We start from the raw sequence: 576,716 nt of genomic DNA, 5'->3' as shown, positions 1-576,716 counted from the left end.
CCTACAGCAAGCTGCAAAGGAGTTATTAAAAAAATATTTTGAAGTGAAACATTGATTAAGAAATCCTTGGGAAATAAAGTCATAACTTGAGGGAGCAAAATCCACTTATGGAAGCTCTGAAGAGCTGGCAGTCATCAGATTTGTTAAAATCTGAATCAAATTCCACAGACCTTTCAGAAAATGAATGCACCTGTTCTGGAGCAGCTGAGTGCCCACAGAAAACTTTGAAAAACATTCAGTTTAGAAGGAGTTCTGCCAAATGGCCTGTATTTTCCCATTTTGACACATTGATATAAAAAAGCAACACTTTTGCTTTTCAGAAGTTCATCTGTCTCGTGTGCTGCTGATTACCCAGATGAAGTCATACTTCTCTGTGATGACAATCATGTTACTAGAACTACAGTTGATGCTGTAAATAACAGGGAACTAGTCATAGAAGCTGAGGAATTCTTAAAAACCAAAGTGTTTTCATTCAGATGCTCCCCTGGGATGAAAGAACAACAGTAAAAGATGATAGATATACAGAACTGTCCTGATGTGAAGAAAACTATTTTGTGACATTTTCCTGGAGGCATCCGTTTTCCATCCAGTAAGTCATACATGATTGAAAAATTGATTAGAATGTTTTCAGAATAATACATAAGAAAGTATAAGGAAATATGTTCCTAAGAAAAATCAACTTACAAAAATATGGTTTTGATCCAGTCGTGCAACATATAAAATACATGAGAAATAAATGATAGAAGAAAGAGATATTAAAATATTATTTTTCAGATAACAATGTGCTTCATTTGCACTAAGAACAGAGAAATCTCAATCCATTCTTTCAAACCACATGTTAAGAACTTTTTCCCTTAAAAGGTAGAGGAGGTGATTAAAAAGCCTGAACACCTGCCCCTCAGGAAGGCAACATTTGGTGGCAATCCAGTGGCATCTTAGCACCCCTCCCTGTCCCAGCCATGTGAGGATGTTTTCCCTCCTCGCCGTGCAGGACACCAGTCTTTGCTCAGAAAGTAAATGCAACGCAAGTCTAGTACCTACCAAACCAACCAGCCTGCAACTTGCTTCCCCTTACCAGAAATTCACAGGTTGCTTCCCCTTACCAGAAATTCACCTCTTCCCTGACAAACCAGGGGAGCAGTTTCCTAAAGGGAATTCCTCTGCTTCAGCCACAATTAGAGGACTTCCCCTGATACCTCCTTCCCCTCTGCAGGCTGACTACCGCAGACTTTCTCAGCACAACCATCCGGTGACTGGATCTCGCTGCTGGGAGCATCTCACTGCCGGGATGCTTTCTAATCCTTTCTGAATGGATGGTGTCAGGGAGTCTGCCTCATCAAAATGTCACTCCCAACTACCTGTCTTCTCATCTAGTTCAACTTAAAGGCAAATGCATCTCCCACATGAATAAACGTTGCATGATCAGACCAAAGCTTGATACAGCAAAAAGCGAAAATATTGGCACCGCATCAGGGCTAGAATCCTTCTCAGAAAAAATAATAACCACTTTACAGAGAAACAGATGCTTTACCTCCCTACTTCAGGCAGTAAATAACCTCTACAGAAGTCAAAGCAGTAAATATGTTTTGAAATTTTGATAAGTACTTTCACAGAAAGTTTTACAAATCGATCTCATTTTCTAAAGCACTGTAGACTGTTGCTTTCATTGCCATTGAGCTATAAGAGTTAAGTGCAGCAGTACTACAGAGCCCCCATTATAAACCGAAAACGATGTTTCGCATTCAGTACTCTCTTCATACTTTGGATAGATACTGAGTTATCTGCCTGTCTGTTCTGTGCTAAAAGTGCGTCTGAGGTTTGCAAATACAGAGGGTCTAAACCCACTCCAAGCGAAATCTCCTTTGACTTCCACAGGTGCAAGAGGATCCTTTATAAAAAGACCTTATAAGAAGGCATAAAAACCCCCTCATTCTGCAACCTCTTCTACAGTCTTGAAAGCTATCCAGTTATTCCACAATCCAAATCTGTCTAACAACAGGAGTAAGAGCTATCTCATCTTACAAAACAGCTCCGCTCTTCAATTTTTTAAGTGCAGAGCTAAGTACCAAATAGTATCTCTGATGATAAATGGCAAACTGAATCTGGATTTTGACCAGCAGGATGTACTCATTTTACAACTACAGGCCTCTTTTGGAGACTTTTTCTCATCTGAACAGTCAGACGTGGTCCGTTAGAAACTAAATTTAGACCAGAAAATTCACGTATGACCTGAAATACAGAGAGAGATCACTTAACCGCTGCAGATGGGTGGGAGCATTAGCACACTGATCGAATTATCCCTTTTTTTGTATTTTTTATTAAATAGTTTCTAATTCAGTCTGATACAGAGAGATGTCTTCCCTTAATAAATATTAAGCAAAGTGCTTTCCTCCTGCCACGTGCCCTGCTGACCCAAATGAAGTCAGGGATCGCCACACTCCTGACTCAGTGCAGCTCCAAAGTGTTACATGAGAGACGACTTTCTCGGTGAGCGATCGTGCCCATGATGGGGAGATCCCTGCCCATCCAGTGAGAGCCACAACGCTGGGCTACTTTACTATTGCCCCTCCCCTTTCTATAGTAGAAAAATCTCACCCTGAATTTTAGTTATCCCACTATCACCACTAGCAACAAGAGCATATTTGGTCTGCTTATACATTTCTGAAGAGTTGCTGTGAAGTAGCCATGGGAGGCAATTGTAAGCACATCACTACCAGTTTGCCTGACCGTGTTACAGCAGAAATCAATTGTTCCTCTTACAGAAGAGGTCTCAGAGGACAAAATAATGCAAGATCTAAATGGCATCCTAGTTAGTTTAACTGTCTTCATATCTTTGACAGCTGACAGGGAAATTGAAAATTCCTTTTAAAGAAAGAAGGGACCCACTCAGATCACCCAAAGACAGTTATGGTTTTTTGCCTATCCACCTCACAGGAATGAGAACACCATTGCAAGGTTCTTTAACTTTTCCAGACAGTATGGCATGCAACTCAAAAAAACGAAATTGTGCTGTGCCAAAGGACTGTGAGCACAAGGAGGTTTTATAATTAATTTTCCCACCCATTTTTGTTATCTCAAAGTCCACTTCAGTTGTTCTTCAACTTCTGGACAGCTGGAATTTGCAAGAAAGCAGGAGTAACAAGACAGCTTGTGGAAGATGCTGGGAGGAATCAGGGGCCCCAAAGGGGAGCACAGCAGAGCTTCCTAAGGAGAGAGGGTGGATCTGAGGATCCTCTTAGTTGAGCTAAATCACATCAGCAACATGTAGTCATACTTGCTGCCAGCTCCACTGAGAAGATACAAACATAAAAGACAAGCCCAAATTACCTTTTATCAGGTTATGTTGTAAAGTTGTGGGAGGGTATTATGATGATGGGAGGCTTCTGAGAATACTGCAACCCAGTGCTAAAGTAGAACATTGCAAATGCAGCAAGCAGAATATTTCTCTCAACTGAATCTAATGAATTCACTAATCACGTTGCTGTAATTTTCTTTCAAGCTATTGGTAGAATAAGTGGGTACCTGGGGAGCCAGCACTGCCAGTGGAACCGAGAACTTGTGCTGTTTATTGGTATGCGTGGGAAAGTAGTTTTCCTGGATGCATTTATTTGCTGGCTTTAAATACTTATATTTACTTGGGGACTGTAAATATTTTTATAAATGGTAAATTGTCATTAGCCCATCTTTCTGATGCATCCCAGATTAAAGCTAATGTCTTTCAGGTGGGTGCTATTAAATTAGCCTCCTGAAACCTGACAGGTATCCTCTAATCAAAAACGTATTGCCTTCTCTGCTTAGCGCAACTTTCGCTGCTTCTAGGTAGAAAGATAATCCCATGAGTAGTCCAACTGTTTTCAGATGTGTGGGTTTGTGTGGACCAGAAACAAGCAGGAAATGGCTTGTCCCCCTTAATTAGTACTACAATTTGTATTTCAGTAGGACTTGTATTAGGTGGTGAAACACAGAGTGCTGGATTAGAAGAGTCTACTATCTCTACAGGCAAATAGAGAGGGACAAAAATATTAACATTACCGATAGGTCTTGCAGGATAAAGAATTATTCTGCCATTAATGAGAAAACAAGAGAAAAACGTGGCCAAATTGGGACAAATTCTGGCTCTGGGACTTTCTAATCTTAAGTACAGATAAGGCCTTTGCACTTTGCGCTTTTTCTTTACATGCATAAAATTTAACTTGCCAGGTTTGATGCTGCAGCAGAACAAGTGGTGCCAATCTTCAAGGCCTTTTGGGGGTTAAAAACCTTCTTTAGGAATGCCAACAATTATGTTCCTAAAAATGCTAAATTCCCTCCAAAGCCCAAATAACTGCCTGCTCGAGAACTCCAGAATGCTTCAGGACTGCATAGACAGGACCTCAGAGTCACAGATTTTGCACCTACAGTTTACCACAATGACAACTGAAATGGCTTGAAAAATGTGAGCTGGCCATAGTTTCTTTTTATTTTTTTTATGGAGTTGTGATATTTCTTTGTGTTAGAAGACACTTAAATGTGTTTTAAGTGTACTTTCTTCACAACCCATTATGCATGTGATGGGGTCCATGGGTTTGTGCAGAATAAAGGAATCTCTGTATTTCCATTTCTAGTTGTTGGTAACAATAGCTTCTTGTTTCTGTAATTTAGACTTATTTACCAAACACTGCCAAAGAACAATTACATTTTATAATATGAGGTGTTCCTCATCTGTAGTAAGCAGACAAATATTCTGACTTTCTTTCACTAGAATTGTCTAACCTAGGCAAGTCAGATAGGAGTATTTTAGTATTGCACACTCTTCAGAAAAAAAGAAACAAACATCTAGAGAATTGGTTAGTTGCTAGATGTGGATTTTAAACAAGATTATCACAATTTATATTAAGAAATTGAAATTATTACAGAAATGGCATTCAGAACCCAGATCAGTTCTCTAAAGAAAAAGAAAGGAGTTACAAGCAGCTGAAAAGGAAATGGAGGATCCATAAAGGCAATATAACTGATCTTCCATCCTTTGAAACAGACCAGACATACCACTCCAGAACAACATTAGTAAAACCACCTCATAAGCGCTCTTTGTTCAAACAACTATTTTCTGAAGAGTACAACAAATAAAAAGAAATTCAATCATTATTTGAGCTGACACCAAGTTTTTCACAGAATTCATGCACAAGTGTGTCTCCAATCATATAAAAAAACTGATTTTTATATAAGTATAAAATATATACACTTATGCACTCACATTCCTACGGCTCTGGACAGTCCAAGTGTGTGCAAGTACATGCATAAAGCAGATTGATCAAAATTTTTTACCTGTCAAGTGTGTGAAGGATATCAACCCATGTTCAAGATGAAGTGCCCATTTGCTAGTCAATGTTCCCATTAATTTATTTTTACTCAGAGAAAAGTGGTTATTTCATTGAAAGTGAGGGATTTTTTCTTCAGCTTTGCTTGATGTGGCCCATCAAACTTTGCTGGTAACCCATACCATTAAGCTACTTCTGTTGTGTTCTTAGTGTGATTAATAATAAAGTATCTTGGAGACATCTAGGTAAAGGTAATGGTAGGTTTTGTCTCTGAATATTTTAGCAAACAAATAATGCAACAGCCTTACCTTGCTGATTTGAGCTAATGAAAACTGGAAGGCCTTCTGGGAATTACTACATTTTGCAAATTGCTAAGTGAACACGCAAAAGAAGCCATGCTAATGCTTCGTAAAGTCCACCATGCTCATTTATTTTTGATGAATATACATTAAATTATGTGCAAACATTTCATAAAAAATTAGTGGAATCCGTAAAAAACATTAAGGTAAGCACGAAGGCAAATTAGGAGCCTTACACACATATGTTCTTACTGTAACTTCTCACCAAGAAAATGACACCAAAGAAAAAGAAAACAGCAAAGAGATCACAGTTGTTATCAACATACTAAGTAAGAAACAACAAAATGTAAAGTGGTCATGCAGCACCTCAGCCTCCAAGTAATCACAACATGAACCGAACACAGAGCCAGACCCTTCTTGCACAGTGCACAGTGAAAGGGCAAGAGGAAACAGTCACAAGTTGTAGCAAGGAAAAGTCCAGATGGACATCCGTAAAAAAAATAATTGCACAATGAGTGATCAAGTGCTGGAACATATTTTCAAGGAAGATTGCAGAATTTCCATTGCTGACATTTGCAAGGCTCACATGGAAAAGGCCCTGGTCTGAATTCCACGTTTACCCTGGTTTAACTAGGCTAGACGACCTACACAGAGCTCATCTAATCTAAATTACTTTGTGAGTTTATGAAAAAGTAAAATCTATAGGTCAATAAGGGACTTTTCACCTTGGAAAGGGAGACTGGGCACAATGGCATCACTGCTGGATTATTTTCAGGTAGATTTCAGAAAACTGAATGATTTATGTGATCCCTAAAACACTTCTATGTAGAGCAAAATATCTAGTGTTACAAAGAGACATTGCTGGACTTAATAAATCACTTCTGTATGGAAACAAAAATAGGATTAATCAGCTAAAAATCAATGTTTCCGTGAATAAAAGATTCATTCAGAGAAATTACCCACATCTGTGAGGTTATTCTGACTGAAAATTGTCTGTCCACATATCACTGTTTGTAATGGAAACAAAAACCCCCAGTAAGGCCCATTTCTCTGTTAGACGGGAATATAAAAGAGCTTACAAGAGGTGCCTTAGTAATGCAAATATGAAAGTCTATACAAATTCTAGTCTTAACTGGCTATGCAAAGTCTATTCCTGAAGATGCTCTAAATTGCATCATCTACTGACATCCACCAAATGTGCATATTTCAGCCATGTCTGTCTTTCTGCCTTCAAGGTCTAGACAAAAGGGAGATCAGCTGTGGGCTGGTAGCACACCTAATGCTTCACCTGCATAAAGAGCATTCTTGTGTAGCCCTGTGAACTGGCAAGGGGTTAGCTGCTACTGCAGTGTAAAAAGTCCAGTCACCAGAATCTTGCAGTTATTTTTTTCAAGGACGAGGGTTAACTGCTTGAATGAAAAAGAATTATGATCACGTTAATAAATATTTCTCAGAGCAGTCTATGGACAATTGGCAGTTTATAAGACATCAGAAAGTGGTCTTCAAAAGAAATTGGAAACAAAGCAAAATTCCTCTGCACCATCCCCAAACATGTGAGCAGGTAAAGAAAACAGTTAATATTGGGAGTTATAAATGAACATTTAAAATAGCTCTTTTAAACTCAAATGAAAATGAAATATCTTGCAGTAATGCTGCACAAGGTCATGCAGTTTTTCCTCTCCCTAGATGGCACAGGTGGCCCTGGGATAAAAACACTGAGAAGCTTTGATTAAGGTAGTCGTCCGAAGGCATGCAGTAGGATTTCACATTGGGATTTCTGAAGTGAGATCAGTGGCTCAGTTACTCCACAGCAGAGATTTTGCAAACTGAGGCAGATGAGCTTCTTCCAAGAGGCATCCCAACACTGTCCAGACCACTGGCCTTCTCCTCCTCTGCATTTTTAGAATCTAGCACAGAGAAAAGAGAAGCTGCTGATGATATATTTGGAAATTTCATTGACTGAAGAAAGCATAGACTTTCCCCTTTCTTGCTTCCAGTTCAGACAGTTGGCAACAGGAAAATAGCTGTCTCGTTTCTTCAAGGTCCCTCAGAAACCAGTCCACCATGAAACAAAAGTGAAAGGCCCCATTATTCTAAGGGGGCATAATTTTAAAAATACCAGGGATGCTTTTCTTAGTCAGTAATTGCAAATTCAATTTTAGTACTCAGAATGGCAACAGGCTTCGAGGAGCAAGCATATTGCAAGCTGGAGTTTGCCAAGTATAAGGCAATCACAAGTGCTCTTTATTTCTCTGGTCACTCAATGATATTAGACTTCATTAAAGAGGAGAGATTGCTTTGCAGAAATTTAGCCCTAGAGACGGCACCCACTTACAAATAAACAGAAAAAATAACACTGCAACATACCGTGTCAGATTATAGACTGCCACCAAATCCAGAAAACCCAATATTCTCATTTAATATGGCCTTTCTACTGCGCTTTTTACAGGATATTGAACACACAGACAGAAAGAGTAAAATCAGCAATCAAAGGAAGGATTGTAAAATTAGATTTTGCAATAATGCTCCTGTCTTACCTCTAAAAGAATAGTATTAGCTTTATTTCATTTTTGCACAGGATCGAGATTTTCACCTTAGCGTCTCAGGGCACTTTATAAGAAACTCCACCCCACAGCAGTTGAAATGCTGCTATGAACCCATTCTGATATCAAGCACACCAGCGCTCTCTGGTATAACTAAAATAAAACCAAATGCGCAGCAAAAGCTCATAACCTGGTGCTGCACCTGAGGCATGATGCCACCTTCAATGCTTGCTAACGAGCCATGCCTGCCACACCAGAGACTTATAATACAGTCACTGATCTTGTGTTTCTAAACATGCATGTTAATTAATATGTAAAGCCTCCAGTTACTCAGAAGCCATTTCCCCTTTTTTACCTTCTTTAAATCCAGACAAGTGGCCGTATTTCATACCTTTTTATTCAAGTGACAGACCTGCCATTAATTTATAAAGCATTTACGTGTCCACTGACTTTAGTGAAAACAAAAACATATCATGCACCTGAAATGGACAAAAAATCAAGACTAAAGATGATTAACTATTCATCTTTGTCTCTGCCTTTTGAATAGACATCCCAAGAGACTGAGGATCAGCCACTACTTAGATATTTAGTCCTTGGCTTCGGCATTCAAACATTCCCCATCAAGCACTGTCTTAGTAGCGTTCTTTCTGTTTCAAGGAATAAACATAACAATGAAACAAATGATTAGACACGTTGTATATAGCATTTAGCTATGGGAAAGAATGAAATGGTAAAAAAGATATATTTATATTACTTTCTTATGCTTATTTTCTTGTTCCAAGAATGAGATGCTTTCTCTTTTATATTCTGATTGAGTTTTGTGACAATCGTTATTCATGGAATGAAGCATTTTAATGACTTAAACATTAATTTGGTGGTCTCAGTCTAGCTCCCAGTGAACACATGTCCGCATCAAAAAAAAAAAAAAAAGCACACTAATTGGCAGACTCATTGACATTCACAGCACAGAAGCCAGGAACTCCATAGATTTTAAAGCCAGAAGTGACCACTGTGATCATCTAGTCTGACAGGTTATGGGACTTCCCTGAATTAATTACTGCTTCAAATCTCAATAGCTGTAACAGACCTGAAGCATTTTTTTTAGAAAAACATCCAACATCAATTTTAAGATTTCCAGTAAAGAGATACCCACTACAATCTTGTTTAGTTATTCTAGGGGTCGATTGTGCTCACTGTTAAAAAAAGCAGTGAATTTGATTTGTACTCTGAAACAACAAGCTTTAAACTTTGTTAACATCTTACACCTTTGTTTGCTAGAGTGGATCTGAGGAATATGCAGCCCACAGTTCCAGTTTCCTAAGAGAACATCCCAATTGCTAGACCAACCGCTGCTGGAAAGTGAGACTTGACTCAGGAATACCATTTACCCTTCTTTTTGAAGCTGGGTCATTACACTGGCCAAGAACACAGTGTTTCTGAGGGCAAAGAGAGGACGCCAAGAAGCAGGGCACTTAGCCTGATGTGCGAGGCCCTTAGTTCAGAAAGAGTACATTATACTACAATACGTCATATATATTATATAATATTAAACACAATATTTGGATAATGAAATAACTCATAGGAAAGACTAAAACTCCAGCCACACTTCTCTGCCCTCCTTTACCTGAAGAGTGCCATGGGGTTTTTTTACTTTTAATTCAGTTGTCATACTCCCTCATCACACCACCCCTAGACAAAGACTTGCCACTGCGAGGATGAAGCACAGCGTGCGAAGGGCCATGTTATATTGCCTGTGCCATACCTATTTTCTCAGTACTACTTCCTGGATTTTACCTCACAGATCTGGCAGTCTAACATATTCCATTGCCAACTAGTTTTTTTGTTAAATTTTTAATGTTAGATTGTTAGTTGTTCAAGGTTAAAATATCACCAGCTAACTACTGGCACTATAGTACAGAAAAGCAACTCCATATTTTCAAGGAGTATAATTAGAGGTAGCTAGGCATTGCATATGCAACCAATAAAACAACCACATTTTCCAACAAATCGAGTTAATAGAGATTCACCCTAATTAAAAGCTTGAAGTTTTCATGAAAATATAAAGCCTTTCTTGGGAAAGATCTCTGCTTTGATTCGCATTCAAGTCACAGTGGCAGCACGGTTCTTAAGAGACCACCAGCAGAAGTGAGGCCGTTCAACACTCCGGGAGCCCTCAAGAGGACCAAGGTATGAAGCTTATAATAGGCAGACATAGTAGTGGGTCAAGGTCTCTCAGTGAATACATGGTGCATTTGCGCTCTAATTAAAGCACCGCCCTTTCTTTCACTCTTGTTTGGTTATTAGAGTTTTGTGTGTACCTTGTATACCTGCAATATATTAGGGTAGAAACCCTGACCTCTTCAGCACTGTTTACAGACAGTTTACTCTATTTGCTTAACCAAAATCTGGGAGATTTTTTTTTTTTTTATGCATAAGCTCCTCTTCCCTACAAGTTCAAAGAGAAGAAAAATTACATTGAACGGCTGGTTACAAACATACACACTTCCTTAGTGTTAAGAGACTCTTTTTAATAGGTGCTTTAATTACTTATTAGCCTGGAATAAAGTTATAACCTTTAGGTTACTGTTATGATTACTGACAACTAAAAGATACAGCTCTGACAAAGTAGATCCCTCTCCAGAAAAGAAAGCCTCTGCCTCTGATACTACCCAACACTCTGCTTAATTATGTTATCCTTGATTTAGATGGTGATTCTGTTGCAACATCTAGCAAGGAGAAGATATTGTACAGCAATAGTGAGTGGCTAGGACAGCTGCTTGATCAAGACGTTATTGAATTACACAATGAGGATGCGGCTGGATAGTGAAAACTGATGCTTTCACTAGGTGATGAAATTCTGCTCTGTAGTCTTTTAATACAGAGTGTATCCAAATAAAGATTAAAGGAATAAGGATCATAACAGATTAAATGCACTGAGGCATTTCTACCCTGGTATTTTTATTCAGAACAATATTGTCTCTCTTATTATCTTCATGTCACTTTATGACCACTTAATTGGGCCAGCTACAGATCTACCAGTTCTTCCAATTAGGTGAAATCTTCAGTACAACAGATACCAAGTGGAGCTATTCAAATCTCCTGCAAAGCCATTACATACTCAACACAAGCAGTACAGGACCAGCTATAAATGCTAACCTTTTATAGCCAAGTGCCTCTTTCTAACAAGAAAGCCGTAACACAGGTTTTCGTAAGGAACATGGCTCTCTGGCAGCACCTTTGCAGTGCACGGCTGGGAGCCAGCTAGCTGCGCTGGAGAGGTGGCTGCGGGTGAGGAGCTGGCAGCACCCCATTATGGAGCTGGGCCCTGCCGATCCCCGATCCCCAATCCCCGGCCCCACGGCTGCCGCGGGTTGCCAGAGCAGCAGCCTTTCCTCGCTGCCAAGCCTGCTGTCAGCCCATGTCTGGCATATGGGCTGCCCACAGAGCAGCACCCCAGGGACCCACCAACACGGTGCGGCACGTGGATGATATTTGGGGTCCAACAGCAATTTCAGAAGGCCTTTGGGACTCTCTATTTTAATCACAAAATTAAGCCTGAATGGCTGGTGAAGCCAAGGGATAATCCTGCACCAAAGCCAGGACAGACAACTGGACCAGCCCAATACAGGCAATCAACACAACCAACATTGTAATTATTTTAGAATAACATGGCTCAGCAAATAGAGGTGGATTTGAGTTCAGGGACTCCTATGCTCAACCTCTAGTTGGCAGCTATGCAAAAGACTTTTTCTGCAGCACAAACCATGCTGTCCCACCTCTGGCTCCATTGTCCCTTGCCATTCAAGACAGCATTTCCATATCCCAACATGCTTTACTGTCAAAGAAAGCCTCAAACATCCTGGTCTCAGCTGGAAGAAGAACGGTAATACATTCTGAAGCAATCAGAAAAGCTCCCCTCAGAAGGTACGGGGAGGAAGAAAGGAAGGAAGAGCATTACATTTTATGAACAAAGGGGAGAAGATAACAGAGAAATAAACTCCGGAGAGAGCACTTGAGCCTTCTTCTGACTGAAACACTTCTCAATACTTGATTTTGATCCCAGTAGCTTCATTTTTAAACTTTTGAAGGGAAAACATGTAAATGCTTTAGAATAATACGAGTTAAGACAAGCTGTTCCACAGATTAAAGATGTGTTTCACTTGCCTGCCTTACTCTCAGTTCAAGAAAAGTAAAAAAAGTCTCTATGTGTATTTGGTACCTTTATTCAGTTACACATTTATGTATGTATATACTTATACATACATACACATACACACACACAAAGGTTCTGTGATCATCACTACCAAAAGCTTTTAAATACCCACCGCACCACCTTCTGGAAGCCCCACCTGGTTACCCAGGGGAAGACACACAGCAGGGTTTGTTTTAATGCACTTAGGACAAGCCTTCAGATGTGACCTCTGAATTTCATCCAGACAACAGCTTACGCACACACTCCAATGACCAGCTAATTGACCAAATGAAGCAACAAAGTCTAATTCCCCAATTTGCGCAGGACAGGACAATATATGGAAGCGTAGGAACAACTGCCGAAGTCTTGCTTTGAGAGACATATGGCAACCCAGCCCAAATACATTGTAACTGTCAGAAAAATTGTGTTTCCACCTTAAGCTCAAATCCTGCTTCGTCACTGTCTTTGTCCCCATGTAGTCATTTACACCTGTGCAAAGTGAATGGAAAACACTACCAAGTGAGAATGAGGACAATTTATCATTCCTTTCTGCAGCAACTGCTAAGCAGGGAAGCAGGCACTGAATTTATCAGGTTCAAGAAAGACTGCAGATTCAAACAAATTCATTTATACTACTCATTTTCAAAGGTAATTAAACACACAATTGTAGCCTAACACAACATTAGCATTCTGAATATACCCTGGACCAGGAAATACGTAATTATGGTACCCTTAGTTGCCACAGCATGGTTACATTTTGGACATATGAATAAATGCTCTGAAATGCACTGAAGTTCAATAAAGTCATGCATACACTAAATTGGCTTAAATAACAAGAAAATATCATTGTCCGAATCTATGTATTTATACAGATATAGATTATATGTATATATTCTTCACTTAAGTTGGCAAAAAATATTAAATACAGAGGAATGGCATTTGAATTACAGTTTCAGCAGCATTAAAAAAATCAGAGCAACAATATCAGAAGGCACTGACTTGTGCATAAATTCACATGTTATTCCATATTAATACAACTGTTGCAGCAGACTTTATTTTCATACACTTTCTGTGACAACTAGGCTGACCTAAAGCTAAATTATATCTTTGAATACAGTGATACAGAGCATGGGCTTTTAAATGATAATATAAATCACTAAAAAACAAGACCTTTGATATCACATACATGATTTCACAAGAACAAAAATTGCATTTACATGAATAGGTAATAATATTTCAGGTAGGGATGTTTCACTTCAAGTATGTGAACCTCTGTTTAAATACATTAAAAAAAAAAGATTTTACAAGCTGCTAAGCACATTCGCATCAGATCTGCCAACTGTTTCACAAATGCTCATCTACATCAGGTACAAGATAACTGGAAAAGAAGTATTACAATAATAGCATAGCATAACTATTTAGTTCAGGTATTAAATGTGCATACAATTATTTGCAGTTTTAATTAAGTTTTCACTTTCTGTGGAGCACTTTCCACACGTCAGAGAACGTAAAGCAGCAAAACTTGATTTTTTTCTCGAAAAATACACCATTATGTCAGGACTGAGAAGAATGGCAATAATATAACAAGATTTAAATCTGCCTTTCATCTTTTTTTCAAAACAGAAGAAAAAATAAAAGCCTCCCACAAATCACCTCTTATAGATTACAGCAAATTATTTCTACTTAATTTGAATGGCCAGATCCCAGAGAGAAGGATGCTGGTAAAAGACCAACTCAACAGTTAACAAAATAAAATAAAATAAAATAAAATAAAATAAAATAAAATAAAATAAAATAAAATAAAATAAAATAAAATAAAATAAAATAAAATAAAATAAAATAAAATGTTTGCTAGCACAAATTATTCTTCATTTCTGTATTATTCTGATAGGCAGATTTTTAAAATGCTATTATCTTATTCTGTCAAGCCTTGTCCATGAATAATAAAAAGTCTGGGTTTGGTTGGCCCACAGAACTGCCTAAGTGTTTATGTATTTGCAGTTGATTTACTGTAGAGGTTGTACCAACAGTGGCATTTTCCTGTACTTATAGCAAAGGGGTCATCAAATTCATCTGTCTTGTATTCAAGAAAAAAAGTCTCTCATCACCTAAGAAAACCTTATTTTCAGAAGATTGCAAATGCCCTGTAAAGCTGTATTTAGAGCTTCTTTCCCACAGACTGCCAAGCTTAGCTAGAGGTATCCCATACAGGAAAGCATTAAAGGTTCATTAAAGAAGGGAATTAACTGATTAAAGGGTCACGATAGTAGCATAGATATATAGGTACATTAATAACCCAAATTTTTTACTTTCATTTTAACAAAGGTTCTATTCCTGGTCTATTTCATTGTGGAATTTCTAAGGAAATAAATCTACTAAGCAGCTATTAAACAATAAAAATTTATCCTGGAGATTTTCACTTACAGGTTTTTAAATAGTGTTCAACCTGAGCTAATCCTGACAAGAAAAGAACTTGATTTCATATCTAAGTTATAGAAATTATTAGTCACCAAAAAAAAGTTTTCAAAATGGAGTTTCTTTCATATTAAGTACATAGCCCATTTACTCATTCGAACAACAGTGCAAGGAAATTAGTTACTGACAAGTAAAGCCAGTATCCTCTCCGTCTCTGCATTGGGAGTGTTATTTGACTCCCCTTAGTTTTACCTTCAGGAGAAGATCTGCCTGTCTTCTCAAAAGTTCTAGTAGAGATGGAGAGTGATAGCCGGTCCCAGGGAAATAAAACTACAAAGCCAGCAGATTTGCCCTTGGAGAAGCCAAGGGAGCAGGCAGGAAGGTGGCAGCCTGACATCCTAAAATTGCAGGGAGACAGAAGAGAAGTTTATGTGTTCAGCAGTTCTGTTGAAGAGGGTGGTGAGGTCTGCTGGGAGGAACGGGGAAGGGGAGCTGGGGAAGAAAAGGAACTTGGCTTCAGTCAGCCCAAGATGGCTTTCTCTGAAGTTGAACCTAGAAGTCCTGGTGCTGGCTGGCACCGTGCAGTCATACTCCAGAGGAAAGGCTAACAGGACAAAACATACAGAACTCTCTCCAAGACAGCTATACATTGCAGTAAGTGAGAGTAGAAATCAATTATTTAGGAACGTATCAGCAGCATGAACAACAGTCATGGAGCAGAATTGAAGGGAAGCTACAAGGAGGCAGAGCGTGATGAATTTATTGGAAACTCCAGGCTCCATCAGACACTGTTCTTTAGTGGAAATGGAGCAGGACTCATAAGTTGAGCTTTAATTAGCATTTTCACATCATTTTCAAACTTTACAAATTAGTATTTTGCAAGTACAATTTTAATTACAATTGAAGAATTACAGTTGTTCAACTGCATTTAAAGGATACACAGGGGGGAACAACTATATATTGACTGTTAGTACTCTCTTAATGTGAAATCCCAAAAGTTCATGCTCTTCCAGAAAATTATCAAACATACAAAATTCTTTCATACAAACACAGAACACCTTGTTCTACGTTCCTAACATATGGCAGAATTGTCTAAATTAGGTGCTTTTTAGGTTACTGTAAATAAAAATCTAAAGGGCAACTACTGAAGAAAACATTTCGTATATGACAGTCAGGTATATGACACCACAGAAGCCTGCTGAATAAATCAATGTGAAATGATTTTTCATACACCACATGAAAAAAAAGCCTTTTCTTTGCCTTGGATTTTTGGGTTGGATTGTTTAATAATTTCCTTAGCAAAAATGCAATACTAAATGCAACTAGAGCTTAGCAGACAGCAAAGGAAAGAAAGTTCATGAAGTGAAAGTGACAAAATTCTTTCTTTACACACGTGTGAGAGAATATGCGAACACATTTTAAAACTTTAGATTTAAAAAAACAGCATGGCCTGGCTGCCTCTCTGGATTCTTCTACATCCACCTACACTGCAGTACCTGTCCATCAAATATATGGAGAGAGTGTGTGTGTGTACACAATCTGATTTCACAATTTTTCTATGAAGTAGGGGAGCACAATCCAGTTCTTAGAGGTCTCTGAGGTGCAGAGAAATGATGTGAAATACTGAAGGTCAGAAAGTTTTTATGTGGGGAAGTTCAGATATCAGCCAAAATCCAGTTTTACCAATCTCAGAACTCACAGAGTAGGGACACCAGACTCATTTTAATTTAACAGCTCCAACCATTTCATATTTTTGTTATATAAAACTATCTATTTGTCTTCTACTTTGGAAATTTCAAGATTCTTCTGCATTGCACTTTCCTTGCTCTAATGCAGAGCTTAGAAACAGCGTTTTTTAAAAAATTAATAGTGTACACTTTTTACCAACCATATGAATATTTATATTTCCGATTACAATTTCAGCAGTTGAAGCATTAAAGAAAAACACCAACAACTACTTTAAAGTCAAAATATCAGAGGTAATGTTGGTACTGCTTCTCATAATTTATCTTTTCTTTTATTTTACTTCTTTAAAATGTTTTCTCGTTTAGTTGTCAGCTACCGAAAGACCCATTTTTAATCACCATTTTTGGCACAATTCTTTACAGTGCAACCCTGCTTTATTTTGGAGTGTTGTGTTTGCCACCAGGAAATCCTCAGGATTGCATATTTACTAGAGATGAAAACAATAACCATCTTTTTCCTCCCAAAACCTATAAAATGGAAAATTCTGAGGCATAACAACTGGTTGCACAAATGAAATTTGTGCCAGTCACTGATAGGTGCTTCTTCATCACAGGTTGACGTGTTCAAGCTACTTTTCTCAGGTGAAATTTAACACTTGGTAAACAGAAGGATGTATAGTCCTGCGAGTTTTACTGGACAATCCCCAGCCCAACACCACCACAGTCCACAACAGGAGAACCGCAGAGCTTAGCTCCAAGAAACTAGAAAAGAGGTCTGTAGAAACAGCCTCACTTCAAGTCAGGTGATGGTCTGACCCCCTTAAATATCTCCTTTGTTAGAACTAGCAACAAATCTTTTTTCCTGAAGATGGGGAGCACAAGTAGCTGCAGGAGCACGTGTGCCCGTGCCTGAGCAGTCGCGCATTACATTTTCTTGGCTGCTCCACCTCTTGCATCTACTCATCTTGCCCATCCCTGGCATGTGGTCCAGACATAACACTTGAATCACTAGGAATTGCACGTGTCTTGCTGTATTACTAGAAAGAGATTCGCTGTGGGATTTCAAACCCTTATACTTGCCCCCTGTGGAAACAACCTCTCACCTTAAACAGAGACAAGCTGCTTTGCTTTAAACTTAATATGATGTGTGCAAGGGAGCAGGTTTAGGTCTCTTGCTTTATTTTCAAACATTCATTTGTGCCCAGGGCGATTTTCAACACATATTGCAAGTTTCCTGTTCCACTTAGAAACAAAACACTGGTTAGCTTTCCCTTCATACAGCAGAATATACTTGTCAGGTACAACTCTTCAGCTGTAGGTTGTGGTAAGGCTCGCACTTCCTCAACAAGCAGAGATGTTTGCTCTGGTAAGGAGCACCCTTAGGAAACCTCATTCTTTGGATATAAATGATATATGGTCTCTGCTCTACATGTGAATACGGTGGAGTGGGCTGATCAATGCATAAACAGGATCCTGCAGAGAACAGGAACAGCAGAGACTAAGAAAACAGAGGCAGAAAGACAAAAGTGGTGTGAGGAAAGGAATAAAAATTTTCTAAGGTTTTTAGTCCCATTCTGAGATTGCTTTCTCTAAGCTTTTAATTAGTCATGAAGAATACAAAAACACAGTGTAACAAGAATCACTGAAATGGCTGAAAGAGATGAGTTATCTCTACAGTATTTCGAATTTCTTCAGGAGCCTTATGGACGAAATGTCAAAGATTTGCCACTTTTTTTATTTATGTTTTATTATTTGCTCTAATAAAAAATATTATTTCTTCCCATACTGTATACCATATGGACAATAGTAAAGGCAATGTAAAGTTCAAAAATATTGCAATATTGAGCAATCTTCCACCTCAAAGTACCTTACTATCAGGTGAAAATTAGTATACATACCTTCTTTTCCTTCTATGTGCAAATAAACTGAAGACTTGTTTGTTGTTTGTTTGCAAAAAATAACACAAGTTTGTGCTAGAGAAATCCATACTGGTTTTCCCCTGTCTCCAGGTGAAAAAATTCATTTATTTTGCTGTGTGTTCTCCATAACCTGAATATTAATGCTTAGAAATCAGAGGCATATCAGAGAGGGATCCCATGTTGTCACTGAACTGATAAAGGCTCTGAGCAGAGTTGACTGGTGTTACAATTCTGTAGCAATGGCACAGAGTAAACCTGCACTCAAGACATTCAAATACATATATCAGAGTCAAACAGAGAGTGAGACTCTGACAAAGCTGTGCAGATCCTTGGTGCATAGTCCTAGGTCTGGCAAAGGGAACCATTGACTCCAACAGAGAATATTTCTCTAGCAAGGAAGCAGCAGGATATGGTTTTATCTTCTTAATGTGTCTTCAGCTGCTCTCGTTTTCAAGCAGAAGTAACAATGAATAAATTGTTACACAACTTTTGGACTGTATTGGACTTAATGACATTTTCATTGCATTGTTTACATTTTATTTTTAGAGATGCCGGTCACCACTGAACTGGCAGAACGGCTGCTCTGGAAAAATTAAAACAGTATATTTTCAATGAAAAGGGAATAAATTGTCTTCCCCACCATTTAGCATCTACTTCTGTAGGAAGCAATGCTGTTCCTATTCTCTCCAGCAGTAAGAGGGCCACTTAGGATGCTGGACTAGGAGCTGGAAAGGGAACTATACCTTACAAATAGCTGGCAAGTATGTTGATTTGTTTCGTGAACTATATTGCTTGCACGCAGAGGGTATATAGCACCCTCACAGTCTGTCAAAGGTAAAGGAAATAGTTCCCCTGGTTGGAAAGGTTCAACTTGAAACTGCATAGAGTGGAGGGGAGAGAGAGTGCTGAATAATGCATTTCATTAAAAACACATTAATATGCTTCCTTTGAAAAGGACAGGAAGGAGACAGCCACATCCCTGCCTAACCCCCATAGGGCTATATGCAATGGTTTCTATGCATAACTTTTAGGAATTTTGTGCAATCTTGGCAAGGTCAAAAATGATCTGAATTTCCTTTTTAAAATAATTCAAACCACTACAATCCTGCAAGAGGTTCTTTTTCTCATTGCTAAAAATTATTACTAGTATTGGTATTACCACTACCACCACCACCACTACTACACAATTGTATTACTATTAAAAGTAGTAATGCATTATTGTTGCTGTCTTTATTAGTTTGATGAGATTCTTCTGGCCCAGGCTCTTCAGCTCAGGATTTAGAGACGAGCTTTCTACCACAATGAGAAAGCGACACACATTGCTGGTGCTTTCTAGGAAATGCAGTAGGCAGCTCTAAGTGGGACCCCACCAGGACTGAAACCGATAGGTGCCTCTGGCACAGAGCATGCTCTGCGCTACTGAGGCTGCATCCCGGATCGGCTGACAAGCCATTGATGTTTGTTGCCTCATAGGAAGTTACAGCGTAACTGCTGTTACATCTGCTTTGGATTGAGGTAAGCATGGTACTTCGCCCGGGTGACTTTCTGCAGATTCAGGGGTTTGGCTCTAAAAGATCCAGTTTCGGTCCATGACATCTGCTAAATGCTGTGGAGGAAAAAAACAGCAGTTTTCTTGTTCTCCAGCTTCTCCTTATGCTCCTTCAAAACTTCTTTTCTTTTTAAAAAGGGCCTGGGAACAAGAGAGAGATGCACTAGTTGGAAGGTGAGAATTTAAAGAGATGTCATACATTTAGTTCTGAAAGTTATGCGTAATTTTTGCACTCATAGGTTTCCCTACAACTTAGAAGGTGTGAAATATAAATACCATACATCTCCCCCATAAAGAGGGCAAATTTAAATAGATGAGTCTCATGTTTTTTTCCATAAAATATTTTGAAAAACTGGAAGTTTCCTTCTGATTTTTTCATCATTTTCTGTTTGTTTTCCACAAGAAAGAAAACAGAAGGAATGTATGACAAACTTGCAGGTCCCTGTTTCTCTGATTTCTTTTTTGCATATTGCATAACCTCTCCACGTAGATCCATAAATAGCCTGATTAGAGGTAATTATTTTTCCTAATTTAGAGACTTAAGGGCCTAAGGATCAGCTCTTGAGATAAAGAGCAATGATTTCCCACGCCTACTACAGAAGAAAAATATTTCTTCATTTTGTCCTTGTATCTTCCTCTCCTCTTCCCTTACCCCCTTCAAAATTTATAATCCTACAGAGGTCTTAACTGTTTTGTTACGGATTTTTTAGTGTCAGCCCTACAGTTTTCTCTTTCTGCAGCTAGCAGCAACAGGTTGTAGGCACAGCAAGAGCTGGATGATCACCCATCAGAATTTGGACAACTCTGCTATTTTGTTGAAGGGATGAATTTCAGAAGCCCATTAGAGTGCTCTTACATAAAAGTGCATTTTACTGAACATGTAAAATGGGCCAAAATATGAATATAAGCTGACGTTTTTCTTCCCATGAAGATGACATCCCTCATTCAACTTACGTTTTATGCAAAAAGAAAACACTGGAAATTTCCACTATTTGTTTATCTTCACTGCTTCAATGTGCACTTTAAAGTATGCGCACACAGTGTGCTAAACTGCTGAACCCATCCTTTTGATGGCACAAATAAAAAGCAACACTTTGCTTTATGAAACTTTATAGCTTTTGGTCAGCTTTCTGGTATTATTTAGGGCAAACAGATTGTACACAAAGCCACTAGAGGCAGTTTTTACCTTCCTCTCATGCCCTTCCACTCTGTTCTTGACATCATACAGAATAGAGGAAGCTGTTTATAGCACAAAACTGCGGTAACAAAAACCAGACACTGAGTATCTGGGATACAATCTACATGTGAGGAAGTAAGAGCTCCAAGCTAAATTTAAGCAGAGGCACCACTGCAGTGGCTGATTAGATATTTCCTGAGTAATGCTTAGCAAGACGTCCAGTGGAATATAGGCATTGTTTTGGTTTCGGCTGCCGCCGGCAACAAAAGCGCCACGCGGCCGCCCCTCCCCCCGCCGGCGTGCGGAGGAGAAATGGAAAGAAAGAGGCAGAAACTGGTGGGTCGGGATAAGGGCAGTTTAACAGAACAGCAAACAGAGGGAAAACAGGAACAAGAACGATACAAATAAGGAGAAAACACAACCACGAACCGTACAACAGCCGCTCTGCCGAAACCAGACCGGCGCTGCGCCTGCCCAAGCCGCGAGTGCCTTCCCGCCGCACCGCCCCCCCCCCACCGGAACCCCGCGTGACGGCACATGGTATGGAATACCGGGCTCTGTTTGGCCAGGTGGGGTCAGCCCCCACCCCCCGGCTGTGCCCCTTCCTGGAGTCCGGTGAAAATTAACCCTGTCCTGGCCAAACCCAGGACATTATCCACCCCTTATTCCATACCATCTACGTCATGCCCAGGTCCCCTATTGTCCAGTTGATCACCACCACTTCTCCTGTCTCCAGATATCATTCCCTTAGTCTATGGATCATCACTCTAAAGTGTCCGTTGAGTTCATTTAATCCATGACTTCGGGCTCCATCTGTCGTAATGGTCTTCCATGGCAGGAGAGGTGATGTGTGGTGATGGGCGGTCACTTGCTGCATCTGGAGCTTACGGCTGATGTATCTGGTGCGGCCCGTGCCCACAGTCTGCAGGAGATGTTGATCTTGATGAAGTTGCTGGATGCCAATTGTTGAAAAACCAGGTCCAGTTCCATCATCGCTGTGCTCTGCTAGGTTTTCATCGAAAAAGTCCATCCTTCTTTAATCTGGACGATTCTTACTATGCTACTACTGGTACAAAATATAACAATTATAACAGTGATAACAGACAGTGACAGGGTTATTTAACAATTAACTTTATACAATTTATTTATGGACTATTCTCGCCCAAAATTAAATCCCCATGAGGTACACATCGGACTTCCCCATCCTTCTGCATTACCCACCAGGTACACCCAGGTCCTTGAGCAAAAGCAATCCCACGGACGGGCATGCCTTTGCCCGAGGCAGGACTAACCCAAACCGTCTTCCCTAACATGTTCCGCATGTGCACTACAGGGACTTTATCCCCTTCTACGGGGCGCTGAGGTTTTGACTGGGCAGGACCAGCCCGGTTGGTGGACCCTCTGGTGTTAACCAACCAGGTGGCCTTTGCTAAATGGGTATCCCAATTTTTGAAAGTCCCACCTCCCATTGCCCTCAAAGTGGTTTTTAGCAGCCCATTGTAACGTTCAATCTTTCCAGAGGCTGGTGCATGGTAGGGGATGTGATACACCCACTCAATACCGTGTTCTTTGGTCCAGGTGTCTATGAGGCTGTTGCGAAAGTGAGTCCCGTTGTCCGACTCGATTCTTTCGGGAGTGCCATGTCGCCACAGGACTTGTTTTTCCAGGCCCAGGATGGTATTCCGGGCGGTGGCATGGGGCACAGGGTAGGTTTCCAGCCATCCGGTTGTGGCCTCCACCATTGTGAGCACATAGCGCTTGCCTTGGCGGGTCTGTGGCAGTGTGATATAGTCAATCTGCCAAGCCTCCCCATATTTATATTTTAGCCATCGTCCTCCATACCACTGAGGCTTTACCCGCTTGGCTTGCTTGATTGCAGCGCATGTCTCACATTCATGGATAACCTGTGCGATAGTGTCCATAGTCAAGTCCACCCCTCGGTCACGAGCCCATCTGTATGTCGCGTCTCTTCCTTGGTGGCCCGAGGTGTCATGGGCCCACCGAGCTATAAACAGTTCACTCTTATGTTGCCAGTCCAGATCCACCTGAGCCACTTCAATCTTAGCAGCCTGATCTACCTGGTGGTTGTTTTGATGTTCTTCAGTGGCCCGACTCTTAGGGACGTGGGCATCCACGTGACGGACTTTTACAGCCAACTGCTCCAGCCGGGCAGCAATATCTTGCCACAATGGGGCAGCCCAGATAGGTTTGCCTCTGCGCTGCCAGTTGTTCTTCTTCCATTGCTGCAGCCACCCCCACAAGGCATTGGCCACCATCCAAGAGTCAGTGTAAAGATAGAGCACTGGCCACTTCTCTCGACTGGCAATGTCTAAAGCCAGCTGGATGGCTTTCACCTCTGCAAACTGGCTGGACTCACCTTCTCCCTCGGCAGTTTCCGCGACTTGTCGTGTAGGGCTCCATACAGCAGCCTTCCACCTCCGCTGCTTCCCCACAATGCGACAGGACCCATCTGTGAACAAGGCATACTGTTTCTTATCTTCTGGCAGCTGGTTATACAGTGGGGCCTCTTCAGCACGTGTCACCTCCTCCTCTGGCGATGCTCCAAAATCTTTGCCTTCTGGCCAGTCCATGATTACCTCCAGAATTCCTGGGCGACTGGGGTTTCCCATTCGGGCACGCTGGGTGATCAGAGCGACCCACTTACTCCACGTAGCATCGGTGGCATGATGCGTAGAGGGGACCCTCTCTTTGAACATCCAGCCCAGGACCGGCAATTGTGGTGCTAGGAGGAGCTGTGCTTCAGTGCCGACCACTTCTGAAGCAGCTCGAACGCCTTCATATGCTGCCAGAATCTCTTTTTCAGTGGGAGTATAGCAGGCCTCGGATCCTTTGTATCCCCGGCTCCAGAACCCCAGGGGTCGACCTCGAGTCTCCCCTGGTGCTTTCTGCCAGAGACTCCAGGTTGGGCCATTCTCCCCGGCTGCAGTGTAGAGCACGTTTTTAACATCTTGCCCTGACCGGACTGGACCAAGGGCTACGGCATGAACTATCTCCCGTTTAATCTGTTCAAATGCCTGTCGTTGCTCAGGGTCCCATTCAAAATCATTCTTCTTCCAGGTCACGTGGTACAGAGGACTTACAATCTGGCTGTAATTTGGGATGTGCATCCTCCAAAAACCCACAACACCCAGGAAGACCTGTGCTTCCTTTTTGCTGGTTGGTGGAGACATAGCTGCTATTTTGTTGATGACATCCATTGGGATTTGACGGCGCCCATCCTGCCATTTTATTCCCAAAAACTGGATCTCTTGCGCAGGTCCCTTGACTTTACTTCGCTTAATGGCGAAACCGGCTTTCAGAAGGATTTGAACTATTTTCTCCCCTTTCTCAAAAACTTCCTCCGCTGTGTCGCCCCATATAATGATGTCATCGATGTACTGCAGATGTTCTGGGGCTTCACCCTTTTCCAGTGCAGTCTGGATTAGTCCATGGCAAATGGTGGGACTGTGTTTCCACCCCTGGGGCAGTCGATTCCAGGTGTACTGGACACCCCTCCAGGTGAAAGCAAACTGTGGCCTGCACTCTGCTGCCAAAGGGATGGAGAAGAATGCATTAGCGATGTCAATTGTCGCATACCACTTGGCTGCCTTTGACTCCAGCTGATATTGAAGTTCTAGCATGTCTGGCACGGCAGCACTTAGCGGTGGTGTGACTTCAAACAGGCCACGGTAGTCTATTGTCAGTCTCCACTCTCCAGTAGATTTTCTTACTGGCCATATGGGACTATTAAAGGGTGAGCGAGTTTTGGTGATCACTCCTTGACTCTCCAGCTGGCGGATCAGCTGATGAATGGGGAGAAGGGAGTCTCGGTTGGTACGATACTGTCGCCGGTGCACCGTTGTGGTCGCAATTGGCACCTGTTGTTCTTCAACCCTCAGCAACCCCACAACGGAAGGATCCTCCGAGAGACCAGGCAAAATGGACAGCTGTTTAATTTCTTCCCTCTCCACAGCAGCTATGCCAAAAGCCCACCGATACCCCTTTGGGTCCTTGAAATAGCCTCTCCTAAGATAGTCTATCCCAAGGATGCACGGAGCCTCGGGGCCAGTTACAATGGGGTGCTTCTGCCAGTCCTGCCCAGTGAGGCTCACTTCAGCCTCCAATACACTCAGCTCTTGGGACCCCCCTGTCACTCCTGAAATGCAAATGGACTCTGACCCTTTGAACTCTGATGGCATTAAAGTACACTGTGCACCAGTGTCCACTAGAGCTTTATACTCTTGTGGATCTGACGTGCCAGGCTACCGAATCCACACCGTCCAATAGACACGGTTGTCCCTTTCCTCCACCTGGCTGGAGGCAGGGCCCCTCTAATCCTCGTCAGAGAATTTGCTGCTCACCTGCTGTAAGAATGACTTGGAGGTCCCCTCCAGAGGATCGGAATCAAGGTCAAACTGTCTACCTGGTCTGGAGAGCTGGCTTCTGGAAACTGGAGCGGCACTTTTCCTAACAGAATCCCCTTTGGTGATTGTTTTACCTCGCAACTCACGTACTCGTGCCTCTAGACTTGAGGTGGGTTTTCCATCCCACTTCCTCATGTCCTCTCCGTGGTCACGCAGGTAGAACCACAGGGTGCCCCGGGGTGTATAGCCTCTGTATTCCCTCTCCTGAGCAGAGAAACGCTTGCCCCTAATAGCTGAGACACTGGCCCGTACAGGTGGTGAGTAGGACATACTCTGTTCGAGTCGCTGGACCTTCTGGGACAATTTATTTACAGCTGAGACAAGGGAGGAAGAGAGACTTTCCTCATATTGGCGGAGTCTGACAGCCACCTCGTCCACTGTTGGTGCGTCTTTACCTTTCCAGTTTACAACTGCCAGTGAGTTGGCATGCGAGGAGGGTGCGCTCCGCACAAACTTCCTCCACATGGATTGTGAGCACTCGAGTTCATCTGGGTCTGTGGGTACCTGCTCATCGTCTGTGTCACAGTAAACCAGCTCCCGCACAGCTAATTCCCTCAAGTACTGAATACCCCTTTCCATATTGGTCCACTTGCCAGGATAGCATACAAAATCGTCACTGAAGGGGTACCTCTCCCTCACGCCTGACAGAAGTCTCCTCCAGAGGCTGAGGATTTGTTCCTTTTTCCCAATGGCCTTGTCAATGCCCCCATCCCTGGCCAGGGATCCCAGCTGCTTGGCTTCCTTGCCCTCTAACTCCAAGCTGCTGGCCCCATTATCCCAGCACGGTAGCAGCCAGGTGGCAATGTGCTCGCCTGGGTGGCGGCTGAAATCTTTCCGCATGTCTCTCAGCTCGCCCAGGGACAGGGACCGGGTGATGATCTCTGTCTCTATCTCCCGTGATGACCCTGGCTCATCATCATCCCTCCCGGAGCGATCTGCTCTCTTTGCATCTTTCTTTAGTTTTACGGGGGCGACTGCTACCTGCACAGGTTGGTTATTGGGCTCAGTCACTGTGCCTGTGGCTGGGGCTGGAGCAGCTGCTGTGTCCGCTGGGGAAACCGAGGCAGACCCTGCAGCTGTGGCTGCAGCAGCCGTGGTGCCAGTCGGGGGGGCTGGGACTGCCTGCTGGGCTGGAGGGGCTGCAGGGCCGGCTGGGGGGGCAGCGCCAGCCGCAGTGCCTGCTGCTTCGTTTCCCCCCCTTTCCCCCTTAAGGCACTGAACAGTGTTGAACAGGGCTCGGTAGGCGTGGGCCAGACCCCAGCACGTTGCTGTGATCTGTGTCTCTCTGGAGTTCCCAGGGTGGCAGCACACTTTTTGCAGATACTTTACTAGTTTGTCCGGATCCTGTACTTCCTCAGGGGTGAGTTTAAAAAACACCGGAAGTGCCCACTGCCCTAGGTACTTGCCCATGCTGTCCCACACACCGAGCCACTCACAGCTATCCAGCCCCGGGGCAGGTCTCTGCAGGATGTTCTTAACGACTTGCTTAACCCTAAACAAAACCCAGAACCCGTTCAGGAGGCATAACAAAAGGAGAGTGCTGCCCTGAGCATCCCACGGGTACTCGAAATTCTCAAAAGCAGTTAGGACCAGCCTGAGGAAGAGAGGGGGGGCGAAAGAGTGGGGGAAGGTATCCCCTTCGGTTTTCCCCACAGACTGGGTTTGATTATTAACAAAATCTAAGACATAGGATCCGAGGTACGGAAATGACCGCAGTGCCGCATGCAAATACAAGACTAATTTCATGCACAGTGATGTTATCATATCATAAGTCGAAATCGTAAGGTAGAGCAAAATTATCATCCTGATCTTTTTCCCAGCGATGATGAACAGCACGGCATTAAATACATACTGCAAATAAGGATTCAGAAACCACAGCCATCTGATCAAAGACAGAAACATTTTTACCGGCGACTATTTAACACAGAAAAATGCGTATAACAAAATTTAACAAAATCTAAGAAAGCAGTTTTAACACCCGCTGCTCAGCCCTGCCGTTATCCCCGCTCCACGTCTGGGCGCCAATTGAATGTTTTGGTTTCGGCTGCCGCCGGCAACAAAAGCGCCACGCGGCCGCCCCTCCCCCCGCCGGCGTGCGGAGGAGAATGGAAAGAAAGAGGCAGAAACTGGTGGGTCGGGATAAGGGCAGTTTAACAGAACAGCAAACAGAGGGAAAACAGGAACAAGAACGATACAAATAAGGAGAAAACACAACCACGAACCGTACAACAGCCGCTCTCCCGAAACCAGACCGGTGCTGCGCCCACCCAAGCCGCGAGTGCCTTCCCGCCGCACCGCCCCCCCCCCACCGGAACCCCGCGTGACGGCACATGGTATGGAATACCGGGCTCTGTTTGGCCAGGTGGGGTCAGCCCCCACCCCCCAGCTGTGCCCCTTCCTGGAGTCCGGTGAAAATTAACCCTGTCCTGGCCAAACCCAGGACAGGCATCCAGTCGTAGCAAAGCATATAGCTGCAAAAGTGCAAACAACTCATCAGATACTGGCAATTAAACCCAAATGAGGAGTAAGACCTGAGACCCACCACCCTGTCCATAACTGCAGTCTGGATTACAAGCAAGTCAGCAGAGCTGGCTGTATTGCTGCTCCCACAAAGCCGACACATGCAAGTTGGAGACTCAGAGAGGTCCATATGTGCCCTAGGTACACAAATAGATACATCCAAAAGTCTCATGTGGACTGCTTTTAAAGTAGTCACTCACTCCATAAAGACCACTGTGTTTTTACTAATAGGAAAATGAGTGACAACACTTTAAATGTGTTGTATAAAGGCCATATAGTACTAGTTTCCTAAATAGATCCTAAAACAACCTGGATGCCTCAGTTGTAACCCTTTTGTAAAAGCAAAGTGGCCTTTGATATGAAACTCTGATCATGAATAGAGTAGAAAAAATTCTGGGATCTACCAGCATGTAGTCTTTCAAAGTATTAGAACATTAACCTCTCTAATATTCATTAAATCCCAACTACAGGTAATGTCTAGAGAAAACTCCAGGGAAAACTAATGTCTGTCAGGCGACTTACGAGCAGTGCTGACTCACTTCTGCACAGAATTTCATAATTTTCATCCATAGGGAGATGCTTATGTGTATTTCTGTTCAGTCACTCCGTGAAAAGCATATTGGTAAGTCTATGGGTTTTCTGGTCTTTCAAGCATGTGCAGAACAGAGATTTTAGATTTCCCATGAAGTGGGAGGAGAGCATTTTGGCTTACTTGTGTCATACTTACTTATGTCAACGAACACAGGACACTGGGGTTTTTTTGTAAGTACTTACTAAAAGTATTTCCTTTTACAAATGTGTGCAGATAAAGTATTTATGACTTTTTCTACAGGCTACATTGCTAGAAATCCTCCAGAGAGACTGGTACTGCCCGGAAAGTAAAGACCGAAAGAGGTCCAGAGAACCTGACTGGAAACCCCTCTTTTCACTATCTGGCCCTATACCATGTCCCACCCTGTTCAATGAAAGTGGTTATGTTCTGACTATGGAACAGAAAGACTGGCAAAAAGACCAAAGCCCAGGCACTCAATTTCAAACATTTTCTTGGAAATGACAGAAGAAATTTTGAGTGAACCAATGACTGTTGAAGGATCTATTATGTTATTCAACATTTTATTTGTTTTGACCAGTGGATATCCTTTTATCAGTATCTCTGTGCCGACCTTAATCTCTTCTCTGTGGATTTTTAGATGTATTTGGGCACTTTTCAAACAAAGCTGGTCTCTAAAGGAAAATTCTGGAATTTCTAAGAACAGGAACTCATTAGTCTGACAAACAATACCAAGAAAAAGGTGTTGTAGGACTATTTGTTTCAATCATTCAAGAGTACACAACCTTCCAGCACTTCTCAGATCAGATAGATCTACAAGCCCCAGAGAAGTCATACTCATGTCCATAAAACCAGTGTGTACTACCACAAATCTGAACAAAAGCATCTTGGGAAGGGATGAAGGAGTACTTCTTAAACCGGCAAAGCATATTGTGGAAAATGGTTGCTTGTGGAAAAATTCTCTGTTTGCAGTTTTCAGCATTTAGAAATTGTCAGAATAGTGGACTTTATTACAGAATTTCTAGTCTGAAGAAACTTCTTGAGATATTTGAATTCCACCAGGAAAACATCTTTGTTATTACTAGTGTAAGTCTTCTGAAAAGGTCAAGATTCAAATGAAATGTTTCAAAATTCTAAATGAGGGGGTTTATTGAAGAGAAAATCCTTTTTTCTTCTGGGGCAGGGACAGTCAATTTTGGTAGTCTTTTGTTTGGGTTTTTGAGGACTTATATTTTTGTCCTGACTTCAGATCTCCAGCTCTTGTGACCAAAACAAATGAAATCAAAATCTGACCTCTAATTCCAGAAAAGCTCTCCTGGCAGCTGCCAAGTTAGACCAGATATCTACTGTTTTCCACTTAAAAATAGAAAGCAGATCTCTGAAATGTTCACTGTGGTGTAGGCATATGTCCAAAAAGCAAGGAGCTGCATGGATTAAAAACACTGCAAGTGGAAGTGTGCCCTCTGAGCCGCCAGTGTGCAAAGCTGTTCTAGTTGGGCATTTTGACACCATGACTGCACAAGGCAATTTATTATCATTCATACTGAAACCTCACCAGCACCTTTCCCTCATTGAATGAGATGGAGGCTAAGTTTATTGGTGGCCCTGTTCTCCAAATATCTCCGCCCAGGTGACAATGTCTTCAAAATTGCAATCACCGTGCAGAAGGAATTTCACAGTTAGACCCTCAGTTTGAAACGGGGAGACAGATAGCAGAACAAGAACTTGAAATAAAAGCAGGTGAAAGAGAAACACTCAGAGTTTCAGCCGTTTTTAGCAAGTCTATTTATACCTCACCGTATCCTTTGAAAATATAAAATTCTAGTCCTAATTTATTAATGGAATGTGCCAGCACCAAGTTATTTTTAAATTTAGAATATAAATGGCCTTCATGAACTAGAGCGAGCAGGCAGCATCTGACATGAGTCTCAGAGCTAGTGTGAAATTTACTTTTAAATTGCTGCTGCCTTTCCAAAAATTATGCACCGTGAGCATGTGGCTTCACTCGTGTTAGCTTTTTCTTTAATTAGAAAACAGAACCGCAGGAAGCAGCACATAGAAAGGAACTTGCCCTTGCTTGGATGTAAATAAACCTCTCAGTTTGTTTCAGCCATTTATTCCCAGTTAAGTTCAAGTCGTCAAAGCAATGTGATCCGGAAAAAGAATCAGAAATTTCCAGCCATTTATGAACATGAAAGGCAAATATTATTTCTCTTCTCTTTTTTTTTTCATTTCTTACCCTTTTCCTTTTTTTAAGCAAACAGGAAGTGGGGGCTGAAGGAAACTGAAACAAGAAAAATAGAGGATTTCTTTAGCTCCTGGGGATTTTTATTCCCAATATTAAACGCAAGGAAAAAGGGTATTCTTCTGCAGAAGTGTTCCTCAGAAGAGCCTTGAAACTCTGTCTTCAGCCAGGCTAAATCTTTTGCCCTTTTAGCCATACACTGTTGACTTTTTTCCAATGGCTGTCCTCATCACAGCTTTATAAACCCATTAGAGACACGCATTTGAGTGTTTTAGGGAATGACTAGACACAGCAAATTATTTCCCATAAATAATTTATTTGATGACTTCAAAATTCTCGGCGTTCCTGTAAGAAGTGCCTGTCACGGAGGAATGCTGGTAAGAGACAGCAGCTCTCTTCCCCAGTCCCACCGCCTGACCCAGGGCCCTCTCCACAACTCACGGAGAAGCTGCTGCATTTTCTTCTGGGATTTGTTCCTCTGTGGTCTGAGTTAGCAGGTATTTTCCTAACAACTTGAACAGAAACTGAACAAGGTCCAGAGCCTTTCTGATCTTCATTGTCTTCTGAGAATAAAAAAGAAAACTGCATTGCTTTGCAAGCAGACTTCCTTAAGCAGAAGTCAACTTTGGGACAAACAGTGTGGCAGAAAAGAGTCTGGTCTCACAAACTCCTCAAAGCAGCAGTGCTATTATAAAGAACAAAGATTTACAAAACTGAACCATTGAAGGTTTTGCAAAGGTTCAGTAAGTGCTCTTTATACTGGGCTTATCTCTATCCTCATATTTCCAGAATTTAGTGTATGTAAAAGTGATTTTGGAGTTCCTCTAGACTAGCTGAAAAGATTTTTAGAGGCTTTCATTATCTTTAGATTAAAAGAACCCTAAACTTTAAATACTTGTTTATGTGAAATACCAAAGTTCTTCCAAGACTTTGACAAGAGAAAAAGTATATGCATTTTAATACATAAAATGTGTATTTGAAAAGTGACTGCATATGGGGACATATACTGAGAAAGTATTTTATATATGGAACACATTAGATTTCCATATACAGTCTGTAACTTCTAAAAGAACGACTTCCTACTATATTAGCTTTCCTGGATCTGTCAGTGAAGCATCTGTAGGGTCCTTGAGTTAGTTTTGAGGTAAGAATCTTGGATAGGTCTAATAAGTTAAATTATTAATTAAGATTTAAGGTAGTAGCTGCATACTAATGTGTTGGTAATTTATCTATCACTTTTAACAGTCAGCATGTTTAAATTATTTCACCTCAGTACCTGATAAACAATCAATGGAGTTTATTTAATGGCTTCATCTCCAGTGCTAATTGTATCCATTTAAATGAAATTATTCTGATTGTTATTCCATGTAGTGATTTGGCGATATGAGACTTCTGAAGAGATATTATTGATTTGGGGCAATGAAGCATCATCCATTACAGCTGCGAAGACAGGAATTAAATACAAAGAGTGGTCTATTATTTTCTGGATGTCTTTGTGGACAAATAGGGTAGCGGAAGCAGGATAATTACAAATTTGAACTAACTTGTCTTCTTGATTTATATGTGTATGATTCCTGAAAATAAAATGAGGGCTACAAAGTAATCAAGTGAAGCTGGCAATAGATATAACCTTGTGACTCCTTTAGCAGAAAGGACAAACAATTCATATGCTGCCAGATTTTAAAAGGTATTTAGACAGCTAAAAAGAACCAGTTTGGCACCTGATGAGATTTACAGCAGTGCCTAAAATGATTTTTAGACAGTTAGACAGAACTTAGGAAGCAGACAAAACAAACAAAAAAAAATTTCATCGTCCCAGATTACAGCTACTGTGCTGAAAGGAACCATAAAAAAAAAATATTTAGCATTTTGAAAGATATGGTACAAAGATAACTTTTGTGCAATGTTCCTGAGGTTGTACAGATAGTGTAACCACAACTAAAGTTCTACAGCACAGTCAAAGTCACAAGTGAGCTGAATAGAATCAGTGGGAGGTGTGTGGGACTGGAAATCCAAGAACCAATAAATAATCTGGCAAGTGAGAAATTAGTTAAAAGTTGATGTAATAACAGAGAAAGTGCTCCTTGTCTTGAGCCTTGGTGACATCAGGCTAGATGGAGATAGTTCAGAAGATACAGGAAGAAGGGAATGCAAAGAGAGGGTTGTTTGCAGTGGTCATGACAAAGCCCTAACTGCACAGAAGAAATTCATTATGCATAGCACCCATGAGCCCATACGATCTCTGATGAGGGAGGAAAATGGAGAAGAAAAGGAGGTCCTGACCTAGCATCATCAACAACCAGCACCAGCACTTGAGAAGCAGAACCCAAACCTGGGTTAGTCTATGGCAACACATATGATCTGATCAAATCTCGCTTTCCTTTAGATGCAGAGCTAATTTGACATATGCTGTAGTTGTTGGAAGTAATATCACACCTTGATGACTGATGTAGTGTGTGCTTTGAAGTGATTTGGGAAGTTGCAATAGCTACTCACCCTCTCTGGCCCAACTCCTTCATAGTGTCAGCTGTTCCCAAGCTGGATATCCCTTAGCTGGATGGTGCATAACAGCTGGATGGGTTGTAGCAATTACAAGAGATGTTTCCATTTCTGTACTGACTGTCAAGAAGGACCAGCCAGCCTGCTTCTCAGAACTGAGTCATCATGTGCTGCTCCAGTTCACTATTTTTCTTTAAGTTGCTCTGCAACAGGAAAAGATACAGCCTTCACAGGACCAGAAATACACACAGGACAGACAAGCATTCTAGTGTCTCACTCTGTGTTCCCAGGCAGTTTCCATAATTTGTGTTAAACAGCCACTGAGCAAAATGCTTAATAGTACTACAAACAGGATGTGAACTTAAGAGTCACTTTAGGCTGGATGTTATCAGTTCTGATTTTCTGGAGTTTCCCAGGGTAGATGGCATATGGGTGCATTCTGATTTTGATCCCAAATGTCTAGGGAAAAATGGAATAACAGTGAAATTTAGATGTCAGCACTCCAAGGTAAATACTTGTTGCAGTCATCAATTGTGTTTCATGCCCAATATATCTCAACACAGGCATCCATGCATTTCTCCAAGTGTCCTGTGGGCTGCTTAGCAGAGAAGTCACTGCTGTAGAAGCAAAGGTGCTTTCTAAGCAGTAAAACAAAGCATTTCAACAGACTGTGTGTGGACCCCAAGAGATGAGTCTGAAACTTGACAAAATTCAAGTATAAGAAGTGGCTGGAATCTGTCCAATAATGATGAGACCAACAGGTTTCTCAGCGCAACCAGAGGCAAAGCCGATGTTATCCACAGAAATCTAACTTTCAGACAGAACAATGATCTCTGGGAACATCTTGGATAGGTGGCAGTTGATAAGAGTTTCGAGAATCTAAATTTCAGACTAAGATACTTTTGTGTATTTGCCATCGTGCAGACCACCTGAGGTTTTGTTTGTATCTCTGTAACTCCACCTTCAAGGCCAGGCTGATGGGTCCTGAAGACAGTGAGTCTACAAGAACAGCTCAGGCATAACTCCGGTTTTGCACGGGTATGCAAGCCTGGATATACACAGTCTGTTAATATATCAAAAGGTTTATCTAGGTTGGTTATTCATGGGTAGTGTGCAAGCTGCCTGTAAGGACAGTACCTGGTTGAGAAACAGGAGGCAGGCAGAACTTGCTGTGCTTATAGACATCTGGGAGTCTTTTCTTTCAAAATCAAAGTTAGTGACAGCAGAAAATTCATGAAAGTAGCTATCATGCTACATCTTTTAGAGCTTCATGAAAATTAACCCTATGTAAAGTTGTGGCAATATAAGAATCAGCTAAAACCTCTTTTCAGCACCAAAGAGAAAACACTTGTTGGGGCAAACCCCCATGGAACTTCCTATCTTTACAGTAATTAATCTCACATGAATTACCTTTGACTAGTATTAATTGCATAGTCAGACTGTCAACCAAAACACAAAACTCTTATGAAATTCACTAGAGTTTTTAAAATGGAACCGATGAAGGAATTTGACATTAAACTACAGTTTGTCTCACAAAAATGAAGATATTCCCAGTGGTAAAAGACAAAGCCTATTAACTAGGATTACTTTACTAGTAATCAGATGCCAGCATTGCAGATCTCTGAGTATCATAGGCAACCAATAAACAGAGGTACTGAAATACCACTGCAAGATAAAATTAGTCTAAGAATGAAAAAAAATCGTTTCAACATTGTCTTTAGCTTAAATATAGCAGCTTTCGATTATTGGATGCATTTCAAGCCTGTTCTAAAAAGAAAAAAGGCACCTAACATGGCTTTCCTAGCTGCATATCTTTCCATTTTTAGCGATAAAAATGCCCGGCTAAGATCAATGAATGTTTATACAGAATCAGGAAGAGTACAAACAGAAGGCACAATCCAGTTATTCTTCTGAAGGCAAAGTTCTCTTATTTACTCTGCATATTGAGGCACATAAAAACCTTGTGTAGAATATAGTGACAAAGTAGCTATTATACAGCAGCTACTCACTGCATAAAACTTGCTCTGTCTGATGCCCAGTTCTGCTTCCCCTTAATGCTGATGTCATATTTTGGCACCAAATTACAAGAATCAAGATCAGCTTGATCTTGACAGTTTCCAAGGAAGTCAGGGAAACTGCTACACACCATTTGAGTGGGAGAGAATAAGGACAGTGGATAGAAAGGAACTGAAGCTTTATTTTTTGTGACTGCTTATTGCAGATCAAGAAGAATAAATCAATTTCTGATCTGTCTGAAGAGCAGATGCAGTTCTTACACAGTGGAGCCAACACCATTCCTCCAAGATAGCGAATGAGGAGCATGAGCTCAAACAGTGATATTTACAACATCCAGAGAGAAAGATGAACTCTATGGCAGAACCTTGCATAGTTAGGATTGCAGGAGGGCTTTGGATGAGGAATGCTGAAATGAACCTACGGAGCTCAGCCCAGTTGTTATCTTCTGAAGGATGGACTTAATTCAAAGGCAGAACACCGGGGTCATAAGGGACAAGAAATGAGACATTTGTGGGATGTTTCTTGCTGGGGTAGGAGCAGAAAACAGCTCTGAGACTCCAGAGGTGGAGGTCCACGGTCACTTCTGGAACTGAAGGTGCTTCTGCTGAAAGAAGGCAGGAGAGCAATACAGAAAGTGTACATGAGAGGTGTATCTGCTAATAGCACTGATTTTGTATACGTGACTTCATTACAGCACTGAACTGCCACTGCAGAGCCTGGGGGAGAAGGATCCATCACAGAGCTCCTCACCGCACAGCTGGTACTGTGCAGGGAGAAGAGCTTCCACCAAAGTTATCATCCAGAAACTTTAGCACTGATTGGAACCAGCACACATCTGCAATTGTTCCAGCTAAGCTTTGCTTTTAATAAAGAAATTAAATACTAAATGCTCGTCTCCTGGATCGAGAACTCTGCCAAGCATCAGCTTAGTGAGAACTTTTGTAACAAAAATTTACTCATTTCTAAGAGTTGGAGTTTTATAATGGGTAGAATGAGTCACTCTTTACTAGTGCAGTAATACAGAGCTGCACTCTAATCACAGATTCCCATCTGGACCATGTATTTGTGACTTTATCTTAAAATACGAAGCCATTTCAGCCACGATTTGTTTTTTTTCCTGCAACATTTTACCCTTGTTCCCTCTCTTTTCTTTTGCCAACAAACATATTCACACACACACACACACATACTTTTTCACCCAGCCAGACAATCTCTGCATTTTTCTTATGCTCTAACATTTTTCCAGCAGCAAACAAAAGATTAAGTGCATTCATGAATCACTGGAAAACCCAGACGTATCTCCTTTCTTTAGCCATTAGTGTTGTCTATCTTAAATTTACTTTTTATTAGCAAGTGAAACCTAGCATATAAATTCATTGCTTCAAGTCTAAATTAAGAAGGTTCAACCATGTAGTTCCAAGAAAAATCAGAAAGAAACTGTAAATTAGAAAACAAATTTCTATCTTTTCTCTAATGTAAGTTTGGTTGGCAGATTTCAGCAAGTGCTGGAATTTGTTTAGTTAGAGTCTAATAGGGACACTAATTGTGTTCAGATTATAATTTAAAATTAATATAGAATCACAAGGGTAACATTTAAAGCTAAACTAACCCCATGCTTACCCACTAATGATCTATTATAAAAGTGACGACAGTATTATGGCAACTCAAACACAAGTGTTGGTGTGAACTTAGACTGCAAATAAAATACAGTTTATCCAAAAAGCTGCTCATCTGCCTAGTGTTTCAGTTAGATCAGACTAATGCAGAAAAACATGAGTTCTAGCAATATCAGTATTCATGTCGTTAAAGGTGCTTTTGTAATCTGTGAGTTTTGAACAAGAACAAATACAGCGGATGGATGAATAAACTCAAATGGATGGTGGTCTATGAATTATAAGCCTCAGCCGGAGATAGTGTCAGAATTTAGCTAACATTAACTGTCTCATGCTATCAATACTACTGTCATTATCTTCAAGACCAGAAAAGGCCGTGAATTTAGCTATCGAACAGCTAAATAATTAAAGATGAGCTATTAAGAAGTCATTTATCCAATTAAATAACTCAATTATTAACCAGTCAGAACACCAAGAACTTATGTCATTGTTTTGGTTTGGCCTGGATGAATGCCAGGTGCCCACCTAAACCGCTCTGTCAGTCCCCCTCCTCAGCTGGACAGGGGAGAGGAAATATGATGAAAGGCTCCAGGGTCGAGATAAGGACAGGGAGAGATCACTCACCAGTTACTGCCATGGACAAAACAGACTGAACATGGGGAGAAAAGGTAGTTTAATTTACCACCAATGAAATCAGAGTAGGACAATGAGAAATAAAACTAGATTTTAAACACCTTCCCCCCACCCCTTCCTTCTTCCCAGGCTCAACTTCATTCCTGTTTCTCTATGTCATCCCCCTCGAATGGCACAGGGGGAAGGGGAATGAGGGTTATGGGCGGCTCATCACATGTTGGAGGACTCCTCACACTCTTCCCCTGCTCCAGAGTGAGGTCCCTCTCACAGGAGACAGTTCTCCACAAATTTCTCCAACAAGAGTCCTTCCCATGGGCTACAGCTCTTCACAAACTGCCCCAGCATGGGTCCCTTCCCACGGAGTGCAGTCCTTCAGGAACAGGTTGCTCCAGCGTGGGTCCCCCACGGGGCCACAAGCCCTGCCAGTAAACCTGCTTCAACATGGGCTCATCTCACCACAGGTCCACAGGTCCTAGCAGGAGCCTGCTCCAGCACGGGCTCCCCACGGGGTCACGGCCTCCTTCAGGCATCCACCTGCTCCGACATGGGGTCCCTTCCACGGGCTGTAGGTGGATAACTGCTCCACTGTGGACCTCCATGTACTGCAGGGGGACAACCTGCCTCACCATGGTCTTCATCTGAATGGCTTGGCCTTGGCCAGCGGTGGGTCCATCTTAAAGCTGACTGGCACTGGCTTTATCAGACGTGGGGGAAGCTTCTCACAGCTTCTCACAGGAGCCACCCCTATAGCCCTCCTGCTATCAAAACCTTGCCACACAAACCCATAACAGTCATGCAAGGAAAAAGCAGTCAATTTTACAGAAAAAGAGGTAAAGCAGAGGTCTCTTTATTTTTTGTTGTTGAGGCAGTTTATTTCCACAGACTCTTCAACAGCCCTGTGCACCATCTTGAACATCTCATACATTGGTAGCTGATAATCACAGCAGTGGGTTAATCTATTTCTTATTCATTTCTACAGGAGTAAGAAAGTTTTGGGAAGGAAAAGATTTGATTTTTCAATTGCATAATTACTTGGTGTTTGGCCGTCACACAAAGTTATCAAATGGACAGCTCGCAGAACTAGAGGCAAGTGGCATAGCTCCAAGGTAGCAAGCTAAACCCTTGCACTGCAAGTGAAGATGATCCGAATCCATTTCAAAACGATGTGCTGTGAAGGCGAGTGTACTGCTGAGGTTGTATAGTCAGATGACTTGATAACAAGAGATTTATAGGCATGAACAAATGCAGGTGAAGTACCAACTTGCACTGGTAACAGCACTTAACTCCTGAATATTTCCTTTTACTTGCATTGCTCTGGGGATTAAGGAGGTAAAAACAGTAATAAAGACTAGCACTAGTGATCACATGGACAAATATGATAGAGAGAAAGAGTCAAGTTTGATAGAAAAAACCTCATGCTGAACAAATCTGTAAGAAATCTTGAAACACTTGCATGTGCCCAGGGTGGTCCCATTGAGAGAATATTCTCAGTTTATGAAGAAGCTCCTAACAGCATCCCTTTTCCTAGGTATATATACACTATCAGAGGAAAGGTCTCTCGTAGGTTCACAACCAGTTAGAAGTTAGGAACACAAAAGCTGAACTAGAAAGTCATCTTTCACCAGAGACAAGCTACACCTAGATCCTTTGAAGGTCTGTGCTGGGAACTCTTCTCTTAGGGGCTTGTAAATGGAAAGGATAAGAAGAGTGAAAGAACTACATTTCCAAATGAAGCAAGTTTTTTTTCAAGATAGTCAAAAACTAACACAATGTAGAAAATGATCTCACGATACTGGGTGACTTGGCAATAAAATGGCAAATCAAATTCACTGCCAATTAATGCAGACTAATGCACATAGGAGAAAGAAAAATCTGTGCATAAAAGCAATGAGGGACTCTAAACTAGCTATTATGACTTGGGGAAGGATATTGGAGTCGTTTTGGACAGTTCTCGGAAAATACTGACTTAGTGCTCAACAGGAAAATTGGATAATAGCAATTATCAGGAAGGGTGGAGAGCAAAGCTGAAAACATAATTTTGCTACCGTGTAAATCCATGACACAGGGACACAGGTGGACATGACATACAGATGTAGCTGTTCCTTTTTTAAGAAGATGTAGCCAACTCAGAAAAGACACACAGATGATGACAAAGACAACTACACTGGCACAGAAGGAGAATCTAAATAGACAAGGCCTGATCACAGTACGAGAGCTGATGGGTGCATGACAAGATTGCCATGCACTGGAGGTCAGGGAGCTGCATGGGCAGATGCTCCTGAGGGGAGACGAATACAGGAGCCACTCATGACAGGGCAGGAAAATGGCCGCTCCAGCAAGGGTGCAGTCCCTCAACACCAAAACAAGGCAAACAGAACAGGTCCAGGGGCAGTCCATGGTTCAGCCCCCAGTCACCATCAGGCACATCCCCTGTCACAAAGGCATGTCCAAGGGCAAGCAAGGAAGTCAAGTCAACAAAGCCAGGCACACCATACCCACATACAATGTACTTCCTGCAAGGACCAAGCACCAAGTCTTGGACTTAAATGGGGCTCCTGGGCCAGTGGGTGTGGGTGGGTCAGTCATTCAGATAGTGGCTTTTCATTTTGTCTCTTGCTACTGATGGAGAAAAAGAGCATTCAGCCATGAGGCACCTTAGACTGGGCATCTGTGCAGCCTTGGATCTTATTAGGAATGGACCAGCTTTAATGAACGTTGTCAATGAATCAGAAAAATGGAATGCACAATTTTATATTCTGAACTTGTGTTTGTGATTTGTGATTCATTCCTGTCCCGCTTTATGTGAGCAAAGGATAAAAATAAGCTGCCACTATTTAGCCTTCTTTGCAAAACTAGAATCAATATTTTTAACTAAGAAAAAGCTAATGAGGCTAAATGAAAAATAAAAGGACCAAAATTTAAACAGGGAATTCTAATAGCTCACTTCTTTAAAACAAAAAACTGTCGTAAAAATTTATTTTATAACTGTGACTTAGCCATCAGTTCTATGAAACCATAAGAGTTGGAAAATGCATTCCCCTTTCTGCACATGCCGTTGACCCAGTCGAAGGTCTTGCTTACAGTGACTTGAAAAGATGTTCCATTTGAGAAAAGAGATGTTATTGTTTTCAAATTTATAGACATACCTAGAGGTAACTGAAAACCATATGAGTGACTGCTGTAAGCTACCCTGAAATGACTGGCAGCCTATCATAACAGTTGCTCAAAAAGAAGTTATAGTCCCAGCATGAGCAGACGAACAATTATGGGAATACCAGAAGATGTTTGGAACAGATTTTTGTCTGAAATTTTTCTAGCAGATATTATCTGGAATGTAGCACTGGAGGCGACCTCCTGAGTTACCGAATCCAATTTCCTATTATCACCGCTAACAAAGTCAGAAACACCATGGATGTGGCAAGAGCTCTGCGATGGTAAACTGCCAGTGTCCCTGGCTTGGCTTCCAGAGGGAAAAGCATTAGCAGGTAGCCAGCCACGGCTGAATTTACTGAAAATTGCTACTGAAAGGTAACAGTTTCTCAGAGTCTGGCAGGAAACTGGAGTTTGCAGGGATGAGCACTAAGATAGAGATTACAGAGCAGAATTACAGTGGAGTCTGCCCAGGGGAGGGCTGAGGATGGCTGGGTGTCCCAGGGCTTGGAAGCCAGAAGGTAAGAAGAACCTAAGAGCTCCAGGACAGAGGCTTAAGGGATAAGAAATATCTGATTGATCGTAAATTAATCATGTTCCACCTTAAAACAAATGAACTGGTGAAAACAGCTCCTGAAGAGCCCCACCTGTGCAACTTCCCAATCTTTAGGGCAGTTTCTGTCAACAGTCTTGTCTCCTGAGCCAGCCTTGCAGACCTAGGCACTGATTTTTAGTCTCTTACCTCTCAGATCTCAGAGCAAGACTGGAATTAGCTGAATCTTAAATGAAGCTTGAGGTAAATTCTTATCTAACCACCTTTGGGGAAAAATCAAGTGAAATAGCTTTGAGGATGGTAAGCACATTTAAATCAATAGGTAAAAGCCTAAAGTTAGGAGGAGTTTCTTGTGAAATGCTGGACCATAAGGACTTGTTTTGGAGCAGCAGGGCAATGAAATGTCTCTCATCATCAAGTGGGGTTCCCAAGAGCAGCAGGGTTGCCTGAAGCTCTCCAGCTGCCAGGCAATGGGAGGGAGCAAGGGAGGGAGGGATTGAGGGAACGAGGGAGAGATGGAGGGAGGGAACGAGGGAGGGAAAGAGAAGGGAAGAAGGGAAGGAGGGAGGGGAGGAAAGCTTCCTCCATCCAAAGGCACTCACCAGAATCTCTTTTAGTGATCCTTGGCAGCTTGTGACAGGCTTACTAGATTTTCCAAGGCCAAGTACATGCAGCAGACAGGATCAAACTATGTAACAGGTTGTTGGAGGCTAAGAAGAGGTGGATCATTTTCATGCTGCCCACTGTCTTGTGTACCAAATTAGTGAGCCTGACTCAGTCAAGGCTGTGGATGCTGCTGCATGTGGAAGTAACGGACAGGTACTCCATGCACTCCTTCCCTTGGGGGTGATTATTTGAAATGCCAAGTCCTACCCCAAGGAGGGAAATAACCCCAGGCAACAATCCATGCTGGACACCAACCAGAGGGATGGCAGCTTTGTAGAAAAAACCTGGGAGTCCTGGTGGACAAGAAGGTAAACATGAACCAGCAATGTGCTCTTGCTGCAAAGAAGGCTACTGGTATCGTTGGCTGGATTAGAGAAAATATTGCCAGCAGGTCAATGGAGGCGATCCTTTCCCTCTACTCAGCACTGGTGAGGCCACACTTGGAGTACTGTGTCCCATTCTGGGCTCCCCAGAACAAAAGGGACGTGGACTCACGGAAGAGAGTCCATTGAACACCTGTGAAGGTGATTAAGGGACTGGACATACGAGGAGAGGCTGAGAGAACTGGGACTATTCAGCCTCGAAAAGAGAAGGCTTCGGGGGAGGATCTTATCCACATGTATGAGTACGGATAGGGACATAATGAAGATGGAGTCAGGCTCCTCTCCGTAGTGTCCAGTGACAGGACAAGAAGCACTAGACACAAATTGCAATACAATAAATTCCATTTAAACATAAGAAAATACTTTATAGTTATGCAGGTGGTTGAACACTGGAAGAGGTAGCCCAGAGAGCCGTGGTTTGGATGGGTGTATGCTTCGCTGGGTAAAAAAATGGCTGAATGGACGAGTACAGAGAGTGGTAGTGAATGGAGCTAAATTCAGCTGGTGGTTGGTCATGAGTGGTGTTCCCCAGGGCTCAGTTTTGGGGCCCATCTTGTTTAATATCTTTATCAATGATCTGAGTGGAGTGATTCAGTGCTCCCTCAGTAAGTTTGCAGATGACACCAAGTTTGGTGGGAGTGTCGATCTGCTCAAGGGTAGGAAGGCTCTGCAGAGGGATCTGGACAGACTGGACCTATGGGCAAGTATTGGTCTCTTCTCCCAAGCAACTAGTGATAGGAGGAGAGGAAATGGCCTCAAGTTCCATCAACCTTAATGATTCTATGAGAGGTTGTGGAGTCTCAAAATTTGACCGGACATGGCCCTGAGAAACCTGCTCCTACTGACATTGCTTTGAGCACATGGTTGGACTAGACAATCTCCAGAGGTGTCTTCCAGACTCAGTTATTCTGCAATTCTGTAATTCTATGTTTCTAGGATTTTTACTTTTTTATAACAACTGTCTGAAAACCTAGTGATTCTTTGTGTAGAATATAGCAGTGATTTGCACAGCACTACTTGGAACAGAAGAATAACCACTTGTAAGCAACACTGGCCAATTTTTAGTATGCGTTAGCACCTGTTAGGAAATGGGATTTTCCTGCCCACAGTGAGGCAGGGAAGCACTGTGATCCTTACTGTACAGGCATGAGGTGATGAGGATTTATCCACAGCTGGACCTTACAATCAGAAGTTTTATTTGCAAACATAAAACAGAACTCTTCTGGTTCTCCCCTTGTGCAGAAGATAGATACAAGTTTCAGAAGACAGTCTCAGGACAGGAATTTGCCCAGTTAACTTGACACTTAGGAACACACCCAGTAATTTTATGGTTATTTCACCAAAAAGGGCTCAAAAAATACAAGCTATTCAAGTGATCCATGGCTACCTCAGAATCCTCTCCCACTTCACGTATATACTTCCCTCCTTTCCTCTGACCCTGACCACACTATCAGTGGTCGTCTCCAGCTGCCTCAAGGCTTTCTGTCTCTCCATGAAAGGCGGCAATCCTTTCTGGGTCTCCAGTGCTCCTCCTGACAAGGTCCAGGTGGAATTAACCCCATGCATTTCTTCCTGTGCAGTGCAGCACCGTGCTGGGGGCAGCAAAGCTGAGAAGGCCACCACACTTGTGCGTCTTGTGGCCCTTATCCCCAAAGGGGTCAGCAGCACCTGCGAAGGGGAATCTCACAGGACCACTTTATCCTCTGACTCTGCTGTCCTACTGCCAAAGAGAAATGACAGCCTGGCCTTTTGTCAGCAGGATGCATTTTAATGGACTGTTGTCCTTCCCCTGAGAAGTTCACCCGGTGAGCCCTTCAAAACTGAGGAAACACTGAGTAGAGCAGGGTTTGCTGGGCAGCAATATGTTTGAAAACCTTCTGAACACACGAGTAACACTTTCTCCAACACCTCTTGACAGGCAAATTCCCTTCCTGAGGAAGGACCCAGTGATTTCACCACTCTGCAGTGCCCCTGCCCTCCAGGCATAAAGAGACTGTCCTGGAAAAGGCATCCCCTCTCTCCATCCCCTCAGTACAGTCTGGATCCAGAGCAGCCCCTGAGCCTTGCTGTCTCAGAGCCACACTGGCACTGTGGGGAAGAGGGGAAGCTATCGAAACCTGATAAATGGCCATCTTCAGTTACTTTCTCCTTTCAGCTCAGAGCACCAGGTGGGGAGTTACTAATTGCTGGGAGCAGAGCCGAGTGCCAGCAGGCATTCAGGCAAGAGGTCTAGTCTCGCTCTTGCCTCCTACGAATAAGGGAAAGAAAAAAGGAGAAATGTTATTACACTTTATAAAACTCTTCAAAAGTGAAAAAAGTGTGATCTTCTTTTGACATTGTCTGTCACTTTCCCTCTCTGAACCATCAGGAGTCAAAATCTGATCTCCACAGTAAGTCAAAAGGCCATCCCAAAGTATCCAGCAGATCTAATTTGTTTGATGGTAGAGTCGTCTCAGCTGGTTTTTAATTAGCGGTTGATTTTCTTTGAATGCAAAAAGCAAAGGGTGTGTGCCCTGCAACACAGAAAGGAGATTTGCAGTACATCTTGAGAGCTTCATTGATTTTTCTGTTTTCCTCAAGCACTGTCACATTCTTCTGTTTTCATGTGGAAAAAATGGAAGTGTGTCTTATGAACTGAGGAGGAAAAAGATAACAAAAAAGTTCAGAACAAGCACTTAAGAACACTATTATTTCTGCAGCAAAACAATCTTGACATCAAAACATGATCAATTATCATTTGGCACAAATTGTCCTGTTACTTCACTAAACAACATATTTGCTAATAGTTATGGCTAAATAATGCAAAAAAAATTCCATATTGTAAACAATGCATTGATCCACTGACAGACAGCAAGCATCTAATACATTGTTAGATAATGTGTCATCCAGCCACATAAATGGTAGACTAATGAATACGATAGTTCACATATAATTCACTCAAAGAAATATGCCTAATTTCCCAGATTTAACTAAATAATTCATCTAGATGTATTTGTTAGCAAAGAACTATTTGTTAGCTAATAAGAATATTTTCTTAAGGTCTCTTCACTGCATTTGAACAGAGGCTCTTTAGAAAGTTTATAACATACCTACCAAGTCCCTTTTTTATGGGAAAAAAATGACCACAGATTACAAATGTACCTACACACTTGTGTGTTTCTATAAATTCAAGCAAAAATAATCAGCTTGGTATTTTTCCTGACAAAAAGCCTCTAAAGAGTCAGCTCCATAACAAACTCCAATGTCTGTGGATAAGTGCCTGAATTCAAATGAACTATTGCAAATCTGTATATGAGCTCATTAGTACATTTGCAAATAATTTCGCTATAAAGATAAGCTTCAGCTTTTTGGCAAATGCATCTGACCCAAGTAGAGACCAGAGCAGAATACAGTGTTGTGTAAAACTAGAGAGCTGAGCTGAGCAAGGTGGACATTGCAGTGACAACTGGAAGATCTGACGGGACTCAGGGAGGATCAAGGTCTTCTGGAGCTGAGGCCTCCTAAATTGGCTGGAAGGAGCATTTGATTTGGTTAACTACAGGTTTGCAGGTACAAGTGATGAGACCAGGTCCATTGCTTTCTCCTGCTGCTGTTCTTTTTCTTCTCAAGAGCTTGCACAGGAGATCTCAGACACTAAACGCCAGGGACTCATGCTTTAGCGTGGGGTCACAGGGCCGTATGAGGGACCATCCTGAGCTTAGTGCAGAGGTCCACAGTGTCTTCTGCCTTCTTTGCTTTATGACAAGTTTAGCATGAAGGACACAAATCTCACCAACTCTTCTTCACCAGATCTTCAAACCTTGAAAAGAACAGCCATCGTTTGTGGTTAGTTACTTTACGTAAGAAAAGACTTCGGCACATAACAGAGAAGCTATCCATACATATTTCATACATAAAAGAATTCCTAAAAGTACAATATTTTACTTGCAAATAGTGCTGATGGAGTATTAGTGGCAATATATTGCACTGTCCTTTTAAAAACAGTTGAGAATAAGTGAGCTCAAACCTGATCCTGCTGAAAGCGATACCAAACTAGGAAAGTGAATTCGTCCCTGTAATTGCTTACATGTATCGTACAAAGTCCGACCCATGCTTCAATTTCACACAAAAAGTTTTAAGAAGGAGAATTAGGAATTTAGAAACAGTCAAAGGTCTGGAAACCAGCATTATCTTTAATTTTAAAATACCACATTTAAAAACAAATCTGCGCTCTTCTATCTAAGGATTTTGTTTCCTTCATACCTGAGTGGGTATTCATGGGAACAGTAAAAGTCATTTGACCATAGGTGTATTCCTTCGGAAAAAAATCTACTGCTGTTTCACATCATAAAGGAGCAAATTGTAAAAAATTTGAATTATCCTTTTTTCACTTAATCTCACTCACTAAATGTCTAAAACATTTTCAATAACATTGTAACACATCAATCTGAAGTAATCATCTACTATGGAAAATTTCCATGTGACATGTAAAATTGTGGTAAGGTTATTAGTAAGTGAAATAAACTATAAATAGGTTTACGGAAAAGCAGATTAGGCACTTTTAAAGCTAAATTTCACACTGCTCAGTACACTTTGCCTAAGACAAAACACATGCTACAATCCCAAAGCAGTGGTCATTGCAAATTGATGCACATTTTAACTAGAACAAGGCACTGGGTACCCATTAACTCATTTTATTTTAATTTAGCAGTAAAAGCTTTCATTATAGCCATTAGACAAGAGAGAAACCTTTGGCATTAAAGTAAGAGAGAAAGCATATATAGAAATAAAATAAAAATTTAATTTACAGCATGGGGACTGGTAAGTTTATATTAACAGAACTTAAAGACCTAGTTCTAAATAATTAAATCGGATTAATACAAATGGGAAATACATCAAAACCATAAAAAAATCTGGAGAGAATTCAGTTTAGAGCTCTGTAGATGGAGACTAATCCATATTTTAATATATATTTTTCCAGTTATGGCTTGAGGAAATAAAAGCACGTTACTTTCACAGTTGTTTGTAGTATATTTGTAGCAACTATAATTTTCCACACTTTCTTGTAATACTTGGTTGGCAAATAGGGCAGAGAAATTTATATGTTTACAGGCACAATATTCCACTTGTTCTTTGCCTCTGTTTTGGGAATACTTGTTTTCCTATCTTTACTCAGATCTTAGCTTTAAAAAATACATATTTTGGAGCAAACCTGGCCGTCACCTTCCATTTACTATTCACAGTGTGTATTTAGAAGAATTTTGAATTCATTACATGAGGTAATAAGAATAAAGAAAAAAAAATTAAGCATCCTATCCATATTAGAAAGGAAAATAATCCTTCTGAAGCCTGGGACAGAGCAAGCTGGGACTTTTTTTAATGTGTTGCTTCTCCTGGATGATCTATACAGCCTTAACACAAACAGACTTTGGATAACAGTACTTGATAACAGCCTTGGGTGCCATGTCTGATTTGCTGTCCGCGTGGTTTCCGCTGACCCTGGGAGACAGAAGAGGGACATGTCAAGAGACAGAAGTGGCTGTGCCTCTAACCTGCTGTTTCTTGTCCAACCCAAATGCTGTCCTATGGGAAGTGGGGTGCCAGGGATCAGCATCCTCATAGGCTTCACACCGCCCCTGAGCTCACCAGGCTGTCCAAAGCCTGGGGATTCCAGTGCTTACCCAGACTCCAACATGCAGCCAAACACTGACGTGGACCCAAAAGCCAGATGACAGAGTCAAGCTCTGTTTCTGTCTTTCTCGGACATGTTAGTTTTAACAAACCGAAAGCCAGCCTCAGTACAGCTTTTAATTCTCCTTTCTGTGTCCACGTGTTGCTAAGTAGCGCACAGGGCTCCTGACCCGTGGTGCAGGCTCCCCAAACACACAGACAATTTATTCTGCTTGTAGAAATAGAAACTGTATGGAAGACATACAGAGCTCTGCTCATCTTGCCAATTTAAGCTTTTCCTATCAAGCAGGACACACATACTTTGTGATTCTGACATGGCAGAATGTGCTAAGAAATTCATCTTTCCATCACATCCCTCCTTGCATTCCAGCTTGCAATGTAAATATGTAAAAAATGCATATTCTAGCTCTGCAGAGATGCCTTTTTTAAAAGACCGTCAAATCAAGTCCCTGTAGCAATAACTCTATTTGCATGCAAGTGGGCTGAGCTGTTCTTCAGAGGGATCCGAATCCCATTTTCCAAGCAATGAGGGATTTATCAGGTTCCTGCTGTGGAATTCTCTGTTCTGCTGTAGTCAACAAAGTCACCGGGACTCTGCGAAGTGCTGAGGTCCACCCGCACAGAACAGCTTGCGAGACTGGGGCCTGGGCGCAAACAATAGCAGTTTTCTTGGCAAGCTTGAAAGACCTTCTTGTTGGCAGATTGAGGAAGCCTACGCTTCTCCTACAGCACTGCCGCTGATCAGTATCAGAGAAGAGTATTAATCAAACATGCAATACCATTATATTTCCAAATTGAGGTCTCAGGTCTGTGATAAGCACTGCTCTTCACACAACATTGCACAAATATTATGCAACCACACTTCAAAACTGCTGCGTTGAGAAGTTTCAATAATAATGAGTACTTTTTGGAAATATTGCTCCAGTCTTGCCTCTCTCTAGGCAGGGAGGGCTGATCATGGGCAGAGTGCTACATACTGCAGGAGTAAATTTCTCTTTTTATGTGCATTTGGCTCATAGCTCACTTACAACTTTGTGAAAAATGACAGAGTGTCAACATCTTGCCATTAATGGGCCATTTGACAGACGCCCAGCACAGCAGGCTGAAGAGAAGCATCTGAGTCCTGCAAACTCTCCTTACTGCTAGATTTACTGATGGATGACAGAGCTCCACGGTGCTGACAAAGATGCTGCTGACCTTACTTCCAGACTTGCTAGATGGTTTGCAGTTTACAGCGGTACATCCGGGACACAAGATACAAAAACCAAGCATGTTTTCAGCCGGGGGAAGGGTTGATTTTTAAATACGGAAATTGGTTCAGAAGCAGTGAAATCTCTAAAAAAAAATCTTGTTCCAGAAATATTTCTGTGATCTACAGAAAGAGCAGATCTCTTTAGAAAGTGAATCCATAAAATAGTAGATAATTTCCATCTTTTTCCCCTTGTACCGCCTGTCATCTACGGGAAATTTTATTACTAACCTGTGACAATACTTGAACAGGCCAGATCATGTTAAATATTTGGAAAGAGGATACTTCTACAGAGGGAACTTTCCCAGTGCGACAAAGCACTTCTTATGACTTTTCTTGCTAACTCCTGTTTCGTTGTTAAACAATTCTTGTTTTCCTCCACAGAGCAAGCACTCAACTATTTCCAGGCTTTAAAAAAGGAACAAAAATTAAGATAACATGTGCATTGCTTTTCAGCCCGCATTGTATCTGAGAAGCAAATAAATACAGCCTTCCTGCCTGTGACAATGAGTATCAGAAAAGTAAATGTAGGACATACAGAATAAAAGCACCACTGCATCATAGCCACTTATGTGGCAAAACCAAAAGCTCATTACGACAACTTAGGGGAGTTGTTCATATACAGCCTATGATGCATTTGCATCAGTGTTTTAGTTCAAGCCAGGAACTGCTCAAAGGTCGCTGCTCTCCACACAGTGACGCAGCAGCAGAGCACTCAAACTAGATTCCTTTGAGGTGAGGTACCCCCAGAGACAACGTCCAGAAGGACATCTAAAGTTCTCCAGCCACTAATGGGCACTCAAGCTGCAGGACCAGGCTCAAGCCAGCCAAAAGGAAAATCTTTGAAAAGCACATGATGTGGACGCGTGATTCTCAGAATCATTTCTCACCACAGATCCCGTTCCATTGCTCCTCACTGAACTTAACATAACCAATGAGTGCTGAGGAGGTCAGGGAAAAGCTTCTGGTTGTGTGAAGCTGTGGTCAGGTCAGACACAACTTGCCCCCATTCTGCCCATCAATGGGGTGCAGTGATGGCCTGTCAGGATTTATGGTTGTTCCAGTCAAGGAACTGAGGTAACGTCAGACCCCAAATCTCGAGACTGAGGGGCAGAGTTTGGAAACAGAGTAATATTAGCTTACCAGGTCTTAATATTAGCTCATACAACCATAAGGTCTAAGGGGATCCAATGAGGCTCCAAAAGCTGTACGGACAAATAGAGTGTTTCTGTAGTAAGAGGGGTCCTGTGTGAGTATTGCAGCAGGCTCTCTGACCTGAAGAGCAGACAGGGAGAGGAGCTCTTTGGTTTGGGAAGAAGTTATGAGCTACAGGAGAGAGATCCGTGAAACACTCCCCAAGACACTGAGTAAACAGAAAAGTGGACTTACTGCCCCATGCAGGTAGTGATGTAATACTAAGAAAAGGGTGACTTTCTGTTCCCACAAGCACGAGCTGCAGTAAAGGGTGGTGTCTCACCTCTGCTCAAGCCCACAGAAGACGAATTCCCACCGACGTGTCGGATGCCCCATGGTGCTCACATGGTGAGCATCCAGGCAGGGATAGACTGCAAGGCTTCACCAACCAGCAACACCAACCAACTCCGCCACTGAGGAGCTGGTGCAGGGTCCTTACAGAGATGAGTGCTGGGGAAAGCAGGCTTCCCTCATTAAAACTCATATACCTCAGAGACGCATTTTACCTATGTATTGTTAATGATTGCCTTTACAGCTACATCATTATTGCAGTAAATAATGGGTGGATTTCTGTCCCACGTAGAAGAGCTTTGATCCTAGACAAGCTTGGAAATGTGCCTCTCCTTGTTTGGAGACAAGAGTTTTCTTTTTCCTTCTGTTTTCTATTCCTGCATGTATTTAAATCGTAAGTACATCTCAGGATGATAGCTAGGCAAAGAAGAGAGGAAACATCCATGAATTCAGCTTTGCCAAAAAATAATGATTCAGGCTTTAAAATGAAGGGGCTGGGGCGGGGGGGGAGGTAAAACAAATAAAGGCCAATTCAAATAAATTATGGATCATACGTGTCCAGATGTGGTGGGTTAGCTGGCCAGCAGCCAAATACCCACCCAGCCACTCGCTCACTCTCCCTTCTCAACAGCACTGCAGGAAAAAATGAGATTAAAAAGCTCATGGGTCGAGATAAAGACAGGGAGATCACTTGTCTGCTACTGTCATTGGCAAAACAGACTTGGCCTGGGAAGAATTAATTTAATTTATTGACAATTAAAACATATATTGGTAATGAAAAATAGTGACAATAAAAGGTCCTGAGGTGCCACCAGTTAGGCTGATGGGCTCGGCTGTGCCCTGTGATGGGTCAGCTGGAGCTGGCTGGCATGGGCCATGGCTGGCACTGGGCGGCCATGGCTGCTCCTCACAGAGGCCACCCCTGCAGCCCCCTCACTGCCAGCACCTACACCCAACACACCATGTAATACTTTGCAGAGCATGAAGACGCCCTTCCAACAGGCTGTAAACAGTACAGGGATAATGAGACATCAGTTACAAAAACAAAAAGTTAGTGCCACAGCTTTCATTCCAGAATATGCAGTTACATATATCATTTCCTGATAACCAGAAACTCAATACAAATTACCATAGACATCTCTTTTATCCATATTCAGGGCTAAATCCTTTGAATGTGATGTTTCCAGCTAAAGGTCTATTTTCTGCAAGGATGTTATGTTGTTTTTGCAGGTTTCATTCCTGCGTATCAAATCTAAGTATCTATGTTTTCCGTCTGGATGCCAGAGCATTTCCATATTTCATAACACAAGATTTAGAAGTTTTATCAAAGAAAGTGCACCTTCTCAGTGGTTGTGAGACTTTTGTTGTACGTGAAGTGTTGGGATCAAAATACTTCTGCAAAAGTCAGGAGAATCCACATGATATTTTTATTCAGTCCAGGCAGAAAGCACCTACTTTACGAATAGATATCCTTCAAATAACTCAGTAGAAGTTATTTCCTGGAAGCAAATCCAGGAAATAAGTAAAGGAAATCAGAAACTTAAAAATAATATATTAGCACGCCTCAGAGAAGGAAAAGACCAGTGAGGTCTGACTCAAGCAAAATCAAACTTCGCATTAAACAAATTGCATCACTGATTTAGCCCAAAGTCTTGACTTTTTCTGGTGAAAGAACATGACAATAAGCTGATCTTGTACATCTGTTAGAATGAGCCTTTCATGTAATGCATCAGAAGCTGTTTTTCAGCACATCCCATTCTAACAACATTAATCGGCAAAGCCCTATCAAGACAGAAAATTTATAGAATAGAATTGCAAGATTATTATTAAGCCAGAGGCCCTGGCACAGGGAGAGCCTACCTATGGGGACTAAGTACAAGCTATGTAAGGTGTTTTTCTGGGAGGCTGTGATTTTTTCCAGTACAATGAAACAAAGAAAACTTCTCTGGAGCTGTGGAGGACTGCACCTCAGCTAAAACTAGGGGACTTCAAGTCAGAATTGGAGGCCCTCAAAATACTATTTCACTAACATGGATTGTCAAGGAATCACTCAGTTTAAGATACCTATATTAAAATCCAATACAATTACAAATTTTGTGCCAATGAGAAACAAAAAAAAAGTAGACAGATAAACGATACAAGCTTTGAGATGGGCCGAGTATATACCTCTTCACAGTTACAGGACTTTTCAATGCTAAACCTCTTCTCTGGCTTGTAACCTTGACTTGATGAACCCTAACCAACTGGTAAACCCAAACCAGTGTGAGATATCCGTAGGGAGCCAGTCTCCATTTCCAAAGGGCTGTGGAGGTGCCAGGGCAGTGTCACCCAGGTGCACTGGTGAGGGACAAGGTCACCACGTGCTTCAGGCTGCCTTGTGCTGCCTGCTCCTGGATGCAGCTGGCAGGCTGGACAAGCCAAGGGACTATTATTTATTCTATTCAACAAAATGATCTTTGGGAGTATAGAGCATGAACTCTGTTCAAGTATGTTTAGAGGATTTCCAAGAAGTTATCATTAAACACCTTCTTGTAATAGTCCCAATGAGGATTACTCTGTCATACATGTTGGGAGAGAGACAGAAATAACCAAATTTGAAATGAAGTCTACAGTGTAATTTTGTATATATAGCAACTACAAAATGGCTGGACTGCCTTAGTGTTTCGAAGTTGTTGTTTTCCTTTGCTTTAAAGAAAATGCTATCAAATAAAAAATACCATTGTCAAATTCTTTTTGGTCAAAAGTAAGTTCTGGAGGACCAATAATCCCTTAAAATATGTATACAGAATTGTTGTACTTTAACCCAGCTGCCGGCAAATAAGCACCAGACAGCAGCTCACTCACCCCTCCCCTTCCGCCCACCACCCCCCAGTGTGATGGCAAGGAAAAATGGAGAAAAGGGAAAAACTCATGGGTTGAGATAAAGACAGTTTAATAAGACAACAAAGTAAATATTAATACTACTAATAACGAATATGCGAAACAAGCTATATACAAGCCATTCTCCATCATCTGTCAGCAGTCCTGACTAACAGGGGAGGTCCCAGATGACTGGAGGATCGCCAGCATAACACCCATCTACAAGAAGTGCCGGAAGGAGGATGTCAGGAACTACAGGCCTGTCAGCCTGAACTCTGTGTCCAGGAAGATTATGGAGCTATACATCCTGAGTGCACTCACTGGGCGTGTGAAGGACAACCAGGGGATCAGGCCCAGCCAGCATGGGTTCATGAAAGGCAGGTCCTGCTTGACCAACCTGATCTCCTGCTATGACCAGGTGACCCACCTAGTGGATGAAGGAAAGGCTGTGGATGTTGTCTACCTGGACTTTAGTAAGGCCTTTGACGCTGTTCCCCACAGCATCCTCCTGGAGAAACTAGCTGCCCATGGTTTGGATGGGTGTGCTCTTTGCTGGATAAAGAACTGGCTGAATGGCCAAGCGCAGAGAGTGGTGTTGAATAGAGTTAAATCCAGCTGGCAGCCGGTCACAAGTGGTGTTCGCCAGGGCTCAGTTTTGGGCCTGGTCTTGTTTAACATCTTTATCAACAATCTGGATGAGGGGATTGAGCACTCCCTCAGTAAGCTGGCAAATGACACCAAGCTGGGTCATGGGAGTGTTGATCTGCTCGAGGGTAGGCAGGCCCTGGAGAGAGATCTGGACAGATTGGATCAATGGGCTGAGGCCAACTGTATGAGTTTCAACAAGGCCAAATGCCAGGTCTTGCTCTTCGGTCACAACCACCCCATGCAACACTACAGACTTGGGGAGCAGGGGCTGGAAAGCTGCCCGGCAGAAAAGGATCTTGGGGTGTTGGTTAACAGGCGGTTGAACATGAGCCAGCATTGTGCCCAGGTGGCCAAGAAGGCCATCGGCATCCTGGCTTGTATCAGGAACAGTGTGGCCAGCAGGAGTAGGGAGGTGACTGTGCCCTTATGCTCGGCACTAGTGAGGCCTCACCTTGAATATTGTGTTCAGTTTTGGGCCCCTTACTACAAGAAGGACGTTGAGAAGGGCAACAAGGTTGATGAGAGGTCTAGAGAACAAGTCTTACAAGGACCGGCTGACGGAACTGGGGCTGTTTAGTCTGGAGAAGAGGAGGCTGAGGGGGGACCTTCTTGCTCTCTACGACTACCTGAAAGGAGGTTGTAGTGAGGCAGGTGTTGGTCTCTTTTTCCCAGGTAACTAGCAATAGAACAAGAGGAAATGGCCTCAGGTAGCGTCAGGGGAGGTTTAGATTAGATATTAGGAAAAATTTCTTTACTGAAAGAGTGGTCAGGCACTGGAATAGGCTGCACAGGGAGGTGATTGAATCAACATCCCTGCAGGTGTTCAAAAAACTTGTAGGTATGGCACTTCGGATTCTGGTTTAGTAGGCATGGTGGTGTTGGGTGGATGGTTGGACTTGACGATCTTAGAGGTCTTTTCCGACCTATGATTCTATGATTCAGTTTTCCCACTGCCCCATCACTGATTCACAGTCAATCTCCAACCAGCAATTGAGAAGCCTAGAAATCAGGAATTTCGCAAAATTACTGAAAAATTTGAACTCCAGACAAGAGAGGATTAGAACCCATGGAAAAGAGAAAAGCAAATTCCTGCCCCCAGCCAACCCCCATTCATAAACTGAGCATGACGTCCATGGTGTGGAACATTTCCCTTGGCCAGCTTGGGCTGGCTGCCTGGCTGTGCTCCCTTCCAGCTCCTGCACACCTGCTCATTAGCCAAATATGGGAGACTGGAAAAAGTCCTTGATTTTACAGCAACAGCTAAAAGCATCAGCTTTATCAACATTATTCTGATGCTAAATCAAAAACACAGCAGCTACTGAGAGGAAAATTAACCCTATCTCAGCTGAAACCAGAATTCATGTCAGTGATCTTAATTTGCAATGCTTAAGAATTCAGCTTTCCTCCCCACATTAGGCTTAAGCACCTTCATGTGGCATGGTGTGGTGAGGGGGAGGAGGAGGAGGATTTTGGAAAGATTCAGTGATGTTAGCTTGGGACATACTGAAGTGCAAGTCCCCAGCCCCTGCTTGTCCAGAGAAGCTTAGGACATGCAGTAATACCAAATCTATGTTCTGCCTGGTCAAATGTCCTCAGATCTTTTCTTTCCAGACATATTTCCACATCCTCTCAGCCACAGGATACCAGTCCCCTCTTGGGCTGCTCCTCAGAGAAGCCAAGCACCAACCTGGCACAAATCCTAACTTGTAGGGAATTCTCTAATAAAGAACTAGAACATCTTAATGGGCTAAAGCGAGGGAAGACTGCACAGTTACAGCTCATGTTCAGTTGACTGAATGAGTACAAGCCTTCAGTTCCCAGAGCTGTCAATCTGATCTTTTTCACAGATCACTTTTTTTCTGTCTTAAGAATACACATGTCCATGCTAGACCAAGTTGTAGCATCTCTTTTCAAGTAAAATGGGATCAAATGCATCAGTAAAATCAACCATAAACAGACTTTGTTATCCTTTCCATTTGATTTCAAATTGTGTATGTGAAAAATAATACGTCCAGAGAAACAGAAATAGAGGCAAGGACAAATAGCTGACAACTCAGACTCCTTCTTTTTAGATCTTCTGTCAGCAACACCAATGTTCCAAAAGTAGGTCTCATAATCTGACTCCTTCTGAAAAGTAGAGAGCAAACAGCACAGTCAAAAGAAGTTTTTTACTAAAAGATCTTTCACATGGCTGGTTTTACTACGTAAATAAACACACAAAGTATTAATTTGCATTTTCACAATTCTTTCTCCAGTCTATAGGAAGAACTAATACTATGTGCAGACAGAATCAATCATCATCGGGAGAATTAGATCTCTACGTGTGAATGAACAACCATTGCTGTCAAATATTGAAAAATGAACTAACATCTCAGAATATGAATGAATGAACTAACCTTTGCAGCACAATCTCGTAGAGAAGTCTATGCATAACAGAGGATGATACAAAAAAACACTTCATTATCACTTCTAAGGAAAATATTTTTGAAAATCTTAAAATCTGCTTTCTTAATTCTATAAACTAATAAGTGGTGCAAACATGCAAATCTGCAGCATACCATCTGCTGTTCGCTTTCTTGAGATAGATGATTATGCCATTCTCCTGAGACACAGTGAATAATGAAGTCGCCTAGTGTTGCTTTGTATTGTTTGGGAGGTCATACCTGAGGCCCACTTTTTCTATGTAAGAAGGAAAACTGTAGTCACAGCAGCAGATTTCCAGACAAGGTTTAGATGCAACAACACTAACTCATTTGGAGCTCACTGTATCATTTGCTTCTTTTACATTCCATTGGTTGTGAAAAAGAGCAAAAGATGTAACCAGGGTTGACCAAGGTGAGGAAAATTCACATGTACCCTTTGAAATAAATTGAAGAAAGAGATTCTTTTTCATTTGACTGCTTATTTATGGTATGATTTTTTAAAAGAATATAACTTTCTAGAAATCCAGGCCTCACCTAGCCCAAACAAGGGAGATGCTGGGGGGGGGATGCGAGAAGACAGAGCTCCATCACAGAATCACAGAATCAAAGAATCACAGAATAGTAGGGGTTGGAAGGGACCTCTGTGGGTCATCTAGTCCAACCCTCCTGCCGAAGCAGGGTCACCTACAGCAAGCCGCACAGAACCTTGTCCAGGCGGGTCTTGAATATCTCCAGAGAAGGAGACTCCACAACCTCCCTGGGCAGCCTGTTCCAGTGCTCCATCACCCTCAGAGGGAAGAAGTTCTTCCTCATGTTCAGACGGAACTTCCTGTGCCTCAGTTTGTGCCCATTGCCCCTTGTCCTGTCACTGGGCACCACTGAAAAGAGCTTGGCCCCATCCTCCTGACACCCACCCTTCAGATATTTTTTAGCATTTATAAGGTCCCCTCGCAGCCTTCTCTTCCTCAGGCTGAACAAGCCCAGTTCCCTCAACCTCTCCTCGTAGGGGAGAGTTCCTAACCATAATGAAAGTCATTCCATGGCCTCCTGTGAGCCTGAGGTCAGGACCTGAAAGTAGAGTAACAAAGAGGGGAAAGGAAATTTTGACAGACAGGTTAAACATTCTTGGACTTTTAACCATCAAAATTTTAATTCTGCAAATGAATGTGCAGTGTTGAGAACCACAGAGTAAAGTGAATGGTGAAAATAGGGAAAGTGGGGTTTTTTCTTCTAGTAGAGAAGTATGAGTAGTTTGAGGGCTTTTGTCATATAAAATCTGTAGCCTTTTGAAGTGTGCTGAGCTGAAGCTGTAGTCAGAAGCCGGGTGAGCTGGTTTAGATGAGAAGTGCTTAGTACAGTCAGTACAGCCATGTTGGTCTATACCTCCTGTAGGTCTGGACCATTACCTCTTTGTCATTGAAAGAGGTTTGGGTTAGCAGATAGTATCTGCTGACTAGAAAAAGATTATTGATAGTAACTACTCAGAGCAATGCTCATGGCCTGAAGTAGGAAAAACAGCGAGCTGCAGCAGAAAACATTCATCTGACCAGAATAAGAATTCAGCAAGACACTCTGTCATCCATATCCATTTATTCTTAATACTATTTTAAACTAAAATAACTTTTCCAAGTATAAAGACTGGGAAAATGCAGTAGAAATTTCTTTGTTAGGGAAGCATTTCTTCCTCTGTCATGTTACCTTCAAGTGGGTGAATAACTTGTGCCTGCGCCTATTTCAGCCCTTAAAGGTCTAGCTAAAGCTTTTTTTTTATTTTTCCCAGAAAAAAAAGAGCATTTGAATACACCACTTACTTCTTAGGCACTAGCAATTCAGCCTAAAACTGTAGAAATGTTAATCATAAGACACTACCAAGGAAAAGCAACCAAAAATTTCCAATCTTGCCATCAAATTTGGCGTCAAAATCATTGTGCTCCCTCCTGGAACTCCCACCTCCAATGAGACAATTAGGAGAAAACAACATGCAAGGAAAATGTTTTTATTACTGCAGAATTAATTTTAATTAATGGAAAGAGGTGGTTTTTTTCTCCAGACTGCCTTACCAGCCAGAATATACATATAAAATTGTACCACTAGTGACTTTCATTTAAGCTTTTATAGTGACTGAGTTTGAGCATTTTTGCTCTCTCTCTCAAGCGAGAATTATAGCTGAGATTTTACCCGGGACATTTAAAGGAGTTAAGCACTGCAATCCTATTAGGCAGCAGCAGGGTGTGAATGTCTGCATTCTCCAGGTAACTCTGAAAGTCCCATCAATTGCTGCTGACTGTACCATCCTGATGCTGGAGCCTCAGAAGAGGGCACCTCTTGATGGCCACCCACTAGTTAGCACAAAGGTTGAATACTCATATATGTCTCTGTGTCTGTACTTGTCCCAATCCCTTTTATGATATTCTTTTATAGGGCTGATTTTCTGCAGCGAAGTGGAAAAATGCCTGTAATGGGACAAAACTTTGTGAGGGCAGGTAGCTTCTACGTACACAGATAGGAGCTTCCCTTAGAGACCTTCACATGAATATTTGCCACAGACAATACAGGAAACCCGTCTCTTTCTCCAGGATTGCCTCACTCTGCACCTGGCATTTCAAAACACTTTCAGTGCTCAGGTTCAACAGACTAGTTCCCACTCAACATTGCTTTGGTTTAGTTGTTTTCTTTTCCTCTTATTTTGGGCAGTGTTGCAGAGAAACCTCTTTGGGGACCAGCTTTCCTAAGTTAGGCATGATTCCAGTCATGGGACATCCTGGGCTCAATGAAATAAACAGATGTTTCAAGCTTTGGAAGGAATGTAGCAGTGGAAACAGAGAGTGATAATTCTGACGAGATCCAGCTTAATCTAAAAATTACTAGCCAGCTTTTTCTACTATACAGTACCAGATTCATTTTTCTCAAAGTCTAATTGTAAGATCTAATTCTTAAAGTTGTCTGTTTTATTTCTCAGATTCCAAAGTGATGCATGTGAGGAAGAGGAAACTACCATCTTTAGGGTACATCTGTATTTAGCTTTTTGCCCAAAATTGACACTTTGCCTAGCACAGTGTACATGTCAGTTAAGATCACAATGTTTAAGGGTAAAATACTTCTTTTCACTTTTGCTTTGTCCAATGCCCAACAAAATTAAGTGAGTTATTTTTAGGTGTTTCATAAGTGCAAGTAATTAGGTAAAGAAAATAAGGGGATTTAAGAAAGCCAAACTTCATTAGGACATTCATTCTGGTTATATTGTTGACTTTGGAGGCCATACATCTTGAAGTATAAATATGTCTAACATTGCTACCCCTCCAGTGAGGCTTCTGTGAAGGAAGTCCTTGGACCGCACCGGCGGCTAGTGGTAGTTCTGGCAGAGCCCAAGAACAGTGTCCTTGTCAGTCCGACCAGCTACAAGACATAACACCAGTGAAAATAATTTGTCACAGGTTTATTATTACAAAAAGACCATCAAAGTTGGAGAAGAAAACATTATATACTTGGGAAACCCTCTCATTTGCATACGTAATCAAATGTTCAGTGGGGCTTGCACAAGTCTCCATTTTGAGTGATGGACCTTTGAAATAGCACTAATGAAAACACTTCTGTTCTATATTTCCTGTGTGTACTTTAATTTTATTTATGAAATGAAGGCTTGATTGTGTATTTTCCTCTGCCATTTGGTAGCCTGCCATCAAAACTCTAAGTGACATGACACACAATAGATTTATGCACCATGAAGCAGACACAGTAGGGGTTTGGGGTATTTGTGTTTTATTTCCAGTCAAACAATACACAGGGGGCTGTCACACTAACAAGCTATATAATGATTGACTTGCTCAGCCACTCTGAGACCTTTACTCTGATACCACTGAAATCTCAATAAACAGGAAATTTATATTTGAACAGCTGCTTGTTTTGAAATGCTGTGTTTTATCTGTTTCCTTTTCTGAACAGTACATATGGTTCATTCCTATTTAATTGAAAAAATATTTCATTTGTTCAAGCTGAGACATATTTGTACATATTAAAGCTCTTATAGTGAGGTTTTGCTTTGTTCTTTTCACACTTATCTTTATTTAACATGTCATTTGGTCTTTTGATATACACAGTATGCACACTATCCTTTGCACTGTAACTCTGAACTCTCTAATGCTGCAACTCTCTTCTGTTGGAGGCATCATAATACAACAACATCAATATGACCATCTTATTGTGTGCAGTCCATGGAATAATTTATCTGTCGTATTACTTACAGGCTCATTAAACATCAGACTCACAGCCTTGTACTGGTGTCTATGGTTCTTTATCTCATACAACAATCAGAATCAGATAAAGTCTCTGGAAAGCAATGATGTCATCCCTGAAGCTCAGTTGTGTGAGTTTCAAGTGCGAGGATGCTGCCTGGAGCCCTCTCCAAAGCACTCTAGAACAGATTCAGGGACATGTAAGCTAGGGCTCTCCCACTCTTATTCGGTGAATTAACAACCACCGGTAAAAACTAACATTAAGCAATTATACATCTAAAGTAAGGCAGAAATTTCATCTTTTCACTGTGAGGAGGGTTTGATCCAGCTTTTAAATTCACTTTTGTCCTCAAATTCTGAGGCATAAAGTCCTACCTTGTAAGTATTAAGTTTTGCACAGTACAGTTTTAACTCCTTACACAGCAGAGATAGACTTCTTGCTATTGGATCACACAACAGTTCAGCTGAGTTTGGAAGGCACCAAAGGTGTCATTTGTTCTTTATTGAGTGCTTCAGTCCATCTTAAATCTAAACTCCTGGTCTAGAAATGATGAAGGACATCAGCTGTGATGGTTACTATAATCATTGCAACAGGCAGGTTATGCAACTTCATCACACAGGGCAGGAGCTAGTGCCTCCACCACAAAAGATTTGACCCAGTCTATGCATGCATTCTTTGTGGTTTCAGTAAGTATAGAGTTTTCAAACTTGAAAGTTCTCCTGTCATTCTTCTGTGTCCACACATTTCAGCCAAACAACGGGACTCAGCCATGATAAATCAATACACCCTGATTCATGTTAGCTGAAGTTCTGGCAGTACAACTCTCTCAGTAAACCAGCCATGCTAGATGAGGTGAGGAGGCGTGTGCCACTCTTTCACCGTAAAAGAAGGCCCAGTAGTCAGCTTCTCTTCTCCTAAAATCATTTTATATGAATCAAAACAGGCTCCTGCACAAAGAGTTCAGGTTAGTTTGTCGCTGAGCAGTGATCTATCTCATGTGCCTTTTAATTTACATAAGAATACATGGCTAATACATAATTTCTGTCATGTGAGATGTACAACAATCGTTGAAATTCACTGGCAGCCACTGAAGAAAACATACCTGCAACAGGCAACTAGGCTAAGCCTTGTAGGTTAGCTCTTCTGGCTCTAGATGTGTAGACCTGTATCACCCAACTTTCAGCTAAAAAAGATTGGCCACCATCTGGTTTTATTTCAACAAAGACTGGAGAAAACAACATATGGAAAAAATTGAAAAAGGTAGAACTAAGCACATATCATTTCCTCTTTTGAACCTGTTGAGCTTCAGTCTGTTGATCTTCTTCCTAGCACTGGATATTTTCTTTAAAGAAAAGACTCTCAGCATAGGTAAAATTCACTAACAGCAGAAGTTTTTTGTACTGGACAGCACTGACCATGCCTGTGTGTTGTTTTTTTCCTTACTTAACTCTTTATCTTACTATAACCTTGTTTATATTTGACTTTGATAACAATACAGAAGTGCGTAGCTTAAAAGGCAGGGCTTAATATCTCATTGTCTATGTTAAACAGATGACACATCATATGCTTCTTCAGACAGGCTGCAGATAAACAACGTGCTTCTCCTTAAATGCTGTTTACCTCACTTGAGCAATCTGTAAACAACCTACAACTGTTGCTAACGAAGCATAAGAAGTCCCTTCACATTTTGCCAGGAGAGCAACCTTCTCGTCTCCTCTAATTTTTTTTGCAGTTGTTCTGTTTCAATGCTTCCCTGTCTTTCAAGGTAGCCGGTGGAGGGAGTTGGCAGCACGTTCCCCCTTTGGCTTCTCAGGCTGCCCTTTCCATGCTCTCAGTCCCTAACAGAGGTTGTAATATTCTGCGACATTCTGCACTGGCAGCTTTGCCGCCTGAGGCACAAAATTAGGTTTGTTTTGTCTTGCAGTGCAGCATATATTTGTGATCCACAATTCACCTCAAAGACTATAGCCAAAGTAGCAAAGGCAGATTTAGGAGCTGCTGTGATTTAATCAGCTGCAAAGACAAAAGAAACCAGAAATGAGCTTGTTGCTTGCCAGAGGAGCAACAAGACATAACTAGCAGTAATTGGGATGTCCCACAGCCTCTGTGTCTATACTGATAGTGGTAAATAAAACCGTGACCTAGTGCTTGCTCCTTTCACCTACCCTTCTTCCCCTCAAGCAAGGCAGCTTTACACAGGTGCACCCTCCTGCCTGTGCTCCTGCCCATCCCTCCCTCGGCACCTCTGACCACCCCTCTCCCATCCCCACAGCCCTCCTGGTACACGTTCCAACAGGGCCCAGAGATTGTGGGAAGCCCTGCCCCTGGGGGGAGAGCTGCGGGGAGGCTGAACACAGGCTCCCCATAGGCTCCCATGATGGGAGCCACCATGATGGGGACAGCTTGCTAAGCCGGAGCCTGCAGGGATGGCCAGGGTACGGGGCGATGCTACTCGGTGTTTTCAGGCTCCGCATCCGTGTTCGCAGCGAACAGCCATGCTGCATTTCACAGGTATGCTGAAGGCTTTAGCCCACAGAGAGAGGCCCTCTAGGCTTCAGAGTTGCTTTTCCTGCTATCTGCACAAAAAGCCAAACCAGAGCTACTTTCTTTCTTTATAACACTGATAGTAGGGCTTGAAAAAATTGCCTGGAAGCCTGTACTCGGGTTTGTCAGCTGAATGAAGTATTCACTCTCATCAAAACTCAGAAATACTCAGACACAGCTTTGGATCCTCACCTTCCTTAAAACACAAATGTGCTGATGTGACCTCCTGGGTTAAAACTAAGAAAAAAAACCCTTGCAGACTTCTTCCAGAGATTTGGGGAAGAAGGATTCTTTTCTTCTTTTTCTGTACTTGCATTGCCAAAGATAACATCAAGGAAAATGTTTTTGTGTGACTGCAATTTCTTTGGACAGATATATGAAGTCTAACTTGCCTTTCAGTTCTGAACAAATTTTTCCCTATGTCGCTTTTCACTATGAATATCTTGGGATGTTTGTTTGGTTTCTCCCTAGCTTGCAAATTTAAAAAATAATTTAAAAGGAAAAGTATACTTTCTTGTTTAAGCCATCTTTTAATCAACACCGCACAAAAATTGCTTCCCTGGGTAATTTAAATAGCAGCAGTGCAGTTCTTATATACCTTTAGATATTGAATTTAATCAAATGAAATCTAGTTAATGTAGAAAAATATTCCCAAAATAGACTTTAATGACCGAGGACCCAACAGATAATCTTTGGAAACACACAAATGCAAAGAAGCACATTAGATTTCAAGAAACCTAATCTTAAGAGAGCCACCCAAACTCAGAGTTTGCTCATATACCAGAGAATGCTACATCATCTTGCTATCTTCAAGGAAAATCAGCCTTCAAGTTCTACTCTGACCAACATCCCTGCTCAAGTAGGGTGCAGCCACAAACACTCAGATCCCACTGAAGTCAACAGCACTTAAATAGTCCTGGCCTGTGGATATGTGACTCAGTGCTTTCCTGAACAGGTGTGGGTTTTATCTGGGCTTAAAAGCATCACCTGACAGAGGGTTTAGATGAACGCTGTCAGCTCAGTCAGCAGCCACTGTGAAAAAAACTGCAGCATCAGTTTTTAAAAAGAATGCGCTGTTCCTCAATACTCATCATAAAGGCTAAAGAAATAAAGATGTGGTACTTTACTCTTTGCTGACACAAAGCCTTGCCTTTATGTTATACTCTGGGAGAGCATAAACCTTGCCTTTCATCCAAGGCCTCCATTGATTCACCTTCAAATATTCTTAGTTCCATAATTATTAATTTTCCTTGTTACTTTAATACTTGTGTCATGTTGAATTCCAAATGTCGAAATCAATACATTTTTATCTTGCAAGCAGCTGACAGAACAGGCATGTGTTGGAGCAGAGGTCATGCCACTAAAACTTTCTCTGCATGCCGAGGCAACTGCTAGACTCTCACATTACTGCTATAGTGGCTAAAACGTTTCTAGTCATCAAACTGATTCAGACATCTTTGAGCTGTTCATGTTCAGTAATTAAGCATCATTACTCTACATTCCAAATGGGAAGTGAAGGCCAAAGGTCCCATCCAACAAGTTTTGAGGCTGGATGTCTCGATTTACTCCAGCCTCCACAGAAAATCAGTGCAGAGCAGGGATTTACACTCATATTTCTGGCAGGAGTCTAACCCCTTCTCATCAACTGCTTAGGGAAGTGAGCAGTATGTGTATATTTAGTCCACACTAATCTAAATTTACCTCACAGCCTCCTAACGCTGTGAACCTACATATAGCTTAAGAGTCTGTCACAAAGGTTATCTGAAACCGCATTCGCTTTTTCATAGATAAAGTTCTCCTAGCAGATGCAGCTTTGACATAAAGCAGGCAAGAATTTCAGATATCCTCTCCTGAGTGTTAACAAAAGGGGCTTGAATCTTTGCTACCAGGAGGGAGGAAGGCTTGCAATTGCTTCAGTGTTGCAAATCTAGAGCAATCTTATTACCACTGGTTACACTGGTCTCATTGGTGTTGATGGGATGGCAAAGGTACAAAACCAAGGTGAGTCCAGCCACAGACCCATCCTTTTCGCTAGTAACCATCAGAAATGGATTGCACTGCAGCTGAGCTCTTTTCTGATTCAATACATACCTAGAGTATAAAGCCAAGAAGTTTTACAGGCTGAAAAAATTACATGAAGGCTCAATTTCTCAACAGAATTTGGGAGTTTTAATGTTTTGTCCAGACTGATATGTCTCCAGAGGTCCAGAGCTCCTGAGAATTATGAGCTCCTGTCTTATGAATAAAAATCTCTGTTTTGAAATTCACAGATGCAAGTTCCCAAAATCAAAGTCATTTTCAAATGTCTTGGTCACAATATATCTTCTTACTCTGTTCTTTTCTTAAGCCTGAGAACCATATTTCTGTGTGTGTGCATCTACAGATTTGTGTATGGATGTAGCACTCAATCCTGTACTCTCTAGTCAACATATAACAAGAATTAATTGCATCAGAACTGTTGGAACAACTTGTCCCTTTGTTTTTTAGAAATTTTTTTTCTCCTGTATGTAGACAGATGGCCACTTTGCTTCAAGTCATTGCTTGAGGGTCTTTTTTGTACCATGAGGCTGTCGATCAACATGCAGTGATGGTATTGGCCATGCTAAAGCACTTAGCAAGGAGGATCATGTAAAAGTTCCTTTCTTACAACCTATTCAAACAGCAGAAGAATTAAATACAAACCTAATTTTTTAAGGCTCCATTAAAGGTTTGCCCAAGTTTGAGGAGAAAATTCAGGTCATTTCACCTATCCCTCAAGCACTTAGAGTTCACTGAAATTAAAAAAGAAAAAAAAAAAGGCAGTGTAAACTTCTAACCATTATAAACATCACTTAGAAAGGATGAAAGGGTCCTTATCAAATAATAAGTCGGTAAAATATCACATGGGGAATCACAGACCCTGTGCTTCTCTGAGCTTGTTTCCTAGAGATGGCTAGCCATAGGAAATAAATAGAAAAATGGCATTAATGTGTTGTTATATTTTACCCACAAGCCTATTTGCTTAATATTTTCTTACTGCAGGAGCTGTAAAATGAAGAAGTTTATAGCTTGTATGAAGCTCAATAAGGATGATGATTCATCTCTAGAACAAATGTTCGGATATAAAAAAAGGAAGTTTCAAGAAATGACGTCTGCCCTAATATAGATCCCTTTGTGAAGAGTACCATCCTTACCTCCACCACCGACTGACTCAGCTCACCTTTTCACTGGTGAGCAACTAACAGACCAGTTACTCCTCTTCTAGATTTTCCTGACACAGGTAATGTATAGTGCTGTAAGACTTCTTCACATCACATTAGATAATTAAATTTGCCTCAGCCTACACTCTGTCACTGAGACCTACAGGCACAGACTAGCCCTGTCCGTGCCTTTGAACTCTCTTACCCTCCAGGAGGCCAAACTGCCTTTTGGGAGTTGCTAACCCCTGAATCACTCCATGAGTTGGCTGCAAGCTGTTATTTTCTGTGGGTCACAAGCGTGCCGTTCATGGGCTGTTGCAGCAAGAATAATACAGATGATCAGGTGCTTGTGCCCTGGAGCCTTCTCTGGCACCACTTAATTTCCTTGCGGAAAGGTAACCATTTGCTCAGTCCAGTTTTGTCCAGATTCATCAGCTTTTCTTTTTTCGCACCTCTTAAAAGCAAAGAAGGTTTCCATCAGCTTCCTCACTGTGATCACCTTCATAACAGTAAGGGCAAATCTCTCCTACATGGTGAATAAGGGCATTACATTTAGGCAGGAGCAACAAGATGCCTGGTTTGGGGGCTGGAATTGTCACTTATTTGATCTTCTAACAGCTGCAAGAGTTTTAAAGCAAGACATGATGAGGGACTACCCAAAGAAACTGTCAGTGAGCATGGGCCCTTCAGGTCTGCACCACTGGACTAAACCCAGGAGAAGAGAGACCCAGCAGCATTCATTTCAACTACATCAGCAGCAAAAGGAAGGCTAGGGACAATGTGGGGCCGCTGCTGAATGAGGCGGGTGTCCTGGTGACGGAGGATGCAGAGAAGGCAGAGTTACTGAATGCCTTCTTTGCTTCAGTCTTCAGTGCTAAGACTGGCCCTCAGGAATCCCAGGCCACGGAGGTAAGAGAAGAAGCCTACAAAGAGGACGACTTTCCCTTGGTCGAGGACGACTGTGTGAGGGATTGCTTAAGTGATCTGGACGTCCACAAATCCATGGGCCCCGATGGAATGCACCCACGAGTGCTGAGAGAGCTGGCAGATGTCGTTGCTGAACCACTCTCCATCATCTTTGAGAGGTCCTGGAGGACAGGAGAGGTGCCCGAGGACTGGAGAAAGGCCAGTGTCACTCCAATCTTCAAAAAGGGCAAGAAGGAGGATCCAGGGAACTACAGGCCGGTCAGCCTCACCTCCATCCCGGGAAAGGTGGTGGAGCAGCTTATCCTGGAGGCCATCATCAAGCAAGTGGAAGAAAAGAAGGTTATCAGGAGCAGTCAGCATGGATTCACCAAGGGGAAATCATGCCTGACCAATCTGATAGCTTTCTACGATGACATGACTGGCTGGGTAGACGAAGGGAGAGCCGTGGATGTTGTCTACCTCAACTTCAGCAAGGTTTTCAGCACTGTCTCCCATGATATCCTCCTAGGGAAGCTGAGGAAGTGTGGGCTGGATGAGTGGTCGGTGAAGTGGATAGAGAACTGGCTGAATGGCAGAACTCAGAGGGTTGTCATCAGCGGCGCTGAGTCTAGTTGGAGGCTGGTAACTAGTGGTGTCCCTCAGGGGTCAGTACTAGGCCCAGTCTTGTTTAACTTCTTCATCAACGACCTGGATGAAGAGTTAGAATGTACCCTCTGCAAATTTGCTGATGACACCAACCTGGGAGGTGTGGTAGACACACCAGAAGGCTGTGCTGCCATTCAGCATCACCTGGATAGGCTGGAAAGTTGGGCAGAGAGGAACCTGATGAGGTTCAACAAAGGCAAATGCAGGGTCCTGCACCTGGGGAGGAACAACCCCATGCATCAGTACAGGCTTGGGGCGGACCTGCTGGAGAGCAGCTCTGTGGAGAGGGACCTGGGTGTCCTGGTGGACGACAGGTTGACCATGAGCCAGCAGTGTGCCCTGGCTGCCAAGAAAGCCAATGGGATCCTGGGGTGCATCAAGAAGAGTGTGGCCAGCAGGACGAGGGAAGTTCTCCTTCCCCTCTACACTGCCCTGGTGAGGCCTCATCTGGAGTACTCTGTCCAGTTCTTGGCTTCCCAGTTCAAGAAAGATGAGGAGCTACTGGAGAGAGTCCAGCGGAGGGCTACAAGGATGATGAGGGTACTGGAACATCTCCCGTACGAGGAGAGGCTGAGGGAACTGGGCTTGTTTAGCCTGAAGAAGAGAAGGCTGCGAGGGGACCTTATAAATGCTTATAAATATCTGAAGGGTGGGTGTCAGGAGGATGGGGCCAAGCTCTTTTCAGTGGTGCCCAGTGACAGGACAAGGGGCAATGGGCACAAACTGAGGCACAGGAAGTTCCGTCTGAACAAGAGGAAGAACTTCTTCCCTCTGAGGGTGACGGAGCACTGGAACAGGCTGCCCAGGGAGGTTGTGGAGTCTCCTTCTCTGGAGATATTCAAGATCTGCCTGGACAAGTTCCTGTGCAGCCTGCTGTAGGTGACCCTGCTTCGGCAGGAGGGTTGGACTAGATGACCCACAGAGGTCCCTTCCAACCCCTACTACTCTGTGATTCTGTGATTCTGTGATTGATGTGCTGTGGCTATGGTGTTACACATGACTACAGGAGACCAGTTTACCACCAGTTAATGGCTAGCGCTTGTCAGGTGACCTGCAAAAACCGGCTCTGGGATTCCCTCTAGCCTTTGTCAAGCACAAAACAAAACACAACAGCTGAATACATGCAGAAGTTAAAGCCTTCTAATTCAGTGGTGGGGAGGACTAAATGCTTTCATGAGGTGTGCAAATGCGACTCAGCTGACAAGTGTTAACTCTCTAATCTACAGAAACTCCATCTATTTGTGTTTCTGTTGACATTCCCTAAGATGCAAAGATCTTTAGGATCTTTTGAGTAAGAACAATATTGAAAAGCAGAAAAAGAGAGACATCACAGCTCATCAAGTTGACACCGTGGTTTGAATTCTCATCTACAATCAAGCCAGTGTACACAGTTTTCTGCCCATGAAGAAAGGGCTAGCAGTACTATACATGAGATTTATTTCTCAGTTGCAGCGATCTAGCATTAGCAAACAATCCCTCTGTAAATAAGGATCACATTCACAAGAAGACTTAACAACTGCCCATGAGAAATCCAGAAGAGCAAACATCAAAGTAAGGCACTTTAATTAAACCTCTAATATAGCTGAAAGCCGGTTTTGGAAAGAAATGGCTGGATTACGAGAACACATTATATGACTAAGGGAATTCATTCTAGCAGAATTGAAATCTTGGGGTTTTAATGGAGAAAAAAACCCTCTTAAATGGAAAATGACAGTCACACTTGTCATACACAAAGCGTCTGTCTTAGCAAGTGCTTTGTTGATCTCAGCTACATCGTCAGATCAGTGAAGATTTTACCACCTTTCCTTACCTATGGTCTATTTCTTCAGGTACCATGCTGATAACACACCTAATTCCTTTTGCCACAGATCAGCTTTGCTTTTCCATTTGACTTGCTGGCCTGGTTTGAAAATTCCTCACCCTGTCTTGACAAATGAGCATCAATCTTCTGTCTCCTCAGTTTACCTTGTTCCTGTGCCCAGATCACAGGCATAGATAATTCTCCTTCTGCTCTTTGGAGTCTTCTGCTCCCCCGTTTTTCTTCCTGCTGTTATCACATGCTCGTGAAGTTCTCCAGACCCTGCCCCTCCTCACTCTCACTTCTTTTTTCCTGCTTTCCCATCGCAAGATCTGTCCCCCTGACCCACAGCACACCCCCACCACCTGTTTCCCCTGTTCCTGCTCTTCCCAGCCTGGGCAACACCCTCCACTGAATTCATTCCCTTCTCCTCCCTCTCTCCTTCAGTTCTGCTACATCCTCAGCCAGAAAAAAACTGTATACTTCTGTACTGTATCTGAATCCTACATTTCTACAGCTGACAGCTTTTTACCGACTTTGATTCACTTCTTCAGCCATTTTTCCTTTTCCTCCTTTTCCTCCTTTTCCTCCTTTTCCTCCTTTTCCTCCTTTTCCTCCTTTTCCTCCTTTTCCTTTTCCTTCTCCTTTTTCTTTTTCTTTTCTTCCTTTTCCTTTTACATTTCACCCTTCCCAACCATACACTTCTTCTGCCGCACAGAATTTCACCAACTTATTTTGAATGAAAATCATCAAGTTTTTCAAAACTCCTTCCCTTCCAAGACTTTTCTTCTCCTTCTGCAGGCCGTGCAGGACATATAATCTGTAATATTCATTCTAAGCAGACAAGTGTCTCATTAGTTTCTTCCAAGCTTGTCTTTTAATCAAGCTGGCATTCTTTCACTCCCTCTTTATTATTTCTATTTCTCAGTTTCCTCAGGATTCTTCATCTCCCAATATAAGTGTCTTTTTAAAAATAAACCTTCTTTGACTCCACTCACCTCTCTACCAGCCATCCCACCCACCTTTTTTGTATTCTGGAGATTTTCGAATCAAGTTGAGTCTTAACCTTCTGTTTTCTGACTTCTTTCTTTTGCGCTCCAGTGAAGAAGCCACATCTTCGCCAAAGTCCCTCAAGAATCACTTATCTTAAAAGCCAGAACTAACATCCTTTGTCACCATTTCCAACACACCTGCGAGACTCTTCCTCTTGGAAAGCTGCTTTCCTTGGACTTGTTTGACTCATCTAGGTCTTGATTCTCCTCTATTCCCTCTAACTGCACTTTCAGCACACCTTTCAAAGGATTTTCCTCATTCTTCCCTCCAGTTTTCTGCAGAAGCCTGCTACACCTGGGCTCTGTCTCTGTTTCTTTTCATGTTGTCTATAGATGATTCATTTACAGATAAATATACAGATAATCATACAGATAATCAAATTCCAGGTAATTTCATCTGCAAAATAAATAAAGTACCTGCTCCATGTTTCAGCCATCTGCTTAAGAGTGGCAAGGTCAGAGTAGGGATCTACATCTTTCCCTCTGACATTTCTCCCTTGTCTCTGTCACTATGTAAATACCACTGTCCTGCCCCTTCTCCAGCTCCTCACGTCCAGAGTCCTGGTACAGCCTTTAGTTTAATCTCCATCTGATTCTCCCTCTTTTTATGTTACGGTTATAAATTACACGCTTTTATTCTCATTCATAACCTAAAACACTCCTCCAGGCTCTCACCATCTCCCGTCTTGCCTAACATCATCTTCTACGAATTTGTCAAATGTAACATTGCTACCAATTTCCATTCATAACATTGCAGTGAAGAAAACTTTCCTAGCCTTTTGCTCTGAGCATGTGATTTCACTTTTCACAGCCTTCCCCCTTATCATTCACACCAAACATCAGCTTCTTGTCTTCGTTCTTCACAGCTTGTCTCCACAGTATTTATCATCTTTCGTATACTATAAGTGACAGTAACATTTAACACCCATTTGCACAGCACACTTGGCAGGAACAGGCATTCGGGGCCAAAAACAGAAAAAAGGTGAATTAACATCCCTTGCATGAAGCCGACGAGGTGTGCTCAAGCACCAACAGAGCCTCTTATCCTGTCTTTGCTGGTAAGGAAGGGAATTTGCTCATCTGTAGCCTGGGGAGCGAAAGAAAGCTTAATTAGTGTAAGATAAACTCAGAAGAGGCATCCCTTCTGAATCAGCCCCTCAGCAGGCAGTAATGTACAGGAAAGACAGAATCCAGGAGCCAGAGGCAGAGAGCCACTGGGCTGACGTTGGCAGCATTGGGCTGTGCCCAGTTACAAAATATCTGTCAGCCGTTGGAAGTAGCCCTAAAAAGCTAATGATGGAAATGACTGAAAATCAAAGATGTGTTGATAGCAGAGAGCTCAGGTACAGGGCTCTGTAACAACGTAAGACAAACAATCTCCAAATACTCAAACATAACAGCTCAGTACATCCAGAAGGCAATTTCTTTCCTGAATCAGAGCAGAGTCAATGCCTACAACCAAAAGGGTCTAACAAAAATGTTCTCCAAAGCTGTTAGTATGTCAGCCCTCTAGTCTTTATTTTGAACTGTTCCTCCTGAGAATAATCACAAAAGGCAGTCACCAGGCATAGATTCATAAGGTAGGTGAAAGAAAAGAAAGTATGTTCATCCCACCTTGTTAGAGCTGAGCTGTGCGGTGCGCATAGCCTGTTCACTCATTTGTCCCTCCTTACTCAGGTCAGTGTTATTCACCTGCCTTGAATTTGATCTTTGCTGTGTATTTCGGGAAACATTAGGGTCCAGTTTTGAAGGCACTTTCCCCTCATCCTCTAGGCTGAATGTGAAACTTGTTTCGTGATAAACAACAGCATTTGAGACTTCAGCTACCTAAACTGTAGATACATGCAGATACAAAATTCTGATAGCTAAACAGAATTACAGAATCATCACATGGTTTGGATTGGAAGGGATTTTCAAAGACCATCGAGTTCCAAACCCCCTGCCATGGGCAGGGACACCTTCCACTAGACCAGGCTGCTCAAAACCCCATCCAGCCTGGCCTTGGACACTTCCAGGGAGGGGGCATCTACCACCTTTCTAGGCAACCTGTTCCAGTGTTTCATTACTCTCTTAGTGAAAAATGTCATCCTTATATCTAGTCTAAATCTACTCTTCGTTAGTTTAAAACCATTACCCCTCGTCCTATTGCAACAGGCCCTGCTAAAAAGTTTGTCCCCATAAATATCGTCATTTGATCTTGAAAATTTTCTAGCATCAGATCTGAATTAATTTCCCATTGGTTTGCCTGTTAATAGCAAACCAGTCATTTGGCTTGCAAAGCCTTACACACAGAGACAGGCATTTCGTCCAAAAAGAGACTGAACAAATCTCAAAGTTTTGCCTTCCTTCAGTAATGTTTTTCATTAACTTTCTTTCTTTCTGGTAGGTATATTTTTACCATAGAACAAAATGGACAAAAACTAGGATTGCCCTTATGGTATCTGGACGGCCTTGCTTTTGAAGCAGAGGAGCCCAATCTGTTTCTGTAAGCCCTATGTCCGTTCAGCTGCTTATAAATCCGTACTTCTTAAAAAGGAGAAGAAAATGAGCAAGTCCCCCTGACTACGTTTTCACAGAAAGCTTAGGCCCCTCTCCAGCTTCAAAAAGTGCTTTTAACAGGCTTGTACCCTGTAGAGACGGCTCCCGGAAGCCTGGGTGCAGCCGGCAGCGCTGGCCAGCTGTGCCCGTGAACAAAGCCAAGCTCCAGGCTCTGCAGCTCACGCGGGGTGGATGAGAAAAGCCCCTGCCTTCCCATTTCTGCCAGGTGACAAGTGAAACTGCGTGCAAACAGCAGGACTTCACGCCAGCTGAAGCCCCCTTCTGCAACAATATTGCAGACATTCCTGTTTTCGAAAGGTCTTGTTGGTTTGAAACACTACATTCTTAGTGATCTCTTCTACTTTACAGGGTGACTGAGAAGAGTTATCGGCAATTTAGTGCACAGGGAAAAGGGGCAGGGGCAGTGGGCTGTCAGCATTAGACTATCAGACAAGAACACATCCCCCACGAGCGTAATGCCGTCAGAAAAAAATGGAGGGCCTCCCTGCAAAGATCCTTGCAGCAATTGAGTCTGAAGAAATATGCCTCCCTCAGGACTCTTCCTACGGCTGCCAGAGTTATGAGGGCCACACGCTGCCACGGTACTAATATGGTGTGGTTAATTAGCATATACATGTCGTATCATATTAATTTTGAAATCATACAGAATTACATGCATCGTGCAAACTTAAAATGACAATATAAATTGTGCCTTCATTCAGGCAGAAAGTTGTGACGGTAACATATTGCAGAAAAAAGGTTGAAAACAAGAAAGAAAAAAACAAACAGGAAACTAAAATAAAGAGATAGTGAAGGAGTTAATCGGTGTCCTCTTAGGATACCAAAAATTGAAGGAAGATTTCAAGGCATTAGCAGAGCTAGCACTTCTGGAATGCAAAGTAGCATTCGTATTACACAGCTCAATACTGTGCTGGGAATCGATATTCTCTGAAATGCAGGAGAATTTAAGAAGGTTGTTGCTTTGAGTAATCATGGTCCTTTCGGCAGCGCCTCCCCATGGGATTCACAGGCTGATAGTTCCTTATGGAGCACTGACAATTTTTCTTCTTAACGAATATGAAGCTTCTCTCAGGTCAATGGCAAGATAATGGGGAAAGGAATATTTCCGGATCCCAGGTTCATTGAAGCTGGAAATCTGTACCAAAGAGTGTTGCATAGCTTTCCTCACATGAGGAGATGGTGCTCAGCCGGATCAGCAGAGATGTTCCCACTAACCATCCACCCAGTAAATACAGAGGTGCTGCGGCTTGAGGTCCTTGGCTGGCCCTTCCTTCTTGGCTTAATATAGCCCAAATTTCTTTCCTTAAGGGCAAGGTTCAAGGTCTGCTGATAATGTCAGCATTTCTCCGAGGAGTATCAGCGGACAGCAAAGTTATCACTGAGGGCCTGATTGTGGTTTTATTTATCTGTTTATATTGGAGTTTGCTTTACATTTATTGTCAGCAGCTGCATACGTGACCTCAGAGACCTTTGAAAATTAAGAACACTTTATTAATGCGAAGATGAGCTCCTCATCTGTTTTTCTTGTTTGTGCAGTTCCTAGCAGGGTGGGGGTTTCATCTGTGGCTGAGCTCCTAGTTGCTATGGCAATACAAGTAATAAATAAATAGTAAAAATAATACATTGGAATAAAATATTCTGATTTTGTGAGCATGTTCTGCAGAATAGTAATAATAGCAATAGTATCACTGCCTATAGTTTAGTGTTTCTAAGTACTAGTTCCGTACTGGGGTGGCCCAAAACACTTTTTAACAATGCAATGCCTTATACACACTATGAAATGGTAGTATGGCTCTACCACGTATCGCTGCAGATTTTTGGCAGTACTGGTCATGGCTCCCATTCTCTGTCATGGGAGGTGTGCCAGGGAGAAGGTATGTTTGCAAGTGTGTGTGTGCAGGCTCTTGCACATGCTAGAGCCAGGCATGTCCAAACTGGTGAGTTTGCACATATGAAGGACAAACAGTAACTTCACGGGCTTCTCTCTCTCTACAATACCATAATGTGCAATGTTTCATTCAAATTCAAGCACGTTTCACTGACTGTGCAAGAAGGGCACAGAATAGTTTTAATTTGCATTTATGCTCACTTTAAAGAATATTTTTATTTATCATATGAAGAAGAATTAAGCTTATCCGGCCAAGATATGATTTTGCAACATAAAGCTGTAGATCAAGAGTCACATTTAAAGCACTGCAGAAATGATTCTTCCTGAACAATCTCAAAATTACAAGATTTCTCTCTCTGTTTTTTCTGAATATGTACAAGCATGCATTTCCATTATACGTGGACAGAGTTCTAGAAATTGAACTCTGTTCAAAAACTCTGTTACAGAGTTCTAGAAATTGAAATCACGCAGAAAAATAGCAGGTTTTCTTCCTGTTTTGCAGGAAAAATAACAAAAATTTCTGGATTCTGAAGTGTCTTCAGATTTATTTCTTTATTGAAACAAAGTTATATTTACACCTCTAAGAATAATTCATAAGTACATGTAGAGATAAATACATGTAAATACATGGTAAACACATGCATGTGCGTTTACCACACAGAAACTGCTGTTAGGCATATTTATAAAATAAGGAAGTATAAACCTTCATGACAGATATGCCTGATAACATCCAGCAACTGTGCTGATCATCGAAATGCTTAAGCGCATTTTTGCCTGTTGATATGTTTCTAAGCTCGGTGAAAAAATAAATGTTAAAAACAGAAAGTATAAACATTGCTGGCTTGCAAACAAAAAGGAAGGTTAAATCCACACGACTCAGAGATAGTAGAAAGACCTGATGATACTGTGCAGACGTAAAAGAAGCTCATATTTCTGAAGACAAACCTTGAAAAATTAAGTTGATAACTCTGCATCTTCATTGCAATACATTTAACTACACAGGACTAGGGACCAGCAGCAACACAGCCGAGAGCATACGGGAATTGCAGTTGCTTACTACTGCAAGTTTTAGAATAAGGTGACTTCTGAAATAGTTATTAGTTACAGAAAGCATTTGTGAAGAATTAAAGTACAGCACTAGTAACAATATCATAATAAATAGCTCTTTTTCAGCTTTCTGCAAATTTCTTTTGTTTCTCATAGCAGGCCTCAGCAGGGCAAAATGGGAAATTAAAAAGAAAACCACAACATATATTTTTCCTACCTTTTTCCAAATCCTCTGGTTACAGAAGATGCTTTCCTCCAACTCGCTTCTCCAGACAAGTAGAGCGCAATATGACTTTACAATCTAACAAACATCCTTTGAAATACGACTTTACATGAGAAAAAGGTTAACTTGCAGTTCATCCACAGCCAAAGTGAGGTCCTGCTGCTTTGGGGACAGCAGGTTATTAAAGATCACTCTGGCTTTCTCATGGGAGAGCAAGTGGCCAAACACGTGAAGCAGGGGGGAGCAGTAGGATGTGACTCCCATTTCCCCAGCTCACAGCTTAATCACTGGCTTCTGCCTGATGCTGTGTCCTGCAGGGCTGACATCCCTCCTAAGCATGCCTAGCAGATGACACCCTGAACAATAAGTAGGTGAGCCAAACTTTTGGTTATATGTCAGGACTTTCGGCAATCAAGTGGATGTCTGCCCATAGAAAACTGATGTATGTTGCCAGGACGAAGAGAGATGCCAGTGAACTTCAAACACTGTACTGCTGGGTGGGAGGTACATGAACACAGTGCTGCCTCAGGCACCAGGTCGTCTTCCTCCTGGTGGCTCGAGCCCTTAATGTCAAGCCCTAGGGTACACCTACCACCAACCTGCAAAGCAAATTCACCACGACAATCACAATGATCCAGAAGCAACAACTGCCTGGAAACTTGTCCCTGCTTTCACTCAGATCAAAGAGACAAGCTGCTTGTTAACAGCAATAACCTGACGGACACTTTTAACACCAACTTTTACCCAAAAATGAGAGTCCTCTAGTGTATTCCAAATCCAAAATCCAGGGGAAGAAATGAAGGAATAAGGTCTAGTAAAAGACAAGCCTGATACTTCTTCTCCAGATCTTTATCCTCCAAAGGTGGAAAGATTCAGTGCTGTTGGTTAGGGAGCCAACTTTTGCAATGGTAAGTAATGGTAAGCTGAATGTACAATAGCAAACCTGTGCCATTTATACTTTTTAAACCTAAAAATCAAGACCTAAAATAGGATCTGCACAGTCTGTACAGAGTTAGAATAATCAAGATAAGTGGGTTCTGGACTGGCTTTCTGTAAAGCATAACCTGAATTATAAGGCTAAGTTTGGTTACCCTTTGTCTTTCCTGCTGAGCGAAGCATAGCTTACCAAAGGGCTGCTCACTCTCCCTCTATGCCTTTGGCAAAGGCTTCAGGCCACCCCTGAGGCACCAATCCATCAAGAAAGTTTCCAGGTTTCCCTGTTGACACTTCATTAAACAGAATAGCATTCACGGTTTATATCATTCTACATCGATGTCCACACAGAAGTACTGCCCGCAGGTGGTCATCTGCTGCATATCCACCTGGCTTCCAGTCCCCATGAGCCAGCAGCATGGCAGGGAAGCCCCAGTGAGCTCTCCCCTCTCTTCCACCAGCTACAAAGACTGAGCTGTGTAAAACTGAGGGTTTGGCAAAAGGATTGTTGAAAATGTTCGCTGCAGCTGCGAGAGGTTTATTTCACAAACTGTTCCACACACAGACTGAGAAGGAGGGGCCTGGTCACTGCAAGAATGGTTAGGGTGTAAGTAACAACGGGAGCTGGGGAGAGGCACCTGGTTTGGAGCTCATGAACATTGCTACAATGACTCCTAGCAGAACTGGAACTCATAATTCCCTCCTTTCTCTGCTGAAACTCTTGAGAAAATGCTCCCCAGCTCCTTAAAAAAACAAGATGCTGGCTTTCTGCTGGCTTGGAAACCTAACAAAACCCTAGCACCCAATCTAACCTCGATGCATATGTCCCTTTTGATTCTTCTGTTATGAATTCAAGTTTCTTCTCCACCTAGGATTATATACTCATTACAGAAGGAAGTCTATTCTTGGCCAGCTTGGCTTTTCCCATGATGGTTGGTATAAGGTACTCAACAAAGCGATGGATCTGTTGACACAAGACGATTTGATTTGCAGAATGGACCTCAGTGCTGAAGCACAGCTCCTTGCCAGTCCAAACCACTACCAGAAATTATCCCTGGCCATGTTGCCTGTGTGTTGGCATCGACGGATTTTGCTGGTTGGGTTAAGCCCTCTTTTCTGGAGGTATCTTCTTATAACACAGCACAGTTTCCCTCTTTGAGCCACAGCACAGAGCTGCTGCTGGATTCATGGAGTCCCATTCACCTTCACTCGTGATCATTAGAGACTCTTTGCTGTGGAGCGTACCCCAGCGGCAGAGCAGGTGGTATGTTGCGGGAGCACCACCAACGTGGAATTACTTCTCATCTTAGGGGGTGGACACAGCCTGTTATTTTTATCTTTATAAATCCATCTGGACATCTTCAGCTCACCAGATTTTTTTTCTGATTAGGGCAGCCAGACTCTAATAACAAAATCCTGCTGACTCATGGGGATGCTTGTGGAGCATCTCAGTTCCAAGTGGTCAGAGAAAGGAAGCAGCATTTCCCTGCACCTTTCATATTCCTAGGGCAATGAGCCTGGGATGATTGCTCTGCGTGCAGAAAGTCATTGTAAGCCAGAGGGAATTCTGTATTTGAAAGAGTTTCAGCCACAAACTGCAGCAAGCACCAGTAGCAGCTCTCAGTGAGCTTCAAAGGAATAACGGGTGCATAGCATATTTGACGAAAAAATGACATAGTGCCTATGACATTCTTTGGGTATTCTGAATCTTGGTAGGTATTTTTGCAGTATGTCTTTTTGCCTAGGTGGTTATGCTACAGTTTCTGTACAACTAGGTGTGTATACATATGAAAAAGGGAACAGTTCAAAACAAACACAATTCCAGTTTTTGACCAAGCTGGTGAAAGTCTCAGACTGGGTGAAAAAATATGTGATTTCTTTAATGTTTTCATGTAATCACTGCAAGTTCCTAGGTAAGTTGCTGAACCAGCTGAAGTTGGGATTCAAATGTATGGCTTTGTATTGCATAAGTATACTGAAATACTGCTTGATTTACTTGTGGTTTAGTTGCAAAAAATCACTCCTAAATATCAAACTCAGGCATTGAAGCAATATGGAGAGCACAACCAAGTTATCATACAACACTTTCTCATGGTGCTTGTTCTAGAGGCACTGTTATGGAAACAGAAGTCAGAATTGTCCTGGTACATAAAACGTAGCTGAATTTGGTACAAACACAAAGTGAAATAACTTGTAAGTTGCAACAAGAAATTTTAAAAAGCTCTAAACTCTAAACAAAACAGAAAGAATGGACAGGAAACCATAGCTCAGGTAAGATTTGGGGTTTTTAATGAACTGTGACGTTTCCATAACCTCCAACAACTGTCAGCATGTATTCTGCCTGGGAATATACAAGAACTGATACTTTGACTATAGATACGCAGAGTCTTGAGGAGCAGTTATGCATGTAACCATGTAATTTATCAAATAACAAGAGCATATAGTGCATAATTAAAACGGGATATTCATTGCCAACAAAAAGTTTAAAAAGAAAGTGAAAAAGGGAGCCACCATATCTATGCAGGTCCACTTGGTCTGTTAAACAGTTATTTAAAGGCAGCTTACAGAGTAACAAGTCCTTAACTTGCTTATGGCCAGATGCTCATTTCAGCAAATACGGTCCTCCCACGCACCCTAATTTGTAGACTTTTCTTAAGCTATTGGTGGCCATCAAAAACAGGCTGCTGGGCTAGCCTTTGGCCCGGTCCATAGAGATGCTCTTAAGCTCTAGCTGTTATAGCTGAGCAGGAAACTAGTCAGTCCCTATTTCTCACAATTCAAATGTGGAGGAACCAAGTTCTTCCCCTTTGGTGCCTTCTCAAGGTCTCTGCGTGGTGGGTGCAGCAGAGCCTCCGGACACCCTCTGCTCCTGCCTTGCACTCGCAGGTTGTGCCCACCTGGTCCCCAAGCAGGTGCACAGGCAAGGCATTTGTTGCAATTTAAAGGCTGTTTTTCCTCTTGGCGTGTACCTATAGCAGGGGAATCTAACTCCTGCTTGTTTGTGTCTTCACTGTGTTATCACGCATCCCAATTCCAGGCAGAAGCATTTTGCTGCAGAGTCAGAGAAGACATTATACCCCTTTTATCAGTACACAACCCCAGTCATATGTATGCCCACAGGAAGAAACGTTTCCCGTGCAGAGAATGACTCAGACTAGGTCAAAGCAGAGATGTAAGGAGAGAGGAGAAAAGTGAACAGTAACTGCAGTTTATGAAAGGCGGCATTTATCTTACCAGAGTGACAGCTGCTCACTGTGAAGTTACAAGGAGGTATTGTGATATTCTGACTCTGAAGCCCACCCTTTAGGAACCACTGATCTGGAATATGAAAAGACTACACATGCTGAAAAAGCCATCTTTAATAAGACAGGGTCAGATTGCGATGAAGTTCACTCACATTGAGTGGCATTTTCCTTCTGCTTGCGGCCCCATTGACATTAACACCATCATTATTGGTAAAATCAGGCTGATGAAAGCATGGGCCAAGAGTGACTGCAGTTGCACTCCCACTGGGTGCTGATAATTGATAATTAATAGATTTCAACAGTTTCAGTAGATTTCAATATTTTTATTTTTTCTGGGTGTCCAGCTCTACTGTGCAGTAACAACCGTACGGGCTTCCCCCATAGGACTCTTACAATCACCAAGTTGTCTAATTGATTTTACGTCCCTGTCCCATGGTACCTCCAGCTGTGTTAGGGCTCAGGAGCGTGAGCTGCAACAACTCTCCGGCATGAAGCTGACTCTTTCTTTATAAGATTAAACAATGACTAAGCTTAGCAAAAGGCATAAACAGTGGTGTAATAAGGCTGTCATTGCAGTATAACTAGCATGAAATGAAACTGTTATAAAACATAACTGCATTTTATTATGGCAAAGTCAAACACGATCAGAAAACTGCTTCCTTTCAGTAGAAATGTTCCACCTGTATGTCTGCATACAGCATGCTGCACAAAGTCCCTGGTTTAATCACCCCTTAGCTGTGTCATGACTCTTTCCTGATGCAAAAAACAGCAATGCACCCAACCAGTTAGGGAAACCAGAAATCATTATACAACCAGAGACCGAAAGAGTCCGGCCAGTCTGCCTCTGTTTTTGTGTATTTATTGGCCCAGGGGAAAAACAGATAAAACCTGTAAAAGCTGTACAAAAGCAGATTAACCATTCCATTTGTATCAGAGGTGGGTTGTGCCTTGCAATACCTATCTATCAGACCCTGCTGGAGAAAGGCTCCAACCCATGTTCCACAAGCAGAGCATCTCAGTCCTGGTGCGGAAGAGATGGGCTCATAACCTGGCCACAGCCTGCTCATGGAGAAAGTGTACTGGTGTTCCCTCATTCCAGCCAGGAGTTTGCTTTCAGAGGCCCCTCTCAGAGGAGGAAAGAGCTGGATTTCACACAGACTATGGTGCCCCATAACCTGCATGATTCCCTCAGTCTGGCAGGAAAGTCACTGACGCACAGGAAGTCTTGTGAGGCAAGAGAGCTGAAGAGCATGTCTACGTAGTTTTGTAGGGGGCAGGTAGCAACGGAGGTTGGGCTGGGTGGACTGGGTTGGGCTGGCCTCCCTCAGCTTTGCTTGGTTTGGTTCCTTGCAACTGGGGAACACGTCTTTGCTCAGGTATTGCTTGAACAGACCTCACGTTTTTCTGTTATGCGTTTTAATCTTAGCTCTCCTGAAGCAGACGTGTCACAAGCTAATATTTGCAAGGTCATGAGGTAACCTGATTTTAAAAACTCAGATCAGCTCATTAAATTAAACTTGCTTATTTACCATACAAGACCAGAGAATCAAGGATGCATAAAAAATCAAGTCAGAAAAGAAAAGAAAACAAAGAAACTGTGAAGAAAGTTTGCTCTTTTTTTTTCTGAAGCACCGAGAATGTTTGAGAATCGCAGAGATGTAAAGGGAAAAACTTGGAGCCAGAAGATCCAAACTTCCCCTTGATTCTAAACTTAGCTCAGCCACTGGCCCACCGTGCAGATGACTCACTGCACTTCCTTGAACTTAAATCATTCCTCTTACAAAACTTGTTAAAGAAAGACGTCAGTGTAAATTAGATGTTGTGTCTAAGTTTAGCTATGGCCAATACATAAATATTGGAACTTTAATGTGTTATCATTTATGTCTGATTTAGAAATATGTGTATATACATACACATATGCGTATATATATACATAGCAAGGGAGAGAAAGATTTCTTTGCGCTATTTTTGCAATTTCATTTACATATATTGCTATTTTGCTGGTGACATAAGAGCTCACAACTGATTAAAAGTTTAACCATTTTCAGAACAGCCTGAATCCCACACCGCCCAAGCACTCTTCATTCTCGCAAACTGTCAGGGAAGTTTCAATCCCATCCAAGCAGTGGGAGCTGAGAGTACACATTTGGCATGTAACATACATGACGGCTGATATTTTGTGACACTAATCTTCACTCCTGAGGGAAAGGCAGTCATTTATTCATCACTCTACCACTCAAAAGTAACCATTCTTCTCACCATGGAGATAAATGTCAAAACAGAGATCAGCATAGGCTGAGTCTAATCTAATCTGTCCAAAATGAATATATATTTAGATCTGTTGTCAAACCTTGAATGGTAAACCCTTTAGCCTGGGCAACTATTTTCTCAGTCTGCCCTCTCCACCTATAAATACACATACCACATTGGATATACACTATCACAGGAGCATACCAAGCCCTGCAAAAAAGGGCAGGATATGAGGCTGACCAACCTTTCCGATAAGAGCAAAGAGTCAGAGGACAAAGCCTAAGACTTTCAGAAACGTGGAACAAAGAGGAAAAACCACATTTTTTTTTGTTTGTTAAAGTATCTCTGCTCTTTAACACCCATCTGAAACCAATGGGCCCTTCACTCTCACATGCTTGATCCAACAAATGAGAAAAACAGGCTCCAACCCGGATGCTTGTTTTGAGGGATGTATGGAAGATGGCAATGGAAATTCCCCTTCTTGCAAAACTGTTGATTCTCAACGTCCCTCTCCTTCCTCCAGTTCACATTTCCATGTTGGGGATGTCAGCTGGGAGGTCTTTATTCATGCTAGGTCCTTTCCCATCCAATTATACCTATGCAGTTCCTTATATCCTTGTATTGAGACGCTGGAGGACACCACAGCAGAACCAGAAGTGACTGCCATTTTTCTGTCCAGCTTCCCTACTTCTTACTGCCATAAATCTCCACAAGGTTCTTTCTTTTTGAAGTGGAATATCTAAAACTCATCTCAGAGCCTGAAGAGAAAGATACCTTCTCTCTGTGATCCACGCAAAGAAATTATGCTCTTTCAGAGATCTATATATCTATCTATCTTAGATAGTTCTCTGTCAAAGTTGTAAAACAAACACTCTTGTATAAATGGCAAATAGGGGGCTTTTCTCTACTGCTTGTAAACTGACACATTTCTGGTTCTTAAACATCCTTGTTCAAAACTAATTCCCATTTTGAGTCTTGGATAAACCCCATCAACAACCAGTGAATTAATTATTGCAAAAGATACATTAGGTTTTACACTTCTACCGAAGCAGTTCAACCGCATTACCTCTAATGCATCACGCACTACTTCTCTTCTCTGAGGATTCCAGGTAAGTAACTGAGCCATCATCAGTTTTAGCAAAAAGCACTTCCAGACATCCCATGCACCGTTACAGTGAACAGACCCTCAGCTATGCCAGGATGGGATTGCTCCTAGGAACCAAAGTGCAGAAGAAGGACATTTGGCCAGCAGCCTGCTATGAGTCACTATGACTTGCTCTGTCCCAGGATTTGCACTTAAGACTCGGCCAAACCTTTCTTTGGCATGATTAGACTGATATGCACCAGAAAGGGGTTGAGCCCGTGTATCACAGTGCACAAATACACAAATGACATTGCTGGAATGGATCTACTCTTTCTAAAGGTGACAGGAATGCGTGCCAGGTGACAGCTGAGATGACAAAACATGGTAATTGTGCAGGAAAAAAAATTAATGTCTCCCAGAGTCAGCTCAGTAATTAAAACTCTCTTGAAAAAGTGCTTTGACAAAACGTAACATAAAGCAGTACAAAACAGAAACCAAGGAGGATGGTGTCACTTCCAGGCCAGGGCCTCTGTGCATGTGAAGTAATCACGCAGAAAAGAAGCTAAGTGTGGGAAAGGATTATGAACATATCACAATCTCCCAGCATGATGAAATGGCCGAGGGAGCAAATGCAACCCTTGCAAACAACGAGCAGCACCTGAGGAAGAAGAGGGACGCTACTACTTTTTGCTACAACCTCGAGGTGGGCATTGCGAGGTCCTGTGACCATTTCTTGTCTCAACACGTTAGCAAAGATGTTAATGAATACAAGTGGTTCAGAAATAATGCCATCTGTGGAAAACCACCCTCATGGTGAGCGCTTAAAGATCAGCCTTGCTGCCTCAAAGATAGGGCACAGAGGAGAATAACTCTCTGCCTGAGACTACCTGCATGGAGAGGAATATCTACAGGCATTAGAGATTCTCCAGGAGGCTACAAATCTCTTGGACTCAGAAATGACGCAACTCAAACAAGGAACAGAGTGCTAAACAGGCACATTTGGAACAACTTATCCAGCACATTTGCCATTCCTGCAAGTCTTGCAATCAATACTGCTATCATACAGAATAGCTCACTCAGAAATTAAATGCTAAATGAAGGACTCCATGAAATCCTATGCCCTGTATTATTTAAGATGGAGCAGATGATCATAAGAGTCCCCTCGGGTCTTAAAAACCTGTAAGTGTAGTCGAGAGGACATGCACTTCTAGAGGCTAAGCATGAGGTCCTTAAAATTTTCAGGGATGTGCTTTCCCTAAAGGTTTTTCCTGAAGAAAGACTAAATCATTTAGCCTAGAACTGGAAATTAAGCTGCAAAAGTATCAACTAACAGGTCCGCAAAAGATCAAACTTCCTCCATGTTCTCTATTTTTCTTAACTCTAAGTGAAAATGTATACAGCCAACAGATGAACTTTGTTCTTCGAAGGAGAATGAAAGGCTCCAGAGGTACACGGAGAGGAGGTCAACACCCTCACAAGCAAATGTTGTGAATGGCAGATGGTGGCCACAGCTGGGTTTACACCAGGGCTCTACAGAAATTGTTTTTTTCAGGCTCTGCTGTTTTTGATGACCTGTGTAGCTCTGCAACAGATGTGGTGTTGCACCACGTTTCTGAGGGCTGGAATCTCGAGCAGGCTGTCCTGCTCTGTTCAGCCTCCTTTACTAACTAACTGGAGTTTGTCGCTTTGGCTGAATGTCAGGAGGGTTTTACATTGTGGGGCTCCAAAATCGTGTCTAGCCATTGTTGTTTCCTCAGCCGGTTTTCTCCATTTCTGCTGCCAGTCATATAGCAGCGTACAGAACATGAGCAATCCCCGCAAAACTCACGCTGTAAGACTTGGTATTGCACGTTTTCCAAGTTTATCATTTCAGATGTCAGTCTAAGTCATTGGGAATTGAGCTGAGCTTCTTCATGAAATCATATCTGATCTGATAAGGAGGAATTGTAGTAGAGTGAGGCAAGGACAATCTCTATGTCTTTTACAGCAAAATTTCCGTCTTCTGCACATCTTCAACAAGTACCAGGACTTGATGGAGAAGACTTCATTTTTCAGGTGGACCAGTCCCAAGTTTCATCCTCTAGCTACCAATACCAAGCAGGTCTTTAGCCTGGATCTCTTAAGCACTGTTTTGGTTTAGATGGGCAGGAAATGTAGTGTGATTGTATGTAAGAGCACTGCATAATTACGGAATTAACCTAACAGCGGTTATTCGCTGCCTTTGGGAAACAGTGACTTGATTTTCTTATGCTATCAGCCTAAGAAATCATTGTACTCTCCCCCTCCCCCCAATAAGTATTTTCTTGTGTTCTTCTCTGACCCAGTCCACATTGAACTTCTACTTCACCTAGCACTGGTTCCTGACACACACCACTGATACCACCAGCTTTCTAAGTTTGCTCCATGTTTTCCAGTTAGTCAGTAAAATGCTGCTGTAGAAACTAGCCTGGAAGGTGAATTCATGGCAGAGAGGAGATGACCGGTCTGTTTCGAATCCTGGACTTAGAGTTTCGAAAAATAAATTGCTAGGAAATTGTCATTTAATTCCTGTGCTTTGTTTTTTAACTGTATGCTCTTAGAAGGAAAGAGAGTTTAGTTTAAGCTAAACTGCTGTTACTTTCCAACATACTTGAGCAAAGTCCCTGAGCCACAACAAAAATAATAGATGTGAGCAGCTGTTGCTGAAGTCAAGTGAAGACGAAAGGTTGGGTATACTGACCTCCACATCCTGCCGACAAACTACCCTGCCTGTGTTTTTTCGTTGTAGCCACCTGTTAACCCTGCAAAACCTGAGTAACTCTTTGCTGTGTTTTTTAGGACAACCCAGTACAATTTTAATCCTAAGAAGATGCTGCTGTCACCCAAGCCGGCTGACTCTGGGAAGCACATTGCCACATGCAGAACGTTCATTAGAAGCGGATTAGGTGAAGATCTCACCAGACATACCGATTCCACTTCAAATAAACGACATCTAAGCACAGGAATTGTTAGAGGAGTGGACAACAGGCACCGACTGGTTTGGTTTGCATATTTTAGAGAGTGTTACTGAGCTGGTGTGTGTGGAACTAGGCTCTTTACTTCATTGGTCTGTTTAGTTTACCGGAACAGAGGAGGAACCATCTGTAAAAAGGTTAGAGGTTATTTGACGGTAAAATGTGGAGACTTAGTAAAAAGATATCCCAGGCATGAAAAGTTAGAACATAACTTAAAAATGAACTAATTAAAAAAAAAAATGAAATGCAGCTTTTGCTGTTAGGTTCTAGATTTCTCTCCCCCAAACATTAGACGAAATTGCATTGTTTACAAAAATTTATTAATACAAACTTTACACACTTTATATAACAGTTATCAAAGTCCTAGTTATAGATATCATGTGTGTAATAATATAATTTCTTTTTATATTCATTTGCACACAAAATAAGTTCTCCAAGACTAACATCTACCTAAACTACGACTGTATCTCAAATCTGCTCAACTTTTGGTAAGGCTGTTGGCGCTTCTGGAAAAAAAAAATAACAAACCAAACAAAAGAACACATAAAGGATAATAACCCAGGTGATCACTTCATAAAGCTCGCGACTAGCCACTGGACTCTAACGGACAAGGTCATAAACAAAGCGTCGAGAGAGCCCTATCGCCGTTACACCACAGCCGAGACGAACACAGCCAACTCTGCCCACTGCCAGAGAACAGAAGCAGCACGACCACAAGGCAAGCCGATGTGTTGCAGCATCGTAGGGCCACTGAAGAGCCGTCCGTCAACTCGTGGCGGTTTAACAAGGTGAAGGAGAAGGCACCAAAGCTGCAAACTGCTCCCCGCGTCCCCCCCGTCCCGTGTCCCCCGTCCCCCCGTCCCCCGCGCCCCGGGAGCCCGCAGCGGGCAGCGCGGTCGGGCGGGCGGTACTGGCAGCTCCCGCCCGCTCCGCCGGGGAGCGGGGAGAGGCGAGGGCAGAGCCCGGCGGGGCGGCCGGGGAAGGGGGGGAGGGGTCGCACCCGCGGCGTCTGGTTTGATTTTTGGGGAGGGGAAGGGAGGGGAAGGGGGCGGGGGGGGGTCGTCGCTTTCCGACGTCTTGAGCGCGGGGCTGGTTTAGCGCCTGTGGAAAGACTCCCGTGGGGTTCGCGTGGCGAGCTGGAAGGCAGCCGGTACCCACGCGTGCTCCTCGGCCGCCGGCCCGGGCGGAGGGACGGGGCCGGCCTCCGGCCGGGTGCGCTGCCGCTTTGCGGTCCCCCGGGCGGAAGGTAAGATAGGAGTCCGTACATAGAGAGATGAGGTGAAAATGGTTTATCTCGTTAGAAACCGGACCACAGGTGAACACTACACATTCTTTTTTTTATGACAAAAGTTTGTTTTATGAAATAAATTTTACTAAGCAATAAGCCAGAATGTAGAAAAATACATTTTACCTCCAAACTCAATAAACAAGGAACAAAAACTTTCGTAGTAGTGCATAATTCTTTAGTGGTAGCTACAACAGGGGTTCCTAAACTTGTACAATAAGAGCTTGCATAAAACAGAACAAAGGAGTGAGAGAGCGTTCACAATCTTTTTTTTTTTCTTTTTTTTTTTTTTTCCCCAAAAAAACATAACCCAAAAAGGTGACTCAGGTGGGTTAAACAGAGCTCGGAAAAGTGCGAAGAGAGGATGAGAGGCGGGAGGGTCTACGAGAAGAAAAAAAAAAAAAAGGAAACAAAAAACAAAACAAAACAAAAACAATCAAAGAAAAGAGCAACTCCGACCGAAAAACGCAAAGGCGAGAACCCTGCTCGTTACACATGATGAGAAGCATGGACAGCACTGGAGAGTAACACACTGTACTTTGCATCCAGGTCCAGTACCGAGCTGCCCGGGGCAGTTGGGTAGCGGATCGGAGGTGGGATCGCCTTGTCTTCTCTGGGCCCCGCGGCACCGGCACCGGCACCGGGGGCCGCCCCCGCTCACTTCCCCACTCTTTCCAAACGGGTCCTGTCTCCGCTTTCGCTTTGTTCTGCAACTCTGCCCAGACAGCCAGAAGAGCAGTGCACGGGGCTTAATGCTCACTGTCCTTGCTGCTGGGTCGGGATTTAGGGGTTGGGGGTTCCGGGTTTGGCTTTTTTGGTTTGAATTTTGGTTGTTGCAGTTTTAAACTATTTCTCCCTCCAAAAGGCAACAGAGGTGCGTAATTTGGATCGAGCTGTTGTTTTTACAAGAGAATTACGCTTTAAGCTCATTGTTCGAGGAGACACTAATACAGATATACGATTGGAATCAAAGAAAGCCGGAGGGAAAAAAAAAAAAATTGAAATCTAGAGGAAAGGGGACGCTGCCCCTTCGGAGAGGCTAGTGGCAAAGGAGCCTGCCTTGAGACTCACCGGGGGAAGAATCTGCTTCACCAATTCTCCCAAATCATTTTCCTCATAATCCCCTGGGAGCAGGGCATCCTTCTCTATGTACAGTAGCAAATGGTGAAAATTAATGTCTTCGACCCTGTCGCGGATAAAAATACTATCCTTTTAATTTCCATTACAAAAATAGGAGTAATATTCAAAACAATGATTGTCTTTTTTTTCTATTGATTTTATATAAAAACATAAACAGCTCAGGCGAATTCTTGTTCTTGTGCAGGCTTTATATGAAGAATTGTTCTTTAGTATTCGTAGTAGTATTTATATATATATATTTATATATTATATATAACTTAATGATTGGTCCACAAAGTAGATCTGTGCGTTTCTCTAGTGCTTTTGTACAAAAGAAAAACAATATTATTATCAAAATATTCATTTAATGTCTTTACTTCATACATAAATACATGTTTAGATAACACAGGAGCAGTGATCGTTCAGTCAGTTTGGAAATTACTTTTGTTTTTGTTTAGATTTTTTGTTGTTGTTGTTGGGTTTCTCTCTCTCTCTTTCTCTCTCTCTCTCTCTCTCTCAGGACTTTGTATACACGGGAGTGGCTGGTTACTCATCGCTACAAATACGCTACTCGGCGTCCTTTGTTTTTAACCCTTTGTTTATACCTTTTCCCCAGGACGGCTGCTAAGTATTTCTTGACAGCCATTTGTTTCCGGTAGCGGCTGTAGCTGTCGGTGAAGATGCCGTCTATGTGCCGCTTGGTCAGCGGTTCCGCCTCCTCACCCGGGCCGCCGCCGGCACCGCTGCAAGCACCGAGAAGCACAGCTGTGTCAGGGGGGCCCCTCCGCGCCCCCCCGCGCCCCCCCGCGCCCCTCCGCCCCGCCCGGACCCTACCCCGCGGCGCAACACGTTGCGCGGGAGATGCGCGGGGGGAGACAAAGGCCGCGCCGCCGACGCCCGCTCCCGACGCCCTGCGCGCAAGCGGCGGCGGCGGGGAGGGACGGCATCTCCCCGCCATGAATTATTCATCTCGGCGGGGAGAGCTGCGCTCCCCGGGGCTTTGCGAGCGGCTTTGCCGCCTGCCGGAGGGGCGGCGGGAGGCACCGGCATCGCACCGACCCCGCCGGCCGCGGGGAGCCCCGCCCGGCGCAGGGGGTGCGCAGGGCTGCACCGAGCCCTGCCCCCCGCCCGCTGCAGCCGAGCCCTCCGTCACCTCCTCCGACAGACTGCTCCCCCCTACCCCCCGCACCCTCCGCACCCCAGGCCGGGGGGGCTGCCCAACTTCTCAGTTTCTAATCAGCCGGTTGCAACAAAAACATAGAGACATATATAGAGATATATAGAGATATATATATGTGTGTGTATATAGAGATATATAGACATACACATAGACGCACACATATATACACACATATACATATACATATACATATACATATACATATACATATACATATACATATACATATACATATACATATACATATACATATACATATACATGACCGAGCTTATTTAGCCAAACCAACCCCCGCGACCGCTGGCGCTGACAGCCGCGGGAGCGGGCTGGGAGCGGCTGCCGCGGGCGGCCTGGGTTTGGGGAGCCGGACACCACCCCCCAGCCCCAGCCCCACGGCCGGTGCAGCAAATTCCCAGCCCCGGGCGGGGCAGCTTTGTTCCCCCCGGCCGCGGCCTTCCGAGCGCCGCCGCTCCAGCGGCACCGACGCCCGCGGCGGAGAAAACCAAAGAAAAAAAACAAACAAAACAGCGAAGAGCGGCCACCCTTACCCGACCCGCTTGGCCATCAGGGAGTGGAGATATTTCCTGGCGGACAGCTGGCCCAGGAGTCTCCTGTAGGCTTTGTTGAAGATCCCGTCGGCGTGCCTGGGCGGGGGGAAGAGCCGGCGGGTGAGCGGCGAGGCCCGGCAGCAGGCGGGGTGCGGGGTGCGGGGGCCCGGGCGGCCGCGGGGGCCCGCGGCCGTCCCTCCCCGCCGGCGAGCGGAGGGCGGCACAGCTCCCCGCGTCCCCCGGGACCCCCCGTCCCCACCCAGACCCCTCCCCGCCGCTCTCGCTCGGCTCCGCGCCCGCCGGGCGTTGCTGCTCCGTCCGCGGAAGCATGGCCAGCCTTCCCCCGCTCCCTCCCCGCGCTGCTGGAGGTAAGGCGGCTTTGCCGTATCTCCGGGGCTTGGAACCGGGCGCCGGGACCCAGGCAGCGCCGTGGTTTGCTTGGGCTCGGGATATATATTTATTTTCCTTCTGGCTGCTGTTGGCTTTTCATTCCGCCCTCCCCCCTCCGTTCTGCTCGCGACTCGGAACTCCCGCCGGACGCCCCGCGAGTCGGAGTCACCTCTTTTCGGGTGAGTAGTACAAGCTGTACACCTCGCCGATCACCGAGGACGGGTTCGCGATACCGAGGGGCTCGTGGTCGTAGGCGAAGTCCTGCAGCGTGTTCCCGTCCTCGTCGTAGGCTTCGTCCTCCAGCCTGGCAACGAGAGCGGCGAGGGGAAGGAGTCGGGCGGGATCCCCGGGCAGCTCCGCTCCAGCCCGCCCGGCTGCCCCGGCGGAGCCCACCCGCGCGCCCCGGGAGCCCGGTCCGTCCGCCCCCGTCCCCTCCCCGCCCCCCGCCTCCTCTGCGGGGCAGGACCGCGGGGTAGGGAACACCCCCGCCGCCAGACCCGCTCCGAGGAGACCCCAGAGCACCCCCCCACCCCACCCCCGTCCCGAGAAACAACCCCTCTCTGCCGCGCCCGCGGCTGGGGCGCGGGGACGCGCGGGCACGCGGGCTGCCGCGCGCGCACACACGCGTGTCCGAGGGCCGGGGGATGGGCGGGGGCCACGCAGCCCCCCCGGAGAGGACGGGGCCGCGCCCCGCTCCTCCCCTCCCCGCAGCGCCCGCCCGGGGAGGGGGGGGGCTTCGCCCGCCGTTGTTTTTCGTTGAGCGGTGCCGCTGCCCGGCGAGAGCTCGCCAGTTTCGGTGTCCCCGTCCCCGTCCCCTGCCCCCCGTCCCCCCCCCCGCTCCCCGCCTCCCTCGCTGCGGTACGATGTAGGTCATTGTACGTTACAGGCAGCTATTTTTGTCCGCGAGCTTTAGCGGAGGCATTAATAATAGATGCCGCTAAAGTGTTCCGCTCCTGCCAATTCAGTCGCTTGAATGGAGAGCGCCGGGGCTGCTGCCGGCTGGCGGCCCCGCAGCCCACCGAGCCTGCAGCCCCTCCGCTCGGGGAGGGGTCAGCCAGCCCCCGACCGGCTCCCGGTTTTTGCAAGGACACCTCGGAGCCCCGAAACGGGGACCCCCTCCTGGGACAGCCTTGCCCGCCCGGCACCGCTCCCCCCCCCGCTCACGGCTGGGCCGCGCGGCCGTGGACCCCGCAGGGCACCCCGCAAGAGGTCGAGCGCCGGTGGGGCGGGACGGCAGCACCGAGCCCAAAACTCCCCCCAAGCCAAGCACCACCGGTCGCCCAAGCAGGCTGCAAGCGGGGTGGGACCAGGCCGCCCCTGGTCGGGTACCCCGAGCCCCCAGCCACGGCCCAGGGTGCGAAACTCGCTTGTGCCAAGGCCTCCGGGGGTCCCGCGCTCCTGCCCCGAAGGCGGCGGGGTCCAGACGTCCCCGGCCCTTGGCTGGAAAGGGGACAGCACAGGCGCCAGCCCGGCGGGACAACTCCGAACAGGGACACGGACAACAGAACCACCTTGCGCCAGCCGCCCCCTCCTCACCCGGGAGGAGCGGCCCTCAGACAGGCGACCGGGGAAGAGACCGAATCCGCTCCGGCTCCGACGCCGCGACACGAACCGTGACCGCTCTCGCACGCTTGCGGCCAAGGTCGCACCCCTATGTCCCCCTCCCCGGTCCGGGCAGGCGACGCTCGCCCTTCACCGCGGGCAACCGAAAGCGGCCGGGGCCTGCGCAGGGCAGGGGGCGGGGGGGGGGGGGGGGGGGGGGTGCTGGGCCCCGCCGAGATGCGGCCCGGGACCTCGGCCCGCTCCGCCGAGACGCGGCAGAACCGGTCCCCCTCTCCCCGGGGACAAGCGGTGTCGGGATCCCGGGGAGCGGCCCTGGGGGACGCCAGCGCCGCAGCCGGGGGTGGACCCCCGGGGGATCCCCCCTCCCCGCCCGACCCTCTCCCGGGGGGTGGGCACTCAGCCGAAGGGGAACGGGGATCGTTTGGTGACTCCCCCACACACACACCCCCCCTTACGCTTTCCTCCCCGGTGAGATACCCCTGCCCTTAGCAAAGCCAGGGCAGCGGGGGCCCGGGGCGGGGGGGGGGACGGACAGACGGACGGACCTACCTGAGCGCCGGGTACTGAAGTCCGGCGGCGGGTGAGCAGTAGACGCTGCAGTGCATGATTATGCCATAGAGCAGGAGTGCTAGGATCGCTTTGCTACACATCGCCACTCTGTGCGGGAGGGAAAGGAAAACCGCCGTCAAAATTAAAAAAAAAAAAAACAAACAAAAAAAAAACAAAAACAAAAAAAAAAAAAAAAAAAAACAAACAAAAACAAAACACCCCACCCCACGACCCACCAAGCCCCCGGCCGAGCCTGCGGGGGAGGGGAGGCAGCGTGGCCCCTGGGGACAAGCCCCCCGGGCAGCCGGGTGCCGGCGCGGAGAGGCGCGGAGCGGAGCCCGGAGCGGAGTGCTGCCGCCGCCCGCCCCGTCGGTGCCCGCCGGCCCGCCCGCCCCGGGAGCGCTGCGGGAAGGCCCGGAGAGCCGCCTCGTGTCCTTACCATTAAACTCTAAACACCCGGCACTGAGAGCGTTTGGCTGCGAAACTAAAAGGGCAGGTCTTTTGAAAAAAAAAAAAAAAATACTGACCCAAAATGGGGGAAAAAAAAATAGAGCTGTCCCTCAAGTTGCGGCCGAAAGGAGCTAAAACCCTCGTGGCATCGCCTCTCCGATGGGCGAAGGACCCGTGGGGTGAAGAAGACGCAAAAGCGGCAGTTGGTCGTTGGCTGGTTTTAGGGGAATCCACTCCAAAAAAAAGAAGAAAAGAGACAGGAGAGGGGGAAAAAAAAAAAAAAAAAAAAAAAAAGAAAAAGATAAAGGAAAAAAAAAGTTTGCAGGTAGCAGCACAGATCTGGAGTGGAGTCTGCAAGGGAAGGGAGAAGGAGGGATGGAGCGAGCTGTCGCCGGAGAAGGGAGCGCAGGGGAAGGGGGAAGAGGGCGAGCGAGCCCGGGAGGGAGCGGAGGCGGGCGGGGAGCTGCGGGCTGGCTGCGTGCGATGTTGTCTTCCCCAGATCTCTCCCCTCACTGAGCGCCTTCAGCCTTCTCCTCTTCTTCTCTTCCTGCTCGGTGGCTCCAAACTTGACCAGCCTTCCGCAGCCTTCCGTCTGATACGCAATTAGCAACAAAATCTTTGCAAACACCCCGCTTCAGCAAGAGCCCTCTTCGTAAACATTTGCCTGATCGTTACCTTTGAGGACGGGCAATATTGTTTGTTGCCCCCGTGGTGGTGTCCGGATTTTTATTCATGAATCAAATGCCTTTTTTTTTTTTCCCCAGTCACGTAATAATCGGGTATCAGAAAAGACGTCACCACCCCAATTCCTCAAGGAACACAGTTCTGTGTCGTCCTCAAAGATGAGCTTATCAGGAGTCATAAAGCTTCTCATAAACACCAACTCACACTTCCCCCACCCAAAACCAAACCAAAACAAAAAAAATTGAAAAAAAGACCCCAAACCCAAACCGACAACCAAACAGCAACACACAGAAAACCCCCCACAACCTGTCCCACGAACCTGAAAGGATGCTCGCCACGGTCGGGTGTCACCTGCCGTGGGAAGGGACCGGGAGGCGGAGGCGGGCGGTTGGGGCTGAGCTGGGCTGGGCTGGGGTCCCCCGGCCTGGGCGGGCTCCCCCGACGCTTCGCTCCGCGTCTCTCCGCGGGGCCCCGCTCCGGAGCCGCCCCGGCGCGGAACCCCCGCTTCCACGGAGATCCGGGGCCAGAGGTGCCTTTTTTATTTTTCCTGAGCCCCCTCTTGTTTTTGTGGTTGTTGGGGCTTTTTTTTTACGGATTGTTAATACTGTTCTCATTACGCAAGTGTTTTCGCCGTCCCCCCCCCGCCCCCCCCCGGGGAAACCAGCTCCGCGTGTGCCGCGGCTGCGGGGGACGGGGCCCACGGCCGCCCCGCGGGGAGGGACCCACCCGCGGCCGCTCCGTCCCGTGGGCGGCGGGGGAAGGCTTTCCCCAGCCCCTCGGCCCGACCGCCTCCCCTCCCCGCCTTGTGCAGGGACAGAAGTGCGGCTCGGGCAGAGCGGGAGGGGAGAGCATCGCCACGAGAGAGAGGGGAGGGGGGAAAAAAAAGGAAAAAGAAAAAAAGAAAGAAAAAATAAAAGTTGATTCGCCGGCGGGACTGGGAGGGGAATCCCCTCTCCGGGGAGTTCCCGCCGCCGGGATCGTTTCCCCCCGAGGGATGCGGCGGGGCGCGGGCCGCCCGCGGGCTCCCGGCCGCCGCGATTGCCCCGGTCTCTGCGCTCTCCTCCCCCGGCGGCCCAGAGCCAGCCCTTCGCTTCCGAGAACCACCCGCAGGAACACGGCTGCAGGAACCATTACTGCACGTTTTAATTATCGGGACCGTAATCAGAGGGATCAGGAAGCAGCAATAATTTAGTTCTCCCGTTTCCTCTTCGAACGGGCTCGGTGCAGCGCGCTCGGATGAGCCATTCGAGCCCAGATCGATTTCTCAAAAACGACAGCAACAAAAAACACACCCCGCAATTACGCTCCTATTATGGTCATTTAAGGTCTCGGCATTTTCCGGAGGGAAAGGAAATTTAACCCGAGTGAATTATTCCCGTAGAAACGGCCGCCGGCGGGGTGGCGGGGCGGGGCGGGGCGGCGGGACACGGACACACGCACACACCCGCACACGCAGGACGAGGCCGCGGCTGCCGTCCGTCCCCCGCCGGGCCGTGCCGGACCGGGCCGGGCCGTGCCCCCCGCCAGTGGGTTCCCCCCTCGCCGGTGGGGTTCCCCCCTCGCCGGTGTGTTCTCGCCCCCGCCGGTGTATTCCCCCCCCTTGCCGTTGGGTTCGCCCCTCCCGCTGGTGGGTTCCTCCCCCCCACCGGTGGGTTCTCCCCCCCCCCCCCACCCCGCCGGTGGGTTCTCCCGCCGCCCCCCGCGCCCCGCGCCCGCGGGAGTGGGGCGGGCGCTGCGCCAGCGCGGGACTTCCGTGAGCGGAGGGCGCCACCGCGCGGGCAGACGCGGCGCCGCGGGGCCGCCGTCGGGGCTGGGAGGGGACGGAGACAGCTCCGGTTCGCAGGCTTGAACCACACACTCGGTCCGGAGAACCATTCCCTCTTCCCGAAGCAGGCCAGAATCACGGGCAATACGTTCTGTTTTCACGTCAGAAAAGCCACTTTCGGCTACTTTTTCACCTGCACCGCCTCGTTTCCTGTCCCCCTTCCCCACTCCCCCAGATCCTGGCGGAAAGCACCGGGTCGCCAGAGGCACTGGGCACCAGCAGCGCAGAGATACAGGTTCCGGTAAAACAGACCCGAAGCTCCGGACCCCGCGTAGGGGCCCGGTGCCACCCCGGTGTCACTGCGCACATCAGGGGCGATGTCAGGACGGTTTGTGAAAAATAAAACAAACCCCCACCGGCTTCTAGGCTCTCGTTTAGGGTGAGTGAGTAACTCACACATGATTCATGCCAATAAAAGTCTCACGGCTTCTCGGTCTGCCACACGGGTGTGCGTGCGTGACGTGGACGCGCACACGACAGGAGTGCGGTTTAGGCTGAGTGAGTAAAGGTTTGAATCTGATGTCTGCAGACAAGCAAATTTCCAGATAACTCAGCCATTTCAAGGCTGAGAGGGATTTAAGGTTTATAATGCTTGCCTCCAAGGCAAACTCCTAAGGCAGCATCTGAAGGAAAGTAGGTTTTTTCGCTGGCAGATTTTCCTTCACCTTTCTCCTACTGGCTTAAATTAGACCTTTTAATTTACCTGACTATGCTATTTTAAATATCTGTTCTATTAACTAGAGCATTATAATTCCATAGATACTGCTAGGGGAGCTTACACCCCCTGAGCCTTGTTAAGCCTGACCAGGACTGACTACTCTAAAACCTGCTGCCACAGGTTTAATTCAAAGGAGCATATTTCATCAGGTGCTGTGATGGCTATCTTTTCCACTCCTCAGAAAACACCTTTTCTGCATATTTATGCATATATTATAAAAATACCATGGGTAATCTATCAAACTGTCAGGGATCGTATTGGCCCATAAAGCCGGATGATATCTCACACACACTTGTCAGATGTCCAGCCACTATACTCATATTTTCTTGGTACGTCCCACCTCAGCTGCATGTTTCAAAAGGAACCTGGAAGACTGACAGACCTGGAATGCATAATTTTATCATGAAAGAGCACGTGTTTTTCTGCCAGTCTAGTAAAGGATGAAATCTTCTTTCTGAAAAGCAAACAATCCTGCCAACCCAGCTCTCCCTCACACACGCTATGGGTTTATCACCTGTCTTGTTGCTGTCTCTTCCCAGGCCTCCTTTCTTACTGGGATGGCTTGGGGAACCCATTGCAGACCAGTCTGCAGATGAGTACACGTCTGCATCAGCTTTCTGAACGCAGTGCCAGCCTTTGTCTTTTCTGAGCCTTCCAGCCTCCTGCCCCCCCCCCCCCCCCCCCGAGAGCTAGCTCCTGGGAAGGACAGACTTGACAAAGGGGAGATTAACTCATCCATGGAGTCACTCGGGTGTATCTGTGGTCATCTGGTAACGCCTAATTAGGGGTCACCTGGCAGAAGAACAGAAGTTATTAAAGCTCAAGCCGGGGAAGCCAGGGCTTGGCGAACATTTCAGCACTTCCAGCTGCGACACAGCACCTGCGGCGGAGGCAGCAAAGCCCCTCTTTCCTCGTGGAGGCTAGACCGCAACCGACTCGGGGACAGAGAGCGCTGAAGCACCTCATTTGCGAGGTTGTTTTTCTTTTATCAAACCATCCCCTCTTGTGCTTTCTTCTTTAAGTAAAAGCATGCACATCTCTGTGCTTCCTCGCACCTGTCGCAGACCGAAGGTGCAAAGCTGTGATCCAGACAGCTCGCTCACCCAGGGACGTTCTGGGCAGGAGGTATGATCTGTGGAAAAAATAGAGAGCAACAACCAGGCACAGTACTGCGACTGCAACTCTCTCAAGACATGAGCGAGGCAAGCCTTGCGTGGTGGCCAGGACCCTGGCCAGCCGCTGTGCAGGTGCCCACCAAGCATTAGCAATGTCTCTGTGAGGATCTTCCAGATAATTCCTTGCTGCCTTTTATCACCTTAATTATCTTTCCAAGCAAATATCTAAAAAACTTTCGTAAACATATGCACTCTGAGGAAAAGGGCTGGGATTTTTTTCTTTTCTTTTCCTTTTCTTTTCCTTTTCTTTTTCTTTTCTTTTCTTTTCTTTTCTTTTCTTTTCTTTTCTTTTCTTTTCTTTTCTTTTCTTTTCTTTTCTTTTCTTTTCTTTTCTTTTCTTTTCTTTTCTTTTCTTTTCTTTTCTTTTCTTTTCTTTTCTCTTCTTTTCTTTTCTTTTCTTTTCCTCTTTTCCTTTCCTTTCTTTTCCTTTCTTTTCCTTTCTTTTCCTTTCTTTTTCCTTTCTTTTCTTTTCTTTTCTTTTCTTTTTTCTTTTCTTTTCTTTTCTTTTCTTTTCTTTTCTTTTCTTTTCTTTTCTTTTCTTTTCTTTTCTTTTCTTTTCTTTTCTTTTCTTTTCTTTTCTTTTCTTTTCTTTTCTTTTCTTTTCTTTTCTTCTTTTCTTTTCCTCTTTTCTTTTCCTCTTTTCCTTTCTTTTCTTTTCTTTTCTTTTCTTTTCTTTTCTTTTCTTTTCTTTTCTTTTCTTTTCTTTTTTCTTTTCTTTTCTTTTCTTTTCTTTTCTTTTCTTTTCTTTTCTTTTCTTTTCTTTTCTTTTCTTTTCTTTTCTTTTCTTTTCTTTTCTTTTCTTTTCTTTGCTTTCCTTTCCTTTCCTTTCCTTTCCTTTCCTTTCCTTTCCTTTCCTTTCCTTTCCTTTCCTTTCCTTTTCATTGAGGCAGCAAGACAATATTTCCCAGGGAAGCAGCGTGGGAGCGCCAGGACTGCAGTGATCCTGCTCTTGCCCTGCTGAGAGCTCAGGGTGAGAGACAAGGGTTGTCAGTGTCTTGTGGGATTGTCCACACAGAAGCTCAGTATTCGATCATATGTGATGGGCGTCCTCCTCCCCCTATTCAGTAAATGAAGCCGGATGACACAGAGGCGAATGAAGAGTCATTCCCATCCAAACACAAAGGCAAGAAAAGCACTTTCTAGATGAATGAAAGACCAAATAGTGGACTTGGTTCCACCAGGAGGTACCACCACACTACACATGTGACAGATAATTTCCTTGCATGGCCAGCAAACACGTTTATAATCTCTCATCTTTCAGCTAAATAAATTCATATTCTACAAGAGAAGAAAAAATTTTCCTTGATGCATTCTGACAATGGTCCTTTGATCAATCATTTATATACCAAAAGTGGAGAAATAAATTATGAAAGGCAAGAGACAACAACAAAAAATATCACCTTTTGAAGATTTAATATTCCAAAGTCCTGCTCTGCACTAAAGCCAGCAACCTACAAAATGCCACTCAACATCTTAGTCTGCAAGGGCAGAATAAAAGCCTTTAACACTGGCAGCAGGTCTAGTTCTATTCCCAATCTCATTTCCATTTGGTCCGGTGTTCAGCAGAGGGCAAATTCTTCAGCAGACTGAATATACAAAGATTCACAGAATGCTGTGAAACTACATTAATTTATATTGGACAAATAATGGCCATGTTACCTCTGTGTTCCAGGTTGTTTTCGATGAAGCTGTAACCCAGTGTGAACGGCAAGTACCGGTTTTGTACCCAAATGTGACAGAATTTGGGGTACATCTTCAGAAACAGTGGGACCGCCATGTGCCTGTGTCCAGAAACTAAAATCCTTCCGTAATTCTGAGGTATCGCTAATGGCATAGCTAAAGTTATTCATAGTTTAGATTTACCAGAAATAGTTGGAACAAATTAATAATGAATTAGAACATTTCTTATCATCGCAGGAGCGTGAGGGAATAAATAGAATCATCCATATTTTCTTATTACAAAACAGTGTGCAGCCTATTACCGAACACTAATTTGGTGTGGCTTGTGCTGGAAAACTGTCGAAGGGTCCTTGGCTCCTGACAGCGCGGCTTAATTCAGTCTGATGGGAGCAAGACTGCGCGGAAGCCGGCCAGGCTGGGCAGGTGAGGACCGTCCCAACAGGGGTGAGCCCCAGCCTGCCAGAGCTGGGCTCTGCTCAATAATTCCAATTAACCACGCTAAAGGCAACAGAGACGGGTCACGCAGAGCCCAGCAAATATCAATCAGAACCACGTATTGTGATGAGAGAATAACAAAGTCTGTCTCGTTAAGGGAAAGACATTTGGTTGGGCACAGAAGCCTCTCCTCGGTGGCTCGTGCACCCTGGAGCGCAGCGTCTGCCTCGTGGGGCTGCAGTCCATGCTGGCCACAGACAAATTTGCCCCAAGCGTGGGAGCCCCTCATGGGACTTGGCTCCTCGGTTTGTGCATAGTGAGCAATGGCGAGAGCTCCTGCACCCCTTTGTGGCACAGGAGGGCCCCTGCTCGTCCAGATCCGTAGCTCCAGAAAGGCAAAGCGTGGGGGGGTGAGGCCGGGGAGCTGGCTTTGGTGGCCTCTGTGCCGGGAGTCAGCCGGACAGCAGACACCGGGGCCAGGAGCCAGGACATGCTTTTTGGCTGCTGTGGTAACTGGGCTTGCAGAAAGCACCGGGACATTCGCGTGGTGGCTGTCCCCAGCACAGCCGTGGGTTGGATTCCTCCGTCAGCGGCCCGCACTGACAGCCACTTCTCTGGCTGCCCGAGACCAGGGGCTATTTTAGCACCCGATTGCCTTTAACTGCCGGTTTCTGTGCTTCCCAAGCTCTGAAACGTGCCATAATCAAACAGCATGAAATGAATATCTAACTGCAGACATGACCCACTGGGGGATGTTTAAGGGCCAAAGCCTGTAATTACAAGGTACAATCACTGTTTCTAAACATTGTTTTATTCATTTAATATCAATAAAATACTTGTGTCAGCCTAAAGGGAAAAGGGAGTTTTTTAGTTTTTATGTTTAAAGATAGTAAAAAGAATTTCTTGCGTGTGGCCTTATGGCCCAATCCATCTCTATCCTCTAATAAAATGTATTTCTGCAACAGCCAAGGCAATTAATCACTTAAACAGAATTGGATTACAATCTCCATTACTTGAAAAGCTTTAAAGTCAGGCTTGCTGTCTCTCTGAAAGATCCCAAGCTATTGAGCCATTCTTTGCCCTGCTTTATGCAAAGGTCAGACTGGATGTTCGTAATGGCCTCTTGTAATGTCATAAATCAGTCTCTGACCCTGGTAATGCCACAGGAAAGAATCTTCCTGATTTCAGGCAGAACTTACTAGATTTGTTGACCTTTCTCATTAGGAGTGAAGAAACTCCTCTGTGATTTCATAACTCCAGGTACGTGTCTATTGAGCTCATTATGTAAATATTGCTGACTTTGGTCCTTTTTGAATTTCATAAGATTTTACAGAGCTCAACAAAAACAGAAGTTTCTAGGACATCGAAAGACTGAACCTTCATTTTGACCCCCAAATCTGTATTGAATCGCCATAGGTAAACGGATTGGTCAACAGTAGCAACAAAATAATAAAGTATGACACTCTATAGATATGTTTAAAATTCTGAAACTTTAACATGACTTTTTTCACGGTAGTGAAATTCCCTTTCCTGGGGCTTTCCTGCTACTAAGAGCAAGTATATTATTGATTTTGCATATGAGTTTTCAGAAAAAAAGTAGCTGACTGCATACAATTTGGGGTGATTCTCTGCCATATTTTACTCTGCAGCAAAAATAGTTTTCTTCTAGGTCTTAGCAACACCTGAAAATGTACTAAAACATATGTATCGGTTTTGCTTTAAGTATCTGAAATTAGTTTTACCATTGGATAAAGAACTTTGGTTAGCTTCTCTGACTTAAAATCTGAGGGTGACAAGAATTTGCTCCAAAACACAATAAAGAAGTATGAGCAAGGAATTATAGAAATAACATTATCTTATTATTTAATGTTAACAATTATAGGTGGTTTGGCTTCTGGGTTTTGGTTTTGTTTTGATCTTTTTTTAACAAGTACTCCACAGGGAGATAATGTTACGTGTTTCACTTACCTCTCTGGGGAAAAAAAAATTATTTTAATCACTTTCAAAAGAAAATCATTGTCAAGAATATTATTTATCCAAACATCTTTTCTATGGAAAGTTAATAACTTTGTTTTGAGTATATCTCCTGACCTTATCTCCTCAGATCAGTTCTACCAGTTCTGTTCTCAGCCAGGGATTGCTTCTGATGTGCTGTTCATTACCACATATCCTCTGTTTCTTTCCTCCCATTCCTAACACAGAATATTTTTACGTATTATCCCAGAGCCTGAACTACAAGGTAAATACTGGAATGCGGGTATAAAGCTCTATATATGAAAGGGGAAAATATTTGTTCAGTACTGAGAAAATAATGCTAAAAACTCCACGTCATAAATTTAGGAAAAAAACTTCTCTTTTTATCTAGATGAAAGAGGAGCTGCATGTGGTCTGATGATGATATGCCCATACTTACTGTGGGTTCTTCATATTTATATAATATGCTACAATTAGGTAATAACTTTCATCCAAAAGCATTGCTACTAATCTCACAATGTTCTTATAAGGCATATATTTATTAGTATATTACATTTATTTTACCCAGTATGGTATGAAATACAGCAAATTCAGCGACTTCCTTGGGAACACATAGCTACAACCCAGAATAGCTCTAAAATAAATACTTGACCCTATTGATGTCAAAGGCAAAGATCCTAATGAATTTAGTGGGGTCAGACAATCACGTCTGGTAATTTGACTCTGAATTTTTGCCAGTGGTGGAGGTTTACTACTCAGGAGTAACACCCTCCTGTTGCCTTCAAACTCTTAATGCCATTTATCTATAAAGTAAATGTCTGCTGATGAATTCCATCATGGATTCAGAGGAGCCGAGTATTTAGTCTTTACGAAGAGTCATTTTAGTTGAAGAAATTCCTGTCCTACACCCCAAAATAGCAGTCATTGGGTGATGGTCTCCATCAGTGCGTGTAGAAATCAGCATCACTTAAATGGCAAAGAAAACTATGCCTCCAAAAAAGAAAATGCACAGTGAATGACATGAAACACTAGCAAATTCCTGTAGTTGTTGTCAGTTTGAAGATGATTAATAACCTTGAACTAAACTAAAAATAGTTAAAACCACATTACTCATCCTCAGAGAACAAGGTAATCAAAGGAGACTTCGCAACTGAGTAAAAACTGTCCTTCAAAAGAAATCTTTCCCCACCTTCCGGTGGTGATTAGTGAACAATACTGCTAGTCATTACACTCAGTACAGTTGGTGTCCTTCCTTGATTTTCCTGGGGGAAGAAGAGGCAGCAGGGAGAGCTGAATCACAAGTTTTTCTCATATTTTTTCTTAATGAACAATAGTTGCACTGCTGTTCTGGAACACAGCACCAGGTAATGTCAGCAGAGTCACTGGAGCGCATTAGAAAGACAACAAAAGTTGCCAAGCATTGATCCACAGACTAAAAACATAAACTTGCTATTAGGATGTGAAGAGAAGCGTAATGTCCAATGATCCCTCCTGTTTTCAAAGTCTGCATGTGGTTTAAGTAGTTAAACCTGTAGCAGATACATTCTCAGGATCATCCCTCTGCATTCCTATAGATACCACGGGATGAGAGACAAATCACCCCAGGATGCATGATTCACAGTTATAAAATGTAGGAACAGTTAACTGCGAACAGTGCCGCAAAGCGTCAAATCCTTGTGGTATTCTGTGCTGTGCTACATAAGTCCTAAGCCTAAATGAGCCTGCAACGAAAGGGAAGCTCATCTTGAAGAAGAAAATAGCTTCTCTGCTCCAGTTAGGTGATATAAAACTGAAAGGTCACAGAGATATTAAACTCAAATTTTTTGAACTAGTACGAAATGGAGAAAAAGTGAGGGGGTTGTGGGTTTTCTCTTTTCAGATATTTTTGTGGAAGGAGCTAAGTGAAGTGAAGTCAGGTACGGCTCTTTAATTCCATGGAGATCTGTGAGCAAAGCACTTACCGTTGCTTTAACTCACAGCTACTGCCTCACTTTTGCTGAGCACTGCATACCTGCAACTCCCGGTGAACTATTCCACATTGCTAATATCCTTACATGGCCTGGAGTCCTGTTTAGAAATACAGCAAGTTTTAAATATGTAAATACAATGAATGGGAGTGTTGAATGTGTACCTTCCTCAGGACTGGACTGTTAATGGCACCTCCAGAGTACCAGGTGCAGAACTATTTATTTCACATTATCTTACACCTTCAGATTTTCTTCCAAGTGGAATGTTAAGGCAGGGATAAAAGGAAAACTTTCTAGGGGTAAGAGCTTTGCACTGCTCTCCCAAGGGGACCAGCAGAAGCTGTACCTCCAATGGAAGTTCCTAAACGTTATTTGTACAAAATATCTGAAAGTGAGCTATAAGGAAAACCCTGGCTGTGAACGAAGCAGTATTGCTCAGAGAACAGTAAAGTCCATATAAATGTATTTCCAAGAAGCCATGTGATGTACTCTTTAATAACCCAGCCCCAGATTCCCTCTCTTTCTATCACATCCTCATCTCTTGGTTTTGCTTTGGCAAAAGCTACAGCAGCACAAGATGCATCCATGCACCCTGTCCCATCCCATCCTGTCCTGTCCACCCCCAGCCAGCCAGAACCTGCTACTTGTCATGGGTGCACCACATACAACAGAGGTATCATGAATATACCAGGGAGGAGTTTATCTGTGAGAGGAAAACCCAATTTTACTCTCGCCATAGCGTCACCGAGGTGCTGGTGCGGAAGACTGTCACAGCATCCTGCATCAGCGATCTTCTCATTTTGCTGGCCGTTAGATCTGTTACAGATCAGGTTGGCGGCAGCGATGTTAGAAGAACCGAATGGGGAGTACCTGCTGCTCATCTGGGCTCTTGTGTCCCTGTTGTGTAAGACCCATTGCAGCTGCGTGAGCGCTGTGGGCACTGGGTACGCTCGCCCCAGCAGAGGCCGGGGCTCTGGATGACTTAGCCAAGGGCTTGATGTTTCACTGTGTTTGCAAGGCATTTTCAGATGTTACTAACCCTATAAGAGAGAAAGCGGTGGCCGTCCCGTAGGGCATCTGAGTGACAACAGAAAAGGAGGGTTTGCGCAGGAGCAGACACACGCCTGGGCTGGTCTTTATTTAACCACACTGAGAAATAGCAGCCCCAAGGACATAGCAGCCCCAGCTTTTGCGCACGACAACCCTCAGAGTCCCCATAAACAGCCCTGCAGGCTTGGGGGGGATGATCACGCAGTGGGAGTGTGTGGCCAGTGCTACCTTTCGCAGTGGAAGCGCAAACCCGTCGTGCCACTTCGTGGCTGCTAGATTCCAGCTGGCACAGGGGGATGCCACCCCACTTTCTGCTCCACAGGCACCCTCTTCGGAAAAAAGCTCTTCGCCTCATGGCAAGCCACGGGGATGCCAATCTATCGCATCTGGGCAGGTGTGAGCCCTCTCCTCGAGTGTCCCCTTCAGGCACAGTAAGGGGCCTGAGTCATCCCAAGGAGCGCTTGGGAGAAGCTAAGCGGTCTCCAAGGCGGGCGGGTGCCGATCCCGCTGGCTCTGCCCTCGAGCCGCACGGAAAATCACCTCCCAGTTTGGGTACACGATGTTCTGAGAGAGCTCCGTGGCTGGCTATGGTGAGAAAAACATTTTCTTGTTCTCTCCCGGTGCATTATAAAAACCCACTAAAAGGAGCTTTTCGCACCACAAAACCTTTTAAAAGGATTCTGTCAACACAAAAGCAAACATAGACAGCAGTTGCCTTTAAAAGTACTTGAGTCTTCAAACTCTGAAAGACACTTCTTAATTTTAATCTTTTTTTTTTTAATTCTCTACTCTCAGGCTTCAGAGAAAAGTTTTCTGTAATTGCACGAGTAAGAAAATGTATCCTGAGGTTAATTCCCATACCAATTTTTAAAACAATTTGTAAACATATTCTTCACAAAATGGATATTCAAATACATGGATCTTTGCCTCAGTAATAGTATAAAATTGCTGTAGGGAAAATTTATCCGAGATACTGAGAGGAGTACGAGCCCCATTAGCATGCAGTGCCCATGGCCCAGGTCACGTCACCAAGTGGTCAATACTCTCTGCTGTATTTTCTTCCCCTTCTCCTTTACCCTTCACCCATTTGTATCAGCATCCTGGCACTGCATGATAGGAGGCACAAAGATGATTTTTCTAACTGAGATTTTCCTCTGCTTTTGATGATATTAAAAGGCAAGTTGCCACATAGAGAGCAATGTGCCCATCGCACATACTTCAAGTGCAGTGCTACCATTGCTGTCTCTGGGAGAACATATGGATGGGCTGCCACTTTCACCCCTTTCATCTCCCAGCAATTAGAGAACTCATTTTTCTTAAAAAAGGGTGGGCACTCAGAGTTCTGTTTCCTGAAACTTCTCCCTAGGCTCCCATTCTGATCATCTCATTACCGTAAAGCTTGTATAAATGCTTCCTATAGAGCAATTTCAGCACAGGAATTTGCAAGTCAAAACAGCCAATTAGTTTATAAATTACCAGTCTTCCATATTTTGGAGATTACTTACAGCTCTGGCCACTGCAGCATGCAGTTAAGAAAGAAAAAACTAGAAGAACTTAGTGCTGGTACTGCTGAGAAAGAATCGTGTGCTATAGTCTGTTTTTGTACTGAGAGAAACTAGTATTAAACTGGGAAGACCCCACTGTTTTGAAATAGTACCAACCACCAGCTTATTTTCTGTTTAAAAAGGTTTTTATTTGTTCATTCAACAGGAAGCACCAAAGACGTTAATAGCTAAAAATTAATCATCCTGTACCAAAATATCCTGCTTCCAGAAATAATCATGCAAATGATAAAACCATGGGTCAGCTGCTGCTTTGCCAAGAATTCTTGATCTCTAACAAGAGGGCAATCCACAGCCCGCATCAGTACTTTGGCAAGCAGAGAGTATCCAGCCTGGCTGGACAGGTAGTAAGAATGAAAGGTCAGATGTTCAGAACCAATTCAGCCCGTAAAGACTTTGGAGCTCAGGTTGATAGCCAACCCTGACATCTGTCAGTAACAGCTCCTTCACAATGTTACACAGTAATGGATCCCGAAAGGGCTTTAATGTTTTGACCTCCTATCGTGAACTTGGAGACAATCACTGGAGAATATCCTTTCTTAAGACATAGCTATAAAAAATGAAAAATGCATAATACAAAATTCAGCGCTGGTGGTTTGTTTGTGGTTCTTTTAGCATGAAAACAATGTGTCCAAAGAACAAGCAAAATCACTTCATCTCCATGCAGTACTGAAGAACTACACAAGGACGATAACATACTAAACTTTGCAGAATATAAAGGGTCCATATAGAATGTTCTGCATCTGAGGAACATTAACTCTGGATCATGTGGAAAAGCCTAAAATAAGTACATGACTAAGCTGGCCTCTTTAATAACTAGAAAAAGAAACAAAATAGAAAATATCCTCCTTCCAAGCCTCACCCTGTGCAGTGACCTGGAAAAGAAACCATATTGGCACTAGCAATCAAGCTTTCCTGTATTGTCTTCCCGGGGGGTTGATTACACTGTCCTAAATGTGGGTGACTGCTTGAGGTCCAAAATTCTTTACGCTGTAGTTATTGTTTAGAAATACAAACATAATTACAAAAGCAGAATGTGGTAGCCAGTATACAGCATGGCATACAGTAACAACAGTTCAGAACTGCCAGTCAGGAGGGGTAACAAAACAAGGCTACCAGCATGCCAGCTGCGAAGGTTATGGTTTTCAAGTCACCTTTTACAAAAGGAGTAGGAAAGTAGTTCAGAAATTCAAAAAGCACTGCAGTATCACGCCTGTTTCTCCCAAAAGGGCAATTTTTGTAGTTATTCCCAATGCAAAAAAAAAAAAAAAAAGCACAATCCCAAAGTACCATTCACCAGAACTCATTCTCTTCTAATCTATTTGTAAGAAAAAGTTCTAGCTTTATCTTGCATACAAGATTTTATCAACAGATGCTTGAAGAGTGAACTTCCAAAATCAACAAAAGCCTTTAAGCATTCTAAATAGGTGATGGGCTTGTTTCATTCACATTTCTATCTTGAATTACTCTAAAACAAATGAAGAACAGCAAATGTTCTTCCAATATTAGCCGATTACACTGACAGAGAGTTTCTTAATGTTCCCCTCACATTTTTACTCGTATTATGATCAAATCAGTATGTACCAGCTAGTACAGGCAGTGTGTTATGCCAGGCACTGTGTGCACCTGTCTGAAACAGCTTTCATCCAAAGGCTTCACCATCTGAGCGGAGAGGACAGGCATGAATGAGAAACAGTAGGCACAAGAGGGATTGCTTTCCCTGTGATTATGCGGAGAAATTGGTCTCAAAGTGGGAGATGAACTCCCCAGCTCCACATCTGCTGTTCTGTCTCTTTTAGCACACTACTTTGCAGTACACGGCTGGTTTTTTCTCTTCTATTTTTTATGGTTTGGGGGTTTAATAAGGCTTGTTCTCACTGGCAGATTCCAGCTAGAGATCACAGGGAATGTTTTCTGTTAGATACAAGTTCAATGTCTCTGGCCAAATTTGTGCCTGCCAGCTAGTCTGCAATATTACTGTGGCATTAACTACTTCGCTTGTGGTGTTCACACTTGAAACGGAGGTCAAATTGAATGGACGTTTTTTTCCCTTCAACTTTAATAAACAAGCATTCCTGCTGCTTGCACTCCTGCAGGGAATTCATATTCAGCTCTATCATTTCCAATTCCTCAGCCTATCGAGTACTATTTCATAGCAGACAGAGGAGCACGAAGTGATTTTTTTACCTACAAGCTGGTAAATCCTCATGGAGGCCTTAAGGAGGAAACAATATCAAGCTATGTAAGAAAAGAACAGTCAAATTCATATGAAAATTGTGTATATTCTTATTTTTATAATTGCAGTGGAGATCAGCTTGTATTAAAGATAACATGTACTTATCTATAGTTTACTTTATATGCTAATTGCACACACTTTTTTATTATAAGGTCTGGAAGAAAATACCTTTCTGTAACAATATGTTGAACCTTCATCTTAATCACATAACTTTAGTTGGAAACTGTTTTCAGGAAAGATTTGTTAATATTTGTAAAGTGCCTTAAAGATTGAAGAACCACATAATTACACATTTTATTGCATTCATGGCATTATTATAAGCTTAATCCCAAAGCGAACATTTCTTCTGTTGGACTGGAATCTGAACTGAGAAACTTTTCAGCAGTAGGTGTTTTACTTCACTTCTACTGAAAGCTTCAGCTCTGAGGTGATGAAATCACCCTGAATGCCACGTGGAGAGAATGCCATTCAGTAAGCAGTGATTTTCTAGTGGGAAAGACCAAGTAATTTTTTGCCTTTTACATCTTTAAAGCAGGACAGAGTTTAGTCATTTTGGACAGAGATAGATTAGATGTGTCTGGGTGAGTAACCTGAGGGGATTTCATTAATTAGGGAGAACATGCAGCTGTGTATGGGTAAAATTAGGAAGCAAACACATTTGCATATGCGTGAATGACAGCATCAACAATTCTTTCTCAATACTCATGTTTCTGCTGTCATAAAAGCTTGACATTATTCTGCAAATAGATCATTTATTTTTGGAGATTCTAGAGGTGCCTGTGTAAGTACAGGTGGAAGAATTCCATGCAGCCACTATTCTGTTCCAAATTGCTTTTATCCAGCTCCTCATGGTTCATTGCAGATCTGCAGTGTATGGTGTTTTGGCCAAGACAAAAAGTGTGGTTAATTGACATATGAAACTAGTTTGGGGAGCTGAATGGCCTTTCTCGTGGGTAGCTGTACCCAGAGCACACATGGTAGGTGATAAGCAAAATAAAACATCATACTCAGCAGTGAGAGAGGTCAGGAAATGAAATCGCTTTTATGAAGCTGCAAATATCTGGTGCTGTCTCTCAATTTACAAATTTCTGATGAATAAGAATGCCCGCAGAAATCCTATTTAACCAACACCACCAAAATAGTGAATGTCATTATACCAGTTCTTCTGAGAAAATGATTGTTTAGAGACTACAGTCTGAGGCAGTTTGAAATCAACTGTGCTTAAACATGACGGAAGAGGAGGAAGGATTGACAGTGCAGTACTTTCTCACTTAAAAGAAGATTTTTCTCTATACATTGTGCTTCAAAGATCAGACATATCATTTCCATTTGCACTTAATTTCATTACTGACAGAAGATACTGAGACAGCAGAAGAGATAACAGCTAAGCAAGCAGAATTGCAAAATTCTCTGTTTAACACGAGAATTGAGCATATCAATGTTTTCTTCCACATGATTTACAAATGAAGAGGTCCCATTTCTCACATTCAGACCACCTGGCATCTGCTTTGAGGTTCTAAAATATTAAAAAGAAAAAAAAATTAATATGCTGTATCTTCTACTGATATTTTATGCCTTGAAAGTGTAGCCAAGGTGTGTGAACTAAAAAGAATACAGCAAAGTCCTTAGACATCAGATGCAGCAAGTGAAGTAGTTTTCTTCGTAGCAAAGAAAGGAATGTAGCTCGGTGCTATTGGGCTATTCTTTCCTAAAGGGATCGGGACTATCTCCGGTTGAGATACTTCTTCAATCCCTCACCACTTCAACTTTCAGTTCCCATTCCTCCCCAACCAAAAACATTTGCAATGAAGACAGATGATGAAAGTTTTAAAGGCAAATAGTGAGATTGATGGTAACACTGAGAAGGAGCCACAACTGAAAGGGTAGGTGTTTTAAAGGTCAGGCTCAGGTGTGTTGCCAGAGTTGGAGTTTACACAACAGACCCATTTGCCATGTCTAATGAAAGGCTGACGTTATTTATTTCTGTGTCGGAAATCAGTCAGATATAATACAGGCTTAGATTGCCAGAGCTTCAGCTAATTCCCATGTATGGGAACGGATTTCTTTTGTGGAATCTAGGACTTATTCTGACTGTGTTTAACTTAATATTGTAAGTCATCTTTCATTCAGGACTATACACTGTATTTTAGGAGCCTGATGTTGAAGAAAAGGTGCATATGAATAGATTCTCAGAAGTACCCATCTCCCGCTCGGACATCAAAAGAGATACCCAAATTTTCACGCACTTTTGCCAGGTTTATTTGGAAATCTGACTAATTTACTGCAAAGGTGAGTTTTTAAGGTCTTGAGTAGCATCATCGTTTTGCAGGTGGGTGCTGAGTCCTTTTTATAATCTGTCTTTTAGTAAGTAACTAAATAAGATTTTTGATAATCTGTCTCTTAGCAAGTAGTTGAAAACCACTATGTTCAATGGCATACAGAAGAAAAAATATGTGACAAAAGTTAAAACATAACACATTATTAGAGAAATAATTTGACATGGGCATGTGCTGAGAGCCCTTGTGACTCTTTTAAGCATCTGAACTATCAGAAGTTAGCATTCCTTTTTTTTTTTTACTGTTTTATCCTAGTTGCACAATAAAAGCCTATAAAACATCACAGTAGTGTCAGTTAATATTGGAATGGAAGCTACACATAAAAAAAAGATGTAAAGAATCATAAAATGGAAATACCTAAAAAGAAAGCAGACACTATAACAAACGAATTCTGTATGCATCTGACGAGAAAAGGCATAAGAAAATTACTTATGTAAGTTGTGCACATACTTGTGGGAACACAGATGCTGACAAACTTCAAGATAGAAGACCAAGTATAAAATCCTTCGGTTACTGTAGTTACTTTGGTACAGTTTGGATGGACCTCAGGTTAGCAATTTTGAACGTGTCAGAGTGATAAATAAAATCCTTGGCAGAATGTAAAACCGTGATAGCTTAAAAGAGGAATTCCTTGAGGAAATCTGAGAGGCAGAACAGATGTTCCACTTTCCAGATAAAATGTGTTCAGCAAACCCGTGTACCCACTGTTCTTTAATTGAAGAACAGTCCATCCCCCATTTTCACAAGGTGAAGGAGACATTTGTTTACTGATGGAAGGGAGTTGATGGTTACTCCTTCTTTTTCAATAAATATTTCATTATATAACTACAAAGAGCGACAAATGAAACCTTCAAACGCAAGCTAATAGGTCCAGAGCTTAATGGTTCTTTACAAAGCAAAGGACACATGACAGTTCTTTCCCACATTTGCTGAAAATGAGTAAGCACCACCAATCCGGGAAAAAAAAAAAATCTTCTTCTGGTAAATCACTTTTGTGACATCAGGAAAAAAAATAGACTTCTTTGCAGACATAGAACAGTCTCTAAAGGCAAGATATTTATTTTCAAGTAAATGTAAACAACAAGCTTGGAGTTTAGACAATTCCCAGTGCATTTCAACTAACAAAGCCAGAGATGAGAGCAAAATATAGTAACTGTCAGCTGACAGTCTCACCTTGATTTGCAGCTTTGGAAATTTAAGGATCAAGTTTTGAGAGAGACTCTGCCTTCACCCAGGGGGCTATATCCCCATAGTCACAAGCGGCTTTCTTCAGCCCCCGCTTTAGAAGGGAGCGCAGGATTGTGATTCATGCACGCACCAGTGGGCAGAAGGAACCGCAGCTCTGCTCTTGGCAGTTCTGATCCACGTTTTCTGACATTTTTCATTTCACATCAGAACGGAGAATTCAGTTGTTTAGTTTCACTTCTTCAGTTTTGTTTAGCCAGATATTGCACCAAATCAGTTAGGAGTTGACAAAACTTCACTTTGTTTGACCAAAGAAACAGATAAGCCCCTGGGTTTGGTCTGAAGATGTTCAGGAGCATAAAACTTCTCTCTCTGTGATGGCTTGTCCCAAAGATCCTGGCAAAACCTTGAAAGAAATCTGACACAACCTAGAAATTACCCAGGCAACAGAGAGAAATGTGATGGGGTTCATTCCTCACTACCTGAAGAACTCCTAATTTGACATTAGTTTCAGCAGCTTTTCATGCAAAGACGTGTGCTGCTCAGACAACATCTGAGTAGCTCACAGAGAATTTTGAGACGAAGGCGAGTGTCATGCCTTCAGCTGTGCTTGGGACATACGCTGCTGAGCCACTTGTAGCTGCTGCTCCAGCGTTTTGCGTGGTACTGAAATGTGACCCATCTCAGACAAAACACGGCTATTAAGATATCTTACATTTGGCATTTTTCGGCTTTCCATATCTTGTGACACATAGAAGGAGCTTTTTAATAAGCGTTCCTCATGTTTTTTGGAGTTGGATTGACTCATTGATAACTCTGCACCGAAATAGGCCACGTCTTCTCTCCATGGAAATCACGCTGGTCTTGGCCTATCCCCGGCCCCAGGGAGGTGCCCGATGCCTGGGGCTTGGGCTGCCCTGGTGCTCCCCAGCTGCCCTGCTCCTGGCCGGGGCGGCGGGACAGGGCCCGGCTGCCAGGCCCTGCCCTGACAGACCCCACGGGGAGCTCTCATGGCCCCCTGGGGAGCCCCTGGCCCCTGCAGCGCCCTGACGGGAAGGGACTTCAGCTGTACAGCTCCAGGCAGATGAGTTGGGATATCCAACATGTGCAAATCCCACTGGATTTTCCAACTGTTTTCTCTGAGGAAAGGTGCAATACACCCCTGGGGTGAACGCTTTCGAGGGGTGCCTGTGCTGCCGCTTCAGCAGTGGGTGCCGCAGCAGCAGCACAACACCTGCCACAGCCGGAGACCCTCAGAGCCCTGCTGCTCCCACCCTTCCAGCTCCTCCCGAGCAAGCTAATTTTGAGCTTTTCTGGCATCTGCAAGTCTTCCTGAGCAATCTGTTTGATTAAAATGGACACAAGGCACGCCGAGGCTACAGTGGTAGTGAGAAGCGGATGTGGAGTTCAGGGAGCTTCTCCGGTTCCCATGGGTGCTTCTGCAAGGGCTGAAGCCTGCGCTGGCTGACAAGCCCTCCATGATGTTGGGGCACCGGGGCAGCATCAGCATGTCGATGTAAGGTGACCTCAGAGCCTGGTTTCTGGACTTGCTGACTTCCAAGAGAAGGAAGGCTGCGTTTGCACGCAGTGTGCGTGGCAAGCAGTGAAATGCCGTTCAGTGAAACAAGAGTGGTGTTGAATGGTTGAAAGAAGGTCAAGAAGACACCATTTTGATTTTCAGCAAAGATTAGCAAAGTTAGACACATGGAGGACTTTCTAACTGGAATAACAATGGGTCTCAAGACTGAGGGGCAGAGAAATGCTAGCCACCTCCTTCACTTAAGGCTTAGGAATAATCTGACAAAAGTCTTTGCCAGTGGCCTAGATATACTTGAAGCCTTTCACCAAATAATTAGATGAGATAATTTACTGAGGTCCTTAACATGTTGGATTTCTATGTTTTCTGTTTCTACTACTGCTAAAAGCAGGTTTTTTCTTACTTTTTTGCAATTTTTTTGCTATTCTGCTAATTTTTACTATTTTTGCACTATAAAGCTATGAACAGTATCTTAGCCACATTTTACACAGTATCTAACCACATGTATATTCTGCAGCGTAAGCTCCCAGTGACAGTCTGAAAAAAAAAAGAAACAAAACTGTATTTTGCTTCTCCCACTCCTAAAAGAAAGATTGTCTTTGATACCTTTGCATTAAAACAAAATTGTGAAAAGTAGAAAATTTTGCTGGTGCTTACCTGCAGAAAAAGAAAAACAAAATAAAATCCGGAGAGTTTATCTTATTTTTCCATTTAAAAGAAAAATAAAAGGAATCAGAAATCATCTCTTCTGAAAGTGCTAATCCCAGCGGTATTGTAATAGCTGAAAAATATCTTCTTCAAGTTCTCCACACAAATAATCTTTATCCACTCTTAGATAATGACATTTGGGTAGAGAAGAATAGATTTCCTGTGGGAATGTTTTTATGTCGTATGTGGTATTCAGTTCCTGATAACAGCAATTGATCTGTGGGGGTCAAATTTACTTAAACTACGTTTAATATTGCCAGAAATTAGTCCCTAAATAGTCTCTTTTTCAGGAAAAATATCAATAATCAGCTGGCTTCTTTTCCATACACAAATAATACATACAATATTGCTGTTATTTTGCAGAGTTTGTATTTAGCATTTTTCCCATTTTCGGATGCAACGGTTTTGTTGGTGTTAATAGACATAAGCCCATAAAATGAATTTTCACCAAGATTAGTACAATTTTTGTAGCCTCAGGCCTTCAGTTTTAGCAGTATTTATGCTACATTAGAAATGGGTATCTTGTGAGAAAACTGCTGTTGTAGAAATTTCACCTTGATGAATGTGGTAGCTGTTCACTATGTGTTTGGAAGGAACTGTCAATCAGGTGTGTTTGCAATCAGAGTGTCTAAGGACTCACCAATGGAAAATGACATCTGTCAAAATTTAGGCTCTTCCTTACTCTAAGACAAGGTTTTGGTGAGAGGAATTTATTGCAGAAGCACTGATAGTTCAGACTAATGGCACTGTGCTGAGATAAAAGTTTGGTGCTCTGCTCTGATTTTCTAGGAGCACTCTGCTATTTGCTTGTACAGACATGGGAGGAGCTGCACAGGACCTTACAGATGCTATTGCTTTCTGTGTTTTCTTATGAAAGATGTTCTGCTTAGAATACTTGCGCGAAAATGCATACAGCCCCAAGTTTGGTGTCTGTCTGCGATGTAGGACACTTGGACTGAAGTCCCTGGGACTGCAGGACCCAAGAGTTGTAGTGAGCAGAGCTGGGGATGCAAGAGCAGAAAAACTGCTGGGTGGTCTCAGAACAGCAGCACGTCAAACCTGCTTGCCTGCCTCCAGCAGCAGCTGCTAGCAGATGCTTAGGAAAGAATACAAGAACAGGGCATGCCTATATTGATACTTTCTCCTCATGCACTTCCAGCCAAGGTGCCTGTGGTTTGAGGAATTACTGAGATATTAAGTGTATACTTGTTTTGATTTTCTGTCCTTGCTTGACTTTTCTCTGTGAATGTGTCTAATTGCATTTTGAACTGCTTTATACCTTTGACTTGCATTAGATATGTGAAACGAGTTTCATATCTTCATTAGGAGTTGTGCTTAATCAAGTGTCTGCTCTGGACTGGACTTCAAGATTTTTTTTCCTCCCTCATCTTATTTCAAAGGCATCTTTAGCGTGACTAGAATTTCAAAGTTCAACACTTTTCATAAACCAGCACTCCTGCCCATTTCATCCCTTTGCTGTGATGCTCTGGTATACAGGGCAATACAAAATTGCCCTCTGTGGATGACAACTACATTCTTCATCTGCATATTAATAGCTTTATTGACTTGTCCTCAAATATAACCAGTCCGTGGTGCAGTTTGGAGACTGGGTACTGCAAAAGCTGGTGCCAAGCACCCTGCAGGGGCCTGAAGATGAACATGCTCAGAACTTCTTGCCAAGCAGGTTTAACTTAAACTGCAGTTTTGCTGCTGAGGCAGACGGGAAATAACAGAGCAGGTAACATCCAAGCCTTCCACCCTGATGTTGGCTACGGTCCCCTTATCAGGCAAGAGGAAGAGTTAAGCTTATTGTTTGATCAGGCTTAGCATTCTCAGTTGATACTGTGTCAGCAATGCCTGTTTATAAGCAAAATTCAGTCAATACTGTAGCTTACAATATTTACATATAACTATTTACAAAATATTACTTTACACATTAATTGCTGCTCTGAAAAAAAGAGGACTACTCTTAGTCCACTTCAGTACTATACAATATTCACCTTTGGTATTTATCTCACATCTATACGGCTCTGTAGCACACAAACCAAGTGAGTTGACGTAGATTAGCAGAGACTGCCGCAGTGCAGAAAATTGCAACAAAATATCCTGAATCCAAGCAGCACGTCTATGTTATGTATTTTTGAACCAACGTAGCAACAGAGCTGCAAACCTGCCTTCTTGCCTAGAATGAAGCTGGACTTGCACTGACTTGATCATTTGCAGTAAGAGTACCTAAATTGCATTGGTTATACCATTTTACATGGAGGACTGTGTTTCTCTGGTTACTTTGCTGATCTTATGACGCAAGTATAAAATCCATCACCTTGACAAGCAGGCATAGCATTTGTATTTAAGTCACAGGTGGCATTTTCTAGTGGAGCCACAAGTAAACACTTTTGACATTCTTTGTTTCGAGGACTTTTTTATTTGAACATCATTTTTACAAATACAGTATGGGTTTTAAGCATCTTTTTTTTCGTCTGTTCTTAGAGGTTCATGAAGAATACTTAAAAAGGGACAATTTCACTGTTACAGAGACTATTTCACTTTACGAAGAAAATTGCATACTGAAAAATGATACCCATTCTACACAGAGCAGGAAGAAGAAGGAAAGAAAGTAGTTTGGATTATCAGTGCTTGCCATTACTATGTTCCTCCTCTGTTCAGTTCTGGACTAGCTGGCAATAGAATGGCAAAGAGCTACATCTCCGTTTTTATGTCAGAGCAGTACACTGTGCCTGCTCTATGCTGACAAGTCTGCCAGCCTGGAGCACACATGGGCACCTCTGAGACACAGGGATTGCCTTCCTGCAGTTTATAAGGAATCCTTGGAAGGCCCAGAGTTGATGTGTATCTGTCCACTGTTGGATAGGCAAGGACAAGGGCTGAACCAGTCTTCCAGATGTATCAGGCCATCCATTTCAATGTTAGTGCTGGCGAGAAAGAAGACCACGGTCAAGAGGCACATGAAACTAGAGAAAATCGCTCAGGCCACTGCTGATCTTCTGCTGGAGGCAGTAGCACAAAGCACATTTCAGAAGAGCCAGATTTTGGGATGTACAGGCCTTTCTCTTATGTCAGCCATTCCCAGCTGTTTCAGTAACTGCAAGAGGCAAAAGTGGCAAATTCAAAATAACCGAAGACCCCAGTACTGGCTTCGATCTGTGTGGCTGGGGGGAAGCTGTGCTGAAAGGGACCTGGGGGTCCTGGTGAACAAGAAGCTGAACATGGGTCAACAGTGCACTGCTGCAGCCACAAAGGCAAACAGTATCTTGGGATGCATCTGCTGGGATGTTACTAGCAGACTGGAGACGTGATCATCCCACTCTGCTCAGTGAGGGTCAGGCCACACCTGGAGTGCTGTGTCCCGTTCCAGCCCCCACAATTCAAGAAAGATGCCGCAGGCTGGAGAGGGTCCAAAGGAGGGCTACAAAGATGACCAAAGGGCTGGAAAACCTGCCCTGTGAGGGAAGATTGAGGGAGCTAGGTCTTTTCTCTCCAGAGATGACAAGGCTTGGGGGGAACTTCATCACAGTATTCCGGTACTTAAAGGGCAGCGACAAAGAGAACAGAGGCTCTCTATTTACAAGAGGCCACACAGAGAAGACAAGGGGCAATGGGTAAAAGTTGCATTGGGAGAGGTTGCATCTTGATACAAGAAAGAAATTTTTTACAGTAAGAACAATCGGTCACTGGAACAACCTCCCCAGGGACGTGGCAGAGTCCCCATCGCTGGAGGTTTTCAAGGTGTGATTAGACAGGGTGCTGAATCATTTCACCTAGACTCCCTTTCTCATGAAAGTTTGGGCCAGGTGATATTCCAAGGTCCCTTCTAACCTGGGCTGTTCTATGGTTCTGTGATTCCACGATTAAAAACAGGGCAGGCTTACCCTGCACATAGGGCCACAGCAAGCTCCAAGGAGATTAGAAGGACCTGCCGTGTTTGTGCCACTTCCCCAGCCTCGCCCCAAGAGGAGGGCTTGCCAGAGATGCACTGGCTCCCACGTGTGTAGTTTGCATTCAGTTGCAGGAAGGCTGTTCTCTTTTGAGGCAGAGTGTGCAGCTGTATACTGCTGGGCCAAGTATTAATAGTTTCAGTTTTCAAGGAAGGGGACAAAATTTAGCTCTGAAAGATAAGTGAGAGCTGGTTAATAAAGCTTGTTGGGAAAACAATGTTGGAATAGAGAATTCGCTTTCATTAATATTGACGCATTTGCAAAATGGCATAATTTTCTCTAGAATTTCAGTCAACAAAGGGGAAAGAAAAGAGAGAAAAGTTGTGAAAATTTTGCAGAATGCCATTTTGTCATTTGTAGAAACATTCTGAGGTTTGTGTTTCCCCCCCCCCCCCCTTTTTTTTTATGAGGACTCTTCATTTAATGTTATATTTTACTATAAAATCTAAAATGTCCACATGTCATAATGAAATATCCAGGTCGACCTGACACTAATCCTTTATGAAACATCCTTCTGCACAGAGCTTCTGAAGCTACCAGTGCCATACCTAATGAGGACAAGTGGTCACTCCTTTGCCAAATGGAATTTCCATCTTCTGCAAGGCTCTGTTAATAAACTGTGACTTCATGGGGTCTGGAAAGTTATGCTTTTTTTCACTGCACACTTGCAAGAACCAGATTTTCTCACCAAGGATAACAGCAGCCTGAGGACAGATGATTACCATACGGTCTCGTTACCAGACTGCCTGGCCTGACACAGCTTCTACTGAATGATTTCTGCAGTCAGCTTTTGTTACGCATCTTCTAGGAGTTACCTTCTGCTGCTGCTCCTGTTGTTCCCAACTCTCCTAGCACGAACACTCATTATTTCTCTGCTCTCTCACAAGGTTTTTAATAGTACAGCATGTTATGGTGATAAGTTTAGAATCACACCCGCATTTTTGTTACTGTTACCACGTCTTCCATCACTCCATTACAATCCACTGATTTTTCTAATTCCTCTGCTCCATCTTGTCTCATAGCTGATACTTACTTTGGGGCAAGTGCTGTCATTTTTCATGTGTATTTGAATGGCATCTGCCACACTGAAAGGCCAGGCCAGCTGAGAAATGCTGTTACATAGTTATGTAATAATTGTAATTATCGTCTGAGACAGGTACCTGTTACTAACCATAAAAATGTCTTAAACAGCCTTGTCTTTCTGCTTCCCTGTGGTGTTCTTATCGTCCTTCTTCTTGCTTTTCTTTATGCTTTTTTTAATCTACTTTTTTTTCTAGGCAGATACCTGTACGTAGCAGGCTCCCTCAGTGGAACTCTCCCCTCTGTGTTTATCTGGTATGAGTTCTGAGTAGCACCCCATCTTCACAGACAGCCATCAGTGAGATTTAAGTTAAATATGAACACACTCTCATTTGCTGTGCTTCACCTCGTTTCCCACGCCCTGCAGCATCCCGTGTCCGTGCTCCACACTGGAGAGAAGCAGCCTCAAGCGGGCAAACACAGTTAGCAAGGCCGTCACCTCGTCTGAGAAACATCTGGCTTGAAGTAAGCTGCAGCAGATGTCGTAGGTCCTCCCTAGCAGGAAGGCTGACGACGTCCCGCGCGCAGCCTCCATAGCCCCAGAGCTCCTTTCTGCCCCAGCTCAGCTGGGCTGCCGTAACCCACAAAGCCCCTTCGGACAGACGGATCACTTCGACTTCCCTAATTCCCTGCCAGTGGAAGAAAAACTAAATGCTCGGGAGGCGGTGGAAGTCTGGTTACTCTTCTCGCCCCTCGCAGAAGAAAGGCTGTGACTCGCACGCCCTGTAATTCAGATTTTTGACCAGGAGATGTCTCCTGCAAGCCGTGGGAACAGCAGCGGGCCGGCGGGCCCAGGGCTGACACCTGCCCGCTGTGCAAATCCCCTCGGGTTCGTCCCGCCTGCTCCAGCGATTCCAACAGCAAGAGGTCTGCAGCACGGGGAGGATTTTTAAATGTTTATTTGAACCCTCATACTAGTTTCCTATAGAAGTTGACAAATATTGTGAAAATTTCAGTCCCCATAGGGTAGTGGTAAAAAGAGAGTTGATCACCCCCGCCTGAGAGGAGCTTCCCAATGCACGTCCCATCTCCCACCCGAGAGAACAGCATCCCGGACAGCCGTGGTCAGCTGTGGAAAAAGAAGGAAGATCTGCTTTAACTTCTCCTTGGAGGGACAGGCTAACTGAAATAACCGGTTGGCATTCACAGAGGCAGTTCATAAACACCCTACGTGCAACAAGAGACCAAAAGATCGACAGACACAAGGTGCTGAGAAATGGCTCTGAAATACAACAAAGTGCACAGAAACAAGAACTTCCTGGAACCGCAACATGTCCAGGACCGAAGATTCAAGAACAGGCACGAGCTGGGCTTATGCAAACACAGTATTAGGCTTTTCTTTTAACAGCGTTATTTTTAAGCTTCTCCAATACTGGTTATCGTCTTGGTCCACAGCGGAGCGGCTGAGTGCGTAGCCGACATTCGTTGTTTCCTTTCGTGTCCAATGAGGCCCTCAGCATGCAGCCAAAGTTTTAGTTAATGCATTTCTTCACCCAGACTCTGATGTCACATCAAAGAGCAGACTTGGCCTTGGACTGCTCTGTTTCTAGTGTAGGTTCTCCTTTTAGGAATGTAATTGGCCGTAACTTGTAATATAACCGGATTGTCCACTTTGAAGTTAGAGCTAGTCAGGATGCTTGAGAATAGATGTTTCTAAAACTATCCATTAAAAAAGAATGGGGAAAAAAACCCCTGTCTCTAGAAATTCAGCACATATTTTAAAAAAAACCCAAAATCTCACTTTTTATTTATTAATTTTCTTTTTCAGCTTGAAGTTTGGGGGATTTTTAAAAGAAACAGCAAATCGTTAGAGATCTTCTGACAAAATATATATTTTTGTCCTCATCGATTATCTTTTTCTGGAGGAAACTCATATTGAAATAAATTTTTAAAATTGAAAGTGTCTGTTACATTAAATGATACACTCTTCTAAGTGTGTCATTCAATTGGTGTTTATAATTTATAATTGCAGCTCGTAAGGCACAGAGGCATGCAAAAAAAATGAAGCAATATTAATTGCACCATTCAGATTGACAGGAGAACTCCCACGACTTAAGTAAATCATAGAGATGGAGGCAGGGAGGAAACCCTGCTCTTGGGATTACCAGTGCTGTACCAGACCAAGAGACCTGCACAGATTTCTGAACCAGGCTTCCCACCTGAAACCAGTGTCAGGGCGGTTGTCACGGCACTTCCTCAGGCAGCAGGCTCTGCGGGGAAGGAGCCTTCAGGAATAAGCAGCTGTTGGGAATGGTGGCCTGTGGTGTAACTCCCCGAAAATAGAGCCACTACAGGGAGACAGAAGGCTAGACTGTTCCCACTCCTTCACAAGCCCTGTAGTCTAGTACTACAGCACCTATCACAGCAATAGGCTGCTTCTTACTCCACTCTTAAAGATGTCAAAGGGCCCCCTCTCTTTTATGTATTTGTCTGCTATTTAGCTCTACAGGACATGCAGGTGATAATGTAGTGGTGTATTTGAAGGAAAAAGTGCCTGTTGCAGTGAGAAGGAGAAGGGTGTAACTACACCTCGGTACTTTCCAAGTTACATTCCTTTTTATTAAAGGGTAAGCTCTCCTCAACAGCATTTTCTCTCATGAGCAGCTCCACTGAGGTCGGTGAGATGGCCTTACAGGCTGCAGGATACACCTCACGGTGAATATAAGTCATTGCCCAAAAAAGGCAAGTGAAAAATCCTACTGGCCTTTGAATAAAGATTTTATAAAGAAATCTAAACGATAGCAGAGGCTGCTCTCAGGTATAATATATAAACCGATTTGCAGTCTTCATGTGAAATTGAATATATATCTCCAAAGTGTACTATTGAACACCATAGTATGAAAGAATCACTCCCAGCACTTTTGTAAATATCTATTCTTGAAATATTGATTCAATGGTTTTGAAGGTCCACTGGGATTTTCTATAAATACCACATCAAGTTAGCCATGAAATTTGTTGCATAAGTGCATAGGCTACTGCATTCCTCTATGCAATGTGCATTATGCAACTTATTACTGATGTATGATACTTCTTATCCATCATGAATCATTGTTAAAAGCACATGTAACTCCGAATACTTAGAAAGATGCATGAATGTGTTTTAATTTCAAATTAACTTTGGAAAATGTATAAATAAATTGGTAATTACTACTGTCTGAGTTCTACTATGGTAACTACAGGACTTAATGAGAATTTAATTGAGTGGTAACCACTCTTTTTGCTAAAATTGGTAGCCAGGCCTTGAGCTGGAGTATTCTGATTTTCTGAAACCTTCCCACAGTGATGTCTCAATTCCTCAGATTTCTTGGAGCCTGTACAATTAACCATATGTGTGTGTGTAAATAGGTGTGTGCATGCGTGTGCACTTCCTGTATGGGACCCAGACAACACTGGTTAATGTTTGATTTGCACAAACACTTTTTATACAGGTATGTTTGTTTTTCCTGCTGATCTTAGCCAGCTTACCTGACATCTGACTAAAACCTTTGGACACTTAATTGTTTTTTATTGGTGGAGTCACAAACTACACTCGCTCAGAACCAGATCTAGCTTTGAACTCCTCAAAATTGGTTTTGTCCAACCTAATCTCTTCTCTACTTTTCCAAAAATACAATAGCTAAACTCTCATTAGTTGGTCCCTGCCTCCCCTGTCAGAGCCGATATAGAAAGAGGCAAACACTAACCAAAACAATCTTAAACTAGTCTAATAATTCTCCACATCTTAGCATCTACACTAACCAGATTCAGCAAGAAGCCAAACTCTTTTGTACCTAAGTAGCAAGAAATTAAGACCAGGTGTACTTCACCTCAAAGGTAACTGTAGAACTAAGCAGAAATAATTCCTTTGCTTGACATCAGCTGCTGTATTTAACCTGAAGTAAACTGAGTGCTTTACCCCTCCATGTTCTAGCCCTTACACTTAACCATCATCCAGAAACTCTTGACTCTCAATGAGCCACAAAATATTTGCCAGCACAGATCTTGTTCTACCTGCACATCTTGCAGAATTCAGCATTAAATTGAACCCTTCAGTTCCTGTTTTCCTGAACCCAAACCTAATCTCAAACCCTTGATATAACACTAATTGTACACTATCCCAGTATAGATCAAGCTTCCTAGTTTTTGTTACCCTGAACTTCAATTCAGCCTATCCTTGCTTCATTTCTTTGGTCCTAAAGGTCTTAGAAGATCCTGAATTTTCCTGCATTCTTCAGGTCCCTGTAAACCAAACTCTAACATTAACCCTAACCCAAACACAGCTTTTACATATATCCTACCAATCCCCTCCAACACCAGCCCAACAGTGAGTTATTTTCTCCTGCCAGGGTCAGCCCACAACTTAACCCGGTGCGTCTCTTGGATCCAGCAGCAATGTGATTCTTCAGCCCTCTTAAGCCCTGGGTTAGGGCCACACTCAGAGCTCAGTTTGCAGTTGTGGCTACATCTCCATCCCCTGCTGCCTTTCTGGCTCAGCCCTCTCCATCTGAACCTCTAGCTGCAACTCCAGCCTTCACTGCAAGCACACACATCCTGCCCTGTCCTGTTACCCTGAAATGTCCCCTAACAGCAGCAGTCCCCATTCTAGCTTTAATGTTCTTGTAGGAATACAAAATAAACACAGATTTTCATGCTTTCTTTTTCAAAACCCAAATCTTTACCACAATCCTAACACCAGGCTTATTACTGGCCCTTCTCAGTTCACCCCCACCACCCCCAGCCACTGTCCCATTTCTGTGACAGCAAGGAATGAAGAAATTCACCAAGATACTCCAGCATCCATGAGGAGAAGGGCTGGAGTTACTGTGGGAAAGAACAATGTTTAGACGTAAACAGCTGGTGATTTTGGGCCCATGATGCAGCCAGGATTATGATTAGAGCTAAAATTCACCAGCAATGCTGAGACCAATGAGTGATATTTGTTCCCAGTCCCTGGAAGGTGCAAGGTGCTAGGTAAGAGCTTCTGCTGGGAGGGATGAGTGATGCGTGCAGGATTTGGGAAGGCTGCATCTAGCAAAGGACAGCTATTATTCAAGTTAGGGTTTCAGAAGAAATGAGCTGAGAAGGAGTTTTCCTGATTGTTGAGTTTTTCAAAGCCTAATGCAGGAGCACCCAATTATTTTAACTGGAGCACAAGTGGGGATCCATGGGTAACGTTTCAGCTGGAAGGAGGTATGGGATATTTGGCAGGATTTAGGTCGCCTGTAAATGAACATCTGGGTTTCTCTGTGGATTTTTCCAGGCCAGAGGGCTTGTGAAGAAGACTACCGTGGCCAGACTGAGTTTGTTTAAGATGAGTTGGGAGAAATGGAGGCCACTGCTTTGTAGCCCTTCTAGGACTGGGATTGTGTGGAGAGGACAGAAAATTTTTGCTTCCTGTATTTCACAAAGCCAGCACATCCTAAAATCAACTTCTGTTCAAAGCTAGGGTTGGAAATGCCTTTGCATTTGGAGTATGGGATGAGGAGCTGGTGCCAGGGGTATTGGGTTGTAGCAGATAGAGACACTCAGGATTATAAAGTGGGTGATCAATACTAGGAGTTGAAAATGGCTTTTCAGCCATTCGTTAGCTACGTGGGAACAGTTTTTTAGATAGTTGAATCTGCTTGTAATCCTTGGCTTTCAGGAATGGGTTTTTTCAAATGAGACTGGACGTGTTTCTTTCCCCAAGGGAGACTGGGAAATCAGCTGAAATCATGCAGAGACATGAGGCATGGCTACAGTGGCGAATTCTGGGTATGTGAGCTTGAAAGAAACTCAGATTACAGAGGACTAGGTAACGTGCCAGGATTTCAGCAGGGAGGTAACCTCTGTGGCAGGCGCCCAGGGAAACAGGCAGGCTGGTTCAAGCGCGAGGCACTGCAGTGCGGGATCATAGCTGAAGCGCTCGGAGTGATATAATTAACTTGAAAGAGGGATGCAGCTGCATAAACTTCACATCCATGCTCGCTCTAGAGAAGGAGCAAGCTCCCGTGATTGAAGCATGATAAAAGGAGCCCTTCTGAGTTTGGCAGCACAAAGCGATGCACGCTGAGGTCCAAGAAGCAGCTTTCCCCTATGTGAGGGTGCTCGTAACTCTTTTTGCCCATCCACCTGTGTGTACTTGCATGCCCTGTAGAAAGACGTAACAAAATTACAATGTCAGCAGTCATGAGAGCATTTGACCCGTTTCTTTCCCTTTGTGACAGCCCACAGAGCCCAAAGCCGGCCGGGCCGTGTGAGCCACCCCCTCCGGAGACCTGCAGCCATAGCTGCTCCTCCTGGGTCAGCCGACGCGGTGCCAGGCTCACCGCTCTTCTGCTAGGAATACACAAAGCACAGCGTACAGGACGAGTGCAAATATCCAACAGAGAGATTAAAATCAGGCTCATCTTCTCATCTGGGGTAAAGTACAGTTTTATTGACTGCAGAAACACGCACCATCTGAGGATGGTGAAAGGCCTTTTAAAGCACAGAGCAAAAGCACAATGGAGAAGCAAGCAGAATTACAAATTTTAAACACTGTGATAATTGCTGTGGAATTTCAGAAAGCGCAGGAGCCCTGTCACAGGTAAGGCAACGTTAGTATCAGACCAGGACTGCTTAAATGCGACTTTCAGACCAGCATCCTGAATTCTGCCACCCCACCCAGAGGTGTCGATAGGTTGTATTTCACCGCTCAGTGACACATACTGGCAGTGCAAGAACATGTTCAGACATAAAAATGCAAATCAACTCACCTCATTAAATTCTACATAGAGCACTGGATCAAATGCTGTATAACTGTTCCCTTTTTTTATTTTTTAATTAACCATTTGCAGAGAGCAAGACAAATTCTTCCAGCTTTCTAATGACATCAGAGCAGGCTCCAGGTTAACTTTGCTCTGAGAAAGAATAGCAGTGCTGTGGCCCATAAGAAACAGCTGCTGCTTATATGGGAGTTTAGTGCATTTAAACAGTTTGCATACTAAAATTATGCAAAATTTTTGTGTCTCATTTCTTTAACATTTACTTGTGGAAAGTGATACTTTCACAAATACCTTGTTATTTCTCAAGTATTTTCATCCTGTCATCAGTGAGTGTCTCTGCTTATGGAGGACATGATGAATTATTATTTTAAAAAAAAATCTGTATTATTTCCTTCATTTTATCTTAGGCAGAAACTCCCTGTTTTCACACCAATATTGAAAAAAAAAAAGAGTTTGAGGCTTTTTGCAGGAAAATTAATTTCCTGTGTGCTTTTTTTTTTTAAAGTAATGGAAATACTGTATGAGCCTCTCTCTGCGGACCCCTATACCGCAGAGTGAGAGTAAGACATGCCAATATACTTGCTTCATCAGTTGAGGGAGTTCTTGCTTCCCCTGCCACCACTTCTCAGAAACCAGAGTACAAATGCATTCATGAATTTAAAAGCACTTATTATAAATAAGGTGTCCACAGGAGTCACAGAAACCCCCCTGACCTGTTGACATTTGCAAGTGTTCAAAGTTAAACCCTTAATGGGCAGCCTAACCTGCTCCTGTCACAAGCGTACTTGCCCTCAGGAACATGCTGCATTTCCATTAGTGCACACAGGGAGACAGACATCTGTGCTCATGGATTTGCACATATAGACAATGAACACAAACTATTATTCAAGTCCATGCTGGATACTAATAGCGAATTATTATCTTCAGTCTTAGTTGTAAAAAAGCTGTTTCTACGCAGGTAGCCACGCCAACTCTGTTTCTCTTGAAGAATATATTATGATAGGGATCCCCACAAAAGCCCAGGGCAGGAAGGTCTCCCAGGGTGTCTTTGAAAGTCTTCCCCACAGAAGTTTGTCTTCAAAGGCTGTCCGAGTTCAGACATTCCTAAGTTGCAGCTTATTTTTTTGAAGTGCTCCAGGAAGCTTTGTTGCTGTGTGGCCTCAGGACACTTCTGCTGTTTGTTTTTATTTGGCTTGTTCAGAAAAAATAAACCAGGCGGTACCAGGAAACCGAAATAATCTCCTTATTAGCTTCCACAAGAGGGTGCAGTTGCGTTTTGTTAAATCCCGAGCCAACCCCCAGCTAACAGGCGGATTGCAGCAACAGCTGTCTACTTGCCTACAGAAATGACTAACAAAACAATTATAGAAAAAAAAAAAACTTCAGGAGCGGTGAAAGACGAGAAAAATTATATTGGAACACACTGAATGTATTAATAAACAGCGCTGCTTGTCAGGCGACGCTGACTAAAAAAGCAAATACACTTAAAATACCTTTCAAACCTCGGTGGGATGCATTTGTAATTTGTTTTCTTTGAGCTATTGAAGAGCCACAAGTGCTCCAAGGGCAAGCCCTCAGCTATGAAAACTTCTCTTCCTTTTTAATTTGACTTCGTAGATATTCCCAGAAAATTCGTGTAGCAAGTAGAGCATTTTCTGATTTTACCAGCATAAATCAGCAATGACCTCGGGCCCTTCAATAGCTCACCCTGCATTCCCTGAGGTGTGATGAAGCTCAGAGTTGTTAGTGGTCATTTTGCAGGTTGGACTAGTAAGGGTTATATTACTGTAGTTTTTATTATGAAAGCAGCTAATGGACCCACCATCAGGACTAGCATCCCACTGCACAAACTGTACATAGAAAGAACAAAAAAAAATGATACAGGCCTGCAAGAACCAAGTGAAAGATCATTTAAATTAGCTGACCAAAAGACCCATGTGCCAACATGCATGATGTCAACAGTCACCTTCAAATACCTGTTGAGCTCCTGATTTGGTTTCTTGCTTTGTTCTTCTTGCTCTTTGGTCCCTTAAGCCTGTGCCACCCAAAGCCGTGCACTTCCCATCCCTCAGTGCCTCCTGATCGATACGGGATCATAGAATCATAGAATCACAGAATCATTAAGGTTGGAAAAGACATCTAAGATCATCAAGTCCAACCATCACCCCAACACCACCATGCTTACTAAACCATGTCCCGAAGTGCCACATCTACACTTTTCTTGAACTCCTCCAGGGATGGTGATTCCACCACCTCCCTGGGCAGCCTGTTCCAATGTCTGACCATTCTTTCAGTAAAGACATTTTTCCTAATATCTAATCTAAATCTCCCCTGACACAACTTGAGGCCATTGCCTGTTGTCCTATTGCTAGTTACCTGGGAGAAGAAACCAACACCTGCCTCACTACAACCTCCTGTCAGGTAGTTGTAGAGAGCAATCACAGAATCACAGAATAGTAGGGGTTGGAAAAGACCACTGTGGGTCATCTAGTCCAACCCTCCTGCCGAAGCAGGGTCACCTACAGCAGGCTGCACAGAACCTTGTCCAGGCGGGCCTTGAATATTTCCAGAGAAGGAGACTCCACCACATCCCTGGGCAGCCTGTTCCAGGGCTCCATCACCCTCAGAGGGAAGAAGTTCTTCCTCATGTTCAGACGGAACTTCCTGTGCCTCAGTTTGTGCCCATTGCCCCTTGTCCTGTCACTGGGCACCACTGAAAAGAGCTTGGCCCCATCCTCCTGACACCCACCCTTCAGATATTTGTAAGCATTTATTAGGTCCCCTCGCAGCCTTCTCTTCTTCGGGCTGAACAAGCCCAACTCCCTCAGCCTCTCCTCGTAGGGGAGATGTTCCAGTCCCCTCACCATCCTTGTAGCCCTCCGCTGGACTCTCTCCAGTAGCTCTTCATCTTTCTTGAACTGGGGAGCCCAGAACTGGACACAGTACTCCAGATGAGGCCTCACCAGGGCAGTGTAGAGGGGAAGGAGAACCTCCCCTGTCCTGCTGGCCACACTCTTCTTGATGCACCCCAGGATCCCATTGGCTTTCTTGGCAGCCAGGGCACACTGCTGGCTCATGGTTAACCTGTCGTCCACCAGGACGCCCAGGTCCCTCTCCGCAGAGCTGCTCTCCAGCAGGTCTGTCCCAAGCCTGTACTGGTGCATGGGGTTGTTCCTCCCCAGGTGCAGGACCCTGCATTTGCCTTTGTTGAACCTCATCAGGTTCCTCTCTGCCCAGCTTTCCAGCCTATCCAGGTCACGCTGAATGGCAGCACAGCCTTCTGGTGTATCTACCACACCTCCCAGTTTTGTGTCATCAGCAAACTTGCTGAGGGTACATTCTAACTCTTCATCCAGGTCGTTGATGAAGAAGTTAAACAAGACTGGGCCCAGTACTGACCCCTGGGGGACACCACCTGTTACCAGCCTCCAACTAGACTCAGCGCCGCTGATGACAACCCTCTGAGTTCTGCCATTCAGCCAGTTCTCTATCCACTTCACCGACCACTCATCCAGCCCACACTTCCTCAGCTTCCCTAGGAGGATCCTCCCTCAGCCTCTTCTCCAGACTAAACAACCCCAGTTTCCCTCAGTGGTTCCACATAAGACTTGTTCTCTAACCCCTTCACCAGCCTTTTTGCCCTTCTCTGGACATGCTCCAGCACCTCAATGTACTTCTTGTAGTGAGGGGCCCAAAACTGAACACAGCACTCGAGGTGCGGCCTCACCAGATGCTCTGGTCTGGCACAAGCCACTGGGCTCAAGTGTGGTTGAGATCTGAGAGGTGGTGATAGATATTCAGAGCGCTCGGCACTGGCTGGTCTGTTGGTCACTGCTGCTCTTAAACTCGGTGAACTACCCATTTATTATACTACAGACAGCACGCAATTAACTTGGGTAATGGGAAATAACTGGCACTGTCTTCTACCTGCTATTGTCAAGATGAAGCTTGCCCTGATACAGAAGAAGCCAGGACAAAGTTTGTCACATTTAAAGCAGAAGCTACCCTGAAAAATAGACATTGAGAGGGCCATTAGTTCTAGAAAGTCAGTGACTCACAGCCACTTTTACAGTGCCAAGGCTATAAAAAGGCCTGGCAGGTTATCCTAACCACCCGTATCCTTAAAATTCAGTAAGAGTACCACATCCCATCTCTTTCCCCAAAATACTTTGCTGTCATTGTTAAAAAGAGGTTTGTGCCCACTTTTTAGAACCAAATTTAGCATTATGTTTCTAAATATTAAATAATAATGTATTTTGCTCTATATTTCTAAAGCTAAAGTATGTTTCTAAACATACATGCCTTTGCTTGGTGCACAGAGGCTTTTTTAAAAAAAGTAGTTTTCAGTTTTTTAAAAATGCCAAGTCCTAGCAAAACAGTTGTGAAATCTCAGATGCGATTTTTTACCTCAAAGGCCCAAGCCTTCCACCAGAGCTCTTTCATATTTTTTAAACAGTTCTCAAGTGCCTCTGTGAAACACCTTATTTTAAATATGTTGAAACATACTAAGTCGTGCCACATCGATTTCATCACATTATATTTGGTGCCTATGAAATATACTTACGTTCATATAAAATTCTTATTGCTAGGTTGCAGCAGTCCTAAGATTCTCTAGGGAGGACATTTTAAAATGCGCTTGATTTTGGCTTGACTGCTTCCCTCTATTGCTGCTCCAGAATTTTCTGTTCATGTTTTTTAATAGAAAAGTGGTTTCCATAATATTGACTTTTTTTCCACAGGAAAAGGTTGGTTATGCCAAAACAATGTAATGTCCCTTTGGGAAAATAAAAAAGAATCCAAAATGTTTTGAACTGTCCAAGCGAATCTAAATGTTTTGCTTCAGGACGGTTTGTCATTACTCATTGCGAGTTTGTCATGGTTTAGGTCCCTCATTTGCCCCCATCATCTGGGGTCCCTGAAGGGATTACTTTTTCCATCAAGAACAATAGAGTCCCTTCTAGCTGTGTTATATGGTGATGCACCAAAGATGTCCCAAGCCCACATTTTAAAACCAAAATATTTTGGAACTCTCCATGTTTTATTTTTCTTCCCAACTAGAAAACAAAAGCAAAAATAGGGGACAATGTAGAACACACGGTCTGATTTACCATAGGCTCTATTTTGAAGGAACAAGGAGTAGGATAAGCAAATTTTTCTGCTTTGGAAAACCCCACTTTAACCAAAAGTGAAAGGAAAAACAAGCAGAAGGAAGCAGCATGTGAGCCACACTAAAGTAATCTTTATGCCATGTATTTTTCTTTAGCTAGTATTTTTCTTCTTTTCTTTAGCTAAATTTGTCTGCATATTATTAACTAGCATTGCCCCATTATTATGAGAATGATAAATGTATCTTCTTATCCCATCATTTACAATTTATTCTGTAACAAATTAAATAACAGATATGCAATATTATCTGGCTTCCAGAAACTGTTTAATGAAATGTAGGAAACATAAGAAAATAGTGAAATATGATGTTACTTTAGAAAAAAAATCAAATATTTTTATATTCCCTCCAAAATTTTACAGTTCTCTGAAACAACAGCATCAATTACTTGCATATTCAAACAAGAGAAAAAAAGGAATACTTGCCAGCTCCCTTCCTTACAATAACTCAAAATTTAGAGAAATGTATATTGGTAAAAACTCGCCTTTCTTAAATAAAAAAGTCCTTTTTATAGCTTCCTGTTCTGAATTCATGGCATGTACTTAGTTCTCCTCAGGCCTTATAGCAGCCTTTTTTCCCCTTTTGAAGAATACGAACAAAAAATTTCTGAGCAGCCGTGATGTATCACCAGCGGCTTCAGCACTTGTGGAGGGGGGCTCAGGTTGGGTTCTGTTCTGCTTCTTCTCCCGGCTGAGAGCCTGGTGCTCCAGAAGCATGGTCATAAAACAGCAGGACAAATCAGGAGCCTGCAGAACAAAAAGAGGAGCAACTTGGAAGTACTTTTCCTTACTTATTCATCCCTGTATGTTTTTTCTGTTTAAGGAAGGGGTGGAGAACAGAAGAGGCGCTACCATTTTCCCACAATAGTTGTTGCGTGGTGGGAGGTCCATTCCAGCTCTGCGTTCCTACCTAATTGGAAAACAGTTCTGGCTTAGCCCCTGCAGCCTTGAAATGGAGCATCTCCAGCTTCCCTGGCGAGTAGGACTTGTGGAAGAATACGCAGATAGAGTATTTGCAGAACTCACCTTAGATTTACTAAGCTGCTACGTGTGAAGTGAGACTGGGTAGAGGTTTACTTACCTCCAGGTCAGATGTGGATGTATTATTAACACAGACTGCAGAAGGCATATCAGCATGGAAGACTTGCTAAATTTCAAACGACTGTGCCCAATTTGGAAGTAGAGGTGCTTCTCTACAACTCAGCTGACAAAGTTGCTTCCTTCTGACATGAGAAAGCAGCAGATTTTCACATTGCAAGTGTCAGAGCAGTGAGGTAGGCAGTTGCCAAGAACATTCTTAGCCCAAGAAGTTGAAGTTGGGTGGTTATAGGCAACTGAAAACTCCTACAAACAGTACTAGCTATCATTAGCCACTGGAAAGGCTACCAGCTCTGCTTTTAATAAATCCAGACTTCTTCCATCACTTAATGTGTTTTTCAGATTTTAAAAATCAGGTTTCCCACAGGTGCCTCTTCCCAAGCAGTTGTTACCTCGGCTGCCTAGTTCATGACTCTCTCCTTCGCCCTGGCACAGATTTTCAGGGAAGTAGGGAAAAGACTGCGGCTGCTTCAGGGAAGCAAAGCAGAAAGCAATAAGGAAACAAAAGGATATTTATCTGGAGCAGGGTGGGAACTGAAAAAGATGCACAGAGAGACAAGTAACAGTTAAAACACCAAGAAAATGGCCACTTAGTCTTTCCTACTGACCATCACCACTGTTGTGTCCTCATCTGCCAATGCAGTCCCATGGGGTTTTCCTAAATTCCGACATTTCAGAAAATTCAGACTGTTCTGGCTTGCAGCTGCGGTGGGATAAGAAGTCACTGGTCTCCTCCCTATGTGGTTACCTCTTTCCTCATATCAGTGAGCTCAACTGTACATATGTCACTCCTCAGCAAAGTAGCATTAACATAATTTCATTTTTTCGAAAACTCTTAGGAGATTTCAACTAAGATCATGCTGGCAGAACTGCAAAACTATATGAAAAAAAAATATAGCTGTAGTTATGCCAGCAGACCTGAGGGGACTGTAACCCCCAGCTGAAGGAACGGTAATGACAAAATGGAAGATGGGCAAGAAACAACAGAGATATAGGGCATGCTGAGAAAAAAAAAACACATCTGACAGCTATCCAGTTTTCTGAGATCTCCAAACAGTGCACAACAGTTGTGTCCACCTGTAATGGTGAACACCATGACAGCAAACAGCCCCATCCTGATCAAAGCTCCACTCTAAGGATTTGTCTGGCATCCCAGACCGAGGGGATGATTTTGTTCCTGGAACTATTCCCAAAGTAATAAACTTAATCACATTCATCTCAAAATGAAGAAGGAAGGCTTTCTGGTGCCCAGGGTTGTAACAGACAATTATCTTCCAAACATTAGGGCAAGAATAACAACCTGGCACAGAAAATTCAGAAGATCTGTTAAGCATTAATGTATAATAAAGGGCACTGACACAGGCCTGAGGAATTTGTCCATCTTTGGTCAGGGTGGGAGCTCAGAGGAAAGGACCATACAGAGTCTCTATAGCAAGGCTGAGCATAGGAACTAACCACCAGCCATGAAGAGGAGGAGAAGATAGGGGAATACAGCAGGGATGAGAATAACAGGGTGGACAGAGGAGGCTGATAAGGAAAGGCTGGTCACACAGGGCCACAGTAAGACTCCGCATATAGTCGCTTTGTCTTTGTAAGAAGAAGGTTCTTGAAGTCTGTTTCACCTGGTTTAGCTTATGAAGTCACGTATAAGAGTGCTGCCACAGAAAGTGTATTCAACAGCTAAAACTCAGGGTATCCTGGAAAAGTATTTGATGCAGAATCTCCTAGCAGCACTCCCTAAATGCTGTATTGACTTGGATTTGGTAGCTAATAAAATTATTAAGCATTTCTTCCACAGCAATATCAGTCAGCACAACATACAATATCATAAGTATAACCAATACGTACATGTGCAAGTGTCACAAGGTCAGCAGAAATAGCTCCTTTATACTGGCTACCAAACGAGGTCAGAAGTCTCTTAAAGGCTACGAATGACTCTAGCAGTGCTGTCAAAACCCAAGTTGGTCCAGGTCAGCTTTACCACACGTACTTCTTTTTCTCCTACTGTTTGTCCTTTTCCTTTCTGAGTAAGAGTACCTGACCTGCTTTGTGAAGAGGTGAGCATAGGTTCCAAATCTGTCAGAAGAGCACAGTGGCCCAAGTAAATGCATTAAATTTTTCTAGACATGTATCATTACACAGGCTTCAGATTTTTCAAATACAAAATCTAAATGGACAAAAAAAAAAAACCAAAGAATGTGTCTGTGCAGTTTCCAAGTGAAATCATGCGAGAACCAAAGACACAGGATGTGTAGCTGCTACCGAAGCAGGGCTGAGTGTTATATAGCAGTGCCCTTAAAACAAAAGCAGTAGTTATTTTAAGTAACCATAAGCAATATTCGTGTGCAATTCAAAGGAGATCGGATATAAAGGGATAAAGATTAGAGTACAGCAATACGGCTTTCATTATACAATGTAATCCAGTGTGTCTGACATAACTGGATGTGACACAAATGTAAATAGCAACAGGTTTGGAAGTACGAGGTTTTCCAAGATAAAGTCTAGCACGCCTTCAAAAATAAATAATTTCAAAAACAATGTTTGAATCAATATTTTTCAAAAAGAACCCTCCACACACTTGCTAAAAGTATAATATGTGCAATTAATTAGTCATGTTACACAAGATCAAACAGAAATGCTATTTCAGAAAGAATGGAATATTTAATCTTGTAAATAGAGGCATGCACCAAACACAAAGAACCCGGCCATTTGGAGATGCAGAAGCATTTTAAGGCCAAATGGAACAATTGTGATGAAAACTTTCTGAAGTTTAACATAAAGCTTGAACACAATACTTGCTTCAGAATAGGAAGCAATGACAGATCCATCACGCAGTGGCTTAGCACTCTATTTCCTTACTGAACTACTATATTCATAAGTTATTTGCATTTCATCCAAGGAAGCTGTTTCATTTCTAAAAATCAATGATTTTATTAATAGCTTCACTTGAAAAAATTAACATGACAAACCGAAAACTACCCACTTGTTTGACTAACGCTTCGAATATTTGGATTCAAAAGAAGTATCTATGCTTTGCTAAACTCCCTATTCTTAAAAATGTTCATGCAAGTGCTTAAAAGTAAGCATGTGACTAATACTAATTGATTCCAAGAACAACTGCTTTTTAATAAGACGATCACACAGTACAATGAGCAATGGGAACTTGGCCCATGAATTTTGGAAGATATTGCTATAAAACGCCATTATTTTCCACACTTTTAAAGAGTAAGCGATAGTTAGGATGAGGCCTTGACTACTATAGTTATTTCACAAAATGAAGGAATGAATTTAGGTCCAGCAAAACATTTTATTTCTTTCAAAAGAAAAAAATGTTTGCAGAAGACCATGAACCACCACAACATTTTTCTGTTTATTCTGGTTTATTGGAGAACAATGCCAACAAGTGTTTTCAAGAATGTCTCAACGTTTCCAAGTTACTATAATGTGTACCATACATTAACTCTTGGCTTGTACTGTTTAAGCTCTTCAGAAAAACCAGTCTGCCTATCTCCTTCAAAATCTCAGGATAAAAGTCCTGTATTTCTCAACCATAAATCAGCAATGCCACATCAATCCCTGAAAAGTCTGCCTTCCTCCATCTCAATTCTGTTCCTCCTTCTTTCATTCTGCTCTTACACCTGTATTCCCTGTTATATCCCTAGAAATACTTAATTTGGCATAATATGTACTTAATCCTACCAATCATTCAGTCATTGGAACCAAAAAAATGCCATTGAGGATTGTAAAAATGATCACCTTCTTTAGAAATTAATTCAAGTGTATGATAATTTTTAAGGATAGCCTACATTTAGGAAGTCATTCTGCCCGTACTATTTGCACAAATCTTTTAAGACTATGTTGATGGCAACTAAAAATGCAACACAGCTGAGGAGCTGGCGAATGCTGAGACCGATGGAAGGGATATTCGGGAAACTGCATCCAGCAAACGGCAGCGACGAGTCCCTACAGCAGTAGTATCTCACACCATATTCCAGCCATGCTAAAGCATACGAGGGCAGCTCCTCCCTTCCCTTCCTAGACAAAGTAAAAATGTTAATTTAAATCAGAAGAATACAAGGGATGGGCAATTCTCAAAAACAAGCGCTGGTCTGAGCCGACTCTCAGTTGAGACGGGTGCCAACCTCAGCTGATGCCTCCTGAGCGAGTACGGAGCGGTGCCTGTCACCCCGCACGGCTCACAGCCCTCTTGGCACCGCAACAGACCTGTGAGCCGGCTCAGGAACAGCCAAGCAGCAGCATAAGGGAGTTTTACCTTGGTAAAATGCGGTGACAGGTTGCAGGCTGGCTCGCAGGCAGGAGGTGGCAATGACGCCCCGAGTCCCCTCCAGTGTTGGATTAAACAGATTGAACCACCAGCAGTTTGATGAGTTTAAGTCACCTGTTCGACGTTTCCTCATAAAAATGAGAAACACTCAGACTGCCAGTGACAAGTGCAAGACAATTTAAGAAGCAGTCAATTTTTCCGCTGCAGTGGAAGCATGCCTCGCCTCCAAGACTCCCAACTCAAACCCTCATCTACTCTTTCATGCCTACATGGTGTGGGTCTGAGCTCATTATCAGTTATGAGACTGGTCGGCTTGTCTTCTCCCCAACTGCTCTGCTATTTTAGTCACACTGTGCTCAAAATTAAACGTGCCGGTCTCTCTGTGATTAACCAGAGTCGATCACTGGTGTGGCCCCAGCGCTATCCATGCCAGTCAACAGCACACATACACATAAGACAGCGGAGGGAGGCCAGGGTTAATGGCTCAGTCTTTCAGAAACCCCGCCAATTCAGTCCTCATGCTGGTCTTAAGGAGAGAAAGCAACGGGAGAGGTGTGATGGATTGAGAATCGCGGCGACCCTTCCAGTGCCACACAGGCACAGCCAGGCGCCGGGATGAAGGACAGCTATGCAATCCCATCCACCAACCCTGCGCCTGGAACCTGGATGTCAAATTGCAGTGACAGCTGGAGAGGGCCTCCATGCCTCCAACTGCAAAGCTTTAGCCCAAAGCTGATACATTTCTTAACAAAATTGAGTAACTTTGAAACATAATGAAGATGACGACATACGTAGGGCTTAGTCTGTTTTTCAGGTATGCAAGTTTTACCATTGTGCTGTAGAATTAACTATGCAGCGACGCTTGCCTGCGTACAGAAAAACGCAACCGATTCTGGAGGCCAAACCCTGCTCTCGCTCAAGGCTACCATCAGCCCAGCCGGTGCCGTGCAGCCGTGGCAGACCCAGAGCTCCGACCAGTCTGCAAACACTCCTCCTCTCTTAAGTGATTCATCGCACAGGCCAATTTGTAAAACTCGCCGTTGATTTCTAAATTAAAAATCAATTCTGCATAATGTGATTCAGGCCCCTGTCAGAACAGGAACACAATAAACTCCACCACTCTAAAAGGATTACATGAGTACGATTTATGGGAAGGAGTCTCCAAATCTAAAACACTTTTGCTCTTTTGTATTTTGTTAACCGCTTAGCATATTTATGGTCCTGTAAAAGCAAATACATGAATTTGCTTTATCTTATATTAAATGATACTAACGGCTTTACTCCACAGCATTGCCTGGAAGATATATTGGACGTCCCGTTGCAATTTCTTTTTAAAGATTTAAAATATGTTAATTAGACTATCATCAGTGATCAATGTAATTACTGTTTTACAGTCAGCCTTCGAACCAAATAAAGAGGCAAGAGACGCAAACACTACTCCAGTGCCAAATCTGACTATCAGAGAGCTGAAACCAAAACATAATGCTGAACGAGAACTGCCTATTTGCCCACGTAAAACTTAAAAAACTTGGGTTCTTTAGGGTTATTTTTCTTCTCTTTTCTTTCCCTTCCTCCCCCACCTACAGTTCTGAAGGCTGCACGCACCAGGACGACCTCGTTCTCCTTGAGACAAACCCAATTTTTTAATTCTTCAATGCGAAACGCTGACTCCCGGAACGGCGAGGAGTGGGGAAGCCCGCACCGCCCCGCACACCGCGGACCGCGGTGCGTTGCTACTGACGGGCTCGGGTTCGGCCCCCGCCTGCCGGGCGCCTGGGCGGCCGGTTTATTCCGCCGCGCAGCACCGGGCTTTCCCCGGCGACGGACCCCGAGCCGCCAGCGCCTCCACCCCCCGCAGCCCACTACGCTTCGTATTTACCGACACGGGGGTCCCGCGACCCAGCCCCGGGGGAGCCTGGCTGCCCTCGGCCGAGCCGCGGCCCACGCCTCGCCCCTGAAGCCGCGGGGCAGCGCCGGGACGGGCTGAGCCGGGCAGGCCCCGGCTCCCTCCCGCCGCCCCCGGGGCAGCGGCGGCCCCGTGCGCGGGGTCCGGGCCGGGGCCGCCAGCCCGGCCCCTCCCCGCGGCCTCCGGCCGGGGCGCGGAGCCCCTGGCCCGGCGGGGGGGCGCGGCGGGTCCGTGTCCGGGCCCGGCCCCGAGCTCGGGGGGTGGGGGGAAGCGCGGCGCGGAGGAGGGGCCGCGGTGCCCGCCGGAGCGCCCGGCCGTAGGGGCGGGGAGTCTCCTCCTCCTCCCGCAGCGCGGCTCCGGCTCCCCGCACGCACCGGAGCGCCCGGCTCCCTCCTCCCTTCCCCTCCTCCCCCCCTTCCCTCCCCGGGTCGCCGCGGCTCCGGGAGGAGCGGGGGGGGCCCCCGCTTCCTTCCCTCCCCCCCGCCTGCTCCCACCCGCAGCGCCGAGGAGAGGCAGGTGAGGACCCGGCCGCGTCCCCGCTCCCCCGCCCCGCGGGAGAGGCGGCCGCGATGGCGGCGGCGGCGGCGCCCGCCGAGGCGCTAGGCCCCGGCCGCCCGCCCCCGGCCTCTCCCCGCCGGGCGGCCCCGCCGGGGCGGGGGGAGGGGGTGGGGGGGTGGAGGCGTCCCGCACCCCCGGCCCCTTCACCGCAGAAAGTTTCTCAGCAACTTTCTTCCGGGCCCGAGCCGCCGCCCGCGGGGCTGAGGGGTCGGGCGGGCGGGCGGGAGGGAGCGGCGGCGGTGCGGGCTGGGACCGGGAGTGGCGGCGAGGGAGGGGGAAACAAGTTTGTGAGGGGAGGCCGCTCCCCGCCACCTGCCGCCGGGCTCCCGCCGCGGCCCCTGCCCGCCCGGCTGCCGCGGCCGCGGGGCGCTGCGGGGCGGCTGCTCGTTCCGGGCCCGGGTCGGTGCCGGGTCCCTGCTCGGCTCCCGGGCGCTGGCACCGCTGGGCAGAGCCGGCCGGGACCGGGGGACGTGAAAGGGCCAAATGCAGGACGAGGCTTCGCGAGTCTCCCGTGGCTTGGCCTGCGTGGGGTCGTCGCCTGTGCATTGGTTGTTTGGTTTTTTTTTTCGTTCTTAGCGTTCTGGTTTGTATCCCTGCATCGAGCGGGAGCGCGCGACTGCTGTAAATTTCTGAGTCATTAATTCAAACGTTCAAGTCATCACGCTTCGTCAAGCCTCCTTGTCTTCCTCGCGGTTAAAAAACAGAGAGCCGTGCCGGACACGCGCCGGCCCCCGTTCCTGCGGAGGCTGCGTGGGACCTTCTGTGCTGCACAGACCCGCAGGCTCGCTGCGAGCGAAGGTGTGCGCGTGTCCCTCGGGCCGGAGGCTGGCCTGTCTGCTTCACCGTTCCGTAGATCTACAAATACACGGGTTTTGTCACATTCGCTTCAGAATGGTCTGTTCCAGGTGTCTGGTTTGCCTGTGGGTACGGTCCAGTTTGCACTGGGAAAACTGGAATAGAAGTATTTCCGAACCTCGTGTTGTTGAGAAGGTGTATTCAAATGTACCTGCTGGATTTAACCCTAAGCAAAGACTGGTCAGGAGCTAAAAAGTAGATGCTTAGATTTACTTAAACTGGCAGAATGATCCAAAACCAGTGTAAAACTTGGAGCATGTTACCAAGGAAGGTGTATTGTCTTTCTCTTAATAATTCATAGATGGCTGAATGAAATTTCAGGCAAATTTTGCAAGCAAAACTGACCTTGAGTCAGGGCAGCAAGACACAAAAGTTTACCTCAGTCTTTTTCTTTCATTTTTGGAAGGTAAGCCCTTGAAGAGGAGTTTCTAATAAAATTGCCTTGTCGGTTACGCTTGCGGTATCTCTGTCAGTAGGCAGTACAGTTTTGCCCTAACTCTCTGCTTCTGCAGGCCTCATAGGCATGAGAACTGTTCCTTTCCAAACAGCAAAACCTTGTACTTCCGCTCGTGTTTCTGATGCGTGTCTGTGGATTTAGCTGTAGAAGGCTCCTGCTGAGCATGGGCATAGCGTGGAGACTCTGGGTGTGTTTCGCACAGCCAGGGTGTCAGGGTTAAGCTCGCGATGAGGTAGCATCTGTGACGGGAAGAGGAGAGCAGCACTGGCTCTGTGCTGAATTTCGAAGAAGAAGATCCAGCCATGCCAGGCGTGTGAAAGGGTGACAGTATTTGGTAGCAACGATTGCTGGTAATAATTCCACGAGTTTCGTCAGCTTTATTTCCTCAGGAGGTGCAGCTCAAACACAACTACAGAATCTGTGTGCCGTCAGTCACTAATAACTCTTCTGGCTGTTAGCCGATTTCAAAGAAATTTGGCAACAGAGGTCTCCCAGGTGAGCAATTTCTGCAAAATTCTTGAAAGTAAGGAAGCCATGTGGAAAAAGAGCTCTTAACCTGCACACCGGAGAGTTCGCGCCAACACTTATCTCAAGCTGGAAATTGATGCAGGAAACGGGGCCTCACTGGTTTTGTTACTCGTTGAGCTACTTGTCCAGTTTTCAGTAGCTTTTTAGTATCTGGACCCTGGCACTGCTCTTTGAAATCTGAAGAACTTCATTTGGAATGAGGGTAGTGAGCCCAAGGTAGCTTTAATCTGTATTTCATATTACAATGAGAGATTTTCAGGGGAATATTTATTACCTAGTAACAGTTCTTTGGCTATGAAACAAATGAACAAAATTGAAAGTATATTTAAATTGCTACATTATTTGAAGTGGCTAGAAGAATACTTCGTAAATCTTTGGTGTGCTGCGTACTGTGTAACAGAATTATTGAAAAAATGCAGCGCACAATTTAGGTTTTTAATCAATATTCATGTAGCAGAGCAGAGAACTACGGTTCTGCACTAGAGCAATATTCTTTATTTTGAGCTTTGCATACTTCCTGCAGCTCCCAAGAATAAAATCAGCACTCTGTTCGCTCCAATAAATGATGGCTGTCATGTGACAGTGATGTGAAAGTCTGCGGTGCGGCACAAGTCAGTTTGTGGTCAAAGTTTACTTTAGGCACAAAGTAGCTGCATGGTTTTCCTTTTCTATATGCGCTGTCTGCGAACAAAAGCTGTGCATTTCCGATAGATAATTCTTTATGTTCAAGCTGTTAGTTAAAAGAAATACGCTCTTTCATTCGGATTCCCTACTTGGATCCAACTGTTTCGCCTCATACTTTGATCATGCTTTGAGTAAGCTACCTTGATGTTAATTTAAAAATTGGTGTCAGTATTAACACAAAGAACACTTCAGGAACACCTGCTTATTCTGCTGCGTCACATCAAGCAGCCTTTTCCCGACGGAACACCTTCCCATGCATGCATGCACAGGCTGTGACTTCTGTGAAGCCCTTGTGAAAGGTTTCGGGCTTGTGATACTGGAAGTCCTCTGCTCATTGATGGAACAGATTGAGAAACTACATTACTCCCTCAATAATCCAACTACTGTAGCAGTATGCTTTAGTTTTTGTCATGGAGCAACCACCTCTGAATACAAGTAGATAGCTCGGTCTTGGTATTTATTTAATTTTTGTTCTCCTTGAGAATGCCAGTAGGATGCTGCTTTATAGTCATAGATTTTATGCGGCGGCAGCCACTAATTTGTTTTTGTTGGTTTTTTTTTTTTTTTAAATACAAACTGCTTTACAGTTGCCATATGGTGATTTGTTTCAATCACTAAGTCCCTGGCTGCATTCAAACCAATGATTTAGAGCTGCAGGGTTCCAGATTGTATTATCAATTGCCAGGTTTTGAAGGCAAACCTGGACAACTCCCATGTGTACCCTGAATGTAGCAGGAAAAAGAGTCGTATCGAAAAGATGCTGTCAACTAACTGTAGGGCAAGCTTAATTTTAGGTTTTAAGAGGTCATTCTTACTGCCATTTCCACCTATCATGGTTTATCCTTAATGGTGCCAGTGCATCAAAGCAGAAACTGGAACCAAAGCAAGTTACTGAAATGAGTGGGACTGCACCCTTAGGTAAGGTTAACACGCACGGCTGACTGCAAGATGAGAGACCAGGATAATAGGAACGTTAATGCTAGAATTTAAGTAAGTAAACGTTATTACTTGTGCATGAGGTTTTTTTCCCTTTAGATTTAACCACATATTTTTTAAAAATGTAAAGGATAACTGGAACCACAGAATCACAGAATGGTAGGGGTTGGAAGGGACCTCTGTGGGTCATCTAGTCCAACCCTCCTGCCGAAGCAGGGTCGCCTAGAGCAGGTTGCGCAGGACCTTGTCCAGGCAGGTCTTGAATATCTCCAGAGAAGGAGACTCCACAACCTCCCTGGGCAGCCTGTTCCAGTGCTCCGTCACCCTCAGAGGGAAGAAGTTCTTCCTCCTGTTCAGACGGAACTTCCTCTGCTTCAGTTTGTGCCCATTGCTCCTTGTCCTGTCTCTGGGCACCACTGAAAAGAGTTTGGCCCCATCCTCCTGACACCCACCCTTGAGGTACTTATAAACATTTATTAGGTCCCCTCGCAGTAGGAAGTAGGATCGGAAATACTCTTTTTGTTGTCGCTTGGGGTAGGCACCTGCATCGGGCACCAGGTTTCACCCCGTGTCCCGACAGTCGTGGATCAAAGTTGCACTCAGCTGAAATGAGCCTGTGAGCTGAGGGTCTGCTGTGAGGACTGCCAGCCCTGGCTTGTATCCAAGCCCTGCAGCCCAATGGGATACAGTGGGATACTGCAGGGATCGTCAATAAGCGGATCCTTGGCCGCATTGACTATTGTGACTGAGACTGGGGTTTTGTTTTGATTTTTCTTGACTGCAGTGTTAGGTAATGTTACAGGGTATGGTTGGGGAGTGATGGGGAAGTCATGACCACTAAAACCTCAGACTGGCATTATCTGTATTTCAGCTTCTTGAGTACTCTTAGATGTTGCATAGGAAATTAGGTAACTTTTTTTCGCTAACCTGGCTGTATTTTATCCTTGTATTTTTGGAAGGCAGATGCTATTATAATAGTGCTATATGAGACTAATTCTGTATTGACTACATCTGTATGTTAAATGTTTATGTAAATTTTGAATTCTGATGGAGCTGCTGAACTTCAAATAATTTGTCTTTCACATTGGTACCTCAGGGGGATGAAAAACTTCTGTGGCTTAAGATAGACGTTTCTGTGGCTTTCTTTGCACTAGAAGTCTAGAGAAGTCTGTGACGAAGAAGTGATTCTTCAGAAGCTTCGAGCCAACCCTTCAGTTCAGATTTTAGGATCAGCTAGACCAGGCTTACAGAAGTGAATAACTTCATTTACATCCATTGACAGTGAAGTTGAGTAAACATACCCACATAGGTAAATCTTTGTAGATCAGGGTCTTTAACTTTGTTTTGGGGAAACTTCCATGAGCATTTTGTGACATTAGTCAGGCATTTAAAGTCAGTCTTCGTATTGGAAGAATTTGGTTCAATGGGGTTAATTTCCCTTCTTTGCACATGCCCAAAGCACCTTCTAATCTTAGTAAAATTGAGACAGTGATAGTATTTTATTCATGGTGTGAAAGATGAAGTGTAAATGCAGTCAGGTCTCAAGTACGCTTAGCAGGACTGATGGCCCCGTAGCAAAAGAAGAGTCAGAGTGGAGGATGGTGTTCATGTTCAGTCCCGTTCTGAATGTTTGCCCACGGTTTAGGCAAGCTTTCCGATGGTGCATGTAAAGTTCAGCTTCAGGAAGAAAAATACAGTACTCGGGCTAAAGGTTTTGAAATTTTTGACCATACTTAATGTCCTGATGATTGTAAGAAAAGGCAGTGCTTGTTCAAGGTATTAAAAGCGTAATTAGAGGGCACTATGAATCTCTTGTGTATTGCAATTGTATAGCATTATAACCGTTTTGGCAGGCAGCCAGGAAAAGAAGGCATGAAACAAATTAATACTGAACAATCCTCTTCTAATAAGTTATTTTAAGTATGGTTAGATAACAAAATTAGTATTTATACTTAAAATGTGACAAAAGAAAAATAGTTTTGGGTTATGCGTATCTTCTTGCTTTTCAAGAGCATTTTATTGGAAACTAAAATCGTGACCAACACTTTTAACCACAGAAGAATAAAAAAAAAAAAAAAAAAACCACCAAAAAACCCTCCAAAGTCCTTTTGTGTACTTTGCTCTTCCTTTCTACACTCTAACTGTTTCTGGTTGGCTTTTACCAGCTTAGCTTTTTTAACACAAGTACTCTGTTTTGCCAGCAACAGTACACCAAAGTCCAGAAGCTGAAAGACTGCCAAGGATAGGATGGCCACAGGCTTTGCTGGTTCTGGGGCTCCCTTTCTGAGCACCCAGTGTTGCCCAGCATCTCAGATGGTGGGGACCAGTGGTGGACCTCTGGTCTGACTCAGAGGTGTTTGGGCTAGATGGACTGTTGGTCTGATTCATAACAGCTGGTGTTTCAACAGGCTGAACTTAAGGAACACGTGCCTCTAAGATGAGCAATGCTGTTAAGGCTTTTGTCAAAGCATGCTCCACTGAAAAATAAATATAGTATTAAAGTCTAGAAAATATTTTCAAAATATACATTTATCTGAAACTAGCATTCATTTGCCAAACTGTGGGAAAGAAAACATTAACAAAGAGCTGTGATTGAGGAAAGAAATTTGAACATGAATACAAAAGTTCTGTATTTCGTTGTAAAGTGTTGAAAAGAAATGAAGAAGTTTAGTAGTACATCTTCCAAGTTATTTTTTTAGTTCTTTTGTATCTCCTTTCTTTGTCTGGATTCTGATACTGTGTTTCTGAATGGTTGCAGTTTGAGATTAAAACCTTACCTTACTGATTTCCAAATGGAAGTCTTCAGAAACATATTAACAGGCGAAATTTGTAGTGTTTCTGTTAAAAGTTTAACAAGGTTAGTCCGTGTGACACAGAGAATTAATTGTGACAAGTAGGTCTGAAATCTATGTAAAACATTGGTCTCCAAACATCTTTGGAATCTGCACAAAACCTAATAGCAAACTTCACTTTTGAAAAATCTGTAGAGATGTGGCATTTATATTCATGTGAGGACTAAGCAAGGGAGGAAAACTTATGGTGATAAAAGCCAGTGTTTTGTGTCCCATTTCTCATAACTTCTTGAGCTGAAATGTACCAGCAGAGTATTTTACTCCTTCTGGTGGTTTTGTTGATACATAGTATTTAGTATTTGTGACTAGCTCCTATTCCAGTAGTTCAGCTGAAGTACTCCACGTTTGCTTAGAGGTGTGAACTTTTTTTGGTGCTGTTATGAAGCTGCAGAAATACATAATAGTGCATATTATGCACTTGTAGGTAATTTATCTTAATGGAAAATCTTGCAATGCTTCAGTGACAAGTGAACCTGAAAATACGGAATTTTTTTTTTTTCTTTTTCCTAATGCAAATTTATGCAAGGCTTAGATAAAATCCGTAGGGCAATGACCATTCTCTGCTTTGCGTGATGACTGGCCCAGGTGAGTGGTGTATCATTCTTGTGAGAAGGCCATCCCATACTGCATGGAGGTGGAAAACTCGTGGTTTTCTTGTTTGTTTGGGTTTTTATCCTAAATCTTAACAGATGTTTCTCCCCCCAGCCCGGGAGAAATTCTTAATCTCTCAAGTAAAAGTTTTTGGAAGCTTAGTTAAAGGGAAGATTTCAGAATGGGTTCTTTCAGCCACAGATGGCAGTTCAGATACTGCCTGTTTTAAATAAAAATATTCAGGTTTTCTTCCAGCAGTAATATCTTAAAATGTAAGCATGCTGTCTGGTTTCTGAGACATGTGATATTTGGGATTTTTGCCAGATGTTTTTTGGGTGTCCTGCCCCCCCCCCCCCCCAAGTTCTAGGTAGAAGATGCATTGGTAGAATGACGAAGTCCTGAAAGTAGAGGGAGGGGTTCGCTTAACTGATACTGATGTTAAATATTTGTTTAAAGGACTGTTAAAGGTTGTCATAGTATTAGCCAGATCAGCTCATCCGTACCCAACTGAAAATCATGCACTGGAGAGCAATAAAGAGTGTACTAGTTCCACTGTGGGCACCCATGTTTAATTATGCTTTTGTAGCAAAGTTAAATACTCTATTCAGGAACACTTACATCGTAGAGCAAAATACTATTCCTTTTGAAAACAACTACCTGTGGAGGAAAGAGAAGAGAAAACCAGGATAATTCCTGAGCTGTTACTACTAGTCAGTTGGGGAAATTTTACTGAGTAAAATTTCTTTTCTCAGCAGCCACACTTTTTCAAGCCTGAAAAGCAAGTATTGTATTAATATTCTGTAGGGGGTGCAAAAAGGATTATGGTTTGGCTTGTGGTTTGGTGTGGGGGGGCTTGTTGGGTGGGGTTTTGGGGTGTTTTTTTTTTAGTTCTGTGGTTTTCAAGTGAGCGAGCAAAATGCAAGTACAAAATTCTAAGCTTTAGAAGACACAAAAATTAAACGCTGACTTGTGTATGGCTTTAGAGGCTAAGATGCAATTTTAACTTTCAAGTACAGTTTTGTACTGTATTTGAAGTACAGTTATACACTTAAAACACAATTCATAAATGATAGTGGTTGAGGTTATTTAAAGTGATAAGGTTTCAAAATAGCTTGCTGAGTAATTACATTTATTATGTAATTTGCTAAAGATACCAATCTCCTTTTTCATTTTAGGAAATATTTCTTAGCTTGTACGCTGTAGAAACCTGTAGAACTGATTGATTCAGGCAATCACAATGTATGTAAGATGAGACAAGTGATAGTTCATAGATGAAAAATGATTTCCCTGGAAACATTTGACTTGTTCATACAAAGTAGGTGTGTTTAAATATTCTGGAATTAATTTGTATTGGTTATTAAATCTAGAGGTCTCTGATTATCTTAGCCTCCCCCCCCCACTTAGCTAAGGTCTGACATACCTTCAGAATACTATTTAAATTTGGTGCATACATGGTGAAACTGTAGCTAAGTTAATACTAAGTGACTTACATTAACAAGCATGACACCTTGATTTTATATGGTTATTTTAAATTATTATTTTAACTTAGCTTTGCACTTCTTCATTCATTTACTGGAGAAAGAGACGTTTACAGAGTCAGTAAAATAGCTTGACTCTAACTATGTATTAGGTTTACACGAATCTTGTTAGCTTTTGGCCAGGGGCATGAATTTTCTGCGTCTGTGTTTAATGTAATAATTAAGCATCTTAATTCTTTTAAGCTATATATATAATTATTTAAGGAATGAAAGCCCAAATTATATGCAGGACATTTTTTTTTTCTTCCTAATTTGCATTCAGTGGCATTTGAATAGAAAGTCTGATTGAAATTTGTGTAAATAACCAGCACTACATTGTGAGGTAAGTGTTAATGATATGTTGCATTTTGGGTAAGGATATAAAAGGCAATTTTAAATGCAGGACACATTTTGTTTTAAATCTGATGTATTCATTTACAAAAGGGAATATTAGCTTTAATTTGTTAATTAATTTTGGTCACCAAAACCTCTAAGGTGTTTACTTGCAAGTTTTTCTTTTCTTTGAAAATATGAACAAAAATGTCTCCTTTGTCTTTTAACCGTATCTTGTCTAAATGTTCCTCAGATTCTAAGGAAGCAATATCTAAATAATATTAATTGGGGATGAGATCTTATACAGTTGTTACAGTGTATGTTACTTTAGGTATTTAGGTGTTCGAATTCTGATTCCAGGTGGTTATGAATGAGCTCTGCTGATTCGGTGGTTTGAATTTGTTTAAAATTTTTGTGGCTAACAACATAGTTTAAATAATTTTTTAATTTAATGTAGATTATCCTAACAGTAAATTTAGGTCTTTATGTAAGTTGATTTTACAATTTTAAAAAAGATTTCTTCCTCCAATTTAAGTATTAAAAAAATGCCATCAGAAGGGTAACTTTCCATTATTACATGGCACGTGGTCAGTTAGCATGTGACTTAATTTGGGTGTGCAGGTCTGTTGTATTTTATTTTTGCTGTTACACAAACACTTAGAAGTAGACATTGTTTACTGCATTATATGTAGTGTATTATACCCAGGTAACCAAGTAATTTAGATGTCTGAGTCAAATCATCTTCAGGCCCACAGAGTAGCCTGCCAAAGCTTTTGAGCCGGTGGGCTAATCACAGTGTAAGACACTTTTTAGGAAACCCTAACTGCACCAACAGGGAGCTGAAAAGATTGTGTTATTGCTGCATGATTTCTACAGCTTGGAAACCATGCCATTAAACTGTTGCTTCTCTTAAAGTCTTTCCTAGACTTGGGCTATTGTAACTTTTTCCCTCACATTTCCTCTGAAACTGAAAAGGCGAGGCAGATGCATTAGACTGTACAGTTTTACAGTCAGAAAATTTGAATGGGATTATATACTTTGTTGACAAACCTTGCCGTGTAAAACAACTTTTCACATGCTTTAAATTTAAATGAAAATTATACTTTTTTTCCATTTTTTAATTGTTTGTTTCATCAAATTGATTGGGGTGGGGCTTTGTTTGTTGGCTTGTTTTTAGCTCATTAGGAAGTGGAAAAATCTGAACCTATTTTTATTCACAGGTATTTTAGCATTGCTGTTCTGGGACATGATCCTTTTTCACACTGAAGTCAAGTGCAAGATTCCTCTTGACTTCAGGGAGAGCTGGATTAGCTTTACACAAAAGGACCAAATTGTCCTCTGGAATAAGTGGAGGCAACTCTATTGAAGCAGACTTCACTGGAATATGAAATGAAAACAAAGAAGTGTTGCCTGCCATTACAGGCAGTGAAATTGGATCTGTTAGCTCAAACAGCTAGGTCAATGTAGCAATTGGATCAAAGAAGTTTTCCTTTTTCCAATTAGATTGTACAGATATACTTATTCACTGCATTGAGGAGTGAATAAGATGTCACTTATTTTTGACTACAAGTATTTTACAGAAGCTAGAATCTGTTTATGAACTCTTTTGTCTCTGTGGCACAAGAATTATCATGAGAAAACTCATACACTTTTTAAACTGTTGGCAAATGTTCAAGCAGTGTATCCTTAAGTAGCTGAAAGGGATTCACATACTGTTTAAATTTAATGGGCTTTATGTGACAAGTTGTGTGGGGTTTGGGGGGCTGGGTTTGTATTTTCAGCATGAGGCTGGCGTGCTGAGTGGCTTTCTGTAGTCTTGCTGAGCTGGGAAGACGGTAATTCATTTACACTGAAAGTTGGACTGGGTGTTATCCTGTGTGTTTGCCAGTGGTGCCTGGAGTAATCTCACAGTAGATATTAGCACTTTCGGCATCTTTTTTTATGCTTTACACAGTGGTGTCTGTATTGCAGACACAAACGATCAAGAAATAGTATTTGAAAAATCAACTCAAATACAGTGATTACTTACGTAATGCTGTGTTATACTACTTGTAAAACCTATTGTTTGTCACTCTCGCGTATGAAGTTTTTCCTTCAGTGCTTCTGGTATCTGTTGGGATCATGAATTAATTCAACAGTCTGTGTGATTATTTTGAGCTAAGCGCTGTATGGCTTTCTTGTACTTTCCCTTTGAAGTTTTCACAAAGGGAAGGGGGGCTGGAACGTTGTAATCTGCTTAGAATAATTTCAGAATGAGTTCTTAAATGCTGCTTCGTGTTTCTTTATTAACATATGAAATAAAATCCTCTGCCTGGGAAGAATGCAGATCCACAGAGCTCTTAGCTGTTTAGCATCTGTAGCTCTGCAAAAAAAAAACATCCCCAAATAACTTCTGCTGCAATATTTAGCTGGTGTTAAGGGGTTAAGTAGTAAACTGAAATTCTCACTTGAGGTGCTAAATTTACAAAACAAGACACAAGAACTGTTTTAAGATTGGTCATAGTTAGGAAGCTTATAGAACCACCAGCATCTTCCCGGAAACATCCTGTACTTTTGTCGTCTTCAGCTAGCTTCATCTATTCATGGCCTTAACTGCTTCTTGGTTTTTAGAAACTCTGGCTGCAACTTCTTTGTGACTAAGGCGCATTGTCAGTCAGTCCCGTCCTCCCCATGCCAGCCAACTGTCCCCTTAATGCAGCAATTCACTTGGATGAATAGTGCTCATACTTTAAGGAGACAATTGCCTACCAGAGAGAGTGCCAAGTTGATTTAACTTTGTGCAAGTGTGAAAGAGTTTTTAAATGGATGATGTCAACTAATGTTGGCCCAGGGCTTCAGCTGCCTGGAAATTGTTATAATCTGATTGGGAGTATGTCCAAATTTGTTTAAAATATTTTAGTCAACCACTTGGCTGCAGAGAGCATTAGTACCCCAGAAACTGTCGTCAGACGATCGTCCTTGGTCTGTCGGAACTACAGTGGACGTGTCCTGGCCAAATGTACAACATGGCCTTTAAAATGGACTCTTTTTGGCATCACATCACTAAATTGGTGAAAGAATACGGGATTCGTGTTTGTAATCTGCTTTTCCAGTTTAGTTTAATGCCACAGCATGTGTTTGAAACAGTTGGATGTGTAATAGAGTATAAACCCACGACTGTAGCCTGCCATGACTGTAAGATTTTCAGAGCTGAGCTGCCATTTAGCCAAACCAGCTATTGGATTATCCCCTACCTGGAAATGTTTAGAAACGGACAGAATTTTAGGAAAACTGCATCGCTGCTTTGCTCGCCAGGAATTTTTGATGCATGTTTAGTGGAAGTTGAAAGGATGGTTACTTTTTAGGTACACCATCACACGAATATAGAGGGTTTGGTGCTGTGCATTCTTTCTTCCCTAGCAAGTGTAAGCACAGGCCTTTTCTTAGCATAATTTGCGGTGTGCTGTGTCTTCACTGCACTTCCAAAGGGAAGAGAGAAGGTGAAAAAATTTAAGGAAAAAACATGTGGAGAAGATGCTCCCTGAAATTCCTGATGCTTCTATTTTACAGAGGCCAGGAAATCTGGGGAAAGGAGTTACTTTTGTCAAGAGCCTGAGAAAATACGGGAATTAAACTAGATGTGTAAAAAGGATGCTATTAACAAAATGACCAGTTTAAAGGAGATTAAAATTCTTGCAGGCATGATAGTTGGACAGTATGCCTGGTAAACTTGTATTTTCCCAACATTAAGTACTGAGTATATACGGGGGCGGGGAAGAGGGTGTTTTCCTTGCTTCTCTGAGATCATTAGGCCATTACAGCTGCAACAACATTACTACTACTTGAGATACATTTGTGGAGAAAAAAACCCCATTGTTATTTCAGTGCCTGGCTGGAATAAGTAGTTTGTTAAGCAGTGCCGTGAGATTGTTAGTTGCTTTGAGGACATCCCAATTAGTAGATACGCAACTATTAATTACTAAGTGTATTGTGTGCATCAGAAAAAAAAATATTTAGATTGGAAAAGGTGAAGAACAGGATGAGATGACTGGCTGGGTGGATGAGAGCAGAGCAGTGGATGTTGTTTATCTTGAGTTTAGTAAGGCGTTTGACACGATCTCCCAATAGCATCTTCATAGCCAAACTGATGAAGTACACGCCAGATGAGTGAACAGTGAGAGTGACTGCAAACCGACTGAACTGCTGGGCTGGAAGGGTTGTCATCAGTGGCACAAAGTCCAGCTGGAGGCCAGTCACTAGTGTTGCACCGCAGGGCTCGATACCGGGGCCAGTTCTATTTAACATCTTCGTTACTGACCTAGGTGGTCACGCAGAGGTGCACCCTCAGCGAGTTTGCAGAGGATACAAAACTGATGTGGGATACAAAATGCAGATGTGGATATCTGTCCCAAGACAGCACACCTTGTTCACAAATTGACAGTCATTTATGCACTTAACGTTACCAAATTCATCTTCCTAATACATATGCATCATTATTCTATTTAATGATTGGTTAAAACCTTCTTGGCTAGAATGCATATTGGTACACATGCTCACTTTCTCCATCTTTTGAGTCTGGGCTATAAATGGGGTAGGTGGTCCGTGACTCGGTGGTTGCGATCTCCGCCTGTTGGAATTACCTTTCCCCAGGTTACCTGTTTCTTTTGGCAAGTCTAAACGTTTCTTCGTGGTTTACTAGCTGGGCTAGTAACACATCAGTTCGAGTTCTGCTCTCAACAACCGTCTCCTGCTTATTAGACAAAGGCACATCGTTTAGGTAAGATTAATTTCTTGTCTGGCTTTAAACCAGCAAGGGTAGGGCTATACAATGGACATCTATAGCAACAGTGTCTCAGGACAGCTTGGTTCGGACAACAGTCCTTTCACCCTACTCGGCACTGGTGAAGGCACACCTGGAGTGCTGTATCTGCCTCTGGGCTCCCCAGTGCAAGAGAGACGTGGACATACTGGAGAGAGTCCAGCAAAAGGCCACAAAGATGATGAAGGGACTGGAGCACCTGTCCTGTGAGGAAAGGCCGAGAGAGCTGGGACTGCTCATCCTGGAGAAGAGAAGGCTCAGGGGTATCTTATGTGTAGAAATACCTGATGGGGTGGAATAAAGAGGACAGAGCCAGGCTTCTCTCGGTAGAGTCCACTGACAGGACAAGAGGCAATGGACACAAATTATAATACAGGAAATTCCATTTAAACATTAGAAAAAAATGTGGTGTTTTTTTTAATGTAAGGGTGATGGAATGCTGGAACAGGTGGTCAAAAAATGTTGTGCAGTCTCCATCTTTGGCAATAACTTAAATCCCAACTGGTCACAGCCCTGGGCGACTTGCTGTCATTGACATGGCTTTGAGCAGGGGAATTGGCAGAAATCACTTCTAGCTTCAGCTGTTCTGTGATTTTTATGAAAGGAGTTGAGGGCCACAACAATAAATGTGGTAGCTGAAATGAAACAAAACACAGGTGTTGAAAGGCAGAATATTTTTGTTTGTTTGTTTTGGAACCCGGGATTTTTTGTTTGTTTCTACCTTCTTTCTTGTGACAGCTTAAGAGGGGAGATAACTCTTTGCAGAGGCATTGTTCTCTTGGGTTTCTTTGCTTTTTGCTATTGATATCGAGTCTGTGTATGGCTTTGTCTGCTGTGTCCTCTCCCCACTCTCATGGCAGCAGTGGCGAGGATACTGTTAACTTCTCTGCTGTCTGGAAGACTGAGCAGCAAGAGAGGCTTTGAAGTCAAGGAAATGTTTTCATCTCATATTTGGAAACGTGTTTTTTCAACATCTCAGGCTAATTTTTTTTCTTTTTAATGCTGTAAAAATTTAGGATGTGAATGCTGCACTTGCTCCAACATTCTCTTTACCAGTGGTGATAAGGTGTTGCCTTTAGTTTTCTCCCTACCTTTGACTAAATGTACTGAAGTGATGAATCCACGCTGTTGTTCTGTTGGTGTTAGAACTACAAACTTCTGTTAGACTAGTACAAAACATGGAGGTGAAAAAGGAGCTGAAACAGTTGCATGAGGATTTAAACACACTATTATCTTTAATCTCTTACCAATAGAAATACAGTCACAACGAAACCTAGCATTTGAGCTTGCTTCACAAAAAGGCACCTGGTCAGTTTAGGAAGGTGGGACTCAGTAGTTTTCAACTCTGTCTTTGGACTTGAGTGTTAAAAATAAGATAAATAGTCAACACTATGCTGAAGAAAAATTGGTTGAACTTGGACTTGAACTTCAGAGGGCACTTAGAAACCTTGTGAAACAAAACTGCAACTTCACACAATTGGTACGGATAAAAATACTTGTGTATATTGAAAATTGGCTTGGTTTTGTCATTTTCTCAAGTTGCCTGGCTGTTGGTTGTAATTTCTGCAGAAGTTCTCAATTCCAGTCTTCTATCAAGATGTTAAAAGTTATACTTCCCTTCGAACAATGTCTCATTTGCAAATGAATAACTGTGTTTTCAGAAGCTCATTTGTGTTCTCTGGTAATTAGGACAGCTATTAAACAGTTGAATGGCTACTACTGCACAGGAGCATATATTTGTGGAACTATCATTTACAAATTGGAAATATAAGGGAGTTCTTTTTATAAAACAAAATGTTTGTAGTATTACTGTTACAGTAAATCTTTGTAATGTCCTGACCTTCCCAAATACACTGCTTAAACCTTTTAAGGAAAAAAACGATGCTCACATCTCGTTCAGGAGTTTTGCTTTTGCACTTAGAAGTAGTACAGCTTTCCAAACAGCAAGGAAGCAAGGATAACTGTACTGTAGACAGTAAGCAACAAATAGAACATTTGGTTAAGATATAAATTCATTTATATATGGTCTGTAAGGTCTTAATCTGCGTGTGATGCTGTTTTGTTTTTGGTGTTTTGGGTTGGTTTGGGTTTTTTTAGAAAAAAAAAGGCTTCAGGAGCGATCTGAGGAACTACAGATCAGTAAGTCTGACAACTGTATGGAGTAAATCAGTTGAAATAATAATGAAGGTAACATGGATGAACATGATGTATTGAGGAAGAATTAAGAGCCTGCTATGAAGGGATGTTATGTTTTGCAAACTCACTGGTGGTTTTTGGAAGGCAAGCACATGGATAAGTAAGATCTGACAGAAGTAGTTTACTTGGGTATCCAGCAGGCATTTGACAAGGGCCCCCGCCAAACAAAGCAGCCATGGGATAGGGGGAAAGGACTTTATGTGGTTAAATTAATAACTAAAATGCTAGAAAGGGAGAGTTGGAGTGAATAGAGAGGGCTCCCGTGTAACAGTTCTCCAGGGTTATGTTAATGGAGAACGTTCAGTTTTGTAAAGGATGTAGAAGAAAAGTGAGCTCACAGACTTTGCTGATGGGTAGCAGATGCAAAGGCAGGCCCTAGCATTGCACAAGGACTTGACAGTGCTCAGCAACCAGACATCAAAATGGCAGATGAAATTTCCCATAAACAGCTTCATGTGGTGTATTTGGAGGTGGGGAGGAGCAAGCTTACCTTCACATCTAGAAAGGAGCTCAGAGCCTGACTATTGCCACTAGAAATGGTTAGGAAAGAGAGAGTAACGATTATGCTGTTTAAAGAAAAGAAATTTTACCAAATTGAATTATTGTATGTAGTTCTGCCCCACTTACCTCTATCTCTGTCACCATCTCAAAAAGAAGGTAGATGAAGTTTTAAGGAAGAGCAGATATGAAACAATTTCTGTAAGAGGAGCAACATGAATTTGTTAGGGTAGAAATGGCAACCAAAAAGTGGTGTGACAGAATCCTGTAAAGTGTTCGGTAGCCAACAGGACATAAATAGGGAGTGTTTATTCATTGTCTTTTTTTAGTGCGCACACACTGAGAAGTATCTAATGAAACTAGCAGCTGATGAATTGAAAACAGACAAAAGGAGGTGGTTCTCGACAGAACGTGTAATTAAGCTATAGAATTTCTTGCCTCAGGAATTTAAGGAAGCTAAACATTACATCAGTGCAGAGGGAAACTGCCGTTTCATGGAAGAAGAATCATCAAATGCAGATACCTATTCTTGTTCAGGAAATCCTGCTTCTGCAAACTGTTGGGGGCTCAGGGACTATTCTGGGAAGTATTACTATATATCTATTGCATTCTTCCATGCTTCACTCGGTCTGTAGTATTGGCTGTTGTTAGGGTATTTGAGTGGGCACGGACCTTTTGGTCTTGCTCAGTACAGCCATTTCTTTGTTGTAAAGCCTGGCGCCCCCCCCCGCCCTTGGTTTTTTTCTGATTTCTCTTACTTGTTTTCCAGAATTCATTCTACCAGTAGCACTCGAACTTTGGGTCAAAATGGGGCACTAACCTGTTCAGGGGGTGTTTTATGGTCGCTGGCTACATATTCTTTTCTTTGTATGACCTTGTATGTGCCACCAAAATATAAAATCTCCATGAAGTAAGGGCCATGTTCAGGGCAAGCTTAGGACTGCACATACATGTCAGTTGGTGGCTGAATTTTCTATGATTTTGTCTTCTTGCTGCTGCATAGTACGTTTTTGGTCATGTAATGGATGTACTTCCAATCACATCTCCCTTGTATGCCCCTTGCACAATAGAGACACTTTAGGGAAAGATGTGTTTTAAGGAGGAGGCATTTTTGAGTGGGTATTGATTGAACAAATGCATGGTCTGGGCTGCCTGTAGGCTGGTTATTTCTGCTCTCCCCTCAGACTCCTTTGCGGCGATTTTGTATTGCCTTTCCCTCCCTCAGAGATGCTAAGCCTCCATCTCTCTGTTGTATGTGACCCACTTATCGATAAAAATATACTTTCTTTCTGTCTGTAGTGACTATTGAAATAACCAAGCGACCTCTCTATTTGTAAATGGAGAAGTATTATTATGAGGGCATACTTTGTGCTGGATGGAAATACTGTGTTTGAGAAGATTCACACTATTTGAAACAAGAGGCTGCTATTTAATATGGCTGCCCTGTTCGTTTTGTTAAGGTCGCAGCTGTGCAAATCACAGATGATTTTTACTGTTTGTTTTAATCTTAATTGATTATTTTCATTTAGTAGCATACTTTACTGTGTCAGCAATTTTTGAATCCAAGTCCCTGCTTTCTATAGAGACATCCTTAAAGTTTAGGCTGGCTTTAGGCACTTAGGCTTAGTAATATATTTTCATCCAGTTATTCACCATTTTATGAAGATACGGACTTCTGAATAGCTTTCTATATGCAGTGGCATTATTTTAAAATAGTTCTTTCATATTCAACAGGTGCTATAATTTGTACAAAGATGTCAGATGTATGGGGTTTTTATTTGAATATATGCTTATTTTTCCACAAATGGACCTCTAACCGTTGTGCGAGGGGAAAATGTAGTGACTGCTAATGTTTACTTACAACTTAAGCTGATTTAGGGTAGTGCCACTTCTCACCTTCTTGAAAGAAAACCTTTCTAGCCTAATTCTTTGATTCACTAACAGAAGGGGACCCTTAGACGTGCTATGCAATGTAAATGTGAGCTTTAGATACCAGGAGACAGGTTGGTGAATGCTAGCTGTGGCTGCCTATACTTAAGCTAGTTCTGTAGGCTGCCTTTACAGTCAGTGGAGAGAAATGAGCACTTTCACTGCATGATTCATCTACCCTCAGATAGATGTCTAAATTTGGAAGATGAATTCCACCTGAAGTCCATTACGGAATATAAATGTCATTAGTTTAAATTAGGGAATTATTTAAAAGGACATTAGCTTGACTGGCACGGCAATTAAGTGAAAGTCTTTTGTTTTCTACCATGGGTTAGTTTTCAGAGGTTTAAAATCAGCACTCTGTAGCCTGTTTTATATTTTGTGTTATTTGAATCTGTTCTGCTTGTATGGTAGATTTGAAACTTAACAAGTGGGGCATATTCCCATTGCCTAGTTTCTAAGCATCTAGCTCTGTGAAGCTGTCCAAGTAGTCTTGTTGCCAGCTGCCTTGACTGGGGGGGGGGAGAACTAGCATAATTAGAAGAGCAGAACGTGTAACAATTTTTTTTTCTGCTCTAATCTCTATTCAATGTTAGTGATAAAAAAACCCCAAATCTTTAGGTGTCCTTCAAATCATTGCTCCTTTAGAGGAGCCTGTGTCTCTCCACTGGCTGTAGAGGAAGCCTGTGTAAGGTGGTCCACACTTCAAATTTTCAGGACCAAAAGGTAGTCAGTGCAAATAACCTTCCTTAATTTTTGTTGCTTTTTGTCTGGGGTCAACACCTGGAATTGTTGGTGTCCTTTTTACATAAGTTTCATGCTGTGCCATGCGCACTCACTCTGCTGTGCTTGAAAACACTCCATTTCCCTTCCCTTCTTTTTTCCTGAATATAGGCCTTGATTCCAGTCAGTGGCAATCTCCTGGTCTTTTCTCTTTCTTTCCTTTTGGGAACTCTGCTTTTTATGTCATCATTTGTGGCATTTTTATCCTCCTGATCACACTGATCAAGTCCTGTGATCAGACTCTATCCTTATACCTGAATCAGAGAGAAGATTGCTATCATGCCACTTCTATTTTTCTATCCTATTAATTATAGTTATGTTTAGTTATATATAAAAGGCTGATGGAGCTCTGTGAAGTTTGTTGTTTCGGGGTTTTTTTACATTAAAGTAAGTATTTTTTTATATCCTACATCAGCCTGAACATTCTACAAAGTAGTTTAGGATTAGAAAATAACCTGAAATGTTGTTGCGAGTTATGTATGGTAGAGAAACCTGAATCTTTCAAATATTTTCCTCCACCAGATACAAACATGGGGGAAAGAGGAGTTCCTCATTAAGAGCTTAGGGGAAATCACTACTTGGAAACTCAGAACTGGAGGGTTATTGGAGTTCCTAACTGGGAAAACTGGGTGCTGTACAGATACTGTGTGGAGTCCTTACTTGTACTGACAAGGATGCAAAACAGTTCTTGGCTCTCTAACAAAAATAGCAAAAGTCAGAAGTCACAGATGTGACATGCTACGGGAAGATAGGGCGACAGATGAAGCACATTGTCTGTCCTTCCTTAACACTAGCAGAGCATTTTGTCAAACAGAAATTGCCAGGTGCTCCTAGAAGAAAATGCTTTCCCTGCAAGAGGGAACATGAAAACCGCAGTAGTCTCTACCAGTTGGGAATGGCTGGATAATTCTCCCCATCACTACTCTGGCAATTTAATGCTAGGTGTTGTATGAGCAGGAAATGCAAACCTGTCATTTTGTGTGATAAGGAACAGTTGCTGAGCTCTCTACTTGACATTGAGTAGGACTTTGCTTGGGGACAACAGCCCTATTTCATGTTGAGTTACCACCGTTATTTGGTAGAAACACGAAGTGGTACCCACTCCTTCCCTGTAGATTGTTCCAAGAAAGCTACTCCCTTCTGGTTGTTCCTTTCTTTTTACTGTGTATTTGGGATTTAGTGCTGTATTGTGCAGATCTTACCTGTCTTTAGACCAGTCACCAGTGAACTATGCCACCGCTCTGGTGGCTGAAGGTACAGGTATTTACTACTTCTGATTCTGCTCAGCCTCAGAGTTATCACTCTTCGGTATTATTCTTTGTGAATAGGGGTGGATTCTGGTGGTGAGCAGTCCACAAATTGCTCTGAACAGCAGAACCTGTGTTTTCAGCAGATTCATTTTGTGTTTAGTCTAGAAAATAGTGTTTAAAAATATGCAAAACTGATTCTTAAAGCTAACCTGTGGGGTGATAGTATTACATTGCGTCCTCCTTGAAAGGTGACATTTAGAAGCATCAAGTTTATAAAACTGGGGAGGATTTAAGGAATATTTGAAGTTTAGAAGATTTGAGGCTTAGCACGGAAATCCTATTTCTGCTGCACAGGGAACGCCTCTAACTTTATCTCACATACAGCTTCGTATTTAAGCTCATGAGAAGTGAGAAATACAAGTTTTTACTTATTTGTAAACCATTAGTGTAGATCAGTATAAGAAGAACCAGAACACTGAAATGAATAAGAAAACCACATAAAAGAACTTAAAATACCTCTACCCCAGCCTCTACAAGAGATCTGGAACGCAGCTTTCTTCCTTTTCTCTTGTTTTGTGGGAACATGATAAAATAGAATTCTTTAAAATGTATGTATTTTTTAAATTTGTTTTCAATAAATATTTGGGTTTTATTGAAATTTTCAGTTGGAGCTTGTCAAATCTGCAGCGAGGTACATATTTCAGCTCTTTTAAGCGTGCTGCTTATTTTTGAAGATGAGAAGTTCTGTCACTGAAATGTTTCCATCTTAGGCAGCATTAATTCTTTTTAAATATTGTTAATTTGTTGTTTCCTTCATTATTACTGATAACTTAAATCCTTGTGACCTGTGACCAAAATTTAAATAACTTGTGGAAGTTACTGAGGAATAAGTTTTGATGTGCACGCTTCTGCTGAATCCCTAATATTTCCCCCCCACCCTTCAGTGTTTCTACCTTTAACATTTAATTAAAATGGAGATTGTCATTCCTTCTGGCAATACTTTTGGAGTCAAAACAGTACTGCTAAAAGCTCTGCTGACTCGTTAGGAACAAGAATATTTGCTACTAAACAGTAGTTATTTAGCCTGAAGGGAATCTGTAAATATACATTGTGTACTCCTGAAAACAAGGTACCAGCAGGATTCAGCACACAAAATGGCCAAAGCGTCTTACCCATTTAGAAGAGAGTTACCTGAACCTGTCGATAAAAACTGAAGGATGTCTTTGTGCTGTGCCCTATTGTAGGTTAACAGCATTTACCTACCTGAAATATGTCAAAACTGTTTTCTATTGCTCTTTTCTTTGTTATGTGATTACTAATATTCTGTTTCTTTTTTAAAGAGAACTCATATCATTGTAGCTGTTGCTCTAGCATCTCTTCACTCTCCTGTTCACACCCTTCTCTCATCTATTCCTGTTTGATTTTCTATCCTGTACAGTGGCTAACTTATCAGAGTTATCAGTTGTGTTCACTTTGCACATCTTTAGAGAGTAGTGGCTGATAATGTGTTTTACGTTCTGCTGGCTAGTTCACGCTTGGGTTATGTTGCCTGCATGGTAAGGAGTGGTCTGAGCTGGAAAATGCTAAATTGGAGGGAAGACCTGTTGCCTATTATGGAAAACCTCTTAAAAAGATGAACAGAGAACTGATGTCATCTTTAGAAGATGTCTGAAGACTTCAATGGTTTTTTGAGCTGTATTTTGATAAACCTCCCCACCACAGGCAGTGCCAAGATGGTTCCTCTTTGTTTCACTCCATCAAATAAGAACACCCTCAGGAAAAGTTTGTCTTTTCTTTGTCTTTTTTTCAGAAAACTATGAACTATGTTTAAAGCCCTTTCAGTAATTTTAAGTAGTAGAGGAAGATGAGTCTAAAGGAAAACCAACAAGGAATGGGAAGGGAATGCTGTGTGGTTTTCTGTTACATGCCATCATTGCAGGCTTTGTAGTCCTGGTACATGCCACTTGAATTGCTAGTCTAGAGCTGGAAAGAGTTGAGTATTTTGATTCCTTGGGCAAATGAAACGGCATGAACACGAGGCAAAGTTACACTTTGTTTTTGAAAGGAAACAATTCAGATTTGATTTTTTTTTTTTTTTTTTTGGTAGTGGGCTCACAAAAGTGCTAGCAAAATTCCTGCATTTGGAACAAAACTTTTGTTGGAGGTGGAGGATACAGCTATTTTGCAGAAGCCAACCCTGGCCTAGGAGAAGTGATGGTAACCTACAAATAAGCCAGTTTTGCTTGCCAAGACAAGAAGAAAGCGGGTGCTTTCATTCTTGCGGTGTGCTTGCTGAGGTGCAGCAGAAGTATCTTCTGCAGAAGCAGATGAGCTTGGAAGGTAGAGCCACTGCATGGCTGAGCTTGATGCACTTTGCAAAACGTAGTGCAGTGTCCTTGTAGGGTAGATGATGGACAGGACAATCATAGAATCATAAAATAGTTTGGATTGGAAGGGAACTTTAAAGGTCATCTAGTCCAACCTCTCTACCATGGGCAGAGACATCTGCAACAAGGTCAGGTTGCTCAGAGCCCTGTCCAGCCTGACCTTGAATGTTTCCAGGGATGGGGCATCTACCACCTCTCTGGGCAACCTGTGCCAGTGTTTCATAACCCTCATTGTAAACAATTTCTTCCTTATGTCCAGTCTAAATCTGCCCCCTTCTAGTTTAAAACCATTACCCCTTGTCTTATCACAACAGGGCCTACTGAAGAGTCCATCCCCATATTTCTTATAAGCGCCTTTTAAGAACTGAAAGGCTTCAATAAGGTCTCTCTGGAGCCTTCTCTTCTCGAGGCTAAACAGTCCCACCTCTCTCAGCCTTTCTTCATGGGAGAGGTGTTCCAGCCCTCTGATCAGTTTTGTGGCCTCCTCTGGACCCTCTCCAACAGATCACAGAATCACAGAATGGTAGGGGTTGGAAGGGACCTCTGTGGGTCATCTAGTCCAACCCTCCTGCCGAAGCAGGGTCGCCTAGAGCAGGTTGCGCAGGACCTTGTCCAGGCAGGTCTTGAATATCTCCAGAGAAGGAGACTCCACAACCTCCCTGGGCAACTTGTTCCAGTGCTCTGTCACCCTCAGAGGGAAGACGTTCTTCCTCATGTTCAGACGGAACTTCCTGTGCCTCAGTTTGTGCCCATTGCCCCTTGTCCTGTCACTGGGCACCACTGAAAAGAGCTTGGCCCCATCCTCCTGACACCCACCCTTCAGATATTTGTAGGCATTTATTAGGTCCCCTCGCAGCCTTCTCTTCTTCGGGCTGAACAAGCCCAACTCCCTCAGCCTCTCCTCGTAGGGGAGATGTTCCAGTCCCCTCACCATCCTTGTAGCCCTCCGCTGGACTCTCTCCAGTAGCTCTTCATCTTTCTTGAACTGGGGAGCCCAGAACTGGACAGAGTACTCCAGATGAGGCCTCACCAGGGTAGAATAGAGGGGGAGGTAAACCTCCCTCATCCTGCTGGCCACACTCTTCTTGACGCACCCCAGTATCCCATTGGCCTTCTTGGCAGCCAGGGCACACTGCTGGCTCATGGTTAACCTGTCGTCCACCAGGACACCCAGGTCCCTCTCCGCAGATCTGCTCTCCAGCAGGTCCGCCCCCAGCCTGTACTGATGCATGGGGTTGTTCCTCCCCAGGTGCAGGACCCTGCATTTGCCTTTGTTGAACCTCATCAGGTTCCTCTCTGCCCAACTTTCCAGCCTATCCAGGTCACGCTGAATGGCAGCACAGCCTTCCGGTGTGTCTACCACACCTCCCAGTTTTGTGTCATCAGCAAACTTGCTGAGGGTACATTCTAACTCTTCATCCAGGTCGTTGATGAAGAAGTTAAACAAGACTGGGCCCAGTACTGACCCCTGGGGGACACCACTTGTTACCAGCCTCCAACTAGACTCAGCGCCGCTGATGACAACCCTCTGAGTTCTGCCATTCAGCCAGTTCTCTATCCACTTCACCGACCACTCATCCAGCCCACACTTCCTGAGCTTCCGTAGGAGGATATCATAGGAGACTGTGTTGAAAGCCTTGCTGAAGTCGAGGTAGACAAGGTCCATGTCCTTCCTGTGCTGGAGGCTCCAGAGCTGGATGCAGGACTCCAGGTGGGGTCTCACCAGAGCGGAGTAGAGGGGCAGAATTGCCTCCCTCGCCCTGCTGGCCATGGTGCTTTTGATGCAGCCCAGGATGTGGTTGGCTTTCTGGGCTGTGAGTGCCCATTGTCAGCTCATGTCCAGCTTTTCATCCCACAGTACCCCCAAGTCCTCAGCAGGGCTGCTCTCAATCCCTGCATCCCCAAGTCTGTGTTGATACTTGGGGTTGCCCCAACCCTGGTGCAGGACCTTGCATTTGGCCTTGTTGAACCTCATGAGGTTCACACAGGCCCACCTCTCCAGCTTGTCCAGGTCCCTCTGGATGACATCCTGTCCTTTTGGTGCATTAGCTGCACCACTCAGCTTGGTGTCATCTGCAGACTTGCTCAGGGTGCACTTGATCCTGCTGTCTATGTCACTGATGAAGACTGGTCCCAGTATTGGTCCCAGTACGGACCCCTGAGGGACACCACTTGTCACCAGTCTCCATCTGGACACTGAGCCATTGACCACTATCCTCTGGATGCAGCCTTCCAGCCAATTCCTTAGCCACCAAATAGTCCACCCATCAAATCCATATCTTTCCAATTTAGAGAGAAGGACGTTGTGAGGGACTGTGTCAAAGGCCTTACAGATGTCCAGGTAGATGACATCTGTTGCTTTTGCCTTGTCCACTGATGTAAGTCATTCCATCAGAGAATGCCACTAGGTTGGTCAGGCAGGAAGCCCTTGGTGAAGCCATGCTGGCTGTCTCAGATCACCTCCCTGTCCTCCATGGGCCTTAGCATAGCTTCTAGGAGGACCTGTTCCCTGATCTTCCCAGGCACAGGGGTAAGGCTGACAGGTCCGTACTTCCCAGGGTTGTCCTTCCTACCGTTTTTTTTAAAGTGGGTACAATGTTTCCCTTTTTCCAGTCACCAGGGTCTTCACCTGACTGCAGTGACTTTTCAAGTATCATGGAGAGTGACTTGGCAACTATGTCAGCCAGTTCCCTCAGGACTCTGGTATGCATCTCATCAGGTCCCGTAGACTTATGTATGTTTAGGTTCCTCAGGTGGTCATGCAACTGATCTTCTCTTACAGTGGGAGGGACTTTGCTCCCCTAGTCACTGCCTTGCAGTCCATCCGCTCGAGAGGTGTGGGAAGAGAGGCTGCCAGTTAAGACTGAGGCAGAGAAGTTGTTGGGTACCTCAGCCTTCTCTTTGTCCTTTGTTACCAATGGAGTATTGGAGATAAGTGTAGGAAGCCCTGGGTAGAGTAATGGTAAGACTCCACTCTTACTGTGTCCCGTTGTCTCCATTTTCAGATGCGATAGACTTTTTTTTTAATATTTCTCATAGATCCATGATTGGAGAAATCCAGATTAATTGCAAGTTTATGCCAGTTTAATGCAGCTAAATACAATATCCTACTTGTAGCAAGAAGGATGTGGGCTATGCTTTCAGGATACAGGAATTTCTGTTCTAGAGCAGTACTGAAAAAAACATGACAATCATAAGGGACAGTGGCTGCTGCCAAAATAAACACTGGAGTCTCAGATGGGCCCGTGTGAACCTTATGAAGTTCAACAAGGCCAACTGCAAGGTTCTGCACCCAGGTTGGGGTATGGAGAGCACACATTCTTATGAGACTCCACCTAGAGTCCTGGGTCCAGTTCTGGGGCCCCAGCACAAGAAAGACGTGGACCTGTTAGAGTGGTTCCAGAGGAGTGCCACGAAAATGGTCAGAAGGCTGGAACACCACTCATGAAGAAAGACCAAGAGAGTTGGGATTTTTCAGCCTGGAGAAGAGAAGGCTCTGGGGTGACCTTATTGCGGCCTTTCAATATATAAGAAAGATGGAGAGAGGCTTTTTGCCAGGGTCTGTAGTGAGAGGACCAGGGGTAATAGTTTTAAACTGAAAGAGAGTAGATTTAAATTGGGTATAAGGAGGAAATATTTTTACAGTGGGAGTGGTGAGACCCTGGGACAAGTTGCCCAGAGAAGTTGTGGTTGTCCCATTCCTGAAATTGTTCACGGCCAGGTTGGATGGGGCTTTGAGCAACCTGACCTGGTTGCGGATGTCTCTGCCCGTGGCAGGGGGATTGGACTAAATGATCTCTGAAGCTCCCCTCCAACCCAAACCCTTCTGTGATGCTATGAAGAAAGTAATATTCCTTACCTGGAATACCATGTCTGTTCCTCGTGATCCCTGTTAGAGGGAGGTGCTGGAAAAACTGAGGGAATTCAAAGAAAATGAAGTGGTTGGAGTGACTGGAAAGCCACTTGCTAGATTGGATTATAGTGAAACTGCATCAGTGTTGCCAAGGAAAAGGTTAAAAAGAGCCGTGATGTACGTGCTTCCATAGGGAACAGAAACAGGGTGGTGGTAGGGCTCTAAGGCAAAGATGTAAAAATATTGCTGGCTGGATGTTAACATTAAATTCAGACGGGACATGAGGCATGTACTTTTAGTGGTTATTGTATTTAAAATTTAGGACTTGTCCAGTGTGGGTTGAATTTCCACAGCAGGTCACTTTGAATTTAATCATGTGCATACCTTCAAAAATATTTTAAAAAAGAGAAATTAATTTAGGGCAGCCCTATGGCCTCTATTGTGCAAGATGCCTGACAAGCTAATTAACGTAATTTCTCCTGGTCTTCTTGCCTATGAGCACTATTATGTCTGTCAGTATAGAAAGCAATATAATGGCAATAATGATAGCTATTAGGGTAATAATTCTTGTTTAGTTAAAATGTCATCCAGCTCTTCCCTTTTAATAAGGGTATTATTTAGCAGGTGTCATCTTTTTTTTTGTTTAATTTTGAATTTCTTTACAATTGTACTTTCTGCTTGTTTTTTTGTGTACAAAGGAAAACACAGGCTATTGAATCATGAAGAGCAGTGTACATGTGTAGTTGTAATTGTTTATACATGCTTATACTTTTTGTTTTAGTCAAAAGGTTGATATTTTCCAGCTGGCTTCTTGAAATTCCTGTTGTTCAGCAAAAAGCTAATTGCTGAAGAAGATATGGGTATATGGCCCTTAAATAAATGAGCAGCAACATTTTGTCAGTAACTGGATTTAAATACTTTAATTACTGATTTTTGTTAACATGCTAATCATGTCAATTATATTCGGATAAAATAGCATGAGAATAAAGGGGAATTTACTTTCAGCTTAGGGTGACATTTGGCAAACAGTACCAGGGAAAATTCATCTCTGCAAAGCAGGTGTGTGCAAACGTAAAGTAACAGTGTGTCAAACACACACCAAATTAGTTATGTCTAAGTTCCATGAGATTCCCTAGCAGTGTTCCTGTGCTATAATTTGAGTGGATATAACAGTCATTTATTGTAAGATCTTTTTTTTATTTGTCTTTTAAGTTGCTGTGATTGTTCCTTTCCTTCATATTTCTAAGTTGACTAAATGAAGTTGCAACTGGATTCTTGCCGATACTGAATTCCTCTGTCATCTTAAAATGTAGTTGCCACTTCAGCTGTGTGCCCACACTACAGATTCATATGAATTTCAGTATCTCTGAATTGCTGTGAGTTTGCAAATGTTGTAGTCCATTTTTTTTGTATGTAGTTCATAGCTGAACTTTGAAAGAAATGACTTCTTAAATTTTCATAGAATTTTTCAGAACAAAAATGCTGCAAATTGTTCTACCATGTAAGTTTTACTTCACTTTTTCTGTACGCTGATGTCCCTTTGGAAGGCAGTTTGCGTGCTTCCTGCTGTGAGATCCAGGAAACAGAACATTAGTTTACTTTAGTAAACAATATTGAAAAGGTGCTTTTTAAATAACTTTTTGGAGGCATCTTTTTTGGAAAGAATATACTTAAATAGAATGGTTAAAAACTGAATGTATGAAAATGTTCTGGGATATCAAGCATACTTTTTGTTGTTTTGCAAACAAGGTTCAAATGAAATGGAAACAAAATATTCCTATTTATAACAGGTTCCTAAATCCTGTCTGAAATGGGCTAGATAGCTTTGACAAGGTATGTCGTGCATCTTACTGTAATCAGAAACAATCTTTTGGCCAGACTTCTTGAATATATCAGACTTTCAGTTTTTAAGATAGTTTACAAATTATTTACAAATTAATAATAATAGCTATTACACTGAAAAGAATGAGTTGTCATTTTCTGCTTGCATTTATTTATTGACTGTGTATGTAAACGTTCAAGACAATGGAGCAACAGTAATGCTGTCTAGACAATATATTGGTTGTTTGTTGTATCATCTCTTGTCAGAGAAAATGTCTTTGTGGTAAAGGCTTGAAATTGTATGGCTAGACATTGTAACTCTAATTTTTTAAAATGGTCTCGTATATGTGTTCTGTGTTTCAGCACATAAAATTGCTTTTGCAGTTCTGATATTTTGGTTAATCTGTCCCTTGTGATCTTGACTGCTGGAGTAAAGAGAATAGTCTGTCAGTGTTGTGTACCCATTTTGCATCATCTGCCTTAGATTTGTCAGCAGGTTTTTTGCTGGATGTACAGAAAAGCACAAATTCATTTTCACTTTTTCTGGATATGAACAATATGCTTGAAAATTCACTGAAAATTCAGAAACAGATCCTGAAAACAAGTTTTCTTAAAATAAAAATTTTATTTAGCATTTGGCACAGTTTTAAAATGAGCTTTAAACATTGAAGTTTGGCTGTGGCAGTTAGGAGCTGCTCCCTCTGGCTGCCAGTCAGGTACCCCCAGACAGACAGGCTCTGTGCCTACTGCAGGGGGGCTTGGCATGTTGGCTGTTTTTTCCTCTTTTGTTTTTCCACCCAGTATTTGCTTTCTTCCGTGCTTTCTGTTGCCTTGCGTACAAGATAGGCAGCTTCCAGCTGAAGTGGAGGTTGCTTATCTGAGCAGCTGGAAGACAAGGAGGTTGGTGATGGAAGTGTGCTCTTCAGATGCTTGCACAGCTTTGACAAGGAAGCCTTGCTCAGGTGTATCAGACTAGAAGTTGTGCTGCTGTGGCCGTGCTTGGAAGATGTGTGTATTTTCTTGTATATGAGTATTCTGACTTAAATTAGGCAGCATAAAACAATTCAAGTGAAGGTACACTTACACTGGAATGCAAATCCTATGCTGATGTTGCATTAACGTAACTATATTGGCTTAAATTCATAAGCTAGGTCACACCTGTAAGACTTTCCTCATGTCGCTGAGTACTTAGAGTCCACCTGACTGTGGGTTGGTGGAGGTCCGGGGAGTCGCAGTCTGTGCTCATCCTGCTCCTCTCTTCGTCTAAGGCATCTGCTGCTGCTCGCTCTTCCTGCAAAGAGAAAACCTTACTCATTATCAGAGTCCATGCCCAGGCCCGTGGTGAAGGAGGAGCTGCTGGTCAGAGGCAAAGGCCACTGCTGGAGACAGGATCCTGAACCAGATCTTCTTTGATTAGAAGTGTCTTTAAAATTGGAGTAAGCTTCTTCCACCTCTAGTCTGTCTTTCCTGAATGCTTACTAGCCTGATTGGAAAAAACAGCTTTCTTGCTATGCTTACATACATCTGGTCAAAGGAAGCCTACACTACTACTTCAGATAGTGTAGGCGAAACACTCATTATAAGTAAACACAATTTGATGAGTGTATTTTGCAGAGCCAGCCAAGCGTCATCCATGACATGATCAATCTCCAATATGCTCCTGCGGCCTTTGCCTGTCTTTAAAGTGAAAGACTGTCTCTACAGATTCAGCAGTCCAAATACACAGTGAGTGGGAGGAGATCCTACATGTTTGGTCAAGATAAAAGGAGGATGTGACTGAGAGGGAAAAACTGAGAGTGCTCACATCTCTCCTGACTTTGTTGTAATATTTCCAACAGCTTTAAACTCTGAAATACAAAATGTCCAACTAGAAAAGCAATTTTGTACTAATCTGTTTTTTCTCTCTTTGTACAGAGTTCTCTGCTACACCGGGTTTGCTAGCTGTAGCTTTATTAGCAAAGAATCTGGGGCTTGTTCTGTTTCTATGAAATCAAAAGCATTACCACAGCAGGCCCAGAATTTTTCCTTGACTATGTTTGTATAGTCATGATAAAAGCAGGATTTGGTCTGTAGAAACATTAGGATCAAAAAATTCAGATTGCATTAGTCAGTGATAAAGAGGATATTTCTTTACTTTTAAATATATTTTTTGTGTATGGGCATCCTAAGGTCTTATAGTGCTGTTTTATAGTTATTTTTCTGGGTGGAAGTGCACGAAGATGTGTGGTAAACATTGAAATTCTAGTAACCTAAATCCTTGCTTCAGTGTCTTTTTTTAATGCTTTTTCCTTTATCTCCACTTTTTGCTTCTTATTAGATCATTAATTACAAGGTCATGTCAGTTGCACATTAAATGCATAATGATACAGACTCTCTGAGGTCTCGTTACACTAATGTTATTGCTAATGATAAAACTGAGTCCAGGAGAACATCATTCTTTGAGATGTCATGGGCTGTTCATGGTAAAATAAGCAAACTTTGAAAGCTGTGACAGCTCATAAAAGATAAATTATATCACACGATGAAAACAGCATCGTTTTAAAAAATTGCATGTACTCTGCAAAGAACACACAGCAATCCCTTAGTTTATTTTCCTTTACAAATATGGCAGGTTGCTTTGTAGACAAGAAAACCCACCCGTATTTTCAGACCAAAGCAGTGACCTGTTAAAGATGGACGGAGTTAGTTGGGTGTTGTAGTACTGGCAAATGGGATTGTTAGCCTCTTTTCTGGTTATCTTTGTTTCTTTCCGTCTGTGTCACTTCTAGTAAATGAGTTTTCAATACCCCCAGCTGAAACCAGCTGTTTGGTGGATGCTTTGTGTCGTTTACCCAGTGTACGAAAAGCTGGTATAGGTTGTGTGTCTCCGATGTCACACAGAGTCAGCTCTGCATTTGTTTGAGCAAATAGTCAGCTGTCAGCTAATGGACCCATTAGCCAGCTTTCCGCAGAATATCCTGTCTTCATCACTGCATGAAATTTTAATAACTTTGGATCATGACTTTAGTTGAAAGTTGAGAGGACCTTTTTGTAAGACATATTTCACATTTGAAAACACTGAGAAGTGAAGGTAGAGTAACAGTGGAAATTGTCAATGTTTTTTTCGTCTTTTTATTAGCAATTTGTGACTATCAAATGAAATTCTTTTTTGTGTTACGTAGCGTGGGAGGGGTTGGGTTTTAGTTGGTTTTTTGTATTGTTAGGAAAATATTTGCAGTCTTGCTTGAGGATATTTGCAGTCTTGCTTTATCCTTCTGGGAAGAGATTCGACTTGCTTGTTCTTCTCACTTGACTCTTCACAGTGAAAAATTACTTATGTGTTCTTTTTAGCTGTATGAACAATTTCAGTAATTGAAAGGAATGGAAAAAAGAAATGTTGCAACCCACGCTTCACCTTAGTGCTTTTTCTTTTGCCCTACCTCTTGCATTTAGTTCTTATACAGTTTGACTACCCAGTTTAGTCTAGATGTTGAAAACAGAACAAATCCCTAGAGCGTCTTTCCCTTTGTGGCACATCAGAATGGCTATGTGCGGCTGTAGTTCCTGACCTCACATCATGATGAAGGCTCCAGAAGGTATCTGGGCATGTGCTATATCATAACAGAAGTAGAAGATCAGACAAGTACCTCCAGTTGCCCCCAAGAGGAAACTCCTCATTTTTCTTGTTTCTTCCTAGCTAATGGTTTTTGTTATCAAATCCATTACAGCAAGTGAAACAAATGTGAGACTCTCCCAGCTTCTGGTCTTCGGGGTTTCCAAGGCTAACATCTAGCCCTCAAAATCTTGATGCCAATGGGTAGAGTATGGGGGGGGAAATGAATACAGTGTTTAGAGGCATTTGCAGACTGCTTTTCTCTGAGGCAGCTAGCTGAAATAGCTTGTCAGTTTATCCACCTATGTTAAAATCACCTCTTTCAGAGAAAGCTCTAGTGTCTTCCTTCACGCCAGTAGCAGACCTTTCTTGAAGGACTCCCGAGAAACTTGTGTCCCAAGGAACCAATGAGTAGGTAACTGCTGTAACTATTGACTGGAAAGAGCAAAGATGCATTGGATGAATGAGTGGTTCCCTTGTGACACCCACCTCTCTGGGCTGGATAGGCGAGGCTGCAGACGCCCCGAGGGAACCGTTTGTCAGTATCCTAGGGTGTGACGGCTCGGCTCTTGAGGAAAAACTCGTTTTTCTTAGGCTGGTAGGTCATACTTCTGAAAGGAAAGCAGGGAAAAAAAAAAAACTATAAAGATTTTACTGGCCACACTTTTCAGTTGTTGTTGAACAAAGCTTTCCTCGTAATCCAGCGCTCTGCTGTAAAACAGAGGTGGGAAGACGAAGAGGGCAGCACTGACTTTCTTGGAGCTCTGTTGTTTGGCAGAGGGGTTATTAAGGGTCCTCTGTCATTGTCTGAGGTGTTTGTAGAGTATTGAAGGACAATGAACTTTTGCCCTTGGTGTGACTTCTCCAAAAAGCTCAGGTCAAATTAGATGTCTCTAAAATTTCATTTGATGACCGCTTGCTGGAGTACTCTCATTCTTCTATTGATTTTTGTGGGTATCTTGATAACCTTCAGCTGTCCTTCCAGTAATCATTTTAGCTTCTGTTTCTTCTTGAAAACATTCTAATGTAGGATTGTTTTCATCTAGAAAGCAGAGCAAGACCTCAGTGATTTTAGTCCATGCCTATCTGAAAATGGTTTCCTGATAGACCTCCAGCAAGCTGATTTCTAAACCGCCCACCAAATGACATGGGCACACCGGTCAGAACCAACAGGAGAGTATTTGTTTCAAGGAAAAAACAAGCTGCCTAAGTTACTCAAGTAGTTTGCTTCAGACACGAGTTTCATCTAAAATAATGATTTAACTAATGAGAATGGATCAGTGGTTTGTGAATAACATAGCTTGGGCCACCATTTATTCGAATAGGTTGACTTCTACAGAGCAAACAGGAACTTCTCATCTGTATCTATTTCTAAAAAGAACTCAGTGCTTCAGAAAGAGCGCGATGAATTTTATGACAGAAATATATTCCTCAATATTTTTGTTGCTGGCCAGACAAAGTGTGATAAAAGTAGTTGTAAAGTTATTTCAGTTAAACACATTTTTGATAACAAATGCAGCACCAGAATAATCAAATCCAACATTGCATACCAGCTGCTTAGGGATTTTTTTTCTTTATCCAGTAATTTATTACAAGACTAAAGAGTAATAAGTCATTGGGTTATTCCCCCCATAGGGTGGGCAATCATTTTTCCCTTCCCCGCTACTCGCTCTTGGCTGATGTCATCTCTTCCCTTATTCCTCTAATTCCTACTCATAAATACGTACAGAGTATTTTATAGCAATTTTCACCTATATTTTTGACTTTTAGGAGCTAAGAAGTTTGCTTCCTTAATTTTGTTTTGTGGGTATACAGTTATAAAAGTAGAGCTTTTGAAATTTTGTCTGCTTATTTCTGAATGTCTTTCTCTTTGAAGTGCTGATTGAATCTCTGCTGGTAATCTCTTTAACCCCTGAAAGAAGATTACCTTAACAGTGAAGTGGCTGGAGAGGGGAGAAGCAAGGGAGAGGCTGACTCTATTTCTCTGGAATGAATTCAGGTCTTCAATAAGGGCTTTTCTTGGCAGCACTCAAGTATAGCAATGGTAACTTCTTGCTGCTAACCACTGCTGAAGTGGGTGAGCATGTGTGGGTGACAGCAGTTACAATTGCAGCACAGAGTGGCCTTGTCACTGGCAAGGTGGCCTTGTCACTGGCAACACCATGGGCAGAACCCAGCAGTTTTACTGGAATTGGTAAATTGTTTCCCGTCTTCTTTTTTTTTTAATCTTGAAGTCTTATCAGCCTGTTACAAGTTAACCAAATGCCAGAAGTAAGGGAGGAAAAATATTTGTAAGGAGCACTTAATCGTACAAATGTCCATAGATTTCTCTTTTAATCTACTTCATTAACGTAAGTAGTGTGATGGACTTTTAAGTCGTGTGTGATGCTTACCTCTCAACCGAAGGCAGGGAATCAGGGCTATTAGCAGACACATTTTGGCAAAGGTGATTAGATTTGTATTCAGTGCTAGCAGAAAACTTTGGCTGTGTTTTTTTAAAGAAAATCGAAGAAATAGGCTTCAGAGTAAGGCAAGAATTCACACTAGACAGCCATGTGGCCAGAATAAAGTGGTTCAAATTACACCATTTATTTGCAGTGGTAGAGAAATTAAAAGGATGTTTTCGGGTGTTTGATTGACTTGTATTGTGAATTAATAACTGCCTTTTCTACTGTAGATTGTAAGGCTTCTTTTGTAAGGTATTTAGACACATGGTGTTCTTTACGCATGTGTTTGAGTCTTGTTCTGTTAACACTTCTGCAAAATTAGTAAGTTGGCAATAACAGTATCAGAAGTAAAAAAAAAAATGGATAAGGTGTGCTTTTGTGATGATTCATTATTCTGTGTAAAGTCACAATTTGTAAAAATTCAGTTATTTGACTTTGTTGCTGCTTGTTTCTGCACCAGTAATTGTATTACATTACAGCATTAGGGGCTCAATTGACAGGGTGAATATTCTTAATTTTATGAGCAGTAAATTTTGTATGGTGTTTCACCAGCTACAGACCTTCTTCTTTCCAGGAACTCTGATTCATGGTTCTTGAGGAAATTACAGTATCTTTAATGTTGTCATGGTTAGTTATACAGAGGGACTTAGTTTCTCTCAGTGTGACTATATTAAGGCAGCATTTGTTTAGTAAAATTTACTTTGTTGTGTATTTCTGTGTCTAATAGTTAAAAGGTAAGAGAAAATTTAAAAGGAAAGAAATAGTTAGACACACAATGGGAAACTGTTTCCCTAATTATTGGTTAGAATTCATTAAACTTGTTATCAAACGATGTATTTTTAATGCCTTCAGACTGCTGCCATTTATATTTTTCTAACAGATTCATTAGAGAATGTGGAGCAGTTGACTTCCTATTTTTGTGGAGGTTTCTCCTCTTGAGGTTAAAGTAGATCTTTACTTTTTTTCCCAAGAATATAGGAATTTTCATCCCAGGCTAGTGCTGCACCTAATAGAGACTCCTGTTTTCTTCCTGATTTGTTTCCTAGCTGGGATGAGCCAGCAGGTGCCTGCTGTCAGTTGTCACCACCTGATAAATGGCAGGTGGTGACTTCTTAAGACGCAGTCACTTTGATTGTTGGCGACACGTCTCCTCTCCGATTACCTCCATCGGCAGGCAATAGGTGTCCGCCGAGGAAATAGCTCTGGCACAGGCTGCCTGTAGTGGGAGCTGGTGGCAATCTTGGGCTGTCATGTCTATAAATTGTCACCTCTCTGGGTGCAGTTCCGTTTCTGAACTACTACAGACATTATAATTACTAAATTTTTTTATAATTCTAGATAGAGTCTAGAGTTTAACCTTGTCCTGTGGCCATGAATATCCCAGGCTTGTTTGTGAGTTGTATTTTGGGGGGCTGACAAACGACAAAAACTTCTCCGCAACTTTAAAGATATTAGTTGTAATACCAAGAGCAGGTCAAGACCTTTATGTACAGGTGCTTAAAAAAGAAAGCAGGAATGCCTCACTCGTTTTCTTCATATAATTGCTTTGGATTTGCTTCACATAATTGGCTCTGGTTTTGTCACATCTGTCTCCTCTTCCACTCTGCTATAGAAGTCTTCAGCGTCTTTTAGTCGTCTGTTGCCTGATTCCCTCCTTTCTTTTTTTTTCCTTCTTTTTTGTTTTTTACAATTTACAGTCCACCAAGGAACTGGGATGAAGGATAATCCAAATGTGCTCTTAGTATGTGTTGTTGTAAGGGAAAATGATGTCTTCTCTAGTCTGGGAATGACTTAGATTTTATTCCAGAGCACTTTTACATCAGACTTTATAAACTATACATAGGAGCAGTTGCTGAGGGTTGTTTCTGTTTTTTTAACCAGTAATAAATCAGCATTTTCAGTAACTTTTGGGGAATCTTCTATGTTAACTATCAAAAGACCACAATATGGAGATGAACTTACTTTTTCCTCTCCTCCTCACAGAAGCAACCATGGGGTGCATTAAAAGCAAAGAAGATAAAGGTCCATCCATGAAATATAGAACTGATAATACTCCAGAACCTGTTATTTCCCATGTCAGCCATTATGGGTCAGACTCCAGCCAAGCAACACAGTCGCCATCAATAAAGGGATCAGCAGTTAATTTTAATAGTCATTCCATGACTCCTTTTGGAGGGCCTTCAGGAATGACACCCTTTGGAGGAGCATCGTCTTCATTTTCAGCTGTGCCAAGTCCATATCCTAGTACTTTAACAGGTGAGTGTTACACAAAATGATGTTGTTGTTGTTGTTAATATTATTATTATTATAGCCTGACAGTCATATTCAAAAAAGTAGTATGACCCCTTGCCACACAGAAATAAATTGCAAATTTAAAATAGATTGCCTGTTAGGGTTTTCTGATTTTTCAGTACCTTTACTGCTCAGATAAGAATTCAGCCCGTATTCATTAGTGACTGGGGCTTGGGGGTTGGGTGTTTTGGGATTCGGTTTGGGAAGGCAGGTCTAGGATCACAGCACAGAGAAATTTAAGACTTATTAATGGCAGTAATGGGAATAGTTGATGACATTGTGTTACAAGTTCTAAGCTGTTGAAGGGATGCACATGGCATAATGGCTTTAAACTTTTGGAGAGATGTGCAAAATGAAAAACACTTCAAATTCAGGAAATTGATATTTTAAACTGATTCTCAGACTTACTTGATCAGCTGTAAGTTATACTAACGCAACATTGAATCTGTTCATTTTTGAAGCTAAACAAGATATGCAGTACATTCAGTATACTTTACTATATGAACTATATGTGTGAAATGAAAGAGCAGAATTCTCATTGTTGGTGGTCATATTAAAACCAAAGTTGAAAATGTAAAAAAAGAATTTACAAGGTGCAGAGACCTGCATGGCTGAGATATAGTCTCTCAAGATGCAGCATTTTAAAGCAAGATGCATATTTGATTTTACAAACCCACCTTTATATCAGAATCTTAAAAATTCCTTACAAAAAACATTGATTTTTGTGGGCATGGTGAATCTCAGTATTTCACTTAGTTTTGGTGGATGTTTTTGAGAGGAATCTGTAATTTCTTTTTTTGAGAGAGTGGAAAGAGTAATTTGCTCTAGAAGCCTTGCACAGATGCTTCACAAAACATGGTAGATAATTTCTTATTAGTCTATTTTTAGTTTTCCTACAAACCTCTAATGTTAGCACAATTATAGTGCTTAAATGTTTGCTTCATTACAGTGGCATTTAAAATCTTTTAAACACAAGAAATTTGAGATCCATGAAAACCCACCGCGACCTTGACATTAAACAATTCAGGAAACCAAATATGAATTGTCAGGTAATGATCACTTCGTATTCCCTCTTTTGGGAATTCATTAAAAACCAAATAATTAAAATGAGCATCTATCCTGTCTCAAAATTTTTGAGCCAGCTCTGAATCCCCATCTTAGATGAACATATGCAGAAATGAAATGAGGGCAGCATTTTTTTTTACTTGTTAGCTCCACCGAGGAAAGTTTATCATGCTTCACCTCCTCCAAAAACCTCTGTGTATTACGTTCTACTAGATCTGGTGCTTTGTTCACGTGGGAATCTCTGTCAGTGCTTGCAGGCCCTTCTGGGTATTACTGGACATCAGGGATGTAACCCCCACCCAGGTACCACAAATCCTTGGCTGCAGAGACCAGAAGGGATGTTCTCCCCTGTTCCTGCTGGTAGTTAAGCTTGTTATATCTGGACCAGAGTCAACATGAGAGATTTCTTATTAAAAGAGAGTCTAATATCTCATCAGTGTGAATTCAGTTATCAGCAGGCAGGCTAATTTGGGTGAACACCCCTATCTGTTTGTGATCAGGTAAAATGATACTGCATATGTAATTATTCCTCCTCATTTTGTAGAACCAGCCCATCCACAAACACACACATGAATTTTTAAAAAATTGCACCAGCATTTGTTTGGTACGTTCAGTACCAATTTTTGTATCAATCAAAATTGGGTGTTTTTGTGAATGAATACGATGACGAACTTTGTCTGGCTGTAAACTTTCTGTATTTGTGATGAACAAAACACTGGATTGCGTTCTGTGGCCCTTTGTTTAGCAAGAGAAGAGAACAGATGGGCTTGTCAAACAGGATGTAAGTGTCAGTAGTACTTATCCAGTCCATCAGTGATGTCTGACAGGAGGATGATATGGTTGTCATTGTGGCCTGTAGTGTGGCTGAAAAGAGTTGAGCTACCTTTTATTCCTCTAGAGCAGAAAAGGAGAAGAAATTTGAGTTAGTCACACTGCTCCTGTATGACACATTCTCAGTCATCAGATAGTTTGAATTCATGGAATGTTACTGAAAATCAAAACAGAAAAATGGGACACTGTTCTTGCCTTCCATGAAGCTATGTAAGCACTAATGCTCTGTAGTCCTCATGCTGAACAAAAAAGTGAAGTCTTCTCTCTGAAACGAGTCCTAGATTAGAGCATGGGAATAATGACCTAACGGAAGGATAACCTGTAAGGGAAATGTTATGACCACAGATAGCTTGAACAGCTAAACTAGGTCACCTTGCAGTGGTTCACAAGAAAACAGCTGCAAGCGACTTCAAAAATCATTTCAGCGGTGTCTGTTTCTTTAAAACATTCTGTGCTGATGCTGCTCTCCTGAGTATATTATTGTTCTTTGCTATGAAATAAAGAACACTTGTTACTGAGAAGAAAAAAAGTTGTCATGGTAACTGCAGTGTTGAAATCAAAACTTTCCAAGGATTATATGTTAGCTTTTCCGTTAATTAAGAGTACACAAATATTGATAATTACTGAAAATTCTTTTGTTGCATGTTTTACATTTAAATCCATTACTTTGACTTGTGCTACACTGTCCTACACTGTCCAGAGGAATTAATCTCTCGCTTGTTCCCACATTAGTATCTTTCTAGATGTTGTGCAGTTTGTTTCGAAGTTCTTGGAGTCTCCCCGTTTGTTTGTATGCAGTTAAAAACTTGTAATATTGTGACCTGAGGGTCTTGATTTTCTTCATCTGCTAAAGAACTCTCTGGGGATGGTTTATTTCTGTAACATTTGGTTTCTGTTTGTGTGACTATGGTATGTATCCCCACAATTTTCTTGCTCTGTGTAGCACTTTGTGTCATCAAAATGATGCAGTAACATAGTAATGCAGGCAAAAATTGGTAGAACTGTGCTGATTTTTAACTTGGATTAGGAACTGTTAACTACTAGGGATTATTCTAATGCATTTTCAGTTCATAAATCACACTTCAAAAAAAACCCCTCAATTACTCTAACCCCCTGTGGGGATTTTTTGTTCTGTTTTTCATAGAGGAACTGTAAATTCATTTCCAGCTGAGGCCTGCTGAGATGGTGTAATCACAGGAAGACTCCAAATTATAATATTTGAGTGATTAGGAGCTCTTACTTCAGAAAGTGTACATTGTAAAAGAGTACTAGATGTAGACAATACCCATTGCATTATGTATTCTTTCTGATTACTGTCATGTTAATTATAACATCTAAAATTAGATGCAACGTGTTTCTGCTGCTGGTCTTCCATGTATATCCTAGTACATATATGCATGTTAGAGATGTAAAATTATAGTTTTAAAAATAAGTTGTTACTTGGTCTATCATTAGGCTTCCTTAATATCCATTAGACTGTGAAATAGCATTTCTAGAGCTTCAAAAGTCTTTCTGAATTGCCTATCTGCAGTTTTCTATTTTAACTTTCTTCTAGTTACAATACAGAGTTCTTTTATTTTTGCTTGTAGGTTTTACATCTCATATAGCCCATTCTCCTTTCCCTCTTTTTCTTTTAGCCCAGTTTTACAGTTAGTTAATGTTTTCCTAGCGTAAGTATAGGAGCCTTCCTAGCATCCATCTCTCACACGTGTATCCTGTTTGTGAGACACGTTCAGCAACATGCCATGTACCAGAAGTGGGATGGGGAAACAAATTCCTTAAGGTTGGTGGAGTGTAGCTGTCGTCCCATGATGTGTCTTGGTCCTTGTTCTCTAGAGCAATGCACTGATGGATCATCCTCGGCAAGGCTCTGCTTCCCTGGTGGGGAGACTTGATGGAGTTAAAAAAAATCAGTAGTCCTAAAGCAGAGAAACATCTTTGTCCTCAACAGAATACTTTTTATTTCTGGTTCAATTCTTTAAATAGATTTTGGTGTGTAACCCCAGAAAGTTGGGAACATATCAGTTACTTGTAGCTAAGTTCAACAGGAAACTACTTCTGTAAGAATTAGTGGCTGATGGTTCACTGTTGTGGTGTTGTAGGTCCTTCTGGAATTGCTTTTCTTAACAAGAAGCTAGCTTAATAAAGAAGCTAGGTTTTTTTACTGCTGGTGTGTTGTGCAGGTTTCTGTATATAGGTGCTATAATTATTAATGTACTTCCAGTGATGTATCTAGCTGCCATTTGTGGTGTGGAAGTATATTTTTAGGGTGTCTGTTTATAGGCTTTCCTCTGTCTTAAGAAATGAGCTGATTATTGATCCAGCTTCCAAAATGAGATGCAACCCAGAATGCTTCCAAATGAAAATTGGTGAGTTGTTTCATGGATGAGCCCTTAAATCAAATGTTGCAGTGTTACTGCTATATCATATGTTGGGTTTTTTTTTCCTTTTTCCTAAGGTGGTGTTACTGTATTTGTGGCCTTATATGATTATGAAGCTAGAACTACAGATGACCTTTCATTTAAGAAAGGTGAACGGTTCCAGATAATAAATAACACGTAAGTGTTCTCATTCACAGACTTCACTTCTTGTTGTTTGGCATAAATAGATTCTCAGTTCTTCTTGAAATCCGCAAGTCCTGTTTCAGTGAAGAGTAGATGCAGTATTTGGGTTTTTTTCTTGAACAAGAGAGTTCAGCAAGCATGGGGTTAAAATACTGATGCTAGTAAGACATAACTTTGGGGCTGAGGTTGTGTTTGGGCGCAGATGCAGGACTGTAGTGGCCGGGGCAGCCCCAAGCCACCTTCTCCTCAGCTGGTTGGGTGGCATCCATCCTCTCCCTGCGACAGCAAGCCGCAGCTCCCCGCTTCGGGGCAGCGAAGGTGGAGACACAGGCTGTCCCAACCCACCTCAGGCTCTGCACCTTCCAGGTTCTCCCTGACGGCTTTCCATCTCTGGCAGGGATGTGGGCGCAGCTGGCAGCATTGCACCACGAGTGCTGGAGGCCAGCGCCCTGGCTGTCGGCAGGCACTCTGGCTGTGGAAGTGCATCTGGCTGGCCTCCACCGTAAATCCATGCTCAGATAGCTTAGGAGTAGTTTGATGTTCTAGTTTAACTGCAGCAGTATTACAGTGTTACGGCCTGATTTCTAGAAGTCTAGTGAAAAGGAAATTATTTGTTCACCTTGGAGATTTCTTTACACACAGCTTTTGACTGTGGTAATTGTTCTATTTCGTATATGTAACAGTTTTAATTTATCCAGTTCTCTAATTTTATTGGCTGACTTCCTGCCTCCTTTGTCGCTCACTGTCAGCACACAGACAGAATGATCTGGGAGAGGCAGATGAAGACTACAGAATTGGGAACTTTATTTACATATATCTGTCATAAAAGATTTTGTGCAGGTTTGCATTTTTCATATATAGATAAATTCCTTTTACATTAAAAAAAAACAAACCAAAATAAACATTTAAAATACAAAATTCCACTAAGAGGCACTCCTGTTGCTTACAATGAAAAGAAAAATGTATTTAGGTGCAGCGCAAACTGTTTTAGATGCCTTTGTAATTAAAATAACATGTTACCTAAATTTAACGTACCTTTCATATATGAGGATGTTATAGCTGCTATAGAATGATGCATTGTTTATATGCGGAAGAGATAACTGATGTTGCATTGCAGAGAAGGAGACTGGTGGGAAGCAAGATCCATTGCTACGGGAAAAACTGGCTACATCCCCAGCAATTACGTAGCTCCTGCAGACTCCATTCAAGCGGAAGAGTAAGACATTGTCTCCTGTCAATGTGTTCTTATTATCCATTCTACACTCTGTGCTCTGTGGTGATACCATTCCTTTAATTCAATAGCATGTAAGGGTAAAGTAGGATAGTACAACTAATTAAAGGGTAGCAATGCTACATGGGCTATGTCAAAGGTATAGTTATTAGTAAGTGTGAGGTGGACACTCATGAAAATGTTTTATGCCTGCTTGCTATATGGAGTGCTAAAGGAAAAAGGATGGGATAATGCAATAATGATGGTAAGAATTGGGGGACATGCGTTGTATTTCATATAAACCAAAAATGGATGGCTTTTAGTTATAAGAGTTCACACACCATCAGCTCTAGGGTTTTATCCTTATTTTGCCAATAATTGCTAATTCAAGATGAGCTATATCCTTGGTAGCACCTAATCTTACATTCTGAAAAAAAATATCTGTGTGGAGAGTTACTGCTAATCTGTTAATCTATAATGACTTTTCTGGTGACAAAATTGTTAGGCATACTAAGGCCTACTATGAATTGGGAAAATTTTGTTGCTTTCGGTACCAGTATTTCCTCCATTTATTTACAAAGATCCCACAGCACTTACAGAATCATGTGTAGCTGTTGCGGGAACTGTGAGCTGGGGTACAGTTTCAGGTGACACTTGTTCCAAGGGATTAATTGTATTTGTTGTACTAGAAATACAAAGTGCCGCAGCTCTTGCTTCAGTCTACAGGCCTGGTACTGCCAGTAAGCAATTCCCTGATACGTGATCTGCACATTTGTGTTTGCTACTGCACTGCTGAGAAAGTGCCTGATTTCCAAGATGTTTCCTGAATCTCAAGCTGAGACTTCAGCATGTTGCTGCTGCTCTCACCTGGCTCTTAGCTATTAAAAAGTGATTGCATCAAAGATGCACTGTTGTTTTATGCCCTGGAGTTTCAGTGGCTTTTATGATTACTGACTTCAGATTTTTTGAGAAAAAGTTGAGGTTGTTTTTTTTAAACTATGCAATAAAAGCATATCATGGTTACAGCTGCAGTGGTGGCAAAATGGAAATGATAGCCCTTTGCAAACTAAGAATGCAGTGTTTCTGCAAAGAAAGTATTGCTCCTAAAGACTAGCAAAATGAGGTGGTGAGATTTGTCATAGGTTTATGTGATGACTGGAGGTGAGAGTGAGGAAGCTTTTTTAAACTGATTGTTTTAAAGAACTAGTGCTAATTTTCTTAAATATCACCACAGCATTTGGAATAGAGTTCATTTGCTTTAGAGTTCATTTGTTAGCCCTGGGCTTTGACAGTGTTTATAAGTTTTGTGTTGTGATTGCAGTTGGAGTTTCAATTGCAAAAGCAATCCACAGCCCCAAATTGCTAGGATTTTCTTTAAGTGGTGTTTTCTAAGCCTGAAGGCATTTATATCACAAACTGCTTCTGATGGGATCCGTATTACCCATGTGCCTTTTGAATAATACCATAATACAAACCTTTAATACTCATAAAAAGAACACATAAACCCTACTATGATTTTATAGGTAATGAAATAAAATAACACTTTACAAGATAGCTTGTAAATTGTTGTAGTAGTCTGGGGAAGAGGCATTTTCATGTGAAGTAATTAACTAGAGTTCAAGGTTGCTTCAGTAGATCATAGATCAATCCAAATTGTCTCAAGTGTATGTACTCTCATATCCAATTCTAACTTTGCACATCTACTTAAACAGTTAAACTGCAAATATAATAAAAATTAAGAATAAGTCTCAAATTTCCGAGTGACTGCACAGGCCATTCCCTTCACAGTCCAACAAAATGACCCCTTCTCACCTACATTTTCCCCCCACAAAATGCTTCACCTACAAAACCATTGTTTCACAGCAGTTTCCAATACTACTTTTCTTCTCCAAGCACTCATGAAGTCAGATTTGCGTGATGCTGTGACGGAGCCAAATGAAAATATTTGAAATTTGCACTTTGCATCACTTTGTGACTTCTGAAGCACACAATCAAAATAAAATGTAGTTAGAAATAAATGTTATTCCAAAGTCTGGAGATTCACTGGGCGATGGACTTAAAAATTATCACTGGCTCAGGACAGAGCTGTGTGCAGGCTGTTCATCAGGATGACCTCACTGTGGGAGCATAAAAAAAGAAATTCCCTTTGTGAAAGAACTTAAGGCAAGAAAAAAAACAGGTGTTTTAAAGCAGCTGTGTACTTTTTGGTATCAGAATGATGCAATAAAGATGGAGTGTTACTTGTAGTGAAGTAAATGACACCTACCACAGGGTTGTTTCTAAATGATCAGTGGAAAAAAGTGCTCCCTCTACTGAGGCAGAGAAGGATGGGAGGCAATAGAAGCTGAAACAAGGGAGGTTCCAGCTGGAGATAGGAAGAAACCTCTTTATCCGGAGGACAGCCAGGCAGGGGCACAGGTTGCACAGGTTGACTGTGCAGGGTCCATCCTTCAAGGTCTTCAAGACTGGAGCGGACAACGCCCTGAGCAACCAGGTCTGATCTCACAGCTGACCCTGCTCGCAGCTAGAGGCTGGACCAGAAACCTCCCAAGGGCTCCTTCCAACCTGAATGAACCTGTGATCCGATGGTATTTATGCAGACCCACTTTGCATTAAATATCATTTTCTAACATATAGCCGAAACTTCTTAAGGAAGGTCGTTTCAGCTCCTGCAGTGTTCTGAGTGTGCTACCAAAGTGTGTCATCTGATTCAGCCTGATCTGTGAACTTCTTAACCAGAAGGAGGGTGTAACTTTCAGTCTTAAGTACTGTTGATGTCCATTGTTAAATCATCAGTATTTGTACATAACAAAACATTGTATTTGTGGATAGAGGCCTCTTTTCATGTATTTTGCAAACAATAGGAATGACAGTCATATAGGAATAAGTCATCTTAATCTTTTGATTATATGGATGTCATTACTTTGGTGGATCTGTAACTGCTTTGGGATATTAGTAGTCCAGTCAATGCTTGAAATCTCTAAATCCTGTATTTATATAATTACCAAAGCATAGGAAGCTTTTTACTTACACATATTTCCTCTAACATTTTCTAGGTGGTATTTTGGTAAGATGGGCAGGAAGGATGCAGAAAGGCTACTTTTAAATCCTGGGAACCAGCGTGGTATTTTCTTAGTAAGAGAGAGTGAAACCACTAAAGGTATGTATATTTATGTATGTATCCTCTCTCTCCCATTCCCTACCCCCTGCCAAGGTGGACATAATGAGCCTTGTTATGTCTATCACATTTTACATATGTGTGTGCACACATGTATGTGTATAATGACAGTGGAGGAGATATGTTAAATGTGTTTTTAAATTTCTGGTGAAGAACCAAGTATGACTTGATTCCTAGGTGCTTACTCCCTTTCCATACGTGACTGGGATGAGGTCAGAGGTGATAATGTGAAACACTACAAAATCAGAAAACTTGACAATGGTGGATACTATATCACAACCAGAGCACAATTTGAGTCCCTACAGAAGTTGGTGAAACACTACAGAGGTAAGCCCAAGCTCTACTGTCCTGATGCTACCTTGTGCCTATCGCGAGGAAGGAAAACTGCATGTAGCTTATTTTTAAAATTCACAATTATAAAATTTATTTTTTATGTCAACAAATAATAAATGGACTAGTTCTTTTTACCAACTTTAGGATGTTACTTTTCTTATAGTCTCACCCCTGCTTAATGACAAAGCTTATTTTTTCCATTTTTCAGAACATGCCGATGGGCTGTGTCATAAGCTAACAACTGTGTGTCCCACTGTGAAACCACAAACACAGGGACTTGCAAAAGATGCCTGGGAAATTCCAAGAGAGTCTTTGAGGCTGGAAGTTAAGTTGGGCCAAGGATGTTTTGGTGAAGTGTGGATGGGTAAGAGCTTAATGTGACGCCTTTCAGTTGTTCTGGTGAATGTTTTAATAGTATTTTCAGTACATCGGTGTTGGGATCCGAAAAGGTAATCCGATAAGGAATTCAAGAGGAAGAGTACCAATTGTGATCAGTCCCATAAAGGTAAAAATAGTATTCCATATAGTTCTAATTTAGAATTATACTGTTAGCCAACAAAACAGAAGCAAAAAGCAAACAGTTTCAGCAGAAAATCTCTTTGATATTATAGGGGAGAATAAAATCTGATTTGTTTCTTTAGGAACATGGAATGGAACCACAAAAGTAGCAATCAAGACACTAAAACCTGGTACAATGATGCCAGAAGCTTTCCTGCAGGAGGCTCAGATCATGAAGAAATTACGACATGACAAGCTTGTTCCACTATATGCCGTTGTTTCTGAGGAACCAATCTACATCGTCACTGAATTCATGACAAAAGGTGTGTGACAGAACAGTCTGAAGATACTACGTTTAAAAGATTATTTAAGATCCCAGCAGCAAATTAGATGTTTAATTAATGTTAGGTTTAAACTGACTGAAGTGGTAATTTTGACTAAATTAAAATGAGCAATGCTTGACCTACTTGAAGCAGTTCTGATTTAGATTGTGGGTGGAGGCATGATTTTTTTGCACATCTGTGTCACCCTTGCTAATCTTCCAAGTACAAGATTGCGTTTTTTCCTCCTCATTTTTTAGTGTGTGCTGCCTGTTACATTTAAATTGGGTGGTATAGCTGAGAATATTATTATGAGAATACGGCTGCCTGTAGACAGATCGTGCTCACAGCGACAGAATCAGTTGGGTTTGGATGGGGTTTTTTTTTTAATTTTTGTTTTCCAGCAGTGTAATTGTAAATTTTAAAAAGGTTGCGGTTTTTTTCCCAGACTCCCTCCTTCATCTCCTTGTTTTCAGTCTTTCATCCTTCTTCCCTTGCTTTGTATCATTTCCCCCTCCCCATGCTGCTGAAACAGAGATTTAGAGATTTAGGCTGAATATAGAAATAAACATCATAAGCATATTAGTGTTAAGAAGCAGCAGATTTTCAAGTCAATTATTCCAGTTTTATAAAATGCAAACTTCTATTCACCTCACAGAGAAATTCTGCTATTCTGGTAAGAAATAGAGACAATGATAAAGTCCAAGAGAGTGGCTGCTTGTGCTCAGTATTCTGCCACAAATATGTCGGGGGTTTTTTTTTGTGTTTGGATGGGGCTTTTAAGCATTGTTTAAGTTTGACAAGGTAGAGAGGAATAGAAAATATAAAAAAAATTCCTTCTGTGGTGGTGGTGTTCCTAAATAACGCTAGACAGTCTCTCTGACAGATCTTAAAGATGAAAACAGTGTTTTTGTTGCTCAGAAATCAGGTTTTGGCAAGACAATAGGGATAAAAGAAATGCTTTATAGCATTCTGCCTAAAGAAAAAAGAGTAAAGATTAAAACTGAAGCTGGGATGTTACCTTGCCAAAGCAGAAGTAAAGAATTGAAAAAGTATTTGCATATTTGTCTAAGTTATGGATTCAGAATGCCATTGGACGGCCTCTGTTTTCATTTGAAAAACTTCTCAAATTGTACCAAAAAACATAAAACCCCTTTGGTGGCTCATATTTTAAAGTCAGTAGAACAAGGTTGTTTTCTTTTTTTTTTTTTTTTCTCCTTTTGCAAGAAAAAGAGGTGGGTAAGAACTACACAGTACCCAACATTTTTTTCCAATGTGGACAGGTTGCTAGAGGTCAGTGTGAAATCTTTGCTCCTTTTCAGTCTTTGAGCTCATGAACCGGGATGGGAAAAAGTCCGTGCAAACACACACAACAAACATCAGCAGCAGTGTGGGCCTGGCCTGCCACACTTTTAATGCAAAAATACAGCAAGTGACTAAAACCACATCGAAGGTATCCAATTCACGGCTACAGCCATGAATCCACTGCAAAATCTGCAGTTCAATGGTTTTTTTCCCCACCTTTGCCACACTTGTAATTTTGTCATTGTAATTTTGACTGTGATGGGACTGATTAGTTATCAGTCTTCACCAGTTTCTTAAGGAAGAGACCTTGTTCCTGTACCCTTATGGCATAATAACACCTGTAGAGAGAGCTGTTATGTATGTTAAGCTGTTATGTATGAAAGCTGTTATGCTGTTATAAGATGGTTGGGGCTGTTCAGCCTGGAGAAGAGAAGGCTCCGAGGTGACCTTATAGCAGCCTTCCAGTACCTGAAGGGGGCCTACAGGAAGGATGGAGAGGGACTTTTCACAAGGGTATGTAGTGATAGGACAAGAGGGAACAGCTGTAAACTAAAAGAGGGCAGATTTAGATTGGGTATTAGGAAGAAATTCTTCACCATGAGGGTGGTGAAACACTGGAACAGGTTGCCCAGAGAAGCTGTGGCTGCCCCCTCCCTGGCAGTGTTCAAGGCCAGGTTGGATGGAGCTCTGAGCAACCTGGTCTAGTGGAAGATGTCCCTGCTTATGGCAGAGGGGTTGGAACCAGATGATCTTCAAGGTCCCTTCCAACCCAAACCATTCTATGATTCTGTGTCTGAGATAAAGTTTTGCTACTTGTGGAAAGATCATTGTCTTGAAAGGAGCACAGGTCCTTGGAAATTATTTCAACTAATACTCATGTTGTAATGTTCTGTACACAACTGCATTATATAAATGGGGAAGATAATACATCATCAAGAATGGACGATACTTTTGTTTTGCCTTGTAAGGAAGAAAAAGCAACAAAATAAAAGCAACAATTTGAGAATAATTTCTCTACTATATAAGTAGAGAAAAAGAGAGAGCTGGCAGAAAAATTTAAGTAATGGATAGGAGCTTTTTTGTTCTTTAATTTTAAATCTCACTGTGAGGGGACAAAAGTCCAATTAGGAAGGGCATTGATACCAGGAATATTGGGAAAAATTGTTATGTATTGCCATATAATCAGCAAGCAACAGTCTGTTTTATTACTGTTGAGTTATCTGAATTACAGAAACAGATTGCAAAATACTTGGATAAAACTTGCACTAACTAGCTATCATGGCAGACTGAACTACAGGCATAGTCATTGAGTCATGTATTGTGTTAAATGACAGATTTTCAAACACAGATTTTGGGAGATGAATGTATAAATCATAATGTATAGGAAAAAACATCTAATTCATGTTTTCAGGTCAAACTAATGTTTTGGTTTTTTCTTTCCCCCCACCCCTCCCCACCCCCCCCAAAATGTGTCCTCTTTTACAGGCAGCTTGCTAGACTTCCTGAAAGAAGGAGAAGGGAAATACTTAAAACTCCCACAGCTGGTCGACATGGCTGCTCAGGTACGTTGTATAAACCAAGAAAACTGTATTTTGTGTTTAGAGAAGAGATTGCATTATGAGATTAGAGATGTTCTGTCTTAAATCTTCTGTTGTAGGTTTGTAATTTGCCAGAAAGAGAGAGTCTGGTTCCCAATTAGCAGATACTGTGTAGCCAGACACACTGTAATCAGTGCTGTCACAATATACTTACACAATGAGAATGGAGCTAAAATAAGGGGGTGCAGCTTAATGCTTGGGAGAAATATACAGAATCATGAAAAATAATCATTAATAAAACTTTATTTTTAAGATTGCTGATGGCATGGCTTACATTGAAAGAATGAACTACATCCACAGGGATCTCCGGGCTGCTAACATTCTTGTAGGAGACAATCTCGTGTGCAAAATAGCAGACTTTGGTTTAGCAAGGTTAATAGAGGACAATGAGTACACTGCAAGACAAGGTAAGACCGATTTATTTACTGAATAAATAAGATCAGTTACCTTCAAATTACTTAGAACTATTACATTTAGAAGAATGTGTCTGTGTATTCTATCTGTATGAATAAGGATTACGCATGTAAGTGTGCTTTCACAGCTATGTTTAGGTGTCCTCCTCTCCTAACTGCAATTTTAGTAAACTTTTTAATGTTCAAAATTATCTGGAAGTTTGTTTGTGTTTTCAAAAAACGTTTTTAGGGGTTTTTTTCAAATAAAACTTGCTACAGTCTGGAGAGAGCTGAAATTCCAGAGAAGTTGGTCCTCACATTCTGAAGATCATCCCACTTCTTGAAACTTCTTGAAACATCCTAGATGTCTGAAGTGCTTCCAAAAATTGTAGCCAGTCATTGCTACTTCCTAGTTTGAAACTGCTTTCCAGTTTGAAATACTAAAATACTAAGCCACCTTGAATTTTGTCAACAAAGCAAAATGTAAAAAAATTTTTGAGTGCAGTATTCTTTATAAAATATTTCAAAGTGTAAGCAAATTATGCATAATCAAGGGAAAACTGAGTATCTGCCTTTCCAATGTTTGTAGGAGCTAAATTTCCAATTAAATGGACCGCTCCGGAAGCAGCATTGTATGGTCGGTTTACAATCAAGTCAGATGTGTGGTCATTTGGAATTTTACTGACAGAGCTGGTAACAAAGGGGAGAGTGCCATATCCAGGTAAGAGGAAAATTTAATAGATTTTTCTTTGCTTTGTTGCACCCTGTGCTTCTGAAGTTACGTTTTGTACTTTTTGTCTTCCTTCAGAGCCCACAGTTGACAGGCAGAGACAAAATCTTAGTTGTGCTTCACTGGTTCCTTTGTTCACAAAGTTACTTTGTTTTATTTACAGATTAACTATTATATATTTTTGAAAGCGTTCTAAGATAATAGCATTTGTAAATGTAACTGATAGTTCATTTCAGATTAGTGGGTATCCTTATGTTTTCATATCTGTCTGTTCCTGAATTTTCTACTTTTGACATTTTCCCAGGCTACAGTGAACAGCGGTAGAGTGAACCTGCTAGACCAGTTTTTGAAACTAAACATGTGTAACATATTTTGTCAGATATTTTGCTGTGACTGGAATTTATAAGGCAGTTCTGTTAGGTACAAAATGCCTTCTTCTTGGCCCAATTTCGAATGAAGTGGTCCTTGAATAGAACCCGAGGCAGGCAGAATGTATTTCTGCTTGAGTCTCCTTTTTGAAAGGACAGGGCCAAAGCAATGGGAAGGTATACAATGAGAAAGTATACAAATGGAAGAAGGGCCAGGTATCAAGGAATTACCAGCATAATGAAATAATTTTCAGAAAATTTATTTAGTGCAAAATGTAAAGAATTCATTCATTATAAAGTGCGTTCATTAACGGTTCTGTTGTGGTAGATTCACATGCATTGCGGCTGGAGAGACACTTGAAAAACTCTGGGAAGCTGTTCTTTGCATGATGTCATTCAGAGCTAACGTGCTTTCCTTTTAGGGATGGTGAATCGGGAAGTTCTGGAACAAGTGGAGCGTGGATACAGGATGCCTTGCCCACAAGGCTGCCCAGAGTCTCTCCATGAATTAATGAAACTGTGTTGGAAGAAGGACCCTGATGAGAGACCAACATTTGAATATATACAGTCTTTCTTGGAGGACTACTTTACTGCTACAGAACCACAGTACCAGCCTGGAGACAATTTATAAGCCAACAGTCTGTATAACATGCACAAATCTGCCAAATGTAAAAGACTTGCAAAGAATTCCTGACATCTATAAGGAGTCAAAGGAAAGAAAATCTTCGCTACTTTGCATGCTCTTAATGGCAAACTGGAATTTCATAATGCAGTTGCACAAAACCACTTTTAAAGTGTTATAATCTAATTTACCAATGACATATTTTTATTTTTTTCCTCTTTCCCAACTTATTTTCAGGGTCCAAAGGAAGCTTACTGAAAATACGGAGTAGAAAAATAAGTGTTGGTGTGAACAATAGCAGAGAAAACAATGTTTCAAATCCTTTCTTTTCCCAACATTGGATAATCATTCTACTAAAGAGGGAACTGTCTGGAACTGGTGATCTTGTGATAAGACATTTTGAAAGCAGAACTTTATGGGACCAAGCAGTTCTATTGCAGTTCTGTAAAACTCCCTGTGTTCAAAATTACATGTGTGTGCCCCCCACCCCCCAAAAAAGAGATGGTACAACTGTGTTTGGTATATAGCCTTGATCTTTAAGCTTCCTCTTGCATGGACTTAGAGTAGGCAGGTTAAAAGAGAAATTGGAACAGTGAATGACAAACTCTATCTAAACGGTAGACCTCAATAGTGAAATTAGAGAGCATAATGCACTGTGTTAACACTTGTATTAATGTAACTGGAAAGCAGCATGAGAGATTTTTCTTTTTTTCTTTCTGCATAGCTAATTAAGAATAATGAAGGTAACTAGAAAATGAGGTAATATTTTATAACATTGTGTTGATAAAGTATGATGATATTTGAACTTGAAGCTATGTAATACAATCAGGGGAGGGAAGCCTTTAATCTTTTAAGCTCCAATCCAACAGCGAGCTTTTTTGTGGGAAGGCTGCCTGAACAAATCTCATCAGGAAAGCAAGACTGAAGCTGGTAAATGGCCACTTTTTAGTCCTTTTTCCAAGACAGGTTTGGTACTGTTGTAGGTGGCTTATGTGTGTGAACAAGGGTGGGTGCCACAAACGCTAGCTGTCACTAGTTCAGGGATTTGATTGCACTTTTGCTTTTCTTGGCTATTAAGACACACTTACGCGCAGTTGCTCTTCCCATTTCTACAGAATTTCTACAGAATTATTTAACTAAAAACAAACAAAAGAAAATGTGAAAGTTTAAAAAACTAAAGGGATAAAATATATCTAATACTGTCCAAATATAGCGACATTGAAATTTGCTGGCGTTCAGCCCAGCTGACACTACATCTAGATTTATTTTCTTTGGCTACTGACATATCAAGCAATAACATCATGTCTTTTACTCAACAACTTGCATGAAGTTCTTGAATTTCTGATCAAGCTTATGTACTTTAATTTTGAAACACGAAACTCTTAGCTACCAGGTTGGAATTCATATTATCCAACGAATTAATTTCAGAAAAACTGGTAATATAGTTCTGGTACTACACTTAACATTCTTCATGGGTTTACACTACATTGAATCCAACTACCAAATGGATCTTTGTAAGAACAGTGCCATCAGTTTTCATTTTCCCTCATCATCGCTTATCACCTATACATCTGTGGTTATCAAATTTTAAAAGGGCTTTATGTAAGAAAAACAAAAATAAAACAAAAAAAACACAAACAGAAAAATAAATCAAAAAACCCAAAAAACACAATGGAATTTTAATTTTTCTAAATATTTTAAAATTAATAACACAATCATATGAGTTTATGTATTAATACAGTTATAACAAAAAATGCCAAAAATGACACTGGCATTGTTTGGATTTTTAATTACTGAATGGAACAGTTCATTGTAATAACACTTGTATAGTAAAGGAATAAAACGCTAACTTAATGAACGTGTTCATTGTAAATGGTTGTGTATTATAAGACTTCTCCAAAAGAGTTTGTATGTTTATGAAAATTTATTTGTTTCACCTGAAGACCTTGATGTGGTTCTTACCCTAACAAAGTTTAAAATTCACATTCACTCTTTTTATATAAATAGTAATAAGTTTAATTATGTAACTAAGTATTTTTATAAAGTATGGCATTGTTGAACTGTTTTGCAGAATTGGTTCAAAATAAATTTCTCCTTGATTGCATCTGCTTATTTGAGGGGGGGGAGGGAAGGCGGGAGGGGTACAAAAGCAGAGTAGCCTTCGTATCGAGGGGGAAAGGAAGGGAATAAAACCTTCAGGATTTGTGGGTGTATTTTTGTCCTCTGTAAACTATTTTAACGTACTTTCGCACAAGACTTTGAGTTCATGGTGCATTATTGCTGGGAAAAGAAAGACTTTTTCTAGAGGAGTTCAGAAGCCTGTGGCAGGAATGGGCTAGAAAGGTTCTGTCTGGACTTAAAACTAAACCCTGTGATGGACGGACAAACAGACAGACTTGGGGTTCTTCTGAGAGCAAGTCCAACACAGACTCTCAGCTGGCGCTTGTTGTCATGCTGCAGGGCCAATGCATTTCCTCTCTCTTGCTTTATCTGGTCTTAGCAGCCACTGTTGACTTCGGTGCAATTCTTCAGGGAATTTTATACATTTGTTTTTGTGGTAGCTGATGTTTTATCTCAACTCCATTGAATGTTACCTGTCTCAATGACCACAACTCAAACTGCGAATCCTGGTGTGTATGCAGTGCCACTGTAGGTTAAGGAGCTAGTACTGTTTGAGTTTCAATAATAACTAATACAGCACTAAACCCATTCTTCTTACAGAACCTACAAACTGCAAAGTTTACTGTGTTTTTAGTATTTCCTGTAATGTAATTAATGTTTTGCTATTTTTAATGGCAACAATCATGTAATTTCTGGTAATCTGTACTCTCCCCGTTGTCCATCAGAACCTTGTGATACCCATTCTGCATGCTAGGCCTGCAGATGGTTGCTGTCATACGTTGTTTCAAGCTGTAGTATTTTAAGAATATTTTCATACTACTTTTGAGTAAACTTCCAAACATCATAATGTGTGCGATCCTACTATTTAGATAAAATACATCCCTATTTTAGCATAAGGCATTACGAAGAGAACCTTATGTGTTCTTACCTTTGCAACCACTGAATTGTCATTTCACTAGGCTTATGAGTAGCTCTTGCCACTGAAAAGTAGCCTTGGAAATTTTGGGGGTTTTTGTTGGGTTTGGTTTTTTTTTGTCTAAAAAATTATGGATAGAAACAAGCCAGAGTGCTATTTTACCTGTAGTCATCTACAATATTGTTTGTTCTAAAACACGTTATCCACAGCTGGAATGAGTATAAATTAATATAAAAGCCTAGACTTAATGAGGCCTCACTTTTGTTATTTATTTTGATCTATTCAATCCAATAAAGTTCTCAGTTTTTAAGTTTTCTGTGAAGATGCTGTAGATGTTTGTATTTGTGCCAACTTTGTCCCACCACACAAGACTTCGCTTAGAGCTCCACAGTCCTGCTGGGTTTAAACCACAGGAGCACTCACGGCAAGCAGCACATTGCGAACAGGAGATTCAAATTCTCACACCTTGACAAGGAATTGAAGACGAGATTTGAATAGCTGATTGATAACTGAATAACTGATTTGGGACCCCCTGCGAGGCGCGTCTCTGGCAGACACCTCTTTGAGACGGGGTGGGAATGGGATGGTTGTGTCCATTTTTGGTATAACGGCCTGGAGTGTAAAGCCTGGGCTCTGATCTGAGAGCGTTAGCTGAAGAAACATGAACAGCTTCCCTGCTTCTCCCTTAGCACAGGGGAGAGAAAGGGCGAGAGTGAGTGGGAAGGGTGGAGGTGAGCAGCTGAGGTACGTCGCATCTTCACAGGGCAGAGGGAAGCCAGCTGAGAGGTGTGGCATAGCGGGGGTCATCTCTTCTCCTCCCTGTCCTATTTTGAAAAGGAGTTAGAGATGCAGGGGAACTGCGGAGCGTCTGTCCCATTGTGCACGGTGGAGATGGAGCAAGGCTAACACCAAGTGCTGCTTCTGTTCCCTGTGGTGGTCCTGGTCAGCTCACCCTGGCTGGTTCCTAGCAGATACCCTTCATATAAGCTGGGGACTCCCAGTACAAAAAGAGAGCATCGTTCTGCTGTCATTTGTGAGAGTGAACCTTGACCAGCTCTTAGGGGAAAAAAACCCATACGGAGAGCCTAACCAGAGAGATACTGGTCCCTGGATCCCAAATTGTCAGGGATGCTTGCCTCTGGAGCTCAGCCCCAGAGCGATGGCATTTCAGATGCTCTGGCAAGTAGCTTAGCATTTCTTTCCTAGTGGATGTGTGTGGATGCAGGATTTTGTGTTAGGTTTCCTTCCTTTCCATGCGGGTACAGCATGCCTAGAACAGAGTTCAGTCATTACCCATGGGACCCAAGTTCTTTACTGGTTCTACTCTTTGAGCTGATTTTCCTTGTTAGTTCTGCATGCAAACGTGCTTCTTGTAGGTAGCACATTGGTTATCTATTTTTAACACCTCTTTAAATTAAAAGGCATGTGTTTTGCCAAATTGCAACAAGCACTTTGTTGGGGGATCAAAGTGTTCATAGCACTGTGTACTTTTACAGAGCATTGTCCATCTCCTCTTAGTGTTTCATTTACTTTGAGTAGCAACACGTGTCGGCATCACGTTGCTTTTAATTTGTTCTTCTTGAAGGAGAGAGGACAGTTACCTAGTTAAATTCAGTAGGGTCTGAGGAACAGACTGGAAATTTAAAAGGGAAACCTGAATACAGGCACTCTTGATGAATCAGTCATATACCAACACTGAAGCTGACTGCTGTGAAGGCATTCCTTTTTTCATCAAAAAGCTACTCCCAGTAGGAGCACTTCACCCCTCTCCTTTGCACCCTGCTGCTAGGTTATCGAGTCTCGAAGCTGAGGCTGCTGATAAGTACAACTGGGACATGGATAGATCTGTGCAGATTATGTTTGGCCCTGAAAATCCATCCCATGCGTGCTACCAACTCACTTTTTTCCTGGACCTCAACAGGTGCCAGCTGCTGCGTTCACCATGCATTCAATACCCCTACATTTATTCTCATCTGGGGCAGCCTTCCAGGGCTCCGGGGCTCATGATCCTTCTCTTGGCTCCAGTGTTTGGAAGCACCAGGGTTGTATTTGCTGGGTAAGGAAGCATTTCTACTCTTTCAAAAACAAAAAAGGATAAATCTTAGTTCAGCATGACTTCTACAATAAAAGTGCCACAAATAAGGAGAACATCTAATCGTTTGACTGCTTCGTCATGAAAACAGTGAGGATGGCTCCCTGCTCCTCCAGTGACTGTGGAAAATGCCACTCACAGAGGTGCTCAAGGTGTGTTGTCAAACAGGAACGCCTGTGCCAGATTGCAGCCCCTGTTCAGTCCTGACAAGGAGGTCAAGGCTGTGGTTCTGTCCTTCTGAAGAGCTCCCAAGAAAAGCCAAGAGCGTTGGCTCACGTTTCTAGGAGTGGAAGTTGGCCACTAGATGACTTGCATCCCTCACATCCCTCTCCCTGCCTTCCTCTCCTCTCAGTTCTAGCCTAGGTGTTCTCACTCCACCACAACCAGCCAGCTTTTACTTCTCCATCATGTGGCTGTGCAGCAACAGCATGAACACATATGAGAATGCACAGAATTAAAGATTAGAAGCCTTTACCAGCCTTATGTATCATCTTGTGTTTTTTTCTTTTTTAAATGGAGGGTGCCTGGCAAATTGAGCAGCGTTACTAGAGCTAGGTCTGATCTGTATCACTTTCACTGGAGTTTTGATTTCATTCTGTATTTCCCTCTTCACTTCTGGAATGACTCTGTCTTTCAAACTGGGTTACAACTAGTGTAAATTCTTTCCCATTCCCCCAAATGTATATTCTTCCCTTTGTGCTAAAAGACTGCAAGCACAATAGAAATAGTTTCCATATTTGCGTTTTCATTTAGTGTTGTTAAGGTGACTGCATCAAAATCTGTGAACTTAATCTTCTTGCCACTTTTATCAAAGGACTACCATTTGCAAGGGGAGATTTTTATCCATATGAAACTGAAGTTCAATCAATAGCTTCAGTAGGTTTAAAGTTATAATAAGTAGATTACTAATAGGCTAAATATAATCTCAGGCGCCACTGTCATTAGAACAGCCCCAGACTTTTCAGACTGCTACTAAGTGTTTTGAAGAGCAGGTGTCTGTATACTTAGCAATAGATATGCCCTCTGAGTTCAGTTGATCATGAGGGTGAGAAGGAATGACCCTGTCTGCAGCTTGGGGACGACAAATGGCATTCGGGAAGATAGTGGGATACACATCCACTTTGGTAAGCCAGCCAGCCTGCTTCAAATGCTCTTGATTTATTGACAAAATAGCACAACCCTCACGTGTTCTTCGTCCCAAGGCAGACATTGTTATGCCAGGCAATAGGCAGAAATCTACTGATACGCAGCATCTCTCTTTGGGGTTTCCAACTTACCCAACAACCCTTATTACCAAATATATAAGATTTCTCACTCTCAAACACTTCACGCATGAGAGTTTCATTATCTCTGGATGGCAAATTAAGGCAAAGGGAGAAGAGGCATTTTGACTCATCCAGGATCAAGGTGAACACCGTAACAGAGCAGCAGCCAGATTTGGTCTACCAGGAATTTCCTTTCAGATGGACAGCATTTAGCATCACCTACCAACCTTGACTCCTGGTCTCAAGCTTGGAGAGGTGGTTTCCTAAGAAAAGCCTGCAGTAATTTCCCATTATGCCCCACAATGGACAGCCAAGCTACTCAAAAAAAAAAGAAAAACCTGCCGCATTTTGGACACAACAGTAGGCACGGCCAGGTGGGCAGAAGGCTGTCGTTAGGCAGAGCAGTTTGTTACAACAGGACATGGCTGCAGGGGTGTTCCACAAGCAGTGCCCAGTGAGCACAGCGCAAGTTCCTCTGCGGTTGTCGTTGCTCCGTTCTCACACCAGACGTAACTGCCATACGTAACTGGTTTGCAGCGGTGCTTTAGAAGGGCTTTCTAGTGCCCTTTCAGCCCGTTGGTGCCCTAGACCATAGAATGAGCAATTTCTTCTTTGCCACTCAAGTCTGGTGTTTCACTGACACTGCTGAATATGTCAAAATCCTCTAAGCCATCAGCTGAACACCCACAAAAGCTGTGCCTTGATGATATCATGTCTTTTCCTGGTTTACCTACCTTTGCAATTGTTGCTTACAGAAGTGTCTGCATTTTTTTAAAATCACTTAGCAATCTGGCAAGTATGTGTTCAGTTATTTTAAGCTTCTTTAAGGATAAACCATTATCTTTAGTCAGCCCAAGATTGGAGCCTGTGTATCACCTGGTCTATTAATATAAGATGCTGAACACCCTTCTGTCGTCAAAAGTGAAATGTGCTTGGTACAACCTGCCTAGATATGTAAATGACCTCAGCCACTGTGGTACATGATTCATCACATCCAAGGAAAGTGGGATGGGATGTTCTTCCCACACTGCAAGTAGGAACAGCAGAGGATCTGAAACACAGGCCAGTAAAGTGTCTTGCCCAGAATCACACAGAAAGGTTCTTACAAAACGGAGGTCCAGACACTGGTTCCTCAGATCTCAAGCAAATACCCTGAACTGGGGAGGCCTCACAGAATTGGACTCACAGTCTCATATTTCTTAACATTCCCTTTATTCCATGCTGCTAAAGAAAATGATGTTTGGCATGAGGCTTCATGCTGTGCCTGTCCTTTCTCTGACACCGCAGTTTGCTACATATGATTTGCGTGTGGTTTACCCTAAAAACCCTTGCTGGGAATATAAGTTGACATTGAGTAGTGGTATGTGGAACTGGAAAAAAACAGCATTCACCCTCAGCCCTGAGTCTTGGGGACTTGAAACAGCTGGACCATAACTGCCATGATCTCACTGCCAGGAACAGAATGCCGTATGAGGAAACAAGATCTTGAATGTGACTGCAAGTACCAAAACAACTCTGGGAGATGCAGCAGTTGCTTGAAGAGGACAGCATGTAAAGGCTCTCTCATTTTTAGAAACTGTTTTCCTTAGAGGAGACATGATCTGATGGCCTATGTCTCTTTAACAGCATTCTGGGCTGTCCTTCTAGGGTGGTTGTTTTCTTCTGCTATGGAGTAGGGGGTGATACAGGAGCAACTCTTCATCTTGAAAGCCCTTTGTAATGATTAATTTTTCTGAGGAAGGGATCAGCATCTGGAAACAGGCAAGTATAAGATGAAACACGGCCATGCAACCAAATTGACAGTGGCCACCCAGATCTGGGTGCAAAGTGAATGGTTCCATGCGGATACTTCAGATTCATAGACTGTCAGAAAAGGTTCCTTCTCGAAGTATCAGCTGAGGAAAGGGCCTACAATCATTTTGTTACAGGCATTTGGCTGTAATAAGGCAGTAAATTCTGCTGTGCTTTACAGTCATGTGTGCTGTCAAGGCTTTCTTTATTCACGTGGTCAATAGAGACATGGGAGAAATTGTCAACAACCTTGGAGGCTTCTACAGCGAGCTCAGCACTGACAGGCAACTGTGCTGGGCACGACTCATTGGGGATGCTGTTGTGAAAAGGGTAGTAACAAACATATAAGCTGTGCATTTTCACAAAATATTTCCATTTTTATTCTTGGAAACTGGGAACATTTTTGGTGGTAAGGCAAGCCAGCGTGAAAGTGACCGCTCAAAGAGTTCCAGGTGGGTATTTGATGCAAGGCGCACATTTCAGCATCCACTTCTTTTGTAACTTTTAACCAACATATATTCATTCTTTTTTCCAGTATCAGTGACTTTTGCCCTTGGTGTGTTATTAACAGTGCTGTCTTTTAATCTCTGGCGAATCTAAATATCATTTAACAGGAATAAGATCGGTGAGTATCAAACCACTATGGATGACACTGGTGGATGAGCATTTGTTTGCTCAACAGATTGGACCAGAGAGGGGTGCTGTGCACTTGGCCATAGCTGCTGTCCTGACTGCTCTGTGGGCCAAGTGAGAGGGAAAGGTAATGCTCACGAGATCTCAGTATAAGAATGATCATTAATTCAGAGAGATTCCCCGCTCCTGGTTGCCCTCTGGTCTTGATTTTGCAGTAACTTCTACATACGTTTATCTTGTCAAATAAAGTACAGACATCACTGAGTTCTTGGAGACTCTGCACGTGCTTAATTGTTGCAGGATGGAGAATTGTCACAACTGCACAGTGCTTAGTGGTGGAAATGCTCAGAACACTTCAGAGTCGTTTTGGTGGAGCTCTGGCATTTCTCAAGGAAAATATTTTTGCCTAGCCCTGCATATCAGATGTTTCTCTCTATGCCCTTCTCTCGATTTCATCTTTCTTACTTGGAGATTTTAGTCTGAGATTTTAATCTTTTAGCCACTTCCCTACTGAATATGCTGTTGATCTGGGAGCCAAATCTTGTATACTTAACATGTTACTGGACATTTAAAATAACCTATTTAGGCAGTGATGTGAGCAGCCATAAGGGCGTCCTGGTTAGAAGGGGAAATTACTGAACAAAAGGTATTGTCTGCTCAAAAAAACTGACAGAGAAAGGGCTGCCAGCCTGGAACTGCGAGCCTGGGGACTAGCCCTGTTAACCATAAAAAGACATCCTTGAAAAGTGCAGCTGGCATATTCGAAGTGCAGCCGAGGTACCTAGAGAGCAGACATCCACAGATACCATTGATAAGTGCAAAACAAGGGACTGTAACAGCAACTTCTCACCTGAGAAGGTGCAAAACCGTCTGAAAAAAGAAAATTACTCTGAAGGAACAGAAAACAGCACTATCTATTAAAATTAACAGCATCTATTGGCTGCTCTATGTCCTACTCCCTCTTATGGCACTGTGATACAAAAAGGACTTAATGTTTGTCCAAAATAGAGCCTCTCTCTTTCTGAGAACTTCCCAGTTGAATCCCACATGAACTTTCTGTGAGGTCCTGGGCTTTCCCCAGAGAGCAGAGTCTGTGATGTGGATCATTTTGGAAGTGGGACTCTGCCTGCTGTCTTACTGGCTCGGTCTGTCCTCCTCTCTTTTGCAGATGGTTGGTCCCCCTTTGGGATCTGTTTGTTCCCCCCTTCCGGGATGGTTTGGCTCCTTCTGAAATCTTTTTAATTCACTTCATATCGATATTATATATATTCACATGAGTAATCTATCCTAGATGTATCTGCTCTTATATTGTTCGTAAGTTTTCTTCATTCATGGTAAAATACAGTAATCTGTAGTGGTATATAGTTACTTGGTTGCTGCTGTTATTGTTTGTACTGATTGATGCCATTATTGATTGATACCATACTATTCATTAATACTATATTATTGATTGCTGATAGTAATTTGTGATAGATTGATATATATTCATTCATACTCATTTTATGAATCATAGGTATGCTTGCTAGTGGCGATTTTTGCGGTAGTACACTTGTTTGTGGTGATTTTTGTGGTATTTGTTGTAAACTGTAATAAAGCAGAGAAATTCAGAGGATAAAATTTCCATATCCTTGCATATTACAGAATCCTACAAACCCATGGTCATCATCTCTCCACACCTGTAGACCGGGTAATCTTTTAGGTTGTGACAGTCGGAAATTGGGCTGTTGCTCTGTGAGCTTAAAAACCTTGGTATGGTGGAGTCCTAGTGCAGAACCAGCACTTCAGGCCCTGCAGGAGGACAAACAATTCCTGGTACAGGCACGGTTGGATGTGCTTGCTGTTTGCAGACCCTCTGATTTAAGAGGACAGAAATAGCAAAAAGTTGCAGCTAGCACTGCCTGGAGTTACCGCTGTGCACACCCATGTGCCGTGTGGCCTGGGACATGCCACCGCATTACCTCAACTGTAGAGCTTGCAGTGGAGAGCGGGTTTGAGCCCCACCAGCTTGGGTCTGCCAGCATCCACTCTCTCCTACACTTCTGCTCTGTTGGATTGAGACTTCACGTGTCATTGCTTGTGAAAGCAACCAGCAGCCTTCAGCTTGCTGAAGTCCGAGAGCACGATACAGCTCAAAAAAAGGGGCTTTTTAACTGTATTAGAAGAGCACGTGCTTTAGTCGGTGTTCAAACTAAAATGGTCTTACAGCTCATTTCAGACAGAAGCTGTTGCCCTGGCGGTGGCTGTTACTCTCTGCTCAGACTGTCCTTCCCTCCCAGCGTGCCCTCTTTGTGTGTCTCCGCCATGCAGAGACACAAACCATCCTCTCTTCTGGGGAAGCTGCACAGCTTCTTCTGGCCAGCTCCAGTGTCATAGCTGTCAGCGGGAGCTGATGTCTCCTGCTAATAGGAAGCTGTGTCCTTGAAGATTGTGCTTTAATCTGTAGGTCTCTGTTTACGATCTGGCCAAGGAGCTGCTTTTCTTTAAGTCTGGATAACTGGGGGGTTGTTTTATTTTTTTTTTTAATTGCTGGGGGCTTTGTCCCCAAGATAACTCCTTACTGAAAACTTAAAACTCTGTAATTGAACTGTAATGTTACCATTGTCTACTAGAAAAATACTTGGGCCTCATGTGTTGATCTGTTTGCTGAAGTGAGCAGTCATTTTGCGGGATTTCTGTTCAGTATTAAGATTTAAAAGAACCTGCTCTAAAATAACCTGTTTTTTCCTTTCCTGAGAGCAGGAGGTGTGACAGCAGGGGTGCTTCTCTGTCTTAATTTGGCAGCTGAAAAGCGTGACTTGGCTTCCCTGTTTCATGTTTTACTCCTGCTTGGACAGAGTTTAAAAGGAAGCTGAAAAGGGCTTATTATCAACTACTCACAGCCATGAAATTAGGCACACACACGTTTGGCAATGCCACACAGACTGATGGGGGGGGGGGGGAGTTTTAGAATATCTGCTGTCTTAACTCCCTGCTTGCTTCAGAGAAATAGGGAAAAGACTCAAATGGGAAAACTAAAACAGGGAAAATTCCTCAAGTGACTAGCATTACTTTATCTTTTTTCATCATACTGTTTTATTATGTTTTGCTTTTTAATTTTATACGTCATCCATGAATCAGGATGCAAAACAATTGCTATTCAACATGGATTTCAGATATACTACTGATGTGCTAAGAGATGAAGCAGCTCATGGTAACTTCTCTTTCCTTCAAAACTGGACTTTGGAATCCACCATCTTCCTAATCCTTGAATTGTCTCATCAGTTTTGGTGTCTTAAAGGCACAGGAGCAGGCTGTCCCCACATGCCACAAGACGAACCAGCAGGGAAGACGACCGGCCTGGCTGAACAGGGAGCTCTTGCTGGGACTCAGGAAAAAAAAAGGAGGGTCTACCACCTACGGAAGAAGGGGCAGGCATCTCGAGAGGAGTACAGGGGTCTCATTAGGTCATGCAGAGAGGAAATTAGAAAGGCAAAAGCCCAGCTAGAACTCAGGCTGGCCACTGTTGTAAGGGTCAACAAGAAATGTTTTTACAAATACGTCAACAACAAAAAGACGGCCAAGGAGAGTCTCCATCCCTCATTGGATGCGGGGGGCAATACTGCCACCAAGCATGAGGAAAAGGCTGGGGTCCTTAATGCCTTCTTTGCCTCAGTCTTCATCAGTCAGACTGGTTATTCCCAGGGTAGTCAGCCCCCAGTGCTGGAAGACGGGGAAGGAGAGTGGAACAAACCCCCCATAATCCGTGAAGAAGCAGTTAACGACCTGCTGTGCCACCTGGACACTTAGAAGTCCATGGGGCCAGATGGGATCCACCAAAGGCTACTGAGGGAACTGGTGGAGGAGCTGGCCAAGCCACTCTCCATCATCTATCAGCAGTCCTGGCTAACAGGGGAGGTCCCAGATGACTGGAGGATCGCCAGCGTGACACCCATCTACAAGAAGGGCCGGAAGGAGGATGCCAGGAACTACAGGCCTGTCAGCCTGACCTCGGTGCCTAGGAAGATTATGAAGCAGTTCATTCTGAGTGCACTCACCGGGCATGTGAAGGACAACCAGGGGATCAGGCCCAGCCAGCATGGGTTCATGAAAGGCAGGTCCTGCTTGACCAACCTGGTCTCCTTCTATGACCAGGTGACCTGCCTAGTGAATGAGGGAAAGGCCATGGATGTTGTCTACCTGGACTTTAGTCAGGCCTTTGACACTGTTCCCCACAGCATCCTCCTGGAGAAACTAGCTGCCCATGGTTTGGATGGGTGTGCTCTGGTGGAAAAGGACCTTGGGGTGTTGGTCGACAGCCGGCTGAACATGAGCCAGCAGTGTTCCCAGGTGGCCAAGAAGGCCAGCGGCATCCTGGCTTGTATCAGGAATAGTGTGGCCAGCAGGAGCAGGGAGGTGCCCCTGTACTCGGCACTGGTGAGGCTGCACCTTGAGTACTGTGTCCAGTTTTGGGCCCCTCACTACAAGAAGGACATTGAGGTGCTGGAGTGTGTCCAGAGAAGAGCAACGAGGCTGGTGAGGGGTCTAGAGTACAAGTCTTATGAGGACCGGCTGAAGGAACTGGGGCTGTTTGGAGAAGAGGAGGCTGAGGGAGAACCTTATTGCTATTTAGAACTGTCTGAAAGGAGGTTGTAGTGAGATGGATGTTGGTCTCTTCTCCCAAGTAACTAGCGACAGGACGAGAGGCAATGGCCTCAAGTTGCGTCAGGGGAGGTTTAGATTGGACATTAGGAAAAATATCTTTACTGAAAGAGTGGCCAGACATTGGAGTAGGCTGCCCAGGGGGGTGGTTGAGTCCCCATCCCTGGAGGTGTTTAAAAAACATGTAGATATGGCACTTTAGGATATGGTTTAGTAGGCATGGTGGTGTTGGGCGGATGTTTGGACTCGATGGTCTTAGAGGTCTTTTCCAACCTGTGATTCTAAGATTCTATGGTGGGAGTAGCTCACTCAGGAATATGCCACTATCCCATGAGACTAAGACAGGTTCGAGGGACAACCATAATGATGAAATCTGGAGCTTGAGGAGAGGTTGTTGTTTAGTGTAATTTGATATTTATGCTTATCCCCCTCTAGAAACACTCCAAAATGGCCTGCTTGGGAAAAAGGAAAGGGGTGAGCTTAAACAGATCTGTACCTGATGAAAACCGTTACTCTGCATCTCTTAGAGAATGGGAAAGGAACTGTGTCAGATGAAGCCTGTTGTTTGCTGACATCTTCTCACATGTTCCAGGAGTGCGAGGTCAGCCATTCGGTTTGTGACTTTTTGCTATATAACTCTCTGTGTTGGGTTAGCAAGGAGATTGTGCTGCTCTCTGCTTTGTCCAAGGATTTACCTGGCTTGAAGTTCTCTTGCAATGAAATAGCTAGGGAGAAGAGAGAAGGGCTTATTCAGCAAAATTGATCTAATTGATTAAAATTGTGGCTTTCAAGGGAAAAAAGAAGTCAAAACACCTTCACTCCTTCAGTTTCCCTGAAGAACATTCTTTGATGCACTATTTAATGAAATAATCCTCTGTTTACTATAACACAGCTTGGCTTGAAACCATCCTCATCTGCATCAGAACAGCAAATGTTGAAGCATGGATACCTGGCTTATACAAGATCCTGTGCCTGCCTGGGCTACTCAGACCAGCAGTTAAAACAAGTTTGAATGTTCAACCTTCTAATAGTAAGATTTTAAATGGTATGTGAAGTGGGGAAATGCTAACAGATGATGATCAATTCTCACTGCTTGCTCCTAAACACTTTGAAGTTTTGCTGGACTGAGTAAATGTAACATTGCAGATCCATTTTGAGAGGTAAAAAGCAGGCTCAATGCCACTTGAATAATTTTCCCTGTAAGGCAGAGTGTTACAGTTCTGCCTGTGATCAAGGAGGGGAATATGAGCATGAAGAACGAGGTATTAAGGTAGAAATGGAAGTCTCTTTGTATTGGTACATTGTGTGTAACAGCAAGTTTACACGGGTGCATCTGTGTTGGTTTAAGCAAGGAGCTTACGCACATAGGGATACTCAGGACAGGGGTATGAATTAACCAAAGGTGTGATCATTAAGAGTGTTAATGAAAACACATAAAATCTGTGCTTGGATAGCTACATTCAGAAGCACAGTGCCCTTCACCTGCAGTAACTTCATAGATGAGAAATGGGGATGTCTTCTTCACAGACAACACAAACCTCAAAAGCTTTACAATTGCTGCTTTCTTCTAGAACTTCTGATTGCTTTGGCTTTGAGGGATACTTTGAAACTGTCAGCAGGAGAGGGCACTTCGCTTCCTTCATAAAGCAGCACCCTTTCTGCCAGAGGGAGTTGCGTGAGCTTGGCTTTCTGTGAAATATTGTGAAAGCTTTGGACAGTTCATTGGTGTCAAATTTAGTTAATGCAGCTGGGATTTATCTTCTGGGATATATATGCCTTAGTATATCTAGAAATAGTGTTGCCAAGTCATGGGATGTTTGGTTCAGCTGGATGTTATTCATATAACTGATCTCATTTTCTGATGGTTTTCTGCTACTCCTGGAAAGAAATAAAAAGCTTATTCTCACTCTGAAAATGTTTAAGTTAATATTATTCTAGATGCAGTGTGGTAGGGTTATTTGGAGATGTATAACTGATGTAACTTTGCTTGCAGTTACATGCACGTAGGCCTTGAGAGAACGCTGGACAACGTAAACACTTGTATTGAGTCATATTCTTCTGTGGTTTATGCTTTGAACAGACGGACTAGACCTAGTCTAACTCTTCCAGGTCTATGATATGGGCAGTAATGACTTTGCTTCTGTTTCTCTCTTGGATGCTTCCCCTTTCCACTACTGTATAATGCTGCATTGCAAGAAAACAGTAATGGTATGGCAAAGCTGAGGACTGATCGCAAACGAAGATAAACATATTTCCATTGATTTACGAAAAAAAACATTGCTGTTTTATTTGCAGAGTAAGGTGAAGCTTACTCACAAGGGAAGAGAAGTAATAAGAAAGTTCTTTCTGTAAGACAGTGATGCTGAAACTGTAAATTCTAGTTTATGGATTCCAGTTTACTGCTGCATTAATCATTCAGAAGTGATCTATATCTTGTTCCAAATAAGCACATAGGTTTAAAGTAAAGGGGGGTGCAGATCTGCAGGATGACATTTGCAGATGCAGATTTATACAAGAAATGATTGGCCCAGACAAAATAATGGTAATACCAGTTTTTGCTACTATACTATGTTATTTTCTATTTAAAACCATTAGATGAAATATCTCTTATGATATACATTTCTTGACAAATACTTCTTTCTTCCTTCTTCAAAACCTGAATATTGATGGCAACAAATGTTGATCTGTATCAACAAAGAGCAGTATTGGACACGACCAAAGTAGATGTATTACTAAGATTTTTTTCCTGTATTTCTGTGCCAGAACTTCCATTCTGGGGCGGAACCCCACTTCCAGGATTGTCTTCTAGAAGATTTAAAGTGCCTTTTATATCCAGGGAGGCTTCCAGAGGAAAGCCTGTTAATATTTTTTCACCGATGTTTGCCCAAAAATAAACTGGAAGAAAAGTTTTTCGAACTAAAATGTTTGAATGAAAGTGAATTAGATGGAAGTCACACATTTTGATTTGGAAATGTTACTCTGTTGACTGCTATGGGCTGGATTCTTTGCCCCATGCATTTCCTGACATGCCACAGCTGCCAGCCTACTCTGGGTGCTGCACTGCAGCACTGAGCTGCCATGGGATGCCAAATCTCATGAAATGCCAAACCAGGAACTCTGTGAATACAAGACGGCAAGGAAGAGCCTGCAGAGAAACCATGGTGTCATTTTCAGATGTTTCACTTTTTGTAGGCAGAAAAATTCTCCTTTGTGTGGGAGAGAAGTGCTGCTGGAGAAGCTCATCTTATTTAAACTACTGCACTTTTTTGTCGAGAAGCTTTTCTGCTGAAAATTTCAGGCAGCCATGTCCACGTTTTAGGGTGCTTTACTCAAATACATGCTGCCAAGTTATACTCATTCTGACAGAATACTCTGCTCTACTTCCTACAGCACCTGATCGGCTTGGTTCAACCCTAGTCTTGATATTGCTACAGTCATTGCAACTAAGAATAAATTTGGCCAAAAGTACAATACGGACAGAATGGCAATTCCAGCTTTTCATTTCCTCTCCACTTCTTGAATTTCTACCTCTTCATATCAGTTTTGCAGCTCTTTTTATGAGTGTTTGACAGAAAAAAGTCAGTAGAATCCTCTACTGTATTTAATTCTTTTTTTCCTTATCCCCACATGCTAGATGCAAACCAACAATGGGAAATAAAAGAAGCAATAGAGTAGGGCTGAGTTTAAACCCTCATGGATGAAGGAGCCAACTTTTCCAGATGAGGATATGCATGTCCAGATGGGACATGCAACTGTTTCAAAGGTTGGAGTGTTTTGTGCTTGTTTTTTTTTTTTTTTTTAATCAGTAATAATACAGTGACTCCAGTCAGTACTGTAGTGTAATGCTGATACTGTTCCTTCATATATTCGGAGTTCAGGCTGAACTAGTTATTCAGAGTACCATTAAATGTATTTGCTACAGGACCTTGACACACATTCTGCATCTGTATTCCCTTAAGTTTAAAGAAATAGTTTGTTTCTAAAAAAAACACATAAAAGGACTGTAATGTCTGCATAAGGAAGGAGGCCAATATTTAGTATGAAATATGAATGCACCTTTTTTTAAAAATGTGTGGTTTCCAGTGAAATTGGAAGTCCAGTTCAGAATTTGTGCTCCTAACATGCTATACTTCGCAGCACTGTTAAAACCCTTGATGTACAATATGTTCATTTCTTTACTGCTCTGCACACCCTCCTATCTAATTCTTTACATTGCTTGTGGAGCAGAGAAACCAGAAAAAAAAATCAATAAAAAGTTTAAAGACATGTGTTACATTTTCTATAAAATGAGTGGAAAACAGTATGCTGAATCAACTGTTATTCCATCCTTAATGCTACTAAGTCCGTTGAGAATTAGAAAACAGAAGCAAGTCTTGAATGTTTGTTATTTCCTCACAGGCCTTAGCACTGCTAGGAATTTGTGCGACAACCAGAGAACATGTGAGTATATGTGTAAATGCTTTGGGCTTTTTCCTAATTGCCACTTGTTTAATGCAACTACTGCATAATCTTTGGAGCTGGTGCCAAACCTCCTTTGCATTTCTCACTGAAGTTAAATAATACAGCTGCAAATTACTTGGTATCTGTTCCAGCTGTTCCATAACAGGGTTGCTTGCCTCCTGTCTCCTTATCTCCCTGGTTCCTTCTTCCCACACACGATTTCTGTGAAGAACCTGGAAATATCTGATTATTTTATTATTATTATTATTACGAGTAACTACTAAAATTTCATATTCTCACATCACTGAGAAATATGAAGGAATGCATCCATGATTGTGATTGCCCATATGAAAGGTAGAGAAGCAAGGTACAAAGAGTAAATCCATGCTGCTCTGTGGAGCGCACTGCAGCTCTGTGAGACAACTCGGGTAACATCTGCACGGAGCAACATAGGCTAGACATGTGGTCTGCAGGCAGCTGCAGGGCTGCTGAAGCTGATATCCACTGTAGCCCAAGGATAATTACCACTGCTCCTGTTTTGCTCTTTGGGTTTGGGTACTTAAGCAAGTGTTTCACTCAGCACAGCAGCGCATGTGTAGACATGACCTTGAAGTGACTACACATGAAAGTGTGGTTTTTAGAGCGGAGAGGTTCCTGGCTCCTCTTCTTGTATCAGCTTTATTTGTGCTGCACTAATCCAACCGTAAAGATGAAAATCGCAGAAAATCATGCTGTTAGCAAGCTGCAGTTCATCCTCAGGTGGCACCAGGGGCACCGTGGGGGGTTGCAGGCAGGGCTGGGGAGCCAGGAGCCGACAGCACGGCTGGCAGGGCAAGCCTGGGCAATGACAGCCAGGTTCAACTGAGAAGGCTGCCAGACGAGGTCATGATGAGGAGACAGCTCTGAGGGCAGGGTCTGGTCAGTGAGAGGGACTAGGGTCAGACACAGCCCCGGGACTGCCAGCCTGTCTGTGGTGATGAAGTCAGACCCAGACTGAGCTGAGTCATCAGCCTGCATTTCAGGGTCCAGATCAGGGAGGTGCATGGCTTGGCACAGATGCAATGTGATGGGAGATGGTCGCACCTGGGGGTAGCTCAGGCAGGGACTGGGGGCCACAGCCCGAGCTGAGCTGGGTCGGAGAAATGGCAAAGGGACGTGGCGGGGGGGATTGGAGCCAGGTGGGGTCTCAGGCGGACCCTGAGTACACCCAGAGGCTCGGCAGGGTTACGAAGTGGCAAAGGGGGATTCTCAGATGGCACCTGAAGAGCCTCAAAGCCCCCCTGTGAGGGGTTCCCTCAGGAGCTTGAGTTTAGGCAGGGGCCGGTGCTGCAGGCGGGTCAGAGCCCAGTGCCAGGCCAGGTCTGTAGGACAAGGCCTTGCGCAGCCACGGGCCTGGCTCTGCGGTGCTGGCTTAGGGCTTGAGGCAGCCCGCAATAACTGGCAGCGTGCCCCGGGGGTTGGCTGCTCCCCAGGAATGGGCGCCCTGGGGGTCCCTGTGGGGCAGCAGGGCAGAGGCCTCCCAGCCAGGCCTGTCCCACCACCCCAGCCAGGAGCAGGCCAGCTGGGGGGCACCGGGGCAGCCCCAGCCCCGGGCATTGGGCCCCTCCCTGAGGACGAGGACAGGGATGGGCTGAGGCCAGGCCAGGGCAGCAGTGTGTGAGTGGGGTTCAGGACCAGGCCTGGTATGGGGAACCAAGGCCAGGCACAGCCCAGCATGCATCCAGGCAGGGCCATGGCAGGGCAGCACCATGGTCACAAGGCCAGACCGGGGTGTTGGTCCATGGCCAGGCACGTCCACAGCTGTACCGCAGCTGGAAGCAGGTCCGCCTGCAACGCAGCCCAGGCAGAAACTCCGGCCCATGGGCAGAGAGTGTGGGCCCCAGGTGAGACTGGTCAGGGTGAGGCCTGTCAGTGCACTCAGTGCCCTGTCTGGCCTTAAGAGGAATTTGGCCAGTATATGTGCAGCTATTTTATAAGGTTGAAACTTTTCCTTCCCCCTAAGGAGAGTCGTTGCTAACACTAGTAGTAAGTCACTGCCATCAGCTATATTTAAATACTTGTCACACGAAGTATTTTTAATGAGTCCAAAGACCAGAACTAGTTCCTGGATGTATCATGAATAGCGAGGTGTCAGTACCTTGGCTGGTACCTTTTAGAATACCAGTCTTCAATCTAAAGTAAATTGGTTTTTATTGCAACCATCTTTTTGCCAAGTCTTGACACCAAATCTACAGAGCCAAACAATGTGAATTAACAAATTCTCGGTTCTCCACAGCAACTGGAGACAACAGTGACTGCATTAGCGTAGTTTCTCTGCTGCCAGTTTCTCATGCCAAGCCTTCCTACGAACATATTTCATTGTGCTTCTCGCTCTCAGCTGCTGTCTACCAGTAGACGGAACACTTAATTTGGGGGGGGGAGGAGGTATTTTATAATGAACATCTATTAGGATGGGTTTGAACTACCCATTATTATAGCCTTGCTTTACAAAGTAAAGGCCAGTCCTGAATATTGGCTTTATTTGATGGTTTGTATAAACTTTTTCTTCTTTTCGCCATAACATCTGAGAAACACATAAGCATTTAATGCATTTATCCGCAGAACTCCCCTATGAATAAGGCAAGTACTATTAGCCATACTACAAACACGGAAAATTAATGTGAGGCCTGAGCTGACTGAACAACTTTGCCAAGCTCCAGACAGGAAATCTGTAGCACAGCTAGAAATTGAATCCTGACTCTTATCCAAGCGTATCTTGTCTACAAGGCCATCTCTCATCTGGCTAGAAGAAGGAATGATTTCCTACAGCAGGTTTTCCTACTGCTATATTCACTTTAGCCATCTCAAAATGGGAATAGTTGCTCATTCACATAGGCAAGCACATCCTAAAGCTGTGCAGTCCTGAGCATACTGAAGTGTGGCTAAGACAGTCCAGTCCCCAGTGTACCCCAGGTCCTTGCCTGGGGGCACGCTTGGGTGACCGCAGGAGGTGAGTTGGCTTCTAAAGGAGCCTAAATCCAAAAAAGACTTTGGGACAGTTTGTGAGGCAATTATCTGGCAGAGCTGCCCAATCAGTTCGTGTGAGCAACACGTAACGGTTTCACTACAAACTCAGCCGCCTTTGTGTAAATTAAGCCCCTGTCTTTGCCCTCTTATGGAACAGCCATTGTCACTCAGCATTTTCACTTCACTTTCACTTATGAAGTTCAAAATCCAGTTCAGGGGCAGCATTTCCCAAACTCATTCCAGTACGACTATGCCCATTGGCACACAGTGATTTTTTTTTCAGTGTACTTCAGTTTATGGTGTCAGGTGCAGTGCTTTTAACATTACAAGTATAAGCTGTTTATTTTTAATATTGGCAACATCCTTGAACTTCGGTTCAATCCAAATTCTCACTGATCTCTCATTTAAGTAGAGTAATTAAAATAATTTGGATTTATTGATATACACAGGAGGGACACTGCACAAATGTTTCTATATGAGTTGCCAGCAGCTCCTGTAATATATTAATTTGGGCGACTTCAGGTCTTTTTATTTTTTTCCCTTATACTGCCACAACAGAGCGATATTTAAACAGCTTCTACAAGCTAAGGCCTTGAGTCACCTCCAAATTGACAGCTGCAGGCTGGGAAGTGTGAATGAAAACCCGTCTGCACTGCTCATGGCCAAAAAAGTTCCAGAGTAAGGCTCTGCAAAATGCAGCAGTAATGAGAAAATCTTTCTTTCCACACCCTCCAAGCTAGTCTGATTAGTTTCTTCAGCTGTCACGACTGTGATTTCTGAGCGTGAGCTTACATGCACTGCTGTAATTTTCTTTGTTTCACCTCATGCCGTAGGGCTGCACCAAAGGGCTTTCGATGTGTTGGTATTGGGCACTGTCTTTAGTATTGACTTGGGGGCTCTCTGCGAATCAGTCCAGCGCTTGATAATATTTTATTATATCCCAGTATGTGAAAGGGTACCTATACAAAATACTCCAGTAGCAATTGGCTGGTGATTGTTCTTTTTTTTCTTAAAAAAGATGTTGCTACATGGTGGTCACAGCATGCATTTGTCTTGTTACCCTACAAGCCCACCTAACTGTAGGCTACAAAGGGAAATTAAACTTGGGCTGCACTCCATATTCCGACACTTGCACAGATGCCAGTTACTATGGCGGCAAACTCATAAAGTCAGACTAATTCACGGACTATTGATTGTGATGGCTGATCAGGTAGATTTTTGTCCCAAAATTCAGAAATAGTTCCTTCTTTTCTGACCCCTCATCTGTCATGACCAGATAACTCCTATTTTTTCTGGTATTGTAGTAAGGCCAAATTTGCAACGTATCGTAACACATCAGAAATACTGTGGGTTATGAAAGCTTGTCTAAGAAGCTAGAACATAGAGGGAGTTGGTATTTAAGTAAAGTGGTAAGAACATTCTTTGCAATCTCCAAGTTGCTTGAATTGCCCTTGGAAAGCAGGGAAACAATAAAAGGATGCAGTCAGAGGAGGAACGACAGAAGAGAGTAAACCCTTCAAGGCCACGTAGTGAGGCAGAATGAGTGTAGCAGTCAGCGCGGCAAATGGCAAGGACTCAGAAATGCTGTAGATATGCAGAGCTGGTAGGGAACTGACTTCTGATGCCACCTGTACACCTCCTCAAGCCACCAGCTGGGGAGTGCGAGGGACAGGGAACTGCTGGGACAGCTTGTTCGTCGGGAAGTAAGTCCAGGAAGGTCGCCTCCTCTCAGGAGGCCTATGGGCTCCTTTCATAGCGTGCCAAAAGGATCTAACGATGTCCCGTGTTTTGTCTAAAATGCTGCTGAGTAGAGCCTGCAGGCATACTAGTCATCTTTGCAGCAGTGCACCGTCTTCATATTCTGCAAATGAAAATTCCTTGAGTAAGGAATGTTTTCTTGTTTAAGTCTATATATTTGAATTCTTTGAATATTCATATTTTTGCTTGAAATCATACATCTCATACTTACTAATTTTAAAACCATGTATTTTCATTTTTATTCACATTAAGGTCTGCTGTGTAAAGTCTGCTTTCTACATCTTTCTGATCTTTTGAGCAGCATAAACCTTCTTGGACTTCAAGGTACGAGCTTCATTTCAACAACTGCTACTGGTAGTAAATTGTGCTGATAAAGCGGAACAGTGAAGTTGTAGTTAATTCCTATGCTAAAACGCAGTAGCTCTTCCAGAGCTATACATATCGTTCTGTTGAAGAGGAATTTTACGAGGACTGAAGTTACTGAAGAAGTTTCAAGGATACGGAGAGATGAAAGCTGAATTCTGCTAAGATTTAATTAATAAGCTCCAATACTACAAATACTACTATCTCTAATTTTTACTGCTCTGGGCTGCAAATTAGTCCATATGTTTATGGGATCTGGTTTTAAATGATGACAGATTATTACTAATACTACCTGGTAACCTCTGTTTAACTACAGCTCTGTTTGATTTATTTGAATTCATCATTCATGTAGGGTTGGGGAATTAAAAAAAATGCTGATACAGAGATGTTACGCCAAGACTGGGCTTCAGACAAGTCTCCGTTAAGATCTTTTGTCTTCCTGCTCGCTCATCCATGGGAAGTTTGAGTTTGTTATTTCTTGCTAGATCTCACCCTCCAAGATCCTAAAGTAAAATAATATTTACCTTTGCTTTTGTTCTGGTTTTGGCTGCAGCCGGCAACAAAAGCGCCATGCGGCCGCCCCTCCCCCCGCCGGGGTACGGAGGAGAATGGAGAGAAAGAGGCAGAAATGGTGGGTCGGGATAAGGGCAGTTTAACAGAACAGCAAACAAAGGGAACAGGAACAACAACGATACAGAAAAGGGGAATACACAAAACAAACCAGCAGAACAGAACCGCTCTCTCGGACCGAACCACCGCTGACCCCTCCTGAGCCGCGAGTGAGTACCCGCCGCGCTGCCCACCCCCACCAGAACCCAGCATGAAGGCACATGGTATGGAATACCCTGCTCTGTTTGGCCAGGTTGGGGTTGGGTCAGCCCACCCGGCTGTGCCCCTTCCTGGATTCTGGTGAAAATTAACCCTGTCCTGGCCAAACACAGGACAGCTTTCCAACTCTTATTTATTATAAATTATAAACAAACATACTAAAATTAAATATGTATCATCCCTTCCAAAAGATTTTTTTTAAAAAGCTTTATTAAACACATACTCTTTAGAACATACTTAAAGACTTCTAGAACCTTGAAGGAATCCTCTCTCATACATAAAAGTTCTTATTTTCAGTACTAAATAAAGCATGTAAGCAAGTGCTACTCACACATAGTAACTGAATGGTAACAGAAGAGGCCACTGGTAACTGCAGAATATATAGGAAACTATCTCACAATTTAAAACAGGGTTAGCATCTGCATTGTACAGCAGGAACAAATAATCATCTGTTCTGTACGACTAGAGTTTAGTACTAAGGGCAGCACTGGTCTGCTAGTATCTGTTATTTTTTCAATAATAAAGTATGTATCTTTTCAAGTATATAAAAAACCTGTAACTTTAAGTACAGAGAAAGCTATGTAGCTTGGGTACATTTCCACATTAATAGAAGCATTAAACAGCCATCTCCATTTTAATAGGTGGATGAGGATTATAACCTTCAATCTGAAAGTCTTCCGCCTTAAAGTCACTGATGTCTTCAACCTTACGAAGAATTCTGAGTTTGGGGAAAGGTCTTGGCTCCCTCTGAAGCTGAAATAAAAGCAAGCCTATTGTATAAAGCTAATACTTGAGGGCAGAGATTGTGTGTTATAAATTAGATCTCATTAATCTCAATTCAGATTACACTGTGTAGATTTCCTCTCCTCCCCAAGAAGACTTCTACTCAAAAAAACCACGAAAGCCAAAAATCTCACAGAAAATTATAATACGGTTGGGTGGAATCTGCTTTAGTATTCTGACAGGGTAAGGATAATTTAAAAGTGGATTCCCTGATCATCCAAATGCACTGCAAGTATTTTCATTCTGCAGACCAATTCCGGTGGTTACAAATTAGATTCTTGCCAGAGGAAACTTAATTGGAAATTCTGACCCAGATGTGCATCAAATGTGCTGCAGTTTCTCACAGGAACTTTTGGGTCTGAACCAGTAACTAGTTCTCTGGATGGTTTTGAACCATATGAATGGTGAGGACATTCAGTCCGAGCTAAGTCTAATCAAATAAAATTCTGATTTGCTCCTACTGCAACAAATTACTTCCTGAAGAAAATATAGTCTTACTCAGCCAAATAGTAATACTGATTAACGCTGTGAATTGGTAAGTTACCTTTTTCGGATATACTACAAAGACACTTTATTTTGTGTTTATCTGTATTAGGTGGAATGGCTTTCTCAGGTTTCGGAATGATGAAATCACAAGTGGGGTACAGATTCTGGATCTCTGGCTTGCTTCTAGAATAGTACACCCATGTACACTTCATTCATGTTTGTATTGTATTTCTGTTTGCAACCTGAGTCGAACAGAGGTTAAAGTACTACAATTATTAGCGTAGAAATGAGAAGAAAAGCCACACAAATTAGTATTTGCAAAAGGTTATTTATAATACCAAGATAACTGTGTATTGGATAAGCACTGTGGAAGATAAAAGGATACAAGAATATAGAATAAGTACGTACCTGAACTTTTAGAGGTTCCACGTGATTCAGATAAATGTGAGCATCTCCTAATGTGTGAATGAACTCTCCAGGCTAAAGAGAAAGAATACATGTGGTTTTCAAATACTCAGGTTTCAAGAAAGCAAAACATTACAATGCTTACAGTATTCATTCTTTGCATCTTACATCTAGTGTGGAATTGCAGCTTCTGTACTGGACTGGATCATCAAGACATCCTTGTAAGCTTTGACAGACACCATCTGCCCAGACTAATGTACAATTAATGAAAAATACAATGAAATTTCCACTAGCTTACAAAAAAAATTTATCTGTGAAATCCTGCTAGGATAACAGCTTCAGTAAATGAATGCAGCACTACTAATCTGCTCACCAAGATGGAAACACATGGGGCAGCGACACCCAGCTTTTCCACTTCACTTCCACTATGTAGGTCTTGCCAAAGCTGGTTTCAAACAAGTTGCCTTAGCCACTACTAAACAATGCAGTTTGTGGCAGTGGAGGTGTCAGTCACAGGCTAAACCCCAAAGCACTTATCAAGCGTCCAGATGGGTTCTGCAAGCTTGCACACTGTTTGACTTAGCAGCCCCTGAGCAATCTAATTTACCTGAAATAAGTTTTATCAGCTATCTTACTGGGCTCTGACCAATGTAGATCAGCCCTCGGACATTATTGTGCCAAAATCCAAAGCTGTGAGAGGAAGTGGCTGAGAGGCAAAAGCTGCTTTATGGGCAGAATGCTAAACGTCACTTTTTCTAGTTCCTTGGCCTAATTTCTTAAGTATGTCTGCAATTGCTGTGAAGTCCGATTCTTCCCTACTTCCCTATTTTAAGTTCCCCTTCATGCTGCTGGTAGCAGGACTTGATGATCTTGGAGGTCTTTTCCAACCTTAACGATTCTATGATTCTAGGAGGATCAGGCCCAAATGGCCTTGCTAGTGTAATTTTTTACATGCTCTAAAGGAAAGGGGGTTGCACTTGTACAAGATTGTGGCGCATTTAAATTACTCTGCCAAATTACAAAATACAGCTCTGGAATCAGGGGAGTAGCTATTGGAGCACATACTACCACTCTACATAATCATCTACAGTAAATTATAGCTGGAAGTTGGGTGGGCAGAATATCCAAATTGGAACCTTGACAGCAATGGCTGAGCTACTGTTCGCTTCCAATAAAAAACACATGCTACAAAATCAGTTGTATGTTATTATCCCACAAGCACAAGTGCTCAGTTCAGATTTCTAAGTAGACTAGAGGAACAGGTCAGTTTTGACATGTTCCGTTAAAAAGACCTCGAGCATCTTCTGTTTGTTTGACCCAAATTTAAGAATTTTTATATTGCTAATCCTAACTCACCATAGAGACCATATTTCAGCAAGATTTTGAACAGAATGTTCATTCTAGTTTTTCTTGGACATGATATGAAGAGTCTTAATCTTTTACTCTCTCACTTCTCCAAGATTAAACAAAATTATTAAATAGCCTACCTTTAGCCCTGTGACATGGGCAATCATGTATGTGAGCAGTGAATAGCTGGCAATATTGAAAGGCACTCCTAGTCCCATATCTCCAGACCTCTGATAGAGTTGGCAAGACAATTCACCATTTAGAACACAGAACTGGCAAAGGGCATGGCATGGAGGCAAAGCCATCAGAGAAATATCTAGGAATTGCAGTACAAGAAGCAGGGGGGGGGGGGGAAATTGTAACACCATTAGCGCGTTATAAATGTAGAAGATACAAAACCTGAACAAGCATTTAATGAGATACAGTAGAGAGCAAAAATCCAACTGCACTATCATTCTGTTGCTTTTCTTTTGTGTAAAAGCACCTGCTGCCTAACCAATTAAGTCTGGGTCATGACAAGCTGTCTCCTGGGCTGCATGACCAGAAAAGTCATAAACAGATACTCCACAGAACAGATTTACGCCATAATGCTGCACAGCAGTTTAGTTTTACTCACCTCGGCAAGACAGTCAATTTCCCTAAAGGAAGACATTAAGAGTAAAATTAAGCATGTACCCTAAAGCGACTTCCAACTGCTTCATCGACTGCTTCCCACTGCAACGTGCCTTTACTGCTTGTTGAGATATAAAAGTAATGATCCATAAAAAATAATAATCAGAAAACAAAAGATCTTTTGAGTGTTTATCTACACTTAAAAGTGCCGATACTGCATTTACAGCTAGGTAAGGAAAACTTTAACTAGGTATCCCCAGATATCTGAGAATGTTTAACCTTAAAAATAACAGCAACAGCATGTGGCATCCCCTTTCAGAGACATGAGTGGAAAATGCTGGGTGATTCTTTTTGTGCACTGATCTACTGCTGCTAAAGTTAACCATTCTCTGGAACTAGCTCTTATTTAGAATGAGCCCTACAGAGCAAAAGGATATCTAGACAACCTATGTTCAAGGAGATGATTACAACACAAATAATATTTTTGTTCTCTAGTTTCAAGTTTTTTGTTAAGTTTACAATTTATTATATGGCTAAAAAAAATGCTTTGGTATACTCTTTTTTGGTTGTGTTTTTTTAACCTTTTTAAAATAAGAATTGCTCTCTCTAAGCAGTGGCTGTATGTCAAAGATACTGGTAGCCAGGTATACCCCTCACTTTAACCTGGGGAGAAAAACTTTGAAGTAATGGTTCAAAATTTTTGAGGTGTGATCATGAGAATGGAGTAGAAAGAGAATTAAGCTTATAACCCCCGGCCATTTTCACTGGATTTCTGGTAGTTTCATAAAGAGTAAACAAGGACACCAAATGGAACTGACTGTTGACATGGGATTAGGACGTAGTTTAGCATACAGCAAGATAATGCACAACTGCATTCACTTAAAGTCTACTCTTCAATACCTTTGGGATTCCAAGCACACAGAATGATTCTTCTGTCATCTGGATTGGTTTTGATCATTTCAATCACTTTTTGCAACTGATCAACTCCTTGGTTGGAATAATCTGAAGAAAGATACAAGTAAGATCTAAGCCAGACAGATTCAATTCACGATGGTTTTTTTAAAGCCCCGCTCACATCCCACTGAAAAGTGATACCCAAATAACCACATCTGAAGACTTCACTGTACCTTTCAAAGTGGTTAAATTTACCAGTTGGCACCCTCCAAATGTAGCCTATTCTTGGTCTTCCCTTGGGTGCTCTAAGGCTTGTGGTATTTTTGTATATCCCCCCACCTCTTCTATGTGCTTCAAGTACCTTTAGCACACACTGAAATAGGACCATTCCTATTTAAAATACTATTCCAAGCCTGAACAACTAGACATTTTTTAAGACCAAATAAGAAGTCTGTATAAACACTATATCACAGGAAACAAAGTTGCAATACAAAAAAATTAGTTGGACAAAGCATGTTACTTTATCATTCATGATGACTTGTTACCTACCCAGGACAAAAGCTGTACTGGAATGGGCAAGATAGTACCACTTAGTCATTCATCGTATTGAAACTAATTTGCTCATTGCATCTCTGGATTAAGATACCTTTCTAGATGTTAAACTTGCATGCTACAGTGCTCCTCCTTAAAATAATCAATAAATAAATATGCCCAGACCAGTAACATGGCGTGCTGGCATTCTCTCCATGCTCAAAAGGAGAAAGTTTTTGATAGATGAGTAAACACATCCTCCTAGCACTCACAAAGTCATGTATGAAAACTAAGTTTCCATAGCAGTCAGTGCCAGAAGGGAACTTTAATCATGTATAGCACAGCATATTACATTTCACCCAATGACGCTCACAGGCTGATTTTTAGGCTCAGTACCAGTTACATAAGAAATTCACTGGAATTAACTGAACTTTAGGATGGATTCCAGAGTAAGAGAGACATTAGTTGTTACTCATTTTTCTGACTCATACCAGTGAATCAGCATCACCAGTAACTAATTTTTATTAATAACTCTTATAGCAAATCAACACCAAATTATGGTCACAGGGAGACTCAAGCTGGCAAAGAAGGTAGTAATATATAATTAGCATCTCAGGGAATTCTTCTGCCAGCAATACTGTGCCAGAAGCCTTTTCAAATTGTTACGTTAGTTCCTGAAGCTAATTACCTATCCATTAGTAATGCACTTTAAGGAAATCTATTAGTAATGAAACCTATGGGAATTTATCTTGTTCGTTTTTTCCAAGCTATGGCCTCAGACCTTTTAAGTTCAGGAGCGCTGAAATATTTCAGTAAGCTTTTAGACATGTCAGTTCACAATTTGCATTATTTGTGTCAGCATATAACTGTATTCTGCCAGCCGTCAACATGACAATACCAAGTCTAATATCTGTAACTAACATGAACTTCGAGATGAGGCTGTATTGACAAAAAAAAAAAACAAAAACACATAAGAGGGAAAAACATAATTAACCATGTTGTTATTCTGAATTAAAAATCACAGCAACCACACAGGGACAATCTTTTTTAATGACAGTCATCTAAACTTTTTGCTCTCCTTCATCCTCTCCTTTAGTGACTTACAAGAAAGCCACTGAGACACTTCAGAGTAAGTTTAATGAATAAGTTCCACTGAAAATAATACCAACAGGTACTGCATCTCATCATAATTTGTTACAGCTATTCTGTGCACAGCATCACCAGCTATGGATACACCCTATTTTGTTCCAGCTGCAGCATGGAAAAATCTTTCTCTTCATAGAATCATAGAGTCCTTTGGGTTGGAAGGGACCTTTAGAGGTCATCCAGCCCAATCTCCCCACAGTGAGCAGGGACATCTTCAACTAGACCAGGTTGCTCAGAGCCCTATCCAACTTGACCTCGCATGTTTTCAGAGATGGGGCCTCCACCACCTCTCTAGGCAATCTGTTCCAGCGTTTCACCACCCTTATCGTAAAAAATGTCTTCCTTATATCCAGTCTAAATCTACCCTCTTTTAGTTTAAAGCCATTGCTCCTTGTCCTATCGCAACAAGCCCTGCTGAAAATATTTTCCCCATCTTTCTTAAAGGCCTCCTTCAGGTACTGAAAGGCTTCTATAAGGTAAGGTCTCCCTGCAGCCTTCTCTTCTCCACAGTCTCCAATGAATGTAGTGCACTAATGTCAGTTCTTGTCAGCACAACCATATCATGGAAATTAGGACCCTGCACTGGTATTCAGAGATGGCAGCCTGTGTTCCACTGCTATCAAATGGAGCTAGCTCATGTTTCTGGACTGCAAGACACACATCCTTCCATCTACCAGCGACCACACCTGCTCTAGATTAAAGTAAACCAACATATGCCTTATGATTCACCTGTTCTACAAATATCAAATTACAATATACAAAGCTACATATTTCAGGACAAGTAGATTGAGTTAAAGAAAAAAAAAAAGTTAAATTAACCCTCTCAAACACTATTTATTCTGGCTATCGGTTCCCACTGTGAACAGCCCCTTTAACAATAGTCCATTCCACCCAGATTTCTGGAAGTGGGGTGTCACAGTTGTCTCACTAAGCAATCAAGATTGTATTTGTATGTGATTACCTGTGTGCATATCTTTGTATTCTGCTCCAAAGTGCCTCCATTGGAAACCATAAACTGGTCCCAAATCCCCCTCCTCTCTGGTGCTGAAACCCTGCTTATCCAGGAACTCACGTGATCCATTAGCATCCCAAATCTTCACACCTTTTGCAGAGAGCTCTTTGGCATTTGTAGAACCCTACAAAACACAGAAGTCTACTTGACAGAGGACATGATTTGACAGAGGACATGATGTGAAACAACTATATTAAACTTTGCTAGTCCACAGTATTTCTCCACTTTTAAAGGATGAACAGTTTGCCTAATGTACCGGATGAGGTTCTTGCACACGGACAGAATAAAACTTATGAGCAACATACTAGGATGAAGTTTGAAGTGTCATGCTGCTGTTGTTTAACTCCAGATTTTTCTAACTTTGTGACTGCACAAACAGTACAGCCTCCAGGTCAACTGTGGTGTATCATTTCATACATGCATTTGCAGACAACAAGAACTTACTTTACACATGGATGAAAACAGACAAACAAAAATTTACAGCCTAGGCACTGTCTTTGCCGAGCCATCTATAATGAGCTTAAGGTCTTAAAAATCCTTATGTTAAAATGACAGAAATGACAAATGATCCAGAGAAATTTGACTGAGTTCTGCAACATATCCAAATCAGCACACTCAAAAATCCATCATGGAAAGTGTTCTGTTTTGGGGAATGTCCAGTCTTTTATACTTGTGAAAAGATAGTTTAAAAATTGAATGTGTATTTGAGTCCTGCTATCTAGCAAATTGATAGACTTTCCCATACCTGCACAACGTCACAGCGTACAAAGGAACACTTACATCATAATGTATTGTCTACAGTTGAATTTTAATACTCTAACTACAGCTATTAGGTCTATTAGGTCTCAGGGTTTTGCTACTAAAAAGCCTAGTGTTTACATCTGTCTTACTTCACTTGTGGTTCCGCACTGTTTGTTTCTGTTCAAATTAATAAAAGCTATCTCAATATTAAAAAGCAGATCATTAAATTGCCTACAATCTACTTCATATTACTATCTCTTATTCAAACACTAATAAAAGAGACTGTACTAGGCTTTGTAACTGTGGGGTATAGCCAAACCAGCGAAAGCCCTCTCTATTTCAGACTACCTCCCTTAAAAAGAAACAGAAGAAAAACTCTTCTGACTGGCAACAATGCAATACTCTCCACTAAAATGTACACAGTGTCTTGAAGATAGTGGCCTTCCACGTGTAGTCAAAATATTTGGTGGTTGCACTCCTTCTGTTCTGCCGTACGAACAGAAGCATCTGCGGTTACCCCAGACTCCTTCATCCACTCCACACGAGTTCATCCTGTTGCCACAACTCTCAGGCACACCACCCACGGGGACATCCAAATGCCCAACCTTGATGAACCACAGCAGCTCCTCCAGCACTCCTTTCCAGAACACCCTCTTCGTTGTCAACAGTGGAAACTGATCTGAAAAACAGTTTCAGAGCGTCAGAGGTGATGATCAGCCATCTTTCAGGGAAAGCAGACCTAGGTTCTTCTCCACGCGGAGGGTAATGCCACCACCTGACATTCAGAGGTTTGGATATGAAGTAAGGAGTCGGGAAAGGATGTGTAATTCTCACATTCAGACCAAGGAAGACAAGAACCTGGCTTTTATTTTCCCGGACAGTGGGGGAAGATGAACTACCCGCAGGGACTTTGCTGTGAGACCACCCCAGCGCAGCGTACGGATGTATGTGTATGCATTCACAAGGGAAAGCACAGGTTTAAGATAAACGTTCTCGGCAAACCTATTTCACAAACCATCCTTCGTACTATGGCTGCGTGGTAGGAAGGACGGGGACAGGCCATCTCAAGATCTTCGCCGTTTTTTTCAGCAGGCGGCAGCGGCGGGGCCGCGCCAGGCCCGGCTGCCGGGCCGAGGGAGAGCAGGGGCTGGCGGGCAGGGAGCGGGCGAGAGAGCTGGCGGGACGGACCCAACGCCTCCACGGGCCCCTGCAGCGGGTCCGAGCCCCGGGGGAGAAAATGGCGTCCCTCTCCACCCCCCACCCTCCCCGCGCAGCGCGGCGACGGCCGGTGCCGCGGCGGGCAGGGCCAGGGGCAGGGGCCGGGGGTCCCGGCCGTGCCGACCTCTCAGGCTGTACCGCGCCTGCATGCCGAAGACGGAGATGGTGCCGGTGCCGGTGCGATCCTCCTTCCGGTGGCCGTGCTGCAGGATGTGCCGGACCTGCTGCAAGTACTGCGGCTCGCCGGGCTGCGGGCTGCCGGCCGCCGCACTCGGCGGCTCCCCCTCGGCGGGCATGGCGGGCGAGAGGCGCCCGGCGTGCCGCCCGCTCTCCTCCGAGCCTGCCAAAGCCCGGACTTTCCCGCCCAGAGGCGCCGAGGGGCGGGCAGAGCGGAGCACCGCCGTCTCCTCCCTCCCCTCCTCCCTTCCCCTTCCTCTTCCTCCCCCTTCCCCTTCCCTCCCCGCCCGGGCGCGCCTCTGTCCTCGCCGTGGGACATCCGCTCCGCCGCCTCCTGCCTGCGTCGCGCCAGCTGTGGCCGCGCTGAGGCGGGGGCCTGTCTCCGCTCCTCTGTCCCCGTGTAAGCTTCCTCGCCCTCCGCTGGAAATCCTCTCTGGCCCGGGTGGGGCTTGCCGCCCTGACGGAGGGCTGTCTGAGCGCCTAGCCCGAGGCACAGAATCACGGAGTGGTTTGGGTCGGAAGGGACCTGAAAGATCATCCAGTTCCACCCGTCCTGCCGTGGGCGAGGACACCTTCCACTGGACCAGGCTGCTCACAGCCCCGTCCAACCTGGCCTTGAACACTGCCAGGGAGAGGGCAGCCACATCTTCTCTGGGAAACGTGTGCCAGGGCCTCACCACCCTCCTCGTAAACAATTTCTTTCTCATACCTAATCTAAATCTACCCTCTTTTAGCCTGAAGCCATTACCCCTTGGCCTATCACTTCATGCCCTTGTAAAATGTCGCTATCCAGCTTTCCTGTAGGCCCACATCAGGTACGGAAAGGCCGCAATCAGGTCACCCCACAGCCTTCTCTTCTCCAGGCTGAACAGCCCCAACTCTCTCAGCCTGTCCTCAGAGGAGAGGTGTTCCATCCATTCTCCTCCTAGCCTCCCAGCTCTGGAGCCCCCAACATAAGAAGGACATGGATGTGTTGGAGTGGGTCCAGACGAGGGCCACAAAGATGATCAGAGGGCTGGAGTACCTCTCCTACGAGAACAGGCTAAGAGAGTTGGGTCTGTTCAGCCTGGAGAAGAGAAGGCTCTGAGGTGACCTTATAGCAGCCTTCCAGTACCTGAAGGGGGCCTACAGGAAGGATGGAGAGGGACTTTTCACAAGGGTGTGTAGTGATAGGACAAGGGGGAATAGCTGTAAACTAAAAGAGGGCAGATTTAGATTAGATCTTAAGAAGAAATTCTTCACCATGAGGGTGGTGAGGCCCTGGCACAGGTTGCCCAGAGGAGCTGTGGCTGCCCCCTCCCTGGCAGTGTTCAAGGCCAGGTTGGATGGAGCTCTGAGCAACCTGGTCTAGTGGAAGATGTCCCTGCTTATGGCAGAGGGGTTGGAACCAGATGATCTTCAAGGTCCCTTCCAACCCAAAGCATTCTATGATTCTATGTTAAACAGCGCCGGTCCCAGTACCAACACCTGAGGAATGCCACTTCTCTGTGCTCCGAACCACACTGATTCTTCCTTTTTTGCTCCTGACGTGGTGTCCTCTGGAAATTTTCTAGGTATACTTCTCCCTGCTCATCAAACTGTATCTTACAAGTTAAGCATTTTCTAGGAGTCACTTATCACTTAGATAAAGCCCGACTTAATGATGACTGGTGTGATTATAGGAGTTATGACTGCTGATCTCTCATGATTAGGAGCCTGTAATATAGGCATATGTAAGGGAGGTTGAATGGAACAGGGGACTGTGGACTAGAAAGTGCTACTTCTCCTTACGCAGGCAGGAAAACATCTCTTTCCCACTAATTAAAACAATGAAATGGCCTTTTTCTTGCATAAATGAGTATACTTACTTGAATGTATACAAGTAAAGGAAAAGGTAAGGTATAGTTAGGGTATGGTTATTTTTGCACACTCATATCTACTGTAGATGGTTTTGTGCACTTTGAAATGAATACAGTTTATTTAGCAGAGATACAGTTGGAAATGGTGAGTATGACTGTGTGCAAGAAATGCATGGAAATGCCAGAACAGCAAATGAAACCAAATCACCTAGAGCTCTGCTTCTAACTGAGATATATATCAGTTCTTAACCTTTACTATAATTTGCAAATACCATTGCAAGCTAATGTGTATAATCTAGGAAAAAACAAACATCTTTTCTGATAAAGGATTCCCTGCTAATTATGACTCCAGAGGCGAACTACAAGTAAGAAATGCCAAAGGCAGAAGATTTACTCATTAGTGCATATTCAGAAAAGTCATTTAATGTACATAATAAACATCAAAAGCAACTGGAAGAAGAAATGGAACATTTTCATTGGAAAATAATATGCTACATGCATATGGAAATCTGGTTGATTCAGATTTAGCTGAATGTTCAACATCTGTAGGGACCAAGCTTGAAAAGGCTTAAGAATGTGCTTCAATTTAAGTGGGCAGATAGGAATTCTTTGTATGCTTACAGCTGACTATTTCCTTAAATCTTTGCATAACCTGGTTAGCAAGATTACCTAATTTACAACATAAATAATATTTTATTTAAATAAATTAACATTAAAATGGATTTGAATTTGGTTTTTAATTAAAAGTTTTCTGCAGTTTTCATTTGCTAGCTCGTATGTCACAATATTTACTAAGCGAAATTTTATTTATATGCATCTGTTTTAACCACAGTCATTTAACAATTAGCTGTACATTGAGCTTAGGGGTATTTCATCTAAGGAGTGTATACTGGATTTCAGGAAGAAAGATTTCACCCTTCTTCTTTCCTAGGAGAAAAAAAATTATTAAACATTTTGGTTTTAGACTGAGAAAAAGATGTTAGAAAAATAAGTGTTCATCTGCTAAAAAATTTTGAGTCTGACCTCAAAAGAATAACCAGAGTCTGTAAAAAATAATGAAATTTTCTTTTCTTCAGCTACTTTGTTAACGTTGAATCTCTTTTGTGTGCCTCCTGAGACTTCGCTGTGTATTCAGGTTGTGTTTCTCCACTTTATTTGCAGAGGTGAGGATGTCGGGCACCCATGACCTAAAGAGGAACCACGCCTAAATCTAGTACCTCCTCTGAAGATCAAAGGGATGCTGCAATGATTTGCATGTAGGTCTCGCGCCTTTTGCGGCTCTGACCCCTAGTAGAGCCAGCTGTAAGAGTCGGGGGCCACTGGACCTGTGCGTCCCGGAGCCCCCGGGCTTTCCGTGGGTGGCTGGCCAGTCCCACAGCAGCGTGATGCCGCCTGAACCCACCCCGTCTTTCCTGGAGATTCCCCATGGGATTGCAGAGTACGAAGCATTGTTTTTCCCTGCCTCTCTTCCTGGTTCTTCTCTTCCTGTCTGGAACTCTCTTAAGCATGGAGAGAGGCCCCTGTGAGCCCTTTCTGCAAGAATGGTTACAAGTCCGTAAGAAGAATCTTTTTGTGCACGTTCCTACGAGTCAAACTGCAGACTCTGTTAACGCTTCATCTGAGCAGAGCACTGCTAATGGGATAATGTTATGGCAAGACAGCTCTTTCAACTCCTGGTGCTGATTCTAACTTTGCACTCCTTTCTCGTAAAAAATAACAAGGAGCATCCTCTTAAACACCACCTAAAACAAAAACCATAATGAGTAGTGGTAATTCCAGTTCATTCATGATTAATGAGCACAAAGACATGGTTTCTGATGCCAAGGCTCTACACTGTGGTTGGGAGGCAATTCTTTTCTGAAGGAACATTCATCATCACATTACCTCATCCCAGATATTGCTTAAAGATTGAGGGTTTCACAGTTAAAAGAAGTCAAGTCTTTTAATATCATCATGTCTGTGTTTTGGAGGCTAGAACATTAAGCATTTGTTTTTGTTTTCCATAATGCTTGTGTTTGTCTCTCAATCAGTGTGTCCTTTCTGAGGAGACAGTCTGAAATATACCATGACTGAATCCTGTTCCAATTAAAGTTTATTGCGATGTAAACACCTCCTATAAAGAATTGCATTCTCTACGAAAGGAGAAAGAATGAACTTACCACTTAAAAATTCTGCTTATATAGTTGCAGTGCTTTCCCAGCTATGTATTCGATGAATTCAGCACTCTTTGGGTCTAAGCTGGGAGGAACTTTAATGGTGAAAGTAGGTGAAGTCAGAATATTCACGTCTACCATGGTTTCATTTTTACTGGAGGCATCCCCAGGTACCACCTAGAAGAGAGCAAATCAGTACTTTAGACACTACAGACTACTGCATACTTTCAGTGTTGTTTGTCCCAACTGTGCCTACTGTCTTTAATAAGAGAGAATTAAATAGAAGAGTATTTTAAACTTGTCTACCTTCTTTAAATTACTTTCTTCTGAAAAGACAGTGGGTGTCTGAATTTGTGCCAAAGCTTATTGTAGGCAGTGGGAAGAGCTGACATGGCACTGCAAGACCATATTAAAGAACTGCATGTTAATATTTATACCATGAACTACATGTATAAAGAGCTTCTGATCTCCTAATGAAAACCTGTGTGTGAGGCGTCCCACTAATTTCAAGACAAAGGTTGTGTGACTGAAGTTATTAATTCCTATGTGTTTTTCTAAACCAGACTTAATTCTGTAGTTTTATTTTTCTAGAGTGTCTCAGACTTGGTTGGGAAAATGTGCTTAAATATTGGCTGTCCCCTTGTTCCTGATTTTGTGCTTTTTGGTGGACTGATCAATCATTTCAGATAAAGTTTTGTAGTAATAGTAGTACATTGGATTTCTGAGTTGGAAGGGAGAATAGGATTTGTCCCTGGACCAGGAAAATGGATTGAATTTATTCTTGTGTGTGAGATACACACAACTTGAATATATTCTTTTGTGTGAGATACAGTTAATCATGACATCCTTCTGGGAATATTGGCAGATGCTATTAAAGATATGCAGCTTCCACTGCAATAACCTGCACAACATTTGCCACCTTTGAGCTTTGGGATACACAGGTAGAGACGTAGACGTATTACTAGATATTCAGTCATCCAGTGAGGATGTGTTACTGACTGGTACAGTCAAATTTATCTGGGAAGGTAATCTGAGGCCAGCCAAAGCTGCCAGTGTCAATTTACTCCTATCAGACGGTGATTCAGGTTAGCCTATCAGCCATCCATCTGACGAAAAGGATTTAGAAGAACATAGTTTTTAATCTCTGGAGTTTCGGCCCATCGAGGGATTATCAAGCATATATAAATTCAAGATGATCAGGAACTTTGTGTTGTGAAAACCAAACATTACACGTTTACAAACATCCACAATCACCAAGAGCGTAAGTATGAGCAAAGCATAGGTCAAAGACAGCGCTGTGCAATAGTTCTCTTCAGAAGATAACCCTTACCTTAACTATATTGAAAATGTTTTCTGGTCCAATGGTCGCGTTGGATAACTCAGACACCCACCCAAATCTTTCTTTCATTTTGTTCAACAAGTAGGAAGTGTCTTCTGTATGACGCTGAACCACCTGCAGAATCTGCTCATACTGCTCCCCCGAGAGATTAACCAGCTTAAAGGCTTCATCAAACTTGATGTGCAGTTCGGGAACGTTTGGGCAATCTGTTAGAAGGGACAGCCAGCGTGAAGGTTGTAGGAAAGTAGTACATCTTGTACCTTATCTTTTCTGTGTGAAGTATGGAAAACTGTAAAAAAATCTCACAAGGGGAATGATGTTTTGGGTTGGTGTTTAAATAATGCTAAAAAAAAAAGAGTAGTTCTTGATACTTTGATAGATTTAGTTTAGGCTCATAATGATTAAACGGATTAATTACCCCATTTGCTGTATTACAATGACTTACCAAGTACTTTAAGATTTATATCATATTTCACGGCAATAGATTTTCTATTATGCTAAATAAGAACTTGTATATTTTCCACACAGCAGCTTCATAATTTCCTTATACGCTATCCTTTGTTTTAATTGCTTGTATTCCTTTGTCATTCCATCCCAAGTATATAGGTTATTGCAAGAAAGCCCGTAATGTATGTTAGTGTTCCTGTTGTGTTAAGGCCTAATATTTATCTAACAATAGCTAGACACTACATGTGACTAGTATCATCTGCCATGAATTCGGAACTGAAGATTGAGGGGTTTTTTCTTTACTAAAATATGGACTTTAAACAAGGACATTAAATTATTCCTGTACAAAAATTACCATGGACAAATTCAATTTCTTCTCTGTCAAATAAAACTGTCAAGGGACACCTTTAGGCTGATAGTACAGTAACCACAGATACAAACTAGTATCTGTAATACACGGTTGTAGACTATAAGCTATTTTTAGTGAGATGGAAGTGGTCCGATATTCTTTTCAAATCTTTCAAAAATGTGTCATTGGATCATTAATATTTACCACACTGGAGATATTCTAAAGACATTTGGGTTTAAGTATATTCTGTGGCTCTTGAGACCTAAATAATTCTGGAAACACAGATGTGTTACACTGCAGCAGGAGTCCTGAGAGCAGTTCTAGGTGATGGAGTCTGAATTTATTCCCGCTGCCCGTGGAGTGTGCATATCAGAGCTTTGCCGTCTCCTCATGTACTGACAAACAGTCCTCTTTTTGTCCTTCATGTCAGCCCTGTTTGCTGATATGGTTCAACAAAGAATTGCAGGCTCTGCAGCGCTTGCTTTCCGTGTGAGGAGCTGAATGCTACCTGACCTTACATCTGGTTGTCTGCAGGAGAGGCGAGTGTCAGGAGTCTGACCTGCTCCTCACTTTCTGCTCAGCACTTCTGCACCCAGGCAGGACCAATTACTGCTGCTCTTGCTTCTCTGTTGGATGGCAACCAACAAAATATGTAGGTATTTCGCTATGGAGTGTAGAACTTCTCTTTAGGCCTCCAGCGGTATGTTAGCAACTGAGTTATACTGACACTCGGTGGAGACAGTGGGGAAAGGTGATTGAAATCATCTGGGATGAGGAATAGCTATAGTAAAAACTCAGTGACCGAATGTTAAAGCCCAAAACTATTGAAACAACACGGTAGAAAATGACAGCCTCAGAATCTACCAAGCAATGATCAACGCATTACAGAAATAAATCGGAAAATAGCTATTTACCATGCAAAAGATTGTCTTGACATTGCTGGCATCTCTCATGATACTGCAGGCATCCAGAGGAGTTCTCCCGAAGCTCCCTGCACAGCGGCCTGCGGCGCCCTGACACAATTTTTGAGAACATGCCACTTCTGTCAGGATCTACAATGAAGTCACAGTATTTTTAGACTTCCATTAAGCTGAGGGTCTTGATGAATATACATTTGTTACCTACTCTGTGTGCTAGAATATAATTTCTTTCCCTTAATCTCAAATATCTGCTATAACCCCTCCCCCCCAAAAAAAAAGTAATAAAACATGAACAAGTAGAAGTCAGGAGAAGACAGAAATAATGTTTTCTTTCAAGAAATTCATTCCACTATAGTATATTCCCTTATAAAGGCATAGTGGTGCATTCCCCACTAACAGCCAAACAATTGCTAATATTATTATGCATTATTATGACAGCATGCAAGTTCTGAGAAGTTTTTTTTACCCTGAGAAGTCAAGGTGTTTCGTAATCATGTACAGCTAGATGTGAGCACAGTACCATAGCTTTTTTTCTGAGGTAACATGGGTCATGATGCAGGAATAATTAAAAAACACTGTTGAAGAATCACCTAACTTCGTATTTCCTGACGACCATATAATGGTTACGTCACCTGCTACTCAGAGATGTGGCATGTGCTGACTGTGATCTCCTTACCGACAGGCACTAGCATGCATTTGAATGATGCCGGTTTTTCTATTTGCACTAGTAAGACATGGAGGATAATGTTTATTTGTATTCTAAAAGTTAACCATAGGTTTTTTCCTCCATTGAGAGTTACCACCTGAAACCAACATTATGCCCAGAATATTTCTGGTCACTGGAAAACCTGATGGCTGGTTTGTGTTCAATTAGCACGCTGCACTGCTGCAGTGGCATAGAACAGGGCTTGCAGCTGTCTGTGAGCTTAATGTCATTTGGCAAGGGCAGCGGTATGCCTTGACATCTCACAGAATCACTCTATTTTTTTAGAACTGGTGACATGTCAGTATGTTATAATACAAATCATATCCTGACAAATGCTGAGATCGGGCCTGTCAGCCAGCCTTACGAAGACATGCATCTTGTCATGAATTCAAGAGTCCTGAGGAACTCCTGCAAATGCTGTGAAAATCAGGCTGTGTAGAACCCCTGTGTCTCCCTGCAGCATTCCTCTGAGATTTCCAGGTGATTTGTACATTTTAATTTCACTGATAAAGTTATCCTTGACCCATGCCTGTTTAACCAAGAAAGCCTCCAGAGTTTTAATACCGCATCTCACACTAACATACCGCAAATTCAACCAGAGTTTAGCAGTCCTGAGGGGTTCGATGTCATTGCCAGTGCAGTTAATTTTCATTTTCTAACACTTGCCTTTGGTTTGTTCTGGCACATCTCTTCTATTATCTCTGTATTCGTCAAATACTTCGGTAATCACCTCACTGACACCTTCAAACACCGTCTTACTGAAATCAAAAACTGTCTGTAAGAAGCCAGGTATACCCCAGCCTTTCTGTGAGCCGTCATTTCTGGTGGTGTCCTCAGGTAGAGCTGGCATACTGGGGAACTCATTCAAGTTCAGATCAGACATGAAATACATCTGAAAAGACTGGTCAAATTCTTTTTGCATCTGCTTGAAAAAAATGAAACTTCTGTCAAATATTGAGCCCATGTCTGATAATAGTTTGCTAAACAAGTCTTCCATTTTTGCTAGCTGGGTATCCTCTTTCTCAGGCTTTTCATTAAACTGGATGTCTTTTCCTTGATCCTCATGAAAAGTAAAAATGAGTGGAGGTATTTTCCTCAAAAAATCTTCGACCTGTGTGTGAGAAGGAGATAGATCAGCTGCCTGACAAGTTGCGAGTTTTTCATCTCTCAGGGAAGTAGCTCTAATTTTTCTCTTTCAAATATCCATAGAAACAATGCCCTCTTAATAACAGCAATCACAGCATATTCTCCAAAGTAATTTAAGAGTGAAAGTACATCCAGTCCAAATCATTAGCTCCAAATCTGGAGTAAGAGGGTTGCCAGTTTGCCTTTAATCTGTGGAGGCTCAAAGTCAGTATCAGCGTTTGGGTTTCTTCCAACGTACAATTCGGACTTCGTCTTGGAAACATTTCTGTTGTACTTACGCGCAGTGTAGGGAACAGAAGGCAGTTGTTCTTGCTGTGATCCATAACCACCCTACCCTCTCTCACCAATAGCCAAGTCCTCATGTTCTTATGCAAACTGAAACCCGTTAAAATCAATGAAACTGTGGCTCCAAGTCCATCGTCTGATGATGGAAGAGACCAAGTGTGGACTCTGCTTTACAGAGTTACCACTCCCTGGGTCTCGGCCACTGTTTCCCTGCTCTGTGCTTAACGCACTGCCTTCTCCTGAGCAAATGCAGTGTTCTGTGGAGCCACGCTTCATGGCATCAGAAAACTGGTCAGGGTTAAGGAGCACCCTGCCAAACATACAGATGTCCATATACATATACGTATACATACACATGCACCTACACATACACTTATGCTTTTTGTTTTTAAATCAGGTCAGCTGCTTGATCTGACCGCTGGTGCAGCTCAGAGGGAAGGTGAGTTGAGAAATGGCACTGCAGGAGCAGCCTAAGCCAGTATTGCCCCTGCTGCCTCTGTGTCATCAGCCACAGCTATTGCCTGTCCCCTTTTTTTGAGACGATGTAGGTCACAATACATTTCTCACTTTGAATGCTTCAAATGAACCATATAGCTCACTGAGGAAGTTACCAAGAGGGTCAAAGGCGGTTACAGGGCAGCATATAACTTTTACTGTGATAAACTCTCCTTCCCCTCTACACTGCCCTGGTGAGGCCTCATCTGGAGTACTGTGTCCAGTTCTGGGCTCCCCAGTTCAAGAAGGATGAAGAGCTACTGGAGAGAGTCCAGCGGAGGGCTACAAGGATGGTGAGGGGACTGGAGCATCTCCACTACGAGGAGAGGTTGAGGGAACTGGGCTTGTTCAGCCTGAAGAAGAGAAGGCTGCGAGGGGACCTTATAAATGCCTACAAATATCTGAAGGGTGGGTGTCAGGAGGATGGGGCCAAGCTCTTTTCAGTGGTGCCCAGTGACAGGACAAGGGGTAATGGGCACAAACTGAGGCACAGGAAGTTCCGTCTGAACATGAGGAGGAACTTCTTCTCTCTGAGGGTGACGGAGCACTGGAACAGGCTGCCCAGGGAGGTTGTGGAGTCTCCTTCTCTGGAGATATTCAAGACCCGCCTGGACAAGGTCCTGTGCAGCCTGCTGTAGGTGACCCTGCTTCGGCGGGGGGGTTGGACTAGATGACCCACAGAGGTCCCTTCCAACCCCTACCATTCTGTGATTCTGTGATTCTGTGATTCTGTGAATTTCTGCCTGACATCCGCAGACTCCTGAAAGTCCAAGAGATACATTTGAGATATCCTTGAGAGGTATCTAAAAAGTCAAAAGTATCACCAGTACTCTTATATTTAATATCTTTGACATTTTTACCTGAATAAGAATATGCACAAATGTTATATACCTTTATTCTAAAGCTTGTCACTTCTGAAACACAGCATGTTTAATTTTTAAGTTATTGCATTTTTCAGTGCCTGGGGATGTGAAAGCTAGGTAATCTGGCTAAAATTTCAGTAGCGGTAATTGTGCAATTTCGGTTGCTAAGCTGCACTTAAAGCATATGCCCAAATAAAAAATGAGATTAAAATTTTGTTAAATCTTGTAATAATAATGTGCCAGCCATGAAAGCATATTTTCTTTCTGGTAGAACTATGGGAATCTCCTTTGCTGACAGTTTCCTTTACTAAAAAACAGTTAAGCATTTTACAGCTATTTTGTTACTTAAAGAGTAGATTTTAAATAAAATTAATTTAGGAAAGAATGATGTGGTATAGGTAGGTGATTTTTTTTCCCATGGAACTTTGCTAACTATGGCTACACTTTTAACTCTGCTGATTTTCAGATGGACCGTAAGGAATCTATGGGGTATTATTCACAAACAGTTTTTGAGCATCTTAATGCAAGTCCTACTGTGAGAGACAACACTGTAGATCTGGAGTGACTCTGTTGGAGTTAGGGGAATAATCAGCATCCGTGGAGTCATGCCAGGGTGCAACCCAACTCATTTTGGCTCAGTGTTCAATGAATATAATTGCATGTAATCTCTGCCATATAACTTCCCATTTCCAGACCCTCCAAATCAAATGAATGTTAGTAACCTGATACAACTGGCAGATCTGGTCATTGAGAAAATAAGATGTGCTCTCTCTAAACAGCTAGGTGAATTCAATAGTATTTCCCAGATACAAAATTTCTTCCTACCTTTCTTCTAAATGTTGACAAACCATGTTTGCAAGTTGTATAATATCTCATGCAGGTACTTTCTAAACAAGATTCACATTCATCCCACAAATTTTTCAAGGATACTTGACATTGTCTTTCTTCTTCTTCTAATCTTTCCTTTACTTCGTCCATGAGTCGCAAGGCTTGCTAAGTAAGAAAAAAGATTCTGTTGAGGGCAATTTTCAGATTAATAGTCTAAATACTTATCCCAGTGTTGATCACTCATTTTAGCAACTTACTGTTCCTATTTTTGCTAATCCCTACCGTTAGGGTGTGTTGTCTTCTCAACTGCAGTCACATATGGAGGGAACTGAAAATTGAAAAACTTTTCTGTATAGTGTTGCTTTGATGTCATTCTCTCAGAGGACACATCCTTCAAAACCAAATGGATCTCTAGAGTCTACCTGGATCTTTGAGATTATGAAAAAAACAATGTCGTCCTGGGCAAGAAGCATTCAACGTCTCACAAGGTCATGTGCTCAACTTGTATGTTTTTTCCTACCTATCGTATTTGTAGTATTCATCTGCTCCACAAACAGTCCTTTTCTGTTGCTTTGCTCTGTTCTTTAAGGGAGTGATATTTCATGAGGCTAGGCCCTTGCTGTGCATAAATTCTTGCTCTAATACAGAAATATGTAGAAGTATAGCATTTCCTCTGTTTGGGGATTATAGTAATCAACAGATCGTAGTGAGGGGGTTTCTTCCTGCTGTTGTGGAAGTGTGAGGCACTTCTTCCATACTGAAGGGAAACAAGATGCATTTTACAAAGCTGCTTTGTTTATTTCATTCGTCATCAGGTAGAGCACAAAGTTGAGCAGTTCAGAAGCGTTTTAGAATAGACTTGGCAATGAAAAGACAGAAGACTCTTTGCTGTTGAAGTAGATTGCACATCGTTAATATCTTTCTGCCAGTAAAAGACATTTTAATAGTTTAGGTTTCCAAACAATGTTCCAGGTTGTTCCTAAGTATGACAGAAACCTTGTAATGGGTCAGTCTTATTCCTTTCTGGCAGTATTTCAATAGGGAAAAGAAAACTTTTGTCAGAATGTGCCTGGTGGAGATGGTAACCATGGTATTCGTAGTCTATGTTTAATTGTTTTCTGGCCTTTGTAATACATTTATACAGTGTTTTATGAACTCCCACTGTGGATGTAAGTTCTGTGTAAATGAAATCATCCAGTCAGAACTAACAACAGCGTAGATAATGGAAGTGCACTGGTGTTCCTAAAGATGTTAGAAAGCTATTCATCAGGTACTTTTTGGCTTGTTAATACAAATAGTTTAAACTAACTACCAGATATAAGGCCAAGAGGGAATTTTCTTTTAGGTTCACCAAAAGCAATAGTTAGGGACTACAAGGGCATGTAGCAATAGGACAAGGGGTAATGGCTTTAAAGTGAAAGAGGGTAGATTTAGATTAGCTATAAGGAAGAAATTCTTTCCTATGAAGGTGATGAGGCACTGGCACAGGTTGCCCAGAGAAGCTGTGGCTGCCCCAGCCCTCTAAGTATTCAAGGCCAGGCTGGATGGGGCTTTGAACAACCTGGTCTAGTGGAAGGTGTCCTCGCCCATGGACAGGGAGTTGGAACTAGATGATCTTTAAGGTCCCTTCCAATCCAAACCATTCCATATGATCTTTGTATTTTTTTAAATATACAGTAATTTCTGTTTCTCAGGATTATCTGAGCATGTGGCTCAGCCTAGGCGTTGCACTAGGACATTGGAAATTCCTCTGATCCCCTGTACTTTCTCTAGAGCACATTATAATTAGTGGCTTTGACAGTTTTCTGAAGGTCTGAAGTTTGAAAAGGAAGCTGGGCAACATCTTGTGGCCTGAGGTATATAAAGACGTGCAGGGCAGAGCTGCTGGACCTTCTGCATGAAACACCTTTATACAGTTGTTTGCAGTTGCCTTGGTGTGAATTCAGTGAAGAAGGAGATTTCTGGAAATAAGCTGTAAGTGCAATACTCTATTCAACACGTTGTTGCAGCAGCTCTGGCTTCTGGATGTTACAAAACTCAGGTTCTCTTTCTAATATTTGAGTCCACATACAGCGTTTAATGACTCCTTTTACTGCAGAAATTCTGCATTTCTACATGGTGGTCGCCATAAGCTTGACTATGCCTAGGCAGCTGATGGTTACCTCCCAGCTGCAGAATAAAGTGAGAGAGCTCAAATCTCGAGGAAGGCTGTGACAGTTAACATGTTTTACCTTGCAGCTGGAATGGACTGAGCGAAGTAACATGGTAGTTAGTGGTTACTCAGCTGTATTTTGTCCTAGTGCTCACTCTTTCAGTTTAATTTCAGAAATAGCTTAGACATTCAGCCACAGGCAAAAAATAACAGCATGCCACTTGGTTAGAAAGCTGTATTTCTAAGGAAAGATGGAAACTCTTCACCTCTAGCTTTCAAAAGAATGGCACAATCTGCCAGAGGCACCAGTGAGGCAGGTGCTGCTTTTGTTCAGTGCCTTATTCCAGCACAGTCTGAAAGCTTCCCTCAGGGTAGAAGCCTCAGTCTGCCAGGGTTCTGCCAGCAGGCAAGCTCTTTCTTAAGAAACTGGCAAATATAAATTAATACTTTAAATTCTTCTGAAATGTGAACATCCGGGTTCCTGATGGGCTAGTAAAGGATGTCTCTTGGCCCAGCCGCAGCTTCCAAGAGACAGGCAGTGAGAACCCCTGCAGAGGTGCCATAAGAGTTCTTTTCCACTAGTGAGAGAAAGGGGCAGAAGCAAATTTCCTATCAAACCTCTGACCACATAAAGAGATGTATGCTGCTCAGAGTGTACATACGATGTGGTTTACATTCTTCCCAGAAAAAGGGAGACACCAAGGGATCCCTTCCAGGTTGTTTGTGTGCCTAAGCACAGTGGCATGCTGTACTAATTCCAGGAGGCAGAATAAAGCCACGTACAACCTGCCTCATCTTTGATTAAAAATAGCCACAACTTAGCAGAAACACAAACAAAAAACCCCAGATGCACTTCAGTTACCTGTTTTTCTTCACTGCTCTTCTTCAAGGTTTTCATCAGATCTACGTGCTTGTCTTCATTTCTTTCCATCATGATTTTCATCTGCTTAATGCCAATCAAAGCTTTCTTTACCTCTTCATCTACATACTTCTCTCCAACTTCAGATAATACTAAAAAAGCCAAATTATACAGTGACTTAATCAGTTTTTGACGCTATCACAAATTGTCATGCACTGACAACGAAGGAGAATGAAACAGCTCTGTTTCCCTACGGTTGCAGAGCCAAATCTTGAGATAGAGAATGCTGAATAACACAGAACCAAGGCAATTTCCGTCAGAAAAGAATCTGTCCCAGAGCCCTTCCCAGTGATTGGCTGGGTGTAACTCAAGCTTTATACTCATTTGTCCCACTGCTGGTCACTGAACTGCGGAACAGTTGAGGTTGGAAGGCAGCTCTGGACAGTATTGAGTCCGACGCCCCTGCTCAAGGCAGGGTCAACCAGAGCAGGTTGCTCAGAACCTCATCCTGGGTTTTGGATATCTCCAACGATTACTCATCAGTTTTCTAATGCCATAACCTATATATTTATCTTTTATCTGAAAGCAGCCTGTGACAGCTTCCCTTTAGATTTTGAAAACGTAAATTACAGGTGCCTTCAGCTTGCTTTCATAAGAATGCAATCTCTAGACTTCCTGTGAAGTAATGATCATAGAGTTTTAGTGGTGAAAGCCCGGGTTGGCCCACACATTGCACCTCGAAGCTCTGCGTGATTGCCTGTCGTTTATCTGTACTTGTTCCCTTTGCAGAAATATCCTCAATATCACTGGAGCTATACAAAACAAACAATGAACACATCACCCTGAGACTGCCAAAAGTACATGTCAGTCATTTTTTCCTTTAGAACTTTGTTCCCCTCCCCTAACTTTTTATTTATTGCAGAAATATTATTAACATAGATTGAAGCAAAGGAATATTTAGTGGCTGATCCTCTTGGGATTCCTGTCCACAAAAGAAAGCCGTGCTTAAAGGTGACTATGTGCAGAATAGCTGCTTTTATTCTAAACTAAGTAATTTCTTTTTTCTTTTTTTTTAAATAACCATCTTTCCAGTGAAGTATGTGATTGTAGAGTAAACATTTTCAAGATTATTTAAACAAACAAAATAATTCAAAATCTGTTGAATTGAATTTCGGGTTCAGTTTATATTCTAATGATTTATGAGGGACCAAATAACCTATAAAAATGCTGTAAATACTTTTTTGTAAAGGGGTGCTTATCTGTTAATCCCATTACTTTCTCATCCTGGTTGTTGTTATCTCCCCATTGTGTGCGTGTGGATGCATGTAGTCAGCTGTATGATGGTTTCTAAACTCCACACATGAGAGCGGATCCTCTTGACCCCAGTGGGTGTAGAAGTCAAATTACACCAGGAGACTGAAGGCCTGGGCCCAGGGGCTTCCAGCACACCCCTGGTAAGAAAAACATACATACGTTTCAGGTTTTCCCGGAGATTCATTTCCTCCTGCCTTGTTGGTGCACACTGATGACCTTTCAGCCATAGCACATATATTATAAATAACCAGGAGGACTTCATGTTTTTTCTGTGAAAGAAGCAGGTAAGTGCAGTTAAATGTAAGCATCTTCATGATGCTGAAATTCCTAGATGTGAGGTTTACTAAGTGTTATACATGTTCGCATTACTTTTGACTTTAACTAGGGCTTCTGAGATCTATAACATGCACCTAAATTCTACTGTTAGTGAAAACATATGAATAAGAAGCTTGACCTCGTTTGTAATCTATTCAGACTAACTAGATGAATTCCACTGAGTTTGCACAGTAGTGTAATAGAATCAGGACACACATATATAGATAATAGCCCAAAAGCTTATGCAGCTCAGTCTGTCCCTTTTCTACCTTGTGAAACACAATAATTACCAATCCCACGTTATGTTCTTAATTCATATTAGAAATGTATCCTCACTAAACTTGTTACCAAATTTAAAAAGGGAAATTTCTAGAATGTTTTTCCCTTCCTTGTCTCCAGATATACATTTCCTTTCATTGTCCTTCAGGATAATACTTAATATAGCAGATGCAATAATATGTGTGCCAAGAAATTGGCAATTAGAGCAGTTTTGTAAACAAAAACATCAGCAATTGAAAGAAATTCCTACAAAAGAAGGGAAAGAAATGCCATTTTCTTTATTTCCCTCTGAAGAGCAGTTAGAGGAGAAAGGTTTATTTTTCAGAAATCGTGCAACTACGCTTTATAGTTCTTATCTGATTATGTGAATGCAGTACTTAAGTGCCTTCTTGTTAGCCGGTATAGCTTTCCTGGAGGTGCAGTAGTCAGCTGCAAGTGCAGATGTAAATTAAGAGCCTGGATTTATTTATAGCCTGGATTTACTTCTATAGTTACTTGCATATTGTACCTTTACATTCATAGGAAAGAAAAATTAACTTTGCAAAAAAACGCAAACCCATTACCAAATAAAATTAAAAAACCCCAACATATTTACCATGAATACCGAAACACCTCCTCTGCAAAATTGCTCCCCGCGTCAGGAAGGGGTCGGACTGTGTTCTGATCTAATTGCTGGGAGTGTCGGGGATTTTGCCATGTTCTACTTATCCGATGAGAAGGTACTTAATCCTATTAACAGGACGTTTTGTCATTCGGCTGGAAGATTTTGCGTGTATGGGACTTTGTGCTCCTCGCTGTGGGCAAAACCACTAGGGGGAGCGTTGGGCAGAATTGCGTAATTAATGTCATCTGGATCTGCTATTTTTCTGTCAGTGGTAGCCGTTCGTTTTACTAGCTCTTCCATCGTCTTGCTTTTTACCTTAGGAGACATCTGCAGCTTGTGTTCTTAGTGAAATTGTTACAATTAATTTGGCTAAAAATAGCTTCCAAAGTTTAATCTCTTCAGTGAAGTTTTAGTTTGCTATAAAAAACACTGGATTACATAATGGCCTTCTTTGTACACCTTCTGGAGATATAGAAATCGAGAAACATTCAGGAATCCAGATGCAGGCTGGCATATGAGTAGAGTCTCAAATGAGATAATCAAACAGTGGCATTTTGTACATCATTATGCTTGCTAATGTTTTGGGGATTTGTGCTCTTAACAATTTTCTTCAGTTAATCCATGTATGCAAAATATGTCTCGGATCTGACCTGCATGAACTTGTGGATACTTTGAAATGAGATGTTTAAATGCTAACTGATGCTTGAGACAAAATACGGACAAGTATTGTTAGCAAGTCATATCCCACCTTGTGATATTCAGCAATAACGGTCCCTTGAAGTCAAAGAGGAGGCAGGGAACGTAGATGTCTGTAGCTTATGGTCTGTAACAGCATGTTTAAAACATCCCATTTGTTTTTGTTTACCTCATAGTTCATGAAAACATATTGATGATTGATGGCTAAGATCTATCATGATTAATGCTGCTTAGGCATGAGATTTGAGGGTTTTACTTTCAAACACGTTATCAGGAGGAGTGGACAACCTGTTAGCTCCAGTGAGAACTGCAAGTCCTCAATTTGCATTAAAAATTAAGATAGCTCCACTCTTATTTTCTGAAAATGATGGATGGGAGGGGAATGTGTATTTTGCTTTAATATATATGAATTGCTGGCTCACTGAAATGCTGCTGACTCCTTGACCAAGACTCATCATGACACAAAACCTTTCAAATTGCTTTTGTGGCAATACCAAGCAGGCACCCTTGCAGACTTTGCAATCCCTTGGCCAGACTGTTTGTTAAGCACCCCTGGGTCTTGGGCTGAAGTGAAAGGGGCAGTCTCTCTGGGCCTCATGCTTAGCCCAGGATAAAGAGTAAATGGAAAATACATTTGCACAAAGGAAGACAGTCTATTACAGACACTTTTGAAACGCATATAATTAGCCTACATGTGTAATGAATCCTTACAGAGACTTTAATCTTTCACTGCAAGGGTTTGCCCTCTCATTTCTGGCATTTATCTTTGCTAATATTCACTTACTAGCAAAAGTTACTGCTGGCCTTTCTGGTCCTGACTTGATACAGAGAAAGCTTTGCTTGATCCAGAGTAAAAAGGGCAGTTTCAACACATTGCTCATAGTTCACAGGAATTTGCAAGAAAGCAGACAGTCTCAGCGCTGCAGGGAGGGAGAGCAGCACTGGAGAGAGGGAGAGACTGGAGGCTGCTGCTGGCACAGATCTCACATCTCATTTTCAGAATTGTCTGTCTTCTGAAGGTCTTTGTGGGTGTCTGGTTAAACACACTCTTGCACCTTGCAAAGTCAGTGCTTAAGGGAAGTCTGTACCGAAGCTAATGCTGAGACCTGGAGTCCTGGGTGGGTGTCGGGCTCCTTTTCCCAATTCAGGTGATTTTGAACATTGCAAAGTGTGTTGCATCGTCTTAGATGTTATTCCTCACACTTTATTATAACCACTATGTAACCACATGGAAGTAGGCATTATTATTTTCACAAAACCACCAAATCCTAGTTCTTCGCTCTCAAGTTATTTCTTATATATCTAATGGCTGAACAAGGAGGTCTAAGGAATCTGAGGACAAAATTGTCTAGAGCTACCATGCCTGTTACAGTTAATCTTGGGCTTAAATTTAGCCTTTGAAGAACACTGAGGAACCCAACACTCTGTTCTTGAAAGGCAGTTATTAGTCGTGCTCACTCTGGAAATCTTTGCTTCTCCCATTTCCGTTTTGAGTTTAATTAAACAAAAATCTCACCAATTATACCTTCAGGTTTCATATCAATTATCCACTCTCTTTTCTTTTAACATTCCAAATCTGATTTGCAGTGACCTGTTGTGGAGAGCTCCAATTTTTTGTCTCAGCGGCCATGTTCATCAGTTTCCTCTTAATATTTTATTTTCCTCTGAATTTGAGTGCTTCAATCAGCCACAGTATGCCATGTCATGACATTGTACCAACATGTTCCTTTTTTCACAGTCTAATACAAATAGATGATTCAGTGCTTGCTGTTGCTGGTGGAAAATATGAGGTACTCTTCTAATATTGAATTATACTGGAGACAGTGTAAAGAAGCTTTTGTTACCAAGTTGCAGAAAGTGTCTTTTTCCCCACCCCGACTGTTATTCAAGTACCACTGTATTTTAATTGAAATTAATATGTATATATTGGAAAAAAAGAGAAGGAAATAGCTTGAAAAGTAATTTCAGTAAAAATAGGCTTTTTGCAAGATACTGATAAATTGAAACGTAAATAATTGTAACAATGCAGATAGACATCAGGCTTGAACCTAGCTGAACTTGAGTGATGAGAGTTGGAGCTGCTTTGTGGAGTTTCCTTCTGTCCTGTTGGATGACCTCCGCAAATGTATAACATTTTTTCGCAATGTCCTGTGACTTCTCCCTTTTTGTTGATCCATTCCACCTGGCAGGATTAAACCTCAAGAAATATGTTGAAATGGAATTTCCTGTGTTATACATCAGCTGTAGGATTTTGTTCCAGTTATGTATTTACCCAACTGTTTGCTGTTTGGAAGAGTTGTTTTCTACTATGTATTTTCACATTTCTTTCTGAGCTAGGCCAGCCATGTAATGATGAGGCTGAAAATAATTGTACATATTTATAGATGCTATGAGTCATGCAAAGTGCTACATATTGACATTAAATCTCTTGATACTTTTATGAAATAGTCCCCAGTTCTGCAAAATCTTAATTAGCTTTATTTGTAAGCACACCATTAGTTCCACTGCTTTCAGATGAAATTAAAACCTAGTGGGAGTTTATGGTGTAATTACATGGCTAATCTAAACCACGCACAAAGCTTTGCTAACAGTTAGTATGAGTTTTAAGGCTACAGAATTGAACTTTTGTTGTGTGAATGTTTTTTTTTTGTTTTGTTCCTAATCCTCTCTAGTGCTTCAGGAGCCCCTGAGCGGTTTCTGCTTTCTCCTGTATTTCAAAGGCTCTTGGAGCCCTCCTTCAGCTTGTATTCAGTCTGTCTTTGAGCTCTAGCTGAGTAGCTGAAGTTAGGAACTGAAGCTCCTTCTTTAGCCTGGAGAGAGAGGCAAGCTCCTGAGACGCTCTCAGTCGTTCTGGAAGGCCTCAGACTGAGGAGCTGAGGCTAGGCTAAGTTGGATAGCTAAAGTTAGTCTAAGCTACACATCTTGCAAAAATACCGGCTTAGGCCTCAGAAGTAGCCCAGCTGTGTTAGCATGACAGGATCCCAAAGTTCGTGAGCCCTGCAGCTCAGAGTCAGGCTGGCACAATTAGCCTGACTGGAGGAGGGTCAGGTCAGGACTCTGCGCTGTGCTCAGCACAAACATGAAACCAGCTGAAGGCATGAAATCAGTGTGAGTAACTTAAAACATCACACTAAGATTTAATGTGGCTTTATTTGAAACTATTAAGCTACAACTTTTGAGGTCAGCAAGACCAACTCACAAGGCTTAGCGTGCTTTAAAATGCATGAGCTTTTTCTGATTTCCTTTTGCTTGTCTACCCATGGACACTCAGGATGACTATTAGATGTGGAAAAAATTTTCCACTTCACTGCTGTTATCTTTTTTCCAAGCCCTCCAGGGCTTTGACACAAAGTTCTAAATACCAGTCCCAGCAGTAACGTGACAACTGTTGTTCACAAAGGCATGCTAAGTTTCTTCACGCCTTATCCAGAGATGTTGCAGAAGGGACCTATTTTACCTGTAAGCGATGCTGAACACTGTATTTGAGAAGACAAATCTATAACTTAAAGGAATTTAATTAATTTTAAGGAACAAAGAATTTAAACCTTGAAGTTGAATGTAAGATGGTATAAAATTAAACCTAAATGTTATGCAGTTATCTTCAGAATTTGTGCTTGGGATATCAGCTAACTATTGAACTTGGAGTAGCACTATTACTGATGTTGTGTTATCAGCAGGAGATATCAAAGTCAGTGCAAGGATAACAAAATGAGTTAGAAACTATCTACTATACAGCTATGAAGCAAACCTGCATGGTACAGTTGCACAAACAGATTTCAGGAAGCTTTTAATATTAAAATGCTGAAGTTTTGAACCAGATGTTTTGCAAGGATTGAGTTTCAATCTTCCATAGGAACATTAAAACAGAAAGTTTTATTGCATGCAGACATATAATATATCAGCTTTCAGCTTCCATATGAAAGGAATGGAGTTCTTTGTGTGTATTCATCTGGCTTGCTTGAGCACATCTTTGTCATTCAGCTCTATATCAGCTAGTTAAAAGAGTGGAGGCTTATTGGAAACAACTCTGGAGTTTAATGAAATTAAGATGACTGAATTATCACTGCCCCAAACTGCTGCTTTCTTGAAAAGCAACTGAAGGCATTCAGGATAGGGACTTGATATTATTCCATGAAGAAACTGGACATTGCTTTGATGGGGAATAATCCTCTGGCTGGTAACTTGGCCTCTTGCTTCTGCTGCACTTAAAGTGGAACCTGCTCCAGTGCCTGCAGGACACGAGCCCAAAGAGGGATGTCTGAAGATAAAGCTTCCGCAATATAGCCGATAACAGGACCCACGCAGTCCCCTTGCTTGCAGTAGCACGGAAGTGGAGGAGGTAAAGCTGGAATGCTGCCTGAAGCAGACTTTTTCTCCATTTCAAATATTAGGGACAATTTCTGTTGCCTTACTGCAATTAGAACTAATGACTTCATGCTTTTAAGAGTTCTTGCTTAATTGCTGTCACACGTGTTTTTACAGCTGTCCTTTTATATAACTAGTACACTGCCCCATGCATCTGCCTCAGTATCCAGAGCTTTTAAAGTGCTGTGAAAAAAAACATTAGTTACGGAGACCTGACAAATGGGAGGAGAATAGAAAAGAAAAAATGAGGTCAGAGCAAATGAGAATTAGAACTGAGACAAAAAAGTCAGTAAGGAAATTGAAGGTGAGGTAGGAAAGACCACTAAGTACCAAAATGTCAGCGGAGATACTGCTGAGAACAGTCTCTCCAATTGGAAGTATATGAATGCCTTTCTCATTCCTCCCATTTTCTGCTCTGGTACGAAACCATTCTGGCAAAGACTGGGGGATTTGCCCACACTTCAAGTTGCTTAAAACATTTGCAGGCACTGTGAAATACTAAGCGATAACAAAAGAATTATGGTTCTTCATAGTCCAGATTTGACTGTGCACTGTGTGTGCACCTCAGCTACCGAGTGATCTAGGTTTTCTCTTTAGCCAAAGAAGAATTTTAGGCTAAGCTGCAATTTAACTGACCTACTGTAGACATTGACCTCAGAGTTACGCGAGTTGCGCTTTGGAAGACCGTTTTTTTCTCCTCTGACTGGAAAGTGAACACAGCAGACTAACCTAAATGTAGATCTCTAAAACTGGGACAAATGAATCTCATTGATGTAATGTGCAGTTTCAGCATGACTTGGATTGTTTGCGTTTGCCAGCAGCATCCCAAGCTGCATTAAGAAGAGGATTGCCATCAGGTCAAGTGAGGTGATACTTCCTTTCTACTCAGCACACTGGTGAGGCCTCACATGGAGTGCTGGGTCCGGTTCTGGGCTCCCCAGTGAAAAAGACATGGACACACTGGAGCAAGTCCAGTGCAGGGCTATAAAGATAATTAAGGCACTGAAGCATCATTTGTATGAGGAGAAGCCAAAGGAGCTGGGACTTTTTAGCCTGGAGAAGAGAAAGGTCAGGGCGACCTTATCAATATGTATTAGTACCTGATGGGAGGGAATGAAGATGAGGGAGCCAGGTTCTTTTCAGTGGTGCCCAGCACAGGACAACAGGCTATGGTCACAAAGTGAAACACATGAGATTCCGTCTGAACACAAGAAAGCACTTTTTCTCCTTGAGGATGGTCAGACACTGGAACAGGTTACCCAGAGAGGTTGCACAGTGGAGGTATTAAAAAGCTGGCTGGACGTGGTCCTGGGAAACTGGCTCTAGGTGGCCCTGCTAGAGCATGGGGGCTTAACTAAATAACCTCAGAGAGGTCCCTGCCAACGACAACAATTCTGTGATTTCCGTGTTTATCCAGCTCTGGGGACCCCAGCAATATTTTTTTTATGATGAGCGTAGTGAAATACTGGAACAGGTTGCCAAGAGAAGTTTTGGGTGCCCCATCATCGGAAGTGTTCAAAGTCAGATTGGAAGGGGCTTTGAGCAGCCTGGTCTAGGTGTCCCTGCTTGTGGCAAAGGGGTTGGACTAGATGATCTTTGAAAGTCCCTTCCAACCCAAACAGTTCTGTGATTCTGTGATTCTATGATGTACATGATACAGGGCAAAATGGGATACATAGCTAGCTTGCTGAATACGTGTATGTGCAACATCTGTCATGCATGGAAGTTGACAGGTTCTGAACATTCACACTTGACGCACAACCAAGTTAGAAATTATTTCAAGTTACGCAAAATCCTGTCTACCATTTCCTAGCACAACCTGCAGTCAGTTGAGATGGCAGCAACCACATCTAAATCATCATCTTTCTGAAAACTTGCATCAGAGTGTTAAACTCATAAAAGACAAAGGCAGACTCCTACAGAGCACAGTATAGCACAATAATTTACTTAGGATTAGACTCTAACACTTCGAAGTCATGCTAGATTTTCACTTACGTTTTGGATTAGCTACACTATAATTATGAGTCCAGCATAGTATCACACATCCTACTTTCTGAATAGTGACTGGTAGGCATTCCTGATGCTGGAATTAATAGTTAATTGGCATTAATAATGTTGATTAAATGTCGTACTCAAATTTTTTTTCTCGGTTTCACTGCTGTGACCGTTTACAGAAACACTCATTTATAACAGTACAGAAAATGCCACCTGGCTTGGATATTTTATTTCCCTTACCGGTAATTATCCTAACCTCGCTAAAACGTAATGTGCCAGTCTAGAAGCTTAGTGTGCATTCTTAAATACATAGTTTCTTTTGGGGCACCCTTATGGTCTGTACAGACTGATGGCATAGGGTTAGAAGTGTAATTTCGGGTTGTGTAGATGATACACAAGTTTTAATTTTTCATTACTGCTTGGGTGCTGCCAATGTAACTATGGCTGCTCAGCCTGCTCAGTTCTGTGACTGTATGAAGAGCATCCATGTTATCATTTTGTTTCCTACAGACAAAGGATGTAAAAAAAACTCGTGAAAGGTAGGGCCTTTGTGATTGCTTAGCACGATGGAGAAAACACTGTCTTCAGATCAAGAAGTCCATGAGCTTCTATCTGCTGGAAGGATATTCGGAGTAGGATCTTATTTATACATTTATCTGGGAGGTATTCTTTTTTCTGATAAAAATGCTAAAGTGAAAATCTTCACTGTTTTTCAGTGATACAAATATTTTTATGGCTTTGCTTGTCTGACTCAGTGATTACACCAAAATGTTATTCCAGGAATTGCTGGAGATCTTAGAGGATCTCATTGCAGTGGCGCCCTGCCTTTCCTGAGCGGTGGAGAAGTAAGCTGCCTCCCATGCAAATCAAGGGTATTTTGTACCACTAAATTGAGATTTTTATAAAATTTGAAGATGTAAAAAAAATCACCTCAGCTCCAACTGGAAATTGGGCAGTAAAATATAACCTTTTTCTCATTCAAGTTGAGTTTTGTTTAGTTCTTTAATAACTGGATCTCTGTTATGTACGATATAGTTTGTATATGAAAATTACTAATAGGCAATTTCATGAAAGGAGGTTTTACTCTGGAATATTGACAAAAATCTGGAGTACTGGGGAGGAGTCAAGGAGTAGTCTCACTGTATATTCTGAGCACCTTACAGAAGGAGTTCGGCTCTGCATTTGGCCAACAGACAGATCTGGATGCCTTAAGAATATAATTGAAACCATGATTTAGGCAATACTTAACTTCCTATCTTGGCTGATCTGCAACCGTCACTTTGCATTGTTTGCAAAAGGAGTCAGAGTCCCTGGTCATGTGTATGTAGGACACAGGGATGGTCAGTGTCTAATACTAAAATTTCTGAAATAACACAGATTCGTTTAAAACACAGTAAGTGCTAGAAAGCCTTCAAACATACATAGTACAGATGTAAATATGTTGCAAACCTTATTCAAAAGGATTTTGCTATTGGCACTGGGAGGCAATACCTTATTACGTATTTTCATACCTGACCTCAGGAAGATATAAGCTTTCATTTCAGCCTTCTGCCCTTGCATCTCTAATATAGTATCTCATATCCCAAGTGCAGATTATTGAAGGCCTGTTCCTCTGTCCAGGTCTTACAAGTTTAACTGCACACACCCCCCCCCCATTTGTATATTAAGACAGTAGACAACAGGTCAGATCCTTAGCTGATGTATATAAGTGTAGCTCCCTCATCTCTGCAGACAGCTCTGATTTATACCAGCTGAAGACCAGTACATTTTCCCTAAGTCTGGATTCAGTAAACCACACACACAGAGTGCAAAGCAGCCTATTGTTTGAGGGAAACCTTTCTTGTTTAGGACATTGCTGAATAAATAAACTAGGCAGCAGAGGGAATTAACAGGAATGAAGAGCATTAGTTCCTCAGAGAAAATAACATTGAAAAAAAAGCCCTTGGTATCCATCAGTCAGAATTCCTTCAGTGCTTCACAAAAGCTGCAATGGAAATTGCTGTGTCGTAACATACGTGATCCCACGCTGAACTATTTACTTGAAATGCTACACTTCCAACACATTGTACAGATCAAGTATCATGAGCAAGGAATGAGAGTAAAGGAGAAATTAGAAAGACCTTAAATACTATCCAAGCGAAGCACTTAACCACACATTTAACTTTTAACCTGAGAATAGTCCTGCTGAAGTCAATGGGATTACTTACGTACTTAAAGTAAATCATGTGATTAAATGGTCCTATGGATCAGGATTTTAAAAATCCGAGTGGCTATTACTTAAAAATAGAGACAGTACAACAGGGGAAGGGAAAGAGAAAAATCTGTTTTCTATCCTCTATTTCAAATGTGCTGACAAAGGCATGATAAGTTCTAGCACCGGGACATTAGAGTTGGAAAAATCCAGCCTTGAAATAAGACATTTTCTCATAGCTGTGAGGAAAATATTGAGACAGCTTATGAGAAAGAAGCGGATTTACCCTCACACAGAGTTCTTATAATGACATTAAATATATTAAAAGAAAAAGGGGATTAATCCAGATTCTGGGAGTAAACTCAATGGGTTAAAAAAATAAATGAGGCAGTTCCTGGAGGAGAGACCCCTCCAATAGTTTATTGCTGTATGATGGTCCAGGTCCAACCTCCTGTTCAAGAGATTCCTAAACCACTGATTATGAGACAGATGATTTTATATTGCCCTGCTTTTTGTACTTCTTGTAAGCATCTTCTACTTTTGGAAGTAGTACTGGGCTAGACATATTTTTGACTTCACCTAGTACAACCGTATTTCTATTCGATATATTGCATTGTACGTACACACACATCGTGAGAGGATTAGGCTGGCTGGTATTTGCAGTCATTTCTGACCCTAAAGTATGTCAGCCTGACTTCTTCTGCTTACCACCTTTGTTCATGAGTTTGATGGGAAACGGCATTGATTAAATTTCCTTCAGCAGTCCAGCAATCCTGAGCGTCCTTCAGGACCTGGGAAGGAAGCGGCTACTGTGCTGTGCAGTCAGTTGCGGTGCGGTGGCTGGCAGTGGAGCTAGAGTCACCTGGGAACATCTTGCCTGAGCAGGTCCCAGCAGCTGGGGTGCCATGCCCTGAGGAAGGCACCTCTTTTTCTCCTCTCCGTGGCACACGCTTTCTAATCTCCTGAGGAAAAAAAAAAATGCTATTTCAGTAGTGGCATATCTGGGTAAAACTTGCGTATCCTGTGATTAACTAGAGATCGGACAAGATGATCTCATTCAGTTTTTTCTGGCTCCAAACACCATAAACTCTTGTCCTGGGCTAGGGCCCATCAAAGCCTGTCTGAGTCCCTGGAAATGCTCTTGCTGACTTCACTCTGCATGAACAAGACTTCAGCTCAATATGTGGCCTCTCTCCGAGTCAACGGGAGTCAAAAAACAATGCAGCTCAGCTTGCAGTAAATCCATACACCTGAAATGGCCACAAGCAGAGCTATTCAGAATGGACTAGTAATAGCAGCTTCACAGAAACTAGATGCGTGAATGCTCAATTAGCTAAAGATATCTTCAGGTGATACTCTTCTCAGCTTTCTCTGTGAAAAGTCTGTTGAAGTTAAAAGCTTTTAAAGTTATTTATAGGAGACAAGTTTAGCATGGGCTATAGGGCCCGGTAGGATTCAGCCACTGGAGAAAAGCTGTTTCACCACAGTTTGTCCATTTCCCAAAATAAAACGGAGATCAGCCCACATAACTTACATGAGTATTGGCTGGATTTTAAATGAGGAAAGGCTCGTGTTCTGGGCCAGAAGCACAGCTGGTATAACCCTAAGGATCTTATTCATAGCAGTAATATTTTTCTGCAGTTTTAAGCCAGAGCTCCTGCAAGTTTCAATATGACAGCTCTTAGCTTTAGACCCAAGACATAACAGAGTGCTGGGAGCAATTCACTGTGCGCTTTCCCCAAAAATATCACAGTTTAAAAGACGCCTGTGTCTTTCATGGCAGAGAGATGATCCTAGTTTAAATGTTTGGGTTTTTGCTAAATACTAAGCTGTAATTTTTCTATTCTTGTTTATGCAGTGACATAGGATCAGTGAGAAATAGATGCATACTTGCATATAAAATAAGTTATCTTTGTCATAAGAAAGGTGTTTATATAGCATTTACGTGTCTGCCATTTAAATAATCCAATTTAAATAATACGGTATTTAGGAATGTTAGATGAAGAATGAGGAATATTTCACTTTTTACAAGTTGCAATAGTAAAAACATCCCTACAATTTCACAAAATTATTGTCTTTGTGTGTAGTCACAAGAAGGGAGATTTACGTGTGATGGTTTTGTGTCTTTGTGAGTGGATTGGTCTTCTGTACCTTCTGTCCTTGGAATATAAATGCTCAGGACTTTATGAGGCAAAAGTAACTTGAGATATAACTTTGTAATTCAAAATTCCCACAGGCAAGACCAAAAGGATTAGAGTTAGTTTTCTCAGTGCAGGTATATTAAATTAGGGAGGTAGCAAGCGTCCTGGTTTTCAGATGTGCTAACCACCCAGAATTTATTTTCCAGAGTCTAAGTCTCCTTGACTACATTTACTCTGCCACGGCAAAATTTGCACTTTAATTTGCTGAACCATGTCTCGATGTGCTGGTTTCTACACTGTCTGAAGGAAAAAGCCAGTTCCTCCCTTGCTCCTGGGCTTTTCTAGTTGTCAGCCTACTAGCTTGCCTTGGACATCAGCCAGAGCTTGAACACTCATGTAGGCAGTATGGACAATCCAATCTCGGGGCTCAAGCACAAGTCTGACCATAGACTCTACAAGTACTGATGTGCCCAAGGTTGTCTTCTGGAGCTGTCTGCCCTGGCACTAGCAGAAGTTGAAGGTGGCAAGCAGAGGAGACCATGTTCATGGTCATTGGGTGTGATGGAGGTAGCAAGCAGTAAAAAACATGAAACACCAAGTATGTACATGTGTGCGTAAAACACGGCAGCTGGTCAGAGAGCAGGGCTCTGTGTGTTTGAGAGGCGATCGACCTGGAAAATTTACTTGTCACTAAGATAATAACCTGTTTTCATAAGACGGGGATATTTTTTCCACTACTGGTTTGTGAGTTGTGCTTGGTTTTCATTTGTTTTCAATTATATTATTTGTAATTGTTACATTATCCTGAAAATTTATAACTTTGGCACATACAGTTGAAAAACAGTTTTCATCTGTGTCAGAGGCATTCACTCAAGACAATTAGAAGTGATGTGTTTGCTTTTTAATAAGAAATCAGCTGCCACAGGAAATTATCTTGGTAAAAAAATCCAGCAAAGGCTGCCTTTGCTATATGATATATTTTAGAAATGTCTTAGCTTTCTCCAGACTGCAAAAACTATGCCTGTCATTTCAAAATGCTCTGGGGAAAGGCAGCTGAAGCCCATTTTTAATAGTGGAATGGTAGGTACAATTTCATGCATTTGGGGGAAGGTAAAATATTTCTGTTATGGTTTCTTCCCTTTCTCCTGATCCCTGCCTCCTCTGTCTCTTCTTTCCCCCTCACTATTCAAAGCAACATTTGGGATGGGAGAGCCATGTATCAGGAATACATACAAAAAGCTTTCCCAGCCTTTCATCAAAAATAGATATTGATTAGAGGCCAGGGGGAACAGGCTTTTTCAAGAAAAGGCTTAACAGCAGAAATTGAGCATTTGATACAGGAGTGTGAAGAAGAATGCTGGACCATTGTCACAGGGTTTTGGCAGCTGAGGAGGGAGAAGAATGGTGTGGGGCAGCGCAAAGAGATCAAAGTAGCAAAAAATCAGCCTAAATATAAGGGGAAATACCTTGGCACTGTTAGACTGGAATACAGTCCAAAGGGAAATTTTGGTATTTGAAGACAGAAACTGGACAAAGGACTGGAAACACCTCTTAGGCAAGAGCTCCGCACTGACAGGGAGAAGGATGCATGTCTGTCAGCGCAAATACCATGTGTAGAGACACAGGATTAGTCATGAACTACTAACTTCCACAAGGAAATCCCGGGAGGCTGCAGCACTGACACTGCCCTGTTATAAATCTCCTGTGAAGAATCAAGGTACCCAAGAAAGATGTTTAGCAGACAGACAAGTAGATGGGAGACCCAACTTCCATGTATCTCAATCCCACATCCTTCCTTGTTGTCTTATTTGCTCAGATGCTGAGTTTCCTGTGGAGACACTTAATTCCAGGGAGGCATCTCAATTATGTAGATCAGCGAATCACTGCTGTTTCTCAAACCAGATGTTGCAAACTGCCTCCAGCAAGCTTCTCCCAGGAGCTGAGTCGCCTGTGGTCGGCTTCGCAGACAGCTCCTCCTCTGCCCTCCTCCTCATCCCACCAGACCTGAAAGCCAGTCCCCCGTGCTCCTTGGTGCCACCCCACCAGGCTGGTTTTTATTACAAGTCAGGACAGATAAGACTTAGTCTGACAGTTCAGAGCTGTGGTTGAAAGAGAACCGGATTATTACGGAGCTACATGTCTTTTCAGATTGATAAGTAATGTTTTCATTGCAGACAAGTATACTTGGGCAATATGTAAGCTATCAGAGCTGTCTTCGCTTCCAGTTTCTGGGTCCAGGCTGTGCTCTGTTTCCAGACTGACATTAGGTACTGGTGTGCATCAGCTAGCCTTCTCCCTTGTCCACCCAACCCTGGCATGCCTGCACAACCTACACAGCCTGCACAACCTACACAGCCTGCACAACCAGGGAACTGGCACTTTGGGTATGTGCATAGGTGCAGGCTAAAACACATATGGGGAAGCACGATGTAATGTATCACATTGTGATGCTCACCACAAAAGCTTTCACTAATTGGGTGATGGGCCCCAGGGAGATGAGGAACAGATGTAGAAGCTGCACAGGAACTCATCTGCAGTTTGAATTTGAGAGCCATAGCTCCAGGGGGAACTGTCTTTCTGCAGGCCACTGTTCTGCATTGTGGAATAAAAGGGCTCCTGTCCTCTCCTGCCCCAGTGACATTCCTCCCTTCAGGGCTTAACCATCTCCTTAGCTGCCACTGTCTGAAGGAGGAGGATGTAGCAGAGGAAGGGTCTTGGGAAACCTGGTGGAAAACAAAGTATCTGACCAGTACATTTAATTCAGTAGACTGATAGGGGTTTGAATTGTTAAATGCCTTGTGTGCATCTGACCTGGACTCACATTTAGAGATAAGGTTTCTTTTCTTCCAGATCAAGCAACATTTAATTAAGATTTATTATACAGAGTTGCAACTTACAGTTTCCTGGTAGTGATGCAGTTCCTTCCATTAAATGACATTTTTAAGAGTGAATAATACCCATTCTCTTACCTAATAAATGCATAAAATAATATTTTTTTCTCATCTCCTAACAAAGATATCTGACACTGAATCACCTCCTGTTATTATGTAGATTGGGTATTTTCACTACATCTGAGGAAACAAACCAGACAAGGGTCACTTACTCTGCAAAGTATATTTTAAAATGTTTGTTTGGCACCTCTGAACTATTTATCTCATGTCACTGCCATTACAGAAAAACACAGTTTCATACATAACATCATACTTAATATCACACTTAACATCAGTGAGAAGCTTTCTATTCTTGTTTAAAGAAGTCTGTGTCAAAACAAGTAGGTTAAGCTTGACTAATCAGCCTGAACTCATTCTATTAATAGCCAAGGTGGCATCATTATTCCATTAAGCTTTGTCTTGAATATTGGGGGCAGGTATCTATATCCATACCGAAGAGGTTAAACTAGATGAATCTTTCCAAAATGAAAATAGAGTAATTGTCATTTATTCTGTGTTTCTTCAGTGTGGTTGAACAAAACAGGACACATGAAACTGAGACTTTTTCAGAAAACTTTGTTACTTTGCTTTCTGCAAGAGGACAGTTGCTTGATTATGGCTTGGTTAGGCGGAGTCTGAATTGATGTTGTCATTCTCGTGGAATATGATCATATCTGTAGCCAACCTATTTGCATTGCTCATCCTATATAAAGTACTTACCAGACAAATACGTCTCAGCTGGGACATTAAATGCAATCTGATTAGATTAATATACTCACGAAACAAAGATGCACTTTTGATTTCTGTCAGCCTCACAGTAGAAGGATGTAAAATTGAAAAAGAGGTAAAATCAGGCTTTATATTTTCAGATTAAGTAAATGCAAGTTTACCAGCTGCATCCAAACTATGACTGATTACCTGGGAACTCACATTCTGTCGCTATTCACCATTTCCTTCATTCATAACACAAAACACTTAATCCAACAGTGCCTCAAGTAAAAAAGCTAAGTCAGCGCTAGGGCATCCACTGACAGCATTTGGGTTTAGTTTTCTTTTTTGTGACAGATTCCTCTCCAGCTCTAACCAATAAGTGTTGTCTGTGGCTCCAAGAGGAGATCTCTGTGCATAGCTTCTCCAAGTGATCATCCACAGTACTGAAAACCACAGGCGCTTACTCGTGAAAACTCTTCCCCAGAAGCTGTTTTTCCCTCTCAGTTCTTCCAGGAAAATGTTTCCATTTCTGAATCTTTAGCCCAACAAACAAAAATGCAACAAAATCTTTATGAAGAGAAAAGGCCTGAGACTGATGCTAAGGCATTGCTTTTAGCCACCAGCTGGGGCAACAAACTGCAGCTGAGAGCTGCCATCTGTACACTGCTGAAACCATAAAGATAAACAACTAGGACAAGCGTCCCAAGGTCCCAAGGTAAAAGCTGTGTAAGCCACCCAGAGTGCAGGGGCATAAGAGAAGAGCCTGTAATTTAGCCTGCATATCTCCAAAAGATTAGCACTGTCACTGAAACATTTTCTCTTATTGGGAACATGGAAGTATCAAATGGACAAAAGCTCACCATCTCCCCAACAACTGTCATAATGTTGTGGATCTATAGGGCACTTAGATCTCAGTGTTTCAATAAAATAATTTAATGTTTTTTGCCACAGTCCTTTGTTACCTTCTCATGGCACCTGTACTTTCCCTTTAGTAGTATAATCATTTGTTGCAATGGTTTCTTACAGGCATACATTTCCATGACTTGAGACCTTGAGGAGATCAGATCCATCACATAATTTATGTGAACATTAATGAGAAAAAAAATAGGCTATAATCCCCCATCTGCCTGAAATGTTTATGTTAAAAGAGCTGCATGTGTAACGGCACAGTATATTAATAAGGGACATGCTATCACAGAAGTAAGTAGTAGGGGCTTCCGAATTTTCTTACAGGTCACTGTGTTGACAAATGACTTTTACCACTGTTGATACCACAGCTAACCTCAGTTCTCGCTACGCATGACAAGTATTGTAGTGTCTAAGCCAGGCTTCAGTTCTCACATATGCAAACAGTTTTAGGATTTTGTGGTCACTGAAGAAGTGTACACACTCACATGTAATTCAGAATGGAACAGCTACCAAAGAAATCACAATAAAAAGTAATGCTCTGTGACACATACCAACATTAGAAAATAGTGGTTGTTTTAATTGTCAGACTATGGCCAAAACCCACTTCCAGTTTTCCTGAAGAACGTAAGTGGTTTTAGAAATGAAAGATATGTACTTCATTTTGCAACATGTTCAGAAGTACGAACATGTCAGACAAAGTACTCTTTTAAATGTTTTCCATGTTCAGGCATAAAAATAAAACATTTCAATTTTTAAAAGTTTCATACTTTCACACCCACAGTTGCTGATAGCTATTGTCTTTATTAGCTTCTTCCTCTAAATTTTATATGGGGAAGTTCTCTTCCCATTCTCTGCAGCTCAAGGAAGAGCTTTCTTCCCGTTCTAGATTCAGAGCTAATAGATGATATTCTTATTTCCTTCAGACAAATTACAGACATTTTGACAGAAACATCCTTGACAAAATGCTTTTAGTTGTACCCAAAGGCCATGAGCAACCAATATGAGTTTATCTTCAATACCAGGAGAATCTTCACGTGTATAACCCCATCAGAAGGATGCTCTTCTGGCAATCCAGCAAACACGAGTTAGGACAGGAATAGTCATATAAAGTGCTCACTTATCTTTCATGCGTCCTGACTTAAAACTGTTGCCAGAGCAGGGAGCAGTTCAGAGAATAAAACCTTATAATCTACTTATTTCATCACTGGCCAATATTAAAGAGAAATGTATATCAACAGTCTTCCAAGTGAGAGCAGACAATCAGTTGCATTCACTTTATTATGTGCACTTAGAGCAGTTGCTCTTTGCACACACACAAAAAAGCCCCAACATGTAAACTTTACTCAACTTATGTTTGTAAAGTTTGCTTACAATTAAATAGCATTTGCTAAGCATAAGCATTGCTGGTTGGACTTTCTGGAAAAAGAGAAAATGAATTTTTCATGTCATGGAGAAAACAGAAGAATTGAATTTTGTCAACAACTCAGAACATTCATTCATATAATGTGAAAAGTCCACTTAAATGTGGACATTTGCCAGAAATACCAAATCTATATCCTTAGCACATAATTTTTCTATTTCTTACTTTTCAGCTGGGTCCTCTAAGGTCTTCCTCTTCCATTTCTTATTCCTTGTGTTCCAAGTAGCCCAGAAACTGATGGTAAAATGAAAGAGATTTACAGGCAGACAGCTCCCATTCTGTGACTGTACGAAAACCCTATTTACATATGCAACTGTAGGCAATTGTATTAGGAATTTGGTTATGTGGCTGTGTTAGCCCATGCAGATTTTGCAAGATATCCTCATAGCCTTGCCAATCAAAAGTTTTCCTCAAATGTTCCCTATAAATCATATTTCATTTTCACTGCATAATGATTCACTCCTTCCATGAGAGCTGCAGCTAATCCCTCCGAGCCAAAGGAAGCTGTGCTGATCATGTCTGTATGGCAAAGATGGCACTGTCCAGGGAAGGAGGCTTCCCTGGAGAAATCCTGGAGCTGGGAGAAGTGCTCATGAGGTCTCCTACCTTTCATAGCCCTTATAAAATGCTTTGAGTCAAGGTGGCAGCGTGGTATTGAATGCTATTGGGCTGCGATAGCGATATTACCTGCTGGGTGAGAGACCGTGCTATGCTCCTGCCCATAAGGGAGCAGTCTGTCTTCACAAGGGATGAGGAGTTTTGACCAAATTCCATTATACGGGTACACATATCCTTCTTGCCTAATTCTTCTGGTTTCTTTTGTTGAACTAGGTGTTTTCTTCACCATCCTGCCTCTAAATTCTTTTGTGTTGATGCTAGCACACTGCAATGGCTGCATATTGCTGATATGATCACAGCAAGGTAGATGTTGTCTGTCCCACTAAATCACTTGGTATACACTGTATTTTGCTGCATTTTATTTTTATTTAATCCTACACAAGCAAAACACCGAGCACAACAAATCTGAGTAAGGACTAGAGGAATTTAGCCCACCCATAAGTGCTTATTAAAAGTAAATGCCTCTTCCTATCTGATGCCTAAACTCCAGAAATACAGAGGCATTCACTAGACTGTCTAGTGACTGATTCACTAGTTTCTTGTTAGCTCTTCTTCAGGTTATCTAGAGCATTTGCGGAGCCCTGGTCTGCTCTGCTTTGCCTGGAGTTTGGCCATAATACAGCAACAACCGCTCAGCATACCCAACTCCTACTTAATTTTAGCTTCTTCCAGGTTGGTCAGGACAGGAAAACTTACACTGCCTAACATGCCAGAAATAAAATTCTGGGCTCCCCTGTTCCAGAAAGATGAAGAGCTACTGGAGAGAGTCCAGCGGAGGGCTACGAGGATGATGAGGGGACTGGAGCATCTCTCCTCGGAGGAAAGGCTGAGGGAGCTGGGCTTGTTCAGCCTGAAGAAGAGAAGGCTGCGAGGGGACCTTATAAATGCCTACAAATTTCTCAAGGGTGGGTGTCAAGAGAACAGGGCCAGACTCTTTTCAGTGGTGCCCAGCAACAGGACAAGGGGCAATGGGCACAAACTGAAGCATAGGAGGTTCCGTCTGAACATGAGGAAGACCTTCTTCCCTCTGAGGGTGACGGAGCACTGGAACAGGCTGCCCAGGGAGGTTGTGGAGCCTCCTTCTCTGGGGATATTCAAGACCTGCCTGGACAAGGTCCTGTGCAGCCTGCTGTAGGTGACCCTGCTTCGGCAGGGGTGTTGGACTAGATGACCCATAAAGGTCCCATTCTGTGATTCTGTGATTCTGTGAAAGGTATTTCTGCTTATTGTCAGATTTTTCATAACTCCAAGTTTAAGGCCACCTGCTCCACTGCTTTCTTTCTATCGGTTTGGATCATGGAGGTAATATGTTTCAGCTGAAAACTTTTGAGCTGCTTTTCCAAAAAGCAAGATTTGCTTTTCCATTTTTTCAGCTATATCTCTTTAACTAAAGCAATCTTGCAGGGAAGTCCTAAGGGAGCTTAATCTTAAAGCCTCCGTAACCAGTTGCACAAAAGGAAGTAGTTAGAGATGGAAAGTACTTATTCTCCAGGCTCAGGCTTGGATTTTGATCTTTGGGCAAAGAACTTTATCAGTCCACTGTCTGGGGAATCTCCTGCTGGAGATTTCTGTGGAAATCATCTGAAGCCATAGGATTACACAAAAGTAGCCCCGCTATAAACGGGCTGGTGTTTGCAGAGGGGTGGCAGGCTCGCTGCCAGATAACCCCCTTGCTTAGAGGAAATAGCTCTCCTGCCCACTCAGGGATCCTGAAAACATCAGAGGCGGGAAGTTCAGTCAGAAAAGGCAGCCCCACAGGCAAGCCAAGGGGAGAAATCTTGGCTTGCAGAGTGCGTCCCGTAGGAACACCTGATCCCAAGCAGTGGCCTCCCAAAGAAAGCTGAGATGCTGCTCTTCGGTTTGGTCACAAGCTGAATGGTGTTATTTCTGGATAACTTTGCTTCCTTTTTTGTTTTTGGGGTTTTTTTCAGTCTCTTTCTGAGAATTGTGTGGGATTTTGCTAGTTCCTTGTTATCCACCGAACATACGTCAAAAGTGCTTGGTGTCTATAAGTTTTTGTTCTGTACATGCGGACGGAAGCAAGAAAGATTGCTTTGCTGCTGTCTCAAGCAGTCCTTGGAAAAACAATCTCTATGATGTCAAAAGAAACATTAAATCTCTGGCATAACAAAAGAGAATCAAAGTGACTTACAAAGAAATGTGGAAGTGGTGTTATTTTCCCAACACACACACTCCAGAGTGTTGTAGAAAATTCCTTAAGCAACAGAAATGGAAAGAGAAACAAAGTTTAACATTTCAGCGTCTTACTCAGCAAAGTTTTCTGAGGAAAACAGATCAGCTGAAATAGTAGACTTTGTTAGTTTTTCCATATTCTTTATTCAAATAAAGATATGTGAGCAACATATGTTCCTGTTTAATTCGAAGATTTTATTCTAAATGCCTTTGATGTACATTAACTTGATATTTTTATTTATTAGTTATTGAAAAGAGTGACACATGGGGATAATGTTGAATGTGCTGTAAGTCAGTGCAGTATCCAGTTTGCAGAGATTTAAACAGAAAAGCGAGACTTGTGGAGGGAGGTAATATCTTTTATTAGCCTAGTTGCCATAGTTGAAAAAAAAAAGACACAAATCTAAAAGCTTTGCCCATTTTTGCAATTAAGTAATTCAATCTAATACAAAATAGTACATTTCTTGTACCCTTACACCGCAAAAGCTACAGCAACACTAGAATGACGATACCAAAGATTAATCATTCGTGCAGACATGGCCACGAAGCTATGTAACCTCATCGTCTGCGTTTTCCCCTCTGCCCAGAATATAAAATATGGTTATTGCACTCACAGCTAATGGTTTTGTTAGAAAAGGAGAGGCTGTAGTTGATGCACTTCATGAGGGAAATGGGCTTAGGCAGATAAGACTAGCCTGTCTCAGCCTCGTGTAGCAGGCGGGAGGACGGTGTGTGTGGGACAGCTGCAGTATAGCACAGCACGTACGTCCAGGAGCAAACTCTGCATTTCAAATCCTGAGCACTCACAACAAAAGAAAAATAAAGCCAGCTCTGTGATCCCTGTTTAAATATTGTTCAGGTTTATGAAAAGAGACAGGATTGAGTTTGAGTGACATGTTTAGCCTCCTTTTAGGGCAAAGGTTTGAAATTCCTTTACCTAATGAGTAATTGTATCATACCACCCCTACTGAGCTGCTAATAGCAAATGAGAGACATTTTGGAACAGAAGGAGACTAGGAGTCCTTTCTAATTAAGTGTTCCCCTCTCTGAGTCTCTAGATAAATTCCACAATATGTTTTAGCCCATGCTTGCATACCGCACCTTTTTCTTCCTTCACTGTTTTTCCTGCATGCTCTATCCCCTGCTCTGCAGGCAGAGAATTCCGCTTGAATTCCATTTGTGTCTGGTCATTCCATAGATTAAATCAGAGCCCCTTGGTTTATTGTTAGGAATGCAATCATCTCTGCTGTCGACATGTCTCTGGACCCTTCCTACTTCTATTTCCACCCTGAAGGTTCCTTCAAGTCTTTTATTTTATAAAGTCAAAATCTCCATTTCTTTAACCTTCTTAAACTACTATCTGTGAATTTGTGCATCACCTGGTTTATCTCCACTGCTTTGTCTACACCAAGAAATAGAATGTCATGAAGCGTGCTCAGTTCTAGATGAATTGCCACTTCTCTCAGATTTCAGCTAGATGTGTGCAAGCTCACGCTGAGCCCCGGAGCCCTGCAATGGCTAAGGTGCTCTGCAAGGGCTGGAAGTGACTTACCACAGACTTGCACCCCATAACCCCTGTGCCTCTTGGAGAATTGTCCCATTTCTTCTTTGTGTCTTCACCAGCATGCCATTCTGCCCCATGCCTTCAGCTCCTCCCACGTCCCCCACGCTTCCCACTGCTGCAATACAGATAACCCTCTCCAGTGTCCCTCAGTGCCCCTAAATCTTCTGGGCAGCATGAGCTGTGGCTGGCTGGGACAAGCCTGCATGCCACCCGGCCAGCTAACGTGCACGTGGGAATGGGTTGGGTGGCCACTTTCAGACTGAGCAAAGGCTGAGCTTTGTCTGCATTCCCTTGCAGAACAGATGTTCTTCTGGCTCTTGTTTCTCTATGCAGACAAATGGTTCAATCAAACGTTTGGCAACTGAACAACTTTGAGCCCTGTGCCCTTCTGCTGAATCGGATTGAAACTGGTGAATTGCATTGCAAAGTTCTTCAGCAAGTAGTGATAGAAGACACATCATACAAACAGGCTTCAAAAATCACGTAGGAATCATAAGGCTAAAAATCTGGGTGGAGAATGACATCAGGGAAGCTGGGTTTGGCTTCCTGATTCTGAGACTCAGCCTGTCCGTTGCCATAAATAACGTTGCTGACAGGCGGTTTTAAATTGCACAACAAATGGACCAGGGCAGGGCTACTTGATGGAGCAGAGCACAACACATCCCCTGTCCTTTCCTGCTTTTCTGCTCCTTGCTGCCAGATGCCTCCTCCTTCCCCTTCCCATGCCCAACCAAGTGTAAAGAAGAGTATCTGCACTAGCAAGCTTCTCCTGTCCTGAATGGAAAGTAAGTCCTGATAGTTATTGTACCCTCAGGTTGCCTCATGCAAAATACAGCCAGCTTATATGAGTGGATCTTGGGCAGGTTGCTGACCCCCCCTCATCTACAGCCAGCTCTGATGCTGGTCTGGGTCTGCTTCTTGTGCGTGGTTTAGTTCTGGCACACCTAAAAGTTCACATGCTCGAGGTGGTGGAAATCCCTGTGGTAGACAACAGATTCTTAAAGGACGGATATTAAAGTAGTCAAGGCACAAACTGAATAAATGAGTGAGACTAGAAAGGGAAGGAGTATGCTTGTGAAGCAAATTTCATAGTGTATGGGCTCTTTGCAACAAGTTGAACAGAAACTAGCATTTTTCTGCAGTCTTTGTTATATTCCATCTTCCTGGTACCTTTTCCATGATGTGAAATGGAGATGTTTTGGCACTGGAATTTTGTCAGATATTCTAATTATCCTGCCCTAACAGGAGCCCAGTTTCCTAGTTCACTGTTTCTTTTTCCTCCCTCGAGACTATTTCTGGCATCTGTTTCCACATCATTATGTGAACACAGAGTGCAAAAATGTCTTTAATGTTTTAGCAAGACTCTAGCTAGCTTATCAAATAAATATGAATCTAAATCTGTAAGAAAAATCTACTGTCTTTTTCACTAACCCTTTTTCCCTTTAGAATGAGCTTGAAAAGTACCTTGTAACACGTATGAAAAACTTCTGGTTTCCTCTCCCTTTTTTACTTCCTTACCTGACACACTTGATGTGAAGCATCACTGGCTGATACTTCATTTATCTGCTCTCATCCATTTAGAGCCCAGTCCTTGCTGATGATAATGGGTGTAGGGAGGGAGGGAATGTAGCACCTCACAGAATTCATCTCTAAGAGGCAAACCAGAAATACTAAAGAGATCTTGAAGTCTCAGGCAAATTTTGAAAAGATGAAGTTCAACTCATTGGGATATTGTAAACAGACTTGAGGGATTTCAAGGACTATTTTCAATTAAGCTGAAAAAATATGGCAACTCCCAGAATATTGCTTATATTTTCAGCCTCTCATACAATGAATACAGACTCCTTATCCTGCAGAGAAGATTAAAGAATGGTGGTATGAGTAGACAGACAACATACTAGTTCATTTAAAAATTTTCTTTGATGACCTTCCTCTTCAAACTTTACATCCCTGTAAGATTGCCTACATCCCACATGGACCTGCAGAGCCCCCTCCCTGCTCATACAGAGATTTCATACCATGGAACCAAAGAATCACAGAACGGTTTGGGTTGGAAGGGACCATAAAGACCGTTCAGTTCCAACCCCCCTGCTGTGGGCAGGGACACCTTCCACTAGACCAGGTTGCTCCTTTGAGCAACCCATCCAGCCTGGCCTTGAACACTGCCAGGGAGGGGGCAGCCACAGCTTCTCTGGGCAACCTGTGCCAGGGCCTCACCACCCTCTTTAGCTGTTGCGTGCAAATGTATGGTGCCAAGCAGAGGGGCTGAGGGCTTTGCAAGGCTGCCATGCAAAAGGGAGGCCAGGGCCAGTCCCAAAGAGGAGACAGGAGGAGCAGGGCTGGTGTGGGGGGCCAGGGGATAGCAGAGCAGCTGCTCCCGTGCAGCCAGAGGCAGGCAGGAGTCTCACCGGGGCTCCCTGGGAGGGCTGCCCCTGCCAAAACAGCTGCCTCAGAAGCTATAGCAGAGGCAGCAGTGACTCTGTTTCTCCAGAGCTGTGGCCCAGGCAAAGAAGGCATCCAGGTTACCATTATTTTGCCACGCAGATGCTCTGCCCCAGCAGCTCTCTGTGTTGCCGCCTGGCGCTTTCCCTGGTACAGGCAACGATGCATTCCACGGCTGCTTTGCCCTCGCTCTGTCAGGCTATGCTAAACCGATGCCCAGCCCCTCAGTGTGTGCGTCAGAGATGTCCAAACACCCGTTTTTGAACTCTCAAATGGGCTTTGTAATTTCTTTGCTGTCCCTGCCCTGCTTTAAAATTATGTGCTAAGCTACACTCTGGCCACAAAGAGAAGCATGCCATTTTAGTAAAGAAGATAATTAAGATTTTATTGAAAACACACACCAGGAAGAATGTCTACTTAAAAACTGCCTGCCTGCATGTAAGTACAGGCTCTACCTTTTGCTCTCAGCTCAGGAACGAGTGAACCATGCAGCGAGGATTTCAGAGGAATGCTTGTTAAGAACCTGCAGCTTCAAAGAAGAGTCTGAACTGCAGCATGCAGAAATACTAACGGTGCCATGAAGCAGACAGGGATTGCAAACAGACCAACTGCCTTTTCGTGATCGGAAGTTTCACTCCTGGCAGCTGCTGCTAGCTGATTCCCCCTTCTGCCCTGCCCGAGAGGTGTGTATGTGATATGTACACGTATGGCAAAGTGAAATGAAAAAAAAAAAGGAAAATACTTTGGTCTTAGTGGGAAAATGTCTATCATCTCACAAGGCTTAAAGTGCAGAAATTGCTATTTGCTTTTGCCTCACAAAATATAAACCCTTGAAAATGTAGATACGTGTAAAATAGGCCCCTCAAAAACCCTTTAAAGAATGAATTAGTTAGTTCTGTGGCATCTCACCAGGCTGTGGAATTTATGAAAACCACATTCCTTGGATTCTAAAACACTGGCCATCCCGCTGCTCTTTCAAATAATGTTGATTTTGCTGACTAGTCTCTCTGAGAGCCCGCACAGTTGTCTAATTGTAAGTAAATAATCTCGGAACAAATCCGTGTTTGACATACTGTCATACTAACATTTACTGTTTTGCAAAGGGGATTTACTTCAAGGATATTGAAAAATTCCATTGGTATTTAAGAGGAGTAGCAACTGTGACCCTCTATAAATTAAAATGCTTGACCCTGCTATATGATATAGATGATCTGAAGTATTTCACATGTTCAGATCAGTACGGGCAGAAAATAAACCCTCCTTATGAAGGTGCAGTATTATGTTCACACAAACATCCGTGAGGACTATGAAGGTCTACAGGGGTTAGCTATTTAAAGCTGAGACTCTTCAGCTCACGTGTAGCCCCAACAGCTTCTTTGGGAATGTATAAGGTTGATTAGAAAGGTCTACCCTTGCAGATCGTATCGCCGGGAAAGGACATGTGGGCCGCATTCAGAGCCACAAATACAGCTCTTAAGGACATTGGTGCCACTGTGGTGTCAAAGTTCAAGAGCTTCATGACCCCTTCGGACCACCCACAACCTGAGGCTGCCTAATCCTCACGTGCTGTGTATTCAAGGGAAAAAGGTGTTTTGACACCTAGGTTAGAAGTTTGGAGCAGACAGCCCGAGCATGGCCCACCATTGCTCTTCAGAAACCCTTGCAGGCTGGCATCATACAGGGACTCAAGGTCCAACAGCCCTGCTGCTCCTGAACGTATTGCCATAGCAGTGGTAGCACCCAAGACAAGTGCCTGCAGCAAAGGTCTTGCTTAGCTGAGATGTCACAGTGCTCTGTCAATATAAATCAGGACCTAGCGATCTGGCATACCTGCAAGCTCTGAAGAGCTCATCATGCTCTTGAAGGAGGACACCATGGTAGCAACATAAGCACAGCGGTCTGCATGGTCCATGGTGCCTGGGAGTCGTAACCGTGCAAACCTCTGAGCCTTGCAGCGGACCTGCTAACATCCAGGACACGGCAGATGACATGGTGCATCATCTGAAGTGCAGGCTCACCTCCAGGGTTTACAAACCCATACACATACACTGAATATCATGGCCAGTAATAGGAAGGGTGCTGGACTGGGGAATGAGGGCACCTGAATTCCCACCTCTCACTCTTCGAATGAATGTAAGAAGCTGCTTTGTGTCGGCTTTTTTCCATCACCAGCATGAAGACACAGATCCATAGCTCCCTTTGTGAAACGGACGTTTATGATGTAATCATCGTAGTTGCTGTTTTAATTTCCATTGGCGCTGCTTACCATAGCTCTTGTTTAACATAGCCTTGGAAAGAATACCTCCTTTTCTAGCACGGCCACTGTAATATCACAGCCACCACATGACCTGCCTGAAAAGGAGTGCAGAGCTCGTACAAGTTCCAGTGACGCAAAACGCAAACCTGTGAGCAGAGGTACCCCAGCAAGATGCTCCGTTAAACCAGTGCACCTTATTCAGGCATCGACCAAATTCTGAGCGTGATGCAAAATTCCCATGGATGCGTGCTTTGGCTTGTTAGATATAGGCTGATGTTTGGGGGTTTTTAAGAAGAAAGCTTGCCAGGTTCTCTCAGTCTTAGACCCAGCACTGAATCCAATGTGCCTCATGTCATTAAGTGTAAGAAGGCAAAAAGGTGAAGAATTTCGCTACGGACTTCAGACCAAGAACATTTTAGGATGTAAGTTTTCATATCAGATTTTTACATGGCTGAATACTTTTTTCTTTTTACTGTGTGTTTACTGTACATAAAGGGGAGAGCTTTTGCCTGTGCCATATTTTAGTTCTAACCCCTTTAATATTCTCGTTATAAAGAAGTGGCAAAAATGGCTTATTGTGAACAAATTTAATACAAATATTCAAAAGAAACAACAAAAATGTTCTGTGACTAATGAAAGCTTTAAATTAGCTATCCAGGTGTCTAATCGGTCCTGCTAATAACAAGTTTGCATGGGTCTGAAAACTCAAACTGTTGAAGTACAGTCAGTGTGATGGAGGTGTATGAAGTTTTGTTTTAAATTCTTGGCTCCTACAGGGAAAAACCGTCTCTTTGGATTTGTGTACATCTGTTTCTATCTGAAACTAGAATCCAAAGAAACAGGAGCTGGAACAGTTTTTGGTGTTGATTCAAGTGATGCATGAAAAATCAGGTCAGTTCTCACTGGATCAGTACCAATTCCACTATTTCCAGTCAAAAAAGTTATGATGCTTGTTATTAAAATGTTCTTGAATGGGCCTGTGTAAAAGACTCCAGTGTGACAAGGCAGTTCTTTTGGACTTGTGTGCTACCCATGGAGAGATCACTCATAAATGCTGCTGACAAATTTGCCCTTTGCAACCTCATGCTGTGAAGTAACCGCAATAATTAAAAGAGTTCCTATATCAAATAACAAAGCCCTTTTTCTGAGAGTGGAATGTGTAATGTTTGTAGATTTTCCTCTCCAGTAAGCTGTCAACATTTTCAAAGGACAACAGGAAGAGGTCTACTGGGGAGATCACAAGGTAGGGAGTCAGGAGGTCTAGGTTTATTCCTGGCCCTGCCACCATCACGCTACGTGGTGCACAGCTCCTCGCTGCTTCATTTTCAACATCTGCCACCCAGCAGCGCTGTCCCTTGTAGACTTTGGCTGGGCTGTGTGCTGGGTGCTGGGGAATTTTGGGAAAGTGCCAGTACCAGGAGATGCTCACAGTCATCCGGAGCGCCTGGGCACCTCCAGCAGCGTGAATTCTCAGAAAACATCAACTGCCTCTGGAAAGAAACTGTGCAGCTTTGTGCCTCTCTGCAAAGTTCAGCTGCTTTGCAGGGAATAGTAACCGCTTTCCCATGAATGCATGTACTGGCCACGAAGGTGCCATTATAATAGTTGTCATTTAATCCAATGTTTGTCTTAAGCAATAAATTTTCAGCAACAATCCAATAATATTTCCATGGGATCCCAAATGGCTTTTTTTTTTTTCTTTTCTTTTTTAAGGCTGAATTAACAGTTACGTAATATAAGGAGGTTTTTTTGCTTTTGCTTCATAAATGATTTTTTGTTAGGCACAGTGGAAAAAGAACACCATATAACAATTCAAAATGAAGCCATCTGGCTTTGTGTCCATCTAGCAATGTTAACAAATATCCCACACCTGAAAAAAATACGAAGTACTATTTCTGTAGTGTGTTCATCTACTTTACTACAAAGGAGCATAGTGCATACATACATATTCTAAATGGAGCATAGCACATTTCATGAGTTTTTGCCACGGCATTTCGTTGCTGCTTTGCCTGTGTTTCAGTGATCTTGCTCTCCACTGTGGTGAGCCTTAAAAAAATCTGAAACAAATTCTCAGAGCCATAACCTCACTGTGCAGTACCTCGGTGTGGGCTCCTGCCTTGTAGGCAGCAGAAGGCAGGTTACCCAGTCGTGACTGCAGGTAAACTACTTCACATGATGGGAAAATGGAAGGGAACTGCGGTTATCACCAGGATGCAGCTATGCTGTAAGCTCATGCCCTTAATTTACTTCAAAAAGTAATTTGTTGGCTTGTCCCGTACCATGATGAGCTTACGCATCCAGCATGCGAGCACACTGGATGAGGCAAGATAAATATGCTCCCATATGGAAAATGTCTCTCTGTCTGTTGGCATTTTGATATTGCTTGTAGGAAGAAAAAGAAAAGAGCAGAAGGGATTTCAAGCTTAAATTCATGCTACTAGAAAAGTCTTACAATTAGTCTACACCCAGTGTTCCTCAATGTGTGGTCTCCAAGACATCAGAAGGCAGGCTGTGAAACAATTGCGAAAAAATTTTAAAAACACACACACACACGCATATTCCCACAGACGCAAAAAAAACGAGCAGGCAAAAGGGGAGAAAATAAAACTAATCAATGTGTTTTTGAAGCCTAACCTTAGTATTTGGTTGCAGTGAAAACTATCTTGGCAACACTGTGCAAGCTGATCCTTGGACTTCTTTTTTGCCTCCCAACCCATTAGGTGGTACTTCAGTAAGCAGGACCAATAAACACTGGCAAACACCTTTACTGAAGACACAACTTTCACCAATGAACGGAGTTTTGTGCTCACACAGTAAAAGGACTTCACGGAACAACATTGTAAATACACATGGAGTTTGTGTGGATAAATCTGTCAGTTTGGGAGTGCTTGTTTTTATGCTCCTTTCCGATAAGACATAGGCCAACAGAACTTCACAGAATGACGCTGGCCTTCCATCACAAGGAGGTAGGTACCTTTGATGAAATAGCTCTGCTAGGAAGTGAAGATGGGCATCTCTGTAGCTGCAGCTGTGTTTTGGTTTGGAGGGAATTGCATCCCTCTTGGATTCTCTTCCAGGAGTTAGTACATGCGTGGTATATTACGCAGTGAACTGCCCCTCGTGTGAGCACAGAAGAGATGGGCAATGTCCAAGGACTTGCGCTGCTGCAGCTTCCTCCATCCCTCCTCTCCCACCTCTGAAGGGAACTACAGGTACTGGATAGTAGGAAATACAGAAGAGCTTGTGCAGGGTTGTCTCGCTCTCTGCACCTCTTCAGCCCCAGGACTGACACAGCTGAGCAAGCAGAAGTCCATAGGTCTGCCAAGCTTTAAGTCAATTAAATAAATTAATGCAATGTTTATATATGCAACTCCTAATTTATAGATAACACCCACTTTCAGTAACACTTCTGAAAATTGTCATTTGAGCTACCTGAAGTATGGGAACAGTTTGGCATATACGTTAGCAATCACAATTTGTTGTCCCTGTTTGTAAAAAAAGAAGAAAGAGCCCAAGGAGCCTGTTGCCTTCAAAGGCAGGGACCAGGGGCAGCCACCAGCAGTGGCGGGACTCCAGCACATGTGAATGGGCTCTGTACCAGGCTACAGGCTTTGGTTCTGGGGATCCCGATGTTTGCATGCACACACACACACACATGCTTAGCTGATGCAACTCTGCTGTTACTATCAACTTTGCTTCTTCTTTTTCATGACCATCTGTGATTTTGACTCATTTATTCCAAAACTGCACAGCTAACTCTGCCTATGTCAAATTAAAGATCTTCGTTGGTCTTAGCTGGCTTTTCCTTTTCTTTTATTTTTTTTCCCCCCTTACTGTGATTTCATTAAATTCTGTCCTCCCTTCTGCTCTTGTGACTGACAGGAGCTCATGCAGATGTCCTAAGACAGGGGAGAAGAGCCCAGAAATTGTGTGGCATCTCCACTAACATGTCTGAGAGAGCATTGAAATCTTTTCTGTCCCTGCCTGAGACTTTCTCTTTTCCTCAACTGTGGTGACACAAGTGTTCTCCTTGCCATTAGCTCACTATGTGGGAATCAGTGGCTTAACATGCATAACAGTGCAGCAAAAGTTTAGAATACACTACGGAGCTTAATGACAAAAATATGTGTAGAATCAAATAAATCAAAATCTTACTTTTGGACTGTTTTTTGTGGGCGGAAGGTTGTTCTTGCATTTCATTTTAAAGCCTTCATTTATTCCTGCAACAGAAAGCGATATGTTTTGATTCCAATTTGGTTGTCTTCACACAGTTCTTCACATGCAACAGTCTATAAAAGGCAAAAACTACGCTAACCATTAGACAATACATTTAAGATACCTCTTTACTATCTTGTTGCTCTATCATCTGACATATTTTTTAAAAGTATGTGATGCTTACAGTTTGACAGAAAGCAATGTCTTTTACTCATCTTAGAAGGATTAGCACCAGGGGGCCCCATCAAATGGGTGTCTCTTAATCACACAGCCAAGCAGTTAAGCTGAAAAAGATGATTCTCTTTAATATAAACTCACAAAAATATGTCTTGTTGAGGCCTCCCAATATGATGTAATACAAAAAATATATATAAACATAGGAATTATTCAGTGAAGTTTTGTAGCCTTGACAAACTCTCCATCATAAGATGGATCTTTTTCCCTGAGAAGGAAAGTTAGTCTTAGTGTCAGAACAGAGCCACTTTCAAAGTGAAATCAGTGAAAAGCAGGCTGTATTTGTTCACAAGTAGCTCAAATTTGTATGGACCTTCAAAACATTGCAAAGTCTGTTGAGTTTTGCATCAACATGGAGAGAACTGGAGTAGAAACATTAGGACTGGTACGAATGGAGCAGGAGTGGGAACGTCAGAGTGGGCAGCTACCTGAAGAAGCAGCAGCGAAGGATTATGAGCACAACAGCTACTGACAATGCCTGGATTAGCAGCCTGTGGAGACCCCAGCTGATCTGTGTGTGGCTTCCCAGGACACCTAGACTGGAAGACACAGAGGTGGGACGGGCTGGAGTAACTACTGACTCTCAACTCCTAGATAGTACAAAAGAGGCACATATAAAAACAGGTCATTGTCATCAACCTAAGAAGAACCCAGGAGATGTGGGGAGGACTTCATAGGTGTCATCTCTTGCCCTAGCTGCCAGGGAGTCCCAACTAGACCAGCTGGGTACTCACATCTGGTTGCCTGAATGTGTCAATTTGGGTAACTACCTCTCCTGGTGCTTGTCAGCATCAGCCTGTGGGCACAAGAGTGTAAGGTGTGAGTATGAGTGAAATTGGTTGTTTTTCAAATAAAATCACCTTCCCCTCTATATAGATAAACTGAAAGAGGGTAGATTTAGGCTAGATATAAGAAAGGAATTTTTTACAGTGAGGGTGGTGAAACACTGGCACAGGTTGCCCAGAAAGGTGGTAGATGTCCCGTCCCTGGAAACAGTCAAGGCCAGGCTGGACGGGGCTCTGTGCAACCTGATCTAGTTGAAGATGTCCCTGCTCATTGCAGGGGGTTTGAACTAGATGGCCTTTCAAGGTCTCTTCCAACCCAAACCATTCTAGGATTCCAAGGTTCTATACAGCTTTGCCTTTATCTTTGCTAGATTGTTGCTAGTGTTGCAACATTATTTCCTACAGATGTATGGGAAATTCTGGCCTTCAAACAACTTTGCGTGTTGTTATGAATCAGTGACCACTCTGCCACCTGCTTGCAATGAGCACGGGCAAGTTCCAGCACGATTTGCCTCTAATACGGATAAAAAGAAGAGTTACGCATCCAAGCCCATCATGTTTGTTTAACTGTATTGGATTTGCACGGCTTTCCTTTCTGCCAATAAAATACAAAAAAAAGGTAATCCTCTCAACACGCAGTGAAATTCTGGCTCTGCTGAAACCAGTGGCAGATATCCCATTGACTTCAGAAGGGCCAAGATTTCAGTGATGGCTTCTGGTCTTCCAAGCCGTTAAACGTGAAAGCTTAAAGCCAAGGATGTCTGCAAAGATGCGGCCTTCCCAGGGTCTCTAGAGCCAGCACCATCAGAAAGAGCAAAAAAGTAGTAAAGCTGCTCTAAAAAAAGCATCTTGAAAGAGCAGCTGAAGTTGAAGCAGATATTTAATAGCTCTTAAAGGACTAAACAATACCCACTCCTACAAGAGATGAAAAGTGAGTAGGATCTTTTCCGTTGACTTTGATGGCAGCTCAATCCACCTCTCAGGAAACAAGCAGTAATATCTACATCCACATCTGCATGTGTCCTTGAAATGTGTTCTATTTTCTTCACACGCAGGTTTTAATAAACTGCCATCCTGTCTTAGAGCAGTACCTAAAATACTGGCTGACTTTTCCATCAAAATATTTTCCAATTCATTAGTGTTCTTTTCATCAAAATTGAAACAGATACAAATGAACTCCGCCCCCAAAGGCTTTCAGCACAAACACTGACTGTTGCAAGAAAATAAAATTCATCATACATTGTGAAACTTGATTTTGGCATTCTGAAATTATGTTCCTATTTGTCTTCTATTCATTTTAAAACAATTTCTACAACTTATGGCATGTTATACACTACTGCAGTTGGCATATGACAACATAGCATAACGTAATGCAAACTAACATCATAGCTGAAATATTTGATTCCCTTACTGGGTGGTAGAATCTTTTAAAATCATTACTGTGTGCTGCTATCTATCACTGAATGAAACCTCTTTCCTCGATCGCGGTGTCTCCTGTTTTTTGCAAAGAACTGGTTTGTCACTCCCATCCAAGCATTTCCTGTTTGTATTGGAACTGAACAGTCTGATGATAAACTGTTTCAACCCAACAGAAACAGGGGACAGTTACATCGAGAAGATAAAATGCTTTAAGGAGTAGTAAACAGAAGCCAAACTTAACAATTTTTCTAAAATAATAGAATAAAATATAGTCCCACTGAAGTCATGAACTGATTTCAAAACACTAAAAACAGCATAAAGTAATATCAATATAAAAATATAATAGCATAAAATAAGAAATACAGCAAACATTTTAAAATTTTAAACAGAAATTTCAACCTCCAAACTAAAATTTACAATTTTCTAAATAGATACTCTTTTTTTAATTTCTGTACCATGGGGTATAGGGAAAATAGGTTCAAAAGTCATTTCTCCTTTGATTCAGAACAAAAAGGAATTTTCGATGGCAAAATTTTCTGAACGCATAAATTCCATGTTTTGATCAGGACTGGTATTTACACAAACAAGTTAGAAGAAAATTGCTCTTTCCAAAAAGCGCCACATGGCTATAAAACAGCATGAGTCTGAGCAAGCATTTAATCAAAACTGTTTAAATTCAGAATGGTATTAATAAACCGTGAAGGAATTCAGTCATTGTTCCAATATCAATTCGTACATCATCACCATGTACAGTGTAAGATTATATATAGATTTCTTAATAGCCAAAAATGCTGCCCATCAGCATAATCGGGAAGCACAAGTCAAAGCAAAGCTGTGTAATTATATACAAACCATTTTGGTTCACCCTTGCCAAGAAAAACATTAACAAAAGTATTGGCTGCATGACCAATTAATTCCTGCAGAAGGCTTAGCGCATCGGACCATGAATGCAGCTCTTCACCTGCAATCCCCGAGCTCCCCAGCCCCGCGCTGGCTGCACATCTGTCCAGCCTCAGGTGTAAATGAGTTGAGACATCGGTTGTTGACAGTTTATAGGACGGTTGAAGATGTTCGGTTACCAGAAAAACTGCAATCACAGACTATCAGCAACAGCAGGAGGAGAGAGTAGCTCTGAAGTCATTCAACTGATTTGGTAATGCCAGGGTCTACAACCAAGTGAATACGCCTGAATAGATCAGTTGTAAAGGTGTTTTGAACAACCGGCATAAAGTTGGCATAAAACTAGCAAGAACAGAAACTTTAAGGTAGAATTTAAAATGTCACAAAATAATCCACTCAATAGGGTTCACCTGAACACATACAGGTTATGAACTTTCAGCTTTCTCGTTCATTCTTTGCAGTTATTAGCTGCAGTCTTGTTTTCACAAGAATCTTCAGACTCAGAATCACCTTTTGCAAGCAACCATTTTTACCATTTTACAGAGCAAGCCATCACAAGAACTGCCACCACCTTGAAAAAAGCTTCCAGTGGTATAAAATGCTGCTGCCTACTTGGTTAGTAGAGCAGATCATATCCCAGTGCTGCATTCTTCGTATTTTGACCCCACCATATAAGAAATTCATTCCCTGATTTCTTGTCTGGTGATCAGATGCCCACATAGCTGTGTCACTGGATGAATTAACCTCCTACATTATCATCTCCTACAAGAGTTGTGTTTCTGGGGCAACTACCCAAGCCAGCAAAGAAGCTCCAAAGTGCAGAAAATGGAGGGCTCACAGGAGCACTCTGCTTCTAGCTGGATGGAAGAAGTTGGATCACAGCCATGCCACATAACACAGGACTAGGTATTGTGCTTGCTATCAGTGCAGGGAGGATTTTCATATTTCATGGATTTAAAGTTGAATTGGGACTGGAATAAATTCTGAGAAGACTTGAACAGAGTCACAGACTCCATATTTTTGCAAATAACATATGTAAAACTCATGTTTGTGATTTAGCTTAGCTCCCTCCAACAGTTCCTCACAGGCACCTAGTATGCACAGCAAATGCATTGCAGTCAGTGGAAATTGGGCTGTTACTGACCTCAGTAGGACCAAGATGATATTAGCGCTCTGCCATCTTTCTAAATGCATAACTCTCCTCACCCCTATGAATACCTTAAACACTATAACGGAATAATTTATTCTGAATAAATAGAAAAGTGGCTTTACTGTAATTATTTCCTTTTTTCAAGCTTGGAGCTAAGATGTTAAGGAAGTGGGTACATGGGCAAGCCCAGAGGAGCACCCAAGTGTACAGCTAAAAAGACTGGCATTAGGGTCCCGTTGTTAAGACATTTGTCAAGACAGTTAAGTACTGCTCTCCGAATGCTGATACATATTTAGTGCCTGGCCATCCATCGATTCATCACAGTTGTCTCTTCTTCTGAAGATGTTGAACACTTTTCTGAAAAGTACTCCTCACCTGGAGTCCCGCGTCCAGCTCTGGAGCCCTCAGCACAGAAAAGACACGGAGCTGTTGGAGCGGGTCCAGAGGAGGGTGACAAAAATTATCCGAGGGCTGAAGCACCTCTGCTATGAGGACAGGCTGAGACAGTTGGGGCTGTTCAGACTGGAGAAGAGACTGCTGCGGGGAGACCTTACTGCGGCTTTCCAGTACTTAAAGGGGTCCTATAAGAAAGATGGGGAAAATATTTTTAGCAACAACTGTTGTGATAGGACAAGGAGTCATAGTTTTAAACTAAGGGAGGGTAGATTTAGACTAGATGTAAGGAAGAAATTTTTTACAATGAGGGTGGCGAAACACTGGAACGAGTTTCCCAGAGAGATAGTGGAGGCCCCATCCCTGGAAACATTCAAGGTCAGGTTGGATAGGGCTCTGAGCAACCTCTTCGAGTTAAAGATGTCCCTGCTCACTGCAGGGGGGGTGGACTAGATGACCTCTAAAAGTCCCTTCCAACCCAAAGCATTCTACGACTCTATGATTCTAAATTGGAGGTTGCACTTCTGTGTCCCTTTCCTTTAACCCTAAGCTGCGAAGAGGTCCGAGGCATCACGAAGAGTTACCAGAAAACATTGTCAGTCAGAAGGAGCTCATTCCCTGCAGGAGGGGGAAATGAGAGGTGGCTGCATTTGTGGCCAAGGCTCTGCTAGCTGGCTCAATTTGCTGGCATCATCACCATTCCTCTCAGGCAAGGTAATGTTTGTTCCCATAGCCAGTAAATACAGCCAGTTTTCACCCTCATCCCTGAAGGCAGCGAGCTGCTGCTGAATCAGGGTTACACAAAGACAAATGAGCCCAACGGGAAGGGGCAGGGAAGCAGAGACAGCTTACACTCATAAAATGAGAAACACAGAAGATTTACAGAAACAATAAAATCCATCTGCACTTTGGAAGGTCCTTCTATCAGCACAGCCTGGGAAGTCCTTTCCCCCCAGTAATTCCTCTTCTATATCATCCAAACCTCAAATTCCTCTCTGGAAATAAATGTGAAAGGGGTTGTATTTCCCTGTGGTTATTGCTGAATGACTCAGAACTTTTCCCTCCCTTTTCCTGTGAGACCAAGGGGCTACATCCACCACCAGCAAAATTTTGCATTCTGTGTTTTAGTTCTGTGAAAGAAGTAGCATCTGGGCCAACAGGACATGAAAGTGGCGTATAAGTTTCAGCTTTCATTAACTGCAAACACAAATACTATCAACACGTAAAATAAAATAACATGAAGGTAAGCTCTTTGGCTGGGTTGAGGGAGGCTTGCAGAGGTAAACAGAAAGTAGTGTACAGCTCCGTAGCAGATTCACTCAGATGTCCTGCCTTTACTACGATATATGCTATTGCTTCTATGAGCTGGGCCAAAGCAAACTGTCTCAAAGAATCCTTGCTGTATTGCCACAAACACCCCGCAACTAATGTACATTAACCTGAGCATGTGTCTAGCAAGGTTCTTTTTAGGACTTGTCTGGTAAGGTCAATGGAGGGAAGATCACTGTCAGGAGCACCTGGAAGTGTCCAAGATGGACCCACTACTGAATGTAGGAGATAAGTCAATGCCAGCAGATGCAAAGCTGAGCAATGACTTCTTTGCCTTGGTCTTCACCAACAAGGTCTTCCAGGCCTTTATGTCTAGCAGCAATGTTCAGGGAGAAAAGAAACTCCTAAAAGTGGCTTAGAATTGAGTCAGCGGTCTCTCGGGAAACCTTGATATATACGAGTCCATGGAACCAGACAGGCTTTGTCCAGGGGTCCCAAAAGAGCTGGTTGATGTCATTGTGATATGTCATTGCAAGTCATCTTTATCACCTTTGAAAGGTCATGGAGATTGGGGGAGATCCCAAATGACTGGAAAAAGGCAACTGTTGCACCCATCTTCAAAAAGGGCAAGAAGAGCCATCGGGGAAACTACAAGCCAGTAAGCCTCATTTCGGTTTCCGGGAAAATCCTTGCACAAGTCTTGTTGGCTTCTGGGCAGGTGAAGAAGAAGGTCACTGAGAACCAATGATAAATTATGCCTGCCCAGCTTCGGTGACTTATGATGAAACAACTGGACCTGAGGATGCAGGGCAGCAGTGGATGTCACTTACCTTTATTTTAGGAATGCTTTTGACACAGTCTCCCACAGCATATTTGTATTCAAGAGGGGATGTTACAATCAAGCTGGGTGTGCTACGAGATGGATGAAAAACTGGCTGGATAATCAGGCTCAAAGGGTGTTTGTTAAAGGTTCACCCCTGTCTGGAGACTAGTTACAAGTGAGGTCTCTCCTGTTTTGTACCTTTATTACTGACCTGGAGGAGGTGATAGGGTGCACTTAAAAGTCTGCGGATAGAACCAAACTGGGGAGTGTAGTCCCTGTGCTTGGGAGCAGTGCTGAGACCTAGGCAGGCTGGAGGAATGGGCCACCAGAAATGTTTTGAAATTCAAGAACAGTACAATTTACTGCACCTGGAACGGGCAAACCTACCGCTATGGGATGGGATTGGGAATGAGTGCCCAGGGAGTAGCTCTGCAGGAAGGGCTGGGGGGACTGTGGAGGGCAGTGAGATGAACAGGGGCCAGCAGTGCAGCCCAGCAGTTTGGCAGGAGATAGCAGCTTCCTACGGAGACGTTACGGAGAAGATGGAGCTGGGCTCTTCACAGTGGTCCATTGTGGGAGAGCAAGAGACAATAGGCGTGAGTTGAAACAAGAGAGTTTCAGACAGCATATAAGAAGAAACCTTCTCAGCCAGAGTATATCCAGGTAGGGGGACGGGTTGCCCAGCGAGGCTGTGCAGTCTCCATCCTTGGAGGTTTTCAAGACCCAAACGGGCAAAGCACTGAGCACCCTGGTCTGATCTCACAGGTGACCCTGCTTGGAACAAGAGGCTGGACCAGACACTGCCTGAGGTCCCCTCCAACATGAATGACTCTGTGCTATAATTTTGCAGTCCAAGTGATTTTTGTTCTCTGGTATTTCATTAAAGGATTTCTGCATATATTTGGATATTTGTTTCTTTGCAAGTACTTTGACAACATCCGTTTAATAAATAGAAAAATGGAACTTTATTACATAGGCAAGTATCTCAAGGGGGAGGGAAAAAGAACATTACAAGCAGACCAGCTGCCTATTAGCAATTTTAAAGTATACTTTTTCAAGTCTAATGCAATGCAAAACTAGCAACCCTCTTAAACCTAAAAAATTAAATGGCAGCAGAAGAACCAAACTCCTCCATACTTAAACCTATAAACAGACTTCAGGAACAGTGGTCAGGTGGTGCCTTGCCTTCTTTTCCTTCCCCTGGGAAAAGTTTCTTGCTTGCATTGCACGTGGCACACGGGCTGAACACGTTGTTTACTTCTGCTCTGTGCTTCACACTCCTCCCTGCTCTTGCGATTCTCCCAAGAAACCCCAGAGATCTCCAGACCAGAAGGGAGAAGTTTGAATGAACAGGTGTTCATATACTTGTTCTGCAGTTCATGAAGCTTTTGGCAGGTTTTGACCAAAAATTGCTTTGTCAACAAGCATGCCTGGTCTCTTTCCATGAAGGAAAAAGTATTACAAACAACAGCAAGAAAACTGCACCTCAAAATGTTATTTTATAAATGTGTAGCAGAATCCTTCTCTATCCATCCCAACTGTCCCAGCAGTAACAACACAGAGCCGATGAGTAATACAAAACTTTGCTCTCGGTCCCTGTGCTTTTGCCTCCCTGGGAGGCAGAGAGCCGGCGGCCTCGCTGCACTCTGTTAGCAGCAGCAGATGTGCTGTTGCCAGAGTATGAGGGAGTTTTTCCAATCCCAATACTGTAGCACCTGCATGGAATTGGGCTAGTAACAGTGCTTGTTTGCTGAACTTTAAACTGAGATGCCTGGAATATCCTTTACACAAGACTCTGCAAGCCAGCTGCACACTGAGCAGTCATCTTCCAAGTAGAGGAAGTAATGGTCTATATTCTGCCTAGGGAGGTCTGAGTGGCTAATGCTAACCTTGGAAGCACCAGCTGAAGGCTCTATCCCATTGCTCAGGTAGGCTTGTAGGAAATTTTATGTGGATCTCAGGGAGATATGGATGCACATATCTCATTTCTTATAAATTTCTCAAGTAGAAAAAACTGACTTTTCTACTGGGGGAGGAAGATTTTTAGAAGGCCTGACAGCCTGGACTGACAAAAGAAAGGTCAAAATCAGCTTGCTCCCTTGTGCCTTCTCCATAGATATCTCCAAATACATTTTGGGTTATACCTTTTCTTTACAGAGTTGCATGATAGATGGAAGATTAAAATCACTGGCCACCATGGTCATTCTTTCTTCATTCCTCAACCAGTTTTGGCCTTTCACTAAAGTTACTCAATACTTCCCATTATAAGGATGTTATGGCTTTGCCAAAGTTCAGTCATTCTAGCTGTAATTTCTCCTGCTGGCTGGATGCCTCTGGCTGATTTTGTCTGGACTTCTTTTGATAATTTTTTTGGAAAATTTTCAGTCATTTCCAAGAAAGAACCTAGGGGGAAATGTATGTATTGTTGTATAAGTCAAAAACCTGTAGACATTTTCTTTTGAAAACTTCCCAGGCTTTGGAGCACAGTCCTGAAATTTGGTGGGTAGATGATCTTTGTGCCTGGAATGGTCTTTTTGCTTTCCCACTGGAAATCTGCACAGCGTAGAATCAAGAAGTCAACCACAGATTTGTATAGTGAAGAACACTTTAAGTCTTTAAGGGTTCTGCCTCACTTCTTGTAAAGGTCAGAGAAGAGGCAAGGGAAAAAATAAATTCGTATTTTCAAAGCTGGTGGCTTCAGTGCTAGAGAACAAGACCCTGACTCTGCCAGGCCGTGCCTGCATGATGTGAGCAACTGCCCTGGGTCTGGCTGGGGTGAAGTTCATTTTCTTCGCAGCAGCCTGTAGGGTGCTGTGTTTTGGATTTGTGACCAAAACAGTGTTGAGAAGACACCGATGTTTTTGATACTGCTGATCAGTGCTTGCACAACATCAAGGCCTTCTCTGTTTCTCACTCTGCTGCCCCAGCTGGGAGACTGGGAGTAGGCAAGAGCTTGAGAGGGGACAGCTGATCCAAACTGACCAGAGGAGATATTCCACGCCATGTAGCATCATACTCAGCAACAAAACAGGGATGTTTTTCCAAAGTAGCTGCTGCTCAGAGACTGCCTGGGCATTGGTTTGCTGGTGGGGGGTGATGAGTGATTGCCTTTTTGGTTTTTTTTTCTTCCCATCCCTTCACTTATTAAACTGCCTTCACCTCAACCCATGAGTTTTTCTCACTTTTGCCTTTCCAGATCTCTCCCCCATCCATCTAGGGTGGAGTGAGCGAGCAACGGAGTCGGGCCTGAGCTGCCACTGCTGGGCCCAACCCACCCCAGCAACTCACCAACATCCAGCTTGTCCTCGTTTATCACTACCAATGTTCTCCTCAACTGTCCTGACACGAACCCTACGGTATCATTTGCTGATGGGCGGAGTACTCACCCCTACCATGGAAGTCAATGGGATCGACCCTTCAAGTCTGTAAAACACCACATGTGACTGTAGCTGGATCACCGGGTTTGTGCTACCAGCAGCACAGCTAATGTCCCAATCGCTCAATCATCCACACGTGGGATCTGGCTCAGAGCATGCCAGGGTTGCTCTTTGCAGGTTTCATACACGTGGAAAGCAGGGAGAGGAAGGGCAGAGGCAGCATCATATGTAGCTGAGTCTTGTGGGGCTGTGACTAGGACTTTCAGGCAGGCTTGCAAAGTGGAAAGTGGAAAAGTGGTGCCCTTGGGTGTATAGTGTAAACATTGACTGTAACACTGGGTACCCTGAGAAATCACAGCACTTCAAGTGATTCTCTTTTTATGAGAGGTTAGCTTTTAAATTCAGTCTTACTGTGCCTCAGTCCTATAAAATGGAGGTAATAATACTCCTTATTTCTTGCAAAGTTTAATTAACATTTGTGAAATGCATAAATGTTACCCCGATGACAGGTTTAGAGGAAATCAATAATTTTATCTTCAGAGCAGAGTGTGAATGTTGCCACTAATGGGACTTAGAGGAACAATGAAGAGAATATAAAATATTGAATGGGTGCTCACTAAATGAGTTCAGGCCCTTCTCTGTACCAAATAAATTGAGTTACTGGAGAAAAATTAATACACTATTATAAACTAGCATCCACATTGATACTTTTTATCAGTAGGAATAAATATGTCTTTTCAATAATCCCAAAGATATGCAGGTAAATTAAAGTCCCATGGGAAATCTTTCTCCTGGCATTTCCTATCTTGTGAGTGCTTGATTCCACCACTTCAGTAATGTTCTTCGACAACAATTATTTGCGTGTGGTATTTATGAAGTCTGAGAAAATGAAAAAGACATGGGATGTCTCCAAATCTTTCATCAACATTTTCAGGGACTATCTCATGCCTTGTAATCTACCTGAAAGAAGACAGAAATACTGCGTCAGAAGCAACTGTTGATAAGACGATCTCAGAAGCAATATACAAGGGACTATTTATCACTACCTACATTTTGGTTCTTTTGTTCCTTCTGAAGTCCATTTACTCTAAAAAGCAAGACCAATGTAAACCTGGTAAATACAATTAAAAATACTTATTAGAGTGGCTATATTTATTGGCATTATACCACAACAAGCAAAACTTCAAAGGTTCAACATTCTCCATAAACAGTAATTTACACAAATTACAGACGTGTTCTACATAGTGAGCAAAATACTTTACGGTTGCAATCATGATGTTCCCTGATTTTCAAAGTTTTTTTTCTGTACTTTGTGGGCCAAATTCAGAGCTGAGGAGCTGTAATTTAATATTCCCCTGGACCTACTTACACCCACTTGTTGAAGCGTCAGGGAGCCCTGGTGGGTGTAACTCCCAGGCTGAAAAGCCAAAATACATTGCAATAACGTTAACTTAATGTAGGGAGGATTCACTGTCTTTTTATTTGCTTTTCTTGCTGTGCTCCTCTCCTGTGGCCAAGCAGTATAGAAGCCATAGTCACTTCGCCTCTGTCTGACTCTGAGGTCTGCACTGCAAGGCTAGGTGTTGGGAATACCATATATGATGCATTTGGACTTGCCATGTGGATCTATATTGACATAACCAGCAAATTTGGGGAGCGGATACACCTCAACCAAGACATGCTAGTGCCTGTTAAGTAGATTACACCGGCTTTCACTCCCTCTAGTGCCAGATGGCCTTATGGAGACACCTCTGTGCGTCACCTTACCTCTGGGAGAAGCTGCACAGCTAGACAGGAGCATGCAGAATGTGTCCAGCTGTCCTGAACCCCAGATGAAATGTGTGGCATGTGACGACAGCTGGAGGACGCTCCTCCAGGCTGACAGAGCCCAGTTCTGGGTTCCTGCTTGCTGGTTCCCACTGAAGATAACTGGAAGCTGAATGTCTTTGGCATTTGGATGGTCTCAAAACACGGCAAGATCTTTACCTCCTTCCATCAACAGGAACCAGACCCTGGCCAGTATCATTCTGATACGCTCCAGCTGAAGAGCTGACCCAGTCAGACCTCAGGCAATAGGGAACTATCTCTGAGGAAATCCGAATTATTTTACTGTGTGTGTCAAAAGAAACACACACTGTGAACGAACAAGATGTTATTACTAATGTATAAAATTCTACTTCTGCAAACATCCTAATAAAATTTGGCTCTAATTATTTGGTCTTGGTTTTGCTGTCTTCAACATTTAAGCACTCTAGCAGTAATGGAATTACTTTTCATTATATGAAATTTTGGAGCACAAAAGAAAAATATTTTATTGGTTTAAATATTCAGCAGGCACAATGGTTACAATTGTTTTAGACAATTTTGACAAAATACTGTGCAAGGAAATTGGTCTATATATTGCCAGAATAAAATTTCCCAAACTTTCTGAACTGTAAATACTCACTTTTCATTCAAAATATTAATTAACCTCATAGTGGTGGGTTTCATCAAATATCAAAAATAGGAAACAGTGGTCCCTAATTATCACCTCAGGTAATCATAACAACTGTACTTTTAATTGCATTCCAGCATTTTGCTTTTCTAGGGCAATGCAAGTGTCAAGCCTATTCTAGAGCTGTCTTGTGTTTTCCTTCCAAGAAATCCAGTTTCTAAAAGAAAAAGGTCACAACAGTTGAAAGACAAGAGAACTGGCATATGGGCCTTTGCATGATCAACCTCCAGACCATATCTAGAACAAGTCTGTACCTCTGAGCAACCAGTATACTGAAAAGACAGCCAGGTGTTTTGCTGCTTTCAGAATCTTCTTCAGTATCCCAGTTAATCAAAAAATATGAAAGGAAAAACAAATCTCAACCTCACTTGTCAGAGACAAGTCTAGATAACTAAATACTTTCAAATTACAATGCCAATTACCCAGATTAAGAAAAGGCTCATCTGCGTATTTAACAAAATTATTAGTAAATAACTTCACCATTTGTTCAGGATCATTTACAAATTCATTACCCGGATCCAAGGATAATGTCTTCACTCTGGGCACAAGTCCAAAATGGTCATTAACAACAATACAAAATTGTTGTGGAGAAAAAGATTTATCATTAAAATATGTTATAATACTCAACTGTAACTTTTCAAATGCACATTTTGTATTGAACCCAAATGGTACTTACTTCAGACAAATGATCTTCCACATATGGTTCCTGTGTCACACGCAGTTCTCCTCAATGATGCATGCAATTCTTCTTCAGATTTCTTTGTTTCATTGTTGCCTTGATATTGCCTGTAGCCTCAGGCAAGGAGAAGGTTGCCAATCAAAAGAGAATGCCACACATACTTCCATGTGCATGTACCAAGGCTTCCAGCATCTCCAGGACTCACCGAACAGCCAAAGAGCTTGTGGTTGGAGAAGAGAGGAGCAATGCTGAAAAAATTGTGTAAGTTAGGCTGTGGGAAAGAGCCAGGTGAGGGTAATGGTCCATTGCAAAGTGGAATCAAAGTGAAGAGGAGCTGAACATATCAGCTTTGGTTTCAGATCACCTCAGTGAAGTCTGCACAATTTATTCTAAAGCGCACACAGGGAGATTAAATGTGCATCTTTTTCTTTTGGATTACTGCCGAATTTGAAGGCATTTTGCAGAGTAAAAGTGAGTGTGAACCGTTGTAAATGAACATCCTTGATATTCAAGAGAAGGAAAAAATGAACACCACACACATGGTTGGTAAGTGCTCAAAGTCACAGCATGCCACAGCCACTGCAAAGTGCTCACTTGGGTACCTTCTTTCAGCATTTCATGAATAAATTGTAATAGCTCCATATAAACAAGCCATATTAAGCCAATATGTAAACATTTCTAAACAAGCATGATTTGTTTAGATGCTCTAGACCTTCTCTGAGTCTGAATCTGGCTGCAGTGTGGGATCATTTTGTGACAGGCAGCCCGTTGCGGTAGTAAGCTGTTGTTATATTATTATCATTGGATGAAAAAACAGGCCTCGTGATTTATGGCCTGAACTTGAGTAACAAAAAAGTCCCTAAAATGAAGTATTCCTGTGAAATTAGATTTCCCTAGAACATAGTCTAAAATTTCCTAAAAATAAAAGAATACAAAAATATGCTTGAACCTTTTTCTGAGAAGATCAGTGGTTTTAACTGGAGAGGCAGCGTAATTGTGCTTGGTAAATTTCAACACAGCTTTAAACGAAACCTGAGAAATATAAAAGTGTGTATACAAAGTTCAAGCTTGTGAAGGCCCAGGACCAGGCAGTGAGTTGCATATTTCACCCTGTATTGCGTACTGTATTGCACCCTAAGTATGTACATATTCAGCAGTTTACCTAGCTAGTAGGAATGTCTCTTGATCTCCAGGTAGTAAGAAATGGAGATAAAGGGAGGTCCAACTTCATGGGGAGCTCACACCTCAGCAGAAGTAAGAGGGGGAGTCTGAGAGTAGCACCTGATTTCGTTATTCAGGGTCAGCATCTGTCTGAAACCCAGGCTGTGGAGGAATGCTGGAAGGAGCCTGCTCTTGTTACCTGAAATCATGTATGCTGGGGTGTCGGCATGGCAGCTAGGGATGAAATCTGGGAGAACTGAACTCCTTTTCTTTTCAGGCCACAGGTTGTGTCTCTGGGTGATTCCCAGTGTCTTTGTGCCCAAGAGTCCTTGTGGGCAGAGCTCACAGGGTGCGGGAAGAGAAAGGGAGAGATTCCCAGACGGCAGGACAACCACACCATCTAGCTCTGAGCAGCCCCAGTAAAGCCATCCAGTTTAACCCAGAATACGGAACAAGTCAAACCTTGGGGCCTGTGATGCCACTTCCAAGAAAATATTCCCATCAGGTTGGCTGGGAGAAGTGTCTCTGTCAGCATTGCCGGCTGCAGCACCGTCCCACCATACCTTCCCTGTAGCCCACCCCAGGGGACACCAGCAGCCCTACAAAAGCCTGCACCCCACAACCCACCTCTGGCAGGTAGGACAGGGTGTCTGAAGCCAGGCTAAACAGAAGGCAGGTCTCCTCTGGACATTGTGGCTGAGACCATCATTTTCAGAGCGCTCATCCAGCACAACCTGGCAATGTGGGGAGCTATTCGTACAGGCAACTGAGTCGGAGACAATGGAGACTGGAGAGCTGGATCCACTTACGGATGGAAAGGGACATGCTCTCTCTGATTTTTAAAGCCAGTATTTCTAAACTGTTCCACTCAGTCATTGGGGTGGGAGCTCGGGGGATCTCAAATTCTCCTGTTTAGTCAAACTGGTTTTGATGAGAAGAGTATATGCTCCATAATATCAATAATCCACTGATGTTCAGCTCATTAAGTATGCTTGCTCAGTTACCCCATCTCCATGAACTATCAGCATCCCCCAGGGCTGGTGATGGTGTCTAACAGCTGTACCTTCCTCTGGTGGGCAGAGATGGGTCAGTGGGAAGAAAAAAGGAATGCTTAATTCATAAACCAAAACATAAACTGCTTGGCTTTAGAGGACAGATGTGACACACGAAATAGTTCATGTTTCCTGAATTTCTTTACTAACACTAGATTTTTAAAGAGGTATTAGTAGAAGCTCATCAGCTATTTAAATATATAATGTATTTATAAGAAATCCAGTGTGGAATACAACTTACACAATTACAAGACAACATAGAAACTTACTTTAGAAATATGAAGTGTCACACTATGTCCACAAATCAATAAATAAAGTCACAAGAATCTCAGGCCTAATGAATCAATCATAAACTCCAAATGAATTCAAAATACTGATTATTTTTCTCTCAGTTAGTAAGGAACGTGTTTTCCTCAGACACAGCAGTTCACTCATCAGTCTCTGCAATTTTTGGTTGCTATCCTTCAGTTCACTACGGTTACTGTCTGAAGAATTAGAAAAGTGTTATCAGTTAGTGCTTTTGAGGAATTTTCTAAATGCCTGCACAGTCCTGCTCCTGACGGCATAGGTTTAAAGCACTGTTCTTCTTTCTTCTTCTTTTTTTAAAGCATTCCTTCTGTGCTGTGTTTTCAAGCAGAAGTGCTTTTCCTTCGGAGAAATGGAGCTTCATTATTGGTTTCATCCAGTCCATGAGAACTAGTAGAAAGACTTCTTCTTAGAAACACATTCATGGGCTTTGGATCAGAGTCTAGCTAGATTTTAGTTTGGGAAACTGAATGATATCAGTTCTTCAGAACAAAATTGTAAGTTAACTTAGGATCCAAAATAAATCACACAACAGAACAAGAATTTATTGATCATAAATGCTGCCAGAGCTGTGGTCCTAATCCAGCACCACACTACAGGACATCTGTGATTACCTGATGACTGTATCCAGATTTAAGCATTTTACTCATGACTTGTACCAAGAATAGATATTCCAGTCAACTACCAGAGCGTAAACTAAAAGCTGAGTCAAGGCTCTTTGATATCCGAGCCCTGCTTTAAAGCAGCAAATGGCTACTGCAGCCGGTGTTCAAGTATTTTTGGCAATCCCAAACCAAAGCCACTGCCTCTGAGTCAGCGAAACATACTCAGGTAGATGCCAACACAAGCCACCAACTGAAGGAATTCAGATTTCTAAACCTGTTAATTTTTGCTCACGATGGCTACTTTTTGTGGATTTAATCCTGCTTTCCTTGCTCAGGCGAGACTGTACCTGATGGGTTTCTAACGCTTTCTGACCTGGTGTTAAAGTAACGCGGTGACACTGTGCCACAACCCTTCTGGTATGCCGTGGTCCTCACCGGATCCACAGACCCCCTGAAAAGACCATGTCGTACAATCATTTCTTTGGGCGTCCCCATGCTCAACAGACCGCGACACCTCTAATTGCAACGGGAAAATCCCATGCATCCCCTCTCTGCGACGGGAAGGGCTCTCTGGTTCCTCCGCCACTTTGTCCATCCCCAGAAGGAACTGGTCCACATTGCACTGGCTCTGCTTCATCACGTCACACCGACGTCACTAGCCAGAGCTGGATCATAGACACTTACCACTGTCTTCAGCAGCCTAAAAAGGGGTGGGTTTGCAGGAAATCAAAGCGCGCCTTTCACGAAAACAGGAGCCTGGAAACAATCCATTACTCCTGGCCACGTCCAGAACCAGAGAAACAAAAGACGGCGGGCCCGTGTACCCCTAACCCCACGAATATTTACACACGCTCCGCAGTGCGTGTGCTGCGCGCAACCCCGTCGAGCCCAGCCGGACGCCTCACGGCCATCCGCGCAGCACCGGGGCGAACTTTGCGTGGTCGGTGCCCTGTTCCACGGACACGCGCCCGCAGCCCCACCGTCGGACACGCGCCCGCAGCCCCGGCGTCTCTCGCTCACGCTGGCCCGGTGCGATGCCCGCGAAGGCGGCTTTAGCCAAAGACCCGTGGGTGCCCGCCACGTGGGACCGCTCTCCCTGTCGGCGACGTCGCGTCCCACCCAAGCTCCCCGGTGACGGGCGGGAGCCCTGTCTGCCCCGCCGAGGGCTGCTCCCCACCGGCAGGCGCTGCTGCCCGCGGCCCCGCACCCCCGCAGCCCCCGGGGCGCGGCGCCCCGGCCCCCGCCGCCGGCGGGGCTCCGAGCCCGCCCCCGCCGCCGGGCCCCGGCCACTTCCCCGGGGCGGAGGGAGGGAGGCGGGGCCGGGCCGCGGCTCCACGGGGCCGGGCCGGGCCGCGCGGGGCTGGCGGCGAGAGCGCGGTGCCGCCGGCGGCGGAGGAGCGACGGCGAGCGGCGGCGGCAGCGGTAGAGGCCGGGGCTGCGCAGGAGGGCCCGCGGCGGGGGCGCGCCCGGCCCCCGGCATGGCCCGGCAGTAGGCAGGGACCCCGCCGCGCCGCCCCGCGCCCCGTCCCCTCCGTCCTATGCGACCCGCCCCGGCGCCAAGATGAAAGGTAGGGACGGCGGCGGGGCGGCCGCTCCGCCGCCCGCACACGTGCGCTGCGGGCGCCGGGCGTCGGCGGGGCTGGGTGCCGGGCACCGGGCAGGATGGGCGGCGGGAAGGGTGTGCGGGCAGGGCGCGGGCAGGAGCTGTAGGGTGCGGGCACGGCAGGGTGCGGGCAGCGTGCGGGCAGGAGCTGTAGGGTGCGGGCACGGCAGGGTGCAGGCAGGCAGGGCTGCAGCGAGGGCACGTTTCGGGCAGGGTGCGGGCAGGCAGGGCTGCAGGAAGGGCAGGGTGCGGGCAAGGTGCGGGCAGGGCGCTGGCTGGGTGAGCCGGCAGCGAGCAGGTTGCGGACAGGGCAGGCGCGGGGTCTTCACGCCGCCGCCGCTTCGTTTTGGGGTGCGTTGGGCAGTGCCGGTGCGGGGAGTGGGGTGTCCTCGCCTGTGAGACACCCCCCCCGGCGCTGTCACGCTTGCGCTCCCCAGTACGTTTCCTCCAGGCACCCAACTTTTACCTCCCTGCTCCCCGGCGTCCTCAGGCAAAGACTTTTATTTCTCCCTGATTTATTTGTTTATTTTTTTGCCAGAGTTTTGCGATGTTCTTGGTGTTGCTTCTAAACATCTGGCAGTGATTAGGTGCCAGTAGAGGCTTAACTGGCTTGTGAAATGTATTTGGCATATTTCTCCTCAACATCCACCAACTGGAAAATATTTGGTCTTTGCTTTGCATCTGTTAAAACTGAAACTTTGTTTCTTTTCCTTTTTTATCTCTTTTTTCCCCCCACAGTCCCTCCCTGCTTGTTTTAAATGGGTGAAACATGCCGCTTCTACCAGTTGACCCCAAAGTTGTGACTGAGTGGTATTAGATAATACACTTTTAAGATCGAATAAAGAAGCAGGTTGCCAAATTGCTACACTGTAACCTAGTAAAGATGTATTAGGGGGGGTTGCAAGAAAGCCTTCTGTTTATGAAAATTGATAGCCTTACAGCAAAAGGCAGAGGCTTTACACCCCGGGGAACAGTTACAACGAAAACATCAAAGGACGTTGTGGAAAGTTTAGGAAGTAGTTGGGAGTTTGTGAGAGTTGAATCTAGTTTTTCTTCAGAGGCAAAAATAAACTTTAAGGGTGGAAGGGAAAAAAACATACATATAAGAAAATTGCTTTTGGGCACCAGTGTGCTTGTGCTTGGATTGCAGAGTTTGATTCCAGATGCCAGGAGGCCAGTAAACATCATGATAGTTACACTTAGTTTCCAGAGTCTGGGACACCAAATGATGTGATTATTTATTCACTTGCCAAAGTAGCTGCCTGGAGGGAGGAGAAGCTTTTTGGGGGGTTTTATTTTTGCAAGCCCACACACACTATTTAAGTTGCTTCTGGCACCGTGACATGGTGTGTCTTCAGGGCCATGCAACATATTAAAAATAATGTATTTACAATGTTCTTTATTTATAGGGTATTCATGCCAAAAGTTTTGTCATCAGCTTGTCATTATCAGCGTAAGTGTAATGTAACCAAAACGATGGGGATCCAGTAATATAAACCCATGCCTGTTACCACTGCAAGCCTTCCGCGCTATTTTTGTTGGGGCTGAGGCTGCCCCGGTTTTAGGGGCAGGCGAGATGCAAAGGGCTGAGGATGGCAATAACATACAGTGCGACTTGTGTCTCCTGCTGTTCCAGCCTCTGTCGCTCTTCTTTGCAAAGCGGAGGATTGGCGTTTGGAGGGAAGGTGTTACTCCTGCTGGGAGCATGTGTTGGTGCCCCAGACTCCAGCGGAAGGGAGATGCTTCACTCTGGTCGCCAGTCCTTACCATTCGGTTTTCCTATGAGCGATAGTAGCCATCTTTTTTCTTTCCCCTGCAGACTGACAGAGATCAGTCACAAAACATGCAAAGCAGAACACTTAAATGACTGTGCTAATAGCAAGAGAAAAGAGAAATTTCTAACAAATCATTACATCAAGTGCCATTTCCAGTGTTATGGAAGTCAGAGAGCCAAACCAAATTCTGATTCTGTGTTTTCCTTTTCTGGATACGGACTTGGTTTTCATATTTTCCCTTTAAACTTGATGATGGTGGTAACTGTAGGACTTTAGAACTCGGTGTAGTTACACATTTTTCTCAATAACAACAAAATGACCTGTTGATTGCAGCTGTCTCAGTATCTACCCTCTCTGGAGAATGGAGGAATATCTAAATAATTACATCACTAAATATCTGTAAGGAATAAATTATATTTTCCATGGCTGGTATTCATAATGTGTTATGTTTTAAATCAGTAAAACAAATTGAAGTTTATGTTTAATATGCTCGCAGCTTTATTTCCAGCAAACTACATTGAGCTCACAAACTTTGTGATACTTTTTAGTAATAATTCATGTGATTTATAAAGGGACTTGACTGCTTTAGGGTCAGATGTATCTTTATCAAATGATACTTCTACATTGTAGTTATTTATTGGGGTATGAAGCAGTATTTGTTGCCTAGGAAACAAACGAAAACAGCTTCCTCGTAATCAAACACCACCACATGTTCAAAAACATTGGCCCGAATTTAAGACAGGGACAAACATTGTTAAAACTGTGAATTCCTTTCTATATGTCTGTGATATATTTTGTAATTATTATTTTAAACTGTATCTGTAATCACTTCTGTTGTGGTATTTTCATCTGAAATGTGGATATTGTTTGGGTACTGACTTCATACTATTGCCCAGAATTGGGCAATGACAAAGTCGAGGTGGTCGCTGTGGGACTGTTGCTCTAGGATGGCAGCGGAGCTCTTCGTTCCGATACCCAAGGTATCAGCTCAGCTGCTTTTTTCCACCGATCCTCCTCCTCCTCCTTCCTTTCTGCTGTCGCAGGCACCTTGCTGTGTGCTGCTTGTATAGTCATGGTGCTGGAGGGCGAACCGTCTGGTGCCTTGTGCTTGAGAACTGGAATGTGACCAAATACCCTGTCCCATGCAGTTCCTCTCGTTTAATAAAAAAGATGCACGGCATGAAACGATGGGACAGGTTCATCCTCGATTGTGCTCCACTGAAATCAGTGAAGCCAGCACCGCCCCAGGATCGGTCTAGTCCAAACACCCAGTCTTCTTAGCGTCGACCAGTTTGCCTCAAAGGCAGGTCTTTGTGCTTTGTGCACAGAGTTTTCCGTACGCTGGGTACGTTGAGCTTTCACGGGATATGGCCACTCAGTTTACCTCAAGTTTGCCTTATACAGTGCACACTTTAGCAGACAATGAAGGACGTATCTGCCTGTGTTGCTAAAATCATCCCTTCTGGAGGTGATCTGCAGGTATTGCCTCCATTGGCAAAAGCTGAATGTGCATGCAAGTTCAGTTGCTCTTTCTTGGCAGCCTTGAAAAGTCTGAAAATAAATAGTCTGTTTATATGATCTTTACCTTCTTGACAGGTTTTGTCTTTCTCTCTAACCATTTGATGCCATGGCTATTTTTCAAGAATAAAAGGATAAATATTCTGATTTTAATACTTGAGAAAAGTGTATCTCTCTCTAATCCTCATGTACACAAAATCAAATGAACAGTCATCTGCAAATAGGTCTTTCCTGGATAGAAACTTAAAACTGCAAATTTAAAAAAAATCCAGTCCAGAGCATTTTGCAGAAGACAGAAAGCATCTGAAAACCAATGATTAGAAGTGGAGTGATCCTGTAACCTTTACTTAGTCCAGCTATAGCAGAGCTTATATGAATATAGTGACATAACATGAAACATATGCAGGAGCTCTGAGTGGTGTGTGTTGGACATGTCACAGGACCCTACCGTAGAAGTTCAAAGGCATGAGCAGTTATAATAAATGTGTGATACAACGCAGAACAAATCCTGAGCAATGCTACTACACAGTCAGTCTGCGTCCTGAATTGGTTGGTAGCACAGATGATTTTAAACATATGGATGAGAAAGATGATCATGCAAGCATTTGTCAAAGGATATTCTTATTAACAATGTAAAGGAAAGCAGAGTGTTAGAAGCTGTGAAAATACAAGATAAATCTTTTATTGCACAGATAGAAATATTACTGTACTGTACAATTGCTATTTATGACAGGAGTATTTTCAGTAAGAAGTTGTGATTGTTCATCTTTTCTTTCAATATTATACTTTTCCCAGCCCTGCTGGACTAAGAATAGCACTGGCGAGCCTATCCCTGTGAAGAGGGGAGTTGTTTAAAATCTCTTGTGGCTCTTTCTTCTGCTACTTTTGAATAACATAAATTTATTCTAGACTGATTTCACTACAGCTGAGAGCTGAATGTAGCCCTTTTTTGTCACTACCACTGAACAGTGTGGTTAGATCCGCACTCAAAGACCCTTGTGCCCAGAGGTTCAAACACCTTTGCCTGCTAAGATAAGGAGGGAAAGGTAATCTTGCAGAGAGATAGAGCTGATCAGGCCTTGCGGAGGAAAACCAGAGTAAAATGAAGAAAGAGCTGCTAGAAATGTCAAGGATGAAAGCAGTTCAGTACTGCGAAGGATGCGTGCCCAGTTATCTTCAGCTTCACAAAACGTTCCTTATCCTGAGGTTCAGTGTGTCAGAACAGAGATTCCCTCCTTCCAGCCCACCCCCTTGGAAAGCAAAATAAAGACGCTTTTTACCAGACACAGAAAGTGAACCTGATACTCCTAATAATGTGAGCATGGTCTGTACAAGCAAGGGATCAACCTAAGATGAATTGGCTTTGGAGTTTTAAACTGCTTCCACCTAAAACTGCAATCCCTTTTGGTGCATAAATTTGAGGTGAAGAGTGGGGCGTCGCTGGGGAAGAAAGTGGATGAGTTATGGGAGGTAACAGAGACGTGTGTTGTTCAGGAATGCGTATGCCGTTTTAATACTGTTGTTAATTGCCTCCTCTAACATACAGACAGGGAGGCACGATTTTTCAGTGCACTAATGAGAACAGATCTGTTTGCTCTTAAATCATTACACTGAAATACGATATGATTTAAACTTTTAACTTCTAAGGTCAACCCTTCGCACCATGCAGCTGGTCCTGCCCCCAGTACTGTAGCAATGCTCTGTGGCACTTACAGGCTAACATATTTTGTTCAAGAAACACCCCTATTTGCTGTCTTCATTTTGTGCCTAAAAAGCAAAACTAGAGCCGTCACTTATACCTCTGTATTTCTTAATCTCCTGTCTTTTTCTGCATGCTTAATGTGAGTTCTCACATTTTTCAGGCATAACAGTGCATGGGGTAGATTGAGACCAGAATACTAAATGCACATATTTTTCATGATTCTTTGTTTTGTTTTTTTTTATGCATATGTTAGGTGATAAGAGATACAAGCCCAGTCTTAGATTATAAATGTCAAGACAGGATCTGTGGTCTTGCACCTTGCCTCTTGGTTTCTTGTGGTACTAAAAGCAGATGAATTCCCAAATCAGCAGCCTGAAGCACGGAAGTGGGGAAAAGCCTCAGTCTCATTGCCAGATTCCAGGCTCAAAAGGCATCCCAAAGGATGCTTTGGGATGAGTGGAGGTGGGCTCACTTCCGGGACTGCCTCAGCTGAACCTCTGCCACGGTTCCTCTAAAGACCAGGTACTCTGCAAATGCAGAATCCGTGTAATCCCCATCCAAACGAGCCTACTGTGTGACAAATTGGACAAAGGACCAGGTGGAAAAGATGGGCATGATACACACAGAGCCAACGAGAGTGACGCTGTGAGCGTGATGTGTCAGCCTGGGGCCTCCTCAACAGGGAAGGGTTTTAAGAGTGGGATAGATTTTTGGGAGGGAAGACTTACCAAAGTAGAAGCAAAGAAAGGAAGACTTGAATATGAAGAGGGGCTATAAGGAGAAACCAGCAGAGAAAGGCAGAAGAAGAGGACAAGTGAAATGAAGCATCTGTGAAGAGAGAGGGGAATGAGCAGCTCATTAGCAGAAGCAGGAGACTGTCCAGAATAAAAGCTATGCAAACCAGTGGAAGCCAATTAGACTGATGAAGTCATGAACATCTGAAGGCTGCAGCTGCTTGCTGTGCTTCTGCTGGCTCAGTTTCACCTCTAGGTCAGCACTTCGAATGTAGACCCCGCTAACAGTGACCAGAAATGCATATAAATCTGGTGGCTGCTCAAAAAGCTTTTGAGATGTGATATGAGAAAGATATTGATGTTCACTGTTCTCGTCTGTCTGAACAGTTGTTAGTATTACAGAAACCTCACAAGTGGACAAGTTTTGCCTTTCCCTGAGAGGGCCAAGTTGGAGAGAGTGGGCAGAAGTAGCTTTTCCACACTGCAGATGGTCCCTCCGGCCGGATCCTGGACACACTTGTTACATGGTTCTGAGCAGAGTTCTGCATCCATGCTGGTTTGTGGGTTAAAGAAAGGAATGTCATCATTTCCAACTAATGGGCACAGCATCTTTACAAATGGTACAAAATAAATCTGTTCTTGATAAATACTAAAATGAATTTTATAGGATTGCACTGGGATATAACTATATAGTTCCCATTAAGTCAGTGGGAAAGGCAGGGCCCTAACTGTTAAAGCTCTGTGAGAGAGAGATTTATTCTAAAGGAAACTCTTACACTGGATGTCTTTGTTACTACAAAGTAGCCTTATCGTCCTGAGTTCGCAGCAAGGTGCTTAGGGGCAAGTTCTCGTGTACTGTAATTCCAGTTTTCAGGGGGGTTATAAAGTAGCTTCTAAAATCTGAGTTGAAACTCGTCGTGACAATTTTCAGCCCAGATGCCTTCTCTCCTGGAGTAGATTCCCCTGGATTTTGAAATGCAGTATAGAATATTGGTGTCTTTTCTTAATTGAAGGCTTTAAACAAAGGCTTTAAACCCATGTTTACTGCACACAATAGTCCTAGAAGTGATTGGATACCACTTCTTTGCAGTCAAGTGCTGCAACCCAGCATCTCTACAGTTCTGAGGTCTAGTTTGCTTCATTAGTTAATTATGTTTAAAAGGCTGAGCGGGGTGTACTGTTAAAGATGAGAGCTGGACATGTACGTTAGCAGCTTTCTGTGACACCTTCCTTATGCCAGCAATGAGACCCACAAAAGGAAGGGGAGAAAATGGAAGCAATTTCCCTAAAATCACCTTGCACCAAAGGCTCCTCAGATCTGGTGCTGTTCCAGCGCAGGGACCGAGCGGTGCAGTGATTATAGGCCCTATATAGTCCCGGAGCAGATCTGGCATCCTTTTTGGCTCTGGGCCAACTCTTTCTTACTTGACCTCAGAGTGACTCATAAGTGGTCCATGATTAATTTATTTAAGATTTAAGAACAAGAACTAGAAATTACACAGTTCTACTCCACAGATTTTTGCTTTGCCTCTAGCAAATTAATCAAATGAGTCTAATTTGTTTTAGATTAAATGAATTCCCTCTGTTTGCTGTGTTAATCCCCAGCTGAACTGCCTTTTTAGAATTTCCACTCCCTTGAAGCATTGTACTGTAACTTATATAACTCTACAACTGTATTTATTAGAGGTGTTGCAGTTATAATTTATAACTGGAGGGCAAGCAGAATTTGGCATTGGTACTCCGTGGGGTGTGGATGTTGCCAAAATATCTGAGAGCCTTTTTTTTTGGACCAGAGCTCTTGCTTTGTACTGACTCCCTAAAATATTTGATATACTGCTACTCAGCTACAGTGAGCCACTCATTTTTAGCAGTTTGCTGTAAGCTCCTCATGACAAACTGTTGTAGCCTTCAAGGAGACTCTTGTAAACTTGATGAAACAGGAGATCTTCGGTGGTCCTTCCCCTGCGCCGTTAAATACAGTTGGTTGCTCACATGTGTTTCTGTTCTGCCCAAAGTTCACCTTTTTTATGGACCTTCCTTCTGCCAGAGCTTAGTAGAAGTCAGTGGACTAAGAAATCACATTTTAACCAGCTTTTCATGTCTCTTCGTCTTTCTTATTCTGGATTCCCTAGCTTTCGGCTCACAGCTGACAGTTTGGTAGACCAGTTTGTAGCTACATTATGGCTGGTCTTTCGAGCCCTAAAGAGTTAATTCTTCCAGCTGGGACATAACAATGGATTCTGCTTTATTATCTGTACAAAGGAGGAGTCTGCCCTTCATAATTTTCACCCAGGAAAATAAGCCTTGCCTATATATAACAGTATATGTATGTAACAGAAATATTGCATCCATTCCAGTCCTCTTTGTAACCGAGAAGGGTTGGATTTAAACTAAAGTGTTTCAAACTTACGGCTTTCGTGATGTCAAACAAACCCCTCTTACCCCAGTTGCAGCCCCACTCAAGTGTGTGGGCACCACTGATATGAAAATGCAAAATTTCCTGCTGTAATATCAGCCATCAGTACTCAAAACTCATTAATTTCTTGCACTCCAGTTTCTGATACTGCCTTTAAAAGCATGAGGCATAAAAACATGCTGGAGGCTTTCCTACTATTTGCTTTCCTACTTGGTGTGTATTTTCTTAACCTCTGTAATTCATCGCAGATCGCATTTTCATCATTTTCTCTAGAAAAGCTGTTCACTTTTCAATGAAAACTTTGGTTCTCTTGTATTTCCCTGATGCAAAGATACCACAAAGCTGTAAGATTTTGACAAAACTTGTGACAAAACTTTAATATTTTCGGCACTGGAACAGGGAGCCGACGGCCAAGTTTCTGCCCCCTCCAGTGAGCGCAACGCTGCCCAAATGGTGTGGGGGATGCAGGCTGGGGCACATGGCTTTGTCATGGGACTTAATTTGTAGGCTTATTTGTCAACTTCATTTTTAATATTTCAAACACAGATTTCTTTTGAAGTAGGACTTTCAACCCATCCTAGCCTCTTTTTCCAAAGGATGCAGTGCTGTTCATTTCTGAACATTTAGTCTAGCTTTGTTTTATTCATTTATTCATCCCATCTTTATTTTCCTTAAACTTGTGACATTTCAGTTAATATTGTAAAATATTATATTTGCATGATTTGAGAAAAGTGCCTAGCAACAGTTGTGACTGAAAGACCACTGAGCTTAGTCTGTTAAATAATATTAATAGACTTCCCCTAAAACACATTGCTGCCTGTTGCTAGATCGACTCACAGGTATTAAAAAAAGTTTCATCTGGTGCTTTAGATTTTAGTGAGTAGGGACCCAGGTCACCGGTTGACAAAACTGTCCTTGCCCATCTCCAGGTCTTTGATTCAAATGCTACAAGCGCTCTTCAACATTAGGAAATTAATGAATAATTATAAAGTATTCAAAGCTTAAAAAAAAGATCATCCCTAGCAAGCACAGCATGCAGTGTTGCAAATATTAAGAAGTACATATATATATTTTACAAGTATAGAAGTGTGTATATAAATATATATAATATATATGATAGATGCATATAAGACATATATATGTTACAAATATTAAAAAGTTCAGAGAAACAAAAATATGATTATAAATTCATGGCCAGAGCGCAATGCCATTGGGCTAAGCGTGAGAAACCAAACGACTAGGGAAGAGGCTGGCAGCCTGGGAGGAAGGTCTTGGAGATGTGGTGTACGATGAAGCTGCAGGATTTAAACACGGCCCTGCTGCACACATCAGATATGGATCGGATAAGCCAGGTTACGCTCCTGAGAAACAAAGGAGGTGATTGTGTTACAGCCCTGATAGCAGGAGAGGGCAGGAAGCTGAGGGCTCTGGAGCTGATATCTTTTTTGTGCAGTGTTTTATCTTTTTTGCAAGAGGGGACGATTTATCCTGAGTAGCTCGCTGCTGGGAGGAGAAGCTTGGCTGTTGACTGTTTATGGTTTATTAGTATTTGTCAGGTTTTGTCGGGTGACCTTGTCTTCAGATAACATTTGATACAATTGTGAGGGTTTGTTGGGTTGGTTTTTTTAAAGGATTCTTTCTGCCTTTGAAACCAGGATGTGTTTGTTTAGCCAAGGGACTGTCTACTAGTTCTTCCATTTCTTAGATGGACATCTGAATTTTGAGTCTAGCTTAAGATATGGACAGAAGCGCCTCTGGCTTTGAGCAAAATTTGCGTTATCTGGAGAAGAAAATGAGGTTTGAGCTATTTTATGAAAAGTACTGAGTAAAGGGTGACATTCTGCAAAATCTTTCATGGACTCCTTTGCTGCTTCAGGCAACGTCTCCCTCAGACTTCTGTGCGTGGCACCTCACAGGTCGGAAGGAGGTGCAGGTCACATTTGTTGCTGGACATACACCCAAATGATTTAGGCTTTGTTGAGTCCTTTGATGAGGACCGTATCTTTACTTCACCTTTGAATTCAGCCCCCCAAGGCTCTGTGGCGGCCCGAGTTAGCCATGGCAGAAATTAGCGCAGTCTCATGATGCAGAGCAGCCTGTTCATGTGCCGTAAGTCTGTGGACAACAAAGGTCTGACTGAGCACGGACCTCTCGCTCCATCATGTGTGTTTTTCTGCTTTGAGCTTGCTTTTCCACCACCGCTCGTTAAATGTACCCTTCTGGTGAATCCCTTGACTGGCTTTTGAGCTCCTGTTTCCTTCTACCCACATGTCAGGGAAAGGTCTGGAGGGAGAGGTTGCAAGCGAGTGATCTTCCTCGCATCCTGTGCTGGAAGGGTGGCACAAGGTGGTGAGCAGCTGCTGAAGCTCCACAGGGTGCTGAGTCTCCTCCCTGCCGCTGCGATGCAAGTGAAAGCCCAAGAGTACCCAGGTTTTGGAGAGCGGGGATTGACATCGGTCCCCAGCGGGATTCTGCTCAGAAACATGGCAAACGCGATGTGGTTCCCCAGCGCAGCAGTGGGCTGCGAACTGGCGGCCGCCGCTTGTGAAGCTGTGCCCTAGGTCCTCTCTGAAGAGAGCCCTGCAGAGGCTTCCCCCTGTGTGCAGTGGCACTTGTGGGAGGGCGAATGGGTCTCCTCTGCTCCCCCCAGGAAATAGGGAGCGGGAGATGGGCAGCCTGGGCTGTGCTGTCTGCCCTGTCAGTCGGACGCCTGGTGCAGAGGCTGGTGCTGGTGATAAGGCAGGGCTCTCGCCTTCCCTGACTCAGCAGAAAGAGGGGTTGTGTTGGTAGAAGGAGGCTGAACACGTGAACACAAACACATCCTTTTTTTTTTTAAAGAAGTCGTGGGTGTATTTCTTCTGCTGATGCCAGCCTTTTCCTTTGCTGCTGGAAGGAAGTGCTTCTGACAAAATAAAATTGTGATTATTAGCATTTTCCTGCTTGCTAGCTGGTGAAGATGGGAACAAAAGGGCTTACGTGTTTTTTATTTTTCTAATCTGTTTGAGTTTGTCAGTTCTGTTTCCCATTTTTTATTGGATCTTGCCTCTTGAGGCCAAGCTAGTACCAGTGGGAGGTAGTGGGAGGTAGTGGGTGGACAGACAGCCATCCCCACTGACTCCTCTCTCATTACTCGGCATAGCTACGTGTAGCACTTAGTGCAAACAGCCCAGCTGGAGCATGCATAGCCTGAGCCCGACTGCCTGGACAGTGCAGGCAGCGAGCTGGAGGGAGTGCCGTGGTCCGAGCAAGCCTGCCCAAGTGGCACGCTGGTGACAATTGTGGCCGTCATCATGATGAGGGACATGTCTGCACTGGTCTATACTTAGGTGGCCAAGCAGGCCTCAGGATGGCTGAGAGGTGATAAACCATTTGTAGTCTGGGTGTCCGCTGGGGATACTGGTTGGAGGAAAGGCTCTGATTTGCCTTTTCTACCCAGGGACAGAAGTGGGATATGAGCAATGGAGGGGAAGATCAGTAAATGCTTTACAAATTGATTAAACTTTCAAGTACGATAATTTATGAACATGCAGTATCAAAACTTCTTCCTGTCTTTTTCTAGTGGTGGTAGTAATTATCTCTTGCTGTGTCTTTCTTTCTTTCTCCAGACGATTTTGCAGAGGAGGAGGAGGTGCAGTCCTTCGGCTACAAGAGGTTTGGTAAGTGGCAGCAGGTCTTTTGGCTCTCACTATTGCGTAGCGCTTAGGGTAAGTCAGACACTTGCTGTGAAAACCTCCCTTGCTGGCAGCATCAAAACATAAAGGTACGGTCCCGTTATCCACTTCAGTCCAATAACTGCTCAGAGGAAGGTGTGATTTTTAGACTTGGTTTATATTCTTGGCACACATAGCACTTCAGAAATAGCCCTGATCAGAAGCAAGAAGTAGTTGGCTTCATTGTTTGATCGTTAGCATTATGCAGATGAAGTCCACATCTGAACAGAAATGAATGTGTAAAAAAGGGCCCACACCTCTTACATGTCCTCTGCCCAGCTGGGCTTTCCTTCGGCCTGCAGACCGAAGTGCTGCGGGGTTTGTAGGTCTTCCTCGGAGCAGTGGCGTGGGACCTCCTGTCGACTCACAGAAGCTGTACTACCAGCTGAGCCAGGACAGATGCTGTGTACTCTCCTCAAAAAAGGAGTAAAAGTATGTGGTATGAATGCATTCTGATGTCAAAAATTATTAAAACAAGGTCGGTCACTTTCTTTCCTTTTTCCACTTTCTTTCCTTTTTTTGATGTTTATTCACTGAAAATGGCTTTCTCATGTGAAGCGGGCAGTGCCATGCATCTCTGCGCAGGGGTCAGCATCCTTCGAGTCTCTTTTCAAGGCTCTTGTGCTCTGTTTCCCTCAGGGAAACGTTTCAGTCTCTGCAGCCAACAGCTTCACCTGAGGCAGGCTGACTCCTGTCCCTGCAGCCATGGAGAGGTTACACGGTGGCCTCTGAGCTCCCACAGCACCAGCTCTGTCTTGGAGCAGCAAAGGGGCTCATCATCCAAGCTGCTACCTGCCTTTTCAATTGTAAGCCATCAGGATAAAAGTTCACCTTATTTTTGCTCTCCTGAGAAAGTGGCTGCAACAAGAGTCACCTTCAACAACCCCACTTGGCAAAGGGATAGGAAAGGCAGGCTGAAAATGAAAAATAAAACAATAAGTCAACAATTCCCTCCATCACAAAAGGAGCAGGGGGAGGCAGCATACGGAGATGCGGCATTCGGGAGGTGGGGATCACATTCACATGACCTCTTCTGCCCCCTGAACTACTCCACCGCTCCCTGCTGTTGAGCTTTATTTTGGATAGGTCAGCCAACCACAGAGCCAGCATCTGTGGCTTGGAAAGTCCTGCCATAAGGCTACACAGAGATTTTTTTTTCCTGCTCTTTTTTTTTTTTTTTTTTTCTGGATTAGGCCCTGAAATAGCAAAAAAGAAAAAAATCTTGAGAAATGGGAATCAATGTTAACTGTTCATTTCTGTCGCCTTCAGCTGAGTAAAAAATATTAGGATTCATTAACACCTGTAAAAATAGCTTCCCTCCATGTTGCCCACTACATAGCCATCCCTGGTCAGCATGCTCTTGCAGTGAACTGTGAAAGGTTTTAGCAAGGAGCAGCTGCTCCGCTATCCTTACTATCCCAGTAGTAAGTGCACTGTTGTGACGTGGTGGGATTTTTGTGTGTTAACTTGCTTTCATTTCTTTCTTTCTCATAGCTAATGGGGTGCTATCAATGTGAGTTATTTTTCCCCTTAGAAATGCAAGGTTTATCTGAGCATTTCCAGAAATGCTTGTGCTGTTGTGCTTGGTGGGGCAGCGGGAAGGGAGGAGAGAGCCAGCAGTTTGGTAGCAACAGGAGGAGGAGGTTTCACCACCAAAGGAGGAGGCAGGGTAGTTCCACCCTTAGCAAACAACCATAATCCCCTTCTCCCACATGAAAATAGCATTGCTGTGGCCAGGGAGGTGTCCCAGATATCTGCAGTACAGAAAACGAGCCTCAGCTAAAGGGGAAATGGGATCATGAAGCCATAGCATTGGCACTGGTGAGAGTTGTGTAATTCGGTAGTGTCCTGATCCAAGAAGTCCAGACTTCCTCCCATACCTTCTTCCTCATCTTTCCCAGCATCATGGGGCAGCACAGGGAGGAGCTAGGCTGATCTAGTTTCCATACATCCCCGCACCAGCATGCATGCGGTTTGCCTACAAGGGCTCATACTTTTGTGGCCTCCGAAGGAGTTATTTCCCCTCCCTCAGAAAACCCAACTGGGTGCGTTCCCATTTGTGCAGTCCCCACTGCATTTCCAGGCAGCCTCTGGGCAACTTTGGGAGGGATTGGGAGCCACGTGCCTTCAGCAGCGCTGGCTGCTTCACCTGGCACCAGGCTTCTCCATTCGGGAAGGTGACATGTACATCTTTTAAAAACTCCAAATCCACTGGCCAGCTGGGTCGGCATTTCCGGCTGAGGTTGTTCTTGGGGCTGAAATGTAGCCAAGTAGTTCAAGCTCCTGCCTGACCAATAGGAAATGTTATGCCTCCTGTCCCAACTGGTGTTCCCTCTTGGCCCTGTGTCCTTGTTGGTAAGAGAAGGCAATACAGGGGAAGCCCAAAGCAAGAATGAAGTTTTGTTACACAAACTCTGGATAAAAGGTCATTTTGAAAGGAGTCCTGTCCTGTCTGCTGGCGGGTGCTGTAGAAATCCCTGCATCATGAGTGTACAGCCTGCTGGAATGGGCAGTAATAACAGCAGCAGTGGGGCTTTTGTTTCAGGAGCCGTGGTGTAAGAGCAATTGTGTTCATATATTGTGACTGGAATAGTCCCTTTATGCCCCGTTAACATGAGACGTGGTAGGAGGACCACGACTCAAGTGCCTTTGACTCCATCTTTTGGAAAGGAAGCCCTTGTTTGGAGCAAAACATGCTCCAAGGGGGAGATGGCTAAAGCACGACAGGTTTGTAAAAAACACGGCTTGCGGTGAGTCACTGCTGGCAACTGGGAACATGTGTTGGTCAGCACTTGGCAGGCAAAGCCTTGACCAAACTGCTTTCCTAGAGTTCAGCTGGAGATTTTATTATTAGCTGCCTTGTTGCTGGAGCCGGTAGTTTGGTTCAAGGAAGGAAGAGATCTGCAGAGGGAGGGAGGGAGGGAGGGAGGCATTCTCCAACAATTCTCATTTTGGGGAAGAAGCTTTTGAAAAGAGGGCTGAATACATGCTGTCCTGCACGGCTTCCCCTTTTTCTGAATCTTTCTGTCCCTCCTCCTCAGACAACCTAATTTCAGAGAATTTATCACGCTACTTTATTTTTTAGTCAGCAAAACATTAACAGGTCATATTAAGCCGAACATACTAAGCATAACACTCCAACATATTAAATAACAATGAATACAGCTGCAGACAACTCCAAGATACTAGGAAAATACACACCAGCATTTTTTATCTTTTGAGCTTGGGAAAAATTTGCTGCAGGAGGTTAAGGAGGTTGAGGAAAGCGCTCTTTCCAGCTGACTGATGCTGTTTACTTCTTCGCAATGAATGTTACAGATGTGCAGGGATGCTGCCAGAAGTGCAGTGCTCAGCTGCAATGCCTCCAGACTGCTGCAGTGTGAAAGCATGTGAGAATGCGTGTTTCTTGTCACCGTTACTTCATCATCAGTCACTGCTCAGGTTGCTTTGAAGTTATTTGCTCCAGATAATGAGCTATGACTCTCCACTGGTTTTCCTCTGCCAGATCAGCACTGATATTAATTCTTTCATCAATCAGTGTCCTTGGTTTGCACCACCCCATTCACACCCCAATTTGGGAAAGTATGAATGAGGCAAGGGCAGAACTTACTTCTCAATATTACACACTTCTGGGATGCTAAATCTGAGGCTTGAGAGCTTAGACTAGTTTCTAGATGGTATATAGCAGGATGACATCTCTTTACGATAGAGTTTTGACTCTTTCTCCTAAGATTTTGGCTCCGAGCATAGCCACAGGCAAGGGAATTGAAGGGAACTAATGGACTCCGAGGTGGCAGATCTGATCTTCCTAACTTGTGGCATTCCCATAGAGATCATTGTGAATTTTGTTTCTTTATGTTAATGTTTTAGAACTTAAAACCTGCACTTTACTGAATAGAGTATTTAATGTAGAAATTTCAATGTGAAGTTATTCATTGCATAGTTTGAAGCTACAGTACAACATGGAACAGCTGAAAGCAAAGAGGATGGTCTTTGAACTGTCAAAGCGGATGGTCTTTGAACTGTTGCAAAGCACCTTTGCAATGTTTTAGAAAACAGGCTTCAAATAAGTGAGCTGAAAGCCCTGCTGATGAAGAGAAACCTCCCAAGGAATCAAAAGATAGTGCTAATACGCTGTAGATAAGTAGACGATTAAACAGCTTGTATAAGACAATTACCCTTTGTCCTGGGCAAACATAGCCAAAATTGGAGGCTGTAAGACTGTCCTCCATGGTAAGACCCACCTCGGTCACCCCCATGCTCTAGATTGTGAGTCAGGATCCTCCCCACCTTCACCTTCCTGCTCCCCAGCCACAGGGCTGAGCCATCAGTGGGGAACAGTCCCTCATGTCCCCAGGTATCTCCATTGCACACCAAGGCACTGGTGCTTTGGTCTTCCCCACACCCTGTAGGTCAACAGCTGGTAGGAAAGGAGGGAGAAAAATTACTTGGGGGCCCCCCTCAAGTAAGGTAGATACTTTTCTAGGTATCTTTCATAGGGTATGCAAGATGTGACTGGGTCAGGATGTCCCTTCTGTGCAATTATGACAATCTACCTCCTAAGCATCAGTCCAGGTGTAAGAAGTAAATTTAGGGATTTCTGGACCAGAAATGGGTGAATCGTCCTGCCACACAGTAATGAAATCTGCTATACTAAAAAGAGGTGAGGGGGAAAAAAACCTGGTTTAAAAAATAAGATTTTTTTCCCCCGATGAGTGGATTGGGAGCAGCTGAACTAGATCCATTTAATAACTGTTTTCTCAAAATATATTCTTTATAGTATTTTATACAGTGAAAAGCTATATATTATTTCTCCACCTTTGACCGGATACAACTGGTTAGTTTTAGGAGTGTAACAATTGGTAAAAGCCCTATGAACGGTTTACAGTGAAAAATGAAAACTTTGAGATATAAAATGTTTTCAGAAAAGGGTTTAAAAAAATACAGGGTTTTTTTTGCTGCCTGTAAATTACAGTTCAAACACAATCATGGCAAGTAAAACTCATGACTTGGAATTATGTGATAGTTCAGGAATAGCATTTGTTCATTAACACTGCACAGACAAAATAATTTTAGTCCTTATCTATGAATAAATCCAGGCCATTGTTCTCATCTATAATAACATGCACAAAAACAATGTCGGGCATCAGTCTGGTAGTGTGCTGTATCTACAAAACCTTAAGCCCCTAACAAAACAAAAAAAAAAATCCCAAGCTTTAGGAATTTGACAATTTTTCTTTACGGTTTGTAAACAACCAGTGAGGGATTTCAGGTGCCACAAGCCACAATCCCTCCCTGGGCATTCTTTCACATGTGTGCCTGCGGCATGTAATCATATGGCTTAATGAAAAGTCACGGGGTCACTGATCTTCAGAAAGCCAGAGGAAAGTCAGGCACGTTTCTTCCAGTTCACTGATCTGGCCGTATTTGTCAGATAAGGATTTTGCTTGCGTGTGTCCTGGGGTAATTAAATCCCCACTGAATGGTGGTGCTTGTGTGGCTGTTTATTTTAGGCCGAGAAATTTCATTTGGAGCGACCCTTTTCATTGCCATGGCTGGTGAGGTGGAAGGGAGCCGAGCCTGCCCTCTCCTGGGGTGAGCCCTGAGCACCGGCGAGAGCCCAGCACCCTCGGGGGTCTTGGGTTTGTGTTGGGGTTCAGTCCCACGCATCAGGGGCTGCGTGCAAAGGGACAGCCTGTGTAAGGGTCTCCTTGTCTTTGTTTTCTGTCCCAGTACATACTCAGAGTACTGGGGCAGTTGGCAGGGAACTGAAGTCTCGATAAATAAACAAACACTGATGTGTGTGCGGTATTGCCGTTGCAGAGAAACGTCAAGGTGCTCACGAGCTGTCAGGGTGCCTGCGTGCCGCCGACGTGTCTCTCCTCTGCAGGTAGCTGCTGTCTCTTGCGGTGTAAAAGGCATATAATAAATGGATTATTGCTGATATATCCAAACCATGAATTTAAAAACGCCAGTCTTCATAGAGATGGAAAACAGTTGTTGCACCCTGGTAAAACCATCAGTGTCATGCAGTAATTGCAAGATCCAAAAAGTTGTCAGAAATTTGTGTCCTGTGCTAACTTACTCAGAGCTGTAAGAGCTGTTCAGGTCCATGGGTTTGGAGCTGCCCCTCTCCAACCTGTCCTGCTGTGCCTGGCTCAAGGCACTTCTCCTCCTAATCCAAACCCGTAAAGAGGCCTCTTAGCAGTGCCGTGGGGACTAAAGTCATTCCAGCTGTGTGCTCTTATGTAGGCAATCTATTTTCTCTTAGTTACGGGTTTTTCCTATCTAGTACAATTAAAATTCTTGGCATGTTTCTTCGTATATTGCATTTGCATGCTTGGAGCAAGACCTGTTTGATCAATCTCTGTCTTTTACAGAAGTGCTTTGAAAGGTGGTGTGGTCACTGTTATGTGTGAATTTTGCTCTCTATTTTTCATTAGAGCTATAAAATAGGTGTGTGGGCTGAACAGCATGTTGTATTTACGAATGAAATGAAAAACATTGGCTACACTGTAAGCAGCACCTGGGGATTTTGTATTTATTTTCCTGTAAACTGGCTGGACAAATAATGATGTTTGGTAATATCAGCTTGCTGCCAAAACACCTAGGCTGCATTATGGGCTGTTCAACTTTATAATAAAATTACCTGTGGAATTAATGTCTTGGAAGGAAACTAAGCATTTTATTTTCAGCACTTGGTACCATTATGCTTCCATGCAAAAGAGTAACACTGGAAAACTGTGGGAGAAGTTAAAATTTCAGACAAGAAGCCATCACAAGAAGGAAGAAAAAATAGTTGGAAGTACCTGTTAGTGGACTCTCCAAGTGCTTCTGTGGGATTGTAGCACGTACCAGCATTACTCCTGAGCTCCTCTTAAGCTTTCTTCAAAATACAAGTCTGCATCTGTAGCCAGCTGCTACTATACTCTACTGCATGCTGTTAACAGTAAGGTTGCAAGTGCTTATATGTGTCTAACTGATCTTTGGCTTTTCTGTACCTACTTCAGAGTCGTTCCTCATCAGAAAGCTGCTGTGCTGTGCTTACTGCCAGCGACACAGACACACCAGTGTCTCATGAGAAAGGAGGTGCTATTTTCCCTTGAGGATATGTTGTTAGATATATCTAACAACACATGCAAATAAAACACATAGCTGTCGGGTGCTGCTGACATTGGTATCCTAGATTCCTTTTATTTCTTGGGAATTTCCCCAAAGCAGCCTGGAGCTCTGACACCCAGAGGTGACATCGCCGCACTGGATTCTGCTGGGCACTGAGCCCTTTGCAAGGGCTGCTCAGCATCCCATTGAGTCAGGCCCCTCAGCGTGCAGTCTGCATGAAGCGGTGCTGCTGCCGTTACTTTGTCAGCAATTTATGAACAGCAAGTACACTAACAGCAACGAGCTGTGTGTTTTAATTAGCAGCTACCAAGACAAATAGTTGGTATAAGTTAGCTTGGCAGACATGCTGATGGCTACAGATGCTATGCTGAAACATTCCACCCACTTTGAGGGAGCCTAGACATCTACCTCTAAAGACACCCACCCTTAAAATGGCAATAGTAAGGAGAGGGTAATGCTGCGTGAAGGGACTTCTGTGCTAAGCAAGAGCGTTACATTCCTGGTCATTTTGAGTTACTACATAGAGAGCTTCAACTCCAGATCTCTGTATTATGTCCTATGTAAATGCTGGGGAAAGCGTGTAAATGCTGGGGAATGCGTATAAATGCCTGAAGAGACCTGTGAGACAGAATGGTAACATGGATAGTGCAAATAAAGAATCTATATGCATTTTAGGCTGATTTTGCCTGTTGCAGACCCTAACAAGGAACAGCATGTTGTTTTGTTAAGTCAAAACCAATTCAAACTCCACTGTGCTGCAGTACAACAGCTTAGCCAAATGAAAACTGGAATAAAATGTTACCCAGTCTCTATTCACCTTCTGCATATGAGTAAACCTAAGCGAAGCAGCTGGAGAGCTGAGAAATTTCCATTTGTCCTGTTTCAGCCTGGGGTAAGTGAGTGGGCTGAGGTTCTGGAAAGCAGAGTGGGGTCTGGAGGGAGGTGTGAGCAGGAAGGAGCCTTGCTGGGTGCCCGGAGCTGGCACGGAGAAGTGTTGTGCAATGGGTGCGTGGAGAGGTTTGTGTCCTGCGGATACTCTTCAGCTCTGTCAGGAATGCATCTGGAAAATCCACCCAGCTAGAGAGAGATCAATGCCTTAAATAAATAAAATGCTTTTTTTCGTGTTTCAGCTTGTGACTCTTAATGGAGGCAGCTGGAGGTTTTGTAGGAGACAGAGTACAAGACACAAGGATCCACTTCTCTTCAGCCCAGCTAAGGCTCTTTCGGAGATTTTTGTGTTAAAAGCTTTGTGCAGACATTCAGGACTAGTGTAACAGAACTTTGTAGCATCTTTTCTGACAGCTAATGCTACAAAGATGCAGGGCAGATAGAATCGTAGAGTCACAGAATCACAAATCGGTTTAAGATTTCATCTTGAATCTGACCTGTAAGATTCAAGTTTGGAGTGGGAAAAGTTCTTGTCCTTAGTTAACATTGTGAACAGTCTGAAGCCAGAATAATCCAAACACCCACTGTCAAGGTTTCAACATAGCATCTCTGCCCAGTTAAATTCACTTGTCCACAGAAGTTATTGCATTTAACTACTTGTACATGCAGATGTTTATATTTAAACCTATGTGTTTGGTTTCATACAAATACATCCAAACTGGACTTGGGTCAGTGTGTTGGGCTACCTAACAGCATGACTTCAAATATACAAAAAACAGACCCATGGATTAGATTGCATGCAGGTTCCATCTGGAAATTTGTGCTCCAAATGTGTTCCTGGGCGTATTGTTCTCCAGGTCTGGAAAGCCAAAAATGTGAGAAGTGGTTCTTGTCTTCACCCTGTTCCAAGTCCCCAGTCACAAGTCCTCTTGCTACCTCAAACAGGCCAACTAATCATTGCTCCAAAACTGACTTGTTCGCTTAAGAAAACAGATTTCTGCTTGATTAGTGATACTACATGTTTAAACTCTTTTACAAATTTATAAAAATGACCACATGCATATTTCAGTCTTATGCAAAATTTCTGTACTTAACAGTGCTTTGCTGAATCAGCAGAGACAAGGACTGGAGAATATACAGCGTGGCTCAGTTTTAAGGAGAGGCAAACAAACCAACATCTGGTTCTCCTGCCCATTGCAGAGCAGCTGAAAAAACTTTCCAAAATATTGAAAACTTTAAAACTGGTCCCTTTTTAAATAGTTGGTCAGGGTTAGCTAAAATTAGGAGAAAACTTTGAGGTGTCAAAGTAATGAGTTTGGGGTGTGTGAGGGTCTGAATCAGCTGAAATACCTGAGGAGGAGGCAGAGTAGTCTTGTCTGTTGTCTCTCTCTTGGGTCATCAAACAGAACCAAAATAAAGACCATTTTTCAGAGACTTGTAATTCAACTCTTCTTTTGTCCATTCCTGCTGATCACAGATCAGCCACATCCTTTCTGCAAGGTCCAAAACATCTCGTGACACCACATCCAGGGAAGATGCCTCTGCTTTGTATAGCATTCACAGTTCAAGTTTTAGTTAATCGAGGTGCAGAAGACAGCATGCTTTGTGGGGATGCCGGTCTGTGATACTGTAAGGGAACCCCATGTTCTGCTTTTTCTTTTCTAGCAGTAGCAGGAGTAAAGCAGAGGTGGCTCCTGTCCTTCTTCTATTTAGCTGGAATCTCTCGCTTATTCTCCCCATTCCCTCTGCCTGTATAGGTTAGGTCTGGAGTAGTCCAGCAGAAGGTAAAAAGCATGTCTCAGACTCAGTAATGAGCCCACCAAGAGGACATGGCAGGGAAATTTGGTAGCTGCAGGAAATTCCTGCCATTGTCAGAGGGCAATCAGCACCCCGTAAACCCCATAAACTTCACAGCTCGCCTCTTGCTTCAGCAAACCTTGATGCTGGGCCACGAGCAGATGAAGAGACAGCACGAGTTTCAACCCCTTTGCCCAGCGTGTGACTGCCGTGATAGCTGGGGCCCGCTGTTGTAGCAATAGCCACATCTGCTCCTCTGCGGCAGCTCTGCATCCCGACTCCTGAGAAATTCTTGGCAAGCTGCTTTGTGAAATACAGCATGTGGGAGCTGTTTTTATTCTCAGTCTTCTATGCAAGAGGTTACTGTGAGTAGTTCTGTGCTTTAGTACAGAGAAATGGAGCTGTATTCTCCAGAACAAGTCCTTTTTTATTACACTCAGTTTGAATAGCAATTGAGCCTCTAATCGTGTCTCCAATGGAAAGAAGACTCCTTGTGAAGTCTTTCCTTTGCTGCAGAGAATGGATTTTCACATGTGTGAAGCCAGATTACGAAAAAACCTCCACAAAATAACAAAATGAGCTACCAAGAATGTGTATATGTCCAGTGGGTGTTCACAGTGGCCTAGAAGAGGTTAAGTGGAAGTGTCTTTGTAAAAGGAAGCAGAAGAGCTGACTGTGAAACTAAAAGGCATCTTACGTCAAAGGAATACTTACGTTACTGCAGTCCTCTTCATTTGGAGCTTGCCGATTGCACTGATGTGGCAGTATAATCATTTTGTTTCCTTTTTCTCCCTTCTGGGAGGTTTCTAAGACAGTATTTTAGAAAGAAAAATAAATAACATCTAATGTCTTTTCAGTTGTTCTTCTGGGAAGACTTGTGGTGAGTTAAAAGAAAACACTCAGTGAAGCTGTGAATGGGAGACATTTCCAGGGTGGGTGTGTCTTGTGGTTTGTTTGGGTTTTTATAATACTCTACTCCTATTTTTTTAAAAATAGTTTTCATATGCTTTTAATACAGTGGAAACTGAATTAAGAAATGCCCCCCTGTTTCACCAGTTATGGGACCTTTGCAGGGTGATGTGTTACAGGACTATGAGCGCCTTTGCAGATGCACCCTTCAGACAGTTCTGCTGGAAGGAAGCAGTGGTCCCACTCTAGTCCTGCAGCCTTTGCTTGGGCAAATCCACAGCAAGGATTTTTCAGCAGGCTCTTGTCTCTCCTTTTGCTAATGGATTCGTATATGAAATGGACTTGTAACCTTTAAGTGACCGCACCTCACCTTTTGAGATTGCTATTTCCAGAATGTCAGAGTTCCCAGCAGGGACTGAGGAGAGTGCCATGCTGATTACAGTCTTGTGGGCAATGTCCTCTTTTCCCCAAACGCCTTTGGTGTTTGGATGTTCCGTAGCTTGCTCCCTTTCTGCCCCATGCTGAGCAGCCCCACCTCACATCACCGGTAGGACTTGTTCCTAGAGCCTTATGCCGCAAAGTGAAAAACCAACACCTAGAGGCAAATCCGTACTTGGTGAAATCAGTGATGTGTTTGCACAACTTCCTTCAACCTGTTTTAAATGAAATACTCCCAGTCCTGCAGAGCTGAGGTGTTTTATGAAAGGCTACATGTCTCCTCTCTGATGGATACACTGCATTAAACCAGCTGCCAAAACTAAGCAGCCAAGGGCACAACTGTTTTTTCCTCAATAAAGCTGCATGAGATGAGCCAGGGTTGTCCTCCCTCCCCGTGTTGGAAGCACAGTGCTGAGAGCAGCAGAAAGCGGAGAGCCAGGCTGCAAGGCAGCGGAGACGCTCTGTGGCTGTGGGGAGCCTCAGGCCCCGGTGGCAGCGTGGCAAAACCACGCAGAGCAGGCAGGGAATAGCAGGGAGAGAGTCGTCCCAAAGCTCAGCCCAGCGGCTCCGTCATGAAAGTTTGGCTAGTGTTACTTGGATGCTGTTCAGCAGGGTTCATATTTCTGAACCCATTCATAGAAAGCGATGTAAAACCCTTCGGACTGCTCCAACCAGCACCTGTCAGGGCCGTTCCTGCGCTGCCTTGAACTGCTTTTATTTTATGTGCCAGGCTTGACTTCATCAGAGTGGAGGGTGCGATGCGGGCACATTTCAGGACAGGCTTAAAACCGTCTGCAGTTTGGAAACTGGCAAGGTCCCCCCGGAGCGGGTGTTAGACCCAGGGAGTGCTGATCTGTTTCCTGCCTTTGTTATGATTTCTGCCCTGTAACCCAATCTCGCCCGCGAACCAGCCCGAGCCCAGCCCAGCTGTGTCAGCAGGGCACAGGCCACCGCCACCGCTCACGTCGGCACAGCCGGCCTCCGAAATCCCGGCGGCGAGTGCAGTAATTTGCATCTTAAGCCATGCTGGGTCTGCCCCGAAATTGGTGGGTGCTCGCTGCCTTCACCCACGTGCTCGGGAAAGCAGAGCAGGAAAGAGGAGAGTGGGTGGTGAAGCGGCTGCTTACCAGTCAGCTGCAGTTGCGTGCTGGTCTGAATCAGAGAATCAGAGAATCATAGAGTGGTCAGGGTTGGAAGGGACCTCTGTGGGTCATCTAGTCCAACCCCCCTGCTGAAGCAGGGTCACCTACAGCAGGCTGCGTAGGACCATGTCCAGGCGGGTCTTGAATATCTCCAGAGAAGGAGAATCCACAACCTCCCTGGGCAGCCTGTTCCAGATCTCTGTCACCCTCAAAGTTCTTCCTCATGTTCAGCTGGAACGTCCTATGCTTCAGTTTGTGCCTGTTGCACCTTGTCGTGTCACTGGGCACCACTGAAAGTGTTTGGCTTCATCCTCTTGACACCCGCCTTTAAGGTATTTATAGGCATTTATAAGCGTCCCCTCTCAGCCTTCTCTTCCTCTCGTCGTAGGAGGGATGTTCCAGTCCCCTCATCATCCTCGTAGCCCTCCACTGGACTCTCTACAGTAGCTCCTCATCTTTCTTGCACTGGGGAGCCCAGAACTGGACACAGTACTGCAGATGGGGCCTCACTAGGGCAGAGTAGAGGGGAAGGAGAACCTCCCTCGACCTGCTGGCCACACTCTTCTTGATGCACCCCAGGATCCCATTGGCCTTCTTGGCAGCCAGGGCACACTGCTGGCTCATGGTGAACTTGTAATCCCCCAGCACACCCAGGTCCCTCTCCACAGAGCTGCTCTCCAGCAGGCCAGGCCCGAGCCTGTACTGGTGCATTGGGTTGTTCCTCCCCAGGGGCAGGACCCTGCACTTGCCCTTGTTGAACATCATCAGGTTCCTCTCTGCCCAACTCTCCAGCCTGTCCAGGTCACGCTGAATGGCAGCACAGCCTGCTAGTGTAGCCACCACTCCTCCCAGTATGGTGTCATCAGCAAACCTGCTGAGGGTACACTCTAACTCTTCATCCAGGTCATTGATGAAGAAGTTGAATAAGACTGGGCCCAGTACTGACCCCTGGGGGACACCACTAGTTACCGGCCTCCACCTAGACTCAGTGCCGCTGATGACAACCCTCTGAGCTCTGCCATTCAGCCAGTTCTCGATCCACCTCACTGACCACTCATCTAGCCCAGTGTGGAAGGGATGTATAGGGCTATAAGCATAACTTACTGCTTTTTACGTGGGTCCCCACATGGCCCTTTGGGAAAATCCCATAGAAAATGTGTATGGCATTTAAGCCTCTGGGTGGGGACCATTTTTTCCATGTTGACCTCCAAGGCTTTTAAAAGACTTCATGTTCTTAAAGAAAGAAGAGGATTACCCGCATGTTTTCACACATTTTTAGCACAGCACAGTCTATGTTGTCTTGCAAATGCAAACGAATGAAATGGCATGCGGTGCAGTGAGAGCAGGGAGGGAGAACTGTGCCATGACCGGCCACTGCTCGCACTCAGCACAGCCCTGTGGTTTTTCACCTCCCACTCTTGGGGACAGCTGGGCCCTATGTGTACATCAGTTACCCGCCTGCAAGAAGGGCCACCATCACCTTGAACCCCACCGCTGCTCAATAGTCGAGTTCAACCAGCATCTGGCTTGCTTCCCTTCCCCAGGAGTGGCAGCCTGATGAGGAGGAGTGCTGCGAGGAAGTTGGGCAGAGAGGAACCTGATGAGGTTCAACAAAGGCAAATGCAGGGTCCTGCACCTGGGGAGGAATAACCCCATGCACCAGTACAGGCTTGGGGTGGACCTGCTGGAGAGCAGCTCTGCCGAGAGGGACCTGAGTGTCCTGGTGGACGACAGGTTAACCATGAGCCAGCAGTGTGCCCTGGCTGCCAAGAAAGCCAATGGGATCCTGGGGTGCATCAAGAAGAGTGTGGCCAGCAGGTCGAGGGAGGTTCTCCTTCCCCTCTACACTGCCCTAGTGAGGCCTCATCTGGAGTACTGTGTCCAGTTCTGGGCTCCCCAGTGCAAGAAAGATGAGGAGCTACTGGAGAGAGTCCAGCGGAGGGCTACAAGGATGGTGAGGGGACTGGAACATCTGCCCTATGAGGAGAGGCTGAGGGAGCTGGGCTTGTTCAGCCTGAAGAAGAGAAGGCTGAGAGGGGACCTAATATATACTTACAAATATCTGAAGGGCGGGTGTCAGGAAGATGGGGCCAAGCTCTTTTCAGTAGTGCCCAGCGACAGGACAAGGGGCAATGGGCACAAACTGAGGCACAGGAAGTTCCGTCTGAGCATGAGGAAGAATTTCTTCCCTCTGTGGGTGACGGAGCACTGGAACAGGCTGCCCAGGGAGGTTGTGGAGTCTCCTTCTCTGGAAATATTCAAGACCCGCCTGGACAAAGTCCTGTGCAGCCTGCTGTAGGTGACCCTGCTTCGGCAGGAGGGTTGGACTAGATGACCCACAGAGGTCCCTTCCAACCCCTACCATTCTGTGATTCTGTGATTCTGAGGAAAAGCCTGGTTGCTGCTAGAATAAAGGCAGCTGCATCATTCTGGGGAGAGGGATGGGGCGGGGGTGGATGGCATGGTCCCCCTCGCTCTGTGGGTCCAGGCCCCATGGCAGACATGCTGCGTCGTGCCTGGGAGTCCTCACGTGCAGGTGGGTAACATGGGGTGATGCGCGGCAAGGAAGGCTCATCTTCTCATTTTGTTTCTTTTCTCCTCTTTCTTGCGAGACTGTTGTGAGCTGGCCCTGCCATCTGATTCTCTTTTGATCTTTTTCTAGCACAGCCTATGTGATTTTTAAAGCATTTCACTGCCAGAGCTGACCACTACTAAGAGACAGAAAAAGCAGTCAGCAAACTTCCCTGTCTAAAAATGCACTGGTTTAAAGCTTCACAGATTACATTGCTTGGTTTTCAACCAGCTCGTAAGGTCGTTGCCTGCAGAGTTCCAGTAAATTAGACATTTAAGTCAAAGTGGATTCTTTGAAATATTTAAACAGTGGTGTGAGGAAGATTTTGGTGAAAGACAGAGGTGGGAGGAGGATGATCTGTAATTTATTTGCAGCTCTGCCTGGTGCAGATGAGATACAGCAGACCATGGTTCTCTTCAGATTACGGTTTCTTATGAGGATTTGGGATTTTCCATGCTGATTTCCCAGTCCTTAAAATACTAATTACACATTTCAACTGTAAAACAGTAGGCAAAGAAGTGGGGTTTTTTCTAGCATTTCTTGGTTCAGGCTTTCTTTGAAATTCACAGGAGCTGTCTATAACATTATTTTCTCATAATAATTTTAAATGGCTTTTAGAAATCTGAGGAAAGCGGAGGATTTTCTGACTATTTCTCATAAATTACATTCCTATGTCACAGACAAATGTGTTGTAAATAAGTACAGCTCTGCTGATTAAAGCAGCATTGTCTGTGCTGCTGTTGAAGTATGAAACGACTTGACTAGATTGGTGTCATGCCACTGGTGGAAGACAGGGAGCTAACCAATACTTGTGCAGCCAGCTGAAAGGCCTAAATAGGTACGTTGCTTTAAGTCGCAGAAAGACCCATCATTTATTTTCATTGTATTTAGTGAAATACAGCCAGGCTCTCAGTGAACAGGACTAGTCTCCTCTGTAATTGCATGCACCATGCCATCCATTAACACCTCTCAGAGGATCTTGGGGTGCCTCTTGCAGAGACTAAGGCATTGAAGTATGTTTTAAGATCCTAAAAACCTTTGTGGATCTATACCTCGGCATTTTAATTTTGCACCCGTGTTTTTTGTTCTACATATTGTAGAAACGAGGATAGTTTACATTATTACGATATTATATCTAGTAAATCACATAGGCTCCTCTCTCCCCACCCCCTAGTTCAAGAACATGATATAAATGCATAAGCAAGAGTTTGCTAGGAGCTGAATAGCATCAAAGTATTATTGCGTCTCCCTGTGAATATTTTAAAGTTTTGAAATAGTAAAGTTAATCCTGTCATGGAGTTTTGCATCAGGTCTGTATGGGATTTATAAAAATAAATAATGTTTTGCTTAAAATCCATTGCTAGATCTTCTCACTGAGCAATAGTATTAAGAGAGTCTGTTTCCCTTTAGTTACCTAATAATTGTGTATTTACTGCAAGCTGATTTGAGTGGACATTCCTACTTTCTCATTGTTGTATTATTAATTTTAATGAACAAAAGTGATGTTGAATGTTGTTCTAGATGACTGGATGAAAAAAGGGGTAACAGGTAAACATGATTTTATATTTTGTGCTTCTAAACAATATCCATCTTCATCTCTGCTTGATAATATATATTATCCTACTCTGTATGTTTCCTTTATTAGGTAAAAGATTAAAAGAAACCAGACAGATAAGTCAGAGTTTACCACCTTGCAGCTCTGTTCTCTGACAGTTTTTATTTCTTGCTGTGTGTTGAGGAACCGTGCTGTTATGCCCCAATAGATTTGCAAATATACACCAAAGGAGAAATAGCAAGGACCAGGCTTATCTTACTTCCTCTGTTTTCCTCAGAAGAGCATCAGTATTCACTCAGATCCCTTGAGGCAGTCCTGTGTCCTCATCTTGATTTCAGAAAAACATTTGTGGCTGCTTTTATATAACCAGTCCGCCAGGCCATGTGCCTACTTGGTAGATGAGCTGCTGCAGCTCCCATCCAAGCAGTAGCACCCTCTTGCTCTGCCAGGGTGGGCTGTGAGCACCGCACAGCGGACCTGAAGCTTCATTTGTGAGATTGCTTGGAGCACTGACTGAAATACATGGGCAAAATATGGACGGTTGAGCAAAACATGAAGGTTAAGCCTTGCTTTTAACACAAAATGTGGTCAGGAGTATCACCAGCCTCTGTGAATCATGACCTCATGCTTCCAGCCCTTCCCTCAATGGTGTCTCCGTTGCAAACGGAGTGAGCGCGCCATGAAGAGATGGAGCACCTGCTTTGTCCCCTGTGCTGCTCGTTGCAGGATCACTGTGGTCTGAGCTAATCAGAACTGACAGCAATTAGGAGTAATTGAGGTAGCCTTTCTAGCTCAGTGATTTCCCTGTAGCTTTTAATAAGGAGAATAATATGGAGAAATCAGAAAGAAAAACAATTGTCTCACGAGCCGTTTCTGATTGTCTCAGGATTCAACAACTCATTAGATGGAAAACTGACAGCGTTCAGTTTGAGTAACACCGGTTTTCTGCATGTCTGTGTGATGACATTTTTGTTTACATTCTTCAAACATGTGGAATGTTAATTTTTCAGTATTTTTCTTCTGTCTTGATACGGGGTTCTTGGGTTATTATGAGCCTGAACTTGTTTTCCTCTGTTATGTAAGAATGCAAGATAGTAGGAAGTGTGATGTATTTTCCTCTCATGATACTGCAACTAAAGGAACTGCAAGGGCAGGACTGGCCAAACAGGATCCTTGTCACAGATTTCTGGTCACAATAAATCACTGGCTTTGGAAAACATAGTAATAATATGATTTTTGTTTGTTTGCTTGCTTTATAATATTGTCTGTGTTCAGCATAATGAGGACAGATAAATACAAATAGATTGCAAAGGTGAAACACATTTGTGGTGGTTGAACAACTGCCTCACCTGCAGCCTGTGAGCTGGGCGGTCTCTGCTGGGACCACGTCTGACATACCAAACCTGTGAGCAGTGTCCGGTGGCTGCCAATGAAAAGAAAAAACAACTAGAGAAATTTTTCTCTCTTATGCCCCTGTCCCAAAATGTGAATAGTTTTTTCTCCCCATTTGTTTTGGTCTAAATTCAGGACCCTAGAGCAAGAACTGAAAATGGTTGGTGAGAGGAGGCAAAGAAGGATCCGTGTCAACTGCTCATCCTTCTGCCTGCATAGCAGAGAGCTCCTCATGCCCGCTGGTCTGAGGATGCCCTTGCCACACCATACCTGTGGGCAGATCTTCATATTCATGCATACCTATGAATTGGGGTCCTCAATAGCCTCTATTCATAAAGTGCAACTAAAATGGTGAATCCTCCACCAAGTTCTTGTCTTAAACACCAAACATTTTTTACAGTCGAGCCACTCTAGCGTAACTTGGGGTCCGTAATGAGCTGTGGTAGAGAGTACCGTAACAAAGGGGAAAATTGTTGGGAAAATTGTACTGCTAAATGCATAAGCTTTTCAGATACAAGAAGGAGGCAGCTGCTGATAAATTCTTCTAGTTTACCACAGTTTCTCTTAGATTTCCATTTTTCACTTTCTTGACATCTAGGGTTCACAAATAAAGGCTTATAGGCTGCTGTCTTCATCAGACACCCGTCAGGCAACTCAGGTATTGCTTTGGAGGGTCCATATAATCTCAATCTATCGGTAGACAAAATTACATATGGATTTATCACATGTCCTAAAGAAAGCAAATGGAATGATTAGCTACTACTTTGAAAATGCTTTCTCAAAATGCATTTTTCATGTTTAGGTAATAAACTATCATGTGCTTCCTTCTTATGCACCACCTGCATCACCCAGATGTTGATATGCATTATTCCTGTCATCTGTGCAGTAACCCTCATCTTTGTATACACATCCATTACATGCCCTGGGTTTGATTTTCCAAAGCCTGATTAAACCAGGCCTGTGGCTCCCTGTAAAACTGGAAAAAACAGAGATTCTCCTTGGCTGACTTATCAAATACATGAAGAAAGCTTTAACTGGACAGTAATTAATGGTTTAAAGCAAGTCTGTGCCCAAAAGCTAAACCTGTAGCCACGAGATGGCACAGAACATCCAAGTAAAGGGAACCCCACTAGATTCCCCACTTTCATGGTGGTTGGGTACCTTTTCGAGTATCTGAAATCGTAGAAACACAGAATCATAGAATAGTTTGCGTTGGAAAGGACTTTCAAAGATCATCTAGTCCAACCCACACTGCTACAGGCAGGGACATCTTTCACTAGATCAGGTTGCTCAGAGCCCTGCCCAGCCTAACTTTGAACACGTCCAATAATGGGGAATCCACAACTTCTCTGGGTAAGCTATTCCAGTGTCTCACAACCCTCATCATAAAAAATTTCTTCCTTAAGTCCAATCTAAACCTACCCTCTTTCAGTTTAAAACTGTTGCCCCTTGTCCTGTCACTACAAGCCCTGATAAAAAGTCTCTCTCCATCTTAGGGGACCTAATAAATGTTTATAAATATCTCAAGGGTGGGTGTAAAGAGGATGGGGCCAGACTCTTTTCAGTGGTGCCCAGCGACAGGACAAGGGGCAATGGGCACAAACTGAAGCACAGGAAGTTCCGTGTGAACATGAGGAAGAACTTCTTCACTCTGAGGGTGATGGAGCACTGGAACAGGCTGCCCAGGGAGGTTGTGGAGTCTCCTTCTCTGGAGATATTCAAGACCTGCCTGGACAAGGTCCTATGCAGCCTGCTCTAGGCAACCCTGCTTCGGCAGGAGGGTTGGACTAGATGACCCACAGAGGTCCCTTCCAACCCCGACCATTCACTGATTCTGTGATCTTTCTTATCATCCCCCTTTAAGTATTGAAAGGCTACAATAAGGTGTCCCCAGAGCCTTGCCTTCTCCAGGCTGAACAACCCCAACTCTCTCAGCCTTTCTTAATAGGAGAGGTGTTCCAGACCTCTGACCCTTTTCGTGGCCCTCCTCTCAACCCACTCCAGCAGGTCCGTGTCTTTTTTGTACTGTGGACACCAGATGGACATTCAGAACTGCATGCAGTATTCCAGGTGGGGTCCCACAAGAGCACAGTGCAGGGGGAGAATTACTTCTCTCAACCTGATGGCCTCACTTCTTTTGATGCAGTCCGGGATATGGTTGGCTTTCTGGGCTGCGAGCGCACATGGCCAGCTCACGTCCAATTTTTATCTACCAGTATCCTGAAGTGCTTATTTGCAGGGCTGCTTATTCATCCCCCAGTTTGTGCTGGTACTGGGGATTGCCCTGACCCAGATCCAGGACCTTGCACTTGGCCTTGTTGAACTTCAGGAGGTTCACATGGGCCCTCCCATTAAGCCTGTTAAGGTCCCTCTGGATGGCATGCCATCCCTCAAGCGTGTCAACTGTACCACTGAGCTTGGTGTCATCTGTAAACTTGCTGAGGGTGCACTCAACCCATCTCTGTCATTGATGAAGATATTAAATAGTACTGGTTCCAGTACAGACCCTTGATGGACACCACTCCTTGCTGGTTTCCACTTGAACATTGAGCTGTTGGCTGTAATTCTTTAAACATGGCCGTTCAGCCAATTCCTTATCTATCTAACAGTCATACCATAACCCATATTTCTCCAATTTAGCAGCAAGAATGTTTTGGGGGACTGTATCAGTGGCCTTAAAGAAGTCCAGGTAGATGACATCTGTAGCTCTTCCCTTGTCCACTGACAAAGTCACTCCATTGTAGAAGGCCACTGGATTAGTCAGGCATGACTTGCCCTCTTTAAAGCCTTGTTGGCTGTTTCTAATCACCTCTCTGTCTTCCATATGTTTCAACATAACTTCCAGGATGATCTTTTCCATGATCTTACCACGTCTGACTGGCTGATAGTTCCCAAGGTCTTCCTTATTACTCTTTTTAAAAATGGGTGCAATATTCCCTTTTTCCAGTCACTGAGGCCTTCGCCTGACTGCCATGACTTTTCAAATATGGTGGAGAGTGGCTTAGCGACTACATCAGCCAGTTCCTTCAGGACCCTGGGATGCGTCTCATCATGTGTGTATGTTCAGGTTCCTCAGGTGGTCTGGAACCTGATTTTCTTTTATGATGGGATGGACTTTTGTTAGACCTTGTCAAAAACTTTTTGCTGTTTTTTCCCAGAGAAAACTCTGGTTTGACTTTTTATTTTGTTGCCTTGAATAAAGACCAAATATAATTTACCTCCCACCAACAAGAGGCGGTTGTAAAAAGGATTGTCTTGGAAAATCCTAGACTTCTCTATCGTGAGGTCTTCAGTTGAAGTGCAATTTCAGAATTCCTGAATGACTGAGCTATTCCACTTTATTCTGGTTTGATTTTAAATTTTGTTGATTTGTTTCATGGGAAGAACAGAGATAAATTATGTCTCAGTTTTCACCAGGAGGCTGGGCTCCATAGCCAGGGAAGCAGGGTGTATCACAGTGATTTATTTAGAAATACTGTCCACTTGTTTCCCCTTTTTGTTACCTCAAAATAAATACATTTCAATTGAATAATGTAATTTTTCAGTTTTACAGAATGTTTTGATGCTTGTTCATTATAATTACTTTGTCCAGAATCTTAACATGATCCATAGTTTATTTTAGCTTTCCTCAACGAAAAATCTGAAAATGTTTGTGAAATTAACTCTTTCAAAGGGAACTGCCATATTCGATAGACACATTATTCTAGTGAAAACTTCCACTTGGTTTAATTTCAAAAAAAAGGTGTCACTTTCTTCACTACGGTTTAATCAGCAGCACACTGCTCTAAAAAATATTACGTACTGCCCCTCCATCTATAGAAATTATGTATTTCATATCTGCAGAAAAGCTGAGAATTGACTAAAATGTTTTGTGCTTAAAGTGAACAGCTGTTCCCTTTCCAGTGTCTAAATAATACGCTTGTTGCTGTTACTCATGGTGCTTGTTTCAGTAGCATCTGCTGCTAACCAAAGTTCTTGCTAAGAACCATGCAGGTACCGAAGAAGATGAGATAAGCAAAGACTGGGTAGTAACCTGCAAGCCAAGGGAATGATGCGACAGCATAAATCAGTACATCTGCTCTGACGGTTTCTAGGTTGGAGACCTAAACAGAGTAGAAATAAAGGGCAGCAAAGTTCAGTGAAAGCTGAGGTAGCATTTTGGGAGCATCCATGATTCCAGGAGAGCCTCCCTACTGAATGAGTCCTCAAGTCTTTCTGAGCAATAAATAAATTAGTACTCCTGTTAGCTATCGTATATAAACATATTTTTATCTATATTACTTTCCACAAAAATTATTGTGAACAGGCAATTGCTTCTAGGCCTGTTTGTAAACAGCTAGCAAAGAGGAGATTGAAGCATTATCCAAGCAAATTCATAAACACTTTTTTTACTTGTTTGGGTTGTTTCATCTAACACATCTAGGTCTGTTGACATAGGCCAAGGAGGGTCTTTATGTGTTGATTGTCTTCATCTCATTTAAACTTCATAATCTGGAACCAACACAGAGACATTTTACTGAGAGTTTTCCAGGTTTTTTGCAGTTTGAGTATCAGAATACAATGTGAGTTTATCACACACAGTCAAGAAACCACCAAGAGAATATGTATTGGAGCTCAAAGTATGGTTTCTAGATTCATCCAAAACACATCTTGGAGAATAAAAACCTCTCTAAAACTTGAAGAACTGGGCAGAGGGTGGAGGATGGGGAGGGATGTAGCAGTCCCATTTCTTCTGATCAGTTCAGCAGAGGTTTAGCATCAAGTGATGTGGTTGTGGCTACAAAACTGCTCAGGTTCCCACACAGATCAGGGCTGTGTTTACCCCGAGTGTTGTGTGCTGCAGAGAACTTGTTGACAGACTCCTTGCTGCAGCAGCATCATGGAAGGTGTTACAGCTAAATAAGCGTGTCTCTGGCAGGGGTTAGGCGAGTTTGAGGCTTCCGTGGTGTCACTGTGCTTCCGCATCAGTGTTTGTGAGAGCTAACTTGGTTCTTTATAAGCAAATATAAACAAACCAGTTCAGGTTGTACAAATTCCAGGGGTGGTACCAGCGCTCACAGCTGTGGCAAAGCGGGAATGTGACCTGTACAGAACAGGGGGATAGTGTTTTTTCCTGGAAGACTGTAAAGGCAAAGAAGATGGAACCTGCTGAAAACACAGTTTTACTCTGATGAAAAAACAACTGTGAAGCTACTGCATTTTCTAATATTGAGCTTAGTCCGTTCGTCATCTGAAATGATGACATGGGCCACTTTTTATTACTGTAGTATGTGTTCATGTGAAAGAACCAGATTTCATGTGGTTAGGCCATTTTCAGCAGAAAGAAACAAACTGGATTTTATTATGAATGAAGAGACCAGCAAGTGAGATCTGACCCTCATGCAGTTTTTCCTGACAGAAATCTGTGATATTCAATTATATCTTTGTTCTGTATGGAAACTGGCAAGGTGCCTGCTGAACCTGGTGAAAGTCTTCCCTTGAATTATTCAGGTAGCTGAGTCCATCAGCTCTGCCTGTTTTTTTGTCTAAGTGAGGTTGAATGTGATGTAGCCAGGTATAGTAAGACGAGCTGGACAGATTGTTCTGCTGTATCACACGCAATTTATTATACTGATATTCAACAGTTTTTTTGAGACTTGCAGCCCATCCTGCTGGATTTTTGTAGGTGGGTGCTGACTGTATTCACTTTCTCAGAGAGGCTGCTGTGAGAGCTTCAGCTCTGCAGAGGGAGGTCAGCATCAGGGGCTCCTGTGGCACATTGCAGGGCGGTCCAGGAATCAGCTGCAAATCTTCAGTGAGCTGCAGTGTTATGGCTGAGGTGTTGCGTGCCTCAGCTCCCAAAATGTGTAACGTGAACAGGATGAGTATTTTGCTTTTTCTGCTGAAGTCTGGAAGGAGCCTGGCTGACCTGCTCTGTTCCTCTCCAAAAGCTTTTGGATGGCTCAGAGTAGCTAGGGAATGGCCAGGGGGTCAGGGATTAAATTGCGAGGAAGGTTTTTAGAGTCGGTTTAGGCTGTGCTCGCTGCTGGGAGCTAATGAAGTATAGCTGTCCTTGGCTAAGCATGTGGTAGTAAAGGAGGGGCTGATTCACCCTTGGATAACTTGAGGGGATGGAGCTCTCCAGGGAACAGGAGCTGCCCTGAGGTGACGGGGCTCCTTGAGCCTTTGCACTCTGCTTTCTGCCAGCAAACATGCTGTGGGCTTGTGCCAGCGGGTAAGAAACCTGCCTACCCAGCATGAGCACTCACAGCTCAGTCTGGCATCAGGGCTTGCTCCTCTCACTCTCTTCCATTTCCTCCCCACGCCACAACAGGTTTTTTCAAGGAAACCCGATTTCCTGGCTTCTGTGGCCAGCAGAGTGCGTCTCGAGTGAGTGTGTTCCTGTGATGGCTCACTCTCTTTTGGAGGGGTAATACCGAGTTATTTAGCCCATGGGTCAATTCCATGTAAATTAAACCCTTGTTGCCTCCCCATGTTGAGGCAGGGTGGTTTGGCATGTGCCCTTTTCTATTTAGAGCACTTTTGGGGTGGTCATAATGCTTCTGAGACTTTCAAGGTGTAAATCCCAGGCAGCATTCAGTGCATGGACCTCTCCTTTGGTCCGCTGTCTCCAGCTCTGGACAACGTGCTGACAGGGTGGGTGGCAGATTGCCCCCCCGTCCAGATCACCCCCTCCCCATGCCTACAGTCAGTGGTGGGGATCCTGGAGCTGTGCTTCTGCGTCTGCCCCTGGGTGTGACCTCTAACCCTGTCAAACTGGGAAATTTCAACTTGGTCCATCTCACCAATCTAACTTGTCCAGCATCAGGTGCTTATGCCTATTGATGACTTTTGTCATGGCTAACTGAACTAAGGAGGTGTTGATGAGAGATAATTCTGTGTCCTGGATCCTCCATTAACTATTACTTAAGGATGACTGTGAGCTGCAGATGTTTTCCGCTTTTCTTCTTCCCAGTTTTTACAAGGATATCTCCATGATGAGATTAAATAAACTTGTTCAGGATAAAGGAAATGAGATGAAGGAAACAATCATTTGGAAGAAGGATAAAGCAGCTTGGAAAGATATGTTAACCTGTCTGCAGAAAGAGATTGTGGATTCTTGAAAGTGTTTTGCAGGGGCCATCCCAAAGCCCATGCAGTTTCAGTAATCCATGATCTTTTCCAGCTGTTAGCATCAGCGCCACGGCATAATAATCACCTCCGTGTGCATTACTCATTCTCCATTTTATGGTATGTCTCTTTACTTATTAGATCATTGACAGAGGGAACAAGCCATCCATTGAAGGAGACCTGGATGTTATTATGCATAGTTCAACTGGATCCTATTAGCATTAAACAACAAAAGATGTTACAAGTTAGTAAAATACACAGAGGAGTATGGCAGAGTCAGGAAGACAAGGACTGATGTTCAGCAGAGACTGCTGCTTGCAGAGATACAGTCCTGATGACTTACTAGCCATGACGCATGTTAGCCGTGGGTCATTAATTTTGGCTTAGTGTTCTTTCCAGGTATGAGATAGAAACACTGAGATTACACAGAAGGATTTGACTAACGACAACTAAAACCTGGCCTGGCACAGAAGAGCAGGAGGCTTTTGCAGTCTATAGTGATCACATGCCCAAAATATGAGAAGGCAGAAAATATTTCAGGCTGGTGCCTCTATTTTGCCACAGAAATGGGTGTGAAGTTTCTGGGGAATCCTCTGGCCCTGTGTAACAAAACATTAAGAGCCAGCCAGACCACTGTCAGCAGACTGCAACAGGGACTCTTCATCACACAGGTGGCTAGCACTGTGCTCACAAGTCTGCTTGTGCAACTGTGGTGCAATGCAGGGATGCACAAACACACTTTAATTAATACCAACAGCATAGTGCTGCTCGGTTCCCACACTAGCGTCCAAGGCAGACTGGTTAACCCCCAACCCCATCAAGCACCGAGCCAGTTTTCTGACTGACTTACATGTAATATGCAGGCTGTACCCAGGCTCAGACTGCTAATAAATTCAGTCCGCTGAGGTGCTCTTAGAAGCGATGTTTTAGGCTCTGTCTAGATGCGAGTCTTGCCAGTGTAACTGTGCTCAAGTACTTACTGTTGGACAGATTTCCTCCTAGCACTTGGAGACCTATAAATGTGTAAGTTGAAAGGTTAGAGGAGAAAATCCCTCAGAAGAAAAGCGTTGGACTTGCCACTTAATGTTCTTGATATCAGTGCAATACTGTTGGCCAACAGTAGCAGTTTTATTCCACCATAAAAAGTGATAAAAAAGGATACAATTTTCAGTCAGTTGTGCAAGCTTTCCTTGCCAAAATGGTTGTTAAAGGAAGCTTCCTGATTTTTTAATAAGCAAGAAACAAAATAGCTATGGAGTTTAGTTTATACCTCACATCTTCCAGCACAGTGAAACAACATAGGAGTTAGGGCCAAGACTCACAAGTGCTGTATGCACTGATGATGAAAATAATACTAATAGAATTAGGGAAATATCCTGATTATTATTATTTTTGTTATTATTATTTCATCAGAGGCCATTATCCTACAATTTTCCTTTCAGAACCAGATTTTGAAATTGCTTAAGGCATTTTCCTTACCCAGTCATACTTCAGGAAATGCCATTGTCACAGCATATACTTACAGAGGAAGATGCTCAGTTACGTCTTGCACATCCATTTGACCTATTAAAGACATCTGAAGGCAAAGAATATTTTTGCTAGCCACTTCTCCTTTTATTAGAAAAAAGAGAAATCACTCTGTCTCCAGCACAAATCTTTCAGTTTCTCGTGTGTCATGTCATTGATAAACAGCATATTCATCAGCAGGTGAGGAGAGATGAAGAGTTTTTATGAAAATCTTTTCCTCAACAGCAGTAGCATTTCACTGGTCATCTCACAGCAATCATTGATCTTTTCAGCAAGGGAATTATGTGTCATCATCCTTTTGGTGCAGGAGGGGAGACAGAAGCCAAGACAAGGAATTTGATTGCAGTCATGGCAGATGACTGTTCCTGGGGAACCTGTGGAGCAATTAGAAATTAATCTGAGTTCTAATACAGGGCAGGAGGAGAGTCAGGACATCCCGATCATCTTCTACCTGTAGTGGGAATGCCTGTGTCATGATGGGAAATCCATTTAATGTCCATCTTAAAAGGTAAGGAGGAGAAAACACACATTACAGCATTTGTGTGGTTCTCCACCTCTGAGAACATCACACCACAGAGCTCAGGAGAAAGTGAGGGGGCTGGAGACAAAGCAAGGCTGGTGGAGGGCCGTTGTTGACTTTACCCAAATATATCTCAGATCCACAATCCCAGCATGGAAATAAAACACAAAACACATTGAACAAGTAACTTGTAACCCGAAAGACAAATGCCAGAAATTTTGAGACTGAAAATTTTGTGTTACTGTGAGAGGTTCTTAAATTGCAGCAATGGTGAGGAATGGCATTGTTAGAGAAATTTATAGATATTTCTAAAGCTTGTAAAATCCTTGGATGAAAAGTAGCATAGCTGTGCATATTATCTTTCATTTACATTTTCTTTCAAAATGTGGGTACAAGAAATAAGAGAGGTAACTATATGGCCAGTTTGTGCTGTGGTGAAGAAACTTTACAGGACTAAACAGTATCTTTCCAGTGTACGATCCTTTGTAAGAATCCCCGAAAGGTCCCAGGCCCCAGAGCAGAGTTTCTTGGTTGTAATTCAACTATATCATGCAGAACAATGTATTTTAATTAAATATATAACAGTTTCTATGGAATACATCCTTTAGGAATTCTTCCCTCTTCACCATATTGTACTTAATCCCTAAATTCAGCCCCATCTCTCAGCTAATGTCATATTCAGAAGGAGCAGATTTCAGTTGTACCAGTGCTAGAGGTGAGTTGCATCCAGCCAGAATCCAAGCTCCGTTGTGTTTCAGGAAGGAGAGATCAGAGCTCAATTTCAGACCAAATTTGAATTTATGATCTTGGTACTCCAGTGGTTTCATATCTGGGAGAAATGTATAGCTTGCAAAAAGTTAAAACGTTAAAATGCTGGTTGTTCTAGAGAGGTTTCTGCCATTCAAAGTGAGCGATAATATTTTCTGCATCCAAATGAGAACATATTTGTCAATGTACCAGCTTCTCTGATCATCTCTGGTAGCTGTGTCTATCTGAGCTGAAGGAAATTTTCAACTGCAGTAAGTAAGTGTAGCCCAGTTTTTGTTTTTGTTTTTGTTTTTTTAAACTGCAGAACAGCTACACATTCTGTACCAACAGAAAAAGTCTGTGAAGAAATCACCTGAGAGGGGTTTGCTGTCATTTTCAGAAAATCCATTATACTACTTTCAGATAAGAAGTTGGACTGTAGGAAATAAACCTCCCAAACCCTATGTTTGAAAGGTACCATCCAGACTGCAGGCCAGTCAAGACAATTTGGTCTACCGTGTGGGCCCACGGACTTTGTCATGTACCTGTGTGTTACTTCACTTGTGGGTTGAGACAACTGGTGGTCCATGAACAGCCCCTCTTTGTTTCCAAACCGTGTTGCAGTAAGCAAGTAAGTGTTTGTGCAGACTGAGTTAGGAGCAGCTTTCAGCTGGTATTAGTACCTGCTGACAGGCAGAAAATTCCATTTGCAAATGTTTTATCAACAATATTTTATGCAGAACTTTTTGTAATTATAACAGTAATGTATCTTCTTGTTTATTGCAAGGCTGAGGTTTTGATACATCGCTCTCCCACCTAACCATCACATGACACAGGGATTTGGAGAGGCTGATGGATTCACCAGAGTCAGAAAGGGTTTTTTTGAACCATGCACTTACTGTAGCTATCAGTGAGGCAGGAATAATGTCTGGTAACCCACCTCCCAGATCAATGGTTTGTGCTGTTCCCCAGTCCCTTCCTGGGACTGCTGGAGCTGCCGTATCTGTGGGATGGGAGTAGTCCAACACATGGTCTCCAGATGAATGGAACAACCCAGGTATATACAGGACCTAGGATATAAAAGCTGTTGCTTGAGGCAGCAAGGAAAGTGCAACTCTTCTGCTTTTGGTTGTCAAGAGAATAAAGAGTAAAATCTGTCTTTAGACTGGCAAGAATGAGATCCACGCTCTTTGACTCCCCTTTGACAAGGTTAGTCCCCCTGTTTGTTAGTGTTCATGAATCTCCTTAACCTTGGAGAAGCGAAGAGAAACTTTGGAGGAGTGTTTGATCTGATGAAACGCTTGCTTGCTGAGCTTGCTGAGCAACGTTTCTTGCTTATTGAGCTCAAGATATATCTTAGCACTTCATGAACTGTTGAAAAAAATCCCTTACTGATGCTCAGCCAAGGTGGCCGTAGAAAGGCAGCATGGCTTGAAGGGCTGTCGGAATTCCTAAAATTGTTTTAAACACCCTGCGCTGCTGTGGGAGAGGTAACTTTTCAGACAATGCGAGTCCTTCATGGTCACATAACTTGGGGAGTCTGTGCTGCAAGATGCTTTGGAGGGTGCACTTCTGCTGGAGAGGACCCTATGGTCTGCCAAGACTTGGCACTGCCGTTAGCTAAACAGGAACATCACTGCCTATTATGCCAACAGCGAGCTGAAGGACTCTGTTTTCCTCTTTGAACTGAGGACTCTAGAGCAGAATTTCTTGGTTACACAATAAAATAATAAAAATGCTAGTTTAAATTTCGAATTAGTAAAGGACTATTTTTGGCTTTCTCAGAGACAGCATCTGTAAATAATCAGGCAGAAGCCTTTCCATAAAACAACACAGAAAAACCTCAAAGAGCATTTAGATTCTGCAACATTTAAACAAGATTTTTAACTCATGGGCAAGCCAACATCAACACAATGCTTCCTGCACATAAAAGCATGGAATTTCTTAGCAGTGTGGGGGCAATAAATGACTATCACATTTCCCTCCTTTCTAAAAACTAAATATTTTTCAATGGAAATAGTAATATTGATGGAAAAAGAAAAGAAGACCATGAGTTATGCAAGAGTTGATTTAATCTCTGAACCCCCATAGACTGCAGACTGGAGGCTAATTAAAGAAAAACTTAAGCTGTTCATTTTTTCTCTAATTATCCTCCAAGCTCAGGAGATCAAATACACTAGCTGAGATCCTTCTTGTAACCATCCGCATTCATGACCCAGGTTTCAAGTTCATTCCCATTGCTCTCAGCCAGGTCCATCCATAATGCAAACAAAAGAGGTGAATGATATACTCTTGATTATGTCCTCTGCAAAGATAGGAGAACATGATGACTAACGGCTATACATATATATGCTCCTGGCAACCTCTGACTACAGTGTTTGTCCAGAGTGTGTGTCAAATCAGAAATTTGTCCGTAACCAAGTACATAGCTAAGGAAAAATGTAAACATTGTCCAGTGTAAAAAAATTTATACTTTATTCAAATTCCTGTTAACTTGGTTTCTTGGCTCTTGCAGGAGGAATGCTGTTGGCTTAGGGGGCTGCCAGATCAGGCTCTTGTGCATTTCAGTGGAAAGTTGTTTATAAACAGCTGGCTACATTTCTGGTCATTAGGTTGACCTGAATGAAACCTATAGATCTCCAAGCTGTGGACGGATGAACCAATAAATACCAAATGTGAGGGGGGGATGACCAGTGCGGGCAAACAGGGCTGAGAAATGTTACAATTTAATACAGTTCCGTGAGCAAGCTTCGTGGTTTCACAAACCACCCCTGGTCTGTGAACCGCTGCGAGAGAAGGGCTGAATTAAGCATTTATTTCATCTGTGTGAAACTCTGGGTAAAGAAGCAAAAATCACAGTCTTGCAATTCCTGTTTACCAGTCTGGTTAGTTTTCAGCTGTAGTTCATAAGTTGTTATTTAGAGTGAGTAATTATCTAGCTTCCCACAAACGATGGATTTGTGTCTTTTCCCAGATGAGGCACAGTGATGAAAAGTTATATAGTAAAGGAGTCAAGATAACGGCATGCCAAACTGTGCCTAAATCTGGGGTTTTTTCTCTGCTAAATGATTTACTCATTTTGATATTCTGAGAGGTGCCAAAGCAATTTCCCGAAAAACTTGTGTTTGCTTCATCGGCAGGTTTCAGAGAAGAGTGTTATGGTTCAGACATAGGAAAAGATTGTCACAGAGATACTGAGCTTACCAAAGTGCATCCATTGTAATGAATTCCCAGAACCCCCAGTAATGGGTCAGTTAGTGTTAGTGGGACCGGGGATCCTGGCACAGCTGTAGCTCCTGGCTGAACCATGTCTCCTGGCCACCTCCTGCTTTCTGGCTCCCCGGGGCAGGTAGTGCTGGAACACAGGCGCATTGAGCTGTGCCCCTTCCCAGATCATGCGTGGTCTTTCTGGAGCTCAGTGCTGACATTTCCAAAGGGACAAAGGACATCTAAGCTGGTTTGCACCTTTGAAAATCCTGGTTGGGTCTACCACCACACAAAAATGCTTTGATGAAAATAAAACATGAATGGAGACTCCATCTTCTGAGTCTGGAAAGGTTCTACTCCATCCCACAGCAATAATTTCTTTCTTCTTTTTTTTAACTCTGTCAAGCTTGGGAGCACCACAGATTGGCACACTTTGATCATGGCACCATGTGGAGACCAAAAGTTTGTGCTGTAATTACCTTCTCAGTGTAGCTTTCATTTCAAACCAATCTAAGCTCCCGTCAGGAGAACAAAAAGCCAGCGTGGAGTTTGTTATCAGAAGACTGATAGACCTGCAGTGATGAAAGTGTGTGCCATCCCCTATGAGTTGTCCGCACATTAGTTTGTTTACTTGTTGATGTGACTTGTGGCTTTTAACATTTTTCTTTGACTGTATCACTTATGATTTAAAAAAGATACATAGAAAGATTCTCTTAAGAAAGATACGCTCAAGAAAGATTCCCCTGTAAGCGGGAAGGGTGCTGAGCGGAGAAACTCACACAGGAGATAACTCTCAAAGTAGGGCAATTCTGCAGCTCTTCAAAGTAGAGTAAGAAAGTGTCACTTAGCTGCAGTGTGGTTAATGGAAAGGTTTATTACCTTGGTTAACACATGTATCTTCCAAATACAATTTTTCAGGTAGTGTAAGCTGGTGATGATAGATTTTTAGTACTTAAATTGAAGACAGGAAAAGCAGGCATATTTCCCTAAGTTACTTGACCATAACTCTCTCATGCTGCTGCATTTTCATACAGGTACTCCAACTTTTCATATTAAACGCAGTGCCCATGCAAGTCACAACTTCTCATGGTACTTTTCATGAGTATAGAAAGTCAAGGTAGGAATAGGGTTGATGTAATCTCATAGATCAAATAACAACAAACGAGATTGTGCTGTTCAGGTAGTACAAAGCATTTTCCATCACCTTAATTCAACAGGTAACAAGCACAGCATGATCAACACAGAATTAACAGTATACAATATGCTTGTGCATTTTTTGCTCATATCTTACCCATTTACTCTCTTCATACCATGTGGGTAGCAAACAGATGTATTACATTATACTACATTAAATCCTGTGGAGGCAATAGTCTTAAGTGCTGTGTCAAATATTTATAATGTGGAATTATTTTAGGACAGGAGCCAAGTGCAATATGGCATCCTTCATAGCGTCTCTCTTGTTTTTGTAAGAAGCGGAAGCTCAGCTACTGCCTTACAATTGTGCTTCTTCTCTAACCTTCAACATACCTTTTCATTTGTCACCATCTGAATATGTTTTAATTATTATCATATCTTAGAGTCCCTATTGCTTTCTCTATTATTTCTTATTTACTCTGGGAAGGACCAAGTTTTCAAGAGCCCCTTTCTAGCCCTGCTGCTCATCTGGGTGGGCAAGACCCTGCTCTTTCATGCCCATGAGGCACAGCATGCGTGCGGGGAGCGTATGTACTGACTCTGTGCCCTCCAGCAAGCCCACAGGTGCTGGGAGCGGCCAGCCTGCAAGTCACCAGTGTGGGCTGCGTGCAGGGCGATGCCATAGCCCTGGCCATGACGGGGGTCCCAGGACTCAGCTTAGCAATGCTTCTGGCCCTTGGTTGAGGATGCGGGGCAGGGGACCCAGGGTAGATGGATCAAGGCAAATAGGGCTGGCACATCCTGCCAACTGTTTCACGCTGTGTGCATTGCAAGGAGGTTGCTCTTTTCAAGTCTATATTCCCTTTGGTGCACAAGACACTAATAATTTCAACAGCAAGAGGATTTGTCACTCTGAAATCAGCTTTATCTGCATAATGCTGTGCTTTAGACAATGCCTTGCTTTTCTTTTTCTCTGCGAAAATGAAGACCCTAACCATAGAAGTCTGTCCTGAAAACATTCAAAATATCTGCAGCTATTTTCTCTTTAGAAAATCGGAATGTTAAAGGAGTTTGTTGTTCATCTGCGGCCACGTGTCTTCTATTTGGAAGTCTGTTTAAATGCCAAACTTTTGCATGCTTCTTTTACTTCCTTTGACTTCCAAGCTTATCCAAATCACTTTATTTATGGAATTAATTTACAGGTCAAGTTAGTCATTAGAAAGTCTTCACTCAGAAATATTGGCAATATTTTTACTCTTTATTCAGAAAGATTTCTCTCCGAATACATTTGTTACTCAACCAGCTGTATGACTGATTTCATCATTTAATTGTTCAATTCTTTTGATTGTTTTAATAATTTACCCACACTTGCAGAGACCCAGCTTCACAGTTTGATGTTCAACAGAAGAATGTTCTTTTGTTTGTAGATGATTTTCTGAAGACATAGAATGTTGGTTTTTTCATGTAGATGAAAGTTTTGGATCATTATCCTTGCCTACAGTAATTCATAGGGTTTGAGTTTAGCTGAGGACCTCTATTGCTTTATTAACTTTCTTATTTACTCTGGGAAGGACCAAGTTTTCAAGAGCCCCTTTCTAGCCCTGCTGCTCATCTGGGTGGGCAAGACCCTGCTCTTTCATGCCCATGAGGCACAGCATGCGTGTGGGGAACGTATGTACCGACTCTGTGCCCTCCAGCAAGCCCACAAGTGCTGGGAGCGGCCAGCCTGCAAGTCCGTTGCAGTGTCTCAGTTTGTGGAGCCAGCTAGATGCTGACCAACACGCTGCAACACACTCTTCACAAAGAGCCTACAAGCAACCCACAGACTGCCCACGTGGGTGCAAGTGCAGCCTGTCTTATTCATGCCCATTTGTCTTTGCTGTAAGGATGCCACCTTGTGTAACCTAAGTGTGGTTTGTCTTCCTCTTACCTCCTCTTTGCCGTTATGCGTTTGAATATTTAACATGTTGGCAGATGCATGAGCGCTCATTGGTCAGAGCTGCCAGAGCAAGAACTCTGCTCTTCATAGCATGCAGCCCGAAGCCTGATGGAGAGATTGATCTTTGCCTCTGTGTGTGGCTAATAAAGCATGGAGGATGCCTAGATATTTCCACAGGGTTGTAGAGAACCACCTCAGTCTCACGCGGGGACATATAAACAGGGCTGTTGGCTGTCACCTGAAGTAAGACTTTACACTGACCAGCACTGGCACAGCTGCAGCTGAAATGCAAGGAAATGTGAGATGAGATGGAGAGAGCGCACAGCTGAGTGATGAGAAATGGCTTTGTTTTGTATGACAAATGTGTGTCCTCTGCCAGCCGTTTTCTGAGTGGTGCCCGTTCTTACCTCTGCAGAAAAGGGCATGCATTCATTTCAGTGCTATCATTATACTGGGTGTTTTTCTCCACGTTTAGGATTGGGGAATGTGTTCAACTACATCTTGGTATATTCTCGATATTTGCTTGCCTCAGAGCTGATTTCCAAACTAAAATCAACAGCTTCTCTATTCTGATGATCATTCTGATATAAGGGGGGCAGCTATGAGCAGTGTGTAGCAGGGAAAATGAGGACAGCCTCCAGGTTTCTCTGTAAGTGCTCTCTTCAAATACTTTCAATCCCAAATCCTAATGTAAAAGTACCATGATTCTTATCACAGTATCCTGACAACCTTAATCCTTTCTGCTGGCACAGGGTGTAACTCACTCTTCAGACCCTTCCTCCTGTTTGAAAATGGCTTCAAGGAAAATGGAAATTGCTGTTACTTTAAAGAAGCAATTGAAACATAAATATCTTGGCACAGAAGGCCAAGAAAATCAATTTTTTAGTTTCTCAAATTCAGTGCAGCATTTTCTAATTCCATAAGAAAGGAATACTGTCTGAGATTTCCATCTCCTCTGGGTGGGCTCATGAGCCAGTGAAATGGAGGGGTGGTTTCTACCAAACTTGGTTCCGGTCTTGTGTAGCAGCTCATAAACACCATGATTTGCATAACCCCTCCAGCATCTGAGGGAAAGAGACTGTCAGTCAACGCTTCTGGCATGTCAGGGTCATTCTTAACACGTTTGATCTGAAAGGGCACCAACAGGTTGAGCTTCATCTCCTTCCACTGATATGACCCACATACCATTTGAGGCAGGAAGTGATGTTTTCAATCAAGTCAAAATGGAGATAACTACAAGTTGACACCATTCAGTGTCTGAGCCTTTTATCGATCAAACTTTGTATGTGATATTCTTGAAACTATCTAAATTTGCAGGTCTCGTTGAGAAATAAAATACCCAGACTGTCAGTCTGGTTTTCATTTGCACCCCTTCCAGCTCTGCTGTAATTGAGAGCAGGCTTCATATAGTCTATCTGTAGCTTCCTTATACCTCTTTTAGACCTGTTTGCTGCCTGGTTTCATACAGGGTCCAGTAGAAGAGCAATGAGAAAGAAGTTGGGGAAAAAAATAGAAACTGTACAGAATATATTTTGCATTGACAGACTATTTGACTAGATCATCCTGAAGAAATTTTGGATTTTTAATTCATGCCTGCTTTTAATGTCGCAAGATGATGTTTTCTGCTTGTCTTTTAACACTTCTTTGATTTCAGCATGGTTTAGTTGTTAAGGCACTTTTTAAAGTCACAAAAGATTTGCACCTGCATCTTTAGATGATATAATGGTTTTAAGAGGCTGTGCCTGCATGACTGGCTCTGAGCCCCAGTAGAAGCCAATGGAAGGACATTGTCCATTTCAAGCCAACATCCTGGCTCCTGGGCTGGTTTTCCTTGACTGTACCAAGGAAGATGTGTGGCGTACAAGATGGTAATGGGTAAAACTTAAATTAAACTGCTTAGAAAGTAATTAATGAGGCAAATGACTTTGTGAAAATTGTCACATCTGGGTCTGAATCCTCCCTTACACCACCTGGCATTTCTTAGGGCACTTATGAGGCATTGCAGTCCCTGACTAATTGGAACTCCTGCTTTCACGTACTATCCCTCTCCTCCTCCCAGGAGGCTTGGAAGAGGGAATTCTTTTAGTCAGGCCTTTTGAGGGTTTATCCGCTGCCCTATTCAATGCCTGTTAAGGCAAACATATCAGCTTCATTCTTTACGTATTTCCTAACCATTTGCCTGTTGTTGTTCATTAGGATTTTTTTCTGGTTCCCTTAAGGCATAAAGAGCTGTTGGATGCTTTGGTATGTCTTGGTTAATGTTATCCCTGAAGTCCATTTAGTGCCTAGTATTTTTCTGAAGTGTTTATTTTCAAAAGCTTTCAGACTCTGTCTATATCTTTGATAGATTTCCATCTTTCACAAGTACGAATTATGACAAAAATAACATCTGAGTTGGAGATTTGTACTTTGGTCTTTTAGCAACAGATATTTGCTGATCATATATTGTTTAAAGTGGTCAATGCAGCTGTTGTCCTGCCAATTTCTGGCCTCAACTCATTTTCTCAGTCTCCAGGAGGACAGCATGTTGTTCCCAAAGTATGAAAATGTTTTAATTTCTGTTATTCATTTTTATTTCCAAGTAACATTTATACTAAGATGTCACCAAGGTTCTCATTATATATTTTTCTTATAACAAACTATTAATATATTGCTTTTGTGATGCTAAATGCTAATTAGATACTTGCTTGTTGGCTGGGCTGTCACATAGAAGAGCAGGACTATTAGCAAGACTGAGCCTACTGTTGATAAGCTTTCTGTTAACTGTATTATAGACCTCCACATTTCTTTTTCCCCAAGAGCAAAGTTCAAGTCAGCTAACAGAGGTGGGAAGGCTAGGGAGGCTGTGCACCTTTGAAGGAGTGCCCCACACAAGTTTGTTATAGCTTTATTGGGGAAACACTGTTACCCCAAAACATTTAGTACAATTAATAAAAAACATTGGATCGGATGTAAGGAGAAGAATGTGCTTGTAAAATTAAAGCCAGATCCTCCTTTGGATCAGTCTATGATAATGCCTGCCTTTTGCAGACCTGATTGTATTAAGCAGTTTAATAGCAGACTGAAATGCCATGATGATGAACATCATTTGGAGAGAAACAGTTAAAGCAGAAGGGAGTTCAAATGCACATCCTTCCTCTTCTTCATTTTAAAGAACTTATTTTGAATAAGGTCCAAATGACAAAATCAGATTAGTTTTCTGGTGCTTTTTATTGATTGATTTTACCTCTTTTTGACAGATGCATCCCTGTGCAAATGTAAAATCTGAGCTCCCCACTGAGCCCTGAGTTTGGCATAATTCAAACTTCATCTGAAACTCTTTTTCCAAGCTTCAGTACAGCCATTCTTTGTATATAATGAAGTGCAAGCCTTTTTGTTACATGAAAATGATTGAAAGAAAAGTTTTCTTAACTGAAAACTGGTTAAGTAATGTTTAATGTGTTTAATTCCAAACAATCAGTTCCATGTGTGATTATAAAACGCTTTGCTTTGCAAAAAAGTGGGTATCTCTTTATTACAATTTTATAATGCCAGTACATCTTTCTCTCTCATAAGTCTTGAAAACTATATGCAGCTAGTAAGAGTACTAAAAAAGATTCATGTATATAATGTGTGTGTTTGTGTGTACATACACATAAAACATACATGTGTGTTACACATATCTATGTTAAGTAGTATCCTATAGAGTTCTAGGTACATTGTTTGCCACAACTATGTCGTTTAAAGCGATGGTAGGTTTCCAGTAATATTCTACATATGTCACACTGACAAACAATGAGAGCTTTCCAAAATAGTTTAGATGCCATATAATTATTTTAGCAGCTGTGGTTTTGGTTACCTTTAATTAGTTTCCCCTGCAGCTCTAAAAAAAAAGAGGCTTCTGTTAGATGCAGTTATTTTCTTGTGCAGATGACATGGTAAAGCATGGCTACTCATAAAAGGAAGCTACTGAACACTACATGTCAAACATGGGGCTCTAAAAGAAATGTGATTATTAATTAAGGACAGCTTCTTCATGGATTATTCGTGATTTTCAGTCACCATGGTTTTATATCAGAATGGTCAGCCCTAGATTTTATGGCATCTGGCATTTATAAAACAGTTAGCTTAGATACTTACGAGTCGGTGAGATAAACGTCCACCATGGAAGCAAATGGTGTTTTGACATTGACCTGTGTTTTCCCTAAATAATGTACTTTGGTGAGTGGCCCCGGCACTCCTAGAGAGCATGGCTCAAACCCTATGAACAAGTGTGAAGCAGATGAAAAACTCTCCTAAAGAGTATTTCTTTCTCTTACATGCAGGACGAATTCTCAGACCCTGTTCAGGCCAATATGGTTTTAAAACATTTCAGATTGAAACTGTAGGGCCGCATTCTGTTTCCATGGGACTCAGTGGGACGTGCCTCCTTGCATCCATAAGAGCAAACATAGGTACTACTTCTTTCCAATAAAGATTACAGATCATCATTTCTTATAGAAACCTTCAGGTATTTCAAATCTATCAACTTTGTGACTCTTCAGTCATATAAACAAAAGCTACATGAAGCAAAATAAAGGTTCACAACAACAAAACAACTTGAGTTTTAAGAGTTATTTTTTAAAATTTTTTTTAAAACATAAAAATAAATATACATAAATAGATATGTCTGATTGTATTGCTGCTGGCTTCGTTCTGCAATTTCTGGATTGTTTAATTAATTTAAGAATGGTTTCTGTTGCACCTACAAACGTTCCACTTTGCACTGTTACCCAAGGTCAGAGCTCGCCTGACCTCCCTGGCAGAGGAAGAGAAGAGTAAGGAAATTGGAAAAAAAGAGAGTAAGTAAATCACTTCAAGGAAGCCTTGTTTCCTTTACCCCCAAACCAAGCAGAGCAGAAAAGGCTGAATTGAAAGGCAAAAGGGCTAAGACTGAGACTGATTAAGAGAGGTCCAGCCTGAAGAAAAGACAAAGAATGAAACAAGTAAGACAGAAAAATAAACTACATTAAGAGTGAGCTCGGATGAGAGAGTCGGCTGCTGGCCAGGAGAGAGCAGCTGCAGCAGGAAGGCCCGGATCCCATTGAAACAGAAAAGGGGCCATCTCTCTGTGGGAATGAAAGGGAAACAAAAAAATAATTCACCTTTACACACACAGAAATGGGATTTGAGGGCAGAGAGGAATGGGAATTTGTGAATGAGACAAGTTCTTTTTTTCTGAGAGCAACGCAATGGCTATTGAAATCCTCTAAGAGAGCCGCATGATGGCTCAGATAAATCAAACTGGCGAGAGCGGGTAAGCTGGTCTGAGCAGCTTCATGTTGCGTTAGGACTCTTGAATGAATGTTGAGCATCGAGCAAATTTCCTTATTTTTACCAGGGGAGATGAGGCAGATGACATACCATACTGATGACATCATGCCTCGCTCCAGATGTGAACAAAGAGGGAAGACAGTAGAAGATGAGTATTTCACCACAAGCCAGAGTAATCTTCAATACTGAGGGGGAACATGAGGTTGCAAATCTCAACACACTGAGGTTCGGCGAAATGAAGGATAGAAAGAAGGAAGGCAAAACCCTGGGCCATTCTGAGCAAAAATTTCAGGTTCAGGCAACAGAGAATGGACATCTTGAATTAAATATCCGTGCCTTCTAGAAAATACACTATGCAGAAGAAGTGAATGTCGTCAGTGTCACAACAAAAAGTTGTGGTGCACTGTGTAAATCTGGTAATTTAGGAGTAGGCTGGAGGAGAAGCAAAGGGTGTGGAGAGAGCATTTCACCTGAAGATGTCTACAAGGAAGTTAGAAAGCTCCTGTGGTTTTGGATGTGTCAGAACACTTAACTGCTGTTAAAAGAAAGGCGGCTGTTGATGTCCCTCTTCAAGAACGGTTTCAGTCTCATGGTACCAGAAATGTAGGTTTTAGGGCACTGCATTGGAAGGCAAGCATATTTTTCAAGTGTACTTATCTAATGAATGCAGAAGCAAAATATCCTGTTTAAAAGTCAGTTCCTAACTATCACAGAGCTCTTCAAAATCCCCCTTCCTGAACTGTCCCATCGATTCTTCCTAAATAAGATGCCAGGCCTTTGCTTCTTCAGGTGAACTGTACTGTCTCCAACCAGACTATGAGAAGATTGAGACTCTTTGGCTTGATGCATCAGTAAGACTGACAAATCCTGGGAAAAGGGACAATTTTGGAATATATATATACCAAAGTATTGGAAATAAACATAGCATACAATCTCAGATCAGGACATCTTCAGAAATTCCATCTGAATCTGAGAAAAAAGGAGATAAGTAATACTGCTGTAAATCCTTCAGTGATGCAAACACGATGTGGGGACATAACAGGAGGGTGGTGCCACCTCCTTTTCTTTTTCTTCATCTCAGAACTTCTTAGGCAGTTTTTTCATGATGGGAGAAGTTAATTAATAGTGAACTTGTTTGAATCTCTTGGTAGATGATGCCATCATCTTTGAATAGGTGATTTATCTTGTGTGCCTGATACTGCAAGAGCTCACAGCTGTACCAGAAATAGCTGGTTTTCAAGCACTGCATAAATTGTCCCCAGATTTATACTGACAAACTATGCAAAGACATTGTGGAGTTTTGCAATACTGTAATGCATGTTAAAGCCCTCCTATAAACTGCAAACTTTAGGTTAAAGAATGACTACCATTTTTGCTATTTGAATCTTTTGCAACATTTTCCCACACTCCCGAGTACTGTTGTAAACAAACAAACAAAGCCACAGGAATGGCTACAATTAGGTGGTATAAACAGGCTGCATCCAGACCAAAACTAGGGCTAGCTAAATTCAAACAGTTATGGTTGCATTCTTATGCAAAAGAGGTTGGTCGTAGTCTGAAAGACCCTATCCCTGCTTAGTTATGCCAGGCTTTCCATTTGGGTGTTCACTGTTGGGAGCTGCAGTTAGGTGAACTGGAGGTTCGAGTACAGCCCTGAGCAGCTGTGCCTCAGCTTTGGCTCTCTGATGCCCAGCACCACACCTCCCAGCTAACCACCACCTGGTACAGACCTGCCACCTGTTAAGGCGGTAACTTAATAAAATCATACCTGCACCCCTGCTCAGCCTGGTGCCTTCTCTGAGTCGCACCCTGATTTCCCAAGGTGAGCAAGATACACGCAGAGCCTGCCAACGAGGTCTGTGCAGAAGGAGGCACCAGCATAATCCCGGAGTAAAGAAGCAGAAGAAGAGAGGGCAGAAGCAGTGAGGGCCAGCTGTAAAAGGCTTGGGACTTCACTGCACCCGAAAGTGAGATGCTGTCTAAGCTCTGTGGATCAAGCCCTTGGTTTTCTAACCTAAGCAAGCTATCGGAAAGATGCCAGCTTCCCTGTGTCTCAGCTAGTCTAGATTAATGCAACTTTGAGCATCAGAGATGCGAATCTGTACAGTGTGTTGAAAGAGTTGTTGTGACACATCGCCTGTGGTGAGCAATTCCTAGCACGTGGGAAGCCACAGTGTGTGGCAGCTGCTGCCTCTGAGTGATCTTCAGGGGTAGCTCCAAGCTTGAGTGCATCGCAGTAATTACATCTTGAAGAAAAATTAAATGGAAGTGGAAAGTGTTGGTTAACTATTGCATGATCAGGGCCTGAAGAAAAGGTTGTAAAGCCTTCAGTGAAGTAAAGCCTGCAGTGAAGCAAATGCTATGTGAGGACCTAACCAGGAGGGTGATGCCACCTCCAAATCATTAGTTTCTTGTGTGAGAGAGTGACAGTCTTCAACAGCAGCAGAAGCAACCCTTTCCAGCCCATCACTCTCTTTCCCTCCTGTATGTCAGTGATGTACACCTCCAGAGTTTCATCCCAAGTGAAGCTTCAGCAAAAAGAATCGGTCCATCCTGAGTCCCTCTGCAGTCCAGAAACTGGAGAAGTAAAGAAAACTGTACTGCACTGCTTTAATGAAGGCAGACTTAAAATACATATTTCACCTCCAAATAACGTGGCAGCCCCACAGCACTTACCGAACTTGACTAGTGGCACTAGGATTTGCAAAATAAATTGCATACACATTTTTAATTTCTAATTTGATTTCTTCAAAGTCTGTTCTGTCAAACCACTGTGGAATGGTAACTAAACTTAATATCTATTTGCATGACAGAAGAGATATTTTGTATATGCTTATTGTCTCCAGACTTTTTTTTTCAGTGTCACACTGCAATGCAGTTGAAGCATTTTTTTAATCCAAGCCCAAGTTTCCATGGTTTTTTCAAGATAAAGCCAGAAATGTTAACTGTAGTCAAATTTTATATTCATTTGGTAATAGGAACTTAAGAATGGAGGCATAGTTAAGTTAGACTTCGCTTCGGTTTTGACCTATCTGTACCCAAGTGCTTTCCCTTTAAGCTTTTCCAGTTCTCTATATTATGTTATTAAAGAACATAACGCATGTGAGTGACTATATAAACATCCCCCCAACAGTGTGAAACGAGGCGGCATGCAGAACGTGTGGTTGAAGTTGTCAGCTACAGATACTTCTCCACATGAAGAAATGGAAATCTCGGTAACGTTCAGCTGTTTTCAATCTGCTGAAGTATTTTTGTTTGGGTTTGGGGTTTTTTTTAATTCTTTTGGGATTTTGGTTAAATTGAAAAGATGACAGACACCTTATAACTTCTCTATAGAATTTATAGTAGATGTTTCTGTCTGTAATGGGTACATCACACAGATATGCTACAGTAAGTAGCTTCAGATGACTTTTCACGTGCATACTGTAAGACTTGGAGTCTGGCATTGTAGGTCCCTCCTCTGCATGTCCCCTCACAGACCTTCAGACCTTCTGCGAATGCAGTGAGAGCTGCAACCCCATCTGATGCTGTTACCTTTTCAATATATTCTTTAGCAAAACAAGACAAGGAGGCAGTTGTGGGATTGTTGATGTTTCTTGAAGTCTCGCAGAGACTAAAAAAAGAGCTTTTTAACTTGTTAAAACACTTTTAGGGAAAAAAAAGGTTAGAGGTGGATCACTGCTGAAAGTATTCATTGGAAAGCAAAAACATAGGGCTTTGTTTTGATTCAAAATCATGAGAAATTAAATGTAGGGCCCTACACAGATTTTCAAGATGGCTAAGAATAATATGAAGAAACTTCCCCTCTTCGCACAAGAAGAAACCAATATCCCTAGACTTTTGCTCCAGAATGGCTATGGTCTGGATTTGATACTAGGAATTTTCTCTTTGGTATAGTAAGGAGCAGTTGCAAGCTGGATACTGGCTGTAAGACCAGACCTTTAGATGGCTTTCCTGTACGTCGAAAATACTGAGCAAAGTTGCTGTCTCAGCACGATTATCATGTGGCCTGAGCTGGATCTGAGGCTGTGAATGTCAGTGGAAGCTTAGTCCTGCGTCAGATTTCATGTCCCACAAAAAGCAAGCTTATTTTGAGCATCCCATAGTGATATTGTTATTTATCCTTGTGCTGAGAGGAATACAAGGCTCATCTGGCCGTCTAAGCAGAAAGGCCTTGGAGGACTTCGGGTACACAGTGTTTTGTGAGAAGCAGACTTTGGTCTCAGGAGGACGTATCATCCTTCCACGTTACTAATCAACCAGCATTTTTCATTTTTAGATGGGAAGACATTTGCCTAAGACCATTGGCATCTCTTCCTGGCCCCTCATTGCTTTTTACAAAATATTACAATTGTAAAATGGTGTAGCTTTGAAGCTGTCTACGCAGGAAAGTGAAAGCCTTTTTATTCTTCTGAATAAGAGTAACGACATGAGGACTTAACTTGCTTTAATTCACATGCAACGTGCTTTGTATGTCTAATTGATTTATCTTCGCTTTCCCACATGTCCTCACACAAGCATGCCTCAATGCAGCTTGAAAGGAGGGAGTGCAGCCTTATGGCTGAAGAGCTGATGGTGAGTAATTAAACTTAGCAGCAGCAAGAACCCCTGAGACAAAGTCTTTGGCAGTTTTCTACACCATGTAGTGAGCTTGGGTCACCAAGGGCCTGTAAATAGTATCATAATGACTGGTTCCTCAGCAGGGATAAACATGTGCTTTGAGTTTTCTAAATGATTCAGAGGCCTGCTGTGAGATAACTACTGATAACAAGCAGATGTGAAGTTTGCTTTTCAAGACAGGGAGGCTGAGAGGGAAAGTCAAGTAGATTTTGGCTTATGGTCCTCTCAGAAAGCCTGTATTTGAAGATCATTAAAGCTTCTTTTTTTGCAGGGGAGGAACTCAGTTGTGTCCAATGAAGGTAATGCTGTTTTAAACCAGTTTGTGTGAGGGCTAGCGAGATACTTTAGGCAAAGCTTTCTGTGACTTTGAATCTGAAGCCAAAAGTGGAACTTTATTTTTCAAGAATAGGAATATTGTATAATTTCAAAATCCATTTTACATTATGCCAGTGTCTTTCCAAAAGCTTTCTCAGAACTTGCATATGCTCAAGTCCTTATTTATTTAAATGGTGCCTAAGTGTTGAAGGATGCGTTTCATTGTACCTGACAGCAGAACACAAAACGAAGGTGCTGAGCTCATGTGTCCGTACCAGTGAAGCAGTGCTGCTCCGCAGTGTAGGTGCAGTAACGCTGTGGTGCTGTGAGTCTAGGGACGGGGTCGCTGTTAACTTGGGGCTCTCAACACTGTGTTTCACGTTAGCGGGGTAGATACACGAGCAGTCCTGTGAGATGCTGTGTTTGTGGGGTTTCAGAGGAAATCTATTAGTCTCCCAAGCCAAAGGCTTTTTTACCAACAGGTCACTCGTTGTTCCTCAAGGAGGTCTGGAGTTTTGCTAATGCTGTACAAGTGGAGTAAAATAAATCAATAAATCCTTTAAAAAGCCAAAGAACATGTCGATATTTTTCTCAATTACAAGAGTTCCCAGCAAACTGAAAGATGGGGTGAAAGCTGTTTCAGTTTAAGGAGAGAGAGAGACATTTAGTAAGTAAAGTGGCTGTAGACCTCACTTATCCAGAGTGACTCCTTTAAAACATGTTGGAATAGTTGCAGGGATGAATTTTTTTTAAAAAACAAAAAGCAGTTGTTCTGTATGTTGTTTAGGAGTTCCCTTTTAAATGGCTTACCCTGATGCCTCACAATACTTTAAAAAAACATTTCTCCTAATACAGCAAAGGAAGAGGTGAAGTTTCTCTCTGCCCATTTTTTGTCGGGCCGGAGGGGGGGTGAAATTAAGAGACATCACCAAACCATATTGGGGCTCATCAGTTTCCATAGGTGTGTGATCCCTCTTCAGTTCCTGCTTTGTCCCAGATTTCACAGCAGAAATGGGTGGAGGATGTGAAGGTCGGAGGTAGACTCGGCTGCAGTGACCATGAAATGGTCGAGTTGAGGATCCTGCGTGGAGGAAGCAGGGCGATAAGCAGGGTCAAAACCTTGGACCTCAGGAGGGCTAACTTTGGCCTCTTCAAGGAGCTACTGGGAGGAATCCCGTGGGCCAGGGCTCTCAAAGGCAGGGGGGTCCAAGAGTGCTGGTCGCTGTTTAAACGTCACTTCCTCCATGCTCAGGAGTGGTGCATCCCCCTGAGAAAGAAATCGAGCAAAGGAAGCAGGAGACCTGCATGGTTGAACAAGGAGCTTCTAGCAGAGATCAGGTGGAAGAGAAAGGTCCATGGAATGTGGAAGGAGGGACAGGCCACTTGGGAAGAGTACAGGAATGTGGTCAGAGCATGCAGGGATGCGATGAGGAAGGCCAAGGCCCACCTGGAATTGAAGCTGGCAAGGGATGTCAAAAACAACAACAAGGGCTTCTTCAACTACATCAGCAGCAAAAGGAAGGCTAGGGACAACGTGGGGCCGCTGCTGAATGAGGCGGGTGTCCTGGTGACGGAGGATGCGGAGAAGGCAGAGCTACTGAATGCCTTCTTTGCTTCAGTCTTCAGTGGTAAGACTGGCCCTCAGGAATCTCAGGCCCTGGAGGTAAGAGAAGAAGCCTACAGAAAGGACGACTTTCCCTTGGTCAAGGAGGACTGTGTGAGGGATCGCTTAAGCAATCTAGACGTCCACAAATCCATGGGCCCCGATGGAATACACCCACGAGTGCTGAGGGAGCTGGTGGATGTCATTGCTGAGCCACTCTCCATCATCTCTGAGAGGTCCTGGAGGACAGGAGAGGTGCCGGAGGACTGGAGAAAGGCCAATGTCACTCCAATCTTCAAAAAGGGCAAGAAGGAGGACCCAGGGAACTACAGGCCGGTCAGCCTCACCTCCATCCCGGGAAAGGTGATGGAGCAGCTTATCCTGGAGGTCATCATCAAGCAAGTGGAGGAAAAGAAGGTTATCAGGAGTAGTCAGCATGGATTCACAAAGGGTAAATCATGCCTGACCAATCTAATAGCTTTCTACGATGACATGACTGGCTGGGTAGATGAAGGGAGAACCGTGGCTGTTGTCTACCTAGACTTCAGCAAGGCTTTCGACACAGTCTCCCATAATATCCTCCTAGGGAAGCTCAGGAAGTATGGGCTAGATGAGTGGTCGGTGGGGTGGATTGAGAACTGGCTGAATGGCAGAACTCAGAGGGTTGTCATCAGCGGCGCTGAGTCTAGGTGGAGGCCGGTAACTAGTGGTGTCCCCCAGGGGTCAGTACTGAGCCCAGCCTTGTTCAACTTCTTCATCAACGACCTGGATGAAGAGTTAGAGTGTACCCTCAGCAAGTTTGCTGATGACACCAAACTGGGAGGAGTGGTAGACACACCGGCAGGCTGTGCTGCCATTCAGCGTGACCTGGACAGGCTGGAGAGTTGGGCAGAGAGGAACCTGATGAGGTTCAACAAAGGCAAATGCAGGGTCCTGCACCTGGGGAGGAACAACCCCATGCATCAGTACAGGCTTGGGGCGGACCTGCTGGAGAGCAGCTCTGTGGAGAGGGACCTGGGTGTCCTGGTGGACGACAGGTTAACCATGAGCCAGCAGTGTGCCCTGGCTGCCAAGAATGCCAATGGCATTCTGGGATGCATCAAGAGGAGTGTGGCCAGCAGGTCGAGGGAGGTTCTCCTTCCCCTCTACACTGCCCTGGTGAGGCCTCATCTGGAGTACTCTGTCCAGTTCTGGGCTCCCCAATTCAAGAAAGATGAAGAGCTACTGGAGAGAATCCAGCGGAGGGCTACAAGGATGGTGAGGGGACTGGAACATCTCCCCTACGAGGAGAGGCTGAGGGAGTTGGGCTTGTTCAGCCTGAAGAAGAGAAGGCTGAGAGGGGACCTAATATATACTTACAAATATCTGCAGGGTGGGTGTCAGGAGGATGGGGCCAAGCTCTTTTCAGTAGTGCCCAGTGACAGGACAAGGGGTAATGGGCACAAACTGAGGCACAGGAAGTTCCGTCTGAACATGAGGAAGAATTTCTTCCCTCTGAGGGTGATGGAGCACTGGAACAGGCTACCCAGGGAAGTGGTGGAGTCTCCTTCTCTGGAGGTATTCAAGACCTGCCTGGACAAGGTCTTCTACAACCTACTGTAGGTGACCCTGCTTCGGCAGGAGGGTTGGACTAGATGACCCACAGAGGTCCCTTCCAACCCCTACCGTTCTGTGATTCTGTGATTCCTCCCGAGCAACGCCTGCTGGTCTGCACTGTGACGTTAGTTCCCTGTTTGAAGGCTGAACCTCCAAGTGCCCTGGTGACGCACACTGCCTTTGTGGGGAGCTGGCCCCTGGTTTGAGGGTGGAAGGAGCCAGCCCAGCCAGGTCTTCAGTCTGGGAGACTCAGGCACAGTGGGGCTCTGGTGACACTCCAGTCCTGTGTGCCCAGCCAGTTTCAACAGGACCAGCCTGACCCACCTGGCTTTGCAACCATCAGGCCCAACTCAAGGGCAGATGCTAAATGTGAGAGAGGTAGCCAGGGTGACTACTGGTGCAACAGGAAAACTGAGTTCAGATAAAGATCTCTTCAAATGCACAGAAGGAACAAGCATGGTATATTATTAGTATTTTCCTTTCTGACCTCCTTCAACGAAAGAAGAACCCAACATGGCTCAGCCAGCCTCTGTGCCCACAGGGAGTCTTTTGTGCAGACATCCATGTGGTGTCTATATGTTTGCAGTTGAGTCCATTTCCTATAAGCGTAGCAGCTGGTTACTAGCTGTTGTGAGATACCCTCTTCAGCCTCTCCATCTGGACAGAGACTTATTTTTATAATCATATCGTTTGGTGCAATTAACTCTTCTCAAGAGCTTAGAGTGCTTTAAAAATGCATAGGCTTATAACTTTTCAACTATAGGGGACCATTATGATCATGCAACCTGACCTTTTGCATAATACAAGACAGAGTAATTGCTGAATGGTGCCCATAAATTTTATTCTGGAGCTAAGGCATATCTTTTAAAAAGACATCCAGTCTTAATTTTAAAGCTTCATGTGACAGAGACAATCCATTAAATGTCTTTTCCACTGTTTCCCATTGTTAATCATCCCCTCTGATAAAAATCATCAGCTTGTGTCTTCTAGGAATATGTTTAACTTCACTGTCAACTGCATGGGCTTTTATCATGACTTTGTTTACTAGAAAGCCCTGTATTATCAGAAAGGGTTTAATTTATGAACAAGACATGAATAAGTCAGCTTAGCTTCATCTTTGATAAACTCAGTAAAATGAGGTTCTTTAGCCCCTCATTTTAAGGCAGGTTTTTATCATCCTTTCATCTGTACTGTTCAAGCCATTGCTGCATTTCAGTTTTTCAGTGAATGGATGCAAAGATGACATACATTATCGCAGTAGTGTCACCAGACACAGTTATACCACATCTCTAATCTTGCTTATACATCCAGCCATTGCATTTACTCTCTCCTCAGTTCCAGGGTTTCCTACTGTCAGGCTCTGGTGGTTACCCACACTGCCTTTGCCCACTTGCTGAAACACAGTCACCCATCCCTCCTACATGACTGGGCTCTTGTTTTTTGTATTTAGTTGGCAATATTGAAAAAAAACAATACTAGCCGAGTGAAGTCAGTTGCCCCACAATCCGGTTGCTTTGTAGGTGTGACTCACCCATATTTTCCAAAGTTCGTGTCCTCTGCTGGGGTTTTCAGCCATGACCGACAGACTGTGGTGAACCCTGCTAAGTACCCACCGCAGCAGCTGCCAGATATTTTGTGCTGTACAGACATATTCTCCATATCCTCACACTTCTTGTTGGAGATTATATTGCCATTTGAAAGGATGTGGTGCTGAAGACAGGTTTCGCATCAGGCTGTTCCTGTTTCTGGCTTGGCACCTTTTTGAAGTGTCCTCTTTCAACAGCCAGGTGGGGTTGAGGTCCATTAAAAAGCCCTTCTGGCAACTGCAGCCTTTAGATAACAAGTTTATCAGTGCGGTGGTAACAGTCTTTTGATATACTGTCAACATCTGTTTCTGTCACAGCCTCCTTACATGACATGATGTGAGCTGGGGAAAGCAGATATTCTGAGCCTTTGTTGAAGTGGTATTGCCATGGAAACAGCTGGATTTCTTTGTCTCCTGCTCTTTTGGGACTGGGAGGGATGTTAGGGGGCTCGGGGGGGGGGGTTTAATGAATTTTGTTCTGTGGTCTTTCAAAAGCCCTTACTGTCAAGACTCCAGGCAGAGTAGCTATAATACGATATTCATCAAGTCATTTATAATACACTTTAGGTTGCACCGTTCAAACTGTAACATGTTCAGTAGAGTCCCTGCCCAGAATTGCTTCCAGGTTAAGGACAGGGATGTACGCCACATGAGCAAATCCAGAAGGCGGCCATGCAGCAGACACCTGTGCAATGCAACCATTGGGTCTCGAGGGCACCAGGGACTTCTGCAGAGGAGTAGGGGGGTGGAGAACGTGATGGAGCAGGGCTGGGGCTCTGTGCACAAGGACTGGGTACTGCTTCGCTCACGCCAGGTGGAGAGGAGAACCAACATCATCCTGCTGCATGTCAGAAGTTTCACAAGTGAAAGGAGGGGGGGAAAGGCCAGGGTGTGAGAAGAGAGACATTAGGAGTGGAAGGATGGCAAGGAATGGACCTCTGGAGTGACCCGCAGGCCCGTGTGTGTGATGGGGAGGGGGGATGTAGCAGAGGGATGCAGCAAAAATGATGACGTTGGATGGGGGAAAGGGAGGTAGTAGCCACCTCAGAGCCCTTCTGGAGGAGGTCGGAAAAAAATGCAAGGAATCCAGTGGCAAGGGGATTTTAATCACTGAGTCAAGAGGTGGCCAACCTAGGGTCTGAAATTCTAGCAGAAAGAATGTGGGGAAAGCTTGTTGTAGAAACTTTAAAAGAAAGAATCTGTAAGGTTTAATGACAGCTTCAGCCTGAGTTAAAAATCTGAGATTTATTCATAAACCAGCAAGTAATGAACCACTGACATGCTGTCTTTTGAAAGAACATGGAAAATTAACATGTTGTTGTAAACACCTGTAGGAAGGATTTCTGGAGGTTTTAATCTCATGTTGCACAAGGCTTTAGCTATCACAAGGAGAGCTGGAATTGCTGAGCAGATGAGAAATGTCCTGCACAGGCAGGCAGGGTACCAGCAGAAGCGGTGTGTAATATCTAGCTGTATATATGTTCTTACTGGGGAAATTAGCTGTGTGATAGGTACTGCCAGTAAAGTGTCAAAGACCTGCAGAGCTCTCGGGATGTTTATGAGGGGGAAGATAAAGACGTGTGAAGAGAGTAGTGAGTTACTGCACCACATGCGAGTCACTCAATTTTTACCTCATCTGGCTAAAATTCAAAGTCTGGCTTCAGAGGGCTAATTTATCCCAGCCTGGTTTCTATGTCTCTGGTATCTACTGAACTGACTAGCTAAATTAGAAGAGAGGCCTGGGACTGGAGCAGCAGGGAAGCTGGGTCAGGATGGAGGCATGTGAGCTGGGATTACAATGTTCTTCAGCTTCTCACTTTCATAAGTACTCACGTGGCTAAATGATGTGCTGTTAATTACAAGTTCCTAATGCAGATAATTTGCTAAAACTGTTAAGTAAGCCTTTAGATTTTTCTCACATGCAACGTGCATAAAGGAGAAAGACAGTTTAGGTACAGGAGGTGTTACAACCATGTATGGTGATCTTGCAGAGAGACTTCCTCCTAATGATACTATGCCCTACAGCCCAGACTTTATATTGCATGTTTTCAGAGTCCTGAAGGGTGTTCCTGGAAGCACTGCCTTGACAGGGAACCAGGAAGGATAACATAAAGATTCGGTCCTGGGAAGATATAAGCCGATTTTGAACACAATTTTTGTTCTGAATTGATGACCCCTCTTTGGAAGTCCTTTTGGATATCCCACAAAATAACCTAAAACAACAAAATATCCTAAAACAACAAAGCCAGAGCTTTTGGACATGGCATCTACAGTTTATTTCAATGAACAATATCTTAAATACTTCAGGTGCTGTTCTGTTTTCACTTGTACCAGTTTAGATCTAGAGTTACTACCCTGGAGTTATCCTGGATTTGCATTGATGTAAGAGTGGAGAATTTGGTTCAGAAGAAAAAATTTGCTCAGGAAAGCAGCAAATTCCATGCAAAATCTGCTATTATGACTTTGCTCGGTGTATCTCAGCAGTAGAGGGACCAGATATTTCAGACTGCTACCTGCTGGGAGTCAGTTTTTGTTCCTGTGCTATATAAGGTGGACAGCATGACTGACAGTCTGTATTTAAAGGACAAAGGTGTAAATACAGAAAAGTATAGTCAAAATTTCTCCAACAAATGTAGCAGAACACTATAGATCTGATGCATGTGGCATATTTAGGGTTGAAAATTGGGTCATACTAAAAATCTGAATTTGAGGCAAAATTTTTGTGACTAAAGAATTTTCTGTTGGAAAAATGTCAAAGTTATAGAGAAAAAATTCTTCTGTTTTCTGTTCTGTGGTTTGTGAATCATAGATTTATTTTTTTCTCATGATTTCAGTGTTTGCCCCAAACGTCTACGTTTCTTTTTCTAGAACTTTTGTTTCACTCTGTATACTTGGCCCAAATCAGGAACTCCAGTCACATTCTGATTCACAAAATTAAGTAAGGAAGTGGGATTAGTCCAGAGTCTTCAAAACAGGGACCTTGGCTATGAAGGCACTTGCTAAACAGTAATATTAGACTAAATTTCAAAAGAGATGAATGACCAGCAACTTCAGTTAACCTCATGCTCGTCTATTTAATGTTAAACTGTTTCTTTGATGAATGGTCCCAATTTCAATAGGAGTTGCCAGGTAATTTTGAAATGTAGGCTGTTTATTTAGTAGCTACCCTGGACCCGGAAGTGCTTTACGTTCTTGTGACACGAAAGCATCTCTGTTTCGTATTCGACATAGAGCCAAACGGTGTGTCAATACTGAAGAAATGCCTGCTCTGCTGACCAGCGTGTCAGAGGCAGAGGAATGTGTGTTTGAAAAACTGCATTGAAGGCAGAACTAGAAAACCCCACGGATTTCCACTTTCTCCTCATTTTTACCAGCAGCGGTGTTTTGTGCTAGATATCCTGAAACTCTGTCTTGTAAAACATGTTTAAATGGTCTGTTCACTTGAAAGTGATAATACATTAATTGTGTCATCAAACAATTGCAGATTTAGGGACAAATTCTGCCAATTTCCGAGTGCCTGCAGCTGCAAGTGAGATGGTGCATCTGCACAGCTGTATGAATACCAGACTTGATTTATGAGGTGAATTTACACTACAGAAAATTATCATAATTCGTGGTAATAATCCTTTAGAGCTGAGTTTCAGTCTGTAATAGCTGCTAGGCAAATTTGATCTGTTTAAATGGATGTACATTCACCAAAGAGAGTCTTGATCAAGCAAATTAAAAATATGAATTTTAGAACCAGTGTCTTTGGTAGTTGTTCCGCACAACTGAAAGATGGGCTGTCCTCTTTTTTTTTGAAAGTGAACTGAAAAGCAGGGAATGGGCAGTAATCAGCACACCAAATTTTGCTCCAAGTTTTAGCTGTGTGATGACATTAACTTTGTGAGGCTCCACTGGAGCAGATACAAAGATAATTTGGCCTCGCTACTGCAAGAAAGTATAATAGATTAATCTGCGACTTATCTTGAAGATGGAGTGAGCCAGTGGGAACTGGCACTGAATCCGAGCACTGAGCCTTAATAAAAATTCAAGGCAATGTTTTTCACTTTGTAAGATTGCCAGGTACTATTTAGATGAGCTAAGAAGACACAGGCCCTCAGTCTTTCTTTTTGCAACACATTAAGCATCCTTCTTGAAATGCAACACTGTTACTTTAAGAGGCACCCTCGGTACTACAATGGCATTTTTTCTGTTAATAGGTGTCAGACTGGATAATATAGTAGGTCTGGGCTCTCAGCCTTCCACATTTTGCTGCCTACTAGATGAAAAAGGTGAAAAAAACAGTAATAGACCTCACTCAGCAGGAGCGTGAATGTCCCTTGAGCGTGTCGCCCCGAAGCGGGGGTGGCCACGCACTCTCTGCAGTGACTGTCCCCCTTTGACGATGGGGTCCCTGCTGGGCTGCAGATTCCCAACAGCACCCTTACCCCTTCTCCCGGCGCGGCAGAGTTGTAGCTGGAAGCAGTCGTGACTAACGTGGTGAATGATTCAAGTTACAGCTCACAGGGAGCCAGGTTTCTTGGCTGTAAAAGACTGATGTGATGATTACCCCTTATGCCGTGAAAAGCAGACAAAAACCCCATTTTCGTCTCTGTTCTCTTGCAAGTTGCAGGAACCATCCCAACAGATTGAGATAAGGGAAAGTTTGCAAGAAAACGGGTTTTAATGCTTAAGCCTTCATGCACAGTTGTCCAGTACTTCTAGCAATCTACCATTATTTGATTTATTATATCATTCACTATACTTTTTTGGTTGTAATCAAATAATCCTGCAATGCAGCATTTAATTTTATTGCCGTAAGTAAGGGGTTCAAATACAACAGAAAGTATGCTCAGAATAGGGACTGTAGGGACCGGCTTGATCTCAGTAGTTTTCTGTGAATATCAAGTGAGCTCCATCTTAAAAAGTATTTCAGTAAATAGCTTCTACAAGCCTGTCAAAGTTAACACTTTCCAGTGTCCTACAGAATGATTCTATTTCACATCCTGGTCCTCAGTCTTTACTTTCAATATTCTGCCTTTTAGTAGTCACTAACATTGTCATTAAATGTTCATTAATTTGTCTAGTCATGATATGTGAGGTTTAGCACTATTATCTTTTCCCAATCTGATTTAATTGACTGAAACATTGTTCTTCCATCACACTTTTCCATACTTTTCTGTACCTTGTCTACTCTTCAACAAAAAAGTTGCACTTTGACAAAAAGAGCTTACCTCCAGGGTTTGGTGAGCAGCTCTGAAGAAGGTCCTACAGACCTTCTTTAGGACTTTGATTCAGTACATTTATGTAAGGGAAAAAAAAAAAAAAAAAAAGAAGGGCCAAGATGAGAAATGTGTCCTTTCACCCTTAGGCAAGAGACACATGCTTGCCTTGGTTGTTGTCTCTCCAGATGGATACTCAAATGGCAGGAGACCCTGGCTAAGGATAGCCAGGTCGCACACTGGAGGTGATGCGTGCTCTCAGGGACAGCAATAGAGCGATTTCTCAGCAGTAGTGTTTAACAAACAGGACTGAAGATAAGTCACCAAAGATCTTAGCATTTTCTGGCAGTATTACAGGGCCGTGATTCAACATAATAGACTGTCCCTGAGCAGTTTCTCCCATTGTATTAATAGAAACAAGCTTTTAATTATCCTCCGGCCTTTATTCCTTTCGATTCACTCTGTTTTGTTTCTTGAACAAACATGCTTTACAAGAAAAAAAAAGTTTCTGGTGTTCCAGCGTGCAGAGCTATGCTGACCCTTATCATCTGCTGTCCCCATTCAGTGCCATAAAACATCTGGGAGGGTTATCTTCTCACTCCCCATCTAAATTCTGAGCTTAGCTGGATCCAAAAGGCACATCACCCTCAGGGCAGTAAGACGCCTTGTCATCACCATTAATTTCCCCTAAAGACATATATTTTCTGTGCAGCAGGCCAGAGCAGAGACACACCTATTTCCATTTGTAGGGATTAGAGCCAAAACACTTAACTGCTCTGACCTCTCGTGTATGATAGGCCGTACAACCATATCCAGTTACTCCTGCAGGAAGTCCAATGACTTTGGTTTTTGGCTAAAGCATATCTTTTAAATGAGGAGTCAGGCTTGATCTAAAGACATTAAAATACAGGGAATCCCCTGTGATGGTCATTTGTTCCAGCTGTAATCACCCCCCACTGCTTGAACTTTTGCTTCATTTTCAAGAGACATCTTTCTACCTCCAGCTTGTAGCCAGGGGCGTGTGTTAGTCCTTCTGCCTCTTGACAGAAGTGCCCTTTAGTGCCAGTGCTCTGTTAAAGCACCTAGGGTCTGCAGCCAAGTCTTCTGTTTTTCTTTTTTTTTCTTTGTGCTTTCTTCCAAGTAAAAAAAGCATCTGGTTCAATGTAAGCCTCTCACTGTAAACCCCTGTCCCATGGTAAGACTCATAGTGGGGGAAATGCCTGGTAAGACTTGCACCATCCCCACTACGGATGTGAGGATCTCAATAGCAGCTCCCTCCCCTATGTACTACCTTGCAGCCAGTGGCCCTCGAAGATTCCGACCCCACCAGGAGCTGCCCTTGGTCACCACCCCTAAGGAGACCTTGTCTCTTGGCCTTTGCATGACCAGCCTGGCCCTGAGCTGCTGAGCTTGTCCAAGGTTGTCCAGGTTCCAGGTGCTGTCTCCAGCATGAGGAGGCTGGAGAGCCACAGCAGTGGGTTGGGCTTTTGGGGTCCCTGAGTTCAGCTGGGTGCCCATCAACGCTGCAATGCCCAAGACCTGTCCAACTGCCAGCTCATTGCAGCAAGACGGGAAGCTGGATCTGCCCTTTTTGCCCTAACATCTACTCTTTGATAGATTTCTTGTCATCTCACCCGTTATCCTTTTTGGAGCCACTGCTTTTCAGGCACAGCACACGGGATTTATTCTTTTTATTCCCACCATACTCTTAGCTACATTGATGTTGACTTTCTGTAAGTGGTCCCAGCTTATCCTGTGATTCAACTTGCTTGAATGGCTGCCCTATACTCATCATCAGTTATGCATTGTTTTGTGTTCCTTTGGAAACCTTACAAAGTTTGTGTCCATGGCTGAGAGAGGCCAAGGAAGGATCTCCCGCAAAGCTGGATGCCATTTTCAGACAGTACAAAATATTATGGAGCAGCTAAGCAGTTTAGTGACTAATGAAATAATGATTAAAAATGAAGTGCTCTTCTGTCCTTTGGCTTCTGTCCATGTACAGCAAAATTTTGACCTGAGTTTGCTCATGCACCTTGGCAGAACACTTAGAGGAAGTTTCCGTAACTGCTTTTAACTTTTCTTTAAGAAAGGTCTGGACAAAACGTGGAGTGGAAGAGAGGAGAACCTGCATAACAAATTATGCTACCCTTACAATTTCTACAGGAGTCTAACACTTTCACTGGGCATATCCTCTCTCATCTTTTGAGAAAGAGCTACCAGGACATTTATCAAACATTTTAATCTGTCTTAGAGTTCCATTAGTATCATGTGCACAACTGTGCAACAACATATTCTAAAATTATGTAGACATTGATCTTGCCAGTAAAAAATAGTATTGATGTAAGACGATATGAAGGAACTAAATCCATTCTTTCATGTAAAAGACATTTTTGAATGTTTTGGGGTTTGCAGCATTAAAGAAAGTCTTATCTAAGCTATTTAAGTAGAGTAAAGCATAATTCAAACAAACAAACAGGACACCACTTTTCTTGCGGATCAGGACAGAAATGCAGAACAAAAAGAGCATGCAAAGTAGTAAAAACCATTAGTCTCTTATGTGAAAAGGCTACATCTTATGAGTCCAAACATTTCTTCCTCGTGGAGGCTGTGGTAAGATTCAGTCAGAGTACCAAGAGGTGATGTGTGAAGTATGCTTAGCAAACAAAATACATGTTTCATTAAAGATGTTCTGCTCACACTGAAAGCTCTGCTTTTCATGGTCCTGTTTGTGATGTATGCCTTTAGCTATAGTTTATGATTTTCAACATTTCCAACTCTGCTTTCTAGGAGTATATAGTTCAGCCATGGAAAAATTCATACTGGGCTGAAATCTGGCATACAAGGAGCCAGCCAAGAAATAAATGTTCCGAGTCAAATAAAACTGCTGAGAAACAGACATTTTTAGAAAATATTTTTAGTCTTAATGCATGAAAGTTATTTGTCAGCCTATTATTTAAAAGTCTTAGAGCAGTACAGGCACTCAGAGCCTGTGGACTCTGAAGACACAAGGAAGAGTTATTTTGAAGTTTATTGGAGTTCCCTTAAATAGGTTGTAGTGCTATGTGTTAATTTTGTTAATCCAGAGTCTCCCCTGAGCTGCCAGTTTGGCTGCTTCACTTGCTCTTCTGTTCTATGCTTTTAGCTTGACATGGAAGAAAAGACATTTTCCAGCTCCCTGGCTGAGTGATACACCTGCACTGATATAAATTGCATGTAAGTCCGTGGAGGCCAGAGGGGTTACACTTGTGTAACTGAATTGTGATAAGGAACAGGAGTGTTTAGTGCAGTTTAGTGCTGAAAACATTTGACACTTGCATCGAGCAAATAAATTATAGTGTCTCCACACTTCGGTTGAAAGACTGTGGGTCAAGAGTGTGATGTATTTCTCTGCTGGAGTTCAAAAGAGCAGCTGCAGAGTATGCCATAAATAACAGCCAATATTGACTTCTTTGGGAATGAAAAAGCAAGATGTGTTGACCCTGAAGTTAAATATTGACCCCACATTTGCTTCAGTCCTTTTTTTTTTGCTTGAAGGACCAATAAATCTTGGTATTTGGCGAAAAATAAGAGTTGAAAAACAAATTCAGGCTTGACACAAATGTGTGCAATTCTATTAACTTTCTAAGTGCTTGCCACCTTTTACAATAAGTACAGAAAAGGACCATTTGCCTCGTGTTTTTAAGGGCATATCATATCAAAATAGGGAAACCTGATTGTTACAGCCATTACTTGAGGACTTCAACATTCTTCAGATACTTAAAGATATGATAAAGTTACAAGTCTAGAAGAACATTGGAAACCAATGAAAAAGTTCTAAAGCAGCTATTTAGGTTTGCAGTCTGAAAGTCTTTGGCATTAGCTTCAGGAAGAATAATTTTTCAAAAATAAAAAAAATTTACACATTTTGCTTGTCTGAGTTCACTCAGTTCACTTCTTCCTTCTTTGCTGAACTGTTGCACTCCGAACAAGTAAACATTCTTTTCAGTTACCTTGGGATGGCTTTCACTGAAACACAAGCTACGATTTGTTTGGGGATTTTTGATTATATAGGATTGTACCTCTCTCAGGAACTCTTAATAATATATTTATACACCAATTAAGGAAGAAAACAAAACAAAACAAAACAGAGGTCTCCCTTACATCTTCTAGTCTAAAATAGAATTTTCAAAATTGCCACTTGTAGCTACAGATTTATGTTATGCCTTCTGCCTCTTAATTAAAATGTCCTTTAATACCTGGGATTTTCTCTTTATTAAAGCACATAAAGTTTATAGTGGAAACTTCTAATTTTTTTATTTAGTCTTCTGGATAAGAAAAGCATTTGGTTCCCCTGAGAAGACTTGTAGCAATGAGCCCAAAACACCAGGTAAGTCTTGAGCCCTCCATCTGCAGATGTGGAATCAGAGGAACCCCTGGCCTCATGGCAGCCCCCTCCCCTACATACTTTGCTGCAGCCGGAGACCCGTTAAAAAATATTTTGCAAATACTTTAGTTTTCCATTATTTCATAAGCTATCAAGCAAAGAATTATAGATATTCTTTTTAGCAAAATCAGCAAGGGGTATATGTTTCAGGAAGGTTATTATTATTGCAGGTATTACTATTACTATTATTGTTACTGTAGCAACATGTTTAATGCTTTGTTATAGGGTAGTCTGATAAATTTCCCAAGATACAAAAAAATGGCAAGTTGTTACAAGGCATGTGTACACCCTAAAGATTTAGTAGGATAATGCTTTTAATGGGTTTGTCAACTTCTGTATTTCTGTGATTGTAGTAGAGTTTTCACCTACTTAACATGGTGACTGCATTGACATTAGGGAGGCAGCGGGTAGGTGCTGTGTAGGTAGGTAATATGTTTGTTGTACTCCTGGCTAGTCGCTTGTCTTGTCTGTGACTACAGTGCTCTGGATGCCTTTCTGCATAGCTTTTCCTCACTTGGAATAAGCAGATTTAATTCAGCAGTTTCCAGTGTTTGTCAAGACAGTGTAAATTTGCATATTGCTTTATTACGAGGGAAAACATGAATTTCATCCATCAGCCACACTTCCACCTCTGTACAGAAAACTTCTTGTAGTAATTTATGGAATAAAAATTTCCTCCCTAGATACAAGTGAATATTAAGTAGGGAAAAATCACAGAAATTGTGATGGTATTAGGTGGAAATAGTCCATTTATCAGGGCTGTTTGCTCCGTACATTGTACAGCCATTGCACATTGGCACAACTGTGTGAAAAATGTTCTGGTTGCCTGAGGAATTCATTCTAAGTCTGCTTTTTATCCAGGAAGTTGGATTCTAGTAAGGTGTGTATTAGCCAGGATGCGGGGAGAGCTCTGGAGACAGAGATACTGCAGGACACAGAGAAGAGAAGAGAGAGGGAAAAGGGGAGAACAGAAAGAGAAAACTAAAAGATGGTAGCTGCATGGGGTTACAGTCCTGTCTCTCATGCTAGAGATCCAACTTCACGGAGGAAAGCATGTATTTTGAAAAGAGAAGATTCAGGAAAAGGAGGCAGAGGCTGAGGTGGGTTGGGGGAGGTTGGCTGGGTTGGAGGATGTAAACAGGATTTATTGTCTCTGCCATCAAACCTGCAATATTTCTGAAGAAAAAGCCCTACCTTTAGAAAGTGGTTTTAGAAGGGCAGTGAGGTGAAAAATAAATCCTAACCCTGCCAGGCCCTCTCCTTTGGAGGTGATTTAACACCATGTCTCAGTGCAGCTGAGGGGAATAAGGCAGCACACTTCCAGAGGAGTGGTGTTTATACCTGGACATAATTTCTCTCCTGTAGTTGAACATGTAGCCTCAGGAGACTAGGAGTGAATTTACAGCCAGTGGATTTGTGACCGTGAGCTACATTACATGCAGTGCCTGCCCGATCCTTTGTTCGGTGGTAGTATCTCAGCCAGGCGGTCTTGGTATCATCATGGAAAAGGCTAGTCAGAAGTGGCAATTTGCACTCACAGCTGTAAATAAATAAATAAATAAATGAGTAGAGCAGGCTTCTGTAGACATACTGTGTTTTCTGCACTCACTTTCTTCTGTGAGGTCCTACTGTGTTCTTCCTCATGGCCCCCTTCATTTTTGGGGTGTAAGTCCAGTTGCATGGTCACATTCCAAATAAGGTGTCTGTTGTTGAGTATCCAGCACTAGTAGAAACACCTTCACCTCTTCTTTTATGTGCACATAAGTCTTTAAATTCCAAATAATGTCCTCAGATAGACTTTTCAGCTGGAAAAGAAGCAATTTTTATATTAGAATGCTTCTTAATGAACGCAACAGAAGCCTTACCAGCAAGTCCAGCGAGGGGTAGATAAAGGTCTATATTAATCTGAGGCATCAAATCTTGATTAACTTCTTTCAGTTCTGTTAACATCAGCTTTTTGTGGCAGCATTCCAGCTGGAACATGTAACAAAGCCTGTAGATATGGATACATCTGCATTTCACTGCTAACGAATCACAGCCTTTATAACTTTCTCAAACTTTTGCTTTTCGGCAGTTGGAGTTCATGCATACTTGTTCATAGCCTGCAGACAATTATTTTTTCCTGCTGAAAGCATCATCAAAAACAGGTTTGTATTTTTCCCTAATGGAAAAAATGCCATCAAATATGGTTGAAACTTGATTTTGTTCCGCTGCAGCAGATAGGAAAGAAAAAAAAATCACGAATGAGAAGGGCACCCAGTGTGTTCCCAAATACCTAGTGAAAATTGGTTTAGATTCACATAAGTTACAAGAGTTTAAAAGCACACTGTTCAGAGACACATGGGACTTTATAATGCCCTTAAACGAATGACCTGCCTTGACCACATTAGAGGTGCACATGTGCACGTACATACCCGCACAGAAACACCCATGGAACAGACAGACTCTGAGTATTCCTGTTTGACTTGTGCAGGCACATAAAAAAGTTTAATTTCTGTAGATAGCTGGAATAGCACTTGTGGCAGCATCGGTGAATACAGAACTGTTGCCTCGTTGTGCGTGGCTGGCGTCATTTGACAAGGGTGAGCTTTTCTTTGGTCCATAAAACAGTGATCCAATGTCTTTAGCATTGTCCTTAGCATAACGTTAAAAGCTGCAGAAGAATTTAGTAAAACTAAGGGTGAAAGCTTCCTGTGAAGAGAATGGCTTTTCCACCTGTGCTCTGTACAACCGCACAATGTCCCCGGTGAGTCGCTCCGCAGTGCCGGTGTCACTGCCAGCAGTATCAGCACCTACCACACTCACAGTCCCGGACGAGAGCCTGTTGCCCTCATAAAGAAATGTCTCTCAAAAGCCACAAAGCACAGAGTTATTATTTTTTCTACCTACCAGTTAATGCAACACCTTTACTAGGGTCATTAACACCTAAATCTGTGTTGTAAAAATAGAGAATGCTAGGGGAAATACACGCTTTGAGTGTGTTACATTTTTCCTCCTTTCAGTCAAATCTAGTTTGAATTAAGACTAAATTAAGACTAAAAATTGTGTACATTGATCATCATACCATCTTAATTAGGAGCTATGTTTCATTAGAAAGCTTGTTTATTTAAAAAGGAGGGCCTGGACTTAGGCAGAAATGGCATTGCTTTGCCATCTGGCTAAATGCCGTAACTCTGAAGGACAGATCCCTTCTGTGACTTTGCTAATGCTTTGTTGACTCAAGTTTTAATTAACTTGATTGGATGGAATATCCTCAGGTTGTCTTAAGAGGCTGTTGCACAGACCCGAGATCTGGCTTTGAACTCCCTGTAGATCCAGCTATATTATGTTCTTGTGAGTCAGTCTGAATTCTTCTCCATTGGGATACAGTCTGAAAGAGGGTCTTTGCTATGATGTATCATGGGTGTCTTGCCTGTCATTGAACAGGTCTTTAATTCATACATGATTTTTATCTTCTTTCAACTGTTCTAGTTTTTCTCTCATCTTCTGAACAGCCTAATTAGATTTTTGGGTTTAGTTCCAGAGACGTGCACCAAGTGATCCCTTGCTTGATTTTCAGTAACTGAGGACAGACACATCTCTCTTGTTCCAGACAGTTATTTAAAAGCACCAGTATTTACTGTTTTTTGTTCTGGTTTGAGTTAAGCTCTAGACGTGCCTTTAAATCCAAAAGTCTACGGGATGTTGGACCCTCTCGTGGTGTGATATTCTTACCGCATTGCAATGGCTGGACCTTAAAATATTGCAAATCCATAATTTTTCTTAAAATTTACCACTCTAGTCCTTCAGTTCTGCTCATAATATTTGCCTAACATACAGTTCAGATACTCAACAGTCTTTCCTTAGCCTGTGTTGTGGTTGGGCTTTTTGTATCCTTTCAATTAAGATATTTAGTTTTTAATCACAGTGGGACATTGTTTGGTAATACTGTATAATTAAATGGTGATGGCTGGTGAAGTGTATAATTAGGATTTCTGACAATTCATTGTGAATCTCTGGTCTACTGTGAAGAAGAACAAAGCCAGAGAGAAAATGCTGGCTGGGTTATATAAATAAGTGAGAGATGATGGTCAGGCCAAAAATGAGGGTTCTCCCCTCCTTTAATGAAAGGGTTTGTGTACATTACATAGAGTAAAGTATTTCTTAGTCTGAAAGCTTTCCAGAGATAATAGTGTTGGCCCTCTGAGGCTCTTTATTATGTCAGATGTGGGATTTGGATTTACGGGAAGAAGCCACTGCCTCCAACAGACTCAGTCTCATGGAGGAAAATTTGCCTGGCCTCTCCTTCCATGCAGAGCTTCAGGCTGCGACCTGCAGATCATCCAAGGTGGGGTTTGTCCAAGGCCCCCCAGAGAAGGAAACCTCCCCATTTGCACAGCAATATCCTGAGCTTTTAGGACAAAGCGCCCACCTTGCATCTGCCTCCAACTTCAGGGCACAAGGGACACAGAGAGCCCTGCTGGCCCCGGCCCCAGCCCCAGCATTGCCTGCCCGGCAGTGAGGGTGTCCCTTTAGGGACACGGTTGTGAAAAACCCTGCAAGTGGTAGATTCCTCTATTGTCTTCTGACCTTCAACCTTAAGGAACATCTCCTCCCCACTTGTTTTTCGAACAGTCTAGCAATATGCTGTTCTCCTAAAGTGCAACCTGAAAGTCTTTCGTAATGATACAGCTGCAAGAAAGGGGCACCAGGGTGTAAAACCAATCTCATGGCGTGAAGCTCGGGCTAAAATCACAGGCACTGGCACCACTGGCCCCGGCAGGAGTTGCACAGGTCTTCTGAGGCATAAATTCTCAGAACAGGCTTTTGAGGTGTGTTTTTTTCCTCTCCAGAGATTATTCGTACAAGCCATCAGCTGTGTAACAGGGTAGTCAGGTTATGCAGGACACTGTAGAAACCTGTGAGGATGGAGTGGTTTGGGGTTGGTCCATTTATTTATTAATTTATGAAGAAAGAGGCACTGTGTCTTGCAGCGTTTACTTGAAATACACAGTGGCTTTTTCAGCCAGTGTCTTGCTGCTGTGTTTCATGATTTTCCACCTGGCATAGGAAAACTGGCACAAGTTAGGTGAGTACAAACCCACCGCTCAGATTTCAAGTTTTGCTGCTTTAATTGCTTCCTAGTAAATAATCTGAAACCTTTTCAAAATAAGCATAGCTTGCATTTATCCCTATTTGATTACAAAACCAGAAGCAAAACTCGTAAATTCAGAACAAATGACAGAGGTTTTGTGCTAAATATGTTTTTCCAATGGCATTGTAAAAATCTGACAAAGAAGTTAAGCAGGCTGTTGCAATCCACCTGCCCACAAGCCAGCACTACTCCACCTGGGTGAGCAGGACCTTTGCCATTGCGGAGACAGGGCTTGCGAAGAATGTGGATGTGGGAGGAAGGCTGGCACTCACGTGTCCCCCAGAGCCGAGCAGAAAGGAAATCATGGCAAGAGACTGAGCGATGAGTGAAGAAGGGGGTGGCAGCAGACACAATTTGGTAGTATCATCACCCCTGTTTTATAATGTACGATAAAGGGCCTTGGTCTGCCTGGTCAGGAACTCTTCTCCACGAAGCCCTGGGGTTGGCTGTGCACACGTGAAGGAGCCGTGGCAGGAGGAACGGCTCAGTTTGAATGCAGGCGGCAGCACAGCTCCCCAAACCAGGCGCTTTGCAACTGCAACCTCAGGGCTCGGCACTCCCCTGCACACCACTCGTGCAATAACCATCATGTTTGCTCATTTAACCACACTTACCCCCAGGAGGGGTTGTCCAGCAACATTTAGGTTGCAGAGCTGGAGAGGGACCAGGGCACTGCGCCGCAGCTAGAGGGGCGGCTGTTCAGAGATGCCCCAGTATGTGCTATGCTTCCCGTGGTGGCAGCCGCTTGCTAAATGCCTGTTGTGGTTTAACCCGGTAGCCAGCAACTAGGACCAGACAGCCACTCGCTCACTCCTCCCCCCTACAGTGGGATGGGGACGAGAATGGACAAAAAGTAAAATTCATGGGTTGAGATAAAAATAGTTTAAGGAATAATAATAATAATAATAATAATAATAATAATAATAATAAAGAATATGAAAAACAAATTATACACAGTATAATTTTTCTCACTGCCTGATGACCGATTGTGCAGCCAGTCCCTGAGCAGCAATCACGGTACTCATGGAATTGCGGATTTTGCGGAACTTGCGGATTTCACCAAACTTGCTGAACTCACAGAACTCACCAAATTCATGGAAAAGTTCCTGCTCCCTGGCCAATCCTCCTTTATATAGTGAGCAAGACCTTTATGGTGTGGAATATTTCTGTTGGCCAGCTTGGGCTAGCTGCCTGGCTATGCTCCATCCCAACTCCTGCACACCTGCTCATTAGCTGAACATGGGAGGATGAAAAAAAGGCCTTGATTTTGTAGCAACAACTAAAAACTTCAGTGTATTATCAACATTATTCTCATCCTAAATCCAAAACACAGCAGCTACTGGAAGAAAATCAACTGTATCCCAGCCAAAACCAAGAGAATGTCCATCCAGTAACTTGGGGATAGGCATGGACCTTTACACAATAGCTAGGAAAAATTTCGTGCATCTATTTACACCTAGCTCAAGTTATAGCCTTTATAGTGTAAGAACATACTCTAAACTGAGGAAAGGAGATTTATCTCAAAATAATAGTAATAAAAAAAGCATAAATCAGTCTCAGTTTTTGCCATTTATAACCACTAAAAAGAACGATTGCTTTCTGAGGTAGGTTAGTCGAGCTGTCAAACCATCAGTTTTGCTGACTGCAACAAAACCATTCATGGAGGATCACAGGAATTGTTTTTGTGAAGGGTAGGTTCGTAATCTGTAACACCACAAAGAAGAGAAGACAAAAATCTCACTTTGAATTTTGTGGCTGAATGGATCCAGTAATCTCAAAGTTATACAAAGTTTATTGTTGGCAAAGATGCATCTGCTTTTGATTGGAATGTGCTAATGTAATATGCTGGGTTTGTGTTAGTATGAAAGCGTCTCTGTAAAAAACGTATACACACATATCTTTTTCTATAGATTCGAGCATAAATATGTTTGTGTGTGTGTGTGTGTATGTATGTATGTGTATATGTGTACGCTTATATGCCTGAATTTTAAAATCCTCTCTGTCCTAAGAGACAGACTTACTTTCCTAATGACTAGTCATGCATATTACTAAAAGATTACCATTTCACACTTGGGTACCTGAATTTAAGCACTTACAGCCAGGTTTTTCAAGGCATTTAGTTATTTAAACCTAGACGTGGGTTCCTCATGGGATCATCTACTTTTGCTGGCGAGATAGGCACCCACTGAGCACTTCTTGCAACTCTGCATGGTTAAGGACCTCTCAGTATTTGATTCCTACCTACATGTTCAGTCATAGAATCATAAAATGGTTTGGGTTAGAAAGGACCTGAAAGATCATCCAGTTCCAAGCCCTCTGCCATGGGCAGGGACACCTTCCGATGGCAGGGGGAGTGGAACTACATGTATGTAGTTTGCTCAGGCCCCTTTAAACAAAACTATTAGATCTACTGCTCATCAGTTTCGAAAACATTAGCTTTAAGAAATTTATTATTTGAAGTCTGCAAACTAGGCTTGCAATGTTCCTTCCGAAATTCAAGGGATGTTATCTCTTTTCATTGAATCACACTGGGAAAAACCCCTCCTAACTAATGTACTTATTTTCATTTCCTGCGCTACATTTCTGCAATCATCTTATCAGTACATTTTTTGTCAGGGTTATGAAGAGAACCTTGCAACTTTGTCAAAACTGAGCTGCTAGCAGAAATATTATAAGGCCACCTGAGTTGCCGCAGCAAGAGCCAAGAAAAGGACAGAGAGGCAAATACTTCTAAAATAATTATTCAGCAAAAAAACATGTGTGCATATCATATTTGAGTGTTCAAAGATGTGCTCCTGACGTGTAATATAGCTGAGGAGTCAGGCATTTTGTAAGGTGGTCACTCCATATCAAAGAGCAAAGATATTTAGTTTCCCATTAAAAAACACGGAACAACAACAACAAAAATAACCAGCCAAAAAACCAGCTCCTCCCCCAGCAAAATCTCTGCTTATCTGGAGCCCAAAAGGAATCTGCAGATGTATACCCCCTGCGTGAGAACAAAGTCTTCAGTCACTGGAATGCAATGCTATAAAAACAAATACTACAAAGCCTGGTAACAGGGGGATGTCTCACTTGCATATTTTTTGTGACCATCTTGGTTTGCAGAGAAGGGGGTCCCCAAAGCATGTGAGCCAGCAGGATCCCTTTGTACTAGGTTGCCGTCTGTTTGGCCAGATGTCTTCCCAACAGTGAGACAGAAAAACCAGAGCCCTTATTAAAATAAGTTGGGGAAAGGAATGGAAAAAAGCATGTGTCCAGTGAAACGAGGCACATTGTGTCCCATCTGATATTTATTAAATGTTGATCAAATCAGCAGTGAGAAATGCACATCATGAGGAAGTGACCCTGGCTCCCTGGGTTTGGAAGTCAGCGACAAATGTCTGGGAGCAAACCAACACTGAAAACATGTGTACAGGACGCAGAGAGGAGTGTGCTGCTCTAGGAGCAACAATAACAAGCAGGGAAGAGCTGACTTCAGCCTAGAACCCCCTTTTGCAGGTTTGACATATGTTCTATCAATAAAATGGGGGTGCAGGGTCTTTCCCCGTACATTTACTCTGCAGCTTTCTAGATAAGAGGTTACACATCTCCTGGAAGAACACTGCATGGGCTCCTTCGAGCCTTGACTCAGCTTTTGTGATAAACCTGTATAATTTTATGCCAACCTGCTGGGTTTTGTGTAATCACAATGAGCGTTTGAAATTGTCTCCCGTCTGTTGTTGCTTAATGTTTTGGCTATCATGTTTTTTCAGAGCATCCCTTCAGTTAGTGTCCTCACAGCACAAACTAAATGCATCTCCTGTATAAGAACAAGCTTATTTGGGCTTGGTCCTTAAATAGGGTAGTGGGGAAGACCAACAGGGCAAGCTGAAGCCAGGCTCCATGCTGGGGGAGGTTGTGGAGTCCTGATTACACTGTAATTCATCCCTATATGAGAGAGGGTTGCACTCCTGCCTTTTACCTTTGGTCATAGCCGGGATTATTTAACTGCACAGAAAGACATCAGAATGAGTCTTCCAAAACTTTTCTTCAAGGTATCTCCATCTTTAGTAATTTTTATATGTTCAGTAAACTAGAAAGTCAGCTGTTGCTAAAAGCAGAGTAATGAACTATGTATTTGCACTAAAGAGTAAATTTAACAGCTCTGGAAGACTTTACTGTGTCTATCTCTAGGCAAATGAAAATAAAGGAGCCTGTTAAAGCTCCCTGGCTTTTTACTCCAGCCGTGGACCTGGGGCACATTAGGTGAGAGCATTGGGGGTTCAGTGGCAGTCAGATAAAGTTTTAAGCTGACAGGCAGAAAGCGCCAGCAGACAATACAATACGCAGTTCTAGCCCAGCTTAGTTAATGGAATCACTCTAGCCTGTATGATCACTTTAGTACACTGTGTTTATGTTATTGATACCAACAGCACCGGACTGTTAAAGGATGGAAAGGTCTGGCTTTTGTTGGGGTGCCGTTCTGATGTCAGTTTGAAATACGCTGAAAGTAAAAGTTCCGAAAAGCCAAAGTGCTGTTTTATTGAACCAGTGATAGAGAGGACTGAGACAAGTGAAACAAGATCCTTATGAAGCAGTGGAACATGCATGATGCTAGATGCTGAACTGCAATACATCCAGTGACATCAACAAAGTTTCAGCTCGTTACACTACAGAGGAAGCTGGAGTACGGTGACAGAAAGCAGGTCACGTCATAAAATGAGTAATCTTAATAAGAGACTGTAATCAAGTGAAACTTTTCTATGTGCAGCTGCTGTCAAAGGTTTTGTTTTTATTTCTGCCTTTCTCTGTGCTTTATACTTCTGCAGTCTATCAATCTTCCCAGTTATGGATCTGGTCCTGCTTCCATTAACATTAAAATAAGGAGGATCAAGCTTTCTGTTATCTGTGTATTTAGAAGGTGAATGTGATGTGCTTTTTACCCCAAGCTTCTTGTGTTTTTTGTTATGTGGTATGTTCAGGGACTTACAGGATTGGAATCGGAATTTTAAACCCTTTGGAGGAGGAACCTTGCATTCAGCGCACAGGGACTCAGTGAGCCCATTAGTACCAGCTAACAGCAGCAAAATGGTGCTCCAGACACCATGAGTTCCCATTGTGAAAGAATTTCAGTCTCTGAATACGTACTGCAAACCTTTAGAAAACTGCACTTTCCCTTTCCAGCTTTTTCAGCAAGCAGAGCTTCTCCACTAGCAAACTCCTCGAGACTGTGAAGCAAACAAAGAAAACCAGCCCACACATCAGGATCCATAAGCAAACTTGGCTATTGACTTATGGACCCTTCACCTTTTCTTTTGTGGTGCTGGAGTTATCAGCCTTCCAAATCCAAGTCACCAATAAATGGGCTATGCAACTGCCCGTCCCTGTGCCAGGTCCCTTCCTTCCCACCTGCACAGTCAGGAAAGAAGCCTTTCCCTCTGGAGTTTCTGCTCTTGGGTTTATGCTTACAAGTCTTGGTCTTATTTCCCATAATGTTCCTGTTCCTGAAAAAAAAGAACCAGATTTTCGCAACTGATTTTATGCCTAAACCCCAAGCAACCCAAATCTATGCCATCGCTTTCATCACATAGCAACAGAACATGACATCACAGCTGAAAAGTTTAGAAAAAACAGGAGATGACACAATGTGGAAAGTGGGCTGACCTGTGAGAGATGCATTTCTGCCTTAGCCACAGTTAGTATATGTGCAGAGGGAACTGAGGAAAATGCCTTGTTAAATAAACTTTGTATAAATCTCTTCCTGAGTTGCTCCAATGTGGTAATCCCTCCTGCAAGTACCCTGGGATTAAGGAAGTCACTGGAAAATGCTGTCCTTTGAGAGAGAAATACAGTTGACTTAACTTGATATGTCGGTCACCCGTCCTCCATGAACCCAGGGGAAGTGGTCTGTGCTTTTCTCTTAAAAAATGAAAAATAAAAAACCACTCTGCGGAAGGTCATGAGTTAGGAAAAGTAAAATCAGCCATGGGTTAGGCCTCAGGGGAAATATAAGTTACTCATAAAAAGCTACGGAGCAAGTTTTGATTAGTTAAGTAATCTGGTACATAGACTTTATTGGAGCTTAAAGCTTTCCTGTGGAACTCCCCTAATAGTACACAGACAGAGTAAAATATCAAAGACATACATTTTCTGACAGACACAGAAAGCTACATTTATCCTGGCCTGCTTAACACGCATCGGAAGCAGGCATAAATCCCTCCTGTCCGTTCAAGCACAGTGGTCCAGGTTTCATGGTTTTACACATTTGTGTTTCTGATTGATTTCTTGGTAGCTTAATCAACACTTCCAGTACTCTCGAAGCTGTTCCTGAGGAGCACGTAGAGAAAAGAGGAATATTGCTTCCCTAATAGACTCAAAGATACCAAACCATTCTGCAAAAAGCTCAAATATAAAATAATAAAGGCCTGTTTTCTCTCATCACCTAGAGGCCCTTTTTCAGAAACTCATCCACAAGGAGAAATTCACCAGCATTTTTCTGCTGGTATAGATGCAACAGTAGCTTTACCAGTATAGCACCCCTTCTTCTCTGTCGAAACGGTATTCTCCAAACTCCCCAAAAATAAGAAAAATAGTCTCTCTCATTATGGAAAGAAAGTGTTCAAATGGTAGCCATTTGTAATAATGGTTACAAAGCAGGACCAGTACTCCTACCAGGTTTTCACAGTGCTATGCCAAAGCATTTACTGACTCCTGTTGCCCCTGTAGGGAGGCTGAATGCTAAGAAAGAGCTGCTGCAGCTTGATGCTTGACAGAGGAGATGCTAGTAAACATTTGACTTGCAAATCTCACCGTAGTCTTGCTAGCACAACTGGAAAATGTCAGGAAAACCACAGGTTTTCCAGATAAGCAGAACCTACTTCTCTTCCATACACTAAATTCCCAGAGTGATGGTGTCACTAAGCTGATGCTTTGACCACTGTGGAGGCTGTCCTAGCAGAATGAGCAGATAGGTACCCATATATCATCTTCTTACATAAATAATTTGTTCTTTAAAAAATGGACGAGAGGAAATGGGGAGATAAAACCAGCAATGTGTTCTTTGCCATTGTTTTAAAATTCTTAAAATCTTTTTTTGCAGGTATTCAGGAGGGGACGCAATGCACCAAATGTAAAAATAACTGGGCACTGAAGTTTTCCATCATATTATTATATATTTTATGTGCCCTGTTAACAATCACAGTAGCCATTCTGGGATACAAAGGTATGTATGCATTGAGCGCAACATTTCACTTTCAGCCAAGCATCCAAGCGTATTCCCACGTATTAGATGGACAGGCCATTTATCATATTTTCACCTTAAATATCAATATCTTTGCAATGTTATTTGTTGTACACACATGATCATTCTTCTGCCACAAAGGAGTACTAACTGGAAAACTCAAAAGCCCTGTAACATGTGCTATAAATACCTTGATTTCACTGACCTTTTTTACATATTATGCACCTTTCCAGAATAAATGTCCTTCTTAATGGGAGAACCAGGAGTAGTATTACTAATACAATATTTATCACAGGAACAAAGTGTAGGATCAATATTACATTGAAGTATCTGGAGGAAAGATTGAACTAGGAAGTGCCAATGTATTGAGTTATCTGCAGTTATTTTGACAAGAAAAGATGCTTAGATACTTTTGACGGTAATTTCAAAGACTCTGGTAGCTGGGCAACCCAGTAATGGAGAAAATTTTGTTTCTGCAGTCATCGACAGGGCACATTGGAAAGCACGACTTAAATTTCCCTTACATCCTCAGCACTAATTGACTGTAGCCACTTAGGCATATGAATGTTTTGATGTAAATGTCTGCTTGTTGTGCAGTCACAGCTGTAAGAAGTTAAATAAGATGTGAGTTTCTGGTAAGAAAAAGAAAGTGAATAACATAATTCTGAGTATTATAGCGGGACATCGCAGCATGTTGTGGAGAAAACCAAGCTACCTTTAAACTAGCTACTTGAGTATGGCTCTGAGAGTAGCTTCAAAACGCCTCCAAGAAGCTGGGTAAATATTCCTGTGACTAGCATGCAGTGCGTCCTGTGCCGCCAACAGCTGCGCTCGTAGTAGAGCTGACATCACCTCTGGTCCTTTGCCAGTGAAAGAAAAGGAAATTGTAGAAATAGAAAGGGATAAATACTTGTTTAAGAGGATTTGGTACAGTTTTGAGTGGGAAGAAAATTAAAACTGCTTGGTTTAGCTGGAAGATTTAGCCAGGGAGATTAGAGAATGTGAAGGACAGATAGAGACACATAGGTATTCCTTTCTCATGATAAAGCAGATGGAATGTGACAAATTAAAATTAAATGTAAAGAAATGTAGTACATATGTAATTGGTCAGACATTCTCTTGAAGACTGTGTAATTGGTCTCTGGAAGTCAGATTCTGAGGAAAAAAATACTTTCCAGGATTCAAAAACTTATTTGTGATCTATAAAGATAAGTTCATTTGGTTATATGGACTAGGGGAGGACAAAGTTAGGCCTTTTGCACATATAAATCTGCAGAGATGTGCTTATTGCAGATGATGGGATCCTTCCAGGCTATAACCCAGCCACTAAATGTCTGGGATTTAGCAGAATTTTCCTCAAGAGAGTTTTATACAAGACTATCAGTTCTGAGGCTCACAAGAAGATTCAGACATCACTTAGCATTAGAAACAGTTTATCAAGTTGGAGGGACCATTGCTCTGTATCTTGCTTTGGCAAATGTTTGTGTGTGTGTAGGAAGCAATAGCAATAAGGAAACGGTCCAAAAGATCTCTTTGGGAGAGGGAGTTTCTCTTCCTCATTTCAATCCACAATTTTCAAGCTTCTTTCTCTATGGTAGCCTCTAGTACTGTCTTTTCCCCAGGCCTTGCTCTCATCTTGAGGCCCCATCCTTGCTATACTCTTTTCTAAACCTCCTTTTTGTAGTGAGTAGTCACTGGTGCCTGATTGAGGACAAGTCATAGCAGTACCAAGCCACATCCATCCAGGGCAAAAAAAATGGGAAAAAGATTATAGGAAGGTGGACAAGGCATATCTTGTTCGCAGATCTTAAGACATCTTGGCGACTACTGCTCCACTGCTCCCCGACTTTGCGACTGCTCCACCTGAATGCCAGGGTAAAGAGGCATACACTGGAGAACAGTTCTGTTTAGTCCAAGGTATCCGTTCTGTAACACCAAGCAGCAGTTGGTCATATGTCAGGCTGTACCTGCAGCTTAAGGGCTTCGTCTCCACAGTGCCTAAGGGCTAATTTGCAGGGAAAACATGAGTTAGACAAAACCCCAGTTGACGGTACGTATTCAAAGGAATTACTGCAATATTTTGCATTGTTGGGAAGGAATTAGGCCTTAAAGGAAGAACAAAGCACAAAATAAAATTTTATAGAGCTCTTGAACTCTCCTTAATGCATCAGAGTTTGGCTTGTCTCTTTTATTGCAATATTACACTGAAAGAAGGAATTCTGCTGGCATCAGGGATTCTTTCAGTCTCTTAGCTAAGTTTCCATTAAATTTGCCTCCCACACTTATGTTTATAAAGCCCAAAACTACTTTTAAAACTTTCATTTCCTACGTGGTATTTAGATAGCCTTTGTGATTTAAAACGTTAAAACTACTAATCAGTGGATTAAATATGGCAGGCAAAAAAACAACTCAATGGGAGGCAAAGTCAACATAGAACAAACCTCCAGACTGGTGGTAAAAATTACATAGTAGGTTGGAGAAACCTGAAACCAAAACATGAATTAAACATCAAGGTCATGAAGGAATAACAAGCTGAGTTTACTATTAGTTTGCTTTGAGAAGACATACTGAATTATTGTTAGAAACATTAATAGAACAATCTAATTTTTTACACATACTTTCTTAAATTAAATGCAAAATACAAAGTTATAACTTTTCTGTCACCAGCCAGTGTTGGATTAGCCTACTGAAGGTGAGTGATCTTCCTGTGGCTCACTCCAGTGAGGGAAGCTAGCATGCTCTCAGCTTGAATTTCTGGTAGTTCTCATTCTCTGGTCAGTCTTTGTTTTTCAGTTTCTTGACTAATGCCCACCGTGACTTTCATCTACTTCTTTTATCTGTCTCCCAGACAGAGTTTGCCTGCCATTACCTAGGGCCAACACACCCTGGTGAGATGGCACATTTTGTCCCTGCTTCTGAAGTAGTGGCTCAGATGCAGACAGTCCTCACTGTTCCGGTCAGCAGCTACCTGAAAGTTTGGCTTCTTTTGTCTTTACCATATTTTCCACAGTGACCTTGTCAGAAAGGGAGATGACAATGTAGAGCAATCTGATCAAGCTGAGAATTAAGGTGAAGCTATCCAAAAGCAAGCTTAAGGCATAGACAGGCTTTGCATTTTTGAGAACAGCAGACTGTTGGGAGCAGCAGAGTGGCCTTCATAAGGGGTGTTATGGCTGGTCTGCCTGTTTTACCTTTGCCTTTTTCTGGAGCAGATGGGAAGTTCAAGCCTGGGACACTCTCCAGAGGTTGACTTCCACTCCTGAGAGTGCTCCACATGCTTGCCTACCACTGAAGGCTCCATCCAGAGATGGTAGTAGGAGTTACTGCTTGGGAAGGAAAAGCATTCCCAATAATAGGACATCTGTCCATATGACCCCTTTTGACAGCAACAGCAACAAAACCTATTTGTTCTCCCCAGAGTTCATCCTTTCCACTTGCAGGGCAGAAGGAAGAAAGTAAATAAGCCACAACTTCCTTAGGGAAGGAGTTTGGGCAGGAGAACAAGTCCCCCAGGCCCACGATTTGTTCGACCGTGGAGGCTAAGATCCTGCCCCTGTACAAAGCAAATACATGCATTGGTTTGTCTGTGGGATGGCAAAATTCAGCTTAGCCTGTGTCACTGGGAAACCTTGAGCTAAGCCTAGAGTTCACCTCTACTGTTTCTGCTGCTGGAGCTGGGTGGTTTGAACTTGGCTCTGGTCTCTCACCTCTACACTTCACAAGACAGGACTGACTTGGTCCATGAGGGGAAACAATTAAAATAAAGGAAATGTTTTGCCTGATATAGCTAATTCTGCACTCTGCATCAGTTAATCTGGGTAAGTCATCACCAGTTTACTGTCAAATAGACAAAAATCAGTACCTGATGTATTTGAAAGCAGTCTTCTCCTTCCACCCTCTCTAAACCAGCATCTTCCAGCTGAGTGTCGTGTCAGCCCTCCCGATCCAGCACTGCTGTCTGGCATCGAGTTACACGCTAGAATTAAAAGCTATTGCTCTCTGTAGGAAAAAAGCTGCTGGGGACTGAAAGACATATTAACAGTGCTCATTAGTGATCTTTCAGACACAGTCCAGGCACAATCTTCCCCATATACCATGGCCAATTGTCAACAATTCCAGTAAGGCTTCTGATTACAGTCCTTCTTCAACAAATTTTTGGGGTGTTCCACACAAAGAATGTCCATAGCTACAGACCAGCTTTGGTCTTTTTAGTGTGGGGTGGGTTTGGGTTTTTTTGACTTTCGGCAATGAAAATACTACACGCTGTTGTATCTTTAATTCCATCCAATCTCATCTAACTGCCAGTAAAGGCTACTACCTGTTGGTAGGATCTCTACTATTTTCATTTGCTTTGGACTCTTCAGGGGAGTATTTTAACCCAAGTTTCCAGTGTTAGGTTTCATTCAACCATTAAAACATTCTTGTTGTTACAGGACAGCATAAAATCTCAGTCTTACAAACTTCAGATCTGAAGTACAAACTGGCATTCATTTGAACAGCAGAAGGAAGAAACTACATTTTCCTTTCATTATTGATAATATATATTCATTTGCCAGCTCCAAGTGTTGCATAACTGGAGAAAACAGGTGAATATTACACTAAATCTGAATTAACGAAACCCATAGGTGATGTGACACTGCTAATCAAGGCACAGGTCCAGCAGAAACACTTGGAGTAGGCCTGCTTTTTAAATCCAGATGCCTTCACGAGGTCCTGTCTAAGTGCCCAGAGTGAGCCACATCCTTCTCAGTGACTATCCAGAAACAAAGCAGAACAGCACAGACTGAACAAGGAGCTGCCTAGAGCTATCCAGAAGGAAAAGCCAAGTATGGTCCCCGCGCTCTCTGCGTGTGGTGCATAGGTGTATACATGCATCAGTGGAGTGTGAGAAGTAACTGAAAGACCTTTGCTGATCTGGGCTCCAGCCTGGAAGACATTTCGGCAGGACAGAGAATCAACTCTGGCTTCGTTTAGGAAAAATGGCATACAGCATTTTGACAAGTAACTTTAGTGGGCAGAAAAACAAGAGGAACATTAGTGCTATATTGGGGGGAAGGGGGAGAAATATTTTCTAAAGCAGAAGGTATTGAGCAATGGTCCCTCTGAAAAAGCAAAGCCATTATTGTAGCCTGGATCTGGTGTTTAGCAAGCTACGTGCCATTGTCCTAAATACAGAAAGTCGCTCTCTTTATGCACATAGTAGTCTCTGTTTTACTGGCTTGTTAGCAGTATAGAAAGGAGAAGGAAGGTAATTCACCAAAGGGTGTCTGGTGTCTCTGAAAACCTTGAGACTTTTTCTCTGCTGTAACTCCACTCACCTCGGTGCAGTTGCACCAGAGATAATCTTGGTCTGCTGTTTCTCCTGTTGGTTTTGGGGAAGCAATGAAAGCCTGCTGTGTCACTGTGATACCCAAAGAAGAACAAGGGCGAAAGTTAAGAATGAAGGAGCACTTGATGGACTACACTTTAAAGCTCTGGGATGCTTGTGGTTTCTCATGAGCAGCAAAAGATCCCCTGAATTTTGACTTCTAGTAAAAAAACAAATCTTTACATAGAAGCAACTTGTATGAGGCTATTTCCTAGCTTTAGATTACCTCACAGACAGAAAGAGTGAGCGGTATCCCCTACCCCACACAAGTTTACAGTATTGACTTCAGTATCACACCTTATTTCTACTCTTTGAGAGAGGGGGCTGGCACAATAACTTCTGTAGCCTCTCCCAGGGTTGGTGAAGATCCATTCTGCTCCCAGTGTAGCAAAAGGGCTAAATAATCTGCTGATGAGAAGAAATTTCTGCCCCAGTTGTGGTTTCAGTGCAAGAGTGTGCTAGACAAGGTTTGGTGTGGAAGTTGAAGGCTGCCTCTAACCTTGAAAGCATTTCACATTTTTGTCACTGGAAGTCACTCCAGGCTCTTTATTTGTTGCTCTGCTTTTTCCATTTCCATATCAATTCCATCAAATAATCAGATTGTCTCAGTGACAAGACAATGATTCAGACATTACAAAATAAAGAGCACATCAGCCATAAATTTACACTTGTGAATAACCATCCTTTCAATCTTAAAGAGTCAGAATGGTTTCAAGACCATTTTAAGTGATCTGTACCATTATCAAAATGTTTAAAAGTTGATCCCCAAAACATTTAGTAATTGCATCTTCAAACTGCTATCTTAGACCAAAGTTTGCTAGACAGGTGGCAATTTTTAATGATTAAAAGGAACGGGGGAAAAAAAAATGTTCTTTTTAAGGAGAAATGGCTCAAAGCAGAACTAAAGAAAGTCTTCTCTCATGCATCTGAGTCTTTAGCACTCAGTCTGCCCTTGCCACACAGTACTGTGCTTGGAACATGGAAATACTGTTGAAAGAAAAGGACTTGGTTCCTGAGGAAAACCCACAGAGGGATTTCCTCACTCAGGAGAGAGATTGCTTATGGGCAAAGAAATGTTTGTGGACTGTTGGCAGACTGAAGAACTGGAAGAATGCTGGGTCCCACCAGCAGATATGAGCTCATTCTTCCAATATTTCACAGAGCAACAGCAAAGTGTAGTGGCAAGCAAGGCAATTTTAAAGTGTTTTCTTTTTTTGTTTGATGGTAGTTGTGGGTTTTTTGTTTGCTTTATTGTTTACTAAATTTTTTCATAATTTCACTTTTCTTCTTCCTGTAACATACTGTTCTGTTTCCCTTAGTTGTAGAAAAAATGGACAATGTGACAGGTGGCCTGGAAACGTCCCACAGAAGATATACAGAAAAGCTCACAGAGGTGGAGAGTGGTCTGAAGAAATTAGGTAATCTACACACAAGCAGTCCCCTGTGTAATATGGCTTTGGGGCGTTCTCCTGGCAGATAGCAGCAGAAAATTTGTCTGAAAAATCTCTGGCTATGACAAGATACAACATTTCTATTCCATTTTCTCAAGTACTTGGAAAAGCATTTTAAAATGATGTTGGCTCTACTTAGGACAGCATTTTAAGCATACTTCAATATTTATAATTCCCACCGAAGCCACTCTGAAATCATTTGTACTAAAATAAACAGACACTTAAAGGTTGTCCTCAGGAGAGAGTCTTCTCTGCAACAGAGATGTAAAACATAGCAGAAGCTGTTCCACAGCACAAGATTCTACACAAAATTAAAATCGTCACCCAGTTATCTTAATGCTGTTTTAGCAATTAAGATTCAAAACTGAAGGCCATTTTAAGGGGTGCACAAATAATCAGCTATTCAAAACTCTTATGTCTGAGGTGAGTTCATTACTTCTAGAAAATGTTTCTTAATCATCTCAGGGAACGCAACACACAAGGTTATTATGAGTTCAGGTCTCCCAAGTGCTATCACAGTCCTCAATTTGCAGGAAGATGTAAAAAGATCATGGACAAGGATTCTACTCACTAAGTGTACATTTCTACCTTTCTTCCTTGTCTGGAAAGGAAGCAGAGCTGTTTATTATCAATTTATATATACATAGGCTTATAGTTTGTACAATTAATTTTTATATAAATATTAATATAAACATACATGCATGTGCTTCATGAAATAAATTTTGTTTAGCTTCATAAATCATATATTGCCGTGTATATTTCTAGGAAAAATTACTTGCTTGCAGCTTGATCATAAATTTTTACAATCTTTTCCCCTTAAAAAATAGCTGGATTCTGAAGTATTTGCACACTGCATTTAGTTCAAAGACATGGGGTAATTCAATGGTATATACTTTTACTGGTACATATACAGAAGTAAATGGTACATCTTAAAGCACATGCAACCTTTTGTGTTATATTTGGGTTATTATATTATGTTGATTAAATTTTCACAACTTGGAGCACCTTTGATTCATTCATGCCTACAAATTTTTTGCACGCTGCTGGATGGATGGCCAGTGAGATGCCCAGGACCATCAGTTCCCATTTAAGTGGCTTTTCCATGGAGGAAGTTAAAAAAGTTATGGGGCAATATGTGTGGGAGGCATAAAGGTAAGAGAACTGCTGTAGGGCCAGAAGGATAACAGCATGTGGTGAATGAAAGGCAGGCCTTCAGGGATTAGGGATTAGCTGTATGTGGACCTGGCAGTTGTCAGAGCTCTGTGAGGAACACAATATAATTTGAGCTATAACTGAGAGGTAAACATAGAGTCAGAGCTGAGAAAATCCTGGAGTGAGACAAGTGGCAGGGAGAGGAGCTGTGCTCAGGAAGATGACCATCCACAAAAGACTCCGTAAACACTTTAGACTGAAGTCTCACAAGCCACCATTTGATGTTCGCCATCATGACTCATTCAAACACACCGGAAGAAAGCTCCACACATGGCTTTATTCACTGTAGTTTATGAAAAACATCCCGGTCTCTCTTGGAGTCATCTGAAATGATGGACTTCAGACGCGTAATACATAAATACGGCTACACTTAGATGAGGACAAAAATGTATGGACTGCATGTAGGAGAGGGAAGTGATTAAGGTCAAGAAAGGGAATCTTCCCTGAAAGTGAGTATTGACTGATTATTTCCTTGGTTTCTATGTCCTGGCTGATGAGCTGTGCAGCCTCAAAAGCTTAATCACACTCCAGCAAGCTTCCAGAAGTATTCTGTAGGGCAATGTAAGCAAGAGCAGAGACATTCCTCAAAAATTAAAAGTTTTGCCTTCCTCAAACTCAGAACACGAGGAAACAACAACAGCAAAATAAATGTTGCTAAAAGTAATAGTAATATATTAGAGAGAAAACCGGAAATACATCATATCCTGTCATATCTGGAGTAGCTGGCAAAGCTTTTGTCTCTAACCCAGATTGTTTTAAAACAGGTTTTAGAACTTTTTAAAAACTAAACCCAAGATTTTTAAAAATTGAACTATATGTACTAAATCACAGTGAAGATATTCCACCTTCCAGGAAAAGGAGGAAGAAAATATGACCAGCTAAAATTTGCTTCTGACCTTTCAGCAAAATTCAGTAGTGACTTCAAAACATACACTTACTGATACCTCTTTAATATTTTTAATTCTGTTTACCATTCAGTTTTCATTCAGAATACAGCACTGCTTCACTGCATATACTCATCAGTTTCTAACGGTAGTTTTTCCCATATATGACGATAGAATCACCATTTTGTTCTCCTCAGCAAGACTCAAGGTCTTCACTGATTTCTCATTGATTTTTTTATCTGTCTAGTGGCAGAACTCTGCTTAGTGATTTCTCTTTTCTGGAAAAGATAGCACAGGAGTTCTATTGACAGAACATTTTGACTATCTGACTGTACTTAAAATACACTGTGCTTTTATATACTGTGTTTTAAAAAACTGATCCTAAAGCCTTTGATTTTTTTTTTTTTTCCTGTACAACAGATGACCAAACTGGACAAAAAGCCATGAATACTAACACTGAACTGTCTAGCTTCAGATCTGACATTCTGGCTCTTCGCCAGCAGCTTCATGACATTGCAGAGAAAACTACCAGAAACAAAGATACACTGGAGAAGCTGCAAGAGTCTGGAAATGTATTAGATGATAGACAGAGCCAAATGAGAAGTGCCTTAGATAGTAACTCTTTCATGATCATCAGTGTCAATAAGACTCTTCAGGCATATACTGGCTATATCAACAATCTTCAACAAGACACAAGTAATATCCAAACAAACTTGCAAAACCAAGTGCATTCTCATAATGTGGTCATTATGAATCTGAACAACTTAAACCTGACACAAATACAGCAAAGAAATCTTATCAGTGTCCTGCAGAAGTCAATGGAAGATACAAGCTTGGCTATACTAAGAATCAAGAATGACTTTCAAAATCTGCAGCAGGTTGTCCTTCAAGCCCGGAAGGACACCGACTGGCTTAAGGAAAAAGTACAAAATTTACAGACTTTGGCCGCCAACAACTCAGCAATGGCAAAAGCTAACAATGATACACTTGAAGACATGAACAATCAGCTCAGCTCCTTCAGTGGGCAAATGGAGAACATCACCACAATTGCGCAAGCCAACGAACAAAATCTAAAGGATCTCCAGGAGCAGCATAAAGAATATGAAAACAGAACTGCTGCCAAATTCAACCGGCTAGAAGAGAGGTTCCAGGTCTTTGAAACTGATATAGTCAACATCATTAGCAACATCAGCTACACTGCTCATCATCTACGGACACTAACTAGCAATCTCAATGAGGTTAGGACCACTTGTACAGACACCTTAAGTAAACATTCAGATGAGCTGATTTTTATGAACAGCACACTAGCCAATATTCGCTTAGATTCTGCATCTCTCAAGATGCAACAGGATTTGATGAGGTCAAGGTTAGATGTTGAAGTTGCCAATTTATCGGTAATCATGGAAGAAATGAAGCTGGTAGATTCCAAACATGGCCAGCTCATCAAGAACTTCACTATCCTACAAGGTATGCAGCTTGCCTAATGATGCCTATAATGGTCTGTGCTGAATTCCTGCTTGCATTACTTCTTCAGTTCCTGGGGATTTCCATTATCTAATCCTAAACTTCAGAAATGCAAATGTAGCTTGAATTGTCCTTATTAATTTTCCTGTGCCTTCTTTACATAGCTAGAATGGGGATGTTATGAAAGCAGGTTCTGACTTAGCAAAATTTTATTCTGACTGACTGACTGACTGGATCTGCTTTTGATTTAGGCTCTAAAATAAGCTAGTGAAGGTGTGGAACCTCAAGAAACCAATCCCTGCTAAGGAGGAAATGGCTAAAAAATATACTATTTGGACTATTCCCAGAAACGTCCACCCTTTCTGAAAAACAATTTGCTATTTCACTTTAAGCCAGTTGTTAGTCTGCCAGAAAACATCCTACTTTGCTTAGTTTTTAATCCTGGGATATTTTATTTTCTCCAGAAATAAATAGCATCAAATTTAGGAGGTTTCTCCCAGCGAAGTATTATCCCAAATGAAAAGAACACTCATATTTCCAACCTGATGTGAACCAGACAGGCCTAAAACTCTAATCACAAATATAAATCCATTGCTCCACATAAATGAAGGCTGAATTAGAGCCAAGATTACATGTCAGTAATCTTAACCTTTCTCATTTCAAGCAGACCTAAATGACTCCACTTTAGGAATTTATCTCTGGAGGAGTTTAAATGATGTAGATTGGCGGGGTGGTGGGGGGATTAGTAAGGCATTTGCTCATCCATGACCAGAATCCAAAATTATTTTGTTGGTATTGCTGTCACAATATTGCCATTTCCTATTGTGGGCATGGTTCCCTTTTCTGTTACAGCCAGCCAGTTAGCAGCAGTACTTCTGGTCTTTCCCACAGTTGGGCTGTTGCTCACTCTCCGTCGTTTTGTCCAATTTTGACAACCCATTATTGTCAGAGTGGCAAACAGGGTCGTTGCAGGAGAAAGAGTCCTGTAGTCTAAGAGTGGAGAGATGGGGCTGGAATGAAAAGGCAGTGTAGCAGAGGGAGGGAACGGGAGCACCAACGCGCAGGACTGTGGGCACCAACGGCAGGGAGCGTGTCTTGCAGGGACTGGCACCTGGGCCGGCAACCTGGGCCACGGTGTCACTGTCCAGTTTGAAGGACAAAGTGCATCAGATTATTTTCTTCTGTATCCTGTGTTTTGTGGAGGCTGAGGAAAGAGTAACGGTATAAAGCATCCGAGGAGCAGGCGTGCTTTTACCAGCACTTCTCGAAGCAGCTGTTAGCCCAGTTTTCACGGTGCTGAATACCCAGTGTTGCTGGTCTGAGATGATACACTAAACAAGGACCCCACTTGTGCTTTTTGGTTTGTTTTCTGTCTGTATCCCCACTTTGCATCCTTACATTGTTTCAGGCCCTCCTGGTCCCAGGGGACCTAAAGGTGACAGGGGCCCTCAAGGTCCTCTTGGCCCTGCTGGCCTAAAAGGACAAAAAGGAGAGAAAGGAGAGCCTGGACCACCAGGACCTGCAGGTGAGAAGGGCCCACCTGGGCCAACTGGGCCACCAGGAGAGAAAGGAGGAAAAGGTTCAAGAGGATCGCCTGGCTCCAAAGGTCAGAGAGGTTCTCCTGGCAAGACGGGTCTGCCGGGACCAAGCGGGGACCCGGGACCACCAGGTCCACAAGGCAAAGACGGTCCACCCGGGCCACAAGGCCCCCCAGGATTCCAAGGCCTGCAAGGAACTGTGGGAGAGCCAGGAGTACCAGGACCTCGAGGACTCCCTGGGCTACCTGGAGTCCCTGGGCTGCCTGGTCCCAAGGGCCCACCTGGCCCACCGGGGCCGCCAGGTCCAGGGATGCCAATGGCGCTACAAAGTGAACCTACGTCGGTGCCCGAGGCTAACGGTAAGCTACCAATGCTCCACGTGCATCTTTTGCTGAGATACAAATACATGTAGCAGAGGGTGCTCGCCACGTAGTTATGGTTCAAATAACCTCTGCTACCTTAGACTGAATCTCTGGGATTTATCGCAGAGAGCCCTGTTAAGTGAAGCCATACCTGTTGGTCTTCCTTCTGATGACCTGAAACTATTGTGAGTTAACGTTTACAGCTAAAGAAAAGGCGGCAGTCATATGAGGAATAAATAATCCCCTTGACCACACAGTTTGGCCTTGATTTCACAGTCAGGATCCTGATAAGTAAATTCCTAAACTGTATGTAAGTACTTTTGGTAGTAGCATGCTGTAGATGGGTATGGGATCCTCCCACTTGTTATTGGCCCTATGCAGAAAGCTACCACTGGCCCGTTGAGTTACCCATAACTGGCTTAACACAAAAATTTCACATCACAGGTTGTTCTCCTCATTGGAAGAACTACACAGAAAAGTGCTACTACTTTTCAATTGAAAGAGAAATTTTTGAAGACGCGAAGTTATTCTGTGAAGAGAAGGCATCACGCTTGGTTATCATAAACAACAAAGAGGAGCAGGTAATTACCTTCTCTTTCTATTTTTCAATGAGAGAGTTTGAAGTTATTTAACATGTGGAAGCCACAAGACAAGAGGGAAGCTGGGAGCATCATGAATTCATACAGTGGAGATAGTGATTGATTCCAGTTAGCGTTTTGTCCACCCTCTGCCTGCTCAGCAGTTTCTCCATGTGCAGAAGGGCAGTGTAAGCAGAGCTGGTGCTGACTCTGAAGGTGGTAGGCACAGAGGAGCCAGAAAGGCTGGCAAGAATTGTAGGAGTTTTGAATCTTTAAAGCTGGAGTCTATTACACCTTGCATATTATCCAAAATGTATTTTTTGCAGTGGTGAACATAATTTAATTTCAAATTGTCTGATTTAATACATGCAGCCTAAGACTACTGTGACCCAAAAATATCTTTAGTCTAGCTACAAATCTAGCTATACTTTTACCACTGTTCAACATAATTATTTGGTGGCGACATAGCAGTGGGGATGTCTAGATACAACTGCTTACTCTTTGGGGTTTTTTCAGTTTGTATCTGTAAGATGTTGGCTGTGACTCTATGTCAATGTAATTTTCGTGCCTAGCTCTCTCTACCTCACGTGCAAGCACTGCAATGGATTCTAGTGTGGGCAAGAATCGCATGGCCAACTCCTGAAACATATCTTCAGCTTAGAAAAATTTCTCTGGCCCTTCTTATTCTGATAACAGAGATGCTCATGAAACCAGTGTAGCTTATTGGCTCCAAAGACAGTTGTGTGTGTTTGTTATGGATTAAGATCTTTCTTCCACAGCAATGGATAAAAAGGCAGATTTTGGGGAAAGGCAGTTTCTGGATTGGACTGACAGATTCAGAGAAGGAAAATGAATGGAGATGGCTGGATGGATCTATACCAGTTTACACGTACGTAAATACAAAACAATGGTGTTTTATGCAGATGCTGCCACTCTTGCTGCCACTTCTAAAAGCAGCATATAGAAATTATCCAGTGGATCTAGAGGGTTGTAGATGCCAATGAAATAATTCATTACTGAGGGTGCTGTTGAACTGTTTTTTTCTCTCTCCCTTCTCCATGCATAAGGCTTTCTTTTCTTGCCAGGAAGAAAACTGAATGTTGAATGAAAGAATCACATAGCTACACAGCGCAGCATTTCTTGCCGAAACATTTGCTCCTGACTTTTATTACAAAGTTGAGATCGAAAGCACAGACAGTTTTGCTGTCTTGGTTTGGATTTTTCTTATTTGCATTACAAGTGGCTATAAATAGAGTGCTCATTCTGATAAAAAATGACCAGCCTTTACGTGAAGACCAAATACGAGTGGAAAGCATTAAACATAAGGAAAATGCGTGAAACAAGGGTGTCTATGCTTCGGCCAGCTGAGAACTGAATTGGCAGCTCTCCAGGAATCCTAGGGCTACACCTAATTTGTCCTAAATGGAACAGATTTCAGCCACCCAAATTTTTAATACTGAGGAGTGGACTAAAGAATTTATGGAGCTGAGCATGCTGTGCTCCAGAAAAACAGACTACAGTCAGTCAGATGTTACAAAATGATTAGCTGTGATCTTATTGGTGTTCATTTTGATGAGAAACATGGAAAAAGTCAGATGCATTTCAAATGAGCCGTAATATTTTTCCCTTATTCTCCCTCCCCGTTTTCATCTTTCTCTCTCTTTATGGCAGCACTGTGGCTCATTCCCACTTCAGCCGCTGCTTTCAGTAGATTTCCACTACACCGTGGTTTTAGGTGCCCTGTCGTAACCTCAGAGCTGTCAGTTACTGATTTTCAAAGTATTTCATTACTTCTGGAAAGCTGTGTGTCCTCCCAGGTGCCTGGTCAGACGCTCTGTGTCAGGCAGGCGTGTTTTTTAGCTGAGCATAGACCGTATCAGCCAGCAATCACAAGCTACCTTCGACAACCTGTTTCTTTGAGCTTTTAAGTCCGGAGGTTGGAAGCTTTTCTCACTTGTTAAACAAAAACAGGATGAGGAAACACTTGCTGCAAGCTTTTTACGTGCTGCGTGAAGTTTCACCGTCAAAGCTAACTATCTCAAAAGATATGTGTATGTATACTTTGTACATTCCTTATCTAAACATGGGTCCATAAACCAGATAAATCTTTGCCGTGCCTCCCGAGAGGCCCACCTCGGTGCGGTCAGAGGGCTGAGCACCTTTGCCCACCCCAGGCAGCACTCGTGAGCCTGCCGGCTCTGCTCAGTCCCATCTGCTGGCAGGAACGCGGTGCGCAGGCTTTGGAGGCTTGGAGCAATGCGCACGGAGCATGGAGCACTCCCACTGTATGTGCGTGTACATTCAGAAACTAAAATAAAGTTCATTGGTCTTATTTTAGGTCTCTGAGTTTTGGCAGCCCCAGGCTGAATAGATTTCCTTCTCTGTAATACATCTGTTTTCCATTTTCAGCGAGAGTCATGTATTGTTTGTTTCAACGTGTATTTCCCGTTCGGAACAGATCTCATGATGTTTTCGTTAATTTCTTGCGGTGAAAAACTGTCACGTGTGCTGCGTTGTGCAATCATATCTCTTGCTTTTTGGTTGAAAGAAACTGGAAAACAGGGCAACCTGATAACTGGAGCCATGGGCATGGGCCAGGGGAAGATTGCGCTGGGTTAATCTATGCTGGGCTCTGGAACGACTTCTACTGTGAAGATGTTAACAATTTCATTTGTGAAAAAGAGATGGACAAAGGTAAGCAAGGTGCTTGGTTTGATTATTTCACCCTACCTCTAGCAGGCCAAATTCAAGCAAATTTTCCACAGCTAAAGAGGAGAAGATCCAGGCATAAGGCTAGATGCTATGGCACTGCCTTGTTGAGGAAGACAGGGAGTCACACTTCGAGCACTTCTATTCTGATCCAGGTCAATGTGGGCTTTTGTCTCTCTGTGCAATGCAGATGCTGGATTTACTGCAATAAGTCTTGTGCTCTTGTGCTCTTTCACCACAAGAAAAGAGCAGCCTTCAAGCTGATTGTAGGCATAGCATGCTCTGCATCTTGACCTTCTCCTGTAGACTTTAGACACCTAAAATTTCAAGCGTGGTTTAGCACATGTGTCTGACCCTGGCTACACTGGAAGCTTTTTTTGTAGACTCAATGGCTACGCAGGGGGGAAAGCTGGCTTCTAGGATGGCTCAGGGACCAGCCTTCGAAAAACAAAAAGACTCTGTTTTAAAAGTTTGTGCAACAGGAGGCACTTGGTGGCTGCTAAAGAGGTCTTAGAATTCCCACCACTGCCAGGAGATGTCCCATAGGGCTGAGCAGCCAGGTCCACAGGCCATGAGCAACTCGTCTGTTGCAGCTGGTGTGGCGGACTCATAAACTGCCAATGCAGCCCAGCAGTCACCCAGGTGATTGCCATGGGGCATCTCTTTCTGGTGACACAGGCATTTCTGCAGTGGCAAAGAGCAGGTGGTTCACATGGCTGCTTAGAACCCATCATCACAGAGCTAGGTGGAATTTGTGTTCGCGGCTCTGCCCGCAACATTCTCTCCTCCGTACAACCTATTCAAACATTGCTTTGCCCAGGGTGCCTGGCTGGTCCTGTTGCAAACATGTATGCTGAATTTCAGTGAAGGCAGGTGGAAATGTCAGCTAGAGCCAAAATTGCACCCCATCCACAAAAACTGCCCCCCTAAAACAAAACAAAACAAGTGCTGAATAAGCTTTGTGTGTGTATAACTTGGAGTGTCAAAAGTGAAGGACCACGTGTAACTAACAATGTGATTTGCCGTCGTTTTCCTACATACATTTGTTATTTTAGGAAAACTTCACGGTTTACGAATATTTATCCTTCAGGATTTACAGGATCTGAATATGAGTCCACTTAAAGTTTTGATATACCTTGATTTCTGTAAGTTTTCTGTTTTGGAAATGCATTTAATCTTTGCAGGCTTTTTACACGATTCTTTTTCTCTTTGTTTTTCTTTTTTTCTCTCACACTGTAGGGCAAATATTTGGAGTTTAATAGGCTGTGACTTTACAGATACCTACATATTATGGAAATCTACCTAAAGAAGAAGAAAATCCTGGGGGAGCACAACATCGTCTACCAAAATTGGAAAAAAAAAAGCAAAAGCAAGCACTGAAAACTGTTTAAAAGAATAGAGGAATTCAGCAGCAACTCTTCTCCTGCATCCTGCAATTATTCGAGGCCTTTCAACCCACAGCATCAGGAAATACCGTTGGACTATTTCTGTTATAGATTTTCTTCCCAACCAGTAACCATATACATAAGCAATTTGTGTCTTCTGAGAAAAGACATTCTGTCAATCTGAGTAAGAGTGTTGGTCACTCATATAGAAAAACATATAAAGCAACTGTGTAAACAGTATGTTTCATTTGCTAAAATCCCAAATGTAGGAAAATTATACAGATACACGAATATATAGATTTTATATAAATATATATATATAGTCCAACTCTTATCAATAATATGGAATATACTTTTAAGAGCTTTTAAAACTTTGTATTTTTGTACAAAATATTTGCTTTTTACAATTGTTCTCTTTTTTACTGACTTTTTTTTTTACAAATATAGTGCACAGGGGCCAAAGAAAACAATAAAGGTACTAATAATTCAGTAAGGTTTGCTGTCAGACCTAGCTCAGCTATAGAGAAATATTTTTCCAGTTAGAAATATTTGTACTTTCCCAGATGATTTGTTCTGGTTCAATAACTTTTAAAGCAGATTTTAGATAGTGTTTTCCTTATTATATGCAGTCTAGTCTGTGTGTGTAACAATTAAGTTGACTAAGGACTAGATACTCATTATAGCTCTGATCACAGCCAGTGTTCCATCGGGGTACTATGCAAAGACCGTGTTCATAAAAGCTTTTCCTTCCTTCCTTCCTGCCTAGCTGCCTCCCTTCCTTCCTTTCTGCCTGCCTTTTCTGCCTGCCTGTCTTTCTTCCTTCCTTCTTTCACCTGCCTGCCTGCCTGCCTACCTCCCTTCTTTCAAGCCTGCCTGCCTTCTGCCATCCTGCCTGCCTGCCTGCCTTCTACTCACGGGAAAATGCCACAGAATTAAATCTCCAGGTTTTTAAAATGATTTTGAAATGTTTTTGTTCCTTCTCCTTTCTTGTGAGGAATTCTACCCCAGTCGGTGCTACCACAGTGCAAGTCAAGCCCAGATGAAGGATTTTATGAAAGTAGAAACAAAGGAGCTGCACACACTGAAACATGTTTCTTTTTAAGACAAATTTCAAAATTTGTTAAGAAAAACATGCCATACTCAGGAAAGTCTAATCAACTTGCACTTCTCCGAAGTTTTTTGTAAATGGATCTCTCAGTTTTTTTGGACCAGTACTTCTCTCCCAAACAAACTAGAAAATAAAATATGCTGCGAAACAGAAAGCAGTGTGGCTCATGAGATGATATCATCATCCCAGCCAGTTTCCTCCATGGTCCCGTGAGCCGTTGTCTAGGCAGCAGTGCTGCTTATCAGGAATTAAAAAAATTAGCAACCAGTTAAAGTTCATTAGGAGAAATGCTGGTTTCTGTTCCAGGTTTTTTACATTCTTTGCACGGCCAAATGCTGTACCATGAAGGAAGTTGTTTTGGCTTCTTGGGAAGGAGAGTTGTTTTTCCATCGCCTCCTGACCTGCCGTTTACCTTGGCTGAATGCAGATGAGTTTGCTGAAATACTCCAGCTCTGTTGGAAAGAGAAAAGATTTTGTACTTCAGATTTTCACATATTGCTCCTAAGACCAACCAGTTAAAGACTGCTGCTTTCCTACATCCTACACTCCCTCCCATGTTCATTCAGGGGAGGTGGCTTTTTAATTTTAACTGTCATTTTCTTAAAGAGAATACGCAAAATATTACATTTGGGAATCTGTCCTGTGGTATGTATTAGATATGAGACAGGAACAACATGAAAATCACATGTGTTTAATTAAAACCAAAAGGTCTGTACATTGCAGCTGCAGAAACCACGTGTCGCCATCTTGGAGGCAGGGCTTTTCTTCAGACAGTCTGGATTTCCTGAGACTTTTCTTTTGGCTTTGTCATCAGGTTTTGAATACAACATGATTCTGCTATACACCCTGTCATGCTGTACCTAGGAGCTGTGCATAGATACACGCTGTAGTGTTTACATACATATTTACACAGTGTCTATGGAGATAATGTTAAAGTGCTATTTTTGGATAATGAGGTACAAAACTGTTACTTTGCACGCCCAGAGAGCATCACAAAACCCTGGTGAGTGGAGCTTTGCAGAGCTCTGAGTTAGAAGCACTGCTACCTTTGTTTTGAATGTTGGCTTATTTAGGTGAAATAAGCCCATTCTGAGCATCTGCCATGTTAAATGAAGTTCTTCTTGCTTTTCACTGACGTGATAGACTTCTGTTTACAAACGAAGTTCATGAGAAACCTCTGTGTAAGCCCCGGCTGTACTGTTTCCTCAGCCTGATCTCATCCTTCTCTTCCTTCAGCAGTAGCAGTGATGGTACATATCGAGACGAGATGATCCAAGAGTCATCTAGTGTCCTCCACTCCCTCTAAAGAGGTTTTCTGCGCAGCGATGATCAACAGCTATAGCTGCATTTATGCCTGCGTAAGGTTACAGAAATGGCTGTTTATCAGCAGTAGCTGCTTAGCTCATTGAAAACTAGCACAGCAGCTGTGCTAAACTACACGCAGTTGGGTGGCTTTAGCATGGAAATAGCCATTGAACCAGGATACTTTAAGGATGCAACATGTTTATGAATTAAATACTTGTTTCAAAGTGAATTTCAGTGCTGGGTTGTAATTATCTGTAATAATGCTCTAATTATCCACCTTTAACTGAGAAATGAAATGTGCCTGGGCTCAAGTTCTCTGTTCCCACGTCTGAAGCAAAGAGTGTAGCTGTCAGGCAGAACTGGCTGGAGAGGGATGCTGCAGTTGCGTGCCTGGCATCTTCAGTCATCCTTAAAATCTGGCCTGAGCAGGCAGGCGGCCTGAGACAGACCGTCCTTCTGACCCAGCATTCCTGCAGGAGGGAAACGGAGGTGTTAAATGGCAACAAAGATTGGAATCACTGGGAGGACCAGGAGAGTGTTGAGACAGCTCAGGAACCCATCACAGAGAGGAGAGATTGACAAGGATGCAAGCAGGACACCAGAAAGGGCCAAGAAATTGTCATGGAGGTCAGAGCTGCCACAGGGGTCTGGAAAACATCCCCGTTAAATCTGCTTTATGTATGGTTTGAGAGATAGCGCAGGTTCCATGGAAAGTTTTGACTGATAGGAAATTCTTTTGTCCCAGCTCGAGTTTTGGCTTTCCTTCTTATGCACAAATACTGTAACTTGGCATATTGAGTACACATTTCCATCCTCCTTTTTTCTTGTTTTACATCAAACTAAATGCAAGTTCATATACCTGGCAAGCATTGGGACTGTTGCAAGAAGGGGACGGGAAGGGAGACAGAGTGCAAAGTCATTGTGATTTACATCCAGTGCTGGATTTCTTAATGTAATTTCTGACTCGTTTCATTAATTTATTTGGAAACACCTTCAGCTGATTAGAGCTTATAGATCTCAAACTCTCATCCCCTTTGATGTCTATAAATAATACCTGCAACTGTTTCAATAAAGGAAGCACTAAGCGGAGACATGGAAGTGAATGATTTTTACTCTGTGCATGCTTGTGCAACCAAGAGAGATGTGGAAATCAGAGAGATGTGGAGCCAGAAGCATTCATAGGTGTTAAAAATCAAAGTGATGTAAATTATTCTCATTAAAGCCTTCCTTCTCACTTTCACTGTCCTAGTTCTAAGCATGAGTGTGGCTATTTTATCCCTCAGTTGCAGTGTTAGCGCATTGTTCTTGCAGCACCTAAGTGCTAGAAACTTGGTTTTAAAGGTCTGAGCTGAATAAGACCTTTAAGAAGGTCTTAAGAAGCAAGAACTCCCTCTTGCAGCTCACTGTCCAAGCACGCCAAGCACCTCAGCTGGGCCCCCAAGTGAAGGATGTCTTGAGTAGAGCAGGATCAGTCCCCAGATTAGCCGTTATTGAGTCTACCTTAAACTGGCTGTTCATAATGGCTAATCTGATCTTGCTGTTTCTCTCAGATGGCTGACCTCTTCGTTTAATTTTCTGTTCCTGGCAAGTAGCTGCTCTGTTTTTAGCAAGTAGCAGGAGCTAGTCACCGATCACTGGCAAGGCGAGGAGCCAGTTGGAGGGCAGCTGCTGGCTGTCGGAGGAAACTGCTCCGCAGCGAGTAGGAGAAAGACGGCCGAGTCGATTCACGTCTGAGAAAACAAAGCCACTTTTCCCCAGTGCAGCTTCCTTGGTCAAAAGCACAGCAGCTCATGCAGAGGTAGCACCCAAAGGGAACAAAACATCTGCAGCCCCAGCCTTAAAACTGGCTTTGCTTCTTCCCCCCTCACTTCTGCACATGTCTGTATGCACCCTGGAGATGTTTGCTCCTCCACGAACACCCAGCTGCCCCCGGAGTGGGCTCTGGGCTGCCACATGCGGGCATCAAGGCTGGTGCTGGTGAGGGGCCGGCACTGGGACAGCCACCCCTGCCTGGCAGTCCCCCGAGCTGGGACACCCCGCTTCTCCCACTGCCCAGGCAGGAGTGGGAGGAGGAGGCAGCTGTAGGGCTCCCAGTGCCTGCCCACACTCACTCAAAGGTGGTGTGGATATCCATAGGTGGAAAAGCACTGAGTCTTACGGACAAGACCCTTGTTCCCCAGAAACCAGGCCTTCCTAAAACCAGAGCTGATTTGTTCATTCACCATCTCCACCTCACTTTTTCCATGCTGTTTAGTGAAAAGAAAAAAGAAAAAAAAAAACTTGGCTAAAGAAATTTTTGAAAGTTCTCATGTGTTTTCTTTCTTAGGGTGGAATACGTTTGTTTTTTCTTTCCATCTGGCGCAGAGATGAAAAAAACATTCTTTGATTTCTTCTTCAAAATAAACTCAGTGTAACGCTCCAGAATTTGTGTAGAGAGATTTTTTTTTAATATCAGAACAATAAAAGCAAATCACTAGGCAAATTATGCTCTTTTTAGAGAAGATCTTGCATGCCATGAGGATTTTCTTACCCAAAAGGCTTCCCAGAGGCATGTAAGTATTGCCAGCCTCATTTTGTGACTGGAAGAAAAAGGAGATTTTCAAGAACATGATTCATTTTAATGTCTCAGTTTGGGGGATTTTGCTTTCATATGTTGGGGAGGTGTTTTTTTCCAATGAGACCAACATTGGCATAGAGCAAAGTAGTTTTCATACACTTCTGTGAAGGGAGTGGACCTTTCAACACCAAATTCAACAGAATGTTGTCTCTCACACATCACCACGCATATGGGAGATGGCCATTTCTGCTCCTGTTTTGGAGAGCAGAGCTCAGTGTGATCACAGCAGAGCAACATCAGCCCGGTAGAGAGCAAAGGCTTGTGTGGGTAAGAGTTAACAAATGACGCTAAATTACCAAGAGGCCCCTTGATCAGAGGGAAGAAGGTTAAAGGACTGCTGAGACTATTGACTCCTCTGCAGCCCAACTTCAATAAATCTTCAAAAAAACGTGCCAAGTTCTACTTTAAAAATATGAGGGATTTCTTTGCCCCTTTAATAATTTTGGCTGCTCTTCAAAAACTTTATTAGGAACCTTCCTTTAATAATCAGCGTGAATGCAATTATGTCCAGTTTAGACACATTTGTTCTCATTCCAGTGCCGTTCTTTAGCTTAAATAGCATCTCTCCTGGGACCATGAAGCAATTGTAGTGGTCAGTGTGGAGCCATTTATCTCGAGACGCTGTAAAGGATGGTTGGGAACAAACACATCCCTCTGACCAGCCGGGGAGCCCTGGTGACAGAGCCTGGCTCTGGTTCCACCGTCCAGCCCCACAAGGGATTATCTGAGGACACGCTGTGCTTCTTGCTGAACGGTGGAAGTTTCCATGCTCTTTTCTTTCTAGTATTGCAAGAGGACAGGGAGCAACAAAATGGGTATAGAGGATGTCTCCTGCTGAATTAGAGTAGGTTACAAGTGCTTGGCTTTTTATAAGGTAGTGCCACGTTTTATAAGGCATTTCAAACATTAATCTGTAGGTCTGAGCTTAAGCACACTTATACTGGTCTTATACCAGAGCAGAATCTAAGCGTAGGCCAGGCTTAGGCCTTTGATCTTCAAGAGATTAAAGTCTCCGATTCGGAGATTAGCACATGACTTCTACTTCTTCTGATCTACCTGTCCTGCCAAGGCACAAATCTGCAACTCAGGCATTGGTGTGGTTCCAGGCTCAGAGAATTGTTCCCAAACTCCCCACGTTTGCAGTCATGCTCCTGCCAGCCTTGCCAGAGGTCCTGCTGGTGGAACCTGCAAGTCTGAAATGTGACTTTGGAAGAAGTTTGTTCGGGAAACCCTCTCATTCAGAAGTCTGGGCATATTTCAAAGACGACGTTTCCTTAATTCCAGCTCCATTACCCACGCTCATATAAAACAGATGATGAATTATTTTTCTGAATGGTAACAATGTATTTTTGTCTGCTTTTTTTAATGTCAAAATAAAAGCCTGGAGGTGGAAATCAGACAAAATATCCCTTGGCATTGCAGTATCCCACTGTAGCAGGCAAATAATGTTCCTGGATTAATGCCTGTGAGAACAGGATGAACTGATATTTAAACAGCAGACAGCTTAGTGCTATCTGCTTGTGGAAGCAAACTTAACTGCAGGTCTGCAGGTACAGCCCTGTCACTGGTCCATCTTCTGATGGATAGGGGCAACCCTGTTTTCGAAGAAACTATGGAAGATCAGTGACAAAAAAGGTAAAGACAGAAGAGCTGAGGACAGAAAGGGAACAGTGAAAAAGAGGAAGGGACAGATGGGGAGGAGAAGAGAAATAGACGCAGAATGACTGAGGAGAAAACTGAACCCTGATGTTCTCATCGTGGTTTCTGGTAAGATCAACCACAGAGGAGCTCTCTTCTCAGAAACAACATAACAGGGCACCATCGTGGTTCTCGTAATTCCCATTCTCAGTTCTGAAAAGAATACATCTTTGCCTTGCAAGAGAAGCATCTCATTCATTTGGTGCCTGAAGTCATGTACTACTTTCCCAGCACAAACAAAAATTCCTGGGGGTTCCAGGTCTCTGGGGAGCTAAGTTGGGGCTTTTGTTTTGGTGGTTGGTTGTTTTTTCTTACACATCTTTGTCCTCCTACACAAGTTTTGAAACACAGAATATTTTCGAGTTTTCCAGCTGTATTACAAGTACAGGGCTCGACTTTGGAAGAAAGATTAAAGCAAGAACATACAGAAGGTCTCCAAGCAGCAAAACAATGTCTGCAGTGGGAAACAGGTCCGCAACGGTATTTGGACTCGTAACTCCTATTTCCGTACTAAACTCTCATTGCTGTCTGCATTTGAACAGGTGCACGTTATGAACAGTCAAACATGCATCATTAGTAATCGTAATAAACAGCAGCAGATATGTACTGATGTTGAAAAAGAAGAATTATTGAAACAAAAAGGAGGTAGTTTAGTTTTTAAAAATAGAGAGACCATTGTTGAACATGAACATCAGAGACAGTTCAACTTCAAATACCCAAGTGCTTGAATTGGTTTTAAAGGTGGCATTTTTAAAGGAGTGACCAATGGCTTTCCCTAATGTTTAACTTTAAGGCGCAAGACTTGGAGCCTCTAGGGGACTCTCAACAGTCACTGGTAAAAATCAAATTTCAAAAGCAGATCAGATCTCTGCATTCCATGTTATCCGGATTAGCCACGTTAGGAGTGGGAAGGTGGTCAAAGGTCAGGGTCAGGGCTCTTCACTAGCTGAAAACAACTCTCTCCTTCTGTGTTTTGCAATGTTAGGTAAGGAAGAACACTTTTTTAACATAGTTTCACTGAAGTATCACTGGGAGCACTTAATTTATTTAGCAGACATCACCATGAGGTCTCCCAGTCTGTATCCATCTCCTGGCATTTTATATATGAGAGAAGTCTAAAAATAAAATAAAACAAGAAAAAACACAGGCAGAACAGCTGTTGTTCTACCCAGACAAAGCTTTGTATGAAAGCCATTATGATGGAGCAGACTCTGCAATTGAAAATCCATTTACATTTTCAAGTCAGATTCCAACTGTAAATCTTAGGTTATATATATGACAGATTAAAAGACTCTGGCCCCACTACACTTCTCCCTGGCAAGAGAAAAACCATCTGCACAGCATCACTCGTGGTTGCTTCAACTCTGTAGGTACACATTTTTAAATGACATGGTGGTATATTTTTTCATTTCCCTTCCCTTCATTTCCACATGCAGCAAAATCACGTGTGCGGCATTCTCCTCAGCTCTGAGGTAGTTGGCACTCCAGCTAAGGAGACTGATGTGTGTTTTGATTTGCTCTTTTCCCTCAATTTGAGAGGCTACTGCACTATTTCCTTTGTAATAACACTAGGCAGGGTAAAAAACCCTGTACGAATATATGGCTGTGAAACCAGGCAAAAAAGCCAGGAATACTCTGCTCTCTTTCCAAGCAGAGAGAGAGAGTGAGAAAGAGTGTACGCGATGTGACAGGCTGCGCAAACTCATCTGTAGCTGACTCCCACAGCACTCTGGCCGCGCTCTGGGCCCCGTGCTCCTCACGCCACGGGTAAGGCATGAGGGATGACAGTCCTTCCATGTGGCGAGCCAAGAACAAGCTTCCCGGAGCCCAGGCAAGCCTTGTTTTGACAGTCGAACCGCTGGCTGAGAAGTGCGTGGCTCCTGCTCCACGGCTGTTAGGGGGGAGCTCCCCCACCACGGCCAACGCTGCAGCCAGAGGTGCTGCCGTGGCCAGAGACCCTGGCGAGCACCGGGTCTGCTGCTTCCCAATGCACACGTGGCAGTTTGCAAGTTCACACCTGATTTTCAAACATATTAAAAGGAAGATGAAGAAACCAGGTGAAGGATCTGAACTTCAGCTGCAAAAAAAAAAACCCACACTAAAACAGATTAATTCTTTGATTATTAGCCAATATATGTGACCAGTAGAATTTAAGGAAAATACATTATTTTATGTTATTTGCTGTCAGCATCATCAGGGGTGTACTGGTGTTGGAAAGGAGCACACACCATGTGCTTCTCCTCCATGTGAAATGACACATCCGAAGGAGTCACAGCAGTGTAAAGCCTGTGGGAGGGCAGAATCAGGCCTGTTGCTTCTGTTCAAAAGAGATTGCTACCTGTGGAAACAAACCCAGAAAGCAAACAATTTATTCAGGCACTTACTCATGGGTGCTGAGTGCTCAGGGCCATCTTTTCCCGCCGCCAAGGATATGGTCTCAGGCTGTGTCATATATGACACCCTTGCGTGAACACCTCAGCCACCCCACAGCATCCATACCTGTGGTTAGGTGCCATCACAGAGCGCCTGGCAAGCACACCACTGATGCCACACAGCATCACTGACAACCTTGGCCTGGTTTAGTTCGGTTCGTATAATAATGAGAGTATAATGGCTTAAATAGATTAAATTGCAGAGCATGAAGAGTGTGCACTTGAAAAAACATTAATTAAAACAGCAGGTAAAGTATTTTCAAGTTGGCTTCTAATCCTGCAATTAATATAGCAGGCCAAATTATGTCATTTACATGCCAACCAGACAGGGAAGAAAAAAACTTAAATAGAGAAGAGCGTTGCAATGAGTGTAACACTTAACTTCACCTCTTGAATTTAATGGAGAAGCAGTTCTTTTTAGGAGTGCTTATACTATGGTTGTGAGTGAGTGTCACCATGCAGCGGCACAGGAAAAATGACAGCGGTAAAATGTGCTTCAGATTCTTAAAAGGTGCTACAGGATGAGCAAGGAAATCTCCTTTCTTACTCTGGGGAAAAAAAAAAGGGGGACATTTAGAATTATATTAATTCCACTGGCAAATTGAGAGACCGGGTTACCCTTGTAACTAGAGAGATATACGGGGAAGGAAAGGCACCTACCCTTACACCAGCAGATGGACTCCTAGGCCACCGTTTCTTGGTGAACCAACGTAACAGCGAGGATTAGGCTTCCTGTACAGGCAAGAGTCACATTCAAGAAGCTAAAGGCGCTGTGGTATTTAAGGACATTATTAGGGCTAACTCAGATTGAGCTAGCTGAAGGCAGTATGGCCACTCTGAGGTTTGCACTGCGCTTTGTAGAGCAGACAGCCCCAGCTGCCACAGGAAACAAAACTTGCCAAGAATATTGGCTTCTTTTGTCCTTTCATTGACATTTACCTTTTACTTTCTTCCAAACTAGTATAGAACAAACTTGCATTAAAACATCTGCTTTAATGAAACAAAGTATGATTTTAAAACAGACTGTACCATTCCCTAATAGGGAATCACTAAATGCTGTTGTGGTTCAGGCTACAGAAGCTAGAGGTTTCTTAATGTTTTTCACCTTTCAGGAAATCAGGTGAAATTTGCCTCTTATTTTAAAAACTCTATGGCCCAACAACAGAGAATTTACCCAGAAGACATCCATCCCTCTACTTCACAGATTCTCTGCAAACACTCCGTCTCTAGGGTCCTTTCTCTAGGGAAGTCAACCAGATTGAGTCCCATCTTGCACTGCTGCCACAGAAGATTTCCATGTACAGCAGTCTATCACAAAAATAGTTCATTTTCCCTCCCAGCTTATCAGATTTTTTTTCCACTAAATTAAACAGTAGTTGGCTATAATAATTAAAGCCTGAGCCTGGCAGAGCTGTAGGAGATACAGGTACTACCATCAATTTTCTGGATGACATTTGGCAAAGATTTGAAGGCCTAGTGTGGTAAATCACTTAAATTCGTGCTTGGCTTTAAATAGATCTCAGATCTTGAGAAAGATGGCTTGGAGATGGACTAGAAATATAAACACCCAGAAAATTCCACTAGTTCACCAGATATTTCTAATCAATTAACTCAAACTACCCTTTGCCTCATTTACCAAACAGACAGCAGCTGACTAAACCAATTACAGTTTCTCCTTAAATAAGGCAATGGATGAAGTGTCTACCCTGAGTGGATAGACAGAAGTCAAGGGGCTGGATTAGGAGAAGGACTTTTTGAGGTAGACACTACCCCTCCTTTTGCAAAAGCAGCAAATAGTTTATGCTATCTGTAGCGAAAACCGTGAACTTCCCTTATTGCCATTTATATTGTAGAACTAAGGCAAGCTCTACCAGCTTCTACCTGTGAAAACAGGGGCCGCAGGAGCAGTGAGATATGGCAACACGGACTAGCTGCAAACAGCATCACCGCTACTCCAGGAAGGATGATCTGTTCACCAGCACCTCCTGAGTTCCCCTGTGTCAAACGCTCCTTGCTCAAAGAGCTGGGATGAGATTTGTGTGTAGTGTTTTCTCTGCTTCAGATGGCCTTTCTCGCCATGCCTCTTTCCTTGATTTACACTTTGCTCCTGTGAAGGAGACGCAGAGGTTTTGAAACAGTTTTAGATCCAGAGCTGCAGCAAGAGGGCGGCCCTGCTGGCTGCCGCTGAAATAGAAATTACTCTTCCAGGGCTGGATTTTAAAGAAAGTCCCCTGTGGCTATATTTAGTCTAATCCAGAGCCTAACAGCTAAATGATCTTAGGAATCTTCAGGTGAATGCTTTGGTAAGTTATTGCTGTACCCTTGGGTACCGCAGAGATGTAATTTGCATGTGAAATTTAAGTAGGTAAGTTATATATAACAAGGAAAGATGTGATCGACAGAAAGCTTTAGTCAGATTTTATTTTTTGTCATTGGATATATCAACTTCAGGTTAGAAACCACACTTCTCTCTGAGTATCCCTGCTGCTGTGAAGCACGGGAGCACCTCATATTACTAATCCTGCTTTAATGAAATTAGGGGAAAACATATTTTTCACTTTTTTTCAATGGACTGACTTTGTGTGTTTGGCAGCTCTTTGCATGTATTTCTCCATGTAACCAGTTCCCCATTCTCTTCTCCTACCTGCTCTGTTGTGAGAGAAAAACAACCTGAAAATCAGGAGAAAATGTGTCAAAAAGTCATTTAAATTGGCAGTTAGAGTCAAGGGCAAGAAAAGAAAGTGAAACTACTTCCAGTCCCCTCAAACTTAGTGGAAACTTGTTCTTCCCCCAGGAGCCAGGGAAACTCTTTCACGTGCTGGTGAATGCTGGGCTGCTTACCCAGCTCCCAGGTCCAGCAAAGCACAGGAAGGTGTCTAGGAATTTTGATTTGGAGCTAGCCGCATGCTTCAGATGATACTTCAATGTTTGCTGGTTTGCTTCAGACACTTAGTTGCAGGCTTTAACTTTTCAGCTTTCTGATCCTATTTATGAGCAAAGTGAAAACCTTTGCAGACTTTGTGTTATTAACAGTGACCTAGTGAAACCTTGTTCCTGAATTGCTTTTACAAATCTGTTGCTATCACAGCCCCAAGCACCAGCTCAACCAACTGATTTAAAATCCAAAACCATAGCTCAGTGGCTCAGAGTTTATTACGCTGCCATGCAAACACTCTCATTTTAACTACACAATTGTGAAATGCCTCAACAGTAAAAAATGCAGTGGTTGGTAACCATGCCAAAATATTAGAATAGTTAGAGAATTTAAGTCTCTATTACGAAGAAAAATATAAAGCCAGTACCAAGTGCTATGAGGAAACTGAAACTGTGAATAATACAATCATGAATACAGAAAGCATCCAGACTTATGAGAGAGTCTGGGGAACCACCTAACCAAGGAGAGGAATCACAGTGACACTCCAGGTACTACAGTGCTAGATAAATCTCTCAATACATGCAGTTTGCTATCAGTTTTCAAGAGAAATTCTCTGTCTCAAGACCATGACCAAACCCAGAAAAAGTGAGTAGGCTGATCAGATTTTTCTTTAGGTTTGTAAGAAGCATCTAGAGCAAGCAGCCATCTGGAAAAGCAGCAAATCGGAGATTATCTTGAGTAAGCCAATTCAGCCATTATTCCCAGGCTGTAGCCTGAAGGGAAGAGTGGGTGTACTCAATGAATGAAAATCGTCCTGCCAATATGTTGGTCTGCTCCACTTCCCAGCTAGGAACATGGCACGAGAGAAACAGGGGAGATCAGTAACTGATTTCTGTCATTCAGATCCCACCTAATTTATGGTACTTAACTGAGTGGCTAAGAGAGAAGCCTACCTGCCCTAGGCTCTCTGTAAGGACAACATGCCACCACAGCATCACTCATGCCACCAAAAACCTGAATCACCCTGGGTTTTATCAGAAGAGGTGCTCAGGAAGGCTGTGCTAGCCGGGGCTCCACAGACGACTGGGATCTGGGCCTGACTGAAGGAACAGAGCTAGCTGTGAGATACACAGGTGAATACAGGTTAGCAGGGCTTTTACTCCTCACCTTCTCTCCTCTCAATGTGTCTGAGCTTGCCATTCCCACATCTTTTGTAGGAGTGGTGCTCAAGAGGCTAGCTTCAAGGCACTTCACCTAGGAGGGTCCCCAGTGGAAAATAGTCTGTGTGCCACTCTTCCCAGTGATGACTAGGGAGATCTTTCAAGCAGCCTTGGAGGCAGCGCTCTGGTATCAACCAAAGCCATTTTGCCATTGTGGGTATTAGCGTTCTCTTTGGTTGTTTGTCATCACTTAGGCTGATTCACCTGCTGGGAGACGGGGGAAGACTTTCCATAACAGAGTCCCAGCAGCCTGCTCGCCGCACGTCGTGGTCATACAGAGTATGAGGAGCCCTTGGAAAGGAGTTGGGTTGCATCACCATACTGGGTTGCACCATGGCAATAGCACTTGATCTTCTGGGACTGTACTGCCTTCTTACACACAGAGAAACAGCTTGCCTTGGTGAAGCTAAGAAAACAATGTATGGATGCATGTGCATGTTAGAGTGTGAGGAAACAGCTTTAGGTTTGCCCCTAATTGCAGTATTCAAGGACAGTGGGTCCCTTCATGAGCTTTTTCCAGTACTGTGTGACACGTGAGGCTGCCTGGAAAAAGATGACTTCTACTAGCAGCGAGTGCTTGGAGATAACTGACAAAAATGTAAACACTGTGCTGATTCCAAGTCTGTTCAGACATTTTGATTGAACAAGCTATACTTCCAGATGCTTTTCCATACTTCAGTAGGTGAACAGTGCTTTAGTAGTTAGAGAGTTGCATTAAGACAATGTTCAAAACAAGAAATCCCGTGGGGCTTTTATTTCTTGGGAAGGCATATTGATGATGTAAGGATTTTAAAGTGATTGGATTCTCCAAAGCAATAAGAGTGACTAATTTCCTTTTCAATGAATCCACATATGCTCAGCTTTCATGTTTTGAAAGGCAGCCAAAGCGACATTCTTTCAGGCTTTAAGTTGATATAAATAAAGTATAACAGAGGGTCCCGATTGCAAAGTTTATCAATGACACATGACTTAGAACTTACACATGGACACGGCTGGATTCTTCACTTATTCATGGCTCTTAAAGAATGCCATTGGTTGCCGTAAGCTGGCAGTTTCTAGCCACAATCTGTCTGAGAGGGTGACACGAGATCCCCACGAGCAGACATTCTAAGATGACATTTGGAGAGCAGGCTGAGGTGGAACACAGGCCCACAAAGTGCAAGGTGCTTCACAAACCTCCATTTGGGCATGGAGACCTATGGCTTTCACGATATAAAAACTAGATGAAGTAGAAAGGGACATTACTGAAGTGAGCCAGGAGACGTGACACACACAGTTTGCTAATTCCCCTTCTGGCCCTCCCCACAGGGGCTTTTTGTGTATCTTAACACACAATCTTACAGATTATAGCATATTTAACTGAATTCCACTGCAGTTTTTAAAATCATGCTTTTCCATTCTTTCTTTTCATCATCCTTTGCTGGGGAAAACCAACACATGAGAGCAGCACATAGCGATGATGCAGCACCCAAGCTAGAGGATCCCTTCTCCCAAACTGCATCCGGTGCTGAAGCACAGGAGAGAAGCAGCAGCTGACAGGGCAACAACTTCCAATCTAAAGAGTTTGCCCAGATATTTTGTCTTGGTTTGGGGAGATTTTTGGATTAATTCCTGCTACGCAGCCTCAGCAGGGCTTTTCCAGACTGTATTTCTGTAGCTTGAACTACAAGAGCTGATTCCTTCTTTCCTCTTGCCTATACATGTGACAGTGAGAGGTTATTTGGACTGTACTAACCACCAGGTAAGGATCATTTCCTCATTAATCAAGCTCTGTCACGCCCTCTTTTTTAAGAAAAATGCATGTGCAAAAGCTTACGATTGGCATTATTTGCCTACTTCTGCCACTGGCTTTTGTATTTTTTTAACACAGAAGTTTGAACTAAACTTCACATTCTTTGGGGCAGAGCTGTATTTTACCCGAATATTGACAAGGAAGGTCAAAAAGAGGACGACAAGGAGGAAGGAAAGAGCTTCAGTAGTGCAATCTATGGGAACAGAATCTGCAAAAATGGCATGATATTTCAGCAGCGTAATCACAGAACGACAGCATACTTCAAAATTCATACCAATGGCATACGTGAAGTAAAGAAGTAACCCCAGGCACTTGTGGTATAGAAGCATAAGTATGTGGTCCAGAAAGTGCCTTCCTGCACTCTTCAGTAACTAAGCCTGACATTATAAAGCACTCGTGAATAAAATGAAAGGCGTCCATATCAGAGTGTGCTCAAAATGAGAGGTATGTTGCAAGGAAATTTTAGCTAAAAAATGTCAAGCTAATCCAAGTTCTCTGCTGAACTCACAGTAGTTTTATTAGGTTATAATCCAAAAATATTACTGACTGAGGGAAGGAGCTGTTGATAGCATTATTATTGTGAATAGCAGCCAGATGTGGGACACCTTGCTTTTGAAAAAAGCCACATTTCTGTAGTATTAGTGCCAGAGGGATATGAATTTTAGTAAATTCTTTTGGCAACAAAAATGACATATGTTCTCTGCATTGAGATAAAACAAATAGTATATGGTAATCACTTTCTCAAACTGATACTCAAGACACTTAGATCTTGATGATAAATTAGCCAAATACAAAAGAGACACTTAAAGGTAGCAAATAACACTATCTTAGAACATTTCATGGACTTTTATTTCTGTAGAACATTAATATCTACGTACATAAAGTTGTGTATGTTGATAATTATGATGACAACAGTAAAACATAGAGAAATAGTGCAAAGTTTTAGAGAGGCCAGAAAAATAGTCCTTTTTCCTAGCTCGCCACATGGAATCAGTGATGAAAGAGGGAGTTGTCCTGCTCCTGGATTTTGGGCCATTGCAGGTATCTAGCTGCAGTGCGTTGTCTGATCATCATCTCTTGTTAGAATAGTACAGTTTATTTGGCTCAAAGTAGATGGAGATGATGGACTCTAGTTTGGGCAGGATCAGACTGTAAGTGTCTTTAGCATACTGCAAGAGCATACTCCATGCTCTCAGCTTCCACTGACTCCCATTTTTATTCTACTCTAAGGCCATAACCCTGGTCTCGATCATTAAAGTCATTTGTAGGTGAGACCCACTGCTGTTTGTGACCATATTTCCATCTATATGCAGAGTAGTAGTATTCTAGGACAACTGTGCTAGTAACTCCCATGCCCCAGATGAAAGATGAGGAGTAGAAAAATCAATCATTCTCAGGTTCACATGTGAAACAGTCTTCCAGGTGAATCTAGGTAAATGAACCCTTTCTAGTTACCCTTACCAAGTTATTTGAAAAATGCCACCAAAACATATGGGTGAAACATTTCTGCTGGAACTGACATGACAGAATGGGATCATAAAGTATACATTCCCCAGCAATTCATTCAAGAAATCAATATGAAACCCAGAAAGTATTAAATGCAGCAGAACATCATAAAGAGATTTAACAAACATTTAAGTTATATGTATGCTCTGGTGAAAAGTGTAACATACTAATAAAAGGTAGAAAGATTCTCTGTTATACAGTTTTTGTAAATGTAATTTACATTTTCCTGAGGGGCTATTTTTTGTGTTAATTTAGGCTCTCCTTCATCAGTCCACACATTATTCATTGTATCTCATAGTCAGTAACAAACTGAAGTGGCTGGCGGGATGCCACCTGAAAATTCAGTAACAAAGGTAGTACAGGTTGTATCCATAATTGTTTAAAAGATGAAAGTATCTTGTGCAACTTCCCATGACTGGTTTGGAAAAAACAGCTAAGCTACTTAAACTAAGATAGTAAGGCAATTTATCTACCTTTCTTGCCAGTCCTTCTACACTGAATGTTGTGCAACCTTGTCCAGGGAGGAAGAGGGCTGAGAAGAAGAGCTCTTGAGCACAAGGGAGGGCAACAAAGGAGGGAGAACGAAGCACCAAGCACTAGTGCCCTTAAAGATGGGAGGCTTCGGAGGCTCCAGGTATACCCTTCTGTAGGAACGATAGCAGAAGTTAAAATGGAAACTCAGTTTGGTCTTGGAACAGGATTTTATTCCGAAAGATAGCATCTGGCTTGGGTGAAGTTTTTTGTAATTCAAACTACACAACCTCTTGACATAAGGTAATATGATCTCTGTTCTCTCAACTGCCCTCTGATACAGAGATGTCCTGAGATACTGATTTTGTTAATTGCTTTCACCCATCTGGGCTTGCAGCTGGTGATAGTGTTTGAATCTGGGCTGAAAACTGATTTTGCTTACAAAGAAAGTGATATTATCTCATTTGTTGCCTCCTTAGCTTCCCACCTGGCACATGCTAGAAGACATAGCCTAACTGATGCTGTACTTTTTTAACATATTGCTAGCTAATTTAGGACACTGACTCCTCTTCACACCAAGAGCAGTTGTGGCATTTTAATTTATTACTGTCTTATAGACAAGCAGCATCACTCCCCTGACTGAGCTTCTGATCCCCAAAACAGAGAGCAGCTTTTGTCTATCAGTCCAGTGCACAGTTTGGCATCTCCGTTAAATGGAGAGTGACCAAGACGGCTTTAAGCAACGCTGTCAGATTTTGCACTGTGGCAACACCAAGCGGCAAGCAGAAGTGACGTGCTGCTGACATTGCTGTGGGAACAGTAATCTCTGCCAGGCGTGCACAGCAGCTGCTGGGGTGCTAACATCTAACTGCAGCCAGCCTGCTAGACTCATCTGTCGATATCCCAACATGAGCACTACCAGATCAGCGTTGATTCCCCCTCTGCATGAGATCTACAGGAGACCAACAAACACTGTATTAAACAGAGGAAAAATTCAGTATCAAACAAGAGGTGGCTATAAAATACTATTAAATCACAGTAGTAACATTGTTCTTCCTCTTTATCTGTTCCTACCCCAGGAAAAAAAAGTCTTTGTCTATACTGTACTCACTAACCATTATATTGTGCTGCTTTTCAGCCTGCTGGCACTCCTGGTCTCTGTTCACCTACAACATCAGTCTCGGGTCAAGCTGTACTTGTATTCTAAAAATGACTCCATTTACTTTGGCATTATCTCCTTTGGACACTTGTAATTGGCTTTCTACTATCTTTGTAAAAGTTTAAAACATTTTTTTTTTCTTTAACCTATTCAGAGAGCTCTTCTTTTTTTTTCTTTCACAGACCAAGAGGTGAGGGCTAATCTGGAGTGATTTATTTAGAAAGGCCCCTTATTCAGCTGATAATATGGTTTAATTTATCAAAATAAGAGATGAGAAATAGTGAAAAAAACCTGTAAAAAACCAAGTAAACTTTCTTCCAAGCCTGTATGCATAATATTCAGCATGTCTCATAGTATTTGCAGGTGACTTATTCAAAATGAGAAATCATGTGGAACCTGTTTTCAATGTTATGAAGCCCCTTTCCACGTGATTTGGAACAAATTGGCATGGCTGAGAAAATGAAATGAAAAAAAATAAATCCTGCATTTTTTAGGCAAACAACGGTTTCATTTCTACGAGAAAAGACTGAGGGAGCTGGGCTTGTTTAACCTGAAGAAGAAAAGGCGGAGAGGGGACCTTATAAATGCTTATAAATATCTTAAAGGTGGGTGTCAAGAGGACAGGGCCAGACTCTTTTCAGTGGTGCCCAGCGACAGGACAAGGGGCAATGGGCACAAAATGAGGCACAGGAAGTTCCGTCTGAACATGAGGAAGAACTTCTTCCCTTTGAGGGTGACGGAGCACTGGAACAGGCTGCCCAGGGAGGTTGTGGAGTCTCCTTCTCTGGAGATATTCAAGACCCGCCTGGACAAGGTCCTGTGCAGCCTGCTGTAGGTGACCCTGCTTCGGCAGGGGGGTTGGACTAGATGACCCACAGAGATCCCTTCAAACCCCGACCATTATGTGATTCTGTGATTTATAGATGAAGAGACAAGCTCTGGGCTGGCCCCCAGCTCCCCATCAACGGAGCGGCATCGGCCCCGGCCGCCCAAGCACAGCCCAAGCTGTTCCTTCTTTTTTTCTGGGCAAACACTTCCCTCTCCCGGTACAAAAACTAACTACAGCCACACCGCACAGAAAAACACGTTCCCATCTATCCTTTCATATGTTATTTCAAATATTTGCTTTCAATAATAACAATAAATTTAATTTTAATATTATTTGCCTCTTCCAAGATGAACAGGATATTGGATATTTGAGCTTTTTCCCACCTATGGACAAGAGTTGGGCAGTACCTGACCTTTGTGGCCAGGCACCAAACAGCATGCTTAGGAGACCTGGGAAACCACGTTGGGGCTCTGCTTTCTCTCAGTTCTCTGCATTAAAACACGGGCTGAAGGCATGGCAGTCCTTTACCTAACACAAACAAACAAAAAAAGGAAAACGTACCAATGGCAGACATTTTCTAATGCTCCCAGTAATTCTGGTCAGACCCTCCCTTTGCAAGCACCTTTGCTGATCGAATGGTTTTCTGCTGCCTCCCAGACCTACCCCCACACCGCACATTTCACCCCACAGTGCCTTGGCCCAGGCAGCTCTGACCTTGGAAGGGATCCCAGGAGCAACACAGGCATAAACGGCTGAGCTAGCACGGACCGTGGGCAGGCGTTGGGTGAGCTAACCCACCGACCCAGCCAGCTCAACCCAAAGCACGCGCGCCGTCCCCTCTGCCAGCAAGGTGCTGAGGGCTCGTCCCAGCCTGCCGGCACACGGCGGAGAAAAGCTGGAGCCTCCAGTCCACAAAGCTGGATGCAGGCAAGGACTTCTGCTCTTAGCTTATTTAATGGAGATCAAAATGTACACCAGAGCACTGCATGCCATAACCCAGGGACACGCCGGCTGAGCAGGTTGCCTTCGGGGATTCAGAGACAGCGGCAGAAGGCTACTGCTGAAATACTCATGTGAAGAGCCAGAGATGGGCAGGAGGGCTTCCTGCACTCCTCATGCTTCAGACACCACAACTGACCGAAAACCTAAGGGTTGTAATACTGGAAAAGCGCAAGATCCACGGTATGGAGGCCTTCGGTGCTAAGCTGAATTCCTCGCACTGTCCTAGTGATTTAAAAGATGAATGACTACTGAAAAAGGAGAGTTAAGAGGAGAAAAGAACAATTGGCTGGTTATGTATCTGCGGTGCAGACCAACTCAGCAACTTAAAAGAGTATGAAAATTGCCAATATTTCTCTTTCCTGAGACAAAAAATGACTACTTGTAAATCAACTGAAAGCAATGTTCTTGCTCAAGAAACAGCAATTTGTAGCTCACCTGAAAACAACGTTCCTGCATAAAAAAGTGGCCATTTGTAACCCAGAAGCAACATTCCCACTCCACTGGGAGTTTCCTCAGTATTGTCAGGCTAACATGTTGTTACTGTTTTCAGTGTGGTACCATGTCTGGGTGGGGAAATACTGTGGTTATGGTACTCTGGCCTCTGCAAGCTGTTCATGGTGGGGATAACAAGGTCAATGGAAATAAGAAACATCTCCTCCAGCCTTCCCAGACCATCATAACTGTGTGACAAAGACAGATGATTATTGTGCTTACCATGAGATTTAGCTAAGAAAAAGTTATGGGATGAACTCATTTGTATTTGAATCAGGGCAGGCCTAGCCTCTCCTGACAGCAAAAGTAGGAAGGGGCACAGGAAAATGAAAATATCCCTGCTACTCAGCAAAACAATTTCCTGTACATATTGCCTACGTGTTTTGCATAGCATCAACCCTGTGCTGTCTTTATACACTGGTATCATCTAAAAAGGGAAAAACATGTCACCTGGGGTAGGATTCATATCCCAACCTTAGCCGTCTAAATCAGATAATTGTAGTGAATGGAGAGAAACAGGCATCAGCAGGGTCGTATTTCTCCTCTGCCTTAACCCAGATGCTTTAAGGTGAGATAACTCATGCCTGAGAGATGTGTCTAAAGCCTCCCTCTCCCCACTGAGGACAAAGGACAAGCTCGCCATAGATTGCTACAGGGCAGAGAGGTGAATCCCACCGTGACTTTCTATGGATGCAATTCAGGTCTCTGGTGCTGCTGCAGATGTGGAAGGGCGTTCTGCCTGGCCTCCAGCTGCTGCTTCAGCAGGACGCAGGTCCCACGGCTCCCGCTCTCGCCTGTCGGCTCTGTGTAGAGGTCTCCGGTGCCTGGGATGTTGAACATGGCACCGGGCACCTTTCTTTAGGTACCTGAATTGCTCCCTGTATTTCTAGCTGTAAAGTAGAACAGTCTGGGGTTTAAAAAACTATTATCAGTATGAATACTGGATAATTTGTGACAAACTTTTGCTCTATTGTATATTGGGGGGGGAGGGGAGAGAGGGGAGTTTCCAAATAAATTCCAAATAAGCGAGAAAATACTTTCCTTATTTAAAATTATTGGGGGGTTTGTGGGGAAAAAAAAGAAGGGAATTGAAGGGCAAGAAGGAGGAAAGAGGTTTTAAAAAAAATCAATAAAACCCAAAGCCAAAAAAGGAATGATAGCAGAATATTTTCATATTTAAATCCATCATAAAATTATGCTTGATTTTCTCAATTCTAAAAAAATTATCATAGAAATATTCCCAGCACAACTGCGCTTTTCATGATGTTCCATGTTTTCTTACAGAGTTACATATTTTTGGCTAGAGCTACAGTAACCTTTTCAGATAGAAATACTGTGGGACCTCAGCAGGGCCTCACAACAATTCCCAGTGAGCTCAGAGCCTGTATCCATAGAAGTTACCTCCAGTGGAACGGGACCTAAGTGCACTTCTCCCTTCAGTGGTAAGAAACCAGCAGTTCAGCCACTTGAGGAATCACAACCCGAAGCGATAGAAAAGGATGGTCAAAGCGTGCCGAGAAAGAATACCACACGCCTTGGGACATCTTCCTCTCGCAGAGCTCCCAGGGTTTCTGGCAGACCAGTGCTCCCCGCCCTGCAAACTGGGACCAGCATGTTTCCACATACAAGGGGGAGAAGCCCACCTTCATCGAGGAACATTGCTTTGTCTTCCAGGGGCCAAATAAACCCACCTGATGTCGCAACACAGATTCGTGGTGTTGAGGAATTTAAGGGCAGCCACACACCTAGGAACGCGGCAACGGCCTGGATAGACTTAGACCGGTTTGTTTAGTGCAAGTCACACATCTCCAGAGCCATTTATCACCAGGGTGGGCTGGCGGGCTCAGTCAAGTAGCTGGGGTTTTTAATAATGGTGATTGCTTAAGGAATTTCAGCACCAGTAAGAGAAAAGGTGGAGTGGGTTCTTCTGTTTGGCTTGGGGTGTTTTTTTCCGGAAGGAAAGGAAGGCGAGTCAACTGCTTGTGCTTTGACAGCGAAAAGGAAAGCAGGATCGAGAAGTGGTGGGAGAATGCAGTATCTCCAGCCAGCTGTGAGGCGCCCTTCAGAGTCCCAGCAGACGGCTGAGGAGGAGCGTCTTTGGCAGGGTTTTATGGCTGGACACGATACAGCCAAGGGTTCCCAGCTCACAGCTGCAAGCCTGGACAGGGGAATGGAAGACTGTTATTTAGGCTAGCTAGAAAATGTGGTCAAGTCGCATCAGAGGAGGTTTAGACTTGATATTAGGAAAAATTTCTTTACTGAAAGAGTGCTCAGACACTGGAACAGGCTGCCCAGGGAGGTGGTGGAGTCACCATCCCTGGAGGTGTTCAAAACAGATGTGGATGTGGCACTTTGGGACATGGTTTGGCAGGTGTAGCAGTGTTGGGGTGACAGTTGGACTTCATGATCTTAGAGGGCTTTTCCAACCTTAACAATTCTATGATTAAATGAGCCAAGCCACACAGAAAGATCACTCTGCAATAAAGATGTTTATTTTTGCAGCACTATTTCAGACATTCACTACTGAAGCAATGATTAAACTCCCATTAAAAGCGGCTCTGAATGAGGTATCCGTAGGATAGTTCTCAGCCTGTGCTTTGTTAGTGCCTCTACCGATGACACGAAAATTCCTAATCGCCCTCCCTTCAGTGACACTTTGAAGATGGCGGCAGACTGCGGCTCTGAGGAGGCCATCGCAAGAAACAACCTCCACATCTGCCACTTCCCCACTCGCCAACCTTTTAAAAAACATTTTCACTCTGACAACACCCCGCTGACAAACGGGACGGGCTGCGGGACCCTCTCCCCTCACACACACCCCCCCTACGCCCCCCGGGCCGTCACCACACCCCCACCGCCCCTTCCGCGCATGCGCTCAGCCCCACGCGGGAGGCGGGAGGCGGGAGGCGGGAAGCGAGAGCGAGGCACCAGCACCGCCCAGGAACTGGCCCCGCTGCCGGCCCTCAGGGGGCGGGGCGGGGCGGGGCGGGGCGGGGCGGGGGGGAGAAGGCGGGGCGTCCCCGGGCCGTGCGCAGGGCGGTTTGCAGAGTTGCGGCGTCATCGGCGCGCGCCGCGCCGCGCCGCGTGACATCGCTGAGCATCCGCGATGTCGCCGCCGCTGTTCAGCCTGCCGGAGGCGCGGCTCCGCTTCACGGTGAGCTAGGGCCGGGGAGCGGGGGCTGCCGTCCCTCGCTGCCGCTCGGCGGGGGGACGGGCGGGCGGAAGACTGCGCCTGCGCGGGGCTCTGCCTCCCCGCGCCGCCGCTGAGGGGGAGGGGGGGCCGGGCTCCGGGAAGCCGGGATGCAGCGGTATGGGCCTGGGCACGGGGCTTCGTGCCGGCTCCGCCTGGCCCGCCGAGCGGAGGATCTGCTGTCTAGTTAGCTAAAGTTAGCGTGAAATAAAACGAAATTAAAGTTCTGGCGTGACCCCGCGTTAGCTCGTTGCCCTCGCCGCTTCCGCGCCTCCGCTGAACGATGTTTTTCCGTCGCCAGAGCAGGCGGGGAGCGTAGCCAGGCCTGCGGCTGCCGCCGTCTGCGGCCCGGTGTCAGCAGAGGGGAGGGGGTTTGCGCAGGGGCGGTCGAGGCGCGGACGCTCGCTCCGTTGGGCTGGCTTCGTTACTCGGCACAGTAACTTTCAGACCGTCCTGTTGGCAGGAGTCGCATCCCGGCGCACCGTACCCTGCCCGGGAGGCGTGGGACGCGAGGCTGCCGCAGGCGCAGCGTTGCTCGCAGCGGCGCGTTGCTCTGCGTTTCACTCAGAAACGCTGTTTTGAACCACGCTGTTGGCCGGGGTTTGAGGTGTGAAGCTCTGCTAGCTTTCGTGCCTGATTTGCTAGGCGCTGCTTATTCGCCCTACTGGTTACAAAGTCCTTTGTAAACTGGCACGTGGTGCATGGCAAATAGATCCCTTAGCGTTTCTGTCCACCGTCGAATGGAGGAAGGAGAGCCGTCTGGTTTTGTACTGGTTTTGTAACTTTCTTTACGTTTTGGTAGACATCCACCAGGGAGGCTCTGAATAATAAGAGTATCAAGCCGTTGTTGAATGCGTTTAACCAGATTCCTGGGAGGTAAGTGAATGCCGCTTGATTTTTAAAAGGTACCTCTTCAGATCATTTTTGTTAATCTTGTCCCTAAGGATTGTTACTAACTGATGTGGAATGTTTGCATTTGCAGTGAAAATGAGAAGAAGTGTACCTTGGATCAAGCTTTTAGAGTTATTGTAGAAGAAGAAATAGTAAGTATTTAAAACTGCTACAGCTTATCTCTTGATAAAGCTCAAACTTCTGTTTGTAAGTTCATGTGTTAATTTAACAGCAGCTTACTTTAGTACACAGAAATACTGTTTATTGAAAACATAAATTATATAAAAGTTATCTCATTGAGATTGAGTATAGATGATTAAAGGAGATTGGTAGGTAAGACAGAATGGCGGTATTTTACAGATACCACACCATAGCAAGAGGTGCTGACTTAGCCTTTTTTGGCAGTTCTTTGTAATGCTTATGAAAGTCTGCTACGTCTTAAAACTCTAGTTCATAAATATGCATTATTCTACAACTGTACTTTAAGAGTGGGGTGGAGTGGGTTAACAACGCTGCCTGTCAGCTGAAAAGAAGGATGAAAGGAATCAAATAATGTTTTTGTTGTATTACTTGAATGAAGACTGAATGTGAGATAATAATTTTCAGAGGTAAATGACTCTCTCTACACAGTAGGTATTGTAGGGACTTTAATGGCTGGCAGTGGTCAAGAAATGTTGCTCACTCAGTAAAAACTTCATATAGTTAACTGACAGGCCCAATTTAATAGTTTGTTTGAAGTTTTGGGAAGTTGAATGTCAGTATTTGTTTTAAATATGCCTACTTGGAAACAAGAATTTTAGTTTTGTTAGATGTGTGTAGGTTAGAGTAGAGAAGTTTTAACACTGTTTTGTTTGTTTAGATAAACAAAGCTCCGTGTGAAAATCTCCTGGCCATTATTTCTCTTGCTATTAATGGAGTCACAGAAGGTGAGCATTTTTCTCTCAGATCTGTCGCAGTTTTAGGGACCATTTAAGGGAAATTTAAAATCTTGATTTTTGTAAGTCTACAGCAGTTAGCTTTGATAATGTGGTTAATTCTCTTTCATGAGAGGAATGAAATGTAATATAAATGAACTTAGTTATATGTGTGAGATTCATGTTGGGATCATCTTTCTCTTTTTTTTTAGTAGAGGAAGATGCATGGTTTTGGATACAACATAATTATCATTTTCCATCTTTGTCTACCACTGGGAAATGCTTAGAAATCTTCCATCTCAATTTTGGAGATGAGACCACTGATGCAGAGAGGTTAAATGACTTGTAGGTTTCTCTGTCAGTCGCTGGCGGAGACAGAAATAACTTCTCATGAATATTTGTGCTCGTCTCCCAGTACTGACCTGTCAGTACACACCTGGTTTTTTTAGATACTTGAATCTGTTACTGTAACTGTCTTTTGTGTCAGAAATAAGTGAGCTTATCTCTTCTGAAGAGCTTTTACGCTCTTCCTTTGTTTATTTGTTCACATCACACATCAAATACTTGCTTGTTTTGGTAAGTGTAGCTCAGCCACATACGTGTTTTATGAACTGCAGAATAACAATACCTGTGACTACGAGGAATGCAGATGGTACCAAATTACAGAGCGCAGGTAGACAGACTTGGAGCACTGCTTTAGGGGTGCTTTAGTTGAGGAAAAGACTCAAACTTCATGGGCGTGTGTAGTGTTACTGACTCGGGATTTGGAAGTGTGAAAGCGTTCGTCTGCAGTCTGCAAAGAGATGCAACATTGTTTTAGACTTTGAGGTTTTTAGAGCACTTGTTCTTTATTATTTGTTTTATATTAGTGCAAAGCTCCTGTATGTCTACATACACAGATGAGTTTTACAAAAGTAGCTTTACTAGAAGTTCACGCTTTAGCCCAAGCTTTTTTTTAGGAATTGTAGGAACCTAAGAGGACTTTTTTCTTCTTTTTTAACATAATATCCCCCAACTGCCATGCATCTTTACTGCATTTCACTTTAAATTTGCTGAATAAAATATTCCCTGTTCCTCACAGGTATCTGCACCGCGTCAACCCCTTTTGTGCTTCTGGGGGATGTTCTGGATTGTCTGCCTTTGGATCAGTGTGACAAAATTTTCACTTTTGTGGAGAAAAATGTTGCTACATGGAAATCGGTAGGTATTTTTCCAAAATGTGATATAGCTGTGTCAAAGCTTCTGTCTACCTAAACTATTTTTACAAACAGATTTTAACTGTCTTTGTGCCTATTTATGTTAAAATAGTAACATTGAGTACACTTTGTTTTGAGGCTTAAAAATGTGTGGGCAGCAGAGGTCAGAAAATGATTAAGAAATCATAATTGTGGTGGTTGATGTTTTATTTCTAACTCCTTTTTCTACAGTATTCAGTGTTTGTCACATTTAGAAACCAGAAATTTGACTTCCAGCACACAATTTGTATGAGTAGTTTCTCTCTTGACTTATTATTCAGCCCCTTCCTCAGGGCTGCTAGAGAGTCCTCCATCTCCAATTTGCAGAGAAAGAAGTCTTCTTGGTCACTTCCTTAATGAGCTTTCCATTGCAGGTATAGCAATGGTGAATATGTTGCCCTAAAATATTTCTGCTCTTGAGGAACAGTCAGTGTTTTGAGGCCTGTGTGAGAATTTTTTCCACTCTTGCTATGCCGTGGTGCTGTAGCAGGAGAAGAGCTGCTGCATCAGGCTGCTGAGCTTCTTGTGCTGCAGGTGCTGTTAATTAAAGAGGAAGTTCAGGGTCCTGGGCAGAAGTCCTAACCTGCCAGCATTATATTCCAAGATCATGAGAAATCTTCTATCTTCAGTGTCCTTGGTTTGCTCTTTGGTGATAGTGCCAGGAACACAAGTGTCAGCAACTCCATAGGTAACACCTGAAAAGCGTTCCAGTTTCTCTGTGTTTTCCTGACCGGGACTGCCTCCCATAGGCGTTCATGCAGGCTGTTCTGTTGCAGATAACATTGTGTTCTCTGATATATGCACAAACTGTTCTTTATCGTTAATTCAGGTATCTATCAATTTCTTTCTCCTGCTGCCAAATTACTAGTACTGTGAATGCTCTAAATCTTTTGTGTATTGCTCTTTGCTTATGTGTGTAGATAATACATGGAATAATAAAGGCAATGAGTGTAAAAATTAGTGTTCCAGGAAAAAAAGTGGATGCTGCCTTTACAGTTCATTGTCACGTGTGGTTTTTCTGTATGGAGGCTGGACTTAAATGTTGTGTTTTGTGCATTCTTGGAATTTGTGGGACTGCTTGTTTTATGTCGCCTTTTTGCGAAAACTGCTGCTTATTTAAGGGAAAAGTCAAATTTAGAGTTAACAGTAGGAATGACTCATACTTACTCATGTCTTGTGATTGATTTAAATTCTGCTCAAGAAGGTTTTTGTTCTCTTAATGATCGAAATACCTTTACTCCGTTTCAGAATACATTTTATTCTGCAGGGAAAAATTACTTGCTACGAATGTGCAATGGTGAGTTGTAGTTTTTCAGGGGGGAGGGAGGGGAATTAAAGAACTCCCGATCTCAGCAAATGAAAATGAGTTTAATAATTTTGTTTACATTCAGATGTGTTCAGTAAGTAATAAAGTTAAAAGGCAGATCACTCGTCTTAGCAGATATTCATGAGTCTTTGCTGATTAACGTAAAAGTCATCCTGACCTTGGGGAAATCTCTTCATTAGTGGAGGTGGTTACAGCAGAACGTCTGAGAAATATTTATTCCTCAGCAATGATAAGGCCCCTATCAGAAGCTGAGTTTGAGAGAGATTCATTTAAACTTGTTTTTTATTGCTCTTGAAGGTGTTAGAAGAATTGGTAGAATGCACTTGGAAAAAGCATGGCTGATCTGAGGAACTTACTAGCATTTACATTTACAAATCTTAGCTTCCTGTCATTATCTGTGTAGGTCATGTAATTAGCAATTCTTGAATTGTAGTGTGTGAGAAATTGAAAGAGGGATAAATACTGATATTCTTTACTTTTGACAATATTTAGACCTCCTAAGAAGATTATCTAAGTCACAAAACACAGTGTTCTGTGGAAGAATTCAGCTATTCTTGGCTAGGTTATTTCCGCTGTCAGAAAAGTCAGGTGAGATTTTTTTGCATTTTGTCACACTGAACATCTAATAAAGGCTGAAGGTGCTGAATCTTTTAAGTTTATGATGGTTGCAAACCAAATCCGGTTGAAGAAAATCACTTTGCACTTGTATTTTAGCTCTTGTCTCTACCCTTGATATTGTAAGTGACTTTCGTTTCTTGTGATTTCAAACACAAGTTTTGAATGCTGTTTCTGAGAATTTAATACTGGCATCTCATAAGCAACTAACTGAATGAGCAGACTAATGAACCTCACAGCTTCTAAGACTGACCCTTTGTTTTTCACAGGACTTAACTTGCAGAGTCAGTTTAACCTGGAAAATGTCACAGTTTTCAATACCAATGAACATGAGAGCACTCTAGGACAGAAGGTGAAAATTCCTGTGTTGTTTTTCACTCATTCTGCAGTAAACTTGTAAGATTGTTTGCACAAAAATGTGCTACTGTGCTTACTATTCAGAACTGTATGTTCATGATTTGGTTGTCCCTCTTCCAGACCAAGCTGTTGATTCTGGAAATGGGCATGTCACCTGGTACGTTAAGCTGTGCAGACTTTGAATGGGAAAAAATTGATTTGATTGTGAGGGATGAGCACTGTCACTTAACTGTACTAAGTTTTTCCAGCAGTGTGTGGAGGATAGAGCTGTCCCTTAGAGAAGTGAGGCTACCATTGCAAAGTGTAGTAAGGTGTTAAGATAAGGATTTGTTGCACATTTTAGTGGAATAATACTTTAGAGATCTTTTGAATTACCAGCTTAAGCTTTATCATCTAAAGTGTAAGAGAATATTTAAAATAAAGAACACTGTGAAAACTGTATGAAGATTTGTGGCATTTGTATGTTTTAAGTTATTTTTTGCTACTAGCACACTGAGGAGAGAGAAGAAGGAATGGATGTAGAAGAAGGTGAAATGGGAGACGATGAAGCTCCAACAAGTTGGTGAGCTGACAGCAATTTTAAAAATTGAAACAAAATTCTATAAAGTGAAAGTAGAGAGCTGTTTAGGAAATATCCTTAAATGTTGTACTCAGAATTCTACTTATCTCCTGCCCTCTTAGGATTAGAGACAACCTAGCAGTGTCTTAATCTGTTGAAGTGGAGTCACCTGTAAGAGAAAGAAATCTACAGATTACTTGAAGTTGCGTACCCTGGCTGAGAGCCACTGCTGTTCTCTCTTTTTGACAATTTTCCCAATTATCTTGACAAAACTTGTTCTGGCAAGATGTATTCAGGGATTCTGAGTACATGCTGTATGTGCTTTTAAGAGAGAAAGCTGTGCTCCTCTTCATTTCCCAGATAGTGGAAAAACTCTTTAAAACCTTATTTCTTACTGTTTTTGGTTTTATGATGAGAAAGTAACAATAGGCTGGATAGAAAACACTTTTAGGCACAAATGCTGAATTACAGATTTCTCTGTAAGGGCTTGCTATTGACTCATTTCACTTACAGAATGAATTATATTTTCTGGGATTGCACATTCCTGGGAGGACTTTAATATATCGCTTTCAATATTGGTTTTTTTACTTTATTTTTTTCCCCAGTGCCATTCCAATAGATTATAACCTGTATAGAAAATTCTGGTCGCTTCAAGATTATTTTAGAAATCCTGTGCAGTGCTATGAGAAGGTCTCATGGAAAACTTTTCTTAAGGTAATCTGAGTTCATGCTTTCAACCATTCAGCCTAAGTAAAAATTGCCTTTTGCATGAATAGGAGAGTGACTGCATAAGCATAGAACAGTTCAAACGCTAAAGCCGTTAAAAAATAATAGTACATGAGGAAATGCATTTTGCTGTCTTCTAAAGTGAGCCTTTGATGGTAAACAATGTATTAAGATGTACAGTAAATCCCCTAATAAAACTTGTGTAAGTCCATAACAGAAAGACTTCATGTGTTGCGACAATGTCAGAAGTACCTTTTTTGTGATTTATCAGCTGCAAAAAACAGGACGTAGGGCTTTGGGGTGTGTTTTCCCCAAGAAGTTAAATAGTCCTACCTAGTCCTAGATCTTGCTTTTGAATAGTCATATTGTTCCCAGTGGGATCCTAAAGATGAGAGGTTTCTAAAGAAACAAATCTTTTTATGGAAGCAATGACTTAAATGTCACCTTTAGCCAGCTGTTTCAATTTCGCTTAGTGTGAATGTTAAGGATGATTTATTGCTAAGCTACTGCTTCTTCCCAATTTGCCACTCAGTGTTTATTTAATAGCCAGAAGCCTGTTGTTTTTTTTTTTTAATCTCTATTGTCTGTATTCTGGTAATGAGGTAACATCTGCTCAGACGTCGTAATATAAATCCACTTACTGAGGTTTACATTCTCAGCTTTCAAAGAAAAAAAAAACAAAACAAAACACAACCACCCCTGCCACCTGTGGTTCAGAGAAACTGAACAAGGCCAGGCTTAAGTCTTTCAGATGAAATTTTCAAGTCTGTCTTCATTGCAGCTGTAAGGCTCTGAACTGATTTTAAGAGCAGCACTGCAAATTTAACTCTCACTTATGTACCTTTCTTTATATGTATTTTGAACAACTTGAGTTTAAATATAGCACTATCATCATGTGGACCTTTTTTCTTCATAATATCTAAACAACAAAGCAATTATGCATTATTCACAACCAGTAACATTGTATTTCTTAGCATATTTTAAATACTCCAAATGATTAGATGTTCTGAAATGATGAATAACACTTTCACTGTGGTTTATGGTGTTCAGGGAGGTGCTACATATTGGCGGCAGACCTGCTAATAGCGAGTTTACAGATGATTTTACTTGCTTGGCACTGTCTAGTGTAGTTCTCTAACTGCAGAGTTCTTGTATTGTTTTCATGTGGTAAATAACTCTGTTTTGTAGTACTCAGAAGAAGTTTTGGCTGTTTTCAAAAGTTACAAATTGGATGACACTCAGGCTTCCCGAAAAAAGTTGGAAGAACTGAAAACAGGAGGAGAACATGTGTATTTTGCAAAGTTCCTAACTAGTGAAAAGGTACGTGATTTCTTTTCTCAGAATCACAGACTAGTTGAGGTTGGAAGGAGTCTGCGTCTAGTTCGACCTCCCTGCTCAAAGCTCTCGGCTAGAGCAGGCTGATCAGCGCTATGTCTGGTTGGGTTTTGAATGTCTCCACAGACAGAGACTCCACAGTTTCTCTGGGTATCCCGTTACATTGTCTGATCACTTGATTTAGATAGATTTAATCTATCTTGTTTATTTTATTCTTTCTGTGTGGATTGCCTCTGTTGATGATTCAGGAACTTCTATTTCTGGAATATGAGTCTGCTGTAAAGCTGACATTTATTGCATTTGAGTTGTATTGTTACGTTTAGAAAGGGAAGTTAGAGTAAATATTTAAAGATCTGTTGCTTTTTTATTGCCTTTAGAATTACATTTTCAAAACGTGTCTGTTGATGTGCTAACTGTATTTCCTGCCTCATAACGGTCTTATTTAAAATTGCTTTGAAAAACATCTTGAGAGTTTTTAATTCTGTTAATATTAAGTAAAAAATACAACGCTGTATTGAATTTAATCCTAAAATTGTTATCTTCACTTTGGAATAATATGTAACTTTAACTTTTAAACGCATGCGTTAGTAGATGACAGAAAGCAAGTCTCAGTGCAGCATGAGTTCTCTCTTTCTGGAATAGAAGAGTAGGTGAATTCATCATAATCCTTTGATCTGTGTATTGACAATTCTAAAATAACATAGTACAGAAGATACAGAACCAGTTGCTTAATGAACACCCAGTAGTCAAAGGCCTTTTTCTTTAAAGAATCTTGAGGTGTTCTCTTTATATGATCTCTCATGCTGCAGCACATGGAGTAGAAGCCAAGCAGTGGATCGCTGTGCGAACATTGAGAGTGAAGACTTCTGTGGCAGCCAGATCCTTACGGTGTAGCCAGTAGTTCACAGGAAAAGGGAACAAGCTGTCCTTCGGTTCCCAAAATACTTCAATATTTGTTTTTCCAAATTGTTGTTCACTTTGAAGTGAATATTGCTAAATCCAGCAGTGTAAAACTAATTAAACAAAAAACTAGGGATACTTTTACAAGCAGTTCCTCATACTTTTTAAAAAAATTATTTCATTAGAATTTTTAGTACTCTTTCCTAAATTGTGGTAGGTGACAGTTTACCCATTTTAAGACAGTGCTTCATAAGGTAGCGAAAGTATAGGTGGTGCTGAATAGAGGTTCTGTAATGACTTAGCATCATCTTGCTGTAAAAACAGTCTCCATGGAGTTTATCTGAAAACCTGTTAGATTTTTTTCACTTATGCATGTTTAGTCTCTTTAATATGTAATTCTTTGTTGTTGTTGTTCTTTAGCTGATGGATTTACAGCTGAGTGACAGTAACTTTCGCCGTCACATCTTGTTGCAGTACCTAATACTATTTCAGTATCTAAAGGGACAGGTCAAATTTAAAAGGTAATGTGGAAATATTTTGTGTTTTGGGAATGGGGAGCTAAGAACTTGGAGGTAAACCAAAATATTTTAAAAGAGTTTATGTCTACTTGTTCTAAAGTTCTTGTGAAACTTGCAGAGCCTTGGATTGATAAATACAGGATGTGGCTGAAGTTGTTTTACAGCGGGAAAGGGGAGGTCTCATTGTTGCTTTTCGCTGCTCCTCTCTGCATGATTCTTTGCCCTCCCATGCAGTGGCTCTGGTGTTCATTAGACTCACTTAAATTTGTGCAGTTTACTAAACCAGTAAAAAGCAATCTGCTCGTCTTTGCAGCATTAGTTTTCTGCCAAATTGGTGAGTTGAGTGGGGTCTCAGAGAAGTAGAGGCCACTAAAGCTTGCTTAAGGTGAGTGCCAGCCGTAAGAGGGAGGGAGTCTCTCTGGCAGCAGCAAGTTATTAGACCGGCGTGAGCTACTTGTATGTGGCGTCACTTTGGATCTGTACTGACTCTGTGATGTGGCATTGGTTGCTGATTTGGTTTTTCCTAGTGTGCTACAGAATTCTGTCTAAAACAGCAAGACAGAGCAAAGGTGACTATTGCTTTTATAAATTAATGGGAGAGAACAGAACTCTGACATTTTCCTACTCTGTACTCTAATGTTATGCTGAAAAAACCCCTACCTCTCTGTTCATTTCCTGTGCCCTTGGCCACATGGGCACATAATGATTAACATTGAAGGCAGCTGTCTTTCACCTGCCATACACTGTTTTAAGTAAACAGATCTCAAAGAACTTTGCAAACTAGATTAAGGTCATTGTCCTCATTCTATAGATTATTTACCAAGGCAGTCTGGTGGCAGAGAAGGAATAGAATTAAAGTCGTCTGAATTGCAGTTCAGTCCTGTAGAGGTGATAGTCATTTCAATGACAGTTCATTAAGTGTTCATTAAAAGCACTCATTATCAGCGGTCAAGGATGGTATGACATATAAATTGTGTAGTATAACACTTTGTGCAGTTGTAAAATAATAGGAATTATTCCCTTCCTTAAAAAAGATGAGCTTTTTTTATATCCTATTAACTAAGAGAAAAGAGAAGCTAGTTCTGAAAGTCTTTCTGTGTTATTGACTTCGCCATGATCATGTTTATATTTGCTATTTTAAGGTACCTAGTGCTTCATCAAACACTGATTGGTGTTGTGTGGCTTTCGAACACTGTAAATGGAATGTTAATGGTCATGCTTCAGATGGATTCTCCTTGCAGCAGTGAAAAACAAAGATTAGATTCTCATGTGATTTTTTTTTTTAATGTGTTTAAAAAAAATTCTGGTCTCTGCTTGGGAGTGAAGTGAGCTGTGTTGGATTTATATCTGTTCTTTTCACTTCTACTTGATTGCATTATAATTCTAGATGTACTGATTTCGGGTTATGCGATATTGAATTAATGTTTTGAGATATTCAGGATCTGTGTTCTGTATACAGCTGGTAACTTAATTGTTCCTTTTGCTCTGGTTTGTCTACAGTAGTGCTTTAGCTGGCATTAGAGGGTTTTCTTTAAGTTTTTTCATTGTGCCCACTTGCTGTTCTTTGGGTCCAGCATCAAATGTGTGATCTTGAATCATGCAAGTGGACTTCCTATTGGATGAAACTAAACCTGAAAGTATATTCTACAAGCATGTCTAATTAACTCCACAGGCTAATGAGCAGTCAGTCCACGGGACCAGGCCAGAGCACATTCAAAGTACTTTCCTCAGATCCCCTCTAACAACCCTTGGAGAGTATGTAGTGTAAATGATGTGTCCTCAGCACTATTTTGATGTGTAGTAAACTCTTCAAATTTGAAAAAAAGAGCTGATTGAATGACACTTCTTTGTTTTATGCTTTTGTGGGTTTTTTTTTTCAATTCCAGTTCAAACTATGTTCTAACGGATGAACAGTCTCTTTGGATTGAAGATACTACAAAAGCAGTGTACCAGGTTGGTACAGTAGATACTTCTATAAAAATTACATGGAAAAATATTTATTGTGTAATATTGTATCAGTGACCTTTGAAGCCTAACAACCATTTTCTCTGGGTTTTTTTTCTAAGTATTCTGCTACAAATGTAATGCAAAAAGTTAGCTTTTTTTCTCTCTCCCAATCATAGCTTCTTTCAGAAAATCCTCCAGATGGGGAAAGATTCTCAAAAATGGTAGAGGTAAGTACTTTGGTGCCTGTCTGAACAAAGTCTATGTAGGGGGTGAAAAAGCAGTATCGGTTTAACCTAGCTTTTGGAACACCGATGTAACGTCTGAGAGAACTTTTATCTCATCTCAGTAAAAAAGGCCTCATATGGTCTTTTTATTTTGTAGTCACATTTTTCCCATGTTTTCATTAGTGTGCTTTTCCTTCTCCTAGGGAGAAAAAAAATTATTATTTTTTATAATTTTTTGAATTCTTTTATAAAAAATATTATTTTTTATTAAAAAAATTAAAATTTTTAATAAGCCTTTGCAGAAAGGATTGCTGTGCCCAAAGACATACAAATAAAATGCAGGTAGAATAAAAAAGACTGTCATCTTGCTTTCCCGTTTGCCTTTACTTTGGCTGCATCTATTTTTTTGTTTAGAGAAGAAGTAAAGTCTTTCCCACAATTATTGAAGAGAGGAGATACACTATTTTTGCATAAACTAAGCCAGCTGCCTAAGAGTCTACTGATGTCCTTCAAAATAGTAGCTGAAATACAGAGTTTTCTCTTTAAGCTCAATTAAAAACTTTGAGATCAGCTCTGAAGGTGATTATGACCATAATAAAGTCCAATATTATGTTTCTCTAGCATATATTAAATACCGAAGAAAACTGGAACTCATGGAAAAACGAGGGCTGCCCAAGCTTTGTGAAAGAAAGGTAACTCTATTATGAAGTAGAAACTTGCTGCTGCTTGCTTGAAATGGTGATTCAGAATATTTACCTGTGGTGTAAGTGGATGTTACTGATTCACACAACTGGGAGATTTGTGTAGCTGGATGTCCCTTCTCTGTGTGCAGAAGGCTCTTGAATTTCTGCCACAATCTTCAGTCTTCATGATGTCAGTGAGGAGGTAGTTATGTGTGTGTGGGGAGAGCGTTCCTCACTCTTTCACGGCAACATTTTGTGCACTTAATACCAAGGGTCCAGTGACTGAGGAGACTGAAGCATGTTGTCTGCCCTCCTGCCTTCAGCAGACCCTGGGCTGAAGAAGTTAGTGCCTGACTCTCCCATATACTGCTTTGGATTGCCTCTGATGAAGCCTTTGGTGTTACGGCTGTGATGGGGCAGCATACCTGGAGTTTTGTGTGACAGTTCTCTTACCTTGATTATTAGGCTTACCGCTTGGTGGTGATCACTTCTCTGAAAGGAAATTACGATTAGGTGGCTTTTGCCGTTGGAAGGTTTCCTTTGTAATTAGTTACTACCTAGTGGCAAAACGTGAACTTTGACTCCATATGTCTGCTTGACTGCTTTGAGGTGGTGACCAAACATTCCTCTCCCATCCTTACTTGTTCTACACACAGACTGTAGCCCCTTCGTGGAAAGGAGCAGTTGGGTCGTTGTCTCTTTGTAATTTTTCTTATATGGAGAGAGCAGGTGGAGCTGCCTCCTCGTGACTTCAGCTGTTTGCAAGAAAGGGAGGGGGGCAGTGAGAAAAGAGAAATTACTATTGCAGGGGGAGGAAAAAGTAAAATTGTGAAAATTGACTTGTGTAAATGTTCTGTCTCCTTTAGATCTCAGCCAGAGTTTCAGCTTGGGTAGGTCTTACCCTAACCTCAGTGGTCTGGGATCTCCATTCTCTGATCCCATGAAATCAGGTGCACCCAGGGCAAGGGAACTTGCAATCATAGCGCAGATGATCCCAGCAGCAGGGTAGATCATACTTAGCATGTGCTGCTGGCGTAAACATGATTTGCTTCCTTTTCTGTATCGGAACTCTGATAGACCTTTAAATTTGTGGGTGGACTAATTTTGGTGTCTGGCAAATTCCTTTCTTTATCCTTTACCTTTTCTCTCCTCTTCCCTGCCCCCACTCCTCCTTCCACTCCTAGAATCCCAGTCCTTCTGAATACTTACATTATGATTTAACTTGGTGCCAGCTGAAGTGATTTTTTTCTGTAAGTGTTACTGGTCTCATACTAAAGAGCTTGGGTTTTTTTCCTGTCTTTAGACCTCCTGATTCTAAACCAATGAGGCCTGTGAGAAAGAGGCCAGCTCCAGAGGACTTCTTAGGAAAAGGACCAAACAAAAAAATCCTGATGGGGAAGTACGTTGGGTTTTTCTCATTACAGGGTTTCTGGAGTTTTGTTGGTTCATTGGGTTTGGGTTTTTTGTGGTGGGTTTGTTTTTTTTTTTTTCTGTTTTTTCTAGTCAGTAATTTTCAAACTTTCTTACTTTGGAACTGCTAGGAAAGAACAACCAAGGGATACGTCATTTTAGAATTTGCAGTAGGCTTCCTTTCCTTACCGTCATCTCTTGTAGATCCCTTTTAAATCGTCTGTAAGTTACAGTCTGAAAATCAGTGGTTTGTGCTTGTTGGATCAATTTTTATACTTTTGTCTTCTGTATGTTTTTGCTTAAAATACATGTATGCCATGGATTTTAAAATAACACCTGCTAGTATTTTATCCCAGGGAAAAGAATTCTTCTTGATATGTCCTTTCCAACAAAAGTACCTTATTTTGCACGATATTAAGTGCTGCATTTTCCCACTTCATTTTGTAGGAGAAATGATTGTACGTAACAGTTCACCCAGCCTAGATGTGGAGGTTTTGACCTTGTCTTGAGCTTCAAGACCTTGTACTGAGTGTTTAGTAAAATAGCGCTTCTGAAAAACAAAGTGATACATTTTTTCACATATCAAAACAAAATGGCCTGACCTTAGGTAGTTTGGAAAGAGTGGTTGTTACTGTTTCTGACCATAGACCAACAAGAGATTGTAATGAAAATGTAATACATAATTTTCCTAATTTACAACATCAGATATGATTGCTGTCGCTTCTGGTAATTCCTGATACGTATGTATCACAACGTTTGTGTGGTATGCTTTATTATAGAGGCTCTGGGGTGACAGTTTCTGTAGCATTGTTTTGCGTGTCCGTCTTTGGATGATGGAGGTGGAATGATGAACATGGAGTTTAGTATGTGTTTATGTTTCTCTTTTCAGTGAGGAACTGACCCGCCTGTGGAATTTATGTCCGGATAACATGGAAGCTTGTAAATCTGAGAGCAGGTAGGTAGAAGGTGGTACATCATTGTCTAAAGCTAACTGCCAGCGCTGTAATTGCACACAAAATTATAATTATTACAAAATTGGCATAAAGAAAGTATACAAGATGATCTTAAGTGGTATGCCATTTCACTGTGTGTCTTGAGAGCAGTTCCTTGTATGAATCTTTATCTTAAAATCTCCTTACAGTTGTCATCACTGGTGTTTGTGCTGTCAGTAATTTTCATTGCTTAGTAAAGCAAAATCTAAGCTAAAAACCAGATGGAAATTTGCATTTTTGTAGAGAGTGATTGTATAATTAAGTACTTTCTATAATAAAGGAAGATTGCCAAGTCTGGCCCTAATGAAGTTAGCGTGCTGTTTGGCTATGATTTTCAAGCAGACATGTGCTTTGAACAATACCAGATAAGAGGAAATTGGCTAGCAGATATTGTTTCAGTGCATACCGGATCTACTAGTGGTGCAGATACAGAAAAATACAGTTATTGGTTATCCCTCTGCTTCTGCTTGCACAATTGTAGGAAATAGTGAAACTATACCTTGCTACATAACTTTCTGTTTGTTAAGGATAGCGCAGTCTGTTTTTGTGCAGATGTGGTACCTAGTTGTCGCGAATAAGTGGTTATGTTGCTTAAATGATCACTCAAAGGTTTTGCAAGAAAAGATTTTACTGAAAACTTAGAAAATGTGATTTTACAGAGTTCTTTGGCAAGGGTCATTCTATTACTTTTTCAGTGAATGGAATACAAAATCAGAGGGGGTTTTGAGTAGAAAATTATTTATACGGAGTGGAGAAAAAACGCAAGGGGGTCTGGAGACCCTCCCTTTGAGTCACCAGGTTCGGACCGGACCCCCTTGCTTTCTGAACTCCTGCTCAGAGAGGAGCCTCAGTGCAGACCCAGAACCGGCCTTAGACCACAACAGTTTATGACTCAGGAATGTGCTTAGCGGCAATTTAGGGTGTGTTCAGGGTTTAAAGAGAGAAGGAGACTCACCGGAATTTAGCAGCTATTGATCACTGTTTAACTTCGCATTTACCAAGTGATTAAAAAGAATTTGCTAGTACAATCACAGTAATAGAATATTATGTTTTGAATCGATTCACACGCACACAATCATAAAAATTCCCCTTGAGTTCAGTGACATACTCACTTCAAAGTGAATGATTGCTCAACAGGTGAAGGTTGAGCCTTGAGGAGATCGGCCCAGGTAGTTCATGAGTTACGCTGAGAAGCATCCCACTCGGAGGGAGTGACTGGATGCAGCCTGCTGCAGACTGGAAGAGCTCAGAGGGCCTTCTTGGTACCGCTGTTTGTAGGGTCTTCAGGTGACTGACTGTAGGCATCAGTGATTTTCCATCCTGGTCACAATCCACGCGATGCAGTGCTGGTGTTTAGGCAGCAGCGATACCATTCCAGCACTGCCAGGCTGTACGGTTCGGACATTCACCGGGCAGGTGTGACTCTGGGCATCGGGAGTTCCCGGTGCGCTCAGGGAGCGCCTGATGGGCCCAGCTCACTGCTCTTGTACAAAGACAAGGAGAGTGCCAGCTCGTCCCGATGTGCTCTACTCCAGCGAGCTGTTCCTGCACTGCAAGCAAGGATGCAGTGTTGGCTGGTTCGGGGATTGCCAGGTGGGGGGAAGGGGGGCTGCACCACCACACTCATGAAAATTTGGGGAAGGAATGGGACAGTTCCCAGAGAGAACTGTGCTAGCAGTGGCTGTAAAGGCCAGGTGCCTGGGGAGAGGTGCTAGCTCTGCAGGTGTCCCGAGGGGAGGAATTGCTTTTCCAGAGGCTGAGAGCTCTGCAGAGTAAGTGCCTGCCTTGTTTGTGAGGCTGGGATGTGCAGGAGGGTCTCTGACAAGATAGTTGCCTCTACTGTGCCGAGGGCTGGAGGTGAAGCTGTGTCGGGAACCAAAGCTTTTGGTTCCCTGTGCATGATTGTATTGGAAAAAAAAAGACACAAACAGAACTGAGCAAATGGAGTTAAAACAATGTAAACAGGAAAGAGAAGATCCCAAGGGACCTTGATTCAGTTCCAAGTTTTGTTACAGACTTTGTGGCTGAATGTGGGCAAGTGACTGTAACTTTGTGCTTTGGTTCCTCATGTCTTCGTTCAAATGGGGCGATACCTCCTTACGTGTCTTGGTTTTAGATAGCTGTTCTTGGGATGAAATCTGCCTGCTAAGTTTTTGCATAGTGACAAATATAGCAGGATTCAAATCGGATGAGTTCTGAAGATGCTGGCTTTGGCTGCAGTAGTCAATGTATTACTACACTTGCACATGCACAGGGCACTCCTTTCCTGGGCAAAACATTTTTTTCAAAACAAAACTGAAGTGAATTTATAGACCAGGGCGCTTCCCTCCCCACCCCCTGACTGATCACTGCGTTCCCTTGTAGAAGCGGAAGTGTCTCTGTCAGAAGTTAGGCAGGAGAAACACAGGTCGTTGTGAGCTTGCTTTGCACCACCGATAACCCTGGCTCACAGTAACCTGCAGCTCTTCAGTAGTCTGCATCTCTTGCCTCTAGTCTTCAAAGCAGCAAACCGTCCTGATCGTTGTGAATATTATTTCTGTTATTTTTTCAGGTTATAGTTCCTTATGTACTGGTTTGAATACCATTCGGAAGCAACCGCTAGCTATTCTAAGAACAGAAACATGTATGTCCCCTTTGAACCACAAACACTGTCTTTTCAATCACAGAAGAGCTGGGGTTGGAAGGGACCTCTAGAGATCACCCAGCCACCCCCTTGCTTAAAGTGGAGTCAGCTGGACCAAGCTGCCTAGGACATTCTCCAGTCAGGCTTCGAGTGTCTCTCCAAGAGTTGAAGCTCCACAGCCTTCTTGGGCAACCTAGTCCAGTGTTTGACCACCGTCACAGAAAAAGTGTTACTTTTGTTTTTTCTGATGCTTAAGTGGAATTTCCTGTATTTCAATTTGTGCTGGCTACTGCTTGTACTTTCACTGAATAGTATTGAGTCTGACTCTTTCTCCTTACTACCCCCGGCAGGTATGTACTGCCCCCGAGCCTTCTCTTCTCCAGGGTAAACAGTCCAGCCTCCCTCAGCCTCTCCTTGAATGTCCGTTGTTCCTGTCCATGCACTGCCTTTTGCATGGACCCGTGTCTCTTGTGCTGGGGAGCCCAGAGCTGACCCAGCACTCCAGATGTATCTCGCAAGCGCAGAGTAGGAAGGAAGGATCACTTCCCCTCATGGGGTGGCAGCCCTCTTGCTAACGCAGCCCAGGGTGCTGCTGGCCGCCTTTGCCAGAGGGGGGGCATTGCTGGCTCCTCTTCATGGTGGTGTCCAGCAAGACCTTTTCTGCAGAGCTGCTCTCCATCCAGTCAGTCCCCAGCCGGTACTGGTGCCTGGGCTTGTTCTTCCCCAGGGGCAGGACTTGGTGTTTCCGTTTCCTGAACTTCATGAGGTCCTGAACTCCAATCTGTTGAGGTCCCTCTGGATGGCAGCACAACCCCCTGGTCTGTCAGCCACTCTTCCCAGTTTTACATGGTCTGCAAACTCGCTCAGGGCGCACTCTGTCCCATCATCAGTAGGTCAGTAACAAAGGTGCTAATTAGTACTGGTCCTGACGTATGCTAGTGGCAGGCCTGCAGCTGGACTTCATGCCACTGTTCACACCTCCTTGAGCCCAGGAGTTCCGATGCTTTTTAGTCCACTTCAGATAGATTAATTTCTCCTGATGCCTGCAGACTTTGGACCTGTGTTGAACGTACTTTAAGTGGAGTACCTTCACTGGAGGGTGCAGGGGTCACCGTGGGGGGTGAAATGAGCATGCTTGAGCAAGTTGGAGCGCCACTAAATGGGATCGTTAAGTACAACATTAAGCTGCCCCTCTAAAATTAGTGATCATAAATAACGGACATCATCTATCTGGATTTTTGTAAAGCCTTTGACACAGTCCCCCACAACATCCTTCTCTCCAAACTGGAGAGCCATGGATTTGATGGGTGGACCGTTCGGTGGATAAGGAATTGGTTGGATGGTCGCAGCCAAAGGGTAGTGGTCAACGGCTCAATGTCCAAATGGAGACCAGTGACAAGTGGAGTCCCTCAGGGGTCCGTACTGGGACCAGCGCTGTTCAGTGTATTTATCAAGGACTTGGACAGCAACATCGAGTGTACCCTCAGCAAGTTTGCAGATGACACCAAGCTGAGTGGTACGGTTGAGACACCAGAAGGACGGGATGCCATCCAGAGGGACCTGGACAAGCTGGAGAGGTGGGCCTGTGTGAACCTCATGAGGTTCAACAAGGCCAAGTGCAAGGTCCTACTCCTGGGTCAGGGTAATCCCCACTATCAATACAGGCTGGGGGATGAAAGGATCGAGAGCAGCCCTGCTGAGAGGGACTTGGGGGTACTGATAGACGAAAGGCTGGACATGAGCCGGCAATGTGCGCTGGCAGCCCAGAGGGCCAACCGTGTCCTGGGCTGCATCAGGAGAAGCGTGGCCAGCAGGTTGAGAGAGGTGATTCTGCCCCTCTACTCTGCTCTGGTGAGACCTCATCTGGAGTACTGCGTTCAGCTCTGGAGCCCTCAGCATAAGAAGGACATGGAACTGTTGGAGCGGGTCCAAAGGAGGGCTACAAAAATGATCCGAGGGCTGGAGCACCTCTTCTATGAGGACAGGCTGAGAGAGTTGGGCTTGTTCAGCCTGGAGAAGAGAAGGCTGCAGGGAGACCTGATTGCAGCCTTTCAGTACTTAAAGGGAGCCTATAGGAAAGTTGGGGACAATCTTTTTAGTAGACAACATTGACAGGACGAGGGGTGATGGTTTTAAACTATAACAGGGTAGGTTTAGGCTAGATATAAGGAAGAAATTATTTACAGTGAGGGTTGTGAAACACTGGAACGGGTTGCCCAGAGAGGCAGTGGAGGCCCCATCCCTGGAAACATTCAAGACCAGCTTGGACAGGGCTCTGAGCAACCTGATCTAGTTAGTGGTGTCCCTGCTCGCTGCGGGGGGGTTGGACTAGATGACCTCTAGGGGTCCCTTCCGACCCAAAACTTTCTATGATTCTAACTGAAACTGGCGAGTAATGGTAGCCCAGCTTTCTCTGGTAGCAGATGGAATTGAAATGAGGAGGGTGGAGGGGATAAAGAGGCCATGTTTTACTTATACTTCCTGTCAAATTGCACAAAGCTAACAACCGTTTTACTCCTGAGCGCCTGCAGGCAGTGTGAGTGGCAGGATGTTTCTAACACAGCCAGTCAGTCATGATGGGTATTTTTCTGAATGTCTCGTTTCCTTGTTGTCAGAATTCTTGTCTTGGTGTCCCATAGTCCTTTTCCACCAAATACTGCTGACAGCTGTTCACATCAGCTTTTGGTGTGACAGAGGGTTTAAATACCTGTAATAGGCAGTGCTAGAGACTACTGGTTCGCTTCAGTAGTTACGCAGTAGATAATTTTACAGCAATGTGTATCAAGTAGGTTTTTTGCTTATTTGCAATTGTTAAATTTGAGCGGGTTGTTTGGGTTTGGTTTTTTTTCTTCTATTGACAAGCTTAAGATGTGTATGAACACCAGCTATTTTAGAGTAGATTGTGAGGAGTACTAAGCTGCTTATTTTATTTTTCTTTAGGGAATATATGCCAACATTAGAGGAATTTTTTGAAGAAGCTATTGAACAAGCAGACCCTGAAAACATGGTTGAGAATAAGTACAAGTACGTCAGTCTTTGTTGTGTTTCACTGTATTTTGATCTCATGTTTTGATTGTTAAACACACTGTTCTCTGCATTACTAATATCTTTGTAGGACTCCAGTGATGTAAAAAAAATTTACAAGTTTGGACAGCATTACATTAATTAGTAAATGCCTCGGATCTTTTTGTGTGCTTTTATAGATGCCAGACCATTACCAACCCAACTTGTATTTTATTATAGGGCTGTGAACAATTCTAACTATGGCTGGAGGGCACTGAGACTTCTGGCACGCAGAAGTCCCCACTTCTTCCAGCCGACAAACCAACAATTCAAGAGTTTACCTGAATATCTAGAAAACATGGTAATCAAATTAGCCAAGGAGTTGCCTGTAAGTAATATTATCCTAGAATAATAAATGCTGAATTGATTTGACTTCCTGCTTGTTTTTCTGCAGTCCATTCGGTACACGGGGAGGGAGGGGGAGAAAAAAACCACAGGGGAAAAAAGCTTGTAAAGTAAAGATTGCAGGTGAAGTCTGGTCTAGTTGGTGATCAATGAAGATTGCAGTGGCAGTCAGTGGAGTAACGTAGACTGCCCAAGTAACTGCTGACCTCTGCCTTGCATTCTGCAGACAAACAGCCAGGGCAGTCCCGGGTTTTTCTGCTGGGCTGGTAAGCAGGAATATATTTGTACCCAGCGGCTTGGGTTCCGTGTTGCAAACCACGTTTATTGAAGGTGTCACCTAGTGTCAGGGCTCGTGAGTATCGGCAGCTGTGGCAGTAAAAGGGGCAGAGTGTGCAGCTGAAGATACTGTGCGAAGCATTACCAGAGCTTTACTGCAAGATTTACCGGAGCTCTTCTGTCAGCTCCCTGACTTTTCAAAATAGACCTTGTGGAGCTGTAAATTGGAGGCATTAAGCTTTGCATGTTCAACAGTACAGATTTGAGGCCAGGGAGGGGTCTTTCAGATGACTTCATGCGCAGTGGTAAGAGAGGCCAGCAGCTGGGGAAGGGACCATCTTCTAAACCTCTGCGCTGGCATGCAACCCAGCAGTTTCTTGCGGACGTGGACCCGTGCTTCCTTCCGTATTTGAGACCTTCCTTGTCTGTAATGTGAAACTACTGCGGTGTAAAGGTTGGGTTGTAGTATATGGCCTTTTTGTTTGTTCAGCCACCAGAGTTAAGGAGGTGCTAATAGCAGTTTTAGAAAAAATACTGGGAGGGGAAAGCTGTTTAATATATCAAGGCATCACTGTATGCAGTATTCCTGGTGGTGCCACCGTCATGTGCCAAATATTGTGGCCAGAAACGAATCCATAGGTAAGGCCTGTGATTGGAATGTAGGAAAAGAAGCCGCCTTTTGTTTGTCTTGGCTGAAAAATAGCTAAATCAGACAGTGAAAAGTTTGTTGTTTGCCTATTTTTCTGCCACCTTTAAGAAGTTTGAAAGTATAGAAAACATTGAGGGATTCCCAAATGAGGAACACAATCAGTGAAGAAGAATGGAAAAAAAGATGTTCATTGGTAGTAGTCTCATAGAAAGTGGGTGGGGTTTTTGTTTTTTTTAAGTAAGCAATAAAGCTAGGTATGAAATGCTTAGCTGTAGTTACTGTGAAAAGGAGAGAATCCTGTGAAGTCAGTGGATGCTTTCATTGGGTTTGTTAGTTAATCCTGTGTTTGGTTAGAACACTTGGTACTGGTATTTTGGATACAGGAGACTGGGGGGGATTTTTAATTCTCGTGTGGGATCATGTCAGGTTTTCCATTCTAACACGCATTCCAGGGACAATCACAGAGCTGTAAAATTTCTCTTTGAACACAAAATTCATCCAGTGATGTTTAGTTCTCTCATTGTAGCCTCCTTCTGAAGAAATAAAAACAGGCGAAGATGAAGATGAGGAAGATAATGATGCTTTATTAAAGGAAAACAATGAAAGTAAGATTTGCATGTTCTCAGTCTTTTCAGTTTCCCTCTTGATGTGTAGTGTAGAAGCTGTGTTTGAACGTAGTTTCTACGGAGGGTCAGCAGTCCTGGTTACCCCGGTGCTGCTAACTTGAACCCGTGTTCATACCAAAGAGTGCAGCCTTCTCGGGCCCCGGGGCGCCAGCAGCAGCCTCTGAGCCTCGTGGCCTGCGGTGCGGAAAGCGTCCAGCTGGTTGGAGCTGGGTGAGAGCTTTGGTTAGAAGCCTCTTCCGCCTGTTCTGCTACGTGCTGTGTGTTCACAGTGTTAGCAGGGCTTTATAGCTGAAATGCCAGCATTGCTGTGTAAAAACCTACCCGAGTGTTCCTTGGCCCTGCTGCTCTGTTCTTTCTGCCCTTCAACTGCCACGGGTGAGTGCCTCCCTCTGGCCCCTGCGGGGGTGGGTAGTTACGGGACTTTCAGAAATGGATCTGTTCCAACTCTGAGATCTTCACTTCCTCTTCTTTTAAAATATCATAAAGGCAAAAGCTTCTCTGTGAGAAGGGCAACCTTGCTGACAAACATCATCGCGCGTGTTCGTTCCTCTCCATGAACCAGTCCTCCCATTTTTGTCTCTCGCCTGTAACCCTGGTATGTCGTGCTCCAAAGTGTCTGTGAGTCTGCCGCCTTCCCTGCTCGTTCGTGCCTTCATCTCCCAGCACCTTCTCCCTTGCCAGCTCTTGGCTCCCGCATCGGCAGCTGGGACAAGCAGGGCGTGGAAGTCACACGCTGGGTGCTGAGTACTGCTGGCAATTGTGTTGAAAGGTTTTCCTGCTAGTGGGAAGCCGCCTGTGGGCCTCTGCACCTCTCCTCTGTCGGCCTTTTCCATCCGGTGCCGGCCCTTTCCCACAGTCTCCTTGTCAATAGTGGAGAAGTTCTCTCCTCTTCAGCTTAACAGGGTTTCACGGTGTTGAATTTACACCTTTCTTTAAATCTTGCCTTAAAGCAAAGGTGGGAGAGCTGTGGTCCACTGCGCACCATTGTGCTTGGAAATCACGGAAGTGATCCGAGTGCTTTTGTTGTTCGTGATCTTCCATCCTTCTGCCTTGATGTAGTGGGTTTAGTTCAGATAAATGCCTGTGACTGACAAGCACTGGAGAGAGTTGAGACTTCTGCTCCGTGCCAGCTGGCTCTTCAGGTGGCATGAGGGTGAAACACTTACTAAAAATGAAGGATGTGATTAATTTCGGTGCGTAAGGAATTCAGTCTTTAGGGTTTTTTCTTTAAAATGGTGTGAAATAAACATAGTTTGTATGCCGTAGATTGTAGACCATGGTAAGCTGTACACGTGCAAACCCACCCATGTAGTCACGGCAGCACTTGGCTGCTCAGCAGAGCACAGTGTTCCGTGTTTTTTACCTTGATGCCAGAATGGCAGAAAATTCCTTAAAGTACTGCCTGCGTGTGGAAGTTACTGTCCTGTTCATGCTCCTACTGCTGATAAGAACACGAGGCTTTAGTAACTCAGTAAAATGGGAGCAAACTATGTTTTACTCTGGGTTAAGTCTGTGTGAAGTGACTAAAATAAGTCTAAAAGCCAATTAAACGGTAGACATCACTCAGTATTTTAATGTTATAGTTGACTCGTATTGAAAATTGCAGGCTACCTGTCAAAATCCTGGTTTTCCTTTGGAGGAGGCAGTTGTGATGTACTTCAGGCTTTAGCGATTCTCCCTCAGTCAAACAGGAGACAGATAAAACCCAAGATTTTCTTTATCGTGGGCAATAAGGGACGTTCCTCTGAAACCTGGGTAATACATCTGTAAAACTCCATCTGTTCTCCGAGCTCTCGAGCTGGTTGTAGCAACCAACGGAACGGTGTAAGTCCGTCTGTCAGTAAATGAGTAGGGGGTTTAAAACGGGGCGGGTCCGGGAAGACAGGCCTGCAGGGTCTGGGGACACTCCCCGCGTCTCACTGTGAACCTGTCTCTCCTTCCCCAGGCCCGGAGGTACAACGGGACAAAGCCATGACGGGCGACCAAATCGAGTTGTTCGCCGGCAGGCTCGGGGAGCAGTGGAAGGCCTTGGCCCCCTACTTGGAAATGAAGGATTCTGACGTCCGGCAGATCGAGTCAGACAGCGAGGACGTGAAGATGAGAGCGAAGCAGCTGCTGGTGGCCTGGCAGGACCAGGAGGGCACGCACGCAACCCCCGAGAACCTGATCGCTGCGCTCAGCAAAGCCGGGCTGAGCGACCTCGCGGAGAGCCTGAGCAACGACACCGAGAGCAGCAGCTAACTCCCACCGGAGGCTGACCCGCCGCTTGGTTCTGGTGGTGCCTGCCGATGGTAGCTGTGACTGCTCTGGGTGGTGGTGGTGGTAATTGTTGCTGTTGCGGGGTAACAGGCTTTTGAACGTATTTTGTGTTCAATAAATGATAGAACTTTTTTAATAATATTGTTCGGTTGTCCAGAGTCTCTGAGAAAAGGACTAGTCATCCTGATCCAGAACCGGGAATCCTCATCTTGGATGGTGGAGACGTAGACGGGAGGACGGAGAGTGAGGGCCGCTTTCTGCGCGGGCTGCGGTGGGAGGGTTTGGTGTTGGCAGAGCTCGGGCTGCTCCCATTGCACAGTTACGGTCACCTCTGTAATGCCTGCTGTCCCTCTGCGGCTTCTCAGAGCAGGGGTGGGCCCGAAGGACGTCTGAGTCATCGCTTGGGGTGGTGGGGAGCTGGGGACCATTGGAATGTACCTGTTAGTGAGTGATTCAGCTTTGAGGAGAATTCACGGGGCTGTGACGGAGAGCCAAGGCGCAGCGTTTGCTTTTGGTGAAGAACCGGTGTGCTCGGCGGGGTGCTGCGGTCGGTCTGCTCCCGGGCGGAAGAGCGGGTTCTCTGCACACTGACGGTCAGTAACTGGGGGGGTTCCCCGTGCTCGTCTCTGTGAGTCGTCGTTACCTTCGGTCTCTGTGCGTGCTCGGCTGTGTAGGAACTCCCCCGAGTCACAATAAACAAGGTAGTTCTCTTTGTCATGGTTCCCTGGGAAGTGACAACTGGCTTCCTTTCAAGGCCATGGCTTCCTGTTGCTGGGTACAAGTGTTGCATGTAGCTGGATCTCTTCTCCCTCAAAGAGCAGGAGGTGTTTGTGGTGGTGTAGCTGGCCACTGCTTGTTTTGTGGCTATTTCCTGTAGAATTTCTGTCATTTGGTGAAATCTAACTGCCGAGGGTTTGGAAACCTACGTGTTGCAGAACTTTTCTCTGCAGAATACTGCTTCAGTGGTTCAATCTGTGCATTTCCAGGGTCACTGGTGACCAGCGCGGAGGCGCGTTCCTGCCTGCAGAGCCACGGACGAGAGCTTTGTGCCCTTTGGATCTCACTGTGTTGGGAATCTCATTATTGGGCGCTGCGATGAAAGTCGCTGCGGGACTGACGGACGGGGCAGCTGTCGGGCATGCCGCAGCTCAGTACAGCCCTACTGCCCACTGCAGGTACAGCGGGGTGGGAGGTACGAAACGTTTCCGTTGAGTCGGGGACTTGCATGGGGATGACCAGCAGCGCTTCTGCAGAGACGGGGCACTGCTGCTCCTGGAACACGTACGGCAGGGGATCTGTGTGTGTGCAGCAGGGAAAGGGAGCCCCTGCTGCGCGGCTGACGTGAAATGAAGGTGACTGACCTGGCGGGTCCTTCCTGGGAAAGCTGGGGTGGGGATGGCCACAGGGGAAGGTGACTGTTGGAAGCCTTCTCCAGTGAGGTCTGATCTTGGCATTGCAGGCATGAACTCTCAGCGCTCGTGCTCACGGCAAGCGAGTGGGGCACTGAGCTGTCCCCCTGCTTGGGCTTTGGTCCCAGCAGCGCGGTCCTGTGTGCTTTTGTGCCTGGAGGACTGCTGATAGCCCCTGCATCACCTGACAGGTACGGCCTCATCCAAACGTGCTGGCACTGCTCTGACTCCCGAACCAGGCCTGAAATGCGACCCTTGGGGGCAAATACTGCCTGTGAGGAGCCCTGACTGGCACCCCTGGCTCTCGGGCATAACTGAAGGGTGCAGCCTGACAGCCGACAATGACCTCCCCTAGAGCCAGAGATGGCAGCCTTGTAGGCCCAGGTACTCACTGCCACCTCCCCTAAAGAGTTTTTGGTGTCCCAGCTGTTAATTATTGTGTGTCATCCCAGTGAGACAATGTGTACTGTAGCTGTTGGAGGTGATAAATGCACACGACTCAAAATTAGGAAAAACTAAGAGCAGAAAAAATGGGGTGGAAGACTTTCTGGGAAGGAAAAAGTTCGTATTTGTTTTGTAACCATGGGACTGTGCCCAGTTGTGGAAGGTCAGTTATGCCATAGGTGTGGGGCCACGCAGTTGCTCAGGGCAGAAGGCTCTTCTCAGCTGCCAGCAGGAGCTTTACGAGCAGAAACACTGATCCCAGGACATCACACCGTGGCGGGTGGGGGGGGGGGGGGTGCACAGAACACAGTTCCACAAAGCAGCAATCAGGCACAGGCGCGGTCTCCCCTTCCTCCTGAACACAAGACAGCCAAAGCCTTTGGAAACAGGGGAGCTGGTGCTACTTCTGTGGGGTGCATGGGGACAGAGTCAGTACGGCACAAGGCCTTCCGTAACGGGCAGAACTTGCCTTTCGGCATCATCCACCTTTTTTGAAGCAGACCCTTTGGCCTTTAGTGTGCTCCCAGGGAAGCAACGCAAGCTGTACGGCAGAAAAAACCACCTGGGCAGGGGGTAGCTGAGGCCACTGTCCCCAAGGGCAGGGTCCCTTCTGAGCCAGCGAGGCACAGTTAAACTCACCACGCGGTCACTGTTGGTGGAGATAGATACAATGGGAGGTGTTTTGTATGAACATGGACATGTGTCCGTGTGGCTCTCCCAGAAGGGACTGGGACTCATTAAAAATCAGATTTCTCTACACAGAGGTCAAGTTCTGTTGATGGCCTACTGCTTTTCTGGCTGTGGCCAACACTGAAACACTTTTTAACTGCAGCCTCCCACTAGCAGGCAGCTGCTGCAGGCCTGTGGGGAAGGAACAGAGGTTACGGTAAGTAAGCAAAGCCCGGTTCTGCAGCCACTTATCTACTGAGTGAAAAGTAGCAGGACAGGAGATTAATCCCTACAGCTTAAAAAAAAAGGTGCCTTTATTACAGGACTGCTTTGAGACATTCATCAGTGGTGGCCCAAGAAGTAAAAACCAACACATACTAACTATGCTACCGAGACATGAACATTTTTTTAATGGAGACACAGTGTTGATCACAATTTATTTTGAAGTCATGAGATGCCAGCAACAGAACAGACTGAGTCAGCAGGTCAGGCTGGACAAATACTTGATTGTAGCCATGGCTGTTGGCTGTGGGCAGCAGCACTGAGTTACGCAACAAGGCAACAGCTTCGCTTCGCCCTTCCCAACACAACTGCCAGGTAAGGCAAAGGATGGACAGCTCGGTGGTATAAACCATGCAAGAGTAACAAATGTGAGAATAGGTGTGTAATAAATACTTGATGAGATTAGAGAGGAAGGGGCAGGGGGGGAGAGGCTCATTTAAAAACAATTATCGTCTGCAAGACATTAAAGCTATTTTATGTATTGTCACCACCCCCGTGGGCAGTCCAGTCCAGCCGTGACTGATTGGTACATGGATCGGTTTTGAAACAATATCCCTCTTCCCATGAAAAGGTCTGAATGGATTATTTATCCACTTGCTAAAGCTCTGGGGTTAAAGAAGTGATCAGTAATCAACATTTATTTCACACCTAGGCAGAATAACTAGAACTGAAGACTACTGTTCAGCTTCGTCTTCAATGACTTCAATTCTGCGAGGCCCGTAGAGTAGAACGTAAGCTATATGCCAGTCTCCACCCCCAGATAACCTCAGAATGTCTTCGGGTGTAACAATGCTGACTTTGTCATCATCAAATTTAATCCATTCGTCTGCAAGAAAAACAAGAGGAGTATCTGTAATTTAGGTACATAAAACCCCAGCGTGCTTAACAGCCCCTTAAAGGAAAGAAGCTGTGAAGGGTGGGTAACAGTGCTCTAATTCTTTTTTTTTTTTTTTACCTTGTTTCCTTTTAACCCATGACACGTAATGCCCAGAGGAACTTGATCTGCCTTGATGTGTCAGCACTGCCTGCAGGTCGTAATAGCCGCAATTATTAGAACCAATATCTGAAGGAAGAGGGGAAAAGAAGTTACACGAGTCTTACATGAACAGTTTTCATGTTTTTAACTGCACGCAGACTGGAGACGCGTTAGCCATCCTGCAGCACTTACAGCACGGCTCTAAGTCACTGTGAACTGAAAGCAGCGGCTTTCAGCTAGGAACAGCCCATCATGTTGTCTGTTTTCTTGACATAAATATGTATCCTGGGTGTAATGCAAATGCAGTGAGCTTAAGGCATTAAAAATACGATGTACGGTCAGTAAACCACCTGCACAGGGTTGGGCAAAGCCTCCCTCAAACCCCAGCCTCTGGCTGCATTCGGGGCAGGCCAAGAAACTGCCGGACGGACGTGCTGAGCACGGGCTGCACAGCGCCGCTGCCGAGAACACTCGGGTACCACAGATCAACCCAGTTAGCTCAATTCAGCTATTCAGCTTCTCAGTAGAAAAAAACGGCTACACTGCACCCCAGAATACCCCCTTTGCACGGTGCTCCCCAGGCAGCCACCGCCCCCCACTGCTCCCCAGGCAGGGCGTCACGCAGAAACCTGCGGAAGCACCGAACACTGACAGCTCGGATAAACAAGACCTCAAAAATAATTTCTGCACGGCGTCCTCAACGCGAGGGTGAATGCTTACGGCATCCAAGCTCTGAGCCTGCCAAATTTCGGCAACACTAGCACCACCACAGCAGTTTCAAAAGTCCAGTTTAAGTTTTTGTTTTGATTTCATCTTTCTACCACCCACTGACAAGGAAGTGCACAAGACAACTGCCCTTTACATGCAAATGTCTTTTGATGCACGTGTCTTCTAGGTATCATCAACTTGACGGATGGATGACAATTATGCCTTTGATATTTGATTATGTCTCAACAGCATTTTGACTTGCCTAATCTTTCCCTTCCTTAAATTTCTGTCAGTTTCTGAAGATTAATTTTCAAAGCCATTAAAAATAACCAGGGTTCTCAAAATACTCCTACCATAAGGTCCACTTAAACACTGAGTAAATGGAAAGTTAGTTTAAAGTAGATTTACTTCCCTGTACTCACCATCCGGAAAAGAAAATGGTTCATACTTCACTTCTTTCTGTGCACCATCACTTTTACTAGACTAAAAAAGAGAAGATGCTGAATTAATGTGGAATGTTTTTGAGAAAGCTTTAGCACAATCATATCAAATACCAACTCTCCATTCATTTTAAAATGTTTCTTAACATAAACATTTTGTGTTCAGCTTGAAACAAGTTCCATTACAGTGTTTCAAGCTGAACATCCAAAAGCCCAATCTAAACAAGATCGCTTTTTAAAACAAATATATAACCATTTTAGCACATATTGCCTAGACTGTTTACCCACCAGATTTACAGGCTTGGAGCATGAAAACAACTCTGCAATTGAAGATTTTATTCCTTGTCAGGGACTTGCTAGCAGCAGAAGTGGCAACAAGAAAATACCCGAGACAGACTCTAAGCGCCAATACATGCTGTTTTAAAACAGCACTCCTTCCTTGCTCCTAACTGTGTAAAAGAGATGCAAGCCTTTTTCAAATGTTTAAATGAAACTGCCAGGTCTTAGGCCAGGAAAAGACTAGCAAGCAGTAAAAAACTGGCAGAGTTTTAACACTACAGTTTTGGCTTGTTCACTTCTGTTCTTCATTAAAGAAAGGGAAATCAGTTTTAGAATATGTAAGACCAGGTAGGAGATGAAATAATTCACCAATTTTTTAGAGTACAGTCTTTTAGCTCACTAGTATGTATATTCTAAATTTTATCACTCAGATACGTCGTACTCCCTTGTACAACCCTTTCCCACTGGTGAGCAGCAAACAGCGACCTCTGCTCCATCAAACAAGAGACCTGTCAGCAAGCAGTAATGTTTGAAGAGAATCATTCTGTGTAATTCACAGAAAACCTTTAGGCATAATGCTGCTAAGCAGAACTACATTTTAATAAATTTTGCAATAGAAATGTAAGCAACATGTTTGTCTACAGCATTTAACATCTCTCATCAAGCAGTCAGACCAAAGCAGACACTGTATTTTCATGAAAATACACAAAAAAGATCTGAAGTTCAACACCAAGGAGTCTGAATGCTAAATAAGAAAAAAATACATTTCAGGAAGTCAGGTTTTCTCTAGTCCTTATTAGTACCCCAATTTCAGATGTATGACTTTAATCAAAGTGTCCATGAAATTGCCAGAAGACTTACATTCTTTGGTTGTTGATTTACTTTTTTGTCTTCTAGATCTTTGAATTTTGATCGGTAAGAAACCATTTTTTCCTGAAGGTCTGGCGTACACAGCTCATACACATCCAACATAAGAGGAAATTTAACATCCTAGGAAGCAAAAGGCATAAAGATTATTAGCATGATTTGGTACTCCACTTCAAAGCGTTCTCCTGTGAGAAGACAACACTAAGTCCAATTAAACACAACTCTCATCACATTTATGACAACTCGATCTACTGAAATTTTGCTGACAGTACCACTTAGATTCTTTGTTATTAGCTGTCATACTTCTATACTATGGAAATACCCCGGCAGGCCTAAGGAAAAAAATGCATGTAGAACGATTGTGCATTTGCAAAAATGTCAATCTGTGTTAGCTAAACAATCTTCTAAAATAGTTAACACGTGCCTTCAACCTTTACTCTCTTGCTTCTCTGGTAAGGAACAGGCATCATCTGTCCTGATGCTTCCTGGGCAGCCTAGGAGGTCAATCAGCCAAGGCCAACAGAAAGCAAAACTGGAACACTGAGCTGTCTGCAGCTGGTTCTTGCATTCGTCAATCGAAAAGCCAGACTAAATAACTAAGACAGTAAGTGTTCGTTAGCATAAACATTTCTCATCGACTTTAGAACGACTGAAAGCTTGGCCTTCTCCTTAATCAAACACTCTCCTCTGAACCACTGGTGAAAAGAGACCAAAAAACATCCTAACAGTATTGGAGCAAATTCACTTCTGTCCCCCACCTCCTCCCCCAGCCTGTTTTGGTAGCACAGTTTGCCACATGTCAGCACAACTGGAAACAAAGCTACTCTGTAGTTAAGCAAAGAAACTGCACTGCGAGTATTTTCAAATGTAATTTAAAAGCAAACAATTTTGTAAATAGCCTTCAAGTATTAGCTGTCTACCTATAATAAAAACTCAATAAAAAAGCATAAAGAGGAATTAAACTTCAATATGCAGAAAACTTACCTTAAGAACTTTGGCATTCACAGATTCTTTCTCTTTGTAAAAAAATCTAACCATCTGAATAGTCAGGTACGCTGGCAAGCGACTAATTTTAGACTACAAAAAAAAAATTTAGAAAAAGCTATTACTTTACATATTCACAGACGTTTTATACCTTAAACAGCTCATCCTAAATTACAGGCTATTCTGGGAACACATCTGTACACATACACATAGTAATATAACAAGGCCTCCTATTTCGAAGGTCTATATAGTAGTGTACTTAAAGAAATAATTTTCAACTGGTCTTAAATTTCTCGGTAGTAGATATTCAGATGCTTTATAAACACAAATCACATGCCACTGAAGCAATACCTGTGTTTTGGGACAGAAAACTGACAACAGTTAGAAGAAGTACCACTCACAGATTTGATATAGAGTGCATTTCTCTGCAGTGTTGGGGAGAGTTTGGTGATTTCCTCCTGAAGACGCTGTTGGGAATAAATAAAAAGGTAATAATACATACATTCATCATAAAACAGCACTTAAAGAAAAGCACATCAACTAAATCTTGTTCTGCCAATCCCTGCTGTTGCTGTCAGCCATTGCAAAGCACAGAATTTTGAAATTCCTTGGCAGAAAGACCATACCCATTCATTTCTTCAGCTCCAAGCTCATTCCTGACCCCTGACAACATGAAGCTTCTCTTTGCAGAAAACTTTGCTCTACAAGAGTAGAACCTGCAACTTAAATATCTGGATTTGGTTACAAATGTGTCATGTCATGGTTGGAACACAACTAAAAAGAATCTGAAGCTTCTTGTGACAGGAATATTCGGCCGTTTCTCAACTCTCAGCCTAAAGCAGAGCTGTATACGAGGAGGCAGGTGGCGATACTCTGCTTCCAGGGACCTTTCCAAATCCAGGGAAAGACTGACCTAGTTGGTAAGTGCTGTGACTCTCTTGCTACAGGCACTCCGGCGTAAGAATTCTAGAAGGTCCTTTCTGGCCTGAAAGTGAGGTTTCTTTTTTCATACTCTTTATAATTTGTGACCATTAGCTATTTTATCTTACTTTTCATTCTAAATTCTGTCAAAACAGAAAAAGCAGAAACAAAGATTATCTGAGAACAGTGCAACTTGGTCTCGTCCTGCAAAAAACAGATGTCTGCTTCCATCCCTTCTCTTGCAGAAATACTCTGTTACCACAACCAGGTTTTTGTAGCAGCTCCTCTCCTTGCTCTTTCAGAGTATCAAAAAAAAAACCCTGAAAATTTCGAAATATATATATAAAAAGCACAAAGTACTTTAAGAAGTCCAACTCAAATAAACAGTTTAAAGATCATGTTGTGCCATGGAAAGTTTAACACTCCCTTCAAATCTGCAAAATTAAATTGAAAGCTTAATTGTTTCATCACTTGTTTCTTTCTTGGAACACAGCAGCCAAAATGCCACGCTATTTTAAAACTGACTTTTGGACTTTTTGGGAACTGTTTACAGCATGCTTAAATCATGATACTACTCAGCCTGAAGTGAAAGTCAAGCAAATAGCTTCAAATTACAAGTAACTAACTGGCTTGCGCTTGGTCACCTGCATGCAGAAGACCACGTCAGGGTCAAAAAACTGCTCTGTTGAAGTCTGCTTTACATTAACATGCAATTCATTTTCACTTCCATCTTCCCACTGAACACCCCCAAAAAAAACTTTGGACAGCAGATGTCAATTCCAAGTCACAGATTAAAAACACAGGTCTTTCAGAATCTGAATTAAATACACAGAAGTTGTACTGGCTTACCAATTTTAGTCCTGTAAACAGATATTTCACTTCTTGATTGATAAAGCAGCTAAGCTGAAGTAGATTCTCCTTTCCTTTAGTTACTTCCTCTTCTTCAGCTTCTGTACATTTCATGCTTCACAAAATTAAGGAAAATCACCATGCAGCAAGAGCTGAACTACTGCTCTAGTGAAAAGAACATGCTGAACAGCACAGTAACTTAAGATAACCCTGTGCTTGTGCATTAATAGTACTTTTACTTCTCAGTATAAAAATTAAGATTTTAAACAGCGTTTTCTTCTAACCAAGCTGTTCCTTTGTGTCTAATGACAAGTGGTCGCTGACGCAGAGAGCATAACAAAAATACGTAAAATAAGTTTTTAATCACCATTTAAGCCTGTGAGGCCCGCTTTGCTCTTTCTTCCCTCTCCATCCCCACCTCGGACACAGATCATACTAACTGGCTGCCAATACCAAGTCTTGAAACCCTCCTGCAACGTTATGCTCTGTTATTGTTCACAATTAATAAAAGTTCCTCTATTCCTGCTGCTGGCCAGACTTCCTGTTTCTTTCAACACGCACAACCTCCCTTCCTTGCCTTCTATCTGTCCTCTTCACTGAAATGAAGTCTATTTCTTCATTATTTTCTACATATTCTTCTCACTATTCTGTCCAACTTCTTCTTTTTCATACTTCCACAACCAATCCTTTTCTTTCATCCACTTCCTTCTAATGAGATACTTTTCTGACTGCTCTGAATGCATCTGCTCTACAAATGCTGCCATAACCACATTTTGAAGGTTTGCAACACGACTTTTCTACCAAGTTTCTTCCTCCTGCCATTAGCCTATTCACCATTCCTCTCAGCTACTCACTCTGCTCCTCCCAGCTACTTCAGGGATAACAAACATCACAGCACAGGGCCAGATGCGTGCCTCTTACCTTAAAAAAGGCCTCTACTCTCCATTATTACCAAACTATGAGGTACAGTACCTCACCTAAGGGGATGTTTCCTTATTTCAGACAAGCAAAATGCACAGTCTAATTATTTCTAAAAGTGGTGGCCAGTTTAACGATGGACGGGATTTTGGGGTGGAGAAGTGGGAAACCAGTAATATTTCGCATGAGATGTGTGCCCCACATGTTTTTTTTGTTCTTGCTATAAATACTTCGAAAGTTGTCAGCTGCCTTCGTTTCTTCCTCATCTAACAGTGTGCATCTAATTTATTTCTTAAGAAATGAAGCAAGCTATCTTTGTCCATGTTTAGTATGCAAAGTATATCAGCAACACTCCCTTACAAGCCAGAAAAAAAAGCTCTTTAAGAAGAGAATTGCTTTTACTCGGATAAAACATCTCAGCATCCTTGAAGTAGACACCTGGCAATCTTCTCTGGGAAGGAAACCTGGTATTTAAATTCAGTGGGGTTTTCTGTAAATTTCCCTTAGCATTCTTCCTCCCCACATCATCCTCCCTCTCCAAGTATATCCAGTCTTAACTTCTGTGTACTCCTGCAATACATCATTCCCTCTCTTCCCCAACACATACCTTTTTTTTTTCTACACTATTCTGGATGATGCTTTTCATTCCCCCTTGCACTCAACCACTAAAGTGTGAAATCATTATCATTCTTTACGTCTTGCCTTAGTTTTTAGGATACGATGTTTCAAATTCAATGCTGAAGAACTGATCAATTAAACTCTTCTTTTTAGAAGCTGCAGCTGTAGCTCCAGAGTCTGTCTGTAAAACAAATTCTCTTATGATGTAACTTTAAATAGCATGTAAGGACAGTCTTCTTTATGGACAAAATAACCCAATTTATTTAAATTTTTTGAAGCCTATTCCTTCGCCTTTCTATAGGTACATTTTCTCCTAGTCAGTCAATCATCCTACACTGTATAAAAGTTTCAAAACAAATGCATTTATACCATGCTCTTAGAGCCACCTCAAAGCATATCAGCAAGCAAGATGTCAATCAAAAAGTCACACCTCCCTGCCCCACGGCTTAAACCTGTCTCAAATTGTAAAGTAGCCTATCAGATTTTTGCCACTGCCAAGACTCTCCAGAAAACAGTTTACACAGGAAAAAAAAAAGAGAGTCTGGTAAAGTCTTGGGAAAAACTTTAAGTAATTTCTTATCAAGTTGATTAAGTTAGCTGTCTATTTGAAATAGCATTCATGTAGCCAAGAATGCTGTAGCACAAGGATTGGGGGTTTTTTCAGGGAAAAAAAAAAAAAGTTTTTACATGCTAAATTCACAGGTTCCAAGGGCCAGGTGCTGCATACTCAGTCACCACCACCCTGGTCCAACATATGCCTTACAAAGCCCAGAGGGAAAGTATTCCTATAGTACACTCCCTAGCACAGCTGACATGACACAGGTAGCATTATGCTGGTCAGACACATCAGAAAGCAAGACACCTGCTAAATAACTCACAAAACAGACAATCCTTAGCAAATAAATGTATGCATCACAAGTACAGTATTATGAATCCAAAGTTTGGTTAGAGTAAGACTACAATTACCTCCATAACTGCATCACCTTCTATGCCTTCCAGCTTCTGCTGTAGCACCCTCATCATCTGCACCCAGCACTCATTGGCATCCTAGGAAGGAAACAGAACATTAAATCTGACCAGTAGTGTTACAACTTAGTAATATTAAATCCATCAACCTTTACACTATAAAACCAAATTAAAGGATTCCTTAACTAAAGATTTCTCCCTATTCCACCACAGACTTTCAGAGCTAGCACTTGATATTATCTTCAGCTTTTCTACATGATATAATACCAAAGACTTTACTGAGATGAATTGTTCACAGGAGAAAGAAAGTTTCAAAATATTCTTGTTCTCAACTTCCAACATACTGCAGAATTTTCAAACAATAAGCTAATAATCAGTCTTTACCTGTTGAAGGTACTGGCCTTGATCGCCTTTCTCTGCAAACTGTGGGAAGGCCATATGTAAAAACTGCAGGAGAATGATAGGTGGGATACTGGAGGAAGTTTTATCCATGGAATCAAACAAGTCTCTAAGAGCTTGAAGAAAAAGTAAGTGATGCTTTGAGAAGTCGAAAAACAGTTCAAACACGGTAGGAAGTTAAAAAAGAATAGCAAAACAGCAGCAACATTTAAAGACTGATCATTTAACTGTGTTAAATTTGATCTTTTTAAAGCAGGACAAATTTTCCAGTGGCGTAACAGGCGCAGCTAAGATCTCATTTGTGAGCATGACTTTGCAAGCATAAAGATGACAATTCCGAAAGTTTGGCACATAGTGCCTTGTCTTTCCTGGCTTCTAACAGACAAAAAACATTTTTGGGTAGTTAAGATTTCATTTGAAACACACCTGAGGAACAATGTTTTCACAAGAGCACTACACCTAGAGAAACCAGAAGGCATTCACAGACTATGCTCCAGAGCATCTTAAGTTTCACCAACTATTGAGGAAAAATATTTTCCTTTTTCCCAACTAAAATGTCTAGAAGATACTCATGCTTAATTTAACACCCAGGAAAACAAGTATGTGTATGCATATGTGCAGACAGTTGACAACTATGTGCAATTCAACGAACGCTACTGATTGCATGACAATACACATGGCTTTCTTTTTTGCTCCAGGCACACTATTCCATAAGTCTTATCTACCCAGGTTACCGCATTTTAAATCCACAGATCACTTCAGAGACACCTGTTAATCCTCACAACAACCCTGTGAGATAGGCAACAATCTACATGGTCACTAATTTACAGGTGAAGAGACTAATGAATGATACTCTTGAATAAGTGAATATACGTAAAATTACAAGGAACCAAGGTCAGTTGCTTCCTCTGTTTAAGATATATCTTCACTGAGATTGGTAAGAGGGACAACTGATATGACACAGCAATTCAAAAAAATGCCATAAGTGTCATGCAGGAGTTCTTGACCAGCTCAGCACCAAAGAATTAACTACAAATGACTTAAACTACTAAGACTCCTAAAAAGCAGAGCTGTCACCTTAAAAAGAAAACAAGGGACACGAAGTAAAGGCAGTGAAAAGGGGAGGGGCAGGCATGGCTGTATAGAGTAACCATTGAACTTACCACCCCAAAATTCGATCAGCAGGCATACCCACAAACTGGACCTTTCCTTCCTTATATTGTTTTGTTTTTCCTTAAATGGACTGGTAGAAATCCCAGTGTCCTGGCCCAGCATCTTAGTGGGGCAATGAAATAGAGTAAAAAAAAGAAAAAGTGGACAAGTAGTACCCTTGTTCAAGTGTAAGGGGTCTAACTAGAATTCTAGTTAGAACTTGGAGATACGGGGCCGTTGTGAGCTCCCATATTGTGAGCACCCAGATCACCACAACAAAGAGTAACTTTTCTTTTGAAGACACTACTTTCTATTTCAGTTATGAAATCTGGATGTTTAGGGTAAAGGCTAAGACTACTGATAAAGCATCAGCTACCACCTTAACAACAATGCTCAGCCAATAAATAATATGAAAAAATATCAATGAAATACATATTATAGGAGTATGGTGTTAGCCTACCATTAAGTGAAACAAAGAACTATTCACTAAAATATTTCTACACAAAATGATCAAATCAACAGATGGATGGAGTCTGCTTTAGGAAGTTCCAATTACTTTATGCCTACAGGCAAAACAGCAAGAGATAGGAATGATTTCTATCTAAGCCTAGATCACACGAACATATTTTTCCTAGCGTGCAGCTACATAACATGCAGAGATGTATGCTTTGCAGTCCCAGTCAGATATTAACAACAGAGCAAAATGAATCCTCTAGTGCTAGCAGATCTGAACTTCCTAAGGCACAGGCACTAAAGAAAAATATGCAGAGTTCTAACTGCAATTTTCATCTGCAGTTAGCAAGAAATCGCACACTAGCCTAAAACCCTGGGTTCTACTCTAAACACCAACCTGCAGTAATGTATTGAGCAGAGGCCATTTCTCCTGAAGCTCTTAAGGCACCACCATACCTAAACGAGAAGAAAAATAATTTGTATGCAGTTAAACTCAATCAAAAGCAGCAGTCAGGTTTTTAAACCATAAAGCAGGCAGCAACTAGATACAGAAGAAATCAATCACCAAAACAGAAGTAACTGAAGGTAAGGTTTACTGGCACTCATCTCAAATTCTCTGTTATTCTGCAAGCACTCCATGGAAGCAAAGGAAAACTGGCATCCTTGAGACAACAAATAAACACAGATAGAGAAGTCCAGACACGTCACTGCTGCTTCCCGAATCCATTTGCCTCAAAGACTCAAGTTATTTTTAAAGAAAGTGAGAAAAAGTCTGAACAGGAGGTACCCCATTTCTGAACCATTTGCCACAGCTTCTTCAGATACATGGAAAAAAACACCTTCAAGGACAGATGGCAGAAAAAAGTGCAGAGAAAGAGGGCAGGCTTCCTCCCTCCACAGCAGAAGCAAAACAGTGAGAGGCGAGACATTTTTCTTGGGGAGATACTTCTTACGCCGAAAAAGTACGGGAGCCCAGACGTATTATAGAATTTACCACTCTTCTTTAAATGATTTTTTAATTTACCACCTGTATGAGCAACAGATGGCCTCCTCAAAGCATGTAAGCCTTCAAGCAAAAGGAGGGTCTCATGCATTCTTTAATCTCAGACTGAACTTTAAAAAATCTGCCCATTGCTAGATGATGAGCAGGAAACTCTACCCTTGACGTGCTACAAAACAGGCAGTACCTCTGCACAGGTCAACGGAGCAGCTGGTGAGAAACGCAGCCATAACAGTTAAGCTTTCCTATTTGAGTCCTCTCACCTCTCTCCCACTGCCATATACCCTTCCATGCTGTCGTCAAGCAGGGAAGGCCAAACAAAGGCTAAGTCTCTAGAGGCAAACCGAGCAGCCGCCTGTGAATCTGACTTCCCACAGACAGTAAGGCCACATCTTGTACTGCAGTCTGCCAGTTTTACAGGGTACGTTTCGACATTTGGTATGTCAAATTTGTCAAATACTCTGATTAAGTGCAGTAATTCAGAGTCCTTTACATGGAAATAAACAGAGTTGCCTAAAATGACAACAATGAAAAACAAGAAGCTTTAAAACAGAGTTTCTGTACTTCACAAGAAGTTCTCAGTGCCAAATAATAACGGGTCACCTGCTAACAGAATGAAGAAAAATTTTAAGCACTTAAGTAACCAGTTTTTACAGTAATCGAGAATACCCAGTTGGGTACCAAGGTATCAAGAAAGCACTGTATGTTAAAGGAATTAAGTTAACTTTAAGATGACAATGATCTACCTAATCATAACAGTTTTTAAATACTGACGATTTTCTCATTATCCTCCATCTGGAGGACAAATTCAGGCTCACACTGCTACGTATTCTTGTTTCCATCAATCTTCATAATTTTCAAGTTTCTCGTAGATCACTCGCAAAAAAAATTGGCCACTTCCACATTTCAGTGCAGAATAACAAACAAAAAAAAGTCAGAAAAAGTTACTTTACAATCAGAACAAATGAAAGAAATTCTGTAAGGGCATGTCTTCTGTTCCCTACACATCCACATGACAGTAACAGAATCACAGAATGGTCGGGGTTGGAAGGGACCTCTGGGGATCATCTAGTCCAACCCCCCTGCCGAAGCAGGGGCACCTACAGCAGGCTGCACAGGACTTTGTCCAGGCGGGTCTTGAATATCTCCAGAGAGGGAGACTCCACAACCTCCCTGGGCAGCCTGTTCCAGTGCTCTGTCGCCCTCAGAGTAAAGTTCTTGCTCGTGATCAGCCGGAACATCCTATGCTTCAGTTTGTGCCCGCTGGCCCTTGTCCTGTTGCTGGGCACCACTGAAAAGCGTCTGGCCCCATCCTCCTGACACCCACCCTTCAGATATTTATAAGCATCTGTAAGCTTCCCCTCTCAGCCTTCTCTTCTTCAGGCTGAACAAGCCCAGCTCCCTCGGCCTTTCCTCATAGGATAGATGCTCCAGTCCCCTCATCATCCTCGTAGCCCTCTGCTGGACTCTCTCCAGTAGCTCCTCATCTTTCTTGAACTGGGGAGCCCAGAACTGGACACAGTACTGCAGATGGGGCCTCACTAGGGCAGTGTAGAGGGGAAGGAGAACCTCCTTCGACCTGCTGGCCACACTCCTCCTAATGCATCCCAGGATCCCACTGGCCTTCTTGGCAACCAGGGCACACTGCTGGCTCATGGTCAACCTGTCGTCCCCTAGCACACCCAGGTCCCTCTCCACAGAGCTGCTCTCCAGCAGGTCTGCCCCAAGCCTGTACTGGTGCATTGGGTTGTTCCTCCTCAGGTGCAGGACCCTGCTCTTGGCGTTGTTGAACTTCATCATGTTCCTCTCTGCCCAGCTCTCCAGCCTGTCCAGGTCTCGTGGAATGGCAGCACAGCGGCTGGGCCCAGTACTGACCCCTGGGGAACCCCACTAGCTGCAGGCCTCCAGCTCGACTCTGCATTACTTTTCACAACTCTGAGCTCTGCCATTCAGCCAGCACCATAACTCTGGCTTTTGTCCAGTTTGCCATCCCAGTTACACCCATGGTCCTATCTCAGAGCTTCCTGCTATACCTCCAAGTACCAGATGTTAGTAACATCAGAATTTCATAGCTGAAAACACATTCTGCAATAAAGCCATTGCAAAAAAAATTCCTCAAAGGAACCTGACCTGTACAATTTTTTTTATACAGAAAAAGACCATACAAACTAACACCAGAAACAGGGTTAGGAGTTCAGTAGCTTGTTCAAGCATTTTAAACAAGTCTTGATAGGAACTATTTTTTAGCTAAGCAAAACATATTCTCTCCACTAAAAGTCAGTTACAACAAACACACAGTCTTAAGTTCTTTAAAAAGTACAGACTAACACAGCCACAGGATACACTTAATTGATCATTACATTAATCCTGAATAGATTTCATAGGATCATAGATTCATATGACTGTTATGATAATCCATACCAGTATTAAGATGACCATTCCCCAAAGTCTCTATTTCATAAGCTAAAGAAAACATTTTAGTCGTGGTATTTTTGTACTGAATCTTACCTTTTAAGGGCCTCTTTCACTTCTGGCACTGAGCGGATACACTGAACTGTAGCATTCATGTAGCAAGTGTTGCCAAGGTTTGTCAATCCACATGGTAATTCCATCTACCAAAAAATTTACAAGGATGCTTGAACGTCTGAGAGAGATGTGCAACCATTTTTGTATAAACACTGTAATCTGACATCAACTTCTAGGAAAAGGAATGATCAGAGATGCATAAAATCTGGAATATTCCACCAAACCTTCTGAGATTTTCCAGATCTATTTTGTGATTATATTAATCATTTCACCATTCGGTGCCTTTAGAGGACATTCAGGAATGCTTTGGGGTTTTTTCTGTGCATGTTTAGTTTAATAAGCATATTCTTCAAACAGGCAGTCATTCAGAAAGTTCAATTATAATCGCATTCAAGTTTTGACCTTAAAATTCTATTTCCATGAAATTTCCACATGAATACATTTGTACAAAACTCTGATGTTTTAATTAAAATCAGTTTTCAGTAAAACTCTGAATGTGATTAAGTTCATAGTAAGAAACAAAAGCATTATTTAAACTCTTCTCCAAAAGCCTGCAAAAGATGATTAATTTGATCCTTTCAGACAACTTGTTAATTTCTAAAGTTTTGACAAATGTGAAGGCCAACTAATAATTCAACTAACCAGTTTCAGAAACAACTACAAATCACAACATAATAGCATTTCTCTTCTTTTTTAAATTTTTTAAGTGTGACAAAATGCTCCTAGTTCAAACGACTGATGAGAAAATGAAGCCCTTCAAATTGTAAAAATGGAAACAACTCAAACAGAAGTTACTTCACTATAAAAAAAAAAAAAATTATGCTCTTCCAGACTTTACTCCTGTAAAGCAAAACTTACAACCTACTCCACTAATGCCAAACTTATTTTCATTTTTCAGAAAGAAACGTTTGCCTAATACTACTAACAAAGACAAACAAAACCCCAAACAAACCCCAGTTTCCCTTCACAGATATGAAGGAGGCAAGAAACAACTTTGCACATCTAAGAGCCCTTATTCAGGCAAAGCTCAGGACACTAACACAGCAAGGGCAATACAACTTTCTCTTTAAAAACACCAGCAATGCTATTTTTAGAAAGTTTACAAAGCTGCCTGTTTAAAGAATAAACAGCACTAGTTATAAGACTTTTAAATTAAACTCCAGGTTTCTCATCACTGCTACCAGTTGTGTCACCAATGTAAATTTGCATTTCTTTGAGAAGCTATAAATGATGAACAGACATTACAGTTTCAAAATCCACTTATAAGCAACTGCAAGTATTTGAAAACTTGTCATTATCTAAAGGTTTACAAGAAACCAAAGTTTGAAATATGCTTACAGCTGAAGCCAACTGCTCCTCTGTCATGTCTTCTACAAAGACGGGTCGAGCAATTGGCTCTTCAGGAAGTGCATCGGCAGAACCCATCATTAATAAGGTCATCCCCTTGAAACAGCAAAAATTGTAATAAATATTTAAGGGCATTTATTTCCGCTTTAAAAAAAATATCATTAAATTCCTGAAATACTTCAGCTATTTCCCCAAAAATAAACACAATCTTTCTTTCAGTTTATAGAACTGATACTGCACTGTTGCTTCTTACGGGTGTACCTTAACTTTCTCACCATCTAGGAAGTATGCATTGAGAACAGTTCCACAGCATTATCCGTGATAGATGTTTCCACTGAGCCTGGTAAGCTTGTCAGCAGCTGACAACACAAGATTCCAGTTGGGACTAAATTTACCATTCACAGAATACCCCAATGTGAAGTGTTCAGAAAAGCTCCCTTCCTGATGGACCACCAGGGATCAAGCATCTTCAACACTTCAGTGCAAATATTCTTCTTTCCCTTAAGTCTTAGAAAATACCTTGGAACAAAGATAACCAAGCAGCTAAATTCCAGTTTGAAAAAACCTGCAATGTTTGAGCTTCTCAACTGACAGAGTCTCAAGTTCTCAAATTCAGAATTCTCTAAACAACAACAAAAGCATCCCTCGACTTTAGCCTAGAATCTGGGGAGACACTTGAGATGTGGGCAATAACAGGGACCACACCTCTGAGTTTGGATTTTTTTTTTTCCCCCCACCTGAAAAGCAAGCGGGAAAGGGAAGTGCCATCTTTTGGTCTGCCAAGTTCTGATGAGGACATTAGACTAATCGAAAAGTGAAAAATAAATAAAATGACCCCACCAGTTTAGGCATGAGGACTAACATTCAACAGAGGAGAAAAAAAAAGCAAACAAGTTACCATGCTTGCTGGACTAGCATAAGGAAAAGGAGTGTTTCAGCATTCAACAGGAGTACATCTATACAATAAGAACTATCAAAGGGGGAGAAAATGGTTATCTGGTGCCTTGAAAAATACAGTGCTAAGGAAAAGGATGGACAACAGAATGGAAAGAAACTGCTCTGACAGTGTAAATAAATCCCTAGAATTTGTAGTAACATTATTAAAATTTATAAAGGCAGTTATTAGCATAGCAGTATGCAGAAAAGGTCAAGAATATTACGTACTTGGGGGTTTTGCTGAATGACTTTTGCTACAATAGCTGCAGCTACAGGCTGCTAATAGATGCTTGCAAACTAATTACAAGGGTAAGAGCAATGGTACCTAACTCCATCTGCTCAGTGAAGACCTAGAGTAAAATTTGTACCAAACAGATGTTAGAAGATACCTACAGAAATGAAAACCAACAAAAAAACCCAAACAAAAACTTTGAGATTCCCTGTTACAATATTGTATAGGTAAGAAACACAAATAATCCACCTCTTGTTTTCTTTTTGAACTAGTCAAAGGTATCAATAACCATTACTAATGTCTTTGTTTTTAAACAGCAGTTATCTAGTACAGGAGAACAAATTTCAGCAGGCTGACAAAGAAACAAATAGGCAGAGCTGTAACTTCAGCATTTGTAATGCACCGATTTTCCATGCTGGGGACATACAAGCACAATGGACTGCAGGCAGTGCCCAGGTTCAGAAGCTCTCTCTGAATAACATCGCTTATTATTATGGTCACAGACAGACAACACAGAAGGACCAGACCCAGAACATTTTGTGTAAGAAAGACATAAATATATGCCCCCAAGTACTTCAAGAAGATGGTGTAATTTCCCTGCTGATGCCAAGAAGGTTTTTTGACAAATAAATGGTGAGAACTTTGTAAGAATGCTTAGGTATAACTATAAAATTATTTTTCATCAAGGTCTGATTTTTAAGAAAGAGGTACCCATTCAAACAGAAACAGCAAGAACTTTACATCTTTCTTTAAATGACAAAATAAAAATCAAACTAGTAAAATGTAGCTAGTCCTCAGAACTTACATTCTTTATTTTTAGGTTCCCCCACTCATCATCCTGTATTCAAAATGAAATAAAAGACAAGTTAATTCTCTTGCAGCAAAAGACAAGCAAGTATTTTTATTAATATTAATCACGTATTTCTAAATATACAATTGTGTTTCATCCAAGATTCCACAATATCAACTATTTACACATCATCAAGTCTTGTCTGACTAAGATAAAAAGCAGCCAAGCAGTCTTTTCAATAAGGTTCTTCATCTGTTGTTCAAGGCTGCTTAGGTATAAACAACTTTTTGTAGGAAAGTTGCCTATATCCTATTACTTCCATAAGTCTCCACCCAAGAAGCATCAGAGAAATTTTTTCTTAAACAAGATAAAAAGCAAAAAGTTCCATTCAGATTCTGAACATTAAAAACGAACAGGAAAAAAAAAACCAAACTACCAAGCAGAGCAGTGTTTGGTATAAAAGACTGAAGAAGTGTTTTAAAACAGTAGTGTACTTCCCAACGATTTAGCAACAAACTTTTGCCAGTATTTTCGTGTAGAACACAATGAATCATACAGAATTACTTCTGAAAAGTGTAGTCAGTTTAATACATACAACAAAAGATGAAGGAACATTCAGAAATATGGTCATTATGTTATAATATAATAAAGTTAGAAGTAATACAAATAAAACTACAGATTTCTACCTTCAGAGTTCCTCCTTTAACCATAACCTTCTGTCTAGCTGGCTGAACTCCAGTCAGTGCAAACAACTGGGCTTTGAAGACCATTGGAGGTTCATCAGTGTTAAGCTCCACGCCATCAAATTTCTCTTTTCCCCATTTCACGTTAACTGCAAACCAAAATGTTTTGAAACTATATTATTTCCTAATATACGAGAATGTAATTACCAAGATTAACCCAGTATTTCAAGTTACAGACTTTATACTGTCTCAAAACATCCAGTTTTTAACTGTAAAACTTGTCAATAATCAAGCTAAAGGACACCTTTTCCAAAGGGTGTCTCAGCCATCAGAACATACGATTTCCAACAAGTCTATAAAAACACCCTACCAAACAACTGTAAGCAATATATATATACATACTGAGAAATTTTGCAAGCATTAAATCATAGAATCATATAGAACCATAGGTTGGAAAAGACCTCTAAGATCACCAAGTCCAACAGTCGATGTGTATAACAGCATCAGAAATCCTTTGGGCAAATCTTCACAAAAGTAGCTCGAAAGCAACTCTCCCAATCTCTTGGCACTCTTCATTGCAAACAAATTTCTGAAGGAAGTTCATACGTGCAATTCCAGTCCAACTTTCCATAGCATTTCCGTTTTCCTTCAACGGCAAACAATACCACATTCTTAAAAAGCAAAGGAACTGTTTGACAGCTGTAGTTCTGGCTACCAGCATCACTCACATGGAGCTACGTGAGGAGGTGAGTGTGCGTCAAGACAAGACCCACAAAACAGCAGCACACCTCCTGTTCCTCTCAATGGAAGGTTAACCTCACAGCGCCATTTACATCACCACCGCTGCCACCCTCCGCCTCCTCAGTTTTGACAGTGTTCACAAAAACAATGTACCTGCATGCAAATACGGACAACAGCCTAGCACAGGCTGCAGCTCCAGAAGCCCTGACTCCAGTAAAGGTGCAGGACTGGAATTAAGAAGTGAAGCGAAATTTGGTCACACAAAGTCTAACTCCTGATGATGGAAATGAGATCACCAGCAGAAATGCTGGGCAGAATGACACAAAGGCCTGTTAACTTCACGTTGGTAAAGCTAGTACCAACCAAGAAGAGATAAAAATGCCTGGAATAAACAGTGTGTTTTTAAAGAATGGCTACACATCTTTGATCACTTCCAATCACTCTTGTAAGTACACACTGCTACTTCAGAAAGCTGCAGTTTTGATGAAAATCTACAAAATATAGCACACAGTAATATCCCGTGTGCACAGCAAGTGGCTGAAATACCATAAAGAAAATTGCACCCTTCCTTCTACCTGTGCTTTGGTTTTAAGTTAATACATACAAACCACAGCAGCTCTAGGTCTTCAACACAAACACCTTCAATGTCTTGATTTTAAAAAAACGTTCCAAGAGGGTTCAGATTTCAGACGTACACAGTGCTTGTGATGGGTAATAAGGAAGAATAACCGAAACTTAGTCTAAATTAGCCTACAAAGCAATTCAAACAGCTGGCTTTTCAGTATTTCTAGCAGAAATTACCTTCCGATTTGCCCAACCTGTTTAAAAAATACATTTATTATTTTGCATACTTAAGACCTACCAGGCACAAGTCTTTTCCCATTTTCTGGGAAGACAGCCCACGCCGTCACTGAACAAGTCAGCTGCACACAGTCTTTTAAGTTTTGCATTTTGGAACAGTCAGGCATCCAATGCTAAATACGCAGGAGAGTTCGCAATTACTCTGTAGTGTCACTGGTTTTGACAACTCAGTACTGACGAAGAGGGAACTGAAGAGCACGAGTGTTTTCTCTTTAGAGATCGCAATCGAAATCTCACAAAGACTTTCCAAAACTAAAGAGAAAATTGTTAATTTGTAAGCAACGGAAACTAAGAAAAAGGAAGGACATATTCACCTCACTGAACAAAAAAACATTGCTTATACAGATGCGCCAGAGCTCAGGAAAAGTCCTGTTACCCTAACACCAGGATCCCAGTTTGCCAATCACCATTAAGATTGTGGAGAAACCGGAACACAACTGTGTACTGAGGCCTTCTACAACCTGTTCCTCACATGCTAGAAAGCCCCAAGAAGCCAGACCTGTAAAACATAAAACAAGCCAGTAACTGGTCCTAGAAGCGTCACTGGAAGTTCTGCTCTGTGGTTTTCAATAGGAACGTCCCTTCACAGCAAGGAGGGCGAGCGGGATGCAACGCAGTTGAAGAAGATTTTATCTCCCCTGGTTTTAACTAGGAAACAACGGATTTAAAAGGGCGGAGGCAGAGCCACCCAAGTAAACTCGGAGGCGCAGACGCCGAGTCGCGGCTCGCCTGACGGAGAGCAACGCTCACCTGGGTACACCACGAAAATAAACGAAGAACGGGCAGCACCGAGGCACGATGGCAGGCGCCGCCCGCACGGCACCGTCCGCAAGGGCCGGCCCTGCCGAGAGGGCCCTCCCGGCCACCCCGGCGCTCGCCCCTCACCCCAGCCGGGCCAGGCCAACGCTTCCCCCTCGGGGGGCCGGGCCGGGCCGGGCCGGGCCGCACCTTCCGGGGAGCTCCCGGTGCTGGGCTCGGCGGCGCGGCCGACACGTGGGGAGGGACGGCGGGGCCGCCGGGGCAGCGGCGGGCAGGGGGCAGCGGGGCCGCCGAGGAGGGCTGAGGCGACGGCCCCGGCCGCCGCAGGCGCTGCCGCCCGCGCCGCGGGCCGGGGCGGAGGCGGTCGGCGGGGCCGTCTCACCTGAGAAGAGCGGCATGGCGGAGGGAGGGGGCGGGCGGGGCGCTGTGTCCCGGGAGGGCGCGGTGCGGTGAAAAGGGCGGCGGGGAGCGGCGATGGCGGGGAGGGAGCGGTTGGCGGGGCGATGGCGGTAGCTCCGGCGCGTCCCTCCCCCCTCGGGGTCTCATTCAAACCGGCCCCTCAGGATGACGCTGCAAGCGGGGCCCGCTTGCCGGAAGCGGGGCGGGCTGCGCGCGCAGGGCCGGAAGGGCGGGGCCGGCGGGCGGTGAGGGAGCGGGGCGGGGGGGCGCTCGCACGGCGCGGCCGGCAGCGGCTGCTCGGCGGAGCAGCGGCCGGGGCGGCGGGCCCCGGGGCGGCCACGGAGCGCGTCACCGACCGAGCGCTAACGGCCGGACGCGGGGGCCGCCGCCTGAGGGGTCCGGGCGGGGGGCAGCGGTGTGGGGGACCGACTGCTGAAGGGCCTGGAAGGGTTTGTGGGCCTTGTCAACAGGGCTTTATGAGGGGATGACTGCTCCGCGAGCAGTTAGGCTTTTTGAGACTTGGTGATAGATAACAGCTAAGGTGTGCTGAAGGAGGAGTGTGATAGCCATGGCCAGGAGCCTTAAGGACAGTAAAGAACAGTTTTAAAGATCACAGAATCAGTGAATGGTCGGGGTTGGAAGGGACCTCTGTGGGTCATCTAGTCCAACCCTCCTGCTGAAGCAGGGTCACCTACAGCAGGCTGCACAGGACCTTGTCCAGGCGGGCCTTGAATATCTCCAGAGAAGGAGACTCCACAACCTCCCTGGGCAGCCTGTTCCAGTGCTCCGTCACCCTCAGAGTGAAGAAGTTCTTCCTCATGTTCAGCTGGAACTTCCTATGCTTCAGTTTGTGCCCATTGCCCCTTGTCCTGTCACTGGGCACCACTGAAGAGAGCTTGGCCCCATCCTCCTGACACCCCCACCCTTCAGATGTTTGTAAGCATCTATAAGATCCCCTCTCAGCCTTCTTCAGGCTGAACAAGCCCAGCTCCCTCAGCCTCTCCTCGTAGGAGAGATGCTCCGGTCCCCTCATCATCCTCGTAGCCCTCTGCTGGACTCTCTCCAGTAGCTCCTCATCTTTCTTGAACTGGGGAGCCCAGAACTGGATGCAGTACTGCAGATGGGGTCTCACCTGGGCTGAGTAGAGGGGAAGGAGAGCCTCCCTCGACCTACTGGCCACACTCTTCTAAAAACAGTAGACATGGAGCCATGAGCCTTAACTGCTTCTACAAATGCTATTGGGCTGTGATTAAAGAAACTAAAGCACCGCTTAAACATACAAAAAGGAAAATGCCAGAAAGAAACACCCCTTCTTCAGACGCCTCCTAGCTACCACCTCCAGAAACGCAACCCTACAACCTTCAGCTCCTCTGGCAGCTGCAACTGTGAGGCTTCTGCCACCATTTGGTTGTTTTGCATTTGCACTTCTGGCCCTGCTTGTGCTGTATAAGTGATACCCGAAATAAGGACGATCTTTTGTTGATAAACATGCTGCTTGCCAAACGTAATTGTCAGTTCCAAACAGTTGAACAAGGATATACAAAATGGCCATAAAAATAATCCAGGGCTTGAAAGTAAGCCGTTAGAGGGAAGGCTTAGGAATCTCAGGCTTTTCAGTTTGTCACGGAGAAGAAGAATGCGAGTTGATTTTGTTGCCCAGTGTAGTCTCTGGACATGAACAGGAAGTTTTGCGGAACAAGGATTACATTTCACAGAGAAGCTCCAATGGGTGGTGTGCTGAAAGTAAGCTCTAGCTTGAATTAAGGTGGAGTTTCCAATTACTAAGGTGGTTTAAGCGTTGCTAAAGTTCACCAGCAAGGGTGATGAATCTTCTGTTACTTTGACTTGCTTAAAGGACCTTTCTTGAAGAGCTTCAATCCAGTTCTGGGGTGAGATCCTGCAGCCCCCACCTGTCTGCCCACAAATCTGAGTGCAGGGCGTCTCCAGTCTACCATTAGTTCGTAACACCCACAGTGACCTACGCAGAGGCCATTTATTTGTGACTCCTAAGTGAGAGTTGGATGCTGTGCAGCGTGAAGCTGCGCGGGATGCATTTCTCACGCTTGGAGGATCGGGACTTGGGCAGTCGCAGAGCGTTCGTCTCCAGGATTTGGCAAAGGCACCAGAGGGTGCTGTGCTGAAAGAGAAGAATCGGGGTTCGTGTCTGCCGGAAAGCTCTCCCCGACCTCGGCAAGGCGAAGGACTGGTACCTCCCTCTTCTTCCCTCCCCGATCCTGCAGTCCTCCTCCTGCCGTACCAGCTTTGTGCCTCTGTCGTTCAGGAGTGCATCGACAGATGCTGGTTTCCTTGAACCTTACGCAAACTGACATAGGGAGCATAGTGACAGAGAGTGCAACCCAATGTGTTAATACAAAGATCGATTGAGTGTTATTAAATGCATCGGGTTTTTTAGTGAACACAGGCCCTGAGGGAACCCCCGGCTGGGTGGCAGGGGCATAGGGACAGCGGAGCTGCCTGCCCCGGCTGTGTCGTGGTGGCCTTTTGCCAGGCCACCCGAGCTCGGCTGCTTCCCATCCTGAGCCAGCCGGGTGCAAGCCAGCTTGGATCCAAAAGCTGGGGCTCTGTCGCTAGCCGCGTGCAGGCCAGCGGGCCTGGCAGGACTTACTGGTGCTGGGAGGTGGGTCAGAGCAAGTCCAGGTCTGTTTACAACAGGCTTTTACTTTACGAAATCTCCGGTGTCTCAGTTCGGAGGAGCACCAGTAGCAGGTGCACCCTCGGACGGTGCAAGCGGGTGCTGCCGCAGCGCAGCAGAGGGTGTGGGGAAGCAAGGCAAGCCCCTTTGCAAGGCATGCTTGGGCACCCTTGAGATGCCTGTGGCGGAACACAGGAGGCCATCTTCGTTTTAAATGATCAGAGTCTCAGGAATTAAAGTACTGCATTTACATTTCTTGTTTCTTTGAGGGGGAAGACGTGTTATCCTCATCCAGTATGTTGACAGGTGCATTTATTAACGTGTGTTTTATTTTCTGTGGGGAACATAGTGTTCTTGGGAACCTTTCTATGCATCTTCAGGCTTTAAACCTTTCCATGAGCGTGTATTCAGAGCACAGGTAGGATCAAATCACATTATTGACTCCTGTCTTACAGATAACTGCCATGTGTATTAAACTCAAAAGAATCCTACTTTTAAGTACTTTGGGCCTGATTTTCCATTGTTCTGATACGTTACAGTGCTTCACTTGTGTAAAGAAAAGTTCTTTTTCATGATAAAGGTAAGCATTCCACTTTCCTGCGCTGCAACCTTGACTGTCTCCAAACGAGCACTCAGAAAATGAGGAACAGGAACAAGACACTCGAACAAAGCCCGTGTGTGCACCGCGCCGGGCTGCGCGAGGCCCGAGTGGAGATGGCCATGGCTGCCCTCGGCTGCAGCGGCTCCTGGAGCTGACTGAGGGGCCCGGGGTATGGCACAGCCCAGGCACTCCCAGCCGGAAAGCCACTGCTGCGTTTGAGCCCTATCATGCAGCAACCACGAACTGAAAAACGCAGTGTCGATAAGTGTGACTTCTAATAACAGATGGTACTGAAAATGTAATGGCAGGGTAAAGAAAAATGTAGCGATCCAGGAGACTTTTAAAGTTGCATATAGAGTATCCCCTGCTTCAGCGTTACCTTTTCCATTTCAGCGGTTTTCAAACTTTTTGCATTTTGGGTGTGATGAGTGCACATCTTGGGAGAGGCAAAGAATGAAACACTATTTGCATTTTTATATTTGTAACTGATACACTAAAAATTCCCTGTGGAGTTCACCAGCTAAGAGGGAAGCTGAGCACCTGCTGCCCCTCCTCTCGCAGGGACTGCGCGATCACCGACTTGCTTCTGCCGACTGCCTCAGCAGCTGCTGCTGCTGCTAAATTGTGGGAGAGGCAGAATCCTTTTCTTATTACCCAGGCTGTTTGGCTAGTCAGCTACTCCTTTTCCTGTTTCCTTCAGCAGGAATGGGGAGGGCTTGGAGAGGGGATGAAAAAGAGCAGATTTTGGCATTCTACTAACACTAATGAACTTTCAATTTAATACACTAATAGAAAATGGAAAAAAGATGGAGGCAAATCAGCAAAAAATGATCACATAAGAACCTAGACTTCTTGATTTTCTCAAGCAGCTTTGCCGATCTGGACATAGCCAGGTTGATTTCCGCTAGCTCTTCACAGCTTACGAGTTCACATCTCGTGCTGACTCTCTGGCGCTGTGTTAGATGAGCGTAGGCAAAATGTTTCCTGTAAGAGGAGCAGTTAGTGACAAGGGTAAAAGCTAAGCAAAATAAGAAGGCAAGAGTCGGAAAAAGTGGAGCTGTAGTGAACGTAGTGGCACACTGATGATTTTTGTTCTGGATGGTAAAGCTGATGCTTGCTAGAAGTTTAGCAACAATTTTTTTTTTCCCTCGAAATATCTTGTTTGCAGTTGATATCGTAGGCATTACTTCTAACGGTAGAAACCTTTGGCTGAATTTACTATTCAAAGTATAGCAATTCCTGTAGATAGGCACCTTGCTTACAGTAAACAAGTGCCAACATCAGTATACCAGAGCACAAAAACTGTAATTTGCATGTCTAGACTTTATTATTACAGCATTTTAGTTGCAACTTATCCCAGACATACAAGTCAATGTAATTTTACACTTCATTATGTCTGCTGCTTCTTTCCCAAGCAAAATCATCATTTAAAAAGAATTGCAGAGTTTCAACATTGCTAAAAAGCTATGGAAGTGATAGTCTGTGCCAGTCTGTAGAGAAAACCCATTTTTTCCAGAATCCTTCCCTCTCCCCACTAGTCATTATCTATTTGTAACAGGTTTTACGCTATTTTTCAGAGTCATAAAATGCGGAACTACAAGATACGACTTTTTTTTTAATGAAGAAATTATTCAAGCAAGAGTTTTTGAGCCTGTAGATGTAGCCTGTTACACATAAAGGAAAGCAGAAAAGCAATCCCAAACCTGATCTGGGTCTGGAGAATGACCTGACCATAGGCCTTTTCTATTGCTCTGAATTTCTTATATTAACATATGTATTTAAGTCAGATACGTTTAATCATCTTACTATATTATTTCCCCTTTGGGTATATGATTGAGACTAAAGCAGGTCATAATTAGCCCTTGTATTGCTTTGCAAGCTAACAGTCAATGCAACTGGCGATCTGGAAGAAGTCTTTAGTGTGCTCCAGCCACAGCTTTGAAAATTGCTGACATTTCTGATACAGTAAGCTCAACACAGAGGAGCTTTCTGAAATTACCACATCACCTACTTCTGTGTATCTATACTTCCCAGCTCTGTGACCTTCAAAGGACATAAAATCATTCACATTTAATGTGTCCATCCTTACTCCAACACCATTGCTCTGCAGGCCTTGGTGGGTTACCTGGGGAGATGTATGGACAGCTAGCTTCATGGGATGCACAGGCTGTTCCAAAACTAAAACCAAACAAAAAATCCAACAAACAGAAACCACTCCATTTTTTTGTCTTTTGAACAGGGTTCCATCCCCCCAAATAAGTGGGATTTCTGCAGCTCCAAACCTGCATCGTGAAGGATGAAGCAATGACAAGGCAAGCTCAGAGTGGTGGTTGAATAATAAATATGAATTAGGCTACTACAGCAGGCCATGAGAATAAGGGAATGAAAAAAGTATTTAATAAGGTATTTACTTATTCATGTAGAATAGTAAAAAGATGTTTCAGAGTCCCCTAGGTATTATGTTGCAAATGCACCTTGTACCAGAAGCTGTTGCAATGTCTGAATGCTTATGTATATGCTGCCGTTAGGAGAAAACACCATGCCAGTCGTTTTCAAAAGGATCTTTCCATAAATTACTTTATTTCTCATTAAATGAGCACAGAGTCATTACCATATTAATAACAGATATGTTTATTATTACATATCCATCAGTGCGGCTTTCAATACCACTTGAAACATGCAAATCGTCCTAAGGACGAATCAGTTTTCCAGTGCTTCTTATTTAATACACAACTGCAAAGCCATTATAAATTATTGAGGAGGTATTTGGTTAAGAAATAAAATAAAACAAAACCATACTGCCCATACCATGAATGTATTCCTGCTACAAAGCAAGAGTCTGACAGCATTTACTGAAATTCCTGAATTACCTGGAGCTTTTGTGTTAGATGCTTTTTTTTTGCCCCCCCCCCCCCCCCCCCCTTTTTTTGCATTGCCTACACATCTCTTGGCTTATGAAACAGAATCAGTCTTTGTAGGAGGAATTCTCATTCAAAGATTGTACTTAATTTAGAAAATGCATCTAGCATCTACAATACTTCAACCAATTAAAATTCAGTAAAAAACCACTGATACGCAGTAGATTTTTAGAGGCTGCCTTTGTTTAGCTTTAGATTTCTACATTTATTGACATGGCAAGAATACAATTATCTCAAATTAAGGCACTAAAAGGACAATGTAAAACCCAGTAAAAGTGTTCTAAGAATAATTTACATTTCAAACAGTGCATGTATTTCTTAAATGTTTGTTAACTTAATGTATGTTATCACTTAAAATTGTAAGGCAATACATTATACAGTTATAGAAATGATGTACCCCAAAATACGCTTCCAAACTTGGTGGTTCTTTTTACTGTTAGTTTCTAATGCCTCTAATAGTAAAATAATTCGGTATGGCTTGGCAAAAATGCATAGGTTAAAGGCAATTACTTGTTTCCCCCCCTTTACAAACCTGCTGAATCAGTATTTTGTAAAGCATAATGCAAAATATTTAACACTGATCCATTCCATAGTGGGTGGTTAGCATGAAGGCCGTTACGAACTCTGCAGTGAAGGCACTGAAGTTCAAGTGATAAGGCTTCATTTTTAAGCTAGTTCTGCAGTCTTCAAGAGCACAACTTCGAGTCTTGAAAGCAATTGCAGTCCTTCTCACTGAGAAACCTTCCTCCTCTACTCCGTTTCATATGCTCATCTTGACATAAATATCCCCTTCACAGGGTAAACAGTCCTTTTCTTTCACTGATATGAAGAAAGTTGGCTGCATTTCATTGTGATTGACAGGCTTTTTTTAAAAAAATCCAAAAAGGCAGCACCTTTTTTTATACACCTAGCTAAGCTTTATTTGCTTTAACTTGCATTACATAGTAATAATTAATCTAATCTACCTTTAGGCAAACCCGCAATTAAACACCCTCAGCGTGCTTTTGTGCCAAAGCAAGGAGGAGACAGTAATAGCAATCTTAACCCTGAAGCCTGTGATAGTTATGTTGAAAGGAACAACCGCCCGTCTGCACTGCTCTGTGTGGTTAAAAAAAGCCCCGTTTCTCAGACCGCATCCCATGAGATTCCATTATGCACTGTACGTGTGGTTAGCTGGAACAAAGAAGAAAACAATTAGTAACAAATACAAAAATTACCCTTATAACACTTGTGCATGTTTGTCAAGAGCTTCAGTGAAAAAAATAACTTATTTTACATTAACAAAACGTTTTTTCAGTTGACATGGTACAATGCTAAGATCATAGCCACACAATCTTCCACAAACTGTTCTTAATTTCAAACAACATTAAATTAACACAGAGATCAGACAGATGATAATATTACTGCGGCTTTACAAGTAAACAAGGCAGCAATCATGGGTGTATTCACGGCAAATGCAAGGTGACCCTCCTTCACTTACAGGACAAGAAAAGGCTCTCTATAGGGCTAAGAGCACGCACATGCAGTTGCTGGAGCTCATCTGCTGCACACGAGTTTTGGTTGTTCAGTGTTCTGGATTTTTTTAAACATGCATTAACTTAATCAGGTGCCCAAGTCCAAATATATTAAAACAAAACACCTCAACTGTGCTGACAACAATGTCTATATATTAGCATACTATAAACTGTGTAGTTTCAGATAGAGAAGCAGTACTGCAAATGCCAGCAAGTTCATCGTGAAGTTCTGATTCACATTTACTAGTGGTAAGTTATTAAAATGAGGAATAGAACTTAAGATGAACTTATACGAGAAGCTCCTTTTAATGGGTCTGATACACCTCTCCATGAAGTCAATGAAGTGCTGCCTACCAACTGCAAAGAAGGTGGATCAGACCCTAAATTAAATGTACTAAAATGTCTTAAGGCATGTGTTAATATCTGTATCCGTTCGACAAAATATTTAATGCCTGCTTACATGGTAGGACTCCATCACCGAGATCAAGTTCTGCTATACTGTCTGACAAGAGAATAATTTTCAGATACTTAGTAAACACGTATAACCCACAAAAATCATCACTGCTTCTCCTACTCCCACGTCTAGGTAAAGACGTCAGGATGAGAACTGCAGGGTGCAGTGTCCTGAGTTCACAGAAGCTGATCTAACAACTCGCTGCCTCCTGAAAGGAAAACGGCCCACTCCTCCTCCACTTTATCACCTTCCTGACCCCAGGGGAGCACCCTCCTACTTACCTATCCTCAGGTCTGGCACTCACCACACTTCTCAGCAGGCTGGTCCCACTCACTAGCTCAGCAAAATAAGTCTATACATTTTTTTCCACAGTCAGGAAACTGAGTTGTGGACCTTCACGGACGGGTCCAAAATGGATCATTTCAAGCACTTACCCAGGATCCAATGACAGAGGAGCAGGGAAGGAAGACAGAGAGGGGAAAATCCTCCCCCTTAAGTAGCAACAGGCTATCAGATTAGCTCAGCTACTGTGCAATCACCAGTTCAGTGTTCAGTATATAAGATCCACTGTAAATTTTTTTAATAATCTACATTTAAACACCTGGTACATCAGAAGTGAATTTTCTTAAAATAAATCCAATGCCTCTTCTTTCTAAACATACAGGATGGAGTATGTAGTGATATCAGGGCACCGGCTGGCCATAGTACATCACAGCAGTGATTGTCTAGTTCACAGACACAACTAACACCAAATTTGTCTGAGGAAGTCACAAAAACGTCCACCATAGAATAGCTGGAAAGAGAAGTTCCTATCTGACCTTTTTCTAACAGTTATTTGCTCAGTGTAACGCTGAATCTTTTCCTTGTTCGCTCACATTGCTCTGCAGGTGCCACAGAAGCCCCACTACATTCCAGTCCACCCAGCCACAGCTGTGTGATGGGGACACAGTGTGCCACGAAGCCACCCAAGCAGCTTCTCAGGCATCAGCGAGGTGCAAGGGCTCCCCACCTGCCTCCTGAGCACGTCTCCATGCAGCACGATGGGCCAGCAGCACACACGTCCCTAGCACTCTTGCTAGTCAAGTACTGTGCCTCTCTAAATTGCTCATGCTCAATATGCTTCTTCCTCCATACTTAGTGCCTACAATATGCAGCGTTAAAAACCAGTTTGCTGTAAATTAATTACACATTCTAAGAAGCTATGGCAGTATTAAACATCATTAAGAAGCAAGATTTAAAAGTCAAATACCAATTATGTCATCAAACTCACTGACAGATGGGCTCAGTCTAGAAGAGTAATATAAATGTTAACTGTTTGATTCACATCACAGTCTGTTAGAAAAATTCATGAAGTTACGGAGATAAGATACCAAGCGGCTATTAAGTTTTCTGGCAACTGAGAAGTTAAGAGCCTTATTTCTTCCCAAGAACCTGGAAGATCCCATTGGGTGATGGGGAAAGGTGTGAACAGAGGCCGTACACAAGGGCAGATGGAGAAAATGCAAGGCTGCAGTATTCTGAACAGCTGATCCGACCTGCTGCTTCACTAGGGCAAGACCATCATCTTCACCCTCCCTCCTTCCATTCTTGAGAGAGATCTGGTGCTTTCTGGACTCTGCCATGAACCATTGCAACTGTCTAACCCAACAGAAAACCAAATGTTTTTCTTTTATGGGGTTAGGATTGGGGTTTTTTTGTTGTTATCCTTTGGTGTTTTGGGGTTTTCTTCAGTGAAAACATTCCTGGATTAATTCTCTGATGGAAAATAGATCAGTTCACTGTGATAATCTGTGAAGCATGAGCTGACACAAGATGAAGGGCAGGAACGTACAGCTCTCCTCTTCCTGGTGCTGGTGAGTTATTAGGCTCATTGTGTCTCTAAGGCCTTACAAAAGGAGCTTTAAAGATGGTGTTTCTCACTTCTTAAAACAGTTCCCGTTCACTACTTCTGTATTTCTATCATTCTTTAACACTCTCACAAGGCAAATGCCAATAGGATTAATAACAGAAATTGTCTGAACAACTGATCTCCCCAAACAGACCCATTCCTTTAAAAGCTCCTGTAAATTTTCAAATATGTAAATCTGTTCATTCTACAAGAAATCAGCTGCAAACTTGTTCCTGCTAAAGGCAATGCCAAACCAGCATTTCTATTAAGACAGAGTGAAAAAAAAAAATTTTGATTCAAGCAAATGCATTTTCTCCCATAAAAGAATATGGATGAAAGCTTCTGTGCTTTTCCAGTTATCTCTAAAATGCCTGGAAAAAAGTTAAGATCTTGAGAAATCACGTGGTTATGCTGGGGCGGGGGGGGGGGATCTACTGAAAAGCTGACAGCTATGAGACATCTGAATACCAGAGCTGTTTTGCCTATAATAGATTTTTAAGCTCCCCTCCCCTTTAATTCTGTGTGTGCATGAACATGCAAATTCCCCATTTACACCCTAGCATAAGGTATTTTACAGTAAATGTGGTACAGCTCATCTGAAGACCCTCCCAAAAGTTAGAAACTGACATTGCAACAGAACTTCAAAAACATCTCATTATTACAGCTACCAGAGGACCTCGCAAGGATAAATGGAAAGGAAAACACACTCAGAATACATTTCAAACAGTCTTTTGGAAAAGAAAGTCTACAACTCTAAATGTGAAATAAAGTAGTATACACTATCTTTACAAAGTGAACCCTATATAGGTAAGGTTCGGCAGCAAGGAGGGAAGAATCTGTATACTCAATAACAGACGATGGTTTCTAAAATGTACAGTCAGGACTATGATCTTCCAAGTGGTGTTTTAGATTATTCCAATTAATTCAGCTTAAAGATGCAATGTAAATGGTGTATTAAAACAATTCTTTCCAGCCCCACTGGCTGGTTCGTTGGTTGGGTTTGGGAGAGTTGGTCGTTTCAGTTCAGTTTTTTACTGTCCAAGAATGCTACCTCATCAAAAGATTCTCAGTTGATTCGACATCTTTTTCAATAAGCAATGCTGACTAGCATTATTTCAGTACCACATTTTTAAAAGTCTTTTAAACCTGTATTCATGAACTTTACATTATCAGATCTGTGTTTTTTCCTGAATTGATGGTGGGACGACCATTCAGTGTCAAAATCATTCCACCTAATCCTTTCACGTATCAACATGATAGGTGCTTTCTTTCAGTTTTAGGTGGTCCAAGACTCACTGAAAAATCTTATTAATCAGTAACGGAGCTCTTTAACCAGTTCTAAGTACTTCTACCATCTTTATCTGCCTGTTTAAAAAGTATGCCTTTAGTAACTAGTTTCTAGAATCCTGATTATTGTTGAAATAAATTTATCTTATAATACATAAAAGCCCTTCATATTTTTCTCAACCACTCAACACGAGTATTCTCAACAGTTCTATTGTAAATAAAGATGATGTTAAACAACAGCTATTAATGATGCATATTTTAAAATCAGCAGGTGTAACATATCCAGAAGTCTTAACAGATCTGGCTAAAGCCTGTGGGGGGGAGGTCTAACATTTTTCAGTAAATCTTGGAAAATTGAGGAAAAATAAATTTAGAAACACTGTGAAGCTTTGTAAAAGCTTTTCGAAGTTGGGAGAAATAGACATTTTGTAGACAAGACAAACAGTTTAACAAGATTCTGTTGTACAAGTACACACCATGTAAATACATAAAAAACATGACTGAATCCCCCTGAAATTAGCAATTACCACTTTGTCTTTATTTGGTACAATACTGAACATGCTGCAATTTGGTAAGCTAACTCTGATTTTACAGTCATTTTTCTTAACTCAGGTTTATCACTGTGTGCTCTTCCACTGCACTCACCCTTGTTTTCAGCAGATTTTTAGAGTGAAGACTGGAAGGAAAAGCTGCCGACTTCCCAGGAAATCTCCCCACAAATCAGAAGTGTTTCTGTTTCACAGCTTCAGCTTGCCTCAGCACCAGTGTTGAAAAATGTAGCATCATGATTTGGTTATATTCCTGCCATTTGAATATAACTGGCAAACTGAGACTTTGTTCAGTGTTTGTGAATGTGGCTTCTCCCCCAAATACTCTAGCACAGGTACATGTTCTTAACTCTGATGGCCACAGATTTCTTTTTATGTCCTCCTCATGCTGTTGCATTGATTATTATCTCTAACACAATACTGCCTGCAACATCACTGTTTTTTACATTGACAGCTTTGTATTCCAGGCCTAAAGTAATTTTCCTGGATGAGATTATCTTGAGGGCCTTCACTGAATATATTAGTCTCTCAAAACTATGATCACTTATTTTAATGTTACTTATGGAGCAAGAAAATCAGCACCCTTTCTATCTTTCAGATTTTTTTCCCCTACTCTCCTCTGCAGGAGGATGTTTAACTGTACACCCAGTGTCTCTTCACATGCAAAAGTTTGCTTTTATTGCACTTCACGCAGGGAATGTTTCCAGGACATTTATTTTGATAGCACTGCCAATCTAAGAAAACTTTCCCTACTGAGACACTAGTTTCCACTTCGTACTGTCAACCCAATCGGTTATTTTGGGGGAAAGGAATGTGCATACTGTATGAGGAAACTAACACAGGTTAAAAATCAGCTTACAGTAACCTAGCATTAAAAAAGCATACTTTAAATCTTCCCCTGGTTAATGCACAGGGTCACAAACAGCTTACAAAAACAACTGCTGGGATAGGAGAAGACAGGGAATGAGCAAGTAGGAAGAAAGAATGGAATTAATACTTAAGCTGCCTCACACCAAAAGAAATGGCATAGCAACAGACTGAGAATCTGCAGGTTTCTCATTTCACCCCCACTGCAGAAGATTTCTAGCTTATGCAAGCTCTACGAGTCAATCCATGAATGACTACACGTATCATCCTTGCAGTTAAATGCCACTGCTGATGTTTCTACTGACCTCTGCCTTTAAACAGGAAAAAATGCAAACAGCTCCCTCACATGCATCGGCAGGCCAGGCACTGCCATCTCTACAGTACCTTTCCAAATCCAAGAAAACAATAAATTTACCACAATAGCAGGAGAAATCTGTCCCTTCCTTCCTTCAGGATTGGAGCAAAGATTTAGACCAGCAGTTCAACAGTCATAACTATGCAATTATTCTGCAATTTCACATTAAATAACATTTATGAACAGAGATTTTTTTTTAGTTAAAAAAATACGTAGCTTTTGTAGTTTCTCACCTAGTTTTTCCAGAAGTATTTTTAACAACTTTTCGGAATGACTGATTTGCTGAGGATCTGGTAGACATAGTTCTAGGAGAAGCACGAACAAAAGTAGTTGGTGGTGTCTTAGGGATCTTCTTTACTAAATGAGTCACCCACTTCTTCTGTTCATCTTGACAGGATGCCAATAACAACATATCTCTTGCTGAAGTTACATCGTAACTCACTGTAAGTAAAAGGAGATGAATCAGTGAAAACTAGGACTCGTTACCAAAGTAAGAATTATGACATACCAGGCATGCCACTGGAAAGAACAATGGCACCTACATACATACTTGTATTGGAATTGTTTATATATTTTTGGAAGACAATAAACAGCAGGGGAAATTATGAATATGGTTTCTTTCAATATTTGTCACTCTGCATTAAGATTCTTGATTCTAACATTAATACTCAACAAAGAAGAAAACTTACATTAATGGCAGTTTTAATAAGCTGGAAAGTTGTATGGGTGCCTTATGGCTGAATTCCAGAGTACATACCCCAAATGCTCTGCCTCACAGGAGCACAGGCAGCAAACCTTTACTCCAGTCCGTGAAGTGGCTGAAGAACCCTTCACACTCTTCAAGGTGTCAGCACAGGTTGGTGATGCGGCCACCACACTGTGCCTAACGTGGGGCGTGCGCAAGTACAGAGGGAATTGTCCAAGAACCAGAGCTGCCCAGTGCTTGGGCACAAACCTCCAGGGACCCCTGTGCTCTCCTGGCCTTCAGCAGAGCCACATCAGTTCCACCACCACAGGCCTCCCTACAGAGGCTTGCCACGGCTGCCTGTTCATAACCAGTGTTAACAGCCTATTACTTTAAAAGCACTTTTCACATCTAAAATTATAAAACTAAAGAGCAGAAAACTTTCAAACTAAAGTGCTTTTATTTGCTTCCAATAGTTTAGCAGGTCTGGCTAAGCATGCAGAAAATTTGTGACACAAAAACCCATGAGCATACCTTTGCATGGCGCAATTAATTCTTCCTTTTTATCCAAGTGGTCTCTGTGGCACTTCACATGGCATCTTCGACATTCTAGGGCAGCAGGGGGTTTAAAGACATGCCAAAGAGGTTTGGCACAGGCCTCACAGTTAGCTGGAAAGTGGTATAATGTGGGAATAAATTCATGGCCTTTGTGATTTAGAAAATTTGTCTTCTCTGCTGGCTGTACTGGTTCTACCTCCAAATCCTTCCTGCATTCCCCTTCATTAGCATAAAGGATCTGAAAAAGAATACGTCTGTGTTACTGTTGAAGCACTACATATTTTTATACATGTTTCAAAGAAGCTGCCAAAACTTTTTCAAGAGAGTTACAACAGATATGAGAATACACTTTCTTTTACCTGGAATATTTTAGGAATTTCTTCAGTTTCAGCTCTATATACATCTCCTTGAGTTACAGGCCGGACATGGAACAGCTTACTACATTAGAAGAAACATGAATCAGAAAATACTAAAATGCTATGCATGTTTTTAAAACAGTTATCAAAGCGCTTTGATGTTCTTATGAATCTTGTTTATGAAAGCAATATGATGTACTTCAAGGCTGCAACATGATTTTAGGAATTCACTCAAGCTGTATAGCTCGTCTACCCAAGTAAGACGAAAACATTTCATAGCTTGGAAAGAGGGTGATCTTACAATGGGTCCAAGATCCATCATGGCAAATTCACCTGTGAAAAAGGCTTTCAAATTCTTCCTCAGAACACTAGGAAGTCTAACCGATTATCGCTAGAAAAGCTTAATTGATAACCCTGGACGGAAGTAACCAAGTGAAGTACAGTACTACTCACTAATTTTGTTACTAAATCATGTTATCAATTGATAAACAATGTGACAACGTCACAAAAGGCAATCTGGGGCACCAGCTGTTGAAAAAGCTATTAAAGTAGGAACAAACATCATCTTATATTGGTCAAGACCGTACTTGTAAGTCCATCTAGCCCAACATCCTGTTTTCAACAGATGCCGCAACAGATATTTATGTAAAGAGAAAATAATTCTTTTCCTGGTTATGAGCAACTGGCAGCTTAAGCACTTCCTGAGTTTGAGATTCCTTCCAGACCACTGTATTTGTTAGTCACTGATGGACCTATACATGAATTTTAAAACCTTTTTTCAATTACTACTCTATAAGGTCCCATAATGTCAATCAGCTGTTCAAACATCACAGTCAGCCATGTATCTGTGATCAGCTTCAGTGACATTTGACACAATTTTCCTCATGTATAACCAATGTAAAGTGATCACAATTCATTTATTTTGCCACTCTAAACAGAAACCATCTGCAAAAGTTAGAAATGCCTTGGGCTTGATCAACACTGATCCTTTCTCAGACAGCAAGAAAAAGATATGAAGCAAGGGGATGAGATCTAAAATCAGACAGCCAGTTCCCTAACTATCCCACAACTATCATGCCCTGCTTTAGAAAGCAGCAGTTGAAGCAATTGGAAAAACACTGAATCACAAAAAGAGAGAGAATAATACGTAGGTTCCACTGTCTCTGACCCTTCTCTGGCATAACAAGGCTCTTCATTTCTGTAAACTCAGACCAGTGACTACAGACAGTGCCACATTATTGTGTATTGAACTTTTTCTCTAACTTTGAGCAAGAGTAGGACAAAGAAAAAGTAACATATTTTGTTAACAGCACCCTGAAATACAGATAAAACAGACATTTTCCAGTGAGTATGGGAAATTAAAAATTATTTATGGAATTTTGATTCCAAGCTTCTGGATTTGTTATCAGTTATCTCACACACAATGCTCTTTTGTTAATTTGTATCCAGAACTAACAGTAACTTTACTTACTCTATATCTAGTACCATAGATGGATTAGACTGGTCCTTGTCCTTTTCATCATTGTAGAACAGTATCTTTTTACTGCTCACCACAACATACTGGGGAAAGAAAGAGTAAAATCAAGTTAAAATTGCATTTAAAAAAACATTTATCCTGTTGTACTTCCATATGCACAGAAAAAGCCCGAGTAAATTAAGTTTTTTAATATCAGGAGATATGTAAATCATCGTGCAGGCAGCTATGCTACTGACAGCTGCACAATGCTACAAGCTGCAATGACGGTGTATTGTCACTGGAGCACCCTAAAATGCTTGTAATGACTCTAGAAGTCTATAGGCACACAAACTCAGAAATCTCAGTTGCTAATGGTGTGATACTATGGAAATTACTGTATCACTGAGAAAACTCCTGCAGTGCAGAATCGATCACTTATTGATAAATTTCTCTAGTTCTAGAAACCTGCAGGACTCACTGGTACTTCACACCAAACTACTGGTAGGCTAAAAGAGATTCTCACAGCTCCAGCTAACTATTTCCTACACTTCCAATTTAATGGACTGGTAAAATAGCGAGCCAAAATGAATCAGCAGAAACAGAAGTCTGGTATACATTCCAAATCTAGGAATACACTGAGACACTAAGGGAAAGGTTTGCAGAGGAGGAGAAGAAAAATGGACATTCTTTTGCTACATGTCACTTTAAAGGTCAAACCACACAGTTTTTTTCCAGAGTGGTAAAGATGTTAAAGAACAGAAACATTTGGTAATGTGCTGATTAGCTTTTTCCCAAGTGTTTTAACAGTTCTTGCTCAATGTCTGCATATTAATGTTATACCTATCCGATGCCACTGAAAAAGTGCAGTACTCCAGAATGCATGGGATTCTGGGGAACAAGCAAGATCTACTGGGAAAGCATTGTGAGTTTTAGAGCTGACTATGCCTGCAGGGCCTGCCCCCTTGCCCCAAAAAGGCGAAGGATGTTGTCCTCAACCTAAAGTACACAGACACCCTTCCAGTGCTGCTGACAGTCACACAGAATTACAAACATTTGTTCATACAACAGGACAAACCAAGCAAGCTGCTCACAAAATTTTTGTAACCCACAGGCCAGTTAAGATCAAACACCTCTAACCTAACAACTTCCCAGTGAGTTCAAGCTTGTAGAATTTGCAGCCTGTTGCTCTTCACTGGGAGCTGACAGTCCAACATCTTTGCTAAAACTGTCCATAAGCTCAGTGACAGCTGTGGCAGTTCCATCCCCTGCAGTTTCAAATGTTTTAGAAACAAGGTATTAAAAGGTATGAGGTACTAAAGAGGATTAAAAAGAGGTACACTGATTGCTCTGCCTTATACTGAGCTCCAGATTCAGGTATAATATGACCTAGAAGCAGGAGAAAGGACAGAAAAGCGAGAGAGTGAATATACAAACAGTTCATCTTGAATTCCAATTACTGGTAATTCAATGGGTTTCTGCATGAAACAGATAATGACAATTTAAGTAAATGGTGTTTACTCCTCCTACAAGACGAGGCTGAACCTCCTCTTTACACAGGACTTTAAGTCTGACCTCAAAACCTTAAAATAAAAGTTACCTTAACGAGCTTATAGAATAGTGTTTTAAAAATGTGTTGTGCAAGTTGTGTGCTACAGTTGTACATCTCAATTACTGAAATGCATTAGAAGAGACACAAAGGGTGTTTTTTCCCCTGACTAAAAGGGCTTTCAGCCCCTTGGTCAGGATTGTTTAATAAAAAGCCTGATCAACTTGAATAGGTACTAAGTTGTAATGGCGTGAGCCTCTTGTGATTTTCCCTGATGAAGAAAAAGAGTCTGTGCTTGTATCCCTTTGATCTACTTCAACAGCAAGCTAACGCCTTCTTTGTCTTTGAAGTATGCACCTCTGCTTCAGGCCTTAAGATGACTACTATAACAAATACAATTTCTGACTGCATTGGAATTCAGTTATCACACTGTATACAAGCCTTGGTGAAAGAACAATTTAACCTCACTAAAGAAGAGTTATGTACAACAGCCTCAATATCCTGTTGTGAACATACAAAAAAAAAAAAAAAAATCTTCTCACAGTAATTCCTGTTCTACAGTGGTTTTTGAAGAATATTTTTATCACCTCCACTTGGGATGAAATGAAGTTCCAGATAGAATCATAGAATAGTTTGGGTTGGAAGGTACCTTTGAAGGCCATCTAGTCCAACCCCCCTGCAGTGAGCAGGGACGTCTTCAACTAAATCAGGCTGCTCAGAGCCCCGTCCAGCCTGACCTTTTACATTTCCAGGGATGGGGCATCAACCACCTCTCTGGGCAACCTGTGCCAGTGTTTCACCACCTTAATCATAAAAAAATTTCTTCCTTATATCCAGTCTAAATCTGCCCTCTTTTAGTTTAAAACTACTACCCTTTGTCCTATTGCAACAGGCCCTGCAAAACAGCCTGTCCCCATCTTTCTGATCAGCCCCCTCCAGGTACTGGAAGGCCACAATCAGGTCTCCCTGAAGCCTTCTCGTCTCCAGGCTGAACAGCCCCCACTCTCTCAGCCTTTCCTCATAGGAGAGGTGCTCCAGTCCTCTGGAACCCCTCTAACAGCTCCATGTCTTTCTTGTGCTGAGGGCCCGAGCTAGACGCAGGACTCCAGGTAGGGTCTCACCAGGGCATAGCAGAGGGGCAGATAAAATATGGCTAACTCATTTTAGTGCTAGCTTGAGGTATAACTGAAGCGTTTATTCTCAGATGAGTTTTCCACACTCATCACCACTTTTAAGTTAAATGACTTGGAGGGCATGGGGCAAAAACATCAGTTCTACTGACATTTGAGTCAGAAATGCAGCAGCTCAAGTTATAACAACTCAGGCATCAATCCAATTGCTCTGCTAATGCAATTTTGCTTTCCCTTTAATTTAATCTGGGCATGCCTGTATTTGAGGTTACATACCTCCCACCAATCCCAAAACTGAAAGCGCAGGAGAATTTGGAACAGAAGCACCTGAGGAGGATGACAGCAAACCAGCTTGTTTCAGATGAAGTACAGTTCAGCCAACAGAATACAGATGTAAGCCACCATGGCCCCTCACTACTGTACGTCACTGGTTTGAACCTCAGCTACTTTAAGGAATCTCAACAGCATCACTCATTTTATGACAGAGGCACCCAATCTGGGGCTCACATTGCTTCAAAGTGCAAGAACTATTATTCAAAGTAGGAAATGATCAACGGAGTAACTGCCTAAAATAGCTTAAGGGAACTAAGTATGCCTATGCTGGGCATGCCTAAAAAAGCTCAGACGCAGTCTTTCACTGGAGAAGCTGCATTTATCAGAAGTTTAAAACTTTAATCATCAGAGGACGCAAGAATAATCTCCATTTCTAGAAGACAACCAGAGAAGGCTGCTGGAGGTATTCTGACAGGAAAATGATGCAGTATTTTGGATAATCCAGAGCAGAATAAAGCCTCGTGACTTGTGCGTAGACACAGTCACTTCTGTTCACGGACACTACCAAAAGCCTGACAGCAATCTGGAGAACCAATTGTGGAACAACAGGAGTCAAGCAGCCTCTAGCTATCAAACACAACAAGATGTGGAACAGATTTTCAAATAGGTATGTTTCCTGAGACACCTGAAAAACATTCAAACACCGTCAGCGTTTGACTCAAATACGGCACCAAGAACATTCTTGACCTTGCCCTGCAGATTTCCCGCAGCTCTGCTAATAGGGAGACAAAGTGAAATGCAGAGACACCAGAAACCACTGAAAAGCATTTGAGGTACCTGTAAGCAAACCCCAGGCTCCAAACTGTGGTAAGCAAACATTCTCAGTATCACACTTATTCACACTGCCTCTCAGTGAGGGTCTGGGGAGAATACTCTAAGCAGCCATTAGTTAAAATAGGGCAGAGATTAACAGTAGCTCTCTGCAAGCCGGAACAGGTGACGGTTTTAACTTACAGACACATCACCAAGCAGGTCTGATATTGATGTAAAAACAGGTAGGTCTGGAACTCTAAACACTTTGATCATATAAAGAAGCTCATGTTAGCCAACTGAAAAACGGAGTACTTCAAAGGAGGAGTTCAGCAGCTAAAGGCCCGATACAAACACTTCAGTGGTTCTTTGACAGGAATTAAATCCTTCTCCTTTAAATTTTGTAGGAACCACTTCTAACACTTGTAGACAGTGAACGTAAACAGGAGCATCTGAGAACAACCTTTCAGCAGGAATCCGAAAGTTATGTTGAAATTGTCATGAATAAACTGAATAATTTCCAACAGGGGTCTTTAAGTGTAAGTAAGAAAGATGCATGGAAATAAACTATTTCATACAAATTGCTTGCAAAACTTACAAAATTCTGGTGACCATGTTCACTTTTGCAATTTTTTATACTAAAGGATGTTCAAAAAGGCGAACTAGAAAGCCAGAAAACATAATCAGAAACTGATTCTAAGCTTCTAGGCATCTCAATTTGAACATCTGCAGTTTCAAAGAACCAGATCATAACCTCTGCAGAGGCAAAGCAATACTGCTTTGTTTAGAGTGGAAATTCTAGCACAGAGGTCCAGTTTCTGAGAGTAAACCAGTTCTTTCCAAGAGAGACTGACCATTTTAAAAGCAAGGGAGACGGAAATGTCCTTGGAAATCATGTGTGGCCAGTTATCGCGTGACGCACTCTTCTATGTCTTTCAGAGCATTTAGGGGTGGTATTCCATACTCTCTGTTGTCAAGTTGCACAAAGAGCTTATTTTTCATTAACAGGATTATAAAGAAGCTTACTCAAAGGAGAAATGGGATTTTTAGTGGTTTCAAGATGCTCATTGTAAAGCATTTCCTCACCCACCTGTCGTAAATTTGCACAATGTTTTTACCACAGATTTCATACAGAACTTGAATTTTCTTGTTGGTTTTTTTTCCCTTCAATAAAGTAATGTATACACACTAAATTACTCTAATTAGTTTGTTTGTTTCTTAAATGTGAGCTGTAAAACCAATTCACTCTATGCCTAAAAAACTTTCCAAGGGAGTTGAGGAAGGGAGGAAAAAAAAAAAAAAAAAAAAAAAAAAAATCCATTTGTACCTGTTTCTTCCAGCCATGCCGCTTTATATTTCCTTTGTTTGGTATTGAAAGCCAACCTTCAAGTCTTGATTCTGGTTTTAGAAAAATGCATATTAAGTAATTTTATGTATTTATAATAACAAAGCAGAATAGCACAAAAGCAAACTATTTCTACAAAGGAAGATGTACTACATGCAGTAATAGGCAATTACCTATTCAGCAAAGCAGAATAAAAAGCACAGCTAAATAAAATGAAGATATAAGCATTTACTTCATGCTTCATCCAAGCTAACACTTGATTATACAGTTACTGCAAAATAAAGTGAAGCTGTTTTCCTTGATGCCAACATCTAACACTGTATGTAAATAAATTGCAAAGAGCCAGGCAGGAAATACTTTGCTTTGAACATGTGTTACAGCTTAAACAGAAGACGATTAAGAGATTTTCAATGTAAACATAATTTAACATTCAGAGGGGCTATATGAAAATACTCAGCAGGAAGATGCAGCAAGTAAAACAAACCAGATCCTAATTTTCCAAGGGAAACAAAAAAAGGAGAGCGCACAAGAGCAAGCAAAGCTATACAGGTGTCCCATTACTCACAGAAAGTAAGCATAGGAGATTAATAAATAAGGAATGCAGGAAGAATCAACTAGATATAAAGAACAAGAAACAAGTGTTTTATTCAAATTTTCAGTGGACAATTGTCCAAAAAGTAATATAATAATGTATTTTCCTTCCATGTAACTACTGAAATAATTTAACACTGATACAAAGAAGCGTCACAAGAAAATTAGCATTCTGCTTAATGTGACTCACAGATTTTAAAAACCCCTCCAGCTAACTGATACTAGTTTTTGATAGATATTTTTAAAATTATGAAACCAGGTAATAGCAGTGAGAAGCTATCATGATTCCACTAATCCAAAATGACACAGAAGAAAGTCTCACAATTTCATAAATGCAAGAATGAAGTAATCAAAATTTCACTCCAAAATTAGGAATTTATATACCAATTGAGAAAAACTTTATAGATTTTTTAAAAAAAAAATGATTGTAAAAATGTGATTTGTAAGAACTGTGTCAAAGTACAGAAGTATAGCTGATAACTAATGTATGCATTCTTTATAATAAAATGAACTGGCAGCACTGAAAACTTAAAATCCATTAAGATAAAATTTTCTGAAACATTCTCCACAAATATTTATGTAAGAAGGAGCTATTGGTCCCTTTTATCCTTCAGGGATAACTATGTGAGGTGTAGCCCCAGCAAGCTGTGAAAATAAATCCAAATATATAAAAGTTATTGTCCATACACTTTGTTACGGAAAATTACAATGAGACTGACAGTCTAGCCTTCTACAAGGCATTAAAATCAGGCATAGAAAACCCCTTCCTGCATTAGCCTTACAGCAAACAATATTTAAAAGTGGACAACATTTACAAATATAGAATAATTTCCTAACATTTCTCCACACAGAATAACTTCAAAATACTGGGGGGACCACTATTGAACTACTGAAATTCTAACTGGAAGAAAGGCATGTTAGCAGAACTCATTCCAGTAGTAAATCTTCCTGGAAAAATGAAGGAAATGTGTATTTCCCTGCCTCTCACATCTGAATAAGAATTGTGGGGGGTGGGGACTGACCCCCCAGATGCCTCCCCAGTTCTTGATATTCAGTAGCTTTGGAAAAGGAAACTTATTTCCTTCATGTTTGCAGGCATCACAGATAATGCTTACCCTATTTTGAATACTTCAGTTAATTTTCACATCAAAAGAACATTCTTCCATTTTCAGAAGTTTTAGAAATATCCTAAAAGTCAAGTCCTCCATTGCAAACTGAAGTGATTAACTGCTAAAAGAGAACATAGTATGGACGACTGCAATTCAAAAGGAATAAGTACGCATCTGTGGAATCTGTGGCACACGAAAATCTGGAAAGATCCAATAATAATTTTTTAAAGATGCACAAGGTACTATGCTGCTTATAGGGACAACGCGACTAGGAGTTTTTCTAAGTTCACTTCTATTTCAGCACATTCTGAAAGAAATTTCAAAGCAAGTAGAAAGTGGATGAGCTATTACAAATGAATTGGTTGACATTCTTTTCTGTCTACTACAAATCTATTTTAGTGAGCAAATCCTATTTGCACGAGAGATAATTTCCGAGCTGTGAATAACATCCTGCAGTTGAAAATAACAGTTTCTGGATGTACTTCTCAACAAAGCTTGCATTCGTCTGGAACCAAATGTACTCTTGAAAGGGTAGATGAGCCCTTTCATTCCAACCTTGCCACAAAGGTTTGTCTCAAGTAATATTCACAGTGCATTTTAATTCCCCTTGACAGAGTTAGCTAGCACAACTGCAAATGCTCCTCTGGCCATTTCACAAATATTTAATCCAGAAGAAGAATATTTATGAGTGTTCTGATTAAGTAATTAAGAAAATACGGGCTATCTAGACTATGAAAAAGAATCTTCCATGATTAAGTAATTAAGAAAATATGGGCTATCTAGACTATGAAAAAGAATCTTCCATTCCTGTCTTTAAAAACAGGCTCAAAACTATTGCCTGACAACTTCCCTGTATTTTGGAAAGAATCCCGGAATTGATGCTTCATATTTCCAATTCAGAAAATCCAAGATAGGCTTCAAAAATATCTGATGACTAGCTGGACCTGACCAGAATATGAAGAAAGAATTCCATGAAGGCTACACATCTGAATATATATTACAATGTGGATTTGCATTCCAAACATCTTCATGATTAGTATTCATATTGCCAGGATTTGCTGCGATTCAGTATGATAAATGTGAGTTCTAACAGAAAGTCTTCAACAAAATCACACAAGACAACCATGACTGTACTGATTTATGAGATTTTTTGTTGGTTTGGGGGTTTACAGGTGCCTTCATGAGCAGTAGAGCATCTCTTTGCAACGTTCAAGAATTCCTACTTCTCAGACTCTTCCACAGTAACCAAAAACCTGGAGATAGTACCTTGCTAATTCTTTTCAGTCCACCCTTCCCATTTGATTCTTTCCTTCCTAAGATTGTCTTACTACATTTTCATGTGGATCTCACCAAGGACTGCTGGCTGGATCTTGCTTTGAGGTTTATTTGGGTGACAGCTACTTGCAGGTATTTCAGAAAGTCATATCTGTGTCCCATATTAAAAAAAACAAACTGTTGGCTTAAATGGTCCACATTTATTATTCTATTCTATCTTTTTGTAAAACATGATTTATAACATACACTGTAAAGTATTATGTGCTGCAGTTAAACCTGTAGAACAGCTCAATTGCTTAAAATATCTTGCCAATCAGATTAACAGAATTAATTCACATCAGGTTAAGTGCCCTATAACAATCAGGAAAAAAACCCCTTAAGTTCCTGATTATGTTTTGTCTTGACAAAGAAGAATTCTGTTTACAATCATGTAAGTATTAAGACTTCCTAAGTTCAGCCGGGAGGAAGAGGCATTCCAAAGGCATAATAAAAAAGCAAATATTCCAGCTGTTTCAGCAAGGACTCTGTTAACGTTGGAGACATCAACTGAGACATGAGCTTCTATCTGAATCAATAATCAGGAGTAAGAGTTACAAAAAATGCCTAGAACTTGAATACAAGGAAAACCTTCCTCCAAATCATGATCCTTCCCACCTGGCGAAGCAGAGGCCTGACAATAGCCGGGATTGTCCAAACGAGCCAATCCCTGCCTTGGGAGCAGTGGGAGCTACCAGAACTTGAGGGGGTATTTAGCTCAACAACAGACAGAAACCACCTCCAAGTAAGATGCAGCTGTAAAGTGTGTTACCACGCAGTTTCTCTAGATCTATGTCTGAGCATAGAAAAATTTTTTTCTTAAATTTTTCTGAGTATTAGGAATTCATTTTAGTATTACCTTGAGTTTATTCAAAGTCTGCAAAGCCTTCTGACCCCAAAATTTTACAAGATGCTCTTCCTGCAAATTATGAATTCTGCTCTTGTAGCCTCTCTGGTGGCTGGTAACCTAAGCTGCCCGATTAGACAAGACATTGCCCCATAGCCTGAACCTCTCTGCCATGCCGGACAGCGGAAAAGGCCTGAGAGCCAGAGGTCTCTCTGGAATTCTGCCAACATTACTATCACACCTTTTCATACCAAATTTTTACTCAATTAAACCAGAGTCTACCCTTCACCAGAACTGAGACAATGGAATCATTATTTTATACGTTTCCATTATTTTGTGTGTTCTTTTTTCCCCTGGTGATGTTTCTACTGTGACAGGAAACGGAATAAATCATACTATAATTACTTATTTAGTAATTTTACCATTTATTTGCCTTAAATGTTTTTAAGGAATGTCTTTGCCTTAAGAACAGATGCATCAGCTAGAGAGAATCCTGTTGACTACTCATCAGATCCACCTAAAACAAGATGCTGCTCAAGGTGCTCTGAAGGAATGTCTATGTTTGGGCTATAGAAGTGATGGGAACTTCGCACACAGTTGAAGACTAACAACTTCATGCAATTAAATTGTAGCAAATTAACTGCTGTGGTATGCCACTGTCTGTTTTGAAGACTAATTTCTTGGTTTGCAGAAAAATAACACTGCGCTGGGTAATTTCCTCTTTCTGTGATATGGGGTATTTCTACTTTGAAGACTGACGCGTTTTTCCTGCTTATAATGCTAGTGCACTTCTCTGCCCTCTACTTGGCTCTTTGACAAATGTGCGAAACCTGACTATACTAATGTCGCTTAATCTCTTTTAATTACCTAATTTGCTTCTTATTCAGATCCTGATCAACTCAGAGCCTCACTCAAAAAAAAAAAAAAAGCAGCACGTAGGGACATGATCTAAATCTAGAGAAGTCCTAATTATATGTATTAGAGGTCCTACCTATATGACACAGTAACATCAGCAGCACAACTGCAGTAAAAATCAGAGGCATGTGTAGAGAAAAGGGCAAAAAAGAATACAAGAGAATGAAAGACTAGTAAAAAAGAAATAGTTAGAGGGGTCATAAGTATCGAAGACTAAGAGGGAGACCACAAGAACTTGCAGTAATTGTGATGTTCTAATTAAAAACAAGAAAAGTTACAGCTGACTTGAAAAGATCTTGCACATACCAAAATTTCTGCCCTAAAAATCGAAGTGCCAGGTCATACAGCCAGAAGCCTGACTACAGGGTGGTGAAACACTGGAGCAGGTTGCCTGGAGAAGCTGTGGCTGCCCCCTCCCTGGCAGCATTCAAGGACAGGTTGGATGGGGCTTTGAGCAACCTGGTCTAGTGGAAGGTGTCCCTGCCCATGACAGGGCGGTTGGAACTAGATGGTCTGTAAGGTCCCTTCCAACCCAAACCGTTCTATGATACACACATCTCCAGAAGTAAAACTGAAAATAACATATCTTAAATGAAGCAGACAAAGAAAGAGCTTACTTCTACAGTCTTTCCGAGATCTAAGAGACAACAGGGTCATACTGACATACTATTGCCCTTCAGAAGAAAACAGGGAAGGTGCCTATGTCCACATAGAGGCATTGCTGTTTTCAGTGCAATCCACAACAGCCATTATGCTGAAAATGGTTGAGAAGGAAAGTGAGGATGTTCAAAACTACCCTTTTACGTAGCATAAATCTAGTCTGTTGTCCTGTAGAAAGAAATTAAGCTCTCAATTTAAGGGAGTTCAGAAATTCTCAATAAAAAAACTACGAACTAAATGTTCTTCATTTAGGAGACACTATTAAACATAAGGCTTGATTCCAAATAGTAATGTGAGGGGAGAATAAAACATTCTAGTGAGTAAAACCCCTCTGGTTTGTTTATTTTTTTACCCCAGTTAAATGGAATACACTGAGAATTAGTATCTAAGAGAACAACTTCTGAGAAGTACTGACAGTTCAGACATAACAGAGGGACACCCTAGCAGGTGACAGCTAAGAAAAAAAATGTTCCTGCACCAATCTAATAGTTCTAAGAATTCCCAATACTGAGTTTTGATGGAAGTTTGGCCCAGAAGATGTTTTTGAAAGAAGTAAAATAGACATTTACTTTACAAGATGGCAATTGCCTGAGGGTTTTACAGATCAAACTTCAGAGTGCAGAAGGGTTCTTGGACAGAATGGACGTTATGAAGAAAAGACTATCATTATCTGAATGAAAATCTATTCTAGAACAGAATTCATTTAAATATTAACTGAAAATGAAAATCTAAAAATATACTAAGGGAAGACAGGACACCAAAATAGACACAGAAAGGAATAACTACATAAAACCATACACTAAGTCTCATAACCTACCTGAATTTTCAGTCACTCTAAAACCCCTGGGAAAAGTCTAGAATGTGGCAATCTGAGCAGCATGAAGTGCATTATCAGCAAGAGACATCTAAAAGATTCTGGTTTTTTTATCTGATTAATCATCCACTGAGGTCTTAAATACCCCAAATAGTATTCTATTTTGTACGTTTGAATATATTTCTCTATAGTAAAAATCAGACTGTAAATCAGTAAGGCAAGCATGTAAGACAAGCATTTATTCAATTTCACGATGAATTATAAAAATTACTTAACTATACAAAAGAATAAACCTACCGCCAACATCGCAAAATTGTTGAGCACAGCTTATTACCTCTAAACGTTTTTCTCCTGTATCTAGAGATGCAGAAGTCGATCACATAAAAGTACTAACTGATTATACTTTTCAGACATTGGGGAGGGGAGAATCACTAGCCAGTATTAACAGTGGCTCTCAAAATACAGCACCTGGAACTGACACTACATGGAAACGGCTAACTACACTGTATTATTTGTTCTTATTTTAATCTGCTAAATAAGAGTACCATACAACCATAAATGCATTACGGAAATTTCTACAATTATTTTTCACATCAAGCAATTATTGCCACTTGCCACAAAGGTTCTACATGACTGTAAGAACAGACAAGGTCAAGGCAATTTTGCATTCAAGATATAAAATACAGTCATGATGTTGTGGAAGTGCTGGCCCTGTATTCTATTCTCTGGATGCCGTACATTATGTTCATTATATTCAAACAGCAGCAGATGTAAAGATACTCTTTCCACAACGTGGACGAAAATTACACTAAAGCCAAGCCATCCAGTGGGAGGAGTGACGTGAGAAGAAATTAACACTTAAGTATAAGCAGCTAAGATATGAAATAAAAACAACAAAAAAAGGAAGCAGAGATATGATACAGAAAGAGACAGCCAGAAGAGCGGTAACTTGTTTGAAACAATAATTTCCAAAACTATGTGTATGCACAAAATGAAGTATTTCAGACATGCTTTTCTCTTACCTGAAAGATTTCCATCTGTTTCATCTGACTGGAGACTAGCAACACTGGTAGAATCCATTCCTTGCTGGAGGTCCAAAATTTTCCTTCGTAGTTGTTCTATGTCACTCTCTTTACTATCCAGCTGCATCTGGAGCTCATTCCTGTATGTAGATTCTTCTGCTAGTTGCTGTAGTTATATACACATGCATAGTTACTGTGATACCAAAAATATGGCAGCAAAGTATTCTGAAAATAAAACTCATTACTATTTTAACATCTCTAGATACTTTTGATAGTATTAGCATAAATTATTATAGTAGAAGTGTTCATTCAACTGTGGAAAAAAGTTTAATATCAAAGATCTAGCAATGAATTCAAGTACAAAACAGTCTGATTAATCTATTAAATTACCCTTTGTCTTGAAAAGGAGACTACCTACCAGTGAAATACACTGCATAAATAGTATGCTACACAATATTCAGTTTTTTAGTCTTCATAATATATCAGTAACTTCCACAGTTAAGAACTCAGAAAGGGGAAATGAATGAGAACAAGCACAACTGCACACTTGTCAAGTTCTCTGCCTCACTAAAATTCTCTAGCCTAGAACATCTGAAATAGAACTTGTTATTTTTTTAAGTAGACTTGTAGCTATACTTTTTCCTGCGGAGAGAATTCCACAATGTAACAAAAAAATTAAGATTATTTTACCGCTTGCATTTCATTGACCTCCTTTTGGTATTTCACTACCATTTGATTGAATTTCTCTTTTTCTTGATTAAGTTCTAATTGGAGCTTTCGGTTTTCCTTCTCTTTCTTCCTCAAATCTTGCATGTTAGCTTTCTTTCTGTCTATTTTAAAATCTTTCCGATTCATTATCTCAGCAAGTTTGTTGACAGCCTGTTAAGAAAGAGAAAAATGAAAACCAGTAAGAAAAATGATATATGCAAGCACGTTTCATACAAAACTTCAAAGTTCCTCTAGTCTTAGAATTCAATCCAACATAAATGGTCCTTACGTTAGAAGTAATACTGAAAAGTACACAGCATCAAAACTTTCAACTGTAAATATCAACAACGCATACTATACATGATGGTTAATATAAACTTAATCCCCAAGGAACTAAGACTTAGTTGCACAAAAAACAATAAACTGAAAATATATCTGATATACAAAGTAATTAATATTGTTAAATTGCATAAGAAGTTATACCTGTGTCTTCAGAGTTCTTTCAGTGTTGATGCTCTTCTCATAATGCATTCTAATATTATTGATTTCCTCCTCTTTTTTCATTCTGTATTCTATAAAAGTAATATTCAAATCTGAGACATTTTAGGACAAGGTAAATATTTCTAAGCTTAATCACTTCTACAATTGCACTAAATTTTTTTTCCTTCATTTTCCTGTTGTGTCACAATGTGCAAAATACAGTTTGCAATGATGAAAATTACCAGTTTAATGCTACTGTCACAATAGAAAATTATCAGAAGGCTATCTCAGAAATGCACCAAGATGAACTACTAAAGCCAACATATGTATTTTTGTCTCCTGGTGACGACCAAGTTTGTTGCCCCACTTCCTTCATGTTCGCACTACCAAAAGCGGTTCTGCAGTACCAAAAAGCATTAAGTCAGTACCCATACGGAATAAGACTGATACGACTGGACTCACATTCAGTACAGATTCTTAAATCAGGCATAAAGAAAACATGGGGGAAAAGGCTTTCTCTAAACAAGCAGTGACTCTGTTACACTCCTCCCCCCCCCCTCACACACTGGTTACTCAATCCTACCAATCTTTCTATCACACCTCCAGTCTCCTGGTTTGTTCCGAAAGTTTCTGCATTTCACTGATAAGGATTTCTCCACCAAAACTACAAACAGCTGAAGAACAATTTTCAAGTACTTAAAAGTAACAAATGCCATAAACTAAAAAAATACTGAAAACTGCTTGCTCACCCAATCCTTGCTACTACAGAAATGCAGAACTAAGGGAAAATATTTTTGTATGCCTTTCTGCCTACACAGTGTTTCCAATAACACTGGCAACACAACCAATAAGGCCTTTACTCTCATAGTCAACAGGTATTAAAGCATGCATTCCAATTTTATAATGCTTGCTCAAATGCAAAACCACACGAATAAACTGAGTAATAAAATCCCCTACAGTCAGAATGCATGCAAATAGAATGCCAATCCACTGAAATGCGTGAGATCACAAATTTCAGATACTGAATCTAAGTGACACCTTAGGGAAGTTCAAATACTGATCCTGTTTCACTATAAATACTGCAGATAGAGACTAAAACTTCAATAAATACATTGTGTGCAATACGAAATAAGTAAAATACTTTTCCTTAATAACTTAATAACCATGCACACAAGGGCATGGCTGGCAGCAGGGGGTTAGACAGACAACATATGGATGACCTGACTATGCCTCTGCAGGAACTTACGTGCTAACTTGTTTGAAAAAGTGAGGAGGGAGCGTGAGCAGAAACTCACTTTTTCCTATCTGCTGCAGCTGAGGTTTTAATCATTTTTAGCAATAAAGACAGTGCACGGAAATGGAAGCAATACAGTAGAAAGAGTGGCAATTTACATGAAAGATATATTTTCAAGATGAAAACAATAATTTGTATTATTTTTCATCAAGCTCAAAATAACAGGGAAGATAAACAGCAATGTCTTCTCTCATTTCCCATTTACATTTTGCCACGCACGCTTCAGATTCAATTGTGCTTCATTACAGACAAATTAAAACTCCGAATATGACATACCTTCCTCCTGTTTCTTAATTTTTTCACTGATCTCTGAATTTTCCTTTGTTATTAAATCAACATCTTTGGTTAATGTGTTATTAGTTTCTTCCAGCTAAAATGAAAACAAACACATTTTAAAACAAAGAACTTGCCATATATTCCAAAAATATTTATAATACTATTATTTTAAATACCCTTAAATCTCTAACAGCAATTTACTTGGAACACCTTCCTCAGATTATATACAAAAAAAATCTGCTTACCTTTTAAAGCTGATTTTTTTTTAAATGGCACTTTTCTTCTAAACTGTCTTGATTTACCAGAAGGGTCAAAATACACCTGTCCCAGAAAGAATTCTTTTTTTTTTTTTTTTTTTTAATTATCTTTACAGAACTGACAAAACTGTTAATATATAATTAAAAACTCAGCTTAAGCAAAATGAGATTGTCAGTTACTGAATGTGGCAATTTTCTGTTAATTTGCGGTACTTCGGAAGAAGTAGTACCTAGAGGCCTGCTGCCCTGAACCCAGACAGAAAAGCAGCTGATAGATGATACAACTCCAGCATTCAAGGCTAGAGTAGATTCATGGCATCTGCTAAATAAATGACTGTCATATATCATGAAAAACAGGTATAAATCAGTATAAAAATAAAACTAAATTTGGTCTAAGTCAAAGCACACATAGGTAGGTATGTACATAGGTTTGGAGGAAAAAAAAAAAAAAAAGAAAGGAAAACCACTGCACTTTGAGTATGTTAGCTGTCAGAAGACACAGTCAGGGTCACTTTGCTAACCACTTAACAAATACACATTAAAACCCTGACACAACTGCAATCCTGAAAAAAGGTTTTGTTTGAAGCCTATAGAAATGATCGTGTATAGAGCTGTCTGACAAAACTATCAGAATATCTGAGACTAACAAACATATTGGCAAGAAGGTACTGCTTCAATGCCACAGAGTGTCTTCTGGAAGTGTCTTAAGAAACAGGAGGCTTTGAGCAATTGATCCAAGTTCAGTTATGCCTAGAATTTTACTGAACTTTTACACCCCTAGGATTCTTCAGAAAATCTGCATAACTGATGCTAAATGGGAAAAAACCAATAATGATAAAATAACTATGCTATATATGGCTTGCTATTTGAAACTCCTCATTTAAGACATTTATCATCCATCATCAAGAGCTATGCTATAAAGTATCTTCAAAAATTACAGTTTGTGGTCTGGGGTTTGTTTCTTTGGGTTTTTGAATAGTTTACCAGTGTGAAGAAACTCAAGACTTCCAAGATTTTTTTAAAGACTAAGTAATTTTGCAGTAAGTGTGTAATTCATTGCTCCACAAATTTACAAGATTTTAAAAATACCTTAGGCAATGACAATAATTACAAAAGGCTTCATAACAGAATTATAGACATTTGTTGGATTTTCAGTCTGGCTTCACCTCAGATTCATCCAGTCTACATTTCTTCAGGAATTCATATGATGGGGTTTAAATGTTTACGGCTCTAAATGAGTCCAAAACTCAGATACTTCAATAATTATCACTTATGACCACAACAAGACATTATAAAGTAAACTAAAAAGATAAATTTCTGTTTCCAACTGGAGGACATAGATAGGTATTGATAACAGTGGAATAATTACCCTTCTTATGATGCTGTCCTTATCAGCCATTTCTTGCCTGTGTCTTGATGCTGCTTTTTTGCTTTCCTGACTCAGTTCAAAATACTGTTCTTCAAGGAGTGCTCGTGCCAGCCGTTCTGACTCAGCTTTGGTTTCTGCTAAATCCAACTGGGTAGTGAGCGTTTCTCTGTAAAAAGGACATTAAGATTTTGTTCTCCTATGCAAAACATTCCACATTTTCAGAAAGACTAACAAATCCAAACCATAACATTCAGCTAATTGTCATTATCTTAGTTTCTTAAGAACAACAAGATTTACCAAACCACACTCTGTACACTTTTATCTTTTGATGGTCCACACAAGCTACAGCAGCAATCTTACTATAATTCAATTAAAATTTCAATCACCCATGAAGCACCAACCCTTAGGAAACCAGGTGTCAAATTCTCATGCCTTTGAGGAATAAAAAATAAATTGTACGTACAGTGTAGTCCATCAAAAGATACTCAACCTTATCAGCATTAGCTATGTTTTCACGCAAGACTACTGCTCATGAAGACGTGTGCTCCAGCTTGTTTGAATAATAAGGAAAATTGCATAATGTTTCTGAAAACATACAGTGGTTCTATGCCTATGCAACAGAGTTTGTCACAATTCCCATAGTTGCATACAGGTGAAAAATGTTTATGATGAACACAAGGTTGTGGAGAAGAGTGAGGCAACAGAGTAAAAGGAATCTATAAAAATGAGCAAGAAAAGAGAAAAAGAAAAGAAAAAACAAACAAGAGGACTAAAAGAAGTCTCTGCTTCCTTTCCCTCTCCCCTTTTTGCTTTTTAAGTTGGATATACTCCTGAATAACTTTGCATAGACAGGTATTTTTCTCCTACATCATATTTATTAGCCCACCGAAATGCATCATGAACACTGTACATAACATCCTCCCTTTACACTGTTTCACAATGCTGATGTTCAAGTAGAACACAGGACTTAGACCTCAGACTCTGTTTCATGCATAAGGCTACAGTCTCCTTCTTCAGAATAAATATATATGAAATAAATTAATGATTGGTAAAATAAGGTTAAAAAACTTCTTTCCTTATTTGCTAATTTAGAAAACAGTACATCACAATTAATGGTGGTTGGATTAACTGGTTTTGCTGTAATCAGAAGTATACTAAATTTAGAATTCAAAGTATTTTCATTTTCTTTTTCTCAAATTATTTTATTGGCTATAGAAATATACCAAGTAATTCTCAGGATAACATAATCAAATAAAAAAAAGTTGTTGCAGAAGCAAGATGATTACCACAAATTGTACTGTTTTTTTCAAACTTTTGCATCTTCCTAAATTCTCAGAAGCCGTCATTCTTCTTCCAGACATTACAGAGTCCAAAGTAAATACGATTAACCATATTTGGCTTTGTGAATCAGCACAGGTAATATCCTATGTATTTGCCATCTTACAAGGTGCTATGGAACACTTTTGAGACCTGTCTTTTTCTGAAGGAATTAAACATTTTAAATCTGATTCAAAATCTTCATGAGTGAGACCACAGTATATAGAAAAACTTATGTCTATTGAAGAAACACAACAGGCATACTTTTCATTTTGCAATTCCTGCATTTTTCTTTGAGTTTCTTTATTCTTTTCATCAATTTCCTCTTTCAGTTCCTTAACCTGAGTTTTGTAAAGTGTCTGTAAAAGAAAGCATAAAAAAGGAATCATTATTCAAATTCCACAGTGAAATTCTTCATTGTTTTGGTACTGGTTGGTTTGAATCTGTCAAACCCCAACACATGTCAGTACTGTCTTTAACGGAATTTCCTCCATCCTGCCTGTCCAAGATGCTCCTTTCCAGTTTCCCTTGTGTAAGAAACTGATGTGACCAGGTTAGTTTTCAATTTCCTACTTTTGCTAAATATTCAGACCAAATTACAAAAGCCTCATTTAAACTACATGCTACTGAAAAGAGAGATAACTGAGAATGAAACGCAATACTCTGGATCTTCTTATCAGCAGTATGTTAGAGAGAAATGCACAAAAGTCTGTAGCACTTAATGAAATTACAATAATATGCAGTTTAGTAAACACAAAAATTTTTATTGCCCCTCCAAGGAAGAACCGAATTTAAAAAGTACTTCCCAAAGCGAAATGAAACTGTCCATATTCATGAACGTATATGAAGTTCAGGCATTACAGAGCATCTCATGCTACTGTTTCCTTTCACACAAATGAAACAGATCAAACTAACTATAAGAAATACACATTTTGGCTACCTGAGGTACAGAATAAGGCTCTTCAGGGACTCAGGTGCAGAAAAAGTATCTTTTTAGAAGGATGAGGAATACACACAGAATGCTACTGGATCTATGGTTCTTAAATATACATACGGTAGATAAACAGCATGGAATATATTCCAGTAAGTATGGAGATTTTGAACTCTCTACAAAGTTTGCAATTATGTCAGACAAATACCTCTTTTCCAACCTCAAGATAGGAAGTACTCTGACAAAGAATTCAGATAAGAGTTACTCAATGAAATATATAAGATTTGACAAACAACTACAAAGCAACACATTAGATACACTATGTAATGTTCTCTAATTTTTTGTTCATTTTTTGTATTTCAAGCAGGATTTTGTGAATTGCTAATTTATGCCAGGTTGTTATTTACATTTTAAAAAATTTAACATTTCAAACTATTCACTGTTCAATGATTTCATATTAAAATGTAGCACTCACAATTCTTTGCAAGTCTTACCGAGAAATACTGCTCAGCTTCAAGCTGATCCTGAAGCTCACGCATTTGACCTTCATTTCCTCTGTACTGTCTTTGAAGGAATAAAGGAAAACATGTAAAAAGTCACCTACTAACACATGACAAAGACAAACTATTTCTAACCAGAACAGCGTCCTACATTTGCACACATATTACTTCACAAAGACCAACAGTTTGCTGTATCCTAAAACTCTGATTTAATTGCATTCTTTATTCTACCCCGATGATTGTTTCAGTATGTAATTTAGAAGACTAGAAGTACTCTAAACTGAGAAATGTTAAGTCAACTGAAGGAAGGTATGATAGAAGACTAATGAAAAATGGTCTTCAGTCAGCTTAAGAAATGCTAAGGAAAAAAATCGTGCAGTTAAAGGGAGGAAAAAGCTTTTGATTCCCATGTAGTAAAACTAAAAGTCCCATGTAATTTAATAAGTAGTATCACAATCAAGCCATAAAGAAGTCACTCAAACAAAAGTGGCACATAGAAATATATGCCTTGACATAGAATGATGAGCCAAGAATTGGTCTGCATCATAGCTCATAACAAAAATATTCCAACACTGAAGGCTACATAGAGAAATCATAACAGGCAGCTAAAAATATTCTTTTAGTTTAGGAAAAATGCCTACGCACCAAAGAACTTTTTCTCACTAACAGGGACAGGCAAAACAGTACATGTATAATTAAGCAACTTTTTCCATTTTACTTCAGATTTTTACTTACTTAGCAAGTTGAGCCAACTCAAATTCCAGTAATCTCTTTGCTTCCAACAATGTATTGATTTCCTGTTTCAGCTGCTTCTCGGAACCCTTCAAGTTATCGGCTTCAAAAGCTTGTGCCTTGAGTTCATTCTGTGCCATTATTCGCTTATTAGTCTCTTGTTCTAGATGAAGTGTTAGATTCTTTACCTAAATGAGAAATATTTCCCTTTAAAAGCATTTGCTGAATAACCAAATGTATGTGGTTGAAAGTGTTTCATATATGGATTATTTTACATCATTGCCTAGATACTACAAATTGTATTATACATAAAAATATTCCTAAATCACCAACATTTCAGTGCAGTAATCTTACAGAAAGCTGCTGCCCTTACAGAACGTACTGATATGATGCTGCTTGATGATAAACCTTCCCCATACTTAGCTCATTTCAAAGTCCCAAATATGTTTTATCTTATCTTAACGGCAACAATGGAAGAAACTCAAATTGTCTGCTGAAAGGTCCTGCAAACTTCTGTGGATTTCAGATCTTAAAAACTTCTCACCCTAGAAAAAACTGCAGCCTAGCAGCTATATAAAAACTAATGTACACAAGTCGTGACCTCTAAGAAGGGTGTTATAACCTTCATTCCCAATGTCTTGTAAAGAAAAAGTAAGGATGAAACCATTATTCCCAGCACCTAGTTTTCACACTCAATATTCTAATTGCATCTCCTTGAACAAATGCTTTTCTGGAGAACGCAAACTCAGAACCACAAACCAATCAGACTACACAGTCAAATTCACAAGCAAGATTTTCCTTTAAAAAAAGAAAAGGAAATACAAAAAAACTGCATTACATTAAATTAAGCACTCAAATATGTAAGGCATCCAAGAACTAAGAAACGAACAGAAATTACCTAACACTATTTAGGCCAACAACTGTCTTCAGTTCTACTGACAGGTGTATTATACAAGTACCTCGGTGTAAGTGAATTTCATTTTCTATTTCTCAGTGCAACTATAATTTCTTATTTATATTGAAAATTTTTAGTGACGAACATTTTACTTACTTCATCTTCCAGTCTTTCCTTTTGCTCAAGAAGGTGTTCCAGTTTCTGTTGAGATTGCTTCAGGTCAAAGTCCAGCATGGAACACTGTTTTTCAGCTTGAACTATTCGATTTTCTGCCTTTTCTCTTGCTGCCCTTTCTTCCTTTACTTTTTTTTCCATTTCTAAACAAGATTAAAGGAGGAAAACCAACAAAAATGTATATGTAGCACCTGCAAGAATGCTTCTGTAAACACAGTCTTAAACTTCCTAATATTTTTCAGACCCTTTTATTCAGCTATTTAAGCTCTTCTGCTGTTAGATGGACTGATTACTGAGAAAAAACTTCCTGACGCCATTACAAGAAACAGTAAAAAAAAAAAAAAGTAATTCCAATTTGCATTAAAAGCAATGAAATATTATCAAGACAACTGAAAGATAAATAGTGAAAGAAATAAAGAATTCAGATTCTTGAAGTAATCATTATGAAGTAAAAGCAGTTTCATTTCCATGAATGGACAGTAGAGCAAAAGAAAAGAAATGCTATCATTTGTGTCAGCTTTCTGAAAAGTTACAAACTACACATGCAGGTACTGATGACCTTTACCAAGAAAACCTGATCTATTCAGTTAAGATCTCAAGACACATCTTTGATTCATGGGTATGTATCCATAAAAGAAAGTTCACCACTTCAGACAAGCCTAATACAACACTAATATTTGTAATGCAGTTACACAGGAATGAATGCTCCAAGACATCTGTCTTGATAATACATTCTTTCAATTCCATTTAGCATTAGCCAGTACTTTAAGATTCAACAGCATTTTAAAAGCCAAGGAAGACTTCGACTTGCACGCACACTAAGATATTCAAAACATTAAGAAACAATGCAATTTTTATGGTGCAAATACCATTTCAAGAGAAAATAAGTGTAGTTTTCATTAGGTATGTTTTAAAATTTTGATATGCTTTTTCTATATACAAGGGATTAAACACTTGTATAAGAGCACTACATTGTAAGACAATGTGATTTAAGATATCATAATTAAAATTCCTTTTATTATGTATTTAGTTGAAACTTACAAGAAACACTTACCACACATTGCAACTGATCTTGCCTCTTCTATTGACTGATGTTTGTCAGTTAACCGAGCTTTAGTCACTTTGTGTTCATTTACTTCCTGTTCTAACCGGTCTTGTAATGATTTGAGTTTGTAGTTCAAATCTATCTCTAAGTTATTCTTTTCCTAAAGATAAGAAAAAAAAATTACCAGATCTCTATAATATTTCTATAATATATAAGGGAATCACATTTCCTTTCTTCCCTTTTTAGAGTTAACTTTTTGTTACAAAGAAATTATCAATTATTATTTTCCATGCTTAAGAAAGAATGGTAACAGACAAAAACTGTACTCAGTGCTCTGGAGAAAACTCCATTAATTTTTTTCAGTAGTCTATAAAATAATGGAAACTTCTCAGTTTGAATAATTAGTATGTTTCCAATTTAGGTGACTACAACTAAGCCACCAACAACACCAGAGCACAGAGGAATTTGAATTATTGTTACCCGGATGAAGTTTTGTTACTTCATTGCTGGGATTCCCAACCATTAACAGTAACTCATGAAACAAGCACTGGAGATAAGCTTTGAGAGACAGGCACTTGCCTTTGGATCACTGCTTCGCATAACACCAAATGAGAATGGTAACTGCTTGCACCCTCCCTCATAAGTAGTCATATCTCTCTGGTATATTTGGCTAGATCACACAGCAGAGCACGTCTTTACCTGACCTCAAAACATAGAGCTAACTATGCAGCCTATCTGGAAAAAGGACGTAGGATTTCCTTTTACTCTTCTTTACTTGTTTCTCCATCTTGAGGCGAAGATCAGAGATGTTAGCGGAACATGCTGCTACCATGGTTTAGGAAGGAAGGAAGGAAGGAAGGAAAAAAAATTTAAACGGTTCAGCTCCAAAGTTGATCAAAAGGGCTGGCAGTGATCCAGTCAAATTAAAATGCAGTAAAAGCAGAAATCTAAATTTCAGGTTTTTAAAAAGTTCAATTCATAGATTTTTCAGGAGGCAAGTCTCTGCAGCAATAGTTAGGCAGGCAGAGCAAAAATTACTTGCCACTGGCAGAAAGGTTGGATCTTTGAACCAGTGACAATGAATGACAAACATGAATTTTACGCCCAAAGCTACAACTAAGAACTCCCTGAGGACTTGTGAGACTTACCATCCTGATGAGACTGTAAATTCGCACTATTTAGTTAATCATATTAATACAGAACTGATTTAGAGCAAGACCACAGGACTTAGCAACATCAATAAATACTATTTGAAAACAGTCAAAAGCTGACAAAGAACATTAGCCTCAACATCTATTTACCATACCTTTTCTGAATGATTAAGCATATCCTGTGCTTGTTTTCTTTCCGCTTCGACTCTTTCAAGATTGTTTTTAACATTTTTTACTTCTTCTTGTAAAGTTGTAATCCGAACTGACGTAAGAAACAAAATATCATTCAGTATTGGTTAGTTATTCAGTATTAGTTATTAGCTTTTCCACCTTTATTGATTTCTGGGCCTCTAAAATATTTATACCTTCAAATTTTTCAGATATGCAAATGCCACACATTATAAAGGAAATTGATCTTTTCAGCCACTCCTTATGCATGCAATTAGTAAAAATTCACAAAAAACAATCGCATGCAAAACTTGGCACCTGCCTGTCAACACTCCTAACAGCTAATATGTAAAATTTCTTCCATTAATCCAAGTGCTTCAGCGCTATGCAGCAAGCACCTTTTGCAATGTTAACTCCACTAATTTGTAGGTAAGGCACATTACACAGTAAGTCAGTCTCCAATGGATCTACAGGTACTAATAAAATAGGTATTCCCCTAACTGTGACTTCAGTGCTCTGCCGTAGATAGAGGAAGTACTCCCTGTCCCCCACAGCATCTGCCACAAGACCCTGTGTGGCCTGGTGCAGAATCACAGAATGGTTTGGGTCAGAAGGGACCTTTCAAGGTCATCTAGTCCAAACCCCTGCCATGGGCAGGGACATCTTTCACTACACCAGGCTGCTCAAAGCCCCATCCAACCTGACTTTTAACACTTCCAGGGATGGGGCAACTACAGTTTCTCTGGGAAACCTCTTCAAGCGTAAAAGATTTCATCCTTATATCTAATGTAAATCTATTCTCTTTCAGTCTAAAACCATTGCCCTTTGTCCTGTCATGACATGCCCTGATAAAAAGTCTCTCTCCATCTTTCTTATAAGCTCCCTTTAAGTATTGAAAAGCTGCAATAAGGCCTCCCCCCCAAAGCTGTAGTAGTAGCATGTACTCTGTGTGTGTATATATACGTGTATGCCAAAGTAGCAGTGTATATATATAAGATGAAGTAGTAGTATATATTTCTAGACTGAAGAATTTGCCTTAGCTGCTTTAAAATAAATAGATTAAAAAAATCTTTTAGATTACTCCATATTACACTTAATACCTTAAATACAGTATACAAAAATATACCTATCAGTTCAAATACATCTGTCTACAGTGCAGTCCACTTTACTTAAAGTACAGAGACATCCTGGCAATATGTAAGAAACTATGAGATGGATGAAGAGAAAGTCTTCCTAAATCTTGTAATTTTCTCATTAATTTTAAATGTGCTTTTAAAAACAGCTGTATGAGTATTTGAATTACACAAAAGTATTTGGGTATATACCGGCAAAGCATCTAAACCCTACCCTTTTCAGAAAAAGATGCTGTTCCTGCAGGCTGCCAAGTTGGATGTGGTCAAAAACACATTTTGAAGTGCACAGAATAGTCTTCTCCTGCCATTTTTACCCCCTGCTTGCAATTAACAACAGACTGGATCAAACTACACTCAGTCTTTTCAGAAGAACTTTACAATCATTCAGCTGAAATTGATTTACTATATTTGAAGCACAGTAAAGGGGCAACTCAATTCTTGATAGTTAGTTCTTTGTGCTAGTATAGTTTACCTCCAAAAAACCAAATCTAAACCAGCTCAAAAGTCCTCAACAAAAGATTGTGCCTCCAGGAAAATGATTTTCAATACTGCAGGGGAATGGTTTAAAATGACAAGTTAAGAGGCAGGATCCATTAGCATAGGCACAGTCATGAACTAACGTATCTGAATAGTTTCTAGTATAAAGAATCAGAAGTACAAATGGTAAAAAGTTCCAAGCATCCTGAAAAACGTATTCCACACCTGCATCCCTCACTGTGCTCTTCACTTTGCTTATAAAGTAATGTAGAAGCATCATAAAAGAAAAGAAATGCAATTTAACAACGAAATAGCTTTCTCCACAAATGAAAGAAGATAAAGCACAGAGTACGTCAACTTGCCTACTGCACCAAGGTAGTAAAAGTGTTGTGTCTTCTCTAGTGCTGTATCAGCTCTTCCTATTTTTGTACCACTGGGCTCAGACTTCTAGTCAGGGCAGCCCCTCAGACTTACAGTCAGTGATATCCCACTCTTTGATTCTGATACTCTCCCTCCCAAGAGGCACTCAGACAGGATCAGGAAGCAAGATCCAATCTTCAGAAATCGCTCTATTAAGTCACACTCAGTTTGCAGGCTGGCTTTCCTCCCTTTATGTAACTGTACTCTATTTAATGAAGTAGGCTTGTTGCAACTTTTTTGGTAAAGTATAAATACAGAAGAATTACCCTGTAGTTCTCCGATCATTTCAGATCCATGGCTTCTGTCCCTTCGTTCCGACTCCAAAGCTGCTTGCAGTTGGTAATAATCCTTCTCCACCTGCAGTTTGGTGCTTTCTAGAACTCTGCACCTTTCCTGCAGTTCTCTATTCAGTGATTCTACCTGACTTAATGACTTGCTCATTTCTGTGTTACCCTTTCTCAGTCTTGCTGCTGTATCTGATTCTGTCCTCAGCAAATCATTTGCTTCTTCTAGCTGTTAAAATAAAACAGACAAGATTCTCAAATATAAAAATAAATGGGAGCAGTTTTGTTATATCTGAACGCTCAATACTGCTTCTCAAATTTAAGAACTAACAAAGACAATGAACAGAAGCAACATACTTGTTTTTGTAACTGTGTTATCTTCTCATTTGTCATTTGTGAATGCTGGCTGATTTTTTTCAAGTCTTCCAGCTGATCTTTTAGTGTGGACACTAAAGAGAAATTACACCATTAATACATCAGATTAAAAACATCCTTAGGGTTGTTTTTTTTTTTAACATAAATACTCTCAAATAAATTCTTGGCATATAATAGGTCTTTTGTGGACTTTTTGCTTCTTATATACATTTTTAGGTCAAATTCTGTGCTTCCAGAACAACAACGCACACTGTAGAGAACAAAATTTGACAAAACTATTGCGTTCTTGTTAAAAGTCAAATAAAAACAAACTCAGAAGTTGTGTTCATTATTTTAAAAGATCCCTTTAAAGTTGCATAGCACTTAAGATGCTAAGGTAGTAAACTATTCCCCAAAATACACCATATACCTCACCAGTGTCAACATTTGGATGACATGGCATACCTTCATTTTCCACATTCCGTCTTTTTTCATTCTCTTGTTCAATTTTCCTTTGGTAGTCATTTATCTTATGTTGCAATACCATCTTTTCCTTCTCAATCTGAGACACTGTTGATTCCAAGTTCTTTCTCTGATTTCCCTAAAATTAAAAGCATTGGTATTTTCTATTTACATTTTACGAAATGTTACCTAAACCAGTATCTCTGCAATTAATTAATCAAGGAAATTGATGCATCATTTCCAATGCATGAGTTTCTGGCTTCCCTGAAAAGCTTTTCAGAAAAGATGGCATTTTTAACTTCCATATAACAAATTTATGAAATTACTAGAAAAGTTATTGTTAAAGTGATTATATGTAGGTAACTATTAATAGAGACAACATAAAGACTCAATAGAAAATTACCTGTACATTAAATTTTAGAGTAACTAATTTTGATAAACTCCAGAGAAACTGTGATGCGCAAGACTAAGCAAAACACTTAGTAGAGGAAACAGAATTCAGTGTGAATTGCAGAAAGAAAAAAATTTTTAAAACGTGTACAAATAAAAATGTATCTCACAATGCTATGTATTGAAATGTGATGGTTTGGTCTCAAATTTAAACTCGGAAGAATTCTTTTAGTCCCTGAAGAAATATCTTAAATCATGAAAGTACTATCCACATTCATTAATGAATAATGCTTCAGTGAGAAAAAAAAAAATTACCTCTTCATCCAGTTCTTTCATTATCTTGTCTAGCTTTATGTTTGAAGATCTAAAAATAAAAAAAAATCATTTAATTAATATTTGAGAAGGATACATTATACATAGTGTTCTTCTAGTGAAATAACTGGGGACCGTTACTAAAGTGAACTTTTATATTTTGGCTAATGCTATTTTGTAATAAGCATTTGAAGAAAACAATCAATCACTGGAAAAAAATTCTAGAATATATTCTTAAGCATTTATCAAATTTGCTGTAGATTATATATGCAAAACTTTAGGTGCCACATTTTCTCCCTTAATCTGCAAATGTAAAAACAGGCTTTCATTAAAATAAGAATACTGCTAAAACTTGTGAACCTCCTCTAGTTGTGAACTGTCCAAATATCTAAAATGGTTCATTATTTTAACAATAGACAGCACCCTACTATGGAGAAAGACATTTCAACAATACTATTTAAGTCTCTGTGTTGAAGCAAGGTATTAGAACACAGCACTCCAGGGAGAGTGAGGTTAAGTGCATAATAAAATGTCAGTTGACTGGCAATAACATTGACACAGCTATTGCATTTTTGTAGCTACCTATCCCTCTTCAAAGAGGTAACAAAAAGGCCCCAGACAATGTTACCTGTCAGGTACAATAAGGAGCAGTTACAGCAATATATCCTATCTACTAACTCTGCAGTAAACAGTATGACGTTATCAGAAGACACGCTGTTGTGCTCTGACAACTTTTGTAGTACTGCAGGGAGACAGTTACTGAGCATCTTTCAAGCAATGTACGTCCTGTTTGTGGAAAGCAATCAGAATGTGTCTACAGTGAAGCTGTGTTTAAGCAAGTGACAGTGTCACACAGTCTAAATTCCTACCAGACCATTTTGGCTACCAGTTCCCACATAAGTAGCTTGTACAGCTACACACTATGCTCCTAAGTCACAAGCCTAAATTCTGCCTAGATCCTATACCTCGTGTTGCCTCTTGGCTTTATTTAGGTCTTCAGCAAAAGATTTCAAAAAGAGAAGCTAACTGAAGGGGAATTTAGTTTGCATGAATCTGAGCAAAAATTTCTGATTATCAGCAAAGAAGAATCCCAACTGTTTGTTCATAAGCGTAGCTGCAAGAAATAGGCAAATTCTCATGTAGCTACTTCTTCAACATGGCAGAAACAAGACTTGAGAAAGCAAACAGTTGTTCTTGTCTACCAGTCACAGGAAAGAAAAAAAAAAAAGGCATGTGTTTTTCCAACAAGTACCATGTATTTAGAAACCAGACAGCTAATTTTACTAATCCAATATATGTTGTACATACAGTATTTCACATTTTTAGAAAGTCAGCACGACATTGCGTACCTCAGTCCAATAAAATACCTGATTTCAGTGTATTGGGTAAACTCAAACATTCAAGTGTTCAGAAAGAGTATTTGTTACATGGGTTCCAATGAAAATAAAACATTCTCTTCATACTATATTCAAAAAAAACCTCCAAATATTGTTTTCGAATGACTCAAGACTGTGCCTGGAACACCCCTGGAGAACTACAGTACCTTTCTTAGTGTTACTCTGGTAATCCCTAAAGCGGTAATACAGAACTGAAGTGTTAGATATATTTAAATTATGCAAACAATTAAAGTTCAAAGTCTCACCTGCATTTTTGCTCCATTTCATCTTTCAGCTGCATTTCATTATGTAGTTGTTCTTCCAACTCATAGATCACCTTCTGCATATTTTCAAGCTTTTTATATATATTTGTACATGAAAGAACATGCATTAAATTAACAAACCTAAATATTTCAGAATATTCAGTGCTGCTTACGTTATATGTTATAATATTATGTATTATCTAAACACTAAATTTTTACCTTATTAAAATGTGATCCTCCCCCCCCAAAAAATGTAAAAAAATTAATTACAAGACACAACTTTAATATGACACAGTTTCATCATTTGAACACACATAAAATTTTAGGGTTCCGAATAGTTCCATCAGAATTCACAGGGCTAAGTCAAATCCTCCTTGCTTTAAGTATTATCAGAACGAGACTAAAGTTATTACTGCAAAGATATAAGAAAACATTTTGATTAGTCTCATATTTTTTTTTTCTAGCATGAACCACCACACGTATTTTGCAATGCATCTTCAAGCTCTCAACAAGCTCAAGAAGCAGAACCAGGCCTGTCGGTTATTAGCAATGGGGGGAATATGCTTTTAGCATCTATTAACCTACTATAGTTTAAAAACAGTAGCAAGCTTCAGATGTTAATACAAAACGTTACTGTATAGCATGTATGGTCTGCCAGCATGATAAAATCAGAAATTCGTTCTTTTCATGTAGTCTCAAAATATCTACCTTCAGCTGGAACTCTGGGCACAATAATCCCACTCCAACATGAGCAAAATCCTCAATTAACAACAAGATGGTGTCAACTTCGAGGAAATTCATTAAGTCAACCCCAGGCTGATTCACTCTTTTATTCCTTCTGTCAGGATTTCAGCCTTATTTAGCTTTCCCACATTTCCCTCAACTCTCTTGGAACTGCATAGAGAAGAATTACAGTCCTAACCTAGGCTCTTTTCAAAACAACATGTTCAAGTGGTTCTGACCCTTTGCTTTCTTGTTCCTTGTTCTAACTTCAAAACCTGACAATTGCCTTACTCCTTTTGCACAATCATCCCAGAAAAAGGAGAAACAGAACAGTTCCTCCTACGTCCGCCTCTTCCTTTTTTCATTTTCCCACAAAATATGCTTAGAGAAACTAGAACTGCTCATTAAGATCATGAAGAGGAGACAAATTACGCTTATCTCCATTCTTTTTTGATAGCAACAGTAAGTGCTCTCAACAAGCACTGTGCTCTGTACAGTCCTAAATTAAGATTTCACTTTGGACACATTATAGCATGCTTTATCCATATTAAATGAGAAAGATTCAGGTGAGATTGTTTTTGCCTACTTTCAGGCTGGTGCTTTTCTTACTTCCTACTTTCAATCCATCCTCCCTCCCATTGTAGCAGGAAATAACGCATGAGGCATTCAGGTACTCTCAATAACTGGAGATCCTTTCTCATTTCCTCCTTCTATTTTTTCCCCACATTTCCAGCTACTCTGAAGTTTTCAGAGGAAGAACACAGACATGGCAACTGGGGACTAACCAGGAACTATATATTTTATATATTCACCACTCTATTCTATATATTTACCGCAACCTATCACAACGCCTTGAAAGAGCAAGGAAATTCAGGAAGAAATAGACTCCTCGGCACTTATAGAACAGCTCTGGAAAACCAATTACTGGTGTGACATAACCACACCACGTGGATGAGCCAATGGTGTAGTAAAAAACCAGAGAGATGGCCTCTAAACCTAAACTTTGAGGATAAAGGAACGAGGACCAGTACACAACACATTCATCTCTTTGGTATGAACCACTGAGAAATAAAGCAAGAAGCAAGACTATTTAAAGGCTAGCTCTCACTTTAGTAAAAAGGGACCACAGCTAATGCAAAAAAATAAAGGATAAAGAAGTTTCAACATAATTGCTCTTCCATTTCTTGGTTACTCATTTCGTAGCCCTTCCAGACAGGCTGCATAGAGGAACTAAATGGGATAGATGAGGAACAGGTCAAAAAAGATACTTGGCAACTAAGGCGTTTCTGTACTGACTCCTACTAATTCGGACCTCTATTGCTTGCTCTTGCTTCTTTCTGTCTCTGGATGCTTTTATAGTGCTGTACCCCAAGGGGCCCACCTAAGCTTGCTGAGCAGTCTAATTATATTAGTACGAGATAACAGGCTTCCAGAGAAGTTCTGCACAATTTGACTAAATAGCACCTTAAGAAAATCCTGAGTTACAATTAACTCAGTATAAAACCATTCCTTTATGTTTTAGTTTGTTCTCAGTTTCCATTTTGAGTAGGAGGTGGGGGAGGAAAGGACTATGGAAAGGCCTGCCTACAGCAGAGAAGCCAAGAAGCAGCCCTCTGGAACTGCCAGTTTGTTTTTTTTTTTTTATCACCACAGCATAGTGCGTCTGGTTCTGCACCCTGAACAACGAAGAAAACCAAAGACCCAGTGCAAAACAATCTGTTCATCTCCTTTTTCTTAATATCTGAACTGTTTATAGGTGGTTATGGTAGCACTAAACCGAAATAAAAAAACAGATCTTCGAAGAGGTTTGAAATTCAGTTAAAGGACATCAAATTCCATTTTTGTCCAACTTCTGGCCTAATTCTGGGAAGTTTTACACAACTTGCAAAACGCAATGAATTTTTTTGGAAATTTCTGGCACTCAGCTCCTCCCAGAAGACACTCAGCACCGTGCCAAAATGCAGATAGACCAGGTAACATCTTATGTCATATTTCCAGAATTAATGTGCTAACCATGTGCCAACGTTACCGTTTTCATTGCAGCATGTAATGAAAGAAAAACAGCTGAGAAAGAACTGCGGGGTAAAAATACCTTGTAGTAAAGACTTAACGTTTATTTAAACTTCTCTTATAACTCATACCTTTTCAGAGCTTCATGTCCCAAAACTGTTAAAATAACAAGACATTCAAATACACCTGACAATATGGACAGGACTACTGAGGGTTTTTCAACTACATGCAGGCGCCTGTACCTCACTAAATATGCCAAGTCCATTCAGCAACTCTCTTCGAAGTCAACCAAAGGCCAGCACATAGCTTAAAGCATCTGCAAACATTTGAAAGTCCTGCTCTGTTTTTAATTTTACCATACTAACAGCCAAATGCTTATGAGGAAAACAAAATTTATGAAACACATCAACATACATAAAGAAATCAAGTCACTTGAATGTTTAATAAATTCAGTTAACCCAATAAAGTACGTAATCAGTTCCGCTGCCCTTTACAAATTTTCTCCAATCCAAGCAGGCCTTCTTTCCACCTCAGCGTACCTTCCTGGAAACCTGACTGCCAAGAAGCTTAGGAAGCAGTAGCTGAAAGAATTCCTAAATATTTCTTGCTAGGTGAACTGCTCTATAAATGCAGATCCTCAGTGCCCCAATCCCAATAGCTTGTGGGGCACCCTCGGGAAGGAGCAGAATACCCAAGCTTGGTACATTATCTGCCATCTCCCACTTAGTTCACGGGAAGCCCAGCTCCACAATTAAACTGGTGGGTTGCTGGAAAGCCCAAGCTTCCTGTCAGACTCACGTCCAGACTCCATGGCTGCCACAAAGCCAGTGTACGCCCGGAATTGATACGGCAGTCTAAAAATACTGCACAAACACTTTGATGTATCTAAAGATCAAACCTGTGAATCCAGTTCCACAAAAAGAGTATGCAGGAAAACAAATGTTATACGAAGAACTGAAGTTCTGTTTTACCAATAACTCTAATAGGCAGGCCATACTAAACAGTTAAAATTTATGCATTGATTTCCCACACTCCAAGCACTAAAATAATTTGAGACATATAGCATTCAAAGAGTTTATTCCCATATACACAATAGATTCTTTACTAGGATCCAACAAAGCCGAATATCGGTGAGACATACCACACTTTTGTCCACACTGGAGCCTGTTCTGTTATCATTGGAATTTTCTGCCGAGACAGCTAAATACCTGCAACAACATTTAAAAACTTTTAAGAGTTGTTTAGAAGCAAGGTTACGAAAAAAACAGAATATAATCATCTTAAAATATAACCCCCAGATTTTTTTGCACCAAAATGTGGATAACCAAATAGTAACATAACCAGATTTTTTTCAGTTCTATATTTATTATACTTTAAGATTTAAGCACATTTAATTGAAAAAAACGTAATTTATTGTAAAGGTTAAAGCAGAAAGCTGCAGTAGACGACCTTCAGAAAAAAAGGATTTCTGCCAAATACTAATACAACCACTTTTTTTTAATAACCATTAAAAAAAATCTTTGCTTTCCATGGTTACAACACCCTCATTGGCTTCCATCCCATAAATATTTACTCAGGCACTTTTGCAGCAAGTAGCAGTAGTGAAGCGAACTCTGCAGAGATTGTGTAACTTAACAAAGTTACTAAGAGTTTCACACACAAAAAGTTTGCCCTGAAGCCAGTATTCTTATTTTACGTAAGTGTTTTCTAAAAATACCACAATTTTCTATTTGTCATGATTCTGAGAAGTCAGGTAAATAAATACAAATTACTATCTTCAGATTCCTTTGGTATTTGATGTGATATTCTTGGCCTGATAACTGATCTAGAGAGATGTAAAGCATCTCTAACTGCATCAGACTACGTGAAGAAAAACTCTGCAACACATGAACAGAGAAAAATGGACACATCCTCAATTTTGTTTCACATGCATCTTTTCACATACACAAAAACCTCTCCAAAAGATCAAGGAGGGTAAAATCAAAGACATTTCCAAACCATGGTTAAATCAAAAATCAAGACTGCTTTCAGACAATCAAATGACAAAGAGGAAAGAGAAGTTTCCTACAGAAAGAGGCTTGCTGTCTTGAGTACATGAAGCCATCATATTTTGCACACCAGAGCTGTTGAGCAGTGAGAATGTGATATTTGAACAGACAGAGCACCAGCTCTATCAGAATGCAGAAGAGAACACACAAGCCAGATAGCGCTGCAAAGGGTTCTCAGCCAGTGTACTGATCTCAGCCAGTGTTCTGAAATCTGTGTTATAGCTGAAGTTCAATAATAAACAACCATATTTCCTAGTTTACAATCAATGAGATTACAGCTGTAGAAAGTATTCTATACTAAAAGATTGTACAACTTCCTTTAAAGACAGAAGTCACATCCTTTTCCTAGATTTCCATTTCTTTAAACTCTCCAGCATACACGAATAAGATTGAACTGGGGGGGGGAGATAAAAGTGCACCTTTTTTCTATATATACAATTTTTTAAATGTTTAAACTATTTTAAATACAAAACCGGAATAAAAATTAGGATTACACATTTAGCAAGTATGAATGGTCACTTCAGACTTTTCAAGACTATAAAACCAGCACAGTATTATGGGACAAAATTCAATTCTAGGACAGCAATTTAGTTCTAGCAAGCCTACAAAGTTATGACAGTATTTAGTAGCAGAGTTCTTCAATGACAGCAAAAGATACCCACTCAGTTCTCTAAATTCCTGATACTGTCCCCCAAGAAGGAAGAGGGAGAGAGAAGAAATTCTGTTATTAACAAGCTTCTGTATGCTACTTAACCTTGATAATATATTCCAAAATCTTCCTGCAAGGCAAAAATTAAGACTTTTTTTAAACCATAGACTAAAATCAGAACAGTAGGTGAAAATCCTGAAGTGCTGAACTCACACAAACTGTACCCAAAGCTTGCAAGTCCTCCTATGCCTTACTATGCAGAAAGCAACAACAAATCCAACTCTTTGCAGAGATGGAAAGAATTTTACCACAGGCTTGGAAAAGTGGTTCCTCTTCTACGCAAGGAGGAAAACCAGATTTATTTCCTTTAAGGCTTTCCTATCCAGAAATGCTATTAAAACTAATAGTTTCTACCTGACATAGTCTACTAGAAGTTTTAGCCCATTTTAAGCCTAACATCCACCACAACTAAAAGCAGCTTTAAAAGTAAGAGAAAGTTAACGACATCTTTTTGAATCACAGTGCTTTGGGTTGTAATAGACCTTTAGAGGTCCATCTAGCCCAACCTCCCGTGCAGTGAGCAGGGACATATTTAATCAGATCAGGTTGCTCAGAGCGCAGTCCAACCTGACCTTGAATGTTACCAGGGATGGGGCCTCCACTACCTCTCTGGGCAACCTGTGCCAGTGTTTCACCACCCTCATTGTAAAAAAATTTCTTCCTTATATCCAGTCTAAATCTACCCTCCTTTAAAACCATTACTCCTTGTCCTGTCACAGCAGGCCTTGCTAAAAAGATTTTGCCCACCTTTCCTATGGGCCCCTATCTACATTCCCCTATAGGAATGCAGATAGCTATCCATAGTGCCTACAATAATGACGGCTGTTGAAAGCATGAATTAATATAATTTTAACTGACATAATTTAAAGTCTTCTAAGTAACAGTGAAAACAGTATCACAATCTCACTCTGCAGTGGACAAGCACTTTATAAAAAAAAAAGTAAAATTATGAAGCAGATAACACGCAAGTAGAAAATATTTTATTTCTATTAAGCCAAGGTTTAATTTATCACATGCTAAAACACTGATGTAACGTACGGAATCTTCACATACAGCTCAGGAACATTAACTCGCAGTAAAACAAAGTGACATTTGTATCCCTGATTCATGACTCTACATATATAATTCAGTGCTCTGCAGGCAGCTCTGCCTAGGAGCGACAACGGTGGTTTTTTCTTGCTTAGCTTCTGCAGCACCACTATATAATCTTCTTCATGCAAAATAAGACATTCACAAATTCAGTGTGATATTTTAAGGTACTGATGACTAACATTACTGGTTATCATCATCGAAGCGTCAAAAGAATCTAATTTATTAGGATTCTGAATCATTAATAAGAATCTGAATAGGCTTGTATCTAAATACTGATTAGTAAGAGTCAGAAACAATGCTGACAAAAGAATACACCATTAGCTTGCTTTCTGCATACATACCGACGGTTGCTGTAGTACGTAAATCCCACAAAAGGAAGCTGGTTGCCTACAAATGCTTTTGGTATGGGAAATGTTTCTTCCTCTCCTTTGTCTTCTTCCAGATCATCAAAATTACTAGTGTCAATGTCACTACTTAAGTCAGGCACAACTGGTGCTACAGCTAGAAAAAAAGCAGAAGAGTATGATAATAATCGTCATATTACTCAAGTGACTAAGAAATCTCTTTCCTTGGTACAGAGTAAATAAAACTTTGACTTCCATTAAAAGAAATACAACAGTCCTTTTGCTAATATAATACATAAGTAAGCCAGATCACTGTCCATGAGAAAAGCATTATACTTACTGTCTCTGAGAGTTTCCCAAGCCCATTGATCATTTTTAAAGAAAAGATGTCGTTTAATTTCTTCTACGCCATTTCGTCCTAGCCTCACTTCCCTGTTAAAGATTGTTTTGGTTAAATGTGGGAGATTACATAGATTATTCTGAAGGAAAGACTCTTTTTAAGGCATAATCTAACAACAAAGACAAAAAATTACCTTTCAAACTAAGGTAAGAAGTAGACATGTCTCAAACTTTTCATGTGAAGATATCTATAGGAGCACAGCAGCTACATTTCAGAACACAGTCTGGTTTTAAGTCTTGTCTGTAAGAAGCCCTGCTGCTACTGTTCACACCATCGTGGACTGGCTAGGCAGCTCCCAAGCAGCAGCCAGGTTCCACTTTTTCCAGGAGTTCATGCTGTTGTTCGAATTGCATGCAGCCCAGCAAATGCAACAGCTGCCCTCCTTTGCATCACCAGTTCTCACGCAAAAGTTATGCTTATATTAATTAAGCAGCACAGGTACAACAGGAATGTACTGACAAAGTGAAACAGACCTAACACTGATGTTTCAGACAGGCTTCCTGCAGGCTGGTTCTACACTGATCCTGAATGCCCACTAAGAGCTGGGAGTGTATTTGGGACACTCCTGAAATGCATCCTTTGATTTAGTTTCATCCAGAAGGAATCCATCTTGTGTGCCCCTCACCAATGTGCAACACAGACCAATGTAACAGTAGCTGTTACTAAAGAGTAACACTTCACATTCAAACTAAATTTATAAGGTAGACATACCCATAGTAGCAGCACTTCTCTTTCCCCAGTATACATGCTACTACCACAAAGAGCAGCAGCAACCATTGGTGACTCCTCTCCCAAATACTGGGGCTAGAGAATACGAAACTGATGCTACTGCCTGTCTAGCCTGCAGTAACATCAGTCAGTAACTACTGCTTCAGGTTAGACAAAATACTAATTCAGAGTAGACAAAGTAACTTAAAGACTTAGACTGAGGTTCCAAAAAACTCTTGACTAGCACGTTAAAACGGCCTTCTGTACTTTAAGCAAGAGGTTAACAGTTTCTTACACTGCTGTAATTCAGAGAAGAATAAAGCCTAATTCCTATGAAATGCATTCAGAGATCAGAAAAACACCTAACTACGCCGGCATCTAAATTGCAACAGAGTTACACTGCATTCACACCAAAACGGTAAGACTTTCACTTCTCTTGAGCAGTTCAGAAACCCACACAAAACAAATATATATAGGCTCTTTCAAAACGAGAGGAAATTCTCTTAACGAAGGCTTACTTTCACTTTGAGTAAAGTTTAAATCTTACCTATCCGTTAAAAAGGCACAAATAAGGTTTTTAGCCTCTTTAGAAATCTCATTATCATCAGGGAAAGTAAGGGAGTTCTTATGATTCATAATCTTACTGTATGTTCCAACCAAAGAATCTGCATAAAAAGGTGTATCACCTGAAAAAGCAGCAATGCAAAAATTAAAAAGCAGATCATGAGTATTGTAGATTTCACTTACAATATTTGAATTACTTATGCAATAATGTAAGCAATTAAGTGAACAAGAGGCAAGGAAAAATGTTTGAGAACTGTGCCAGAATATTTCTAAAACATATTCTGTAAATACCAGGATCAGTAAATCACCGCCTATGTCAGAAGATTAATAAACAGTTAAAAACAACAGTGATTTTAACATGGAGGCTAGTTAAATAGTCATTTCTGATTATCCTACTACTCACCTACAAGCATCTCATACAAAAAGACTCCAACTGACCACCAGTCGCATTCTCGCCCATAGTAACCATCACCACCCTGGGACTTCAATACTTCAGGAGAGATATAGTCTGGTGTTCCCACAGCCGTATCACATCGTACCATACCTTCCTACAAAGAGAAGGAAAACAGCCAGGCCCAAATATAAGATCCAAAACTCCAAGCCATTTCCAAGAGTTTATGCAGCCTAAGCAACGTCAACAGATCAACCTCAACTTCCGTCAACAAACATTCTTTTTGAATGGGTATTTTAACATTTTAAAATTTTAAACTACTAAGTCCAGAAGAAAGCGCCACACTTGTCAAACATAGTGAGAGTTACTTTAAAGACATCAGTTTATATCCAAGAAGTAAATCAGAATTGCATCTAGGCCCTGTAAACCCTGCACAGCCTCTCCTGGGCAAGCCAGTATAAATGTGTCATATAGTGACAGGGTGTGCTGTAAACAGGTAAAGCTCCTCTGTCAGTGTAAATGGGTCAACATCAGGGATTTTGCTGCCAGGATCAGCTAAAGTGCAAGTTTTTCGCCTCTGACCCAATATACTTAATGCCAGGAAGAGTAAATGTGGACAGGGGCTTGAAACTCTAAGTAGACAGACTTCCAAACAGGTAACAGGTGAGCAGAACGCTTGACGTTCCTCAGCCCCGAGAAAGGGCTATCGGAACACAGATCAGTCACACTGGAGCTGGCATCCAGAATGCTGAAGCTGCAACCACGTGTCCCTTTCTCATGCCATTCAGGCATTTCTGAAATAATCCTATGCCATTCCTAGAAATGAATCAGTAGAAAAACTTGCACAACAATCTATAACTAAGTAAATATAACAAATATAAATTCAATGTTGCGTATGCAGCAAATCCAGAATGCACCTAAATTAAGATCCTGTGCTGCCTAGTTTCTGTCCCACAGAGTCACCTTTCTCTTTCAGAAGACTAGAGGAACCCAAGACTAGGCTCAAGACTACTCAGCTAGCTTTGCTTTCTTTAGAACAGAACAGTTTCGTAATATTTTTTCTTTGCTTTTTTGGCACGTACAGCTTAAACACTAGGATAATGTTTTTCTACATTTCAAAATTCCTCATTGTTAAGAACAAAATCAGCCAAGGATAAATCTGTATTAAGTCAAAATAAGGCCAAATTTTGTGTCAGCTATTCCACTGAAGCAGACTGTTTGTGACTTGAGGCAACTCCTTGAATTTCTACACATAACCTGTACTTGGTTTTTATTGGTACCTTTCATTTACGGCAAAGCAGCTAAATACAGTGATTTACTCAAAGCTCCAGGAAGATGTTGAGAACACAATGTACATATTACACAGACTCTATTAAGTACCATGTATTTCAGATTGTTTTCCTCATGTACATGTGCAGACTGACACAAACCAATCAAAGTTTTGTGTAAGGAACAACAGTGCTTCACACTACGTGAAATATTGTTGCAAAATATTTTTTTTTTAGTCACCTCAGGATATATTTTTTAAAAATAAATAATTCTATGACATTCTTTAACCTGTTTCCTTCAGATTTGCCCTTCTGCTACATCAGCATATGGCTAATTAGTGCAACTGGGATTCAGCAACGTGTACATTAGTTTTGACTGTTTCATTACTGACACACTACATAAAAATAATCTCACTTCTTTAAATTAACTTTTGATAACCAAAGACTTTAAGAAATAACCCAGAGGATCTAGAGACAATCAAAGGCTTGACTTCAGAAAGTTTATCTAGCTAACGGTACAGAAGTTGATACAGTCCCTACTTCAAGAACTATTTCTGCATTGTACATTGTCATTGAATAGGATAAATAAAGAATTAGAATGGGAATAGAGTGGAACTTGCAACTCTCCTCATTTAGTCAAAAAGTTTTCAGTATATTTTCTTTTCACTTTTAAATACTTTTTCCTTTCACAAACAGAAAAGCAAAATTAAAAACATGTTTACCTTATTCATCTTCATACAAGTACCAAAATCTGCTAGTTTCAAATGACCAGCTTTATCTAGCAGCATATTATCAGGCTTCACATCTCTGAAAGGAGAAAAAACAATTTTTTTAAAGCAAATACATCTATTTAACTTATGAAAACAATAAAAGTCAACTGTTTTTCAAATGCAACATTGCAAGGAAAAACACCAACATGAAAGCACCACTATTTCCTCCATTTTTTTCTGCTTTCTCTAAGTATCATGTCCAACACAGACTGCTGAACTACAACATTTTAAAAAATTATAACAGATGTGAGAATACAGCCTTAAGTGTCAAATTTAATAATTCTGGACATTAATATTCAACCTCTAGTTCCTAAAAACCACTCACTGGTTGAAGTACCCCTCCACTAGGATTCAGCTACAGACAAAAAAAAGACATTCTGGTTCTGAGTTAGCCATCTCAGATCTTGAAAACATGGCGTCTTTCTCTGTACCACCTCTATCTTAAGGGAACAAATGGATGTCATTTTCAGAATAATATAATATGAACAAATATTTTTCCATGGCTCAAAAGGAGTATTGCCTTATGCCCCTGTCCACAAAGTACTTCCCATATAGAAAAGAAGTTTTCATAAAGTAACTGGTAAAGTTCAGTACATCTAATGTTATCAAATATACTCAGGCAGAATAGTAGTAGGAAACAGTTATCAAGCAACCATAACATGAATTTCAGGGGAAGGTGTATTTCTGAGACCTCAAAGCAGAACTCCGGCCATAGCTGTAAAATGCAGTGCAGTGGAAATGTATCAGTATACTCACAGAATAATTTTGGTTGGGAGGGATTTTTCTAAGAGCCCTAGTTAACTGTCTGATCACAGTACAGCAAACAAAGTCAAAGTTTTATCAAGTTCCTCAGTGTCAAATCCAGTCAAGTTCTGAATTTTTTTCAAAGATGGAGATTCCACAGCCTCTCTAGGACCCTCTTCCACTGTTTGACCGCCCTCATAGTGAAAAAAGATTTCCTAATAAATGCTAGCTATGCCCTTTCTGCAAGTTGTGTCATCCATTGCCTTTCATCTTTTCAGTGTGCAGCTTCAAGTCTGGCTCCATCTTTCCTATAAAGTCCTGCTGGGCAGCTGATGACTGATGCTTTCTGTCTCACCTGAACACTATTCATGTTGTGAATGAAAACATAGTGCTGACCCCAGCATCAACCCTCTGAGGAATCACTGGTAGCTGACTGTTGGCTGGACGTTGTACTACTGAGCACAACCCTTTGTTCTATCTATTCAAACCATATCTTTCCGAGCTGACTAAATCAAAAACCTTGCTACAGTCGAGACAAACAACACACACTGCTCTCCCTTCATCAGTGGAGCCCATCACCTCGTCACAGAAGGTAACTGGGCTGGGTAAAGCATACTTTACCCTTGGTAAATCCATGCAAGCTGTTCCCAATCACCTTCCCATCCATCTGCTTGGAAATAATTTCCTGAGAATTCACTCTGTAAGATTCCCAAAGACTGTCCTGAGGCTGATCAGCCTGCACTTCCCCTGATCCTCCTCTCCTTGCCCTTCTCGGGGCAAGATGGGTGTGCCATTTGCTTCTTTCCAGTCATCAGGATCTCCCACTTGCCGCAGCCTTTCAAAGGTGACAGAGAGCAGTATCATAAGGATATTGGCCAGCTCCCTCACGGCCATTGGTACAGCCCACCTGGTGCATTGGACATGTGGATGTCCAGTTTGCATAACTGGGCTCAGCTTGCTCTCCCTCTGCCACAGTAATGCTCCACTCTCCCAAGCTCTGCCACAAGGCATAGGGACCTGAGAGGCCTGAAAGCAGACGTTATCAACGAAGGCTGAGGCCAAGGTGGCAGCCTCAGCCGTTTCCATGTCCTTTGTCACTAGGTCCCTGATCCATTAAGCAGTGGGCCCATATTTTCATCAGTTTCCTTTCACTCCTCATATTTGAACAGACTAACACCAGTGGAAAACAAATTCCAAAAATTTGCTAGTGTCAAAATAATTTAAATTTTCAGGAGAAAAACTTGCTGTGCTGCTGGTAACTTCTAATGCCTCCTTCCTAAAGCCTGCAATACACGTATTGCATTTATACATGTATAAATGGTACGTTCAGCCAGATAATTTGTCCATTAGACATAGCATAGCTCTATAATTAACCATGCTCTAGATCCTCCTCAAGCAACAGATTAGTAGTTTGTTTTGCTTTGGTTTTTTTTTTTTTTTTGCAAAAGTTTACATGTTAACACTGATCTTCTGGCCAAATTACAAATTGACAATTTATATAATATGTCTTCCTCAAACTCTTCCTGTATTTTCTGTTGAAAAATATATTCTTCTGCTCTAGTTAACACAATTAAAAGCTAACAACAGATAAAAGTTCAAATATCAAAAAGAAAACTTCTCAGCCTATCCGAGAAGTGACTACATTTCACTTTAGGGCAAGTATATAATATGAAACTAAGCCATGTCTCTTTGCTCTGCACCTCAATTTTCCATCTTGCCCCTTAGAGAAAAACATGTGGCTTGGAGATTTCCCTCACACTGTTCACAGGTTCTTGTTTAATGGATCACTGAGCCTTCATATGCAGAGCAGAGAATTAATAATTCCTAACTGTGCATACTACTGCTATCTAATTCCCCAAACAGCTTTTTCTAAAAGAAAAGAACCATTTTGCAGCCAATGTGTTCATACCACTGTAGTTCTTGTGTCTCTTGGTGAAGTGGGACAATTTTATTACTCCCCAAACTGAGGAACACCAGCCTGCTGAAAACCTTTGCTTTGACTGTATCACCTCAGACTTGTAGTTTCGGTTTGCAAGAATCTTTGAAGTTGGAAGATAGAATAACTATGAAATAATAAGGAAGTAACACCATAAATTGAAAAACTGAAGACATTCTGGCAGCACCAGAATAAAACAACACTATATAACAACACTTCTTTCTTTTTCACCTGTGTATAAAACCCATTGAGTGAATTGCATCTAACGCAAGTACAACTTCAGCAGTATAAAATCTTGCCCATTTCTCTGGAACATCGTAGTTGCTCATTAAATTCACAAGGTCCCCACCAGGCATGTATTCCATCACCATGTAAAGGTAACGGTCATCTTGGAATGCGTAAAATAACTGTAAAAAGCAAATAAATGAAAAACAAGTCACTGAATGTTCCAGTTATCTTTAATCTTTTGCCTGCTTGAAATCAAAGGAATTTCTGCACAAACTGATTTACAGAGTAACAGAATTACTACAACTACTGCAGCAACTTTGCATCATCCAGCAGATCTCCCGAAAAGGCACTAATCTATAGAGTAAATTTCAGTCAGATCTTCCATCCCTTTTATATTACAATGGAAGGAGTAGTCCTTGTAGACTCCTTGTTACAAATTAAGATTAGTGAATTTGATGTAATAAATTTTCAGATCATTTGAAAGAACGCTCATTGCATAGGAGGACAAAATGCTTCCTTTATTCATTGGGATGCTAGCTGACAAATATGTAAACATGAAACTACTGTACTGCAAACATCTGCCTGACTGGATCTGTGTTCTGACTAAATACTTATTATTCTGTTGTAGATGTATTTGTTGTATAGAAAGTAAGCATAAATTTTAAGCAATTCAGTAAAAGTATCTCCCTTACAGTTATCAATGCTCTGTTCAACATGAGTAGTGCAAGTAGATTTAAGTTTCTTAACTCAAAACTTTTTGAAAATCATAAAAGTAGTACTCTGGACAACCACTCCAAGGCTGACAGTAATGTACCTACCTATCTGACCTGGGAAAATCTTGAATGATTTTGTTTAATTCTAACCTAACAAAAGAGTTTAAATGCTTAAGGGTAAGAACAGTTTAAATGAATAAGGTAACGTGCACACACAATGCATGATGATTGCTTCAGGCGCACTCCTTATAAGTTCAAAGACAGCAATGTCACCCCAAAAATTGTGAGTGATAACAGTGAAATGAGGAAAAAATAACCGGTGTGGGCGTAATCTGCAGTCATATATACACACATAAATTAGAACATACAGACACTGTGTCTTAAGTATATCTTTCTGGTATGCTGGATGCCTCAAAGAATTACTACAGAGCAGGTTCACTGATAAATATCTAGCAAAGAGTTTTAATAATAAACAGAATAGCTTATCTTGTAAATGTTCTGACAAAATACAGTTTTGAAGCAAGTGTGATATCTGTGCTATTTGTTGTGTACAGCATTCCTTATCTTAATAATGTATTTCCCTAACAGACCAATACAATCAAAAAGGGACTCTGAAAACCTAAAAATGAAAACATGTAATTCCAAGTCATGCAGTGTTCTAACAAAACTATTCTATCATGATAATATTTTAAAAAAAGTATCACTATACCTGAACAACCCAGGGACTATTAGCAAAAGCCATAATATCCCTTTCTTCCCAGAAGAATGCAGAATCTGATCTTTTGATCATCTCAAATTTGCTCAGAAGCTTCATAGCATACACTCTCCTTGAGGATTTATGCCTTACCTGTGAAGACAAATGCGACATACAGAACACATTAGCTTGCCACATTAACATATGAAGAACACTACTGAATGTATCACTTTTACTGCTTTGCTATTTAACAAGTTTTGTAAGACTCTCTACATTTTTATAAAGAATTATATACTGTAGGTCTACAGAATAATTACATTCCATGACAATATGCTCATTGCTCTTAAAATACTTGCTAGAGTTATTCAACATAGAAGCCCACAGGCATATCAGTCGCTTTGTATTGGCACCTGTTAAATACCATCAAGTTAAAACTATAAGCATTTTCCAGATTTTTTCATTAGCAGACATGTATACTTGCTGTCATATTTCCAGTTTCTCCCACCATTTCTCAATTCAATAAAGCAGGATGAACAAGCCTGGCTGCTACTCTATCACAAACAAACAACACGCAACATCTCTCATCTGTGAGAACTCTGCCCACAAAAACCTGATGTAGTCCCTGAGCTGGCAGAAACTCTTCTAGTCCTGGAGATTTATTCAAGTGTCCATGTATACAGTGGTAAAGGCTAATTTTCTTCACTATGAGGAATACATATTCCCTTTTATTTTAATACAGAAGTATGACTGCAACACAAAACAAGTACTTGTGTACTTTGAGAGTACTGAAATATTATTTGACATTCTCAAAAACATTTCCATGGGATAAAAAGAAATAAAATTTCACTGAGCTAAAGGCTTTAATATTATAAGACCACATCTTCTGAACACTATTCTGAAATAGACACATGAGCAAATACTACAAAATACATTCAAATGTACAAACAGAAACATAACTTACCAACTGAACCTCCCCAAATGCGCCTCTACCGATCACCTTCACCACTTCATAATCTTCAGCTTTCATGCGCAGATCTCTCATTTTATTTACCGTGTCTTTATCTACATAAAACAGAATTCACATTTCATATATAATCCATTTAATTTAACCCATTCATCTCATACCAATTTTTCAGTTATTAGAAGATGTGTTGCTTAAAAGAGGAGACTTCCTTTTGAACCTACCTTCCTATTGGAAACCTCTCTGCAGAATGCATGAACTCATTCTTGTTACCATAGTAACCAAAACGTGACATAAACTTAATGCACTGACTCTACTGTACAATCAAATTACTGGAGATCTTACTTTGGGAATGTCTTTAAAAATAGTTACCTGCAAAAAAAAAAAAGCTATGCAAAAATTTCAAATCCAGCATGATCTTGATTGTAAGCTGATCAGTACTGAAAGATTATTTCTGGATAAATATGCACCACATCTGAGAAAATATCATGAAGTGCACATACGAGATGCTTGAATAAACTATTTTTAAAAAACAAGCTTTCACTTTTCTGCATTTTTATTATTCCTAATACTCAAAAAAGTAGATTTTAATTTAAAACATGCAGTGGGAATCATTGTGATTATTTATATAAACCTGTCATTCTATAAACTACAATAATTTACAAACTCCCAGTGGGCAGATAGTCTAATTCCAAATTTGGTCAAAGATTAAAACAGTCTATTTTAATCCATGTGGGTCAACACTGGCATGAGATGACATGGAAAAGCTTCATGCTTCAGTATTTCTAAAAGAAAGAAACATCTACTAAAACAGATATGGTTCTAATAAAATAAATTATGCAACGGTATTTATTTTCAAACATAATATTCTAGGCCTAAAAGTGAAGTTCAGAAAGAAGTAAGGACCGGGGAAGAGAAAGGAGGAGAAATGTCATATTTTAAGTTTGTATCTCCAAAAAATGATGAGGCAGACAGCAGAAAATTACCATTAGATTTCTGCCATTATCTAAAACAAAAGCAGCATATGTGCCACTAAAATTCAGTAAGATTTTTTTATCGCAACAGGAATAAACATAGCTTTGTTTGAAAAAACACTCTGTGGCATTACTGTCTAATGGAAAGCCATCCCTTTACAATGCAGCAGACCACTAGCTGAATTCAACAAATTATATTAAAATTGTAAACTCTGACAAATCATTTCACACAGAGATCAAAATACTTAGTAATTTAAAAAAAATAATGCATTGCCTTAATTGCCCTGGCAAAAACTGGCCTGTAGGGGGGATGAGTAAGGCTGCATGCAACTAAAATGCAGCAATTCTCATGAAAATATTTTTCTATTTATTGTTATCTTACTGACTAGTAATCTCACAGCCAGAGGTCCACCACTTCTGAACGAAAAATCTTTACATTGGTGCAAAAGAAAGCTAGACACCGTATGAATGTTTTAAATCGTTTTCAATCACAAGCCTCGCCTATGGCCAAAACAGAATTAAGGAAAGTACATGTGAAGAGCAATCTAAGGTAAGGATTTTTAAATAATGTACACTGGGCTTGTGAGCAATTGCAAATTGCAATTTACTGCTTGAGAGACATCCTAACACTTGATTATCTTCAGACAATATGTTACAGTAACAACAGTGTTGGAAATTTGACCTCCATATTCTAAGATCCGTTAAACAAGTCTGCAAAATATTTAAATATGCAGTTCCGTATCTCCCACTAACAGTGGAACACCCGGCCAGTTTACACTGTACAAACAGGTGGGATAGCTCCCACGGCAAAAGATCCCATTCTCCAACTTGCCCTGAAGTTTGATTATAAGCTTAGATGCTGTGTCAAAATAAGCTGAGTCCCTGCTGCAAAGGGCTCTCAACCATCTCAAATATTGATTTCTTTATTCTTTTAATTCTACATGGTAGAAAAATACTAAGTTCTACATTTGCAACAATAACCCTTACAACCTCAGGTGGCAGAAGCAGATTTTGGAGGCTCCAGAAATATACAACATAAACCAGAGAAAAATAACATGGGATAAGGACTGGCTCACAGGGCAATCACTCTATAAAATAAGCGCAGAAAATTCCCATTTTATTTGAAATCTAGAAATTAAAGACAGCTAATGCTGCAAAAAGATATTTAAAAAAAAATAGAACTAAAATAAACATTAAAATGTTCCTATATGTCTCTATTTTTTTCTTTTAAATCAGAAATTCAAGACAAACTAGACTTCGCAGTTCCCTCTAAGGACACTACTCGCATATCCCACAGCTTGCTTTCAGATTTCAGCTAACACAGCAAGATTAGTGTTCTAAAAGCAGTCTGAAGTGAAATAATATGTCTGTTCTCCACATTACTTCAGGTCACATCTTACACAGTATATAATTTATACCTACAAGATACTCATTATCAGACTGTAATTCTGTTTTCTTTTCCTTCACTAAGCCCCAAATGCAAGAGTGAAGCTCTTTGAGACTCACTAATGATTTCACTTTTCATAAAATTTACATTCAAATTATCCGTTGCAATGAGTATTGCCTTTGCCCAATACAACTTCTCTTTTCTCCAAGAGTTTCACCACACCTTCTCTGTAAATAAATGCGTATACAAAATGTGCATGTAACACCATGTACAATATCAAATATACTTTGAACTGTGAAAAGTTAAACAGAACATTTGAACTTAGGCCTTTCAGCAACCAGATTACGTGCAAGTGAGCCATCTACTAGATCTAGTGCATTCATATATTCCCCACAAACGGGGAATGATATAAAGATATAAAGTAAAACCCATAAATTCACTGTCATTGCTTACAGTTGCACCAAGTAAACTATTTGAAAACACCTTGAAAACAGAAACAAGAACATAAATTTCAATAAAGCAACAACAAAAATTATTTTAGTCAAATTACTTTATATCTGCCACAAAAGCCATTTATTACAACATTTGAGATACTTAAGCCTGTAAAAATCTAATAATATTAATTTAATTTTAAGGCTTGCCCATTCACTCCACAGGCAGAAGCAAGTCTCGAATCAGCAAACGTCTCTGCCATGATTACCAGAATTTGTCAGTTCGGCAGCCTTTAGAAAAGAGTTAACTCTTAAATGCCTTTCTGTTTGTTTTTTAATTATGAAAATTACGGTACTATGACTTCTATAAAAAAATCAACTCAATTCAAAATGTTATTAGTAGAATGTGCAGGAAATCCAGTAGTGGAAAAATACAGAGTAAATACAGAGCAGAAATCTGCAGACGCATCAGCTGCATGCACAAGTAAATACAGCAGCTACGCAGTATAAGAATTTTATGTGGTAATGAAAAGAGACTTTTTATACTGAAAAAAGTCTACAAAACACATGCTCCAGTCTGTCAGTGAACAAATTTTTAGTATGATTTCTTGACACCGTACACATTATGTCATTTTACTGTTAATTGCTTATGATATATTAGTACATCACATTACAAAGCAAGTTCTGGTAATCCAGAGGGTTGCTAAGAACAAATATAACAGGTCTTTCTCTTAAAAGCCTTTGTGCCACTGACAACAATGACATTTACATTGGCAACCAACTTGGATGTTCACTTGCTAGGGATCAGATTTGTATAGATAGCTGTCAGTTCTCACTGAGAAATAAATAATCAGACTCTTAAAACAACTTGAACTCAAGAACTTAATGCACTCTAAACCCCTAGCTGCCTTTCAAAAAGCTAGAACCACTTTTAGGTTTTATTTTTTGCTGGTATTTATAGTCTTTTGCTATTTAGTAACTGAAACATTAAATACTTACACCTGTTTAAGAAGTTATCAATGTTTTTGTTTTTTCTTAAGGCAGGAAAATCCAAGTCATATACCAAAGCATCTAATCCATCCTGAAAAAAAAAAGAAAACCAAGCAAAATTAAGTGTTTGGAAAAATAATTACACGTGCTGCTAACTGAAGAGACAAGACAAAAAGTTGCCCCTATCAGTCTTCTATAAAAATGAAATAATTCACATTTATTTAATGATTCAGTTAGCAATTACATGAAACAGCTGTTACTCATCCACTTCCATTGGACTCTTCAAAACTTCATTTCCATCCATCCTCAAAAAAATATGTTTCTATGAATTATTATCTTAATTAGCTCCACATTTACATGCAAAATATTATCTTTTCCAAATATTAAAACAACAAATAGCAGTTCTAATGAAGTTCATTCATGTTAAAAAGTCACAACGCATCACACAGTAGGCACTTTAACATTAAGTAGCAATTGGCAAACAGGACAACCATGGTAATTTAATTCTGAGAGTCAACCCCCACTTTTTATTCATTCATTTCAGAGGGAATTGTCACGAACAAGATATTGACTTTATGCATTCTCACTGAAATCTAAGAATGAACAGCCACAAGCCCATCTGGCATTACTGCCACAGAATATATCCCTATGAACAAAACCAAACCAAATCAAACGCCACCAAAAAAACAACAGAAAAATACAACAACAACAAACAAGAAGATAGTTTTAAGGTCTTGTTAAGTGCCATAAACTTCCTGACTTTCAGTTTAAATTTTACAACAAGTATACACGCTTCTTCAGTGGATTGCATCTTCTCACAGAAAAACAATATTTTGGTTGAAAACCACAGATATAGTGGCTAACGAAAAATGATCAGGTATACTAGGGAATTATATCACAAAGACTCAAATAGTGTTAGGGAGTCTTCCTTCTCAACTATGTAATGCTTTAGTGACAACTGCAAAAATATAGTGTGGAAGGTCATAAAATACAAATAGAAGGATGTTAACAAAGCATGCTGGGGAAGTAGTGCTATTTACTTGTCCAGCTCCTGCCTACATGTCTATGCTATCTGTTATTGACCTGTTGGGAACAAGATATTAGACCAGACATATCTCTGACCTGATTAGTCTAATATGACTGTTTTCAGTTTCTATAAAATTACACAATACAGGATTGAAAGCTGATCCATCGATCTTTGACCGCTACATCCACCAAGTACCTATGCCTGAAGAAAAGCTAGAGTATAAACTTTTTGAAAGCTTACTTTCCAGAAACATGTACTAGTGAATACACTCGATCTAGGTTAAAAATTAGTCTTTGATCCCTCACTTCAAATTTAAACCTGTTTTTTCCCCTTCAATCTATAGATTTTAAGCCATAAAAAAAAAAATCATATGCTATCAAAACTATTTATAGGCTCGCAGTCCTCATTTTTGAAGTATGTGAGATAGGAATTATTTATTTTGAATGAGAACAAACAGCACCATCATACTAGAATTTGAAAACAGGGTAAGGAAATAAAAACACAAGGATAATCAAAACTACTTTAAAGGCTAGATGTTATTAAATTTGTTGATTTCATCAAAACATTCCTGTTTTAAGTTACCTCTCCATACAGTAGCTTAGTTTGAACTCAGAAATGTTACAATGAAAATGATAATCAAGAAAAGCATCACAATATTTTCACAGCACTGAAGTCAGGCTTTGCATCTTGAGTGTATTAATGGATCATCTTTTGGGCCTTAAACTGATGATGGAAAAGGAAAGCAAATGGCAATGAAAAAACATTTAATGGGTCAGTAATATAAATAAAGAGAGTAAGAGGCAAACAACAACTTTGACTCAAGACAAATGCAGAAATGAAGCTATGGAGGATAATTGCAACTTATCAAGAAATACTTTACAACCTACTAAAAGACACCTTTTCCAAACAGACATAGTAAATATCCAGGAAATCCACTAAAGAATTTCAATTCTTTGGTAAATTCAACAGAGGAGCCATGATAACTGCTTGTACAGCAATACAAAGGGTACCAGTAGCTCTATGCATTGAGCCTCATGCTGTGAGCAGCAGTAGGCAAAGAACGTCTACGAGGCTGCTAGGTTACATCCAGGGTGTTTAAAAGGAGATGAGTGATGGTGATGAATTGCCAAGGTTTGGGGTCCACTCTGCCCTTAAGCCTTCAAATCCTTGAGTCAATCAATTTGTCCAGGGTCACAGCTAACATGGAAAACTTTGCCACGCATCAAGCAGAAGCATAACAAAATTCTCAAAATCCCCAGGTTTGCCTGGGGCAGTACAATTATCTGTTTCGTTTCACGATTTGTTTCAAAAAAAAAAAAGCCAAACCAGTCTTTCCCTTTAGAGGAGGGGAGATTTTAAACACTGAGTACAACAGCATAGGACAAATGGGAACATTCACACATTTTTAACATCAATCTTACTTTTGTATCATACATTTTCTTTTAAAATGTTAAAATATAAGCCTATGCCGAGAAAAGCAAGAAGTACAAAAAATGTCAGTTTCATTGGTTTGTCAGGCATGCTGGGTATTTTGTTCTGTTTCTTTTTAAAAGCTCTAAAGATGAAAAATAGTATATAAATTCACTTTTAACAGGCAAAATCAAATTTCAGTACTGTTTAATTCAAAAGTCACCAGGAAAACACTGCCTTTCAGAATTTAGATACGAACTTTTTCATGTAAAACACAGCTAAAAAAAACCTTTGAAATACAGATTCAAGCTATTGATCTTGTATTCATCTAAAATCTCAGCTTAAAATCACGCAAACAACACCTAAGGAAGCTGCATGGCAAGAGCTGCTTATTTAAAAGGCTCTTCAATACTCAGCTCCCCTTTGCTACAGTATCCAAAGAAGAAATTACCCTGGTTCAAAACTTCTATTAAAAAAAAAAAGGTAATAATTGAGAGACTCGCAAATCCTTAACTCTCAAAATCATTAATTTCTTCAACTGAAGTATGCTTCTGAAGTAGCATGGTATTATTTTAATGGTGGACTGCAAATACAAGACTAAGCTCAAGGTAATTTTAAAGGGAAACACAGAAGCATGGCTATTTTAAGTGGTGTCACTGGGGAACAAACAGGGAGGAGGAGCACACAAACTCAACAGCAAGAGGGCAATGTCAGTTCAAGGCACTGCAAGTCACAGAGATGGAAATATACGACAGAGTTTTAGCAATAATGGTTAGGAGAAAAAGGGTAAAGGCCAAATGAAAGGAGACATGATCATGGCTGCAGAGATGAGTTATCTCTCAGTTTTCTTGTTTCCATCTTGCTGAGTCTTTCAATTACCATCTGACCTTCTTCCTAATACAGAAAGGAACATCTTTCCTTCAAGACCTATAGCAGTCAAATCCTCCTCCTCTTAAAGAAAAAGGATACTAAGACATCACTGTAATAGGGAACCATACATCCAATAGTTTAATATGCTTTATTAAAATAAGGCAGCTACTCTTTCATGATGAATTTTTTCCCCACTTGAATGGGTTCCAGATATTTTTAGTATATATCATATTTAAATACAGCACATCTTGTACTTCTTAGAAACACGTATTGTAGCTTAAAGGTATTTTCAGCTAATGCTAAGTCCTGACTTACTCTGTCATTACAGAGCAATTTGCCTATTTAGCTTTGAGGTCTACGCAGACATTTTCCTTTTATGTTAATAGTTAAACAGGATTACTAAAACAGATTGGTTTATAAAAGCAAACATACGACTTCCACTTACATCTTACGTGGTAACAGTATTTCAGAGATGATTAAAAAACAGCAGAGGAAAAAAACTTCCTTTCTAATGTCCTTCACTCAAACAGTTTTACAGTCTGATACAGTGTTTTCTATATCACACTTGTTTAATGAAATCATCAATAGTTTCATAATCTATTTAAAATACCCCATTTTATCCTGAAATTAAAACAAGGCATACTAGGGAGCCATTATAATTTGCAGAGTTCTTCCATATGAAACCAACGTTTCCATGTATTCTGTTGGTTTGGTTTCCTTCATTAGTACACCACACTTAGAAGTGTCAAAAGAATAGATACATGAAGTGAAAGCAAAGGTCAGTCTGGATTCATATACTGCCTGGGGAGATGACAATCAGGGTGTCTAGGAAAGGGGATTTGAACAAGTCCAACATATGGTAGTACTTCTCTCATCTATTTGCGAGCCAGAAATGGCACTTTCATACTTAATAGCTCCAGCCAGAATTTTCTTCAGTGATTTTGTCTAAACATTTTCTGTACCTGTTTTAATCTCTTGCATTCACAGCATAATATAGATATGAATTCCACCGCCTAGCAGGCTGTGTGAAAGCATACCTCATTGTGAGCTTGCCATTCTTCAGTCACAAAAGGAACAGCGACTCTTCACCCACCTGCCCCAAGACACAGCTTTACATACTTCCACCATTTCGGTCATCTCTCTTCCAATTATCCTTCTATGAAAGCTATTCCAATTCCCACCACCCCAGCGCTTTTTTATTTCTACAATATACTTTTTGAATCGGGGGAGGAGGGATGGGAAGGGGGGGGAACTGCAAATAGTATTTAAGTTGTGAGCACACCATAAGTACACAATGCAGTATAATGTTTGCTGTTCTGTTCTTCACTAAATTTTAAGTTAATAACTGAAATACCTGGTTAATTTTTACAGTTACTGTGTACTAAATTGATTCTTTCACATAAACAGGTACTATAAATCAAAGCCAGTTCAACATTAAATAACACAAGTACATAAAGGTAAGAGATTTTTCTCCCACGCGCTCACTCAACATTCATCAATGCTGAATTTCACTTCCCACTTCTCATCACCCAGCCACCAATGAATATTCCTTTCTTCTGTGGTTTGCTATAGCTTTAATTTTTATTACTCTATCATCATTAATGAATCGTTATTCACCATTTTAGATCACTTATGACTGTGAAATAGCACAGACCTGTTAGACTCTATTACTGATCTCTTTGTTTTGAATAAACTGATCACCAACTCTCACTAACATCGTTCACCCATCCACAAAACAAGCCTAGCCCAAAGCAGCTTAGTTCTGATAAAATGCTTAAGTGAACAGCCTCATCAAAAGCTTTTTGTTACCCTCATAGTCAGCAGTTACTTCAAGGAACTATACTACGTTCATAAAGCATGACTTTCTTCCACAGTACATGAGTTAGCTCTCCCCCATCGTAACACCTGTGGGCTCACTTGTTCTGCTGCTGGGCTGGGGGCTCCTATGTTATCCACAAGATTTTTTTCTTCCACAGGAAAAAAAATCATTAAAAAGCTATATATTTACCATCTTCCTTACTACAGCTGTCAAAACACTTCTAAGCAATAATGTAGATAAACGGTATGGTTACACACACACAATCAGGTACAAAAAAGATGGATAAATATCAAGCAGTCTCAGCATCTCAGCAATCTTACCGTTTCTGTCATATTGTCCAAGAAGCTTTTCTAGTACCACTATAGCTTGAGAGAGATCCTCCAGCATGAACACTGTAAAGAAGGATTCCAGTATGGAAACTCCTCTAAGCTTCTTTATGAAGAAATGTGAAGAAAGATTTCTGCAATAGCATTTTCCTTTACTTTATCAGTAACACACACATTAACTATACAATCTATTAGCATTTAATTTCTCAAGCTCTTACGTGAACTTCTTTTCATTAGATTCCTCTAAAATGTACTGGTTTTCTCCAGTTTGATTTAAGCAGTCCCATATTAACCACATTTTTTCACACATTTGGTCTATACCTATTTTTAAAGTTTTAATGCATCAAACTGACAGTCCTACCATGACTATACTGGACTGCCTCACTCTGTAACTACATTCCTTAATCTCAGAACTCACTACACTTATGTATCGCTGGTTTTATTCAGATGTATGAATTAATATTAATGCAATTTTATAGCAAAATTTACCGTTAGGATATTTCACTATATATTCCATCAAGCAACTTTAATTCAGCAAAACATCCTATCTCAGGATTCATAAGTGATATAAAGTAAAAAATATAGTATATGATCTACATTATCAGGACAGTTATAGCATCTTTGTATTTTGAATTTTTACTTCATACACATTTCATTACGACATAGTATCATCTAGTGGAAGCATATGGTAAAGAAAAATGTATTAAATTCAGTTGAAACTTTGTTATTGAGACACTTGTTTACTTTACTATTTATCTAGCAGTCAAAGAACTAAAAAAAAACCTTAACGGGTATTACCAGCATACAAAATTTGCATTCCTTGGACTGACTGGCAATTACCCAAGATTAAAGTCCTTGCTACTTTTCCTTTTTTGGAGAGACCAAAGTTAAGTCTTAAGATTGACAACTCTACCCACATTTTAGTTCCTTGTATCGTAGCCATTTTCCTAATTATTTCTATGGTATTAAAGCTTCCTCCATACTTTAAATCAACAAATCAGACTGATCTTGATTTTGATGTGTTCATGGCAATTTGTCATAGTGCCCTGTCATACACCAGTGATCTCGGTAGTCAATTATTGATACTGAGAGAGGTTATTTAAGTGACATAAGTGAGAAGCTAATTTTTATATCCTATTTTCAAACACATATGAAAAGTAATACCTGAACTCCATCACAGAAAAAATAAATTGGAAGTTTCTTTGAATTGTTTGAATTATCACATCTTTGAAGTGTCAGAGGAACCTGGAAAGGCTGAAGAAACTGGCAGAGAAGAATCTCACAAAGTTCAAGAAAAGGAAATGCCAAGTCCTGCAGCTGGGGAGGAACAGCCCCAGGCACCAGTACATGCTGGGGGCTAAACAGCTGGAAAGCAGCTCTGCCAAGAAGGACCCTGGGTCCTGGTACACTACAAAGTGACTGTGAGCCCGCAACATGCCCTCAGAGCAAAGGCAGCCAACAGCATCTTGGGCTGCATTAGGCAGAGTACTGTCAGCAGGTCGACAGAGGTGATCCTTCATCTCTGCTCAGCACTGGTGAGGCCACACCTGCAGTGCTGTGTCCAGTTCTGGGCTCCCCAGTACTGGACAGACATGGACATACCGCAGCAAGTCCAGCAAAGGGCCGTGAAATTCACTAAGGGACTGGAGCATCTCTCATAGTATGAGGTTGAGGGAGCTGCGACCATTCAGCCTGGGGAAGAAAAGGCTCAGGATGGGAATCTTTGCCATGTGTATAAAATGGGAGGAAAAGAAGATCATGGAGCCAGACTCTTCTCAGTGGTGCCTACTGACAGGACAAGAGGCAATGGGCACAAATTAAAAACCATGAGATTCCGTCTGAATACAAGACAACTTTTTTTTTTTTACTGTTAAGGTGGTCAAATATAGGTTGCCCAACGAGGTTGTGGAGTCTCCATCTGTGGAAATATTTAAAACCTGACTGGACATGGTCCTGGGCAACCTGCTTCAGCTGACCCCGCTTGAGCTAAGGTATTGAACTAGATGATCCTAAGAGGTCCCTTCCAAGCTAAACAATTCCATTTTATCTACAACATCAAGCTATGCTTTTGGTTTGCTTAAAGGTAGTTCCTGCAGTGAATTATCCTATCAAAAATAGCCTTTAACACCCTACCAGCAGGGCAAGTGATAAACAAGATGACCTTGTTACACGGCTTAGCTTTGCATGGTTCACATTTTTCAGTCCTTCAGGTAAATTCACAGTAGCCATTACTCCTTTGTGACAAGGACAGACTTATTCTGATGCTACTGACTGAATCAAGAGAAAACCCTGGACTGTTTTAGGGAATACCCTACTGCAACTTCATTAGTAAGGAAACACACACACACAGGACTTTCCTCTGGTGCCCACTATTAATATCTTTTTTATTATTAAATGAGCAAGTGTAAGTTTACCTGAGAAATGAGTACTAAATAGATCTATACAACTCACTAGTTTCAGGCAAGAACACTGTTTGAAAGCCAACTTTCAGGCCAATGCCAATAGTGTTACATTTATCGTCTCTAATCAAGTACACAAAGGATCCCTCTATCTAGTCTTAAGTTAATCACACTCATTTATTTTGCTGTCCAGAGAACAGAAAACTGCAATTTAGTACTTCATCTTTAAAGTGGACAAGTCACTGTAGACAGAGTTAAGACACTTCAGAATTTTCATTACATTGTTAGACTCGGCAGAGTATACAAACTGACACATGAGCCTGAGTACAAGGCCCTTAATTCATTGCCCATTCTTGTTGCCAGCATGACATAATTCTACAGAGTTTGTTACTTCTTAATATCTTACAATACTCATAAAGAGCTTTTGCAAATTTAGGTTAAATACACAGCTATTCACAAAGAAGATTTTTTTAACTCAATAAAGAGCTCAGAGTTTAACTCAGTAAAGATTTAAAACCTCAATAAGAAGATCTTCCAACCTCAAGGCAGGATTATTGAAAGCAGTGTGGCTTACTGCTTTCGTTTCAGCCTTTTTAAAGTGTTACTCCATGTCTAGTTGCAAAATTCACCCATATCATATTCTGTGTAGTTACATATATTAGTACATATACTTGCATTCTGTTCAAACATTAACTGTGCAACATATTTACTGACAAATTCCACTTACTACATCACTCAATAAATTCTAAATTATTATATACTAACATATGTTGATACACACACACACACATATATCAAAATATACATTGTCATTAACACCAGAGCCCACAGACCTCTCAATACTGTTAACACCCATACTAGCACTGACGGAAGCCTCAGGTGGAAGTCCACCAACAGGTAAACACACAAGTAGTAATGCTCTTCCACAGGCACATAGTTTTTCCGGGTATTGCTGTTTTTCCACTGCAGCAATGAATCTTCCAGCCTGAAATATCTCCTAAAATAAACTAAAATAAAATGCAGTGCAAATCTCTGAAATCAACTTCTATACAGTAAGCATACTGGATACTGTCAGTACCTAGTACACATTTAATTCAGAAAACCTACAAGCCTCATGCTTCCAGTCATAGTTTCTTCACACCAGAGCCCCTCCCTGTCCACTGACAAGATGCAGGAACCTTGGATGAATCAATCTGTTCTGAATGACACCTGTTCAAGGCACTATTTCATGCCTAAAATTATGGACAGTTCACATCAGCTGAAGATACATTTCTGCAAAAGAGGTTTTTTTTCCCTCCAAACTCAAACTTCTAACACTTTATTAAAACACTAATTTCACTACACTAGAATATTTTGTGGTTAATGGTCTTTACATCCAAATGTCAGTTTATGACATTAGTGTTCTATTGTTTCAATTTAGCATAAGAATTAATTCCATTTAATATTACATCTTTAAAAACAATCGTCAGATGAGAGAGCACTGTCTTCACGGAAGATGAAGAATATAGACCAAAATATCACTAAGAATATATCTCAGTAAAATTTATGCAGAAACAGTGTTTTGGTTTGGCCTGGATAAATGCCAGATGCCCATCAAAACCAGTCTATCACTCCCCCTCCTCAGCTGGACAGGGGAGAGGAAATACAATGACAGACTTGTGGGTCAATATACGGACAGGGAGCGATCACTCACCAACTACTGCCACGGACAAAACAGATTGAGAAAAGGGAGTTTAATTTATCACCAATCAAATTAGAGTGGGATAGTGAGAAATAAATCCAGATCTTAAAACACCTTCCCCCCACCCCTCCCTTCCTCCTGGCCTCAACTTCACTCTTGTTTCTCTCCCTCCAACCCCCAAGTGGCACAGGGGGACAGGGAATGGGGGTTACGGTCAGCTCATCACATGTTGGAGGACTCCTCACACTCTTCCTCTGCTCCAGAGTGAGGTCCCTCTCACAGGAGACAGTTCTTCACAAACTTCTCCTTCCCATGGGCTGCAGCTCTTCACAAACTACCCCAGCGTGGGTCCTTCCCACAGGGTGCAGTCCTTCAGGAACAGGCTGCACCAGTGCGGGTCCCGTGGAGGACAAGCCCTGCCAGCAAACCTGCTCCCGCGTGGGCTCCTTTCTCCACGGGTCCACAGGTCCTGGCAGGAGCCTGCTCAGCGTGGGCTCCCCACGGGGTCACAGCCTCCTTCAGGCATCCACCTGCTCCGGTGTGGGGTCCCTTCCACGGGCTGCAGGTGGAGATCTGCTCCATTCTGGACCTCCACAGGCTGCAGGGGGACAGCCTGCCTCACCATAGTCTTCATCAGGAGCTGCAAGGGAAGACTCTGTGCTCTGACATTTCGGGCACCTCCTCCCCCTCCTTCTGCACTGACCTGGGGTGTCTGCAGAGTTGTTTCTCTCACATCGTCTCACTCCTCTCTCTTCATTGCTCTTTCATCACAGTTTTTTTCTTCCTCTTCTTACAATATGTTATCACACAGGCGCTACCACCGTCGCTGATTGGCTGGGCCTTGGCCAGCAGCGGGTCCATCTTAGCGCCAGCTGGCACTGGTTATATCAGACATGGGGGAAGCTTCTCACAGAAGCCACCCCTATAGCCCCCTCGCTACCAAAACCTTGCCACACAAACCCATAACAAACAGGTACAACAGATACTGTTCGGAAATAGTTCAGGGAGATGCGTAACAGCAGCAAAAGTTGATTGCTTCTAAGTTAAATTATATTATTTCATTTTGCAGCAAATTAGATCTCTGGATATTTGCAGCTTATTTTCCTTAAACAAAACGGTTCGCTTGCATGAGCTGATATGCTCTGTGGGCAAGCTTTATCAACTACAAAGCTTCTATATCAAATGCAGTGCATTCTGCCATCAACAGAATACCTTACATAAAGAGACTAAAACAGTTGTATAACTGGAGGGCTACAAAGATTTTTGATATACTAATGTGTAGAAAACAAGAAAACAGACGGCATACTTGAGGTTGAAATTATTTATAAAGCGACATTTGGTCTCATGCTAGGAATAAATAAAACACAAGTACAGCTTCTTAAAACTGCCCTTTCCAATAAAACTGTACTAAATGTCTCGAACGCAAGTACACCTAAAGCATATATATTTAAATAGCCTTAAAAGAAGAGGGAGTACCGGTAGTTAAAGAACTGATTGATGTTTCTTACCATGGAAGCAGCATTCCACAGCAACTTCAGCACCTGGCATTATGAAGTGCCTCATTGGTCTAGAGTTTCCAGCTACTGCAACAACTGCAGCCAGAGATGAGTAGCCACCCTGACATACAGCAGAGTAATACTACCCACAGAAATACCTCATGGGGGAAAAAAGCGACCTCGCATCCTTCCCAGTTCTCAAAGTTCTCGCATTCACCAAAAATATAACGCAAGCCCTGTTCCCCCATCTAAAATGTAAAATAATGACAAGAAAATAACAATAACAAAAAAGGCAAATCTGACTCGTAAATTACATCAGCAAAAGCCTTTTGAGGTCCTCACAGCTTTCTTGGTTATCCCGGGAGGACAGATTCTTCCCCAGGCAGCACATACAGATCTACCACTTCTGGTTTAGAAGTCCTAACATTGTAATTTTAAACACACACGCTTGTAACTACCAATTTAGACCAATGGGAGTCAACGCTCTAAGGAACACTCACCAGAAAGCAAAAGTAAGATGGATAAAAAGTAACAGTATGGATGCAAATACTGCTACATAACTTCTCTTCAGCAAACTGGTATAGAAGACAGACAGATCCAACATAGGAAAGAGAAACTGTTCCAGTCCCAGCCCAAAAGTCTCAGGCTGCTTTGGGCAGCTGCCTGTAAGGAATCAGTAAAGACTTCAATGAAAGGAAAGCAGCGGCAAAAAGCCATTAAGGAAAACTGGTATTTAGCAAAGGAAACAGAACCACTTCACATCTGTTGTTTGGGAAATTGCCTCTCAGACTTATTCCAGGCAGGTACCCACGAAGCCAGACTTCAGGAAGTCAACTTTAGTCAGTTGGACAAGATGGGAATTAGCAAGATACCAACATGTTCATAAGAAGAAACATAACACTTTATTGCAAACAACATAAATGAAAGTGCATTAGCTCTTGTAAAAGCTGTTTAATATGCAAAGCAACTTTAGATCTCTTCGATTAACACATTATGGTAAAAGTAGAGTAAGCTCTTCCATCAACAGCCTAAATTGCTGCCTCACTATATGTCTGTCTGAAAAGTGCTGTATCTGCTATGGAAAAACAAAATAAAACAAACCTCAAAACCAAAACCTTACCAGCAAAGTTTGCAATATAGTAAGACAGTGGAAATGCAACTAATTTTTCTATAAAGCCCATCAGTCATATTGCACCTATTGTCACCCGACTTGGATTATGTTTGCTGCAAACAAAACTGTGTTAACTACAGATATAAACAATAAGCTATAAAACAATAAAAAGGCAAGTTCTACCTTTAGCCTTGACAATTCAGTCTCTGGAGATTATATTAGTTCAATAACTATGCTTTAGAGAAGACTCTCCAAAAAAGCTATATAGAATAAAAAAAAACCCTCTATTACTAACAATGCCATCTAGCCCACAAAAATCTAAAAGAAAAGAACACAGTGACTGGAGACAGAAACTAGACAGACTGAGAGAAAGACAAAAAAGTACTTAATTTGTTAAACAGAGGGCAGACAATTAATGAAAGAACTTTCCAAGAAAGAGTGAGAACATCATAATTTTTCCAGCAGTCTGAAAACACTGCATAAAATCCCTCCTACCCGCCCCCTACCAAAAGGGAAATTCTTCCCTAAAACTCTAGAACAAGTCAAAACACTTCTTCAATTAGAGGTGGATAGCCATGACAGAAGTCCAAAAATGAAGGTTATGAAATAACTATACTAAAAATGCTTTGTAGAAACTGAAATCGTAATTTGTAAAGCTATACGCCTTTCCTTGGTGTCACATGCAACTCAGAGTATGCAAAAAAATATGGGAAGTTGAGCTCCGCTCAAGCAGAGTATCAACTCTGAGGAGCTTCTCTGATTGTGCAATGTCCTGTCAGAGCTCTAGCTACATTTCTGCAACAAACATTCCATCACAAGCAATCACACGTCAAACAGATATTTAAAATATGCAACTAAACAAGACTTTAACACTATTTAAGAATTTGTGCATCATTATGCAGTTTCATAAGGCAACCCCTAGCAAAGCCCATGGACATCTTTTTCCTGTATTTATTAAAACAAAAAACTTCATTTTCAATAAAACAGAAGATTTATGTATACACAAACCCAATGTTTTTCTATATTTCTTTTTTTTTTCATGATGAATATAGCCACAAGAACTATCTTAATGTGGTTTTTTTTAAATGTAATAAAAATTCCATGAAAATTATTTTAGATACAGATAAGCTACTTCTACCACCAAGTACTAAGATTCTTCAGAATTGACAGGATTTTGTTACTAACAGGAATAAAGCAGCAAATTTTTCACTTTTTTTTTAGGAATTTGCACTGTTAATACAGAACAAAGCACTTGTGCTAACAAATTGTTTCCGGATTCCAAAATCCAATGCATTAAATTTACAAATTGACCTACAACACCATGCTTTTACCCACTACCTTTAAGCAATTAAAAAAAAAAAAAAAAAAGGTGTGACAGAGACATGTCCTCTTTTTGAAAATCCACCTGAACAAAAAATGATAACATGTATAGACAACGCCATTAGTAACATTAAGTGTATTTTCAAGCCACTAATAGTGACTGCTTTCACGTCAAGAAATACTTTGCCAGTATTTAAAACCAAACTCTTCTAAGCACTGTTTTTACCCTTTCCAATACCATAGAGTAGTCATAACTAAAAAAGAGGTGTAACTACAAAATCAAAAACCTACATGGAAACATGGTTCCATACTCAAGTACTGAAACAACAGAACAGAATCAAAGCTATCCATGGAAATTTAGGGTGGCTTTTTCCAATTGCAAGTTTCTCACATGATAATCAATAAGGATTTTATCATTCGTAAAACTGGAACAATACAAATCGGTTTACCTGGGATTTTCAAGTACATTATTTCAAGACTTGAGGAAGAGAGGAAGTATTATAAATCCATCACTAGGATCCAACAATTTTAATTTTGAAAGGGTCCATAGATGTTGTAATTTATTAGGTTTGCAAGTTCGTTTAGGGACACACAAATAAGTTTTTCTATGTTCCTTTCAAGACTTGAGACTCAAGCTTGAGTAAAACTAAAGCCATTGACTTCATATACCAAAGAAACAAAGCATGTTCCAACATTTCTAATACATTTGCTCAAGCATAAGACAGACAGCAGAACTTCATAAAACAGTGGTATTCAACTTTTAGAATACCAAGTATTTTCACCAAAATTATATACTGCCATCATAAAGATTAAAAATACTAAAATGCTAAGAAATAGCTGAAAAACAACTCTTCCACCAAGTTTTCCAGCTACACTGATATCAAAGAGTAAGTCAACTCTTCCCTAATACTACTCTTCCTACATAATGCTTCAGAACTTGGGAAAAATACTTCCCAGCTCCCGATTAAAGAGGTTGCAGTAGATTGATATCTGTCCTCCAAAGGCATGATTTTCTTTTAGATTTAGAAGAGGGGAGAAAACAAATCTTAGCCCAAGAGGAAAGAAAGCCAGGGCTGTCTGGACCATTGCCACTATCATGGAATCTTGTCAAAGTCTCTCCTGCCTGTCCTTACAAGGGAGCAAGGCTGAGCTTGGGCTGATTAATTTAATCTCTACAGAAGATGAGGGTGAGCAATATTTTTGTCACGCCATAAAAGCCTGCCATGAAACAAATCAGAGCATACTAACTTTACATTTTCTGTTCCTCCATCCCACAGCCTGTTCTGAGCAGCTGTCATTTAGTTTCTCATTAAGCAGAGAGCAAAACTGATGAAAACATGTTTTCTAAAAGACAAAACAAAAGCTAATGAAAGGCTAAGTTTGACTTGCATCCAACTTCCATATGATTTTTTTTCCCCAGTAATTGTCTTACGAAAGCACTTTTCCAACATCCAATTATAAAAAAAAGAAAACCAAACTATAAAAAAGCACTACTTTCTTGGAAATCTACATGAAATAAGGGATACCATGATACCTAGTATATATACACATGTATAACCAGCGGTTCAAAAGCCATGTCCAGTCAGGTCAGGCAGTATCTCCTACTTACAGTTCATGCAAACTCGAACACCTAGTAAATCAGGTTCCCAATTTCTAAACACTACAAAATATCATCAGTAGTATCATTTCAAGCATTCAGTTATACTTTTGTCCGACCTCCTGCACTTCACTTTACAGAAAGTCCCTGCTGAAGCACACAGCTCATTTCTGAGGAACGACATAAATATATGCATGTAAACAGTCATTTTGGAAGCAGATGCTTGTTACCAACCATGGTCATTTCATAACTGAACACACTTACTAGCCTCAGAGACTAAAGAGGAAATAAAGAAAAGTTACATCTTTCGTGGTATTCAAACAAAACACACTAGCTCTGAAGTAAACGCTGTTATTAAAGTTAACTAGACTCTGAATTACAGATAACCAATTTGATTTTAAAAAGGAAAAAACCAACCACTTGGCATTAGGAAAAGTCTAAAAATAGGAAGTGTCTGTGTGTATACATTCTGTATACATACATTTACATATCCCAAACAACTAACCCTTAAAAATAATCAAAAAACACTAACCTATCCGTTTCATTTTGATTCATATTTTAAAAATTTTTTGCTTGGCAGAAGAAATAAGAAGGACCAGAAACTGCAACAGACACACACACTCTTTTGCACTTAGTAAACTGCAAGCAGTTCACAATGCAAAGCTCTTTGCTTAAGACAAAGTCTTCAGAGAAGACAAGCAATGCAGCATTTCATCTAATAGTTTCACGTAAAACACACTCAAAAACACCCTTACTTGCTTCAGTTAAGATATGACATTGTATGACTTGGAGCAAATGAAAAAGAACTGAATTTCCTCTCTTTTTTGAATCACTGTAGATCAACTCTAAGATCATATTGCGTTCAAACGCTTACAGCTTTCAATCTTGTTCCTTCCAATTTGGATCTAAGGGACAAGCATGTGAACTGGTCCTTTCTTCATAATTTTGTCCCTTTCTCTACCTACTGAACTATGACATGACATAACTCTTCTAGGAAGATAATCTTACCTCATTGAAAAGCCTATTAATCCATTTATTCTCTGGAAGATAAGCTGACACTTAGTCCAGTTTAAAGGATTCATTTGAAAGCAACTTTTTATAAATGAGAACACAGATGGAAAGATGAATATATCACTTAGGATATTATTGATTATACCTCTTATTTGTACACATTCTTATAAGGAAATAAAAATACAGCAGATCAACATCAAGTCAAACCAAACCCATCTATGAATAGACAAGTTGTTCCTTCTGAAAACCAATATGAAAGTTCATGTCTGTCCAGAAGACAAGAGCAAGAAAGTTCAGAAAAAGGTCTCAGCGGAGTAGTTCTCAAGTTTCATATGCTGTTTCTACACAAAGGTTAATCCTATCAACTGAAAATCTTCTGAAGATCCTACAACCCAACTCACTCTGGTTCCAAACACCATTCAATATCATGAGCCTGTCAAAAACATGTTTTGCTCTTTAATTACCAAAATGCCAAAGTCATCAATAAGTATGGCAGAGCCAGCAGTAAGATCTTAAGAATGGCAAAGCCAATAATAAGATATTACAGCTTAGATTTCTTGTCCCATTCTCAGAATAAATTTGCTGCTTTCTGTACAAAGGGAAAGGCAGACCTTTAAATGCCTTCAAAGACAAACATGGCTTGCGTCTTCAGTTCTGTCAAGAGTCAACTACCAATACACAGCATTCTGAACTAGCTAAAATACAAACAGAAAGCTGATGGTAAAAGGATGACTAAAAGATATCCTGATTTAACCTCTTTTCCTTGCCACACCACAGTAACAGTGCTTGAATTTGCCCGTTTGGCACAGCAGATGTTGGAGCAGCTACCTTCCTCAAAAGTGAATGGAGGATGCCAACAGCCTTACAAAACTGCAACTGAGAAAAGACCAAAAGTTCTAGCTAGTATTTGATTTACTCTTTCCACTGAGCTTTTTCTGATGCATTTTGATTTCATCTAATACATGTCCTACTGTTAATCATGGTACCTGCCCCCCCTCAAAAAGTCCAAAATATAAAAGAAAAGGTAAATTTTAAAAAGGCATATATCTAAGTACTACAGCTACTGCACATAGCACAAGGGCAGTAGCTATTTTAGACAGTGATTCACAAAACAGAGACAAGATGCTGTTGCAGCAAGACTGTGGCCTCACTCTTCACGGACACTGACCTGGAGACTGTTGCTACGGATCACCCTAACACCTGTCTGATCGTAAAAGTGAAATTCTAAAACTAATCTCTGGCACTTCTAAGTTTTATTACAGAATTATAATTTGTCGAGCAAAAAACATACTTGAAATTAGAGTGCAGTCTGGGCAATTGTATTTTTTTAATTCTTAGAGCTAGAAAAGACACCAGATTCTATCAACTTCTCCAGTTATCTTTCGAAAGCATATTGGCATGCATACGTGAAGTCATGACTATAACCAAATAAACTGCAGATCTTCATGCAATAAAACTTAACTGTTGCTTGGCTACCGTTGACTGTATATGGTAACAATCTTTCATAATCCCAATTATCTGTATTATTGCAATACTCATGAAAAACAATTACATCCCATTTACTGAAAGCTTTATCCTATGCTAATTTTTAGTTTGGAGTTATATGCTAATTGAGCAACTTCTCAGCTGAAGCCATCATGAGACAACCTACTGAGTGCGTAAGAACTCCTACTAGCTCCTGATAATTCTGCAAGTTTCTCTCAGCTTAGTAGAGATCTCTTCCCAACCTAAATGGGTAATTTGAACTTGCTGGTTTAAATGTTGTGCATATTTTTTTTACTCCTTCCAGACAGAGCTCATCTTCACTTGAAAGGTATTAAATGCCACAAAGAGAAAAAAATAGCTCTACAGGAGCTGCTTTTTCTATTGTTCATCTTTTTTTTTTTTTAATTCAGACACAATTGCAATTTATAGTTGCTGTTTAGGATGAAAAACATTAAAGAAAATATCTAACAGCAGTTTATCTTTGTCCATTTAGAAAACAGATTTGTTTATGCATTCTGTGGTTGAGTTTCTTCACCTCTTCACACCACTACATTTAAAGATTTTTCTCCTTAACTGTGTTTGTGTTGTTTTCTTTTTATTCCGACCAGATCTGATGTTACAAGACAAATGACATTGTGCTGCTCAGCATAGATATCATGCCCTGTATAGTGCTGCCCCAGAAAATTGGGCCTTGATAGCTACCGCTGAGAAAGCAGTTTGTACTGTAGTATATGTAATGACTGCGTGTTTAACTAGCAGCACTGCAAACAGACTGTTGCATTGATTCAAGAAGTTTACTAATACTTTGAAATCACAGCTACAAAAAGACAAAGGAAAAACCAACCAGTGAACCACTATACAGGCATTTTCTCAAGATTGAGAATCATAGAATCAAAGAACATCCCAGGTTGGAAGTGACCTCAAAAGATCATCTGGTCCAACCTTTTGTGGGAAAGAGAGCCTAGATGAGATTATCCAGCACCCTGTCCAGTCGCATCCTGAAAACCTCCAGCGACGGGGACTCTACCACGTCCCTGGGAAGGTTGTTCCAGTGATTGATTGCTCTCACTGTAAGAAATGTCTTTCTTATACGAAGATGAAACCTCTCCCACTGCAACTTGTACCCATTGCCCCTTGTCTCCTCCACGTGGCTCCTTGTGAAAAGAGAGCCTCCACTCCCTGTGCAGATGTCCTTTAAGTACTGGAGCACTGTGATGAGGTTCCCCCCAAGCCTTGTCTTCTTCAGGGAGAAAAGACCTAACCCCCTCAGTCTTTCCTTACAGAGCAGGTTCTCCAGCCCTTTGATCATCTTTGTGGCCCTCCTTTGGACCCTCTTCAGGCTGTATCTTTTTTGAATTGTGGGAATCAGAACTGGACACAGCACTCCAGCTGAGGCCTGACCAGCACCGATGGGGATGATCACGTCTCCATCTCTGCTAGTAGCGCCCCGGGGCTGCAGCCCATGATCCTGTTCGCCGTTGTTGCTCCAGCAGTGCACTGCTGACCCATGTTCAGCTTCTTGTCCACCAGAACCCCCAGGTCCCTTTTCAGCAAGGCTGCTCCCCAGCCACACAGATCTGGGCTCTCTGGTTATATCACCCCAGGTGTGGGACCTTGCACCTATCTCTCAAACTCTGTGTTATTCATGCTTGTCCACTGTTTCAGCCTACCCAGGTGTCTCTGAAAGCTGGCTCTCCCTTCTGCCATGTCCCCCTAACCACTTAGTTCAGTGTCATCAGCAAACTTGGTGAGGGTGCTTTCAATCCCATCCCATTCTAATTCAACTACATATTAACAAACTTTATGCAGATAATTCCTCATGCCATTTTGTGGAGGGTGTCATTACACAAGATGTAGACTTATTCTCATCACAGTTCCTTCTAACAAAATCTAGAGTAGGAAATTGTAATTTCACAGTATTGAAAACAAAAACTCCCATCATTTATTCTGAAGCTTAGAGTACTTCAACTGAATTTGCACAGGTTTTTATTTTAAAGGAAAACACGTCAGGACTTTATATTTTTCATCATATATATGTGTGTATGTTTTTTTATATATATATAAAAAGTACCATAAATGTACTGAAGATAAATTTTTTCTTTCTAGCCAACTCATTCATTTAATGATTATCTCAAATGATTAACAGAGCTTTTCACATAAAGGTTTTCCTGGAAACCTGCAAAGCACACCTTCACAAGTAAAGTAAAAGGCAAGCAACAAGGTAGAAAAACACTACCTACTCAATATGCAAGGCTAACAAGAAGGAGAATTATTTCAGAGAATTAATGAACTTTATTTATTACAACCCTCAAACTATTTAGGCCAATGGAATATTTCAGCGATCTTTCCCCCTTTCCTCCAGTAATTACACTGCTGGAAACTATGGCAAACAGGAACAGTCTCCCATTATACAACTGAGCATTGGATGCTGTAGTTTATAAGTTTAACTGCAGTTTAAAACGCATACATCTTCATTTTAACAGCTTCATATACACGTGTAACAGAGCTCAAACAGTCAGGCAGTACTGAACTTTTTCCATAAAAAGCATCAAATTTCATTAAGCACTTCTTAATTTGTCTCCAATTATCCCCCTAGAAAATACAACAAATCCCCACCACACAGTTTATGTAAAGTTTGAGACCAATTAATGTTTTGAACACTAAAGTTTCTATGGTACTAAAAAAGTTAATGCATTGTAAAAATTTACTTATTATATCGAAGAAAAATATTTTTTAGGCTCACGTGCTAATATACACTACTACACAGAGAAACTGATTTTCTTTCCTTAAAAACAGTATCTTGGAGTCACAAGCCTATGTTAAAATAAATTAGTTCACCCTATTTATCTGCGGGAACATCTGTAACTAAAGAGAATACAATTCTAACTCAAAATACTTACAAATTTGAAAGCAATGGCTTATATTAAAATAGCACTGTTTAACACCACATCTTCACTGGTATGTTATAAACAGACTCACATCATCTTTTTAACTTAGTTTAAAATGTCTTCTCATGGAGTGCTTTTGGTTATTGATGTTTGCCACATATGTGCTTGAAGCTTGATGTCTGCTTTTCAAATACACCATGGTACTACCAGTGAAATTTCCCTGCCTCTTAAAAAGAGTATAAACAGTAGCTTGATTCCACACCAACAAACCCACAAATTGCGGGGGGCTGGGGGAAGGACTTCCTTATTTTAGATGCAGGAAATAGAAATTCAAAACAGTCTCACACAAAGCCTGAAGAAATCAGGAAGCCCTGACTTAAGTTACTATAGGCCAAACAAACAATTCCAACCCAAAAATCATCTTTAATTACAATCTTCCTAATTTCTCTGCTCATTTTCCAAACCTTGCATTTGTATTTATAGACAGACGAGACTTCCTCCTACACAAAGAGCTTTTTTTTCAGTTCTTGTCCCCTACCACCACTCTGTACAGTAAAATCTGTTTTGCATTCTACAGTTAGGAATATTCAAAAGTAAAAAAAGGACAATATCGCAGTCTGATATTACACTGATTCCCCCTATTTGTTGATATTTCATTTACTGAGTAGCAGGAGAAAAAAGGATGATATGGCACACTGACTTGGCTTTCAACTAATCTGTCTTTTCAGGTGAGATTTGACTGGTACTCAAAACATGAGAAAGTATTTAAAGAGAATGATTGACTTTCCACAATCTTAAAGTCAAATTCACAGTTATTTTTCAAAATTATTAAGAATGAAGTAATTTATGGTAGGTAAATACCCACTGCATGAGTTCAATAATTAACTCGAGAGCCTATGAACACAGAGGATTGGCATTACCGACAAAATTATTTCTTGTCATCTGTCCGATTAGTTCCTCCTCCTCTTCCTATCAGAACTTGATTACTTCTTTCCTTCTGCAGTAGAGGTGAAACAGAAATTAACTGATCTGAACAGTGAAAAATACGAGATCTTGATAACAGACAATTCCCTTCTGTATTAAAAGATTAAGTGATTCTCGTGCTCTGCAGAGCTGAGGACACAGGTATCTCGCCCAACTTCAGCACGAGCTCTTTTGGTTAACACTGTTTCAACTTTCTTAATAAATGAAGAAAGGAGGCTTAACTAATAAAACAGTTCATTTCTATAGCTCTAGGATGGATAAGCTGCACTTCATTATACCCGAAAACTACCTGTTTATCATGATGCAATTCCAAGGCAAGCAAGATCTACAGGAGATTATCCACTCTTAAGTATGAGCTTTAGTTCAAAGTTGCAAGTTACTTGTTAAAAAAAGACTGTGTCTTTCCATCATTAGCAAAAAGGTTATGTTGATTCCAACTCCTCTGACAAAACGAATACATTTTGTGAAAACATCAAATTTCTTCTGAAAGTAATTCTTCAAAAACTCATAGCCCCTTTTTTTTCACTTTTGCTGACCTATCACTTCATAAGAAAATTTTAAAAAATTAAACATAAAGACTTGACTGATAACTCCTCTTGTAGAAGAAAGCTTACCATTTCATTAAATTGTTTCTAAAATACACCTTTGTTGAATTCTGTTATTTACTCCCACAAAATGTCAATAAAGCAACACCACTGGAAGGTAAGTTTACCAATGTTGAAACACACAAGACAGAAAACAAAAGATGTCCTGATTTGGTACAGTTAGTCAACATCTCACAAGACAGTCTGATTTGAAGGAAAACCTTCAGCTGCCTATTCTGGTTGAATCTTATGTTGAAAAATTAAGTTTCTACTTCCAGGGCATCAGAAACTTGGGAAGGAACTCCCAACCTGCAAATACATGGTTTCAATTGGTCTTTTATTTTACTCCTGACCATGTCTACGATTTTGTCAAACGGCAATGAAAAGGGTATATAAAAAAAAAATCCCTTTCACTTTCCCCTAGAATGTGTTGTTCTCAGAGCCTTCTTTCCCATGAAACTGGCAAGAAATGTGACAGAAACTATTCTTCTTATGAAGGTGAAGTCGAACTGACTCCCTCTCTTTGCCAGGAGCTCAAAGAGGAGGCTGTCATGATGAAAAGCAAAGGTAAGGTCCAGAACAATGCAGCTATCCCAACTCTTCCCTGATGCTCCCTGATGCTTGTCAAAATCAATTGCACTGTACAGAAGGCAGACAGTTATATAGTAGTCATTTACAGTTGCAGATCCAGAACACAAGCAGCACCAGCATCATTAACACTCCATTTTTTCCTCTAAATGGCATCTTCATTTACATTTCAAGTCCAAACTACTGATGAAAACAGCATTTTTTATACATTGCATCAAGAAGGATAAATGCTTTGTTATGAGACCCTGAAGGCATTTTAGGACAGAAAAAAAAACAACAGGAGAAAACTTCAAAGACTTCTCTGACCTTATACTCCTCAAGAACTAAAAGTAAGGGAGACTTTTAGTCCTTTCCTCACTCCAGTCCAGCCTGCCAAGTGGAATAAATGAATAGCTCTGAGTGTGCAAGTTATCTGATACAACACCTTTTTTTGTGATACAAGACCTTCTTTGTGATACAACTCTATTCTTTAGATAAATAACCCAGAATTCTTCTGAACGTGGTCTTCCTAACAACAGTCCTCACAGCTTGTTTCAGAATGACAGTGTGACTAGCTCTGAAGATTTCCCCAACTGTCTGATTTTACAAGCCAAAAGCACCTCCGAACACTTTAAGGTCACGCTATGACCAGAAACTGTATGCACAAAACAGTTTGCGGAGTACAAGAAAGGCTGAAAATAGCCACGAGCACTTTAGTAAAAGACAGAAGACAAAAGCTCCTGTTATTTCCGTCACCATCTTTGCTCTGCTAGTGTTGGCAACAACAGCCCCAGTTTCAAAAGCCGTGACAATTGTTGCCAATGCTAACAGAGCAAAAACTTCAAGTCCTAATAAGTCTACCATTTGTCTGGTACCATTTTTGGCCTTTTATTCCTACAAAGGAAGATATATCACATGTAGCAGCAGGTTTGAATGGTCCCAAGACCATCACAAACCGTATCATTGGGTTGTTGGCAATTGTTTGTTTGATTTCCAACGAACTTAGTAGTAACTGGAGTTTAAGGAGGAGGATATCAGCTCACAGAAGATATAGAGCATTAAAATAAAAGAACTGCTAGGTAGATTGAAGTGGCAGAAGAACCTTTCCTCTTTGCAAAGGGAGAGTAAATTCTCTCAACTTAATACCAACAGGATTCTTCCCATGCCTACAGTCACAGCTACTTTTTGAGAAGAGACTAGTCTAATAATGTATTAATATAATAAGATTTCACAACAAAGAAGGGCTCGTGAGGAAATTCTTCTATGATTCCACCTCTAACACTGACAGCAGCATGTAGTATTAAGACAAAGCTGTGGGGCACCAGTATTACCTATATTTTCAACTACAGGTCCATGTCATGTCTGGTATTGTTCTGCGCAACCTGGTATATGTGAAGAGGCACGGGGCAAGTACAACTAGCACAAACTCATTGTCCTACCTTCAGTCTCGCTCCTCCCTGAAGGATCTTCCCCACCCGTTCCTACTCTTACCATCTCCTGGCTGGAGAGGTTTCCTCCCCTCACACAGAGTCACTCCACGCTTGTAGTCAAAGGTGCTCCTAGATGTCAGTGATGGAATTAATGTGCTGGACTCTGTTATCCATACCCCAGGAAGATGGTGCTTGTGGTACTGACACCTTGCACTTCAGCTTCTACCACAGGCAGTCTCTCCTCCTTCTTCACCCATCCCCCAGGAACAGGTTCTTCTCCCATCAATATCAGTCTTCCACACTCCCACGCCAGTAAGAAAGTCCTACCTAGCCTCCCTCGCTGCTGGTCAGAAGAATGATGTACAAACACAGACACTCACTGTGAAGATATCTCACAGATACCTTCTCTGGAGATACTCAAGACCCGCCTGGACAAGGTCCTCTACAACCTACTGTAGGTGACCCTGCTTCAGCAGGAGGGTTGGACTAGATGACCCACAGAGGTCCCTTCCAAACCCTACCATTCTGTGATTCTGTGATACAGCAAACACAACACTACCAAGGTTCAGATACATGAAAAACTGTGGCACTACTGGAGTGTAAATTGGACATCAGAGCAAGGCATTAACTCTTTCTTTTTTCCTTCAACAGAAAAATTCTATGTCTAATCTGTTTCAACTGCAGTCACAAATTGAATTTTATGAGCTTAACAATTCACAGCAACCTTCCCCTCAGACACAAACCCTTCTGCTTAAAATCTACGAATCTACAATTGCCTGCATGCAGAAAGTTCCTTCCGGTCTTCAGTGGAAGATGCCTTCCAGAAGAACATTATTTGGGCTACAAAGCAGTATATTGACCAAGTTAAGAAGGCCAAGACACTTATAGAACTCTGCAAATAAATGCAAAATGAGTACTGATGACTTTTCTGTTGCATTTTGGTGAATTTTATTCTCCACTATGAAGCACCAACCAAGTAAATGTACTGCTCAGAAGTGGAAAAATACAGGTTGCCTACGGAGGTTGTGGAGTCTACCTCATTTGAGATATTCCAAAGCCATCCTGGGCAACCTGCTTTAGGTGGCCCTGCCAGAGCAGGGGGGTTAGACAAGACGACCTCCAGAGGTCCCTTCCAGCCTCAGTCATTCTGTGAAATAATGATCAATTCTACTCAACGAAATACTACTTTCACTGTGCACATATTAAATATTAAAAAGGCAGACTTCCAAATCATCTTCCAAAGTAACTGATTTAGAGAGAATAAACAAGTTTTAAAATTTTCTTTAGAAGCTTCTAACCAAAATATGGACACAGAATAACCTGCTTTTATTTCAAGATCTCCATTTTCTTAGAGTAGTAAGCATAGTGTCATCTGTCAGTGGCCAGTATAAGATGAATGCCCTGACCATTCTTCCTTCACATTTTCCCATTTGAAATAACCATTACAGCCACAATCCAAGTCCTACTAACCATCTTCTGAAAAATGTAACTTCCCCAACCACAAAACAGGGAAAAATTTCCTAGCTGAAATCTCCAGACGTCAGGAGAAGCTTCCGGTCTTTTCTTTGGAAAGTGCATTCCAGATGACATACTTAATTTTGTGTAGTCAGGGCATTTTTTTGGCCATTATTTATTTGCTAAAAAAGAAGCCCAGCCTCCATAGAAACAATATTTTCATAGCAGTTCGTGACTACATGGGAAAACAGCCATCTTGTATTAATCCATTTTATATGTGGATATCTAACATCAAAAGAATTTATCAGTGAGTATCGGTTTTCCTCTGAATACATTCATACCTTAAAATTTAATACATCTGAATACTATGCAGCACTACCTGAATACTACGCAGTTTTAAGAGGAAAAAAAGACATAATTACTCAATATTTGCATAACCAATAGAATTCAAAGACGACTTAGTTATATTTTTTAAAAATTAATACAATGAAGATCTGTAGGAAAAAACAAGCACATGAGCTAGAAACACATTTAGGTAGCTGCAACCTGCAGTCCGAAATAAAGCCTTAGTTTGTGTAGTGTTTTCTACAGAAGTTTCCAAGCATCATGTCTTTGCATCACCTCAGACCAAGCAACTGAAAAAAAAAAAACAAGAAAACTTTCACATATTTCTCAATGTTATAAAAGAAACAGAAAAATGAATGCATGTAAGAAATTTAAGAGGGAAAGTTGATATAAAAAAATCAACAGCTGGATTTAAATTAGGACCTATTAATAAAGAGATCTTATGTACTGTCCCCATGACAGTTCGTACTGTATAAATATTGACAGGGTGTGGCAATCTTTCAGTTAGTTAAAGCCAGTCCTTTACACGATTTTGAGTATCAGAATAGACTTTGACCTGTGCTCCAGTTAGAAGCTGGTACTGATCCTGTGCTGGGTCTCCCCTAGCAACATGGGTAGCTAACTGGACCAAGCAAATGCTGCTTGCCTGAACAGTCTCCAGACTGCTGTAACTAAAGATGCACCACAGCATGTTATACTCTGCTGGCGTCATCTGGATATCCACCAACTCTGAAAATCCCAAGAAGAAACCTGACAAGAGATTACACTACAGGAGATCCAATTGTCTCAGCAGAGCAAAAAACTATGGACAACAAGAGCTCCAAACCACTTTTCTTCTTCACAAACACCAAGTTTCAGCTCTTGTACAACCACTGTTAATCTGAGTGTGTTTCAGCAGACTACCTAGGAAGCTAAAAGATTTTCATTTGCTTCAAAAGAGCTATAACTAGGTGTTGTCTGCACAGTACTAGAGTTTTACCAATATTGTCTTATCTTTCTGACCATTCTCTAATTTTGCTCTCAAAGAAGGAAGTTCAGTTTTTCAGTATCTCCATTTGGAACTGCTATTTCTTGATGACAAAGGAGTTTCAAAAAATAGCATCAAGCAACATCTACCAAAAAAAAAAAAAAAAAGGAACTTTTTAATTACATGTTTTGGGACCTCTCAAATTCAGGATAAACATCCTGCATCAAGACAAACATCTCAGTATTCCATGGTAAGAGACCTAAAAAAGCTTTTTATTTTTATGTAGTACTAAAGTATGTTCTAGGGAATTCTGCTAATAGCAACTGTGAGGCTACCAGTGTCATCTGCTCACAGTGCTTCTAGATATTTACTAAGTTCTCAATGAGTGGCTCCTGAAGCTATCGTTGTCCTCAAAGATTTACAGACCAACAGGTTGATTTTCAATTTCTCCAACAAACAAATTCCAGGTGTTTCCCTCTTCCTTCCCACTACCACCAAAAAACTTAAACACTGCACAGTTGCCAGGAAAAATGACATTGTGTACACATATTTTTACCTGACAAAAGCATTTATAACCTACTAAATGGCTTTGGTTGGGTTTTTTATTCCTCTTGTTATAACACGTTCTAACATCAACTTTCAATTCTTCTCGATTAAAACTTTTTATAGGAAAAACAAATAATTATGTTCTTACAACCTCTAATTTTATGAGCAGAAGAACTGGCTAAGTTAACTGTTATTCCTGTATAAAGCTTACCATACACTGTGAATCAAATGCTAACATTTTGACAGTACTACCATCTCTACCATTAACTTTCTAGAGGCTTACACAATATTAAAAGTCTTCTAAGAGGTACAACCTGAAATGAGAATCCACCAAGTTACTACATTTCCAAAGCCAACATAGAGTTACATTTTACCTTTGCTTAACATACCAAGTTACATATTTTGTCATTAATTTCACATCAACTTACGTATTTCATAATTCTTAGTGATGAGCGGGTAATATTAACATGCAATTATAATCAGTTCTGCATATAAAGCTCGGATATGGTAACTTGAAGACACAGAATTACACTTCTAGGTCTGCCAGAAGTCTTACTTTAGACCTAACTACACCATCACAGAATTGTTTGGGTTGGAAGGGACCTTTAAATATCATCTAGTTCCAAGCCCCACAGCCACGGGCAAAGAATCTTTCACTAGATCAGGTTGCTCAAAACCCTGCCCAACCTGACCTTGAAAACTGCCAGGGATGGGTCATCCACACACAACCTCTCTGCGCAACCTCTTCCAGCATCTCACCACACTCATAGTAAAAAAACTTCCTCCTTATGTCCATTCTAAATCTATTCTCTTTCAGTTTAAAACCGCTACTCCTTGTCCTGTCACTAAGTCTCTCTCTGTCAGAAGAAAGAAATACTCGGATATTCTCTCTGAATATCCCCAAGTCCTTCTCTGCAGGGCTGTTCTCAATCCATTTAACACCCAGTCTGTACCGATACTGGTGATTGCCCCAACCTTGCACTTGGATCTAAAGAATGGCAGAAACGTGTCCAAGGAGATTTAGCTAATCATGACACTTCTCCTTACTTTGAACTACCTCCACACAACTTACAGTATTCTGAAGCTGACAATCTGCAAATGTTCAAACTCTGCTTTTTCTATGCATGAGCTTCATTAGCAAATGAATAAGCTTCTCAGATATCAGCTTCTCTAGCATTTTATCACTCAGATTCTAGGAGCATAGTTAATGTGGTTTCAGTGAAAGTGATTTTCAACAGTTATTTTGATACATGAGGACTTCTGAAGTAAAAGTGGTATTTCAAGTTATATTCTGTATTATTACTTTTTATTTACCAAATCCCTAACCACAAAGTCTTCAGAAGTTCTAACAAGTTAAGCAGAAGGGGAAAAAGGTCTAGTTGTAACAGAGATTTAGAACTCCAGATCCCAAAGATGAGATCATCTCGCCTTTTCCTATGCAAGACAGATGAACATGAATTCATCTAGCTGAACATGAAATAGACCTAGGAAAAACAGGTGAATCACACTCTGTACCTGTGTATTTTTGGTGCAACAAAAATGGAAACCTCTTGAGACGAGATAAAACAAGTTTGCCATACGCAGTGTTTACTGTTGTCAGTTAATTTGAAGCCAAACTGCTGAACAAGTGAAACATTTGACATCTTTGAAGATTCAGACCATCAAAAGTCTGAAGTTTTAAAACTCAGCTACTCAAGTAATTGACTAAGTACTTGAATAATTTACTCAAGTGTCTACATAAAACATGAAAAGACTCTTTAAGAGTTAGTATCACAGCAAAGAGAGCACCAAAACACATTTTCATAAAAAATTACCAGTTATTTTTGAATCAGAAGCACAGGCAGCTTCAGCTCAAGATGTCCCCCATTCATTCACCTGTTATACCCCTCCCTCCCCACTCTCCAAAAACTGGAAGCCCATAAACCCCAAGGATTTAGTAATAAACACAGAGGAATAAGAAATCTGGTTTTATTCCAAAATTGTTGTAGAAGTGTGCTCGTTAACTACTACTTTCCACTGGTTAATATAATTAATGAGACACTAAGCTCAAGTTAATAGCTAGTTATTTACATTGCCTTTGGCTCTACTTAGCACGCCTATGGTATTCACCAGTATCTGATCACTGCACACACTGGAGTGTGACTACCTACCTAACAGCCTTCACCATCTTACTAGATCTTTTTAGGACTGTAGGACTCACAGTACCCGATATTTTGAGAAAAAGCACTACATTATGCTGTGGCACATGCTTACATAGAACTCGGGCTTTGGCCTCCTTGTGGCTCATCAGAAAAGACAGTCTATCCATGATTTCCCAGCCTAGTACTAAATGAGCTGCATGGAAGCCCCACAGAAACAAAACAAAAAAAAAAGTTGCAAATCAGTCTGTTTTCTTACTGTTTTTATTACAGTTGCATAAGAGAAAACAAGAAAACTAAACACATCTCTCTCCTGCACCTCAGCTTTATGGATTTCCTTCCTGCAGTGTGTAAATTGAAGTTACACAGTCCTCAGTGTGTCTCTTCCGCCTGCTCTGTTGTCACCACTCTTCTCCCACACCTTCCTGAAACAGTAACATGCCTTCCTTTGTATCAGCCCTCCCCCCCACCTTCTTGGTGTTCTCATACTACTTCACATATGAATTTAGAATCTTTCTAGTACACAGAACCTAGCTTATGATGTTTACAAAAAACAAAATGTTTACAAAACTGATTTAAAGGTTATTCCATGCCTGCCTTTTAGTCTACAGGGGCTACAAACTGATGGGGAAGACGACTAAGAATAGCAGCAAAATGAAGTAAAGCGAAAGAGGATAAAACCATCCTAAGAGAAGCCAAGGGCATTGCTGAGACTTTTCTTCCCACAGCCAAAAAAAGCATGTTTCTTGAATCTAAAGGAACTCCTGCATTTTAAGCTTAAATTCAGCATCTGAGATTGCGTAATGTAAGGTGTCTGTGTATCAGTTAATCATAATATATATTACCACTCAGACACACACAGTTAGCCAACACCTTTGCTCAGGAGAAGTAAAAGAGATTATAAATAACATCAATTCACAACTATAATCAATGAAAGAAAGTATTTTATATTTAAAAGGTTTTATAAAAAAAGGATATTTTTTTGGTATGTAGTGTAATCATAAAAGCACGATTTTATTTTCTTTTTAAGTGCACCAGGCCTAGAGCCTGACAAGTCTCTCTCTTTAACCAGGCATGGCGGGGAGGGGAATGGGGTGTTCATCTTGGAAGATATTTTAAGTGCAGATCAGTTACACCTACACCTAAACACTTTTTCCTTAAGAACATATCCACATAGACTATGATGGATTTGATAACATCAGTAGTACCTTGGGCCAAGAATGATGCTTGCAGTGTGAATCATCACACTAAGAACTATTTAAACTCTTTAGAAAGGGTTAGGATACTTATATTCTACAGAAAAGAGCCCAAGAAACAACTCAGGACGAGAGACAGGATACAAAGCAGAAGTCCAGGCAGCAGCGAGATTGATACAGTGACCAAACACATAAGAAGTTAACCTACCAGTAGATGTTATCAGAAGAAGCACATTCTTTTTTAACTGGTATTAGTTTAAAAGCACAGTATCTGCAACTAGGGCTAGCAAAAAAAAAAAAAAACAACACCACTAAAAAACGCACACAACATAATTCTGACAAATATACCATAAGAAGCTGCCTTTAAAAGAATACACAAAGGTACGCCCAAAAATCTCAGAAGATTCCTAAAAAATTCTCACGTTGAAGAACATTAAGATCTGAGATGCAAACACGTTCTAAAGCTTCGCACGAGCATGACAGTAAGTATCCCAACAAGTTCATTCCCAAACCAACTACAGCATAGGTTCAGATCATGATTAAGACAACTGAAAATGGGCAAATCCTTAAACTGATTAAAAGGTGAAGGAATACACTTAAAGATACTGTCAACTGCATGTTTGATACCTGCAATCTTCTTACTATCACTGCAGGAAGATCCCCATAGCATGGCCATCATTAAAGCACATACTAGCAAATGGAATCATGTTTAATGTAAAGCTTCAGACACTTCACTGTATCTATATCCTTGACACCTATCTATAAAAGCTGGGTGTAAAAACGTAGGATGACAGCAGTCTTGAGTTATCAAAATTGACACAGTACATCCTAAGCATCAGAGCTCTTCTCATTAGCTGTGGTTCTAAGATGACAGGTATGTACACTAGATCAAAAGCAGCAAGTTAAATGGAAGAAGCAGTGCTATTTTCCCTTACGGCAATAACATCCATAAGTCTTTGTTTTTATCCAGGGATGTAAGTTTGACCTGTCAACACTTCAGAAGCTCACAAATCAGTAATAAGCTAAACGGAGTACACAACATCATGAGCTTGTACAGATTCTTTCATTAGATTCTTCCAAGAATCTTGCTCAAGCAAGCTTTCTAGTGAGAGTCGTGCAGCAGAAGATAAAGAATGACTATTAAGAGCCACCTCCACCCTCATGCCTCCTTTCCCCACCAACCCTGAATGTCAGAGTTCATACTAGCAACAAACTGAACTTACTTGCTCTACCCTCCGACAACAGAAAGACAGAAAAAAAAAAAATGGTAAAGAACTTTAATCATTTGCTACAAAGAGAAGAAATTCTCTACTCCAGCATAAAAGCACAAGTTACAATTTTGCTACTATTTAAGGGCATCTCTAGGCATAGCTAAGTGCCCAGCTACACGTAAAACAAATGGGCTGGATTTGGCATACACTTTGTTGAGGTACTTTTTATATATATAGGACTAAAATATCATGCACTTCTGTCAAGCAACTATGACATTGGCTTTACATCAGGAAGTGTTATGGTTTGCTTTCTTGTGATGCAGTTACAACGCTGACAGCACCGGAGAGAGCCATTGAACCATCAGGTATGATCAAGCCAGGACGAGAAAGCAGCCCTCTATCCCAGGCCCAGCACACCCATTAGCTTAAAACGCATTTAAACCCCTGCCAGGACTGCTTCCCCACCCGTCAGGGCGCATTCATCTCAGAGCTGCGTTTTACACGTCACTAGTTACCGTCTGCAGACGTCCACGCCGAACAGGCTGCGGTCAGTGCCACAGCACCTAACCACAACGTAAGAGCACTTCATTCTTTAAAAGTCAAGTTGTTGGAGGGGGAATTGTTCTACCGAAGCTGTTTGCAGCGTTCCGCTCACCGGCGGGACTGCCGAAGGCCGGCTCCGCACCGCCGGCGAGGGGAGGCGGGGGGCGAGGGAGCGGGATGAGGAGCCCGAGGCGGGCAGGCAGGGCGCAGGGGCCGAGGGAGCGGGATGAGGAGCCCGAGGCGGGGCCGGGCGGGCACCCCGCGCTCGGCGCCGAGTAAACACAGCGCGGAGCGGAGCGGGCGGGTGACTCGGCCGGGAGTGCGAGATGCGGTCCCACGGGGTAAGAAATCCGAGGAGACGGGGCCGCGGGGCCCCCTACTCACCAGCAAACAGTCCACGTTCACTTCGGATTTGGGGTCCTTTAAAGTCACGTCGATTTTTTCAAACCGGGACTCAAAACTTTCCCCCGTCGACATGTTTCCGGAGGTAAAAAGCTTCCCTTATTCCAGAGCAAAGTAAGGTTAAAAATAATGAAGAAAAAAAAAAAGTAAAAAACCGAAAAACAGGAACAAGCGAGCACAAAAGAGAAACCACACAGCCTGTGCCAGGCTGAGGAGCGCTTCCTGCAAAGCCCCTTCAGTCACAGGAGCCTCCGAGGCGAGTCCCCCGCGCTGCCCCGCCGAGGGGAGTCCGCGGCCGGGGGGCGAGGCTGCCTCTCCCCGCTCCTCCAGGCACGCACGCAGCTTCCCGGGCAGCTCACAGCCCCGCAGCGGCAGCAGGTTTCCTCTCCCTCCCTCCGCTGCTCGGGCCCCGGCGTCTCGGCCACCTCATTTTCCCAGCCGGGGAAGCCGCCCTGGGAGCCAGCGTAGCGGTTCCTCCTCCCAGCCCCTGCAGGAGCGGCGGCGGGTCGGTGCCACGTTCCGAAGGGCAGCTTTCTCTCCGGAAAATCAGACGAAAAAGCAACAACAAGGGAAAAAATAAAAAATTTAAAAAGCCTGCAGGCACACCAACGAGGCACGAACCAGAGCAGTAAGATCCGCGCAGGAAGATGGTCTCGGCGGGGCGTCTCAGCGCTGCGGGTCCGGTCCTTCCATGGGCACCGAGCGGGGGAGCGCGGGGCGGGCCGGGGGAGAGGCTGCCCCCCGCCTCGGCCGTGCCGGGCCGGGCCCTGCCTGCTGCGGGCGGGCTACCGGGCAGCGCAGGGCTGCCAGCGGCGCGCACAGGCCGCCCCGGCCCCGGCCCCCGCCGGCAGGGGACGAGTCGCTTCAACGGCGGAGCGACGGCACCAGCATCTTTCTTCCTCTCTCCTCCTCCTCCTCGCTGCCTCCCCAACGCCGGCTCCGCTCCTCCGCCCGACGTACGGGACGGCAGCCCGGACCACTCCAAGGACCGACCCGAGGCTTGCGGCGCGAGAGGGAGGAGGGAAGGAGCTGGCTCAAGGGGAGGGGAGGGCGTCAGGTCCGGCCGCGGCGGCTGTGAGGAAACCTGCGAGAGGCACCAACATGTCCGCCTTCCTGTTTGAACAGTCGGGCGCGGGGGGGGGGGGGGGGGGGGGGACGGCCGCGGCGGAGCCGCAGCGCGCATGCGCCGGGGGAACGGCCCCGGCCCGGGCGGGGAGGGGGAGGAGGCCGGAGGTGTGCGCGGCCGGGGGGGGCGCGCGCGCGCCGCGCCCGCGGGGCCCGGGCAGGAAAAGGGCGGGAGGGGCGCGGCGGGGCGGGCCTGGGGGGGTTCTGTGTGCCCGGCCGCCGGTCCCCGGGCAGGGCTCGGTCCGCGGTGCCTCTGCCGCGGCTCCCTGACGGCGCCTGCGAGCCGCCTACTCCTTCCTCTGCGGGAAACGGCGCGGGACGAGTGCCTGCCAGCCGGGTCACCCGGCTCGGGGGCCCGGGGAGCTCCTCGGAGAGCCGCCGGGACACGGCCCTGGGCAGCCGGCTGTAGGTGGCCCTGCCGGAGCCAGGGCGGCTGGGGAAGCTGGCCTCCGGAGGTGCCCTGGGCTCGATGATCTGAGAGGTCTTTTACGACCTATGATTCCAGCCGCGAGCGCTGCCATCCTGCGTGCCCAGGGAGGGAGAGGGCTCCTTCCCCAACACCAGAATCACAGAATGTTCGGGGTTGGAAGGGACCTCTGTGGGTCATCTAGTCCAACCCCCCTGCCGAAGCAGGGTCTCCTACAGCAGGCTGCACTGGACCGTGTCCAGGCAGGTCTTGAATATCTCCAGAGAAGGAGAGAAGTCCAGAGCATTCCAGGTTTTTTGCCCTGACTAGAGCCGTGTGCCAGGTAGCACACCCAACTCGGAAAGAAAAGAGATGAAACATGCAAACCATGCAGCGTGGCTTGGCATTTCCACTTTAAACCTTACTCTCGGACTCCAGCAGGGACCATTTCTTCAAATAAGGATACTCCAGTAAAGTGATGATTTCAAATAATAATGGACGGAGGCTGCAGTACTGGTTCAGTTCTGTCACTTCCTCTGCAGTTCCAGAAATGGCAATGACATTTTTACAAAGATCACTAAAAACTATGCAGAGAATATCAAGTCACTGATCTCTGGTCACTGAACAGTTGCCAGCAGCAAACCTGAATCAGTAGCTCTGTGAGTTATTTTCAAACTCATGGTTAAGAAAGACGTGTGCCCCCCTAAGTGCTAGGGCGTTTGAGCTATTTGATCTCGGATATTCACTCTTTGCTATCTTGCTTTATTCAGAGAGAAAAAGAAATGGCATTCTACATTTCGCGTTTTCTTGTCCGCAGCTGCCTGCATCTTTGTTTTTGTTTTTTAACAAGAAGTATGTATGGTTAAAGCAAAAATACATGCTACAACAACATTACAGTCTTGTTTACTTTCACTCATTTTGTGCTGGCTGTTACCACAGTCCTTTGATTCGGAGGGTTTGGTCGCTCTTGGAAATGCAGATGTTCTATTGCAACAACCACAGTCCAAAGAGAATATCTCATGTACTCCACAAGCTACAGGGTGTAGGCCTGGGATCATTTCATGTCTGATGCAGCAAGTAATTCTTGAACTACAAAGAAAATGTTTCTTATGGTCCTCGTATTAAACAAGATGAAAATCATTGTTAGAGATACAGAGCCTAATTTGCAGTTGCTCTTGGGCACCTGGCTTAGGCAGTGAAACACATGGGGATGAGGCCGGGCCTCAGCAGGGTGATTGGAAGCACCAAGCTGTAAAGAATGCAAAATTCATGAGACCTGTAACAGAGGAAGGAAGAGAAAGCCTGACTCTGCAGCTCGGTGGGCAGGATCACCCTGCAGTGGCACAAGCCCTGAGCAGTGCCCCAGAAGCTGCTTACGTGTTTTACCCAATGTCTGTAGGAAAGCTTGTGGGTAGTCTCAGAAATGCAAAAACTTCTTCCACCCTCTCTGCAGCAAAGCTGCATGGGTCTTACTCTCATTTGCCCGCTGCATCTTTGCATTTCTTTTCTTGCAGCGGCCCAGTTTCAACACGGCCAGTGAAGAGAAGCACCATCCCATTTGCTTGGCAGCTTGGAGGTGTCATAGAGATACGAGAGCTGGGCATCGGACAGGCCTGGGCTCACACGTTTATTTGCAAGTGGATGATCTTGCCGCTAGAACAGTACCCCCGAGTACCTCTTCCAGTGTTTGTGGCGAGGGAGGCTGCTGCGTTTGCGTTCAGCCACGTGCAAACTCACTGTGTTTCAAACACTGCTGCTTGGATCGGGCTTTTCTCATGACTGGTGGAGTGGAAGTGCTTTTCTGTCTGTCTCAAGTAGAACAGAATTTGTGTGGGAGGTACTTCACCTAGCTCTCTAGGAAACTGAGCACCACTTTGAAAACGTAAAAGGGAGGCTTTGGCTACAAAGAGCAAAAAATAAATTCTAGATTTTAAAAGCAGGTATCAGTTAAGTGTCTGGTGTGTCAGAGTGCTCGCATTGTAACTCGAGAGTGAAATGTTATCGTTTCTTACCCAGTGAGCGCTCATTCACCTGCTTGGATCTTCAAGCGCATGTTCATGAACTTCAGTCAAACTGCAACTATATGATTAGGAACTTGCATATTTCTAGCACTTGCCACTTAGAAATCATATGAAGTTCCATCCTACATAACCAGTCAGTCCATTGAAAACGATGTTTTAGTTTGTTTTTTCTTCATGATAACAAATAAGCTGAAAATGGGTAATTTGTTCTTCCTGCATTTGTTGTATCACACATTTTGGAATCAAGTTAGCTTTTGTTGAGTGAAATGGGAATTATTCAACATATGTATGACCTGATAACATTGAGCTGATGAGGCATGCAAGCCTGAAGGATAATCTTTTCTCTTTTCAAAAGCATGTAGTCTCTATGTAATTCTTGAATGTGTCTCTATGTAAGCTCATGTCCACATTTAGTAAACAAGCAAACTGATAATCCTTAATAAAACAGGAATCATAGTCCTCATATCCACGTAGTCTTGCGTATTTTATAGGATACTTAGATGCTCTTGCTTTTAGTGTGATACAAATATGATAAATTGACATGGGCTTAAGAGCTGATTGTTTGGCAGAGATTGCAATTTCCTGTTAAATACAGAAAATCAGTAAACTATGGAATTACTACATTGGCTTCCTCTAAAATATTATACCATATTTATGAGAAAAGTACATGTAAATAGCATTGTTGTACATTGGAGTAATAACACTGTGCATTGTAACAGGTTTCAGTAGTGCCCATTTCAGGAAATTAGCAAACAGCAAGAACACAAGAGCAGTGGGATACTCGGCAAGTCTTAGCTGGGCCCTCTCTGAGCACGTACTGTTACCCCCATCCTCTTGTGAAATAGCTAAGAAAAACTAAGTGAAAGAGCCTGTAGTAAAGTCAAAGGCCATCTAGATTTTTTAGGTCCCTGAGTGTGCATCTTTAAAAGGCATACGCTCTCAGAGTGAGAGAAAAGGCTAGGGTACGTGAGTTTCTGGTGTGACTACTGACTTCAGGAGAGTTACACAAGGCAGAAATGAGACCATATCCTGTTCACCATATTAGGCCAAGTTAGTAACGCGTGATCTACCTTCACATTCAACTTCCTATTTAGTCAACGTGAAACCTACAGCAGTTAAATCGCATCGCTTTAAGACGTTAAGACTGCCGTTGGCCCACTGCCTTCTGACCTTGTTTGCCATTCAAAACTGGCTCAGGTTTGCCTCGGCTCTCATCCTCCAGACACTTCATAGCACAGGCTGGCGCTGCTCGAAGCTCCGAGACGAAGACTGCGATCAACAAATCCGCTCCTTGGGCAAAACACTTTAGCGTTGTTAAAGCTCATCTGTGCAACGGAAAGGCCTGTTGCAGGAGCTCCCTGCTTCAGGCAAGGAAGGATGGCTGCTCGTGCAGACCTAGCTAAACTGACTTTGGGTGATGATAGAGTCTCGCCAACATTGATCTCAACGTACTTGCAAAACCTAAAAAAAAAAAAGTTCTGCGTTAAGTGGTGAATGGTGATGGCTGTGGGTGGCTGGTTTAAAGCCACAGCCCCGCAGCTGCCTGCAGCGCAGCCCCCTCACCTCCCCTGGGGGCTCAGCTACGCACTGGAAAAACTCCTCAAGGAATCACAGACACTAAGCTGGAGGTGCAAGGTGCTCCGAGTGGTGAACGCATCCAAATGCTCTACCAGCAGGAGAGCGAAAGCAAAGCAATGTGACAGGTGGTAGTCATATCATTCAGTACTCTGCGAAAAGGCATGCTGGTTCTTCCAGGATGAGGCAAAGTGTAGGAACTAGAACAGAACAGAAGTAGAATAGAGTAGAAATGACCTAGGCAACAAATGCTAGCAAGGGAAGACAAATTTGGGTGTCATTGATCAAAACCGAATTTGGCATGGATATACTCAACGAAAGCAGTATCTTTCCAGCATCTGTAGATACTGAAAGAGTACAACATACACATATACACACACATATAAATAGGTATGCTTCTCCTGCTTGTCGCTAGCTTTAAGAAGCATGTGAGGCTCCTGGCATGTGAACTTGCATATTCCAGTGTATCCCAGCTTCTTGACAAAGAGCCGTTGCTGTTTCCTCTTACAGCACAGCACATTTTCAGGCACTGCAGTCCTTATTTTTTTGCATCCAGCGCTGGAACCCTGGGGAGAAACTGCTCCCGATGCCTGTGCATGGCGAGTGATGAATAAGAAATGGGGCACCTGGATCTTTGTTTTGTTTTCTCGAATGAGCTAACAATAAGCAAAATAATCACCTTTTGGAACTTTTGCAATGGCCTGGTTTGATGGAGAGGGTTGGGTCTGAAAAAAACTGTCACAAGGGAGGAAGTAAACTGGATGGGATTGTCTGCTCCAGCGCAAACACAGATGCCTTTGCTGCCAGCAGACAAGGGCATAGTTGTATAAACAGCGCAATATAGGCACTCCCAAAGTAACTTCTGCTGTATCTGGAAAGGAGGGTAGCTGTGAGCCCAGAGATAGATAGCAATCCACAGGATAAATATCTGGTCACCATATGGCTCGGGCCAGTACCAACCACGACTGCACAGACAGCGCAGGCTCCCTTTGCTTTTATGCTCTAAAAGAGCAGAAAAAAGCCTGTGACCAATGTATGGCAAAAGCTCACAAAGTGATTTGAGATCAAATCAAAACAAAATTCCACTGGAATGCTGAAAGCTTCATACCTCAGTAAGGACAATTTCCGTGGCAAATACTATTTTCCCACTGAAGCCACTTGATGGGTACAGAAAACGTTAAGATGCCAGAAATTCTTCTTTTACCCTGGGAAAAAAAAGCTTTTTATTTTCACTATCTCAGAGCTTAAAAATGGCCCAAGTACTTCTTGCCTGAAATCTTTAAAAGCCCAAACAAACTCAACTCTAAGTCAAAGAAAAGCCATGGAAAAAATTAGCCTGCAAAAATGAAGGTTTTGGAAAGTTAGAAGTATATTAAAGCAGAAGCTAAAAATGAATCTCCTGATGGTATCATCTGCCAGGATATAAAACATATATATTATTTGTGTCTTTTTATTTCCATTATAAGTAATTACCATCATTATAGACCTCTTTGCAGATTAAGCTATCGCAAATCTTTCTGCTCTGCTATTAATTTGTTAGCTATGAATCACCTACAAGAGTAAGAATTTTTCTTCTTGTTTCTCCAGTTCTTAACCCTAAGCACTCTCTTCCAGAACAAATTTCTCCCACCCCCCCTTACTCCTACTTCCCCCACATACACATATCACATTTCCTGTGGTTGGATTAGTTTTGCAGTCCTTGCTGAAATAGGTATTCTTCTGAAGACAAAAGTTAAAAGTAAACCGGGCTGAGTTTAAAAGTAAACTAGCTTTGATTATCCTGGCTTTGGTTTTATGTACATTGTCCTAAATATCTACACTCCCTGTAAATGCTTTGCTCTGCTGAAGACTGTCTCTAATCCGTAAAAAGCCAAGTTTTTATCTTGGGCCTGGGAAATATTTAACAGTTTCAGACTTCAACAGATAATTAACTTCTAAATGACACATCATAACTTTGCTGGAATAAACGGAGCGGGCTTCATATGATCTTTCTCTGGGCAGAACAGCGGAAGTTGCCGTTCTTGACACTCACAGCATGAAGGTTTACAACACAAGCTATAGATGACTTCTTTTATATCATGACGCTTCATGGGATACTATGTAGCTTGTGTCTTAAATTTAGGGCACTCAAACAGCACAAAATATGCAGTTTTTTAAAAGCCATATATTTCATATGACTATCTTCCACGAATTTGAAAAATATTTTAAAATGTTTAGTTACCAACAAAGAATTCAAATTTATTGCAACCGTGGGTATTATAAATGAGTCAACTTAGTCATTTTTGGTGCCTTTAAGTAGACAAATCACAGAAGCTGAATTACTGATTTTTTTCACACTCAGGATATTTTCAAATTCTTCAATTAATCTCATGCCACTAGACAATCAGCTAGCAGTTGTTTCACACCAACACTAGCACTGTTGTTATGATTGTAGACCTCTACTACTCTTCAAGCACACCCGTACATTTTGAGAGAGTCTAGTTTCAGAGGACAGAGAGGATTTAAATTTTATTTTTATCATAATTCTGTTTTCATTCAGCCATAAGAACCCAAAGCCGACAAATGGAAGTTTTATAGGTGTGATCACAGACAGAAAACTACACATATGAAAGTGTGAGCAAGCTCCTTCTCAGGTCTAGAATCAAAGGGTTAATCTCTTTCTTCTTCTCTCCCTCCCCTCCTCAAAGATAAAAGACACTAAACTTCCTACCTCTTGTTGCAAAATGCCATGCCGGTCTGCTGGGTAATTCAACTCCTAATACTTGGAAGCTGGCAATTTTGTATCAGTTTTGCTTCATTATTTTCCTGATTATTTCAAGTCGGTAGTACTGGTTTGAAATGGAGAAGGGGGCCCATAGACTCCTGATTCGATGAGAGCGAAAATAACCTGACAAAGGGACAAACTGAAGGCCTCTTGCTGAGATCCATTTCAAAAGTGTGTCAGACCCAAAGTAATACCTTCCTGATGGCGAGTTTTTATGCAGAGGGAAAGAGTGAGCCAACTCAGCATACTCGGCCACAGAGTCAAACATCCACCAGGACTGGAGAATGGCAGGATTGTCCTGGCTCTAAGCAAGCACTGGTGCTTGGCACAGGTTAGAAGAGCTTCCAGCATAGCTGAGTGTGTAAGAAACTCTTTCTATGGCACGGAGCAGGATTTCAGTCCAGCAGAGAATTCAGCCCTGCAGACCCAGCACATAATGCAAACAGCAAACACTGTTAGGGGCGTTACTAGACCTACTGATGAATTGTGGGATTTCCTTCTAGGTGTAACTGTGTATTGAGTATGTGAGGTGGATGAGCATGCGGATAAAAGGCATTACTATGCGCTTGGAAATATAGAGGAAGCAATTAGAAAGAAAAAAAATGCTTAGAAACACACAGAAGTATTTATATGAGCTTGGTTTTGTGTGTCCTACATTTCATCTGTAATCTCTTCTCCTTTCTGGAGTGACTGTGTCAGAGAGAATTTCTTTTAAAGGGCAGAACTACATTTAAAATCCTCCTTCCGAACCTTGTGCTGCCATCTCCTGAAAATTCATGTCTGTCCTCTTCTTCACAGGAGATTTGTGATGACACTCCTAACATCTCATAGTGCGCGATAAGAATAGATGAAGCTGCTCTGTGAAGCACTGGATGATAAAAAGTGCAAGGTGATTGACTCATTCATGGCCCATGGCCATACGAATGCCTGCAAAATTGCTTCCGGCCAATGTTCTGGCACCTTTACCATAGAAACAAGAGGCAGCATGGCAAGCAGAGCTGTCCCTCAAGAGGCTCATAAAATGAAACCATAGCTGTGAAAATGCATATGCAAAAGCAGTGTTTGTAAAGAGTTACATTATTACACCTCTGCAATCACGTACTACTCTTTGTGTGCTGAACATCAGTGCAGCTATGGAAGAGGAATAATTCAGAACTAGAAGAAGTGCTTTAAACAAATAATTGAAATTACAAGTACTATGTCCAAGTTATTACAGAATTTGGGTTTGCTTTAATTAAAATGTCTTTTGTTTACCTAATTTTATGTAGCACTCCTTTGAGATGGCCACGCTGTCATTTTATACTCCTATGAAGGCAGCAACATCATACTGCCCGCGCTGTAAAACACCCACAGCAACTCAGACCATGTCCGCACGGCACGGGCAGATGTGATGGCGTAATCCCGCTGGCTGAGGTCGCAGCGGTTGCACCCTCTCACCCCAAACTTGAGTTGCCTGCTAGCCCCAGGTCGTAAGACCAGAAATTTGTCCTTTTGCCTGGAAATAACAGGGACATACGCCTCCGCACCTCCAGACATACCCAAGCTACTTTCTAGCCAGCTAGTTGAGGTACCCACGGCAGCAAAATCAGCCTCCACTAACCATCGTGTTCCTTGCCCAGGCCCCGAAGCCCGTGTTGCCGCAGCTTCGTGCAGCTGTTTTTCAGCCAGTCGGATTGCGCCATCACATCTGCTGAGCGCGGTGCGGACGTGGCCCGAGTTGCTGCGGGCATTTTACGGCGCAGGCAGCATCATGCTGCTACCTTCACATGTGTATAAAATGATGGCGCGGCCCCCGCGAAGGAGCACCCGGCACTACTTCAAATTGGATAAACACAAGAGTGACTTCACTGAAACAAATCCCCATTCTGTAATAGATTGGATACAGTACTCATAGTTTCAGTAATTTCAGTATAGTAATTGCAAATACAAATCCATCCGATTATAAAAAATCATACCATTATAACAGTCAGTGGTCACTGATGTTATCTGCACTGCGGGTAAATATGGCAAGAATGCCTTGTGGCCAGTATTTCTACTATTTGATGACCACATGATTATTTTTGGTTAGCTGTTACTATTTCCTTCTTGACTCATTCCTAAAAGGCACTGAAACATCAGTCTTATCACTCAGACAGCAGTTTCTGCAACCATCTTTAAAATGGTTTTGCAAACACACATCCAGCGCGTCTCCTACCAGAAGGGTGTGCGCTCTGCGTCTTGTCAAGTTGAAGTCCCCCCACTTTGTTTGACGTGAGCCATGCGATCCAGCCTTTCACTCGGGCTCACTGAGACTGGACCGAGCCTGGGGAAGAGCCATCTGCACTGGAGGTAACGCCACACTACAGGAAAATGAGGAAAGAAACGCTGGTCTTGTGCAGTGGGGGAGATGATCAGCTATTAGCTGCCATTCTTCTCAGCTGGGTGGAGGTTTTAATCCCCCTATCCCACCCGCGGCAGCTGGCAGATCATTTCACAGCGGTCGTCTGTATAGAGTCTGTGTGAACGTAGTGGGGTGCCTTGTACTTCTGAGCACACGCTTTGTTGCTGTCTTCGTCATGACCTGATCAGACAGTTGCAAAACTCCATACGCAGACTCCCCAAAATGAGTCATGTCTGCCGGCGTGGATGTCTGCAAGCCGTCTCTCTCTGCACAGAGGTGCAGAGCTGTGCGGGAAGCGTAGGCGAAGACCACCCTGGAACAGCACAACAGCTTCTTTATTAGAGAGAATGCCTCAGTGGCACAGAGAGGGGCTACCATGTCTGCACCGGCTGCCGATTAGCTTCCAGGTAAAATGTAATGGGTTCGCTGTGACCCCCAAAGCCCTACATGCCAGCCTGGCTGCCACGGGGGCTGCCCTCCTGCAAAATACGTCCCCCCCCTTGCATCTGCAGAGAGTTTGAATCTGTGCTCTGGAAGGGTAATCCCTCAGGAGAGCTCGGGGCTCTGGAACGTGATCCGCTCCACACCTCTGGGTCCCCAACCTTTCTTCGCTTGTGGCACAGTCTGATTTGTCTGGTTTTAGACCCCGCCGTCTGCGAGACTTTTCCCGTACATTGAATCCTACACCGGGAGAAGGAGCCGCATTACTCATACATAGTGTCAAAACTGTGGGTAACCTGGATGGTTTCTTGTTCCCATAGACATATGACTTCATCCTCTCTATCTTCCCAACTTCATGCACTAGCACGGCTAGATTTATAAGATGATCCTCTTTGCTTCAGAGGCACATCCACGCTGCCTTATCTCTGGCTGAACAAGAATTCCTGCCTTATCACCTGTGAAGTGGAAGGATCAGCGTGAGTTGAAGTGGAGCGGCTCTGTGGTATCTCTTGGTTTCTACATGTCAGTAAATGAACTGCATTCAGTTTCAATAACTTGGCTGTCCTTAATATGTTAGTTCATTTCTTGTTATTTAAACAAGAAAAAAAAATGTTAGTATGGCAAAATTCATCCCTCTAAAGCATAGTAGGCCAATACAATAATGTCTTGATACTGAACAAGTGAAAAATATTTTCCACTCAGTGACTCCTGAGCCTTCCACAGCACTGTTACCCGGGCGATTTACTCAGGTTGTTTGTGAGGGAGTTGTGATTAGGTATGTGCTATTAATTGCTGAAACCCTTTGATTTGCTGCGATTGTCCATAAAGTATAAGAAAATCTTTTGCAGCCCAGTGCATTTCAAGCCCTACAATTTACACTCACTGAATTACTAGGACAAAAACTATATTCAGAAATTGTTCCATCCTACATGGTGTGCTTCCTCACTCTGTTCTCTAGCATCTATTTCCAAGCCTGTATTGGACAATTACCTTACATGCAGAAAATAACATCTATAAGATTTATCTTGATTTTTTAAATGTTTATTCTCCTGTCATTGCTCAAAAAAAAAAATAAATTACAAAGCTATTTAGAGAATGATATTGAGAAACCGTAATGCAAATTTACACCTCTCTCACACTCAACAGCTGTTTCTAGTAGTCTGGCTTTGTCTTTAGGATTTAATTAAATCTCTCACAGAAAACAGAATTTGCTAGTACTTGACCTTTGTTGTCAGAGCCCCAAAACACAAAAGGCATTTAGAATCAATGACAATGCACAAACCACAATGCACTCCACTTAGCGCTCAGGGCAACACAATGCTCATCCTTTATGTGGAGAGACCCTGGGTTAAAAAAGAATTCAAATTAAGCCACAGCATTTCTTTCTAGGTCTCTCCTGAAGAATCACAACCGCTGCTTCAAGCTGATTAGACATTATGCAGTTCACCGGCACACGATGATGCCCAACGCTACCACTCAAGTAATCTTTTTCTCGCTACATAAACTATATTGCCCTCCACTCCTTGTTTGCCTTCACTGGCTTCCTTCCTGTCTCTTAACTCCTCACTTCAAGCTCCTCACCCTCTGCTCAAAGACCAAACAGAATATTCCCGCTCCCATTTCTGCTCCCGCTTCCCCTTCCTCCCAGCACGGCCGCCCACAGCCTGCTTTGCTCCAGCAGCCTCTCTGCTTTTGTTTCCCAGCTGCTCTCTCCTGCATCCTTTTAGCTTCTCTTTACACCACTTATATCCTTTTCCTACGTGGCTCTTTGCAGAAATACTCACACTTTTTCTTTCTTTTCTCACACCAACTTCTTGCTATTTTTTTTTCACTTTGGTATTAATGGCAGAGATTAGATGGGTTTGTAATGAATAGTCACTAAAGAAAAAGTGAGCAAAATTTTAATTCTTGCAAAACTCATTGAAACACGTCTGAAAATTAACACTCGTATAAAATGAAAGCTGGTGGAAAGTTAATTAGAGGAAAGCATGATGTTCAGTGGCTTTGAACTGTGTGGAAATGGTTGCTGAATGAGAAGCTGCAGAGAATAATTTTGCTTCTGGTCTTGTTATCCAGGGACAGTAAGCTGCACATTAAATATATTCAGTGAATTAGGAGCAGTTTCATGTCTGAAACTCTACTTAGCCCTTGTAGGGAGGCCCGCAGTAGGAGAAAGGTGTGCTCCTCTCATCACGTCAGCCAGCCAGGCCCATAACATTCCCTCCTGTTACTCTTAGTCATTTACAGTCCCGTGAGCCACAAGGAAGCCCGGTCACAGCTCCTTTCCCACCCAGCGGCGGGCTGCACCTCTCCCTGCCGTTCGTGCGGCTGAGGAAAGCTCGTCTGCTTCCCTGAGCAAAAGAAAGGTCTTTCCTGTGTCTTCTGGAGCCGCGTCGCTTGGCGCAGCTCGCTGCCCCAGGGCTCACAGCTTCATTAGAACCTGGGCATATACAGTTTTAAAAAAAGTATTCACGTGGGAGTGGAAGAAGCAACAAATACAAGCTAATATATTCGAGGGAAATACTTGAAATAATTAAAATCGTATTGTAACTGGTGTTTTTGCCACCAGCATCCTGCAGAAGGATCACCGAGTTTGCTTTGGCATTTTCAGACCCTCCGTAATACTGCTCACGACTTACATTGCTGAGGGGCCTCCTACATCTGCGGCTTCTGGGATCCCTGCTTCTGGCCCATACAGTACAAACCACGTATGTTGAAGCCTTCTGTAGGAAGAGCAGGTGTCCACAACTCATGAAAGCGAGGAAGACCAGGGGAGATGCACTCCACAGGCAGGGTGGCACTGGTCCCATTTCCATCCTCCCTGTTGGTTAAACCAGAAAAGACTATCCTTTTTCAGAACAGATTTTGCTCATAGGTCATTTACACGAATTCCCCCAATCTCTGCACTAAATCTAAGGACTTGCAGTGGCCTTGTGTGTCTATATATAGGGTGGAATCCAACTCTGCCTCTGCTGGGGCCTCTCCAGCGGCTGGGCTGGCAGGAGCTGCTGTGAGGATGTGTGAATCACCGAGGTGTTCCCAATTTCTGCAGGCTGTTTTCCCAGCTGCCAGGCAGGTTGCGCTGCCACAGCCCCCTGCCTCCGGGACTCTCTCTCACTCGTGGCCCTTTACCGGGCTCCGCACAAGCAGGGGCCTGATTCCGCAGACGGGTGAAGGAGGGAAAGGCAGATGTTCTCCCAAAGGAAAAAAAAAGAAGCGCGAACTGGAGACACATCCTGTAGCCTGACTGCACATGCCTACAGAAAATGCTCCACTTTTCGCTGCTACAGAAGCTGCCTCTCCGGGGTTTGCTTTTCCTTTGATTTTCCTATGACCAGAAATAGCAAATAACAAATTGGGAATCAAAACCTATACCCGTCCCTGAAGCCCTCTGCATACAACAGAAACCAGTAAAAGGCTGTTTTTCTCTAGCATTTTTATGGTAATCTATTAAGCTATTTCCAGATTGCTTGAACCAAGAATAGCCAGAGAATGTCAAGTCCTCCAGTACATGGCTGTAGCCTTCATTTCTCCGTGAGACACATTTCCAGGCAAGCACACAGGCCTCGACAACTACATCAAACGTGCAGATCAAGAAATATTATGTCCAAGAGGTAGATAATTCCACACCCCCCCCCCGCCGTGTCCAGAAACAGGCGATATTCTACAGCGCAGCTCCTCTGCTTCTTCCCATCACACGCGCCAGTCACCGTTGTTTTCGTTCTTCTGTCTTCGTCCAGAGTTTTGACCTCTGATTGACTTTGAAGTTTACATACGAGGAAAAACAGTCAGGCAGCTGCTAAAACAAGCGAGGAGAGATCAAACGGTTCCGAAAGAATTAAAAACAAACAACCTTTATCTTTTTCTTTTGTGTTTACCAATACATTAACAGATCCAGATAGATGGAGAGATACACAAACGTGCACACATACATTTCAATGATAACATTAAAAAATTACATTAAAATAATATTGTTTAGATTAGCGCAGTCAAATATTGAAGGATAAGGAAATTAGGAAAATTAGGAAATACCAGATTAAGATTGCTATGCTAATTTATTTCTGCCACTGGGTGTGATTATCCTGTGTTGTACAGAATGAGGCATGCATCCTGTGGGAAAGTCTGAAATATGACTGTGTCATGGAACGGTTTGTAAGAAAACATATGCACATGGGGAAGAACAAAAAAAGATTACTCAGAGAGTCTTAAATCTGCCGTTTTCTAATGTACCAGGAACTGACGCTGTAGCTTAAATGACACTATTTAATGGCTGGATTATAGGGAATCAGATGTCCTAGCTTGGTTTTTAGGGAGCAAAAAACTAGAGGAGGGCAGCCCCCTGCAACATGGATAGAGAAACACAGATTCTTGCCATTTATTCAGTAACACAAGCTGTCACTGCAGGCATTTATTTCGTCAACTTTGGAGTGGAGGTATGATGTCAGGCATAAGTAGGAGTTATTTGGTCCAGATCCTGGAGCTGGAATATCACAGAATCACAGAATGGTAGGGGTTGGAAGGGAACTCTGTGGGTCATCTAGTCCAACCCCCCTGCCGAAGCAGGGTCACCTACAGCAGGCTGCACAGGACCTTGTCCAGGCGGGTCTTGAATATCTCCAGAGAAGGAGACTCCACAGCCTCCCTGGGCAGCCTGTTCCAGTGCTCCGTCACCCTCAGAGTGAAGAAGTTCTTCCTCATGTTCACACGGAACTTCCTGTGCTTCAGTTTGTGCCCATTGCCCCTTGTCCTGTCACTGGGCACCACTGAAAAGAGCTTGGCCCCATACTTCTGACACCCACCCTTCAGATATTTGTAAGTATATATTAGGTCCCCTCGCAGCCTTCTCTTCTTCAGGCTGAACAAGCCCAGCTCCCTCAGCCTCTCCTCGTAGGAGAGATGTTCCAGTCCCCTCACCATCCTTGTAGCCCTCCACTGGACTCTCTCCAGTAGCTCTTCATCTTTCTTGAACTGGGGAGCCCAGAACTGGACACAGTACTCCAGATGAGGCCTCACTAGGGCAGTGTAGAGGGGGAGGAGAACCTCCCTCGACCTGCTGGCCACACTCTTCTTGATGCACCCCAGGATCCCATTGGCTTTCTTGGCAGCCAGGGCACACTGCTGGCTCATGGTTAACCTGTCGTCCACCAGGACACCCAGGTCCCTCTCCGCAGAGCTGCTCTCCAGCAGGTCCACCCCAAGCCTGTACTGGTGCATGGGGTTGTTACTCCCCAGGTGCAGGATCCTGCATTTGTCTTTGTTGAACCTCATCAGGTTCCTCTCTGCCCAACTCTCCAGCCTATCCAGGTCACGCTGAATGGCAGCACAGCCTTCCGGTGTGTCTACCACACCTCCCAGTTTTGTGTCATCAGCAAACTTGCTGAGGGTACATTCTAACTCTTCATCCAGGTCATTGATGAAGAAGTTAAACAAGACTGGGCCCAGTACTGACCCCTGAGGGA

General features: G+C 42.1%; 9 protein-coding genes across 18 annotated transcripts; 4 read left to right on the top strand and 5 right to left on the bottom strand.

Moving 5' to 3' along the window:
• Window positions 1-87,603: 87,603 nt before the first annotated feature.
• On the bottom strand, window positions 87,604-95,601 carry ADCYAP1 (adenylate cyclase activating polypeptide 1). Of its 6 annotated transcripts, none has more exons than XM_075416387.1 (6): window positions 95,350-95,601; window positions 93,897-94,004; window positions 91,954-92,088; window positions 91,395-91,490; window positions 90,272-90,409; window positions 87,604-89,733 (listed from the first exon to the last, which is right to left on the bottom strand). In XM_075416387.1, the coding sequence occupies exons 2-6, from the start codon at window positions 93,995-93,997 to the stop codon at window positions 89,553-89,555; spliced, it is 651 nt and encodes a 216-aa protein (XP_075272502.1). In that variant the 5' UTR covers window positions 93,998-94,004; window positions 95,350-95,601; the 3' UTR covers window positions 87,604-89,552. The 6 variants fall into 6 exon arrangements, with proteins under 6 accessions (XP_075272502.1, XP_075272497.1, XP_075272498.1 ...); XM_075416382.1 differs by lacking the exon at window positions 95,350-95,601 and adding an exon at window positions 95,022-95,121; XM_075416383.1 differs by lacking the exon at window positions 95,350-95,601 and adding an exon at window positions 94,336-94,993.
• A 44,394-nt stretch (window positions 95,602-139,995) lies between these two features.
• Window positions 139,996-195,161, top strand: YES1 (YES proto-oncogene 1, Src family tyrosine kinase). The gene is made up of 12 exons (XM_075416381.1): window positions 139,996-140,147; window positions 176,480-176,752; window positions 181,143-181,242; window positions 182,366-182,464; window positions 185,515-185,618; window positions 185,814-185,963; window positions 186,178-186,333; window positions 186,611-186,790; window positions 189,578-189,654; window positions 189,944-190,097; window positions 190,672-190,803; window positions 191,603-195,161. The coding sequence occupies exons 2-12, from the start codon at window positions 176,488-176,490 to the stop codon at window positions 191,809-191,811; spliced, it is 1,626 nt and encodes a 541-aa protein (XP_075272496.1). The 5' UTR covers window positions 139,996-140,147; window positions 176,480-176,487; the 3' UTR covers window positions 191,812-195,161.
• A 5,009-nt stretch (window positions 195,162-200,170) lies between these two features.
• On the top strand, window positions 200,171-213,386 carry ENOSF1 (enolase superfamily member 1). Its single transcript, XM_075417257.1, is given in 10 exon segments — window positions 200,171-200,284; window positions 200,670-200,747; window positions 203,738-203,810; window positions 205,694-205,732; window positions 206,182-206,264; window positions 207,197-207,206; window positions 207,706-207,795; window positions 208,881-208,929; window positions 208,931-209,021; window positions 213,252-213,386. Coding segments are annotated over 10 exon segments (762 nt in total).
• A 2,266-nt stretch (window positions 213,387-215,652) lies between these two features.
• Window positions 215,653-225,237, bottom strand: TYMS (thymidylate synthetase). Its single transcript, XM_075416380.1, has 7 exons — window positions 224,953-225,237; window positions 224,216-224,289; window positions 222,819-222,993; window positions 220,187-220,288; window positions 218,815-218,990; window positions 217,331-217,402; window positions 215,653-216,406 (listed from the first exon to the last, which is right to left on the bottom strand). The coding sequence occupies exons 1-7, from the start codon at window positions 225,122-225,124 to the stop codon at window positions 216,269-216,271; spliced, it is 909 nt and encodes a 302-aa protein (XP_075272495.1). The 5' UTR covers window positions 225,125-225,237; the 3' UTR covers window positions 215,653-216,268.
• Window positions 225,238-227,686: 2,449 nt separating this feature from the next.
• Window positions 227,687-242,033, bottom strand: CLUL1 (clusterin like 1). The gene is made up of 9 exons (XM_009931418.2): window positions 241,889-242,033; window positions 240,859-240,968; window positions 239,389-239,537; window positions 236,372-236,539; window positions 233,424-233,868; window positions 232,046-232,183; window positions 230,327-230,541; window positions 229,003-229,173; window positions 227,687-227,770 (listed from the first exon to the last, which is right to left on the bottom strand). The coding sequence occupies exons 2-8, from the start codon at window positions 240,959-240,961 to the stop codon at window positions 229,006-229,008; spliced, it is 1,386 nt and encodes a 461-aa protein (XP_009929720.1). The 5' UTR covers window positions 240,962-240,968; window positions 241,889-242,033; the 3' UTR covers window positions 227,687-227,770; window positions 229,003-229,005.
• Window positions 242,034-290,637: 48,604 nt separating this feature from the next.
• On the top strand, window positions 290,638-391,086 carry COLEC12 (collectin subfamily member 12). Its single transcript, XM_075416378.1, has 10 exons — window positions 290,638-290,759; window positions 302,545-302,595; window positions 373,502-373,624; window positions 380,330-380,428; window positions 382,978-384,024; window positions 385,430-385,918; window positions 386,366-386,502; window positions 387,279-387,388; window positions 389,048-389,193; window positions 390,448-391,086. Exons 1-10 carry the CDS (start codon window positions 290,753-290,755, stop codon window positions 390,465-390,467), a joined length of 2,229 nt encoding a protein of 742 aa, XP_075272493.1. The 5' UTR covers window positions 290,638-290,752; the 3' UTR covers window positions 390,468-391,086.
• Window positions 391,087-414,123: 23,037 nt separating this feature from the next.
• Window positions 414,124-438,904, top strand: THOC1 (THO complex subunit 1). Of its 3 annotated transcripts, XM_075416375.1 has the most exons (22): window positions 414,124-414,253; window positions 415,092-415,165; window positions 415,272-415,332; window positions 416,040-416,106; window positions 417,176-417,294; window positions 418,578-418,626; window positions 419,149-419,244; window positions 419,541-419,623; window positions 420,117-420,190; window positions 420,793-420,901; window positions 422,102-422,233; window positions 423,569-423,669; window positions 425,553-425,619; window positions 425,790-425,840; window positions 426,459-426,529; window positions 427,387-427,410; window positions 427,824-427,919; window positions 428,820-428,885; window positions 434,486-434,569; window positions 434,789-434,936; window positions 436,405-436,483; window positions 438,450-438,904. In XM_075416375.1, exons 1-22 carry the CDS (start codon window positions 414,206-414,208, stop codon window positions 438,743-438,745), a joined length of 1,995 nt encoding a protein of 664 aa, XP_075272490.1. In that variant the 5' UTR covers window positions 414,124-414,205; the 3' UTR covers window positions 438,746-438,904. The 3 variants fall into 3 exon arrangements, with proteins under 3 accessions (XP_075272490.1, XP_075272491.1, XP_075272492.1); XM_075416376.1 differs by lacking the exon at window positions 427,387-427,410; XM_075416377.1 differs by lacking the exon at window positions 436,405-436,483 and having other exon boundaries at window positions 438,450-438,565.
• Window positions 438,905-441,672: 2,768 nt separating this feature from the next.
• Window positions 441,673-462,573, bottom strand: USP14 (ubiquitin specific peptidase 14). 2 transcript variants are annotated; one of them, XM_075416374.1, is made up of 16 exons: window positions 462,355-462,573; window positions 459,615-459,760; window positions 458,944-458,976; window positions 456,962-457,066; window positions 455,606-455,709; window positions 452,495-452,553; window positions 450,478-450,608; window positions 450,094-450,174; window positions 449,229-449,308; window positions 447,592-447,706; window positions 446,223-446,288; window positions 445,822-445,914; window positions 444,832-444,960; window positions 443,674-443,734; window positions 442,523-442,630; window positions 441,673-442,393 (listed from the first exon to the last, which is right to left on the bottom strand). In XM_075416374.1, exons 1-16 carry the CDS (start codon window positions 462,368-462,370, stop codon window positions 442,242-442,244), a joined length of 1,479 nt encoding a protein of 492 aa, XP_075272489.1. In that variant the 5' UTR covers window positions 462,371-462,573; the 3' UTR covers window positions 441,673-442,241. The 2 variants fall into 2 exon arrangements, with proteins under 2 accessions (XP_075272489.1, XP_075272488.1); XM_075416373.1 differs by lacking the exon at window positions 462,355-462,573 and adding an exon at window positions 460,073-460,888.
• A 5,955-nt stretch (window positions 462,574-468,528) lies between these two features.
• ROCK1 (Rho associated coiled-coil containing protein kinase 1) lies at window positions 468,529-561,649 on the bottom strand. 2 transcript variants are annotated; one of them, XM_075416371.1, is made up of 33 exons: window positions 560,528-561,649; window positions 527,747-527,828; window positions 523,956-524,056; window positions 523,010-523,147; window positions 521,591-521,766; window positions 518,632-518,716; window positions 516,654-516,798; window positions 516,234-516,372; window positions 514,919-515,010; window positions 514,576-514,735; window positions 511,527-511,593; window positions 507,656-507,744; window positions 506,017-506,065; window positions 505,315-505,450; window positions 504,853-504,944; window positions 504,478-504,724; window positions 502,169-502,275; window positions 500,872-501,022; window positions 499,800-499,960; window positions 498,752-498,936; window positions 498,011-498,080; window positions 496,850-496,944; window positions 495,269-495,434; window positions 493,643-493,736; window positions 492,076-492,164; window positions 491,575-491,763; window positions 490,885-491,050; window positions 483,598-483,668; window positions 478,527-478,615; window positions 477,059-477,137; window positions 476,676-476,937; window positions 475,690-475,897; window positions 468,529-469,716 (listed from the first exon to the last, which is right to left on the bottom strand). In XM_075416371.1, the coding sequence occupies exons 1-33, from the start codon at window positions 560,618-560,620 to the stop codon at window positions 469,713-469,715; spliced, it is 4,077 nt and encodes a 1,358-aa protein (XP_075272486.1). In that variant the 5' UTR covers window positions 560,621-561,649; the 3' UTR covers window positions 468,529-469,712. The 2 variants fall into 2 exon arrangements, with proteins under 2 accessions (XP_075272486.1, XP_075272487.1); XM_075416372.1 differs by having other exon boundaries at window positions 507,656-507,729.
• Window positions 561,650-576,716: the final 15,067 nt, after the last annotated feature.

The sequence above is a fragment of the Opisthocomus hoazin genome, chromosome 3, assembly GCF_030867145.1.
Source record: "Opisthocomus hoazin isolate bOpiHoa1 chromosome 3, bOpiHoa1.hap1, whole genome shotgun sequence".
NCBI classification, from domain to species: Eukaryota; Metazoa; Chordata; class Aves; order Opisthocomiformes; family Opisthocomidae; genus Opisthocomus; species Opisthocomus hoazin.
Note: the sequence above shows the minus strand (reverse complement) of the source record. Positions and strands in the feature narration are given on the sequence as shown.

Bases quoted from the DNA above. Each gene is read 5' to 3' on its own strand.
- ADCYAP1 (XM_075416382.1), bottom strand. From the start codon at position 95,080: ATGAATAAAAATCCGGACACCACCACGGGGGCAACAAACAATATTGCC. The intron at 92,089-93,896 runs GTAGGTCCGTCC...TCTCGTTGCCAG, and splicing joins CTTCAGTACCCGGCGCTCAG to GCTGGAGGACGAAGCCTACG. The intron at 89,734-90,271 runs GTATAAACAAAG...TATCCGCGACAG, and splicing joins GCAGCCGTCCTGGGGAAAAG to GGTCGAAGACATTAATTTTC.
- YES1 (XM_075416381.1), top strand. From the start codon at position 176,488: ATGGGGTGCATTAAAAGCAAAGAAGATAAAGGTCCATCCATGAAATAT. The intron at 185,619-185,813 runs GTATGTATATTT...CTTGATTCCTAG, and splicing joins AGAGAGTGAAACCACTAAAG to GTGCTTACTCCCTTTCCATA. The intron at 186,334-186,610 runs GTAAGAGCTTAA...TTGTTTCTTTAG, and splicing joins TTTTGGTGAAGTGTGGATGG to GAACATGGAATGGAACCACA.
- TYMS (XM_075416380.1), bottom strand. From the start codon at position 225,124: ATGCCCGCCGAGGGGGAGCCGCCGAGTGCGGCGGCCGGCAGCCCGCAG. The intron at 220,289-222,818 runs GTAATCACATAC...ATCTTTCTTCAG, and splicing joins ATACAAAGATATGCACACAG to ATTATTCCAACCAAGGAGTT. The intron at 218,991-220,186 runs GTATTGAAGAGT...TGCAATTCCTAG, and splicing joins GTGTGCTTGGAATCCCAAAG to ATATTTCTCTGATGGCTTTG.
- CLUL1 (XM_009931418.2), bottom strand. From the start codon at position 240,961: ATGAAGTCCTCCTGGTTATTTATAATATATGTGCTATGGCTGAAAGGT. The intron at 233,869-236,371 runs GTAGGAAGAAAT...TCTCACACACAG, and splicing joins TGTCAACATTTAGAAGAAAG to GTCGAAGATTTTTTGAGGAA. The intron at 229,174-230,326 runs GTAAGGGTTATC...GCTCTCTTCTAG, and splicing joins ACATTTTCAATATAGTTAAG to GTGGTACCTGGGGATGCCTC.
- COLEC12 (XM_075416378.1), top strand. The intron at 302,596-373,501 runs GTAAGTGGCAGC...CTTTTTTTGCAG, and splicing joins CTTCGGCTACAAGAGGTTTG to GTATTCAGGAGGGGACGCAA. The intron at 387,389-389,047 runs GTACGTAAATAC...TTTGGTTGAAAG, and splicing joins GGATCTATACCAGTTTACAC to AAACTGGAAAACAGGGCAAC.
- THOC1 (XM_075416375.1), top strand. From the start codon at position 414,206: ATGTCGCCGCCGCTGTTCAGCCTGCCGGAGGCGCGGCTCCGCTTCACG. The intron at 420,191-420,792 runs GTGAGCTGACAG...TTTTTTCCCCAG, and splicing joins GATGAAGCTCCAACAAGTTG to TGCCATTCCAATAGATTATA. The intron at 428,886-434,485 runs GTAGGTAGAAGG...ATTTTTCTTTAG, and splicing joins GCTTGTAAATCTGAGAGCAG to GGAATATATGCCAACATTAG.
- USP14 (XM_075416373.1), bottom strand. From the start codon at position 460,187: ATGAAGAGTGCCAAGAGATTGGGAGAGTTGCTTTCGAGCTACTTTTGT. The intron at 457,067-458,943 runs GTAAGTTCTGAG...TGCTGTTTCAAG, and splicing joins GGAACCTAAAAATAAAGAAT to GGGATGACCTTATTAATGAT. The intron at 443,735-444,831 runs GTAAGTCTTCTG...TCTCTTTTTTAG, and splicing joins TAAATCAACAACCAAAGAAT to TCTAGTAAAAGTGATGGTGC.
- ROCK1 (XM_075416371.1), bottom strand. From the start codon at position 560,620: ATGTCGACGGGGGAAAGTTTTGAGTCCCGGTTTGAAAAAATCGACGTG. The intron at 511,594-514,575 runs GTATGTATGCAG...ATGTTGTTGCAG, and splicing joins ACGTACTACAGCAACCGTCG to GTATTTAGCTGTCTCGGCAG. The intron at 483,669-490,884 runs GTAAGAGAAAAG...TTCTAAAACCAG, and splicing joins AACAGATGGAAATCTTTCAG to AATCAAGACTTGAAGGTTGG.